The sequence below is a fragment of the Lithobates pipiens genome, unplaced genomic scaffold, assembly GCF_037356315.1.
Source record: "Lithobates pipiens isolate NorthernLeopardFrog02 unplaced genomic scaffold, aLitPip1_a1.2 Scaffold_18, whole genome shotgun sequence".
Taxonomy (NCBI): domain Eukaryota; kingdom Metazoa; phylum Chordata; class Amphibia; order Anura; family Ranidae; genus Lithobates; species Lithobates pipiens.
The window spans coordinates 296,998,779-297,560,434 of NW_027507758.1; the positions used below are offsets into that span (position 1 = coordinate 296,998,779).

General features: G+C 43.3%; 2 protein-coding genes across 2 annotated transcripts; both read left to right on the forward strand.

Moving 5' to 3' along the window:
* The first annotated feature begins 94,259 nt into the window (after positions 1-94,259).
* Positions 94,260-452,634, forward strand: PDSS2 (decaprenyl diphosphate synthase subunit 2). Its single transcript, XM_077487165.1, has 9 exons — positions 94,260-94,341; positions 113,396-113,677; positions 232,272-232,406; positions 330,765-330,963; positions 399,654-399,728; positions 423,661-423,834; positions 436,966-437,094; positions 438,996-439,031; positions 445,776-452,634. Exons 2-9 carry the CDS (start codon positions 113,412-113,414, stop codon positions 445,932-445,934), a joined length of 1,173 nt encoding a protein of 390 aa, XP_077343291.1. The 5' UTR covers positions 94,260-94,341; positions 113,396-113,411; the 3' UTR covers positions 445,935-452,634.
* Positions 452,635-511,805: 59,171 nt separating this feature from the next.
* On the forward strand, positions 511,806-541,973 carry BEND3 (BEN domain containing 3). Its single transcript, XM_077487166.1, has 4 exons — positions 511,806-512,074; positions 533,726-533,777; positions 533,893-534,092; positions 539,340-541,973. Exons 2-4 carry the CDS (start codon positions 533,738-533,740, stop codon positions 541,575-541,577), a joined length of 2,478 nt encoding a protein of 825 aa, XP_077343292.1. The 5' UTR covers positions 511,806-512,074; positions 533,726-533,737; the 3' UTR covers positions 541,578-541,973.
* The last annotated feature ends 19,683 nt before the right edge of the window (positions 541,974-561,656 follow it).

The window sequence follows — 561,656 nt, forward strand, 5'->3', positions numbered from 1 at the left end:
TCTGCATGGCTGTTGTCCCAGAAGAAAGCCTTTCTAAAGATGATGCACAAGAAAGCCTGCAAACAGTTTGCTGAAGACAAGCAGACTAAGGACATGGACTACTGGAACCATGCCCTGTGGTCTGATGAGACCAAGATAAACTTATTTGGTTCAGACGGTGTCAAGTGTGTGTGGCGGCAACCAGGTGAGGAGTACAAAGACAAGTGTGTCTTGCCTACAGTCAAGCATGGTGGTGAAAGTGTCATGGTCTGGGGCTGAAATGAGTGCTGCCTGCACTGGGGAGCTACAGTTTATTGAGGGAACAATGAATGCCAACATGTACTGTGAAATACTGAAGCAGAGCATGATCCTCTTCCTTCCCGAGACTGGGCCACAGGGCAGTATTCCATCATAACGACCCCAAGCACACCTCCAAGATGACCACTGCCTTGCTAAAGAAGTTGAGGGTAAAGGTGATGGACTGGACCAGCATGTCTCCAGTCCTAAACCCTACTGAGTATCTGCGGGGCATCCTCAAAAGGAAGGCGGAGGAGCGCAAGGTCTCTAACATCCCCCAGATCTGTGATGTCGTCATGGGGGAGTGGAAGAGGACTCGAGTGGAAACCTGTGAAGCTCTGGTGAACTCCATGCCCAAGAAGGTTAAGGCAGTGCTGGAAAATAACGATGGCCACACAAAATATTTACACTTTGGGCCCAATTTGGACATTGTCACTTAGGGGTGTGGTTTAGACATTAACCTCCCTAGCGGTGATCCCGAGTCTGGCTCGGGCTGGGATTTCAGTACCATAAGCGGTAACCCCGAGCCAGACTCGGGATCGCATCGCTGGATACAGAGAGGAGTTACTTACCTTGTCCCCTGGATCCAGCGATGTCCTCCGTGCTGTGTGATCAAGCTGTCCTCTGCTCGATTCACACAGTGCCCGAGTGCCGCCGAGCTCCGTTCCCTGCGACGTTACGACGCACGGGAGCAGAGATCGGCACCAAATTCTAAAAAGTAAAAACACACAAAACACACACAGTACTGTAATCTTACAGATTACAGTACTGTATAAAAAAATTACACACCCCCTTTGTCCCTAATGGTCTGTCCAGTGCCCTGCATGCACCTTTATATTATAAATACTGTTTTTTCTGCCTGGAATTTGGAGATTGTCCATAGCAACCAAAAACTGTCCCTTTATGTCAAAAGTGATTTTAGTCCAACTAGAAAACAGCGATAATAAATTAGAATCACTTGCAGAATTGAGCGATAGCGATTTGTGGGGAAATTTGTCATCAAACACTAAATCTAATGACAGCAACAATTCTGTAAATGAGCAAATTTCAGTGTTTTTGGATTTGATTACATTATTGAATAATTTTTATTATATTATAAATTTTATCATACCCGGGATGTCTACTAGACTCTGGTTTGAACAGATTTAAGAGAGTTATTTCTAAGAATTGTAGGCCTACAATATAAAACGCCAAATTTCCATGCAAAATAATTGTACCGCTTTCAGCACCTAAAATCAGAACTAATCATACCGCCAGGGAGGTTAATGGCTGTGTATTGAGTTATTTTGAGGGGACAGCAAATTTACACTGTTATACAAGCTGTACACTCACTACTTTACATTGTAGCAAGGTGTCATTTCTTCAGTGTTGTCACATAACAAGATATAATAAAATATTTACAAATATGTGAGGGGTGTACTCACTTTTGTGAGATTATATATATATATATATATATATATATATATATATATATATATTAGAGATGTACAGATTCATAGATAGTAGAGATGTACACCCTCATAGATAGGAGAGATTTGCACCTTCATAGGCAGAAAAGTTGTACAACTTTATAGACATGAAAGTGGTATACCATCACACACAGGAAATGTAACCTTCATAGAACATAGATAGGAGATGTACACCTTCTTAGACAGGAGATGTGCACCTTTATTGATAGGACATGTACAACTTTATGGATTGGAGAGATATACATTTTCATCAGAGGAGCTGTACATCTTCATAGACAAGAGAATTGCACACCTTTATGGACAAAAGATATGTACTCTTTCATGGTTGTAAAATAAATAACAACCGCACTAACTATGCCCCCAAAAATCAATATATATATATATATATATATATATATATATACATGCAATAATTAAAGTAAAAAGTGCAGTTGCTGACTTTAATCAAGTGTTAAACTTGTTTGTGAGCAAAAGGAACCATAAAAGAAGACATATAATAGTGCGCTTGTGCTCTTCCCACACACACGGTCCATTAGTAAAATAATGAGTAGTGAAATTCCATATGAATCCACAATGTGTAAAACAGGTAAGTTACCCCATGCGTTTAAAAAACTCTCCACCACACACCGCACTCACCAGATAGTATGTGACTGCTTGCCTACACAATAAAGTCAAAAAGCTCTTTTTTGTATCAAATGTACCATAGAGAACACTGACCCTCCTCCAATGTGTCCAGGTCTTCCTTACAGAAGCTCTGCCTTTTTAAGGTAACTCTACTCATCCAGCATGCCAGAGGGAATTATTGTACCAAACAGATCACAACAAGAGAAAACTGTTGGAATGTACTGTATGCCTTATACCTTTCTATCCAGCAGGTGGCACTGCAGTATGATAGTGTGTTATTCTATGGTAAAGTAATAACAGGATGTTCTGTCTATGTTAAGTGCATGTACTTTTATTGTCCTGTTTCCTGTAAGACATGATAAAGACACCCTCCATGAAAGTAAAGTATAATCTGTATACAACAAGCTTCCAAGAGCATGATTCAATAACCTGCTAATAGGTTATGGGCCCAGGCACCCAGGCATTGGCTAGGATGACCCAGCAAACCCAGAAGCACCAGGGGCCACTGGAAAGAATACTCAGTGAGTAAAGCAAGTCTGTGAATACTGTATACAGACTGCTGAAAAATGGCAAGTGGTTCAGATGTGAAGTTTGCTATTTCAAAGCTGAACAATGGCAATTACCAGTTATGGAAGTTTAAACTACAAATGTTTCTTAGCATGGATGACTGTGCTGAACACAGACAGACCCACAAACGGAGAGATGGGGGACTGGGATAGGAAGGATAGACAAGCAAAAGCAATTATAAGCTTACTGGTGGAAAATGACCAGCTTAGCCACATAAGAACAGAGAAAACAGTCAAAGGTATGTGGACTTCATTACAAAAACTGCATGAGCATTCAAGTCTAAACAGCAAACTGTTTTTTCTAAGTAAGTTGTACAAGATGAGACTACAAGAAGGCCAGCAAATATGTGATCACGTGAATGCTATGCTAGAGATCATAGAGCAGCTACGAGCCATTGCAGAGGACATCAAAGATAACCATACTGTTGCCCTGCTCCTCTGCAGTCCTCCAGAGACATATACTGCTTTCAATAACGCTTTAGAAAACCAGACCCAAGCAGGAACTGACACTGGAATACGTCAAAAGGAAATTAATAGACGAATGTCATATTCATCTATTAATTTCCTTTTGACGTATTCCAGTGTCAGAAGGCAAGAATATATGCACTATGATGACAACGCACTTAAGATGTACAAAGGCATAAAGCACACCAAAGAAAACAGAGCCTGTTTTCACTGTAAAAAGACCAGTCACTTAAAAAAGGACTGTTCTATCTGGGAAGCCAAGCAGCAAAAGCTAGAGCTCTGCACAAAAGAAAGAGTGAAAGCTACCACAAAGGAAACTGCAGACAAATCATAGAGTGGCACCTTTAAAGTGACACAAATCGGCAAGCCACGCGGCTACTGCATAGACTCAGGTGCAACAAGCCACATGACTAGCGATGTGACCTTTTTCACAAACATTGATTACAGTGCAAAAGAAAAAGTTTTCCTAGCAAACGGGAAAAGCATCACATCAGAAGGTAAAGGCCAGGGTTTCCTGAACTACATTACACCACAAGAAGGTGAACACAAGACATGTGCTGTTCATTTTGTTCCAAATTAATATTCGGGCCAATTTTTCATTATTCAAAGATTCGGATATATCCGAATACTCGAATTACAATATAAACTAATTTTACCAATTGCTCTGAGTAATGTAACGAAATTCAGACTGAAATTAGAATGAAATTTTACATTGAACTCCAGTCAAATTTTAACTGTACACATATTGCTGAAATCAAAGACTGTGTGTGTTATTAGAGTGCCATTTCGAAATAATGCTGTTTTTGTTTTATTTGATGAAACACAAGAATGAAGCATCAGAGAAACTTCTAGAGTACCTTGCCATGTCTAGCAACAAATTCCAATGCAAACCAGGAATAATACACACTGACAATGTGGGAGAATACATTAACAAAGACATGGCCTAATATCTGAAGAGACAAGGAATAGTACACCAGACAAGCACACCATACACTCCTGAACAAAACAGTGTAGCAGAAAGGAATAACCACACTCTTATAGAAATGGCTAGATGCATGTTGTCTGATGCCAACCTACCTCACAAGTACTGGGGAGAAGCAGTTATGACTGAAACCTACCTACCAAATAGACTACCCTCAAGTGCCATTAAAAGTACTCCATTCAGAATGTGGCATGGATCAAAGCCTAGCACAGGGCACATCAGAGTGTTTGGATGTAAAGCATATGCCTATATTCCAAGTGAGAAGCGATCCAAGCTGGAGAACAGAGCCATAGAGGGCATTCTAGTAGGCTGCAGTGAGCAAACTAAGGGTTACAGAATCCTACACCCAAAGACTAACAAAGTGAAAATAAGCAATAGTGTTTATTTTGATGAGAGCTCATCGCCAGAAACACTGATCCCTGAAAGCTGTGAAGTGAATATGTCAAGAAAACCAGAAGAAAGGGTTGATCAAAGCAAACATTTGCAGGAGTCAGAACAAGAGGTGGAACTCTCATTGCCTAAATCAAGTTCCCCACCAGATCCTGCTGCACAGCCTGAAGTCAGAAGATCCACTCGGACTACAAAGAGGATACCACCCCGCAAGCTGTCATACACTGTCAAAACACACAGCATACTTGAACCAACATACTGGGAAGACATAGAAAAACTGACAAAACATGAAGCCAATAAATGGAGAAAGGCAGCAGAAGAAGAATTTAAGTCACTTCAAGAAAACAAAACCTTGACACTTACAGAGCTCCCTCCTAACCGCAGGATCATAGGAAGTAAGTGGACTTTCAATGTAAAGTCAGACGCAGAAGGGAATATCCACAAATACAAAGCCAGACTAGTTGCCAAGGCTTACTCCCAGAAATTCGGTGAAGATTACGATGAAACATTTGCTAGCGCCGTAAAACACTCCACCATCAGAGCGCTTCTTAGCATTGCAGCTGGGAAGGGCATGCAAGTCAAACATCTAGACGTTAAAACTGCTTTCCTATATGTAGACATTAAGGAAGACCTCTACATGGAACAACCACCAGGGTTTGAGCAAGGAGACAACCTTGTCTGTAAACTTCAGAAGAGCATCTATGGTCTTAAGCAATCTGCAAGGATGTGGATTGAGAAAGTGAACTAAGTACTTACTAAAGAAGTATTTTTAAGAAGTAAAGCAGACCCTTGCCTTTACTCCAAGAATCAAGAAGACAGATAGATATACATCCTTATCTATGTTGATGACATAATAACTTGTTTTGAACAAGAAGGCAATTACAATCAGATAGTTCACAAACTGAAAGAAAATTTGTAAATCAAAGAACTTGGGAACATTAGCTACTATCTGGGAATCCAAATAGAGAGAGAAGAACATTGAAGTTATCTGCTCAATTAATCTCAGGAAATCTCGTAAATCTTGGAACAATTCCATATGCAAGATGCAAAGGAAGTGAAAACTCCTATGGAACCAGGCTATCAAAAGAGCAATGAAGCAGAAAACTTGCTACCCAACAATGACACATAACGTAGAGCAATTGGTAAGCTGCTATATGTTGCCACTGTGACAAGACCAGACATAGCCGCAGCAGTGGGCATACTATGCAGGAAAGTCTCAGCTCCCTGTCAGCATGACTGGAACGCAGTAAAAGAGTGACGCAATACCTTAAAGGAACAATTCAGATAAGTTACGGTTACCAGCAACATCCAATTCAATACTGGTTGGATATGTGAATGTTGATAGGGCTGGAGACTTACAGACTTACAGACTCCAAATCCACAAGTGGATTTAACTTCCAGTATGGGGAAGGAACCATAAAGTGGTCTAGTGGAAAGCAAGCAACTGTCGCTCGATGTACTCTGCTTCAACTGAAGCAGAGTACATCTCAGCAGCACACGCATGTCAAGAAGCAATATGGATTCAGCAATATTTTGTGGACATTGGGATAGACATGTCAAAACCAATTCAAAGACAACCAGGGATGTATAAAGCTTATGCAATCAAAAAGGGTCAAGCCTAGAACCAAACACATTAACTTCAAGTATCACCTACTGAGGGATAATCAAGAGCAAGATGTATTTGACATTCAATACAGCCCATCAGAGGAGATGACTGCTGAATCACTTACCAAGGAACATCATAGTTATTTCAAGAAGAAGCTGAATATAATTTGAAAAGCACATGCTGTTGAGAAGGGGTGTTGGAAGAACAACAACATGTAATGTAAAGTTGCTTATATAAACTGACAATATGAATTATACCTTTCTATCCACCAGGTGGCACTGCAATATGATAGTGTAGTATTCTATGGTAAAGTAATAACAGGATGGTCTGTCTATGTTAAGTGCATGTACTTGTATTGTCCTGTATTGTCATGTTTCCTGTAAGACATGATAAAGAAATCCTCCATGAAAGTATTCTCTGCATACAACAAACTTCCAAAAGCATGATTCAATAGCATTTACCATTTATTTAAACATGTCCAGCAATATGCACTCACAATATAGAAGATAAAGCAGTCATATAGTTTCATCATCATGCCTCATTCATGGCTCATTCATTGGCTCATTCATGCTCATCCATGCCTCATTCATTCTCATTCATGCCACATCAGTGCTCACCCATGCCCATCCATGCCACATCAGTGCTCCTCCATGCCACATCTGTTCTCATCCATGACACATCAGTGCTCTTACATGCCACATCAGTGATCATCCGTGCCACATCAGTGCTCATCCATGCCCCATCAGTGCCCATCAGTGCCACATCCATACACCATCAGTGCTCATCCGTGCCACATCAGTGCTCATCCATGCCACATCAGTTCTCATCCATGCCTCATAAGTGCTCATACATGCCACACCAGTACTCATCCATGACACATGAGTGCTCATCCATGCGACATCAGTTCTCATATATGCCATATCCATGCACATCAGTGCTCATCCATGCCACTACAGTGCCAATCAGTGCCTCACAAAAGTGTAATAGGAAATAAAATTAGATTTGAAATTTATATTACAATGCTGTGTGTGAGAAATAACTTGGTAATATGACAATTTTGTGAAACAAAATCTTCATTTTGCAAAGAATTGTGGGAAAAAAAGGACAACTTAAAAAAAAACTCACATGCCTCCTATTAAATACCTTGGGATGTCTACTTTCCAAAAAGGGGTAATTTGGGGGGTATTTGTACTTTCCTGGCTTGTTAATGTCTCAAGAAATGAGATAGGCCATCCGTACATCAGGTGTGATCAGGTGTGATCAATTTTCAGTGATTGGCACCATAGCTTGTAGACTCTATAACTTTCACAAAGACCAATTAATGTAGCAGTACCTCCATAAGGGCTGCTGATAGTTGTGGCCCATCTGTCACCCTGTCCAGCCTGGCATTCACTTCCCAGTCACTTTTGAGACAATGAACAGTCCATGTGGTTGTTTTGTATTTTTATTAAGGGATTTGAACTTGGATAGGGATAGGAATAGGAATATATGGGATGTCCAGTAGAACAAGCAATTGGTTGATTGTATATCAATCAGTTAGGACAACTATATACACTTGGCTTACTCGAGTCTCCTCCAGCACATCACTTGCTTGCAGACTGTTACTCTCTCTCTCTCTCTCTCCAGCACATCACAACTCCAGGCACAGCTAGCACGGGGTTAGGCCCAACTCTAACTCAGTCAGGCCTCAGCAACTGCCCTTTGCCGGCAGGGACTGCGGGTCGCTTTGATGTAGCAAAAATGGAAATAGGAAATCTTTTCGTTCTAGCTGTCCTATGGTGGACTACTGCTCCCAGTATGTCCTCTTCGGGCCCTGTCAGCCTTCATGGCCACAGCTGCCTGACTTCACTGCCCTTGACATTGCAATCCTCACTGGCTCCACACCCAACTCTGACTGTTTTATCTCATTCCTCCCTGACATGTCTCTCCAGTCCTCCCGACTGCCCATGTCACTTAGCAGCCCTCCTGGTTGCAAACTGGTTGTTCCCTCCTAAAGACTGTACTAGCTCCTGCTTTCCTCTCTGACTCCTCTCTGTGTCTCCTGTTCAGATCCTCCATGCGTTCTTAAAAGGAGTCCGAATTATTCACCCGAATCTGAGGCCCAAGGTCACCTCCCAGACTGTGAAGATCCCTCAAAGGCCCCGACAGCCTAGTACTCCATCCCAGGGGCGTACCTAGAGCATTTGGCACCCAGGGCCCATCCTATATCTGGCACCCCCCCCCCCAACTGTAAAAACACCCACAAAAAAACACCCTCCCCTGCCAAGATCAGCGTTTTTTAATTCTGCTTTCTTTTTTAAATGGCGCTGTTGGCTACCGAGTAAACCGGAAGTGACACTGTGCCGTCGCTTCCAGTTTTCTACATCGGAGACCTGATCAAAGGCAAATTCGGCTTTGTTCGGGTTTCTGGCCAGCTGGCTGGTGGCTCAGGTCTGTGGTAGGGATGGGAGACTTGGGCGAAGCTGTGTGGGGATGGGGACGTCCCCTCCCGCTCCTTGTAATAACAGCCGATGCTGTTCATCCATGGTAGCCAGTGACAATAGACGGGAAAGGACAGAGGTGTCACTCACTCAGGTGTGAGATGCCACATTTTTGGACAGATTGTGCCAAGGTCAGGAAAGTGGAGAGCTGGACTAGAGCTGCTATGAGGGAGACATCAGAGTGAGACAGCTGACAATACAAAGTGTGGCCCATACTTTGCATTATCTACTGTCCTCAGGGACAGATCTGATCCAGAGATCCCACTGTATAGCGATCTCTGGATCGGATCTGTCCCTGAGGACAGCATTGGCATTGATGATTTGATTCAGATTTGGGAACTGACCTGCTGACAAGGCGTGTTGCTTGCTGGACCGTGGATGGGATCTGATGGCCGCAGGGAAGATGGCAAGATGCTGCAGTGACCTGCTGCTTGCTGGATGGATCTGATGGCTGCAAGATGTGGGTGTAAGTCCCCCCTTTATCAGATCAGCTCATCTACTCTATACCTGGTCTGTGAATACAGCAACACCACCACCCCCCCCCTAACCAGGTAAGCTCACAGCTCAGCTACTATAGGTGAGTGGTAGTCACACAGCAATATACAGCAAATACATGCATTCTGCAACCTGTATGCAGCACACGCCTGCATTCTGCAACCTGTATACAGCACACACCTGCATTCTGCAACCTGCACACAGCACACGCCTGCATTCTGCAACCTGCACACAGCACACGCCTGCATTCTGCAACCTGCACACAGCACACGCCTGCATTCTGCAACCTGCACACAGCACACGCCTGCATTCTGTAACCTGCACACAGCACACGCCTGCATTCTGCAACCTGCACACAGCACACGCCTGCATTCTGCAACCTGCACACAGCACACGCCTGCATTCTGCAACCTGCACACAGCACACGCCTGCATTCTGCAACCTGCACACAGCACACGCCTACATTCTGCAACCTGCACACAGCACACGCCTGGATTCTGCAACCTACACATAGCACACGCCTGCATTCTGCAACCTGTACATAGCACACGCCTGCATTCTGCAACCTGTACATAGCACACGCCTGCATTCTGCAACCTGTACATAGCACAAATCTGGAGTCTACAACTTGTACATAGCACACGCCTGTATTCTGCAACCTGTACATAGCACAAATCTGGAGTCTACAACCTGTACATAGCACACGCCTGTATTCTGCACCCGACCCCATCAGGTCAGCTACACAATACCTACTACACAGCAACCCCCCCCTTCCCCTTCTATGACAGAGCAGCACAGTAAGGATGGCAGGACAGACACACTCCAATGTCTTCTCACAGCTCACACATCCCCTATCACCAGCTCACCTCGGCTCTCAGCTTCAGCTAGGGAGGTTTAGACTCCAGAAGATGTTGTGGACACAGTTTGTAACAGCAACCACCCCCGCGCTGAATGATGACACACTCAGCTCGGCTGCTCAGCAGTGGTGGGTGGAGCTAGCAGGGGAAAACAGAAACTAGACCATACTATTTTGGCCACAGTGCTGGGTGTGTTCAAGCTCACAAAAAAACTCACAAAAAACAGAGCAGCGGAGCCAGGGATTCCCTTCAGGATACTATCAGACAGTGTCTGAGTGCAGAGTGAACCCCATAGCAATGCCACCCAGCCACTTACACCCCCCTCAATGTGTGGCACCTGGGGCGGAACGCCCCCCCCGCCCCCTGCTTGGTATGCCCCTGCTCCATCCTCAGTTCCTCCACCCGACAACTCCTCCCAAGCTGGGCTGACTCTAGGTATTTAAGGAGACCTGCCCCCTGCCAATCCAAGTTGGGGATTGGTCAGGGCTCCTTAGAACACCCCAGGCAGCTCCACCTCTCTTCCCCTCCTCTCTTCTAGAATCCTCTAGAAGCCAGAGGGAGGTAACCGAGAAGTGATACTACCTGTGAGTCACTAGCCTATTCTAGGCCACTCCCAGCCCACACAGATCAAAACTTATGTAGCAGTATAAATTTTGACCAAAATTTATGAAGATAAATTACTAATTTGCTAAATTTTATAACAGAAACAAAGAAAAATACTTTTTTTGTTTTTTACAAAATGTTGATCTTTTTTTATTTATAGCGCAAAAAATAAAAAAAAAACAGTGGTGATTAAATACCACCAAAAGAAAGCTTTATTTGTGTGAAAAAAAGGAGAAAACATTTCATATAGGTACAGTGTTGCATGTAATTGTCATTCAAAATGTAAGAGCACCTGAAAGCTTAAAATCGGTCTGATTAGGAAGGGGTACACTTTTATAGATAGTAAAGATGTACAACTTCATGGACAGGAGAGATGAATACATTTATGGACAGTTTAAGTTTTGTAGGATGGTTGAACAGTTTTAAAGACAGGAGAGATGTACACTTTCAGAGACACAAAGGCTGGATACGTTCCTAAACTGGAGAACTAACATCAGCATAAATAGGAGAGGTGTCCTTCTTCATAGACAAGGGAGATGTATACCTTCTTGGAGAGGAGAGATGTACACCTTCATAGACATGAGATGCACATAACACAACATAAACAGAATGGATGTAAAACGTCATAGATAGGATAGGTGTACACCAGCATAGACAGGAGGGAGTTGTAAATTCATAGAATGGATGGCTGTACAGCTTAATAAAAATTAGAGCTGTAAGTTTTTATAGAAATTAGAAATGCATACCTTCATAGAGAGAAGAGATGAACACATCCAAAAACTGGAGACATGTACACCCTAATAGAAAGGAGAGCTGTACACTTTTATAAATAAGGGATCTATATCTGTACACATACAGGAGAACTGTAGACTTTAACAGAGAGGAGAGTTGTACACTTTTATAGACAGAAAAGCTGTAGACTTTAATTGAGTGGAGAGTTGTATACTTTTATAGACAGAAAAGCTGTCGACTTTAATAGAAGGGAGAGTTGTACACTTTATAGAAAGAAGAGCTGTAGACTTTAATAAAGGGGAGAGTTGTCCACTTTTATAGACATAAAAGCTGTAGACTTTAATAGAGAGGAGAGCTGTACACTTTTATAGACAGAAAAGCTGTAGACTTTAATTAAGGGGAGAGTTGTACACTTTTACAGACAGAAAAGCTGTAGACTTTAATTAAGGGGAGAGTTGTACACTTTTACAGACAGAAATGCTGTAGACTTTAATAGAGAGGAGAATTGCAGGCTTTAATAGAGAGGAGAGTTGTACAATTTTATAGACAGAAAATCTGTAGGTAGACTTTAATAGAGGGGAGATTTGTACATGTTCATAGATACAGGAGCTCTACAGTTTATTATAGGGGATAGTTGTTAATTTTCTCTGATTGAGGAGCTGCCTATACACCTTTATAAACTGGAAAGTTGTACCTGCACACTTTCATTCGCACAAGATTTGTACACTTTCATAAACAGGAGAGCTGGAAACTTTCATTGACAGTAGTCAAGAGTTTTACACCTTCATAGACAGGAGAGTTGTACACTTTCAATGATGGAACAGTTTTACACCTCCATAGACAGGAAAGTTGTACACTTTCAATGATGGAACAGTTTTACACCTCCATAGACAGGAAAGTTGTACACTTTCAATGATGGAACCGTTTTACACCTTCATAGACAGGAAAGCAGTGCACTTTCATATTTTAGCCTGTGGGCTGGTGTCTTTTGAGTAGGGGCAGTGCTTTGCAATGTTAACGGCTGGACTGCCAGATTATGCGACCACTGTGTTTGGCTGTCACACTTGTGGCCCTTTCCTCCCCCAGCCCCCCTTTTCCCCCCCTTTACTCTCCCCCTCCACCCTCCCTTTATTCCCCCCCCCTTTTTATTCCCCTTTCCCTCTTTCTCATCTTTCCCACTGTCCTTCCCAGCCCTTCTATTCTTCTCCTTCCCCTCTCTTCCATCCTTTCCCCCCTTTTCTCTTCCCTTCTCTTTCTGTTTATACCTTTCTTCTTCTCCTTCCCTGGTTCTAATTCTTGGTTCTGCTTATAAGTTTGGTCTCTATCATGTTGCTATATATTTAGTTCCTTTTTTACCTATTCCAGCTGGTTCCACGCTCATTGCCTCCCGTGTCCGCCAGGGGTGGGATACCCACCTCGGGTGTCTCAATATGCCCCCATTGAGTCTTTAGTGGTGAGTCACACTGTTGTCTATCATTCTACATTAATTCAGCTGTATCTGATGTACAATCAAGATGTTTAACTTGTTTATTTTCTATGTAACTATGAGATTGTATCTGTTTACTTTAGATTCTCTGGGTAACACCTCCTGAGTTTCACAGCAATCATTGTGAAACATGTTGAGGAACCATCTCTACCTGCATCACTTTGTTTCTACTCACTAGTTGGATTTTAGAGCATATATTTGTTAATTTATCTCTTACAACAACCCTGCTATATGTTTTGCTGTGACCGTGCTTTCTATCTATTTTTTCTAATAAATGTATATTTTTAATATCACTTAATGTATTTCTAATCATTGGGTACCGAGATAGTCCTTCCATCACCTCTGGCATTACTAGGCAACAATCTGTGGACTAGCTCTAGTTAACCCGTTCTTCTTCTCAAATCTCAGTAGAATGATGGTACCCACCACTATTTGATATTTATATACCAAGTGAGGCATTACTAAATTCAAACACTAGTCGCACAATTGGGAGATCGTCCTGCTGGCTTCTGATCATTACTGGAGACTGGGAACTGTCTATGACAGCTCGGTTTCTGTGCTCATATCACATAGTAAGCACACTCTCATCCCAGAAACCTCAGCTGTCCATGGACGCATATGCACGGGTGTGGGTGCTAATTCCCACACACTCTGCCACACATATGTGTTATGTGGATATCAAGTGATTAAACTTAAAGCACTGTTTACTGGTTTTGTAAACTATATTGAAATGTCACAAATTATATATTATTCACTTCTCTGCACTGCAGCAGAGCTACAGTGCAGTGAGATGTGCTGAGGTGAAGTGCAAAAAATTGCAGCATGTCTGCATTTTTACGCACCGCAATGCAACCGACTAAATGCAGAATTATTGTTTGAACAAGACAAATTAAAAACAATAGCTTTCTAGGCGCTGTTGTGTTGAGCCTGCATAAATCTATGCAAATCAATGCAGCTCAGCAGATATAGTGTGAATGAGCCCTTATAGTTCCATTCATATTATTCAAGGATGAAGGTCAGAACACTTCTTCTGTTACATACAGCAATGTTATGTCAGTACACATTGTATAAAAACAATTGTATAATGCAAAAAGTAGATGTTCAAAAAAACAAAAACACATGCACTATTTCTGAAGCATGGATCTGCTTTCTGCTCTTCCTATACAATGGCAGTAGTCACCTATTCGAGGGATGGCAGAACCAGGGATGCTGTGACAGCTGGATAGAGAGGAGGGAATGATGAGCAGACGTGCTGTGCATACCAAACTGCTACTGATGATGAGGAGGATGATAAGGCAACGTCCAGGGTGATGCTCCTTTCAGCCAGCTAGCACTAATGGAGAGGGGCGGGCAGAGATGGGGACATTTCCCTGTCACTATGGTAGCAGCTTTTGCAATGAAACATTTAACAATCAGAGCCACAGAAACGTCAAAACTGATACATTTAATAGTTTGCATTTAGCACCACTATAAATATAGTAACTGCAATAGTGACAATAACAGCTGGCCAGTAATACAATGCTATTATTCATTTAGTTACCGTACTTTATGTTACAGCTTCTTGTGATCATGATAACAGATCATCCATAAGGTGCCATAATAGAGCTCCTTAATGATCATTATAATCACACATTTTTGCACCAGCACTGCTAACCTGTCATCTCTTTTTTTTAATTTTTTTAGGGAGATCTCATTTGTGGCTGGTACTTGGACTTGTGTATGTTGTTGTCACTGTAGAGACACTATTTTGAAAAGAGGTGCTGAAGAAGATGTTTTAAAAGTAAATATGAACCCAATCACCAAAATTTCATATAAGCATTAGGCCCCTTTCATACGAGCTGTTCGATCAGGTGCACCTGTCTCTCAGGCGGACCTGATCAGACCATCCATTCACCCCTATGGAGTGGCGGATGTCAGCAGTGATATGTCTGCTGACACCCGCCACCATCCGATCTGATCCTCTCTGGCAATTCCAGATGGATGGTGGTCCTATTTTCCATCCGCCTGGTGGATCGGATGGGATCAGATGAAAACGGACAGGCGGCCAGTCTCCACTCTGCATGACCTGTCATCTGCCTGCTAAGCGGGGATCTTATTTTGGTCATTTCAAAAGTAATTTTTTAGTGTTGTTAAAGCCCAACTCCAAACAATCTTGATTGCAAACACCTTTGTTTAATAGCGCCCCTGCTGAACTGGCCAAAATTTTGATACATCTATGTGAAGGCTGGTTGTACAGAAGTTGATCTGTCGATTAACTTCTGTAAAACCAGGCTGTTGTAAAATGTTTGCGTTATCAGTGCCGCTAGCTGTATCCGGCAGTGCTGATGAGCATATTCTGAGGGTGCTGTCAGGATACAATAGCTCTGCAGGGGAGTTCCTCCATCCACCATTAATGTGTTGAAAATGGATTCATTTTCTTACATTCAATCCGCTGGTTGAACAAAAGAAAATTAAGCCATCCTGCAGTGTAATGGATCACAGTCAAAAGTGGGGAAGGTTGGGAAACTGTATTTCTGTTTTAGAGTGTAACTAAACAAACATCATAAAAACCTATCAATAAATGGTGTATTACATGCTGTTCATAGTCACTATGAGATTCATTTTCTTTATTCTGCAAAAAAAAAGTTGATCCTGCTACTCTCGACCTCCCCCTTCTGTTCATGTCCCCAATGCAACTAGGGATTTTGTAGATCAGTTTTGGTGGCTCTGCACATGCTCAGTTTTCAGTGAGTTTCTATTCTAAGCATTTCCTCCCTATCACATCTGAGCAGCCCCAATGACTATTCAGTCACACATGTGGGCGTATACAGAGTGGTAAATTACAGCCCACTCCCTCCCTCTTTCTCCATGTCCACTAACCAGCTAAATACAATATGGCAGAATATAATGTGTATATTGATGGGGCTTTACCACCCTCTCATTCTAAGAAAAAGGCTAGAGGGGCGTGACAGTGACTGCCAGTTATTGCCAAAAATAATACAGATTTGGTTTCAAATATATATTTGTATGACAATTTAAAACAGTTTATTTTTATTTTTTAAACATTTGAGCAGCAGCAGAAGATTAGAAGCTCCTTCTGCTTATGTTTCCCTGCAGACAGGATTGGAAAGATCTGGGTGTGACAGCTGTATATCGATTAGGAAAAAAAGTGCTTAGAATTTTTTTTTAATTAAAACATTTACAGTGCCATCATCCACATACAGAAATAGAAGGGACAATGTAAATTAAACAGTGTGTGATTAGTATCACTTTAAGTTTTCAAATAAGGATATTAAAGTGGAGGGCCACCCTGAAAAACAAAAATACATTAAAATTTTGAAAAAAATCAGAAAAAAAAAATGAAATTTTTTTTTTTTTAACTTACCAGAAATGCCTGTTGCTAGGCACAACATCCTAATCTGCCTCTTCCTCCTCCGCGGTGATCTTCGGTCTTCTCTCCTCCGTGCGGTGTCTTCTGGGTAATGAGGCGCTGTGTGTTCTGGGAACTGTGTGTCCCAAAACACAGCGCGCCCCATTCACAAAGCGATGCGCGACTTGCGCATGCGCAGTAGGAAACGGGCAGTGAAGCCGCAAGGCTCCACTGCCTGTTTCCCTTAGTTAAAATGGCGGCACCGGGACCCGAGAGCCGAGGGACGGGTCAGCCTCGGGCGGCCGACATCGCTGGCGCCCTGGACAGGTAAGTCTGCTTATTAAAAGTCAACAGCTACAGTGTTTGCAGCTGCTGACTTTAAAAAAAAAAAAATTAAAACTGGCCCTCCTCTTTAATTAAGTTTAAATGTTGCTCAATACCAAATACATGGAAAATTGTTCATTTGTATCCATATACCATAAGTACCTGCCTTCCTGGATATAACTTTTTGATTTTCCTAATGCCTAACTTATTTATATGCTCAACAAATGATTCTTCATCTGTCACAATGCCTATAGCAAAAGCATACACCCTACACATGCTGCACCAGCTAATTAGTATACGCAACAGATCATGAAAGGTTCTAGACGACAGATTCCGCTGAAAAACCTCAAGGATGTTGTGACCACAGGTATTATAAGACATAAGCTATATGTCAGAGGGTCAAATCATACAAGCTATTTACAAGAGCTTCTGTTAGAATGGAGGAAATTGAAACTAAATGAGTATCCTCAAAAGGTTTGATAAAGACCTACCATAATTCTAAGAATAACATACTCAATTTCTACATGTGTCATAAGCTATCCATATATGTATTGCTAGCAAATCTGTGTAGAATAAAAATCTTGTGTGATAGTGAAAAAAATAGCTTTACAGATAGTACCGGTATGTTTAGGTCTCATTCACACTGAATTCTTGATAAATGCATGCACTTTAGTGAATCGTTACACATACACAGTGAGACCCTTATAGACTTGAATAGGAAAATAGTAGATCAGCAATGTAGTCCACAGGCCTTTTTTCTGTGATGCATTTCAAGGCAGCCCATTTGCGCAACTGGGCACTTCTATTGAATCAACAATCAAAAAATATATACATGAAATTAGATGACCCTGTTTTAAGAAATTATTAAAGTTGTTCTAAACTCAAAATGTTTTATTTTTTACCTTAATGCATTCTCGCCATTAGGGTAATAGAAAAACCCACTACCAATTCTACCAACATCCATCTCTAAACACTCACCTGACTGAATCACCGACCCAGCACTGTCCCAGCTACAGCACAGCTCTTCTCTCTTTGGATACTCCTGTTGTCAGTTAAACTCTAGTGAATAGGGAGCGGAGCTGTGGATTACTGGCGCTGTGTGTTTATGGACGCACACAGCCCAGCTTGAGAGCATGCCCGCTTGGGTGCCCCCTTAGCACATTATTTGTTAAGGAGGCAGATGGAGGATTGTACCAGCAGGACACTGAGCTGGGTAGTGTGTGACATCAAATCTTTGCCAGAAGCTCAGAAAAGCTGTGTAAATGTAACTACTTTAAACCTTACTTCTTTAGCTCTAGTCACCACTTACATTGCATATTTAAAGTATACTTATGCGCTGCTATATACCTTTAAATTACACTAATTGTTATAGTGAAAAAATAAATATATATGTGAAGAAAAATGCAACTAATCAAATAGAAAATGTAAATAAAGAACAGCTGCTACCATTCAATAGTGATCTCAAACACTAATCAAAGTAAATAAAAATGTATAATAGTACGCTTAATCTAAATGATAAATTCAATAATTACATAAAATATTAGGGTAATGGCAAATGTAGCAGTGTATGGTGATAAATGCTAACAATAAATACTAAACCATTAATGAAAAATCATTAATAAGGCACAATAAAAAGACACATGAAAAAAGAAACACAATCAGTCCAAATATCGTGATTACATAATTAGTGATATTAAATGTCCAAAAACATGATATTATATGTCCAAAAAAACATGCAAAAAAAGGGGGGAGGTAAAGATAGTAATAATATCTGCTTACATTTCAATTTGATGACATCCGTTCCTATCCCTCAGGAAGTCACGTAACCAGTGACGCAACACGTCCGACGAAGCCTGTGACATCATTTCTCGTGTTTGCAGTATGTAAGTGCGGTAAGGAGGTGACCTGTTCTGAAGTTTTCTTCCTAAAACGTTTGTCATCAAATTGAAACGTAAGCAGATATTGTTAAAGATTTTTATATTTTTAGAAATATTGCACTATGGTATGTTTTTATGCTCTCTGAGTGGTTGCAGATCATTATCCCTGAGCAATTAAGCATCTGAACAGTCTGTGGAGACAACAAGTGTGGAGCCTAGCAGATACCCTGTGGATCTTTTAAAGCTGTGTTTGACCTTATGGTCAATCCTTGAGGTAAGTGGCCATTTCACTTGTTGGTGGTAGGGGATGCAAGTTTATCTCATTGAACAGTTTATCCTCCTCTTTTTTTGCACGTTTTTTTTGGACATCTAATATCAACTTTTTGGACATTTAATATCACTAATTATGTAATCACTTACATTGCATGTTGCTTGTCTAACTATTAAACATTTTCTTTATTCTTTTTAGTCTCTCCCTGCACCCACCATACCGTTTGTGGTTGGCTCCGTTCATTTCCAGAGTCCAATGCAGGGCTGGATTGGGAACAAAAACCAGCCATGGCAAAAATGTCATACCAGGCCCATAGCATTATTATACCAGCCCAACATCAAAACCATCATATCATCATTATTTCCTTGCTCGTGAAAGGGAAAACCATGCATTTTAAAGCACATTTGAAGAGTGTATTTTATATATATATATATATATATATATATATATATATATATATATATATAAAGAGAGAGAGAGAGAAGGCAGATATAGAAGCAAATAGGGCTTTGTCAAATTGGTCCATCGTCAGAGACTACCTTCCACAGAGACAATGGGGGGGTTACTGATATAAGAGGGAAATCTTTATATCAGTGCCCCCTTATATTATTGTATTCACTCCTGCCTCTGACTTGCCTGGCGGCGCTGTCACTGACCTCCTCTCAATGACACAGTGCAGGGCTCAGTTAGATGGCTCCAGGTTGGTGACTCTGGTTTTATCCTATAGTCTCCTCTCCACAGTCCACATGTTTTACTTCTCCCATGACCCCCATCCTGGCGGCCCTCCCACTCGTGACTCCTCTCCAGACTCCCCCTCATTTGTGTGTAGCACCCTCTAGTGTGCTGCTAGTGTTAGTGTAGACAAATTTAAGTTTATGGCTCATGGTACGTTATGTGAGTCTGAAATTGGGTTGGGTTTCAGCAGGTCAGGCTAGATGGCTTCACTGATGCAGGTCTCTGGTACCTCCTCCTGGATCTATAAGCTTGTAAAAGCTTCTGGAAGTTAGTGGGCAGAGGTCATGAGGCTCTGATCTGCATACTTGGGGGAACTTGACCAATCCCCAGGCAGAATGTCCTGGCAGGGTGGATGGATCAGCCCTTAAATATGGCAGAGCCCGGCAAGCAGGGGAGTCGTATGGAAGATGGAGTGCTGAAGAGGCTGTCGATGGCCTAGGAGGGGTCCCCTAGGTCTAGGGGGACTTTGCCTCAAGGAATCTTACCTAGAAGCAGCAGGGAGCAAGGGTGACAGAGTGAGTATATCAGCACATCCAGAGATTGGGGAGAGACTTCCACAAGTAGCATGCTTTCAAAAGGACAGCACTGTGCTTAACCAGTTTAGACCTTGTCTTGGCAGATCTTTGGAGCAGCCAGGTGGGTTGGTAGACAAGCAGCCAGGAGGGCTGTTAGTACCTGCAGGTGATAGAGCTGGGAGCAGTTTTAAAGAGAAGGGGAGATACACCTGCATGCAGTTTTGCAAGATTTTGTGCTATTTTCCAAAAGGGACTTAGAGCTTCTAGTCCCCAAGGGACTTTTGCTACTGATCCTTAAAAGACTGATTATGTCCAGGAAGGAGAACAGTCCCGGATCTTTTCTTTGTAGATAGGAAGGAAGTTGTCCCCATCTGTTGTTTACATCAACTTGAGCATCCCATAACCCCTCTACCCCATTCAAGTTGAAGTTGTTATCGCTAATAAAAATAATGAAATAATCGCAAAAAGAATTGACTGCCTTAAAGCGGGAGTCCGCCGGGAATCCGCGTTTTTTTTTTTTTTTAAAAGCCAGCAGCTACAAATACTGCAGCTGCTGACTTTTAAAATAGTGACACTTACCTGTCCAGCGCGCCCGCGATGTCGGCACCCGAAGCCGATCTCTAGATCGTCACTCGGATGCTGCCGCCGCCATCTTGGGTATGGGAATCAGGAAATGGAGCCTTTCGGCTTCATTTCCCGGTTCCCTACTGCGCATGCGCGAGTCGCGCTGCGCAATAAGGACGGTCCCCGCTGCCTCTGGGATCTGTGTGTTTCCCAGCAGGCAGCGGGGCACTTGCGGAAGGGGGCGGGCACTTGCGGAAAGGGGCGTAATATACGCCCCTTTCCGCAGAGAGCTATCCCGGAAGTGGGTGCAGTTACCTGGATTATCCAGGTAACTGCACCCCCTCCCCCCTGAAAGGTGCCAATTGTGGCGCCGGAGGGGGGGAGGATTCCGATGAGCGGAAGGTCCATTTTAGGGTGGACCTCCGCTTTAATATTAGAAGTACACCTCTACCGCAGGGCAACACATGATTTAATAAAGAAGTTGAGGATGTGCACACAATAAGTTGTGTAAAAAATTAATTTATCCAATCACAAAAAATATCCACATTTACTTGTTTCATCTGCAAATAAATTCATTATGGAAGTGCATAGATGTTTTTATTGAGTGAACATTCTCAACCCCTTTATTACATCAACATCAATGCATTAATGTAAGCTTGTTAACAAACTGTATGGAGGTTTATTTACTGAAGGCAAATAGACTGTTCTAGACTTCTCAGGAAAAGTTGGAATTTCCCCTAAGCTGTGTGAATGTGGTGAAGTGTTATTTCCATCATCCAATTCTGTGCAACAAAAATGCTGTTTTTTATTTTTGTAGCAAGGTTCCGGGGCCCTAGAGGCCTAATGGTGACCTCAAAGGTTAGGGAGAGCTGACATAATACCTTGTATAGTGGGTTATCAGGCATGGTGGGTGTGATGCAAGAACAAATGAGGGACGGCAGTCACTATTCTGAAAGCGAACAAGAGATTTATTGTCTCTTAACAGAACTGTGGGAGAGAGGGTTAGGGCCAGGACACCCTTTAGTAGATGCAATGATAATTGGCAGACTCTGAGACTTCTATAGGTAGATAGCTATATAGTGGAAGGCCTTCAGCCGGATAACACTTCTGTATAGGTAGGATCGCTGTCTTTTATGGCAACTAATCTTGCAACAGTCGCTAAATGTAACTCTTGGTAGCACAGAACAGTCTTTGACTTTACTCACAGTATCCCACTTCCAGATCCCAGTTGTCACTGGATCCCCTGAACTCTTCCACAGCTATCCTGCTGTATACTCCTCAAGCCTCATCCCCGCTATTCTGCTGGGTCCTTGGCTTGGCACTTGCTGATGCTTTCACACTTCTTCACCGTTCCCGGCTGGTGAGAAGACTGCTCAGGTACTTGCTTCAGCTTAATCACAGTAGTCTCCTGGAACAAGGTGGATGGTCCCTAAAGCTCCATACACACTATCAGATTGTCTGTTGATTTTTTCCTTCAGATTTACCAAAACCATGTAGTAGAAGGGCCTGCCTGATTGCATACACATTGAAACCCCTAAGGTTTGACCTCATATTATATGGTTTTGGTAAATCTGATGGAAAAAATCTGCAGAAAATCTGATAGTGTGTATGGGGCTTTAGTGGCAACAGCTTCCCCTCTACCTCCGACCACAACTGGTTCCCTGTCCGGCTGAACCTTCGCAACTCGGTTAGACTCCAATCCTGCAGTCCCAACCCTACACTGCTTCTCCTGCTCCTGGATAGGCCTCAAGCAGCCTAGCAGCCAGGTGTCCCAGGGATAGGCCTCAGGATTCTGGGCTAGAAACCTGGGGCAACATAACACATGTTCACCAAGACAGCCATGCAGGTGGAACAGAAAACCGATCATCTGACTCCACCCAAATAAATAGGCTCTCCCAGCAAGCCAAGGGACTAAAGAAACTGCCACCAATTGGCTGAGACACCCCATTCATTCATGGTCTGACCTTGCTAAGCCCATGTCATTCTAATGTCCCCAGCGCCACCTAGTGACAGAAGAGAAAAGGTTCAGAATTTAGGGAGGAATCAGTGGATCTTCCATCAATCAGCCAGGACAATTACTACCTGGCAAACTAAGTTTGTTAGCAACCCTGTCTAAACACCAGGGTGCTACATCTTGATTAGGTATTCTTTGCAATTTGAAATTTCACTGCATTTACTAAGCTAATATTCCAATGCAAGACGAAAGCCTATTTGCTTTTAGTATATCAACCCCATAGTGTGAATGGAGTAAAAGCAAATTCCTGCAGGCATTATTTACAATAACCTGCCATTTTGACATTTTAATACTCAGAAGCAGATCCCTGAATAGTAGTGATTTATCTTTAAGAAAGTCCCAGAAGCTTAGCATACGCATATGTAAATATCACTTTTCCTGGCGGAAGAACATTAGAAAGCCAGGCAGAACATCTTCCAAAATAGCTTACATGGGGAAGAGCTTGTAACCAGGTAGAAATCTACATAGTTTATGGTTGTGTTGGCTTAGCTAACCCTTCTAGATGCAAAAGATAGCTAGTCAAAAAAAACTTTGTACTAGATACCCAATTCTTCATGGATCATATTGTGCCATAACATTCAACTAATAATAAAGAGAACATTTCTTAATTTTAATATCAAGGAGGCAAAGGCATTATTACCCTGCAGTGGTATGCCAGTCATAGGCTTACTATACTTACCAACATGGCTGAATCTATGGCATCAGTTTCCACCTCATTCTGAAAAATCCTGCTGTGAAGATCCTGGTCACTGTGGGCTCATCAGACAGTAGACAAGCCAGCCTCCAAAATACATACGTTAATAGCCCCAAATAATGATTTTGGATTAGGCTCAGAGTTCAGTAGCTGAAACAGTAGACAAGTGTTGGACGGCATAGCTATTATTGATTCCTATAACTTTGGGTACAGAGCATTTTGGCCCACTCTTTCTTCCTGAGTAGGGATGAGCCGAACACCCCCCTGTTCGGTTCGCACCAGAACCTGCGAACAGACCTAAACTTCGTGTGAACTTTAGAACCCTATTAAAGTCTATGGGACTCGAACGTTCACAATCTAAAGTGCTCATTTTAAAGGGTAATATGCAGGTTACTGTCCTAAAAAGTGTTTGGGGACCCGGGTCCTGCCCCAGGGGACATAGATCAATGCAAAAAGAAGTTTTAAAAACGGCCGTTTTTTCAGGAGCAGTGATTTTAATAATGATTAAAGTGAAACAATAAAAGTGTAATATTCCTTTAAATTTCGTAGCTGGGGGGTATCTATAGTATGCCTGTAAAGGGGCGCATGTTTCTGGGGCTTAGAACTGTCCCTGCACAAAGTGTCATTTGTGCAGGAAAAAAAGTCTTTTAAAATCACTTGCGGCTATATTGTCGGCTCCCCGTAATACAGAGAACACTCAATGAGTGTTCTCTGTATTAGCCGACAATTCATTCATTCATTGATTAAAAAAAAAAAAAAGCGTGGAGGTTCCCCTAAATTCAATTACCAGGCCCTTCAGGTCTGACATGGATATTAAGGGGAACCCCGTGTCAAATTTTAAAAAAAAATGACGTGGGGGTCCCCCTAAATATCCATACCAGACCCTTCAGGTCTGATATGGATATTAAGGGGAACCCCGCATCAAATTTTAAAAAAAATTGACGTGGGGGTCCCCCTAAAAATCCATATCAGACCCTTTATCCGAGCATGCAACCTGGCAGGCCGCAGGAAAAGAGGGGGGACAAGAGAGCGGCCCCCCCTCCCTCCTGAACCGTACCAGGCCACATACCCTCAACATTGGGAGGATGCTTTGGGGGTCTGTGACCCCTCAAAGCACCTTGTCCCCATGTTGATGAGGACAAGGACCTCATCCTCACAACCCTGGCCGTTGGTTGTGAGGGTCTGCGGGCAGGGGGCTTATCAGAATCTGGAAGCCCCCTTTAACAAGGGGACCCCCAGATCCCGCCCCCCCCCCTGTTTGAAATGGTAAGGGGGTACAAAAGTACCCCTACCATTTCACAAAGAAAGTGTCAAAATGGTTAAATAAGACAAACACACTTTTGAAAAATTCCTTTATTAAAAATGAAAAAAATAAAAAAAAGATTCCAGCGGTGCTAATCCACTCTTGCTATCCAGCGACGGATCTCCGGGGTCCGGCGATGGATGATCATATCCAGCGACGGGGGATCTCTCAGTCCAGCGCTGTCCATACATCCTTCTTCTGTCTCCACTCCGGAGACACTGCAGAGAGCCCAGCGCTGACGTTTCTTATATTAGGAGGGCGGGCCACCCGTCACCTGACCCCACCCCTCTGACGCTGGAGAGGGAAGCCAGGGGTTCCCCAGTGACGTGTGGGTGACCCCGCCCCCTCTGATGTAACGCAGGTTTCCGTTACATCAGAGGGGGCGGGGTCACCCACGCGTCACTGGGGAACTGGGTATGTCAGTGCATCGGAAGCAGCAAGCCTGTTTTCTCCAGCCCCAGTCTGCAAAGGTGAGCATTGTTACTATGGATAATTAGATGCAGTGTGTGCATGTTGGAATACATGTATTTAAAAAAAAAAAAAGAGAAAGTTTTAATTTGGTAATCTTGTTTAAAAAAAAAAATATATATATAATATATATTTAATGATTTCTTTCTAAATATTATTAAGTGAGATATATTTATGTGCTTTCCCTTGGGACCTCATCTTTTCTTTGTAGACTATCTTGTATCGTGACGCTCTTCGTCCAAAAATTATGGACAAATCACCGCCTTTAAGTGGCCGGCCCTTACCCACTAGGTATGTGCTGATAAGGAGAGGGGTGGAATTAACAGTCGCATTTGTTTGCGTTTTCTTTTTGATACCATTTTTCCCCCTTTCCTGTCTTGTGTTAGCCCTTTCAGGTTGGATCCTCAGGATAAAGACCTTGCCAGGCCGCATTGCCATTCGTCTAGATCCAGAAGGGAATCACCGCATGGATCTCATCATCAGAGGAGAAGTTCACAATCCTCCTCCAGACACCGCTCTCACCGCCATGATAGGCGCTCTGATCGCAGAGCCTGCTGGGGATGTGGGACTCGAGTCCCGGAGGGCAAATCGCTGTGTAATCAATGCTATGCCCAGGCGGTTGGAGAAAAAGAATCAGAAAGCCAGCGTATGGAATCCCTGGTGAAACGTGTGGTGCAGCAGTCTCTGAGAGACATGGACACCTCTCACACGCTGAGTCAATCTACTTCCTTGTCTGGCCCCAGGCTGATGAGGCCCGTGATGATCCAGGCACTTCCCAGCCCTATGCAGCATCTAATGCGACTTCGGAAGATGAGCTCCTAGGTGAGGAAGATATCGGGGGTTTGGACTTTGCTATGGTCTCCCCTCTGATTAAGGCAGTTAAGGAAGCCCTTAAGTGGGAAGACTCATCTACTCCTCCAGCCAAGCAGAAGAAATTCTTCAAACAGCTGGGGAAGGAACGTCCAAACTTTCCTTTTCTTACTGAACTCAAAGATATTTTTGAGGAAGAGTGGAGTAAAGTGGACAGGAAGTCCTCTATGACTAATAAAACTTCCAGGTTGTATTCCTTCAAAATAGAAGATGTTAAGCATCTGGAAAATGCCCCCCTGGTGGATGCGGCTTTGATGCATTTGGCCAAACACGTTACCCTCCCATTGGAGGATTCAGTGTCCTTTAAGGACGGCCTGGAGAGGAAAATTGACCAGGACCTTAAGAAGATTTATGGTCTGGCTGGGATGGCCTGCAAACCTGCCCTGGCACTAGCAGCTATGTCTAAGGCCATGGAAGCTTGGTCTGAAAATGTGGAATCCTTCCTTAAGGGCGTTTCCGAGGATCTGGCTAAGAATTCAGCAGCAGCAGAACTGAAGCTGGCGGCAGTCTTTCTGGGGGAGGCGTCCATTGATCTAATCTGTCTGTTGGCACGCGTGATGCTGTCGTCAGTTACGGCTAAGCGGGCCTTGTGGTTACGTCCCTGGCTAGCTGACCCGATTTCTAAGCAGGCGTGTTGTAAGATCCCCTTTGAGGGCTCTACGTTATTTGGTAACAAGTTGGATGACGCCATTACACGTGCTACAGGTGGCAAGTCTGGCTTCCTTCCCCAGGACAGAAGACTTTTGGGTCGGAAGAGACCACAGTATAAAAAACGCAGCCCAGAGCGGTACAAGGGACACACGTTCCTACAAACCGGGTCGGGACTTCAGAAGGAATTGGTACAGAGGTCAGACTTCCTTTTGTAAGCCCAGCAAGAACCAGTCATCCAGTGATCGCGAGCAGGCTAAGTCTTTCTGAGGTTGCGCCCGCCCAGACAGGTCGGGTGGGGGGCTCGGCTATCCCTCTTTCGGCACGTTTGGGTGGCCTCGATCTCAGATTACTGAGTAGTCAGAACGGTCTCGGTGGGCCACAGATGGACCTTCTCCAGCTCCCCTCCTCCCAGATTCGTGCCCACCCTGCTCCCTCGCTCGGAGGAACAAAGTCAAGTACTGTCTTCTTATGTGGATTTGCTGAAGGCTCAAGGAGCGGTAATTCAGGTGCCAAAGGAAGAGTGGTTTCAGGGAGTCTATTCTCCTCTTTTCCTGGTTCGAAAGAAAAGCAGTTCCTGGCGCCCAGTGATAGATCTCACCTATCTAAACAAATACATAGAGTATGGGAAATTCAAGATGGAAACTCTTTCGACCATTCAACAAGCCATACAGACGGGAGACTGGTTGATTTCGATCGATTTAAAGGACGCCTATTTCCATGTCCCGGTAGAAAAGGATTTTCAAAAATTCCTAAGATTTCACGTAGGTCAAGACCATCTCCAATTTATTTGCCTCCCCTTCGGGTTGACGACCTCTCCCCGAGTTTTTTCAAAGGTCCTCCTGGCTGTAGTAGCCTTTATCAGGTTAAAAGGTATTCGACTGTACCATTACCTGGACGACCTGCTGGTTCTGTTCCAAAGCAGAGAACAACTGCTGAAGCACCGGGAACAAGTAATCTCTTCTCTGTCCAGCTTCGGGTGGCTTCTAAATCTGGCAAAAAGTAATCTAGAGCCGGTCCAACGGCTAATATATCTAGGAGCCCAATTCGACACTCTGCAGAGTACTATCTCTCTCTCAGACGAAAAAATACCGACAATACGAGAAAGAGTCTCTCGGGCTCTATACACTCCACACCTAAAAGCTTCTCAGTGTCTCAAGATCATTGGTACGATGGTCTCGACAGCCCCGATGGTGAAATGGGCTTTGTGGAGGCTTCGCCCCTTCCAAGCAGGTTTTCTCAAGCAGTGGAAGTCAGGGGACAAAAATCAGAGTATTCATATAACCTCAACCATGAGAGAGAGCCTCTTTTGGTGGCTACAGCGCAAGAACCTGCTGAACTGTCATTCCATCATCCCCATCTCCTGGGTCACGGTCACGACCGACGCCATTGGGACAGGTTGGGGGGCTCTCTATGGATCAAATCTTGCACAAGGCCCTTACCAGGGTCGAATGTCCTTGAACTTCGGGCAGCCTGGTGTGCTCTCGAGCAATTCTCTCACCTTCTGAAAGGGAAGTCAGTGTTATTACGGATGGACAACACCACCGCAGTGTCCTACGTGAAAAGGCAGGGGGGCACTCGGAGCTCTACTCTTCTACGGGAGGTCGAACCCATCCTATCATGGGCACAGAAAAACCTGATGAACATCTCAGCGGTCTTTGTGCCAGGAGTTCAGAACTCTCAGGCGGATTTTCTATCCTGGTCTCAACTGGACAACAACGAATGGTCTCTTCATGTTCAAACCTTCAAGTGGATCCTGTCATTAGGGGTCAGTCCAGAAGTGGATCTTTTCGCCTCTCCCTGCAATTTCAAAATAAAGAAATTTTACACGCAAAGTCGTTGCAGTCAGGCCTGCGGGACAGATGCTCTGACGGACCAGTGGAGGTTCAGGAGGGCATATGCTTTCCCTTCACTTCCCATGATCCTCAGATTCCTTCAGAGGCTCCGAGTGGAAGCAGTAGAAGTTGTGATGATAGCTCCCTATTGGCCCAACAGGCCTTGGTTTCCCCTCCTGGTCCAACTCAGTGTTTGAGATCCCATACCTCTCCCTCTCAGGCTGGACCTTCTTTCTTAGGGTACAGTTCTGCACCCTTGCCCAGCAGTTCTGAGACTGATGGTCTGGTTCTTGAGAGGAAGAGACTGGAATCCATTGGTTGTGCATCAAGTGTGATTTCCACTCTGATGAGTGCAAGGAGATCAAGTACAAACCAAGTATATGGCAGAATCTGGGACAAATTTGTTAAGTTCTGCTCTTCTTCGAATAGACCTTTTGAACATCCAGGAGTACAGGACATTCTTAGCTTCTTGCAGTCTGGCCTCGATCTTCCTTTATCGGTAAGCTCCCTCAGGGTGCAGGTGTCGGCTCTATCGGCTTTCTCAGGTACATCTTGGGCAGTGCATCCACTGATTCATCAGTTCTTCCGGGGAGCTTCAAGACTCAAACCCCAAAGAAAGCCTAGATTCCCCAAGTGGGATCTTCCTCTGGTCCTGGACTCAATCTCCGGTCTAAGTATGACGGGGCCATCCACACTCTCTATTAAGGATTTCTCAGCAAAAGTTGTTTTCTTAGTTGCAGTCACCTCAGCCAAAAGGGTTTCGGAAATTGGATCCTTGGGCTTCAAAGAGCCTTTTTTTACGTTCTTTCCGGACCGAGTAGTCCTTATTCCCATGTTGGGATCTAATCCAAAGGTTACTTCGGTGTTTCACCAGAACCAGGAAATTGTCTTGCCTACTTTTAGGACTTCAGATTCTAATGACATTCACCCTTTGGATGTTGGAGAAGCCTTGAAAGAATATCTTCTTATCCCTTCCCCCCTCAGACGCTCGGAGCATCTCTTTATCCTACCTTCAGGTAGCAACAAGGGCAAGAAAGCTTCAACTAGGATGCTGGCCAGCTGGATTGTAAGAACTATACAACAGGCATATAGGGCAAAGGGCTTGGCTCCTCCAGAGGCGGTGGCGGCTCACTCTACCAGGGGAATGGCAGCCTCATGGGCAGCGGCTCGGCATGTGGCTCCTGACACAATCTGCAAGGCGGCCTCTTGGTCTTCTATTAATACGTTCATGTCACATTACTGTGTTGAGCCTACTTCTCTATCCTCTGTAAATTTTGGTTTAAAGATTTTATCGGTTGATAAAGCAAATTAAATGTTTTCTGTTTAAAGCATACCCACCCGTGTGGTCGGCTAGTTATTTCCCACACGTAGGCTGCCATGGAGTCTGTCAGGGAAAAAGGAAAATTTATTGTCAAATACTTACCGTAATTTTCCTTTCCTGATGGACTCCATGGCAGACGGAGTTCCCACCCATAAGTCTTATGAGGAGGCTAGTTACGGAACACCGTGTGGAGTGGTGAGTGTTCTTTTATTTGAATGGGGTCCTATAGCATTGGAGTGGAGGCGGGGTCAACCCACACGTAGGCTGCCATGGAGTCCATCAGGAAAGGAAAATTACGGTAAGTATTTGACAATAAATTTTCCTTTTTTTATACATCAGGGTCATAAAGTTGTATGATTCCATCTAAAATGCATAAATAACATCATCAACATTTTGAAGTTTATGTCCATAAAAATTCATAGCTTTTATCATAATACTTATTTTTACTATGTCTGTCCATTTATTTTAATTCTGTTGGATTTATCAGCTTGTATCTTCTTTTTCCAGTACAAAGTAATTTTTTTTTGTAGTTTTAAGACTTTCATCTTTTTTAAAAAGCCACAGGCAAGTTTACTATACTACCTGACTGCACAAGTAAAAAAAAAAGCAGCAATTTTAGAAGCATTTTTCTTTTTTTTTTCTGACTGAATGCAGCGTCGTTATTTTGAAGAGGGATATCTCGGTAACAGCAGCAGCTGCTGCCACAAACAAGATATAACTCTTTACAGAAGGTGGTCCTGTGTATGATAACGGTGGTCTCTGTGGCGGGTTCGCCGCGAGATCACCATTATCGGTGGCGGGAGAGGTGCCACCCCCCCTCCCGCCACTCTCCTGCGCCCTCTGCCGCTTACCGGAGCCGTCGGTAGCGGCGGAAGCGATCGGGTCCTTTCTTCTGCTGGGGATGGAGACGAGTGAGGCTAAGATGGCCCCCACTCGTCTCTATACCATAGGAGGGCAGAAGCGACGTCAAAACATCACTTCTGCACATATCTCTTAAAGGTAAATTTTTTTCAATGTAATTTTTTTCAAATGACTTTTTTTTTTTTTTGCATTTAAGACCAAATATGAGATCTGAGGACTTTTTGACCCCAGATCTTATATCTAAGAGGACCTGTCATGCTTTTTTCTGTTACAAGGGATGTTTACATTCCTTGTAATAGGAATAAAAGTGATCCATTTTTTTTTTTTTTTAAAGTGTAAAAATAAATAAAATCAAGTAAAATAAATAAGAAAAAAAAATAAAATTTAAAACCCTCCTGTCCCGACAAGCTCGCGCACAGAAGCGAACGCATACATGAGTAGCACCCGCAAATGAAAACAGCGGTCAAACCACACATGTGAGGTATAATTTTTTAAATGTCGCTTATGGAGATTTTTGAGGGTAAAAGTTTGACGCTATTCCACGAGCGGGCGCAATTTTGAAGCGCGACATGTTGGGTATCAATTTACTCAGCGTACCATTATCTTTCACAATATAAAAAAAAATTGGGCTAATTTTACTGTTGTCTTATTTTTTGATTCAAAAAAGTGAATTTTTTCCAAAAAAAGTGCGCTTGTAAGACCGCTGCGCAAATACGGTGAAAAAAAAAAGTATGACTGCCATTTTATTCTCTAGGGTGTTATAAAAAAAACAAAATATAATATTGGGGGTTCTAAGTAATTTTCTAGCAAAAACAACTGTTTTAAACATGTAAACGCAAAATCTGAAAAAGAGGCTTGGTTCTTAAGTGGTTAATGTTAGCCAACGTGTGCATTAACATTGTGGCATTTAGATGTGTATTTTTTAATTATGCATTAAAAATGCATAATTTATGCATATATGCGCATAAATGCTTGCGTATGCGCATAACTTCAGTCAAATGAATTTTCTAGCCGTTAGTATGAATTGCATGCATACACCTTAAGCACATTCACATGCGTAAATATGTGTCAGACTGAGCATTTTTTTCTGGTGGATTTTTCTGCTAGCTCCTCTGATTATAATGGGATTATAATATTATGCCTGCATGCATATAGCCTAAATGTAATTTTGATCCCTGTTCCCTTCTCTAGTATAGCATAGCCTGTTTTTTTAATTGTCACTGAGCATGTGCACACTTAGCAGATACACATATATTGAGTGAAAATGTCCAATCTGATGCTCAACTGAACAAAGCAGAGGTAGCATTGCCTGCAACAATAGTATATAAACAATGAAAAGCATTTGACTAGGATCCCACAATAAGTAGTTATTGGAGGTCTAATAGAAGAAGTAATGATATGTTGGTCAAGGTGAAGCCTTCCTGGCAAACAAAATATTGAAAATGAATCCTCCTAATATACTGATTTACCTAATGTTTTGCAAAGGGAGGTGAATAGGAGAACAAATGATGAATTCCTTTGCCCCTGACACCTTTGCGAGTTATACAATGGTACCGGCTACATCAAGTGGCAAGTTGCGGCTGAGCAGGAAAATGCACCAACTGTATCATTTGAAATACTGTATGCTTTATTCCTGGTTCAGATCTGCTTTGCTAAAAAAAACAGAAATGTGCTGCACATACAATTTTACTCCACTGCTCTCAAGTTCCGTTCATGGAAAAGGTTTGAATTTTTCTAACATTAAACAAGTTATATTATATGGTTATTTAATATAACAGTGAGTGGTGCCCACTGGAGTTTTTCTGTAATAATTATGGGGATTTTCTCTCATAATGAATTCCAGTATGCAAAAAAAAAACTTCCCTGTGTAGATGAGGGTAAATGAAACAACTCAATTTATGCAAATTATACACACCTGTAAATATATTTATGTAAATATGTGTGCGTATATAATGTTAATTAGTATTGTTCTTTTTTGGGGTATGTATTAGGGTGTAAATACAAGTAAAAATTCAACAGCTTTCAATAACGTTTATCATATTTTACGACCTTAAAGCAGTATTAAATCCAAACCCAAAAATGCAATATATTGCAGCTTACCAATCATTAGATGTAGTGGCTGCATAAGTTGTCTTTTTCGGGTTTTTCCCTCTGTTTTCACCTGGTGATCTAGCCAATAACACACCTTTCATATTATACAGACACCAATCTGGATGAATGAGCACAGGGGGCAGATTTGGACAGCAGCATTGTCAGCCTGGGGGGAAGGGAGTGTTATGCCACGTACACACGACCGGACTTTTTGAGGGACTAGGTCCGACGGTCTTTCCGACTGACTTTCGGCTTAGTTCCGACTGACTTTCCGAATGAACGGACTTGGCCACACACAATCACACCAAAGTCTGACGGATTCGAACGTGATGACATACGACCGGACTAGAATAAGGAAGTTCATAGCCAGTAGCCAATAGCTGCCCTAGCGTCGGTTTTTGTCCGTCGGACTAGCATACACACGAACGGATTTCTCGGTCCGGCGGAGTTCCGGTGGAAAAATTTAAAACATGTTCTATTTCTAAAGTCCGCCGGATTTTTGGCAAGCAAAGGTCCGATGGAGCCTACACAAGTCGAATTGTCCGACGAACTCCTTCCATCGGACCTTTGCCGTCAAAAAGTCCGGTCGTGTGTACGCGGCATTAGATGTACTAGCAGATTAAAATACGGTAACAATTTGAAGCTGAACTCCAGCTATTATTTTATAATCAGTTACAGCAAAGAGTTTTTTAACCTTATGATGTAAAGGTTTTACATAAATAAATAAAATCTGATTGTTGTAAGTATGTTAAATGGTCTGTCTCATCCCTGTAACTGTAATGCAGCTTACACACGACCAGACTTTTCGACAGACTAGGTCCGACGGTCTTCCCGATGGACTTTCTGAACTAAACGGACTTGGCCACACATAACCGGACTAAGTCAGTTCGAAAGTCCCTTCATTTTGAACGTGATGACGTAAACAGGACTAAACAAGGAAGTTCAGCCAGTAGCCAATAGCTGCCCTTGCGTCGTATTTGGTCCATCGGACTAGCACACAGATTTTTACTCTGTTTGGACTTGAGTCCTTCGGATAGATTTGAAACATGTTTTATTTCTAGGTCTGCTGGAGCCCGCACACGATCGAATTGTCCAACGGAATTCGGTCCGCCGGACCATGTCTGCCGGAAAGTCTGATCGTCTGTACAAGTTTTTCTGCTGAAATACCACAGCCTTACTGGCTGGATCACCAGATGAAAATAGAAGAAATAAAACCTAACTGATACAGCCATCACATCTAAGCCCTTGTACACACGGTCGGAGATTCCGACGGAATGTGTCCTATCGGACCGTTTTGTCGGATAATCCGACTGTGTGTGGTATGCATCGGACTGTTTCCGTCGGACCCAATTTTCCAACTTGTTGGAAATATTTTCCGAAACAAACTGGTCCGATCGGCATACTCCGTTCATGTGTAGAGAATTTTGATCGGACAAAGTGCCACGCATGCTCAGATCAAATTCCTACACCAAAGCTATTGGCTACTAGCGTGAACGTAGTTCCGTCGTAACGAAATAACGTCATCACGTTCTGAACGATCGGATTTTCCGACAACTGGGTCCTACCATGTGTATGCAACAGTTTCGGACACAATCCGTCGGACACAATCTGTCGGACAAAATCCGACGGATTTGGTTGGCAGAATGTCCGACCGTGTTTACAGGGGCTTAGTCTGTTGATGTGTGACCAAGTCCGTTACTTCGGAAAGTCCGTCTGAACTCCACCAAAAGTCCATCGGGAAGACCGTCGGACCTAGTCTGACAGAAAGTCTGGTCGTGTGTACGTGGCATAACAGTGAGACTGGGTCTGGATCAAGTGGGTTTATGGTGTTACTCTAACCACTTAAGCCCCGGACCCTTTGGCTGGCCAAAGACCAGACCACTTTTTGCGGTTCAGCACTGCATCGCTTTAACTGACAATTTCGTGGTCGTGCGACGTGGCTCCCAAACAAAATTGATGTCCTTTTTTCCCCACAAATAGAGCTTTATTTTGTTGGTATTTGATCACCCCTGCGTTTTTTTTTTGTGCTATAAATGAAAAAAGAGCGACAATTTTGAAAAAAACACATTATTTTTTACATTTTGCTATAATAAATAACCCCCAAAAATTTATAAAAAAAACATTTTTTTCTTCAGTTTAGGCCGATGCATATTTTTCTACATATTTTTGGTAAAAAAATCTCAATAAGCGTTTATTGATTGGTTTGTGCAAAAGTTATAGTGTTTACAAAATAGGGGATAGTTTTATGGCATTTTTATTAATATTTTTTTTTTACTAGCAATGGCAGTGATCAGCGGTTTTTTTTATCATGACTGTGACATTATGGCTGACACATCGGCCATTTTTGACACATTTTTGGGACCATTGTCATTTATACAACAATCAGTGCTATACAAATGCACTGATTCCTGTGTAAATAACACTGGCAGTGAAGGGGTTAACCACTAGGGGACAGGGTAAGGGTTACATGTATCCTGGCGTATGTTTCTAACTGTGGGGGGGGGGGGTGGCTATGTGTGACACATCACTGATCTCTGCTCCCAATGACAGGGAGCAGAGATCAGTGACACTGTCACTAGGCAGAACGGGGAGATGCTTGTTTACATTAGCCTCTCCCCGTTCTACCTCCTTGTGAGGTGATCGTGGGTATCCCCGAGGCGATCGAGTCTGCGGGATCCGCGACCCATTCTGCCGATGTACATCGGCATGCGCCGGTCAGAAAGTGGCTAATATGGAAGTATGGTACTTTTTATCAGAGCTTTGATATGCCAAGGAATGGAAGTTATAACCCTATATTCTCAGTGTTTTGCAGTATACAAATATGATTCCGGATTATGAAGTCACAAATAAAGGAACCAAGCCCTGCAACAGAAAATGCTGCAAACTATGTAGCCAAATCAATCAATCCAAACGTGTCACTCACACAAAAGGGACCTTCAATATCACGGGATCATACAGCTGTACCTCCAGCAACATTGTGTACTTCATTCAATGCAAAATAATGCAGCTAAATTGGTGAAACAGGACAGAAATTGCAAACTAGGATGAATTTACATAAACGCACCATCAAGGAACATAAGGAGGATGATTCTGTGCAACATTTCTCACAATCAGACCACACTATGGAAGTTATGAATGTTTTAGTTCTTAAAGGGAACTTTAAAACTACTACTACAAATGATAATTCTATTTAACACAAAAGATAATGGACTAAATTTGGACCTTGTTTTTCTAAATCATTATCCAACAGTTTTATCACCATCCTCACCTCTGTTAATTTCCCATCTCTCTGCATTATCTTACTAACTATCCAAGTTAAATTACCATTGCAGTGTACGTTTTCTTTTTTCCTTTTTATTTTTCAGACATTGTCTTACTTAACCCCTTGCCGACCAGCCGCCGTCATTTTACTGCGGCAGGTTGGCACGATCCCGTGAGCATCGTAGCTATACGTCGGCTCATGGGATTGGGATAGCAGGTGCGCACGTGCACACGCTGCACAGCGGGGGTGCCGATGCTTATGGCCGACGGTTAAAATGACCGCCGGCCACGAGCAATCGCAGGCACGAAAGACAGAACAGGGAAGTGCGTGTGCAAACACACAAATCCCTGTTCTGCTGTGTGAGGCGTGACAGATGGTGAGTTCCTATTGGCTAGGAACCACTATCCATCACTTCCACTAGGTCAGTCCCCTCCCCCTACAGAAACACACATAGGGAACACAGTTAACCCCTTGATCGCCCCCTAGTGTTAACGCCTTCCCTGCCAGTAACATTTTTACAGTAATCAGTGCATTTTTATAGCACTGATTGCTGTATAAATGCCAGTGGTCCCAAAAATGTGTCAGAAGGGTCCAATGTGTCCGCAGTCCCGATAAAAATTGCAGATTGACGCCATAACTAGTAAAAAAAAAAAAAATGCTATAAATCTATCCCCTATTTTGTATATGCTATAACTTTTGCGCAAACCAATCAATATATGCTTATTGCGATTTGTTTTAACAAAAAATGTAGAAGAATACATATCGGCCTAAATTGAGAAAAAAAATAGCTTTTGAAAAAAAGAATGCGGATATTTATTATAGCAAAAAGTACAAAATATTGTGTTTTTTTCAAAATTGATGCTCTTTTTGTTTATAGCGCAAAAAATTAAAACCGTAGAGGCGATCAAATACCCCCAAAAGAAAGCTCTATTTGTGGTAAAAAACAAGGATGTCATATTTGTTTGGGTGCAATGTCACACGACCACGCAATTGTCAGGGAGAATGGCTCTCATTTCCAGGAGGACATATTCATTTACAATCTCCCCTTCCTTCTCTTTGCATGTTTCCAACCTTTTCTTCCACTCTTCATCACTGAGGAAAAGTACCACAGCTTTGCCTTGAAATCCTTTGAAACAATGCATTTTCCTGTGCTGTGCAGAGCTGTACAGAGTACACTGATCAATGACATATCATTTCTCTTCCTGCAGCCAGTGACTATCTTTGCAGCCCCGAATCTGGAGCCCATAGCCCCTAGTCCCAGAGGTCCCCAACCACAGGGCCTCTCCTCAGCCATGAGGCGGGCAGCATGAGAGAGCCAGAGAGCGGGCAGGCAATACTCGAGAGCCGGGCAGGCGAGAGAGCAGAGAGGTGACATCATCTCTCACCGCCCACTCTGCATCACCGCTGCTCACTGTGCAGCTGCAGGGAGCATCTCTAACTGCCCACCCTCTCTCTCTGGTGACCCTGATGTAAGGAATGGCTCCCTGGGGACTCTGAGGTAAGGAGGGGCTCTCTGGGGACCCTGATGTAAGTGGAGGCTCTCTGTGGACCCTAATGTAAGTGGGGGGCTCTCTGTGGACCCTAATGTAAGTGGGGGGCTCTCTGGGGACCTGGTGCAAGGGGGATGCTCTCTGAGGACTCTGATGTAAGGAGGGGCTCTCTGGGGACCCTGAAGTAAGGGAGAGGCTCTCTGGAGACCCTGATGATAATTAAAAATATTAAACAAGTTTCTGATGACATTGTGAAATTTTTATCCTAAACTGGTCTAGTTTAAAACTGTATTGTATATGTATATATATTAATAAATATATATATATATATATATATATATATATATATATATATATATATATATATATATATATATATATATATATATATATATATACAATACAGTTTTAAACTAGACCAGTTAAGGATGAAAATTTCATAATGTTATCAGAATCTTGTTTAATATTTTTAATTATCATCAGGGTCCCCAGAGAGCCTCCCTCTTACATCAGGGTCCCAAGAGAGCCTCCCCCTTGCATGAGAGTCCCCAGAGAGCCCTCAACTTACGTCAGGGTCCCCAGAGAGCCTTCTTACATCAGGGTCCCCAGAGAGCCTTCTTACATCAGGGTCCCCAGAGAGCCCCTCCTTACATCAGGGTCCCCAGAGAGCCTCCCCCTTACATCAGGGTCCCCAGAAAGCCTCCCTCTTACCTCAGAGTCTCTAGAGAGCCCCCCTTATATCAGGGTCCCCAGAGAGCTTCCCCTTATATCAGGGTCCCCAGAAAGCCTCCCCCTTACATCAGGGTACCCAGAGAGTCTCCCTTACATCAGGGCCCCCAGAGAGCTGCCCCCACTTACATCAGGGTCCCCAAAGAACCTCCCCTTACATCATGGTCCCCAGAGCCCCCTTATTTCATCAGGGTCTCCAGAGTCCCCCTTAGGATTTAAACTTAAAGTTGTAACCACTGACCAAAAAAAAAACAAACCCCAATCCTAAATAAAACCATAAACGTTTATGCAGTAGCTTGCATTAATATTTATCCCCCTCACTTTTCACTTTCCCACATTTTGTAGTGTTAAAAACGTATAATTAAGATTCATGTAATGGGACTCTTATGCTGCGTACATACGATCGGATTTTCCGATGAGAAATGTTGGATGTGAGCTTGTTGGCTGAAAATCCGTATGCATGTTCTCAAAGTTTCCGCCAAAAAATGTTTGTTATCGGACTATCTGATCGTGTGTACACAAGTCCGTCGGACAAAAGTCAAAAGTACAAACACGCATTCTTGGAAGCAAGGTCGAGCTGGAAGCGCTCAGTCTTGTAAAATTAGCGTTCTTAATGGACATATCACGTAAGTCTTGTATGTCATTTGTAATTGTTGATCAACATTTGTATGACAGTGTGTATGCAAGACAAGTTGGAGCCAACACCCTTCAAACAAAAGTTCACGGTTTTGTTGTTGGAAAGTGTGATCGTGTGTACCAGGCTTTAACTTACTGATCAGTTCATAATATCGAATTGAAAAGAAAATCAACATTGTTTTGCAATTTATGTTTAAGGCTGGGTTCACACTGATGCGAATTGGATGCAGATTTTTCCACATCCAATTTGCATGACAGGAGACTATAACCGGCTCTGAATGGAGTCGGTTCACACATCTCCGGGGTGGCAACAGAGTGGATTGCAAAGGGGTCTTTTGCATCTTTGGCTCCATTTTAGGTCTGAATTCAGGCAAAAATTCCGGCCTGATTTGTCCCTGAAATGGAGAACAGGGATGCACCAGACCCCTGCTGTGTGCCACATCTGAAGACAATGTGAACTCAGCCTAAATAAGAAGCTGCAAACTCATTGATGCCTTTGCAGTGAAACCTCTTAAAAATGCTTGGTGCAACCATAAGTGATTGTCTAAGCGTAAAAAAAAAAACTAAGAGGGGAATTAAAAGGGGCTTTTAATAATAGGACGGTTACCTGTCCTGGAGTTCAGCGATGTTGGCACCGCAGCTGATGTTTCCATCAGCTGTGAGGTGCATGCCACTGCCATTGCGGGTAAGGGAACCCGGCAGTGTAGCCTTCTGGCCCGGTGGCAGGGGAGGAGGAGGGAGCCGAGTGGTGATGTCATGGAAGTGGGAACAGGATACCTGTTAAAGACAGGTATCCGCTCCCCCCAACAGGTGCCAAATGTGATACCGGAGAGGGGGGGAGTGAATGAATGAAATACTTGTATAGCGCACAATGCGAACTGAATCACCTCTAGGCGCTGTGGCGAGCTTTGATCATCTGCTAAAAGAGGAAGGTCTTGAGTTTTTTCCTAAAAGCCAGGTGATTTTAGGAGGAGACAAATCAGCGGAAGTTCCACTTTTGAGTGGTAAAAAGGTAGAGAAAAACTTTGTCTCAACTGAAGTGCAGCCAATTGGTTTTTAAATTTCACATTTTCAAGCTGTGTGGAAAAACTGAAAGATTGAAGCTGATTGCTTGCTATAGGCAATAGTACCCATTGGGAAAAAAATTGTCTCAAAAACTTTTTAATTACCCTCCTATGTGTGGTGAAAAGTCAACACTGCACATCAACACCTTTCATCATTATGGAGTAGGTAGCTGGTTAGTAGGGATGGTTTGCCCATTTGCCGAATTCTGAACATTATGGGGCTTTTGTGGCAAATTCACTCACCGCGGAACCCCCATAATCCACTACAAGATCGCATTGCATTCATGTCTAATGATTGGCCAAAGCATGCACCTGACCTACATGCTTTGGCCAATCACAGCACGCTCTGCTGTGAGAGCCATGATTGGCCAAAGGCAGGATGCCTTTAGCCAATCATGGCTCAGGGGGCTAAGTCCACTCCCCACACTATATAAGGCTGCATACATGGCGGCTGTATATAGTGTAATGATTGAGAGAACGTTAGCTAGAGGCAGTTAATGGTGTGCATGAAGTTTAGTGTGTGTGTGTGTGTGTGTATGTGTGTATATATATATATATATATATATATATATATATATATATATATATATATAATATAAAAAATCTGCATTCAGTGTAGACTATATATACATATATATAGGTTTACATACCCTGGCTGAATTTATGATTTCTTGACCATTTTTCAGAGAATATAAATGATAACCCAAAAACTTTTCTTCCACTCATGGTTAATGTTTGGCTGAAGCCATTTGGTATCAATCAACTGTGTTTACGCTTTTTAAATCATAAACACAACAGAAAAACTACCCAAATTACCCTGATCAAAAGTTTATATATCCCAGTTCTTAATACCGTGAATTGCCCCTTTAACATCAATTACAGCTTGAAGTCTTTTTTTGGTATTTGTGGATGAGGCTCTTTATCGTCTCAGATGGTAAAGCTGCCCATTCCTCTTGGCAAAATTCCTCCTGTTCTTGTAAATTCTTGGGCTGTCTTGCATGAACTGCATGTTTGAGATCTCCCCAGAGTGACTCAATGATATTGAGGTCAGGAGACTGAGATGGCCACTCCAGAACCTTCACTTTATTCTGCTGTAACCAATAACAGGTCAACTTGACCTTGTGTTTTGGATCATTGTCACGTTGGAATGTCCAAGTACGTCCCATGTGCAGCTTCCTGGCCAATGAATGAAAATGTTCCTCTAGTAGTTTTTGATAACATACTGCATTCATCTTGCCATCAATTTTAACCAAATTTCCTGTGACTTTGTAGCTCACACATCCTCAAAACATCAGAGATCCACCTTCGTGTTTCACAGTAGGAATGGTGTACCTCTCATCACAGTCCTTGTTGACTCCTCTCCAAATATAGTGTTTATGGTTGTGGCCAAAAAGCTCAATTTTGGTCTCATCATTCCAAATTACTTTGTGCCAGAAGGTTTGAGGCTTGTCTCTGTGCTGTTTGGCGTATTGTAAGCGGGATACTTTGTGGCATTTGCATAGTAATGGCTTTCTTCTGGCAACCTGACCATGCAGCCCCTTATTGTGCCCCTTATTGTGCATCTTGAAACAGCCACACCACATGATTGCAGAGTCCTGTATTTCACCTGAAGTTATTTGTGGGGTTTTTTTGCATCCCAAACAATTTTCTTGGCATTTGTAGCTGAAAATTTAGTTGGTCTACCTGACTGTGGTTTGGTTTCAACAGAACCCCTAATTTTCCAATTTTCCACTTCTTTTTTTTATAATCATTTTTTTCCGTTATTAAGACAAATTTCAACATACAACATAAAGGTACACATTGCACAAAGTGTCTATATAGATCCTTTCATTAACACAGACCACAATAATCCCCCCCCCCCCCACTAATTTATCTACTCATAACCAAAACTCAATTCATGCAACACATTATTCAAAATATGATTAAGAAGGAGGCTTTGCAGTGCCCTATTACATGCGTCTAACAACCAAAAAATAAATAAAAAAATTATAAATATAATTTCAAATTACTATTGTCGTGTTCTATTATATTTAGTGCTTTTATTCAATATAACCATGCCCTACTGCTTCATATAAATTTTATACCTCTCCTCCTTTCATTCCAATATTTCAATCCACCCTTCTTTACGTGCTTTCATTATGTGTTACCTATCCCGTGCCTAATTTAGTATTATAAATTATTATTTTCCTTTAATGACATCAATCATCTCTCTACTGCATTTTCCCATGGGGGGAAAAAAAAAGAGAAAAAGAAAAACCCACCCCTTCCCATTTTCTCCTCACCAGACACATCCAAAAAAAATATTTTATTTTCACAGATTATCCGATCTATAACACAGCACTATCCCCCATAGGGTTTAACTCACCCCTATTTCTGAGGCGTAATACAGCCAACCTGCCCATGTGTCTTTAAATGTATTCTGTTGGTCCTTAACCATATATATCCATCTCTCTGTTTCCATTATTTTTTCCACCTCCCTCTTCCAATCCATTATAGTGGGACACCTGGACTGTTTCCAGAATCTGGGTATCAATATTTTAGCTGCCTTTAGCAAATGTGAATGATGGCATCTCATGAAAGAGAAAATGTAATGGGGAGGGCTCTATAGGTCTAAGTGTCATTTTCCTAATCCAAGGGGCCTATCGCCTGTCTTAAGGCTCCATGCACACTGAAACTCATAAACAGACGTTTTTGGGAGCTTGGGCGTTTCTTTTAAAAGCCCATAAATGCCACTCTATGTTATCCTATGTGTCCATGGATGTTTATCAGCAGTGGAGTTTATGGGCTGTTTTCTGAACGCCATAAAATCGCGTTCAAGAGCAGTATTGGAAACGCTAGACACCGGTAAAAGGTGTTAAACGAGAGTTAACTCTGTAAAAAGAGCATTAAGCCTCGTTCGGTGTTTCTCTGCCTCTATTCAAAATCAATGGTTCCCTATGGGAGCCCATTTATTTGAATAGAAGTCGCACCAGAAGTCGAATCATCATGATCCGACTTGCGGTGCCACTTCTGTGCTGAGGATGAAGGGGAACCACTGCCAAAATGAAAAAAAAAAAAAGGCGGAGGGTTCCCCCCCTCGGATGATACCAGACCCTTCAGTATGGTATGGATTTTAAGGGGAACCCTCTTTGCCAAAAATACAGCGTGGGGGTCCCCCCAAAAATCCATACCAGACCCTTATCCGAGCACGCAGCCCGGCTGGTCAGGAAAGGGGGTGGGGACGATCAAGCGCCACCCCCCCTCCAGAACCGTACTAGGCCACATTCCCTCAACATGGGGTGTAGGTGTTTTGGGGGGCAGGGGGGGCTCTGCGCCACCACTGGGGCATGATGGGGTGGTCACGTCATAAGGGGTGGGGTCACCAGATGACATCACCCAGTGACCATGCCCCATGCCACTATAAGTCATTGAGCACCGCGTACCCGGCATTACAGCGGGAGAGAGCGTTGTGTCAACATCAGAAGAAGAGAAGAGGGAAGAAGGCGATGTAGAAGACCAGGCCACCGCTAGCAAGAGTGGAAAAGAGCAGAAGATAGCGGAGGAGCCTGGCAGAAGATACCGGAGAGCGTGGAGAAGAGGCCAGAGAGCGTGGAGAAGGAAGAGACCCCTGAAGTCGCAAGAGACCCTCTGGAGCTGCTCAATAAATTACCTTAAAAATCTGTGTAGTGTGTTTTATTTTTGACACATTTCAAGGTGAATGGGTAGGGGTACAATGTCCCCTATACCCATTCACATCGGGTGGGGGGTCAGGATCTGGAGGCTCCCTTATTAAAGGGGCTCCCAGATTCCGATGAGCCCCCCCCAGACCCCGACAACCAACGGCCAGGGTTGTCGGGAAGAGGCTCTTGTCCTCATTGACATCGGGACAAGGTGCTTTGGGGTGGGGGGGCGCAGAGCCCCCCCGCCCCGAAGCACCTACCCCCATGTTGAGGGCATGCGGCCTGGTATGTTTCAGGAGGGGGGCGCTCGCTTGTCCCCCCCTTTCCTGACCGGCCGTGCTGCATGCTCGTATAAGGGTCTGGTATGGATTTTTGGGGTGGACCCACACAGTCTTTGCGGCAAAGAGGATTCCCCTTTAAATCCATACCAGACCAAAGGGTCTGGTATCGTCCGAGGGGAGGAACCCTACGTCAATTTTTTTTTCATTTTGGAAGGGTTCCCCTTCATCCTCAGCACACAAGTCGCATCGCAAGTTGGATCATGATGATCCGACTTCTGGTGCGACTTCTATTCAAATTGAATAGAGACAGAGAAACGTTGCTAAAAGCTAGCGCTGCTGAACGTGCATTAACGGCAATGCAAAACACTGATAAAATCACGTTTTTCAACCAGCGTTTTCTGCCAGCAATCTGGCGTCCAAAAACAGCTTTTTTGAGCTCCAGTGTGCATGGAGCCTAATAATGTGAACATGGCATAAATCCTGTTGTTTCTTTAATTGTCTGGCCAATAATCTCCCTCCCTTATTCCCCTCATCGTAAAAACGGTGGGCAAAATACCTGTGTTAATTTTGAACTTTCCGAACGAGGAGTTGTTTTAAGTCTACCCACAATTTCTCCGGTCTCTGCACATCCCCAGGTTTTAAATGGGCCTTATGTTTAATTTCAAGTTTATGTATTTCTTCTAGAATCTCAATCATTTCTTTATGTCTCTCCTTTCTAATAAGAAAACCCATTGAAATCAACTCCCCACTAATGACCGCCTTATGGGCTTCCCATACCACTTGGTCAAACACATATAACATATAATGCTAATGTGTGGGACAGGGATTCCACATTCTGTTTATCATCTAGGATAGATTTGTTCAATCGCCATGTTCTTTCCAGGCTCACGATTGATGCCAGACATATCATTAAGCTTATTGGTTGATGAATTTACATAATTCAGATAGTATTGATCGACCAACAACATATCAATCATATTTTGAATATACATTATGTGTTTTGGAATAATAGCTGAAATCCCTGTCCCACGCATGCAGCACCCTCCAACTGTCTACCAAATGCAGAGAGCGCTGTTTAACATGCCTTAAAGCCTTATGAGACACAAAGGTTTTCCCTGAAGAAGTGTCTAGACTGGGGTCCAAGATAATATTAAAATCCCCTCCCATAACCAATAAACCTTTTCGAAACTTCCCAAGAATATCCAAAGTTTTAGATTTAAATTTAACGGTATGGTTGTTGGGGGCATATATAGTAGCGAAAGTATAACACTGACCTTGGATCTTGCCGTTAACAAAAAGAAAACGGCCTTCAGGGTCTACTTGTATTTCTATAGGTACTAAGGGGCATTGTTTGTGGATAGCTATTGTCACTCGTCTGGTCCTAGGGATGTGTGAAGGTGCATGGAACTATTGATTATATGGAAAAAGAGGCATATGAGGGATTGACCCTGCCATGAAATGCATCTCCTGCAGAAAGACTATCTCTGCTCTCATGTGACGCAGTTCATGCCAGAGACGGCCCCTCTTACCAGTCGAGCAAAGCCCTCTCACATTATATAATACAAGTTTCATTCTACCTATCATTCTCTAATTACTTCCATGAATCTTTTACTGTACTGCTGCGCCTGATTAGTGTCTGTTCCCAACCTCTGATGAGAAGAGGGAAGGAGAAAAAAAGACACACAAAACTATCTAAAACCCGTAACATACTATGCCACTGACTGTGGCAAGTCCCCCTAAAGGGAAGATGAGTCCGGGTAGAGGTGCAATACCTGTGCCCGGAGTCCCCCCTTCCGCCTCTTGGCAGAAAACAAAGTCCCTTGTCTCGGGACTGACCTATTGGGGGAAAAATGGTTAAAAACATAAACAGGATACCTTGTGAACCCCGGGCTTCCATTTATATTCCTATATCATTCTTATTTAGCAGTACTTCAATGCATTGCCTTCAGTATCCCCAACGGGGGGGGGGGGGGGGGACAAGAAAAAGGAAAAAGTATTTTGAGAGAGAGAAGGGAAGAAAAGAAAGGAAGGGTGAAAGGACAGAAGGAAAAATAGCAAACCAGAATTCTCCCCCCACCCAAACACCCCCCCATCCTACTCTAGGCATTATTCAGTCTCCAATCTGGAAAATCCACCATGGGGAGCTCAAGCATCTCTGTGAAGTGTTACAAATCATCTTTAGTTTTAAATATTGCTATTTTCCCATTCCGTGTTGCTATAACCCTGAAGGGATATTCCCAGCGATATTTAGCATCAACTGCTTGTAGTATTTCCAACAAGGGTTTACTCATTCTTCATTGCATAAGAGTTCTATATGATAAATTTGGAAATAGAGCTATTTGTGCACCTTCAAAGTCAACCGTGGATTTATTGACTTCAAAGTCAACCGTGGACCGCTTTAATTATAGCTTCTTTCGCTGAATATCTGTGTATTTTACAAATAACGTCTCTTGGTCTTTCTGCATTTTGGGGGGTAGAGGTAAGGACACGATGGACTCTATATATTTCAATCTTATCCGGTGCGGATAGCCCCAGAATTAGCTGAAACAAACTGATTACCTTTGGAAGCAATTCAAAATGTTGTTTTATTTCAAGCAGGCCCCTATATGTATATTTTGCCTCTCTATTTTCTTGATTATACATCTGATCCAACAGAGAGTTCAGCACTTCTTCATGGTATTTTGTCATATCTTGGCTATCATCCACTCCTTGTCTAATATCATTTTGGCCCATCTCCATTCCCTCCACTCTATGTCCTAGTGCCCCTATATCCTTCCTTAGCCCCTCCGCAGCCTGCTTGCAGGACGATTCAATAGCCGTTATAAGTAATTGAATGTCATTCTTTGTAGGAAGCAGGGGCGGACTGACAACTCATGGGGCCCCTGGGCAACAGGAGATTATGGGGCCCCCGGGCAATAGGAGAAGCTTATGGGGCCCCCGGGCAATAGGAGATTATGGGGCCCCCAGGCAATAGGAGATTATGGGGCCCTCAGGCAATAGATTATGGGGCCACACAGTATACACACACACACACATACAGTATACACACACAGACACACAATATACACACACAGTATGCACACACAGAATACACATACACACTGAAAAGGTACTGGAGAGGCGAGGCAGCTATAATTTTGGGATTTTTAAAATAACACAGATTTTTACATACTGTCCCTGGTTTTATTGAGGCTGGCAACCCTGATGGGGCCACTTAGTGGCATGGGGCTCTTGGGCAGTGCCAGAGTGTCCGAATGGTCAGTTCCGGCCCTGGTAGGAAGTGCTCTCAAATGTTCTCTCAAGTTCAAATCCGCTATTAACTCTGATTGAGATGCACTTGGTTCATTATAAAGGTCACAATACATAGGGTTAACATACTGAACCTGCCCTGTAGAGGCTGTCTCTGTATTTATCCCAAGTCCTTTGCTGATTTTTGTAGATTCACTACTGGGCTTTGTAGTACCAAGATTTTCATTTTCTAAGGATTCAGCCATCCCTCTTGGGATTTCTTCCATGTCCTGAAGATTTGGGTCACCTCCAGTACATTCACCCTCCGGGCCCACAATTTCGTCAGCATGAGCCATGGGGTCCCTCCCTTCTCCTGGGAGGTCCTATTCAATATTTATGCAGCTCTACCTTGAGGATGCATGGCCGCCACCGGGTACTGTAATTCCCCTTCCTAAGCCCATCGCTCCTAGACTCTGTGCAGGGGGACTGTGTCCAGCCCTCCCGTTCCTCCCTTCAGATCAGGATAGCCGAATTTCCTTGATTGTGATTATGATTTAAAAAGAGTAAACACAGTTGATTGATAATAAATGGCTTCAGCCAAATACAAACCATGAGTGACAGAAAAGCTTTTGTGTTATTCATATTCTCTGAAAAATGGCCAAGAAATCATAAATTCTGCCAGGGTATGTAAACTTATGAGCACAAATATGTTACAAAAAAAGAGAGCGTCACTCATGGGTCTTGAAAAGTGAACGCACGATGGTGGTTTAAATCAATGTTTCGACGAGTTACAAGCTTGTCTTTCTCAGGATGAGGAAGATGAGCTTGTGCCTCGTCTAAATGTCTAATTAAACCGCCATTGTACATTAACCTTCCAAGACCCCTTACTGTTGTTCTCTTTTTTGGTCTATATTCACTACAGTCTTGCACCCGGGCCCATTTTTTATCCCTGATTTGTGACTTGTGTGCTGTGACAATCATTGGATATTTTTATATATATATATATATATATATATATATATATATATATATATATATATATATATAGTATCTCACAAAAGTAAGTACATACTTCACATTTTTGTAAAAATTTTATTATATCTTTTTGTGTGACCTCACTGAAGAAATTACACTTTGCTATAATGTAAAGTAGTGAATGCACAGCTTGTATAACAGCGTAAATTTGCTGTCCCCTCAAAATAACTCAACACACAGCCATTAATGTCTAAACCACTGGCAACAAAATTGAGTAAACCCCTAAGTGAAAATGTCCAAATTGGGCCCAAATGTCAATATTTTATGTGGTCACCATTATTTTCTAGCACTGCCTTAACCCTCTTGGGCATGGAGTTCACCAGAGCTTCACAGGTTGCCACTGGAGTCCTCTTACACTCCTCCATGACGACATCATGGAGCTGGTGGAAGTCAGATACCTTGCGCTCCTCCACCTTCCATTTGAGGATGCCTCACAGATGTCAGTAGGGTTTAGGTCTGGAGACATGCTTGGCCAGTCCATCACCTTTACCCTCAGCTTCTTTAGCAAGGCAGCGGTCATCTTGGAGTTGTGTTTGGGGTCGTTATCATGTTGGAATACTCCTCTGGGGCCCAGTCTCTGAAGGGAGGGGATCATGCTCTGCTTCAGTATGTCACAGTACATGTTGCCATTCATGGCTCCCTCAATGAACTTTAACTCCCCAGTGCCGACAGTACCCATGCAGCCTCAGACCATGACACTCCCGCCACCATGCTTGACTGTAGGCAAGACACACTTGTCTTTTTACTCCTCGCCTGGTTGCCACCACACACGCTTGACACCATCTGAACCAAATATGTTTATCTTGGTCTCATCAGACCAGGGGCGAACTGACCATTTGGGCACTGCCCGAGGGCCCCATGCCACTAAGAGGCCCCATCAGGGTTACCAGCCTCAATAAAGCCAGGGACAATATGTAAAAATCTGTGTTTTTTTTTAAATCCCAAGATTATAGCTGGAAGAATGAAGGTAATAGGTTGCGCTAAGGAACTTATATAGAAAATACAAAATATAAAACATATAAATTATGGAGGAAGAAAAAATAGGTAAGAGCTGCCTCTATTAATATCCACCTGGTGGGGTGGAGAATGTTAGATAAGGGAGTACTATGAATAGATCTGGCGCTATACCTATATATCAAAAACTAAAATTACAAGTGTTACATCAATCCGGTGTATGAGTGCCAATGTGCAATATATTAGTGTTGAAATAAAATATAAACTATAAGCAAAAAATATGTGTATATAAAATGTTTGTCACATAGTAAATAATTGCCAGCTGGCAATTATTTACTATGTGACAAACATTTTATATACACATATTTTTTGCTTATAGTTTATATTTTATTTCAACACTAATATATTGCACATTGGCACTCATACACCGGATTGATGTAACACTTGTAATTTTAGTTTTTGATATATAGGTATAGCGCCAGATCTATTCATAGTACTCCCTTATCCAAGATTATAGCTGCCCCGCCTCTCCAGTACCTTTTCAGTGTGTATATGTGTATATTGTGTGTCTGTGTGTGTATACTGTATGTGTGTGTGTGTGTGTGTGTGTGTATACTGTGTGGCCCCATAATCTCCTATTGCCCGGGGCCCCATGAGTTGTCAGTCCGCCCCTGCATCAGACCACAGGACAGGGTTCCAGTAATCCATGTCCTTAGTCTGCTTGTCTTCAGCAAACTGTTTGCAGGCTTTCTTGTACATCATCTTTAGAATAGGCTTCCTTCTGGGATGACAGCCATGCAAATTTGATGCAGTGTGCAGCGTATGGTCTGAGCACTGACAGGCTGACCCTCCACCCCTTCAACCTCTGCAGCAATCCTGGCAGCACTTATATGTCTATTTCCCAAAGACAACCTCTGGATATGATGCTGAGCATGTGCACTCAACTTCTTTGGTCGACCATGGCAAGGCCTGTTCTGAGTTGAACCTGTCCGGTTAAACCGCCGTATGGTCTTGTCAACCATGCTGCAGCTCAGTTTCAGGGTCTTGGCAATCTTCTTATAGCCTAGGCCATCTTTATGTAGATTAATGATTCTTTTTTTTCAGATCCTCAGAGAGTTCTTTGCCATGTGGTGCCATGTTGAACCAGTGACCAGTATGAGAGAGTGAGAGCAGTTATTTTGATGGTACAAAAAATGTACACTGTTATACAAGCTGTACACTCACTACTTTACATTGTAGTAAAATGTTATTTCTTTAGTGTTGTCACATGAAAAGATATAATACAATATTTACATAAATGTGAGATACTGTGTGTATATATATATATATATATATATATATATATATTGTAAGGGATCTTCCCGGGGTAGGGTGTGTTTGGACACAGTTCACAGCAGACTTGGAATTTATAAAGCAGATCTTGGCGTTTATTCGTGGTACAAACAGTCCAGCAAACAAAATATACAGCAACACCGTGCTTTCTAAGTACAACAAAAATAAAAGTCCTAGCCCGGCTGGGCGCTTACTAACAGGTTCTGCTCACCTATCTGACACTTACAAACACAGCGTCTTTCGCCTGGATATCGCAGGGTGAGTTTTAGCTCCAGCAGTGGCTGTGCTTGCAGCTTCCTTCAACACACAGATTGTTCATTCCCTGGCTGAGAGCAATCACCTGCAGACCCTGCAGGTCCTTTAGCTTCCCAGGCTAATTAGGATCAAAGCTCACCTGATCCCAAACCCAGAACTGGATCGGGGGATGTGGAATGACAGGTCCCTCTACCAAACCTACCTGCCATTCCATATAAACCCAGGCCCGGCAAAATTAAATAACAACTCAGCAGCATATCGCTGCTGAGAAACTGATCCATCCTGGATTTACCATCTCACACTGTGTAGCAACCTAGGTGAGATGTACACCCCCTCGATCACTTCTCCAGTGACATGTCTACATATCCCCCCCCTCTTTTTCAGACCGGAGGGCTGAGCCTTTTGTCCCCACAGACAACTTACCCTCGACAATGCGTCAGCATTTGCCTGTAATTTCCCTGGCCTGTGTTCCACAGTGAAATTAAAGTTTTGTAAGGACAGAAACCATCTAGTCACTCTTGCATTTCTCTCCTTGTTTAACTTCATCCATGTTAGGGGGGCACGGTCTGTCACCAACTTAAATTTCCTGCCTAGCAAGTAATACTTTAAAGATTCTAGGGCCCACTTTACTGCCAAACATTCTCGCTCCACAATGGCATAATTTTTCTCGGCCGGGGTTAGTTTTCTACTCAAGTACGTCACTGGATGCTCCTCACCATTCACTACTTGTGAGAGTACTGCACCTAAGCCTGTGTTAGAGGCATCTGTCTGGACCAGAAATTCTCGCCTGAAATCGGGGGTAACTAACACAGGTGGTTGGCACAAGGCAGACTTAAGGCTTTGGAAAGCCTTCTCGGCCTCTGGGGTCCACGTGACCATTGCTGTCTTTCCGCCCTTTGTCAAGTCAGTTAGTGGAGCAGGAACTGAGGCAAAGTTCGGCACAAATCTACGGTAATACCCCGTAATACCCAGGAAAGCTCTAACCTGTTTCCTTGTCAGGGGTCTAGGCCAATTCTGTATTGCCTCAATTTTATTTAGCTGTGGCTTAATCAACCCTCTCCCAATAATGTAGCCCAGATATTTGGCCTCTTCTAGGGCTAGAGCACACTTCTCGGCATTTATGGTCAACCCCGCATCACTTATGGCATCCAACACGGCCTGTACCTTACAGAGGTGACTTTCCCAATCAGGGCTAAAAATGACCACATCATCGAGGTAGGCAGCTGAGTAATCACGATGTGGTCGCAGAATCAAGTCCATCAACCTCTGGAAAGTTGCAGGCGCTCCATGTAACCCGAATGGCATCACTACATACTGGAATAGCCCATCAGGGGTGGAGAATGCAGTTTTCTCTTTAGCCTCACCAGAAAGTGGAATCTGCCAGTAGCCCTTTGTGAGATCGAGAGTGGTTATGTACCTGGCGTTACCCAACTTCTCAATCAACTCATCTACCCTGGGCATAGGATACGCATCGAACTTGGAGATCTCATTCAACTTTCTGAAATCGTTACAGAACCTCCAAGTTCCATTGGGCTTTGGGATTAGCACAATTGGGCTGGACCATTCACTCTGTGACACCTAAATTACCCCCAGAGCAAGCATACGTTTTACCTCGGCAGATACGGCTTCCCTACGTGCCTCCGGTATCCTATAGGGCTTAAGGTTTACTCTGCTTCTAGGCTCAGTTTCAATGTGATGATGGATGAGGTGTGTACGCCCTGGGAGGTCAGAGAACTTGTTTTTGTTTTTCTGTAAAAATTCCTGAGCCTCCTGTTTCTGTGACACTGATAGAGTATCACCTACCTTGACTGGAGGGATTGGTTGTGACAAATCATTAACAGTATTTGTCGCCACCAAGGATTCCCTGTCTTTCCAGGGCTTGATCAAGTTTATGTGATAAACTTGGAAAGGCTTCCTTCTACCTGGTTGGTGCACCTTGTAGTTCACCTCACTGATCTTTTCAACAATTTCATAAGGACCTTGCCACTTCGCCAAGAATTTACTCTCAACAGTGGGGACTAGTATAAGGACCCTATCGCCTGGGTTGAATGTCCTGATTCTTGCGGACCGGTTGTAAATTCTACTTTGGGCCTCTTGAGCCCTCTGGAGGTGATCCCTTACCAGGGGCATTACAGTGGCTATACGGTCCTGCATTTGTGCTACATGCTCAATAACATTCTTGTATGGGGTGGACTCACTCTCCCATGTCTCTTTTGCAATGTCCAGTAGACCCCTAGGGTGATGACCATAGACCAACTCGAATGGTGAGAACCCTGTGGACGCTTGGGGCACCTCCCTAATAGCAAACATGAGGTAGGGTAATAAATGATCCCAGTCACGACCATCTTTTGCCACCACTTTCTTCAACATATGTTTCAAAGTTTTATTAAATCTCTCCACCAATCCGTCCGTCTGGGGGTGGTACACAGAGGTACGGATGTGTGAGATTTTAAATAGTTTGCATAATTCCTTCATTACTTTCGACATAAATGGCGTACCTTGGTCAGTTAGGATTTCTTTGGGGATCCCAGTCCTAGAGAACATATAAAACAACTCACGTGCAATTGTTTTAGATGCAGTGTTTCTTAAGGGTACAGCCTCAGGATAGCGGGTCGCATAATCCAGGACTACCAAAATATACTGGTGTCCTCTAGCTGACTTTACAATGGGACCCACTAAATCCATGGCAATACGCTCAAAAGGCACCTCTATAATAGGGAGCGAAACCAAAGGACTGCGAAAATGTGACACTGGGGCACTAACCTGACATGTGGGGCACGACTCACAGTATTTTTTAATGTCATCATATATGGCCGGCCAAAAAAACCTCTGGAGAACCCTCTCTCGCGTTTTGTCAGTCCCCAAGTGTCCCCCAAGAACATGGTTATGTGCCATGTCAAGCACCTGACGCCGGTACGGCTTAGGTACCAGAAGCTGTTCCACAATCTCATCTTTAACCTTATTGACTCTATAGAAAAGATCATTAGTCACCGAAAAATGTGGAAATCTTTTTTCAGCATCTGGTTCCTGAGGTACCCCGTTCATAACAGCAACCTGCTCTCTCGCATTTTTGAGAGTGGGGTCCTGTAATTGTGCAGTCCCAAAATTATCGCTAGACACCTCTAAGTCTAGTATATTTTGCTCAGTGGGAGGAGCCTCCTCCTCCCCAGCCAGGACCTGCAAAGGAAAACAATCATTTTCATCCTGCACATTTTTATCATTCACAGTGGACAAGGCAACCCCCTTAGAGGTATCCTCACTCCTTTTGGGGATTTTTCTTTTTTCCCAAAGAGCCCAGAATAATGGAAAATCGCGCCCCAATATTACATTATGCATGAGGTTTTTAACCACACCCACTTCATATTGTACTGTGCCTTGTTCAATCCCGACTTTAGCCAGCACTATAGGGTACACTTTTGTATCACCATGTATGCACACAACACTCATATGCTTTTTAGACTCTAAGTCCCCAGTCACCAGGCTAGCATGCACCAAGGTTACAAGGCTTCCTGAGTCCATTAACGCTTTAACAGGAAAGTCATTGATTGTGATGTTGCAGATTTGCGGTTCAGTCTCTAGTCCAGGAACTGCAGCACAAGATGGTTCCGCAAATAGCGACTGACGCCGGCTAGCGTCACACTCCATGGGTTCAGTGGTAAGAGGGCAATGGGCAGACACGTGTCCCGCCTCATGGCATCTCCAACACTGGATAGGGCCTGGTCTCTTTGGCAAGGAGTCCTTTTCAGAGCCCCTTAGCCATCCGGGACCATCACCAGTCTTTTGTCCCTGAGACACCACTTGAGCCCTTTTCCCCCCATCAGCACCCCTCCACACTCCCCCAATAGATGGAAGTCTCTTACCAGCTGACGGCACAGATCTGGCGCTCCGGGGAGGTGAAGATGCTGCAGGAACATCACGGAGATAGTCCTCAGTCGCCTGGAACCTCTCCACAAGGTTGACAAGTTCGTTTGCGTTCCTAGGATCACCTTGTCCCACCCAGCGTTGCAGGTCAGTAGGAAGCGCTCGGAGGTAGCGATCCATCACGACCTTCTCTAGGATTTGTGCAGGAGTAGAAGTGTCTGGCTCCAACCACTTTCTTGCCAAATGGATTAGGTCATACATCTGGGACCTCGCTGATTTGTCCAGACTGTAGCTCCAGTTGCGTACCCTCCGGGCACGGACTGCAGTAGTAACTCCTAGTCGGGCAAGTATCTCCTCTTTTAGCCGAGTATAGTCCTTAACCTCTTGCTCACTGAGGTCATAGTAGGCCTTTTGAGGTTCACCTGTTAAATAGGGCGCAATTACCTCTGCCCACTCAGCGGCTGGTAACTTCTCTCGCTCAGCCACGCGCTCAAATACTGTTAGATAGGCCTCAACATCGTCCTCAGCAGTCATCTTTTGCAGCGCTTTCTGCACAGTCCTTCTCCCAAAAAAAATCTCTGGAGCGGCTCCCTCCATTGTGGGTGGATTAGCAACCACAGGCGCCTCTCGATTTACTATCAGGTGCTCGATAAGTTGTTGTTGGCTTTGGCGCAAAGCTTGCAACTCTTCCTTATGCATCTGATGTTGTGCCGCCATGTACTGTTCATGTCGTCTATTGGCCTCTGTCTGCGCCTGCTGTTGTTCAGCCATGGACTGTTCATGTCGTCTATTGGCCTCTGTCTGAGCCTGCTGTTGTTGCAAACTCACTTGCATAAACTGCTTCAGCATCTCCTCCATGTTGCTGGACTGTTCTTGGAGTGTAGTTGCAGCTTTCACCCAGGACATCAGCAGCTGTAGCCAAGTCTGTCCACACCGTTGCCCCTAGCAACCGTGTTGCCCGCTACCTCCACCAATTGTAAGGGATCTTCCCGGGGTAGGGTGTGTTTGGACACAGTTCACAGCAGACTTGGAATTTATAAAGCAGATCTTGGCGTTTATTCGTGGTACAAACAGTCCAGCAAACAAAATATACAGCAACACCGTGCTTTCTAAGTACAACAAAAATAAAAGTCCTAGCCCGGCTGGGCGCTTACTAACAGGTTCTGCTCACCTATCTGACACTTACAAACACAGCGTCTTTCGCCTGGATATCGCAGGGTGAGTTTTAGCTCCAGCAGTGGCTGTGCTTGCAGCTTCCTTCAACACACAGATTGTTCATTCCCTGGCTGAGAGCAATCACCTGCAGACCCTGCAGGTCCTTTAGCTTCCCAGGCTAATTAGGATCAAAGCTCACCTGATCCCAAACCCAGAACTGGATCGGGGGATGTGGAATGACAGGTCCCTCTACCAAACCTACCTGCCATTCCATATAAACCCAGGCCCGGCAAAATTAAATAACAACTCAGCAGCATATCGCTGCTGAGAAACTGATCCATCCTGGATTTACCATCTCACACTGTGTAGCAACCTAGGTGAGATGTACACCCCCTCGATCACTTCTCCAGTGACATGTCTACAATATATATATATATATATATATATATAATCATTGTTATTATCAAAACAAGTACTTATATAGTGCCGTCAATTTACATCGCGCTTTACATGTATTTATTATTCATTTACATCAGTCCCTGCTCTCAAGGAGCTTACAATCTAAGGTTTTATTAAAAAGACTTCTCTTGTGGATAAACCCTGTGAAGTGTATCTAACAATGACAAGCATCTAGAATCACAATTCGATCAAATGTGCAATAGGGATTTCAAAAAAGTTTGCAACTGGAATTCAAATATCACCATAAATAGGTAACTTTTATTATTTCTTCATAGATAAACATTCCTTATAGCTATGTTAATGTAAACGCTGTGTTTTTTTTTTTTTTATCGAATTCGTTCCACACCAAAGATTAACAATAATAACATTTTGTTAATAAAGTTTCTTTTTGGTCAGGTAAATATGAAATAATGTACAGTATATATTCTTTTCATATTTGAACAGAAGGGATTCCCATCCTGGGAAGTTAACTAGTAATCAAAGTTATTTAGTGCAGAGGAACAACTGTAGCCAGCATATTAACCATAAGTATACAGATGCACACTAGCATGGAAAAAACACAAGCTTTATATATTAAAAGATTAGTATTAGTACATACAGTACATCCAATGTACAAACAGGTAATATCAGCAAAGGGCTTTACATATACCCTGATATATATAATGTAGTTAATAAAGAGGAAGTAAACAGCTCCAAATTTTCTTTTTTTTTTTTTAAAACCTGCAAAGTAAAGTCATAATGTGCTAGTATGCATTGCATACTAGCACATTATGAAATACTTACCTTAGAACAAAGCCCTACACCGCCGCGGTGTCAGCTTTGACAGAAGCTTCCATTTTTACCTGGTCTTCCTTCCGGGTTCACAACCTCCAGCTATCTGATTGGTCGTGCTGTGATGACGTCACACCCGCGAATGCGCTCGGTAGTCACAGACCGCGACACAGAGCTCTGAAGGGATGGAATGGGTATACCGTCCCTTCAGAACACATGCATCAGTGACATCACCAGCTGCATGAATTGTGAATATCTCCTAAACTGTGAGGCCTTCCCTGAAAAGATGTTGTCCGAATGGGAGCATATGCTGCTCTAAAACCTGGATATATCTTTCAGCATTTATGGTGCCTTTCCAGATGTCCAAGCTACCCATTCCATGTGCACCAATGCACCCCCATAACATATGAGATGCAGGCTTTTTAACTGAGCTCTGATAACAAGTCAGAAGGTCCTTTCCCTCTTTAGTCCAGAGGATGTGGCACTCATGGTTGCCAAAAAGAATGTCAAATTTGGATTTGTCTGACCACAGAACAATTTTCCACTTTGCAACAGACCATTTTAAATGAGCTTTGGCCCAGGAAAGATGGCGGCATTTGTGGATCATATTCAGATATGGCTTCTTCTTTGCATGATAGAGCTTTACCATGCATTTTTGGATGGCGTGGTTAACTGTGTTCACAGACAGTGATTTTTTTTTTAAGTATTCCTGAGCCCATGCAGTGATGTCCATCACAGAATCATGACTGCTTTGAATGCAGTGCTGTCTGAGGGCCCAAGAATCACAGGCATCCAATTTTGCATTTTCGGCTTTGTCCCTCTGAATATTTTGATATTTTCTCCTGTAGATGACAATATAACATTTTTGCAATTTTACATTGAGGAAAATTATTCTAAAATTGTTCAACTTTTTTAGATGCAGCTTTTCACAGATTGGTGAACCTCTACCCAACTTTACTTCTGAAACACACTGAGTCTCTAAGATGCTCTTTTTATACCTAGTCTTGTTACTGACCTGTTGCTAATTAGCATAATTAGCCTCAAAATGTTCTTCCAGCTGTTCCTTGTTAGTACTACTTATTTTGCCAGCTTTTTGTTGCCCTGTCCCAACTTTTTTTAAGACATGTCGCTGCCATGACTTTCAGAATTACTTTATTTTTTGGGGAAAATGGTAACATTTTTTTTATTGTGACTGAAAAGTGGGTTTATGAGATTTGCAAATTATGGAATTCTATACATACTGTGCTGGACATTCAGAGCTCCGTGCTGGAGTCAAGGGCTCCCGCATGCATGCGCAGGGATTATGCCATCACGGCCCTGGCCACTCATACAACCAGGAACTCAGAAGGAAGACCGGGCTAAGATGGAAGCCCTGTCAGGGGTGACAGCGCACCGCTGGAGGGCTTCATTCTAAGGTATTTCATAATGCACTAGTATGCAATGCACATTAGCACACTTTTGCCATTGCCTTGCAGGGGATTTTTTTTAAATGCCGTAGTTTACTACTGCTTTAACTAAGAAATAAAGAAGCACTTGCCTAATATTTCCTGCTTCTGCTCTGGATTAATAGCAATTTTTCCATGGGGACATGTGGTCTCAGCTCCTTTCTCTCTATTTACTTCCTCCTTCTGGGGTTTTCAATCCAGCCACCAAGGACAGGAAGTGATGTACATAAATAACTCAATGACTTCCGGTAGCACAGCCACTTACAAATACAGACAGTAGAGGGCAGCAGATCCCTACAGCAGTATTGAGATGTGCAAAGTATGCAGAATGCCTTCAAGGTTGCCAGGAATAAAGGGAAGATATATTTAAATTTTTTGGCAGTGTTCAACTACAAAATGATTTGTGTAATATGATATACTTTATATTATATACATTAACGTTCCCAACTAGATTCAGTCAATGGACCCGCTGTACTGGAAATCATTAAGTCAGGTGTTAATTGCTATTTGCAGATTTCTTAATCTGCTGGTGATATTTCAACCTTTTGCAAATTGTTTCACATGCAGATGCAAATGGAAATTGGCTATATGACCTGCTAATTTAGCATTAATTTAGCATGGTAAGCAGCAATTTTTCATGTGCTGCCCAATGTGCCAATCCTGTGTTTCTACAGTACTAGCAAATTACATTTTTCAAATATTGTTGTTATACTAATTTTAGTTTGCTGTATACTACTTTTTGAAAGTTACCAGCTTATAACTCCATGGTCTTCCTGGAGAAGGTACAACAGTACAATCACTTGCTGTACATGAACCATGCATGGTTCTTAATGTATTAACGCTAATCTGATAATCATCAGGTTAAAACATACATTACCAGAATTGACGATATAACATTTTCTTCAGTACTGAAATACAACATATCATCAACAGTCCTTCTGAGCCTTTAAATATGTAGGTGTGGGCAAATTCATATATTCCTGTGGGCAACCTTTCCACAGAAAAAAGCGCACTTCTATATATTGAATTTCCGCTTGAGCTATGCAGTCTATAAACAATTTTTTTTCACATGGCTATAAATAGACTGAATTAAAGATGAGAAAAGAGCTTAGGCTCCACCTGCTGGCTTGAAAAAAGACTACATAATATTTATCACAATATTTCAAAAGAAAGTAAAGATCGAAAACATGTTTTTAAATATGCCTGTTGTGAGAGAGATATAAAGGATTGCTATTGCTTAGCACAATATATAGTTGCTGGCTGATACTTTGACCCTATGTCGTCACTTATGGACCCAGGCCAAGCAACAAATATTTTCAGGAAAAAAGGAAAAAGGTGATTAATATGCAAAAGCAGCCTTAGTTTATCTTTCATGGCTGGTCAGTCCCCTTACTGCATATTAACTTTTCTATAGAAAATAATGTATTTTTTAAGAGTGACTTACCAGTCAGGGTACAAAAATCACTAAACACGGCAAGCTATCTGGACATATTTAAAGATTTCACAAGCTACTCAGTTACAGTGCCTATAAAAACTATTTACCTTCTATGTTTTATTGCCGTGGAACATTAAATTCCATTGGATTAAATTTAGCTTTTTTATACTAAATTATAAAAACAAAGTCTAAATAGTTTCAATCATTTGCATAAAAAAAAAAAAAAACTGAGGTTTTTGTTGCATATATTTGCAAATATATGTAAAGCCATACTGCTGCACCAAGGAAAGGTAACGAATAAACTGAGAACAGCTACAGTATGCATTAGGCAGCCCATACCGTACATTAACCATTTTTTTTTAATTCAACCTGCGAGTTGAACGAAAAAAAAGATCAAATTCCTCCATCCATACATTTGAGGTGGATGGGGGAATTTTTCCTGCTGTGGTGTTGTATTCTGACAGTGAGGAGCCTTCCCCACCATTGGACTACAATGATCAGTGTTGGCAGCTATAGCTGGTGGCAATGATTGTTTGGAAAAAAACAACAGGCAGATTATACACAAGTCAATTGATAGAAACAGCCTGCCAATACATGGATCACTGAGAGGCTGAGCGAGGTGCTGGTTCAGGAATTTGGGTGGATCCCAACAATATGGTCGGGATCTTTCCTGACGCTGGACTGGATGAGTAATGTAAGTTGACAGTGGACTTTAACCCGCTGTCTGCTGAAAACGGGTCATTGGAGTGCAGAACAAACTGAACTCCTGTGATTTACAGGAGAAGTACAGCCAAAATAGCTTTGCCCATACTTCTCCTTTAAGGTCCATGTATCGCTGACTTTAGAGACCCCTCCTTCTTAAAGGTGAAGGGAAAAACAGGTACACACCTATAGCCCAGACTCATTCGAAGACCTCCAGTGTGTAGCTGCATCAAATCAAACAGATGAAGTCAAAAGAGCAACAGCTCTTATAAGTTTAAAGGCAAAGTTCACCCTTCGGAACATGTTATATGTTCCTCCCATATTTACAGTGGAACATGTAACATGTTCCAGCTCCAGCAGCCACCCTCCCGATCCCTCCTTTCAATGTGACAGCAGGCGGGGGATATTCTCCCCGCACCCACTGTCACAATTCAAAACAGTGCAGCCTGTGAATGGATAGACTACAACTACAGTCAGCCATCGCAGCTGACGGTCTGTAGATCTGAATGGACTGCGAGGGCGCTGATGCACACAGGGCTTGTCTGCAGAAGCCAAACACTGTGCCCCTGATCCACTGATCATGGGTGCAATGCTTTCCAGCCTCCTGCGGGAAAGAATAATAAATCCACATTTTTTTTCTGCAAAAATATGTGCATTTATTATTTTTTCTTAAAAGGTGGCAGGAAAAAATTATGAATGCACAAAAATATGCATATATCTTTTTTTTTCTTAAAAGGTGAAGCCTTTAAAACACAGGTGAGATCCTCCTAGCTGTATCTTCTGGACCTAGACCATCATTAGAGAAGGGAAGTATAGAGAAGCAGCAGTGAAGATTGGCAGAAGGGAAAGGTTCCATTTCTGCCAGAAAAAAAAAAGAAAGAATGATGCCATCTAGTGGCCAAGACTACCATGCTATTGGTTGTAACTTGGCTTAGCAAAAAGTTCCCACCAAACAAGCATCCAGAAATAGTGACACAGCAAACTGGCTTAGCGACCGACGTCAGGGATACACCTCATTAAGGAGCAGGCTACATGTTCCAATCAACTAATTTGATTATTAGTATTAGTAGTTATATGTACAGCTACAGTACTTTTAAGTGTAAAGACCATAGACAATAAGAGAAAGTAAAGATGATTTAATGTTTTTTTAAAATATAAATTGTATTCTGAGTCCTCAAAATTCTCTGTACCTCCTTCCACTTTTAGTTCTCTTGCTGAATAAAGCCACAAATGTCCAGCACAGGGAGGCAAAATAAGCAAACATGTACCAAATTGTAAATTGTGAGGCTTTGTGCTGCCTTCTCTAACCTTGCTGCTTTAGGAATGGGCCTATGAGTGCCATTATAGTGTAGCGCCAGCTCCTGAAGAGCACACGCTATGTGTTTTTCTCTATTTAACGTTCCTAGAACTGCAGTTTGGTTTTGGGTTTAATTATTCCAAATTATGGTTTCAGTACCAGTCTAGCTGGATTACACTGTGTTCTGCTTGGCCATAGGTGGCGATGTCATCACTGGCAGGTGTGAGAATGCAGTTCGGCTGGGCGCATTAAGTGTCATTACTTCTCGGAACCAACCCAGTGGGCGTATCATCCTGCTGTGCATTCTGGGAGAGGGTACTTAAGGTACTGACATCACGTGCTTCTGGGTTCCGGTCCAGAAGAGCTTTCTGTCTGTTTGGTCCTGGTCCTCCTGACCAGCCCCCATGACCCTCATGGCCTGGGGTGCGGATCCATGCAATTCTGAGTCTCGGGGCTGGCTAGCCCGAGGCAAAGTAACTGGAGGGAGGATTCCGAGGTGGTCCGGTGCCGTCTCATCTGTGGAGAGGCCCAGCAACTGAAGAAGCAACCAGGGGAGGACTCTTCGGGGGAAGGCCACGCTGAAGGCTGGCTTCTCAGAAAGAGCCTGGAGGCTTAGTTGAAAGACCCCAAGTGAATCTACACTTGTACGGTATCGCCGGATCGGCTGCAAGATACTGGTACCATATGAGGGCTCTCTAAATTTACCTGCATCCTTCAGTTTACTACAAGTGTTCTACAACAAGTCTGTGGCAGAGACTTTACTACAAGTGTTCTACAACAAGTCTGTGGCAGAGACTTTGTTCAAACGTTCACATGCAAGTCTGTGGCAGAGGCTTTGCTTTGTCTGAACACTCTATCGGCTGCTAGGCCTAGTGAGAGGAGGTCTATCCGATAGCGGTGAGGATCCAGTTGTGAATGGATATTCTCTGGATTATCATAGTGAGAGACTACCTGCTTTGAATAAGTTCCAAGAGTACCTGAACTTTCTACCTGAAACCCTCTAATCCTTATGCAAATAAATCCCAAAAGCGGATCCAGTGTCAGTTTCTACAATTCTTTGGGCCATCAACCTCGGGAAACCCCTAGACGTACACGAGGTCAAGAAGGTAACGGTAAGCCCAATAAAATCAGCAGCTCCTTCGGGGGTAAGTGCTACAATAGTAAATACAAACCTGCAGATGGCAATGCAATGCTAACAAAGTTTTTTTTTTAATTTCTCAGATTCTGCAAAAAAAAAAGATATATACATATATACATATATATATATACATACACATATATATATTATATATATATATATATATATATATATATATATATATATATATATATATATTAGGGATGAGCCGAACACCCCCCGGTTCGAACTTTCGAACGGACCCCAAATTCGAACGAACTTTAGAACCCCATTGAAGTCTATGGGACTCGAACGTTCGAAATGAAAAGTGCTAATTTTAACGGCTAATATGCAAGATACTGTCCTAAAAAGGGTTTGGGGACCTGGCTCCTGCCCCAGGGGACATGGGTCAATGCCTAAAATGTTTTTCAAAATGGCCGTTTTGGCGGGAGCACTGATTTTAATGACTATTAAAGTGAAAAAAAAGTGAAATATTCCTTTAAATATGGTGCCTGGGGGGTGTCTGTAGTATGCCTGTGAAGTGCCACGTGTTTCCCGTGTTTAGAACAGTCCCTGCACAAAATGACATTAAACGGAAATAACACCATTTAAAACTGCTTGCGGTTTTAATGTTATATCTGGTTCCTGCAATATGGTTGAAAATCATTGAGAAAAATGGCATGGGTAGCCCTCCCTGCCCATTACCAGCCCCTTTAGGTCTTGTACGCATATTAAGGGGAACCCCGTACCCATATTAAAAAAAGGAAATGCGTGTGGCCCCCAGGCCCTATATACTCAGAACAGCAGTATACAGGCGGTGCAAACAAGACAGGGACTGTGTAGGTTTGTTATGTTAAGTTGAATCTGTTTGTAATTTTCAACTGGTACATTTTTAAAGTGTAGCTCCAGTCAAAAAAACTATTTTTAAGCTTTTTGGAAAGCATAGGGAAGGGTTATCACCCCTGTATAATTTGTTTTGTCGTCCATCTTTTTTCATCTCACTTGCTGTTGTCTCCTTCCGTTTGCAAGTAGGAGATGTTTGTAAATTGGATGTTTGAAAGTAGGGGCCTGCCCTATATGCTCTGCAGAAATGGCGGAACAAGGTGTTGGTTTTTCCACAACATTGTAAGCCCTCAAAGTGACTCTTGGTGGGCACTGGAGCGCCCTGCTGTGAACGATTATATCAAGAATTGTAATTACATGCCATTGTTGAACAGTGGTAGAAAAATTGACCTTTGGTGGTTGTGGTGCTGGTGCCACAACACTATAAGTCCTCACTGTTACTCTGGGTGGGCACAGGAAGGGGCCCTCCTGTGAAATATTATATCAAGAATTGTAATTACATGTCCCTGTTAAACAGGGGCAGAAAAATTTGGCCTTAGGCACTGCTGCTGGTGCCACCACACTGCAACCTCTCCCATATACTCTAGTTTTATTGCAGGAATTAGCCCTGCTGCAAAGCATTGCATCAAAAATTGTACTTAAACGCCCCTGTTAAACAGGGGCAGAAAAATTGGGCCTTAGGCACTGGTACTGGTGCCACCACACTGCAACCTCTGCCATATACTCTAGTTTTATTGCAGGAATTAGCCCTGCTACAAAGCATTGCATCAAAAATTGTAATTAAACGCCCCTGTTAAACAGGGGCAGAAAAATTGGGCCTTAGGCACTGGTGCTGGTGCCACCACACTGCAACCTCTGCCATATACTCTTGTTTGATTGCAGGAATTAGCCCTGCTGCAAAGCATTGCATCAAAAATTGTACTTAAACGCCCCTGTTAAACAGGGGCAGAAAAATTGGGCCTTAGGCACTGGTGCTGGTGCCACCACACTGCAACCTCTCTGATATACTCTTGTTTGATTGCAGGAATTAGCCCTGCTGCAAAGCATTGCATCAAAAATTGTACTTAAATGCCCCTGTTAAACAGGGGCAGAAAAATTGGGCTGATGGCATCAACCAGAACCAGAAATGTTCTTCCAACATATCAGCGGAGGAGGAAGAGGATAGATAATCAACATAACAGGACAGTCACTCAGCATCAGCATAGGCAGTCTTGAAGGGATGTGATATTTCAAAAAAAATTATTCTGTTACATCAGCTTCAGGTGCTTGGTAGCTGTGGGTGATCCAAGACTGATTCATCTTGATGAAGGTCAGTCGATCAACTGATTCGGTGGACAGGCGCACCCTGTGATCGGTAACAAAGCCACCAGCAGCACTGAAGGTGCGTTCCGAAAGAACGCTGGATGCAGGACAGGCCAGTAGCTCAATTGCATACTGTGCAAGCTCTGGCCAGTGATCCATCCTCAAGACCCAGTAAGCCAGAGGATTTTCGGTGGGAAAGGTGTCCAAGTCTGACCTTGCCCCTAGGTATTCCTGCACCATGTAAATCAGACGCTGGCGATGGGTGCTGGAACCGATCATACCTTGGGGCTGCGGACTAAAAAATTGTCTGAAGGCATCAGTCAGACGGCCACCTTCTCCACCGCTCCTTCTGACCGATGCCTCAGCAACACGTTGTCCAGGACCAGGAGTTTGTAACCTCCCAGTCTCTGGGAACACGTTGCACAGACCTTTCTGCAAGGCCTCCCGGAGATGTCTCATCCTCTGCTCCCTCTGCGATGGCAAGATAAGGTCGGCAACCTTACCCTTGTACCGTGGATCAAGGAGAGTGGCCAGCCAGTAATGGTCCCTCTCCTTGATCCGAAGAATACGAGGATCCTTCCGCAGGCTTTGCAGGATCAGGGAGGCCATGCAGCGTAGGTTAGCTGAGGCATTCGGTCCAGAGTCCTCTGGGTCACTAAGGACAACATGATCCGCAGCTACCTCCTCCCAGCCACGTACAAGTTCACGTGTTTCTTGGGACTGTAAATCATCCCTACAAGACTGCTGCTGCTGCTGATGCTGAGTGCCAGCCTCCACCTCCATGCTGACACAATCATCCTCCTCCTCCTCTTCCTCCTCCTCATCCTCTTCCTGTGTGATGGGTGGCACAGCAGGAACATTGTCTGGATAAAGGGGGCCTTGAGAGGCAAGGAAGTCCTCCTCTTCCTACCTCTGTTCTGCCTCAAGTGCCCTGTCCATTATTCCACGCAGCGTATGCTCCAAGAGGTGGACAAGAGGTACAGTGTCACTGATGCATGCACTGTCACTGCTCACCATCCTTGTGGCCTCCTCAAACGGTGACAGGACAGTGCATGCATCCCTGATCATGCCCCACTGGCGTGGTGAGAAAAAACCAAGCTCCCCTGACCCTGTTCTGGTGCCGTAGTCGCACAGGTACTCATTGATGGCCCTCTGCTGCGTGTGCAGCCGCTGCAGCATGGCCAATGTTGAGTTCCATCTGGTGGGCATGTCACATATAAGGCGGTTCTTGGGCAGGTTCAACTCCTTTTGGAGCTCAGCCAGCTGAGCACAGGCATTAAATGATCGGCGGAAATGCACACAGACTTTCCTGGCCTGCTTCAGGACATCCTGTAAGCCGGGGTACCTGCCCAAGAACCGCTGCACCACCAGGTTAAGGACGTGAGCTACACAGGGCACATGGGTCAGTTGTCCCTGTCGGAGGGCGGAGAGGAGGTTGGTGCCATTGTCACAAACCACCATTCCTGGCTTGAGCTGGTGTGGCGTCAACCACCTCTCGGCCTGCCCCTGCAGAGCTGACAAAACATCCGCCCCAGTGTGGCTCCTGTCCCCCAAACAAACCACGCAAGCACGGCATGGTATAGTTTTGCCTGCGTACTTGCGTAGCCCCTGGAACGCCTACGAAGCACCGCTGGTTCTGAGGACAGAGCACTGGAAGAGGCCATGGAGGAAGAAGAAGAGGAGGGGGTGGAGGAGAGAGGTGTGTCACAACCAATAGTAGCATTTTGGAGGCGTGGTGGCGGAACAACCTCCAACACTACTGCACCTTGTCCTGCATCCTTCCCAGCTGCCAGAAGAGTGACCCAATGGGCCGTGAAAGACAGGTAACGTCCCTGTCCATGCCTGCTGGACCATGAGTCAGCAGTAATATGCACCTTACCGCTGACCGCCCTGTCCAGCGAGGCAAGGACATTGCCTTCCACATGCCGGTAGAGAGCCGGAATCGCCTTCCGTGAGAAAAAGTGGCGTTTGGGGACCTGCCACTGAGGAACCGCACATTGTACAAACTCATGGAAGGGGGCCGAGTCTACCAACTAAAAAGGCAGTTGAAGTGCTAGCAATTTAGCCAAGCTAGCATTCAACCGCTGGGCATGTGGATGGCTGGGAGTGAACTTCTTTCGCCGGTCCAGCAGCTGGGGCAGGGACATTTGCCTGCTATAATCGGACGTGGGTGTACCGCTAGCAGAGTTCCCGGAAGCACTTGGCTGTGACACTAATTCTACACCTTCATTCCTCTCAGAGCAGGTTTCAGAGAGGACTGAAGGTCTAGTGGGGTTGGAGATGCCAGCTGATGAGGAGCAAGGAGAGGTCCGCTTTGTTCTTTGGTGTGGGTCTTTGAGGTACGCTTGCCAACGAGCTGCATGGCAGGTCAACATATGTCTGGTCAAGCATGTGGTGCCCAAGCGGCTGATGTTTTGGCCACGTGAGATACACTTGAGACATATGTTGCAAATAGCAGCGGTGCGATCTGATGCACTCGTCTCAAAAAAGGCCCACACCAAAGAACTTTTAGAATAACGCGCAGAGGCAGTGCTCTGCACAGGCGGAGCTCTGCGGTGTGATTCAGTCGGTGTGCTGCCCATAAGCTGGCCCCCGGAGGGCATCCTGCCTCGTTGGACATGTGCCTCCTCCTCCTCCTCCCTCCTTCCAGGCACCCACGTGGAGTCAGTGCCCTCATCATCCCCTCCCTCTTCATCGCTGTAGCAAACCTGGCAGTATGCTGCAGCTTGTGGAACATGACTGCCAGATTGCTGTCCTTCTTGAGCATCCCCTCTCTCTGCGCTCACGCTACTGCCTTCCTCTAGCTGAGTGTCATCATCAGAGCCCACAAAACACTGGGCATCCTCCTGGAGCATGTACCCAACACTGTGCTCAAAGAGTTCAGGAGACTCCTCAGGAGGACGTGGTGGGTCTAGGGAAGGAGTCACTGATGATGACATTGAGAGGAGGGAAGACGATGCGTTGGCAGCTGCTTTGCTAGTACCCTGAGACTGGGTGAGAGAGGATGAGGAGGATGAAGAGGGCTTGGTCATCCACTCTACCAAGTCATTGGCATGTTGCGGTTCAACATATCCAGCTGCCGAAAAGAAGGGCAAGCGTGTCCCATGGCCACGTGCTGATGACAATGCACCGCGTCCACGACCAGCACTGTTGTCTCTAGACACAGAGCCTGCTTGCCCTCTTTTATCGGCTCGCGCCTGTCTGCCTCTCCTTGCTGGCCTTCCAGACATGGTAATGGCCTGAAGGGAGTTGGGTAAAAAAGCAGTTGGGTAGTGTATATTGTGCTAGAGGCACACAACACCCACTAACTCCTGCAGATGCCTTTATTATAGAACACCAGAGATAAAGGGGTATATACAGATGTATACTGTGCTGTGCTGGAGGCACACACAACTTTCAATAACTCCTGCAGATGGCAAGTGGGCTCAAATAGAGAACAGCTATGTAGGTGGATATAGCGGTATGTACTGGGTACAGAGCACGCAGACAGCATGCACTATCTCCTAACACTACTGACTGCAAGCTCTATTATAAAAGATAGATCACTAGCTATATAGCTGAGGTGAATATAGCGGTGTATACTGCGGTCAGGGCACGCAGACAAAAACCACTACACAACAGCAAGATCGAAAATCGTCCGAAAACGATCGGTGTGTACTGTGTTGAAGGTACACAGAACACCCACTAACTCCTGCACATGCCTTTATTATAGAACACCAGAGATAAAGGGGTATATACAGATGTATACTGTGCTGTGCTGGAGGCACACACAACTTCCAATAACTCCTGCAGATGGCAAGTGGGCTCAAATAGAGAACAGCTATGTAGGTGGATATAGCGGTATGTACTGGGTACAGAGCACGCAGACAGCACGCACTATCTCCTAACACTACTGACTGCAAGCTCTATTATAAAAGATAGATCACTAGCTATATAGGTGAGGTGAATATAGCGGTGTATACTGCGGTCAGGGCACGCAGACAAAAACCACTACACAACAGCAAGATCGAAAATCGTCCGAAAACGATCGGTGTGTACTGTGTTGAAGGTACACAGAACACCCACTAACTCCTGCACATGCCTTTATTATAGAACACCAGAGATAAAGGGGTATATACAGATGTATACTGTGCTGTGCTGGAGGCACACACAACTTCCAATAACTCCTGCAGATGGCAAGTGGGCTCAAATAGAGAACAGCTATGTAGGTGGATATAGCGGTATGTACTGGGTACAGAGCACGCAGACAGCACGCACTAGCTCCTAACACTACTGACTGCAAGCTCTATTATAAAAGATAGATCACTAGCTATATAGGTGAGGTGAATATAGCGGTGTATACTGCGGTCAGGGCACGCAGACAAAAACCACTACACAACAGCAAGATCGAAAATCGTCCGAAAACGATCGGTGTGTACTGTGTTGAAGGTACACAGAACACCCACTAACTCCTGCACATGCCTTTATTATAGAACACCAGAGATAAAGGGGTATATACAGATGTATACTGTGCTGTGCTGGAGGCACACACAACTTCCAATAACTCCTGCAGATGGCAAGTGGGCTCAAATAGAGAACAGCTATGTAGGTGGATATAGCGGTATGTACTGGGTACAGAGCACGCAGACAGCACGCACTATCTCCTAACACTACTGACTGCAAGCTCTATTATAAAAGATAGATCACTAGCTATATAGGTGAGGTGAATATAGCGGTGTATACTGCGGTCAGGGCACGCAGACAATAACCACTACACAACAGCAAGATCGAAAATCGGCCGAAAACGATCGGTGTGTACTGTGTTGAAGGTACAAAGAACACCCACTGCTTCAGACGCCAACACACTACACAAGGCCGCCGCGCTGGCGGCCTTATATAGTGTGGGGCGTGCACTACACAGCCTGAGCTATGATTGGCCACAGGCATCCTGCCTGTGGCCAATCATGGCTCTCCTCGCTGCTGGCACTGCGATTGGCCAAGCATGCGGGGTCACAGTGCATGCTTGGCCAATCATGAGCCAGCAATGCACTGCGCCATCGCAGTGCATTGTGGGCCGTGAGCGCCACACGAATTTGGCGCGAACGGACCAAAATGTTCGGACTTCGCCGAACGGACGAACAGCCAATGTTCGAGTCGAACGTATGTTCGACTCGAACACGAAGCTCATCCCTAATATATATTTGTACTCAGAGTCACTCTGTGGATGGTGAGGAAAGGAACAAAGAGCAACAAGGAAACAAAGACCTGAAGTGTGCCAAAGGTCACGTGGTCAGTTTGCCTAAAAGGGGGCATACCCAAGTATGAAATGTAAAGAATGAAATTAAAAGAAAAAGGGAATGGGTGGGTGGGACACGAGAGCCGACGTCCAACGAGAAGGAGGCAGAGGAGGGCAGGCTTTATGCAGCCTGACTCCTCCTACAAATACAGGCTTACCCTGCGGTCAGCCTTTACACTTGTACTCAGATTCACTCTGTGGATGGTGAGGAAAGAAACAAAGAGCAACAAGGAAACAAAGACCTGAAGTGTGCCAAAGGTCACGTGGTCAGTATGCCTAAAAGGGGGCAAAAAATAACACAGTAGGAAGAAAGCTCAACAACCAGATGAGCCAGTGAATAACGTCTAACCTGGAGTGGCGGCAAATGAGTTATGCCTTTGCCGCAGAGAAGGAAACGCTAAGAAAGGCAGTAGCCCCTCCCCTGGCTTCAGGAACCACAAGGCCAGCTATAGCACCCCCTTGAGCCCAAGCCAGCGACCAACGCAAGATAAACCTGAGAGTACGTGAACGTCATAAAATGAAACCCACAATGGAAAGTCAGCTAAGCACAGCAGGGAGTCCCCACCGCTGGAGACCTGGATGGCTTCAAACGGAAAAGCAGAAAATAAAACAATCTGACAGATCATTCATCATGAAATACTGGGACTTAACTGGATACGCCCAGAAAGTGCTGAAGGCTGATTCCAGCTGGAGGAGGCAAAAAAAAAGGAAACTAAAACAAAACAGAGAAGCAAAAAGGAACTAGATGTTTCACCATCAGGACTGGAAACCTAACCTGGAAACATGCCAAGCAGTGTCATGGGCCTGGAATTTAAAACAAAACCCAATGATCAAGGCTGCAGTGCCAACCAAATGGAAACCAATCTACCACAACTGGAACTGAAAAGAAAGTGCGTAACTGGAACCTGCTTCTGAGACCCGAGCCTACAGATACTGGCCCGGGCCCCGTGATCCACGAAAGTCCCTGAGCCAGTAGAAACTGTGGATCAGTGAAAACTGACTAACCAAACTTTCCATACCCCAGGGCAACTCCTGGCAGGACGCAGCTAGGAAATTAAAATAAATAGTGAGGAATGGCACCCAACTGATCAGGAATACAACTAGCGAGAGAATCGTGATCCGACAAAAAATACCTGCGACAAGAACGAAACCTGCGATAAGGAAACGTGACTGAACGAAAACATGAGTAGCGTGAACTGATCACCGTGAGCGGCTTAAGAACAGCGGTTGCTAGAAAAACACGACCTGCCTAGGAAATTCAGGTTGCACAAGAAACGCAAATCGATGAAAAACACAAGAGAAAAGAAAAGCATAAGACACGAAACGTGCGGCATATAGGAATATGTAAGAAACACGAGAAAAGGCAAGAAAACACGAGAAACAAAAGAAACATGGGAAACGCGAGAAGATGCATGAGACACGTAAATAGCATCAGACACGTACAATACATCCGACACTAACAAGCATGAGGAACGTAAAAAAGCCTGAGAATCATGAAATTACACAAGGGTAATGACATGAAAGGCATAAGACATGAAACGTGCGGCACATGGGAAATACGGAAAGAAAACACAGGACAACACGTAAGGAAACATGTGAATACGTCAAAAACCATGGAAATACGTCAGAAAATGCTAGAAAAACATGGGGAAACGTCAGAAACAAGGGAAACACAAGAAGTTGCATCACGTAAATAACAGCCACGAACATTACATCCGATACGTGAATTGCATGAGAAACGTAAAAACCTGATGACCATAAATTCATGAGAACCATAAAAGCGTAAGAACTGTAAGTCGTTCAAAAACCGTCAACTGCCAGCAAAACACACGAGAACGCAATTGTATGAGAAACCGTAAAATTGCATGGAAAACCATCAAATGTATGAGAAACACCAACTTCATATGTAAATCACATGAGAGACCTAAATCGCATGAAAAACAAAATTGCGTAAGAACCGTAACTTCATGAAACACCAATGTAACCGAAACGAGAACATGAGTGTATGAGAACGTTAAAACGAAACGAGAACATGAGTGCATGAGAACGTAAAACGAAACGAGGACATGAGTGCATGAGAACGTAAAACGAAACGAGGACATGAGTGCATGAGAACGTAAAACGAAACGAGGACATGAGTGCATGAGAACGTAAAATGAAACGAGGACATGAGTGCATGAGAACGTAAAATGAAACGAGGACATGAGTGCATGAGAACGTAAAACGAAACGAGGACATGAGTGCATGAGAACGTAAACGAAACGAGGACATGAGTGCATGAGAACGTAAAATGAAACGAGGACATCAGTGCATGAGAACGTAAAATGAAACGAGGACATAACTGCATGAGAATGCAAAACATGAAATGCAAACCCATGAAACGCAAAACGCATAACGCTGGAAACGCGATAGAGAAACCTGGAAAGCGATAGAGAAACCTGGAAAGCGAGAGAAAACCTGGAAAGCGAGAGAAAAACCTGGAAAGCGAGAGAAACCATAAAAAAGCATGAGAAACCGTAGTTGCATGAACCGTCAACTGTACCATGGGAATACGTCAGAAAACGCTATAAAACATGGGGAAACGTCAGAAACATGGGAAACGCAAGAAGTTGCGTGAGACACGTAAATTACATCTGATACGTAAATTACATGAGAAATTTAACATGCCTGAGAACCATAAATTCATGAGAACCATAAATGCGTAAGAACTGTACATCGTTTAAAAACCGCCAACTGCCTGCGAAACGCACGAGAAACGCAATTGCATGAGAAACCGTAAAATTGCATGGAAAACCATCAATTGTATGAGAAACAACAACTTCATAAGAAAAGTAAATCACATGAGAGACCCAAATCGCATGAAAAACAAAATTGCGTAAGAACCGTAAGCAACGTGCTTGAAACCAACAAGCATGAGAACGTCAAATCGAATGAGAACGGAAAACGAAACGAGAACATAACTGCATGAGAATGTAAACGAACGAGAACATAACTGCATGAAAACGTAAAACGAAACAAAAACATAACTGCATGAAAACGCAAATGCAAGAAACGCAAATGCAAGAAACGCAAATGCCTGAGAAACGCAACTGCAAGAAGATGCAACTGCCTGAGAAACGCAACTGCTTGAGAAACGCAACTGCTTGAGAAACGCAACTGCAAGAAGCTGCAACTGCATGAAAACGCAACTGCTCGAGAAACGCAACTGCTCGAGAAACGCAACTGCTCGAGAAAACGCAACTGCAAGAAGATGCAAATGCATGAAAACGCAAATGCATGAAAAACGCAACTGCAAGAAGATGCAAATGCATGAAAACGCAAATGCATGACAACGTAACTGCTTTGAGAACGTGACCGCTATGAAAACATGAATGGCCTGAGACCGGAAACGCATGGGACCGAATCGCATGGGAAAACCATAAAATGCACCAGAACGTAAACCTGCATGAGAAAACCGTGAATAGCACGAGAACATGAATGGCACGAGAATATGAATGCACCAGAACGCCACGTGGAGCTCAAGCGGGGGGGGGGCACGCCACATGGAGCTCAGGCGGGGGGGGCACGCCACGTGGAGCTCAGGCGGGGGGGCACGCCATGTGGAGCTCAGGTGGGGGGGGGCACGCCACGTGGAGTTCAGGCGGGGGGGCACGCCACGTGGAGCTCAGGCGGGGGGGCACGCCACGTGGAGCTCAGGCGGGGGGGCACGCCACGTGGAGCTCAGGCGGGGGGGCACGCCACGTGGAGCTCAGGAGGGGGGGCACGCCACGTGGAGCTCAGGCGGGGGGGCACGCCACGTGGAGCTCAGGCGGGGGGGTGGGCACGCCACGTGGAGCTCAGGCGGGGGGGTGGGCACGCCAACGTGGAGCTCAGGCGGGGGGTGGGCATGCCACGTGGAGCTCAGGCGGGGGGGTGCACGCCACGTGGAGCTCAGGCGGGGGGGTGCACGCCACGTGGAGCTCAGGCGGGGGGGCACGCCACGTGGAGCTCAGGCGGGGGGGCACGCCACGTGGAGCTCAGGCAGGGAGGGACTGCCACGCGGAGCCCAGGCGGGGGGGGCGTCCACAGGGAGAAGGAGGCGGGCGGGAGAAACGGTTCCCCCACAGCCACCCGGCAGGCTAACGTGTCCTCCCCCCGGCGGAATACCGGGAGAAGGGGGCGGGCGGCAGAAGTATCACCCCCGCAGCCACCTGCGGACAAAAACCCCCCTCTGCAGGTGAAGCATTCCCCCCTCCCACCGGGAGAAGCGGGCGGACGGGAGAAGCGGCTCCCCCGCAACCACCCGTGGAGCTTAGGCGGGGGAGGGGAGGCCCGCCAAGTGGAGCCCAGGCGGGGCGCAGCAGACACCCCCCTCCCCCACGGCCTGGGGCAGCCAGAGGGAGGCGGGCGGGAGAAGGCCTGTTTTATACAATCTGCACCAATTTATTACCTGTCATATTGGCTAATATTCATGATAGGAGCATAAGAGCTGTCACCCTCCCCCCCAGGCCCGGCAGCCAGAGGGAGGGCAACCCCGCAGACAAACCCCCCCCCCCCCTCCAGGCTAAGCATGCTCCCCCCGGCGGAACAAGCACAAACTTGCTTCCAACCCCCGCCAGGCTGGAACACATGTGAGGGGAGAGGGGGAGCCGGCGGCGGCGGCCGAACACCTCCCCCTCACCAGGAGAAACCGGCCGGTACTCTGCACATGTGAGGGGGGAAGGGGAGCCGGCGACGACCGCTCACCTCCCCCTTTCCAGGAGAACCGGCGGGCACTCTGCACGTGAGTGGGGGGGAGGGGGAGCCGGCGGCGGCCGATCACCTCCCCCTCCCCCCCAGGAGAATCGGCGGGCGCTCTGCACATGAGGGGGGGAGGGGGAGCCAGCGTGGCCGAAAACCTCCCCCTCCCCCCGCCAGGAGAATCGGCGGGTGTAAGCCCCCCCAGTGGACAAACGCTCATGGCAGAATCACAGCGGGAAGCCTGGGAGAGAAAACCTCCCTCCCGCCGAGGCGGGCGGGAGAAAGCCTCCCCCGTGCAGACAGCCGCCGGCGGGTGAAGCCCCCCCCCCCCCCCCCCCAGCACCACACGGGGGAAGCCTGTGGCTGGTACAGCGGGAGAAGGAGGCGGGTGGGCGACAAGGGGGAGCCTGAGACAGAAAACCCCCACCCCCCTCCCCTCCAGCAGAGGCAGCCGGAGAAGGAGGCGGGCGGGAGGAAGGCTCCCCGTGCAGACAGACGCTGTCCCCCCCCCCCACCCACAGATGCCCACAAACGGAGCCGGCGGGGCCAAAAGCACCCCGTCCATGAGCGCCAGAGCAGCAGAATGACATCCTCCTCCGACCCGCCGGAAGTGACGTCAGCCACACGAGAGCCGACATTCAACGAGAAGGAGGCAGAGGAGGGCAGGCTTTATGCAGCCTGACTCCTCCTACAAATACAGGCTTACCCTGCGGTCAGCCTTTACACATATATATATAGCCACACCTGCTTTTTTGTCACAGTGTACAAAGAGTTCCGTTACTTTGTCACCCTCTTAACCTCATCCCTAGCTTAACATTTCTGCTCTAGTAAAGTAAGATGGATACACTGATAACAAAAACTGATAAGAGCAACAGTGACAGCTGGCAACCCTCAACCACTCTATCCTAAAAACATATTTTTGGGTGCAATCTATATTTTAAAGGAGGAAATTCTCCCTAGAATTACCCAATGAACATTAAAGCTGAACTCCAGGTTTGATCTGTATTGCATACTTACATTGGTCCAGCTTGGCACAATGTAAGTATGTATGTGTCATATCTGAGAAGCCTCTAGGGAAGCTGATAATCACTGTAGCAGTCACACGCAACAGATGTGATATGTGCTATCTTTTGGGTCCTGTGTCCATTGCTACCATTTAAAGAATGTCTTGTATTTTGTTCAGTGAATACAAGGTGTTCTCTGATTTAATGGGGGGTAGTGTTGATGTCATGATCTCCACCTCATCCAATTGGAGAATGCCTTGTAATAATTTAAAAGAAATATCTGAATCGTGGCAGTGCCTAACAAGATACTCACTGTGGTCAATGTCCAGTGGGTAAGATGCTTGGCACAAGGCCTAGATGATCTGGACTATCACTGAAGTAGTGCCCACATCCACAGCAGTCTATCAGGGATGAGATATTCATACTTACATTGTGCCAAGCAGGTAAGTATGTAATAAAGATCATACACAAAGTTATGGTGATACTAAACACCACACACTGTTTAATTTACATTGCCCCTTCTATTTCTGTATATGGGTGATGGCACTGTAAAAAAAAAATCCATGTACCTTTTCCAATCAATGTACAGCTGTCACATGACCCAGCTATTCCCAGCAGGGGCGTAACTATAGGGGGTGCAGCAGTCGCGACCGCAACCGGGCCCTGTGATGCAGGGGGCCCATGCAGCCCCCTCTACATATGGCCAGCAGCAGCATAGGCAGCTAGGGGTACCAGTGCACCATGCACACGGGTGGCTGGAGGTGGAGAGTGACTAGCAGAGCTCCATGCTCGACTATCGCACTGGCTGCTCTTTAGTTGTGCATTCCCCGCATGACCTGTGTCCTCAGCCGGCTCCTCAGAGTACCCCTATCCTGCTCCATGCATTGCCGCTCAGTCCGATGTCTGTTCTCCCCAGCCAGAGTCCCGCCCCCCCCCCCCCGAGTCCGGCCCACACTGCACTGCATACTTCTCCCGGGTAAACAAACTTTAAGCACACAGATGCAGTGCAGCCCTATGAGAGCCGGCTCCCCGGAGGACACTGCAGGATTGTCTGCCAGGCCCCCTCCTCCCCCGTCATACACAGATGATGAAAGGTCTTTCTGGGAGATATGCTGATCGCCCATCCAGCACACTGGATGGAGCCCAGGCCAACATGGATGAGTGCGCGGCCTACAGCTTGGTCATGGTGAGTGAGAGGACCCCATCACCCACACACCATTACATACCCCCTCCCTCTCCCCCTGGGGACAGGGACCCCTTCTTACATGGGGACAGGGACCCCCACCTCCCCTGGGGACCGGGACCCCTTCTCACCTGGGGGCAGTAACTTCATCTGCCCTGGAGAAAAGGACCTCATCTCTTCTGGGGACAGGGACCCCATCCTGCCTAGGGACAGTCCCCCAATGGGGCACCTAAAAATTTAAAAAAAATTATAAAAAAAAAACTAATGATACCAGTGGTGGAACTACAGGGCTCACAAAGGTCATACCTGTGACAACGCCCTGGAGTTCCACCGCCAGACTCGAAGGGAAGGGCCCTGGCTGGGGTTCAGGGGGGCCCTTCATGGTTTCTTGCATCGGGGCCCTGAAGGTTCTAGTTACGCCACTGATTCCCAGCCTGTCTGCAGGGAAACATAAACAAGAGGAGCTTCTAGCCCTCTGCTGCTGGTCATCTAAATAAATATTATCAATAAACGGTTTGAAATTGGCATACAAATATATATTTGAAATAAAATCATTATTATTTTGTGAAAATAACATGGTGTGGGCAGATTTCTGCTGTGTCACACCCCTCCAGCCTGTGTCTTAGAATAAGAAGGAGGTGAAGCTTTCATCAATCAAGATGTAATATCCCACCCCCATTGTGTTTAGCTGGTTAGTGGGCATGGAGGAGGAGAGAGGGAGTGGGCTGTCATTTACCACTGTGTACACGCCCACATGTGTGACTCTATAGTCACATGAGCTGCTCAGATGTGATAGGAAGGAAATGCTCAGCATAGAAACTCACCAAAAGCTGAGCATGTGCATAATTGCCACCACAGGTGCAATATCCCTAGCTGATTTGGGGACATGAACAAAAGGTATTGATAGAGAGCAATAGGGTTAACCGGGTGTTTTTTTTTTGCAGAATACAGAAAACAAATCTCATAGTGGCTGAGTATTAACAGCATGTAATACACCATTTATTGAAAGTTTTTTTTTATGATGTGGGTTTGGTGACACTTTACGCTTTAAACAGCTATATACCAACTTCACCCTGATAAATGAATAAATGCATAGCAGCATGTTTGACATCTGTCCACACTGCGGTTGTTCAGTAGTGATGGACGAACTTCCGACGGGACGTTTCGCGAAAGCGAAATGCGAACGGACCCAAACGTTCGCGAAACCGAACGTTCGCCGCGGGCCCCATTGACTTCAATGGGAGGCGAACTTTGCAAACCTTCATGTCGAATTTGCGGCCACGTGGTAATTATTAGGGGGTAAAACGTAGTCCCACCATCTGGACAATGACATAATACATGTATGAGGTGAATTTGGGATCGATAACTACAAGCATTTTTATTTTATTTGGGAAATTGTTCTAACAATTCAGGACTATGGAGCTAATGAAGGCAATGGAGGAGAGGGAAGGTCAGGGACCAGGGTAGGCAAAGAAGAGGGTGCAGGAGATGATCACCAGCAGCGTGACATACCGGAATGACACATGCACCGTGATAGAGGCATCTGACAGCAGCACCGTAATACAGAGCACTGACAGCAGCACCGTGACATACAGCGCTGACAGCAGCACCGTGACATACAGCGCTGACAGCAGCACCGTGACATACAGCGCTGACAGCAGCACCGTGACATACAGCGCTGACAGCAGCACCGTGACATACAGCGCTGACAGCAGCACCGTGACATACAGCGCTGACAGCAGCACCGTGACATACAGCGCTGACAGCAGCACCGTGACATACAGCGCTGACAGCAGCACCGTGACATACAGCGCTGACAGCAGCACCGTGACATACAGCGCTGACAGCAGCACCGTGACATACAGCACTGACAGCAGCACCGTAAGCAGCCCCAGGAGGAAGTCAGCACAGCACAGGGATGGTGTGATCCCCTCATAATAAGAACCCCCAGGAGGAAGTCAGCACAGCACAGGGATAGTGTGATCCCTTCATAATAAGAACCCCCAGGAGGAAGTCAGCACAGCACAGGGATATCATAAGCAGCCCCAGTAGAAATATGACACCGCTCAACCTCTTCAAAGAGGAGGGTAGGGGCATATAGTACGGTGTGCTTTTTTGGGTCAAGGAAGTGAGCCAAATGAATTAAGAAGGTCTGTGTGCTTGATTAAAAAAATAGTTTATAGACATATACATGGTCTACTGGTCACATGTGTTGAATTCCTCCGAGATCCATGCCTCATTCATTTTTAGAAATGTGAGGTAGTTAACACTGTGGTGAGCTAGGCGAGTACGCTTATCGGTCACAATCCCCCCTGCTGCGCTGAACGTCCTTTCGGACAGGACACTGGATGAGGGGCAAGCCAACAGTTCGATTGCAAATTGGGCAAGCTCTGGCCAGAGGTCAAGCCTGCCCACCCAGTAGTCTAGGGGTTCATCACTCCTCAGAGCGTCCACATCGGCCGTTAACCCAATGTAGTCGGACACCTGACGGTCTAGGCGTTCCCTGATGCTGGATCCGGATGACACCTGTCGATGGGTCGGCTGAAAGAATGACCTCATATCCGAAGTCACCAACACATCTTCAAACCGGCCTCTTCTTGCAGGCGCTGTTGGATTGGTACCCGCAAATCCTTCTCTGGGAGTGGGAATTGCTCCTCTGCCAGCGCACGCAAAAGCAGAATGCAGCATTTCTCGAAGCAAGGCCTGGAAGTGCTGCATTCTGACAGCCCTCTGCGACGGCGGTAACATTTCCGCCATTTTGTGTTTGTACCGGGGGTCTAAGTACGTTGCCACCCAGTACTGGTCCTTGACCCTCATGCTTTTTATACGGGGGTCCCTATTAAAACACTGGAGCATGAAGGCCCCCATTTGCACTAAAGTGGAAGCGGTGTGGTGGCCTGGCTCCTGCTCATCATCCAGGATAATGTCGTCCTCTTCATTCTCCTCTCCCCATCCTCGCACAACAGGGATCCCAGAAAGGTTTAAAGCATGCTCTTCTTGCTCCTGCTCATCCGCCCCGGCACCATCCTCCTCTGACTCCTCATCAGACTCCTGTTGTTGACTTGTCTCAGATAGAGTAGCCCCCCCTGGGAATTCATCCAGCATTGCGACTTCCTCATCTTCCCGCTCCTGCTCCTCCACAGCCTGATCAATGACACGACGCAATGCACGCTCCAGAAAGAAGGCATAAGGTACCATGTCACTGATGGCGCCATGGCTGCGACTGACCAGTTTGGTGATCTCCTCAAATGGCCGCAGAAGTCTGCATGTGTCGCGCATGAGCAGCCACTGGCGCGGTGAAAAAAAACCCAGCTCCCCAGAACCGTTTCTTTCGCAGAGTTCATACAGGTAGACGTTAACTGCACGTTTCTGCTGGAGCAGCCTATCAAGCATATAGAAGGTTGAGTTCCATCGCGTCGGGCAATCGCAAATAAGACGTCTGACCGGCAGATGGTGTCGCCGCTGAATGTCAGCAAGGCGAGCCATGGCCGTGTAAGATCTTCTGAAATGGGCCGAGATTTTCCTTGCCTGCCGCAAGATGTCCTGGACCCCAGGGTATTTGACAAGGAATCGCTGCACGACCAAGTTTAAGACGTGTGCCATGCACGGCACGTGCGTGATTTTGCCCTGTTTCAATGCGCTAAGCAGATTGGCACCGTTGTCACACACCACTTTACCAACTGTCAAATTGAGCGGTGTTAGCCACTCATCTGCCTGTGAACGCAAAGCTGAAAGGAGTGCCGGGCCAGTGTGGCTCTTTGCTTCCAGGCACAACAGACGCAGCACGGCATGGCAACGTCTCACCTGGCATGTGGAATAGGTTCTGGGGAGCTTGGGCGGTGCAGTGGAAGAGACGCTAGCAGCGGAAAAGGAGGAGGCAGCTGAGGAGGAGAGGGAGGAGGATGGAGTAGGAGGAGGAGAAGAAGAGTCAGGCCTGCATGCAATCCGTGGCGGTAAAACCAAATCTACACGGGTGCCACGGGTTACATGCTTGACGGCCGTCAGAAGGTTCACCCAGTGGGCAGTAAAACTGATATACCTTCCCTGCCCGTGTTTGCTAGACCACGTGTCTGTGGTCAGATGTATCTTGGCACCGACACTGTGTGCCAGAGATACATTCACTTGCCGCTGAACATGGCCATATAGCTCTGGGATGCCCTTCTCTGAGAAATACTTCCTTCCTGGGACCTTCCATTGTGGTGTTCCAATGGCCACAAATTTGCGAAAGGCCTCCGAGTCCACCAGTTTATATGGCAGTAGTTGGCGGGCTATGAGTTCTGACAAGCCAGCCGCCAACCGTTGGGCAAGAGGGTTATCCGGCATCATCATTTTTTTACGCTCAAACATTAGGCCCACGGAAGCCTGCCTTTTTGCAGAAAAATGTGAGCTTGGCGTGATGGAAGGTGGAGTGGAGGACAATTGTGAGGAGAGAGGAGAAGGAGAAGTAGAAGACGAGGCTGGACGGTGAGAGCCTGCAGTGTGGCTTTGTGTGTTCCGTTGCTCCCACTGGGCTCGGTGATGGCTGCTCATGTGCCTTCTTAAGGCGGTCGTCCCTAGGTGAGTATTGGGCTTACCGCGACTAACGCGTTGACTGCAAAGATTGCAGATGGCAACGCTATTGTCAGCAGCGGACACGTTAAAAAAAGCCCACACTGCGGAGCCATGTGCCGGTGTCCTGGGAGCGCCAGATGTGACCGTACATGGTCGATGACTCGCTCCTGATACATTTGCAGTCTGCTTTGTCCCTGCTGTGCAATGTAAGTCATTGCTGCTTCTCCTCCCTATCTGCTGGTCCATATCTCCCTCTGAACTCCCCTCCTCTTCCTCTCTTGTGGGCACCCACGTGACATCACTAGACACGTCATCATCAACGTCACCTTCCCCACCGCTATAAGTAGAGATCTCGGAGTAGGCAGCAACACCGGGGACCAACCTCCTCCTTGGGCTGATCTGGGTACTGGCGTCAGACTGCTGAGTAGCGCTTGTTGCTACCTCCTCTTCCTGATCCAATACCAAGAGTGGCTGCGCATCAGAAATGTCCTCTTGATATGGATCGGAAAATAATTCCAGTGACTCAAGCGGAAGGTATGTGGTGGTGGTGGTGGTGGTCGTGTTGTTGGTGGTAGTGTCTTTGGGGGTGCACATAGCAGAGAGTGAAGAAGAGGGTGCAGATCGAGAGGATGAGGAGGGTGCAGAAGAGTAAGGCTGAGCGAGCCACTCAACCAAGTCTGGTGCATCCTTTAAAGTAATTGAACGCACCTTCTGCAACTTCCCACTTTGGCTCAAGCCTGTTGCTCCTGCCCTACCCCTACCACCCCTGCGGAAGGGCCTGCCTCTTCCTCTGCCTGTCATTTTTTAAATGACCCTGTGACAAAACTCTTAGTCCCTATACCGCTGAAGGACTGCTGCAGTATAGGTGAGCGGTCAGCAGTGGTGCACGTCAACCCTATCTATTGTGGACCTATAGCGGTCCTTACAGAACAGCAGACTGTACCGCACTCAAGCCTATGTACCGTAGCACCCTATACCAAGTTACCAGTCCTTATAAGAACTTTTGTGGACCAAGCAGGTTGTGTATTAGTGTTTAGCAGACTGTACGTCAGTCCCTATACCGCTGAAGGACTGCTGCAGTATAGGGCAGCGGTCAGCAGTGGTGCACGTCAACCCTATCTATTGTGGACCGATAGCGGTCCTTACAGAACAGCAGACTGTACCGCACTCAAGCCTATGTACCGTAGCACCCTATACCAAGTTACCAGTCCTTATAAGAACTTTTGTGGACCAAGCAGGTTGTGTATTAGTGTTTAGCAGACTGTACGTCAGTCCCTATACCGCTGAAGGACTGCTGCAGTATAGGGCAGCGGTCAGCAGTGGTGCACGTCAACCCTATCTATTGTGGACCGATAGCGGTCCTTACAGAACAGCAGACTGTACCGCACTCAAGCCTATGTACCGTAGCACCCTATACCAAGTTACCAGTCCTTATAAGAACTTTTGTGGACCAAGCAGGTTGTGTATTAGTGTTTAGCAGACTGTACGTCAGTCCCTATACCGCTGAAGGACTGCTGCAGTATAGGGCAGCGGTCAGCAGTGGTGCACGTCAACCCTATCTATTGTGGACCGATAGCGGTCCTTACAGAACAGCAGACTGTACCGCACTCAAGCCTATGTACCGTAGCACCCTATACCAAGTTACCAGTCCTTATAAGAACTTTTGTGGAACAAGCAGGTTGTGTGTTAGTGATTAGCAGACTGTACGTCAGTCCCTATACCGCTGAAGGACTGCTGCAGTATAGGTGAGCGGTCAGCAGTGGTGCACGTCAACCCTATCTATTGTGGACCTATAGCGGTCCTTACAGAACAGCAGACTGTACCGCACTCAAGCCTATGTACCGTAGCACCCTATACCAAGTTACCAGTCCTTATAAGAACTTTTGTGGACCAAGCAGGTTGTGTATTAGTGTTTAGCAGACTGTACGTCAGTCCCTATACCGCTGAAGGACTGCTGCAGTATAGGGCAGCGGTCAGCAGTGGTGCACGTCAACCCTATCTATTGTGGACCGATAGCGGTCCTTACAGAACAGCAGACTGTACCGCACTCAAGCCTATGTACCGTAGCACCCTATACCAAGTTACCAGTCCTTATAAGAACTTTTGTGGAACAAGCAGGTTGTGTGTTAGTGATTAGCAGACTGTACGTCAGTCCCTATACCGCTGAAGGACTGCTGCAGTATAGGTGAGCGGTCAGCAGTGGTGCACGTCAACCCTATCTATTGTGGACCGATAGCGGTCCTTACAGAACAGCAGACTGTACCGCACTCAAGCCTATGTACCGTAGCACCCTATACCAAGTTACCAGTCCTTATAAGAACTTTTGTGGACCAAGCAGGTTGTGTATTAGTGTTTAGCAGACTGTACGTCAGTCCCTATACCGCTGAAGGACTGCTGCAGTATAGGGCAGCGGTCAGCAGTGGTGCACGTCAACCCTATCTATTGTGGACCGATAGCGGTCCTTACAGAACAGCAGACTGTACCGCACTCAAGCCTATGTACCGTAGCACCCTATACCAAGTTACCAGTCCTTATAAGAACTTTTGTGGAACAAGCAGGTTGTGTGTTAGTGATTAGCAGACTGTACGTCAGTCCCTATACCGCTGAAGGACTGCTGCAGTATAGGTGAGCGGTCAGCAGTGGTGCACGTCAACCCTATCTATTGTGGACCTATAGCGGTCCTTACAGAACAGCAGACTGTACCGCACTCAAGCCTATGTACCGTAGCACCCTATACCAAGTTACCAGTCCTTATAAGAACTTTTGTGGACCAAGCAGGTTGTGTATTAGTGTTTAGCAGACTGTACGTCAGTCCCTATACCGCTGAAGGACTGCTGCAGTATAGGGCAGCGGTCAGCAGTGGTGCACGTCAACCCTATCTATTGTGGACCGATAGCGGTCCTTACAGAACAGCAGACTGTACCGCACTCAAGCCTATGTACCGTAGCACCCTATACCAAGTTACCAGTCCTTATAAGAACTTTTGTGGAACAAGCAGGTTGTGTGTTAGTGATTAGCAGACTGTACGTCAGTCCCTATACCGCTGAAGGACTGCTGCAGTATAGGGCAGCGGTCAGCAGTGGTGCACGTCAACCCTATCTATTGTGGACCGATAGCGGTCCTTACAGAACAGCAGACTGTACCGCACTCAAGCCTATGTACCGTAGCACCCTATACCAAGTTACCAGTCCTTATAAGAACTTTTGTGGAACAAGCAGGTTGTGTGTTAGTGATTAGCAGACTGTACGTCAGTCCCTATACCGCTGAAGGACTGCTGCAGTATAGGTGAGCGGTCAGCAGTGGTGCACGTCAACCCTATCTATTGTGGACCGATAGCGGTCCTTACAGAACAGCAGACTGTACCGCACTCAAGCCTATGTACCGTAGCACCCTATACCAAGTTACCAGTCCTTATAAGAACTTTTGTGGACCAAGCAGGTTGTGTATTAGTGTTTAGCAGACTGTACGTCAGTCCCTATACCGCTGAAGGACTGCTGCAGTATAGGGCAGCGGTCAGCAGTGGTGCACGTCAACCCTATCTATTGTGGACCGATAGCGGTCCTTACAGAACAGCAGACTGTACCGCACTCAAGCCTATGTACCGTAGCACCCTATACCAAGTTACCAGTCCTTATAAGAACTTTTGTGGAACAAGCAGGTTGTGTGTTAGTGATTAGCAGACTGTACGTCAGTCCCTATACCGCTGAAGGACTGCTGCAGTATAGGTGAGCGGTCAGCAGTGGTGCACGTCAACCCTATCTATTGTGGACCTATAGCGGTCCTTACAGAACAGCAGACTGTACCGCACTCAAGCCTATGTACCGTAGCACCCTATACCAAGTTACCAGTCCTTATAAGAACTTTTGTGGACCAAGCAGGTTGTGTATTAGTGTTTAGCAGACTGTACGTCAGTCCCTATACCGCTGAAGGACTGCTGCAGTATAGGGCAGCGGTCAGCAGTGGTGCACGTCAACCCTATCTATTGTGGACCGATAGCGGTCCTTACAGAACAGCAGACTGTACCGCACTCAAGCCTATGTACCGTAGCACCCTATACCAAGTTACCAGTCCTTATAAGAACTTTTGTGGAACAAGCAGGTTGTGTGTTAGTGATTAGCAGACTGTACGTCAGTCCCTATACCGCTGAAGGACTGCTGCAGTATAGGGCAGCGGTCAGCAGTGGTGCACGTCAACCCTATCTATTGTGGACCGATAGCGGTCCTTACAGAACAGCAGACTGTACCGCACTCAAGCCTATGTACCGTAGCACCCTATACCAAGTTACCAGTCCTTATAAGAACTTTTGTGGAACAAGTGAGTTGTGAATGTTTAGCAGACTGCAGCAGAAGGGCAGCAGTCAAGTATAATATCCTTTCTATATTTGGAAGAAAGAATATTATACATGTACAAGCCTATTACTGTACCACTGATACCAGTCCTGAAAAGAACCTTTGTGGAACTAATAATAACAGCAAGTCTTTAAAATTACCCTCACTGCCTGACAACACTGCTTCCTTCCTGTCCCTATACAAATTGGCAAAAAAAGAGAACGATTAGTGGTTACTGGAACAGCTCTTTTGTGGACCTTGATAGTAACAGCTAATGATGATGATGATGATGATGATGATGAAAGACTAATCTGGCTGTCCCTGTAGCATACACCGTCCTTTCCCTTTCTCTAAACTAACAAAAGACACTCAGGCTGCTGCAAGAATCAGCAGCACAGCAAACCTATCAACACCTAACACCTATACCAGTCCTGAAAAGAACTTTTGTGTACCAAATAGCTAGTGGTTTATCTCTCCCTACTCCACACAGGAACCTGTCCCTATCGTAACAGAAGAAAGAATGTAAAATGGCCACCGGATCGGGTGTATTTATAGGTTAGGGGGAATGTCCAAGTGTCCATGTGCTGTCATGTCTCAATTGGCTGTCCTGTATCACATGATAAACGTGTCACCAAAGGTTAAAGTTCTTGTATACATTAAACACGTAAGTCCGCCGCGGCGAACGACGGAAAAAGGCGTTCGAACGTGCGGACCGCGAATGTCGGAAATTCGCCGCGAAACGACCGCCGGGCGAAACGTTCGTCCATCACTATTGTTCAGCAATCAGCACAGGAAACTGCCAGCAATTTTTGAGCAACACCATGTAACCTATACTGTAGTATCACACAGCCCACCTCATGCTACCTACATCTTGTGATTGCAATGCCTGCTTAAACATGCCCTGATTTTGTCAAAGATGTAGATAGGGATCATTCACACATAATGACCTGTGTTTTTCTGCACTGGAAAAAGGACAGTCACCCCTAGGGCACATAGAAAACAATTGTTTTCTCTCTTCGCGCAGCAATGCATCAGGAGTGCAGTAAAATGCAGAAATGAAGTATTTTACATCAGTGCACCGAAGGCACCGCATGTCACCAATTGAAAGTGCAGCACACCACTCTTCTGTGCAAAGACATGAATGAAGTGCCATCATGCTATGCTGTGTGAACAGAACCTTCTATGGTGTAATTTATAAATGGACAGCATGTCCCAATGCGAATTGCTTTACAATCAAGGTGCAAACAAATGTCATACACTGTGCTATGCTTTTATCAAAGTGTCATGTGTTCTATAGCTGTTTTATGCTCATAGAGTAATTCGAGGATGAATTTCCACTTTAAAGAATAATTCCTAAAGCCCCTGAATGCTGGAAACCACTGACACAGACACCACTACTCCAGTGATCTCCACTTGCTTCTGGTCCTGTGCTAAGCGGATGGCCTGCTGCTTTCTGAACACAGCAGAGGTCAGCCGCCCAAAACGGGCACTCTCCAGAAAATGCTTTGCATATTCTAAATGACTGTAAAGCTTCCTCCGATTGGACGAGGTGGAGAGCGTGACATCACTACCCCACCTTGGCCAATCAAAGAGTGCTTTGCATTCATTTAGCACCGCCAACCTCCTGTGTTCAAAATGCAGCAGAGCAGCTACTCAGCACGGGACTCAAAATTAAGTGGAGATCGCTGGGATAGTGGTGTCTACTTTAGTGATTTCAAGCTTTCAGGGGCATCAGCCAGGTATGGTATATACTGTACATAGTTACATTGGTCAAAGCTGGATCAATAGAACTATGTATAAAATCTTTACCTGCTTCAGGTCTGCCCTATAGCAGTTTTACTGCTACAGGGTTGCACCCATGTGCCAGATCCAGGGCTGGCCCTACCATGGGTCCCAGTGGGTCCATTGGACACTTTTCTAGGGGGTTTCCACCTAGTCTACAAAGGGGGACTGCTTGTATTTTATTTTTACTTTCACGTACTTATTTTTATTTCCTCTCCTCTTTGGCTCTCCAGTTTAACCCTATTGTGCACCATATGTGCCTTAAATACGTAATTAAAACTGTTGCAGGGGTCCCTATGGTTGGGGCTCTGTGCCCAACCGTGTCTTGCCACTCTGCCCTGGTGGCAGTAGCACTCCACTGCGGAATACTTATCCTCTCCTAGACCCTTTCATATTCTTAACCTAACCCCCTCTTCTTTCCCTTTCCCCACTTACCACCCCCCCTTTTTTTTCTCTTTCTCTTTTTCTCCCCCCCCCAACACCCCCATCCCACCCCCCCCTTCGGGAGCAGACAGTGATCAACACTATATCACTGGCACAATGACCATAAAAGTCTTATCATGGAATGTCAAAGGATTGAATTCTCCCTGAGAAGCGCACCACAGCTCAGCACTCCAATGAGCGAGGAGGAGCAAAGTGGAGAGGTGATGATTAACAGTCAGCTGCTCTCTGCTCGGGGAGTTGTGAGAACTGAGCCATCGGTGGTGTTCGATTGCTCAGTTCTCAGTGTAGAGGCAGCAGGGGACTGATGCTTCATCCACCTAGGTAAGTATAAATATGGAAAGAACCCAAAACCTTTACTTCTCTTTTAATCAGCACAAGGGACATTACTTCTATTCAGTGAGAAGTGTCCCTTGTGCTGGTGTCTGCTGTCTTTATGGAAATCTACCATCCTCTGCTCTCCAGCCACTGGACCCACCATAATCTCTCCTCAGGACTGCCCACCCTTTCTGCCCCCCCCCCCCCCCCTTTCCTCCTTTTCCATTCATAAAAGTGCTACCATAGCTTCCATCAATGAAAATGCTCTATGAATGGAGGAGGTAGATCTTTCATTCCTTCATCCTTTCCTTCCATTCATAAAGTGCTTTTCATCCATGAAAGCTATAGTACAGCTTTTGTTGCCAGTGGTTTAGACATTAATGGCTGTGTGTTCAGTTATTTTGAGCGGACAGCAAATTTACACTGTTATACAAGCTGTACACTCACTACTTTAAATTGTAGCAAAGTGTCATTTCTTCAGTGTTGTCACATGAAAAGATAGAATAAAATATTTACAAAAATGTGAGGGGTCTACTCACTTTTGTGAGATACTGTATATATTGGCGTGTGCAGAGGTCTGCAGCGATGAAGGATTTTTGTATTTGAAACTTTAATGTAAATCTAGACAGTTGAGGGGGTGAGTGGTGTCCTGCCATTCAATATACCCATTCAGTGTTTACCAGTGACACCACGGTGAGGACCAGAGAAAAAGGATGGGAACCAAAGAAAGGTGAGCAACAGAGAAAGACAGGGAACAGAGAAAAAGGGCAGGGACCAGAGAAGAAGGGCAGGGACCAGAGAAGAAGGGCGAGAACCAGAGAAGAAGGGCAGGGACCAGAGAAGAAGGTCAAGGACCAGAGAAGAAGGGCACGGATCCGAGAAGGAGCATGGATCAAAAGAGAAGGGCACGGACCACACGACCACTCTTCAGGAGGTCTCTGAATGCCAGAGAGATGGTGAACTGCACAGACATGATGGAACCTGCAATAGAATGAAAGGAAAATGTTACATTAATCTATGAAGACTTTCTTCATTTCAACAGAGGAGTTCACCTTTACCTCCCTACACCCCAATGTACACTCCCCTTTCCTTCACTTGCCCCTCCCCCTCACCCCCTCCAGTGTGTAGCTGAAGGAAATACCTTCTCATTCAAAGGATGGAGGAGTGTGTGACCTGGTCAGGTGACAGCACTGGGCCAATCAGCTCCCTCCTAATAGGATACCAGAGATGAGATTGTCGTGTCTCCCAGCACTGAGAAGAGTGGAGAAACCAACACTAGAGATAATGCCCCCCTTGAGGGGTCAGAGGCCAGGTGTACCGTACAGGGATTGTCAGCATAGGAGCGGGTATAATAGAAAGCCCCCTCCCCCATAGTGTGACATTATAGATATGACCCCCAGACAGGAACAAGTCTGACCTTCTCCTATCGATGGGGTGATGGGGCAGCATGTGAGAACATGACACCGTTCAACTCAGCAAACCGCGGGGCCCCCTCATCCCAGCCACACGTGATGCCCAATCCACAGCACCCCAAGGGCCCATTCCCCTCATCCCGAACACCCAGAGGGCCCACCACCTCTCCTCAAACACAACGAGGGCCCACTCCCTCACCTCTAACACCCCAAGGGCACACCCCCTCACCCCCGTCTCCCTCACCCCAAACACCTTGAGGATCCCATCCCCTCTCACTGCCTGTGAAAGCAATCGTACAGCTAAACAGATGCCATGACGGCTTTTACATTGCAGGGAATCACCAGCTGAAAAGATACAGTATGTGGATGATGCCTGCAGCTGCACCCATAACACTGCTATCTTCACTGAAAGTCCATGGAGTCATATGACAGCGACCCAGGGGAAGTGATTAATAATAATATTATTTATTTTCTTTTTTTAATTATTATTTTTTTCTATTTATTTGCAGGAGCCAATCAGAGGCATTGTATGCCAACATGATGACAGGGAACATGTTAATAGAAGGAGAGAGCAGAGTGATGCTGGCTATGAAAGCACACAATAGGTCAGTAGAGATCCCCATCAGTGTCACGATGGTGGGGTGTCGGTGCAATATTCCTGCTGGGGGGAGTATCGGTGCAATATTCCTGCTGGGGGAGTATAGGTGTAATATTCCTGTTGGAGGGACGTCTGTGCAGGAAGTTCTTTTCATATGATGGACACAGTGAGGCTCTGTTCACACCTAGGTGTTCTGGACTCCCAAATCGTTGCAAAACGCGGGACGTGCTTGCGATCCCTTTACTTTCAACATCACCCTAATCGAGGTGTGATTTTGCCATGATTGATGCCTGACAAATCGTAGCACTGCTTTTGGGAAAACGGGCATCCCACTATTTTGTTTGCGTGATTTGTCAGGTCACAATATTGTCCCGTGATTAGGGTGCCATTGAAAGTAACGGGATCACAAGCGTGTCGCGTGTTTACTGGCAATTCAGGAATTGCAGAAATTCCGCTCGCGATCCCAAAAGGCCTAGCTGTGAGCACAGCCTAAGCATCTTCTATCAGTTGCTGGGTTCACCTTCTATAGATTCTGGGGGAACATTTTCTTCCTCAAACATACCACACATTCGCTTCATTCTTTATTCCACCGCTAACATATACTCAGCATTGACCTTTTATAGCGCTTTTCTCTCTGAGGACTCCAAGTATTGGAGATGGCGTTGGCCGGGAATCAAACCCAGGTCAGTTGCTGGGAAAGGTAGCATGTCTTTGTAGTGTAGGAGGAAACCGGAGTACCCGGAAGAAACCTACGCAAACACAGGGCGAACATGCAAACTTCATGCAGATACTGTCCTGGTCAGAATCTGAAACAAGAACCCCAGTGCTGCAAGGCTAACCCCTAAACCTCTGTGCTGCCCATATGCGGCTTGTGTTCTCTAAGGCCCACCCATGCTGAGCGGAGTAAATGAGTTTCGTCCACTTAAAGCGCCTGCAGAAGACTCCAAAGTTATCCTAAACTACAATATATATATAAAAATATGGTCAGTAATCTCTCAGCTTCTGCTGCCTGCCTTCCCTGCGCCTATTTTTATTGGCTCAGGCGATGACATCATAATATCATAGGCAGAATCATATGACTTTTTTTTTTTTAATCTCATGATGACTCAGCAAAAAAAAATGGATGATTTTTCTTAAAGGAGCCACATCCTTATTTGTGAACTTTGTAAATTCAGCCTATAGGATCAGTATATGGATCCTGGAAAAAACATGTTATTGTGAATTAGATCTACCCTTTCACTACCAAACTATATTGTTTATTTATTTCAACCCTTTAACTTCCAAACCAAGTAAACCCCCCCCTTACACACATATTAACCCTTTCACCGCCAAATATTTTTTTTCCTATTTCTCTCCCATATGTTAAATTATACTGCCAAATCATATTCCCCCCCCCCCCCCCCCCCCCAATTTTTATCACTGCAGCCCTCACTATACACCCTGCCCCCAACCCATAGTACCCTGCACGCCTCTACAGAACCATGCACCCTTCACTATACACCCTCTCTATTGGCTGGCAAGTGTTAATGCATCTGGTGGCAGGCTGTGGATGGCAAGTGGCACACAGCATCTGGTGGAAGGGTATGGGTAGCAAGTGGCACACTGCATCTGGTGGCAGACTATAGGTGGCAAGTGGTACACTGCATCTGGTGGCAGGCTACGGGTGGCAATCGACAAACTGCATTGGATAGCAAGTGACACACTGCATCTGGCAGCAGATGACGGTGGCAAGTGACAAGCTGAATTTGGGGGCAGGCGATGGTGTCATGCTGTAACTGGTGGCAAGTGACAAGCTTAGGGTTCCCAGTAGAGTTGCCACCTCACTCCTTTAAACCCGAACACATATTAATTACACGGGTTCTGTGGCTAACTGAATACAGGTAAAGCACTGAGTTTAATTACCACCTTTAATCAGCCACAGAACCTGTGTAATTATTATGTGTTCAGGTTTAAAGGGGTGAGGTGACAACCCTAGTTCCCACTGATTCTGAATTATGGTGAGTTGAACTATTTCATTATATATTACAATGTAGTAATAGAAACAATGTGATTTGATCATCCTGACACCGTATCAGGATGATTTAAGTGCTAACATCAGCCATTCCCTGTCAACCCAAAGACTACATGCCCCCCCCCCTTCCATGAAACCGGTCCCCCATGCAAAAAAGGGTTGGGGACCACATTCTATGGTAGAGATAGCCAGTTAGCCACGCAGGAGGGAAATTAGTGACAGATTCCATTGTCGGTGAGGGTTTTGAAATAATATTTTTTTGGGAAGGGGGGGGGGGAGGGTGTCCCTCAATGTCAGTTTGGAAATATGGTCACCCTAGTGAATATATTGTTGCATGACTGCGCAATTGTCATTCAAAGTGTGACAGGCAGGAAGGAGGTGAAAGAGCCCAGTATTGAGATGGTTAACCACTTCCTGCCCGGCCTATAGCAAAATGATGGCCGGGCAGTGGTTATCCTGACTGGGCGTCATATGATGTCCTTCAGGATAACAGCCGGCGCGCGCCCAAGTGCATCGCAGCAATCGGTGCTGACACAAAGCTACAGCGATCTCGGTAAAGAGCCTCTGACCACGTGATCAGCCATGTCCAATCACGGCTGATCACGATGTAAACAGGAAGAGCCGGTGATCGGCTTTTCCTCACTCGCATCTGACAGACGCGAGTAGAGGAGAGCCGATCGGCGGCTCTCCTGACAGGGGGTCTGCGCTGATTGTTTATCAGCACAGCCCCCCCCCCCCCTTGGATGACCACACTGGACCACCAGGGAAGCCGCCAGGACCACCAGTGAGGCACATAACATGTGGATGGCCAGGTACATCCCCCATGGCCATCCACATGTGCAAAAAAATGCCAAATCTGTGCCAATCAGTGCCCGCATATGGCCACTGACTGGCTTATTGTGTAGCATAATAATTAAGTTATACCCAGCAATGCCACCTATCAGTGCCCATCAGTGCTGCCTATGAGTGTCCATTAGTGCTGCCTATCAGCGCCACTTCATCGGTGCCCATCAGTGCTGCCTTATCAGTGCCCGTCAGTGCAGCCATATTAGTGCCCATCATTGAAGATGAAAACATACTTATTAACAAAAAAATGTAACAGGAAGTTTTTTTTCAAAATTTTTGGTCTTTTTTTATTCGCAAAAAAAATAAAAATTGCAGATGATCAAATACCACCAAAAGAAAGCTCTATTTGTGGGAACAAAATGATAAAAAATTTGTTTGAGTACAGTGTAGTATGACCGCGCAATTTTCATTCAAATTGTGACAGCACTGAAAGATGAAAATTGGCTTGGGCAGGCAGGTGTCTTAACTGCCTGGTATTGAAGTGGTTAAACATTACCAAGCACATTATTTTTGACAAGTTTACTCTCTTCCTATCTCTTTTCTCTCCTTATTTATTCTTATATTCTTTTGTCTTAAACGACTTTGTTTCAGCTCTTTGCCATTTTATTGCTGTCATTCCCTTGTCGCAATTCCTACAGAACACTCTCTCTCCTGCGTTCGCTCTGACCAGAACCACATGACGCATGCGCCTTGTGCTACACGGAAGTGCGGCAAGATCCCGAGTGTGTCGGCAGAAGATCTTCATCTCGCGTCACTTCGTGTGACGGGGGGCGCATGCGCGGTGAGCACGGTGAGTTGTAGAGTGATGCTAGTATTTAGTGTAGTTGGTGGTCGTTCTCAATGTGTGTGTCCTCTCCTCTATATGGTTGGCTGTCAGAGGTGAAGTGAAAGTGAATGAAGTCCGCGCTTTCCCTAAGTGTGTGCACCAGGGAGCAATGAGAGGTCATTGTGTCACGTGTGTACAACCAATCATGTGTTTGCAGTACTACTGATGTCCTTGTATATAGTGATCTGTGACATCACAATACATCCCCATTGCTGTGTATGTCAGTGTTACACAGCTTGTGTCCTGGGTGTTACCAGTGTACAGAAAGCCTAAGGAACCATTAACACCAGAAACTGAATTTTTGCATGCACTGTAACATGCATTTGACACACGTTTGCATTCATTTGCGATGCATTGAACCGATGGTGCATCTGTCCCCTGGCACCTCTGCACTGATTGCCGAGCGATCGAACATCGTAGATGGATTGCTTCTCTCACCTCCCAGAGCAGAGAGCTGCTGCCTGCCAATCAACAGCTCTCTGCGCCCCCCCGCTTACTTACTGGAGCGCTGAGCTGTGGAGGGGCGGGGAGAGTCCCTTTCTCAGCGGCTCGCTGACAGGCTGAGACAGGCATCAGTCCAGATAGCTGGTGGATCCAGACTTTATTGTCAGAATAACATCCCTGGACTGATTCCAGTGACAGCAGAGAGCATATGTCAGCCCACTCTGCTGAAAATGGGTCACAAGTGCACAACTAATTGCACTCCTGTGAAACAGGAGTAGCCCAGCTAAATGAGCCCAGGCTGGACTTCTCCTTTAGATCACTTCCGTCTTCTTCAGGCTTTTGTGTGCAGAAAAATGCAGCTTGCTGTACTTTTCTTGCACTGCAATAGTGCGAACTATGCCCATAGGATATCCTGGATTTTGGACTGTCTATGCAATTGGGGTGTAGTCAAAAATGCATCCCGCTGCATCTGGTATGAATGGGCCCTAAGGACCCTTTCACACTGGCGCATTAAAAAAATGCAGTTTATGCTTATATCACATTTTTTATGTGTTTTTGGTGCATCTCTGGATTCCTGATTCCCAGGATGCACCTGTGAAACTAGGACACGTGACTCCAAAAACGCACCACAGATGTGTTTTTGATACATTTTTTTTTCTTCTAAATGTGTTTTTTGATGTATTCCCATTGAGTTACAGTGGAAGGTGTGCTTTTCAAAAGCACACCAATGATGCTGCTGGCAGGACTTTTCAAAACATGGAAAAACATTTGAAGCGGAATAATGTTCAAGCACTTTCATCACACTGGAAAGGTGTGTTTCAGTAAGGCAAAGGAGCTCCAGTGTGAAAAGACCCTCGGGAATGTGCAGGTAACTTTGTGGTTAGTCTCTGCAAGGCCCCATTCACACCATTTTGTCGCTTGAAGCACCAAAACACTGAAGGAGGAAAAAAAAGCAATTATTCTCTATGAAGATGGTTCACATCTGCACTACAAATCGCGTGAAGCCAAACACTTAAAGCTTAAAAAAAGTTCTGTAGCTTGAATTCGGCAGATTGGTGCATTTTTTAAGCATTTTTTTTGTTCCATAGAAATGCATGAAAGCACTTGATTCAAGCGTTCCCACTGAGCAGGTGGATGACAGGCCTGTCTCCGCTCACTGTACTGAGATGGACCTGTCAGAGTCCTGCTCTCCTCTATGGGGAGATAGGTGGTCCGTTTTCATCCAATCTGTTTTCTTCCGATCCGCCAGACAGATGGAAAATCGGGTCACTGTCCGTCTGGATTTCACGGACAGGATCGGATAGCAACGGGTGTCAGTGGACATGTCACCACTGACATCCGTCAGCTCCATAGGAGTGAATGGAGGCGCCTATCAGGTCCGCCTGAAAAACTGACAGGCAGACCTGAAAGGGCCTTAAAAACGCAGTACACAAATGCTCAAAATGCACATAGAAACACTCAAAAATGTGACACTTGTGTGAGTGCATGCAGAAAAACTTGGCTCTTCACAAGCATGAACCAGCCCTTACACTATCTGAAACAGTGGCGTAACTAGAACCTTCAGGGCCCCGATGCAAGAAACCATGAAGGGCCCCCCTGAACCCCAGCCAGGGCCCTTCCCTTCGAGTCTGGCGGTGGAACTCCAGGGCGTGGTCACAGGTATGACCTTTGTGAGCCCTGTAGTTCCACCACTGGCATCATTAGTTTTTTTTTTTTATAATTTTTTTTTAATTTTTAGGTGCCCCATTGGGGGACTGTCCCTAGGCAGGATGGGGTCCCTGTCCCCAGAAGAGATGAGGTCCTTTTCTCCAGGGCAGATGAAGTTACTGCCCCCAGGTGAGAAGGGGTCCCGGTCCCCAGGGGAGGTGGGGGTCCCTGTCCCCACGTAAGAAGGGGTCCCTGTCCCCAGGGGGAGAGGGAGGGGGTATGTAATGGTGTGTGGGGGATGGGGTCCTCTCACTCACCATGACCAAGCTGTAGGCTGTGCACTCATCCATGTTGGCCTGGGCTCCATCCAGTGTGCTGGATGGGCGATCAGCATATCTCCCAGAAAGACCTTTCATCATCTGTGTATGACGGGGGAGGAGGGGGCCTGGCAGACAGTCCTGCAGTGTCCTCCGGGGAGCCGGCTCTCATAGGGCTGCACTGCATCTGTGTGCTTAAAGTTTGTTTACCCGGGAGAAGTATGCAGTGCAGTGTGGGCCGGACCTGGGGGGGGGGGACTCTGGCTGGGGAGAACAGACATCGGACTGAGCGGCAATGCATGGAACAGGATAGGGGTACTCTGAGGAGCCGGCTGAGGACACAGGTCATGCGGGGAATGCACAACTAAAGAGCGGCCAGTGCGATAGTCGAGCATGGAGCTCTGCTAGTCACTCTCCACCTCCAGCCACCCGTGTGCATGGTGCACTGGTACCCCTAGCTGCCTATGCTGCTGCTGGCCATATGTAGAGGGGGCTGCATGGGCCCCCTGCATCACAGGGCCCGGTTGCGGTCGCGACTGCTGCACCCCCTATAGTTACGCCCCTGATCTGAAATGGGAAAGAAAAATGTTTTTCCTTTAGTTCCACTTTAAGGGCTTGTTTAAACCAGCAGCTGCGTTAGAACACAACCACTAGTGTGCAGCATGAAGGCAGTGGTGATGATGTGCATAACACTAATATATATATATATATATATATATATATATATATATATATAATTATTATTATACACGATGTATATAGCGCCAACAGTTTACGCAGCGATTTACAATGTATAGGGCAGACAACACAGTTACAGTACAGTTCAATACAAAAGGTACAGTAGGGGCCCTGCTCGTAGAGCTTACATACTAAAAGGGAGGGGGTGGTACAAAAGGTAATAGCTGCAGATATCTTTTTTTTTTTTGTGCGTACTTTATTAAAATGTCAAAAGTTGGTATTTTCTAATGTTCTATTTCCTTTATACATCTTCATGTGTTGGTGTAAATGGGACTAAACTAAATGCAGGTAATGGCATAGTGTGAATTCTACCAATTAAAACCATTCCATGCATTTATAGGTGTTTAGAAATGTACTATAAGCACATGTATGTCACTGCCAGTGTGAATGAAGCTTTAGGGCTTGTCCAGTATACTGAGATGCATGTAGTCCATTCACACAGGGGCAACACGACTTCCAGCGAGACTTTGGGAGGTAACTTGGACACGACTTGAGTATGAATCACAGCACGACTTGAGGCAACTTACAAGGTAACTTGAAGTTGCCTCCAGGACAGGGGACTTTGCCAGTGGCCATAATAATCAGCTCTGTGGGAGGGAGGGGTTTGCCTAGAAAACAAATTTTACTTCCTGGAAAGTTGCTTCAGTTAAGACAGGGGATCCGACTTGGAGGCAACTTCCATTGAAATCAATGGGTTGCCTAGAAGTCGGATTGAAGTAGTACAGGAACCTTTTCTGAAGTCGGAGCGACTTATTGTAGTGTACATTAAGACGGCTCTCATTCACTTACATTGATTTTATCATGTTGCCGACTTGAGGCAACTTTGGAGGACTTCAAGTTGGATCCAAAGTTGCCCCTGTGTGAATGGACTCTTAAGGGAATGGTGCCAATACATCATAAGACACGTTGCACTGTTTAACTGTTTCTTTTTCAACTTTATTAAAATGTCACAAAGTGACATTTCATTAATCTTTATTCACTGCTGCGGGTTGCGTTGCTGTGTATGTCACAAAATAAAAATAAAATAGCAGCATGTCCTCCTTTTTTGCCCAGACCAAACCACTACAGTACAGTGGTGTGAATTGGAATTCAAGGCAGATTGATTTATCTATGCATTGGGACTGTGTTTGGCAAGCCTGTGCAGTGCGCTCAATGCTTACGGTGTGAATGAGCCCTTATCATTGTAAACACTAGACATTCGGTAACGCAAGAGGTTTTGGGACTTGAGCTCTACTTGGCATATTTGTATTTTGTATAATTCCTTATCGTTGTTTTTCGCTTGTTGATAATATGAATAGCTTCCAGGGTGATGATTGGAACCATCTAATGTCCAGCTATGAGACTGAATTTGAAAACGGTGATCGAGTGGAAACTGAGATCTCCACTCTTTTTGTTAAATTCACCTAAGTGCTAGAGAAGAAGTCGGCATTGTTTTGGCATATAAAATCCTTCGAGAGATACATTGATAATAATATTAACCCCTTAGGACTTCGGGTCCAAATCTTTCCAAATATGGAACATATCGGTAATGAATGTAGGATTGAATGGGAAGAGAATCTAAAAACATGCTCCCAACAAATGATGACCATCTTAATAAGGGAATATAATAGACAAATGGTAACCCTTGATGGGGAGATCAATAATTTGGAAATTGCTCTAAAACCCTTTTCGCATAGTGCACGGTTCTTGGATCTGCGCACCAAATTGAATGAAGGCCTACAGACCTTCAATCGTGATATTTTACGTAAAAAGGAAACCAAATTCTGGAGGGATAAGTCGATCTTCTCTGAAGGTCGGGCCTATAAATGGAATATGAACTTATCCACCCCAAGAGGGAGTTCAATTAAACATACCCACAATAAGGCAATGGGTGCATCACAATCTAACAATGCACCCAGTGGCCATCTGAAATCCACTGCACCAAATAAGGGACGAAGGAAAGCCAAAAGAAACTATAATAAGGATTCACCTGACAAAGAGAAAAAGAAACGTAACACCGGGGGGGAGACCCAGTTAGAATCTAACACCAAACAGGTCCCGATACCGATTTCCACTGGAACCAGACTTGCCAATGAATCCCCTGTTGGGCACGATAATAGACCAGTCACCTGTGATGTGACTAACATATTATGCCCGAAGGGAGATTTGAATGCTATTGAACCTACATCTGAGACAAAATCTAATACTTTAAATGCCATACGGGGGTCTCCCCTTCCCCCGAACAACAGGGGACTGGGCAATCTGGACATGTTTGTCACCAGAATCCCACAAAATTTATGAGTGTAATTAATTTGTCCTCGTATAGCATGACCCCAATAGAGACAAGTGTACTGTCGCGAGGACTTACTTTCTGTCCAGAGGAGGAATATGACATTTTTGAAGTGACAACTGATATCCAACTCTTCGCACGCAGGCTCCTTCTTCAGAGCTTGCATGCGAAGGTGGATGTAGATGTTGAGGACCATGAGATGCCTAAATTAGGCATGAGAGAACTTAGAGCTCTACGAGATCTGACATTGCTCTATGAGGAAAATAACACTCTGGATCTAATTGATCGAGTTGACTTGGAGTCTCTCCTAGGGAGTAATACTGATCAGGTGAAATGTCATTCATCCCTGAAAAAACCATCAGGCTCCTTTCCCCCGTTAAACCTAAATCCATGCATTGAAATCTTTGTCAAACAGGTGCTAAATGATATTTCTAAACTTCGTCGTAAGCACACCTATCCCGCCAATTTAAGCAGTGATGAATACAGAGCTATTCAATCATTGGGGAACAATGTAAATATCACCATCAAACCTTCGGATAAGGGGGGAAACGTGGTGTTGATGGATAACTCCGATTATCTCAACATGTGCCAGGCCATACTGGACAATACGGATTGGTATAAGGTGATCCCAACCAGGGCAATACTTACTTACCATCAACAATTTTATCAATTGATTGATGGTGCATTACAGACGGGTAGTATCACCAGAGACCAATACTCTTTCATCAACACCAAGTTTCCCATAGAAGCAACCTTTTACTGCCTTCCTAAAATCCACAAGAATCCATCTCGTCCACCCGGGAGACCCATAATTTCCGGTAGGGGGGGGTTAACCGAGAACCTTAGCAAGTTAATCGATTCTTTCCTGCAACCCCTTGTGATGGAGATGCCGTCATTCGTAAAGGATACCATACATCTTTTGCAGATCATTGAGAATATGATATTACCGACCAATGCTTGGTTAGTAGCAATTGATGTAGAAGCCCTCTATAGCTCAATACCCCACATCAAAGGGATTGAAGCTATCTACAACATCTTACAACATAGGGAATTATATGACCAGACCCTGAGTGATTTCATCATACAGGGTTTGGAGTATATCCTGCATCATAATTATTTTGTATTTAACAACTCCCACTACCTCCAGGTGCAGGGCGTGGCCATGGGCACTTGTTGTGCACCGGCCTACGCCAACCTGTACCTGGGGGAGTGGGAGAAATCCCTCCTGTCTGGCGAGAGGTTCGCCGATTTTACGCGCCATATTTGTCTATGGCGGCGATACATCGACGATATTCTCGTCATATGGAAGGGCACGGAGGATCAGCTACTCGAATTCATGACCCTAATCAACGAAAATGAATATAATTTAAAATTCACAATTTCTTATAGTCCTCATTCGATCACCTTTCTGGACATAAAAATTGGGCGTTCTCCTACTAATTCAATTTTCACTACCCTGTATCGTAAGGATACCGCCGGGAACACTATACTTCACGCAGACAGCTTCCATCCAATAAATCTTAAGAAGTCCATACCTTATGGCCAGTACCTGCGGTTGCGCAGGAACTGTTCGGATGATGCCCTTTTTAGGGCCGAAGCTGCCCAACTACAGACAAGACTTTTAGCCCGCGGCTATAGTCGGGTATGTCTGCGCAAAGCGTATAATCGAGCACTGGCCCAATCCCGTAACAATCTTTTACACCCTGGGGCAGCGAAGAACGACCCTGTTAGGCATTTTGCCAGGATCGTTCTTCGTTATTCCAAGCAACATGCCTTGATTCGTCATATTATCCAAAAACATTGGTCTATTCTGAAAGATGACCATAAAATTGGCAAACTAGTGTCGAAACAGCCTCTAATTACCCACAAACGCGCTACTTCGTTTCGCGACAAACTAGTGCAAAGTGAATATAGAGATGAAGCAAGACGAGCAGCGCATTGCTCAGTTTTGGGATCCTTTCCCTGTGGGCACTGCTCTACCTGCAAGTACATTAAACGGGATAAAATCTTCCAACTCCCAAATGGTCGAACATTTCGTCCATCCCACTTCGCCAATTGTCAAACACGTGGGGTTGTGTACCTCATGGAGTGCGAATGTGGGTCGTACTATGTAGGCAAAACCAAGTTGGAACTACATAAAAGGATGGCCAAGCACATTTACCACATGGAGATTGGTAACTTTTATGTACCCCTTGGACGACATGTAGTAACTACACATGACTATAAGATGCCCGCTATTTCCTTTGTAGCTTTAGATCGTATACACATCCCTGTTCGAGGGGGAGATTGGAATAAGACCCTTCTCCAACTCGAACAGGGATGGATCTTTAAGCTCAATGCTACCGTTTCCCCAGGCCTGAATGAAGCCATATCGTTTGCTCCATTTCTAAAGGGTTTCACCTCTGGCAAAACACAATGACACACTGCGGATTAGCCATGTGTTTTCCATGTCGTCCCTGCAATATACTGTTGTGTCTTTGGTTTTGACTTCCTTGCAGACCTATTCACCTCTTGTTTTTCGTATGTGGGTCCTGTGGGGCACATATGTTTGGCCGGTTGCACTGCATGTATGCATGGCATGCTATACATGCCGCATGCTCATGCACCCCATCTCTCTTTGGAATGGGTGCATTCCACCTGCTCCCGCTCACCTTTTTGGTGTTGATGGGCTGTATGTGCATGTGTATGATGCATTGGTGCAGTATACAACTCCGTGCCCCATGATCACTAGTCTGTCATATTTTTATACACTAACCAGTAGATCTCTCCTTCTGTGTGCCCAGTTTACCTGTAGATTACATGCTTATTATGAAATGTTTTTCATTTATGTTTATTTATTGTTATTCTTTACTTGTGACATGTTGCTATCAAAAAATATACTGTTTTTGGATTTACTATCCCTTATGCTGTACTACGGAGGGTCCGGTTATGTTTTCCCATTTTTCTCCACTAGATGGTGCCATGTGAGGTCATCTCCCATCCTTATCTATGTCGATTGGATGGACCAATGGGGTAGGGCTTCACGACCAGAAGAGGGGAGTGGCAGTGGCGCGCGCTTGCCTCTCCCCATTAAGTCCCGGGGTACGAACGGGTGAGCGCTGCCCGTCCACCCGGGACAATAATTTCTGGTCGGCGGCATTCCGAACGGTATCGGACTGGTGGCCTCACTGCGCACGCGCGTTCCGCGCGTACGACGCGACGCACCCACGTCACGCCGGTGCGACGCTACCGTGTACTCTCCCGCCTTATCAGGAGAGTCATTTCCGGAACGCCGAGGGGACCACATCCGGTCGTTTTCTAGGCGACCAAAAGTGGTTATGGGTTAACAGGTGGAGACTTCTGATTGATCCATCAACCCAACCTGGGCTACTTATATTCCACCCCCTCACACTGCACATCACTTCCTCATCCACAGGAGCACACGCACACTGCTTTCACGCAACTGGGTAAGTCCTTGGGTTCTTTTATTCTATGCTGTTCCACTCATTTTATTGCACTATATATAGTTCTGTCGGCAGGAGTATAAGACTATCTCTTGTCTATTTGCAGACTTAAGACCACTCTGGCCCTATGGAAACATATTAATGTGAAGGGCTGTACTATAAAGGTCACCACTTCCAAGTCACTTTACCACTCATTATTTGAGTGTTTTCTTTTTGGCTCTATTGTCCAATGTGGACCCATTGGAAATTGGCTATAGGTATATATACATTATTTTACTTTTTGCACTACTGTGGTCACGTTGTGATATTCTGAAGCTGCTACACCACTTCACTTTCTTTCCCCATTCACTTTTTTCTTCAGTTACGTTCACTGTTGGTTCATTCTTGTAGTTTTGTTTGGCACGTGTTCGCAGCCACTTCACCTCCCTTTCCGTCTCTGCTTCTTTTCCCTTTTCAATTTTCCACTCTTCCCCCCCTTTCCCACTTTCGCTGTACATGGTGTCTTGGTTTGGCGTTGGTCTTCTCTTTGGGGTTTTCCTTGGGCATTTGCTTACACCCTAACCGAGTGAAATATTCCACTCTGAAATGGCAGGATTCACTTGACATATGCGTATCCTAGACATGTGTATACTATTGACACTGCATGCGGGCATGTCCTATCTCTCTATACAGAGGTGATAGCTTTCTAAATAGGGCCCCTCTTCATATATACATGTGTATATATATATATATATATATATATACCCATGTCTTATATTCTTTCTTTTCCTGTAGGTTGCCCTCTCTCCTAATCCCGCTTACCCATACCCATACCTTCCTCCATTATTATGTTTTGGAGGTGGTAACAGTGATGTGATCCCTTGTAAGCTTTTTTACCCCTTTGGATCCATTTTCCTTGCTCTTTCCCCCTTTGTCCGGGCAGAGCCAGCCACTTTTTCCATCTGCATAAGGTCGGCACATCTATGAAGACCATGGGAGAATGTACGGAACCCTGTCCGGTCCTTTGAAAGAGGATTTCTTTTGTGATCAATATAGGTATTTATTGTTACAATATGTATCGCTTGATTGTTAACTGTGTAATCTTACAATGTTTTGATATATACTCTGTCTACAACAGATTATTTTTAGTACAACACAGTGCATCATGTATTGTGATATATATTTATGCTTGTCTTTTCTCTATTCTTTCATAAATAGATAGTAACCTTCTGAAGAAGACCCCTGGGAGGGTTGAAACGCGTAAAGGGTTTTTACTATCTACACGCATATATCTCTTACTGTACTGATACTATGTTTCAAGCATCACAATTCTATGTATATGTGTATTTCTGTTCATACATGTAATACTATACATTTTTACCTAATTTGTGGAGCTCAGTCCTTGACTACTGCGTGACCCATTTTATCCTCTTTTTATTATTAATAAATATTTACAATATTAGTTTACTTTTCTACATGTCAATGTTATTTATATTACACAGGTTAAACTTTGCTGGCAAAAAGCCCCGTTCCGGGGACACCATTTTCTTTTCTTTTTTTGTTTATATCATTGTAAACACATCTCCAATGTTCATGTACACTTTCAGTTATACATGTTTTACAGCAGTTTGTAGAACAAGCTTCCTTCTGTTTTGCAAATTATGCTCCAATTCACATGTACCATGTAATGTCCTGCCAGGAAGGAGCCAGTACACAATTTGCAGTCCACTGACTTTTTTTTTTTTGCAGGAAAGTGTATATACGCTTTTTCCTGGAGTGGTGGCAACTATGCAAAAGTAATGTAAGCATAGTGAGCTTTCCGCTTGCCACAACAGCTCATTAAATATTGTGCTTATATTTTTGGAATAGACACCCACTGTATTTGCTATATTGTTTGTTTGAAATGCAAAAAGGATTAAGCTGGCATTATGGAAGTTGTATGCGCCATAGAAGTTGCAGTAGCTGTGACCATAAAAAATGGGTCTGTGACAGTTCATTGGTGTTGTGGGAGGCAGGGCGTTGCTAAGACAGGAATTGTGTCTCCTGCAATGCCCTTCAATAAAAATTCAGAGGCACACATTGGGGAGGGAAAAAATGAAAGTCTTCCACCAAAAACCGAAGGAGGGCCAGATGGGACCAAAAAAGGTGAGGCCTGAGTTTTTCTTTAAAGCCAAGTGGAGCTAAAAGAAAAATCAGCTCAAGGGACATAAGTCAGTAGGATCTATTCCTTGTGCTGATTCCTCTTCTGCTAGTAGAAATCCTCCCCTGTCAATGTCGTCCCCCCCCCCAAGCTTGCTCTTGAAGGAATTTCTCTCTGCTCCAGTGTGACAGCGCTTGGTGCATGAAAGACCAGGCTCCATCGCTGTCGTACCTGGAAGTTCTGAGAGCTTTTCTTTGCTCCTGTCATCTAAATGCAGCTATGGGGAAGGGAAGGTGGATATGTGGTTGTGTGAAAAAGGAAAGTAAAACAAGTGCATGTAATGTGTCCTTAGGTGTAGAAATCTGAGATAATCAAACCTGCACATAACCACCAACTTTTACACCCATCAATGTCTTAGGATTTATATTTGTGATGAACAGATTCTTGACAAAAGTGGTCCATACATTGTAAATTCAAATTGCCGCGCTTATAGTGACAACCAAAAATTGATATAGGTGAGCCTATATCCAAATGTACCAGAAATTTAAAAAAAGTGAAAAATCTTGTGTAATCCAATTCTTGCAACACCCAAGTGCACTGTCACCTCCAATTAAGGGGGGCTTTTAAATTTAAACATAACAGAAATCATGCTGGCAGATCCAGTGATAGCAGCTGGCAAAAAACAACTAGATTAATTGTATACCGGTATAAATTTATATTGCTGCGCTTATGACAACCAAAATTAATATAAGTCAGCCATTATATCCAAATAAACAAGAAATAAAGTGTAAATGACAGTCCCAATTAAATTCAAGTCTGAATCCACCGCTGTGGTAATAATAGTGAAAATATCTTGCCATCACCTCCAATTAAGGGGACTCTTAATGGAATCTTTGGACCCTTTGTATATAAAGAGTCAAATACACATGTAAATTAAATCTCTTTGGCAGGGGATCCAATTCGAGCACAGTCTCCAGAGGGGTGGGGGTCTAATATCACCTCCAAGTCTCCAGACAAGATCTGCTTATTATCCCATCCAGTGGCCCGGAGTAGGTCACCATGCCTCAGTCTTCCCTCCTCCGTCTATGAGCACACCTTGTGTACGGTGACGTCCCACCCCTCTGATCACAGGACCCTCTGATAGGTGCACAAAATGGCAGCTGTGGTCACCACACTGTATGGTGAACTAGTCCGTGGCACTGAAAGGGATAAGCAGCGGATCCGGTCTAAAAAATTAAAGGTAATATTAGAACCTTGGAGACGGTGTTCAAATTGAATCCCTTGCCAATGAGATTTAACCACTTACCCACCAGCCTTTTTCTGGCACATTTTGTTTACGAGTTTAAATCAGTATTTTTTGCTCAAATCATGACATCGCTCTGGTCCTCCAAAGCTATATAGAGGCGCTCAAGCTCTATCTATCTACTGTTTGATCGCTTATGGGAGCAGCCGGCCACACCATCGGGCGGTTTTTGGGCGAACCGGCGGAAACAATAAGCCCAAGAAACACCGGCGAGCAGAAGGAGGGTGGGACGTACCCTCCCGCTGTTTCGGGAAACCATTCTTGTGGCTTTTAAGCCGATTGAAATGGTTTCATGAGAAAGCCGGCCGCCAACTGCAAAATAGTGATACCGGGGTTATGTCTGATCTCTTTAGCCATAATCCTGGTAAACCACTTGCAAATATGCGTGTATATATACATATAGCGGTCAACAAGTGGTTCATTTACATGCATATTTGACTCTATATACAAAGGGTCCAAAGATTCCGTTAAAGAGTCCCCTTAATTGGAGGTGATGATAACTTGGGTGTTGCAAGCATTGGATTACACAAGATATTTTCACTATTATTATCACAGCGGTGGATTCAGACTTGGATTTATTTGGGACTGTCATTTACACTTTATTTCTTGCCTATTTGGATATAATGGCTCACTTATATAAATATTGGTTGTCATTATAAGCGCGGCAATGTAAATTTATACCGGTATACAATTCATCTAGTTGTTTTTTACAAGATGCTATCACTGGATCTGCCAGCGCAATTTGTTATGTTTAAATTTAAAAGGTCCATACATTGACAAACCATAATTGCATACAACAGAACTTTCAGCCAAGAAGAAGGGAAAACCCTAGGAGGGTTGGTTTTAAAAATCCATAAATAATCTGCTACAGCTGATAGGATACTGCACTGTTACACACTCAGTGTTCTTGTACTGATGCATTCCTTTCAGTATATCTGTTTTTGGAGTCAAATAGGCCAAAGTAAGTCATAGTAAGCCTATTTCCAGTATCATCCACACTAGGATGGATTTGAATGAAATCAAGTCAATTTAACCACTTGCCGACCAGCCGCCGTCAATTTACTGCGTCAGGTTGGCTCTATTCAGCGAATTGCTGTAGCTCAGTTTGTGCAATAGATAGAGTGGGCGTAGCACCGGAGCCGATGCGTGTGACTAGTGGCCACATTATCTGCCGGCCACCCGTGATCGCTCCACAGAGAGCCAGAATGGAGATTTGTCGATGTAAACAAACAGATCCCTATTCTGACAGGGGAGGGGAGAGTCATCATCTGTTCCTTGTGATCAGGAACAGCGATCTCTCTTTCTCCAGGCAGTACATTCCCCCACAGTTAAAAACACCCCCCAGGGAACACATTTAACCCCTTGATCACCACTAGTGTTAACCCCTTCCCTGCCAGTGTAATTTATACAGTAATCAGTGCATTTTTATAGCACTAATTGCTGTATAAATGTCACTGGTCCCAAGAAAGTGTGAGGCCGCGTACACACGGGCGGACTGTTCGCCCAACCTTGTCCGCTGAACAGTGTTTGGGCGGACAGTCCGCTCGTGTGTGGGCTTTCAGCGGACAGTTTCAGCGGACAGTTGGACGGACAAAGTCTTTCGGAAATTCCGAAAAACTGTCCGCTGAAACTGTGTTTGAGCGAACAGTCCGCCCGTGTGTGGGCCTGTCCGCTGTACTTTCGAAATGAGCGGACTGTTCCCGCTCGGAAAGTCCGCCCATTTCGAGCGCGTGTACAGGTAGGCGGGGCCCGCGAAGGAGACGTCGCGGGCTCCGCCGCCTGGAATGGGCTTAAAGGGGAACCCCAACGCCGAAAAAAATCGGCGTGGGGGTTCCCCCCAAGTCCACACCAGACCCTTGTCCGAGCACGCTACCCGGCCGGCCAGGAAAGGGGGGCGAGCGAGCGCGCCCCCCCTCCTGAGCCGTACCAGGCCGCGTGCCCTCAACATGGGGGGTGCCTTGGGGAAGGGGGGGGCCGCGCGGCCCCCCCACCCCAAAGCACCTTGTCCCCATGTTGATGAGGACAAGGGCCTCTTCCCGACAACCCTGGCCGTTGGTTGTCGGGGTCTGCGGGCGGGGGGCTTATCGGAATCCGGGAGCCCCCTTTAAGAAGGGGGCCCCCGGATACCGGCCCCCCACCCTATGTGAATGAGTATGGGGTACAATGTACCCCTACCCATTCACCTGTGAAATAAAGTACAAAAAAAAACACAACACATGGAAAAAGTATTTTATTGCACAGCTCCGGGGGTCTTCCGTCTTCGGGGGTCTTCTCGCCGGACTCCTCCGCTATGTGTGTGTAGCTCTTTTACTAGCGGAGGAGTCCGACTTTCTTCCTCCCCGCCGCCGGCCTCTTCTCCCGACTTCGGGGGTCTTGTCCCCCTCTTCGGTTCTTCTGCCGGGCCACCGCGCCTGGTCCGGTGGCCCGGTCTTCTGTCGCCGTCTTCCGTTCTTCTGTCGCCGCCTTCGGTTCTTCTGCCGGGCCACCGCGCCTTCTTGTAGCTCTTTTACAGGCGGTGGCCCGGTCTTCTGTCGCCGCTGTCGTCGTCACCGCCGCCGCCGCCGCCTTCCGTTCTTGTTCTTCTTCTTGTTCTTCTTCTTCTCCTGGAGATGTTGACTCGACGAGCTCTCCGGCCGGAATGCCAGAGCCGCGCTGTGCGGTCACTTATATAGTGACAATGGGGCGGTGTCACATGGTATATGTCACATGGGTTGGTCACATGGGTTGATGTCACATGGGGACTATGACATCGTAAGGGGGCGGGGTCACCATGTGACCAACCCATGTGACATATACCATGTGACACCGCCCCATTGTCACTATATAAGTGACCGCACAGCGCGGCTCTGGCATTCCGGCCGGAGAGCTCGTCGAGTCAACATCTCCAGGAGAAGAAGAAGAACAAGAAGAAGAACAAGAACGGAAGGCGGCGGCGGCGGCGGCGACGACGACAGCGGCGACAGAAGACCGGGCCACCGCCTGTAAAAGAGCTACAAGAAGGCGCGGTGGCCCGGCAGAAGAACCGAAGGCGGCGACAGAAGAACGGAAGACGGCGACAGAAGACCGGGCCACCGGACCAGGCGCGGTGGCCCGGCAGAAGAACCGAAGAGGGGGACAAGACCCCCGAAGTCGGGAGAAGAGGCCGGCGGCGGGGAGGAAGAAAGCCGGACTCCTCCGCTAGTAAAAGAGCTACACACACATAGCGGAGGAGTCCGGCGAGAAGACCCCCGAAGACGGAAGACCCCCGGAGCTGTGCAATAAAATACTTTTTCCATGTGTTGTGTTTTTTTTTGTACTTTATTTCACAGGTGAATGGGTAGGGGTACATTGTACCCCATACTCATTCACATAGGGTGGGGGGCCGGTATCCGGGGGCCCCCTTCTTAAAGGGGGCTCCCGGATTCCGATAAGCCCCCCGCCCGCAGACCCCGACAACCAACGGCCAGGGTTGTCGGGAAGAGGCCCTTGTCCTCATCAACATGGGGACAAGGTGCTTTGGGGTGGGGGGGCCGCGCGGCCCCCCCCTTCCCCAAGGCACCCCCCATGTTGAGGGCACGCGGCCTGGTACGGCTCAGGAGGGGGGGCGCGCTCGCTCGCCCCCCTTTCCTGGCCGGCCGGGTAGCGTGCTCGGACAAGGGTCTGGTGTGGACTTGGGGGGAACCCCCACGCCGATTTTTTTCGGCGTTGGGGTTCCCCTTTAAGCCCATTCCAGGCGGCGGAGCCCGCGACGTCTCCTTCGCAGGCCCCGCCTACCTGTACACGCGCTCGAAATGGGCGGATTTGCCTCCTCCTTACGTGGGCGAGTCCGTTCATTTCAAAAGTTGAGCGAACTGTTTGCCCAACCTTGTTCGTCAAACAGTCCGCTCGTGTGTGGGCAAGTCCGCTCATGCAAATTTTGAGCGGACTGTTTGCCGAAACTGTTTGACGAACAAGGTTGGGCAAACAGTCCGCGCGTGTGTACGCGGCCTAAGAAGTGTAAGAAGTGTCCGATCTGTCCACCGCAATGTTGCAGTCCCACAAAAAATGCTGATCCCCGCCATTACTTGTAAAAAAAAATAATAATAATGCCATAAATCTATTACCTATTTTATAGACGCTTATAGTGTTTTTTTCCCCCCCAAAAAATATGAGAATACATAATGGCCTAAACTGAGGAAGAAATTATTTTTTTAAATATTTTTGGGGGGATATTTATTATAGCAAAAATTAAAAAGTATTTATTTTTCAAAATTGTCGCTCTTCTTTTTTTTTTTTTTTTTTTTGTTTATAGCGCAAATACCACTAAAAGAAAGCTCTATTTGTGGAAAAAAAGAGGACATCAATTTTGTTTGGGTACAGCATCACACGACCTCGCAATTGCCAGTAGAGGGATTTAATCCTTCTGGTCCTTAAGTGGTTAAATCATGATTAAAATCGCTAGTAAAAAGGCTTGATTTAAATCATAATTTTTAAAGAGCAACTGTCATCTCTGACCCTCTGTTAACTCACTGACAGTCCCATTCACTTTAATGGAATGGCTGGTGATGCGGCAGTGATACAACAAAGGTGAGGGAGACGTGGCGGCAGCAGGTGAGTGGATGCCCGCTAACAGGTGCTGCCATGATGGGTCTGAAATGACATGTGCTCTTTAAGTGTAAGGACTTATTGTTGCTTGTAGTTAGAATCTTTAATATTTGCAAACAAAACTAAGGTTTCCTATTTAGAATAATAAGCTGCCAGGTTAGTAAAACAGCGATATCAGAACAGATTTTAGGTTAATAGGTTAATCACACATAGTTGGAGAACTAATCAAATTATTTTACTTAATTAAAACAACATTGCCTGTGCATGTTATCTCAGCTTACAGAGCTTGGATTCAGTGAACAAGTTTACCAAAAATTTTAATATTGCAGAATATACAGCCTCATGCTACATAACTAAGCTCCATTTCATGCTGAATAAATACAATTATTAATGTATCTTAAATAGAAAACTATCTCTAGATTTATTTTTTTAGATTTTTATTCCAAAATCATTTTATTAAAATAAGTGTGATAAAAATCTGATTTAAATATAAAAAAATTAGATTTAAATAAAAAAAAAATCGGATTTTTGTAAATTCTTTAACCACTTGCTTACTGGGCACTTAAACCCCCCTCAGTCCCAGACCAATTTTCAGCTTTCAGCGCTGATGCACTTTGAATGACAATTGCGCGGGCATACAACACTGTACCCAAATGAAATTTTTATCATTTTTTTCCCACAAATAGAGCTTTCTTTTGGTGGTATTTAGTTACAGCTCGGAGTTTTATTTTTTGCTAAACAAACAAAAAAAGATGCAAAAAAAAAAAAAAAAAAAATCATGTTTTAATAGTTTGTTATAAAATTTTGCAAACGGGTCATTTTTCTCCTTCATTGAAGTGCGCTGATTAGGCGGCACTGATAGGCTGCATTGGTGGGCACTGATGGGCTGCATTGGTGGGCACTGATGGGCTGCATTGGTGGGCACTGATGGGCTGCATTGGTGGGCACTGATGGGCTGCATTGGTGGGCACTGATAGGCTGCACTGGTGGGCACTGATAGGCATAGTTAAGGCGGCACTAATAGGCACAGATAAGGCGGCACCGATGGGCACAGATAAGGCGGCACTGATGGGCAAAGATGGGCACAGATAAGATGGCACGGATGGGTGGCACGGATAAGTGGCACGGATGGGTGGCACGGATGGGCACTGATAGGTACCACAGATAGATGGGACTGATGGGCACTGATAGGTGGCACTGATAGGTGGCTCTGATAGGTGGCACTGCTGGGCACTGATGGGCGGCACTGCTGGGCACTGATGGGCGGCACTGCTGGGCACTGATGGGCGGCACTGGGGTGCAGCACCTTTGAGGCAGATTTTGGGTGGCCCTGTGGGTGGCACTGCTGGGTGGCACTGTGGGTGGCACTGTGGGCACTGCTGGGTGGCACTGTGGGCACTGCTGGGTGGCACTGTGGGCACTATGGGCACTGCTGGGTGGCACTGACAGGGGGGCACTTACTTTATTTCAAGATGGCACTGCGGGTGGCAGGTGGGCACTGGCAGGGGGCAGGTGTCCGTTTAAATTGCTGGCCGTGATCGGGACTGATGTCCCGAACACGGCCGCCGGCGATCGGCTTTTTTTTTTCTCCTCGCGCTGACAGCGCGAGGAGGAATACTAGCCGATTACCGGCTCCGTTTTATCACATGATCAGCTGTCATTGGCTGACAGCTGATCACGTGATAAGGGGTCGGGATCGACCCCTTACACGGATCGGTGATCAGGCGAGTCTCACGGACTCGCCGATCACAGAGCGCGCCGCGCGCGCCCCTCAGGGGGCGCGCAGGCCGCTCGTAACCGGGACTACGTCAATAGACGTAGTCCCGGAAATGTGGGTCCGCGCTATTGCCGTCATTTTGCAATAGCGCGGTACCCAAGTGGTTAAAAACAAAATAATCATCAATTTTTATCCACCCTGATCCACACTCCTCCCAAATTTAGGTGATGATTCAACGCTTCGTTATACAATCTGGCAATCTAGGTCTGCTGTAAAATATGCAGACATATATCCAGTGCCTTGGCTTATTGGTTTTACGTAAGGCTAAAGGAGGAGCAACGGTGGTGCTCTAAAGAGGCATAGGATTTATATCTAACAGGTGAACTCCGGTGCTATAAAGAATGTAATTATAATTTTATTGATTTATATTTCTTATTTTTATTTCTGTTTCCTGATAGGATATTTATTTTTACCATGTCATCGATCAAGTGTGTAATGCAGTCTGCGGGGACTTTAAGACACTGTGCCTACAGCTTTTGCACCAGAAGGACAATCAGCCTGTTTTCTGGTTCACCTACTACTACTCATTGGAGCAAAGTCGTTTCAGATGCTGAGAAAATTGTGGGTTATCCAACTTCTTTCATGAGTCTCCGGTGTCTTTTGAGTGATGAATTGAGCAATATAGCCATGCAAGTCAGAAAGCTGGTTGGAACAAAACATCCTTTGCTGAATACCGCAAGGTACTGTATAGCATGTATAAATTCAGAGTATACATCATGCTTTATAGCACTCTAAAAAGTTGTATGGTAGCTGCATAAATATAATGCTTATTCATGGTCGCTTGTATTGTCAGTCTCAAATGTTAAGATATACTTTGTTTCTCCACAGCAGCATTTCTACCCAGTAGGTTAAAAAGTATTGACATAAATGTAGCATGTCATGTTGACTACTAAAGCAAAAGAAACTTATGGTAACACAGGTCATACAGCAGGGGTAGTGAATTAGAGTTACATTTTTTTTGTAGCCGAGGTCCGAATCACAAGTCTGTGCCATGAAAGATTGTACACGTCTTATTTTCTTGGCGCAAGCCACACTCTGTGGTGCTTTTCTTACTATTCCCACCACACACTCTGGTACTACTCTGTTAATGTCCCCATTAGCAGTAGTGTAACTAGAACCATCAGGGCCCGATGCAAGAAACCATGGAGGGCCCCCCGACCTCCGGACCAAAGCTCTTTTCTCCGAGCCAGATGGCGGAACACCATTACCCAGTCCCAAGTGGGTGGCTGCATATAAAGGAAGCAATTTCTCCATTCCCCCCCGCTTCTCTTCCTCTCCCACCCTCAGGCATTCAGCGGTTACATAAGGAAAATGGAGAGATGGGTTCCTCTATGTCGGTGTTTCACAATCTTTTTCCAGTCAGGGCACCCTTGAAGTATACGCCTAGGTGAATGGGGCTGCACTCCAACCCCCCTGCAACTGTGATATTCATTTAAGGGGTTAAAACAGGTAGTCAGTAGGTAACATTTTGCCTCTCTACCGGCTGTCAAATGCCTCTGAAAAGCGATCTGAGCATGGATCACTTTTTGAAGGAACAACATTTTACATAAAATGTGCATACATACATGTAAACACACATATATATATATATATATATATATATAACACATACACACACACACATATATATAAAACACACACATATAATATGTATGCACATATGCACGCACATATAAACCAGTGGCAGCTGGTGCTCAAAATTTTTAGGGGGGCGCAAGCAAACTGAAAAATTCAGAAAAAAAAACCTCAATTGCAACCAGTGTGCCCATCAAACGCTGCCAGTGTGCCCATCGAACGCTTCCACTGTGCCCATCAAATGCCGACACTGTGCACATCAAATGCTGCCGGTGTGCCCATTAAATGCTGGCACTGTGACTCCCCACCGCCCGCTCGCCATCTGCCCAGCACTTACCCTGTCTTGGTGGGGCAGCGGGTGACGGCCACGAACAGGGTCCTCCATCTCCTGCCATCCTCTTTTCCCGTCCTGTTGTCCTGATTGGCTGAAACGATAGGCGCAGCTATTGGAAGCCTATCAGGTGACGGGTAATAGACCCACACACCTGATTGGTGGAGAGGCGGTTCATTGTTAGGAAAGTGAATATTAATTCACTTTTCTAACACACCTGGGTGGACTGTGAGCGTCAAGCATGGCGCTCGCAGTTCACCTATTTTGAAGCCTATTAGAGCCTATGGCTCTGATCGGGTGCTTCAGAAACAACCCCCCGTCGCTGTAATTTAGGCGCCCCAAAAGGTACCGGATACCTAAATATGGAGGTGGCCATGGTTAGATTCATGCTATGCTATGGATGGATCTATGCATTGGTCATAGAGGGGGGTGGCTGGAGAGAGGGGGTTGCACCGCCACTGATAAACACATGCACATACATACATATGCATACATGCACACTCACATACATGCGCACACACACATGCATACATACACATACATATATGAACACACACACACGCACACATGCGTATATGAACACACACACATACATGCATGCTCACACACGCACACACATGCATGCACACACATACATACACGCATGCACACTCACACACACACATGCATGCACACCCACACACAAAAAGGGGTCATTTGGGAGGTATTTATACTTCCCTGGCTTGTTAGGGTCTCAAGAAATTAGACCGTCAGTACATCAGGTGTGATCAATTTTCAGAGATTGGCACCATAGTTTGTGGACATTGCAATGCCGTGTACACACGAGCGGAATTTCCGTAGAAAATTCTGACAGACCTAGAAAGAGAAAATGTTCTAAATTTTTCAGACGGAACCTATTCCTATTGGGAAAACCACTCGTCTGTATGCTGTTCCGACATACCCAAAACTACGCATGCTCTGAAGCAAGTACGAGACAGAAGCTATTGGCTACTGGCTATTGAACTTCCTTTTTCTAGTCCCGTCATACGTGTTGTACATCCCTGCGTTCTTGTCGGTCTGAATTTGGTGTATGCAAGACAGCTTGAGCGGAATTCCGTCAGAAAACCTTCAGTGTTTTATTCCGACGGAAAAAAAGCTTGCGTGTACATGGCATAACTTTCACAAAGACCAAATAATATACACAGATTTTTACCAAAGATATGTAACAGTATAAATTTTTGCCAAAATTTATGAAGAAAAATCACTAATTCATTTTTTTACTGAATTTTTGGTCTTTTTATATCGCAAAAAAATAAAAAAACGAAGCGGTGATTAACTACCACCAAAAGAAAGCTCTATTTGTGTGAAAAAAAGGACAAAAAAATTCATGTAGGTACAGTGTTGCATTACTAAGTAATTGTCATTCAAAATGTGAGAGCACCGAAAACTGAAAATTGGTCTGGTTAGGAAGGGGGTTTAAGTGCCCAGTGGGTAAATGGTTAAAGGTGGAAAAAGTTCTGAAATGATTTATCTTTGTCTCATTTTTTTTACTCCACAGAAACCTGACATTTTAACAGGGGTGTGTAGACTTTTTATATCCACTGTATATACATAAAGATTAATAGTATGCTATTAGTTTAAAAATGAGTGTGGGTTTACATTCACTTTAACTCTTACAATTTTGTCCACATAAATCTATTTTTCCCCTTACTTTGTTCATGCTTTCTTTTTTTGCCTTGTGCACATCCTGAAGACATTTTGAATACATTTTCTTTGGACATATGTGCTCCAGTAGTGGTTTTACATCACATTTTTACTATGGTAACTATAGTGGGATACACCATTGCTTTGTTCATTAGCATGGCTTGTACTGCAACCCATGAGCAGGCAGGAAAGGATCACAATGCTGCTACTGAATTAAGAAAGCATTTTCCCCCAAAGAATAGAAGTGCCAGTGGATACACCTTGATGATAAGATTACCAGGTGTGGATTAGCTGAAAGCAGGAATATTGAGAAAACAAAGTCATCAAGGAACACTGGGTTCACAGGGGAATGCTGCAGGAAACTGCGCCATGTCCTTATGTGACACTATTCTTTGCCGCATCCATGACTTGCCCTGCACCATGTGACCAGACGAAGAAGAAAGAAAATTAGGTACATGTATGCAAGATCATTCAAACTTGAGGTAGCAGGGGGTGCTTTAATGGTGGGAGGGACCTGGACTTTTTAAGTGTTTTGAATTTAAGTTAATTTTTAGACCAACCAGTATAATTAAACTATACAGAAGCTTGTGAGTAATCGCTATGACAATGTTGGTTGTATCTGGACTCTACAGCTGGCAGATCTATAGCAATAGGGTTATTAGTAAATTTGCATTTGTTTGTCTGAAACTTCCTTAAAACAAAAAAAAAAATTGAGCATAACAAAATTATAAGTTGCTTAAAACATGGTGGTGATCTGTTTGATTTGACCTATTATTTACATCCATTCCAACAATTGCGCTGTTTAACTATATTCACAAACTACAATAAATATAGCCCTGTGACCCATTGCTTTAGCCTTTTTGTTTGGTTAATGAATCAAATCGACATCAGATGACAGGTCCGTGTTGCCATGGTGATGGAAATGTAGAATGGATTTTCTTTTCCTTTAAATTACAATGAATTTGTATCCTTTGCTACTTACACAGTGTGCTTGTTCGTGGCTTTCCAGACAATTAATCCCTTCAGAGCTTATACATTCAACTATGCTGTTCACAGTTCTCAACACCAGGAGCTCTAAGATTATGTGCAAACACCATAGTCCAAGTGGATGAACGTGAATTCCTGATGAAGCTGAATATAGGTGAACTTGATTCACTGTACATTAGTAAAATGTAGTTTGTTTATACTCCTAATTGCTTATTATGGAGATGATGCAATGGTTTGTTTCTAGGACATAACTCATTTTTAGTAAATAAATACACCCAAGGCAAAGCTTAACAAGGATTGCCCACGTTTAATTTATAAGACAATCTGCATGTTGTGTCTTAAATGAAGCCTAATGTTGAACTCCAGGATACCTATAACAAAGCTCCTGATCCACTCTTTCCCCATGCTCAGTCCACATAATATAAATATTTTTTTTCTATGATAAATGGACTTGTATTAAAAAATCTATTCTAGAAGAACCTTTCACATAAGCAGCTCTTTTACTTTTTCCTATGTCCAGACGAAGTGGGAGGGCTATACAGTATTTTCCATCAATCTTTGGAATTCTATGTACATATTTGGGTGGTGCTTAGGGGGTAGGGGGTAGGGGGTAGGGGGAGCTGGCGAGTATCACAAAGAGAAGGGCGGTGCTGTTAAGTGGCACAAAGAGCAGGGAGGGGGCAGGTGGAGCTGTCAATCAGTACAAAAAGCTGTGTCCAGGTGCATTTTTGTTACAAGGAATGAAAGTAAAGAAAAGTGCACGTATTTAGTGCAACAAAAGGAAGTATTTAACCACTTGACCACTGGGCACTTAACCACTTTCAGACCGGACCAATTTGCTGGTCAAAGACCAGACCACTTTTTGCGATTCGGCACTGCGTCGCTTTAACTGACAATTGCGCGGTCGTGCGACGTGGCTCCCAAACAAAATTGACGTCCTTTTTCTCCCACAAATAGAGCTTTCTTTTGGTGGTATTTGATCACCTCTGCGGTTTTTATTTTTTGCGCTATAAACAAAAATAGAGCGACAATTTTGAAAAAAACGCATTATTTTTTACTTTTTGTTATAATAAATATCCCCCAAAAATATATAAAAAAACATTTTTTTCCCTCAATTTAGGCCGATACGTATTCTTCTACATATTTTTGGTAAAAAAAATCGCAATAAGCGATTATTGATTGGTTTGCGCAAAAGTTATAGCGTTTACAAAATAGGGATAGTTTTATAGCATTTTTATTAATAATTTTTTTTAATTTTTTTTTTTTACTAGTAATGGCGGCGATCTGCGATTTTTATTGTGACTGCGACATTGTCGGGGACCCATCGGACATTTTTGACACATTTTTGGGACCATTGTCATTTATACAGTAATCACTGCTATATAAATGCAGTGATTCCTGTGTAAATGACACTGGCAGTGAAAGGGTTAACCAGTGGGTGGCAGTGTAGGGGTTAAGTGTTCCTAGGGGTGTGTTACTAACTGTGGGGGGGTTGGGCTTTCATTTAGTGTACACTGATCTCTGCTCCAATCACATGGAGCAGAGATCAGCGTCACTAGTTGCTAGGCAGAATGGGAAAATGTTGTTTATACAGCATTTCCTCCATTCGGCCGCTCCGTGAGACGATCGCGGGGATGCCTGCGGCGATCGAGTCCGCGGGTCCCGCGACCGGACTCACGGGGGTTCCGACCAGCGCGGGAGCGTGCCGCCGGCGGCACGCTCCCGATGGCACGGCGGCAACGAATATTGGACGTACATGTACGCCAATATGCCTGCCCGTGCCATGCTGTCGACGTACATCGTCGTGCGCTGGTCGGGAAGTGGTTAAACACCCTTAATAACCAGACCAATTTTCAGCTTTCGGTGTTCTCACATTTTGAATGACAATTACTCAGTCACGCAACACTGTACCCATATGAAATGTTTGTCCTTTTTTCACACCAATAGAGCTTTCTTTTGGTGGTATTTAATCACCGCTGGGTTTTTTATTTTTTGTGCTATAAAAGAAAAAAGACCGAAAATTCTGTAAAAAAAAAAAAAAATAAAAAAGAATTTTTCTTCGTTTCTGTTATAAAATTTAGCAAATTAGTAATTTTTCTTTATACATTTTGGCCAAAATTTATACCACTACATATCTTTGGTAAAAATAAGTACAAATTTGTGTATATTATTTGGTCTTTGTGAAAGTTATAGAGTCCACAAGCTATGGTGCCAACATCTGAAAATTGATCACACCTGAAGTACTGGCGGCCTATTTCAATTCTTGAGACCCTAACATGCCAGAAAAGTACAAATACCCCCCAAATGACCCCCTTTTGGAAAGAAGACATTCCAAGGTATTTGGTAAGAGGCATGGTGAGTTTTTTGAAGTTGTAATTTTTTCCCACAATTCTTTGCAAAATCAAGATTTTTTTTTCTTTTTTTTTTCACAAAATTGTCATATTATCAGGTTATTTCTCACACACAGCATATGCATACCACAAATTACACCCCAAAACACATTATGCTTTTACTTCCAAGTATAGCGATACCACATGTGTGAGACTTTTACATAGCGTGGCCACATACAGAGGCCCAACATGCATCAGGCATTCTGGAGCACCCAGGCCAATTCTTACATTTCTCTCCTACATGTAAAAATCATAATTTATTTGCTAGAAAATTACATAGAACCCCAAAACATTATATATATATATATATATATATATATATATATATATATATATATATATTTATTGTATATTATTAACATTATATATTTTTTTAGCAAAGATCCTAGAGAATACAATGGTGGTCATTGCAACTTTTTATCTCGAATGGTATTTGCGCAGCAATTTTTCGAACGCGGATTTTTTGGAAAAAAAAACTGTTTTGTGCTTAAAAAAACAAAACAAAAAAAAACAGTAAAGTTAGCTCAATGTTTTTGCATAATGTGAAAGATGAAATTACGTCGAGTAAATAGATACCTAACATGTCACCCTTCAAAATTGATACCTAACATGTCACCCCACGGGGCACGCGAGAGTGGAATTCTGGGAGGATGTCATATGACGGCCTCCCAGAGTTAAGCAACCGCCCTGTAGCCGTCATTTGGCTATGGGCCGGTTGTTAAGTGGTTAATGGTAAATAAGGGCATTAAACACGGACACAAGATCAGACCGTGCATAGAAAAGCTTGGAGGTGCAGCAGGGACAGGAGCTTCTAGCAAAGCAATGGCGGCTTTGCCACTAAATTGCTGGCTGCCTGCTTGCTAACATCCAATGTAGCTGGTTCGTTAAAGTAGATGTTTGCAGGCAGCCAGCATATCAGTTTCTCAACCCCACCATTGGCCATGGTTTTCTGGTGGAATAGGAGCTGCTGTACCGGCTCCACATTTTTTTTATGCACTTTTTTTCATTCGTAGTTGCAGTGTGGAATTACCCTTACCATCAAGAGCTTCAGGGCCATGTGTCTCCTTCTACTGGGCCTAGCTAAGCATATAGAGGACTTTCAAAACTAGATTTCTCCTCTCAGTTCAGCCTTTTTTCTGTTTTATTTTTTTATATTCTTCTAGCTGTGTTTTTAGATATATTATATAACCCAGTGTGAGGGTATTTTTTTCATTCTGTGCAAAGTCTTATTCCTTGGCATTGCATATACATTGAGGTGCAATGCAGACTATGTCACAGTGTTTCTGTGGCTAATAGTTTGTCTTCAGTCCAAATGATCAAATCTCTTTAAGCACTAGTATACAGCAGCCATAAGTGACATGTCCATTGCACAGGAAAGCCTCTAAAGGATTACTTTTAATGGTGGATTAGATATGCTGCTGTTAAAAGATACATGGATCTAACATTATTAATGTGGTAGTAAAGTAATTAGAAAAATGTCAGATGCCCCCTGTAAGGTAATGTGCTAGTACGCACAGCATACTAGCCCTTATGAAAAACTTACCTTAACCACTTGCCTACTTTTACAACCTTCCTGCCCAGGTTATTTTTTAGTGTTCAGCACTGTTGCACTTTAAATAACAATTGCATGGTCATGCAACACTGTACCCAAATTACATTTTTATCATTTCGTTCACACAAATAGAACTTTCTTTTGGTGGTATTTAATCACCACTGGGTTTTTTTATTTTAACTAAATGAAAAAGGCAGAACATTTAGAAAAAAAAATTATTTTTTCAAAGTTTTGTTATAAAATTTTGCAAACAAGTAATTTTTCTCCTTCACTGATGTGCGCTGATGAGGTGGCGCTGATGGGCTGCGCTGATGAGGTGGCGCTGATGGGCTGCGCTGATGAGGTGGCGCTGATGAGGTGGCACCGATGAGCACTGATAGGCTGTACTAATGTGCACTGATGAGGCTACACTGCTGAGCACTGATAGGTGGCACTGATAGGTGGCACTGATGAGCAGCACCGATAGGCGGTACTGATGAGCATTGATATGCAGCACTGATGGGCGGCACTGATAGGTGACACTGATGAGAAGGCACTGATGGACACTGATTGGCAGCATTGGTGGGCACTGCTGGGTAGCACTAGTGAGTAGTGATGGGACTGCACTGATAATCAGGACACTGATAGTCACTGCCCTGATTATCAATGTACATGTCCCTCAGAAAAGCCAATAACCGGCTTGTGTTTACATCGTAATCAGCTGTAATTGGAGACAGCAGATCACTTACTAAAGAGCCGTTGATTGTCTCTTTACCTCAATTTTTGTTCAGCAGTGTCCTAAGGACACTGCGGCCACAGAGCGTGCCGCCCTCCCAGAACTGTCTGACAGCGCTTTAGCCATCATTTGGCTATAGTGTGGTCCGCAAGTGGTTAAAATGGATCACCACTGATAAAACTCGATCTTCCAGGTTCATGGGCTCTGGCCATATGAATGGGAGGCATGCCCACAGCACAGAGCTGTAAAGGAACTGCATGCTTATGCCCATTATTTAAAGCGCATGCACCAGTGGCATCACCAGCTGCCAAGCACGCAAATATCTTCTAAATGATGCACCTTTAGGAGATATTCATTTTATTTATTATAAGCTTACCTGTAGGTAAAAGTCACAAAGCGCCGTTTATTACTCCCTTAAAAGATATATTTCTGCCTTTTAAGGCTACTGATTATAGATTTTTCATGGAGTGCAGTTTTAACCCACTTTAGAGTTTGTTTTTACTGCCTTCATTTACTTTTTCCTTTCCTTGGTAGCTACATAGTGTACTGTATATGCACCATTTGGACATGTGAATCTATTTCCTTAAATTCAGCCTGCATTATTATAACACTCAATCTCAGATGTGTTACAAGGTAAAAAAAAAATAGTGAATATGTGAATTGTAATATTGTTTTCTTAACCCTTAGTGTGCATAGTAATTGTACATTTGTGGACATTTATTTAAAAAAACCTGTTGACCAGAGTCTTCAGTGCAAATGTTTAAAAATAATTGTAGGCTTTATTTCCATATTCCAAAAATACATACAATTTCTTCAAAAGAAGGGGTGGAATAAAAAAGGTTGGGAATGACAGTTTCAGCAGCATCAGAGTCCTTTGATGGACAGCCAAGATTGGCTTCAGTGCATTGACAGCTGTGATAAGTGATTCTCATGTGATCGGTGTAAAGCAGTAGTCTCCAGCAGACTGCTTGACAGAGCACAAGCTGTGGGTGTTTGAGCAAGGTTTCACTCTCATCTGCTTCCATTACGCTCCGGTACTTGAGTAGCTGTACCATTTGGAATAGTTCTTTGCAATCGCTGTGAAACACATTTTGTAATTTATGACTGATTTATTTTGCAGTTATATTTCCAAAAGCGTTTAACTATAAAAAGTACATCAAGCAATATTCATGTAGACAGTGGAGAAGCTAAGATTAACTATAATCTGTCACAGCCATTCCTTTGTTATAGAAATAATGCAGGACTATTCAAGTTCTTTCTGACCAAACACTTGTATTTCACGACTGAGCATTTCAGATTTCTGACAGTCTGCAGTTCACTTTCTACTTTTTTTTTTGCCAGAAAGAATAAACCTAAATTAAGTATGCGCTGCTTGATTTAGTAAAGATTGTACTTACAGTGGATATAAAAAGTCTACACACCCCTGTTAAAATGTCAGGTTTCTGTGATGTAAAAACATGAGACAAGGATAAATCCTTTCAGAACTTTTTCCACCTTTTAATGTGACCTATAAACTGTACAAGTCAGTTGAACAACAAACTGAAATCTTTAAGGTGAAGGGAAGTAAAAATGAAGAAAAGCAGATTAAAGACATGGATTACTGCAACCATGTCCTGTGGTCTAATGATACCCAGATAAACTTATTTGGTTCAGATGGTGTTAAACGTGTATGGCGGCAACCAGGTGAGGAGTAAAAACACAAGTGTGTCTTGCCTACAGCCAAGCATGGTGGTGGGCGTGTCCTGGTCTGGGGCTGCATGAGTGCTGCCGACACTGGGGAGCGACAGTTCGTTGAGGGAACCATGAATGCCAACATGTACTGTGATATACTGAAGCAGAGCATGATCCCCTCCCTTCGGAGACTGGGTCACAGGACAGTATTCCAACATGATAACAACCCCAAACACACCTCCAAGATGACCACTGCCATGCTAAAGAAGCTGAGTATAAAGGTGATGGACAGGCCAAGCATGTCTCCAGACCTAAACCCTATTGTACATCTGTGGGGCATCCTCAAATGGAGGGTGGAGGAGCACAAGGTCTTTAACATCCACCAGCTCCGTGACGTCGTCATGGAGGAGTGGAAGAGGACTCCAGTGGCAACCTGTGAAGCTCTGGTGAACTCCATGCTCAAGAGCGTTAAGGCAGTTGTGGAAAATAATGGTGGCCACACAAAATATTGACTCTTTGGGCCCAATTTGGACATTTTCACTTAGGGGTGTACTCACTTTTGTTGCCAGTGGTTTAGACATGGATGTATGTTGAGATATTTTGAGGGGACAGCAAATTTACATTGTTATACAAGCTGTACACTCACTACTTTACATTGTAACAAAGTGTCATTTCTTCAGTGTTGTCACATGAAAAGATATAATAAAATATTTACAAAAATGTGAGGGGTGTACTCACTTTTGTGAGATACTGTAGGTCACATTAAAGGTGGAAAAAGTTCTGAAATGATTTATCATTCTCTCTCTTTATATCACAGAAGCCCGGCATTTTAACAGGGGGTGTGTAGACTTTTTATATCCACTGTACCTCACCTGAAAACCTTCTGTCATAAAGCGAATGTGAGGAGTAATTTGTGTTTCAGTTTATATTGTGTTGGCTTATAACATGGGAAGTTCATACTGCCGGATATTTCTCTGACCTCATGGGTTAAAGTATAACTAAAGGCACATTTTTTTCTTTAGTTTTGAATATCGTGGAGAGGGATTAGAAAGCCAGTCAGTTTTTGTTGTTGGCTGTGCTCCCGTTGGAGAGATTCACCTCTATTTGTCCTGTTTACCATTATCGTTAAAAGTGAAAGTAAAGCCGCGTACACACGTGGCGGACTGTCTGGCCAACTTAGTCCGTCAGACAATCCGACGGACAGTCCGTCATACTTTCGAATGAACGGACTTGCCCACACACGGCACTTTTTGAGCGGACTAATACGGCGGACTAAGTCCGCCATACTATCCGCCCTACTTTTGAAATGAACGGACTCGCCCACACACGCGGAGGAAAGTCCGCTCATTTCAAGCGCGTCTCCAGGTAGGCGGGGCCCGCGAAGGAGACGTCGCTGACCCCGCCGCCTGGTATGGACTTAAAGGGGAACCCCAACGCCGAAAAAAATCGGCGTGGGGGTCCCCCCCAAGTCCACAACAGACCCTTGTCCGAGCACGCTACCCGGCCGGCCAGGAAAGGGGGGCGAGCGAGCGCCCCCCCTCCTGAGCCGTACCAGGCCGTGTGCCCTCAACATGGGGGGGTGCCTTGGGGAAGGGGGGGGCCGCGCGGCCCCCCCACCCCAAAGCACCTTGTCCCCATGTTGATGAGGACAAGGGCCTCTTCCCGACAACCCTGGCCGTTGGTTGTCGGGGTCTGCGGGCGGGGGGCTTATCGGAATCCGGGAGCCCCCTTTAATAAGGGGGCCCCCGGATACCGGCCCCCCGCCCTATGTGAATGAGTATGGGGTACAATGTACCCCTACCCATTCACCTGTAAAATAAAAGTACCAAAAAAAACACAACACACGAGATAAAATACTTTATTGTACAGCCCCGGGGGTCTTCCGTCTTCGGGGGTCTTCTCGCCGGACTCCTCCGCTATCTTCTTGTAGCTCTTTTGCTAGCGAAGGAGTCCGGCTTTCTTCCTCGCTGTCGGCCTCTTCTCCCGACTTCGGGGGTCTTGTCCCCCTCTTCGGTTCTTCTGCCGGGCCACCGCGCCTTCTTATAGCTCTTTTACAGGCGGTGGCCCGGTCTTCTGTCGCCGCCATCGCCGCCGCCTTCCGTTCTTCTTCTTCTTCTTCTTCTTCTTCTTCTCCAGGAGATGTTGCCTCGACGATCTCTCCGGCCGGAATGCCAGGGACGCACTGCGCGGCCACTTATATAGGGACAATGGGGCGGTGTCACATGGCTTTATGTCACATGGGTTGGTCACATGGGTTGATGTCACATGGGGACTATGACATCGTAAGGGGGCGGGGTCACCATGTGACCAACCCATGTGACATAAAGCCATGTGACACCGCCCTATTGTCCCTATATAAGTGGCCGCGCAGTGCGTCCCTGGCATTCCAGCCGGAGAGATCTTCGAGGCAACATCTCCTGGAGAAGAAGAAGAAGAAGAACGGAAGGCGGCGGCGACAGAAGACCGGGCCACCGCCTGTAAAAGAGCTATAAGAAGGCGCGGTGGCCCGGCAGAAGAACCGAAGAGGGGGACAAGACCCCCGAAGTCTGGAGAAGAGGCCGGCGGTGAGGAAGAAAGCCGGACTCCTCCGCTAGCAAAAGAGCTACAAGAAGATAGCGGAGGAGTCCGGCGAGAAGACCCCCGAAGACGGAAGACCCCCGGAGCTGTGCAATAAAATATTTTAACCCTGTGTTGTGTTTTTTTTTTGTACTTTTTTTCACAGGTGAATGGGTAGGGGTACATTGTACCCCATACTCATTCACATAGGGTGGGGGGCCGGTATCCGGGGGCCCCCTTATTAAAGGGGGCTCCCGGATTCCGATAAGCCCCCCGCCCGCAGACCCCGACAACCAACGACCAGGGTTGTCGGGAAGAGGCCCTTGTCCTCATCAACATGGGGGGACAAGGTGCTTTGGGGTGGGGGGGCCGCGCGGCCCCCCCTTCCCCAAGGCACCCCCCCATGTTGAGGGCACACGGCCTGGTACGGCTCAGGAGGGGGGGCGCTCGCTCGCCCCCCTTTCCTGGCCGGCCGGGTAGCGTGCTCGGACAAGGGTCTGTTGTGGACTTGGGGGGGACCCCCACGCCGATTTTTTTCGGCGTTGGGGTTCCCCTTTAAGTCCATACCAGGCGGCGGGGCCAGCGACGTCTCCGTCGCGGGCCCCGCCTACCTGGATACCCGCTCGAAATGAGCGGACTTTTCTCCGGGCGGGAAAAGTACGCTCATTTCAAAAGTACGGCGGACTGGCACACACACGGGCGGATTGTCCGCCCAAATGCGAGTCCGACGGACTGTATTACGGAAATTCCGAAATACTTAGTCCGCCAGACTGCACGCTGAAAAAGTCCGCTGAAGCCCACACACGAGCGGACTGTCCGCTGAAATGTGTTTCGGCGGACTAAGTAGGCCAGACAGTCCGCCCGTGTGTACGCGGCTTTAGAAGAAAATCCCAAATTTTGTATCATCCCCAAGAAAAGTAACAGAGGGGAACTCTTCCAATTGGGACACTAGTTCTGGTGACCTGGGAATCCCCAAGGAATTCCTTTAATTTGCAGAAATTTCCACTCACTTTGTGTTTGGCTGTGGGACAGGAAGCAAAGGGAAATCTTTGCAATAGGACACAGCTGGCAAAATAAAATCTGACAGAGGTTATAACCCTCCTTTGGTCTATCCAAAATGGGGAAAAAAGGGGTTTGCTTATACTTCCACTTTAACAGGAGCTGTTCATGCACCATTTTATTCTGTGCGCCGTTGCCGGTTTGAAGTCTGGTGGGGACCGGGGCAATGAGCATCACGTTGTACTGTTTTTAATTAACATTACTTAGCGTCACATTGAAAAACTTCATTCATGTCTCCCCAAAGAAGCGAGGTGCGTTATGCTACAGTATGATGACTTACAGTGCCATCCAGTGCGATGCAGGAAAATGCAGCATGTTTGCATTTATCCGCACTGCTCCGTGGCACACACCAGCATTGTGGTGTGAAAGGGCTACATAGAAAATACTTGTCTTCCTTGTGCCCTTGCGGAGACTGATATTTAGTGCTGAAAAACGACAATCCTTGTGCATAGTGTGAACCAGCCCTAACTGCACTGAAATGCAGAACATTTTAAGCATCTCCAACATATCCCTGCTGAACTGTCTGAATTTTGATCCATCTATGGTAAGCTTTACCCTCCTTTTAATTTTTGCTGATGTTTTATGTTTATTAAAAGTCTGCAGCTACAAAAAGTGTAGTTGCTAACTTTTAATAAGCAGACACTTACCCGTTCCGCGGTCCAGCGATGTGGCCGAACGGAGCATCGCTCCTCTCCTCCTCTCAGCCGGCACCTCCATTACCACTCTGGGCACCCGGCCGTGACAGCTTTCGGCTTCACGGCCAGGCACATACAGGGCATGCACAAGTTGCACTGCGCTCTCGGAGTGGACAGATGATCTCCTGGGACCTGTCAAGTGTCCCAGGAGATTGCCTAGAGGGAGGGGCCACCTAAGGCGAAAGGAGAAGTCACCTTGGCGGTCCCTTGACGGAAGGAGGAAGTCTCCCTCCTAATGAAGCTCCCCCCCCCCCAAAAAAAAGGACATGCCAAATGTGGCATGTAAGGGGTGGAGGAGTGCTTAAAGCAGAAGTTCCATTTTTGGGTGGAACTCCGCTGTAAGCTGAAGATGTATCTTCACCATTCTGTATAGTGGCTGGGCTCTGGTGTGAGGTGTTTCCACATTCTGTCTTCTGATTGTGGTGCTTTTACTGTGACTTTCACTACCACCTCTAAAAAGGGGAATATTTAGTAGAAAACGTGAAGAAAAAAGGTTGCGCTGTCTGCTGACAGAAAAGGAATTCACGTTTTTTTTTTATTTAATTGTTTTTTATTGAAAAAAAGAATTTCACTTATACATGCATAAATAAAACATGGTTTTGCATACATAGAGGGGGTATACATGTCAGCCAAAAATACCGGGTTTTTCTTCCAAAGAAACTGCTTAACACCAATGACGTAGTCATATCTATCCCTCTAATTATCGCTAGCGCCCCTGTAGGGCTAACCCCTCCTCCCCCCATACCCCTGTTCTTCGAACACACGCTGCTAAATCCAAACAAGCTTATCTGGACAGCCGATGACGAAGTGGCAAATCCATTCAGGGACAGAAATAAGGAGCTTCCAGTAGACTCCCAGGCCGCCCCGGGCCTGAGACCGATAGGTGCACTCTAGGTCCCATCCTCCACTATCTCATCTAGGGGGAAGCCGATGTCCCTCAACCATGGATTCCATAGCAGCTTGAATTTTTTAAGGTTATTTTGTCTAATATACATTGCCCGTTCGCACCAAATTATGGAATTGATGGCATTTATCCATGCTTGCAGTGCTGGAGGATTCTTTGCCTGCCAATTCATCGCGATTAAGCGTCTGGCCTGGTACAGGCATCTTAATATAGATGTTTTTGTTGCAGCAGAGATTCCACCCCTTTCCATAATCCCTAGTAGACAAGTCCTAGCTTCAGGTTCTAAGGTGGTATTAAAAATTCTATTTATTCTGTGCACAATTTCTATCCAGTACCGATACAGTTTTGGGCACTTCCATACCATATGGAGCAGGTCTCCTGATGCTCTACATCTAGGGCACTCTCCGTTGGACCTATTGCTTATCCTCCGCATTTTTTTGGGGGTATAGTATGCCCTATATAAAAAAAGCTTATGGGACATACGCTGCGATGGGGAGATAGACACCAAATTCCCCTGTGCTAGGATCTCGTCCCATTGTTCCTGCTCAATTGGTCCCAGATCTTCCTCCCATCCCCTCCTGCTCTTGTCCGGTCCTTCTCCATTCAAGACTTTATCCCTAAGTTTTGTATACAGGCTAGAGATCTGGCCCTTTGTTTGTCCTTGCTCAAGAAATCTCTGTAACAAGGGGTTCTTTGTCCTCTCGATAGTAAGTGTGCCAAACTGTGAATGTATCCCATGTCTCACTTGCAAATATATATAAAATGTTTTATTGGAGATGTCGTATTCCTGGCGGAGGTCTTCGAAAGATTTCATAGTGTTCCCCTGGTAGAGATGCACCAATCTTCTAATCCCCCTCCTCTCCCACTCCTGGGACCGGGCTATGCAGTTTAGTTCAGCCAGTTCTCCGTTGTTCCATAGGGGGGTATACTCAGTTACCCCCCTATAGGCCAAGAGGTGCTTAGCTATCTGCCATACTTTCCTCGCCAAGGTATTGGTGGGGCATTTACAAGCGAATGAATTAGCCTCCAGAACTTCAACTAGAGTTCTATGATATGCCTTATTAATCATCAATTTATGATTTGGACAGCCACCCTCTTCCAGTCTAGCCCCAGTCAAATGCTGGAGCTGGGCTGATAGAAAGTATGTTCTTAAATGTGGCAGCGCTACTCCTCCCTTTTCCACCGGGAGCTGCAGCGTCCGCAGCCGAATCCGAGGCTGTCGCTTTTTCCATATTAATTCTCGAATTAATCCCTCCAGTCTGTTAAACCATTTCTGGTTGATCCAGACCGGGGAATTGTGGAGGATATATAGGATCTGTGGCTGCCAAATCATTTTTACTAAATTACAACGCCCCGCCACCGACAGGGGGAGGCGACACCAGCTATTAACCTTCTGTTTCAGCTTTGCCAATAATGGTACCAGATTCTCCTCAACATACTGGTCTATCTCTCTGGAAATCCAGACACCCAAGTATTTCAGCTTGTACCACTTCTAGTCCCTCAACTATAGACGATGTTTGGTCTTCAAGCTCCGATAGTGGCATAAGGGCTGATTTACTCCAATTGATAACCAAACCTGATTGCTGCCCAAATTCGTCCATCAGCCGTACTACCCTATTCAAAGTGGGGCGCACATCGTCAAGAAAAAAACAAGACGTCGTCTGCAAACAAAGCCAGCTTCTCCTCCTCTAGTCCGCGCCGGAATCCCCAGATGTCTGAGCGTGTTCTCGCCATCACAGCCAGGGGTTCCATAGCTAGCACGAATAGGAGGGGAGACAGCGGGCATCCCTGTCTCGTACCTCTTTCTAGATAGAACACTTCAGAAAATAGGGTCCCCATTTTAATCTTGGCCCTGGGTCCCCTGTATAGTAGTTTTACCCACCGGATGAATTGGGGGCCAAAGCCGAAACGTTCTAATACACCCCAAAGATAGTCCCACTCCAGACTATCGAAAGCCTTGGCGGCGTCCAACGCTAGTATGGCACCTGGGTTATCACTATCTCTAGGTATTTGTAGGTTTAGAAAAGCCCTTCTAATATTAGTATTAGTTGTTCTGCCTGGGACAAACCCAGACTGGTCTGGATGTATTAATTTATGTATACAACTATTTAAACGAATTGCTAGGGCCTTGGCTAGGATTTTTATATCTGAGCATAGCAGAGATATCGGCCGGTATGACGAGACCTCATGTTGGTCCTTCCCCTCTTTAAGGATTAAAGTGATATTAGCCTCGCTCATTGAAGCGGGGAGTTCCCCCGCCTCTAGTGCATAGTTTAACGTTTCCAGTAGTGCCGGGATCAGCTGTTCGCTGTATCGCTTATAAATTTCCACTGGAAGGCCATCGGGACCAGGAGATTTACAATTGGGCATACTATTCATTGCGCCTTTTAATTCTTCTAAAGTAAGTGGTAGATCTAAATTCAATTTATCCTGGTCTGAAAGCACGGGAATACCTGTTTGCTGCAAGAAGTTAGTGTCCAGAGCCTCCCATCCCTGTGTGTTTGATTTATATAAGGTTCTGTAATACTCGCCCAGCACCTTCATAACCTCGGAGGGCCTAGAGACAAGGTCACCCTTCTGTGTTTTAATTGCCTGTATTCCTGTGGGGGAGCTATTAGTGCGAGTCAATAAAGAAAGAGCTCGACCCACCTTCTCCCCTTCGCCAAAATAATATTGGCGTTGGAAAATGCGTTGATTTTCTACCCTTTTTAGAAGTGCCATTTTATATATCTGTTGGCTATCCTCCCAAATCTGTTGTTTCCCCGGCGATGGATCCTCCACGAACTCTCTCTCAGCCTGAAAAAGGTCATTTCGGATTTTCCCCTCTTGGTCTCGGGATTCCCGTTTTGTCCTTGCAATATTCTGTATAAGTATTCCTCTAAGAAAGGCTTTTAGGGAATCCCAAACCACTCCAGATGCCGCTGTCCCCCTGTTAGTCTGGAGAAATTCCCCTATTTGATCCCCTAAAAGATTGGATCTATCAATTAGTTCCAGCCAGGCGGGGTTTATTCTCCATTCTCTCAGTGGGGCGCACTCTCCCGTGTTCAAAGTTATAACCAAAGGGGAATGGTCTGAGATCCCCCGTACCCCGTATTCTATGTCTACCACCACTCCCACTGCCTCATTGTTCCCCAAACCCATGTCTATTCTTGACAGCGTCTGATGGGTACTGGAGAAACAGGAGTACTGCCTATCCTGGGGGTGTCGCATACGCCAGATGTCTCTTAGACCAACTTCCGTAAGAAGTTCGTGTAATCGACCTGTTCTATTCCCAGTTGGGCAAGGAAATCTATCTAGGCGTTTATCTATAGTTTCATTAAAATCCCCAGCAATTATCCATGGGATACCCATTTTACCCAGGCTGAACATGAGAAATTTATCCATAACCTCTAATTTGAAAAGAGGGGGTATATAGATATTTGCTAGAATACATTCTTGCCCAGCCACCTGACAGTGCAAGAAAACAAATCTCCCCTCCCCATCTATCTGGGACTCTTTACATAAAAAATCCGTGCCCTTCCATACCAACACGCTCACGCCGCGGGAGTACGATGAATGAAAGGAGTGGCAGTATGCCTGGAATTTCCGATCATGGAGCAGAGGGGCCGTAGTTGGAGTCAGATGGGTTTCATGCAAAAAGAGTAAACCAGGTCCTCTTCCCTCCAACTCCAACATCACAGACCTCCGTTTCTTAGGGTCTCCCAAGCCCCTCACGTTCCACGAGGTTATATTCCACCTACCCATCGACTCCAATGATATTCCTCCCACTCATCGACTCCAGTGGTTAATATGCCCATGAAGGGGAGGGGGTAGGGGGAGAGGGAACCGCTTCCTCCCCCCATCGCCACTCCTCTTCTCAACCTGCCCCTCATCGCTGCCCCGTTACTCACAGCGTGTGCTCGAAGACTCCCCTCCCTCCCACCCCCCACCCAACCCTGCCCATCTGAGCCACCCTTAGGGGTCTCAATTGTAGCCGGTATAATCATACCCCATTCAAAAAGTGTCCGAGCTCACCATCCCCCCACGTGATCTTATCACTCCCCATCAAAAATTCTTATAAGGTGGGATCGTAATCCCTCCGTAACACCCATCATGCCCTACCGAAAAAAAAAAAAAAAATTCACGTTTAAATGGGCCTAGTGATAAATTCAAAGAGGATAATATAAAAAAAAAACATGTGAATGTATCTAATTCTCTTAAACAAAAACAACTTGTATCAACAAATGTCCATTAATTAGTGTCCAAACGAAAAGATTCACTCGAGATAAAACAAAGTGCACATATGTTCTTTCAAACGGAAATAAACAAAGGTGCACTACTCCCAATATGTAGTGATAAATTCATAAAGTGATCAAAAAAAATCAGCTTCTCACTGGATCATCATGATCTCTTAATTATAGGAGATAATAAATAGCATGAGATCGAAGGTTTCCTATTTTTACCTGAATCTAATTAACACAGCAGAAATCAGAAATCGATCATGGATCAACGAGGGACGTTCCAACCTCCACATATATATGTTGGACCTCACTGTAAACCTTGGGTAAACTTCCCCTTAGTCTTGAACTGTAGTATATGTGTAAGATATGGGGGAGACTCATTGTGCAATACATCAAATAAAACATTTATTTAAAAAAAAGGTCAATTGCACTTACAAAAAATATGACAAAAACAAGCCGTAGAGAGAGGGATCTGACCGTGGGTTACTCCGGGTGGTATGGAGCGTAGTGACATCACAGCTCCTGTCTCCTCCCATCACTATGTTCTGTACCAGCTCTCCTATGTTTTATTGGCTGTATTGCACGATGAGTGGAACATGGATGCACTTTATGAATTTATCGCTACATATTAGGAGTAGTGCACCTTTTTGCTTATTTTTGTTTGAAAGAATATAGGGACACTTTGGGGGTTATTTACAAAAAGCAAATCCACTTTGCACTACAAGTGCAAAGTGCACTTAAAATTGCACTGAACGTGCATTTGGAAGTGCAATCACTGTAAATCTGAGGGGTAGATCTGAAATGAGTTGAAGCTCTGCTGGTTTTATTATCCAATCATTTGCAAGCTAAAATGCTATTTTTTATTTTCCTTGCATGGCCCCCTCGGATCTACAGCGACTGCACTTCCAAGTGCACTTTCAGTGCAATTTCAGGTGTACTTTGCACTTGTAGTGCAAAGTGGATTTGCCTTTTGTAAAGAACCCCTTTTTGTTTTATCTTGAGTGAATCTTGTTTTGGACACTTGTTGATACAAGTTTTTTTTAGTTTATGAGAATCACATACATTCACATGGTTTATTTCTATTATCCTTTTTGAATCGATTTATCACAAGGCACAGTTGGATGGGAATTAATTTTCTGTCAACAGACAGCGCAACGTTTTTTTTATTTTTATTTTCCCGGTATTCAGGAATTTTAAAAGTGCAGCAGTCTGTTTTATAATATACTTTTTTTTTTTTATTATTAAGCGCGAGGCCTACTCTATATACATTTATATACAGTAGTCTAACCTAAAAAGAATGAGCCTATTCTTTTAAAATGTTTTTTTTTCTATGGCTTCTAGTTGGTCCCCAGACCACTTTCCCAGCTTCCCTGGTTGGGGGTGTCTCCTTTAGCTTGGCTGGGTGTTAGGGAGACATCCATGCATGTGTGCCCCAGGCCAGGACCTTAGCTTAGGTGTATGCATTAATAGACGAAAACAGCGCCAGCAAGCCACACCCATGCTCCTTCCTCTCTGCAGGATGATTGACGGCTACATTATCCTATCACACACATGACCCTCAGCAATCCAGAAGTTCGAGGGAAATATTGCAGTGGGAGCTGGCGGCAGAGAGGAAAAAGTACGTGTTTAAAGAGGAAGTAAACTCTGATGGGTTTACTTTTTGTCTCCCTGCAAAGGTAAAGCATAATGGGCTACTATGCATCCCATGTCACTTACCTGACACAGGAGCCAGCGATGTCACTGCTGTCCTCTGTAGTCCGGAGCGGCCACTCGCAGCGCCGTAGCAGCAATGACATCACTCCCACTCATACGCAACGGAGCCGCCACTAACGGCATATCGCCGTTAGCAGCGGCATGGTGCTAACGGCGATAGTGCGCATGCACCATAGACAGCTGTGACTCTTTTAGTAAATATCTCCTAAACCGTGTAGGGGGCCGAATAATTTTGCACGAATTGTGGCTAATCTGAGGTGTGAAGGTGCATGAATTGGGGCTGATCAGAGGTGTGAAGGTACAGGAATTGGGGCTGATCTGAGGTGTGAAGGTACATGAATTGGGGCTGATCTGAGGTGTGAAGGTACATGAATTGGGGCTGACCTGAGGTGTGAAGGTACATGAATTGGGGCTGATCAGAGGTGTGAAGGTACATGAATTGGGGCTGATCAGAGGTGTGAAGGTACAGGAATTGGGGCTGATCTGAGGTGTGAAGGTACATGAATTGGGGCTGATCTGAGGTGGGAAGGTACATGAATTGGGGCTGATCTGAGGTGTTAAGGTGCATGAATTGGGGCTGATCAGAGGTGTGAAGGTACATGAATTGGGGCTGATCTGAGGTGTGAAGGTACATGAATTGGGGCTGATCTGAGGTGTGAAGGTGCATGAATTGGGGCTGATCAGAGGTGTGAAGGTACATGAATTGGGGCTGATCAGAGGTGTGAAGGTACATGAATTGGGGCTGATCAGAGGTGTGAAGGTACAGGAATTGGGGCTGATCAGAGGTGTGAAGGTACAGGAATTGGGGCTGATCAGAGGTGTGAAGGTACATGAATTGGGGCTGATCTGAGGTGTGAAGGTACATGAATTGGGGCTGATCTGAGGTGTGAAGGTACATGAATTGGGGCTGATCAGAGGTGTGAAGGTACATGAATTGGGGCTGATCTGAGGTGTGAAGGTACATGAATTGGGGCTGATCTGAGGTGTGAAGGTACAGGAATTGGGGCTGATCTGAGGTGTGAAGGTACATGAATTGGGGCTGATCTGAGGTGTGAAGGTGCATGAATTGGGGCTGATCAGAGGTGTGAAGGTACATGAATTGGGGCTGATCTGAGGTGTGAAGGTACATGAATTGGGGCTGATCTGAGGTGTGAAGGTACATGAATTGGGGCTGATCTGAGGTGTGAAGGTACATGAATTGGGGCTGATCAGAGGTGTGAAGGTACATGAATTGGGGCTGATCTGAGGTGTGAAGGTACATGAATTGGGGCTGATCTGAGGTGTGAAGGTACAGGAATTGGGGCTGATCTGAGGTGTGAAGGTACATGAATTGGGGCTGATCTGAGGTGTGAAGGTGCATGAATTGGGGCTGATCAGAGGTGTGAAGGTACATGAATTGGGGCTGATCTGAGGTGTGAAGGTACATGAATTGGGGCTGATCTGAGGTGTGAAGGTGCATGAATTGGGGCTGATCAGAGGTGTGAAGGTACATGAATTGGGGCTGATCAGAGGTGTGAAGGTACATGAATTGGGGCTGATCAGAGGTGTGAAGGTACATGAATTGGGGCTGATCAGAGGTGTGAAGGTACAGGAATTGGGGCTGATCAGAGGTGTGAAGGTACAGGAATTGGGGCTGATCAGAGGTGTGAAGGTACATGAATTGGGGCTGATCTGAGGTGTGAAGGTACATGAATTGGGGCTGATCAGAGGTGTGAAGGTACATGAATTGGGGCTGATCTGAGGTGTGAAGGTACATGAATTGGGGCTGATCAGAGGTGTGAAGGTACATGAATTGGGGCTGATCTGAGGTGTGAAGGTACATGAATTGGGGCTGATCTGAGGTGTGAAGGTACAGGAATTGGGGCTGATCTGAGGTGTGAAGGTACATGAATTGGGGCTGATCTGAGGTGTGAAGGTGCATGAATTGGGGCTGATCAGAGGTGTGAAGGTACAGGAATTGGGGCTGATCTGAGGTGTGAAGGTACATGAATTGGGGCTGATCTGAGGTGTGAAGGTACATGAATTGGGGCTGATCTGAGGTGTGAAGGTACATGAATTGGGGCTGATCTGAGGTGTGAAGGTACATGAATTGGGGCTGATCTGAGGTGTGAAGGTACAGGAATTGGGGCTGATCTGAGGTGTGAAGGTACATGAATTGGGGCTGATCTGAGGTGTGAAGGTGCATGAATTGGGGCTGATCAGAGGTGTGAAGGTACAGGAATTGGGGCTGATCTGAGGTGTGAAGGTACATGAATTGGGGCTGATCTGAGGTGTGAAGGTGCATGAATTGGGGCTGATCAGAGGTGTGAAGGTACAGGAATTGGGGCTGATCTGAAGTGTGGAGTTGCAGGAATTGTGGCTGTTCCGAGTCATGAGTGCAGGGTGTTAATTTCTCACTACTACTAAGTAGTTTACACCATTTACTTTACTTACATTTTTTTTGGTTATAAAATCATCACGCTCAATTTCTCAGAATTTTTTTTTTCGCACACTGCTCAAAAGGTTGCCTACCCCTGATTTAGACAGAGAGCATTAGGTCTGTTTGCTTTTATTTGAGAACCGAGGAGGAGAGGAGAAGGATTTCTATTAACCACTTGAGGACCGCCGTATTGCCAATGTACGTCAGCACAAAGGCACAGGCAGGCACAATCACGTACATCTACGTGATTGCCTTCCAGCGGGTGGGGGGTCCGATCGGACCCCCTCCCGCTGGTTACGGCGGTCCGATTCGGTCCAGGAGCGCTCCGTGATGAGGGGATGGCCGTTGGTTTTCGGCCACCCCCTCTGGATCGCTCCTGGCCAATGAGAAGCTTCCTCCCCTGTGTATTGTTTACACAGGAAGGAGGAAGTGATGTCATTCTCCTCGGGGCGGTCTTTTTGACCGGACTACGAGGAGAAAAGTAAAAGTAAGTGTGCACCAACACTACACTGACATGTAGGTACACACAGGCACACAAACCCCCCCCCGATCCCCCCCCCGATCGCCCCCCGATCCCCCCCCGCCCCCCCTCCCCCCCCAGTCACAGTGTCACTGATTGCATTGATCATTTCTTTACTGATCAATGCATTCAGTGTCAGTTGTGACAGTAAAAACTGTCAGGACAGTTAGTGTTAGGTCCAGGGTAGCCCCCTATCACCCCCCAATAAAGATTTAACCCCCTGATTGCCCCTAGAGTTAACCCTTTCACCCCCTTTTGCCAGTGTCACTAAGCGATCATTTTTCTGATCGCTGCATGTGTCGCTAGGTAGCTAGTTATTTTTTTAGGTTCACCGCCAGGTTTTTATATCGCTAGGTACCCCGATATACTACCCAATAATGGTTTTAACCCCTTGATTGCCGCTAGTTAACCCTTTCACCCCCTTTTGCCAGTGTCACTAAGCGATCGTTTTTCTGATCGCTGCATCAGTGTCGCTACAGTCGCTAGGTAGCTAGTTATTTTTTTAGGTTCACCGCCAGGTTTTTATAGCGCTAGGTACCCCGATATACTACCCAATAATGGTTTTAACCCCCTGATTTCTGCTAGTTAACCCTTTCACCCCCTTTCACCAGCGATCACAGTATAAGTGTCACTGGTGACGCTGGTTAGCCAGTTAGTTATTTAGGTTCCCCGTCAGGTTTTTATATAGCGCCAGGGACCCCCATATACTACCTAATAAAAATTTGAACCCCCTGATTGCTCCTAGTTAACCCTTTCACCACTGATCACCGTATAAGTGTTACGGGTGACTCAGGTTAGTTTGTTTTTTATAGCATCAGGGCACCCACCATTTATTACCCAATAAAGGTTTAACCCCCTGATCACCCGGCGGGTGATATCAATTAGGTTTTAGGGTCAGGGTCTGCGTCGCCCCAGGCAGCGCTAGGTTAGTGCCAGTACCGCTAACACCCACACACAAAGCATACACCTCCCGTAGTGGTATAGAATCTGAACAGATCAATATCTGATCTGATCAGATCTATACTAGCGTCCCCAGCAGTTTAGGGTTCCAAAAAAACGCATTGTTAGCGGGATCAGCCCAAATACCTGCTGGCACCTGCGTTTTGCCCCTCTGCCCAGCCCACCCAAGTGCAGTATCGATCGATCACTGTCACTTACAAAACACTAAACACATAACTGCAGCGATCGCAGAGTCAGGCCTGATCCCTGCCATCGCTAACAGGTTTTTTGGTAGCATTTTATATTCAAATCCGGAAGGCAGTGCTTGGTTTTCGGGGTCCCGTACGTGGCTAGGCTCCCAAAAAGTCCCCCACATGTGGTATCCCCGTACTCGGGAGAAGCAGCAGAATTTATTTTGGGGTGTAATTTGACTTCTGCCCATAGCATGTGTGAGCAATATATCATTTAGTGACAACTTTGTGCAAAAAAAAAAAAAGTTTGTAATATTCCCGCAACTTTTGGCAAAATATAAAATATTCCATGGACTCAACATGCCTCTCAGTAAATAGCTTGGGGTGTCTACTTTCCAAAATGGGGTCATTTGGGGGGGTTTTGTGCTATTTTGGCATTTTATGGACTTCGAAACTGTGATAGGTAGTGAGGAGTTAAATCAAAAATTTGCACCCTTAGAAATCCTGAAGGTGGTGATTGGATTTCGGGGTGCCGTGCGCGACTAGACTCCCAAAAAGTCCCACATATGTGGTATCCCCGTACTCAGGAGAAGCAGCAGAATGTATTTTGGGGTGTCATTTCACATATGCCCATAGCATGTGTGAGCAATATATCATTTAGTGACAACTTGGTGCAAAAAAAAAAAAGTTTGTAATATTCCCGCAACTTGTGGCAAAATATAAAATATTCCATGGACTCAACATGCCTCTCAGTAAATAGCTTGGGGTGTCTACTTTCCAAAATGGGGTCATTTTGGGGGGTTTTGTGCTATTTTGGCATTTTATGGCCTTCGAAACTGTGATAGGTAGTGAGGAGTTAAATCAAAAATTTGCACCCTTAGAAATCCTGAAGGTGGTGATTGGATTTCGGGGTGCCGTGCGCGACTAGACTCCCAAAAAGTCCCACATATGTGGTATCCCCGTACTCAGGAGAAGCAGCAGAATGTATTTTGGGGTGTCATTTCACATATGCCCATAGCATGTGTGAGCAATATATCATTTAGTGACAACTTGGTGCAAAAAAAAAAAAGTTTGTAATATTCCCGCAACTTGTGGCAAAATATAAAATATTCCATGGACTCAACATGCCTCTCAGTAAATAGCTTGGGGTGTCTACTTTCCAAAATGGGGTCATTTTGGGGGGTTTTGTGCTATTTTGGCATTTTATGGCCTTCGAAACTGTGATAGGTAGTGAGGAGTTAAATCAAAAATTTGCACCCTTAGAAATCCTGAAGGTGGTGATTGGTTTTCGGGGTGCCGTGCGCGACTAGACTCCCAAAAAGTCCCACACATGTGGTATCCCCATACTCGGGAGAAGTAGCGGAATATATTTTGGGGTGCAATTCCACATATAACCATGGCATGTGTGAGCAATATATCATTTAGTGACAACTTTTTTTTTTTTTTTTGTCATTATTCAATCCCTTAGGACAAAAAAAATAAATATTCAATGGGCTCAACATACCCATCAGCAATTTCCTTGGGGTGTCTACTTTCCAAAATGGGGTCATTTGGGGGGGATTTGTACTGCCCTGCCATTTTAGCACCTCAAGAAATGAGATCGGCAGTCATAAATTAAAAGCTGTGTAAATTCCAGAAAATGTACTCTAGTTTGTAGACGCTATAACTTTTGCACAAACCAAAAAATATACGCTTATTGACATTTTTTTTACTAAAGACATGTGGCTGAATAAATTTTGCCCTCAATGTATGACTAAAATTTAGTTTATTCGATTTTTCTTATAACAAAAAGAAGAAAATATCTTTTTTTTAAAAAATTTTCGCTCTTTTTCCATTTATATCGCAAAAAAAAAAAATCGCAGAGGCAATCAAATACCATCAAAAGAAAGCTCTATTTGTGGGAAGAAAAGGACGCAAATTTCGTTTGGGTGCAATATTGCATGACCGCGCAATTACCAGTTAAAGCAGCGCAGTGCGAAATTGCAAAAAGACCTCTGGTCCTTAAGGTATTTATTGGTCCGGAGCTGAAGTGGTTAATGGATATCTTGTCTATCTATGGAGGGAGTCCCCTGAAAGAATAAGGAGCCATTAACCCTCAGGCATTTGCCAACCTCCCAGTATATAGAGGTCGTAGAAGCGGTAATAATTTTAATATTTAGTGGAGTCACATGATGTGGTCCATACGTGAGGTGATAGCTTGAAGTTTCAGGGGCAGATTTGGAAATCACTGTTCACTTCATACCTTTGCACTTGAACTTTTATATGGATTTGTGAACTTTATATCACTTACAATTCAGTATTCTCACTTCTGATGCCGCACTGAATATGTGTATATATTTTTTCCTGAATATTTGCCTTTATATTAGTTGCACGTAGAGAAGAGATAGCATTGTGCACTAGCTAGTCACTCCAAGGTGCAGTCAATATGTGGCATGGACCATGCCCCCGGAAACCTTTCCTAATTTGCAAGTATGCTCTCTGCATCCAGACAGAGCATAGAGCGCACACTTGCTGCCAGCAGCTTCTAAACTCTGGCTTAGTACTGCAAAAGACAAACAAGCAAACTTAGCAGCAAATATTTCTTGCCTGTACCCAAACTCCAGCTTACCTCGTATGTCCATACCACTTCTGTTTTGCGAAGATAAAGGCATCCGAATGGCTGCACATTGAATTTAATAACCACCTTTTTTTGTAAAACTCTGTATACAGCAGCATAAAACCAGCCAAAAGGAAAAAAGTTAGCGTGTTTTGTGGTTTGCTCAGGTCAGTTTTGCTTAAGCGCTGAGCACAGCGCAAAACACATTAACCTTTCTCAAATTTTTCAAATCAAGTTATTGGACTTTGAGTGCAACTGTCCAGACGTCATTATTTTCATATAATTATTTTCATATAATTATTTTCATATATATATATATACACATTAACCTTTCTCTCCCTGCTGTACCTTTTGGCAGGATTTGTATACAGAATTTTTCAAATCAAGTTATTGGACTTTGAGTGCAACTGTCCAGTAATAATAATAATATATATAATATTATACAGCTCTGCTAGCTGGGCTACCACCTTATGCAGGCGTGTGAGGGGGTTATCGTTAGTGGACTGACCTGGAGCAGCGTTGTTTTGCTTTGTATTTATCTGACTGCACTTCTGTTTTGTGTTGTCTTCTTCCGCCCTGTGAAGATCCAGTTTTTTTTCCAGCCTCTGTTTTCAGTCAAATGTGATGGGCTCGAGAAGGGGGCAGATTACCGTACCAATTGAATGAGTAGGCGCCAAGAGGCAAAGCAGGTGTAGCTTTAGTTGCCTCCTGAATCCCTTCTCTACTCATGCTGGGTGGTGCTACACTAGGCTGATTCCTTCTTGTTATGCACAGCTGCATCTACTGGGGTCCGTATATTTGCGGACATCTATTCCAATCATGAGCATTCACCGTTTTCTTTTTTTTGTTTATGAATTGATTGACTGTGCTTTGTTATATCTGGTTGATAAGTGCAAAAAAACTACCAGTTGATTCTGCTAGAAATCCAGTAAGTTAATGTACAATATGCCTGCGCTGCACTAAAATCTCAAACAATGGGGTTTATTTACTGAAGCTGGAGAGTGCAAAATCAGGCTCACTTCTGCATAAAAAAAAACAATCAGCTTCTAACCTCAGCTTGTTCAAGCTTTGGAAATTAATCCTGGAACCTGGTTGGTTTCTATGCAATGAGTCTGATTTCACATTCTTTAGCTTTAGTAAATAAACCCCAATGTATTTGCCTTGCCCAGTTGATTTATGTGGACTGCAGAACTCATTCACCCTGATATGGAAATGGACATATGTTATGCAGTCCAAATTAGGAGAGAGGAGCCTAGGGTGATAGCTCTACCTCTTCATAGGAATTATCACCCTGTTTTACTTCACCAGGTGAAAATAAAGGTAAAAAATTAAAAAATTAATGCAGCCACCCTGCCCCAGGACTGGTAAGCTGCAACATATTTTTTTCTTGGTGTTAGGATATACTTTAATGTTGCTGGGTTTTTCTTAGACTGCAAAGATGTTCTCATGTTGTTTTAATATTATTTCAACAGCTTAGATGCTTTTTTGTTGCAAGTGTAAATGTGGCAGAGAAAAATACAGAGTTTCTAATCTGTGCTGTGACAGACTTTTATATTCTTTTGACCTAGGAAAGCCCTTACTGTATGACATGTAATTTCCTCCCTTGATTTCCAGCTCTAGTGCCTTGTTTCCAAGGTGCTGCTCTGTTATGTCAATTACAGTTGTCTTTATGAGTTCAGGTTCTCATTTGCTACTATAACAGCCTTGTTACTCTTAGTAACTTACACACTTAATTTTGTTTCCAGCAGTTGTACAACTCTGTAAAGGATTTCATAGAAATTCAATGTCAAATACAATGTACAGCTACAAAACATATTGAAAAATCAATCAACATTTTAACAATACTAAAATATCCTTCTGTTAGAGGAAAAACCACTAGGGGAATATTTATAAAGGCTTTAGTATTGTAGTCTCTGTACAATCACTGAAAATTCATTGGGCATCATTTACTGTACTTGTAAAATAAAAAAAAAATATTCTCTGGCATTTACCAGCATCTATAGCAGTAGTCTCCAAACTGTGGCCTGGAGGCCAAATGCGGCCCTCTGCTTGCTTGCTTTTAACCAGCCTTTGGGGTTATATTTTGTCCTCTGACTCCAACATTAAGGCATAACTCCCCCGCTGACACCCAATGAAGGGGCACAATTACTCCCAAAGACACCAACTATGGGGCACAGTTCCTCCCAATGATGCTAACGATCAGGCACAGTTACTACCATTGACACCAACAATGGGGCATGATTCTTCCCACCAAATGACACCAACAATAGGGCACAATTCCTCTTACTGACACCACAGATGGGGCAGTAAATTCTGAAGAACAGTACCACGGCCCTTTGTTTAGAAAGTTTGGAGACCCCTGACCTATAGTATGCAAACAATCAAATAAAACAAAGTTTGGCGCCAGGAAACTGGGACATGTATAACATGGGAACCATTTAAAAGGCCTACTTGTGCCCCATAAGTAGCTGTGTGGATGAGCACACCAGGAGAGGTGTGGATTCAAATGCAAACAGTCAAGGGCAACCACAACAAAAAGCACTAGTTAGGACAGTCATGTATGGACAAATGTTCAGAAAAGATCAATAGGATTAAACATGTGATAATTTATTGATACCATGTTGTGAATTTGAAAGAATTAAAATCTTCTTGCACAGATGAATTGCTGTAAACTTGCTTCCCTCTGTGATAGTACCTTTAGGGAGGCGGTCAGAGGTAGGGAGACTTGGTGAAGAAGTGCTGCGATGGGGAAAACCTCATGCGTCCCTGGGCGATCCACTGAAGCAGGGGGAGGGGGAACCCAGCACGTGTGGGACCAGATGGAAGATATTGAGCCTCAGCCAAATCCCCAGTGGTGGATGGCAGGACGGCACGTTGCCCGTGGGGCAGAAAGGGGGCTGAAATACAGCTAGAACAACCTCAAAAGGAAGCCAACAGATGAAAACACCCGAGTGTGATGTCAAACCCTCGGGGAACCCAACTCCAAAATGAGGCTTGGAACACAGAGTGGAGGCGAGCAAACCGAGGAGAGCGAGAAGAAAGTCAACACACAATAAGATTTACATTAAAAAAAGTGTGCGTGTATGTATGTGTGTGTGTGTGTGTGTGTGTGTGTGTGTGTATGTATGTATGTATGTATATATATATATATATGTGTGTGTGTGTGTGTATATATATATATATATATATATCACATATGGAATGTGTAGATAACTATTTAAAATATCCTCCCAAAGAACATGTATATTTATATGTATGAAATAAAAGATTGGTAGTAAGGGGTTGCTACATACTTGCATATGGACGTTAAACCTATACCTACCCAACTCCATAACCCCCATGATATATAATATTCCCAATTCTAATAAGGATGATGAAACCATTACGTGTAATATGTATGATGGGGAAAAAAAGGGGGTTGGAGCGAGGGATGGGAACACAAAGAATCAACACCTAGAGGGTATCAGTGGTACAAGGGTGCCTACCACAAATGAACACATTATACCCAGTACCTAAAAACCTTGTGTTATATAGACATAGAAAACTTTTATATGCAACTTAATGGGTCCACACTGACACTATATAAGCTGATAGGAAATGTTGCATATGACCAAACATAAAATGGAAAAAAATAATGCAGAAAAAAAGGGGGTGACCAATGGAGACTGTTCTAGATAATACAATAATACTATGGATCTCAAGACCATCATTCAACTCATTGGGGGACAAGGCAGCCAGTTTATGAATCCAGAATGATTCACATTTACATAATAGGGAGAACCTCTCATTGTCGGTTAAGGAACCACTTGGGATATATTCAATGGCTACAACCTTTAGACAATGAATGTTTTTGACGCGGTGAGTTTTTCTTATACTGAAATATATCAGTTCTGTTGTCAAAGTATGACGTAATATTCATGACTCTCTCCTTTCGAGGATTTTTTAGTTTGCTGGGGGCAACAATGTTTTTAAGAGTATGGGTTCTTTTAAATGTAACCTGTGGAGCTGAAGGTAGAATAGGTCCCAATTTCGGATCAACATGCAGAATATGCCATTGTTTTTTGACAAAACTCTGGATGGATCTGTATTTACTGTTGTACTCAGTTACGAACCTGATGGTATCGGCATCTGGTTTTTCACAGATCTTCGTTGGTGGTAACGTTTCCAGAAATTTATTGTGAGCAGTTTGTACTAATTCTGCTGGGTATCCCTTTTGTAGAAAGTTATTTTTGAGGAACATACTCTGTAATTCATACTCCTCACGATGGTGGAGTTCCTCCTTAGCCGTAGAAATTGTCCACTCTGGATGTTTTTTTATCTAAGATGGATGGTGGCAACTGGTATAGTGTAAGTATGAGTTGCCACTGGTGGGTTTACAGTAATTTTTAGTGCAAATGGACTCGTCTTTGTGGTATAGAACTAGGTCCAGAAACACTAAAGCCTACACACTATCAGTTTTTCTGCTGAGTTTTTCCTTTAGGTTTACCAAAACCATGTAGTGCAAGGGCCTGCCTGATTGCATACAAATTGAAACTCCTAAGGTTTGACCTCATATTATATGGTTTTGGTAAATCTGAAGGAAAAACTCATCGGAAAAACTGATAGTGTATATGGGGCTTTTGTGTGGGATCTAACACGTGTGAAACTGAGTCCCAAATTGTGGTCATTACAATGAGTAACAAATTACTCAAATAGCTTGACACTCCCTGTCACGTACCTAGTGGTGAGCCCGGAATGCAGAAGGAGACCTCTCTTGCGTCCCCGACTCACGGCCCCTGATGATGGTGACAGGAGGCACGGGAGTCAAAGGTAGCACGAGTGCCTGGCAGGATCAACAGCCAGTGGATGGATCAGGCTGACTTCAGGAACTGTAGCTGGACAAGCAGGCCCCAGTGGCAGCGGACAGGAACCAGTAGACAGCAGGAGACCAATAGGAACAGGTGGGTCACTCAGGGGCAGGCACGCAGAAGAGTCAGGCAAGCCGGGTCAAACCAAACAGTCAGTACAGGAACAGATGCAGCAGGCAGAGGCAGGAACGTGGAACAGGCCGGGTCGGTAACGGATGAGCATGGATGGACCAGAGGATGAGACAGGTGCAGAGTCGTAAACAAGCTGGAGGTCAGAGGCAGGCAGAAGGCAGGGGAGGTGACAGGTCAGGCCGGGTCAAATACACAACAGATCAGATTCAGGTAGTAATCTTAGGAACGCTGTAGATCAAGCAGCAAGATCTGAAGGGAGAACTGTGTTTAAATAGCCCGCCTGGCGCCGGTAACCGTGCGCGCACCCGCGCGCAACCGCGAACACGCACACCAGGCACCCGCAGGCGCGCACAGACAGGTGACGGACCACTGTCCCCAGCCAGCCTTTCCTGACACTCCCGTTCCAGATTTACAAAATATCACTATAACGCCCGAGGAACACTATATATCTAGCATAGTGATTATGTGTTCATACATATCTCTCCTCCCAATAGCCCATGACAACGTTGGCATATGAAGGGGCAAAGTTGACTCCAATAGCTGTACCATGTTTCTGAATATACAACTTGTCCTGAAACACAAAGTAGTTGTGCTCCAAGCAAAATTCTGTGGCGTCAATCAAAAATTGGGCTTGCTTGAAATTCATATTGGGATCTTTAGAGAGAAAATGTTGGAGTGCTACTCTGTGTGGAATCAATGTGTAAAGAGACACCACATCCAGTAAGGCCCACAAATATTCTGTCTTCCATTTGTAATTCTGAAGTGTCTCAAAAACATGACCAGAACCCTTAATATATGACGATAATCCTGAAACTATAGGTTGTAAAAAGAAGTCAATGTAATAGGGTAATCCAGAGGTGAAGCTATCGGTACTAGCTACAATGGGTCTGCCTCGAGGACATATGGTGGATTTATGAATCTTCTGCAAAAGGTAAAATATGATTTCCTCCCTCATCCCACAATTTAAAAGGCCCCTCCCTCTCCTTTGACCCTCAGTTTTGTGTTTCCAGACCCTCCAGGAGCACACTGTAATGTTTTTTTTTTTTCATAGGTGTGGTGACTGTGTGGTTGGTGGACACCCCTTCTGTGGTGATATCCAGGACTGGTTGTGACCATGTCTGGGGTGTTTTTCTACAGTGCCTTGCGAAAGTATTCGACCCCCTTGAACTTTTCAACCTTTTGCCACATTTCAGGCTTCAAACATAAAGATATAACATTTTTATTTTTTGTGAAGAATCACCAACAAGTGGGACGCAATTGTGAAGTGGAACGAAATCTATTGGATTTTTGAAACTTTTTTAACTAATAAAAAAATGAAAAGTGGGGCGTGCAAAATTATTCGGCCCCCTTGCGTTAATACTTTTAGAGCCACCTTTTGCTGCGATTACAGCTGCAAGTCGCTTGGGGTATGTCTCTATCAGTTTTGCACATCGAGAGACTGAAATTCTTGCCCATTCTTCCTTGCAAAACAGCTTGAGCTCAGTGAGGTTGGATGGAGAGCGTTTGTGAACAGCAGTTTTCAGCTCTTTCCACAGATTCTCGATTGGATTCAGGTCTGGACTTTGACTTGGCCATTCTAACACCTGGATAAGTTTATTTGTGAACCATTCCTTTGTAGATTTTGCTGTATGTTTGGGATCATTGTCTTGTTGGAAGATAAATCTCCGTCCCAGTTTCAGGTCTTTTGCAGACTCCAACAGGTTTTCATCCAGAATGGTCCTGTATTTGGCTGCATCCATCTTCCCCCTCAATTTTAACCATCTTCCCTGTCCCTGCTGAAGAAAAGCAGGCCCAAACCATGATGCTGGCACCACCATGTTTGACAGTGGGGATGGTGTGTTGAGGGTGATGAGCTGTGTTGCTTTTACGCCAAACATATCGTTTTGCATTGTGGGCAAAAAGTTCAATTTTGGTTTCATCTGACCAGAGCACCTTCTTCGACATGTTTGGTGTGTCTCCCAGGTGGCTTGTGGCAAACTTTGGACGAGACTTTTTATGGCTATCTTTGAGAAATGGCTTTCTTTTTGCCACTCTTCCATAAAGGCCAGATTTGTGCAGTGTACAACTGATTGTTGTCCTATGGACAGACTCTCCCACCTCAGCTGTAGTTCTCTGCAGTTCATCCAGAGTGATCATGGGCCTTTTGGCTGCATCTCTGATCAGTCTTCTCCTTGTCTGAGCTAAAAGTTTAGAGGGACGGCCAGGTCTTGGTAGATTTGCAGTGGTCTGATACTCCTTCCATTTCAAAATGATCGCTTGCACAGTGCTCCTTGGGATGTTTAAAGCTTGGGAAATCTTTTTGTATCCAAATTCGGCTTTAAACTTCTCCACAACAGTATTACGGACCTGCCTGGTGTGTTCCTTGGTCTTTATGATGCTCTCTGCGCTTTCAACAGAACCCTGAGACTATCACAGAGCAGGTGCATTTATACAGAGACTTGATTACACACAGGTGGATTCGATTTATCACCATCAGTCATTTAGGACAACATTGGATCATTCAGAGATCCTCGCTGAACTTCTGGAGTGAGTTTGCTGCACTGAAAGTAAAGGGGCCGAATAATTTTGCACGTACCACTTTTCAGTTTTTTATTTGCTAAAAAAGTTTAAATTATCCAATAGATTTCGTTCCACTTCACAATTGTGTCCCACTTGTTGGTGATTCTTCACAAAAAAATAAAATTTTATATCTTTATGTTTGAAGCCTGAAATGTGGCAAAAGGTTGAAAAGTTCAAGGGGGCCAAATACTTTCGCAAGGCACTCTATATTTTTATAGACCTAGAAGGGCCCCCTGTATGTTTTGGGTTACTTGCCTCCCTGGTGGTTTAGCAGCGACAACTCCTTTCCATTTCCAGCGTCTAGCTGTGTGGAGCAGCATCTTCTTTGTGTCTTCACCGAGTTGGGTGTACCAAAATGGCATCAGAGGACTTCCAGTGATGCGGCAAGATGGAGCCGGAACCAGAAGTCACATGATGCACTTATGGGATGCTGTTTCTTAAAGGATCTCAGCGTGCTACTATGCAGGGGGCTCGCTGCTTTGGAAAGCAGTCTTCCAGACGCAGGGCAGGGTTGTTTAACGGTGCAGTGGCAGTCAGAGGAGTCTCCCAAGTCGGTCTTCATTCCCCTCTATGGAACTTGAGGACAGGACTGAAGATGGAGCACCCGCTCTAGTTGAGCCAGTGGTAGCATCTGGGTCCAATACTGCCCCCAAGATAAGCCCTTGTCTGTGGATAAAGAGCTTCTGCAGCAGGGGGGAGGGGTCTGTACAAGCCTTTTTTATGGTTTTGTTTTCAGTTTTTTTTTCTAGGTTGACAAACCTGTAAAGAAAAAATGTGGGAACTGTAGAGCCAGGTTTTTTGATAGTTGTAAAAAACTATTTTGTGAAGATTGTATTCCGTCAAAGGCAGGTTCCGGGTCTACTGCTTCTTTTAAGGAGTTGATGACTTCTATGAAGAAGGTAGTGGCCTCTTTTTGTTCCTTTAACGACAGAGTAGCCAGGCTAGGGCCTTCCAGTTCTAAACTTGTGACTCAGGAGCCTGCAGCATCAGCTTAGTCTCTACCTCTTTTAGTATCAAAGACCATTAGTTCACTTAATGTTTCTGACCTGGAAGAAGGTGAGAATCCGGTATCTTCATCTGATGAGGAGTCTGCATCAGAGGATGAGGATACTGGTAGCTCAACTAGGTATCTCTTTCCAGTTGAAGATATTGACAAACTACTAAAGTCAATATATACTTCTGAACAAATCGAGATGCCTCAGCAAGCCCAATCTGTTCAGGATAAAATATACAGGGATCTACAAGGATGGAAATCTAGGTCTTTTCCTATAAATCATTCACTCAAGACGTAATTCTTTCTGAGTGGAAAGAACCTTAAAAAAGCTTGTTACAGCCTAGAGGTCATAAAAGGTGGTTTGCCTTTCAGTCCGATTTTGAGGAAGCTTTTTTTAAATGTCCTAGATTAGATGCTCCTATGTCACAAGTGTCCAAAAAGTAAAATCGTTAATTTGAGGACTCTGGAGTTCTTAAGGATCAGATGGATAGGAACTCATTATTACGTAAGGCTTGGGATGCTGCTGGTTTTTCTTTAGGGCCAGCTGTAGCGTCCACCTGTGTGGCTAGGAATTTAGATGTGTGGGTCCAGCGCCTGGATGACCTTCTTTCCTCCGACACCCCCATAGAGGAGATCATTTATTCTCTTCCCCTTATTGCCAAGTCAGTTGCTTTTTTGGCTGATGCGGCAGCAGATTCTGTAAAATCTGTAGCCAGAACTTCAGCACTCATTCAGATAGACGGGCCATCTGGATGAAATCTTGTAAGGTTATCTTAGCTCCATGAATAAACTCTGTGCCATACCCTTTGAAGGAAAGCTCTTCTTCGGTTCTTCCTTAGACGAAGTCCTAGCTTGTTCCTCCAAGAAGAGTAGGAAGTTTCTTCTCAAAGGAATAAGCCCCAGAATAAGAGGCCTTTTCATGGCTTCTAGAACAAAGTTAATTTTAAGGCCAATAGGCAACAGGCAAAGAAGTGGTCTTTTAACAAACACAAACAAAAAGGGGGGCCACTCTGCTCCTTCAGCCCCTACAAAAAATTTGCAGTGACGCCAGAGCAGGGGTAGGAGGGAGATTGTCCCATTTTATCAAAGAATGGGTAGAGATTTCCAACAATCCCTTTCATCCTCTAAATGATAGAAAGAGGTTACAGGTTGGAATTCAAAAGCTCTCCACCTCAGAAGTTTTTTTTTACCCATCTGCCGAGGGACCAAGAGAGAGGGCAGGCCATAGTGAATCTGATTTTCAATGTGGGAAACGGAGGGTGTTATTTCTCCCATTGCGGAAGAGCAAAAATTCCGGGGATCTTATTTGCGTGTCTTTCTGGTAAATAAGGCTTCCGGTGGGTTTCGGATAGTCAATTTAAGCATCCTGAACAGATTCATAGTCTACAGACGTTTCTGGATAGAAAAAAATGTATTCTGTAAGGAATCTATAATTATCAGGGGTGCTCATGGTAATCCTGGATTTTCAGGACGCTTATCTTCATGTACCAATCTGCCGGAGTCATCAAAAGTTCCTCAGATTTTCAGTTCTCATGAAGAATGGTCCAAGTCATTGGCAGTTCAAAGCCCTCCCTTTTGGGGTCTAGGCAGCACCAAGGATTTTCACAAAAAACATGGCCAAAGTCATGGCCTATTTTAGAATACAGAGAGTATCACTCGTTCCATATTTTGACGATTTTTTGGTCTTTGCCCCGAGAGACAGAGACCCTTGTAGGATCTTGTTAGGATCTACAATTGATCTTATGGACCTTTTAGAAATTGGAGTGGAAAGTCAACCAGCAAAAGTCTTGCCTGGTTCCCTCCCAGAACATGACATTTTTGGGTCACCTAATAGACACTGTTGCCCAAAAGATTTTTCTTCCGGGAGAAAAGATCTTAGATTCTTCTCTCCATGCAGAACTTCAAGATGCTCCCGCAGGCCTCCCTTTGTCAGACCATGCAGTTATTGGGCTTAAAGGGGTTGTAAACCCTCATGTTTTTTCACCTTAATGCATCCTAGGTGATAAAAAAGACAGTCACCGCCCCTTCATCTCCTCGGAGGGGACACACTGTCCTTCTCTCCATGGAGTCATCGGCTCTTGATTGGATAGATTGATAGCAGTGCAGCCATTGGCAATCAAATGTAATGACCCGGGGGCGGGGCCGAGTCCGGCATTCGTGTCTGCGAACGCAAATGCTGGACTCGGGAGCGTGCCCGCAAGGTAACCCTCTCGGGAGAGTGCTTCTCCTAGGATTATCTGATCTGGGGAGGGGCCACGAGAGCTCTCATATCTGTTCCCAATAAGTGTCTCTTTTGAAGAGGATTCTCATACTCCGCAATAGATGCCAATCCAAGTTGTCATACAAAACTAAAATCCTATTTCTCTGCCCATGCCCTTTTCTCTTCCACAGCAGAAAGCACCCACAATGTCTGCTGAGTGGGTTTTCTTGTATATTTTATTGAACTTTATTTGGAGAGACTTTATAACACTTGTTTTATTATTTGCAATTTGCACTGTTTGCACATTTTGGATTTTGATACTTATGTTGACACTGTTCTTTGCAACGATTTTTGTGATGTTTATGTGAAGTTTAATTTTATTGACTACTTTGACATTTATGCTTTATTTGTCTGTCACTGCAAAATAGTTTGTGGGAGAGTGTGCTTACTTTACCAATTGATATTTTCCCAGCACATCTGCCAGAGATATTTTAAATAAATTGTTTGTAAGTTCATCATTTATAGAATTACTTTTTTAAATTCAAAAGTCCTCCAGCAGGTCTTCTCTGGTGCAGAATCCTAAAAGAGGGGAAAAAAGCTCCCACCTTCCTTTCTTCTCAACCAGAAATTCAGGCAATTGCAAAGATTTTATGATTGCTAGGAAATCTAGGAAGGTTCTTCCCCACAATTCACTGTAACATCACTAAGGTCGTTGGTACCTGGAAGGTTAAAAAACAAATATTGCAATTGTATGTGTGCATTTTTTTTCTACCTGGTTGAAAGGTTACTTGGTTAGGGGACTCCTTGATCCCTACAAATAAAAAAAAAAGGTGAGGGTATGGTGGCAAATTAGTTGTAGATTCCCCTTAGTGTTTTTTAGTGAATTAATGAACAGGTGTTTATAAATCACTTCTTAGTAAACATACTTAGATTTATAATTTGTAGGATGTAAGGCTGTAGAACAAGTCTGTTTTGGACTGATTTTATTCTGAGAAAAAAAAAGTTTAGTAGCTGTTATATCTTGAGTTCAAATCCCTATATAACAGATTAAAAAAATAACTTCTATAGGACATGGCTAAGATATTTTCTGCCAGTTAACTCCAACATTGGTGTAATTATACTGGTATAATTTTGCAATTATAAATTAGGTGTCACACAAACATTTTTCAGTCTTAGGCCCCTTTCACACACACATGTCCATTTTGATGGACTCTGCTTGCTCAGCAGGGACCACTCCATTGATTCCCGCTGACCTGGCGGATGACAGATCTGTCTCTGCTCACTGTGCAGGGATGGACCTGTCAGAGTTCTGCTTTCCTCTATGGGGGATCGGATGACAACTGACTTTCTGTTCGATTTCATCCGTTCCTGCCAGACGGATGGAAAATAGGGTTTACATCTGTCTGGATTCAGCGGATCGGATGTCGGCGGACATGTCACCGCTGACATCCATCGATCCATAGACCTGCATAAAGCGTCTATTCAGGTCTGCCTAAAAACTGACAGGCGGACTTGAAGGGTTCGCATATGTGAAAGGGGCATTAAACTTTAATAAGAAATTTCTAAAATAACCCTAAAACATTCCTCCAAAGATTACTCTTAATTCAACCCCTAAACCTAAACAAATCTTGTCTCTTATGCCCCGTACACACGAGAGGAATTAAGTCTGACAGACCTCCAAAGGAGTTCCGCCGGAGTTCCGCTGGAGTTCCGACGGAGTTCTGGCGGACTTTTCGACCGAACGGACTTGACCACACACCATCACACCAAACTCCGACGGAGTCGAACGTGATGACGTACGACTGGATTCGACGTAGGAAGTTCATAGACAGTAGCCAATAGCTGCCCTAGCGTCGGTTTTAGTCCGTCGGAGTAGCACACACACGAGCGGATTTTTCAAAGGGGACCGGGTCCGGCGGAGTTCCGTCGGGAAAATTTAAAGCATGCTTCATTTCTAAAGTCCGTCAGACTTTAGCTTCGCTAAAGTCCGTTGCAGCCCACACACGATCGGATAGTCCGCCGGACTCAGTCCGTCGGAGTTTGGATGTCGAAAAGTCCGCTCGTGTGTACGGGGCATAACCCGGGTTTAAACCTATCCCTATGATAGCTGTACATTTAAACCTTTACGATAACTTTACACAAATCCACCAAAGGGCTTCATACTTGACTACTCTATCAGAAATGACTGCTTCAATTTTAGAATGAATCATGGCTTGTGCGAACTTATTTTTAACTTCAAGACAAAAAGTGTAGGGGTATTCCATGATTTGGAAATAATTTGGCGGCTGCTGTGATCTGCAGTTTAACCACTTGCCGACCGCCGCACAATGATGTACGTCGACAGAATGGCACGGGCAGGCATATGGGCGTACCTATCGGGCCCCCCCCCCCGGTGCTAGCGGCGGTCGGATTCTGTGCAGGAGCGATCCGGGATGAGGGGGTGGCCATTCATTCATGGCCACCCCCTCGCGATCGCTCCTGACGAATGAAATGGCAGCATTACATCACTTCCTCTCCTGTAATGTAAACACAGGCAGAGGAAGTGATGTAATCTCTCCTCGTGTCGGTCTTTTTCGTTCCGGCACCGAGGAGAGAGGATCTGTGAGTTGCACCAACACACTACACTAACAGTAGAACACGCCAGGCACACTTTCACCCCCTGATCACCCCCCCAATCACCCCTGCACCCCCAGTCACAGTGACACCAATTGCATTTTTTTATTTTATTATTGCATTGGTGTCATTTGTGACTGCAATAACTGTTAGGGCAGTTAGGGTTAGCCCCCTTTAGCTCTAGGGTACCCCCCTAACCCCCCCAATAAAGGTTTAACCCCGTGATCACCCCCGTCGCCAGTGTCACTAATAAGGGATCGTTTTTCTGATCGCTGTATTAGTGTCACAGGTGACGCTAGTTAGGCAGGTAGGTATTTAGGTTCGCCGCAGCTTTTTATAGCATCAGGGACCCCCATATACTACCGCATAAAGCCCCCTGATTGCCCCCTAGTTAACCCTTTCACCAGTGATCACCATATAACTGTTACAGGTGACGCTGGTTGGTTCGTTATTTTTTTATAGTTTCAGGGCACCCGCCATTTATTACCTAATAAAGGTTTAACCCCCTGATCACCCGGCGGGTGATATAAGTTTGAGGGTCAGATAAGGTCTGCGTCACCCCAGGCAGCGTCAGGTTAGTGCCAGTACCGCTAACACCCACGCACAAAGCATACACCTCCCTTAGTATCCCTTAGTATCTGATCAGATCTATATTAGCGTCGCCAGCAGTTTAGGTTTCCCAAAACGCATTGTTAGCGGGATCAGCCCAGATACCTGCTAGCACCTGCGTTTAGCCCCTCCGCCAAGCCCAGCCCAGCCCACCCAAGTGCAGTATCGATCGATCACTGTCACTTACAAAACACAACACACATAACTGCAGCGTTCGCAGAGTCAGGCCTGATCCCTGCGATCGCTAACAGTTTTTTTTGTAGCGTTTTAATACAGTCGCTGACAGCCTAGGTGCTTTTTTACCTGTGAGTCTTACTAGTGTACCCCTAAATTTAGGGGTGTCTACTTTCCAAAATGGGGTCATTTGGGGGGGGGGGGTTTGTGCCATCTTGGCATTTATGGCCTTCAAAACTGCGATAGGTAGTGAGGAGTGAAATCAAAAATTTACACCCTTAGAAATCCTGAAGGCGGTGCTTGGTTTTCGGGGCCCCGTACGCGGCTAGGCTCCCAAAAAGTCCCACACATGTGGTATCCCCGTACTCAGGAGAAGCAGCAGAATTTATTTTGGGGTGTCATTTCACATATGCCCATGGCATGTGTGAGCAATATATCATTTAGTGACAACTTTGTGGAAAAAAAAAAGTTTGTAATATTCCCGCAACTTGTGGCAAAATATAAAATATTCCATGGACTCAACATGCCTCTCAGCAAATAGCTTGGGGTGTCTACTTTCTAAAATGGGGTCATTTGTGGGGGTTTGTGCCATCTTTGCATTTTATGGCCTTCAAAACTGCGATAGGTAGTGAGGAGTGAAATTACAAATGTATGCCCTTAGAAATCCTGAAGGCGGTGCTTGGCTTTCGGGGCCCTGTACGCGGCTAGGCTTCCAAAAAGTCGACCACATGTGGTATCCCCGTACTCAGGAGAAGCAGAAGAATGTATTTTGGGGTACAATTCCACATATAACCATGGCATGTGTGAGCAATATATCATTTAGTGACAACTTTGTGTAAAAAAAATAAAAAAATAAAAAAAAAATATTCAATGGGCTCAACATGCCTCTTATCAATTTCCTTAGGGTGTCTACTTTCCAAAATGGGGTCATTTGGGGGGGTTTTGTACTGCCCTGCCATTTTAGCACCTCAAGAAATGAGATAGGCAGTCATAAACTAAAAGCTGCGTAAATTCCAGAAAATGTACCTTAGTTTGTAGATGTGACAACTTTTGCGCAAACCAATAAATATACAGTTATTGACTTTTTTTTTTACCAAAGACATGTGGCTGAATACATTTTGGCCTAAATGTATGACTAAATTTGAGTTTATTGGATTTTTCTAATAACAAAAGGTAGAAAATATCATTTTTTTTCAAAATTTACGGTCTTTTTACGTTTATATCACAAAAAATAAAAATCGCAGAGTCAGTCAAATACCTTTAAAAGAAAGCTCTATTTGTGGGAAAAAAAGGACGCAAATTTTGTTTGGGTACAACATTGCATGACCGCGCAATTACCAGTTAAATCAGCGCAGTGCCAAATTGTAAAAAGACCTCTGGTCATTGACCAGCAAAATGGTCCGGTCTGAAAGTGGTTAAATGGCATTAAATCTGGTGGCTTTAGGTTTAATAGCTCTATAGATGGATCTGGCCTTAAGGGCATATTAAAGAGGTAGAGAGCATGTTAAACAGACTGGGCTACAAAGATTGCACTACTGGACATGTCCCCCAGATATGTAGGAAGGTTCTTCGAGCTGAGCAGCCCCTAAAGCAATTAGAGTGGTAGTGGGGGGGGGGCATATTTAAAGTTCCTGGCTAGCTAAGACTTTGTAGTTAGTTTCAAGTGCAACAACATTCTGGGAGGAGGATTTTGTAGCTTGCCAGATGTGGTTCCAGTCTATGGTATCTAGTGTAATTTCCAAGTTACTTTCCCATTTAGAGGCATACAGTAGGAAGGGGTAGAAGGGAAGCCAGTGTTGCGAAGATGGGTGTAGATGGCTGAGATTAAGCCTCGCCTAAGCAGGTCGCTCTTGCATGTTTGCTTGAAGATGGACATAGAGGGAGCAAAGGAATCTTTAGGAAATTAAGGGTGTAAGGAAATGTTTAATCTGAAGGCATCTAAAAATTTCCATAGAGGGAATATCATACGAGTCCCTATGGCCTAATTCTAGAAGGAGTCATGAGTTTATAAGTTCGAAAAAGATTCGTAGAAGATCATACACGAAAAGAGGAGGGTGAGGTCCAAGCTGGGTAAAACACAGGATTGCAAAGGAAGGAGTGCATGGGGTTGGGGAATTGGAGTGGATGTTTGGACCTGAAGCAATCCCAGAGGGAGAGGGAGTGATTGGTCTCTGGGTTGAGTATGGTATGGCGATCAGAGGGACGAAGCCAGAGGAGGTTACTGAAGGAGAGAGGGTCGCAGTCAACCAACTCAAGAGCCACCCAAAGTGGTACTTCAGTCGTAGCATGATACAGTGGTGTGAAAAAGTGTTTGCCCCCTTCCTCATTTCCTGTTCCTTTGCATGTTTGTCACACTTAAGTGTTTCGGAACATCAAACCAATTTAAACAATAGTCAAGGACAACACAAGTAAACACAAAATGCAATTTGTAAATGAAGGTGTTTATTATTAAAGGTGAAAAAAAATCCAAACCATCATGGCCCTGTGTGAAAAAGTGATTGCCCCCCTTGTTAAAACATACTATAACTGTGGTTGTCCACACCTGAGTTCAATTTCTCTAGCCACACCCAGGCCTGATTATTGCCACACCTGTTCACAATCAAGGCATCACTTAAATAGGAGCTGCTTGACACAGTAAGGTCCACCAGAAGATCCTTAAAAGCTACACATCATGCCGAGACCCAAAGAAATTCAGGAACAATTGAGAAAGAAAGTAATTGAGATCTATCAGTCTGGAAAGGGTTATAAAGCCATTTCCAAAGCTTTGGGAATCCAGCGAACCACAGTGAGAGCCATTATCCACAAATGGCGAAGACATGGAACAGTGGTGAACCTTCCCAGGAGTGGCCGACCGCCCAAAATTACCCCAAGAGCGCAGCGACGACTCATCCAAGAGGTCACAAAAGACCCCACAACAACGTCCAAGGAACTGCAGGCCTCACTTGCCTCAGTTAAGGTCAGCGTTCATGCCTCCACCATCAGGAAAAGACTGGGCAAAAATGGCCTGCATGGCAGAGTTCCAAGGAGAAAACCACTGCTGAGCAAAAAGAACATCAAAGCTCGTCTCAATTTCTCCACAACACATCTTGATGATCCCCAAGACTTTTGGGACAACATTCTGTGGACCGATGAGACAAAAGTGGAACTCTTTGGAAGGTGTGTGTCCAAGTATATCTGGCATAGAAGGAACACTGCATTTCATAAAAAGAACATTATACCAACAGTAAAATATGGTGGTGGTAGTGTGATGGTCTGGGGCTGTTTTGCTGCTTCAGGACCTGGAAGACTTGCCGTGATAAAAGGAACTATGAATTCTGCTGTCTACCAAGAGATCCTGAAGGAGAATGTCCGACCATCTGTTCGTGTACTCAAGCTGAAACTAACTTGGGTTCTGCAGCAGGACAATGATCCTAAACACACCAGCAAGTCCACCACCGAATGGCTGAAGAAAAACAAAATTAAGACTTTGGAGTGGCCTAGCCAAAGTCCTGACCTGAATCCTATTGAGATGTTGTGGTATGACCTTAAAAAGGCCGTTCATGCTCGAAAACCCTCTAATGTAACTGAATTAGGACAATTCTGCAAAGATGAGTGGGTCAAAATTCCTCCAGGATGCTGTAAAAGCCTCATTGCACGTTATCGCAAATGCTTGGTTGCAGTTGTTGCTGCTAAGGGTGGCCCAACCAGTTATTAGGTTTAGGGGGCAATCACTTTTTCACACAGGGCCATGATGGTTTGGATTTTCTTTCACCTTTAATAATAAACACCTTAATTTACAAATTGCATTTTGTGTTTACTTGTGTTGTCCTTGACTATTGTTTAAATTGGTTTGATGTTCCGAAACACTTAAGTGTGACAAACATGCAAAGGAACAGGAAATGAGGAAGGGGGCAAACACTTTTTCACACCACTGTAATTGGGCAGCGTGGAAATATCTTGTGAAGTTAGGAAGCCCTAAACCAGCTCCCAGTAGGCAAATATAGGGTATGACATGGTATGCAGGGTTTGATAGTGTTCCAAATGTTGGAAGATGCACGTTGCTGCAACAGGCGGAGGAAATAGCTTGGAACTGGGATGGGCAGCATCCAGAAAGGGTATAATATCTTGGGTAGAATGGTAATTTTGGTCACTGTTCTCCTGCCCATCCAGGTCATCAGGTTAGTGAGATGTGTACGCATAGGAGGGTAGTTGTCTGAGGATAGGTCGGATATGTTGGCTGTCAATTTAATTCCAAGGTATGGGAGGACCAAGGAAATGGTAAGGCGTTCTGCAGTTGGACCAATTCAGCAGGAGGAATGGAAATATTCAGCGCTATAGATTTAAGTGCATTAACTTTTTTGGACGAAATATAACCAAAATAATCTTGTATTTTGAGGAGGTTGGGAGCGGGGGGTTAATGGTGACGTCAGAAAAAGAAGGGCTTCATCAGCAAATAAACATAGTTTGTGATAATGACCACCGATTTCCAACCCCCGGATGTCGGGATTTTGGCAGATCAGGTGAGCTAGGAGCTCAATAGCCAGAGCAAACAGGAGTGGTGAGGGAAGACTGCCCTGGCGCACTCCTCTTTTGATTGGGAAAGGCTTTGATCTACAGCCCATGTAGTGTACAAAGGCAGTGGGGTTAGCATAAAGAATTGATATCCAGGAAAAAAAATGTGTACCAATCCCCCATCACATAAGTATGAAATGGAAATAAGGCCAAGAGACAGTATCAAAGGTCTTTTCTGATATCCAAGGATAAAACGCATAATGGGATTTTGCGGGCACAAGCTATATGAGCCAAGAGGGCAGTCGGGTGGGAATGAAGCTCAATTGGTCCCTGTTTATGAGGGAGCCAATAATAGGATTAAGTTGGTTAGGTAGAATGTTGCCTAGCAATTTGATGTCAAGGTTATGGAGGGATATGGGCCAATAATTCGACCAGGAGGAGTCATCAGTCTAAGGTTTTGGAAGCGTAGAGTTGGTAGCTGTCAGTGTTTCAGAGCTGAATGCATGGCCCTTGAGAATAGCGTTATAGGCTTTAGCTAACATGGGGGCTAATAGAGCCATACATTTTTTATAGTATGTGGCTGAAAACCCATCAGGCGCGGGACGTTTATGGGATTTTAGAGATTTAATCGCTAACAGTTCCTCCTCTAGTTCAATGGGTTTCTCAAGATTATCACTTTGTAGAGAGGAGAGAGATGTCAGAGCAGTGCAAGAAAAGGGTATCCGTTTGGGCTTGGTCAAGGGTATCTGTTTCCGAGTAAAGAGTAGCAAAGTGCTTACAGAACACTTGGAGAATCTTGGTTAGGGTGCTAGTATGAATATCTTGGGATATCTTCAATTAGATCGGTTTAGGAGTGTGGTCTAGGCATCTAAGAGAGAGAGAGACAGAAAAGTGTTGGGTTTGTTCGCCTTAGTATAATATCTATGCCTTGAACGCCGTAGAGATTTTTTCGGCCATCTCCATTAGAGAGAGGTCAATCTCTATCTTGGCTTTTTCTAAGGCCTGTCATTCAGTAGAGAGGGATCAGCCAGAAACACCATGTGAGTAGTTTCAAATGCAGTCTCTAAACGCTGTAAAGTAAGCCAAGAGAAGATACATGACTAATGCAGGCTCCTCTTATTATCGGTTTGTGAGCTTCCCAAAATAATAGAGAAGAGATGTCTGGTGAGGAGTAAATGGATAGGTATTCTTTGAGTGCCGCTTCTATCTCGAGCAGTGGGATGGATGGGGTAGGAGACTATCGATGGTCCAGGAGGGATCCTTAGTGGTGGAGACTAAGGGGGGCCAGATTGGTAATGACGGCACTATGGTCAAACCAAGAGATCAGAAGAATAGCTAAAGATAGAAGCTGGGGTATGGTGCCTGTTGTAAGGAAAATGTGATCGTTGCACAAGAAAGTATTGTGAGGATGTGAATAAAATGTTTGTCATCGGGCAGGCCATGAGTCAGAGAGTGAGACTGTAGGAGTTGCTGAAAGCAAAGCTTTGCGCAGCTGGAAAGGGACATTTCTGGGAATTTGTCTAAAAAGGGGTAGAGAGATTTATTGGAATCTCCGCAGGGGAGAAGTGTACTTCGCTTATGTGATTCAGCTACTGCCAATAGTTGGGAAAGAAACGGAGCGATGTGGAATTGGTTTTGTAATAGGTTACTTTGGTCACTTCGGTATCCAGTAGGAGACCGGAAAGGATTAGATTATGACCCTCTGGGTCTTTGATCTCCACCAGGGGTGTAAAGGGAGTGGTGTGGTGGAAGGCTATAAGAACTCCCCTACGTTTGGTGCTGGCTGATGCTGTGTACATTTGCTTATATGCCGGATTGAAATATTTAAGGATGGAGCGATGGGTAAAGTGGGTCTCCTGGGTACAAAGGCTTTATGTGGTGAATTGAGCCCCATGACATTAAGAGTTTAGTGCATTTAGTGGTCCAATCAGAGGGATAGGTATGTTCTAGCATGAGGACAACTTCCAAGAATACACTGCATAGCTGGGACTGGAAGCCATATCTGAGTTGGCTTACATAACAACACCAGGGAAGATAAAGAAACAATGGTCAATTATGAGTCCTCTGAGCCAATGTGAAGGACTAAGTGTATGGGAAATAGAATGCATAGGAGTATAAGGAATTCAAGGTTCTCTGTGCTCCGAGAGATCATAGAGACCTCGCAATAAAGAAACAGTGACCCAGGGGATCACAGATAATAGGTTATGGAGTGTAGGTGGACCCAGAGTCCACGAGACCAGTTTGTGGATAAGAGATGTAGAAGACTGAAAATACAGAAGTTGTAGAACTGTTTAGTATACTGTGGGGAGGTCAGGGCAAATGGGTCAGGCCTCTGACCAAAACATCTCAGAGGCTGCAACAGGCAGAATAAGAAGAACTTGCAGTCATTAAAGGTAGGATTCAGTTTATTAAATCTAGGTGTTGCGGAGCAGGAGACTTGAAGCGTCCACATTTTATTTGAATCAGCTCGACCATGGGTTTTCATAGAATTCTGGTACTTCTAAGGTGAGCAAGAGGAGGATCGGCGACGAGGACCTTCAGGTGGTGGGTTGGGAGGCAGGTGTTGAAGTTGTTGCAGGGTTGCTTGAAGGTTGTTGGACGATCTGCAGATGTAGTCACGGCTCTGGTAAGAAAAGTGACCAGAGAATGGAAAGCCCCACCTATAAGTGATGTGGTGTTGGTGTAAGATTTGGAGATTAGATTTCAGGGCTCTTTTAGCAATTGTAAGTGGGAACAGATCTTAGAAAAGCTGGTAGCCTTGGTGTCCTTAAAAAAAACAAGAGAATCCTTTTTGCGAACAGTAGACAGGAGCTATTCCGAAAGTAGTGACATTTTGCAGTAGTCCATCTGCCTGGTGGGGGGATCAGGGTGCGGTGGACCCTATCCATCTTCAGACACTCGATCGGTATTGCAGGGCTAGTTCCTGGAAGAGGGCTGTTACTTTGGATTGGACATTGATTATAGATTCTGGGAGCTCATGGATGCGGATGTTCGACCCTATTTTTAAAATCCTTGTAGTGATTGGAGGGTCAGGTTCTCCTCCCTGAAGGCCTCAAGTTCCTCAGATTGAGAATTTCCAGGTTGTAAACCCTCTGTTCTAACTCTTCTGTTCTGAGTTCCAGTTCCCTAATTTCCCGGGATAGCTTATCTGTGGTCGGAGGTTTGCTTAAGTGTCTTAGTGAGCATCAGCTCAAATTGCCTGAGGAGGTCTGATGGCGCTGGGACAATGGGAGGTGACCCCTAGGTCTGTATTAGACTCACCGTTTGCTGTGGCTTGGTACTGCTTAGCCGGGCTCAAAGAGTGGGGCTGTGATGTTGAAGCCGCTTCCTTCTTGGTGGAGGCCTGCGCCAGCACATCATGGATTGATTTTGTTTTGATGTTGGAGCGGGTGGCTCTGTAGACCATCCTGCAGGCACTGGGTTTAACTCTGGGTGCAGACAATGCGGTGTGCGAGCAACAGCGGGCTCAGTGCCAGTTTTTACCGGCTGTTTCTCTCAAGCAGTGCGACCTGACAGCTTCGCGCATGTGCCTCTGTTCAAGGAAACCTAACTACCCCCTCTTAACACCCATTCTGAATACACATTTAAAAAAAGTATAGCTCTGTATTTTTAACCCCGGAAGAATTTTTTTGCACTATAAACAAAAAAAAAGCAACAATTAAAAAAAAAAAAAGCATTATATTTTACATTTTGCTATAATAAATATCCCCCAAAAATATCTAAAAAAAACATTTTTTTTCCTCTCAGTTTAGACTAATATGTATGCTTCTACATATGTATGGTAAAAAAACTTGCAATAAGCGTTTCATTGGTTTGTGCAAACGCTATAGTGTTTACAAAATAGGGGATAGTTTTATGGCATTTTTATTAAATTTTTTTTTTTTTTACTAGTAATGGTGGCGGTCAGCAATTTTTATTGTGACTGCAACATTATGGTGGACACATCGGACATTTTTGACACATTTTTGGGACCATTGTCATTTATACAGCAATCAGTGGTATACAAATGCACTGATTCCTGTGTAAATGACACTGGCAGTGAAAGGGTTAACCACTAGGGGGCAGTTAAGGGGTTATGTGTGTCCTGGGGAGTGTTTCTAATTGTAGGGGGCGTGGCTACGTGTGACACATCACTGATCTCTGCTCCCGATCACAGTAAGCAGAGATTAGTGACACCGTCACTAGGCAGAACGGGGAGATGCTTGTTTACGTTAGCATCTCCTCGTTTTTCCTCTCCGTGAGACGATCGCGGGTATCCCCGTGGTCGATCGAGTCCGCGAGACCCGTGACCTGTGACCCAACTCACAGAGCTTGCCGCGGGTGCGTGCTTGCCCCCAGGCTGCCTCCTAAAGGGCAACATATGGGTACATTATTTTGCCTGTACGAACCTTTCTGCCGACGTATATCGGCGTGAGGCGGTTGGCAAGCGGTTAATGCCAGTGACCAAAGGGCCAAGTGAAACAAATAATCAGCAAAATGACTAATAATTCTATAATGAAACTCAAGTCTTTTTTTTTTTTTCTTTAAAAATAACAAACATGTTATACTTACCTGCTCTGTACAGTGGTTTTGCACAGGGCAACCCAGATCCTCTTCTCCGGTCCCTCTTTGGCTCTCCTGGCCCCTCCCTCCTTTCGTGTGCCCCCACAGCAAGCAGCTTGTTATGGGAGCACCCAAACTCAGTCACAGATCCCTGTGTCCATTCAGACACAGAGCCCCGGTTCGGCCCCACCCTTCTCTCTCTCCTGATTGACTAACTAACTTTGATTGACAGCAGCGGGAGCTAATGACATATTAGAGGGGGGAGTGGGCTGCTGCACACAGGTTTTTTTTATCTTAATGTATAGAATGCATTAAGATAAAAACTTTCTGACTTTATAACCACTTTAAGTGATTCCCAACAAATCTAAAATAAAAGCCTATAAAAGTCCAAATGAGATCTTCTGCATGCATTTTTAATCATCTATGGCTCCCTCTTGTTCTTCAGTAATGTCACACCAAATTGCTTACCAGATGGTTGGATCTCCGATATAAGGAGGTCTAACAGTGCTTGGTATACACCAAGGACACAGATACAAACAGGAACTTTTCCATCACTGTTTCTACAATCGGAAATTACTTCAGAGCACATCTGACATACAGAGCAAGGAAAACAACTCCTAGTACAATATTGTATGAACCCCATATATTTAACTAAAGCAATATCCTAGACAAAAATGGCATGAAACAGAGCTCTGCTTAGCTAAGCTGGCATGATGATTTCAGCACTAGCTCTGTCGGACATGTTTAATCAAACACACCTTTTTATTTTAATTATAAAAAATGCCTTTAATATCACTTTAGGTTATTATGTCAATATGTAGTAACTGGCTTTATGGCAGTTAATGTGGCTTTCACCAAATATTCAATCACTGCCATTTAAAACACAAGCACCTGGAAGATTCACCTGCTCGGTGGCTGCCAAATTCCCTGCTTAATAAATCTACCTTTGTGTACGTGCAAAATTTTAGCTAAGATGCCCATTTAAACTTTTTTTTTTTTGAATTGTCAACACTCCCTGCGGACACCACCAATTGTGGAAGGGAGTTTCACATCCTTAACAGAGTAGGAATTAACTGCCGCGCTACCTAAAAACATCCAAAATAATACATAATGTAGCAGCTGCTAACACCTCTTGGGCTCCCACAATGACTACTAAAACTGCAGCACAATTTATTGTTTGCAGTTCCACATCCTTAACGCTCTAACAGTAAACCAGTTTAAGTTTAAACTGCTTCTCATCCAACTTCATTGAGTGGCTGCGTGTGTTAATAAGAGACCTGAAAAAAGATTAAAAAGTTTATACCCAATGCTATAATCACTATTTAGATATTTGTATGTTGAGATCATATCTCCTCTTAAAACCTTCTGTCTTTACAACCACTTTAAGTGTCTCTTCTAGAGGTAGAATACGTTTAATGAGTCTTTTCTCATAACTGAGCTCCTCCAGTCAAATTATTAGCTTTGTTGCCCTTCTCTGGATTTTCATTATTTCCAACACATCCTTTCCGAGGACTAGCGACTCAGAACTGGACGGCATACCTAAAATGTGGTCGAGGCAGAGTTTTGTAAATTGGTAGTATTATAGTCTTATCTCTTGAGTAAATACCCTTTTTAATGCATGCTAATAGTCTGCTATTCTTGCTTGCTTCAGCTTGGCATTGATTGCTGTTTCCGAGCCTATGATCTACTAGGACCCCCAGAGCCCTTTCCATCTTAGATTCCCTCAGAGGTTCTCCCTCTAGCAAGTAACTTGGATTCATATTTTTAGCTTCCAAATGCATTACTTTACATTTTTCAATATTAAAGTATAACTAAAGACAAAATTTTTTTTTTTTGTTTTGGATAGAGGGGAGAGGAATTAGAATACTATCCGTTTTTAGTGTGGTCTGTTACCCTGTTAAGGAGATTCACCCTCTCTATTTGTCCTGCTTACCATTATCATTGAAAGTGAAAGTAAAAGATAATCCCAAATTTTGGGCTGTCCCCAGAAAAGTAACAGAGGGGAAATCTTCCCATGGGGACACCGGTTCTGGAGACATGGGGATCCCCAAGGAATTCCCTTAATTTGTAGGGATTTCCTCTCACTTTCTGTTTGGCTATGGGACAGGAAGTGAAGGGAAATCTCTGCAATGGGACACAGATGGCGAAAGAAAATCCAACAGGGGTTATAACCTTCACTTGCTCTATCCAAAATAAAAAATAAATAAAAACATTTTAGTTCTATTTTAAACCTAATTTTCCATGTAGTTGCCACCACTTATTTTATCAAGGTCTTCTTGTAAAGTTGCCATATCCTACTGTGAAGTTCTTACCCTGCTTAGTTTTTGTATCGTCAACAAACACAGAGATTGATCTATTTTTATACCAGCCTCAATGTTATTTATGAATAAGTTAAACAGAATTGTTCCCAGGACAGAGCCTTTGGGTACCCCACTTACAACTCCAGTCCATTCAGAAGATATGCTGTTTATCACCACCCTCTGGGTACACTCCTGTATCCAGTTTTCTTTCCAGGTACATACACTATACCAAACAGACCTAAATTTGTAAATTAAAGCATTTATGGTGTACTATTTCAAATGTGTTGGTAAATTCCAGATGCATCACTCCAATAGGCCTTCCTCTATCCAAATTACAACTTGCCAAATCAAAGAATGTTAATAGGGTGGTCTGGCAAGAACGATCTTTCCTAAATCCATGCTGGTTACTACTTTTATGATTACATTTTATTGAATATTTTGCAAAAGTTCCATTCACAGCACATAGTCAGGCAAAACATACTCCCATATATCCTTATCTTATTGGTAGAACAGGACTTATATCAGTCCTATAAAACAATTCATGCAAGCTAAAAATTAGATCAATATAGGTGGGTATTTTTTACCTTTTCTTCAATAATGACTACTTTGTGCTATCAAGTGTTCCTTGTGGGCAAAAAATTACCCCAAGAAAATAAAAGAGAAGAAAAAGAAAGACGAGAAAAAGAGAGAGAGAGAGGAAAATAAATAAATATAATATTATTATTATTATTATTATAATATAAATTTTTGTTTCTGATTTTTTTTTTTTTCTCCTCTTTCTTTTTCTTCACTTAAATTTTCTTGGGGCCATTCTCTTTAATTGGTTCAGTTCAGCTACCCACTCTTTAATAGTGGGAGCAGCTCAGGTACTCCAATGTCTGGGCATGAGTACTCACGCTGCAGAAATTAGGTGGGGGAGAAGTCCTTTTTTAACCTCTCCCACAGAACACAGATATATGGATAGTAAAGGTATTTCTGGAGATTTTTGGTAAGGTATGCCAGTGACAGAGGCACAAATTTGAAATATAGACTCCCAAAATGCTTTGATCCAGGGGCAAGTCCACCATATATGGATCATTGTACCTATATATCTCCCACAGCGCCAGCACTCCTCAGGATAAATCTGACAAATTCTATGTAACCTCACCGGGCATCTGTACCATCTAGTTAGTATTTTATAGTTATTTTCTTGCATGTAATTTAAGGAACTAGATTTGAACATTAGCAAGAAAGCTTTCTTCCATTCTTCTGCAGGATCGTATGGCCCAATTCTCTCTCCCAGTCTCTAATATAATATGTATGGGCTTTAATGGAATGCATGGGATAACAGTATACCATATAACATTGAAATAGTGCTAGAGCAAACTGTATGCCCACTACAGAGAGACTCAAATGGAGTTAAGTCCCTATGGAGTGAGGCCACTTTGGATAGGTGTCTATAATGTTGAAGAAGAAGGTAGTGAAACCACTGACCCTCTTGATTCTGTTCAGTAGTCATTATCATATTAAGTGCCTAAAGACCTTTTGGCGCAAGGGCTTGTAATATTGGGGAAGGAAACGAATATAACAAATTTAAGAACCTATCTGACAATCTAGGCAAAAATTCTGGGTTACCCATAATTGGGGTTAATGGGCCTGGTACTGAGGAAACACCCCACAGTCGAACAGTCCGGTCCCAGACTTTTAATAAAGACTGGGTCAGGAGAGGAAGTGTTTGACTAGATGGATGAAATTTAGGTACAATCCACGGAAGAGAGGTCAGCGGAAACACTATTATTTGCTGTTCAATGGCTACCCATTGTTTTGCTCTCACACGATGAAACCAGTCCAATATTCTGGTCGATACTGAGGCTATGTAATAAAATTCCATATGCAGTAAACCTGCTCCCCCCTCTACCTTCCGCCTTACTAAGATATCATAGCAAAGTCTAGTCAAAGAATTAGGCCAAAGATACTGAAGTGGGCCCGTGGAAAGGCTGTATACAGTGTTTGATATAGGTACAAAAATTTGATAAAATATCCATCTTATATTTTGCCATTCTCCCTAGCCAAGAGTGTTTCCCTGTGGTCCTAGAATGCAATCTACTAATTGTGAAATTAGGCAAGGGAAGATAATTCAGTTCATGTATTTTTTCTTCTAAGGGGGCAATATTCACCCCTAAATATTTAAGAGATTGCGATTCCCATTGAAATGGGAAGTTATTTTCTAGCATTTATTTTTCCATTATTGGTAAAGTGATATTAAGACATTGAGATTTTGTGACATTTACTTTGAAGTTGCTATAGAAATCAAATTGTTCCAAATCATGGACAAATGGCGCAACCGCCAGGTGTTCCATGGGCAAAATATACAAATATGGTGATAACGGACAACCCTGACGTGTCCCGTTACAGATTTCAACAAGCAAAGATAATGTCCCATTAACCTTTATCTTGCAGATGTAGTGGTGTATAAGGCCATTATTTTCTGTATAAATTCTCCTGGGAGACCTGTTTGTTCCAACACTGCTACCATAAACTTCCAATCTAGGCGATCAAAGGCCTTTTCTGCATCTAAAGATATAAGACAGAGCGGGCTCTTTGATTTTTTAGCATTAGTGTATGAAAAGGCTTGTTTTTAAGATGTTATCACAAGCTTCCCTGTTTGGTACAAATCCCACCTGGTCTAACCCTACGGTTTGTAGACCCATGGCCAATAATTTAGCAAAGATTTTTAGGTCCACATTTATCAAAGAAATGGGCCTATAGCTGGAAAAATTAGTAGGATCCTTTTCTGGTTTTGCTATGAGAGTAATATAGGCCTCTTGTGACTGTTTATTAAATGGGCAAACTGACTTAATTTCATTATAAAGATTACACAGGACAGGATTAAGAATATCTCCAAATTGCTTATAAAAAATACTTGGAAATCCATCAGACCCAAGACTTTTACCTTCTCCGACACACTGGGTAAGCCGGTGCTATGTCTATAATCAGAAAGTTGGGGGTAACTAGATCTATCTGGCTCTGATATGGCTGAGTCTTTTAAATTTATATAATGAAGGGTAGTAATCATGAAAAGTAGAGCCTATTTGTTCAGTAGCACATACAAGGCCACGCTGAGCACACTTAGCACCTTAGTAATGTAACATCTAGACTGTTTCTTAGAAATTGAGCGAGCGAGAGCTTTACTACACTTAATTCCATATTCATAGAGAACATGTTGCGCGCATTCCTTATGTTTCAAAAAGGCCTCATCAAGTAGAGAATACAATTCTGAACTCTTTTGTTGGAGAGATTGAAAGGTAAAGGCCTCTAAGTTTTGTTTGTGTATCAGTTCTAGATCGTGGATCTCCTCCAACAAGGAGGCCATAGTAGAATCCCTTTCTCTCTTCAATGTCGTGCCATGCGAGATTAGTATTAAACATGCTAAAACGTTGCAAACATCAAACTGGCAAGAATGAAACAGCCGCTTCAACCTATTTAAATGAACATAAAATATATGTGGTTTACCCATTGAAGTATCCACAGCAGGGTCCAAAGTTAAATTTAGGTCGCCTCCCAAAACTAAGACTCCTTCCTGGAAGTCTCTGAATTTCCCCAAGACCGAGGTCAACAAGGTAGCTTGTCTTTGATTTGGCACATAAATATCATCTAGTGTAAATAGCTGATCAAAATTTTTTAGATTTGACAAACCAGTATCTACCCTCAGGGTCAATCAGCTCTTGCACATCAGAGACTGGGATAGAGGAGTGCACACCAATTTCCACACCTTTTGATTTACCCCTTGGTTTGTGGCTCAAAAACCATGAGGGGCAGTACCTAATGGGTATTAAAGGAGCTGATAAAGATTTGAAGTGAGTTTCTTGAAAGAAAAGAATGATTACCTTTTTGTTTATGCATATCGTATATTATTTGCGATCTTTTTTTGTGGCATATTCAGGCCACTGACATTCAAGGATTCAAATCAGAGAGTCTTCATGGTGGGTGGAGATAAGTCTTAAACCTGGCATATGGTATCCGGTCACAGAGGCGGCTCCCCAGAGAGACACAACAAGAGACAACTTTAAAAAAATAAAGTGCAGACCCATGTGTCACGGTGTATCCGGGAGGATTTGAAGCTCCGCAATACAGTGTTTTTTTTTTTCCATTTGGGGAAAAAACAATCAAACAAGGAATTAAGCAAATTATTCCACACGCACAAACTGCTTAGTTGGGGGTGTTCCCAATGGAGGAAAACAAAAAGGAGAAAAAAAAGAGTCCAGCAGCCTGTCTGGGCTCCCATTGTCCCCAGTCCTATTCATCCTCTTATAAATCGATTTTACCAAAGGCCGCATATTCTACAATCATTAATACATGTAAGGCTGGGATCACATGACTTGCTCAGTGCCTTGCAGCGTGGGGCCCAGTGCGTTCCCGTCCACCCACTAAGGATGGCCCAGTCTACCTGAACTCTGACCCAGAGTGGAACCAAAGACACACCGTGCCCCCCTGGCACGCACTGTGCAACCACTCTGGAGATGTGCCAGATAGGAAAGTGTGACTGGCACATAGTGGAGCTATCATGCAAACCCGGGGCAGGATAACCCACCTTCAATTTGCACAAGTGCGGAACCAGCCACAAAAAAAAGGGTGGGGGTTTGCACCCAACGTTCATCTTATTCAGTACTCTCCTTCTTCCCTTCTCTACCCCTCCCTCCTGCCAACATAAAAGTCTATAACACATAGAAAGAATACATATGCCTGGTAAAGCTATTATTCAACAAAAAATCTCTCATCATTAGTTACATATCACCAAAAATGAATCTAGGAGCAATGAGCCACCCCCCTCCCAAAAAAAAAGACACTAATGGATAACGATGGATAGGGCCATATCTTCACCCTCATGATTGTTAGGCTAATTCATTTATTTTGACAATGTTTTGGAGATTTTGCTGAAATCCACGTCTCCCACAATGGTAGATCTGAGAAATGTAGCATAGAGGGATCAGGCCAAGGATCTAATTCCACTTGTGGTATGCCCACATTTTTGGAAAATACTGAAAGATCCATTGGTGATTGGAATATGTAGGCACGGCCATTTTTACGAGCCAAAAGATGGAACGGGTGCCTCCAACTGTAGGTTATACCAGCCTCAACAAGAGCTCTAATTAGTGGACGTAAAGATTTCTGTTTAGCGAGAGTTCGATGAGAAAGATCCGACTAAAGCGTGATTTGGGCACTGTTTGAGTCTATGGGACCGTGTCTTCATGTTTTATTTAAGAGTTCTTCCTTGCATTTATAGAAGTGTACCCTACATAGCACATCTCTAGGTCGAGCAATAGCAGGATTTACTGAGCCCAGTGTGCGATGAACCTGGTCGATTTTGATATGTTCCATAGCTGGTTTAACTAAGAGAGAGTTAAAGATGAAGTAAACCCTGATGGTTTTACTTCCTCTTTGATTCCCTGCAAAGGTAAACCATAATGGACTACTATGCACTTACCTGACACAGGAGCCAGCGAAGTCACCGCTGTCCCCTATAGTCCGGAGCCTCCATCTTCTTGGTGGGTCTCGCTGTTCCGGCGCTGTCATTCATCAGAGCCGCGATGACGTCACTCCCGTGCATGCGCACGGGAGCCACCACTCACGGCATATCGCCGTTAACTGTGGCACGCTCAGTGTGCCTGCGCGCCGCTGTCTACGGCACATGCGCCATAGACAGCGGTGCCTGTCTTTCGGCAAATATCTCCTAAACCGTGTAGGTTTAGGAGATGTTTCTTGGACCTATAGGTAAGCCTTAATCTAGGCTTACCTGTAGGTCAAAGTGGTTTGTAAGGGTTACAACCACTTTAAAGACCTCTTTGACAAGAAGTAAAAGCGCTTCTTGGCCTATTGCCTCTGGGACACCCCTAAGGTGAATATTATTTTGTCTTTGACAGTCCTCCATGTCACCCATATGAGACCATAGGGTTTGCAATTCCAGTGATCACAGAGGGGATAATTTGTTCCACTGCATCCACTCTTTCATGGAAACTCTCTTAGTAGGCAATAGACTTAGATATTTCTTTAAGCGGACATCAATGACTGAATGTTCATCTTCACTTCGTGATTCTGTACTGTCTCTGTCTTGCGCCTGGATAGCATTGCTAGGGGTATGGAAAGATGGGAAGAACATTGTGATTGCAATGCAACATGGCCACTCCAACTGCTTCTGCCTGACACCATATTGGGGTTATGAGGCCGGTACTATGAAAATAAGTCCCTATATCTGACCTTTTGTCTGGTAAGTCAGGCACTACAGCTTTACGGGGTTTCCTCTTAGTGCTTTTCCTCATCTTATAACAGCATATATCAGCATATAATGAGGGCTTCCAGAACACAGCTCTCAGCAGCTTTATATAGCTAATTGCTTTATATGAGCAATACTAAGTGAATATAGCTATGGGGTGGACAGACCACAACGACAGCAAGAGCTCCCACAAATGCAGGGACCGATGCAGCAAGAAAGTAGGAAGCCCACTCTAGTATTCCAGACTCCAGAGGAGTATAATTCCAGCACCATATAGCCTAGTGTATTAGTTATTTAAAATCCTATAGTGGCTGCTGCGAGTGCTGCAATGAAAGCAAACGGCTCTAAAGAACCCAAAGGATTCAACAGCAGCAGCAAGTGTACCTGATGGTGGCTGCTCTTGATATTCCCGTCTCTGATGCAGCTCCAAGAGGTATGGTAGATAAGTCCAGTAATGTCAGACGGCTCCGGATAGCGTTTCCAAAGAGTCTAGAGAAACCCTCCTCCAGCAGCAGCGAATGCTCTGGGAAATGCCGAATGGCTCAGAGAGTCTGATGGCTAGGTATGACAAGTATGCCAGATCCAACAGCCACACCAGCTGCTCCAGGTAATGCCAAAAGGCTCCAGAAAGCTCAGTGGTTTCCTGGTCTCCTTGGAGTCTAATCGAGTCTAGTCGTGCTCCACATCAGTTGCATCAGTCACTCTGGATGTTTACCAGGCAGCTCAGAGGAGATTGTGGATCCGATAACAGCAGGAGATACCAGGTGATGTCGAAAAGCTCCAAAGGGTCCAGTGGCTCTTGTAGCGGAAGATGGAGTGTAGATGCAAGATAGTGTTGCCCTTAGTATAAGGCAGTGTCCGAGGGTCCAGGCAGGGATGGAGATTAGAGCAAGGAGAGGTTGATTACTGGAATCAGCAGCAAAGCAAGCTAACTCAACTACGTTAGCAGCGTTAACAGCGGTCTCAGCTTAGAGGACTGAAGATGGCATGGGAGCCCAGTGAAGAGACGCTCTCACAAGTCCATGTGTCTCTCACATATCACGTTACTTCTAATGATACTGTTTTCATCAGCAAATTCTTGGATATGGTCATTCTGTCCAATAGTTTACATACTAATTATGTTAGGCTGACTGGTCTGTAGTTTCCATGTACTGTATATATCTCAGGCCTTTTTCTGAATATTGGTATAATGTTGCCTATTCACCAATCATCTGGTACCATTTATTTATTACAGGTACTTAAAAAGCACCATCAATTTATGCAGCGCTTTACACATAGATAGTACATTGACATCAGTCCTAGCCAGCAAGCTGTCCATAAAGATTAGGAATAATGGTCTGACTATAACATATTTAAGTTTTTTTGAGAACTTCACATTGTTTTTTTTGTTTTGTTTTTTAACACTAGCTGAGTTAGCCACAAGGATACATTCTATGTTGTGCTACTAACAATACAGTATTGTTTATTATGTCCCTTTTCCTTTGAAAAAACTGAGGAGAAGAATGTATTTAACACTGCTACCTTCTTCTTACTTGTAACCAACTTCCCATGATTATCCTTTATGGGGCCAATATGTTGTGACCTTGCCTTCCTACTATTAATATTAAAAAACAAAACAAAAAAAAACCTCTTAGTAGAGTGGCCATAACAGCCACATCTGTAAAGAGATGTTATGTTGGGGTGTTTTGCTGACAAACACATTTTGCTAACCACAGTAAATCATTCACTTTCTGCCTACAATTCAGTGCTATTTATTATTCATGGCTTCAAAGTGATCAGTTAACATATAACAATAACCACTATTCCCAATAATAACATTAGGAAAATATTTTGTGTTTATCTCATCTCTTTGGGATTATATTTTTTCTCTGTGGGCAATACATCTTTGTTTATACCATTCCCAGGCGATTCTTCTGAAAATGCACCTGTCTGTTTTTTGTTTTTTTTTTGTATGAATGAAGTGCCCATTTACCCTATTCTTCTAAAACTGTAGGAAACGAGTTTGAAAAATAAAGACTTTTATTTTATTCTTACTGCAGCAATATTTATACTGCACAGGGATTTAACCACTTACCGCCCGTTAACAGAACATTTACTGCTGCCTCCCCCAGAATAGTACAGTACACCTGTGATGATAGCATACTACTCTGATGACCGTATGTTTAAAAAAAAAAAATAGTAAAAGAAATGTAAAAAAAAAAAAATTCTACATTTTGAATAAAAATGATTTAATTTTTTTTATTTATTTTTTATTTTTTACATACTGTCACCAGTCAGTATTCCCGATCACCATCACATGTAGAAAAAAAATTGTGAAAAAAAAACCCCCCATTTTATTTAATTTCTTAATTTTCCAAAAAATTACAACCTCAAAAAATTCACCATGCCTCTTACTAAATACAGGGGACTGCCTTCTTTCCGAAAGAGTTTTTTGGGGGGTATTTGTACTGTTCTGGCATTTTAGGGCCTTAAGAAATGAGATGGACCATCAGTACATCAAGCTCAATTTTCAAATATATACAGTGGTGTGAAAAAGTGTTTGCCCCCTTCCTCATTTCCTGTTCCTTTGCATGTTTGTCACACTTAAGTGTTTCGGAACATCAAACCAATTTAAACAATAGTCAAGGACAACACAAGTAAACACAAAATGCAATTTGTAAATGAAGGTGTTTATTATTAAAGGTGAAAAAAAATCCAAACCATCATGGCCCTGTGTGAAAAAGTGATTGCCCCCTAAACCTAATAACTGGTTGGGCCACCCTTAGCAGCAACAACTGCAACCAAGCGTTTGCGATAACGTGCAATGAGGCTTTTACAGCGTCCTGGAGGAATTTTGGCCCACTCATCTTTGCAGAATTGTCCTAATTCAGTTACATTAGAGGGTTTTCGAGCATGAACTGCCTTTTTAAGGTCATACCACAACATCTCAATAGGATTCAGGTCAGGACTTTGGCTAGGCCACTCCAAAGTCTTCATTTTGTTTTTCTTCAGCCATTCGGTGGTGGACTTGCTGGTGTGTTTAGGATCATTGTCCTGCTGCAGAACCCAAGTTCGTTTCAGCTTGAGTACACGAACAGATGGTCGGACATTCTCCTTCAGGATCTCTTGGTAGACAGCAGAATTCATAGTTCCTTTTATCACGGCAAGTCTTCCAGGTCCTGAAGCAGCAAAACAGCCCCAGACCATCACACTACCACCACCATATTTTACTGTTGGTATAATGTTCTTTTTATGAAATGCAGTGTTCCTTCTACGCCAGATATACTTGGACACACACCTTCCAAAGAGTTCCACTTTTGTCTCATCGGTCCACAGAATGTTGTCCCAAAAGTCTTGGGGATCATCAAGATGTGTTGTGGAGAAATTGAGACGAGCTTTGATGTTCTTTTTGCTCAGCAGTGGTTTTCTCCTTGGAACTCTGCCATGCAGGCCATTTTTGCCCAGTCTTTTCCTGATGGTGGAGGCATGAATGCTGACCTTAACTGAGGCAAGTGAGGCCTGCAGTTCCTTGGACGTTGTTGTGGGGTCTTTTGTGACCTCTTGGATGAGTCGTCGCTGCGCTCTTGGGGTAATTTTGGGCGGCCGGCCACTCCTGGGAAGGTTCACCAGTGTTCCATGTCTTCGCCATTTGTGGATAATGGCTCTCACTGTGGTTCGCTGGATTCCCAAAGATCTCAATTACTTTCTTTCTCAATTGTTCCTGAATTTCTTTGGGTCTCGGCATGATGTGTAGCTTTTAAGGATCTTCTGGTGGACCTTACTGTGTCAAGCAGCTCCTATTTAAGTGATGCCTTGATTGTGAACAGGTGTGGCAATAATCAGGCCTGGGTGTGGCTAGAGAAATTGAACTCAGGTGTGGACAACCACAGTTATAGTATGTTTTAACAAGGGGGGCAATCACTTTTTCACACAGGGCCATGATGGTTTGGATTTTTTTTCACCTTTAACCACTTCAGCTCCGGACCAATAAACACCTTAAGGACCAGAGGTCTTTTTCCAATTTCGCACTGCGCTGCTTTAACTGGTAATTGTGCGGTCATGCAATATTGCACCCAAACGAAATTTGCGTCCTTTTCTTCCCACAAATAGAGCTTTCTTTTGATGGTATTTGATTGCCTCTGCGATTTTTTTTTGCGATATAAATGGAAAAAGAGCGAAAATTTTGAAAAAAAAAGATATTTTCTTCTTTTTGTTATAAGAAAAATCGAATAAACTAAATTTTAGTCATACATTGAGGGCAAAATTTATTCAGCCACATGTCTTTAGTAAAAAAAATGTCAATAAGCGTATATTTTTTGGTTTGCGCAAAAGTTATAGCGTCTACAAACTAGAGTACATTTTCTGGAATTTACACAGCTTTTAATTTATGACTGCCTATCTCATTTCTTGAGGTGCTAAAATGGCAGGGCAGTACAAACCCCCCCAAATGACCCCATTTTGGAAAGTAGACACCCCAAGGAAATTGCTGATGGGTATGTTGAGCCCATTGAATATTTATTTTTTTTGTCCTAAGGGATTGAATAATGACAAAAAAAAATAAAATTTTTTACAAAAAGTTGTCACTAAATGATATATTGCTCACACATGCCATGGTTATATGTGGAATTGCACCCCAAAAACCATATACCACATGTGTGGGACTTTTTGGGAGTCTAGTCGCGCACGGCACCCTGAAAACCAATCACCACCTTCAGGATTTCTAAATTTTTGATTTAACTCCTAACTACCTATCACAGTTTCGAAGGCCATAAAATGCCAAAATAGCACAAAACCCCCCAAAATGACCCCATTTTGGAAAGAAGACACCCCAAGCTATTTACTGAGAGGCATGTTGAGTCCATGGAATATTTTATATTTTGCCACAAGTTGCGGGAATATTACAAACTTTTTTTTTTTTGCACAAAGTTGTCACTAAATGATATATTGCTCACACATGCTATGGGCATATGTGAAATGACACCCCAAAATACATTCTGCTGCTTCTCCTGAGTACGGGGATACCACATGTGTGGGACTTTTTGGGAGCCTAGCCGCGTACGGGACCCCGAAATCCAAGCACCGCCTTCAGGATTTCTATGGGCATACATTTTTTATTTTACTCCTCACTACCTATCACTACCTATCACAGTTTTGAAGGCCATAAAATGCCAAGATGGCACAAAACCCCCCCAAATGACCCCATTTTGGAAAGTAGACACTCCAAGGTATTTGCTGAGGGCCATGTTGAGACCATTGAATATTTTTTTTTTTTTTGTCCCAAGGGATTGAATAATGACAAAAAATAAAAATTTTTTTTTTTTTTTTTACTAAAAGTTGTCACTAAATGATATATTGCTCACACATGCCATGGTTATATGTGGAATTGCACCCCAAAATATATTCCGCTACTTCTCCCGAGTATGGGGATACCACATGTGTGGGACTTTTTGGGAGTCTAGTCGCGCACGGCACCCCGAAAACCAATCACCACCTTCAGGATTTCTAAGGGTGCAAATTTTTGATTTAACTCCTCACTACCTATCACAGTTTCGAAGGCCATAAAATGCCAAAATAGCACAAAACCCCCCAAAATGACCCCATTTTGGAAAGTAGACACTCCAAGCTATTTACTGAGAGGCATGTTGAGTCCATGGAATATTTTATATTTTGCCAAAAGTTGCGGGAATATTACAAACTTTTTTTTTTTTTGCACAAAGTTGTCACTAAATGATATATTGCTCACACATGCTATGGGCAGAAGTCAAATTACACCCCAAAATAAATTCTGCTGCTTCTCCCGAGTACGGGGATACCACATGTGGGGGACTTTTTGGGAGCCTAGCCACGTACGGGACCCCGAAAACCAAGCACTGCCTTCCGGATTTAAATATAAAATGCTACCAAAAAAACTGTTAGCGATCGCAGGGATCAGGCCTGACTCTGCGATCGCTGCAGTTATGTGTTTAGTGTTTTGTAAGTGACAGTGATCGATCGATACTGCACTTGGGTGGGCTGGGCAGAGGGGCAAAACGCAGGTGCTAGCAGGTATCTGGGCTGATCCCGCTAACAATGCGTTTTTTTGGAACCCTGAGCTGCTGGGGACGCTAGTATAGATCTGATCAGATATTGATCTGTTCAGTTTCTATACCACTACGGGAGGTGTATGCTTTGTGCGTGGGTGTTAGCGGTACTGGCACTAACCTAGCGCTGCCTGGGGCGACGCAGACCCTGACCCTAAAACCTAATTGATATCACCCGCCGGGTGATCAGGGGGTTAAACCTTTATTGGGTAATAAATGGTGGGTGCCCTGATGCTATAAAAAGCAAACTAACCAGAGTCACCCGTAACAATTATACGGTGATCAGTGGTGAAAGGGTTAACTAGGGGCAATCAGGGGGTTCAAATTTTTATTAGGTAGTATATGGGGGTCCCTGGCGCTATATAAAAACCTGACGGGGAACCTAAATAACTAACTGGCTAACCAGCATCACCAGTGACACTTATACTGTGATCGCTGGTGAAAGGGTTAACTAGGGGCAATCAGGGGGTTAAAACCATTATTGGGTAGTATATCGGGGTACCTAGCGCTATAAAAACCTGGCGGTGAACCTAAAAAAATAACTAGCTACCTAGCGACAGTAGCGACACTGATGCAGCGATCAGAAAAATGATCGCTTAGTGACACTGGCAAAAGGGGGTGAAAGGGTTAACTAGGGGCAATCAGGATGTTAAAACCATTATTGGGTAGTATATCGGGGTACCTAGCGCTATAAAAACCTGGCGGAGAACCTAAAAAAATAACTAGCTACCTAGCGACAGTAGCGACACTGATGCAGCGATCAGAAAAATGATCGCTTAGTGACAGTGGCAAAAGGGGGTGAAAGGGTTAACTAGGGGCAATCAGGATGTTAAAACCATTATTGGGTAGTATATCGGGGTACCTAGCGATATAAAAACCTGGCGGTGAACCTAAAAAAATAACTAGCTACCTAGCGACACTGATGCAGCGATCAGAAAAATTATCGCTTAGTGACACTGGCAAAAGGGGGTGAAAGGGTTAACTCTAGGGGCAATCAGGGGGTTAAATCTTTATTGGGGGGTGATAGGGGGCTACCCTGGACCTAACACTAACTGCCCTGACAGTTTTTACTTTTACAACTGACACTGAATGCATTGATCAGTAAAGAAATGATCAATGCAATCAGTGACACTGTGACTGGGGGGGGGGGGGGGAGGGGTGATCGGGGGGGGGGTTTGTGTACCTGTGTGTACCTACATGTCAGTGTAGTGTTGGTGCACACTTACTATTAGTCTTCTCCTCGTAGTCCGGTCAAAAAGACCGCCCCGAGGAGAATGACATCACTTCCTCCTTCCTGTGTAAACAATACACAGTGGGAGGAAGTTCGTCATTGGCCAGGAGCGATCCAGAGGGGGTGGCCAGAAACCAACGGCCATCCCCTCATCACGGATCGCCGCTGGAGGGAAACGGACCGTCGTATCCAGCTGGAGGGGGTCCGATCGGCCCCCCACCCGCTGGAAGGCAGGCACGTACATCTACGTGCTTGTGCCTGCCTGTGCCATTGTGATGACGTATAATGGCAATACGGCGGTCCTTAAGTGGTTAATAATAAACACCTTCATTTACAAATTGCATTTTGTGTTTACTTGTGTTGTCCTTGACTATTGTTTAAATTGGTTTGATGTTCCGAAACACTTAAGTGTGACAAACATGCAAAGGAACAGGAAATGAGGAAGGGGGCAAACACTTTTTCACACCACTGTATACCATAGTTTGTAGACTTTCCCACAGACTAAATAATATAAGCTGATTTTGATTATTTTTACCAAAGAAATGTAGCAGACTAAATTTTGGCCTAAATTTCTAAAATTAAATTAATATTATATGTACTGCAGGGTAGTGGCTCCTACTTGCAAAATCATATACAGGTGATGGGCCCCTGCCAGAACACTCTTGTCAGCGGCGGAGGCGATCGTGCCCTCTGAGTGAGGGGAAGATGGCCTCCATCACTTGCGCCCAAAGCTCTTAAAGGGACATTTTTTTTTTTCAAACAACTTTTTTTTAATTGTATTTTAGCAGTGTAAATACAGTGGGGAGAGCAAGTATTTTAATACACTGCCAATTTTGCAGGTTTTCCTACTTAACAAAGCATGTAGAGGTCTGTAATTTTTGTCATAGGTACTCTTCAACTGTGAGCATTGCATTTTATTGCATGATATAAGTATTTGATACATCAGAAAAGCAGAACTTAATATTTGGTACAGAAACCTTTGTTTGCAATTACAGAGATCATACGTTTGCTGTAGTTCTTGACCAGATTTGCACACACTGTAGCAGGAATTTTGGCCCACTCCTCCATACAGACCTTCTCCAGATCCTTTAGGTTTCAGGGCTGTCGCTGGGCAATATGAACTTTCAGCTCCCTCCGAAGATTTTCTATTTGGTTCAGGTCTAGAGACTGGCTAGGCCACTCCAGGACCTTGAAATGCTTCTTATGGAGCCACTCCTTAGTTAGTTGCCCTGGCTGTGTGTTCTGAGTCGTTCTCAAGCTGGAAGACCCAGCCATGACCCATCTTCAATGCTCTTACTGAGGGAATGAGGTTGTCGGCCAAGATCTCATGATCCATGGCCCCATCCATCCTCCCCTCAATACAGTGAAGTCGCCCTGTCCCCTTTGCAGAACAGCAGCCCCAAAGAATGTTTCCACCTCCATGCTTCCTGGTTGGGATGGTGTTCTTGGGGTTGTACTCTCCAAACACGGCGAGTGGAGTTTCAACCAAAAAGCTCTATTTTTGTCTCATCAGACCACATGACCTTCTACCATTCCTCCTCATCCAGATGGTCATTGGCAAACTTCAGATGGGCCTGGACATGCGCTGGCTTGAGCAGGGAGACCTTGCATGATCTGCAGGATTTTTATCCATGATGGCGTAGTGTGTTACTAATGGTTTTATTTGAGACTGTGGTCCCAGCTCTCTTCAGGTCATTGACCAGGTCCTGCCATGTAGTTCTGGGCAGATCCCTCACCTTCCTCATGATTATTGATGCCCCACGAGGTGAGATCTTGCATGGAGCCCCAGACCAAGATGACGGTCAATCTCCCTCGAACTTCCATTTTCTAATAATTGCGCCAACAGTTGTCGCCTTCTGACCAAGCTGCTTGCCTATTGTCCTGTAGTCCATCCCAGCCTTGTGCAGCTCTACAATTTTGTCCCTGATGTCCTTACACAGCTCTCTGGTCTTGGCCATTGTGGAGAGGTCGGAGTCTGTTTGAGTGTGTGGACAGGTGTCATTTATACAGGTAACAAGATAAAACAGGTGCTGTTAATACAGGTAATGGAGTGGAGAACAGGAGGGCTTCTTAAAGAAAAAATTAACAGTTCTGTGAGAGCCGTAATTCTTACTGGTTGGTAGGTGATCAAATACTTATGTCATGCAATAAAAAGCTAATTCACTTTTTTTAAAATCATACAATGTGATTTTCTGGATTTTTGTTTTATATTCCATCTCTCACAGTTGAAGCGTACCTATGATAAAAATTATAAACTGTAAATGGATAAATACCACGCTAGAGAGAAAGTTCTAAAAGAACTACAGCTGCAACAAAAAACATCAAATATCTCTATGGTTAATAACAATAATAAAAAACACAAGTTGCACTTGTAGTATAAACATTCAAAAGAAAAATTACATTGAAAAAAAGTGATAACAAATAGTACATATGAATAAATGACAAGTGAAAAGAAAAGTGAATTGAGTCTATGCACAGGATCAAACAGAACACTGATGAAGGGGCCCCTTTGAAGACAAGTGATGAAACAAGTAGGGCGTTGGCTACGCACTGACGCTATTACGCCCTATGTGATTCTGGTACATGAGTGTTTGCTTTGTTTTTAAGTTTGTCGGCTACTTTTAAATGTGTTTTTTTTTTTTTTTTTTATGTTTTGTTCCCGCCTGCTTGATTTCTGAGCTAAAAAGGCTTTTTCTTAACTCTACTACATTATTGGAGTTTTTCCGATACTTTTAAAATGAAATCCCGCTCCTGCCTGTCTTGGAAAATCACGTAGGTTTGAGGCCACAGGGTCACAGGAGATCCAACTGCCCCTGCAGAGAGCTGTATCTGCTTGCGATTAAGACCTTGCTCTTTAGGGAGTCCACCGTCTCTGGTAAATGCATTAACATACTAATTGGGACTCGCCTCCTACTGGGGATCTCCTCTTCACCCTCTTTCCCTTCTCGGTGAAGGTGGATACATTTTGGACGTTTTGCTTTCCTCATTGGGCTTGTCTCCTTCCACCAGTTTTTTGTTTTTTTGATCTGTATATGGACTCAATTTTTACATCACATCGGTATTCTGTTTGATCCTGTATATGGACTCAATTCACTTTTCATTTGTCAAATATTCATATGTACTATTTTTTATCGCTTTTTTCAATATCATTTTTCTTTTGAGTGTTTATACTACAAGTCCAACTTATGTTTTTTATTATTTTTACTATGATAAAATTTATAGACCTCTACATGCTTTGTAAGTAGGAAAACCTGCAAAATCGTCAGCGTATCAAATACTTGTTCTCCCCACTGTAGGAGATGTGACATCTTTTTGGCCCCAAATCTCATATGTAAGAGGTCCTGTCATGCTTTTTTTCTATTACAAGGGATGTTTACATAAAAGTGATATCATTTTTTTTTTTTTTTTTTTTAAAGAACAGTGTGAAAATAAAAAGTAAAATAAATAAGACATTTTTTTTTAAGCGGTTGTATACCTTTATTTATTTTTTATTTTTACCTACAGGTAAGCCTATAATGAGACTTACCTGTAGGTAAAACTAATATCTCCTAAACCTGTACGGTGTAGATGATATTCACTTTGCATGCAGCCGCTGAAGTCAGTGGTGCATGCGCTGTGAAGGACCGGCTGAAGCTGGAAAGAATACTTCCATGCGCATGCGTCATCGCAGCTCTGGCCACTCACAGCGCTTGAGCCGCGAACGCAGAAGAAACACTGAGGGCAAAATGTCAGCTCCCTCGGTGTGGACCGGGATGCGATACGGGGACCTCGTTCTAAGGTGAGTATTTCATAATGAGCAAGTATGCGGTGCATACTTGCTCATTATGCCTTTGCTTAACAGGTTTTTTTTTTTGTGTGTGTGTTTTTTTTTTTCCATGTGCAGGTATTCAACCACTTTAACGCACCCCGTCCTGCCGAGCTAGCGCACAGAAGCAAACGCATAGGTGAGTAGCGCCCACATATGGAAAACCACATATGTGAGGTATCGCTGTGATCGTTAGAGTGAGAGCAATAATTCTAGCTCTAGACCTCCTCTGTAATGCAAAACATACAGCCTGTAGAATTTTGCGTATGCAGATATTTAAGGGTAAAAGTTTGTCCCCGGTCCACAAGCGGGAGCAATTTTGAAGCGTTGGGTATCAGTTTACTCGACATAACATCATCTTTCACAATATAAAAATAAGTTGGGCTAACTTTACTGTTAACTTGTTTTTTAATTAAAAATTTTATTTTTTAAAGAAAAGGGGCACTTGTAAGACCGCTGCACAAATACGGTGTGACAGAAAGTATTCTAACGGGTGTTAGAAAAAAAATATATATTGTTTGGGGGTTCTAAGTAATTTTCTAGATAAAAAAATGATTTTTACTTGTAAACAACAAGTCTAAAAAATATGCCCGGTCTTAAATAGGTAAGTGCTCGTTTGTGAACTCACTAGATGCCAATTAAATTGCATTGGCAAAACTAGTTTAATGAAAATAAATAGTCCTAGTTTGAATTCTAAAAGTCATGACATTCTCTGTGACTGGGAAAGTGTTTTGCACTTATTCAGCCTGTTGCCGGATATTATGAGCGTGCTTTATTAATTCTTTGAGTAATACTTTTAAGGAGATGAGTAGGCAGTATGTTGTTTTAGTGATGAAAGTTGTAATACATTTCAGATAAACTGTGACATCTAAAGTGTAGCTCCATATTTGTTGGGATAAAACCTTGTTTTTCCTTTACATCAGTTACTGTATATACATTGTAATGATTTTAGCAAACTTTATTACAGATTATTACCTAAGCTCTCCAGATAGGCTGTTTCCCAGTATTTATCAAACTGATAAAAAAGTGGGAATGCTAAGTTAGCCTAGTATCACATGATCAATGTTTTGTAATAGAAGAACATTTTCGGGGCTGCTGTGGTAAGCAGTGTGCAAAATACATGGCAAGAAATTAGATTTCTGAAGGCGTTCTATAAACAGTGGTTGCAATTATTGAAATGGAAAGGAAAAAAATGTAGCCACAGAGAGAAATCTTCAGCAGCGATGAGCTCAGGTATGTTTAGATCCTAGTTCAACCCACTTGAGTCATCTCTTCAGGAAAGGTGTCACTGCACATTTCCAATCAAAAGTGGCTGCAGCTTTTACACCTCATGTATGCATGCCCAATGTATAAAGCCCCATACACACTATCAGTTTTTCTGCTGAGTTTTTCCTTCGGATTTACCAAAACCATATAATATGAGGGCAAACCTTAGGAGTTTCAATGTGTATGTAATCAGGCAGGCCCTTCCACTACATGGTTTTGGTAAATCTGAAGGAAAAACTCAGCAGAAAAACTGATAGTGTGTATGGGGCTTAAGTGCTGCTGCAGGGTGGGAAATCATTGGTCACTTATTATTGGTAGTATGCAGTGGCAGCTTCTTGTCAGAATTGCTCAGGTGGGTTTAAACTGGGATCCATACATGCTTGATGTCATCCCTAATCTTCAGGGAAAAATTCATATGAGTCTTTACACTTTGCTATCTTCGTCTTACCCCACAAATCTGTTAAATACACCAATCAGCCATAACATTATGACCAATGACAGGTGAATAATAATGATCATTTAGTTACAGTGGCATCTGAACATGGGTGGGATACATTAGACAGCAAATGAACATGTTTTCCCCTAAGTTGATATGTTGAAAGTAGAAAGACTGAGTAAACCTAAAGAATTTCAGCGACTTTGACCAGGACCAAATTGTAATGTCTTGATGACTGGGTCAGAACAACTCCAAAACTGCAGCTCCTGTGAGAAGTTCCCAGTCTGTAGTGGTCAGGACCTATCAAAAGTGGTCCATGGAGAGAAAACTGGTGAAACGGCAATAGGCAGGGGCGTAACTATAGGGGGTGCAGCAGTCGCGACCGCAACTGGGCCCTGTGCTGCAGGGGGCCCATGCAGCCCCCTCTACATATGGCTGGCAGCAGCATAGGCAGCTAGGATTACCAGTGCACCATGCACACGGGTGACTGGAGGTGGAGGGTGACTAGCTGAGCTCCATGCTCGACTATCGCACTGGCTGCTCTTTAGTTGTGCATTCCCCGCATTACCCGTGTCCTCGGCCGGTTCCTCAGTGTACCCCTCTCCTGCTCCATGCATTGCCGCTCAGTCCAATGGCTGTTCTCCTCAGCCAGAGTCTCAGGGACCCCTTCTCACCTGGGGGCAGTAACTTCATCTGCCCTGGAGAAATCGATCTCATCTCTTCTGGGGACGGGGACACCATCCTGCCTAGGGACAGTCCCCCAATGGGGCACCTAAAAAATAAAAATAAATACTGATGCCAGTGGTGGAACTACAGCGCTCACAAAGGTCATACCTGTGACCATGCCCTGGAGTTCCACCGCCGGACTCGGAGGGAAGGGCCCTGGCTAGGGTTCAGGGGGGCCCTTCATGGTTTCTTGCATCGGGGCCCTGAAGGTTCTAGTTACGCCACTGGCAATAGGGTCATACTCATTAATGCGAAGGGTGGCCTGTGTAGTCTGATTCAAGAGAAGAGCTACTGTAGCTAACATTGCTAAAAAAAATGAATGCTGGTTCTATTAGAAAGGTGTCGGAACACACAGTGCATCACAGTTTATATCATATTGGTCTGGGTGCCCATGCTGACCCATTTCTAGCCAAAAGCACCTACAATTGGCACATGAGCATCTGAACTGGATTAAGGCACAATGGAAGAAGGTGGCCTGGTCTGATGAATCACTTTTTTTTGTACATCATGTGGATGGCCAGGTGCATGTATGTCGCTTACCTGAGGGAAAAGAAGGCATCAGGATGCATTCTAGGAAGAAGGCACACCAGCAGAAGCAATGATCTGCTACTGACAGCTTGGTGCCAGATACCACAGTATACCTTCAGAGGTCTAGTTTTGTCCATGTCTCAACAGGGCTGTTTTGGCTGCAAAAGGGGGACCTACTCAATATTAGGTGGGTGGTCATAATGTTATAACTGATTGGAGTATATGTTTAAATCATTTCACATAATGTTCTATGGTACTCAAAAGCTTTTAGGACATGTCCAGATGGTATTGGGCCACCTTAAATAGCCTGACAGTGTGGTTAGGATTAGCTAATTACACTAGAAAGTGTTTTATCATACTTTGCTTTTATACCATAAATTGCTCTTGTAATGTCTTTCATAATTTAAAGTACTTGACAGAAAAGTGAGCGTTTCCTGATCTAGCTATTTTTGGCTGGATTACACGACAGCCTATTATCTAGAAAAATGTGTATCCAGGTGCACTTCAGACAGCTTGTAGACCATGAACAAAGAGTGCTTAGTGTAGAACAGGGGATGGTGCTGCTCTCTGTAATTGTCAGTATGCATATAATTACAAGAACACTAAAATGCCCAAAAAGAGCACCTTTATTAATCACTTGAAGAAAAGATGTTTCAGAGCCTCTCGAGTCCCCTTCATCAGGCATCACTGGCAATACAGACTGTAAGAAACATTCCTTTGAGAAGAGTTCTGACAGGCAGGCCTCTTTTTAATATGACAGAATAGACCAGGAGTAGGCAACCTTAAAGAGGTGGAGATCTACCTAGACAACATGGGAGAAGTCAAAGATCAGAGGGCACAGTTTAGCTCAGTGTTGCTTCATCACACCTGATTTAAAACTCTTAATTGCCATGCTACCGTGTCACAATTGCATGCATTGCAAGGAAATCATGAGTTTAAATCAGGTGGGGAGGAGGCAGCATATTGTATCCTCACCAACTGTCAAACAGGATGGTTAATCTAAGGCTAAGCCTTATCTATGGCTAAGCTTAGCAAACCCGAGGAAAGCTGCAGGTGTACTGCACTGGTGACACTATGTAAAAACAAAAAACACTGTACTATTCTGGGGAAGTGATTTGTATTTTTTTCATTTTTTTTATTTTTTATACACTATGCACTATGAGTGTTTATGGCAGTAAATTTCACTGCTATAAGAAAGCATTTTTAGTAAATGAAAGTGTGTAGTGTGTATTGTTATTACCTGTGATTGACCACCGCTAATCGCATGGTACAGATGGGCTTTGATTGGATTGTCTCTACCATGTGATCACTCTGACCAATCACATCTAGCAACACAATTGTACACAATGAATGGCATGAAAAGAAGTCGTTAATTATTTACAAATGTCATGTGATCTCCTTTGATTGGTCACAGAGATCACACGGTACTGGCAACGGGCCAATACACTGATCAGCACTGATCAGTACACAGCGGGTAACAGATCGTGCTGGAGTGCAGCCTGGCAAGGTCGTCCTGTGACATCCTCACAGAACAAGAGGGTTCCCACCTGGCCGTCATTTTACAATGGCCCACGTGGGAACAGTTAAACAAATCGGGGACACTGCAATATGCAGCTCTGCTGCTCTGGCCTTTGCTTACCCTTTTTGTTGGCTATTTGGAAGAACATCTCCTCTATCCAACTGAATTTTGGATGTGTTACATCGATAATGTTCTAGCTGTGTGGGATGGTACTTGTGGTGAGCTGCTTTTTTATTTATTTTTTTATTTATTTTTTTAAATGCATTCAATTCTTTGTTTCTCAGTATTTATTTTTTTCAGTGCAGAATTTTTTGAACATAACATGCACTTTTTGAATGTAGAGATTATGGTACAGACTAAGAGACTTCCACTAAAACACTTCATTTCAAACCATTACATTTAGTCAACCATTGACAGCCTTCCCATATCACATTTCCTTCTGGTGCTGATGGTCTGCTCAAATAACACAGATTGTGAAAAGAAATTTCTAAAATGTTTGAGAAGTTTTTGAATGAGCTATCCTTCTAGGGTTCTAATGTGTGGCATTCAACATGTCTGTTTTTAAAGGGGTTGTAAACCATTGTGTTTTTTCACCTTAATGCATCAAGGTGAAAAACCTTCTGGCAGTGACCGACCCCCAGCCCCCCATTTTACCTACCTAAACCCCATAATTCCCTCGGCGGAGACGGGCTTTCTCTCTCTGCACGGGGTCCTGGCTCTGGATTGGATAGATTGATAGCAGCTCTGCCATTGGCTCCCGGTACTGTCAATCGAATCCAATGATGCGGGAGGGTGGGGCCGAGTTCCGTTCCATTTGTGTCTATGGATGCAAATGCTGGACTCGGGAGCGCGCTCTTATTTTGGCAGCCAGCAATTTCAGGTACCGTATAAACAATGTTTTATAAGACATTTCTCCTATTAAAATCTAGAAGTGGTTAAAAATGTGTACCATCTTTATGGCTGCATGATACATTCTCATTTAATGGATACCTGAACACAAATTTGTAAGCTGCAATTGCTGGCCTCTCTCTGAAAATACCAGTTGACTGATTTAATGGCTTCAATACTTTCTAAGTCACTAACCAGTATGCAGTATGCAGATCAGTTTGACTTTACACTGACTTCACTTGCGCTATTTGTTTGTGGTGAGCAACCCAAATAATGGAAACTAGAGGCAGTCATGCAGACCGATTTTTCATAAGAATGTCAGACATCTCAGACACATTTCTTAGGGTACATTTTTTTTATTTATTAATTATGAATAGTAGATTAATATACACTTAAAGAGAAGAGTTTTTAAATGTTGCGCCATATATCTATAAACTTTAGTATGCACGAAGCTACTCATATGTAAAGCTAAATTCCAAGGAGGTATAAAAAAACACCAATTAGGCTGGATTCACATGCAGATTGTATGGCTGAATTTGCATCGTATTCGAACCGAACTCATGCAGCACCCTTTTTTGGTCCACACCAGAATAGGATCCGACTCCTGTCTGAATTTACAGTTTTGCACTGCGATATGCAATCTGGTGGTGTCATTAACTTTGTATTGACACTCCCAGTGGTTTGCATAAGGCAGTGTGAACTGCCTGCGAGGCAGGTGCGATGCGGGAACCCTCAGTGGATTTGCAGGGTTCCCGCATTGCACTATTGTTAACCTAGCCTTAAAGGTGTTGTATAGGTTTGATTTAAAAAAAAAAAAAAAAAAATTAAATAACAAACATGTTATGTTATATTTACCTTCACTGTGCTGTTCGTTTTACACAGAGTGGCCCCGATCCTGCTGTTCTGGGGTGCCACGGTGGCTGCTTGGCTCCTCCCCGCTAAAGCTAACACCTTCTGGGAAGCTCTTTCCCAAGGGGGTTAGCTTGCGGGCATGCTCCCATGTCATGCACTTGGCGTCCTTCGACGCCAAGTGTGTGACTCAGTCCCCCGCCCCCGACGGCCGCATCATTGGATGTGATTGACAGCAGCGTGCTGCTATCAATCTATACAATCAACGACCAGACTCAGTGGAGAAGAGGATGCTGGGGGATGTGCACAGCAAGTGAACGGGCTCAGGTAAGTAAAATGGGGGGGGGGGCTTGATGACAGAGAGGTGTTTTTTCACCTTAATGCATAGGATGCATTAAAGCGGAATTCCCATTATTGAAAAAAAATTAAAAGTCAGCAGCTACAAATACTGTAGCTGCTGACTTTTATTTATTGGAAACTTACCTGTCCGCGGTCCAGCGATGCGGGGGATCGAAGCCCCACTTGTCTCCGCCAGCGCCAGCATTTTAACTTCACAGCCAAGCACCCACTGTGCATGCACGAGCGTGTCCCAGATGATTGCCTAGCGGGAGGGGGGGCAGAGGTGATCTCCCTTCCTGCGCTGAGGGAAGTGATGTCAGGAGCCCAGACGCAGGCAATGAGGGACCCCCTAGCAATAGGCATTTAGAGGTGCGTAAAAAGAAAAATTTTTCTCCAAGTGTGTTTTTTTTTTTTTTTTTTTTAAGCACATTAAATAATGTTTTTTTTTTTTTTTTTGAGGCGGAACTCCACTTTAAGCTGAAAAAACACAAACCTTTTCAACCTCTTTAATGCAGTTCTATATTTTCTAAAACATACTGGGGTTGATTTACTAAAACGAGAGAGTGCAAAACCTGCTGCAGCTGTACATGGTAGACAATCCGCTTCTAATTTCAGCTTGTTCAATTAAGCTTTGACAAAAAAAAAAAAAAAAACTGGAAACTGATTGGTTTCTATACAGAGCTGCACCAGATTTTGCACTCTCCCAGTTTTAGTAAATGAAACCCATTAAATGCATTATACATAAATGCTAGTGTAAGTACCTGTTTTTGACTTGATATCATACTTCGGGAAGGAGAGGCATCATAGGGATGCAGTCATTAGTGCAGCAGAGCAGAGTGATGTCTATATGACTTTATTGCTGCTGTGCTCTCTTTGACCAATCACAGGCTGCTGGCAACACGGGGACTAGTCTGTATTGCTTTAAGGGTAAGTTCACCTTTACAGAAAAATCTGTAAGGTGAACTTACACAGGACCATCTCCTCATCTCCCAACCCCCCCCCCCCCCCCCGGTCCCGCTGACCTGGAGCATGGCGATCATCCGCACTGACACACCTGATTGCTGCTTCACCGGTCTGAGGTTTGAAATCCCCTGCGACTCAATCTCCAAAACGTACCTTGTCAGGATGTACGTTTAGGAGGATTCTAATTGGTCGGCGCTGTCACATGGGTGGTGCCGACTAATCAGATCCCGCGTAGCCCATCCTGTCAGGAGAGAAAGCCTTGGGGATTTCAAATCCCCGGACTGGTAAAGCAGCGATACGATCTATCAGAACAGGAGATCGCCGGCTTTAAAGTACAACTAAATGCAACACTTTTTTCATTTTGGATAGAGTAAGGGAGGATTATAACCCGTGTCAGTTTTTTTTTTTGCCATCTGTGTTCCATAGAGGAGATTTCTCTTCACCTCCTGCCCCATAGCTAAAACAGGAAATGAGGGGCAATCCCTCAAAAGTGAGAGAATTCTGGGGTGTCCCCAGAACTAATGTCCCTATTGGAAGATTTCCCCTCTATTAGTATTCCTGTGTCAACTTAAATTTAGGGATTTTCTTTTACTTTAACTTCTGATAATAATGTCAAACAGGACAAAAAGAGAGGGTTAATCTCCCTAACAGGAGCACAATTAAGAACTGATGTTCAAAAAAAAATAGATATTTGAATTTGATTCCTGATTTGTAAAGATGCAGCTGCAAAGGTAACAGTATTTGAATGATAACACAGGGTTTAAGCAGAAAGGAATTATTACTGGTAGTAAAAAAAAGTGTCACTATATATACTTTTGTGCCAGTCTATGTGTTAAAAAGCTGCTTTGATTGCTGCTCCACAGCTGCTGCATGTATTCCACAGTTCAGATGTATGAAAGGCCAGCTTCCCTACCACACGCTTTGGTACCTCCTGCCCGCTCGTTTGTCACTTAAGTGGCTGGGGAGCAACATTTTGGTAACTTTGGCAACACATGGCCGCTGAATGGGTATGAGTAAGGCCTCTTCCACACATGCTGACTGTTTCATCAGTTCAGTCACATTTTTTCAAAGAAAAAATGGATGAAGTTTACATCAGTTTGTCATCCCTTTTTCATCCATATTTACATACTCCAGCTAAAGTCTTTAACCACTTGCTTACTGGGCACCTAAACCCCCCTCCTGCCCAGACCAATTTTCAGCTTTTAGCGCTGTCACTCTATGAACGTCAATTGCGTGGTCATACAACACTGTACCCAAATTAAATTTTTATCATTTTCTCAGAAATAGAGCTTTCTTTTGGTGGTTTTTGATCACCTCTGGGTTTTTCACTTTTTGTTAAAAATGTTTTAAAAAGACATTTTAAAAAAATAAAATGCAAAACCGTATTTATTTTAGTTTATACATTTTGCAAACAGGTAATTTTTCTCCTTCATTGATGTATGCTGATAGGCTGCACTGGTGGGCACTAATAGGTGGCACTGGTGGGCACTGAATGGCATTGGTAGCTGGCACTGATGGGGGGCATTGATGGGCACTGATCTGCGCTGGTAGGTGACACTGATAGGCAGCTATGCTAGGTGGCACTGATTGGCACCACTGGTGGGCATTGATAGGTGGCACTGTATTGGGCACTGATTTGTGGCACTCTGGGCACTGATTGCTGGCATTGGCAGGCATTTGTGGTACTGGTGGGCACAGAGGCTCATCCTCTTTGGGACCGATGTCCCTTCAAACAGCAGCCGGCAATCGTCTTTTTTTTCTTCTCACGCTGTCAGCATAAGAAAAAAAGATTACCAATCCTCTGTTTACGTCACATGATCAGCTGTCATTGGCTGACAGCTGATCACGTGGTAAGGGGACAGCCTCCCACCAAAGCAGATCTGCGCTGTAGCTGTCATTCGGCTATAGCATGGATCTGAACAGGTTAACTACTTGAGTCCCGGAGCCATGTTTTCATGCAAAAACGGAATGTTTGTCCCTTTTTACATCTGTTTTTTTGTCCGATTTTTTTTTTTTTTTTTTAACTGAAGAAAAATAGGGCACATCCGTTTTTCCATAGAGATGCATCGATGTCCATTTTTTCATCTGTCAACGATCCGCATATGTGAAAGGGGCCTTTTTAACAGTGTAGTGACAGGGTGACTTTAAAGCAGAATTTTAGGGAAACATCTGATAACTTACATATATATGTTTTATATGCTTTAGGCCCCTATAACACAGGGTTCCATTTTCTTCATCTGTTCAGTCACTTTTTTTTGTTATAAAATCAGATGGAAAAACAGATTCAAACTTCAGTTTTTACACCCGTTGTGTACATCCATTTTTTATATCTGTTTTCTAACAAAATTACACATTTTTGGAACAATTAGAATTCAAATGGAAAAGGAGCCTTGGCTTCCAAAAGATGTGTTATTTCATACAACATTCTATACATTCACACACCTGAGTCATGCTGCTGGGAAATCACTTTAGGGTGCGTTGATAGATATTTATTCTCTAATAAATAGGTTGAAGGCAAAGATCGGTACCGGAAGCTAAATTGTTGAACTAGGAAATAACTGTGCCACTTGTGTAGCTGTGTAGTTTGGCAGATGACAAAACTGGGTTTACAAAATATTTAGCAGGTAAATCGGTAAAGCTTATATATTTAGATTGTGTATTGAGTGGTTTGCCTGAGGTTCTGCATTCTGGGATCTGAAAATCTAGACAATTGGGAGGCATGTTCCTTACTCACTGAATCCTCTGTATTGCAAGGCCTCGTAGTTTGTCAGACACTCTTGGCATATACTGTAGAAAAAAGTGTGGGATAGGACAAGCATATTTTCAAAAGTATTTTATTTTTATATTTTTCCACTGTCAGACTTTTTTCCCTTTTTGCTACAAAACAGGGAAACGCAGTGATAAAAACATCGCTTTAATGAACAAGGCAATGAAGCAATGCAGAATGGCAAAAATGTTTGGGTCTTGTTCCAGGTACTACTCAAGTAACTGTCCTAAGGTTTTTATAATCACTATATTAAGTTTCCAGCCTCGGTGAAATAAAAGAATACTGCTTTCCCACTGAAATGTCTCCAGGTTCTTCCACAGTAAAACTTGAATCCTTTATTCATTTTTTTAACAGTGGCCAGTGACTGGTTTTAAATACGTTACATGGGAAATCATTGTAAATACAGGTCTTCGTTTGGCGCTCAGGAGAGCAGTTGTCTTAAACGATTCCGTTTTTATTTCCTCCTTTTCATCTGCCCCCTTGTGCAGCAAACAGTTCATTATGGTTTTGTCATCTTACCAGGCAGATTCATATTTGAGATGACGTGCCCTGCATAACAAGTACTATGAAAACATTTGTAGGGACACTAGCCAAGTTACACTGGTTGGCAGTAGGCTACAGAGACTTTACTGTGCACATTTTCAGTTTAGTGTTTTTTTTTTTTTTAAGGGATGGGTTATTGTATTTGTCTGGATTAGGAATATGTCTTGTTGCTAGCATACGGTACTTAAGTTATTTAATAAACACACAAGACGACTGCAGTTTTATTGATATGCTGGCAGGCAAACTAACATGACCACTCTTTACCATCTGTTTATAATGCTATATAAAGAATGTCACACTCGTAACCATAGGAACTAACATTTCCAAAACCACAAGTGTTTGCACAAATTCTCCAACCTTTTCGTGACTGATATTACTTTTTTTAAATTTCTGGTTTAGGCTTCATGAACATGGGACATTTTTACAACCTCTCCTGAACAATTTAAATTGACAGATAGTAACTCACGTTTAAAACGTCCATTTTGCCGCATTTACATGCCTTGTTTGGCGGCGTTTTGCAGTTTAGAAGCGCAAAAAAAAAAAATATAAATACAAGTGTGTGTGTGTGTATATATATATATATATATATATATATATATATATATATATATATATATATATAATTATTTTATTTATTTTTTCAAAATAGGCAAAAATTAAAAACGCCTGTAAACTAAATGCGAGTTACCACGTTTAGAAGCATTTGGCGCTTGAAATGCCTCTAAACTCAGCTTCTGAATCCATTTTTTTGCATTCCAAAAAAGCCTCTAAACTCAGCTGCCTAGAAGCGACTGTAAACGACCCTGTGTACATGGAAAGGTAAGATAACATAGAGGAGCGTTCAGGTGCAGTTAAAAAGAACACCTAACACCCAAAAACACCTGTTTACCAGTAGCAGTGTACATGAGGCCTTAGAGAATAGAAAACTATTAGATCTGCCAACTTTTTCATCTTTAAAGCGGACCTCCACCCTGAAGTGGAAGTTCCGCTCATCTGATCCCTTCCCCCCCTCCAGTGCCACAATTGGCACCTTTCAGGGGGGAGGGGGGTGCAGATACCTGCATAATCCAGGTATCTGCACCCACTTCTGGGACAAGCTAGCCACAGATGCCCCACCCCCCCATTGTGTTCTGGGAAACGCACAGTCCCAAAAATGTGTCAAAAATGTCCAATGTGTCCGCCACAATGTCACAGTCACAATGAAAAATCACTGATCACCGCCATTACTAGTAAAAAAATAAATAATAAAAAATTATTAATAAAAATGCCATAAAACTATCCCTATTTTGTAAACGCTATAACTTTTGCGCAAACCAATCAATAATCGCTTATTGCGATTTTTTTTTTTTTTTTTAACCAAATATATGTAGAAGAATATGTATTGGCCTAAACTGAGGGAAAAAAAATTTATATATATTTTTGGGGGATATTTATTATAACAAAAAGTAAAAAATAATGCGTTTTTTTCAAAATTGTCGCTCTATTTTTGTTTATAGCGCAAAAAATAAAAACCGCAGAGGTGATCAAATACCACCAAAAGAAAGCTCTATTTGTGGGAAAAAAAGGACGTCAATTTTGTTTGGGACCGCGCAATTGTCAGTTAAAGCGACGCAGCGCCGAATTGCAAAAAGGGGTCTGGTCTTTGACCAGCAAAATGGTCCGGTCTGTAAGGGGTTAAAGGAGAACATTTTTTTTTTATTGCATTTTAGTGTAAATATGAGATCTGAGATCTTTTTGATCCACCAATACTAGTAAAAAAAAATGTCATAAAAATGCCTAAAATCCTTCCCATAATTTGTAGATGCTATAACTTTTGCGCAAACCAATCGATATATACTTATAGCGATTCTTTTATTTTTTTTTTACCAAAAATATGTAGAAGATTATATAAATCAGCCTAAACCGATGAAGAATTTTTATTTTTATTTTAAATTGGGGCATATTATAGCAAAAAGTAAAAAATATTGTTTTTTTTTTTTCAAAAATTTCGCTTTTTTTTTGTTTATAGTGCAAAAAATAAAAACCACAGAGGTGATCAAATAGCACCAAAAGAATTCTCTATTTGTGGGAAAATGATGCAAATTTAGTTTGTATACAGCGTTGCATGACCATACAATTGTCAGTTAAATCGACGCAGTGCCAAATTGTAAAAAATGCTTTGGTCAGGAAGGGGGTAAAATCAAAAAAAAAAAAAAAAAAAAGACAAGTGCAATTCCAATAGTGTAGTAAACAAAGTGAACAATATTTATTAATGATTAAAAACACATTTCCAAAAGAGGAGCTTGTGCAAAGCAGAAAAAGTCAAAGCTGCTGTCTCTGGAGCCCGGAGCCGCTGTGAGCAGTGGGAAAAAAAAGCAGAGCCTGAAAGGGGAGAGGATGCTTGAACATTGCTGGGAGATGGGAACACTTTTCAAAGCATGTTGCTTCTTCCTCATCCTCAGTCACTCATGGCTGCTTCAAGATGCACCTTCTAGCTAGTAATCCTTAGCAATGTTTATCAATTGGAGTACCCGCCTCATTGTTCTGTCTTTTAGTTTTTCATTTGCAACTTCTGCAATCATCTTTTATGGTTTGCTACATTATTCATACCAATAAGGTCAGCACCACCACACTTTGCAAATTTTTTACAGACTTTGCCCTAATGAAGAGCATGCTGCAATGGAGCACATTTTAGAGTGCAGTTGAGATGTTATGTAGCCTGTTTTTATTTTATTTTATACAATACATTTTATACAGGTTCCGTGGTGGCCTTTATAACAATCGTTCTGGGGTTATGCGCTGTTGAGCAGTTTTCCTTGCCGCTTGCTTTTTGTGTTAAAAAAAAATAAAAAATACTGACTTAGCTGTTGTGACGGCAATTATAAAATCATAGTGATCATAACAATCGGTGGACTTCCCGACAAATGTGTGTTATGTGAAAATACTGGTAGACGAAGCAATGATACACAAAGTTAGAAATGCTAGTATATCTATCTGTTCTTTTTCTTCATTAGATTCACTCTTTCTCAGTTGATGAAACTTCAATGTTTGATTCCTATGGTATGTGTACCTACGGGCCTTTTAGTTACCTTAGCTTCACTGTTTATAGATGCTACAGTATATGCAAAATAATGCATAAACTGTCAACAAACATTTTCATAAGTCCTGTTTTTTTTCGGTTCTTGGTATCTGCCGATTAAGTTTTTCCTTATTTGTGAAAATTACTTGACTTGTTGTATCTGAGATGCTTTGCCATAATAAAAGAATAAAAAAAAAAAAAAAACACTGGACTGCTGTGTGGACTGCATATTAACAGTTGACGCAACTTGTACGTGTTGTAGACCCAACAGCTCTGATTAGAAAATCTAAAAAGTTTCAGTCTAGACCAAGGATCTTCTATAAATGATGGTCCACTTTCATGTGACAAGGTCTTGGAATAAATAAAAAGATTCATGAAATTCAGTATAATAAATTATTAATGTATATATAAAAAAAATTCTCAACAGGCATACTGGCTGCACACACTATGTAGTTCTTTTTATCCAGACATACTGTAGCCGTAATGCTTTTGCCCACCTCACTCCATTTTTGCTGGTAATGTGGTTATCTCTGAATGCACGTTTGTGATTGTGAAACACTCTCCTTGCATCCTTTAACACATAAAACGTAATCTAGTAATTAGTGCAAAATTATATTATACTGCACAGTTTTTAGAAATTCCTACTGCTGTACTACTGACCTTGTGTGGTGCCATGTATGTGCTTTAGCTGTAATGGATTACAGATAAAATCACTCAGTTTATCTTAGCTATGTTTATTTTTTAGCAAATGCCACTAAGATACATCAGCAACTAAACTCTTCAATTACTAAAAACTATTGGTATAGTCTTTTTTTTTTTTTTTTGCCATTTCGGTTACTAGGTCCACTCATCTGTTCCATCTATTTTGGAAGGAAGGTGTCACTGTTTTTGCTGTGTTTTCATTTTGTCCCTTCAGACATGAGATGACTCAACTTGGCTTAACTGAGCTTGTTGCTTTGTAAGCAAGTGATCGCTGTGACCACATGGTACAGACAGGGCCAATCACAATCCATCTGTACCATGTCATTTAGCTTTGTCCATTCACAGCTAATCACAACAAAAGACACTGAGGCTGGATTCACACCTATGCATTTTTTGTGCTTTTTGCATTTTGCAGATTTTCACTACAGATCATGTTCCATAGGGAACCATGTTAAATTGACTGTAGTGCAAATCTGCAAAATGAAAAAGCACTAAAACTGCATAGGTGTGAATCCAGCCTGAATGAACCCTTTTCATTCAGTAAAAATGGTTGCTTATACCAATGAAACTCACTGGTATAAGCAATAATAATGTGTAAAAAAAAAAAACAAATCCTGATCTCTTCCCCAGAGTAGTGCAGTGTCACTATGGTAACACTGTATTGCTCTGGTCACAGTGTGTTAGAAAAAAAAATGGTATATATAGAATTTTTTTTAATAAAATGAAAAAAAAAAAAAGAATAAAAATGATATATATATATATATATATAACAAATTCACCAGTGTCCCTGATAGGGATGAGCTCCGGCGTGTTCGCACACCCCACGTGCAGAGCCCACCAGGAAGTCGGCGCTGTGCTGCGCTAATCACAGGCATTGAGACATTTCCCAATCTCTGCAGTCGCGCATCGGGACAATGCCGCACTACCTGTGATTAGCACAGCGAAGTGCTGACTTCCTGGCAGGCTCTGCACATGGGGTGTGCGAACACTCCTGAGCACATCCCTCCCTGATCACTGCAATGTCAGTTATACTGCACTGGTGACATATATATATATATATATATATATATATATATACATATATAAATTGTAAAAAAATAAAATATTTCTATAACTTTCGTGCATACTAAATAATTAACACTGATTTGGGTTATTTTCACCAAAATATTGTTGCAGAATACATTTTGACCTAAAGAAAGAAAGATGATTTGCAGAATTTTATAACCGAAACAAAACAAAAAAACACGTTTTAAAAAAATAAAAACTTTTCAATTTTTTTGGTTTAACAAAAAAATAAAAACCCAGTGGTGAATAAATATCACCAAAAGAAAGTTCTATTTGTGTGAAAAAAATTATAACTGGGTACAGTGTTGCATGACAGCGAAATTGGTATTCAGAGTGTGACAGCGCTAAAAATTATTCTGGGCAGGAAGAGGGTATAAGTGCCCTGTATTGAAGTGGTTAAATATTTCACCTTTCCATTTACTTATAAAGTGTTAGCTTGAAACAAGGGCTGTCCATTGTGACATTCATTTATGCTGAGTAGACCCCAAATATGTCACATGAGCATTTTTTTTAAATCAAAATTTTCCAAAAGATACTTTGCAGCTAAAATGAAAAGGACTCGCCTAAAAGGTGTCATATAGGGTAAGAACTTTCTGCAGTGACAGCTGTTAAAAACCTGCAAGCAGCCTTGAGGGCCACATGAACATAGGCTCAGTCATAAAGTGGTTCATAGAAGTCTGTTACTTCTGAACCTGTCAAGGAGGTAATTAAACAGTAGCTGAAACTGCTTATGTGTTCTGGATAGTTAAAATGTGTTCTTTCTTTTTTTTTTCTACCAGTAGGAGACATTAAAAAATATGGAATAGCAGTTATTATTAGCTGTTTTTGTAATATATTCTGAACTGTCATGTGACACCACTTTTAGGTGAAGAAGCCAATGTCTCATGTAGCATTACCTGCGAGTAAGCTACTTTGCAGTTACTGAAGACTGGAACAGATGCACGTCGGCCAATAGTTCTGCACATGAAGTCAAGCAATCTTCATATATGAAGATTTGTTGGAGAAAAGTTTAGCAGGTTATTTTTGCAAAATATTTGCAAAGCTGGAGGAACAAAACTAAAAGTGTTGGCACTGACAGCCTGGTACCCTCTTTTTTTTAACCCTTTGGAGAAAAATCTGACGGCTATAGCTAGATAAGTAAAAGATCACTTCTTTATCCTACAGTACAGGACACAGTTTCATTACGGGAGGGTTGCTGTATATGCTGCCACATTCAGTGGCAAAACCACTCAAAACTGTGGACATGCCCACACATAACCTCTCTCAGGAGGCAGTCCTTAACATTGCAAGGCAACTACTTGGTTTTCTGTGCACACTTTTGTTAAAGCTGAACTCCAGCTTTTCTTAACCTTACACAGTTAGTTTGGGTCAGCTTGGCTCACTAACATATGAGGCCACTGGATGTGCAGTATAAACTCTATGTAGCTGAGGCTACATACCGCACTGTGTTCCATGTTCAAGCTGAGCGCTGATCAGATAGACTTTATTGTGTTCCAGGTATAAGACAGGAAGTCTTGGCTCGAACCTGGAACACAGTGCGTTATGTAGCCTCAGCTACATAGACTTTTTTACCGCACATCCAGCTGCCTCACATGTTATTGAGGGGCTCTGCCCACACTACATGAGTTAACTGTTGAATTTTGTCTAGGGGAGGGAAGAGCAGAGAAATAGTTACCCTATCCTCTGATACTCCCAGGACAAGACCAGTCCGGCACCCCCAAGCTCCAGCATCTTGAATAATGGATTGTTCCGAACGTCATCACCCTCAGAGCAGGCTGAATAGATCAGGAAAAGTCCACCGCTGGACATGGGGGAGTGCCATTTTCCATAGGATAGAAGGATTGGGTGAGTATAAGCTTTGTGCTCATCCTAGACAAATGAATAGCTAGCCCATGCAGTGCAGGCACAACCTAGAGATGGTCTTTAAGTTTTACATTGTTGATTTTCAGGCTTCTGACAAAGCCACTTTCGTATCAAACGTTTGACAGTTTGTTTAACTTCGGAGGCCCTTTTTGGCCAGGAGATCTTTTTAAGGGTATTTTGGAAGAATATTAGTTACCTTTTGACTGCTGTGACTGCTTTGGGACGTCCCTTTGTGTATGAAGAACCTGTGTCCTGTACTGTACGATATAGAAAACTGTACAAGAAAGTGTTAAAAACAGCAACACTTGCACAATACTGCCCAGGGGGCGGTTCTACTGGCTATAACTCCTCACACTGCATCCAGCAGCTCAGTTTTTTTTCCTAGTATAGAAGGACCTGGCTCCCGGTGGGACCATTGGTCCTGGGAATTTTTTTTCTGCATTTTTGATTCATGTGATCTACAATCAACAGCTGGGCTGGGTGACAGGCTGGATAATATAGATCCTTGTAGTCTCCCCAGCCTGGCCATCGAGCATGTGCAGGCTCTAGCTACGCGCTGGGACGCTCACGACATGCCCCGTCTAATCCAGGGGTGGCTGGTGAGCTATATGCTCCGGGGCACACATATGACTGGGCTACTGCTGTCTGTGTCATAGTGTGCCATTTCCGGCAGCCACCCCGTACTGCTTGGGTGATGGGTCTGTCTGTGGAATGCATCCAGCAGTCCCTGCAGGAAGGGTAAGTATGGTTCCACCTGTCTCGGCAGGATGGAGCAGCTGGGCATTCCCTGGGAGGTTGAATAGGGGGTCTCTCACTCTCCCTTTCTTCTTTCCCTGTCCCTTCCCTCCTCCCCATGCTATGGGCCGCTGTTTGACTGTGCACATGGAGGTACGGTGCACGTACCTGGCTGAGTGTCCTCTGGGGGGGCTCTGGGTCCTGGCAGGGGGCTGGGTGTTGGGGGTCTGCTCGTCCTCTTCCCTGTTTCTGGGCCACGATGAGGTGTTTGTGCTGTGGGAGACATGTGAGGAGGCCGCCCGCCCTCTCCGCTGCCATTTTCCTGGATCACCGCCATTTTTTTTGTAGCCACAGCCAGGTTTTTGCCTTTCAGCCATTTTCTAGTAGTTCGGCGGCCATTTTCTTGTCGCCCTCAGACGTTTTTGCTGAAGCGGCCGTCGGCCATTTTCTAGTAGCCTCAGGTAGTTATGCCTCTAGCGCTGGGTGCTTGTTTCCTTCTAGAACAGAGCACTTTCCACACAGACACAGGGGAGAGTGGACAGCAGCAGCACAGCACGGTACCTGGGTCAAGGTGGTGAGTCCTGCGGGGGGCCCCTCAGTCTGTGGCAGCTAGGAGGGTGGACTTTTTTTGCGACTTGCCTTAGGTCCCTAAGTGGTGACAGGTGAGTGTGGGTCAGCATGGCGTCAGAAGCTGGCGCTTCTTCCCCAGACATGGTGCAGGGCCTTAAGTATGTCTCTGATGTGGCCTTAGATACGGCCCTCTTGCTCTCTAGAGCCTCAGTATCGGCAGTAGTGCTATGTCACTTGATTTGGCTGAAATGCTAGTCTGTGGACCAGGCATCTAAGAAAGCACTGGTGGACTTGCCCTTCCAGGGAGAGAGGCTATTTGGAGCCTTGCTGGATGACATTAAGAATGTTACTGGGGGTAAGAGTACATTACTCCCACAGTCCAGAAAAGGGTAGGAGCCAGGCCATAGCTAAGGGCCCTCCTTTTCTGCTCAGAAGTGGATTTTTCATCCGCCCGGGTTGGCAGGTAAGCGTTCCCAGTCCGACAAGGTGCCTGCTGAGGGACAAAAGCGTCCCTGGTTTCGCAAGCCAAACAAGCCTGCAAGCATATCTGTTACCACATGAAGGTTTGCCCCTGCCCGACTCTTGGGTGGGGCGTCGTCTTCGGGAGTTTGCAGCCTGGTGGACCTCGCTACTTTCCGACCAGTTCGTCTGCGAACTGGTTTCATCAAGATACAAGATAGTTTCTTGTCCACCAAACAGATTTTTTCCCTCCAACCTTCATCTTCTTCCAGCTCGTTGGGAGGCCCTGTTTGGGGCAGTACAGAACCTGCTGCTGCATGGGGTGATAGTACCTGTACTGATGCCAGAAAGGTTTCAAGGGTTCTACTCCAATCTGTTTGTAGTCCCAAAGAAGGAAGGGGTCTGTCCGATCCTGGACCTCAAGGCCCTCAACAGCTTTGTGAAAGTACAGAGGTTCAGGATGGAGTCGCTGCACTCCATCAGGGGAATTTTCTGGCATCCCTGGACATCAAGGACGCATACTTGCATGTCCCCATATGGATCAAGCAGCAGAAGTTTCGAAGTTCACGAACACTACCAATTTGTAGCTCTCCCTTTTGGCCTGGCGTCGGCACCGAGGGTCTTCACCAAAGTGCTAGCCCCAATTTTGGCTTTGCTATAGCAGCGAGGGATCGCAATCATGGGTCACCTTGACAACCTTCTGAGGCCAGGTTCCGCCTCAGAATTAAGGGAGGATGCGGCAATCACAATGCAAACTCTTCGGGAGTTTGGTTGGGTACTGAACCTACAGAAGTCGGTGTTGGTTCCTTTGGACAAGCTGCAGACTCTTTAAGCTGCAGTGAAGTTGTTGGTGTCCCACAGGTGGTTGTCGCTGCATTTTTGCATGTGAGTCCTGTGTCTCATGGTAGCTTGTTTCAAGGCAGGACCTTATGCTCAATTCCACACTCAAGTCTTGCAAAAGGAAATCCTGTCAAGATGGGACAAATCTCCGTTGTCCCTGGATTGTCAAATTAGAGTGAGCCAGCTAGTCAGGGACTCCCTGCTCTGGGGTCGCCAGCTCTTCGGTCCGGGAAGTCGTTCCTTCCTCTTCATTGGACGGTGATCACAACGGATGCCAGCCTGATCGGTTGGGGAGAAGAATCCCGCCTGCCAATCAACGTTCTAGAACTTCGGGCAATCGGGCAGTGCCTCTCCACATGGTCACAGAGGCGTCCGGTCAGCATCCAGTTGGACAACGCCACGGCGGTGGCATATGTCAACCATCAAGGAGGAACAAGGAGCTTGGCTGCAGCACTGGAGGTCGCTCACATCCTGCAGTGGGCAGAGCGGCGCGTGTCGGCCATGTACATTCTGGGCGTGGAAAACTGGCAAGCGGACTACTTAAGACATCAGGTGCTGGACCGAGGGGAATGGTCACTACATGTATTTCGGCTACTTTGCCTAAGGTGGGGCACATCAGATGTGGATCTCCTGGCTTCTCGACTCAATTGGAAGGTACAGAGGTTTGTGGCCAGGTCAAAGGATCCCTGGGCGTACATGGCAGATGCTTGGTGGCTCTATGGGGGCATTATCGACTGATTTATGCATGCTTTCCCCCCACTCAAACTTCTACCACGTCTGCTTCGCAGAGTGGAGGCCGAGGGGATTCCAGTAATTCTGATTGCCCCAGATTGGCCTAGGGGTCCGTGGTACTCCGACATAGTACGAATGGTGGTGGATGTTCCTTGGTGACTGCCGATGCGAGAGGACCTACTGTCGCAAGGTCCAATACTTCATCCTGCTTTACTGTCACTGGCTTTAACAGCATGGCTGTTGAAAGCCAGGTGCTAAGGCTCCGAGGTCTGTCGGATTCGGTAATATCCACTATGTTGAGGGCACGGAAGTCATCTCGGAAGATTTATCATCATACGTGAAAGGCCTACATCTCCATGTGCGAGGAGATGGGATGGCGCCCACGTACATATTCAGTTTCCAGGATCCTGCTGTCTTTGAAGCTAGGAGTGGATCAGAAACTTGCATTAAGTGGCAGATATCAGCTTTTGCCTGTCTTTTTTCAGCGTCCCTTGGGGACTCATTCATTGGTGAGTACGTTTGTTCAGGGGGTTCGACATGTGGCCCCTCTGGTTCGACCACCGCTACCTCCGTGGCATTTGAGTCTGGTGCTCTCTGTGCTTCAGAAACCGCCTTTTGAAAATATTAGGGAGATTCCCTTATTGACACTCTCTCAGAAAGTAGTCTTTCTAGTGGCCATTACATCTGCCAGGAGGGTTTTTGAGTTGGCGGCATTGTCTTGCAAGTCTCCGTACTTGATCTTCCACAAGGATAAGGCGGTGCTGCGTCCGCAGCCTTCGTTTCTTCCAAAGGTTGTTTCAGCCTTTCATCTAAATGAGGACATTGTGCTTCCATCCTTATGTGCTCGGCCGTCACACCCCAAAGAGGTGGTTTTTGCATTCCTTGGACGTGGTCCAGGCTCTGCGGGTGTATCTGTCTGCTACGGCTCCTTTTCGGAAGTTGGACTCGCTGTTTGTATCGGTGGCTGGTCCGAAGAAGGGACTGGCGGTCTCATCGGCCACCATCTCTCAGTGGCTCAGACAGATTTTAGTTCAGGCTTATGCCATAAGGGGACAGGCGCCTCCCTTTCCTGTCACAGCGCATTCTACCAGGGCATTTGGTGTCTCTTGGGCTTTCTGACATCAAGCATCCGTTTTCCCAGGTGTGTAAGGCGGCGACCTGGTCGTCCGTTCACCCTTTCACAAAATTTTACAAGGTTGATGTGAGCACATCTTCGGATGCTTGCTTCAGGCTGCAAGGTTTTGCAGGCGGCTGTTTAAGGTTGCAACACCTCTGTTGAGGAGTGGTTATGGGTGGAGTTATTGTTGTTTGCTGTTCCCACCCCTCGTTTCTTTGACACTGCTTGGGGGCGTCCCTAAGGTCAAGAAGAGCTGCTGTGTCCGCCAATGAACGATAGAGAAAATAGGATTTTTGTACTCACTGTAAAAACCTTTTCTCTGAAGTTCATTGACGGACACAGCACCCACCCCTCCTATTTCTGTTTGTACTGCTTTTGACGAACCGAGCTGCTGGATGCAGTGTGAGAGGTTATAGCCAGTAGGACTGCCCCCTGGGCGGTACTGTGCAAGTGTTGCTGTTTTTAACACTTTCTGCCTAGTCCTCTCCTAAAGGGGCGATATAACCCTAAGGTCAAGAATAGCTGCTGTGTCCGTCAATGAACTTCAGAGAAAAGGCTTTTAAGGTGAGTAAAAAAATCCTATTTTTTACATATCCATAAAATCTTTTTCTTGGACTACAGTAGAGCAGGGGGTCTCCAACGCCCAGGCCATGGACTGGCACCTGTTGATGACTGGGCCACGCAGCAGGATTTGAGTGGTGACCATGGTCCGCACAGGGCTATCACAGACTGTGGTCGCCTCTCACCTCCTGCTGTGCAGCCATGCCTGTTTATGGTCTCCAGACTCCTACGCCCACCCAGCTAACGCTGTAATTCAATCAGCAGGGTGAGGGATGGGAGGAGCTGCAGATTGGAGTGGCGAGCTCCTCTCGCCCCCTACCCTGCTGATAGAATGACATTGTGAGGTGGGCGGGGGGGGAGGGGGGCTAGGAGAGGACGCACAGACTGATCACAGTCTCTGCTTTCCCAAAGGTACAAGTCCTGTGCAGGGGAGGCAGACATTAGACTGGGGAAGCGTCATATTACAGAGAAAAGAGGGAGGAAGACTGCAGTGGCACTGTGATGGAGGAGGCTGTGATTGCTAGGGGCACTGTAATATAAAGGGGGCTGCACTGTAAAGGGCCACTGTAATGATTACAGTGCCCCTTCACAGTGAAGTCCCCCTTTACTTCACAGCCCCCGTTTACATTACAGTGCCACCTTACAGAGCAGACCCCTTTACATCACAGTGCCCCTTTTTACATCACAGCCCCCCTTTACATTACAATGCCCCCTTTACAGAGCAGTTCCCGTTACATTAATGTAAAAGGGCACTGTAATGTAAAGGGGACTGCACTGTAAAGGGACACTGTAATGTAAAGGGGGGAACTGAGGCCACTTAGTCCTTCATTACTTGCTACAAAACTGAGGATCACATGCTGAGAGGGATTATTTGAGAAAGTGTCCACAGCTCTAAGTGGCTTTGCCAGTGTTCTATCACCTAAATGTGGCAGCATATAACACTTCCGTTATGACGACAACCCATGTCCTCTACGGCAATGGTTCTCAACCCTGTCCTCAAGTACCTCGGGCCATGTTTTCAGGTTTTCCTTTATTTTGCACAGGTGCTTTAAATCAGAGTCAATGACTTGATATTTTGGACAGCTTTTTTATCTAAAGCCCCACACACTATCAGATTTTCTGCTGAGTTTTTCCTTCAGATTTACCAAAACCATATAATATGAGGACAAACCTTAGGAGTTTCAATTTGTATGCAATCAGGCAGGCCCTTCTACTACATGGTTTTGGTAAATCTGAAGGAAAAACCCAGCAGATAATCTGATAGTGTGTATGGGGCTTTAGGGAAATGCCCAAAACATGGCCTGTTGGGGGTACTTGAGGACAAGGTTGACAACCACTGCTCTATGGTACTCCAAAAAAAAAGATTTTTTACAGGTATGCAAAAAAAATCGTATTTTTGAAGTATTTGCTATGAGTTATGGCCCATACACACAATCCAATGACAGATCGTCCATTTTTTTATGCATGCTAGTCGCATATCGAAAATGGAGGGGTTACTAAAGTTACAAAAATTCTCGTGCGAGAGAATAAAAAATCAGAAGGGATGTCGTATTGTAGTGTATTTGTATTGTATTTTCGGACGGCAAATGTACTGATTAAACGAATATCGTACGATCTGGTATCATACAAGAACATTTTTTGCGTTTTATACGCTAATTGGATCGTTAGTGCACAGCTTTCATGAGCTGATCACAACAGTTTATCCTTTCGCTTTGAAAGTGGTATTTTTTTGGTCCGATTTTCAGATCGTGTGAATGGGCCATTACAAATCACATAAGTGTAAATTATATTAAACCTTTTTTTGTGCATTACCCTTTGTAAATAAAACATTTTTGAACACTGCCTAATAACATTGCAAATATTCTAATTTGCTTTCTTGTTGCAGCATGTGCCCAAGTAAGAACAACTCTCAGCCTCTCTGTACATATGTTCCAATACTGTTCAATGGTTCGAATGTTCCTGTTACATTAATGCTCACAAAATTGTACAGTGCTGATAGGTTTACAGATATCTTCCTTCATGAGAAAATCTGATTGTATGTTTCATGCAATATTGATAAATATTATAATATGATGTACTATTCAGCATCAGATGTAAATCAGTAAAATGACAATTCAAGTGTTAAGCAGCCAGCCAATTCCGACATTTTATGCAGTTTTTGGCTTCAGTATTTCATGTTTTATACACTCATCTGTCATTTTCCGCTCTTGTTCTCTTCTGTGGCCGTTATTTTGCCAAATGATCCCTGGCACAGCATTCAGTCACCTGCTGTCCAGGGTTCTCATTCCTGCCACGGTTAAACGCCTAAATATTCTCATCTGGTTGCATAAAAAGCTCCTGAAAATAATCCAGTTTGATGTGTTTGGCTTTTTTTTTTTTGTTCCATTTTTGCTTATGTTGCTGTCTTTTTCCTTCTCTCCAGGCGTCTGTCTGCTGCCACATGCACATCAAATATAATTGCTGCATCTGGACATTTTTTTTTTTTTTATTAATAGTTGATGTAGGTCCCTTGGAGGGCTCATTCAGGTACATATATTCTTCCTACCCCTAAAGCAATGTCATGTGGCTGATGAAGTCCTTAGTTTCTTTGGGACTGGACTTGTAAATGTCACTGTGACACATCTGTAATTTTTCTGTTAAGTGCTTTCAGTCAGCGACCCATTTAACAATGCTGCTTAGGTTGCTGCAGTGTTGTAATTTCCTAAATATACATTAAGCTTTAACTATTAATCTGTAAAGTGCTGATTACATGTAAGGAGCTGCTGTTAACATCTATAAGTGTTTAGCAATAACTTGTGCCACAAATCATGTCAGCTAATGCCCTTAGGAAAGTGCTAGAGCACTTCTAGTGAAGCCAAAGGTGTTTGTCTCATGGGAGGCTGTCAGACAGGTAATGATGGTCCAGTTTAAAGCAAATTGCCCCCGTTATAAGTAGTATATAACAGTGTTTTAACTTGTGCTTAGGATAATTTCTTTTTTTCTCAAGGTTAAAATGGTTGTCTGTCACTTTATTTATAGATAGTGGCCATACAATGTAGAACTTGTTAGAATTTTGTATTGTTCTTCCTTCGTCCCTCAAGCACAGTGGTGTTACACCAACTGCCACATAGTCCATCTGTAGTTCTCACTGAAGTGAGCAGACAAGAACGCATGATGAATCCATTGTATCCCCAGGCTTTTAGAGTATTTACAGTTGAAGCCCTCAGGATTCTGGAACTACCACTTAACAGAATAGAAACCGTACAGCAACATGTAGCCAATTAAAAATCCAGTGACTACCTAGTGCTGATTCAGTGTGTTAAATAATATTTTTGATCACAGCAATATAAAAAAATATTGACAGGACATTTGATGATGATAAGAAATAATGTGATAGCGTTGTGTATTTTACTTTTTTTTTTTTTTGTCTATGAAAATGGTAAACACCAAAAAATCAATAGCCTTGTTTAAAAGCAGAAATACAACTTTAACAACTTTCCAAAAGTCCTGTGTACCACTATTATACTCAAACTACTGTAAATTCTTTTACCTTCAATAAACTCATTATTCTATTAAATAGTACAAGTGTTGCTTTTTACTGTAGATTTCCTCCTAAACCTAGAACTAAAGTTCTCTATAAATTGTTCTTGCCTAATAGATCACTAACTAATACTACAATTGTCACACTAATAGATCACTAACTAATACTACAATTGTCACACTAATAGATCGCTAACTAATACTACAATTGTCACACTAATAGATCGCTAACTAATACTTCAATTGTCACACTAATAGATCGCTAACTAATACTACAATTGTCACACTAATAGATCACTAACTAATACTACAATTGTCACACTAATAGATCGCTAACTAATACTACAATTGTCACACTAATAGATCGCTAACTAATACTACAATTGTCACACTAATAGATCGCTAACTAATACTACAATTGTCACACTAATAGATCGCTAACTAATACTACAATTGTCACACTAATAGATCGCTAACTAATACTACAATTGTCACACTAATAGATCGCTAGCTAATACTACAATTGTCACACTAATAGATCACTAGCTAATACTACAATTGTCACACTAATAGATCACTAGCTAATACTACAATTGTCACACTAATAGATCACTAGCTATTACTACAATTGTCACACTAATAGATTACTAATACTACAATTGTCACACTAATAGATTACTAATACTACAATTGTCACACTAATAGATTACTAACTAATACTACAATTGTCACACTAATAGATTACTAATACTACAATTGTCACACTAGTAGATTACTAAAGCTGCATACACACGTAGCCGTCTGTCCGACGTACTTAGTCTGGCGGACTTCCCGCCAGACTGTCCGTCAGACTTTCCGAACGGGCTACTTGCCCACACACGGCACTTTTTCAGCGGACTAATACGGCGTACTAAGTCCGCCGTACTATCCGCCCTACTTTTGAAATGAACGGACTCGCCCACACATGCGGAGGAAAGTCCGCTCATTTCAAGCGCGTCTCCAGGTAGGCGGGGCCCGCGAAGGATACGTCGCTGGACCCGCCGCCTGGTATGGACTTAAAGGGGAACCCCAACGCCGAAAAAAAACGGCGTGGGGGTCCCCCAGGTCCACATCAGACCCTTGTCCGAGCACACTACCCGGCCGGCCAGGAAAGGGGGGGCGAGCGAGCGCCCCCCCCCCTTCTGAGCCGTACCAGGCCGCGTGCCCTCAACATGTGGGGTGCCTTGGGTAAAGTGGCCCCCCCACCCCAAAGCACCTTGTCCCCATGTTGATGAGGACAAGGGCCTCTTCCCGACAACCCTGGCCGTTGGTTGTCGCGGTCTGCAGGCGGGGGGCTTATCGGAATCCGGGAGCCCCCTTTAATAAGGGGGGCCCCCGGATACCGGCCCCCCACCCTATGTGAATGAGTATGGGGTACAATGTACCCCTACCCATTCATCTGTAAAATAAAGTACAAAAAAAACACAACACACAAGGGTTAAAATAGTTTATTGCACAGCTCCGGGGGTCTTCCGTTTTCGGGGGTCTTCTCGCCGGACTCCTCCGCTATCTTCTTGTAGCTCTTTTACTAGCGGAGGAGCCCGGCTTTCTTCCTCGCCGCCGCCCTTCTTCCGACTTCGGGGGTCTTGTCCCCCTCTTCGGTTCTTCTGCCGGGCCACCGCGCCTTCTTCTAGCTCTTTTACAGGCGGTGGCCTGGTCTTCTGCCGCCGCCGCCGCCTTCCGTTCTTCTGTCCTTCTCTTCTTCTTCTTCTTCAGATGTTGCCTCGCCGAGTCCTCCGCTCACAATGACGGGGACCGGGCACGCGGCGACTTATATAGGGACAAGGGGCGGGGTCTTCGGTTGATGTCACATGGGTTGATGTCACACGGGTTGATGTCATATGGCGACAGTCCCAGCATCCTCCGGGACTGTGACATCGTAAGGGGGCGGGGTCACCATGTGACATCAACCCATGTGACATCAACCGAAGACCCCGCCCCTTGTCCCTATATAAGTCGCCGCGTGCCCGGTCCCCGTCATTGTGAGCAGAGGACTCGGCGAGGCAACATCTGAAGAAGAAGAAGAAAAAGAGAAGGACAGAAGAACGGAAGGCGGCGGCGGTGGCAGAAGACCGGGCCACCGCCTGTAAAAGAGCTAGAAGAAGGCGCGGTGGCCCGGCAGAAGAACCGAAGAGGGGGACAAGACCCCCGAAGTCGGAAGAAGAGGCCGGCGGCGAGGAAGAAAGCCGGGCTCCTCCGCTAGTAAAAGAGCTACAAGAAGATAGCAGAGGAGTCCGGTGAGAAGACCCCCGAAGACGGAAGACCCCCGGAGCTGTGCAATAAACTATTTTAACCCTTGTGTGTTGTGTTTTTTTTGTACTTTATATTACAGGTGAATGGGTAGGGGTACATTGCACCCCATACTCATTCACATAGGGTGGGGGGCCGGTATCCGGGGGCCCCCTTATTAAAAGGGGCTCCCGGATTCCGATAAGCCCCCCGCCCGCAGACCCCGACAACCAACGGCCAGGGTTGTCGGGAAGAGGCCCTTGTCCTCATCAACATGGGGACAAGGTGCTTTGGGGTGGAGGGGCCGCGCGGCCAGCGACGTATCCTTCGCGGGCCCCGCCTACCTGGAGACCCGTCCGAAATGAGCGGACTTTTCTCCGGGCGGGAAAAGTCTGTTCATTTCAAAAGTACGGCGGACTGGCATACACACGGCCGGATTGTCGGCCGAAATGCGAGTCCGGCGGGAAGATTGGAGTGTAAAACTACTTTCTAAGTCCGCCGTACTTTCGGGTCAAAAAAGTATGCCGGAGGCTACACACGGGGGGATTGTCCGGCGGATTTGAGTTTGCCGGACTTTTCCACCCGCTTGTTTGATCGTGTGTATGCGGCATTACTAATACTACAATTGTCATACTAATTGATTACTAACTAATACTACAATTGTCACACTAATAGATTACTAATACTACAATTGTCATACTAATTGATTACTAATACTATTGTAAAACTAATAGACTACCAATAGATCACTAACTAATACAATTACTACAAACTAATAGATTGTATATTTATTTTTTTTGTTATTTTTTATTTTTGGTGATTGATAGATTGCTCTTAAATTGATTGTAAAGTCTTGTTTTTTTTTTTTCAATAAAAATAACTAACATGTTATACTTACCTGCCCTGTGTTGTGGATTTGCACAGAGCAGCCCGGATCCTCTTCTTCTTCTCATGTCCCTCTTCGGTGCTCCTGGCCCCTCCCTCCTGTTGAGTTCCCCCACAGCAAGCAGCCCCGTCCCCTCTATCTCTTAATTGGATGACTTTGACAGCAGCAGGAGCCATTGACGCTACTGCTGTGTTTCATACAATCAGGAGGGAGAATCTCGGACGACTGAGACACTCGTGGACATTGCTGGACAAAGAGGGGGCGCAGGTAAGTAATAGGAGAGCTGAGGGGGGCTGAGGAGGGCTACTGCACATATAAGGTTTCTTATAATGCATAGAATGCATTAAAGAGAGATTCCACTGAAAAAAAAATATATTAAAAGCCAGCAGCTATAAATACTACATCTGCTGACTTTTAATAAATGGACACTCACCTGTCCCAGGGTCTAGCGATGTCGACAGCCGAGGCCGATCAATTGCTCAGCTCTCGGATGCTGCAGCCATCATTCTCGGTGAGGGAATCAAGAAGTGAAGCGCTTCGGCTTCACTTCTCGGTTACCTGCTGCGCATGCGCGAGTCACGCAGTGCAATGGGAATGGTCCACACTGTCTCTGGGACCCGTGTGTTTCCCAGCAGGCAGCACGCTGGGACAGGAAACAGCATAGACTCCCGTGGGAGTCTATGCCTGGAAGTGGGTGCAAATACCTGTCTTAGACAGGTATCTGCACCTCCTCCCCCCTGAAAGGTGCCAACTGTGACACCGGAGGGGGGTAGGGTTCCGGTGAGCGGAAGTTCCACTTTAGGGTGGAACCCCGCTTTAAGATAAAAAAACCTTCTGACTTTACAACTCCCTTAAGAGAACCCTTGTCACTCATTTGACGTTAAGACCAATATCGTACATTTCAAAATGAATTAAGAAAGTGTTCAAATTAAACACTATAAAAAAATATGTTATGAGAAAAATACAAAGGGTGCATTTGCTTTCCTCCTTCTGAAATGCTAGATGCCTGGCTTGTCTGAATTAAAGTATACCTAAACCTCAAAACAAAAATGTAACATTAAAGCTTACCAGTCCTTGAATGTTGTGGCTGTATTACTTTTCGGTTTTCAGGCTTTTTCCATACATTTGTACTTTGGTGATACTGCCAGAAGCACACTTCCTATCCTGCGGTGGCAGCGTTCACTCTGTACTGTGTCCATGGAGTATTGTCTATAGAGGAGCAATATTTTCTCCCTAAAACAGAACTTTGGAACACCTCCACCTCTCCTCTTCTCCATAACACAGGGAGGAGATGTTCAGTATTCCACAGAGAAAGCTATGAACAATTCTAACTGAAAACAGGTAGCACAAGAAGGTATCGGCTCACAAAATTTCTGGCAAGATATGTTTTTGCATTATCATATAGATATTGCAAACACTTTGGTATGTCATTAACAGACATAAAGAGAAGTTCATTGTTGGGGTTTATATACATTCTAAATACTTTTGAGTCACAGACCCTCAACAAGCATGCTGTAAATGAGTACTGTCAGAAAAGTGTCTGATTCCACATCTTTATAATTGTCCAATGTTGAAACCTCATGCTGTTTTGAAGTAAAACCATCGGTATTACATCCAAGAGTTAGAATTTCAAATGGAGAGGTCACTAATGGCAGCCTCTAATATCTAATGACAGTTTCCTTATAGCACTTAAATAAAAACCTTGTTTTTTTAATTAAATTTTTTCTTAATTTAAAGTGATTGTGAAGTTACATAAAAAAATAAATAAAAATTAAACATGTCATACCTGTTCTGTGCAACAGTTTTGAACGGAGCATCTCGACTCCTCCTCTTCTTGGTGTGGAAATCTTTTCCTATGGTGGGCATGTGCAGGCTTGATCCCGAGCCGGGCATATAGCGTCCATTGACACACACAGTGTGGCTCAGCCCCGCTCCTTCCTCACTGGATTTGATTGACAGCAGCAGTAGCTAATGGCTTCTGCTGCCACCTCTTTATCCAGTGAGAGAGCAGTGCTGGATCGAGATCGGGGTACTGGGTGAATCCACATCCACTTTAATTACAGTAAATACGGTTTTTAGAAGTGTGCTTGGGCATCATTCAGTCCAGAAGAGGAGTGTCTCGGCATCATTTGATCAGTGGTTCTGGGGGGGGGGAAGCAATGGTGATCAGGTGAGATCAAGGCCAGAGTTGCTTTTTTTTTGTAAGAGCTTTTTGGTTGAATAAAATAAATATGTGGCACCACTAAAATTCATAAATATAGTGCAGCAAAAAACAAACAAAAAAAAAACCAAACGTGCAAATGTTCATCAACGGTTAAAACAAACGTGTAAATAAAAAAAAATAAAAAAAGGAAGAAGTCCCAATCAAAAGATGAAATCTTGTGCAAAGATCATATAGAGAAGATTTATATGCATGTAAATAATTCTCCTCAAAGTGTGTTCAGAGGCCACCTCCCTGTGAAGCCAACACTCACCAGAGCAGATGGCTGCCATTACAACAGCATGTGAGTTTAAGTCAAACATCCACAGTGTGTTTGAAAGCTTCACCCAGTATTTGCATTGGAAGGCACCGCTCCATGGAGTAAAGCCTCATACACACGCTTAGATTTTCGGATGACCGAGCTTCTGTTTTTGTGGCATGCTAGTCTCGTGCTGAAAGTGAAAAGCTTACTCGCAAAATTTTCGTATAACAGAATACAACGTCAGAAGTGATGTAATGTGTTGAATAGTTTTGTATGTATTCTTTTGTTTCTGAGCATGCGTAGTCATGCTCTTATGATTTTTTTTTATATAAAAACTGTACTAATGAAAAGACGATCAAACGTTGAGTTTACATCCGGCAAAAATGTTATAGTCTGCACATCCAGCTTTTGTCTGACGAAAAAGCGAAATCGGCTGTTGAAAGCATCGTACTAACGATCTGAAAATCGTCAGACAGCTCGTCATACAAATTTTTACATCCGACTTTCGTTTTGTGTGTATGGGCCTTAAGAGTTTAAAATGCTGTGGTGTGTCCCAGGATCTGAAAAGAAAGGTGAAGATGTGGAATGAATGATATGACGTATCTGAAGTACTAAAACCCAACTGAGGTTCTGACCGTTTCGGCAGTCAGACCCATATGCCTGCCTAGGAACAGATTAGGCAAACAAGGCTTATGTCAAGTACTTAAAACGTAACTCCACTTCTGTTGAGAAAAAAACATTCCCCTCTGGGTGATCTATGTACTGTACATTGCAAGGATTTTAACAACCTTTGTTGCAGATTCCTACCTTTTGTTATTCTGTAGAAATTACTGTTTGATTGTCTGTGCCTCGGTGCCAAGTGGGTCGAATGGGAGTGGTTTCATAATCATCAGTCAGCTGTGCACCTGCAGAGCACCAATGAGGAAAGCTGCTGGGTCTGCATCCCTTTAGACGTGTTCCTATTGAGATTATCTCACCAAAAATGACATTTTTATTGCAGGGGATGCCTGAAATCTGACTTGTATCTTAGGCAGCCTTCTGGGAAAATTGGCGAGCCAATCACACAAGCGGGAAATTATGTTTCTGGGGGGCATTCTGTATACATTTTGTGTACTGAACAACTCCAGACAGCCATATTGCATTTTCGGAAAATTGCAGTGGCTGCAGATTGAAAAGGAAAGGTACATTTTAATAACATTCAATTACAGTATGACTTGTGTAGTAATTGTACATTCTATATTATTTTTTTCTTTATTTGCAATTTTGTTTTGTTACCCTTTAAGCTGTAATCCACCACTTCTCCTGCTCTCCCTTCACAAATTTCTCAGATGGATAGATAAAAAGAGCATATGAGAATTCTAATGGTTTGATAACTTCTGGATAATTTTAATAAAGACACTAAAACTACTCACATTGACTGCAAATAAACAGGATTGGTTGAATGCCAACGCTGGATTTGGGCTTTAAAATATAGACTCTGGGCAAGTTTTAATTTGGCACAGTGTAATTTCAGGACATTGGAGAAGAGGAAATTGAGCTGCAGTCTTATGGTAAATCTGTCTTAGGCCTGACTCAGACCTGTGCGGGAATATGCTGTAAAATGCACGCTTTTCTAAACATTATAACAATACACAGTAAAGCCGCGTACACACGTAGCGGTATGTCCGACGTACTTAGTCTGGCGGACTTCCCGCCAGACTGTCCATCGGACTTTCCGAACGGGCTACTTGCCCACACATGGCACTTTTTGAGCGGACTAATACGGCGTACTAAGTCCGCCGTACTATCCGCCCTACTTTTGAAATGAACGGACTCGCCCACACACGCGGAGGAAAGTCCGCTCATTTCGAGCGCGTCTCCAGGTAGGCGGGGCCCGCGAGGGAGACGTCGCTGGCCCCGCCGCCTGGTATGGACTTAAAGGGGAACCCCAACGCGAAAAAAATCGGCGTGGGGGTCCCCCCCAAGTCCACAACAGACCCTTGTCCGAGCACGCTACCCGGCCGGCCAGGAAAGGGGGGGCGAGCAAGCGCCCCCTCCCTCCTGAGCCGTACCAGGCCGCGTGCCCTCACCATGGGGGGTGCCTTGGGGAAGGGGGGCCGCGCGCCCCCCCCCACCCCAAAGCACTTTGTCCCCATGTTGATGAGGACAAGGGCCTCTTCCCGACAACCCTGGCCGTTGGTTGTTGGGGTCTGCGGGCGGGGGGCTTATCGGAATCCGGGAGCCCCCTTTAATAAGGGGGCCCCCGGATACCGGCCCCCCACCCTATGTTAATGAGTATGGGGTACAATGTACCCCTACCCATTCACCTGTAAAATAAAAGTACAAAAAAAAACACAACACACGAGATAAAATACTTTATTGCACAGCTCCGGGGGTCTTCCGTCTTCGGGGGTCTTCTCGCTGGACTCCTCCGCTATCTTCTTGTAGCTCTTTTGCTAGCGGAGGAGTCCGGCTTTCTTCCTCGCCGCCGGCCTCTTCTTCCGACTTCGGGGGTCTTGTTCCCCTCTTCGGTTGTTCTGCCGGGCCACCGCGCCTTCTTATAGCTCTTTTACAGGCCCGGTCTTCTGTCGCCGCCGCCACCGCCACCTTCCGTTCTTCTTCTTCTTCTTCTCTAGGAGATGTTGACTCGACGATCTCTCCGGCCACAATGCCAGGCACGCGCTGCGCTGCCACTTATATAGGGACAAGGGGCGGTGTCACATGGCGTTATGTCACATGTGTTGGTCACATGGGTTGATGTCACATGGGGACTGTGACATCGTAAGGGGGCGGGGTCACCATGTGACACCAACCCATGTGACATAAAGCCATGTGACACCGCCCCTTGTCCCTATATAAGTGGCAGCGCAGCGCGTCCTTGGCATTGCGGCCAGAGAGATCGTCAAGTCAACTTCTCCTGGAGAAGAAGAAGAAGAACGGAAGGTGGCGGCGGCGACAGAAGACCGGACCACCGCCTGTAAAAGAGCTATAAGAAGGCGCGGTGGCCCAGCAGAAGAACCGAAGAGGGGGACAAGACCCCCGAAGTCGGAAGAAGAGGCCGGCGGCGAGGAAGAAAGCCGGACTCCGCTAGCAAAAGAGCTACAAGAAGATAGCGGAGGAGTCCGGCGAGAAGACCCCCAAAGACGGAAGACCCCCGGAGCTGTGCAATAAAGTATTTTATCTCGTGTGATGTGTCTTTTTTGTACTTTTATTTTACAGGTGAATGGGTAGGGGTACATTGTACCCCATACTCATTCACATAGGGTGGGGGCCGGTATCCGGGGGCCCCCTTCTTAAAGGGGGCTCCCGGATTCCGATAAGCCCCCCGCCCGCAGACCCCGACAACCAACGGCCAGGGTTGTCGGGAAGAGGCCCTTGTCCTCATCAACATGGGGACAAGGTGCTTTGGGGTGCGGTACGGCTCCTGGCCGGCCGGGTAGCGTGCTCGGACAAGGGTCTGTTGTGGACTTGGGGGGACCCCCACGCCGATTTTTTTCGGCGTTGGGGTTCCCCTTTAAGTCCATACCAGGCGGCGGGGCCAGTGACGTCTCCCTCGCGGGCCCCGCCTACCTGGAGACCCGCTCGAAATGAGCGGACTTTTCTCCGGGTGGGAAAAGTCCGCTCATTTCAAAAGTACGGCGGACTGGCATACACACGGCAGGATTGTCCGCCGAAATGCGAGTCCGGCGGGAAGATTGGAGTGCAACACTGCATTCTAAGTCCGCCGTACTTTCGGGTCAAAAAAGTATGCCGGAGGCTACACACGGGGGGATTGTTTGGCGAACTTGAGTTTGCCGTACTTTTCCACCGGATTGTTTGATCGTGTGTACGCGGCATTACACACAAAATGGGAAATGTTGAGGTGTACATCACAACGTATATGCATTCCAGTACACTATAACACACAAACCTGAACCATCTATGGATACATGTTGAAATGAATTGGCAGCCCCTTCAAAATAAAGGTTGGCCATACATGGTCGAATTTTGAAAGGTTTTTCTCTTGAAAATCGGAATTGATCCAATGGAGGCACCATTAATTTCAAAATTCGACCAACCAAGCCTTCAATTTCACCTCATGTTGCTAAAGAAAATAATTTTCGTAGCTGGGAATCTTTTCTTTCCGTGAATTTTCTTTTCTTGCACACGTGCATTAGTTTTTCGATTACATTTCTCACACGATTCTCCCATCATTGATTAGAAAATTGTTAGTTTTAAAAAAAATTTCCAACATGCCCGATTACTCAAATTCGATGGCTGCATGAATATTGGCTGTTGCTGCAGCCCACTAATGGTGCAAAATTAGAATGGAAATTCTTAGATAAAATTTTCGAAAAGAAAATTCTTTTGAAATTCGACCCATGTATGGTCCTGCCTTAGAGAGATCAACATGCACAGGTGTGAATTGGACCTAATAATCTGTCTACTTACTGCTGTTTTGCACTGCCATGCAAAAACATTAAGCCTTCTCTATTGAGGACTATAATTCTGAGCTGTTATAAAAAAAGATATTGTGATTACAAAGTTCCTTTTCAGTTTAAATTTTACCCTGGAGATTGTGATAAACGGCAAAGGTTTGACTGCCAGTTAGCCTGTTTGTTCTATTTTGCTGCTGTGCAGAAGAGGACAATAATGGGAACCATTACTGGAAGTAGTGACGTTAGCCCTTTCTAATCCTCCGAGAACTTGGTAAAGACAGAATGGAAGTACATTGTTGAAGTGCTTGTAGACTTTAGTTTTGCCAACTATTCCCGACTCCACAATCACCACATGCTAAGTATGTAATGATGATGGTTCTACTGGATGTTGAAGGCCGGTGTGTCAGCTATGTGCAACTGCTGGATCAAATGGCAACCACAAAATGACTTCTAACAACTAGTTGGAAACAACTTAGATTTACCTCCTTCCTTTTTGCAATTGTCTACTCTACTGAACATAAACTTAAAGTTTATTTTTCCCTTGGTGTAATTGCCAAAAATATCATATATTTGTGTCAGAAGGGCAAAGTTTCTGTGAAGCATGGAAATGAGGAAAAATGAAAAATGTGTATGGGTGTGCTGTCACAGTTAGAATGATAAGGCAGTTCATTATCAGCTGCCCGGGGTTATAGAACAGCATCCCAAAAAATCCTGCACATGCTTATGCAACTGTCAAAACAAATGTCACTCTTGGGTAATTTAGGGCAGGATTGTTAATTGAGGAAGCAAAGTTGCAGGCACGTTATTATTTTGGCTGTTATTTGCTATTTAGCAAATATCGTTCTAAGGAGAAAGGATAATAAGAGATGCTCCCCAGCCCTTTTAACTTGCTTTCATTATTCGTTTGTAGTGATGGACGAACGTTTCGCCCGGCGGTCGTTTCGCGGCGAATTTCCGACATTCGCGGTCCGCACGTTCGAACGCCTTTTTCCGTCGTTCGCCGCGGCGGACTTACGTGTTTAATGTATACAAGAACTTTAACCTTTGGTGACACGTTTATCATGTGATACAGGACAGCCAATTGAGACATGACAGCACATGGACACTTGGACATTCCCCCTAACCTATAAATACACCCGATCCGGTGGCCATTTTACATTCTTTCTTCTGTTACGATAGGGACAGGTTCCTGTGTGGAGTAGGGAGAGATAAACCACTAGCTATTTGGTACACAAAAGTTCTTTTCAGGACTGGTATAGGTGTTAGGTGTTGATAGGTTTGCTGTGCTGCTGATTCTTGCAGCAGCCTGAGTGTCTTTTGTTAGTTTAGAGAAAGGGAAAGGACGGTGTATGCTACAGGGACAGCCAGATTAGTCTTTCATCATCATCATCATCATCATCATCATTAGCTGTTACTATCAAGGTCCACAAAAGAGCTGTTCCAGTAACCACTAATCGTTCTCTTTTTTTGCCAATTTGTATAGGGACAGGAAGGAAGCAGTGTTGTCAGGCAGTGAGGGTAATTTTAAAGACTTGCTGTTATTATTAGTTCCACAAAGGTTCTTTTCAGGACTGGTATCAGTGGTACAGTAATAGGCTTGTACATGTATAATATTCTTTCTTCCAAATATAGAAAGGATATTATACTTGACTGCTGCCCTTCTGCTGCAGTCTGCTAAACATTCACAACTCACTTGTTCCACAAAAGTTCTTATAAGGACTGGTAACTTGGTATAGGGTGCTACGGTACATAGGCTTGAGTGCGGTACAGTCTGCTGTTCTGTAAGGACCGCTATAGGTCCACAATAGATAGGGTTGACGTGCACCACTGCTGACCGCTCACCTATACTGCAGCAGTCCTTCAGCGGTATAGGGACTGACGTACAGTCTGCTAATCACTAACACACAACCTGCTTGTTCCACAAAAGTTCTTATAAGGACTGGTAACTTGGTATAGGGTGCTACGGTACATAGGCTTGAGTGCGGTACAGTCTGCTGTTCTGTAAGGACCGCTATCGGTCCACAATAGATAGGGTTGACGTGCACCACTGCTGACCGCTGCCCTATACTGCAGCAGTCCTTCAGCGGTATAGGGACTGACGTACAGTCTGCTAAACACTAATACACAACCTGCTTGGTCCACAAAAGTTCTTATAAGGACTGGTAACTTGGTATAGGGTGCTACGGTACATAGGCTTGAGTGCGGTACAGTCTGCTGTTCTGTAAGGACCGCTATCGGTCCACAATAGATAGGGTTGACGTGCACCACTGCTGACCGCTCACCTATACTGCAGCAGTCCTTCAGCGGTATAGGGACTGACGTACAGTCTGCTAATCACTAACACACAACCTGCTTGTTCCACAAAAGTTCTTATAAGGACTGGTAACTTGGTATAGGGTGCTACGGTACATAGGCTTGAGTGCGGTACAGTCTGCTGTTCTGTAAGGACCGCTATCGGTCCACAATAGATAGGGTTGACGTGCACCACTGCTGACCGCTGCCCTATACTGCAGCAGTCCTTCAGCGGTATAGGGACTGACGTACAGTCTGCTAAACACTAATACACAACCTGCTTGGTCCACAAAAGTTCTTATAAGGACTGGTAACTTGGTATAGGGTGCTACGGTACATAGGCTTGAGTGCGGTACAGTCTGCTGTTCTGTAAGGACCGCTATAGGTCCACAATAGATAGGGTTGACGTGCACCACTGCTGACCGCTCACCTATACTGCAGCAGTCCTTCAGCGGTATAGGGACTGACGTACAGTCTGCTAATCACTAACACACAACCTGCTTGTTCCACAAAAGTTCTTATAAGGACTGGTAACTTGGTATAGGGTGCTACGGTACATAGGCTTGAGTGCGGTACAGTCTGCTGTTCTGTAAGGACCGCTATCGGTCCACAATAGATAGGGTTGACGTGCACCACTGCTGACCGCTGCCCTATACTGCAGCAGTCCTTCAGCGGTATAGGGACTGACGTACAGTCTGCTAAACACTAATACACAACCTGCTTGGTCCACAAAAGTTCTTATAAGGACTGGTAACTTGGTATAGGGTGCTACGGTACATAGGCTTGAGTGCGGTACAGTCTGCTGTTCTGTAAGGACCGCTATAGGTCCACAATAGATAGGGTTGACGTGCACCACTGCTGACCGCTCACCTATACTGCAGCAGTCCTTCAGCGGTATAGGGACTGACGTACAGTCTGCTAATCACTAACACACAACCTGCTTGTTCCACAAAAGTTCTTATAAGGACTGGTAACTTGGTATAGGGTGCTACGGTACATAGGCTTGAGTGCGGTACAGTCTGCTGTTCTGTAAGGACCGCTATCGGTCCACAATAGATAGGGTTGACGTGCACCACTGCTGACCGCTGCCCTATACTGCAGCAGTCCTTCAGCGGTATAGGGACTGACGTACAGTCTGCTAAACACTAATACACAACCTGCTTGGTCCACAAAAGTTCTTATAAGGACTGGTAACTTGGTATAGGGTGCTACGGTACATAGGCTTGAGTGCGGTACAGTCTGCTGTTCTGTAAGGACCGCTATCGGTCCACAATAGATAGGGTTGACGTGCACCACTGCTGACCGCTGCCCTATACTGCAGCAGTCCTTCAGCGGTATAGGGACTGACGTACAGTCTGCTAAACACTAATACACAACCTGCTTGGTCCACAAAAGTTCTTATAAGGACTGGTAACTTGGTATAGGGTGCTACGGTACATAGGCTTGAGTGCGGTACAGTCTGCTGTTCTGTAAGGACCGCTATCGGTCCACAATAGATAGGGTTGACGTGCACCACTGCTGACCGCTGCCCTATACTGCAGCAGTCCTTCAGCGGTATAGGGACTGACGTACAGTCTGCTAAACACTAATACACAACCTGCTTGGTCCACAAAAGTTCTTATAAGGACTGGTAACTTGGTATAGGGTGCTACGGTACATAGGCTTGAGTGCGGTACAGTCTGCTGTTCTGTAAGGACCGCTATAGGTCCACAATAGATAGGGTTGACGTGCACCACTGCTGACCGCTCACCTATACTGCAGCAGTCCTTCAGCGGTATAGGGACTGACGTACAGTCTGCTAATCACTAACACACAACCTGCTTGTTCCACAAAAGTTCTTATAAGGACTGGTAACTTGGTATAGGGTGCTACGGTACATAGGCTTGAGTGCGGTACAGTCTGCTGTTCTGTAAGGACCGCTATCGGTCCACAATAGATAGGGTTGACGTGCACCACTGCTGACCGCTGCCCTATACTGCAGCAGTCATTCAGCGGTATAGGGACTGACGTACAGTCTGCTAAACACTAATACACAACCTGCTTGGTCCACAAAAGTTCTTATAAGGACTGGTAACTTGGTATAGGGTGCTACGGTACATAGGCTTGAGTGCGGTACAGTCTGCTGTTCTGTAAGGACCGCTATCGGTCCACAATAGATAGGGTTGACGTGCACCACTGCTGACCGCTGCCCTATACTGCAGCAGTCCTTCATCGGTATAGGGACTAAGAGTTTTGTCACAGGGTCATTTAAAAAATGACAGGCAGAGGAAGAGGCAGGCCCTTCCGCAGGGGTGGTAGGGGTAGGGCAGGAGCAACAGGCTTGAGCCAAAGTGGGAAGTTGCAGAAGGTGCGTTCAATTACTTTAAAGGATGCACCAGACTTGGTTGAGTGGCTCGCTCAGCCTTACTCTTCTGCACCCTCCTCATCCTCTCGATCTGCACCCTCTTCTTCACTCTCTGCTATGTGCACCCCCAAAGACACTACCACCAACAACACGACCACCACCACCACCACCACATACCTTCCGCTTGAGTCACTGGAATTATTTTCCGATCCATATCAAGAGGACATTTCTGATGCGCAGCCACTCTTGGTATTGGATCAGGAAGAGGAGGTAGCAACAAGCGCTACTCAGCAGTCTGACGCCAGTACCCAGATCAGCCCAAGGAGGAGGTTGGTCCCCGGTGTTGCTGCCTACTCCGAGATCTCTACTTATAGCGGTGGGGAAGGTGACGTTGATGATGACGTGTCTAGTGATGTCACGTGGGTGCCCACAAGAGAGGAAGAGGAGGGGAGTTCAGAGGGAGATATGGACCAGCAGATAGGGAGGAGAAGCAGCAATGACTTACATTGCACAGCAGGGACAAAGCAGACTGCAAATGTATCAGGAGCGAGTCATCGACCATGTACGGTCACATCTGGCGCTCCCAGGACACCGGCACATGGCTCCGCAGTGTGGGCTTTTTTTAACGTGTCCGCTGCTGACAATAGCGTTGCCATCTGCAATCTTTGCAGTCAACGCGTTAGTCGCGGTAAGCCCAATACTCACCTAGGGACGACCGCCTTAAGAAGGCACATGAGCAGCCATCACCGAGCCCAGTGGGAGCAACGGAACACACAAAGCCACACTGCAGGCTCTCACCGTCCAGCCTCGTCTTCTACTTCTCCTTCTCCTCTCTCCTCACAATTGTCCTCCACTCCACCTTCCATCACGCCAAGCTCACATTTTTCTGCAAAAAGGCAGGCTTCCGTGGGCCTAATGTTTGAGCGTAAAAAAATGATGACGCCGGATAACCCTCTTGCCCAACGGTTGGCGGCTGGCTTGTCAGAACTCATAGCCCGCCAACTACTGCCATATAAACTGGTGGACTCGGAGGCCTTTCGCAAATTTGTGGCCATTGGAACACCACAATGGAAGGTCCCAGGAAGGAAGTATTTCTCAGAGAAGGGCATCCCAGAGCTATATGGCCATGTTCAGCGGCAAGTGAATGTATCTCTGGCACACAGTGTCGGTGCCAAGATACATCTGACCACAGACACGTGGTCTAGCAAACACGGGCAGGGAAGGTATATCAGTTTTACTGCCCACTGGGTGAACCTTCTGACGGCCGTCAAGCATGTAACCCGTGGCACCCGTGTAGATTTGGTTTTACCGCCACGGATTGCATGCAGGCCTGACTCTTCTTCTCCTCCTCCTACTCCATCCTCCTCCCTCTCCTCCTCAGCTGCCTCCTCCTTTTCCGCTGCTAGCGTCTCTTCCACTGCACCGCCCAAGCTCCCCAGAACCTATTCCACATGCCAGGTGAGACGTTGCCATGCCGTGCTGCGTCTGTTGTGCCTGGAAGCAAAGAGCCACACTGGCCCGGCACTCCTTTCAGCTTTGCGTTCACAGGCAGATGAGTGGCTAACACCGCTCAATTTGACAGTTGGTAAAGTGGTGTGTGACAACGGTGCCAATCTGCTTAGCGCATTGAAACAGGGCAAAATCACGCACGTGCCGTGCATGGCACACGTCTTAAACTTGGTCGTGCAGCGATTCCTTGTCAAATACCCTGGGGTCCAGGACATCTTGCGGCAGGCAAGGAAAATCTCGGCCCATTTCAGAAGATCTTACACGGCCATGGCTCGCCTTGCTGACATTCAGCGGCGACACCATCTGCCGGTCAGACGTCTTATTTGCGATTGCCCGACGCGATGGAACTCAACCTTCTATATGCTTGATAGGCTGCTCCAGCAGAAACGTGCAGTTAACGTCTACCTGTATGAACTCTGCGAAAGAAACGGTTCTGGGGAGCTGGGTTTTTTTTCACCGCGCCAGTGGCTGCTCATGCGCGACACATGCAGACTTCTGCGGCCATTTGAGGAGATCACCAAACTGGTCAGTCGCAGCCATGGCGCCATCAGTGACATGGTACCTTATGCCTTCTTTCTGGAGCGTGCATTGCGTCGTGTCATTGATCAGGCTGTGGAGGAGCAGGAGCGGGAAGATGAGGAAGTCGCAATGCTGGATGAATTCCCAGGGGGGGCTACTCTATCTGAGACAAGTCAACAACAGGAGTCTGATGAGGAGTCAGAGGAGGATGGTGCCGGGGCGGATGAGCAGGAGCAAGAAGAGCATGCTTTAAACCTTTCTGGGATCCCTGTTGTGCGAGGATGGGGAGAGGAGAATGAAGAGGACGACATTATCCTGGATGATGAGCAGGAGCCAGGCCACCACACCGCTTCCACTTTAGTGCAAATGGGGGCCTTCATGCTCCAGTGTTTTAATAGGGACCCCCGTATAAAAAGCATGAGGGTCAAGGACCAGTACTGGGTGGCAACGTACTTAGACCCCCGGTACAAACACAAAATGGCGGAAATGTTACCGCCGTCGCAGAGGGCTGTCAGAATGCAGCACTTCCAGGCCTTGCTTCGAGAAATGCTGCATTCTGCTTTTGCGTGCGCTGGCAGAGGAGCAATTCCCACTCCCAGAGAAGGATTTGCGGGTACCAATCCAACAGCGCCTGCAAGAAGAGGCCGGTTTGAAGATGTGTTGGTGACTTCGGATATGAGGTCATTCTTTCAGCCGACCCATCGACAGGTGTCATCCGGATCCAGCATCAGGGAACGCCTAGACCGTCAGGTGTCCGACTACATTGGGTTAACGGCCGATGTGGACGCTCTGAGGAGTGATGAACCCCTAGACTACTGGGTGGGCAGGCTTGACCTCTGGCCAGAGCTTGCCCAATTTGCAATCGAACTGTTGGCTTGCCCCTCATCCAGTGTCCTGTCCGAAAGGACGTTCAGCGCAGCAGGGGGGATTGTGACCGATAAGCGTACTCGCCTAGCTCACCACAGTGTTAACTACCTCACATTTCTAAAAATGAATGAGGCATGGATCTCGGAGGAATTCAACACATGTGACCAGTAGACCATGTATATGTCTATAAACTATTTTTTTAATCAAGCACACAGACCTTCTTAATTCATTTGGCTCACTTCCTTGACCCAAAAAAGCACACCGTACTATATGCCCCTACCCTCCTCTTTGAAGAGGTTGAGCGGTGTCATATTTCTACTGGGGCTGCTTATGATATCCCTGTGCTGTGCTGACTTCCTCCTGGGGGTTCTTATTATGAAGGGATCACACTATCCCTGTGCTGTGCTGACTTCCTCCTGGGGGTTCTTATTATGAGGGGATCACACCATCCCTGTGCTGTGCTGACTTCCTCCTGGGGCTGCTTACGGTGCTGCTGTCAGTGCTGTATGTCACGGTGCTGCTGTCAGCGCTGTATGTCACGGTGCTGCTGTCAGCGCTGTATGTCACGGTGCTGCTGTCAGCGCTGTATGTCACGGTGCTGCTGTCAGCGCTGTATGTCACGGTGCTGCTGTCAGCGCTGTATGTCACGGTGCTGCTGTCAGCGCTGTATGTCACGGTGCTGCTGTCAGCGCTGTATGTCACGGTGCTGCTGTCAGCGCTGTATGTCACGGTGCTGCTGTCAGCGCTGTATGTCACGGTGCTGCTGTCAGTGCTCTGTATTACGGTGCTGCTGTCAGATGCCTCTATCACGGTGCATGTGTCATTCCGGTATGTCACGCTGCTGGTGATCATCTCCTGCACCCTCTTCTTTGCCTACCCTGGTCCCTGACCTTCCCTCTCCTCCATTGCCTTCATTAGCTCCATAGTCCTGAATTGTTAGAACAATTTCCCAAATAAAATAAAAATGCTTGTAGTTATCGATCCCAAATTCACCTCATACATGTATTATGTCATTGTCCAGATGGTGGGACTACGTTTTACCCCCTAATAATTACCACGTGGCCGCAAATTCGACATGAAGGTTTGCAAAGTTCGCCTCCCATTGAAGTCAATGGGGCCCGCGGCGAACGTTCGGTTTCGCGAACGTTTGGGTCCGTTCGCATTTCGCTTTCGCGAAACGTCCCGTCGGAAGTTCGTCCATCACTATTCGTTTGCTATTATGCAACATAAATAACAAAATGGCTTTATGCAGCTGCTGTTCTTTAAGTGCACCTGTGGCAAAAAGCCATTAAAACCGCTCACCAGTGAACCTAGTTTATTTTCTTTACCTCACTTTTCACAGTAAGACCCCTTTCACACTGAGGCAGATTTCATGCGTTTTAGTGTTAGAAATAGCGCTTGTAAAGCGCCTGAAAAGTGCCTCCCATTCATTGCAATGAGTGCTTTTACACCCGGGTGGTGCGCTTGCAGGATGTTACAAAAAGTAGGCATCTTTGGGGCAGTTTGCCACAACGCCCCTGCCCATGGGCAGCGCTTCCAAAGCGCCTGAAAAGCGATTCAGAAGTGCCGCAACACAAGAGTTTTTAACCTCTTCTTTGGGGTTAAAAGCACCCTGCTAGCAGCCGAAAAGCATCGGTAAAGCGATGCTAAAACAAGCGGCATTTTACTGCAAACAGCCAGTACTTTCAGTGTGAAAGCAACTTTAGCATTTGTTCAAGATGATTAAAAATGTGGTAGATTTCCTCTGCAGTTGCTCCTAGAAATACTAACATCACCCTACTTTTCAGTCCTGCCTGGCTTTCTGCACACTCTGCATCTTCTCAAAATCACCAGGAGAGAAGGACTGTCAAATGTTGCATTCATTAATTACATTAATTGTATAATTACATTAATGGGAGTAATTTTCAATATTTTTTTTTATATCTGCAGCTTTCGTTAAAATAATATTTAGTGATCTTCTATGGAGGTCCTAGTGCAGGCACTTCCTGTTATAGGGTGAAAATGCTTTGTTCTTGTTTCCTTAGGGGACTCCTTTTGTTACTTTCTCATGCAGCTCCAAATGGAGACTATAATTGGTTGGTTTTACACATATTACTGAGGCATAGTCCACGGAACCCTTCTGCATTAGAAATGCCATGCAGTTATCGTAGAAGCACATGCATATAGACAGGAAATGATTGCAAGATGCTGCAGGATGTTAGCTGCCTGAAGGATGATAAAAATGGCAAATATGATACGCAGTACTTTATCAAATTAATATCATTCGGATAGGGATTACATCTACTTTAAAGAGGTTGAGGAAAAAAAAAACCCTGCAACATAAAGGCATGATGTGCTACTATGCATCGCATACTAGAACATTATGAAATACTCACCTTAGAAAGAAACACCCTCAGTGGCGCCCGGTCACCGATAAGGGGGCTGACATCTTCTCCCATCCTTTCTTCCAGGATTGTGGGCTTCGTCGCTGTGAGGGGCTAAAGCCATGATGACGTCACCCTGCGCATGCATGCCGGAGCCCTTGGTTTCCGGCAAGAAGCTCTGAAGTTCCAGCACAGTATGCAGGACCTTTGGAGCGCATGCGCCACTGGCTTACCTGTAGGTAGAAAAACGACAAAGCTGGGTTTACAACCGCTTTAAAAGACAAATGTACATTAATCCCAAACTCTTCTAATCCTACCCTATAGCACCTGAATTTACCTCCTGCACTAACCCCCTCCTTGACCAAATTATTCATATCTGCGTACTGTGCCTGCACAATTTGTGTATTCTGATGTGGGTAAAGTCACCACGCTATCAGAATACAAGTGAAATCATGTTCCCCCTCCATAGATACAGCCATGGGTATATGGTGCTTGTTTACTTTTATAACCAAAAATATTCCTTTAAAAATTAAGTTTTATTAGTAAGAAAGATAGATTTTCTATATTGGCGATCATTAACTTGTGATCTGCCTGACTTTTTCTGCTCATCAGCTATCCTTGTTAGTGTATTTTATGTGTGGCCTAAGACAATTCCTCTGCTTCCAATGTGGAAGAAGGAAGGTCAATAGTTTGGATACCCCTGATCTAAACCAATATCAATCTAACATAGTTTGCCTATTATACATTGACCCTTGGAGCAAATAATGTGTCAAAAAGTGTCAGATATAAGCAGTGCATTTTCTGTAGATGAATGAAGTAGTTAAGGTGATCTTGCCCCTTGGAGTGTGTGTAGTATAAATTAAAGCAGTGTCCCCCCCCCCCTCCAAAAATTATAAGTCCACAGCTACCTATACTGTAGCTGCTCACTTTTAATATTAGTACACTTACCTATCCTGGATTCCAGCTATGTCAGCAGCCCAGCCAATGCTTCCATCGGCTGTCGGGTGCTGCAGCTTGCAGCTTCACATGCATGAAGCGTGCTGCGCTTTCTTACTGGCTCGGCAGCAGGGGAGGGAGGAGGAGGGGGCCGGACTTCTGACATATCTTGCAGTGGCAAGGTCTGACAGAAGTGGGGATAGGGTACCTGTCAAAAACAGGTACCTGTTTGCCCCTCTCCCCAAAAGGTGCCAAATGTGGCTCCGGAGGGGGGAGGAATCAGATAAACGGAAGTTCCACTTTTGGGTGGAGCCCTGCTTTAAAGGCAAATGGCATAATTACTACATCAGGTATGCGAACCTTAGAGCAAAGCTTGTACTGTTCGATTATTCTGAATTCAAACCTCTATAAAAACCAAGAGAACTTTTAAGTAAAATTGCACTGTCATCATCTAGATGCAGGTTAGCTGTTGTCCAGATACATTGGTTTTTCAGACAGCTGCAGGTTCATAAAGTTATGTCCCCAGTTCACAGAAGCTGTCTTTTTTTTTACTGCATTGTGAGAGTCTTTCTTCCAGAAAGAGAGTCCTGTCAACTGCACCATAGAAATAGTTGTAATAGGATAACTTAAACATGTCAGCTTGTGTTATTTAAGTGACAGTAGCTGGAAGCAATTAAAGACGGTAGCCGGCTTGTGGAAATCCTTTACTGTAGTATTAAAAACAAAAAAAGTGCCATAATGATAAGAAAAGACTGAAAGTAAAGACATTGGGACGCAGTTTCTCATCTCCTTCTTTGCTTCTTAGTTGACCTTCACACATATTGTGGACCTTTATCCTAATTTTTAATTTTTTTTTATTGGCAGGGCCTTTGTGTACGATAGTCGCAACAACCTTCAGATGCGAGGCTTAGTAGTGTTGCTTATATCTAAAGCAGCTGGACCAAGTAAACTGGCAGATGAGTCCCTACAACATGACATGGTTAGCGGCATTTATGCAAGGTGAGAAATTGATCTTTTGTCTCTACAATGTTTGTAATGTTTGCATTTTTAAGATTGAAGTGGCTGTTAAAAAAAAAAAAACTTAATCTTACAATTAGTAGCAACAGATACTAACTCTTGCATATTTTATCTTTCTTCCATTCTTCTACAGTTTTGTTGTAGAACTCTGGGCATAGTACTTTGTTTTCATTAGCATGAGCAATGGATGTTTTTTTTATTCAAAGAAAGGAAACAATGCGCTTAGGTGAGCACTGATATGAATGTGATACATCAGCAAAGTTAAATAGCAGCTATCACAAGTCTTGATGCTGACCAAAAAAAAGTATTGTATAAATAAGTGCAGCGCTTTAAAAATGTATAATAATAAATGCATACACATCACAAATGTGCATATAAAACCCAAAAGAAATGTCATCCAGATAAGAAAATATATAACGGTCCACCACAAGTGTATGTAGTTATAATAGCCCTGTGATATGGTGTATCCTGTTATAGGTAGTCCCCCAATCTGGTAAGGTGAACTCATATACACTAATGCTGGCCATACATTATACAATTTTCTTCTATAGATTTCCTTTAGATTTACCAAAACCATATAATATGAGGTCAAATCTAAACACTTTCAATTTGTGTGCAATCAGACAGGACCTTGTACCACACAGTTGAAGGTAAATCTAAAGGAAATCGAATAAAATTGTATGGTGTAGGGCCAGCTTTTGTGTGTTCAGGTGAAGTGTACTCTGTCTCTCATAAGAGGATACACCATATTACGGGACTATTATACGGTAACTACATACAGTTGTGGTGGACTGTGTTATATATTTTCCTATTTGGGTGAAAATTTATTTTGAGGTTTATATTTACATTTGTGATGTGTAAGCATTTTTTATTGTATTTTTTTAGTACTGCACTTATTTATACAATATGTTTTTTTTTTTGTTTTGTTTTTTACTGCTGTCTTTGCTGCAGAGATTTCCCCTCGCTTTCTGTCCCAGAGGCATAGCAGAAAGTGAGAGAAAATGTTCACAAAACAAGGGAAAATCCTGTGTACAGAGATTCCCCACTTACAAACAAGATTCTGTAGGTTTGTTCTTAAAGGGGTTGTAAAGTCTCAGTGTTTTTCACCTTAATGAATTCTATGCATTAAGGTAACAAACCCTCTGTGCTGCAGCAGCCCCCCAGATCCCCCCCTTTTACTAGCCTGAACCTGATCTTTCCAGTGACGAGAACAAGCACAGCAGCTCCAGCTGCTATCTCGGGTCCTCGTTGGATAGATAGCATCAGGAGCCATTGGCTCCCTCTGTTGTCAATTAAATTCATTGACACGGGAGACGGGGGGACGAGGCAGAGTCCTGCTGTCTGTGTCAATGGCTGCAGCAACAGGACTCGGGAGCGTGCCCGCACGAGTGCTCCCATGGAATTCAACCTTTTTGTGGGGGCACTCCAAAAGAGGAGGAGCCAGGAGCGCTGCTGAGGGACCTCAGAAGAGGAGGATTGGGGACCAGTGCTGGGACAAGGTAATTTAGCACCCATGGTGATAACGCCAAACTGCGCGCCACTCACATGCAAGATGTTTGAGCATCGTGTGTTAGCAAAAATCTCCCCCCTCCAAAAAATAAAATAAAAAATTGAGTACTAATCGGCATAATTAGCCCTAAGCATAAATGCCCTCTGCAAGCCAAAATTCTACCGAAATTCTCTGCTGCTACCGTGACGCTCCAGTAGTCTGCACCGGTAGCAGTGCAGATGATCGTGAGTCTTTTCCCCTCACAGACCTGGAGCCAAGTGAGGGCTCCATAACATTGCATGATGGAAACAATGTCAAACGTCACTTTAACCAAATGGTCTTAAAGGGGAAATTATTTTTTTATTGTATTTTTTTGCCGCATTTTTACTGCAATTTTGTACAGGTCACCAATATAAAAAGCAGAAAAACACCTCTAATTTGCCCCAAAGCATTTTTCAGGCGTTTTGCTTCAGGTAACAAAACGCTCAGATGTGAACAGGTGCCATTGACATGAATGGAATTTTGCTTGTTTGGCGTTTTTCAGGCCTTTGTTTTCGCCTTTTTATGAGCTGAAAACGCTCAGGTGGGAATCCAGCCTTAGTGTAAATGTGAGGTCTTTTTGACCCCAGATCTCACGTTTAAGAGGTCCTGTCATGCTTTTTTTCTATTACAATGGATATTTTCATTCCATGTAATAGAGATAAAAGTGACCCAATTTTTTCTTTTAAAAGGACTGTGTAAAAATAAAAAATAAAATAAATTGGAAAAAAAATGTTTTTTTTAAAGCACCCCGTCCCGCCGAGCTTGAGTGCAGACGCGAATGAATACGTAAGTCACGCTCGCATAGGAAAACTGTGTTCAAACCACACATGCGAGGTATCGCCGCGATCATTAGAGCGAGAGCAATAATTATAGACCTACTCTGAGATTTTTAAATGTCGCCTATGCAGTTTTTAAGGGTCAAAGTTTGGCACCATTCCATGACAATTTTGAAGCATGACATGTTGGGTATCAATTTAAAGTTTGGGGGTTCTAAGTAATTTTCTAGCAAAAAAAAAAAAAAAGATTTTAACTTGTCAACACCAAGTTTGAAAAATAAGCCTAGACCTTAAAGTGTATGTTATCCCAACATTTGATATTTCTGGATGTGTCTGTCTTACCATGTACTCATTTTAAAAAATTATGCTGTCCTCTTTGTATTGCTTTCTTTGCATGAAATACCTGTTGATCCTGCAGTTCCCCTGCTTTCCTGTTTCAAACTGACCATGCTAGACATGGAAGCACATCCATCCTGACATGGTTAGCTCTATTCTTTCCATTGTACTTAGGAGCGCACAACAATTACTACTTAAAGTTTATGAAGAGCTAAAACTTTTAGGCTATCCAGTCAGGAAGTGAGGAGAACTTTTCAACAGAAACAGATAAAAATATTTAGTACTGTACAGTAGGGGAAATAGTTTGATGTCTGTGCCCCTATTGCAGATTTCCATCCACTTCCTATCTAATGCATTTGTTTTCAGCAGGATGGGAAGTGAGGGTAAATCTACTTGAAGTGGAAATAAAGGCAAAGTTTTCCTAAAATGTTGCCTCTGTCTTCTGCCTATTTATGTTTATAAAAGCGAGCACTGAAAATACCTTTTTCTTTAACCCCTTGGAGCCAGCGCCTCCTGGCCCTTTAAGGGGTTTAGGAAGCTGGAGTTTTTTAGCTAGATTACAATGGGCTCTTACTTCACAATTTTAATGAACACCATTAGGGTGCGATAAACAGTGCAATGTGACCGAGGCCTAACAATCTAGTAGGCTGTAATAGGAAAATTGTGCAATGATGTGAATGTACAATATAGACGTAAATAAAAAAATCTAATTTTTAGCATCTACATTACAGGATCAGTAGGAATCCGCCATGATGATTTCTAAAATCCTTGCTTTGCATGTAACTGGCTTGGAGAGGATTGCTTTTCTCCCAACAAGTTAAAATGTCAAATTAATAATAATATGATCACTTTCTGATGATACAAAATCATGTTAAGTGATGAACTTCACCTATTTCCTCACTGTGTTACCTTTTGTGGAAAAAGGTGCACCATTGTTTCACAAATAATGACAAAAATGTATGAACTATAATTTAGCAGATATTAGTTGTAGACAAGTTACTTCATACTGTGTACGCACAGATTTATAATATAATAAGTGTTACAGTGTTAAGTGATTTTCATCCGTTGAGCACCTGCAGTGCCGTGGTAATTAAAGTCTGCTATTAGAAGGTTCACTCTGCAGGTTATTGATGAGCAGGAAATCTAAAATTTCCACATTTGTGTCTAAATAACAGAGAAATTATCGTGTGAATTATCCATAGGGAGTATTCCACTCAGAAATGCCTTATAGGCAATATTGTTAGAAATTGTTCATTGTGTTAAGGGGAAAGTACCCCTTGTTAAAAAGACTTGAAAAGTGTAATGGGAAAGGATTTGATTTGGAAGGTATGATAGTGAACAACATGTTCAGGAGTAGAGGAGTGCAGGGGGGGGGGGGGGTATGATAGGTAGTGTGTGCAGTATAGGTCTCCGGAGTCATGGCAGGCTGTATGTGCAGGAGTGGGGTATGGAGGGTATAACAATAGGCAGTATGTGCGGGAATAGAGCATGGAGGGTATTAGGAAGAGGTATATATGTAAAGACAGGAATGTTAAGAGTATGACAGCGATCAGTATATGTAGGAGAGGAATGAAAAGTACATAAGTATGTGTAGTAGGGGAGTCCAGAGGAAGGATGGGGGGCAGTATGTGTAGGAGATTAGCATGGAAGGTATGACAGCGGGCATAACGGTTAATATTTTGACTCACAGATGGTTACCGATCTTTCTGTAATAAGCAACCAAATATATTTATTTAATACAGGTACCTGTATAGCGCCGTCAATTTACACTGCGCTTTACATATATGTTGTACATTCACATCTCAGTCCCTGCCCTCCAGGAGCTTACAATCTAAGGTCCCTAACTCACATTCATACATACACATACTAGGGCCAAATTAGACAGGAGCCAATTAACCTACCAGCATGTCTTTGGAGTGTGGGAGGAAATTGTAGGAAATCCACACAGGCATAGAGAGAACATGCACACCCTGGGCAGGTAGTGCCAGGGTTGAGATTTGAACCAATGACCCTAGTGCTGTCAGACTGAGTGTTAGGCACTGTAACGTTCAAATCACAAAAAATATGGTTATAGCCTTACAGGTGAATGACGGAGGCAGAAATGTGCCCTAACATGCATTTGGCACTCGTTTACAATGAATAATAAAGCAGCAGCATGGGAGACAACTCTTCATGCAGATAGTTTTATGGAGAATGAGTAGATGTTAAAATCAAATTGAAGCATATTATTGTGCAACAGTAAAGGTAGTGGGGATTGTGTAGGTAGTCTCGTGGACTGTGAAGGTGGTCAGGATATGAAAATGAAATACAAAGTGTGTCAGCAGAACTCGGAACAGTGGACTTGCTGCTGAAGGTTAACACACATCACATGCTGGCGATTGGCCACAAGGCCACGTGCACATGTGTTCGGTACTGGCAGCTGAAGGTTTAATGTAATACAAGCAGAAGTATAGGTGCTAAGAAGTTAAAGCACATACATTGGATACTGAATGCTGGTTAACTTACATGAGTTCAGTACTGGGTACTGAAGACCTTGGGACTGGGGTGCTCTGAAGAAGCAGCACACATCCCTGGCGAGTTAGCACTGTAGAGATAATGCACATGGATTGCAGACTAGGTGACAATGTAAGACTGGAATGCAGACTTGGTTAATGTATCTGAGCTGGGACTAAACGCTGTATGCTGGGGACAGGTCAAGGAGGTGTTGAGTGACATGCTATTTAAGCCACTCAAATGCACTGCAGAAGGGTTACTGAGGAGTTAAAAATTCTAAGCTGAGGGTAGGTGATTTAGGGGCTAAAGGAGAAGTATGGCCAGTATGGTGACTACAAGTATGGTGACTACACGGACAGTGTTCAACATGGGAGAACTGGAGCTGCTGATGTACCAGGAGGATTTAGATTTTGTGGGAATCTCAGAGACTTGGTTTAACAGCTCTCATGATTGGTTGACATCCATCCAGGGGCATTCCCCATATCACAGAGAAAAGGAGGGTAAAAAAAGGGGAGGGGTATGCCTGTACATCAAGAATGATGTGCAAGTGAAAGTGAGGGACGATATGACTAATGGAGCAAAGAAGGAGGTAGAGTCCTTATGAGTGTAGCTTCAAAGGGAGGAATCTAAGGGGAAAGTAATACTGGGCGTATGCTATGGACCCCCCTAACCAGAGGCAGGAGGGGGAGTGGGACAGTTTGGAGTGGCGGTAAGGATGGGAAGTGTCATTATAATGGGGGATTTTAATTATCCAGATGTAGACTGAGCGGAAGGAACCACGCATTCGTCTAAGGCTCGTCATTTCCTAAATATCTTGCAGGACAATTTCATGGGTCAGATGGAGAATTCACCAACAAGAAACCATGCGTTACTAGACCTACTGATTACTAACAATACAGATCTGATCGCGGATTTGGAATTACAGGGATACCTAGGAAACAGCGACCATAGGTCAACCAGTTTCAGAATAAATCACAGAAATAGGAAGCACAAGGGTAATACAAAGACACTGAATTTCAAAAGAGCCAACTTCCCTAAACTGCACTCTTTGCTAGAGCATATTAAATGAGATAAAATCCTAGGAATAAAGAACACGGAGGAAAAATTGGAGTGCTTTAAGAGCATACTAAATAAAAGGTATTGGCCAGTACATTCCAATGGGAAATAAATTTAAAACAGTTAACAAAAATCCTGTGTGGTTCAACTCCAACGTAAAATGCATATAAAAGCAAAAGAAAGGGCCTTCAAAAAACACAAAGCTGATAGGTCATTGTCAGCATTCCAAAGGTTGAACTTGGTGGATATTTTTTAATTTTTTTTTTCAACTTCACCTACTGTGTAACTATTAAACATGCAATTTGTGCAGTGGGAGTGTTTGACTGCAAATTGAGGAGTGTTCTTAAAAGGAAGCTGGAGATTGTGTGTACCAGAGGAAGGATATAAGAGAAAGATCAACCAATATGTACTGGAGAAGGGATCTCACTGGCAAAAGACCAATCTGTGTGCTGGAAGTGTAATGTCACTGGGGAAAGACCAAGAAGAGGCCGATTTGCACAGGGATAAAAGTAGAACTTAAAGTGTAGTTAAAAGAGAAGTATGTGTTTTTTCTCCAATCGTCTTTCAGGACAGCCACCTTAGAGAGACACCGGCTCCTCCCCTCTGAGGAAACACCGCCTTCATTTTCATGATTTAAGCCTCCTCCTCCCTTCGTTCCTCAGTTATGGTGTTTCCTCCGGCGGGGAGACATCGCCAAGGAACCTGAAGGCTGAATTCGGTTGGTGAATCTGAAAGCTATCCGAGCGGAGCCCCGGCCTCGTTCGGCTATCCGACCATTTATCGGTCGGTCCGGGACAGTCCTATCAGCGGGGAGCTGAAGTGTTCGTACTGTCCATATACCCTAAACTTCGCTTGGGGAAGCAGGAAGTTTATGGGGTCGTCTGTTCGTTCACCCGTGGGTGTTTCAACGGAACAAACAGTCCAGTCGGCTGGGGAAGCTGAATACTCGACTGACCTTTACACGCACTCCAATCTTCGCTTGGGGAAAGCAGGAAGTCTTTGGAGAGGTTCATCCCTGCGTTTCGCCCAGTGGGGTACTGAACGAAGGCGGCCAGGGCCCCCCTGTGTATGCAGCCGGCTGGGAGCTGGAAGCCGGACCGGTAGACGGGCGACGTCAGTTCCGGTGGGGGCGGACCCCTTCGTTCAATCCGCGTCTTCCGGTTCCGGACGCGGCACGTGAAGGGGAACCTAGCGTTCGGCTGGTGCAGCCTCTCTTTCTACAGTCTGCACAGGTAGCTGTTGGAGGCACGTTCGTACCACGCTTCCTCAACGGGAGAATGTCCGAAGCAGAGGCTTCAAGAACTCCTGGAGATAACAGCACCAGCCACTCAAAGGTAATAGCCCTGGAGAGGGGTTCCCTTACCTTATAACCAGTAGCTCCACTGGTGTGTTTTCCCCCTAGGTGGTCGGGGGGAAGGGCAGTGCATCTGGGATCCAGGTGGAGATTGATCCTAGGAGGGGGCACTCCCGGTGGTTCTCTTAAGTAGTGCTGGTGTTTCTTTTCTTTTCTTTTTAAAGTTTATGCTGCTCTCTCTCTTTTGCTTCAGGTATCTCAGAAAGACTTAAGCAGGTCCCCCCCTTGGCTCTTGGAGGAAGTGTCCTTCATGTAGAGCCTCTTTGGGGAATTCCTGGTTCAAGGCACTTTGTAAGGAGTGTTTTAAAGGCCTGGATAGCTCAGTCCGTAGCTCTGTTTGGGTGCCATTAGAGAGCAGGCAGCAGAACAGGGTGCAGATCTGGCGGCTTCTGTAAAGGTTTCAATGCCCTCAGCTCCAGAGCACTCTTTTCACCAGCACAGCAGAGTGTTCCACCTAACCCAATGGTTGTTCCTCCCACAGGTTAGGGAGAATCCAGAGGGTTCCAGAGGGAAGTTGAGGAAGAAGTGGACAGTGCCGTCTCAGACTCCCAAAGGGAGACTGAGGGTGAGGACTTGGATGGGGAACCCAAAAGAACCTCACGGTATAAACTTCCCCTGGATGAGATGGAAAGGCTCTTGAGAGCTGTCCAAATCATTTAGGAGGCACTGTCACCCCACGATCAGATGTACTAGGGCCTAGGGGGAGCGGGTGTTCCCGGGTCATGACGTCTTGATTAATGCCATCAAGGATGGCAGGATCCCGAAGGAAAACTTTTCTTTTCTGGTGCATTAAAGCAAAGGTTTCCTTGGGCGGAAGAGGAGGCTCTCATCTGGAATAAAATCCCCCGGGTTAGATGCGGCCTTTTCTCAGATGTCCAGGCATACTGACCTGTCCTTGGGGACATGGGGGCACTTTTAGACCCTATGGTTTGAAGATGCCTGGGTTTTACCATAAGGAAATCTCTAAGCCTACCATAGCAGCCACAGTGGTGGCTCGTAGTACAAAGTATTGGCTTATCCAGATGAAGCAATGACGGCAGAGGAGTCTTTTCTATCCTCCTTTTCCCGTGCTGCTTTAGGCATTGGCATACTCTGCGGATGCTTCGGCTTAATTCATTCGATGGTATGCAAGGTCCTCGGCTCTGACCAACTCAGCCTGGAGGGCCTTAAGGCTGTAGACATGGCAGAGGGACAGGGCGTCCAAATCAAAGCTCGGTGGAATCCCTCTTTAGAGGAGACCTGCTGTTTGGGCCAGGTCTTGAAGCAGTGCTATCGCATGGCTTATAAGAAAGAGGCCTTTCCCCTTAAGAAAAAAATAGGGGGAGCAGTTAAAAAGGGTCCTTCTTCCCCCAGTGGGAGATGATCACCTCCAATCAGTTTGTGTTGGGGATCATCAAAAGAGGTTACCGTGTGGAATTTTCAGAGCTTCCCCCTTTGAGACTCCTTGTCACTGAGCTGACAAAAGGTGCCTTTCTTTCCTCTGCAGGAGTTAGAGGAATAGGAAGTGGTAATAAAGGTCCCAGCAGATTAAATAGGCAAGGCTTCTATTCTCTCATTTGGGGTTCGCAAGCCTGTGGACAAGTTCAGGCTCATCCTGAGCCTGAATCGTCTGGGTGTCTTGGTCACCTACAGAAGTTTTTGGTTGGTTTTAATCACGGGGTGAGGGCACCTCTTCCACCAAAACTGTTTCAGGGCATCGATAGTAAAGGATGCATACCTGCATATTTCCAACGCAGAAAGCCACCAGCGTTTCCTCATGCTGGCAGGGATAACCTCGGTAGGGGTGCTACACCTTCAGTTTAAAGCACTCCCCTTTGGGCTATCCCCTTCTCCCTAGTATCTTCACCAAAGGGGGGTCACCTTCCTGCGATGGTAGAGGTCCTGTCCTTCCTGCGTCTCAGGGTAGTCTCTGTGATCGTGTATCTTAACGATCTTCTCCTGTTTGTCCCTTCTCTGGCGCAGTTGAACGGGGATCCACAGCTTATAAGGGACCTATTAGGGAGCCTGGGTTGGCCTCTGAACCTACGGAAACTCATCTTAAACTTCTTCCCAAGGGGGTCACCTTCCTGATTAAAGAGGGTCAGGTTGAGCTTACTGACATCCACGCTCCTAGCTGTTCAGTGGACGGGGTTACGTTACTGTCGTCTGCAAGCTATTCATCTTGAAGGTTTGGGGCCACAGTAGAGGGCCTTAGGACTCTTTGTTTTCGGTTCTAACTCAGGTAAAGAAGCCAGGAGCGGTGGCGTGTGACAATGCGCGCCGTCTCCCAAAGGCGCAGTCTGCGGTTGGATTGCGTATGTCTGAGTTCTAGTCCACCCTGTGTCAAATCACGAGGGTCTCTGTTGCTAGCTTTAGCACGGTAGCTCATGACTGATCACCGAATGGCAAAGGTCACAGCTGACAGTCCCGTGCTGGCAAGGTAGCAGTGAGTAACCGACTTAGAGCATTGAGATAATACTACATAGCCTGTATTTTAAAGTCCCTTTGGTGGGATAGGGGAGCATGTTTGTCACAAGGCCTAGAGTGGATTTGGCCAATATCCAAGAAGGAGGGAGTCAAAGAGACCCTCAAAATTGGAGGGAGTTGAGAGCAGTAGATCTGGTTCTCAGGACCCCGTAGAGAGTGCTCTGGGGACATTAGGTAGCAGTCATGGAGACAATCCCTTGGCAGTGGCTTACGTCAATAAAACGGGGGCTTCTGGAGCAGAGCCTTAAGGGCCTCAGCGAAAAGCCACCCTCAGATGGGCCAAATGTTAAATTCCTGTCCTTCCAGTGATCCGGTGGAAAGGAGAGCAAATTCAGGTATTAGATGCCTCAGCAGGAGAACGCGGGGAGAGAGCAACCAGGTTCTCAAACAGGACGTTTTCGAAATGATCACCCGGGGGAGGGGGATGCCCTCGATAGACTTCTTTTGCCCCAAGGGAAAACGCGAAAGAAGCCATCTCCTGTTCTATGAGCAGGGGAGATGGGATGTTGGAAGCAGACGCACTAAGCACAGACTTAGGATTTCTCTAGGTGCTATGCTTTCCCCCTTCCCGTCCTGATTCCCGTCTTGATTCCTGCAGAGTTGAGGAAGTTCTGGTGACTCTTTCTAATCGCACCTCATTGGCCCAGGAGGCCGTGGGTCTCCATTCTTAAGGGCCTGTCGGTGGAACTCCCCTGGGGTTTTTTCCCAGTGTCCAATCTGCTGCCCCCAGGTGGAACCTTGCAGCTTGGCTACTGAGGAAGTTCCGAATGGCAAAGGGGTCTCAGACTGTTAGTAGCCACTCTTTTGAATGGCAGGTAAATGGAAGCTCAGACCATTTTTTTGAGGGTATAGAGGCGGTTCAATAGCTGGTGCTCAGAGAACTCCTTCAAGGAGCACAGCTCGGGGGCCGTTCTAGAGGTCCGGCAGTCAGGGGCAGATAAAAGGTTAGCCCCGAAACATTGGAGAGTCAGGTATCCGTTTCAAGCGTGTTTCTGAATAGACTTCTAATGTCAGACCTTGGGATAGTAAGGTTCTTCAGAGCCTTAAGTAGGTGAAGACCAAGCCTTTGGTCGCCCCCTTCCCAGTCGGGATCTTGCTTTAGTTTTACAGGTTCTCACAAGGGAACCTTTTGAGCCGTTAGAACCTTGCTCGTTAAGATTGATCACTCCCAAAACTGTATTTTTGGTGGCAATCACTACAGCAGGGAGAGTAAGTGACTCGAAGCCCTTTCTATTAGGGCACCTTTTTTACCTAAGGTAGCCTCTAGTTTCCATAAGAATACAGGAGATTGTGCTACCTACTTTCTGTTCGAATCCAGTAGGAGAACAGGAACACATGTTTCAGATTAAGATGCTAAAAAGATGTGTTCTTCATTATTTGGATTGCACAAGGTCAGTTCAAGAAATCGGATTCATTTTTTGTGTTGTTTTCTGGGGCTAGGAAGGGTTCCAAAGCCTCTAAACGTACGATAGCTAGACGGTTAAGTTAGCCATTGGACAGGCGTACGTGACAGGGAGGTTAGGTCCTCCAGTTGGGGTTAGAGCACACTCAGCCGGGGCAGTGGCAACTTCTCAGGCAGAGTGGGCTGGGGCATCTCCTGCACAGATCTGTAGTGCTGCAACGTAGTCCAGTGTTTCTACGGTTGTGAAACATTATAGACTGGATCTTCTGTCAGCCAAAGAACAAGCCTTTGGCCGTATAGTACTGCAGGCAGTGGTCCCACCCTAAGGTAATGTACTCGCTTATCCTCTCTAAGGTGGCTGTCCTGAAAGACGATTGGGGAAAAATGGAATTACGTACCGGTAATGTCCTTTTCCAGGAGTCTTTCAGGACAGCACCGGTTCCCACCCAAATTGTTTGCAGATCATCGGGAACTCATTACATGAGGCCGTCAGGTAAGACTTAAAAAGTTTATTTGTTTGACGTGTTCTTGTGTCTCCCCAGTTTGGCCGGAGGTACTCTGGAAGAACTGAGGAACGAAGGGAGGAGGAGGCTTAAATCATGAAAATGAAGGCGGTGTTTCCTCAGAGGGGAGGAGCCGGTGTCTCTCTAAGGTGGCTGTCCTGAAAGACTCCTGGAAAAGGACATTACCGGTACGTAATTCCATTTTTTTTTTGTTTTTTGTTTTTGAGAATCATACTTACCTAGGTGGATGCAGCATTGGTCCAATGCTGAATCTGTCCCCCAGAAACTCTAATGATCTGTACACACGACCGGTTTTCCCATTGGAATAAACTCTGAAAGTTTTTTTCCAGCAGAATTCTGCTGAAACTGTCTTGCATATACATGATCACACCAAAGTCCAGTCGTCTAAAAACGTTGTGACGTACAGCGCGTACGACAGGACTAGAAAAAGGAAGTTACATAGCCAGTAGCCAATAGTTTCCGTCTCGTGCTTGCTTCAGAGCATGCGTAGTTTTTGGTCCGTCGGAACAGCATACAGACGAGCAGTTTTCCCAATAGGAATTGGTTCCGTCGTAAATATTTAGAACATGTTCCATTTCTAGGTCCACCAGAATTTTCGACGTAAAAAGTCTGATGGGGCATACACATGATCGTAATATATGATGAAAAGCTCCGTCAGACTTTTTCTGTCGGACATTCTGCTCGTGTGTACGCGGCCTAACACTGAGAACTGAGCAATCGAACACTGCCGATCACTCAGTTCTCACAGCTCCTTTAGTAGAGAGCTGGTAACTGTCGATCACAGCTCTCTGCTCTTCCCCCTTCTCGCTCATGGCAGCACTTGGCTGTAGAGGGGGCGACTTTCTGTGCTGTAGCTCCCCTCAGACCCCCCCCCCTTTTGTTGATCTGATGCAGCGATGTGCATGAGAACAATGGCTCCAACTGCTATCTCTCTCCTCATTGGACAGATTGATAGCAGCAGGAGCCACTGCTGTTAAATCCTGTGACATGGGGCGAGGCCAAATCCCGCTGTCTGTGTCAATGAATGCAGCAGCGGGAGTCGGGAGCAAGCCTTGGGCATGGATGCGCTGCACTGATGGGCACAGATAAGGCAACACTGATAGGCACTAATAGGTGGCAATGATGGGCACGGATAGGCAGCAATGATGGGCACTGATAAGTGGCACCGATGGGCCTCTATATTACATACTGTGCTTTTTACCACTCAAAGTACTTCATACTGCCTTATTCTACACAGTGCTTGATACACATATAATTAAATTCAAATCAAAACTGGAACAGCCAGAATCTAAAGTACATGGGAACCAAATAGCTTCTATTTCTTATTTTTAAAGTTTAACTGAACAAGCTGTTTGGTTGCCATGCACAAATGCTTCACATTATGTCTTCTCTGGTTCTTATAAGTGTCCTCCATAGTGCCTTATGCCTTTATATTACACAGACTACCTCATACCTTTGTATGACACACAGTGCTTTGTACCTTTTTGTATTACACATAGCAGTTGATTTACTAAAACTGGAAAGTGCAATATCTTTTTTTTTTTTTTTGTGAAAGGTGAATTGAACAAATTAGAAGGTAATTGGCTACCCTGCGCAGCTGCACCAAATTTTCCACTTTTCCATTTTAGTAAATCAACCCCATAGTGTTTTATCTCTTTATAATACACACAATGCCTCATACCTCTGCAGTAAAAATATACTACTTCATTCCTTTCTATTGTATATACTTACTATATTTGCCTCTCTATTCCTTGATGTGCAACAAGCGTCTTAATTACATGCAGCGCCTTATATATTTCCATTACATGCAGTGTATCATACGTCTGGTAGGGAGAGTGTCTTTGATGTCTATAAAATAGTGCTACTCCCTTTTTCATCATTATGCATTGCTGCCTTTAGTGTGGATGAGAAGGAGCATTTGTAGACCAAGGGCAACCCAAGCATCCTAAACTTTGTGCATCCAGAGGATACCCATTACACACACAAAATACTTGACATAGTTTTTTAAGACTACAGTTTCCTGTGAAACCATCATGATGTGTGGTGATATACCTCAAGGACCAACCTAATCAGTGACTATTGGAGATCTTTGTAGTCCATGTTTGTCTTATGGGATGTTATATGTAGCTCTGTCTAGAGTGGGTAACCCACAATGTTTGCTTTAGGTATCTGCATAAAATTTGTTTCTACAGAAATGTATAGATTACACAATGGAAATGCATGTACAAATTTCATATTTAGGAGAACCAGAGCAATCTGAGGTTTAGTGTGGGTTCACATAGGTGCACTGTGCAACATCGCATGTGATTCGCACCTCACTGCTGTGCAAATCACATGTGATGTCTGTGCAATGCGAATTTAGCCATACAGATTGTATGGCTGAATTTGCATTTCCTTCTGACTAAAGTTGTGCAGGACCCTTTTTTTGGTCTGCACCAGAATCGGGTTGCATGGGTGTTCACACCCATATGCTCCAATTCCTGTCCGAATTGACAGTTTGCACTGCGATATGCAAACTGATCTGGGGGTGTCATTAATTTTGTATTGACGCTCCCAGCAGTTCGCATTGGATTCGCAGGGTTTCCCATCCCAATGTGAACCGAGCCTAAATGACCGCTCAATGAGCATATGATCAATATCCTCCTCCCATGCCTACTTGCACGCATACATCCCCCCACATGTACACACAGCACCCCTCCTGTACAAACATCGATCCCCCACCTGTACACACACACACCCCCCTCTCCCCGAACACCCTTATAGCACATTTACACTTGCTTCGGCTTCAACACACATTAAAGTGGTGTTGCCACTAAAAAATAAAAAAGTGACTAGAAATCTTAAGAAAAACAAAAAAATAATAATTGGAAAAAATAAAATTTTTTACTCACCTCTAAATACCTGTTGCTAGGGGGTCCCTCGTAGTCTGCCTTCTTCCTTGCCCGGGCTGGTGACATCACTTCCTCTCGCGCCGCACAGTCATCTGGGACCTGTCACATGTCCTAGATGACTGTGCGGCGTATCACGGTGCCGCTCGAGCATGCGCAGTGGATGCCCGGCTGTGCCCACAGTACAAATGACGGCGCCGCGAGCGGAGCGGATAACGAGGGGGGCTTCGTTCCCCCGCATCACTGGAACCTGGGACAGGTAAGTGTCCGATTATTAAAAGTCAGCAGCTGCAGTATTTGTAGCTGCTGACTTTTAATTTTTTTTTTTTTTTAGGGGCACCCCACTTTAATGGATAGTTTACGCTTACTTCAAAACAAGGCTTTGGACAGGCTTTGTTAAAAGCCAACCCCGACAACCAACGGCCAGGGTTGTCAGGAAGGGGCCCTTGTCCTCATCAACATTGGGACAAGGTGCTTTGGGTTGAGGGGCGCAGGGCCCCTCCTGCCCCAAAGCACCCACCCCCCATGTTGAGGGCATGCGGTTCTGGTACGGTTCAGGATGGGGGGCGCTCACTCGTCCCCACCCCCTTTCCTGACCTGCTGGGCTGTGTGCTTGGATAAGGGTCTGGTATGGATTTTGGGGAGACCCCAACGCAGTTTTTTCGGCGTGGAGGTTCCCCTGAAAATCCATACCAGACTGAAGGGCCTGGTATGCTCTTGGAGGGGGAACTAACGCCATTTTTTTTTTTTTACATTGTGCGTGGAGTTCCCCCTAAAGATTTATACCAGACACAGTGCCTGGTGTTGTCGGGGATCAAAGTCGGATTCCTGTTCATTGAAGTCAGACGCATGTTGGACTTCAAGTCGCAGGGTAAAGTCAGATCCAAAGTGGTATGACTGTCGTGTCATACCAATGTGAACCCGGCCTCACACTGGGATTGTTTTGATTGGTCAAAGAATAAGTCAGCCTATCGCAAAGTCAGAGCAAAATCTTATCTTGTTTATTCAAGTCGGATGCAAGTAGGACCGATGTTGCAGGGCAAAGTAGGATGACAGTAGTACAACAGTCGTGTCGTACCAGTGTGAACCCAGCCTGAAAAAGGTTCCTGCACTACTTTGGTCCTTCTTCAGCCCATTGAATATCGTTGAAGTTGGATCTTTGTCCTAACCATCTGACTTGAGGCATCTGACATGGTGATTACAGCAGCAATAAAAAGAATTTATGTCACATTGGGATTGTTTTAATTGGTCAAAGGACAAGTCAGACAATCTCAAAGTCGGAGTAAAATCTTATCTTGTTCATTCAAGTCTGATGGAAGTAGGACCGATGTCACAGGGCAAAGTAGGATGACAGTCGTGTTGTACCAGTGTGAACCCAGCCTTAGATACTATGTACCGTACATAAACCCAGAACCTTGCAGTTTACCACCTGAATAAGGATTCCAAGACATGGTACCACCAGATTTTTTTACATTATACCTGTCAACTAAGGAAGCCTTTTGAGATGTTGATTTATTTGCCTACTTTTTCAATCCCTAAAATATGTCGATGGTGACATTGTAAGGACAATTCGTTATGGTGAAGCCATTGTTTCCTGTCCTAGCATTCAAAATGCACTGTAAACATGATTGGCATAACAGCACTGGGTGTCCGGAAGCTGTTTGCATTAAGTTACTTTTCCCAGTTACATTTAGAGAGCTACCTCTTTTACTTTCATATGTATTTTTCTACAGAGAAGTTAGCTGCCAGTTGTTAATTTAATACTCCGGTCAGTAATATAAGCTTAAGTATCCTGGCAGGAAATGGAAAACTCCTTGGATTATGTAGCAGTGACAAATTTTCCTTTGTGGATTGGCTAGAACCTCATGTTACATTGAAAAGTTGTGTAGCCCATTGGAGAGGAATCCAGTAAAATCTGGCCTGTATATAGAAGAACTATGTGGTGCTTGGCTTAGCCATTCACAGTATTATGGTCCCATGGCAACTAAGGGGAGGACAATTCATCATTCAAAACAGCACTGAAAGGCTATGTTCAACAAAAAGTAATTTTTATAACACAGTATAATGAAGTGCATTCACATACCTTCCCTTGTGTTAATGTATCTTAATTTAGTACACAAAATGACACATAACAACCATGTTGTGGCTAAATGTAGTTTTAGCTTCAGGAGCTAAATCATACTACTTTAACAGTTGGCTCATACAGATAACGTAAAGTAAGTGCGTGGGCGCTGAACAAAGAGTTGGCACTTATAGGCTTATTCCTCAGGGCAAAACAAAGAGTGGTGATCAGGTGCAAAACGGAGTAGCAACCTATCCGATATCTGTTTACAAAGTCATATTATTCTGATTGGTTGCTCTGAGTTTAGTGTACATAGCATGTTTCTCTCTGTTGAATTAAAGTGTTTGTATTGTAAACCCCTACATATACCCACCAAAGTGACTAGCATCATTTGATGCACAGTGATGAAACAAATGGCTATCTCTTCTCTACAGCTGTTGAAAGTCCAGAATTTATACAGCGTATCTGAGCTTTCAGAAAGCAGGGGGCATGGAGAAGAAATTACGCTCTGTAGTGCGCAGTGCGGAGAGCAGATTGGAGGGAAGGGACCCCCTCCCAATCACGCATTCCACAGGAACTGAGCTGAGGCTGGCAATCAAAGGCTGTGTGCTGGAGCTCCCTCCCCTATCACCATTTTATCTCTTGGCATCAGGAAAACTTGTCAGAAGTGACTCATGCAGATAGCAGAGGTAGGAGGCAGCAGACGGATAGGACACTTAGTGCTCTGGATTGAGACACACTGTAGAGGGATAAGCTTTGTTCATATTTCATGTATTTGGTTTACAACCACTTTAACCTGCATGTATCTAGAGCCTTGTAAATATGGGCTGCAGTGTGTATAAAAGGAATGTGTACAGCATACCTGTAAATTGTTTGTTTAAAATTTTCAGCCAGCTTTAAGCGGCTAGTAGACATCATTAAGCTTTGGTACTACGTCAAAGCCCAGCTCCAGACACAGCCATGTTCATTTTGTGAAATCCTTAATTTTCACATACGCTTTCATTTTTATTTTCAATACTTCAGGAGCTCTCTAAGTATGTTAAAACCTCACGATATGTACAGTGGGGACCTCCCCACTGCATTGGAACAGTGTCTATGAACTGCACCAATTGTAGTGCTGTGCTGCCACCCCCTTCACTTTGCTGTTTTTTAAAGTACAAGAAGCTTGACCTGCAATTTATAAATGGTACTCCGGAGAGGGGTGGACCACAACACAGGAGCTTGTTCAATGTTTCACTGTTATGATACAATGGGGAGCCATAAGTGTAACACCCAACTTTCAATCTATTTAAAGCGGAAGTAAACCCATCCATAAAACAGTTTCATTTCCGGAGCATGCCGGAAATGTAACACTCGCATTGGTTGTGCTCTCAATCAAACTGTTAAACCATCCAATGGCTGGTGTCATGACTGATCACATGTGCAGCATCATGGTAGTTTTATATTAAACAGAGGCAAAGATTGCAGCTTCCTTGGCTGAAAACGATAGGGGGGGGTTTACTTACACTTTATATATACAGTGAAAAAGTATTTGATCCCATGCTGATTGGCACTGACAAATAAATGATCATTCTGTAATTTTTATTTTTTTATAATCAGGAGTGCTTTATTGAACTTCAACAGATTACAGAATCTATACAACAAGGTATACAGTTAACATTGTAAAAAGATCATTGCGATATCCATAGTTAAACGTACCTTTGAGCGAGCCAAAGGATGTCATTTGCAGCGATACAGCCCACTAGGGAGGAAAAGGGGGAAAAAGGAAAGAATGGAAGAAAAAAAAAAGGGGGGGAACGAGAGCAGGGAAGAGGAAAAGGGAGGGGGAGGAGGAGGGAGCAAAAGAGGGGGGGCAAGGAGAGAAGGAGAGGGGGGAGGGAAAATAAATGGGGGGGGGGGGAGGAGAAGCAGAGCAGCAGATCCCTCCTAATCCACTACCCAAGGGCAGACCCAGTCCAGGGGGACCACACCTTGTCAAACTTCCAGGGGCATCCCCTGCTTATATATGTTAACTTGTATAGAGGTAATGTAGCATTCACTCTATTCTCCCAGGCAGACACCCTAGGTGGAACCGGGGATGTCCATCTTAGCAGGATCTCCCGCCTGGCATAGAAAAGGAGTATATAAATTAGTAGCCTACTATGGTGCGGCCTCTGAGCATCTTCCTGTATTCCCAATAGAGCAAGTTCCGGTGACCTGGGGACCGACAAGTCCATGCGAACATTCAGATGTTCAAAGATCCCTTCCCAGTAGGTCAACAGTGTTGGGCATTCCCAGAACATGTGGAAGAACGTGCCTAGGTCTGTTCTACAATGGGGGCAGTGCGGATCCCTGTCAATGTACATTCTTGATAGTCTAACCGGAGTAAAGTATACTCTATGGAGAAACTTGACCTGAATCAGTCTGTCACCCGCTGCTATCATTACCCTAGGACCATGATCTAAACAGTCTTCCCAATCCTCCCTAGTGAGCATTGGAATGTCACTTTGCCACTCCTCCCACAACCTAACCATTCTGGGGAGATCCTTAGGCAATAGGGTATTGTACAGAGCCGAAAGGGGCTTCCGCAAGTCATTATCGGACAGAAGGTCCTCCACTGGGTCCAACTGGAGCAGGGGGGGGGACTGGAAACTGGGCCACAGCTGCGTGGTGCAATTGTATGTAACGAAAGTACATCCACCCTGGGAGGCCGTACCTCCCAGCTAGTTGTGTAAAGGTCAGCAATGTACCTGTAGGCATTATATCTTTAAGTGTTGTTATCCCGTACCTACCCCACACCCGGTGGTCCGGAACCGTACGAAAATGATGCAGGGTGGGATTTCCACAAAGTGGCTGAGCGGGAGACCACCGTTCGTTGCACGAGAACCTACGCCTAGCCACAGCCCACACCTTCAGTGTAGCCTTCGTTGGAATTGGGAGATCCGAGTAGGCCCTCATCCACCTGTACACCAGATCCTGAAGTTCCCGCCTTGAACCCACCCGTGCCGCCTCCACACACACAGCATTAGAACGACTCCCTTCAAGCCACCAATAGGTCGTAACTAACATTGCTGCCCAGTAGTAAACCCGCACATCAGGGAGGGCAAGCCCCCCCCCAGATGCGCAGGGAGGTGCAGCGTGGCCTTAGCCAAATCGGGGAGTCGCACCATTCCACAAAAAGGAGGTAAAGCAGCTATCTATTTCGCTTAAAAAGGAGCCACACTGGACTATTCCTGAAGACGTAGTTGAGTTTGGGCAGCACCATCATCTTAAAGATGCTGACACAACCCAAAATGTTCAACGGCAGCCCAGACCAGGATCGGAACCAGTCCTTAACAAAGCAGAGTAGAGGAAATACATTAAGTCGATAGTACTGGGCGGGGTCTCTGGACACCAGCACCCCCAAGTATTTTAAGGAGGACACCCACTCCAAGGGGCCAGAGTCTGGTCCATCAGAGGCCCCTCCATCCAAGGAGAGTAAAATAGATTTAGACCAATTGATACGGATACCTGAGTGTGATCCGAATTGATCAAATATCCGCAGAGCAGCTGCTAGTGAGGGTCCAGCATCACTCAGATATATGCTGACGATGCTCTGCTCTAACGAGATCTTCTCTTCCAATCCGCCCACTACCAACCCCTGAACTCCCAGGGACTCCCTAACCAAGATTGCCAAGGGCTCTATGGACAAGGCAAACAACCCAGGGGACAAGGGACATGCCTGGCATGTGCCTCTGTGGAGTGGGAACGAGTCCGAGAGTCTATCGTTGGTGCGCACCCTGGCCCTGGGTGCCCGATATAGCAATTGCAACCAGCGCAGGAACCCCCGGGCCAAAACCAAAACACCGGAGCACTTCCCAAAGGTATCCCCACTGCACAGAGTCAAACGCCTTTTCGGCGTCGAGGGACGCCACCACCCGAGAGCCACTATTATCATGTGTAATAGACAAATTGAGAAAAAGACGACTGGTCTGAAGCCGGTCTGATCGGCATGGATCAACTTCGAGATGACCGACGTAAGCCGAGTGGCTAGAATTTTTGCCAGTATTTTGGCATCTACATTTAGTAGAGAAATGGGTCTGTATGAGGAGCACTCCTGCGTGTCCTTACCCGGTTTGGGGATAAGGACAATGACCGCCTCCTCCATAGACTCAGGGAGGGCCTCCGCTGCCACAAGTCCCGAGAATAGGGTAGTGAGTTTAGGGGCAAGGAGCTCCACATTTTGCACATAGAATTCTGAGGCTAGCCCATCTATTCCAGGGGTTTTGCCCGACTGAAGGGCCCCAATCGCAGTCTGCACCTCCTCTAGTGTGATTTCCCCATCCAGCATATCCCTGTCCGCATGAGACAGCATAGGGAAGGGGATCTGCTGCAGATAGTTCCACAATTCCCCTGGATTAAACCTAGCACGAGAGGCATAGACCCCCCTGAAAAAGTCAAGAAACCATAAGTTGATGTCCTCAGGGGAGGACAGGAGTTCCCCACTAGCGTTTCGAATCTGAGCTATATGCGTGGACCCAGCCTGCCCCTTTGCCAACCAAGCAAGCAACCGCCCATTTCTATCACCAAATTCAAATAGCCGTTGCCTAGAGTGCAGCATAGATTTTTTAGTCTGCTCCACACTAAACAACGAAAGCTCCCTCAACGCTCTCTGCCAGGTCAAGTAGTTGGAGTTGCTGGGGTCCAAAATGTAGGCCGCCTTGCGCCCCCCAGCCTCCTCCTCCCGCTCTCGCAGTGAACACTCAGCCTCCCTCTGTGTATTAGAAATATGCAAAATGTAGGCCCCCCTCGTCCAGGCCCAAGCACGCGGCACAGGGACCAACTCCCCATTGTTTGTCCAATATTGACAAAGTGCCTCAGTCATTGGTCCCTTCAGTCTGGCATCCGTCGCCCAGAAGCCCGACAAGCGCCACAGTCTCAGTCCGGGGAGTCTGTCTAGGGATACTACTAAGCACAGCAGGGTGTGGTCAGAGATTCCCCTGGGCAAGTGCCGGACCTCCTTTGTCCACGCAAGCGCCCCTGAAGACGCATAAACCAAGTAAATTCGGGAGAGGGCTCTGTGGGAAGCCGAGTGGCAGGTGTACTTACGATCGTGAGGATGGTAACGCCGCCAGACATCAGTCAATGCAAACGTATTAGCCCAATGCTGCAGGTCCGAAGAAGATCTAGATCCCGGGTACAGCCTATCAAGTTCATCCCTAGGGGTCAGATTAAAGTCACCAAATAGAAAGACCTCTTGTGTAGGATACCCCATCACTATCTGCATGATATCATAGAGAACTGTCGAGTCAGCCGGGGGGGGGGGGGAAGATACAGGCCCACCAGAACCAAGTGCCTTCCGCAAATAGTCATATGTAGGATCACATATCGTCCCCCCGGGTCAGTACGGATATCCAGAACCTGGGACGGGAGTGCTCTCCGGATCAGTATGCTGACCCCCCTAGCGTAACTCGAGTATGCTTTCAAACAAGGCTTAAAGCGGAGTTCCACCCATTTAAAAGTCAGCAGCTACAAAAAGTTTAGCTGCTGACTTTTAATAATCAGACAATCACCTGTCCCACGGTCCAGCGATGTGGGCTCATGAAGCCTCGCCCCTCTCCCCCTCCTCTCCGAGGCACCGACATTCTATCTGTGAGTGCCCGGCTGTGGTTTCACAGCTGTGCGCTGTGAATTGTCGAGCAATCTTCTGGGACCTGTGACGTGTCCCATAAGATTGCAGGGAGGTAAGGGGGAGAGGTAAACTTCCTTGCGGAGCCCGGGGTGGAAGTAGGAGCTGGATGCCCATAAAAACTGGGTATCCACCCCCCGCCCCCCAAAAAAAATAATTACATGCCAATTGTGGCATGTCAAAGGGTAACCATCACTTAAAGCAGAAGTTTCATTTTTGGGTGGAACGCCGCTTTAACATTACAGTCTCCTGGCTAAACCATAAGAAAGAAAACTCTTCAGAATGTTGTGGAATCTAAATACAGCAGTTTCCCTAGATAAGCCTATACACTATGGCAGCACAGAGTAGGGCATTTTACTGATGTGCATTTTGCAACACATGGCTTTAGGCTCCATGCACACTAGTGTTTTATATAAGCTCCAAATAAATGATGCAAAATGCTGATAATAGTGTTTTTTTGTGCTGGCTTGTAGTAACATTTCAGAAGCTTTTAGGAGCGTCTGTGTTTTTACAGTGCATAAAAAAAAGTAACGCTTGAAAAAATAAGTTTAAATTGTGTTTAGGGTATTTAGCATTTTTTTCTAACGGGAAAATGCTCCCAAAAATGCTACATTAAACCATTTTTTTGCTGCTCCATGGACACATAGGATAACACTTAGCTTCTAGTAGCAGAAAAAAATGCTTATAATAGCTTCTAGGAGCTTAAAAAAAATGCCAGTGTGCATGGAGTCTTGGTGTGCGTTTAATTTGCATTTATCAAACTATAAACATGCAAAAGCCTGTGATATTGATAATACTTACAGTGCCTTGAAAAAGTATTTATACCCTTTGAAAATGTCCATGTTTTGTCATATTACAACCAAAAACGTAAATGTTGGGACTGTAAGTGTTCGACCAACACATAAGTTGAAGTGGAAATGATTAATGGTTTTCAAATATTTTCACAAATAAATATCTGAAAAGTGTGGTGTGCATTTGTTTTCAGCCCCCCATTCTCTCATACTCTGATACCCCTAACTCAAATCCAGTGGACCCAATTGCCTTTAGAAGTCAACTAATTAGTAAATACCGTGCACCTGTGTTTAATTTCATCTCTGTATAAATACAGCTGTTCTGTGAAGCCCTCAGATGTTTGTTAGAGAATCTTAATGAACAAACAGCATCATGAAGTCCAAGGAACATACCAGACAGGTCAGCGATGACGTTGTGTAGAAGTTTAAAGCAGGCTATAAAAAAAATATCCCAAGCTTTGAACATCTCACAGAGCACCGTTCCATCTATCGTCTGAAAATGGAAAGAGTATGGCAAAACTGCAAACCTACCAAGACATGGCCGTCCACCTAAACTGACAGGCCAGGCAAGTAGAGCATTAATCAGAGAAGCAGCCATGGTAACTCTGGAGGAGCTGCAGAGATACACAGCTCGGTGGGAGAATCTGTCCATAGGACAACTATTAGTCCTGCACTCCAAAAATCTGGTCTTGATGGAAGAGTGGCAAGATGAAAGCCATTGATGAAAAAAAGGCATAAGAAGTCCCATTTGCAGTTGGCAAGAAGCCATGTGGGGGACACAGCAAACATGTGGAAGAAGGTGCTCTGGTCAGATGAAACCAAAATTTAACTTTTTAGCCTAAAAGCAAAACGCTATGTGTGGTACAAAACTAACACTGCACATCAATCACCCTGAACACACCATCCCCACTGTGAAACATGGTGGTGGCAGCATTGTGTTGTGGGGATGCTTTTCTTCAGCAGGGACAGGGAAGCTGTTCAGAGTTGATGGGAAGATGGATGGAGCCAAAAACAGGGAAATCTTAGAAGAAAACATGTTAGAGTCTGCAATAGACTTTAGCCTGGGGGGGAGGTTCACTTTCCAGCAGGACAATGACCCTAAACATACAACCAGAGCTACAATGGAATGGTTTAGATCAAAGCATATCCATGTGTTAGAATGGCCTAGTTAAAGTCCAGACCTAAATCCAATTGAGAATCTGTGGCAAAACTTGAAAAATACTGTTCACAGACGCTCTCCATCCAATCTGACAGAGCTTGAGCTAGCTTGCAAAAGAATGGGCAAAAATTTCACTCTCTAGATGTGCAAAGCTAGTAGAGATGTACCCAAAAAGACTTGCAGCTGTAATTGCTGTGAAAGATGGTTCTACAAAGTATTGACTCAGGGGAGCTGAATACAAATGCACGCCACACTTTACACTTATTTATTTATAAAAAAAAAAATGTTGAAAACCATTTATCATTTTCCTTCCACTTCACAATTATGTGCCACTTTGTGTTGGTCTATCACATCAAATCCCAATAAAATACATTTACGTTTCTGATTGTAACATGACAAAATGCGGAAAATTTCATGGGGTATGAATACTTTTTCAAGACACTGTAACTTTACCTCCCCTACGCACCCAAGATCCACTTATCTAAAACTTAAAAGAGAAGTATAGGAATTATTTTTTATTTTTTTTTATAATCACACTCACCTAGGTGGATGCATCATCTGTCCAATACTGCATCTGTCCCCCGCCGACACTAAGATTGACCGAGCGATCAAACACTGATCACTCGGTTCTCAGTGCTCCCTGAGCAGAGAACTGGTGACTGTCAGTCCACGGCTCTCTACTCTGCCCCCCCCCGATCATGACCATATGGTTGCGATCTTTCCAGAGCCTGGACCGGCTCTGTGACTTCTGCCAACAGTGGGCTTCAGCCTGCTGAAAACGTGTCACAGGAATACAGAACAAACGCACTCCTGTGATCCATAGGAGAAGTACAGACAAATCAGCTTTGGCTGTACTTCTCCTTTAACCACTTCCCGCCCGACCTATAGTAGATTGATGGCCAGGCGGTGGTTCTGTTATCCTGACTGGGCATCATATGATGTCCAGCAGAATAGCGCGCTGGCACACACCCAGCGTGGCGATCGCTGGAGAGGCATGTCAGTCTGACATACCACATCTCCGATCGTGTTGAGGAGCTTCTGACAGAGGCTTCTTACCATGTTTGACCAATCACAGCTGATCATCGCGTGAACCAGGAAGTGCCGGTAAACGGCATTCCTCGGTTCGCGCTTGACAGGGAGAGCCGATCGGCAGCTCTCTCTGTCAGAGCGGGGGTCTGTGCTGATAATAAGCACATTGATTATCAGTACAGCCCCCATCGGATATGCCCATCAGCTGCCAATCAGTGCCCAACAGCTGCCAGTCAGTGCCCCATGAATAACGTCTGTCAGTACCAATCAAAGTGCCAATTAGTGCCCACTGCAGTGCCAAACAGAACCCACCACAGTGTCAATCAGTGCCCAGCAATAGCACTTGTCAGTACCTCATCAACGGTGCTGCCCATCAGTGACATCTTATAATGGCCTTCAGTGCTGCCTATCTGTGCCCATCAATTTTACATATCAGTGCCAACTCATCAGTGCTCGTCAGTGTAGAAAACTAAATTTTATGACAGAAACTAAGAAAAAAATGTGGTCTTTTTTTAAGCACAAAATAAAAACCCCAGGAGTGATCAAATGCCACCAATAGAAAACTCTATTTATGGGAAGAAATTTATAAAAATTTAGTTTGGGAACAGTATTGCATGACTGCGCAATTGTCATTCTAAGTGCAACAGCACTGAAAGCTGAAAATTGTCCTGGGCAGGAAGGAGCGAAAGTGCCTGGTATTGAAGTGGCTAACCTTTATTATAAATCATAAAAGGTACAGTCTGAGTGGTGTTTGATTGCTCGGTTCCCAGTCTTCGAGCCAGCGGGAGACAGATGCAGCATGGGACAGATGTTGCATCCACCTAGGTGAGGGTGATTCTAAAAAAAAAAAAAAAAAAAAAAAAAAATGTGCAGTCAATCCAGAAAGCATACACATTGTTTCATTTTTTTCCACTTTTTTTTTTTTACATTAATGCCATATTCCAAAATGGATTAAATTCATTATTTTCCTCAAAATTCTACAAACAATACTCCATAATGGCAATGTGAAAGAGGCTTGTTTGAAATCTTTGCAAATTTTTGGAAGAAACAAAAAAAGAACAAACTTGTGTACATAAGCATTCACAGCCTTAGCCATGACACTCAAATTTGAGCTCAGGTGCATCTTTTTTCCACTGATCATCCTTGAGATGTTTCTACAACTTGATTGGAGTCCACCTGTGGTAAATTCAGTTGCTTGGACAAGATTTGAAAAGGCACACACCTGTCTATATAAGGTCCCACAGTTAACATTGCATGTCAGAGCACAAACCAAGATATGAAGTCCATGGAATTGTCTGTAGACCTCCAAGACAGGATTGTATCGAGGCACAGATGTGGGGAAGGGTACAAAAAAATGTCTGCAGCATTCAAGGTCCCAATGAGCACAGTGACCGCCATCATCCATAAATGAAAGAAGTTTTGAACCACCGGGACTCGTCCTAGAGAGGGCCATCTGGCCAAACTGAGCAATCAGGGGAGAAGGACCTTAGTCAGGGAGGTGACCAAGAACCCGATGGTCACTCTGACAGAGCTTCAGTGTTTTCTGTGAAGAGAGGAGAACATTCCAGAAGAACAACCATCTCTGCAGGACTCCACCAATCAGGCCTGTATGGTAGAGTGGCCAGATGGAAGCCACTCCTCAGTAAAAGGCACATGACAGCCCGCCCGGAGTTTGCCAAAATGCACCTGAAGGACTTTCAGACCATGAGAAACAAAATACTCTGGTCCGATGAAACAAAGATTTAACTCTTTAGTCTGAATGGCAAGCATCGTGTCTGAAGGAAACCAGGCACCGCTCATCACCTGACCAATACCATCCCTACAGTGAAGCATGGTGGTGACAGCATCATGCTGTGGGGATGTTTTTCAGTGGCAGGAACTGGGAGACTAGTCAGGATCAAGGGAAAGATGAATGCAGCAGTGTACAGAGACAATCTGGATGAAAACCAGCTCCAGAGCGCTCTTGACTTTAGATTGGGTTGAAGGTTAATTTTCCAACAGGATAATGACCCTAACTACACAGCCAACATAACAAAGGAAGGCTATGGTACAACTCTGTGAATGTCCTTCAGTGGCCCATCCAGAGCCCAGACTTGAACCCAATTGAATATCTCTGGGGAGATCTGAAAATGTCTGTGCACTGACGCTCCCCATCCAACCTGATGGAGCTTGAGACGTCCTGCAAAGAATGAATGTGAGAAACTGCCCAAAATTAGGTGTGCCAAGCTTGTAGCATCATACTCAAAAAGATTTGAGGCTGTAATTAGTTCCAAAGGTGCATCAACAAAGTATTGAGCAAAGGCTGTCAATACGTATGTACATGTGATTTGTTTTCATTTTTTATTTTTAATAAATTTGCAAATGTTTCAAACAAACTTCTTTCACGTTGTCTTTATGAGGTATTGTTTGTAGAATTTTGAGGAAAATAATGAATTGAATCCATTTTGGAATAAGCCTGTAACAAGAAAATGTGGAAAAAGTGAAGGGATGTGAATACTCTCTGTATGCACTGTAAGTGACCATAACCGGTATCCCTATTGGGTGAGGTAAATGCCACTATATATAAACCAAAGTTCTTTGTCTATGTGGTAATATTTACAACTACCAAAGTTTATTGGTGAAACTTCTCTCTATATTCATATATAGACAATAAGAGGGTTATTATATCCTCTTTCATTCAATATAATGGCTCCAGGCTATTTATGGATATGTAAACTCAAGGTCTGCTCACCAACACCAACCGGTACAAAGAGATGGGGGGGGGGGGTACATCTGTCTCTCCTCTCATCTATTAGCCACGTATAAAAATGAGATGAACAAGAAAAAGAGAAAGTATACTAGCAAATACTGTCTTACTGAAGATATGGGCTATCTGTCTTCTATCCTATGAAAATATCTATCTCTCACATATGTAACTCATCCATGTGGACACAAACCACCACTAATGGACGTGCCCCATATATGACCATTTCCACAAAAAAGCTTCTCTAATAGACTGCATTGACACAATGCATATCTATGGATGAGTGTACCCGTATTACATATATGAGAGATATGGGGGGAGAGAAGTTTTCTTAACAGAAACATAGACTAATAAAACCAGTAAGAGATTTTATCCCTACCCTATGTTATCAAAAGCTGGAGAATATAAAAGTTTGGGCTGCATTTTGTTAAAACTATTGCTAGGTGGATTAGACAAGTCATGTTTTCAGCCTATAGTCTAAAGGTTTGTTTGGGTTCCTCTCTTTCCTATTAAAGCGCCGTCTATGAGATCCATATTTTATTGGCTTTTCAGCATCAGACATCTGTTTGTCAGATTTGCAAGGCTGCCACCTGGTCTTCAAGCATTAACCTTTACTAGATTGATGTCCAAGCCTCCTCTGATGCCAGTTTTCACCATGAGGTGCTACAGGCTGTTTTCTGATTCAAGCCCTTCTTGACTTGTTTGTTATGTGGGCCTGTTGGCATGTATTTGCTGCATTGCCCATCTCTCAGTTCTAATGTTTTTGGCTGTGGTAAAGACTAAAGATCCTGTGTCCAGTGCTGTATGACTAAGATAATAGGACTTTTGACTTACCAGGAAAGTCTGTTCCTTGAAGTACAGTACACCAGTCCCTCCTCTCTGTTCTTTATGATCTTCCTATTTGATTGGTACAAAGCAAATACTTCCACATAAAAGTGTTAAAGAGGTATTAAACTCAAAAATAAAAATGTATTAAAATGCAGGTCACCAGTTCTTAGATGTGATGTCTGCATATTTTTTCCTTTATTTTTACCTGGTGATCCTGCCAGCAAGTCTGTTACTTTTTAACTTTCCTTAAGGCTGGGTTCACTCTAAAGATCTCAGCGGCTCACAGCAGAAGTCCGGTGCAACTCCATTTACCGTTTCAGGTCCGATTTCAGCCTGCATTTTGGGCTGAATTCGGACCTAAAACAGACCGAAAGACACACAGGGCTCCTGTGCAATTAACACTGGAGCAGCTGCGGAGATGTGTGAACCAGCTCCATAGAGAGCCAATCACAATCTCCTACTATGTGAGTTGGATGCGGGGAAACCCACATCCAATTCGCATAGGTGTAAACCCAGCCTCAAGGCTAAGTTCACCTTTAGGAAAAAAAATAATAAATGCACATGGTAAAAAATTTGCATTTAATATTTTTGCACTGGAGTCTGCAAAGCATTCCACCCACGATCAGTCGCTCATGGGTGCAATATCAGGCTCCTGCAGAAACTCAGTACAGCTCTCTGCCCCTAGCTCTTTGCAAGCAGACAGTTACTGAGCTGCAGGAAATGTTGGTGAACTACAAGGGCACTCATCAGTGTGCTCATAGTTCATTGAGAACTACAAGCCATTTGCTGCAGTAGCAGACAGGGCTTGTAGTTCATTCATTCACAGGTGCCCGTATATGAATGGCTAGGCTGTGTGGGTGGCTGCAGGGAGAAGATCCCCCACCCTCTGTCACAGGGTGGGGGGCAAGGTGGCTGGTACTTAACATGTTACACCCTAAACAGGGCTGTAGCATGTTCAGAAGGCGAACTTAGACCATGTTATCCAAAGTAGCAGTTGGAGGGTTGAGACAATCTTTACACTAACATGGGTGCTTAAAATGGTCAGCTTTTTTCATTTATGTATAACCTCTATCCCAAATAAAACAAAAACTGTTGCTGTAACTGCTTATAAAGGGTTAACTGGAGTTCAGCTTCAATCATTTTCAATCTGCTAGCATCTAGTTACCTGAAGATAGCTTCATACAACCCCTGGTTAAAGACTAAATATCCTGTGTTCCATACTGTCATCTATATTTTACTGGTACTGTAAGTCAAAATTTTTGTGTGTGTGTAGATAGTGTATTATTAAGTGTTTTGCTGATACATTTTCCCATTATATACATAAGTTGTTTAGCATATCAGTTGAGCATATTTTAAGTATTGTGTGCCAGCCTAGATTCATTTTGTACTTACCTTGTTATGGAGCCCTTAAGTGTTAAAACAGCAGTATACACACATCTAAAGTTACATACACACTCATTATAGATAATGTGTTTCGGGGAAACACTTGGCTGACGCTGACTGGGTATCCATACACAGATTTGCTGGTGTGTGGAGGTAACTAACACCACTTGGTAATTGAAATATGTTGCTCCTTTGCAATTTGTTTCAAAATAGTCTTTGCAAATCACATTTCGGCTTGATCTGTATGCTTAGCTGTGAAGCTGAGCAAGCACAATACAGTATAAAACTTTATATACCTACCATTTTAATCACTTGATTGGGCATTGCAGAGTGGTGTAGCAGCCTAAACATTTTTAGATTTATGGATTAGGGGAGGGAATGGCCACTCACCTGACAATCTACCCCACACCTGCTCGGGCACCCTTTCACTGCTGAACCAGTCATTAGCTTTATTTTCTTTCAATTATAGAGAGATAGTCTGTTACAATAATTAAACCTGATAAATATCAATATGATGGAGACAAACCCTGGGTGGCCTGATCCTTTAGGCTGTAGGCATATTTTGTTGCACTGTAGACTTGCAAGCAATACAAATAAAAAAAAAAAGGGCTTCACTGCTATTAAGTGGAGGAACAGCCACACCTTTTTATGGTAAAAAAAAACAAAACACAAATGTATTACAAAAATATGAAAAGCATTAAACAGCACTTTAAATCACTCCCAAAGTCAGGGTCTTGTGACAGCCTCTCTCATAACAGCCACAGGCCGCCAAAGCCTTCTGTTTGGGTGTCCGCTGTCCACGGGCACACTTGGGCTACATACCAGCGAAGGGCTCTGTAGTTCTCGTCCAACCGCATCTCCACCTATATATATACACAACATTCCAGTGTGGTGTACAGTGAGGCTGATTGGTACAGATCTGACTGGATTTCTCAGTCACCCTGTGCCCCTATTAAAGACACAGAGTGACTTAGACATAGGAGGTGCATGGGGAGATGAAACAAGGTTTTCCCAACCACCCCAAAGGATTCTGAGTTCCACAGCCCCCCCCCCCCCCCCACCCAAAGTGACGCCGTCACAACCATGTATTCATATTTTCATAGGACAACATTTGTCAGATATTGAAAAACCAACATGTCCTTGCTAAATGTTCCAAGAGGTCAATGCGTTTCTCATAACTGCTTCCTCAGGACCTCTGTCTTGGCAGCAAAGAAATGTGGTCTATCCAAGTGAAAAAATGCAGTATTCCATACATTTGCATATATTAGAGATTTTGCAGTGCCTCATATATCAACGCACATGTTTTGGTTTTAACCTCCTCCCACCCGGCCACTGCATATAAACAGCTGGGTGGGCTTGTGTCCCCCGGACACGCCGCATCTCGGATCAGCAGGAGGGCTCTGTGCAGGGCTGGACTGAGACAAAAATTTGGCCCTGGACTTCATCCAGACCGGCCCACTTTAATTTTGCAAACATGCAAAAAACAGTATATAAACTGTATGCAATTGCGCAAAAAAGCCCCTAGAGAACCCCCCTTACATCAGGGTCCCCAGAGAGCCCCCCACTTACATCGAGGTCCCCAGAGAGCCTCCCCTTACATCAGGGTCCCCATATAGCCTTCCCCTTACATCAGGGTCCCCTGAGAGCCCCTCTTACATCAGAGTCCCCAGAGATCATCCGCCTTACATCAGGGTCCCTAGAGAGCCAACCACTTACATCCGGGTCCCCACAGAGCCCCCCCTTACATCCGGGGTCCACAGAGAGCCTCTCTCTTATATCAGGTTCCCCAGAGAGCCCCTGGCTTACATCAGGGTCCCCAGAGAGCCCCTCCTTACATCAGGGTCACCAGAAAGAGGGCAGGTAGTGGGCCGGGACCCTGTGGTTGGGGACTCCTGGACTGACTTGGGGCTATGGGCCCCAGATTCGGGGGCTATAGCCCCAAAAGTCCCCCCCAACGATGCCACTGGCTGTCACTGAAACCGGCCCACTGAGCCATCGGCCCACCGGGAAACTTCCTATAGTCCCTATGGCCAGTACATGCCTGGCTCTGTGATTGAAAACATGATGGCTGTGTCCAATCACATAAAATAAACAAAGAGCTGTTGCCAGGCAATTGGCTCTCCTTCTCCTCACACAGAGCCTGTCAGTGAGGAGAAGAGCGGGGATCACTGTGTATGAGCTGTTTTACAGCTTTTTACACACTGATCACCCAGCTAGTGTCCCTACACAGTAAAAAAAACACTTCACACATCTGTCGCAGTGATCATCTGGCGCATATCTGTCTGTGATCATCTGCCGCATCTGTCCCAGTAAACATCTGCGCACATCGGTCCGTGATCATCTGCCACATCTGTCCCAGTACACAGCTGCACACATCTGTCTGTGATCATCTGCACACATCTGTCCCAGTGCACATCTGCACACATCTGTCTGTGATCATCTGCCACATCTGTCCCAGTGCACATCTGCACACATCTGTCTGTGATCATCTGCCACATCTGTCCCAGTGCACAGCCGCACTCATGTCCATGATCATCTGCCACATCTGTCCCAGTGATCAACATCTCTCCCGCATCTGACACATCTATCCAGTAATCTGTTAACATGGCTAAAAATTAATCAACATGGCTAAAAAAAAATGTTTTCATTTTCTTTCCACATTTTCCAAAAACTTGTGGACAAAAATTAAAGGTTCAAAGGACCATTATGCCTCATAGAATATACATTGGGGTGTTTGCTTTCCAAAATGGGTTAATTTTGTGGGTAATGGTGCCTGATGCTATATCATCTCTGAGTTTTCATTGTTGCCCCAGATCAGTCATTGGAGAGTACAGGGCACCCTTAGTCAAAGCTGTAACATGATTGTTAATTTCTTAACACATATGAGGCTCTCCAAAGACTCAAGAGGGTTCTTTCAGGTTAGAGTTGGGTAGATGTGTGGTGCCTCCTGAATCCCGATTCTTGGAACTACACAATCTACTCTTCCCCTCACAATTTCTACCCCCACTTGGATTATTTCTTCCTACATCAATCACAGTTACTCTTAATCACCGTAGGGAATATCGGCCTCCAGTATGGAAGGCACGTAAGTGTGTAATTAGAGGTTCTGTTATCAAGTTAGGGGCCAGAGCCAATAGATACCGACAATGAGAAATTACCTCACTTCTGGACTGAATTCATGCACTGGAACAGACCCACAAACGTTCCTTGGCAATCAAATATGCCGTCGATCTTAAAATTTTAAGAGATGCCTTGAACGCTGTTCTGCTCTAAAGCAAAGACAAAACATGTAATCCCAGAGAATTTTCTTTGAATTCGGGGCAAACCAGGGAGACTACTGGCCCAGGCTCTACAGGCCGAGCTAATGATGTGTTGTCGCCTGCTTTTTCATTAAGCAACAGAACCAGACGGGTGTCCCCTGTCACCCCTTATTTTAGTACTGGCCTTGGAGCCCCTGTTTTGCCAAATCAGGTCCTATTCTAATACTAGAGGTCTTCGGAGCTTGAACACTCATCATAAGGTTTCTGCATATACATGACATAACCATTATGGTTGACATATAAACTGTTGACACACTGGTATTGGACCCTGGTGCTTCTTCAAAAGACCTACCCCTCTGTATCTCTGCTATGTTGGCATTGCCAACAAGAACCCGACACGTGGTTTCACATCTTCTTGTCATGCTCCCACGTACAAACATCATATTTACCTCCACTGTGCAGTTTGTTTTGCACAGAGTGACCCTGATCATCGACTTCTGGGGTCCCCCGGTGGTGCTGATAGCTCCTCCCCGCATTGTATAACCCCCTAGGCGAAGCGCACTCCTGGATGCGCTCCAGAGTCCAGCATTTGCTTCCATTGAATGCCGGACTAGGCCCTACCCCCCCCCCCCCCCCGCACCCTTATCGTTTGGATTTGATTGACAGCAGCGGGAGCCAATGGCTGCGCTGCTATCAATCTATCCAATCAAGAGCCGAGACAAAGGGCAGAGGGGAAGAACGTGTCTTCGGCGTGGGAATTACTGGGCTCAGGTGTGTAAAACAGGGGGACTGGGGGGCCGGTCACTGACAGAAGGTTTTTAACCTTAATGCATAGGATGCATTAAGGTGAAAAAACACAAGGGTTTACAACCCCGTTAACGCTGCCAAGGTTTGCATTCCACAAAAGTGAAAAAGTACAGACCCACCGTACATTGGTCAATGGATAGCAATGGTAAATGAGAATAATGACACAGAACTTCTTGCAGCAGCTATGAAATGCAAAGAAGAGCAATTCCGTAAAACTTGTCATTATTGGCACTGTGCTTCTTACATATCCACCCTGGTTGCACAGGCTCTGCCTCAGTAAAGATCAAATACTATATGGCTTCAGATTTTTAGGGGGACACCAGTCTCTGTCCTTCTTTTGTCCCCCTTTAGCTTCCCCCTTTTTTTTCTCCCCTCAACTTATGTTGCCCATTTATAAATCTTGAAAATATGCTCTTTTCGCTTAGGCATTACTTTACCAGACACCTGCCTACCTACCAACTGTGAGTGTTCAGGAAAGTTGTTTTATAGGGGTGTAGTCCACACAGCAGCCCTGCATGTGATTAGAAAGTTGACACCCTAAGACACCAATAAGATAACGCTGTTCTCGATGTGGACTTGCTGTCTTCTGGTTCTCATTGTAATGATATATGTGAATTATAGTTCCTGAATGTAGATATCCTGTCCAGAATGTAGATAGTAGATGATACAGCGGCGGTGATGTTAGCGTGTAGGCCTCTCCCTACATGGGAAGGGACAACACACTGTTGTCACCGCCGCCATATCATCGTAGTAGGAACGGCGGCTTTCTTTTAAAAGTCCTTTTTGCTCATATTTGTTTTTATGCTGCAGCACTGTTTTGTAACCTATTATTTTAATAAATGCTACACTATAAGAGCATCATTTGCACTCCCTGTTCTGAGCTTTTTTACACAGAGTCTGTCCCCATTGGAGATAACCAAGCTGTAAATTCTGGACAGGAAATCACCAGACTACATCATAATGGTTCAACGCTGGTTTCTTCTTGTATAGATTGGTGGAGGGATTTCACATTGAAAAGAGCACCTTGCAGCACCTGTGGTCTAAGTGTATATATCTGAAAACTGGAAATGAATTATCCTCTTGTGAGTGATTTGGGCACACTACATTAACACAGCATTTATCAGAGAAGATCTCTGTGGTTACATCGCATTTTCATTTATGGAACTTTGTGTTTAATATACAGACCTTTATTTTCTCATTGGAAAGCGTTGCACTATACTTGATTTTGCATGTTTGTTTGGAGGTTGTATAATCACCTTTTAATGCTACATAAGCTGCTACATAATTCATACAGCGCTCACTTTTATTATTTTTTTGTTGGGCAAAAAATATAGCTTTCAAGGTGATCATACAATAATCTGAACATTAGTACACACGCTTTCATCCGAAATTTTCCAAAGGGACAAATACAATTATTTTTCTCATGCGATACCAGATTGTACGATTTTTGTTTAATCAGTACAGTTTTTGTCCAAAAATACAAAACTAATACATTACATCACTTTCGAATTTTCCTTCTGTTGTACAAGAATTTTCGTATTTTAGTAACCTATTCGTTTTCGATATGGAGACTAGCAAAAAAAAATTGATCATTCGTCTGATCTCATCGTGTGTACTAGGCTTTAAACTTGTAATGTATTTGGAAGTTTGGTTTTATTTATATTTTAATATGAAGATTTCAATGTTTCAGTAGAGATAAGGGTGCATTTGTTAAGAAAACACTGGACTTTATTATGCTGTCTGAGGAAAGAACTGCCTCCGACAACTCACAGTCCTGCTGAATGACAATTGTAAAGTAAAAGTTTGAATCTGAACAGTCATTATAAATTGTCTGATACATGTCTTCTTAAGTTGATGAGTTTTTACACTGCCTGTGTTTTCCCTAAATGTGAATATCAGAGTTCCATCTGGTGGTAACATACAGTAATAAAGATTAAACGAATTACTTACTGACATTGCTCCTTGAGATGAGATGTATTTATAGCTATTACTTCAAGGAGAACTTGTCTACTTCTTATGTTTCAGATTGTATGTTATGAAGATATAAAAATCCTCTTAAACGACTTAATTTCTTATATATATATATATATATATATATATATATATATATATATATATATATATATATATATATATATATATAAGCTGTGTATATATGTAACAGAGATTTCTTTTCTACTAGTAGGAACAACTGACATGTCTCCTCTCCCCTGACAGAACAGGGATTTGTGTGCTTTCGTGCACGCGATCGCAACTGCTGGCCACGTGCATGAGGTCCCCAGTTGTGCAGCAGGCGTGCACACCCTCTGTGGGTTCTTAAAGGGAACCCCATACCGGGTTTTCATGCAGGGGTGCCATTCAGAACCGGTTAATTTGCAATTGCCGTGGTTTTGCACATGTGATCAGATAAGACAGCCATTCGAAAGTTGACAGTTCAGTTGAGAGCTAACATAAGCACACTAGGCATATTTAAAGTAAGCAAAGCTTAAAGTACATTTAAAAAATTTGGAGTGTTTTGAAAATGTAGGGGTAAAGTATTAGGTTCACATAAAGTTGAACTAAAGCTACCTAATAAACTGCGATCAGGCAGCTCCTTATTGCAGAAGACACATGCACACTCTTGCTGTGCTGGAATGATGGAGTCCCATGCACATGCACAGAATGATATTATTTCATCACCGGCCATTCAAGCCGAAAATACAGCCCCCAAAATCAGCCAGAGAGAAGATGACAGCAGCCGGTGAGAGAGTTACTCGCCACATTACTGGAATGAGGAGCTGAGTATTTCTTTCAGTTTAGTTCCACTTTAACCACTGCCCTTTCCAGCTTTTTTCAGCCTCTCCTCCACTTCCCTTCTTCGCTTTCTGTTTGACCACTGAGAGAAACAGGAAATATCAAATGCTTCCTGCTGGTGGGGAACATGTGACTCATCCCCCCCATGTGACATTACTAGAGTCCTTGGCCCTTCCTACACACCAAGCTGTGGCATGGAATTTGCACAGAGAATCCTCTCTTCAATAGTATGTGGATAATATTGGAATGACCTGTAACCCTTTCATGCCTAAGCCTATTTCTGACATTTGTTGCTTACAAGTTAAAATCTGTATTTTTTGCTAGAAAATTACTTAGAACCCCCAAACATATATATATATATATATATATATATATATATATATATATATATATATATATATATATATATATATATATATACATATATATATATATATATATATATATTTTGGAGCTGCACGATTCTGGCTAAAATGAGAATCCCGATTTTTTTTGCTTAGAAGATAGATCACGATTCTCTCACGATTCTCGCGGCGTAACATCATCTTTCACATTAAAACAAAACATTTTTTGCTAACTTTACTGTTTTTTTTTTGTTTTTTGTTTTTTTTATTATTGAAGTATATTTTTTCCCAAACAATTGCATTTGAAAGACTGCTGGGCAAACACAGTGTGACATAAAATATTGCAGCAATTGCCATTTTATTCCCTAGGGTCTCTGCTAAAATTTTATATATATATATATATATATATATATATATATATATAATTTTTTTAGATATTTTAATGTTTGGGGGTTCCAATGTTTGGGGGTTTGGGGGTAATTTTCTAGCAAAAAATATTGATTTTAACTTAAGAAAGAAGTGTCAGAAAAAGATTTAGACTTTAAGTGGTTAAACTTCCTGCATTTACACGTGGTTGAAAGCTTGGCAGACTGCCCAGATTATTTGTTTACACAAGAAGTTCTAAGAAGTTAGTTACAATGTTTCATGCAAGTTCTAAACTTGGCAGATTGCCCAGGATGCTTTATTTTGACAGCTGAGTGAGCAGATAATCTCTCCACTTGTTTATATGAAAGAATCGCCTATTCTCAGTGGGAGAGATCGTCAGAGGAGAGAATCAAGATTGCGATTTTATAACGATTAATCGTGCAGCACTAATATATATATAATTCTTTTTTTTTTTTAAATGGTGATCTTTGCACTATTTTATGTCGCACAGTATTGGCGCAGCGGTCTTTCAAACGCACTCTTTTGGGGGAAGAAAGACACTTTCATGATTTAAAAAAAAAAAACTAAACAGTAAAGTTAGCCCAATTTTTTTGTGTTATGTCAAAGATGTTGTTACTCTGAGTAAATAGGTACCTAACATGTCATGCTTTGAAATTACGCACACTTGTAGAATGGTGACAAAATACGGTACCTAAAAATCTCCATAGGCAATGTTTTAAAAAGAATTTAACAGTTACCAGGTTAGAGTTACACAGGAGGTCTTTTGCTACAATTATTGCTCTCGCTCTTACAATCACGGCGATACATCACATGTGTGATTTTAACACTGTTTACATATGCGGGTGCGACTTATGCATGCGTTTTCTTTTCTGCGCGAGCTCGCAGGGATGGGGGCTCTTTTAAAAAAAAAATCATTTTTTTTCTTGTCACTTTAAAAAAAAAAATTCTGATCACTTTTATTGCTGTCACAAGGAATGTAAACATCCCTTGTGACAGTAATAGGTAGTAACAGGTACTTTTTATGGCAGAATCGGGGGTCTAAAAGAACCCAAATCCCTCCTTTGCACTTCAAAGTATTCAGATCGCCAAAAAAACATAGATTCTGATTACTGTAATTTTTTTTAAATCTGCGCCATCGACAGCTGAGTAAACCATAAATGATGTTGTGACATCACTTCCGTGTTTTTACATAGGAGACTGTAACAAAGCAGTTTTTGGCTTTGTTTCAATCGCACTCTAGCTAGCGGAAGTGCCGGATCCTGGATCGCATCTACTGGTAGGGCTGGAGGCCCGGGAAGAGCCCTTATCACTACCGAAACATCAAAATCTTCAGATTAAAATATAAATAAAACCAAAGTTCCAAATACATTACAAGTTTAAAGCCTAGTACACATGATGAGATTGTCAGACAAATGAACGTTCTTTTTATTTTTTTTGTTTTTTGCATGCTAGTCTCCATTTTAAGAATGAGCATGTTACTAAAGTGTGAAAATTATCTGGTCCTTGCGCAGTCATGTTGGAATAGAAAGGGGCCACCCCCAAACTGTTCCCACAAAGTTGGGAGCATGAAATTGTCCAAAATGTTTTGGTATGCTGACACCTTAAGATTTCCCTTCACTGGAACTAAGGGGCCAAGCCCAACCCCTGAAAAACAACCCCACATCATAAAGCCCCCTCCACCAAATGATTTGGACCAGTGCACAAAGCAAGGTCCATAAAGACATGGATGAGCAAGTTTGGGGTGGAGGAACTTTACTGGCCTGCACTAAGTAAACCCGATAGAACAGCTTTGGGATGGATTAGAGCAGAGACTGCGAGCCAAGCCTTCTTGTCCACATCAGTGCTTGACCTTACAAATGCGCTTCTAGAAGAATGGTCAAACGCTCCCATAGATACACTCCTAAACCTTGTGGACAGCCTTTCTCAGAAGAGTTGAAGCTATTCTAGCTGCAAATGGTGGGCCAACACAATATTGTACCCTACGGAATGCCATTAAAGTTCATGTGCTGTAAAGGCAGGCATCCCAATAAGTTTGGTAATATAGTGTACAGTCTATTGGCCAATGTCGATTCTTCCTGACCGCTGTATTCTGTGTGTTACACACCCCTGAACCCTTTGCTTGTGCATTAAACAAAGTAATAAATGCAAAATAAATATTCCAAAAATAATGCAGTACATACGTATTATTTCTCATCCGTTCCTCTGGACGTAACACGTATGAAAGCTACCATGGATTTGTAAATTGATACTTAATGAATTGTTAACAATGTATCTGCATCAAGTTATTTGTCTGCACAACATAATATATTGTGCTCGTCTGCAGTATTAGTAAAGACAGCGTAGATAATGATGTGAATGGCTGTCCTTTTCCTCTGCATGCCAATATTTTCCAGTGTTCTGCTATTTTGTTCTAATAAGGCTTGTAATAAAGGCCATTTTGCTATAACCTTGTGTACCAGCCTGACATAGCTTGTGAAGTCACAGTCTTAAATGAAACACGAAAGAAGGAGACATTGCTAATACTGCCCGTGTATTACTAATGAGTACTGTGTAATAAACCTTAACCTCTAGCATTTCTGAGGAAAATGGCGTGATTATTTTGGATGGCTAGGCCTTTGTGTATGGCTCATTACCATCTGGCATAATGTGTATTGATATAACTAGTAATTGTCAACTCCTATTTGACATGCTGCCTCTAATAAATGCGACGTGCTTGACTGGAGCCTCCTAATGGTTATAAGGCAAACTATAATTAAAGACGATATTTTTGAGTTATAAAGCATAAACACATATATGCACATTAGTAGAGATATTACTGTGCCATCAATATGATTTCAGTTGTCAAATCTGCCATCTCTGGGCACAGTGAAATGAAACATGCTCACTATATTACCCATTGCTTTCTATACTGCATTTCTTCACAGCTTGCTAGAATGGTTATCATAGTTATTTTTGTAATAGCTGAGAAAATATGCAATCCTTGGCACGCTAGAAAAAGATGAAACATTTTCTCCTAGTGCTTAACCACCTGCTTTGATTCTGATTTTAATCCTCGAGGGACAAAGGAGGAAACACGGTGCCAGGCAGGCAGAGATTCAGCAAAGCTTATATTTGCTTCCATATACTCCGAGATTGGAATGTGTTATGTTTATGGCTGATGTTCTTGTATTGGATAATATTTTATCCCTGCAGTGGACTGTATAGGAATCATATTTATTTAATTATTTTTTTGTGAAAAGTTAGATATTTGAACAGGAAAACAATAGGATTTACATTTCATGCAGGCATTATGCTTAGCAACATTTCTATTCTTCGAGAGTAGAAGTACAGGGCTTTGTGTGCCAGCTGGCAGTGACAATGGAGTAGGAGCAGGTGTCTCAATGGCATGGTCACTAAAAGGCCCATGTTTCTAGAGAAACCCGTGGACATGCTTTGCTGCTTAAAAATGATGACTATTCTTCGAAAGTACTAGGTGAAGGATTACCTTCTTTCAGTATCTATAGGTTTTCGAGAAACATGGACTTTTGGTTCAACAACGGGCAGAGTCCTGTTTAAAATGTGAACTGGCTGTCTCAGTGACAGATTTATGAATTTTTAAATAGTCTGGGGAAACCAGTCATAGGTGCACTGATTAATACCAAAGATCAACTGTTTATTTTTGTACAACCTAACCCATTCATCAAATGGTGAGTTTTAACCACTCCGTATTGTCTGTTGCCTGCTCTAAGAAGTACCTTTTGTAGGTCTTGATAGTATATGTTCGTAAAATGTTTGTTACCCATAGAGAGCCATCTATTAGCCTGGGAAGTTGTAGTTTATATTACACTGTTTAGTGCAGATGCAGAACATACTAGGACAGTAATTGCCTATTTTAGACCATTGCTGTCATATGCAGTTGAACCCGTGACAGAATCACTTTATTCACTCCTTAAACAAGATACTCTTTAGTAAAATGGTGTTTACTATTATACAGATTTTCAAAAAGCTTTTTTATTTTTTTTGGGTTGTTGCTGGATTAAATGTCCTGATGTAGAAAACACAGAAATGACCATACAAAAATAATTACAACAAATATCTACTGTGTACTCTCCAGTACATATAATTTTTATTTTTGGAATATTTGAAGCTACATATATGGAGTTGATTGCTTTTATTGGGCATAATGATACCTTTTTGTTTTTTAACTCATATGATTTTAAGATTCTGGGAGGTTCCATTTTCAGCAAAAAAAAGTATAAAACTTCAACATTTATAAACTTCTATCCAGTATCAGTAGTTCATCTGATCTTCATCACTAGTCAGCTGTTTTTATTTTTGAATCAAAAAGGTTTCTATTGGATTCACAGGTATACAGCAACTTCCAGTGCACAATTACAATTAAATGGTTTTCATTTGTCAATATACATACAGGCATTACATCAGCACATGATTCCCTCCCTCTGTTCCCAGTTCGCTCAGGGTTCCCCAGTATGCTTATCCTGTCTGGCCTAAGCATTCAATTTTTTTATAGACCTTGTAGTAGTCTTGACATTATAAGCTCATTTGGGCTCAGGCCAGGTGTATCCAGCCATTATGACCACAGGCGCTCAAGCCTTCCTGGGCACCCCCTGTGTTGATAAATTTATTTTTCCATTATGAGGGTTCTGCCCATATGTGTTATCCAGGTCGCCGATACAGGGGGCTCCGCCGATTTCCAGCCCAGCAAAATACGTTTTCTAGCCTGGAATAGTGCCCTGGAGACTGCCACCCTGATCAGTTCCAAGGAAACCACATCCTCCAGGACCCCTAGAATACAACATATGGGATCCAAAGGTATCTGCGTTTGAAACACCATATTGATTGTGTCCACTACCTCCTTCCAATACCTGTGGAGCTTCGGGGCAGCGCCACAAGAGGTGGACGAGATCCCCCTCATGTTGCCTGCACCTACCGCACAAGGGGTCATCTAGCCGCCCATCCTGCAGAGCCTGACAGGTGTGTAATGTGCTCTCAGTATAATATAGAGCTGGGATACTTTTTGCGCCACATTCAAGGAACAGGATGTGATAGCTTGTATGGCCTCCTCCCATTGCTCTCCCGTGAGTTGACCTACGTCCCTTTCCCAAAGTGGCAGTGCTTTGCACGGGTGATCATGCAGGTGCCGCGCCAGCAGCATCTGGTAGCATTGTGAACTAGTCAGCTATTTAATAGCTCTCTGTTTTGGCCTTTGAATGGTCAGAATTATATCCCGATAAAAATGACAAACTGCTCAGTTGTATGATAAACCAAAAAAAAAAAACACACTAGGGGACACAGGCCTAATTGTAGCATTAAAATAACATTTATTAACAATAAAGAAAAGCAAAATGCAATTCACACTTTCTAAATGTTAAAGTGATATTAAAGGGGTTGTAAACCCTCATGGTTTTTCACTTTAATGCATTCTATCCATTAAATATGCATAGAATACATTGCATCTCCCCATTTTACTTCTCTGACCCCGATCTTTCTCCAACTAGGAACGAGCACACCAGCTCTACCTGGTGTCTCGTGTCATGATTGGATAGATTGATAGCAGCGCAGCCATTGGCTCTTGCTGCTGTCAATCAAAGCCAGTGACGTGGAGGTGAGACCAAGTCCTGCATTCTGTGTGAATGGACACAGATGCAGGACTCGGGAGCGCGCCCATGTGGGTGTCCACCAAAGAGAGCATTTCTCCAACGTGGACACTTGATGCGGGGAGGAGCCACCAGCGCCACTGAGGGACCCCAGAAGAGGAGGTCCGGGGCTACTCTGTGCAAAACAAACTGCACAGTGGAGGTAAGTATGACATGTTTGTTTAAAAAATAAATATAAAAAAAGAGGGTTTACAAGCCCTTAAAGTCTTGTTTTTTTGTTTTGTTTTTTTGTTTAAAAAACAAACATGTTATACTTTTTTGGAAAGAGCAGCCCAGATCCTCCTCTTCCCAGGTCCCCCTGCCGGCGCACCTGCCCCCAGAGCAAGCAGTTTGCTATGGGGGCACCCAAGCCGAGCCCCTGCTCTACTTGTCCATTCGGACATGAGGTGATGCCACTGTCATCTCCGGGATATATAATAATAATCCAGGCCATGGAATGCATACACCACCACAGAACGGGTCTGTAGAACACACCGGAAGTGCAATAGACTCCATGGAATACCGGAAGCAGCCAGGGATGATGTCACACATTGGTGAGCATTAAGGGGGCATGGCTGTGCATTTCTCCTAGTTCCTTTCTCAACCCTCAAGAGGCCATGCCCCCTTCACGTTTCCTTGTCCACTGCACTTCCTGGTTGCTCCACAGACCCAGTCTGCAGCAGTGTATGCGCTCCATGGCCTGGATTATTATTATATACCCTGGAGATGACAGCAGCATTAGCCTTGACGGCCTATATATGCGCCTAACATCCTAGAAAATGTGAGTTGCCATTTGTCTTTCTTTACTTTTAATACATTCTATTTTAATGCTACACATAGGTCTGCACCCCTCTGTGTTTTTTTTTTGTATAGCAAGATTCTCTTCAATCTCTGGGGGAGCTGCATCAAGTGTTTGAGATGGAACAGAGTTAACCTTTGATGTTTACATATGGACTTTAATGAACTCTTTATGTTTACATCTCTATATCTTAGAATGCTTTCACACTGAGCCGTCAGCGGTAAAGTGGTGCTATTTTTAGCCCGCTTTACCGTTGTTTTAGCAGCATTATTTGGCCACTAACGGGGCAGTTTTAACCCCCCGCTAGTGGCCGAAAAGGGGTTAATCCACCCGCAAAACGCAGCCGGAGCAGTATCGCAGCGCTGCCCCATTAATTTCAATGGGGAGCAGCGGTGGAGGAGCGATGAGTTCACCGCTCCAAAGAAGCTGCTGGCAGGACTTTTTCTGATGCCCTGCCAGCGCACCGCTCCAGTGTGAAAGCAGCAGCTGTTTTAGGGAGTTTGGCAGGAGCTATTTTTAACTCTATAGTGCCTGAAAAACGCTCCAATGTGAAAAGGGTCTTAAAGTGGTTGTAAACTTCAATCTTTGACTTGTACCTATAGATACGGTAGTAAAACAAGAACAGAAACCCTCTGGTGGGACTTTGAAGAGCAAAAACTCTAATTTAAACATAAACAAGATAAATATATAAAAAGTTGAGATTTTAATCGTACAAAATTTTAAATGGGACACAGAGTTAACTGTATCAGACAGAATACATTATGACAATACATAGATGATGTGAAACATAGTAGGAATGAAATCATAACCACTGTTTTAAACCACTCTTATTGTAATGGACAAGGTGGCACCCTATGTGTTTCAAGGTCATGCGTTTGTCCTCTTCATCAGGGGCAAGTGGTGGAATTATCTATGATATCATATATAAGCAGGTATCTTGTGTCACATCAAGAGATTAAAAACAAGGCAATGCTGGCTCTAAACTGCCCAAAAAGGGCTTGGAGACACGGACACCACCACATTGATGAACAAAAGGGGGGGTGGGCAGGGCAGGAGAGACCAACCCTTAGGGGAACCTGCACCAAGAGATGGAATGATAAAATCTCCTTATCTGACCACCAGAGATTATGTAGGCTAGTTTCGAAGTGATGGCAAACCAGAAAATGGACCTGGGTAATGAAGCAATTTATTTGGATGGGGTGAATGCTATTAACCCCAGATCACCGACCAGTGGGATTAAAATTCGCATTCACATGCATTGATATTGGAGTATGCCTTTACTTAAGTGTCCACAGGTTTAACCGCTGCCTGACTGCCTCACGCAGATGTACTGCGGCAGAAGACAGAATCACGTACCAGTACGTTGCCCTTTAAGAGGCTGGCTGCGGGCGCGCCCACCTGGAGCTTTGTGAGCATGATCGCGGGTCCCACTGACTCTATGTCCCCGGGAATACCTGCGATCGTCTCACGGAGAGGAAGAACGGGGAAATGCTAATGTAATCAAGCATTTCCCTGTTCTGCCTAGTGGCTGATCACTGATCACCGCTCCCTGTAATCGGGAGCGGTGATCAGTGTTGTGTCACACAGAGCCCCTCCCCCCCACAGTCAGAATCACTCTCTAGGACACACGTTAACCTCTACAGAGCAACCTAGTGGTTAACCCCTTCACTGCCAGTCACATTTACACAGTAATCAATGCATTTTTAATTGCACTGATCACTGTATAAATGTGGTCCCAAAATCGTATCAAAAGTGTCCGATCTGTCTGCCATAATGTCGCAGTAACAATAAAAATCAGCCACCATTAATAATAAAAAATAATAATAAAAATGCCATAAAACGATCCCCTATTTTATAAACGCTATAATTTTTGCGCAAACCAATCAATAAACGCTTATTGCGAAGTGCACGAGGGTCACAGCCAGGCACCTCCAGGAGCACCCACAGAGGAACATCCGCGGTTGCATGAAGCATAGCCAACGGAGAGATCTGGGCTGCTGTGTAGTATTTAGAGATATTGGGGACCCCCAAGCCTCCCCGGAGCCTATGGATATAAAAGGTCGCTCTAGGTACCCTGGGGCGTTTGCGCGCCCATATAAATTGGAGGATCCTATTCTGCAGGAGTCGAAGGAAAAAAGTGGGTACCCGGACAGGCAAAGTACGAAAATAATAAAGGACTTTAGGAAGGATCGTCATCTTCGCCGCCGAGATCCTGCCTACCCACGAGAGTGTGGGGAATTGCCAGGCTTGCATAAGGGTGGACACCGTTCGCAACAGGGGATAATAATTGGCCGAAAAAAGGGAAGAATAAGACGGCGTTAATTTGACACCTAAATAATCAATCAAGTGGGATGCCCAGCGGTAAGGAAAATGGTCCTGGAGGCGCTGCACCAGTTCCAGAGGGAAGTTAACATTCAGCGCTGTGGTCTTGGAGGGGTTAATTTGAACACCCGAGAAGGCTGAAAATCGGTCTAATACTAGTTGCAGGTAGGGCAGGGAGATAAGCGGGTTGGTAGGGTCAAAAGGGCGTCGTCCGCAAAGAGGTTCACTTTGTAGTCCCAGGAGAGCGAATCAAACGCTTTATAAATATCTAGGGAGAGCAAAAGTCCTGGTATTTTACGCTGACGAAGTATATGAAGGAGATGGACCACCTTGCGGACATTGTCTCCCGCCTGGTGACCGGGCACAAAGCCCACCTGATCCCTGTGAATGAGAGCCTGAAGATATCTGTTGACTCGCTTGCTCAGAACCTTTCCCAGAACCTTCAGGTCAACATTCAACAGGGAGATGGGACGAAAGGACTGCGGGTCTGTGGCTTCCTCGGGTGACTTAAGGATCATAGAGATATGGGCTTTCAGCGAGTCTGGCGAGCTATTTTTTTGTTTTTAACGCAAAAAATAAAAACCACAAAGGTGATCAAATACCACCAAAAGAAAGCTCTATTTGTGGGGAAAAAAGGACGTCAATTTTGTTTGGGTGCCACGTCGCACGACCGCTCAATTGTCAGTTAAAGCGACGCAGTGCTGAATTGCAAAAAAAGCTCTGGTCTTTGGCCAGCCAAATGGTCTGGGGGTTGAGTGGTTAAAGGGACTTGCTTTGGGCAACCAGCAGGAGTGTTTCAATGCCTATACTGCCATTTAAATGAGGAGGTGGGTGGGGAGGCCCGTCCATATGGAAGCATCTCATTGGTCCTCAGAGCGTTCTTTCCCATGAGGTGTTATATTGAACTTCCAGTGACCAGTATGATAGATTGAGAGTGATAACACCAAATTTACCACACCTGTTCCCCATTCACACATGAGACCTTGTAACACTAACATGTCACGTGATACCGGGGAGGGATAATGGCTAATTGGCCCAATTTGGACATTTTCACTTAGGGGTGTACTCACTTTTGTTACCAGCGGTTTAGACATTAATGGCCGTGTGTTGAGTTATTTTGAGGGGTTATTTTGATTTACACTGATAAACGAGGTGTACACTCACTACTTTGTAGCAAAGTGTCATTTCTTCAGTGTTGTCACATGAAAAGGTATAATAAAATATTTACAAAAATGTGAGGGATGTACTCACTTTTGTGAGATACTGTATATTTGAGTAAGGCCTAGTAATTGGACAGTGAAGAAACATCACATTGCCAACACCTGTCCCTCGTTCCTCCAATTCTCGTACACGTGATCAGTGAAATCAATAATTGTGAACTGCAAGAGTCCTACCTGGATTACACAGTTGCCAGTCTGGGTGCAGGTGAGCTGAGAAAGATGAGAAATTAATGTAATGACAGAGTACCATTATTAGTAGCAATTAAAAGTAATGACAAATGAGTGACAGGCAAGTTAGATCTTGCCTAAAATGTTAATTAAAGTGGTTGTAAACCAAATTTAAAAACAAAACAAAAAAACTAACGCCTGCAAGACAAATGCATAATGAGCTAGTATGCATAGCATACTAGCTCATTATGTAATACTCACCTGAGTTCGAAGCCCTCACTGCGGTGCCCGTACACCGCTCCGGCGGCCAACATTACTCCCGGGGGTTACTTCTGGTTATCGCGGCTCCGGCGGTTTGATTGACCAGAGCCACGATGACGTCACTCCCACGCATACGTGCGGTAATGGCACACTCACGTATGTGCCGTTGCTTCACTTTGTGTCAGTGTGCATGTCCCGATGACGTCGGCACATGCAAATACAGGGGATATCTCCTAAACCGTGCAGGTTTAGGAGATATCCTGGGTAGCTACAGGTAAGCCTTATTATAGGCTTACCTGTAGCACAAAGTGGTCTGTAAGGGTTTACAACCACTTTAAGAGACTCTCACAATTTGCAGAAGGGGTTTATAAATTCAAATTTTATTGTAGAATTCTGTAAATTACTTTTTTATGCCTTATGTTCTATGACTCAGTGATGGAATTGTCTGTCCTTTCATTTAAAGTTATTAAGTAAAGTAATGATATAGTCGCTGTTCTGCCTGAATAGCTGGGTCATGGAGGTGGAGCTGATCTCCTCTGGATATTGATGTTTCCTTCAACTGAGGAAATGAGCCGTTGCCTAAATTAGCTGCTACTTTTAAGCTTCAGCAACAGGGATTCCCGTTTGTTCTTGTATCTGCTCTACAAAAGAGGGAATAAACAAAAGCTGAATATAGAGCTTGTGCATGCAGTCACTTCATTGGTATTTAGGACATGTAGTATGACTTGCCCAAAGCAAGACTTTCTAATGTCTATCAGCTGTCTATGTTTTGTACCAACCTCCCATGGACATCCTTTCAAAGGTCTAGCTTGCCAGTAACAGCACCTAACAGAATTATTTATTTATTTTTTGTTTTTTTATCAGTTAGTAGATTGAGTAAAATTGCAGATTGTTAGTGGGTAAATAGCACAAGACAAACAATTGTTTATTTACAAGATCTTCAGTAATTTACTCTTTAACTGCATGTTACCATAATTAAATACATCAATACGCTTAATCTCTGCCAGCCAAGATAATTGTTCTTAGATTCTGCAACCTTGCAGAAGTTTTCTGTTCCTGATAGGGAACAAGGAGCAACTTGTAGTCATTGCAATGGTACCTGCTCATTAGATCAACATTATCAGTATGATATTAGTGACCTGATCATGAAGATACAGGGAAAAAAGGTGAAAATAAAGATATACCATACTACTTTTTAGAAAAATGAAATAATAACAGTGGCTTTAGTGTTAATTAGCATTTTTAATTTGTAAAACTCAATCTAAGAAAACATTTTCTTTAGTCATGCAGATCATAACATACATGATTTAGTGCTGGTTCACACAGGAGCGGCTTCAAAGTCGTCTGACTCTGAAGCCGCCCTGTACAGCCCAGCCCGCAAAACGACTTCTGTATAGAAATCAATGAAGACTGCTCTGAAGTTGCCCCATAGTACAGGAACTTTTTCTAAGTCGGAGCGACTTGAGTCGCTCCTATTAGAATAGTTCCATTGTAATGCATGGAGCGCGACTTGTCAGGTGGCTAAGTCGTCTGACAGGTCACCCCTGTGTAAACCGGTACTTATTGTATATACAGAGATACATTATGCTAAATATTTTCTTTGATCGCCTCAATATATATTTTGCATGCTCATCAAATTATGATCAAATTAACCTCTTTGACGATATGTCAGATTTTTGATGCTCAAAGCAGTACAATGTTTTGCATGGAAATTTGGCGTTTTATATTGTAGGCCTGTAATTCTTAGAAATAACACACTTAAATCTGTCCAGACAAAAGACGAAATCATAAATTATAATATAATAAATAACTATAATTATAACACATTATAATAATAATAAAAATTATTCAATAATGTAAGCAGATCAAAAACACCGAAATTTGCTCAGTTGCAGAATTGTCACTGTCATTACTTTCAGTATTTGATTATGAATTTCCCCACAAATTACTATCTCTCAATTCTGCAAGTGATTCTAATTTATTATCACTGTTTTTTAGCTGGTCTAAAATCGCTTTTGATGTAAAGGGACACTTTTTAGTTGCTATGGACAATCTCCAGTTTCCAGGCAGAAAGAACAGTATTTATAATATAAAACTGCATGCAGGGCGCTGGACAAACCACTAGGGACAAAAGGGAGGTGAAACAATGTGATACAATAATGTAATCTGTAAAATGACAGCGTACTGTATGTATAATGTGTTTTTAACTTTTTGAATTTGGTGCTGTGCACTGTGATAGATCTGGCGGAGGACATAGCTCACACACACTGCGGAGAGACATTGCAGGATCCTGGGGACAAGGTAAGTAACTTTTCCTGGATCCTGCAATGCGATCCCGAGTGTGACTCAGGGGTTACCACTTTTGGTACTGATAATTCACCCCAAGCCCCACTCGCGAATACCACTAAGGAGGTTAAAGAACATGGTTATAGCGAGATGTGAGTTGATTTTTTAAAACAAGTGACCTGCTAGCCTATGTATACCTTGCATACCTGAGGTATAGGGGGAAACTCAGTTTATTACTTTCGCTTAGGTATTAAAAAAAAACATTCCTAGTAAATTATATAGTAAATCAGAACCTTGGGCAATGTGTGCATGTTACCTTGTGCATGGATATGCATTTTCATTTGTGTTTATGTGGGTTGGTTACACCTCATTCATCTTTAATGGGCCCCACACTTGGCCCTTCAATGTGCCAAAATTGAATAGATGTGAATACATATTTCTTTTGGTGTTCTGTGTTGGCCAAAAAAAAGATTCAGGTTTTTTTGTTGTGTTGAACCTTATGTGCCCATAGTAAATAAGTGAGCCAACAATGCTATGTGCATTAATTGACATTCAACTCACATACATGTAAATGGGCCCTTCGTGTCCAGAGAATTCTTGAAAATGTTAACCTTTATATTGTATATCACTATCATCATGGTTACCCTTTAATCCGCTTGGTCTACTCCTTGGATATAGTACACAAAATACACTGCGCCTTTAGATGTAAGTACAATGCAAATCTAGGGATGACCCAAACTACTGTGTGTGTGAATGTGTGTGTGTATGTATGTGTATATATATTGTAGACATGTCACTGGAGAAGTGATCGAGGGGGTGTACATCTCACCTAGGTTGCTACACAGTGTGAGATGGTAAATCCAGGATGGATCAGTTTCTCAGCAGCAATATGCTGCTGAGTTGTTATTTAATTTTGCCGGGCCTGGGTTTATATGGAATGGCAGGTAGGTTTGGTAGAGGGACCTGTCATTCCACATCCCCCGATCCAGTTCTGGGTTTGGGATCAGGTGAGCTTTGATCCTAATTAGCCTGGGAAGCTAAAGGCTCTGCAGGGTCTGCAGGTGATTGCTCTCAGCCAGGGAAACAAACAGTCTGTGTGTTTGAGGAAGCTGCAAGCACAGCCACTGCTGGAGCTAAAATCCACCCTGCGATATCCAGGCGAAAGACGCTGTGTTTGTAAGTGTCAGATAGGTGAGAAGAACCTGTTAGTAAGCGCCCAGCCGGGCTAGGTCTTTTATTTTTGTTGTACTTAGAAAGCACGGTGTTGCTGTATATTTTTGTTTGCTGGACTGTTTGTACCACGAATAAACGCCAAGATCTGCTTTATAAATTCCAAGTCTGCTGTGAACTGTGTCCAAACACGCCCTACCCCGGGAAGATCCCTTACAATTGGTGGAGAATGCGGGCAAGTCGGTTGCTAGGGGCAACGGTGTGGACAGACTTGGCTACAGCTGCTGATGTCCTGGGTGAAAGCTGCAACTACACTCCAAGAACAGTCCAGCAACATGGAGGAGATGCTGAAGCAGTTTATGCAACTGAGTTTGCAACAACAGCAACGACATGAACAGTCCATGGCTGCACAACAACAACTTATCGAGCACCTGATAGCAATTCGAGAGGCGCCTATGGTTGCTAATCCACCCACAGTGATGGGAGCCGCTCCAGAGATTTTTTTTGGGAGAAGGACTGTGCAGAAAGCGCTGCAAAAGATGACTGCTGAGGACGATGTTGAAGCCTATCTAACAGTATTTGAGCGCGTGGCTGAGCGAGAGAAGTTACCAGCCGCTGAGTGGGCAGAGGTAATTGCGCCCTATTTAACAGGTGAACCTCAAAAGGCCTACTATGACCTCAGTGAGCAAGAGGTTAAGGACTATACTCGGCTAAAAGAGGAGATACTTGCCCGACTAGGAGTTACTACTGCAGTCCGTGCCCGGAGGGTACGCAACTGGAGCTACAGTCTGGACAAATCAGCGAGGTCCCAGATGTATGACCTAATCCATTTGGCAAGAAAGTGGTTGGAGCCAGACACTTCTACTCCTGCACAAATCCTAGAGAAGGTCGTGATGGATCGCTACCTCCGAGCGCTTCCTACTGACCTGCAACGCTGGGTGGGACAAGGTGATCCTAAGAATGCAAACGAACTTGTCAACCTTGTGGAGAGGTTCCAGGCGACTGAGGACTACCTCCGTGATGTTCCTGCAGCATCTTCACCTCTCCGGAGCGCCAGATCGGTACCGTCAGCTGGTAAGAGACTTCCATCTATTGGGGGAGTGTGGAGGGCTGCTGATGGGGGGAAAAGGGCTCAAGTGGTGTCTCAGGGACAAAAGACTGCTGATGGTCCCGGGTGGCTAAGGGGCTCTAAAAAGGACTCCTTGCCAAGGGGACCAGGCCCTATCCAGTGTTGGAGATGCCATGAGGCGGGACACGTGTCTGCCCATTGCCCTCTTACCTCTGAACCCATGGAATGTGACGCTAGCCGGCGTCAGTCGCTATTTGCGGAACCATCTTGTGCTGCAGTTCCTGGACTAGAGACTGAACCGCAAATCTGCAACATCACAATCAATGACTTTCCTGTTAAAGCGTTAATGGACTCAGGAAGCCTTGTAACCTTGGTGCATGCTAGCCTGGTGACTGGGGACTTAGAGTCTAAAAAGCATATGAGTGTTGTATGCATACATGGTGATACAAAAGTGTACCCTATAGTGCTGGCTAAAGTCGGGACTGAACAAGGCACCGTACAATATGAAGTGGGTGTGGTTAAAAACCTCATGCATAATGTAATATTGGGGCGCGATTTTCCATTATTCTGGGCTCTCTGGGAAAAAAGAAAAAATCCCAAAAGGAGTGAGGATACCTCTAAGGGGGTTGCCTTGTCCACTGTGAATGATAAAAGTGTGCAGGATGAAAATGATTGTTTTCCTTTGCAGGTCCTGGCTGGGGAGGAGGAGGCTCCTCCCACTGAGCAAAATATACTAGACTTAGAGGTGTCTAGCGATAATTTTGGGACTGCACAATTACAGGACCCCACTCTCAAAAATGCGAGAGAGCAGGTTGCTGTTATGAACGGGGTACCTCAGGAACCAGACGCTGAAAAAAGATTTCCACATTTTTCGGTGACTAATGATCTTTTCTATAGAGTCAATAAGGTTAAGGATGAGATTGTGGAACAGCTTCTGGTACCTAAGCCGTACCGGCGTCAGGTGCTTGACATGGCACATAACCATGTTCTTGGGGGACACTTGGGGACTGACAAAACGCGAGAGAGGGTTCTCCAGAGGTTTTTTTGGCCGGCCATATATGATGACATTAAAAAATACTGTGAGTCGTGCCCCACATGTCAGGTTAGTGCCCCAGTGTCACATTTTCGCAGTCCTTTGGTTTCGCTCCCTATTATAGAGGTGCCTTTTGAGCGTATTGCCATGGATTTAGTGGGTCCCATTGTAAAGTCAGCTAGAGGACACCAGTATATTTTGGTAGTCCTGGATTATGCGACCCGCTATCCTGAGGCTGTACCCTTAAGAAACACTGCATCTAAAACAATTGCACGTGAGTTGTTTTATATGTTCTCTAGGACTGGGATCCCCAAAGAAATCCTAACTGACCAAGGTACGCCATTTATGTCGAAAGTAATGAAGGAATTATGCAGACTATTTAAAATCTCACACATCCGTACCTCTGTATACCACCCCCAGACGGACGGATTGGTGGAGAGATTTAATAAAACTTTGAAACATATGTTGAAGAAAGTGGTGGCAAAAGATGGTCGTGACTGGGATCATTTATTACCCTACCTCATGTTTGCTATTAGGGAGGTGCCCCAAGCGTCCACAGGGTTCTCACCATTCGAGTTGGTCTATGGTCATCACCCTAGGGGTCTACTGGACATTGCAAAAGAGACATGGGAGAATGAGTCCACCCCATACAAGAGTGTTATTGAGCATGTAGCACAAATGCAGGACCGTATAGCCACTGTAATGCCCCTGGTAAGGGAACACCTCCAGAGGGCTCAAGAGGCCCAAAGTAGAATTTACAACCGGTCCGCAAGAATCAGGACATTCAACCCAGGCGATAGGGTCCTTATACTAGTCCCCACTGTTGAGAGTAAATTCTTGGCGAAGTGGCAAGGTCCTTATGAAATTGTTGAAAAGATCAGTGAGGTGAACTACAAGGTGCACCAACCAGGTAGAAGGAAGCCTTTCCAAGTTTATCACATAAACTTGATCAAGCCCTGGAAAGACAGGGAATCCTTGGTGGCGACAAATACTGTTAATAATTTGTCACAACCAATCCCTCCAGTCAAGGTAGGTGATACTCTATCAGTGTCACAGAAACAGGAGGCTCAGGAATTTCTACAGAAAAACAAAAACAAGTTCTCTGACCTCCCAGGGCGTACACACCTCATCCATCATCACATTGAAACTGAGCCTAGAAGCAGAGTAAACCTTAAGCCCTATAGGATACCGGAGGCACGTAGGGAAGCCGTATCTGCCGAGGTAAAACGTATGCTTGCTCTGGGGGTAATTGAGGTGTCACAGAGTGAATGGTCCAGCCCAATTGTGCTAATCCCAAAGCCCAATGGAACTTGGAGGTTCTGTAACGATTTCAGAAAGTTGAATGAGATCTCCAAGTTCGATGCGTATCCTATGCCCAGGGTAGATGAGTTGATTGAGAAGTTGGGTAACGCCAGGTACATAACCACCCTCGATCTCACAAAGGGCTACTGGCAGATTCCACTTTCTGGTGAGGCTAAAGAGAAAACTGCATTCTCCACCCCTGATGGGCTATTCCAGTATGTAGTGATGCCATTCGGGTTACATGGAGCGCCTGCAACTTTCCAGAGGTTGATGGACTTGATTCTGCGACCACATCGTGATTACTCAGCTGCCTACCTCGATGATGTGGTCATTTTTAGCCCTGATTGGGAAAGTCACCTCTGTAAGGTACAGGCCGTGTTGGATGCCATAAGTGATGCGGGGTTGACCATAAATGCCGAGAAGTGTGCTCTAGCCCTAGAAGAGGCCAAATATCTGGGCTACATTATTGGGAGAGGGTTGATTAAGCCACAGCTAAATAAAATTGAGGCAATACAGAATTGGCCTAGACCCCTGACAAGGAAACAGGTTAGAGCTTTCCTGGGTATTACGGGGTATTACCGTAGATTTGTGCCGAACTTTGCCTCAGTTGCTGCTCCACTAACTGACTTGACAAAGGGCGGAAAGACAGCAATGGTCACGTGGACCCCAGAGGCCGAGAAGGCTTTCCAAAGCCTTAAGTCTGCCTTGTGCCAACCACCTGTCTTAGTTACCCCCGATTCCATGCCCCCCTAACATGGATGAAGTTAAACAAGGAGAGAAATGCAAGAGTGACTAGATGGTTTCTCTCCCTACAAAACTTTAATTTCACTGTGGAACACAGGCCAGGGAAATTACAGGCAAATGCTGACGCATTGTCAAGGGTAAGTTGTCTGTGGGGACAAAAGGCTCAGCCCTCCGGTCTGAAAAAGAGGGGGGGGATATGTAGACATGTCACTGGAGAAGTGATCGAGGGGGTGTACATCTCACCTAGGTTGCTACACAGTGTGAGATGGTAAATCCAGGATGGATCAGTTTCTCAGCAGCAATATGCTGCTGAGTTGTTATTTAATTTTGCCGGGCCTGGGTTTATATGGAATGGCAGGTAGGTTTGGTAGAGGGACCTGTCATTCCACATCCCCCGATCCAGTTCTGGGTTTGGGATCAGGTGAGCTTTGATCCTAATTAGCCTGGGAAGCTAAAGGCTCTGCAGGGTCTGCAGGTGATTGCTCTCAGCCAGGGAAACAAACAGTCTGTGTGTTTGAGGAAGCTGCAAGCACAGCCACTGCTGGAGCTAAAATCCACCCTGCGATATCCAGGCGAAAGACGCTGTGTTTGTAAGTGTCAGATAGGTGAGAAGAACCTGTTAGTAAGCGCCCAGCCGGGCTAGGTCTTTTATTTTTGTTGTACTTAGAAAGCACGGTGTTGCTGTATATTTTTGTTTGCTGGACTGTTTGTACCACGAATAAACGCCAAGATCTGCTTTATAAATTCCAAGTCTGCTGTGAACTGTGTCCAAACACGCCCTACCCCGGGAAGATACCTTACAATATATATATATATATATATATATGTATACACAGTATCTCACAAAAGTGAGTACGCCCCTCACGTTTTTGTAAATATTTTATTATTTCTTTTCATGTGACAACACTGAAGAAATTACACTTTCCTAAGTTGTAAAAGCTTGTATAACAGTGTAAATTTGCTGTCTCCTCAAAATAACTCAACACACAGCCATTAATGTCTAAACAGCTGGCAACAAAAGGAGTACAAAGACAAGTGTGTCTTGCTTACAGTCAAGCATGTTGGTGGGAGTGTCATGGTCTGGGGCTGCATGAGTGCTGTCAGCACTGGGGAGCTACTGTTCATTGAGGGAACCATGAATGCCCTTCGGAGACTGGGCTGCAGGGCAATTTTCCAACATAACTCCAAACACACCTCCAAGAAGGACACTGCCTTGCTAAAGAAGCTGAGGGTAAAGTAGATGGAAAAACAAAGAAAAGGCGCCTCTAAGTGTAGAATTAAAAGCTGTTTAATTTCCCCAAAAAGGGTTAAAAACACTTACAAGATATGTAGACTGGCAGAGCATATCATTAATATCCATGTAGGTGGTCCGGCATGAATGCAGTGGTCACTGGCATATACCAGTTCTTTAGGCTGTGTGTGTCCAGTAGCAGGGAGGTCCAGGGGATGCCAACGGGAAAAACAGCAAAGAGCTCCAAAAGAACTGACAGGCCAGCCCGCAATCACAGTCTCAAAACACGAGGATCCTGGAAGTGACATCAGCGGCAGGAGATAATAACCAGCAACCAGCGTGGACCACAAACAGGAAGCAAAACAGGAAGCAGTCATTAAAGAGGGACGCGTTTTGGAACATCTCATTGGTTCCTTTATCAACCTGATGACTGTGTGTGTATGGGACTAATTTATACTACATGGGCGGACCTTAGGGGCGGGAATATGTAAATGGAGCGTTATCACAATATAAAGGTATAGGGCAGGAGGAGAAACAGAAACAAAATCCCTATCCAAACAAAAAAATATATATGATTTCATACAGAACAACAACCAATAAGCGACATTTAAAAATAAAAATAAACATAAAATGAAAATGAGAATCAATATTTTTACACAATCTTCAATAATGCTTAAGACTAGGCTTAAGACTGAAGGGGAGGGAGTAGGGGAAAAAAAAGGGAGGGGCAAAAGAAGAAAGGGAATAAAGGGACAAAGAGAAAATATTTTGAAAAATATCTAGGGCAAAAAATATGTATAAATATATTAGCTAAATATATTTAAAAAAATAAAAATAAAAAATATATTAATATATATATTTCCCGAAATGGTTAAAATTATTTAAAAATATTTACCATATTTAAAATAATATACTTAATAGAAAATTATATACTAATAAAAAATCTTGCACAAATATATTAGGAAAGGAGGAATCTAGAGAATGGCACTAGTTTCAAAGTCCTCGTTCAACCCTCCAGGGGCAAGAACATTTAAAGTAAAAATCCAAAACATTTCTCTATGACAGAGTTTTCTGAAACGTTCGGCTGAGGGGAGGTTCTTTGGCATTGTCTCAATGACCCAGACCCTTAAACCATCTGTAGATTTTTGATGGTACTTGAGAAAATGCCTAGGAACACTGTGATTATCTAATCCACCGGAGATGAAATGGCGATGCTCGCCGAAACGCTTGTGGAGTGGCCTAATGGTTCTCCCTACATGAAACAGGCCGCAAGGACATGTTAGAATGCCACATGGTCAGTGGAGCATGTGTGAAAACCCTTGATAGGGTATGTTTTTCCTTTTACAACAAAATCCTTCTGGCCATGTCTCACAAACTGGCAGGTTTTGCATAATGGTTTGCGGCATTGGTACATACCCGAGATAGCTAGAAAAGTGGGAATAGAGCTACCAGGGGGAGGAGGTTTCTCTTTAAGTTTACTTGGTGCCACTTTGCTCTTAATATTAGGTGCTTTTCTGTATGCAAACTTTGGCCTATTGGGAACAACAGGAAGGAGATGATCATTCTGAAGCAGCAAGGGCCAATGTCTCCATACAATACTCTCCATTTGTTTGTGATGAGAATGAAATTGAGTGATGAAGCGTAAATCATTAAGATTTTTACTACCACGGATAGAGGTATATGAAGAGGGAGTTGTATTTTTGTATTGAGAACATGCTGAATTTTGACAATATGTCGACCAGTTTCTTCAGTCACTTGCCCAATCCCTCCAGTCCTACATTAGAGATGGCACCCATTTGCTGGAATTGCTTTCTCCCTACTCTTGGGAGCCCAGTTATCTCTGGGTCTCCCTAGATGTCCAATCGTTGTATACTTCCATACCGCACGATGTGGGATTGAGCGCCATACAATCCTTTTTGTGTCAGGACCCTATGCTGAACCCCAGGCAAGCCTTCTTTATTGTTGAGGCTACCTCTTTCTGTCTCACTCACAATTATTTTTAATTTGATAACAATTTTTTTCTTCAAGTGAATGGGACTGCTATGGGGGCAAATTTTGCACCTTCATATGCCAATCTTACTATGGGGCATTGGGAATCCTTGCACATATGGCAAAACAATCCTTTTCTCTCCCACATTGTGTTCTATGGTTGTTACATAGATGATGTGATTATTATTTGGGATGGCAGTGCATCTTCAGTCTTAGATTTTGTTACACACTGTAACCATAATAATATGGGCTTACAGTTTACCTCTGTTCTGGATAAAGATAAGTTAGCTTTCCTTGATTTGGAATTATTTTCTATTGGCAAAGATATTCATGCCAAGAATTTTACCAAACCTACTGCAGGGAACTCATTTCTCCACTATAAAAGTTGTCATCTCCCCCAATGGCTCAACAATATACCAATTTTGCAGACTGAAAAAGAATTGTACTAGAATTGATGATTACGATAATCAGAGTAAGACTGTAAAAGCAAAATTCCTTGATAAAGGGTTCCCAGTAAATCTTGTGGAAACAGCATGTTCTCAATATAAAAATACAACTCCCTCTTCATATACCTCTATCTGTGGTAGTAAAAATCTTAATGATTTACGCTTCATCACTCAATTTCATTCTCATCACAAACAAATGGAGAGTATTGTACGGAGACATTGGCCCTTGCTGCTTCAGGATGAGCATCTTCTTCCTGTCGTTCCCAATAGTCCAAAGTTTGCATACAGAAAAGCACCTAATATTAAGAGCAAAGTGGCACCAAGTAAACTTAAAGAGAAACCTCCTCCCCCTGGTAGCTCTATTCCCTCTTTTCTAGCTATCTCGGGTATGTACCAATGCCGCAAACCATTATGCAAAACCTTCCAATTTGTGAGACATGGCCAGAAGGATTTTGTTGTAAAAGGAAAAACATACCCTATCAAGGGTTTTCACACATGCTCCACTGACCATGTGGTATACTGTCTAACATGTCCTTTCGGCCTGTTTTATGTAGGGAGAACCATTAGGCTACTCCGCAAGCGTTTCGGCGAGCATCGCCGTTTCATCTCCGGTGGATTAGATAATCACAGTGTTCCTAGGCATTTTCTCAAGTACCATCAAAAATCTACAGATGGTTTAAGGGTCTGAGTCATTGAGACAATGCCAAAGAACCTCCCCTCAGCCGAACGTTTCAGAAAACTCTGTCATAGAGAAATGTTTTGGATTTTTACTTTAAATGTTCTTGCCCCTGGAGGGTTGAACGAGGACTTTGAAACTAGTGCCATTCTCTAGATTCCTCCTTTCCTAATATATTTGTGCAAGATTTTTTATTGGTATATAATTTTCTATTAAATATATTATTTTAAATATGGTAAATATTTTTAAATAATTTTAACCATTTCCAGAAATATATATTTATTATTTTAAATTTTTTTATTTTTATTTTTTTAAATTTATTTAGCTAATATATTTATACATATTTTTTGCCCTAGATATTTTTCAAAATATTTTCTTTGTCCCTTTATTCCCTTTCTTCTTTTGCCCCTCCTTTTTTTTCCCCTACTCCCCCCCCCTTTAGTCTTATATATATGCCTAGTCTTAAGCATTATTGAAGATTGTGTAAAAATATTGATTCTCATTTTCATTTTATGTTTATTTTTATTTTTAAATGTCGCTTATTGGTTGTTCTGTATGAAATCATATATTTTTTTTGTTTGGATAGGGATTTTGTTTCGGTTTCTCCTCCTGTCCTATACCTTTATATTGTGATGACGCCCCATTTACATATTCCCGCCCCTAAGGTCCACCCAGGTAGTATAAATTAGTCCCATACACACACAGTCATCAGGTTGATAAAGGAACCAATGAGATGTTCCGAAATGCGTCCCTCTTTGATGACTGCTTCCTGTTTTGCTTCCTGTTTGTGGTCCACGCTGGTTGCTGGTTATTGTCTCCTGCCGCTGACGTCACTTCCAGGATCCTCGTGTTTTGAGACTGTGATTGCGGGCTGGCCTGTCAGTTCTCTTGGAGCTCTTTGCTGTTTTTCCCGTTGGCATCCCCTGGACCTCCCTGCTACTGGACACACACAGCCTAAAGAACTGGTATATGCCAGTGACCACTGCATTCATGCCGGACCACCTACATGGATATTAATGATATGCTCTGCCAGTCTACATATCTTGTAAGTGTTTTTAACCCTTTTTGGGTGAAATTAAACAGCTTTTAATTCTACACTTAGAGGTGCCTTTTCTTTGTTTTTCTGTTTTCTATTCAGAGATTGCTTCTCTCCATAAGTTCAGCTCTAAGTGTGGAAGATACCCTATTATAGACTTTCTGGTTCATAAAGACATCTGTTTTTGCTTGGTCTTAAAGTTCAGCGTGCTCTTACAAACTGTATCTGGGTAAAGGAGATGGACTGGCCAAGCATGTCTCCAGACCTAAACCCTATTGATCATCTGGGGGGCATCCTCAGATGGAAGGTGGAAGAGCGCAACGTCTCTAATATCCACCAGCTCTGTGATGTTGTCATGGAGGAATGGAAGAGGACCCCAGTAGCAACCTGGGAAACTCTGGTTAACTCCATGCCCAAGAGAGTTAAAGCGGAGGTCCACCCTAAAGTGGACCTTCCGCTCATTGGAATCCTCCCCCCCTCCGGCGCCACAATCGGCACCTTTCAGGGGGGAGGGGGGTGCAGGTACCTGTACAGTACAGGTATCTGCACCCACTTCCGGGATAGCTCTCTGCGGAAAGGGACGTAGATTACGCCCCTTTCCGAAAGTCCCCCGCTGCCTGCTGGGAAACACACAGATCCCAGAGGCAGCGGGTCCATCCTTATTGCGCAGCGCGACTCGCGCATGCGCAGTAGGGAACCGGGAAATGAAGCCGAAAGGCTCCACTTCCTGATTCCCATACCCAAGATGGCGGCGGCAGCACCCGAGAGACGATCGAGAGATCGGCTTCGGGTGCCGACATCGCGGGCTCGCTGGGCGGGTAAGTGTCCTTATTTTAAAAGTCAGCAGCTGCAGTATTTGTAGCTGCTGGCTTTTAAAAAAAAAAACGGCGGAACTCCCGGCGGACTCCCGCTTTAAGGCAGTGCTGGAAAATAATGGTAGCCACACAAAATATTGATACTTTGGGCCCAATTTGGACATTTTCACATAGGGGTGTACTCACTTTTGTTGCCAGTGGTTTAGACATTAATTGCTGTGTGTTGAGTTATTTTGAGGGGACAGCAAATTTACACTGTTATACAAGCTGTACACTCAATACTTTACATTGTAGCAAAGTGTAATTTCTTCAGTGTTGTCACATGAAAAGAAATGTGAAGGGTGTACTCACTTTTGTGAGATACTGTATATATAAAGTTGTGCTCAAAAGTTTACATACCCTGGCAGAATTTGATTTCTTCATTTTTTAGAGAATATGAATAACACAAAAACTTCTCTTTCACTCATGGTTAGTGTTTGACTGAATCTATTATCAATCGGCTGTGTTTACTCTTTTTAACCACTTGCCGACCGCCGCACAACGATGTACGTCGACAGAATGGCACCGGCAGGCATAAGGGCTTACATGTACGTCCTTGCCTGCCCGCCGGTCGGGGGCCCGATCGGGCCCCCGCCCGGTGCCTGCGGCGGTCGGTATTCGTTCGGGAGCGATCCCGGACGAGGGGACGGCCATTCATTCATGGCCACCCCCTCGCGATCGCTCCCGACGAATGAAAATGTCCCGTGACATCACTTCCTCTCCTGTAATGTAAACACAGGAGAGGAAGTGATGTATTCTCTCCTCCGTGTCGGTATTTTTCGTTCCGGCACCGAGGAGAGAGCATCGGTGAGTTGCACAAGCACTACACTACACAGTAGAACATGCCAGGCACACTCACACCCCCCCTTTACCCCCCGATCACCCCCCAATTACCCCTGCCCCCCCAGTCACAGTGACACCAATTGCTTTTTTTTTTTTTTTTTTTTTTTTTTTTGCATTGGTGTCATTTGTGACTGTAATAACTGTTAGGGCAGTTAGGGTTAGCCCCCTTTAGTTCTAATGTGCCCCCCTAACCCCCCCAATAAAGGTTTAACCCCGTGATCACCCCCCGTCGCCAGTGTCACTAAGGCTGGGTTCACATTGCAGCGGTTTATGAGAACGAATGTGATTCGCACCGCACTGCAGTGCAAATCACATCCGATCTCTGTGCGATTCGAGTTCAGCCATACAGATAGTATGGCTGAATTCGTGTCGCACCCGCCGCAAATTCGCACGGGACCCTTTTTTTGGCCCGCAGCAGAATCGGATCGCATGGGTGTTCACACCATGCGATCCGAGTTTGCAGATCGCACTGCGATATGCGAACTGATCTGGGGGTGTCATTAACATTTCACTGACACTCCCAGCAGTTCGCATAGGGCAGTGTGAACTGCCGCCGGGAGGCATGCGATGCGGGAACCCGCCGCGGATTCATGGCGTTCCCGCATCGCTCCAGTGTGAACCCAGCCTAATAAGCGATAGTTTTTCTGATCGCTGTATTAGTGTCACAGGTGACGCTAGTTAGGCAGGTAGGTATTTAGGTTCGCCGCAGCTTTTTATAGCGCCAGGGACCCCCATATACTACCGCATAAAGCCCCCTGATTGCCCCCTAGTTAACCCTTTCACCAGTGATCACCATATAACTGTTACAGGTGACGCTGGTTGGTTAGTTATTTTTTTATAGTTTCAGGGCACCCGCCATTTATTACCTAATAAAGGTTTAACCCCCTGATCACCCGGCGGGTGTCATTTGTGACTGTAATAACTGTTAGGGCAGTTAGGGTTAGCCCCCTTTAGTTCTAAGGTACCCCCCTAACCCCCCCAATAAAGGTTTAACCCCGTGATCACCCCCCGTCGCCAGTGTCACTAAGGCTGGGTTCACATTGCAGCGGTTTATGAGAACGGATGTGATTCGCACCGCACTGCAGTGCAAATCACATCCGATCTCTGTGCGATTCGAGTTCAGCCATACAGATAGTATGGCTGAATTCGTGTCGCACCCGCCGCACCCGCCGCAAACTCGCACGGGACCCTTTTTTTGGTCCGCAGCAGAATCGGATCGCATGGGTGTTCACACCATGCGATCCGAGTTTGCAGATCGCACTGCGATATGCGAACTGATCTGGGGGTGTCATTAACATTTCACTGACACTCCCAGCAGTTCGCATAGGGCAGTGTGAACTGCCGCCGGGAGGCATGCGATGCCAGAACCCGCCGCGGATTCGTGGCGTTCCCGCATCGCTCCAGTGTGAACCCAGCCTAATAAGCGATCGTTTTTCTGATCACTGTATTAGTGTCACAGGTGACGCTAGTTAGGCAGGTAGGTATTTAGGTTCGCCGCAGCTTTTTATAGCGCCAGGGACCCCCATATACTACCGCATAAAGCCCCCTGATTGCCCCCTAGTTAACCCTTTCACCAGTGATCACCATATAACTGTTACAGGTGACGCTGGTTGGTTAGTTATTTTTTTTATAGTTTCAGGGCACCCGCCATTTATTACCTAGTCTCACTAGTGTACCCCTGAATTTAGGGGTGTCTACTTTCCAAAATGGGGTAATTTGGGGGGGGTTTGTGGCATCTTGGCATTTTATGGCCTTCAAAACTGTAACGCCCTTAGAAAGCCTGAAGGCGGTGCTTGGTTTTCGGGGCCCCGTACGTGGCTAGGCTCCCAAAAAGTCCCACATATGTGGTATCCCCGTACTCAGGAGAAGCAGCAGAATTTATTTTGGGGTGTCATTTCACATATGCCCATGGCATGTGTGAGCAATATATCATTTAGTGACAACTTTGTGAAAAAAAAATAAAAAAAAATTTAAGTTTGTAATTTTCCCGCAACTTGTGGCAAAATATAAAATATTCCATGGACTCAAAATGCCTCTCAGCAAATAGCTTGGGGTGTCTACTTTCTAAAATGGGGTCATTTGTGGGGGTTTTGTGCCATCTTGGCATCTTATGGCCTTCAAAACTGTAATAGGTAGTGAGAAGTGAAATCAAAAATTTACGCCCTTAGAAAGCCTGAAGGCGGTGCTTGGTTTTCGGGGCCCCGTACGCGGCTAGGCTCCCAAAAAGTCCCACATATGTGGTATCCCCGTACTCAGGAGAAGCAGCAGAATTTATTTTGGGGTGTCATTTCACATATGCTTATAGCATGTGTGAGCAATATATCATTTAGTGACAACTTTGTGTAAAAAAATAAAATAAATTATTTTTTGTCATTATTCAATCGCTTGAGGCAAAAAAATAAAATATTCAATGGGCTCAACATGCCACTTATCAATTTCCTTAGGGTGTCTACTTTCCAAAATGGGGTCATTTGGGGGGGTTTTGTACTGCCCTGCCATTTTAGCACCTCAAGAAATGAGATAGGCAGTCGTAAACTAAAAGCTGCGTAAATTCCAGAAAACGTACCTTAGTTTGTAGATGTGACAACTTTTGCGCAAACCAATAAATATACAATTATTGACTTTTTTTTTACCAAAGACATGTGGCTGAATACATTTTGGCCTAAATGTATGACTAAAATTGAGTTTATTGGATTTTTCTAATAACAAAAAGTAGAAAATATCATTTTTTTTTTCAAAATTTGCGGTCTTTTTACGTTTATATCGCAAAAAAAAAAAATCGCAGAGGCAATCAAATACCATCAAAAGAAAGCTCTATTTGTGGGAAGAAAAGGACGCAAATTTTGTTTGGGTACAACATTGCATGACCGCGCAATTACCAGTTAAAGCAGCGCAGTGCCAAATTGTAAAAAGACCTCTGGTCATTTACCAGCAAAATGGTCCGGTCTGAAGGTGGTTAAATCATAATGGCAACAGAAACTACCCAAATGACCCTCATCAAAAGTTTACAATCCCTGGTTATTTTGGCCTGATAACAGGCACACAAGCTGACACAAAGGGGTTGGAATGGCTATTAAAGATTACCATCCTCACCTGTGATCTGTTTGCTTGTAATTGGTGTGTGTGTATAAAAGGTCAATATGTTTCTGGACTCCTGACAGACCCTTGCATCTTTCATCCAGTGCTGCACTGATGTTTCTGGATTCTGAGTGATGGGGAAAGCAAAAGAATTGTCAAAGTATCTGGGAAAAGGTAGTTGAACCTGTATAAAACGGGAAAGGCATATAAAAAGATATCAAAGGAATTGAGAATGCCAATCAGCAGTGTTCAAACTCTAATCAAGAAGTGGAAAATGAGGGGTTCTGTTGAAACCAAACCACGGTCAGGTAGACCAACTAATATTTCAGCCACAACTGCCAGGAAAATTGTTCGGGATGCAAAGAAAAGCCCACAAATAACTTCAGGTCTAATACAGGACTCTCTAAAAACATGTGGTGTGGCTGTTTCAAGATGCACAATAAGGAGGCACCTAAGAAATATGGGCTGCATGGTCGAGTCGCCAGAAGAAAGCCATTACTATGCAAATGCCACAAAGTAACAACTTACAATATGGCAAACAGCACAGAGACAAGCCTCAAACCTTCTGGCACAAAGTCAATTGGAGTGATGAGACTAAAAATTTGCTTTTTGGCCACAACCATAAACACTACATTTGGAGTGGAACTAACGAGTCCTATGATTTAACCAGTTTAAATTTCTAATACGTTTTGCAACAGGAATAATGCCTAGTTCTGCCCTCCCTCCTGTAAACTGACCACGGTTAATCATGGCTGCTGAGCCCTTACACCATGGTCAGTTTATATGCCTCCATCATCCGTAGCTCTCCTGTCTGCCCTCCCCCATCCTCTCCCCCCTCCCTGGCTTTCAGCTCTCTGTGTGAGCCGCCCCTCCCCTTCAAGCACCGTTCTGAGCAGTGCATACATCGGAGGAAGAGAGTGACGGACAGTCACGTGACTGCTGTTCGGTGAGAAGAAATAAGGTATTTAGATGATGAATTTTGAAATACAGCATACACTATATACTACAGGTTATCCTAGCAGAGGGGCTGGCAGTGATTGTGAGCATTGCCTTAACAACCCTTTCAATGTCCACTTGTAATTAAAGCCATTATCCAATATTCTGTAGTATTTATTGTTCCAAGGCTATGTCCATCTTCTTTATAACCATTTTCACAGCTGTAACACACAATGAAATCATATTCAGTACTTGAGCATTTGATACAATGCCTCACATTCCTGTATTATGCTATCAATTTATAAACACTTTAGATGGAGACTTGAATCGAATTTGTGTATCACTTGATGAATAGCACATAGCCTCAGGAACAGAAAGGAGTTGTTTATTCTCTGTGGAGAAAGCATTCATCCATACCATGCTCTTTGAGTTTAGGTTCCATCAGGCTTTAAATGTGGAATGAGGGTGCTCAGGTTGGCTGTTTCTTCCTACATATCAATCACCCCTTAGTTTCTTTTCAGTTCCCATCTTCCTCTTTGCCTTTCTCTCATACTACTTATATCAGTACAAAGTTGTAACGCCACTCAGGTATATACTAACATGCAGCAATGACCCTTAAAGATATTACTGTCTTACAAAGGATCAAGAACATATATTCAAGCAATACTTTCAGAATTCGTAGAACTTTGATGCTCATTATAATGTTATTATTATACAGGATTTATATAGCGCCAACAGTTTGCGCAGCACTCTACAATGTAGAGGGGGGACATTACAATACAGTTGAATTCATAAGGGACAGGAGGGCCTTTTTTAAAGTAAACTCAATTTATTGTTCTAAAAAAATTTAATTATAAAGAAACCTTTAAACTTTTTTTCCACTAAGTTTGAATCATGATTTTTAAATTTAGTTTTAAGTTTTAAGTTTAAATAATTGTATGTAAATGTATTGCAAAGTTTCATACCTGTAGCCTCTGCCCATAAAAGTATTTCCTTTTGCAGACTAACAGTGTTAATCTGCTGTCTCATAATTAGCAGCATCATTGCCAACATAACATGCCTACTTCAGTTGACCACTGACTGGTCTACAACGTCTGAGCATGCCTCCTGCAGACCTGATAGGCAGCCCAACTTAAGGAGCATTCAAGTGCACAGACAACTCTACTAATAACTGTGAGGCAGCAGTTTAGCATTGTCAGGCTGCAATAGGAAATTGTTACCTACAGGAATATGTGCAAGAATCTTTGCAACAATTTCATAAAAAAAAAAAAAAAAATCAAAAAAATCATTGCTTAAAGCCCAACTCAAGGCAAAAAAAATAAAGTTTACCCATGCAGTGGGGCTGTGCCCACACTGCACTGCTCCACTGCTCTTTTTGTCTAGGGGTGAGGAGAAAAGTTATACTCGGCTAATCCTTCATTCCTCTGGAAAACGACACTCCCCCATTTTTCAGAGGTGGACTGTTTCTGGTCTATGGAGCCTGCTCTGGGCTTCACAACATCGGGAACAGCCTACAACTCAAAACCGCTGGAGTGTGGGGATGCTGGTCCAGTCTTGTGCTGGGAGGACTAGGTAAGTAAATCTCATTTCTCCTCTCCCCTAGACAAAAACGAGCAGTTAAACTGTGCAGTGCGGGCCCAGAAATGGGCTTTAAGAAAACTGTATACAATAAGGCATGATGCCAAACATACTGATAATATTGATTTAGGGTTTACACTTGCTGTCAAAACGCCAGCTCCACATTGCCCAAGGTGAGCAGCAGAGAAAGAGCTGCCAGGCAGACAATAAATGTTGTTATGGCTTTAGATATATTATTTGCAATAATATACTATTATTTGATTTGAGTGTTTCAAATACTTTAACATGTTAAAGCTTATATGAGCTTTTAGTCATTGGGTTTTGATCCACGTTGATCTGCCCGGAATTCTAAATGTGTACAGAGCACAACTTTACTTGCCAAAATAATTATAGAAATACTTGGAATGTAAAAAAGTATATTTTTTCTATTCTGATGTTAACTTCAGTGAAAGTGGGTAATAGGAGCTGTCCTAAGAGCTTTATTTGCTAATGTCCACACTGAGGATGGTGGAACCATAACCCATTGTCAAGATTTAAAGGAGCCTAAAGAAAAGGATTACACAGGCAAGTCAAAAATTATATTTTCTTGGCCATTCCTAATTTAACAAATTAGAGCCCCAGCACTTGGGTGTTTATGGGTATAATGTTTTATTTAACCTGCCCTGGTGTAACACTCTGTAAACATCTGGGAACTGAGGCAACCAGGCATTTGCAGTCTGCTGGTCTAGCTAGTTAGATCAATTCGTGCTGAAAACATTTTGGGACAAGGGGGTGAGGTGTACCTGATTTCCACTGCTGTTTGGGACATATGCTATTCGGCATTTGCAGTGTATTAGAACTTGGTACAGGCAGGGTTTGTTGGGCAGAGTACTGTATAACTGTATTGTAAACAACTCTTACTGCTCACTTTGGGGCTTATTCTATTAAATTTACAACATAATATACCAGACATTGAGCAGCACTACTGCTTATCTGAATAGTATAGTAAACTACCTTAAGTATAATATATGGGTAAAGATTCACTTCAATTATAATAATAGTGTTGATACACCCTAGTTATTCAGTATCTCACAAAAGTGAGTACACCCCTCACTTTTTTGTAAATATTTTATTATATCTTTTCATGTGACAACACTGAAGAAATTGCATTTTTCTAAAAAGTAAAGTAGTGAGTGTACAGCTTGTATAACAGTGTACATTTGCTGTCCCCTCAAAATAACTCAACACACAGCCATTAATGTCTAAACAGCTGGCAACAAAAGTGAGTACACCCCTAAGTGAAAATGTCTAAATTGTCTAAATTGGGCCCAAAGTGTCAATATTTTGTGTGGCCACCATTATTTTCCACCACTGCCTTAACCCTCTTGGGCATAGAGTTCACCGGAGCTTCACAGATTTGCCACTGGAGTCCTCTTCCACTCCTCCATGACAACATCACGGAGCTGGTGGATGTTAGCGACCTTGCGCTCCTTCACTATCTGTTATAGGATGCTTAATAGGGTTTAGGTCGGGAGACATGCTTGGGCAGCCCATCACCTTTACTCTCAGCTTCTTTATGCAAGGCATTGATCGTCTTGGAGGTGTGTTTGGAGTCGTTATCATGTTGGAATACTGTATTTATCAGAAGGTGGAAAGAAGGCAAATCTAACACTTGAAATGCAAACAAAAACACCTAGTGGCGCTAAACAAAATCCACACTGTTGAATATCAGTGTGCTATAATATGTGTTTGAATTAATCAATCTTTGAACTATTGCCACCATTGGGATTGCTGCTTTTCATTGATTTTTCTTGATTGAAGATTTATTGAACTCACTTTGGAACCACATTTTTTTAGAGCACTATTTGTCTTTGTGTTCATTTTTTATTTTGTCACTTTTTCACAGCAATACTATTTGTGCGATTTGTATGAGTTTTCTGACTGCATATTTCTATTTGATTGTCATTTTTTGCTGCTATTTCATCATTATTTATTGTATTGTTGATCATTTTTGTATGCACATTTTTTCACGTTGGGTATTATAGCACACTGATATTCAACAGTGTGGATTTTGTTTAGCGCCACTAGGTGTTTTTGTTTGCATTTCAAGTGTTAGATTTGCCTTCTTTCCACCTTCTGATAAATACATTTAATTTTTTAAGTGGCAGCTGGAGGGAGGGGATATGTGAGCGCTGTGATGATACACCAATTGGGAGGTCATTGAGGGTGTGTCTCAAGTTGTTTTGTATGTTGGAATACTGCCCTGCTGCCCAGTCTCTGAAGGGAAGGGGAATCATGCTCTGCTTCTGTATGTCACAGATCATGCTGGCATTCATGGTTCCCTCAATGAATTGTAGCTCCCCAGTTTCGGCAGCACTCATGCAGCCCTGGACCATGACACTCCCACCATGCTTGACTGTAGGCAAGACACACTCGTCTTTGTACTCCTCACCTGATTGCCACCGCACACGCGTGACACCATCTGAACCAAATAAGTCCACAGGACATGGTTCCAGTAATCCAGGTCCTTAGTCTGCTTGTCTTCAGCAAACTTCCTTTCCATCCAGCTACAATTAATTTGTATCTTAATATTTTACTGACTGACTTTATTATAGATAATGCCTTGACTCTATTGGCCTGTGTGGAAAAAAGCTAGCTACCTTTGGCGTAGGGGTGCAGGAACATGCTGATCCACTAACTGATGCCTCTTGCTCAGCAGTAATGTTACCCCTAAATCAGTCATGGAGTGGCCTCCATCACTCCCCCAATATCTCCACCAAAATTTTCAAGAATATCATGTGAAAACACATGCTATTATGTGTTTTCACATGATCATCATGATCATGAAATATCATGTGCTTTGTGATGAACATCATATTCATCACAAAGCATTTCAGTTATTATGGCATTGTCCACGTTTTGTGTACTATTAGTACTAATTAAGGGTAGAGTAAAATGTTAGATGCCTGCAATATGGTAGAGCTGCACGATTTTGGCTAAAATTAGAATCACCATTTTTTTGAATAAAGATCCTGATTCTCTCACGATTCTCACGGCGCAAAATCATCTTTCACATCATATGAAAAAATTTGGCTAGGGCGCATGTGCGAGACTCGACATGACAGACGTTCTCTGTTAGAGCTCCGCATTCCCCACTGCGATTCCAGGCTCTAAATAGCTCACCATAGCATCTTACCTGCTCCATCTCAACGGGACGCATCTTGTGATACACCCGCGCTCCTCCCAGTATGGAATTAACGGGACACCGGGATAAAAATAAGCCGAAACCCATTAAAGAGGCCCTAGCGCACACTTCCTCCAAGATGGCGGTGAAGGCCCAAGCTGCATCCTAAAGCCACAGCAGCCCCGCAGCTCCAGGGGTGCAGCAGAGAAGAAGATGAGGCTGACCCGGACCCCCACAATATCGCTGACCGTACCGTCATCAGGTATGACTTTCTCATATGGAGGCGATACTTAAAAAAGCTGTCAGGGAAATAGCCGCAATCTCACGAGGTACGTTCGTGTTAGCGCGCGTCGGCGCCTACGTAAGCGCAAAGTAGTTTCTAGACGAACGACCGACGCTACGTCTAACCGGGCGGGCATACGCGGTGATGCTACGAATACACAACGTACTCGACGTAGCCGTACGATCGATCCGACACGCTCACGACGTGACCCGGTCACCTCGCCTACTTAAACGTTCACCTGTCAGTCCCGCATTGCTGGATTATCGTCAGCTCTCCTGTGAACCTGTACCCGTGTTTCCTGTTATTCTCCTGGCTCTGACTCCTGGCTTGCACCCGACGTTTCTGATCTGCTTCCTGCACCTGATCCCGGCCTGTCTTGACCATTCTCTGGACTTCCGCTGCCTACTCTCGGACTTCCTAGCACAGTTGCCCATCTAGGCTTGTTTACCCGGTACTTGACCTCTGCTGCTGCTACCTGGCAACCTGTGCTACTGTGGGCACTGCATCCCTGTGTCAACTTCAGGGTTGTGCTGCGCTCGGCCGCAAGGGGAGCCCTCTCAGCATTTCGGCCTCACTCCCGACCGTGACAGTATAATCCAGCCATGTCAGAGGTCGACAGAGGTGACTCCCCATTGGAGGCCGTTTTACAAGAACTTACGGCCCTTACTCCAGCTATTCAGGAGCTCCGAGAGAGATATCACTGGCTGAAGGAACGCCTGCAACACCCGCTTGAACCACCCACCTTCTCTGGTCAAGTTCCTGCTTCTATAATCTCAGCTGCCCCGGAACCGCGAGTCCCAGCCCCGGAACGCTTCTTTGGGGACCGAAGGAAATTCAGATCCTTCAAGAACTCGTGTTTTCTCTATTTCTCCCTGCAACCTCAGACCTTTTCTTCAGAAGCAACCAAGGTGGCGTTTACCATTTCATTACTGAGGGACGATCCCCAGATGTGGGCCCATGGCCTGCTGGAGCAATGCAGCCCTTACGTGGATACTTTGGACCTGTTCTTTGAAGCCATGGCCCGCTTGTATGATGATCCTTTCCGGACAGCTACAGCCGAAGCAACCTTGTACGCCCTTCGCCAGGGTGGGCGACCTGCAGAGGACTATTCAGTAGAATTCCGTACCTGGAGCTCTGACTCCGGCTGGAACGAAGCAGCACTAAAATATCAGTACCGTATGGGGTTGTCCGAAGCCCTTAAAGACGAGTTGGCCAGATTGGAGATTCCCACTACCCTTGAGGACCTCATCTTACTCGCCATCCAGCTCGACAGGCGTCTACGGGAACGTCAGTCTGAACGCACTCGGACTACTTGCTCCATCCAGGCCCCACCTTCAGCTCGCCCAGCAGTAGCTCCCGTTCTGAGGGGCATTCCCCGTCCCGCTTTAACCTCCGAAGAGAGACTTCTTCGCCGTCAGGCACATCTTTGTTTTTACTGTGGAAAATCAGGACATTTCATTAACTATTGCCCCACAAGGCCGAGTAAACCAGTCCCAAGCACCCCATCTCATCTTCAAGTAGCTAAGTCAGCTTCTGCCCACATCTCTCTTCCAGTCACATTGATGGTGGCAGGTAGCAGAATCCCTCTACAAGCAATTATTGACTCTGGAGCCTGTAGTTGCTTCCTGGACTTAACCTTGGCTAGGAGTCTGGCTCTCCCACTGAACCTCAAGGAACAGAGACTGGCCGTCCGTTTGGCCGATGGCTCCTTACCTAGTTCAGGTCATGTCACCAAGGAAACTAGTCCCATCCTGACGATCACCAATTCGGGTCACCGGGAATTCCTTAAATTTGATGTTCTGAGCTCCCCGATGTTCCCTGTTATCCTAGGGATCCCTTGGCTACAGGCTCACAATCCCCAGATCGATTGGCCCACAAGGGTGGTTTCCTTCACATCTGCCTACTGCCAGCAGCACTGCCTAGATTCCGTCCCCCACAACCTGCCCAGTTGTCTGACTGTACAACCTGTATCCAGTCCGGCTTCTCACATACCAACAGTCTACCAGGAATTCAGAGACGTGTTTGACAAGAGGAAAGCCGATATCCTACCTCCACACCGCCCCTATGACTGCCCCATTGAATTGTTACCCGGGGCCTCCATTCCTTTTGGTCGGATATTTCCCCTTTCAGAGACTGAACTGGAGGCTCTGAGACAATACATTGACGAAAACCTGGCCAAAGGATTCATTCGTCCCTCCTCATCCCCTGCCGGAGCAGGCATCTTCTTTGTGGAGAAAAAAGATAAGACCCTAAGACCATGTGTGGACTATCGGGAATTAAATAATATTACCCTCAAAAACCGTTATCCTCTTCCGCTTATCCCTGAACTCCTCCAGAGGTTCCATACCTCACGTGTCTTTACGAAACTCGATTTACGTGGGGCTTATAATCTTGTCCGTATCCGGGAAGGGGACGAGTGGAAGACCGCCTTCAGAACAAGATTTGGTCACTTTGAGTATTTAGTCATGCCCTTCGGACTATGTAATGCCCCGGCAACCTTTCAGCCTTTCATTAATGATATCTTTCGGGAGCATCTTGACCACTTTGTTGTCGCCTACCTTGACGACATTCTGATTTTTTCAACCTCACTAGAGCTTCACAGGGTACATGTTAAGAAAGTACTATGTATTCTTAGAACTCACGGGTTATATGCCAAGGCCGAGAAGTGTGATTTTGAGAAGGAATCTATCCATTTCTTGGGACTCATTATTACCACAGGTGGAATTGCCATGGACCCGCAGAAAGTGAAATCTATCCTGGATTGGCCCGCTCCTTCTGACAAAAGGGGTGTACAGAGGTTTATCGGGTTTGCAAACTTCTACCGAAGGTTCATACGGGGTTTCTCCACCATTGTAGCCTCCATCACTCTGACCACTCGCCAGCACACCAAGTTCCACTGGTCCCCAGCAGCTCAGTCCGCCTTTGACCAGCTCAAGATCCTTTTTACCTCTGCGCCCATCCTGCAGCACCCAGATCCCGCCTTGCCCTTCGTACTAGAAGTAGATGCCTCGGAGGTAGCCACCGGGGCAATCTTATCCCAACGTCAGGGTCCCAAAGCTTTACTACATCCCGTAGCCTTTTTCTCTCGGAAGATGAGTTCCCCAAAAAAGAACTATGATGTAGGGGACCGGGAACTTCTAGCGATCAAAACCGCTCTTGAAGAATGGAGGTACCTCCTGGAAGGTGCCGCTCACACCATTCTAATTTTTGCGGACCATAAGAACTTAGAGTATCTCCGTACGGCCAAACGTCTGAGACCTCGACAGGCCCGATGGGCTTTGTTCTTTTCAAGATTCAATTTTCACATTACCTACCGCCCAGGATCTAAGAACAGCAAAGCGGATGCTTTATCTAGGATGTTTCCTGATACCCCAGAAGGAGCCCCACCCAGTACAATTTTTGTCGCCCCAAAATTTCCTGTTGATACAACCAGACCTAAGGTCTTCTATCGATCTGGCTACTAGGCAGTGTACGGAGACCGAAGTTTCTTCCCTGAGAAGCCAAGGAGGGCTTCTATGGCACCAGGACAAGATTTTTGTTCCCCAACAAGCCAGGTTACTGGTATTGAAGACCTTCCATGACCACCAACTTGCAGGCCACTTTGGAGTAGGGAAGACGACGGACCTTGTACAGCGGTCCCTATGGTGGCCTACTTTAAGGGCGGACTGTAAAGCATACGTGGATTCCTGCACCATCTGCCAGCGCAACAAGGGATCTAACACCAGACCCTGGGGTCTGTTACGGCCACTGCCAGTCCCGGAGAAACCATGGAAAGAAATTTCCATGGATTTTATTGTGGAACTACCTCCCTCTGAAGGGTTTACGGCCATCTTGGTGGTCGTAGACCGCCTGTCCAAGATGGCGCATTTCTTGCCGCTAAAGGGGACCCCCTCTGCCCTAGATACGGCAAGAACTTTTATAAAAGAAATTGTTCGGTTACACGGGGTACCTGATAGCATTGTATCGGACAGAGGGGTACAATTCACCTCCAAATTTTGGAAAGAACTGTGTAAATTGCTCTCAATTAAAATATGTTTGTCTTCTGCCTATCACCCACAGAGCAACGGACAAACCGAAAGGACCAACCAAACATTGGAGCAATACCTGCGATGCTTCTGCTCCTTCTCCCAGGATGATTGGGTTTCCTTGTTACCTTGTGCGGAATTCGCTTATAATAACTCAGTGCACGCCTCCACCAACCAGTCACCCTTCTGGGCAAACTACGGATTCCACCCTTCATTCCTGCCTAACACCATTCCTGAATCATCTGTCCCGGCAGTCCAAGACAGAGTAAATCTCATTCACTCAAACTATCAAGTACTTCAAGATACCATGAGAAGGGCCCAGGAGGAATACAAAAAGCAGTACGATAAGAGGAAGAGAGTCAACCCTACCTTCAAGACAGGGGATAAGGTGTGGCTTTCAGCAGCAAATCTTAAACTGCCTTGTCCTTCCCGGAAACTGGGACCTAAATTTCTGGGTCCTTTTGAGATCAAACGAGAGATTAATCCCGTAGCCTTTGAACTTGCCTTGCCTGAATCGTTTAAAATCCATCCTATATTTCATGTCTCCCTCCTTAAACCTGTTACCTTTAGTCCATTTTCAGGAAGAGAAGAAGTGCCCCCGCCTCCAGTTCAGGTTGGTGAAGAAACCGAATACGAAGTTGAGTCCATCCTCGACTGTCGTCGGAGAGGTAGGACCATCCAGTTTTTAATTAAATGGAAGGGGTATTCTGCTGAGGAGAACTCGTGGGAGCCTGCCAATCACGAACATGCTCCTAAACTTTTACACAGGTTCCGCAGCCGGTATCCTGAAAAATGGGCTCGGTTGGGCATCCGGAGGCTGTCCCTTGGGGGGAGGCACTGTCAGGGAAATAGCCGCAATCTCACGAGGTACGTTCGTGTTAGCGCGCGTCGGCGCCTACGTAAGCGCAAAGTAGTTTCTAGACGAACGACCGACGCTACGTCTAACCGGGCGGGCATACGCGGTGATGCTACGAATACACAACGTACTCGACGTAGCCGTACGATCGCTCCGACACGCTCACGACGTGACCCGGTCACCTCGCCTACTTAAACGTTCACCTGTCAGTCCCGCATTGCTGGATTATCATCAGCTCTCCTGTGAACCTGTACCCGTGTTTCCTGTTATCCGACCTCCAGTGTACCGACCCGGCTTGCTTGACCCGCTCCTGTTATTCTCCTGGCTCTGACTCCTGGCTTGCACCCGACGTTTCTGATCTGCTTCCTGCACCTGATCCCGGCCTGTCTTGACCATTCTCTGGACTTCCGCTGCCTACTCTCGGACTTCCTAGCACAGTTGCCCATCTAGGCTTGTTTACCCGGTACTTGACCTCTGCTGCTGCTACCTGGCAACCTGTGCTACTGTGGGCACTGCATCCCTGTGTCAACTTCAGGGTTGTGCTGCGCTCGGCCGCAAGGGGAGCCCTCTCAGCATTTCGGCCTCACTCCCGACCGTGACAAAAGCCCTTAAGACCACGTCAGACCAGATCACAAACAAACTAACACAGGAGATATGCGATCTGGGCCAGCGTACTGCTGATCTGGAAACCAGAGCTTATGACACAGAACTCACCCTACGAGAGATAGCTCAGGAGCAAGCGGCCCTCTGGGAAGAGAACGCTGCTTTACTCTCCAGCTTGGAGGAAGCGGAGAACTGCTCCGTAGGTCAAACCTGTGCCTCCGTGGCATCTCTGAAACTGTAGATGATCTCCAATCCTTCAGTACGGCACTCTTTCAGGAACTATCCCCCTCGATTCCTATAGAAAGGCTGGAATTTGATCGGATACACAGGGCGCCGACAAGCAGACGGCACACCACAAGATATAATCGTGAAGCTGCACTTCTTCTGCACAAAGGAACAGCTTCTAGCCGCAGCCTGCAATAAGGATACCCTTCAATTCCAGGGACACACGTATCAATTATTTACAGATTTGGCACTCCTAACTATCACAAAACGACATCCCATGAAGCCACAACTACAAATTCTAATGCACCATCAGATCAAGTATGCCTGGTGATTTCCTTTTGCTATTCATTTTTCGTACCAAGGGCAGCAACATACCTGTACCTCGCCCGAAGCACTGCAGGGTCTCCTGGAAAATCTCCACCTCACCCCACCATCTCAGCCATTACAAGCAGAAACTACACTGCCCCAAAGCACCCTTCTTTCCTTCCCCTTTCTCCCCCCTCCCCCCTACCGCCCCCCCTCCTCCTCCTTCTCATCTTCCCTCTCTCCTTCCCTCTACCCTTCACCCCCCCCCCTCCCCCTCTATCACCCCCAGCCAACCCCGTACTTTGCCCTTCCTCTCCCTCTCCCTCTCCCTGCTCCTCCAACGTCACATCTCCTCCTTCCCTTCCCCCCTTCTCTCCCTTCCTGCCCTTTCTACCCTCACCCCCCCTCCCTTTCCACATGCCCTTATTGATTGTATCTGGTATAGAGCACCAGTGCTGCATGGGTAATGTTATAGTTAACTAATACATTTTAACTGAGGAAATAAGTTTTACTAAGTTTGGTATTTTGCTACAGCAAATGTTGGTTTACTCTCCTGGTTCGCGGCGGGGAACTGACACTGCTCCCCCCACTGATGGTGCGCTCGCTCTCTTGCTGGCGGATGGGCTAGCGCACTCATGGATTGGGCGTTTCGGTTCTACCCGTATCGCACAATTGTCTTCTACTACCCCTTATGCTATTCTCTATTCCTACTTCCTTCTCCTGTTCTACTCTTCTACCCTCCCTTCACCCTTCACCTTTAACCTTCCTTATAACCATGGTCGGTTGGCTTGCGCAGCCCCCGGGTCGCTAAATCTAATTTTCCCCCTCCAATTAACATGGCCCCCCTTGAACATATTATCACTAAACGTTAAGGGTCTTAACTCCCCACACAAACGAGTTAAGGTGTTTCGCACCTTTGTCTCGTTAAAAGCTGGCATTGTAGCGCTGCAAGAAACCCACTTCACCGCCCACTCATCTCCAAAAGTCTTTAGTGCTAAATACCCCCAAGTATTTACAGCCTCTTCATCATCAAAACAGAGAGGAGTTCTTTTGGCCTTTCATCGCTCCCTGCTGTTCACCCCAACATCCGAAGTTAGGGACCCAGAGGGCCGTTATTTAATTCTCACCGGCTTACTACAAGATGTTGAGGCTACCTTTGTCTCTTACGCCTCCAACACCAATCCCAACCCATTCTTCTCTCACCTTCTACAGGTTGTTAGGTCACACTGTAAAGGCACCTTGTTTATGTGCAGGGACTCTAATTTAGTGCTTCACCCACACCTGGACAGGACCCCCTATTCCCCAGAGCATTTCTCCCCCTCTGCACAATTTCGCACCCAACTTCAACAGGCCTCACTCATTGACACATGGAGGGAATGTAACCCCCTCAAGAAAAATTATACATTCTACTCTAATCCACATAAGTCCCTCTCCAGAATCAACCACATTTTTATCCCCATAGCTTCCTCACCGATACTCTTGCACTGCCATATTCACCCTATTACATGGTCGGATCACTGTGCAGTGATCACCACCATATCCTCAGTAATTCCACAATCCACACACAAGACATGGTGTATGAATGAAACTCACCTAATCAACCATTCTGCCTTGACATTCAATCTGCTCTCAAAAACTACTTCACAATAAGACACAAGTAATCTCCCCAACCCTCCTCTGGGAAGCCCATAAGCCAGTAATTAGAGGCAAATGTATATCTGTCGCCACCCATCTTAAAAAAGATAAAAAACACAGCAACAACTGGAGGCAGACTTTCAGCACTACTTTCTCCCGTTTCAATCCACCCCCACGGAGGCGAATAGATTAGCCCTAGAAAAGACCAAATTGGAATTAGACTTAATGTTGGCTGAATTTACAGAGAAAGTAATCCATAGGTCAACCCACAACATTTACACCAAAGCCAACAAACCCGACACCTTTTTAGCTCTATGCCTCCGACATCCCGAGAGGACCCATAGCCCATTAGGCTCCGATTGATGAAAGACGTGCTCACAAGTAACCTTATAAAGATCCTGTCTGAGTTTTGGTCAAATCTGTCTAAATTGTATGAAGCTAAAACCCCTTTTTCCTGCAGCCTAGCAGCTATTATATCAATGATTCCCAAGCCTAATACTGACAACACACTGTGGTCCAATTTTAGGCCAATTTTGCTACTAAACGTAGACATCAAGATATTGGCCAAAATTTTAGCGCTCCGTTTGAACCCGCTTATCGGGGGACTAATCCACAAAGATCAAGTGGGCTTTATTCCCAAACGACAGGCTAGTGACAATATCAGGAGAGTTGTCCTCTTGCAACATATTGCTAGGTCTCGCAGGATCCCCATGCATCTTCTCTCCCTTGATATACGTAAGGCTTTTGACACGGTTTCTTGGCCCTATCTGCAATATATCCTACAACTTTGGGGCTTCGGCCCACACTTTTTCAAATGGATAGAAGCCTTGTACATCCAACCACAAACCTACATGAAGTATGCTGGTTTTCGATCAGAAAACTTCCCCATTTAATGAGGGACAAGGCAGGGCTGTCCTCTCTCCCCCCTAATATTTGCACTTGCTATTGAGCCCCTGGCGGCCCTAATCAGAGCAGATCCAAATATTCAGAGTCTGGAGCTAGCCTCAACAACTCATAAATTGTGCCTGTTTGCAGGCGACGCTTTGCTGTTTGTCACTGCTCCTCACACCACCCTGCCCATCTTGTGCCAATTGTTGGACAAGTTTGCTCGGATGACGGGCCTAGAGGTCAACCAGGCCAAATCCAAGGCTTTTGATGTGTCTCTGCCATTGGACGAACTTAATCGGTTGCACTCTAACTTCCCATTCATATGGTCCACAACGTCTATGCCCTACCTGGGAATAAACCTGACCAGCAACCCAACGCAGCTATACCAGGCTAACTAGCTACCTCTCCTGCGGGAGCTAAAAAATGTCAATGCTACCTAAGCTACTTTATTTATACAGAGTTCTCCCGGTTGCGGTCCCCCCCATTTCTACCGCATCATACAGAGTAGGACTTATAAATACATCTGAGGCTCCATAAAACCCAGAGTCCCCAGATCCACCCTGTTCCGCCACAGGACACACGGTGGCCTTGGTAGGCCAAATTTCCGTCATTACTACCATGCGGCTCAACTAGCTCAAATTGCGTTATATCACACGAGATCAGAGATACCATTATGGGTCAGCTTGGAGGCTATAGATGTCCATCCCATCGCAATCTCTAACCTTTTGTGGCTGCGTCCCTCGTTGAGGGGGCCGATCACAAACCCAATTACACAACACTCCCTCAAAGTATGGGAATGCGATATGTAGCCCCTTTAAGCTTAAATCCCCACATACCACTTTGCTCTCCTTTCTAGGTCACCCACATTTTTATCCAGATTTCATCGGACCAATCTCATTTGCTGCCTGGTCTCAGACGGGCCTGGGTCGTGTGTGCGATCTGACAAATGGTAACTCAATTAAAACTTTCCCCAACTTACAAGCCCAAACTCAACTTCCCCATAAAGAATGTTTTCGTTATCTCCAAATCGCCCACTTCATTCAATCAATAATAAAGTCCAATGCTGATTGCGATCGAATGTCCGTGTTCGAGGGCATATGTGACTCGGACCCTCATGCCCCAGGTATCATCTCTCGACTATACGCTCACTTAACTTCCCCTCCAGCTTCCCTCCCATCTTATGCAGTACGGTGGTCCAATGATCTGGGTATAGACCTAAATGAAGAAACCTGGACAGAGATCTGGACCAACACTAAAAATGCTACACAGAATGTTGTTGCCTCAGAAGCAAACTTTAAAGTCCTCATGTGGTGGTACCCGGTACCGGCTAGGATTGCTAAATTTGTCCCAGGTTAACCCGTGGCCTGTTTCCAAGGGTGCACTGATGCAGGTACCCACATTCACATCTGGTGGGCGTGCCCAGTAGTAAATCGCTTCTGGGCGTCAATATTCTAGATGGCCTCGGTACTGATGCACGAAAACCTGAAGCCCAACCCCACAGTAGCCCTGCTCAATCTAGCACCCCAAGAATGCACCCAAACCCAACTGCACCTTCTCCTCCATCTAACCACGGCAGCAAAGCAAACCATAGCAAGAGCTTGGAAAACAACGACCCTTAACGTTACAGAAGTGAAAAACAGAGTTACCCAGGCCATAATCCACAGTAAGATAGAAGCAACGATCCAGGACCGTCTGCCTCGGCATAGTAGGATATGGCAACCTTGGGTCAAACACTTTTTGTTTCCCAATTTAGACTCCAGACTTTTGGAGCCCTTTTGCACCTTTCCAGTAACACATTGACGACAGCCTTCCCAGGCCTGCCGGAGCGCTCCGACCACCTCTCCCCTTTACCCTGTACTCTCTTTTCCTGCCCCCCACTTCCCCCTCTTTCAGCTCTAGTCTTTTGCTCCTTTCCTACAATTAAAATTGTTGCTCAATCAGTACTAGTACTCCCACATAATCTAGTGACCTCTGTCTCGGGAGTAACCCAAGCAGCTAGCCCCCCGAAGCTCCGGGGCACTCAATCTCAATAGTTCCTGCTCGGGCTTACCCCAGCTCAACTAGGACTCTACAGACAATGGATTAGTTCTCGGGGCTATTCCCCAATAGCACTGTTGATATTCCATTTATACCGTTGTTCAAATAATCTTGTGATAGCTTTATCTGTTGCAATTTTGCATTGTACTGTGTAACTATGCTGTTAAATGACAATAAAACATTTGAAAAAGAAAAAATTTGGCTAACTTTACTGTTTCGTTTTGTTTTTTAATTCATTAAAGTGCATTTTTTCCCAAAAATATTGTGTTTGAAAGATCGCTGCGCAAATACAGAGTGACATTTTTTTATATATAATGTTTGGGAGTTCTAAGTAATTTTCTAGCAAACAATACAGATTTTAACTTGTAAGCAACAAGTGTCAGAAAAAGGTTTAGTCTAATTGGTTAAACTGCCCTCATCTACAGACAGAAGTTCATTCCTCTGATCTAAAAGAACAAAATGTTACAATGTTTCTCTTTATCTCGCCTGAGCAATGTTGTGATAAACTTGGCAGGCTGCCTGTTTGTTTGTTTGTTTGTTTTTTTGATGATTAGTCTGTTTGAGTGGCAGAACAATCATCATGGTTTATTTGAATCCTACACTAAGTGGTCCATAAGGTCAACAGTACAGAGCTTTGTGCAAGGGAAAAAGCCACGCTGTGGGTCACACCACTGAATTGCTGTTGCCTATTAAATGAGGGCTTGGGAGTTTAGGTTCCACTTTTTCACTTCACCTTGGACAGCCTTGAACTAATAGTCCAGAAATTGTGAAATAACAGAGACATTAAAAAAATGGGGGATAAAAGGTGTAGCACTAAGAAATGGTGGTAAATAAATAAAAAGTTCATATAGAATAAATTAAATGGTATAGAAATGATCTGTTCATCAAAATATAGTCCATCTGGAGAATTCGATAAGATAAAGAGAGAGAGAACCGTTACCCACACCCGATATAACTGACTCTTACCGTCAGTGTATGGAATATACACAATGAACAAATCACTGAATGATCAGATCCACGGTCCCGCCTATTCAACAATCCACTAATAATGCAAGAGATACTTCTTCCACCGACCCACCAGATATAAACAATTTAATCTCGGCAAAACCTTGGCTAAAAAATATGCTCCAATGGTATACCGCAGTGATTACATGTATAGGGAATGAAAGCAAAACTCATATTGTGCAGACATCCAACAGAAGGGCAAATTTATTAAAAAGGTAATTATAAAACTCACACAAAATATGTGCAATACAAGCATAAGTGAAAGCGTCCAGCGCTTCATACCAACAAGATGGCGGCCACTCCTCTGTCCACAGCGCTATGTCACTCATCCCTTGCTCAACCCAATGTTTTGTCACAAACGTGCATTTTCAGGGGCATGGGCGTGACATGTGACGCTACTATTTATATAAGGGATGAAGATGAGCGAAAAGCCGAAAATTCAGTGCGATCCATAGGGCAGAAGTCATCTTCCTCCGGCCAATGAACCACACCTCACGGAAGTTGCGTGCGTGAAGTGACGATCTCCCGACCACTGGGCCATACCTTCCAGAAATAAAATGGAAAATACCGTATATACTCGAGTATAGGCCGACCCGAGTATAAGCCGAGGCCCCCAATTTACCCCCAAAAAACTGGGAAACCTATTGACTCGTGTATAAGCCGAGGGTGAGATATGCCTGTCCATCCCTGTGTGTGTGTCCATCCATCCATCCATCCCTGTGTGTGTGTCCATCCATCCATCCATCCCTGTGTGTGTGTGTGTCCATCCATCCATCCATCCCTGTGTGTGTGTGTGTGTGTCCATCCATCCATCCATCCCTGTGTGTGTGTCCGTCCATCCATCCATCCATCCCTGTGTGTGTGTCCGTCCATCCATCCATCCATCCATCCATCCCTGTGTGTGTGTCCGTCCATCCATCCATCCATCCATCCCTGTGTGTGTGTCCATCCCTGTGTGTGTGTCCATCCGTGTGTGTGTGTGTGTGTGTGTGTGTGTGTGTGTGTGAGGCCTTGTGTGTCCAGCCTACCTGTGTCCCCAGCCTCCGTCCGGTCCCGAGCCTCCGTCCGGTCCCGTCCTGTCCCGAGCCGAGCCTCCGTCCGGTCCGGTCCCGTCCCGTCCCGAGACTCCGTCCGGTCCCGTCCCGTCCCGAGCCGAGCCGAGCCGAGCCTCCGTCCGGTCCCGTCCCAGGATCACCGCTCTTCGTCGGCGCCCATTTTCCTGTTCAAATGCCGCGCCTCCCTGTCTGTGATAGGCGGAACACAATTTCCCAGCAGTCTGTGTTCCGCCTATCACGGCCATCCTTTCATCCTCGTCCGTAGTACGAGGATGAGCGGATGTCCGTGATAGGCGGAACACAGGCTGCTGGGAAATTCAGTGTTCCGCCTATCACAGGCGAAGGCGGAGCCGGAGGCGCGGCTTTTGAATTAGAATAGAATGGCCGCTGTCTGTCTGCTCGACACGCTGATCGAGCGGGCAGACAGCGATGACTCGAGTATAAGCCGAGGGGGGCACTTTCAGCCTCAAAAAAGAGGCTGAAAATCTCGGCTTATACTCGAGTATATACGGTAATCCAAAATGTGCTCCACAGGCTGGAAACGAATGCCATCCATGACCTGGGAGCACACTATGTAGGGAAAAGGAAAGGGAATATTAAAATATAACCTTAAAAGGTTAACATTCAGATCGATTCATAGATAATAATTACATTTCAATGGAAAAGTACATCTAATGGGAGGAAGGATTATGAGCATGTGTGGGTATGTGGAGCAGCGACCTCTTGTGGTAATAGAACAATATACAACTATAATACATATATCCTAATATGAAGCATAAAACGACAAATACACAAAAAAAACTGATAAAATGGACTAACAATCCAAGATCGAAAAAATTAATAGGATAATGACCTTATTACCCCCAACACAAACGTTTAAAAAAAAAAAAAATGGATAGAAAGAGGACAAGTTCAATAAAGATGGTATATCTTTATGTAGTGAACAATGAACACACACAAATGAAGGGATTCCACCATTGTATAGTAATCCCAGGATAACCCATAAATTTAGGTATCGTATCCATTGTTAATAAATGCATTAACATCCCATTCATTGTTCGTACTGAATGGGGTATACGTCTGGGCCTGGTAGATCCACTTTGTTTCCAAACGTGAAACTTCCCTGACCATATTGCTACCCCTCCAATGTCCGCAAAATTTATACCCAGGAATGTAGTGCCCTCTGGGTTGCAATCATGCTTCAGGGCATAATGTTTAGAGAGGCTATGTTTTAAAAAGCCACATCTGATGTTGGCCACATGCTCGCTGAGCCTTACACGAAGCATGCTTTTGGTTCGCCCTATATACTGCTTCCCACATGGACACTTAATCATGTAAACACATATTTAGTAGAACACGTGATAAAAGGTTTGATCAAGAAGATTTCTTGAGTAGAGGTTGACTGAAAGGAAACTATCCTCCTACTACTACTTGCATTTAATTTGCAAATAGGACACCTCCTAGATCAGTAGAAGCCTCCCATGTTCTGAAAAAAAGATGATTGCTTCGGTGGATTGACTATATTAGGGGCATCCTGTAACTTTAATGTAGGAACTCCTCAAAAGACAACCCGTGGCTGTTCAGGTAAACTCAAGCCCAAAACTCGATCACCTCTTAAGACTTTCCAATGTTTTTGCATTTTTTTTTTATTTGATATTGCTGATTAGAATAGCCATTGATGAAAGAAAATGTAAAGGATTCATCCTGCACTTTTGGTTTGACACCCAATTTGTCATCCCTATTCCTCATTTTGGCCAAACTGAGTGCACCATCCAGTTCGCTTACACCATAACCTTTTCAAGGAATCGTCCTCTGAGGATTGAGGCTTCTCTGTCAAAATCATCCCGATTAGTACAATTCCGCCTCAACCACAGAAACTGACTTTTAGGAATCTATTCCAACCAAGCCTTATGATGGCAACTCTTGGTGTCAATGGAACCGTTATGGTCAGTTTCCTTGAAATAAGTTGATGTAACAATCTGTCCTTCAATCACTCTAAATCTGAGATAAAGGAAATTTATTTCCACACTACTTGCCTCGTGAGTTAGGAAGATACATACCCCTATCATTTTTATTCAGACCAATAAAGTTATTAAGGGATTCAAGACTACCATCCCACAGGAGGAGGATGTCATCTATTTACCTCGTTCAGAGTACCAGCTCAGACCTGGACTCTTCATAGACAAAAAGAAATTCATTAGCACACAGGAGGAACACATGTTTTATGCGCTTGATATGTGCTAATGTATCCCGCGGGTCAGATATCAACGGTGAATGCGGGATAATAGTAGAGACTAAATGCTCTGTTCCTAAGGAAGGTCAGGCTTGCGTGGTCTCCTCTTCAAGTGAATGGGAGACTTGCTTATAGTTGCCTGCACAACAGTTCAAAAAGAGTTGTGGTATGGTTGAGCAATGGAGTGGGACCACATCCCAAATACTAGAGACAATGGAGAAAACGCCCCCTTAACAGGGCTTTAGTGGCCCAATTTTTTCTTTTTTTATATATATAACATAAAGAAACCAAAAGAAAAAAGTATATAAAATGTATACAAATTTTATATATTTAACAATTGGTTTAAAAAGAACAGGAATGGTGGCTGGTAAGCATATATGTTAACACAAAAAAAGAGAACGGCAGATAATATACAGTCCTAGAGAAGTCCCTGGACTACTGTGATGAGATCACCATGGCAAGTGCCCAAGGACAATACCCGACGCATTTCAGAAATTCCATCTTTCCTCAGGGGTTAGTGTATTACTAGAATGGATTACTTCTTTAATAAAATGAACAAAGAATGATTAAATCACAAAATACATCCACTCTTTGTTTCTATGGCATTTAAGCAAATTTGAACTTACATGTTAACAAAATCTGTGCAAACACATGCGGCAGCCACAGAATAGTTAAAAGCAATGTCCATCCAAGGGTCCAAAAAGAACTGATGCTCACAATGATGGTAATGCCCCAGCAACGACCAGCGAGACCAGGCAATATAAACGCACCCAGAAGGCAGAGGGGTATATACAGTGACAAAACCACAATCTATACAAAAAAGGGGGAGGGAGAAGTGTAAAAGCAAAAAAATGGTGGAAGAAGTAAATAGAGCAAAAAGTATCCAAGTATGGCAATAATGGGATTAATCTAATGTCTATATGCCAATTAACCTATTTTGTCTTATTTGCATGGCTATCAAAAGCTCCCCAAAGTTGTATCAAAGCAATACAAGGCATTGAAAAATGGCACTGGAATACCATGTTCAAAAAAATGCCTATGAAATAAAGAAATCCGAAGAGGACGAAATTAAACCATGCATTTGTGCCCAAGGAAGAGGGGGAGGGAAGAACAGATAAAAAAGATTAATTTGATGGTAAATATCAGAGTTATTTTATCTAAGTTCAAAAAGATGGAGAGGTGCAGTTTACTCCAAAGGAGGATGCCATGCATCCTATCGCCTAGATCCAGCAGATGGATGGGGACACAGGAGCACTGACACTCTTTTTATACTATCAGCCTGCGGGATACAAGCCGTGGCTGCAGTGTATTTCCGCCATACCGGGCTGGCGTGTGTTCCACCCTGGTCCCCGGGTGAGTGGCGTGCGGCACAGCCCCGCGTCATACACCCGTCAACACGCATATGGGCAGGCTGACGGCATACAAACCAAGCACCTGGGTTGCCAAGCAAAACCCGGAAAGAAAGAAATGCAGCCAGGCCGAGTGAGCCCAGGATGGAAAAGATTGCCACTTAGTGCTAAAAGCAGGTGGATGATCACTGGGGCAGCGAGAGCAAACAAGATGTAACATAACAATAATGACCACACTGAATGGACAACTGAATGGACAATCTGCAAATACAGTTAAATAAACATACATTATAAGCATAAATATATACGGTGATACAGCAGTATAATGCAAAACAGATATATCATTGAAGTTATTGCATATGAACACAGGCCGTTGTTTTACCAATAAATAATGCTCACATCTTACAAAAAACAATTGAATTCTTTGTCCAATATGACACAACAATCATGGCAACAACCAACCAAACATTGTTGGTGCACAAGGAATTACAACCCCACAGCATATAAACAAGCATATAAACAAATTAATTTCTCCCAGCCATCTGAAGCGAAACCCTCCAAGAAAGGCTTGAAGTTGGTAGCATCATTCATGCCGGGGGGGGGGGGGGGGGGGGATGTAGTCTGCTATTGATAAATCCAACTTGGTTTACATTGGAGCATTTTCTTGTTCCAATATCTCCCCTGAAGGGGGGGTGAATATGGGGGGAACCTACATTGTGTACAAGTGTAACATGGTGGCCCCACGACAGATCAGGATTACAAGACTTAATGCTTAAAATGTGAAAATACGCTTGCTTCCAGAATTCCTGAATAATTTTCCTCACATAAAAGCAGCCGCATTCACGGGCCAGAAGGTAGACCACACTAGTGTATATAAGATTGTCCATTGCTTCCTGCTTCAAAGCAGAAGGTTGATCTAATGGGGTAGTTTTAGGACCATATATGGTTTTCAAAAGTAGCCTACGCCCAAATCATTTTTAATGACTTCAAATTTATCAATGTTATGTGTTGGACAAAAATTAAGACATTGTTGCAAGACATGAAATTCCTCCAAGGAAAGATCATGTTTGGACAAATGAATGATATTGGGATCTTGATTAGTGGCAATCTCAGCAAAAGAATCAGTGAAAGAAAACTTTTGATGTGTGTCAACCCGGGAGGTATATGTAGTAAGGTTGCCTGCACCCTACAGTGCTATCAGGCAGCCTGACAAATGAACCCAGGATAACTGCTCAGCTTAGACAAGCAATACATAAATACTCAGAAAAGACATGTTAACAGAGACATTTAACACAGATGCCCCCACTGTGTGCCAAAGTTGTTTGTTGTATCTAGAACTTGTTTACAGTCATTAATATGCCTTACATTCTCTCTCCTTGTCCCTGGCACTGAGGATGTCACAGTTTGACATGAGATGCCTGTACACCTTCTCCCACGCTACTGCCTTCTGAACACACCTCAAATATTTTGTATGTGCATGCAGTGTGTTAGAATTCCAATTGCTGCTTTACAGCAGCTATTAGTTGTGCTTGGGACCTGTGCTTGGCCATTTTTTGTGTTCGCAGCTGCACATACAGCACAGCAGCATCAGGATTAGAACACATCAGAATGGCAGGCCATAAACTGGACCACCAGGGTGCTGGGGACAAGATATTGTTTTCTGTATTATTTTTTTCAAATATATATTACTAGAATAAATGTATGCATGCTTGTGCCTGTGTTTTACATGAATTTACATGCATACACACCTAACTTACTCCAAAATACTCATCAATTAGACATAGAATGTTGGATTTAACTGCTACGCCACTGAATGCAGCTACAGATTACAGACCTCAGCGCTGCTGTGTGTATTGGCCACTGCATTCAAATCTGTGCAAAAAAAATGTGTACCTTATGAATCTGAATGCAGCGGGCAACTTTTTCAACTGTGTGCATGAGTCCTTGGGTAATAGAGCCTAATGCCTGTATGGCAGTATCCTTCTATTGAAGCTTATTATTGCTCAACAAGTCTAACCATATAAACTATATAACCTCTGTGGGACAAGTCATCTTACTTAGGGTTATTTTTTTCTGGAACAGTTTTTCTCCTTTTAAATGGTGTGCAATGCCCAAAAATTATTGTCTTCATTATGATTCTAAGCACCAGGTTAAAGTAAATAAGACAACATTAGGTCTGACCTCTCTTGAGGGTTAGTGCCAGACTGCCTGCGGAATGGTCCGACTAATCAACCCCTTGGGATTTGATTAGGTAGAAAGGGCAAAAATATGATTAGCTCTGTTGGGAGTTGACTGGCACCAAGATCCAGGTCATGTATTCATGATTTATAGTAACTTCATAAAGTTAACCCAAGTTTATATTTAAAGATCGCAGAAAGAGGCATTGAAAATAGAAGAAAAAAAAGTACATAGAAAAAGTTCACCCTGAAAATGTTATCAATGATTGCTTCTTTCACATTTATCTTTTTACTTTTGTTTTAATCATACTGTATGTGACCATATACAAGCTAGTTTTAATAGTTTAAGAACAGAGTAGTTACACTAGTTTCAGAATAGATGGGCACAATAGATAATCACATTTCAGTGATGTTTAATGTTTGTCTGTTTTTGTGGCACTGATAAATAGGATTTTGCAAATGATCATACTACACCAGACAATGTTACAGCCTAAAATTACTACAAAAAAAGTTTACAGTTAAACATGTACAGTTCCGCTTGTATGGTCATCCAGATCCATCCAAATACATGGGATTGCTTGGTAATAGCACTTCACACCATTGTAGGAGGTCAGGCCGCCAAATCCAACACTGTATAGAAGAGAAGCACTCTCCGCATGGAGCCAAGGGCTATGTAGTATTAATAGATAAGAAGTCTGATGTGTATAGAAAATGTGTCTCTAGGACTAGACCTTCAGTGCCGCTGTTCAGCCTCTGCACTGAGAGCTTTCCCAGTACTGGGTAGACAAGGATGGAATAAAAAGGACCTAGAAGGACATATACATCTGATGTTATGGCTTCACGCAATATGCTTACCATTGTTTATATGCTAACTTATGATGTGTGCAAAAGCCTCGGCATTGTTGCACTTGATTCTCCTCTGCCTTGCTATGCTCCTTTGGTAACAGAGAGATCTGCTGAATCTAAAAAAGATATTCCCTGTTAATGAAAAATAAAAGGGACAATATACTGTATGATGCTTGGGTAAATGCAGAAAAGATTTTCACCCCCTCTGGGATTTATTGCGGAGTTCTCTCCAGTAGAAAATTGGTTCACTAAAAAGTGGTCTGTTCCAGTAGTAGACAGTCTTAAACAAAGATCTTACTGTACTGTAATCTACTGACAGAACGTTAGCCCCTGTACACACGGTCGGAAATTTCGACAACCAAATCCGTTGGATTTTGTCCATCGAATCTTGTCCGAAACTGTTGCATACACACGGTCGGACAAAGTTGTCGAAAAATCCGATCTTTCAGAACGTGATGACGTAATTTCGTTACGATGGGACTACATTCAGGCTAGTAGCCAATAGCTTTGATGTAGGAATTTGATCTGAGCATGCGTGGCACTTGGTCCGATCAAAATTCTCTACACATGATTGGAGTATGTCCGATCGGCCCAGTTGGTCTGGAAATATTTCCAACAAGTTGGAAAATTGGGTCCGACGGATATTCCGACGGAATCAGTCCGATGCATACCACACACAGTTGGATTATCCGACAACACGGTTCGATAGGACACATTCCGACGGATTCTCCGACCGTGTGTACAAGGGCTTAGACTTACTTTAGTCTTGCAGGTGTAGCGCTGCAACCAGCTATTGGTGCTATTTCCCTTTGCCAGATCATAGCTTATTGGACTAAGGCAATTAACACCCAATGTAATCCTGTGTTCCAGGACTGAACCTCAACTGAGCAATTACACTCTGGCTTACTATTTTGTGTTGATGCTCTACACAATTGACAACTCAGATCTTCAAAATGGTTCTGATTTCTAATCATATGCTCAGAATATTGCCTATAACAGGTGCATTGGGTGTTTTCCCTTTGAAGGAGGATGTCTCTGGTGAGGCACTTGCCAAATTTGTTAAAGATGTTACAAGAGGAAAGGTTCTTCTTCCACAACAAAAGGTTTAAAAGCCCTCTCCTCAGGGGCTTCTACTTGTACAAAACGCAAAGCACCTGAACACTCAACCAGGCTTCAAATTCCAAGGCAAAATTCAGCTCTTCCTTTGGTGACTTGGACTTGGAACACAAAATCCACAAGTCTTCCCCTTACCCAGTCCCTTCACAGTTTACCTATCTCACTCCCTAGCTTGATGGATTTCGAACCTAGCCCTGACAACATATCACTGGGAGGTGATAACAGATGCCAGTCTCTCTGGAGGAATGTTCTAGGCCTTCACACTCCAAGGAACATGACCACCAGAGGAAGCCAGGCTTCCCATCATTATCTTGAAGCTCAAAGTGATCAAGAAATTCTCTGCACCATTGGACCCCTCTTTTTCAGGGACAACCAATCAATGTCATATCTGCAGCCTACATCAATCACCAAGGGGGCGCCAGCAGTGATGTAGCCTTCAAGGTTACGTTGGAAAAAATCTCCAGCAATTTCTGCTGTCCGTGTCCCAGGAGTGGACAGTTGGAAGGCAGATTACCTCAGCTGTCACCACCTGAGCCAAAGGATGTGGGGGCTCCAGACCTAGATGTCCTGGCCTCCGCATTCAACCACAAAATCAAGGATCCTCTAGCACTGACATTGGATGCTCTGATAATTCTGTGGACTCAGTTCAGGCTAATCTATACTTTTCTTCTAGTACAAAATTATGCTTTGACTGCCCTGCAAAATAGAGCAAGAGAAGAAGCCAGTGGTTCTCATTGTTCCAAAGAACCTGGTACACAGTCATACTCCAAATGTTAGCAGGCGATCCCTGGCCTCTACCAAATACATGTTAGCATGTGTGTTCATGTTGACAAGCATTTAGGGGAGTTTAGAGTTGGAAGGAAAACCCCACAGCCAGTGCGTTCAGGAGCAGTAGAGTTTTGGTAGAAAGAACACTTAAGGCCACTAAACGGCCTAAGTGCTAGACATGTTTAGAGCTTGAGTGTGGAATTGTTTCAAAGGCCAGAATAAATTATTATTCTCACCATTTAAATTAACGCCCAAGCACTTGACATGCCTAATTGCATTAAACGAGTTTACAAATGTCAAGCGTTGTTTTCTGCCACAATGCTGCTGCTAAGAGGAAAGGAGTCTAGGAGAGTTGGCACAATGTCCTGTGTGTATGAGGCCTTAAAATTACATTTATACAAAGTTTATACAAGGTATTTTTATTTGTGTTTAGGTATTGTTTAGTCTTAAACCTTAAATGTAGCTCTTAATCGTAACCTAAACCAAGCCCTAAAGAACCAACTGAATTTTACACTTTTTTATATAGTCTCAAAGCAGCTCTAAAAATAGTAAAAAGCTGTTTTGTGCTGTAATGCTTTCCTCTCCAGAGCTGTCCCCTGCAGACTTACCTTGCCCATAGATCATGATCTCCATAGTGTGTAACAGGTTTGATAAAGAAGCGGAAGCTTTGAAACGTGTAATCACACCCCTTTCTCCTACTCCTTGGTGAAGTCACTTCTGGTTTCGTTCCACGCTACCCCTGCTACTTCCAGTCGCAATTCCCCATGATCTTTGAGCGCGGGGAGGAGCAGAAACATCAGTATAGTCAGAGAAGCTGACTTGTGCATACCATTGTCTGATTTATTTGCAGTCTAATGGTATGCAAAAGGAAAGTACAGACTCTTTCCATTTATATGTGAGTTGTCGATTGGCTTTTTAATAAACTTGTGTTTTGATACTGCACTTAGTTGGTGCTCCCTTGTGTTCCCTTTCCAGATTGACAAGGTTTCATTCATTTTATGGGGTAACTGCCACTCTCTGCTGTGAAAGCAATGGACTATTATGGATTTTAACCGCTTCAGCCCCGGAAGATTTTACCCCCTTCCTGACCAGAGCACTTTTTGCGATTCGGCACTGCATCGCTTTAACTGACAATTGCACGGCCGTACGACGTTACATCCAAACCAAATTGATGTCCTTTTTTTCCCCACAAATAGAGCTTTCTTTTGGTGGTATTTTATCACACCTGCGGTTTTTATTTTTTGCACCATAAACCAAAAAAAACCAACACTTTTTTTTAAAAAAAAGCAATATTTTTAACTTTTTGCTATAATAAATATCCCCCAAAAATATATAAAAAAAAGTTTTCGTGAGTTTAGGCCGATATATATTCTTCCACATATTTTTGGTAAAAAAAATCGCTAAAAGGGTATATTGATTGGTTTGCGCAAAAGTTATAGCGTCTACAAAATGGAATAGTTTTATGGCATTTTTATTATTATTTTTTTTTATTATTTGTAATGGCGTTAATCTGCAATTTTTATTGTGCCTGCGACATTATGGCGGACACATCAGACACTTGAACTTATTTTGGGACCATTGCCATTTATACAGCGATCAGTGCTATAAAAATGCACTGATTACTGTATAAATGACACTGGCAGGAAAGGGGTTAAACACTAGGGGGCGATCAAGGGGTTAAGTGTGTCCTCTGGAGTGATTCTAACTGGGAGGGATGGGCTACCACTGACATGACATTTATCCCTGCTCCTGATCACAGGGAGCTGTGATCTCTGTCATGTCACAAGGCAGAATGGGGAAATCCCTGTTCTGCAGCTCTGTGACACGATCGGTGGCACATGATGCACGTGGCAGGCACGCGCCCCCCAGTCCCGTCAATTGAAGGGGACTACAGGTACACCCATTTGCACACCGCTGCCATTGTACCAACGTATATCAGTGTGCTGTGGTCGGCAGGTGGTTAAAGGAAAAGTATAACCAAAGCTATTTTGGCCCTACCTCTCCTATGGATTACAGTTGTGCAGTTCGGTTGAAGGCTGACGTCACCCAGCCATTTCAGGCTTGGGAAAGATCCGGACAGTCGAGATCCATCAAGATGTCTTGAGTGGCAGCTGTCTCAGGTTCTTAGCATGTTGCTGTGAGCCTGAGCCAGCCCCTTCTAGGGGTAGAGCCGGTGGGGGACAGCTGCAGCCAGCTAGGTGCAGTGCCATTTATATCTATTGCAAACTGAATTAATAAGCAAATCATCTAATTGATCATTTTCCACTTTGGTCGATCGACTCATTTTGAGCAAATCTGATTCTAAATCGATCAGAAGGGAAGTTCTGGATATTTGATTGTTTGCCTATTTGATAGTTTTGATCGGATAATAAACTCGAAGTGTGGATGGCCACCATTGGGTTCACTGGTGTCCCTCCCCCCCTTCAAAATTAACCACTTGACACCCAAGGTACGTACATGGACATCCTTGGGTTTCAGTGGTTATACCCACACCTACAGGCATCATCCCGGTGTCATTCTTTTCAGCCGGCGATTTAACCAGCAATTCCGTTTTATGTAGACGGGATCAGAGTGGCTAATTAGCCACTCAATGACTTCTGCGGATGGCAGAAGGGGGTCCCAACCCTTCCCGCCACCGCCTCCTCTCCTAGGCTCTCCGGTCCCATCGCGATGGCTGCCCTGTACAAAGAGAGAGGAACTGATGTGGTTCCCCTCTCTCTGTGACCCCGGAAACCAGGAGAGACAAGTAGTTTGTCACTTCCCGGTTCCGCCCCTTTGTTTACCTGGCCATCAGAGTACCCAAGTACCTGTCACCAGTCCATCAGAGTACCCGAGTACCTGTCACCAGCCCATCAGAGTACACGAGTACCTGTCACCAGCCCATCAGAGTACCCCACTACTTGTCACCAGCCCATCAGAGTACCCGAGTACCTATCTGCAGCCCATGCCTAATAGAATATACGTTGAGGTGTTTTCTTTCCAAAATGGGGTCATTTTGTGGGTAATTCCACTGGGCTGGTGCTCAAGGACCTTCAAAAGTGTGATGGGTAGCAATGAAATGAGATGTGTAATTTATGCTCCTAGAACGCCTGAAGGTACTACTTAAGTGTTGGTCCTCTGTATGTAGCCAGGCTGTGTAAAAGTCTCACATGTGGTATCGCCATACTCAAGAAGAGTAGCAGAATGTGTTTTGGGGTGTCATTTTTGCTATATACATGCTATGTGTTGGAAATATCTTATAAATTGACAACTTTGTATAAAACAAAAAGGCGTTTTCATTTTTCTTCCACATTTTCCAAAAACTTCTGGAAAAAAAAATGAACCATTCAAAATACTAATTCTGCCTCATAGATTATACATTGGGGTGTTTGCTTTCCAAAATGGGGTAATTTTGTGGGCAATTCCATTGCCCTGGTGCTCCAGGGCCTTCAAAATTGTAATGGGTTGTTGAGAAATGAGAGGTGTAATTTATGCTCCTAGAATGCCTGATAGTGCTCCCTGCATATTGGGTCTCTGTATGTGGCCAGGCTGTGAAAAAGTCCCACACATGTGGTGTCACCATACTCAGAAGAAGTAGCAGAATGTATTTAGGGGTGTAATTTGTTGTACGCATATGCTGTGTTTAAGACATAACCTGATAATATGACAATTTTGTAAAAAAGAAAAAAAAATCTTAATTTTGCAAAGGATTGTGGGAAAAAATGACAACTTAAAAAAACTCACCATGCTACTTACTTAGTACCTTGGAATGTCTACTTTCTAAAAAGGAGTAATTTGGGGGGTATTTGTACTTTCCTGACTTGTTAGTGTCTCAAGAAATGAGATACATTGGATGTACTGAAGGCCTGATCAGATGTGATCAATTTTCAGTGATTGGCACCATAGTTTGTAGACTCTCTAACTTTTTAAAAAGACAAATAATATACACTAATTTGGGTTATTTTTACCAACGATATGTAGCAGTATAAATTTCGACCAAAATGTATGAAGAAAAAATTACTAATTAGCAAAATTTTATGACAGAAACAAAGAAAAAAAGCATTTTTTTCACAAAATTGAAGGTCTTTTTTGATTTATAGCACAAAAAAAAAACACTAGTGATTAAATACCACCAAAAAAATCTCTATTTGTATGAAAAAAAGGACGCAAGTTTCATATGGGTACAGTGTTGCATGACTGAGTAATTGTCATTCAAATTATAAGAGCGCTGAAAATTGGTCTGGGCAGGAAGGGGGTGTAAGTGCACTGTATTGAGGTGGTTAAGCACTGTAGTTTGCCTCCATTCCACAGGCAGACGCAATTTTTAAGTGTGACATGTTGGGTATCTATTTACTCAGCGTAACATCATCTTTCACATTATACAAAAAAATGGTGCTAACTTTAGTAATTTTTTTTTTTTTTAATTCATGAAAGTGTTTTTGTTTCCAAAAAAGATTGAGTTTTGAAAAACTGCTGCGCAAATACCATGTGACATAATAAACTGGAGCACCCAGCATTTTATTCTATAGGGTCTCTGCTAAAAAATATATATAATGTTTGGGGATTCACACACAAAAGATACATTTGATGCCATTGCTTCCATCTGGTCTCCATCTCCATCTAATCTCCTGGTTGACTTTGGCTTCAGTAACTACAAGTCCGAACTATTGACTTGCATGCTTGTTCTGGCTCAGTGACTGAAATCAGAGGGTTAGTATGACATCCAGGCAACTAGAATTTTCTGAAAGATTCCAGAGTCAAAGTCATGTTTCTATCATTGCAAGTTGCTTTGAGAAATAAATATTTGTCACATACATTGCATTGCAGCATATATTCTATCCTACTACAAATGTCTGGTCTTTCAGTTTGAGCATACGCTTATTTCTTTGGAAAACAAAATATAAGAGGAGATTTGTATTTTTTTGCCACAATATAACAAATTGATTGTATTGGATGGTGTTTTGTAATTTGATGTACACTATTACTAAAGTAAAGGGTTATATTTAAAATGTATTATCATTTATGTTCTTTTATTTTTTTTATTTTTCTTTAAAGCCAACGGAATCTGGCTGAAATTACAGAACTGATACACACAGCTTTCCTAGTCCACCGTGGGATTGTTAATATTGAGGAGCTAAAGAGCTGTGATGGTCCCCTTAAGGACATGCAGTTTGGGAATAAAATGGCTATTCTAAGTGGAGATTTCCTACTAGCAAATGCTTGCACCGGATTAGCACAGCTACAGAACACAAAGGTATAGTGAACTCAAATTAATATATGTTGGTGCACATGTTCCTGTAATGTCAAAAAGTTGAATCCATTTATATTCATACAGTACAGGGCACAAGGTGTATATTCATAGACCGTGGGTTATAGGCTGGTCACTTCAGGTGATTGGACATTGGCAAGGCTTTGCTGGACACACCCACTGGGACATACCCCTGTGGCACTACCGTACTACATGAGACCTCATGTGGACATCCTGGGCTTCAGTTAGAACAACACGTTCCCCCTGTTTGTAGCCAGGACCAAATATCCTCTAACACTGCCATTGGTTACTCTGATAATTTCCTAAACCCTGTTTCAGTTCATATATGCCATTCCTCCAATGCAAATTGTGCCTCGACTACTCAAGTACACAGGTATACTCAGACTTCTAGGAGACAATCCCTGGCTTTTTCCATCAGGCCAGACCCTCTGTTTCAAGGCCCCTGTCACTGATTCTGTCATTCCATTTGAACCCATCAGGGAACTCTGTTTGGATGATCTTTCCTGCCAAGTGGCTTTCTTGGTGGCCATCATGTTAGTCAGACATATCTCTGAAATAGCACTTGTCTCTTATTAGGAGCCATTCTTAATCCTTCACAAAGACCATGTCTTGCACCCGAAACCTACCTTTCTACCTAAGGTGGTATCCAGTTTACACCTTAATAAAGACAAAGTCCTTCTCTCCTTGTCCAGTAAGTACCCCAAAGAGATTGCTCCTCATTGTCTCTCCATTGTCAGAGTTATCAGGGTTTATCTAAAAGCCCAGCTTTTATAAGAAAGACAGACTTTCTCTTTATCTTGTTATCATGGCCTTGCATAGGACATCTTGCTTCAAAATCACTATTGGCAGATGGATGACATCTCATCTCAAGAGGTTGCTAAAAAAAATCTCAAGGGCTCCAAAGCCCAGCCTCTGTTGCCCAGCCTTGCGAGGCCGCTGTAGTTCTAACAGACTCTGTCCTAAGATGTCATAGGTGACATCACTGCTTAGTACAGTTGTCATGCTAGGACATGAAGAATGTTAATGGCAGGATCCCCAGGTTAAAATAAAGGGAAAACACGTGTGAAAAGAGACCACTAATGGGGTCACCACAACTAAGGACAGGTAAACTGCAATAATATAAATTTTTGTTCTTGGGGTTAGATATGCTTTAACCACTTTAGTCCCAGAAGATTTATCTGCTCAATGACCAGGCCATTTATTGCGATACAGCACTGCGTCGCTTTAACTGACAATTGCGCGGTCGTGCGACTCTGTACCCAAACAAAATTTACCTTTTTTTTACCACAAATAGAGCTTTCTTTTGGTATGATTTGATCACCTCTGCGTTTTTTATTTTTTATAAATATTTTTTCTATAAATAAAAAAAAGAGTGATAATTTTGAAAAAAACACAATATTTTGTACTTTTTGCTATAATAAATATCCCAATTTTTTTTTTTTAAAAAAAAGCTAATTTTAGTTTAGGCCGATATGTATTCGTCTACATCAGTGCAGCGGGCTTCCGCCTGCTATCCCGCTTAAAGGAGCCGATGTACAGCTATGACTGTTAGCGGGATTGTGCCAACCTGCTGCATTATAATGATGGTGGCTGGTCGGCAAGTGGTTAAAGCCCAGTAGAAATCTTGTTATAAAGTAGTGTACAGCAGCCAGGCTCATATTTTAAGCTGCAGTATAATAAATATGTACTTTTGAGTTTAATACTGCTTTAACCCTTGCAGGAGCACATAGTTTACAATAGAAAATGAGTAAAAAGAGCCCCATATTTATTATTGTATATGCAATCTGGTTACATTACACTATTTAAAAAGGGTTTAATTGGGTTTTCAATTAAATCATACAAGAAAGGTGTATGTTGTACACATACACTTTTTTCCTACATGGATGATAGTGCTTATTTAGTTCTGGTAAGGCGCCACCAGCACACAATTCTTTCATAACTTGGACTGCAAACAGATTTGCCAGCACACATTGCCTTGGCACATTGTGGTATGATGCCATTGTTTCCAGGCCAATTAAACATGGACAGGTTTTCTCAAGGTAAATGCAGTTTTTAGAGTCTCACTGCTGCCATCTAGGGATTGCTAGAGAACAGTCACTGGAGAGAGGGAGCAACAAGCCACTTATAACCGTATTTATGCACAGATACTGTTAAGCTCACTATACACTTTACAAAACCTCTGCACGATCTGTGTACAATCGCCGTTCAATTTACCAGGACTGTGTAATATGGGGACATAACTAAACTAACTGTTCAGTTTGTATCTAGTCAGATTGGCCCTTGCATAACATTGTGTGTGTTGTAGTTGGTACATCTATAAGTGTTTGTACAGTCAGATACCAACGTGTAGAGCTCAAGATAGTCAAGCAAGAGGAATGGCATGGGCCTGGGTCATTTGATTAGCAAAACCCTAGAGCTGTAACCTATGCTGGAAGAGTTTAATAGTATAATTGGGGTCTCTTTGCTGTCTCTGGGCCTGAATGTTTTACAGTCACTAAGGAACAACAACATTTAAAGGTATGTAAGGAAATTCAATACTAGAATATTATGCAACCTGTGTGTGATTTGTAACAATATTACATATTATAATGTCTTTTTTTGCTCCTGCATCTAATTACATGCCATAATACAGGGCTTGACAAATTTGCTTGGAATCTAGGAGCCAGCTTAAAAAGTTAGGAGCCAGGTCGGTAACGGCGATCCGGACCTGTCCCTGGCCTGACATGGAGACGAGTGAGGGGAAGATAGCGCCGCAGCCCCCCCCCCCCCACCCCTTTTTTTTCCTTAATTAAAATATATATATTTTTTTTACTTTTTACAAAAAAAAAAAAAAAATTATATATATATATATATATATATATATATATATATATATATATATATATATATATATATATATATATATAAAATTAAATAAATTAATTAATTAATAATAATAATATATATATAATATAATGAGAAGCCATTTACCAGCCACCACACTCACCGTTGGGCAAAAGGAGCCAGATGACGCCCGCAATCACTTCCTTCTCTTCACTTTGGGAAGGAAATGGGCGGGCAGTGAAAAACAGGCAGGGAGCTTCACTCCATTAGGAATTAGCATTATTGGAATAGGGTGTAATTTCTACATCCACCACAAGATGGCGCCAGACTACCGAAAGATTTTAGTAGGCCGCAAAGCCGCGGCCTCAATTACTGGCCGGCGCGGCCCGATGGAATTGCGCGGCGGAGTTCGGGGTCCAAATGGAGACAGGATACCCCAGCAGCGTTGCCCCAGTCACCAGGACACGAAATCTAGGCGCAAATGCGACCTGGCGACCGGGGTTTGTCGAGCCCTGCCATAATAAAAAGGTTTTTTCTTTATCTTTCATTAAGGGACACAGAATCTGTGTTGTTTTATTTTCTGATTTTCTTAGGTTATATTGCTGCCTTTAGGGTTCTTTTTTTTTTTTTTTTTTTTTTTAGGTATTCTGTTTGCATATCCTATGATCAGTAAGTACATGTTAAGAGCCATTTCTTACATTCAAAACTGGGTATGTAAAATTACCACCACTAGTAGCTGAAATATTTGTAATTTTTGTAATTTTATTAGGAAACCTGTTTCTCTATGTAATATGCCATTTTTATGAAGAATGATAGGTGACATATCTACAGTGCTTTGCGAAAGTATTCGGCCCCCTTGAACTTTTCAACCTTTTGCCACATTTCAGGCTTCAAACATAAAGATATAACATTTTTATTTTTTTGTGAAGAATCACCAACAAGTGGGACACAATTGTGAAGTGGAACGAAATCTATTGGATTTTTGAAACTTATTTAACTAATAAAAAAATGAAAAGTGGGGCATGCAAAATTATTCGGCCCCCTTGCATTAATACTTTGTAGAGCCACCTTTTGCTGCGATTACAGCTGCAAGTCGCTTGGGGTATGTCTCTATCAGTTTTGCACATCGAGAGACTGAAATTCTTGCCCATTCTTCCTGGCAAAACAGCTCGAGCTCAGTGAGGTTGGATGGAGAGCGTTTGTGAACAGCAGTTTTCACCTGTTTCCACAGATTCTCGATTGGATTCAGGTCTGGACTTTGACTTGGCCATTCTAACACCTGAATACGTTTATTTGTGAACCATTCCTTTGTAGATTTTGCTGTATGTTTGGGATCATTGTCTTGTTGGAAGATAAATCTCCGTCCCAGTTTCAGGTCTTTTGCAGACTCCAACAGGTTTTCATCCAGAATGGTCCTGTATTTGGCTGCATCCATCTTCCCCTCAATTTTAACCATCTTCCCTGTCTCTGCTGAAGAAAAGCAGGCCCAAACCATGATGCTGCCACCACCATGTTTGACAGTGGGGATGGTGTGTTGAGGGTGATGAGCTGTGTTGCTTTTACGCCAAACATATAGTTTTGCATTGTAGGCAAAAAGTTCGATTTTGGTTTCATCTGACCAGAGCACCTTCTTCCACATGTTTGGTGTGTCTCCCAGATGGCTTGTGGCAAACTTTAGACTAGACTTTTTATGGATATCTTTGAGAAATGGTACGACTGATTGTTGTCCTATGAACAGACTTTCCCACCTCAGCTGTAGTTCTCTGCAGTTCATCCAGAGTGATCATGGGCCTCTTGGCTGCATCTCTGATCAGTCTTCTCCTTGTCTGAGCGGAAAGTTTAGAGGGACGGCCAGGTCTTGGTAGATTTGCAGTGGTCTGATACTCCTTCCATTTCAAAATGATCGCTTGCACAGTGCTCCTTGGGATGTTTAAAGCTTGGGAAATCTTTTTGTATCCAAATCCATCTTTAAACTTCTCCACAACAGTATTACAGACCTGCCTGGTGTGTTCCTTGGTCTTCATGATGCTTGCTGCGCTTTCAACAGAACCCTGAGACTATCATAGAGCAGGTGCATTTATACAGAGACTTGATTACACACAGGTGGATTCTATTTATCACCATCAGTCATTTAGGACAACATTGGATCATTCAGAGATCCTCGCTGAACTTCTGGCGTGAGTTTGCTGCACTGAAAGTAAAGGGGCCGAATAATTTTGCACGCATCACTTTTAAGTTTTTTATTTGCTAAAAAAGTTTAAAATATCCAATAGATTTCGTTCCACTTCACAATTGTGTCCCACTTGTTGGTGATTCTTCACAAAAAATAAAAATTGTATATCTTTACGTTTGAAGCCTGAAATGTGGCAAAAGGTTGAAAAGTTCAAGGGGGCCGAATACTTTCGAAAGGCACTGTACATTATTTGTCAAAAAGGCATTAAAGGCATTTTTTTTGTAAAATAAATACTGATATCCCTTATATATTTCCATAAATAGCTATGTGTTCATGGTATGTTACTCCTTTAGCATAACCCAATTTGTAATCTTTATATGAGAATAATTAAGATATCCTAAGCTAAAAGTTTTACTTATAGCTAGAGGTCAACCAATATGGCTTTTTCTCTGGCCAATCCCGATATTTAGAAATCACGGCGACCGATGGCCGATATATGATGCTGATTTTTTTTTTGGTCCGATTTTCTTTTTTTTTTCTCCTCCCCCCCCCTTCATCTCATAAAATCTAACAGACACCTTTCACACTGGGGCGTTTTCAGGCGCTTTTGGGCTAAAACTAGCACCTGTAAAGTGCCTGCAAAACGGCTCCCCTGCAGTCTGTGCGAAAGACCAAGTGCTTTCACATTGAGGCGATGCGCTGGCAGGATGTTAAAAAAAAATCCTGCAAGCAGCACCTTTGGGGTGGTGTATACCGCTCCTCCACCACTTCTGCCCATTGATATGAATGGGCACCACTGCCAATGCGCATGCAATGCGATTTGGCAGCGGCACTTCACGGGTGCATTTAACCTCTTCCTCAGCCGCTAGCTGGGTTATAAGTGCCCCGCTACTAGCCAAATAGCACCCCTAAAATGAGGGTAAAGCTCCGCTAAAACTAGCAGCGTTTTACCCGCTCCAGTGTAAAAGCAGCCTTAATAAGTGATACAGAAAATGTCTTACATTTAAACATTTATTAAACAAAACAAACCTCCAATCAGTTTACTTTTATGTATAATTTACATTAAAAAAAACTATATATTAAATATTAAATAAAAACAGGTAATCAAAACTTTTGGATGGAAAAAAAAATGGGCTAACTTTACTGTTTTAATTATTATTATTTTTTTTTTAATCATTAGTGTATTTTTTTCCAAAAAAATTGCATTTGAAAGACCTCTGCACAAATGCAGTGTGACATAAAATATTGCAACACCTGCTATTTTATTCTCTAGGATCACTGCTAAAAATATATATATATATATATATATATATATATATATATATATATGTATATATATATATATATATATATATATATATATAAATATACAGTGTAAACATTGTATCTCTGCTCTTTTCTTGGCAGACTGCCCAGAGAGGAAACAAGTCCACTGAAGACTCAGGCAATTTGCATTGACTTCTATTACAGAAGTCATTTGCAAGTCAGCTGTAGTTATAATCAGGCTTTTTATGAGCACCATTGGCCGATGGTGATTAATTAAAAAACTGCAAATATCGGCCGATATATCGACCGGCCAATAAATCGGTCTACCTCTACTTATAGCTGTGGCCAGGGTATTGACATTTATGTATTTGTATTGTTGCCATGCAATCTATTTTGCTGCACAATGCCTTCTGCTGCAAATAGGTTAATAAACATCCTTTTTTTTGAAAGCTAGCAGCCAACTCTTTGCACGACTGCTAACTTCTTTAGAAGGACTGCATACAAAAGAAATACTGCGCTTGTGCAAAAAAATATATCATACAAATAAAATTAAACCATTACAGTGTAAATATTCAGCAGCACCACTAAAGTGAGATATAATCACATTACATAGTATATACAAAAGCAGTGTTGCGCTAACTTCTAAAGCCAGCTGTCACCGGCAGCTAAAGTCCCCATGAATGCTCCACAACCATCAGATTGGTTCCCGATCAGGTGATCAATATGTCATTAAAGTGGAACTAATCTGTATCTAAACACCACAAACTGAAAACACTATCTAATTTATTTTTAATATTCAACACAAACTCACCCACCCATCCATGTCTGCATGCTTTATGTTGTTGAGAAATCACTTTGAAAAACACTCCACTAAAATGTCTAGCTACAGCCATCTTGAGTAAGGGCAGATGTTTCATGTAGCATTTACTTCCTGAAATCCATCTACCCTCGGCACAGGCACGCAGAGAGGAGGACGAAAAGACAAACACTCCCAGCACTCAGTGGTCCTCATCAGGGGGGTGGCCAAACCAGTGTTACATCACATACACGGTCCAAAGCCTGGTGGATGCAGCCCTCCTCGGATAGGGGTATCCTGTGTGGAACTACAAAAACAAAAAAGGGGAAATACGGATATCAAAGGGATAGAGGTTAAAGGTAAAGAATATAAGACGGCTGCATATGCAGATGATCTTTTATTATATATAACTAACCCTATAATTACAATACCAAATGTAATAAAAGAACTGGAAAGATTTGGGCAATTGAGCAACTTTAACCACTTCCCGACCGCCGCACGACGATGTACGTCGACAGAATGGCACGGGCAGGCATAAGGGCTTACATGTACGTCCTTGCCTGCCTGCGGGTCGGGGGCCCGATCGGGCCCCCGCCCGGTGCCTGCGGCGGTCGGTATTCGTTCGGGAGCGATCCCGGATGAGGGGACGGCCATTCATTCATGGCCACCCCCTCGCGATCGCTCCCGACGAATGAAAATGCTCCGTGACATCACTTCCTCTCCTGTAATGTAAACACAGGAGAGGAAGTGATGTAATCTCTCCTCCGTGTCGGTATTTTTCGTTCCGACACCGAGGAGAGAGGATCGGTGAGTTGCACCAACACGACACTACACAGTAGAACATGCCAGGCACACTCACACGCCCCCTTCACCCCCCGATCACCCCCCCAATTACCCCTGACCCCCAGACACAGTGACACCAATGTCATTTTTTTTTTTTTTTTGCATTGGTGTCATTTGTGACTGTAATAACTGTTAGGGCAGTTAGGGTTAGCCCCCTTTAGTTCTAATGTACCCCCCTAACCCCCCAATAAAGGTTTAACCCCGTGATCACCCCCGTCGCCAGTGTCACTAAGGCTGGGTTCACATTGCAGCGGTTTATGAGAACGAATGTGATTCGCACCGCACTGCAGTGCAAATCACATCCGATCTCTGTGCGATTCGAGTTCAGCCATACAGATAGTATGGCTGAATTCGCATCGCACCCGCCGCAAATTCGCACGGGACCCTTTTTTTGGCCCGCAGCAGAATTCGGATCGCATGGGTGTTCACACCATGCGATCTGAGTTTGCAGATCGCACTGCGATATGCGAACTGATCTGGGGGTGTCATTAACATTTCACTGACACTCCCAGCAGTTCGCATAGGGCATATACTACCGCATAAAGCCCCCTAGTTAACCCTTTCACCAGTGATCACCATATAACTGTTACAGGTGACGCTGGTTGGTTAGTTATTTTTTTATAGTTTCAGGGCACCCGCCATTTATTACCTAATAAAGGTTTAACCCCCTGATCACCCGGCGGGTGTCATTTGTGACTGTAATAACTGTTAGGGCAGTTAGGGTTAGCCCCCTTTAGTTCTAAGGTACCCCCCTAACCCCCCCAATAAAGGTTTAACCCCGTGATCACCCCCCGTCGCCAGTGTCACTAAGGCTGGGTTCACATTGCAGCGGTTTATGAGAACGGATGTGATTCGCACCGCACTGCAGTGCAAATCACATCCGATCTCTGTGCGATTCGAGTTCAGCCATACAGATAGTATGGCTGAATTCGTGTCGCACCCGCCGCACCCGCCGCAAACTCGCACGGGACCCTTTTTTTGGTCCGCAGCAGAATCGGATCGCATGGGTGTTCACACCATGCGATCCGAGTTTGCAGATCGCACTGCGATATGCGAACTGATCTGGGGGTGTCATTAACATTTCACTGACACTCCCAGCAGTTCGCATAGGGCAGTGTGAACTGCCGCCGGGAGGCATGTGATGTGGGAACCCGCCGCGGATTAGTGGCGTTCCCGCATCGCTCCAGTGTGAACCCAGCCTAATAAGCGATCGTTTTTCTGATCGCTGTATTAGTGTCACAGGTGACGCTAGTTAGGCAGGTAGGTATTTAGGTTCGCCGCAGCTTTTTATAGCGCCAGGGACCCCCATATACTACCGCATAAAGCCCCCTGATTGCCCCCTAGTTAACCCTTTCACCAGTGATCACCATATAACTGTTACAGGTGACGCTGGTTGGTTAGTTATTTTTTTATAGTTTCAGGGCACCCGCCATTTATTACCTAGTCTCACTAGTGTACCCCTAAATTTAGGGGTGTCTACTTTCCAAAATGGGGTCATTTGGGGGGGGGGGGGTTGTGCCATCTTGGCATTTTTTTTTGGCCTTCAAAACTGTAACGCCCTTAGAAAGCCTGAAGGCGGTGCTTGGTTTTCGGGGCCCCGTACGCGGCTAGGCTCCCAAAAAGTCCCACATATGTGGTATCCCCGTACTCAGGAGAAGCAGCAGAATTTATTTTGGGGTGTCATTTCACATATGCCCATGGCATGCGTGAGCAATATATCATTTAGTGACAACTTTGTGAAAAAAATAAAAAAATAAAAAAAGTTTGTAATTTTCCCGCAACTTGTGGCAAAATATAAAATATTCCATGGACTCAACATGCCTCTCAGCAAATAGCTTGGGGTGTCTACTTTCTAAAATGGGGTCATTTGTGGGGGTTTTGTGCCATCTTGGCATTTTATGGCCTTCAAAACTGTAATAGGTAGTGAGGAGTGAAGTCAAATATTTACGCCCTTAGAAAACCTGAAGGCGGTTCTTGGTTTTCGGGGCCCCGTACGCGGCTAGGCTCCCAAAAAGTCCCACATATGTGGTATCCCCGTACTCAGGAGAAGCAGCAGAATTTATTTTGGGGTGTCATTTCACATATGCCCATAGCATGTGTGAGCAATATATCATTTAGTGACAACTTTGTGAAAAAAAAATAAAAAAAAATTTAAGTTTGTAATTTTCCCGCAACTTGTGGCAAAATATAAAATATTCCATGGACTCAAAATGCCTCTCAGCAAATAGCTTGGGGTGTCTACTTTCTAAAATGGGGTCATTTGTGGGGGTTTTGTGCCATCTTGGCATTTTATGGCCTTCAAAACTGTAATAGGCAGTGAGAAGTGAAATCAAAAATTTACGCCCTTAGAAAGCCTGAAGGCGGTGCTTGGTTTTCGGGGCCCCGTACGCGGCTAGGCTCCCAAAAAGTCCCACATATGTGGTATCCCCGTACTCAGGAGAAGCAGCAGATATTATTTTGGGGTGTCATTTCACATATGCCCATAGCATGTGTGAGCAATATATCATTTAGTGACAACTTTGTGTAAAAAAAAATATTCAATGGGCTCAACATGCCACTTATCAATTTCCTTAGGGTGTCTACTTTCCAAAATTGGGTCATTTGGGGGGGTTTTGTACTGCCCTGCCATTTTAGCACCTCAAGAAATGAGATAGGCAGTCGTAAACTAAAAGCTGCGTAAATTCCAGAAAACGTACCTTAGTTTGTAGATGTGACAACTTTTGCGCAAACCAATAAATATACAATTATTTACTTTTTTTTTACCAAAGACATGTGGCTGAATACATTTTGGCCTAAATGTATGACTAAAATTGAGTTTATTGGATTTTTCTAATAACAAAAAGTAGAAAATATTATTTTTTTTCAAAATTTTAGGTCTTTTTACGTTTATATCGCAAAAAAATAAAAATCGCAGAGGCAATCAAATACCATCAAAAGAAAGCTCTATTTGTGGGAAGAAAAGGACGCAAATGTTGTTTGGGTACAACATTGCATGACCGCGCAATTACCAGTTAAAGCAGCGCAGTGCCAAATTGTAAAAAGACCTCTGGTCATTTACCAGCAAAATGGTCCGGTCTGAAAGTGGTTAAAGTTAATTATGATAAATCTGAAGTAATGAACATCTCATTGGAAGAAGGAATGCAAAAGATAATACTAAATGATTTCCCATTTAAATGGAAACAAGACGCGATTAACAGGACATGAACTATAATAAAGCAATTTATAAGGTAAAAAAACTTTTAGGAAAATATGATAAAATAACTTATTCCTGGTTAGGGAAAATAAATATTCTAAAGATGGTGATACTACCAATTATGCTATATATTTTTCAAACGGTCCCTATTATACCATCAGGAAAGATTATGAAGGATTTAAGAGAAGCTGCAGAAAGTTTTATATGGTCGCATAAGGTTCCTAGAATAGGAAGAGAAGTATTAATAAGAACAAAAAAAAATGGAGGACTGGCAATGCCTGACTTCTCCAAATACCTCCAAGCAGCGTCAATAATGAGAATTATAGATTGGCAGCATAATGCAAAAACTAAACAATGGGTAAAGCTAGAAGAAGATATAATAGGGGCTAGAATAAACCATGGATAAAATCTAATTTAAGACCAGAAGAAAAGGAGTTACCCATTTTTGTAAAAACATTAAAAATTTGGGATGATATAATAAAAAACGGAAATCTCTCCTCAATGAGTGGCCCTATGACCCCGTTATTTGCCAACCCCGAATTTAGACCAGCACTAAAAAGCAAAACATTTCTTAAATGGAATATGGAGGAGCATGAGCGAATAATACAAATCCTGATAGATGGGAGAATGCCAACGTTTCAGGAAATGGGACATGAATATAATAATAAATGGCTGCAATACTCTCAGTTGAAAGCACATATAGATCCATTAATTATAAGTATTAATAGACAATTAACTGTATTCGAGCAAATAGTATTAAATAAGGATAAAGCGAATAAAAAACTTTCTAAGATATACAATCTATTACTCCCCTATGGGGATATTAAAAAAATAGCAGCAGTGAAAAAATGGGAGGAGGAAATAGGGAATGTGTTGACAGAGAAGGAATGGGAAGGGATATATGGAAGAATACATAAACTATCGGTAGCAATCAAGGACCAAGAAAAAAACTATAAAGTTGCAATAAGATGGTATAGAAGCCCAGTAGTAATGAATAGAATAAATAAAAGGAACCCTGAAACCTGTTGGAGATGCAAAATAGAAAAGGGTACTTTAGAACACATATGGTATAGCTGTTACAAGTTAAGAGATTTTTGGGGTAAGATAACAGAAATATATCAGCGAGTGACAGGTACTAGGATAAACATAGATATAATGATAGTACTATTCTCTCTCACACCTAAATCATTAACACAGAAAGAGATAGAGTTTTTGCACTGTATGACTACAGCTGCAAAAGTTGTATTAGCGCAAAAATGGAAAAAGGAAAATGCTCCATTAATAATAGAGTGGAAATGTGAAATGAGTGAATCACACTATATGGAGAAGCAAATAAGAGAAGAAGGATATGTGGAGAATCCGATTTCAAAGAATTGGAAAAAGTGGGAGGAGTTTTGCACCTCAGGGATCCTTAAGGAATATTTGTAAGTGAGGAAGTGAGGAGCGATGGGGTAGGGGGGAGGGATAAGGGCTGATTTTTATATATATATATATATATATATATATATATATATTTTTATTTTTTTTTTTATTTTTTTTTGAGAAATATGTAGTAGTTGATGGATGTTTTGTATGTTTTATAATTATAAAGAAATAATAAAGAAAGATTTGAAACAAAAACAAAAAAGGGAAGCGCAAACCCCTTGTGCATTACCCAAGTAAAAAAGGTGTTTTATTGACCAATGCATGTGCTGTTTTACATCCAAAGGCTAAGGATTTTCATCATAATCTTTAGTGACCAAAAATTATATATATTCTCTTGTTGGGGTTGGCAGATTTAAACATATATTTTTATTTTTTCCCCACAAGGTCTAGTATACATTCAATATTAAATTGACGTGTTGTTTGGAAAAGAGCAACATCATAATTAAAAAAAAATGTACGGTTTAAAGCTCACCCTTGGGTAAATGCTAAAGTTTTTTTTTTCTGCCTTGTGAGCAAGTCTACCACCAGGTCCCCGGTTCCTCGCCAGTACCAATTGTAAGTGCGGTGCGGGGGCCAGTACTCCAGTGCTACAAATGTGGCTGTGCCAGCTGGTCCTCGTCATTCCCCTTGTGCTGTTGTCTGACAGAAGAGTGAAGACTCAGAACTGAAGTGTTATGTGACCAAAGTTTTAGGTGAATAAAAAGGGCATTTACTTAGGATTAGGGTGAACCCATAGAACTGCTTTAATACAAGAATTTTCTTTTTTGGATAGCCCAAGGTAATGTAAAAGTATTTCTCTTATCACTTCCTCCTCCCTGAAAAGCATAGTTCAAAGTTACATTTCTAGTACTAATAAGCTACTATGTCCTTTTATCGTGCTCTCCCTGATTCATTTCTTGCAGTTTCCCTCTTGGGGCTAGCAATTAGTTGTGAATATCCAAAGCCATAATGAAAAGCAAAGCTATTTCATAATTGTCAGTGGTAAAATTAGCAAAGTCAATTATTTTCCCCGAGGCATTTTTAGTGTAGATATTAAGAGGATAAAAAATAATTGCCTTAGGTAGCACTTTGATTTTTAAATAACACAAATAACATGTTCATAATTCTTCTAATTGCTCTGCTCTTGTTGCACTTTAGCTTGCTAAATATTTAGTCCAAAGTTAATTAAAATTGCTGTCTTTTTATGTTAATAACTTATGAATAATGTACAAAATAAAATAGAAGTAGTAGATTTAATAGATGCCGTTTACCAACTGGAGCTTTATACAGGCCTGATTTTATGGTTAAAGGAAACCTATTAACAGTGAATTTACCATAATTCTTGTTTTACAGTGTTGATCAGTGCAAGAGTATAAAATTCATGTATACATTTTTGATACGTCTCTTTTAAGTCAAAGTTAATTACAATGATTACATTTGTGATCTTTCTTGGTGGTGGGTGACCTATTAGATTTTGTGGGCTGCACATCATATGAATTGCTTAGAGCAATGAAAATAAGTGAACAGAAATAACAATGTGTATGCAAAGGATTAACCTCCCTCAGATGTAATAAGACACTTTTGCATGGTAAAGATATGGGTACATGGATACATTTTCATTGCTGCTATTTTTTCCTTCTGTTATATAAGGAATATACTAAATCATTCATCTCTTCAATTGCAAAAGTGTGCCCATTCCAGAATGGGTAAGGTTAAAGATATTAAAAATAATACCAAAGAAGTGTTTTACCAAACAACGCTATATGTGCAAAAGAGGAATTTAAACAATTTGACAGTTGGCATTTTTTGCAGGAGGAATGTATGAATTGTATAACAGCCATCAATATGTACAGGACAGGGGTATGGAGGGTATGACTGCAACCCGTATGAATAGGAGGGTAGTGCAGGGTGTAAGGCTGTATGCAGCATATGTATGAGATAAGTGAGGGGGGGAGGTATGATGAAGGATAGGATGGGCAAGAGTGTAATGTAGACAGTATGACGGCAGGCAGTATTTGCAGAAGTGTAGAGGGTATGACAGGAAGAGGAAGGGGAGGGGTAGCATAGAGGATCTCTTCTTCCATGTGCAAGGGAAGGGGGGAGGCAGCAACAGAATTGGAGTGTGCAGGTGGTGTCTGGAAACACTGTCCTTGTGTTTCTGATTTAAATCAGCTTAGCTTTTAATATTACACATTTTGTTTTGTGTAATTGTGTAGGATTTTTTATTATCCATTTTTTTTTTTTAGTTTTTGTTTTTTGGGAGTTATAAAACCATCAAAACATAAAGAAAACAGAATTGGCTCATCCAGTGCTTGTGGACAAAAAGTCTATAATTGAATTTAGCTGCTGCTATAATAAACAGATATTCAAAACACAAAGCTCTAGAACTTCAAAAATATAATTTGTAGGCTAAAGAAGCATTTCAGATGATAGACATCAACATCCAATAGTGGGGATATGTCCTCTGAAGATCAAGTCCAAAACAACTATGGTGTTCCTAAAAGGTATTCATATAGTGTCTTGTCAGATAGATGATCACCTTCACTGCACCACGGTGAGACCGCTCCACTCACAATGAACACTCACCGGAACTGTATATTATAACAGCCTTGATATTGAAATGGATCTTTGACATGTGGCAAGACTGCGTCCTTAGAATCCTTGGTCAGCAATCATAAGGGGTTAACACATCCCACATGATAGGTCTGGTTACTCAAAGCAGGATATCCACTTGTTGGCTAGTTTGCTCAAACCATAGGAAAAAAAGGAATCCTCATAGCGTAAACCAGTTTTAAACCTTCCGTTTGATGATGCCCCACAGATCCTCAATAGGGTTTAGGTCTGGAGACATGTTGGCCAGTCCATCACCTTTATCCTCAGCTTTTTTAGCAAGGCAGTGGACGTCTTGGAGGTGTGTTTGGGTTCATTATCATGTTGGGGTACTGCTCTGCGGCCCAATCTCCGAAGGAAATTTGTGCCCTTTTTTTCCCACAAATAGAGCTTTCTTTTGGTGGTACTTGATCACCTCTACAGTTTCTTTGCGCTATAAACAAAAAAAGAGCGACAATTTTGAAAAAAATATATATATTTTTTACTTTTTGTTGTAATAAATATCCCAAAAGTTTTTTTAAAAAACAAATTTCTTCATCAGTTTAGGCCAATATATATTCTTCTTCATATTTTTGGTTAAAAAATTGCATCAAGCGTATATTGATTGGTTTGCGCAAAAGTTATAGCGTCTGCAAACTATGGGAAAGATTAATGCCATTTTTATTATTATTATTTTTTTCATAGTAATGGCGGTGATCTGCAATTTTTTGCGGTATTGCGACGGACAGATCGGTGACTTTTGACACTTTTTTGGGACCATTGACATTGATACAGCAGTCAGTGCTATAAAAATGCACTGATTACTGTGTAGGGGGCGTTCAAGGGGTTAAATGTGTGTTTTCTCAGCATATTCTAGCTGTTTGGGGATGTGAATGACTAGGAGAGGAGATATTTCGTTTTTCCTACTTCGTAGGAAGAAACTATATGAATCCTCTCCTCGACAGCACAGGGATTTGTGTGTTTACACACACAAATCCCTGTGCTGGCGCTCGTGCATGCCGAAGATGGGTAGGACGTACCTGTATGGTGTTTTGCCCAGGAGAGCTATTGTCCCGCAGTATATCTGTGTGACACAGTCGGCAAATGGTTAAATCAACATGTATAGTTTCACTTTAACCACTTCAGCCTCGGACCAATAAATACCTTAAGGACCAGAGGTCTTTTTGCAATTTCGCACTGCGCTGCTTTAACTGGTAATTGCGCGGTCATGCAATATTGCACCTAAACGAAATTTGCGTCCTTTTCTTCCCACAAATAGAGCTTTCTTTTGATGGTATTTGATTGCCTCTGCGATGTTTTTTTTTGCGATATAAATGGAAAAAGAGCGAAAATTTTGAAAAAAAAAGATATTTTCTTCTTTTTGTTATAAGAAAAATCAAATAAACTAAATTTTAGTCATACATTGAGGGCAAAATTTATTCAGCCACATGTCTTTAGTAAAAAAAATGTCAATAAGCGAATATTTTTTGGTTTGCGCAAAAGTTATAGCGTCTACAAACTAGAGTACATTTTCTGGAATTTACACAGCTTTTAATTTATGACTGCCGATCTCATTTCTTGAGGTGCTAAAATGGCAGGGCAGTACAAATCCCCCCCAAATGACCCCATTTTGGAAAGTAGACACCCCAAGGAAATTGCTGATGGGTATGTTGAGCCCATTGAATATTTATTTTTTTTGTCCTAAGGGATTGAATAATGACAAAAAAAAAAAAAAAAAATTTTTTTTACAAAAAGTTGTCACTAAATGATATATTGCTCACACATGCCATGGTTATATGTGGAATTGCACCCCAAAATACATTCTGCTGCTTCTCCCGAGTATGGGGATACCACATGTGTGGGACTTTTTGGGAGTCTAGTCGCGCACGGCACCCCGAAAACCAATCACCACCTTCAGGATTTCTAAGGGTGCAAATTTTTGATTTAACTCCTCACTACCTATCACAGTTTCGAAGGCCATAAAATGCCAAAATAGCACAAAACCCCCCCAAATGACCCCATTTTGGAAAGTAGACACCCCAAGCTATTTACTGAGAGGCATGTTGAGTCCATGGAATATTTTATATTTTGCCAAAAGTTGCGGGAATATTACAAACTTTTTTTTTTTTGCACAAAGTTGTCACTAAATGATATATTGCTCACACATGCTATGGGCAGAAGTCAAATTACACCCCAAAATAAATTCTGCTGCTTCTCCCGAGTACGGGGATACCACATGTGGGGGACTTTTTGGGAGCCTAGCCACGTACGGGACCCCGAAAACCAAGCACTGCCTTCCGGATTTGAATATAAAATGCTATAAAAAACAAACTAACCAGAGTCACCCGTAACACTTATACGGTGATCAGTGGTGAAAGGGTTAACTAGGGGCAATCAGGTGGTTCAAATTTTTATTAGGTAGTATATGGGGGTCCCTGGCGCTATATAAAAACCTGACGGGGAACCTAAATAACTAACTGGCTAACCAGCGTCACCAGTGACACTTATACTGTGATCGCTGGTGAAAGGGGGTGAAAGGGTTAACTAGCAGCAATCAGGGGGTTAAAACCATTATTGGGTAGTATATCGGGGTACCTAGCGCTATAAAAACCTGGCGGTGAACCTAAAAAAATAACTAGCTACCTAGCGACACTAGCGACACTGATGCAGCGTTCAGAAAAATGATCGCTTAGTGACACTGGCAAAAGGGGGTGAAAGGGTTAACTAGCGGAAATCAGGGGGTTAAAACCATTATTGGGTAGTATATCGGGGTACCTAGCGCTATAAAAACCTGGCGGTGAACCTAAAAAAATAACTAGCTACCTAGCGACTGTAGCGACACTAATGCAGCGATCAGAAAAACGATCGCTTAGTGACACTGGCAAAAGGGGGTGAAAGGGTTAACTAGCGGCAATCAGGGGATTAAAAACATTATTGGGTAGTATATCGGGGTACCTAGCGATATAAAAACCTGGCGGTGAACCTAAAAAAATAACTAGCTACCTAGCGACACATGCAGCGATCAGAAAAATGATCGCTTAGTGACACTGGCAAAAGGGGGTGAAAGGGTTAACTAGCGGCAATCAGGGGGTTAAAAACATTATTGGGTAGTATATCGGGGTACCTAGCGCTATAAAAACCTGGCGGTGAACCTAAAAAAATAACTAGCTACCTAGCGACTGTAGCGACACTAATGCAGCGATCAGAAAAACGATCGCTTAGTGACACTGGCAAAAGGGGGTGAAAGGGTTAACTAGCGGCAATCAGGGGGTTAAAAACATTATTGGGTAGTATATCGGGGTACCTAGCGATATAAAAACCTGGCGGTGAACCTAAAAAAATAACTAGCTACCTAGCGACACTAGCGACACATGCAGCGATCAGAAAAATGATCGCTTAGTGACACTGGCAAAAGGGGGTGAAAGGGTTAACTCTAGGGGCAATCAGGGGGTTAAATCTTTATTGGGGGGTGATAGGGGGCTACCCTGGACCTAACACTAACTGTCCTGACAGTTTTTACTGTCACAACTGACACTGAATGCATTGATCAGTAAAGAAATGATCAATGCAATCAGTGACACTGTGACTGGGGGGGGAGGGGGGGCGGGGGGGGATCGGGGGGCGATCGGGGGGGGTTTGTGTGCCTGTGTGTACCTACATGTCAGTGTAGTGTTGGTGCACACTTACTTTTACTGTTCTCCTCGTAGTCCGGTCAAAAAGACCGCCCCGAGGAGAATGACATCACTTCCTCCTTCCTGTGTAAACAATACACAGGGGAGGAAGCTTCTCATTGGCCAGGAGCGATCCAGAGGGGGTGGCCGAAAACCAACGGCCATCCCCTCATCACGGAGCGCTCCTGGACCGAATCGGACCGCCGTAACCAGCGGGAGGGGGTCCGATCGGACCCCCCACCCGCTGGAAGGCAATCACGTAGATGTACGTGATTATGCCTGCCTGTGCCATTGTGCTGACGTACAATGGCAATACGGCGGTCCTGAAGTGGTTAATTAGTCCACTGCCTTCCCTTACATTTCATGTGATAACTGTGTCTAAATGCCATCTGCTCTGACCATCAACTAAGTTTTGGTTCTGTCTGAACACCTCCTGTCCTTAGCACAACTTGTGCTATTTAATAAATAATTTTTATTTGGTGCTTTGGTAATCTGTGTTTATGTCAAATGTCACCAGAGGCTCAAACCTGAAGGCCATGACCTGAATCACACAGCAAGGCCCTTACCTCCTTGCGGGAGTTTCTGGTGTAACTGGAGGCTTTTGAGGCTCCACTTGCAGGAGCCCCTTGGATCTTTTACTGGTAACATCAGCTGTATTCCCTAAATTCTCTTGACAGCCTTTTAGAACATGTGAATTTATAGCAGCAGTCTGTTCATTTGAAGAATTGTTGATAATATTAAACGCTTAATTTTCTTGTTTGTCATTTCTTTCTCTGACACTTTCTATTAGTACGAAGCAAGCATCCGAAAATAGAACCAGCAGAACATGTTCCACTTAATTAAGTATCCTGGAAGAGTTTCTCACAGTGCAAGACACTGGTTACAAGGTTCAGTTGCACAGCATAACAGGACTTGTCTCATAATTAGTCTACAATAAAGATGTTTACTGGTTAAAACAGAGTTGGAATTAAATTTTATCACCAATAGAAAAAACGAGACAAGAGAAGGAGGTAGGGCATGAATGATTAAACTCTGTACCAAAAATCTAAACTTCACCTGCTGATTAATGACCGCCTGCCATGAAACCTGTGCCAAACAATAGCAGGCAATACAGCACACTTAGGGATATATATATATATATATATATATACACACAATGGCTTGCGAAAGTATTTGGCCCCCTTGAACTTTTCAACCTTTTGCCACATTTCAGGCTTCAAACATAAAGATATAACATTTTAATTTTTTGTGAAGAATTACCAACAAGTGGGACACAATTGTGAAGTGGAACGAAATCTATTGGATATTTTAAACTTGTTTAGCAAATAAAAAACTGAAAAGTGGTGGGTGCAAAATTATTCAGCCCCTTTACTTTCAGTGCAGCAAACTCACTCCAGAAGTTCAGCGAGGATCTCTGAATGATCCAATGTTGTCCAAATGCCGGCCATACACGGTTCGAATTTAGAAAGAATTTTCTTTCGAAAATCGTATCTAAGAATTTTCGTATGAATTTCGCACCATTAGTGGGCTGCAGCAACAGCCAATTTTCGTGCGGAAATAAAATTTGAGGAATCGGACATGTTGGAAATTTTTTGAAAAACAAACGATTTTCTAATCAATGATGGGAGAATCGTGCGAGAAACGTAAGAAAATGTACGGAGATAAAAGAAAATTTACGGAGAGAAAAGAAGATTCCCAGCCAAGAAAATTCTTTTCTGTAGCAATATGAGGTGAAATTGAAGGCTTGGTCGGCCGAATTTCGAAAATCAATGGTGGCATCATCGGATCACAAAAAAAACAAATTTTTTGATTTTGAAAAGAAAATTCGTTCGAAATTCGACTGTGTTTGGCCTGCATAAATGACTATTCGATCGTGTGTGGGCTGCAGCGGACTTTTGATTTGCAAAAGTCTGACAGACTTTAGAAATGGAACATGTTTCAAATTTTTCCGCCAGAACGGACGGACAAAAACCGATGCGAGGGCAGCTATTGGCTACTGGCTATGAACTTCCTTATTCTAGTCTGGTCGTACGTCATCACATTCGAATCCGTCGGATTTTGGTGTGATTGTGTGTGGCCAAGTCCGTTCATTCGCAAAGTCTGTCAGAACTCTGTCAGAACTCTGTCAGAACTCTGTCAGAACTCTGTCAGAACTCTGTCAGAACTCTGTCAGAACTCTGTCAGAACTCTGTCAGAACTCTGTCAGAACTCCGTCAGAACTCTGTCGGACCTAAGTCTGGTCGTGTGTACGCGGCATTAGGTGTTCCCCGATTGGGTTCAGATGAGGAGACATACTTGGCCACTGAATCACTGTCACCCTATTCTTCTTCAGAAATACAACAGTGGCCTTAGATGTCTATTTTGGATCATTGTCATGTTGGCAAAGTACACAACTACCAAGGGCACTGAGTGATGGTAGCATCTTCTCTTTCAATATAGAGCAGTACATCTGTGAATTCATGATACCATCAATGAAATGCAGCTCTTCGAGGCCAGCAGCACTAATGCAGCCCCAGAGAAGGATACTGCCACCGTCATGTTTCACTGTAGACAACATGCATTTTACTTTGTACTTCTCACATTTGCAACACCATACAGATTTGAAGCCATCAGTTCCAAAAACCTTTATCTTGGTCTCATCATTCCAGAGCAGTTTCTCAACTGCAGTCCTCATGGAGCCCCAACGGGTCATGTTTTCAGGATTTTCCTCATATGAAACGGCTGTGGTAATTACTAAGGCAGTGAAACAGATCAAATCACCTATGCAAAATAATGGAAATCCTGAAAACATGACCTGTTGGGGCATCTTGATGATTGGAGTTGAGAAACACTGCTCCAGAGTACAGAGTCCCAGTAGTCGTCTTCTTTTTCAGCATGAGCCCTAGAAAATTCTGGGCAGGCTTTTTTGTGCATAGGCTTTAGTAGAGGCTTTCTTCATGGACAACACCCATGCATGCCATTCCTCTGCAGTGTACACCATATTGTGTCATGGGAAACAATCACCCCAGTTTGGATTTCTACTTCTTTTGCTCACTGCAGTGAACTTGCATAGTGATTTTCTTCAACCTTTCTCATCAGAAGACACTCCTGTCGAGGTGTTAACTTCCATAGATAGCCTGGACGTCTTTGTAAAATGGTTGCAGTTCTTTGTAAAATTTTTGTATAACTTTTGCTACAGTGTTTTAACTGATAAGTAAAGCTTTGCTGATCTTCATGAAGCCTTCACCTTTTGTAAAGAAATTATTTTCTTTCCCGGGCCTTGTGACATTTCTCTATTTGGTGCCATTGCTGAAAGCATGAAATGGAAAGGGGTTGTCTTTAAGTACCATCCTTTTATAACCAACTGTCTGCTGGACACTTGTTTAATAATCACACTCACCTGTAGTTGAATGTTTGTTAACCACTTTCAGACCGGACCATTTTGCTGGTCAATGACCAGAGGTCTTTTTACAATTTGGCACTGCGCTGCTTTAACTGGTAATTGCGCGGTCATGCAATGTTGTACCCAAACAAAATTTGCGTCCTTTTTTTCCCACAAATAGAGCTTTCTTCTAAAGGTATTTGACTGACTCTGCGATTTTTATTTTTTGCGATATAAACGTAAAAAAAAACGCAAATTTTGAAAAAAAAAATGATATTTTCTACTTTTTGTTATTAGAAAAATCCAATAAAGTCAATTTTAGTCATACATTTAGGCCAAAATGTATTCAGCCACATGTTTTTGGTAAAAAAAAAAAGTCAATAACTGTATATTTATTGGTTTGCGCAAAAGTTGTCACATCTACAAACTAAGGTACGTTTTCTGGAATTTACGCAGCTTTTAGTTTATGACTGCCTATCTCATTTCTTGAGGTGCTAAATTGGCAGGGCAGTACAAAACCCCCCCAATGACCCCATTTTGGAAAGTAGACACCCTAAGGAAATTGATAAGAGGCATGTTGAGCCCTTTGAATATTTTATTTTTTTGCCTCAAGCGATTGAATAATGACACAAAGTTGTCACTAAATGATATATTGCGTACGGGGATACCACATGTGGTCGACTTTTTGGAAGCCTAGCCACGTACGGGGCCCCAAAAACCAAGCACCGCCTTCAGGATTTCTAAGGGCGTACATTTGTATTTTCACTCCTCACTACCTATCACAGTTTTGAAGGCCATAAAATGCCAAGATGGCACAAAACACCCACAAATGACCCCATTTTAGAAAGTAGACACCCCAAGCTATTTGCTGAGAGGCATGTTGAGTCCATGGAATATTTTATATTTTGCCACAAGTTGCGGGAATATTACAAACTTTTTTTTTTTTTTCACAAAGTTGTCACTAAATGATATATTTCTCACACATGCCATGGGTATATGTGAAATGACACCCCAAAATAAATTCTGCTGCTTCTCCTGAGTACGGGGATACCACATGTATGGGATTTTTTGGGAGCCTAGCCGCGTACGGGGCCCCGAAAACCAAGCACTGCCTTCAGGATTTCTAAGGGTGTAAATTTTTGAGTTCACTCCTCACTACCTGTTACAGTTTTGAAGGCCATAAAATGCCAAGATGGCACAACCCCCCCCCCCCAAATGACCCCATTTTGGAAAGTAGACACCCCTAAATTTAGGGGTACACTAGTGAGACTTACAGGTAAAAAAGCACCTAGGCTGTCAGCGACTGTATCAAAACGCTACAAAAAAAACTGTTAGCGATCACAGGGATCAAGCCTGACTCTGCGAACGCTGCAGTTATGTGTGTTGTGTTTTGTAAGTGACAGTGATCGATCGATACTGCACTTGGGTGGGCTGGTCTGGGCTTGGCGGAGGGGCTAAACGCAGGTGCTAGCAGGTATCTGGGCTGATCCAGCTAACAATGCGTTTTGGGAAACCTAAACTGCCGGCGACGCTAATATAGATCTGATCAGATACTATATTACTAAGGGAGGTGTATGCTTTGCGCGTGGGTGTTAGCGGTACTGGCACTAACCTGACGCTGCCTGGGGCGACGCAGACCTTATCTGACCCTCAAACTTATATCACCCGCCGGGTGATCAGGGGGTTAAACCTTTATTAGGTAATAATGGCGGGTGCCCTGAAACTATAAAAAAATAACTAACCAACCAGCGTCACCTGTAACAGTTATATGATGATCACTGGTGAAAGGGTTAACTAGGGGGCAATCAGGGGGCTTTATGCGGTAGTATATGGGGGTCCCTGGCGCTATAAAAAGCTGCGGCGAACCTAAATACCTACCTGTCTAACTAGCGTCACCTGTGACACTAATACAGCGATCAGAAAAACGATCGCTTATTAGGCTGGGTTCACACTGGAGCGATGCGGGAACGCCACGAATCCGCGGCGGGTTCCCGCATCACACTGCCCTATGCGAACTGCTGGGAGTGTCAGTGAAATGTTAATGACACCCCCAGATCAGTTCGCATATCGCAGTGCGATCTGCAAACTCGGACAGGACCAAAAAAAGGGTCCCGTGCGAGTTTGCGGCGGGTGCGACGCGAATTCAGCCATACTATCTGTATGGCTGAACTCGAATCGCACAGAGATCGGATGTGATTTGCACTGCAGTGCGGTGCGAATCACATCCGTTCTCATAAACCGCTGCAATGTGAACCCAGCCTTAGTGACACTGGCGACAGGGGGTGATCACGGGGTTAAACCTTTATTGGGGGGGTTAGGGGGGTACCTTAGAACTAAAGGGGGCTAACCCTAACTGCCCTAACAGTTATTACAGTCACAAATGACACCAATGCAAAAAAAAAAAAATAATTCAATTGGTGTCACTGTGACTGGGGGTGCAGGGGTGATTGGGGGGGTGATCGGGGGGTGAAGGGGGGGTGAGAGTATGCCTGGCATGTTCTACTGTACGTGTGGTGTGTTGGTGCAACTCACCGATCCTCTCTCCTCGGTGCCAGAACGAAAAATACCGACACGGAGGAGAGATTACATCACTTCCTCTGCCTGTGTTTACATTACAGGAGAGGAAGTGATGTCACGCTTCACTTCCATTCGTCAGGAGCGATCGCGAGGGGGTGGCCATGAACGAATGGCCGCCCCCTCATCCCGGATCGCTGCTGAACGGATACCGACCGCCCTGGCACCGGGGGGGGCCCGATCGGGCCCCCCACCCGCGAGAAGGCAGGGACGTACATGTACGCCCATATGCCTGCCCGTGCCATTCTGTCGACGTACATCGTCGTGCGGCGGTCGGCAAGTGGTTAATTATGATTTTGTCGTCTAAATTTTGCATTGCTCTTAAGACTATCATTGGAGTGAATTCATTTTTGCAACATGGTCTTAAATGAATTTGTTAGGAAAAATACTTTTTTTGTGTGTGCACATTAACAAACCTTGGTTGCAATTAATGGCCCTCATTTGTGTAAGTATTTTGTAGTATTTTGTCCCCTAGAAAATGTTGATTCTGAAAGGAAAGGAAATGTTTTCTGACAAATCTGTGGGGTGTACTCATTTATGCTAGACACTGTATATTAGTGTTGTTTCAACCTCTTTCAGTCAAGGAACCCTTTAGGATTGCACACAATTCTGGGGCACACCAGTCTGAGGGCTCGTTCACACAAAGAGGTGTGTCCAAGTGAGGAGTACTTTTTAGCGTGTTTTCCGCGTGTTGCATTGAGAATGCTCTGTGCTTGTGAAACAGACAAAAAAAGGTGCTGGCATGTTTTTTAAATCACCCCCCACCAAAATGCATGGTACTGCAGTAGTAGAAAGACAGATCAGTGTGTTGTCCCCCACACCACACACACACTCTGAGGTAACACAGTTAACCCCTTGGTCTCCCCTGATGTTAACTCCTTCCCTGCCAGTGCCATTAGTGCAATGTCCGTACATATTTTTAGCACTGATCACTGTAATAATGTCACTGTTTAACAAAAAAAGTGTAAAAAAACGTCAGGTCTGTCCACCGCAGTGTCGCAGTCCAGTTAAAAATTGCTGATTAGCGTCATTACTATAAAAAAAATGCCATATATCTATCCCCTATTTTGTAGATGCTATAACTTTTGCGCAAACCAATCAAATGCTTGTTGGGATTTTGTTTTACCAAAAATCTGTAGCAGAATACAAATTGGCCTAAATTGATGAAGAAATTAGATTTTTTTCAAATTTTTATTAGGTGTGTTTTCTAGCAAAATATAAAAAAATATGTATTTTTTTATTCAAACTTGTCTGTGATCGATCAAATACCACCAAAAGAAAGCTCTATTTGTGGGGGAAAAAAGGACATCAATTTTATTTGTGGAAAAGTGTTGCATGACCATGCAATTGTCAGCTAAAGTAACGCAGTGCCGTATCAAAAAAAAATTACCTGGTCATTAAGGGGGCAAATCCGTTCGGGGCTTAAGTGGTTAAATTCATGATATTAATTAAAAAGTCAAATATAATACAATTTTATATAAAAAAAATTATATTGTTTTTACATTTTTTTATATAAAATTGTATTATATTTGACTTTTTAATTAATATTAATATTATTTTCAGTTCGGTTTTGGCCAAGTACATTGTGAAATTTTTGGTTTCGGCACCAAAATTTCCATTTGATACACCTCTATTTTGGATATCTGCAGAAAAGTCCCAAGATATAAAAATTTGAGAGCCTTCATGTTGCAAGTCCCCCACTTTTTTGCAGCTCGCATTATAGATATTTTAGAACTATATAGATATATTATAGAACTCCCTGTTTAGGAGTTCTGCACTCAGAGGCCTAGGGTTCAATACAGAAACTGGAAGATTTGGCAGTTTGTTGAGTCTATTGAAAGTGAAGTTAGGAGAAACTTCAAAGTCTCTAGAGTTGGCTTACTCCAGGAATCCACAAATTGTCCGGAATTGGATCATTGCATGCCCTCAGGGAAGCTGATAAACCCTGTAAATGTCTGAGGTCAGTCAGAAGTAGACAGATTTTTTGTAACGTCTTGCTGTAGCAGGGACATATTGATTTGAATCATGTCAACATGTAGTATCAAGATTAATTTACAGTCCTTAATTGCATCTATAATTTAGGCGAGATTTGGTTTTGCACACCTTATCAACTCCTCTGCATTGGTGGGGGGAGTTGGGGTGGCAGGAAAGACATAGAAAGAGGAAATGTTAGTGAAATACCCTCTTCTGCTGGTTCAGAGTGATTATCTGCAGGAGAGAGTTTGGCTGACACTAGAGCACTCAGGAAGGAAGAGGAAGCCAGGCCACAATCCTGAGACCTCTGGAAATGGGCAGGTTATTCAGATGCCAGTTGTTGCATATGTTGCCCCATTTTTACCATCTTGGGAGGAAGGATGTAATGCAGGTGTCGTCACGCAGTTAGGGTGCCTGGCAAGATTAGATGAGTGTACCAGAGGTGCTGTTTCTAGTGTCTCAACATTTCTGTGGCCAGACCATGTTCCCAAGTTTTTAAGGATCTTTAGAAGCATGCATATCCCTATTGCGAAGAGACTTCTTCACTTCACCATGCAGCCCTTCTGACTAAAATTTGTCCAGCCCTCCACTAAACTAGTCCTTAGATGGAACACTAAATTACTTAGCAAATTTCCTTGCTATACTCTATGCCAGTGATGGCGAACCTTGGCACCCCAGATGTTTTGGAACTACATTTCCCATGATGCTCAACTACACTGCAGAGTGCATGAGCATCATGGGAAATGTAGTTCCAAAACATCTGGGGTGCCAAGGTTCGCCATCACTGCTCTATGCATACATCTTCAGTTATTATTTTCATCTTCAATTAAATATTCTAGAGTGATGTGGAGAACAAGTTATGTATAATTTTTGACAGAAAAAATCATTTCGTTTTGTATTTTTGAATGTTTTGCTAAATAATTTTTTAAGCTTAACACCCTATGCTATTTTAACCCTTCTCAAACTTGTGAATAAGAGGGAACATATTTTTGTTAGCTAAAAATGTTCAGCCAATGTGCAGATAAATATGCCCTCTTCTTGGATTTTTCTGCATGGAAATGTCTTGATTCTGCTTTATATCTTTTAAAACAGATGTCAGGAGTACTGTGCTGGTGACATATGTATTGCAGTACAATTGCTTGTTTAACAACCAACAATAATTATCAGGTTTATTTAGTTTGTTAAGTAGTTGCACTTTTTAAGATCATTTGATTACATTTCTGTACTCCGACTAATGCAAATACAGCATGGGTTTGTATCCTTTCTGCACAAATGGTATTTGTTGCCGCTGCCAGAGAAACACTTCCATTCCATTTTGTCAGTGTTATCTGACAGTTGTTAAATGGCTTTTACAATGATACAACTAAATGGTCTGTAAGGAATAGTCGGCTGCAATGATTGCATCCATGTCAATTTACACTGTCCAACTTTGATTGATTTCATTCTCAGATCAATTTGTGTCTGTTTAATGCACTTGCAGATCTGATTTAAGAACCTTGCATGATTGAAAGTACTTATATTAGTGTACAGGTACTAAAACATTTTAGGATTAGCCAACGCATTGTGATTTGTAGTTACTCGTGATCGCCTTACGTAATTCAAAGGACAAATAATTAAATTATGAATTGTATAATATTTATCTTTTATATATTTTGTTTTTAAATGGAATCCACAGATTCTTTTTAATGTTTGTACTTTTCCTAATCTGAGTTCTCTGTAATTCAGTGGGGCAAGGATTTGAGATATCTCACAGGATCACCGAGATTGTACTTAAAGCGATGCACCTGTTATAAATGTCTACTATATCACTATGGGTATAGCATTGCTCTCCCAATGAACTTTATATTTTTTTAAAGCGGAGGTCCACCCTAAAATGGACCTCCACTCATCGGAATCCCCCCCCCCCTCCGGCGCCACAATCGGCACCTTTCGGGGGGAGGGGGGTGCAGTTACCTGGATAATCCAGGTAACTGCACCCACTTCCGGGCTAGCTCTCTGCGGAAAGGGGCGTACGTTACGCCCCTTTCCGCAAGCGCCCGCCCCCTTCAGCAAGTGCCCCGCTGCCTGCTGGGAAACACACAGCTCCCAGAGGCAGCGGGGACCGTCCGGATTGCGCCGCGCGGCTCGCGCATGCGCAGTAGGGAACCGGGAAATGAAGCCGAAAGGCTCCATTTCCTGATTCCCATACCCAAGATGGCGGCGGCAGGACCCGCCAGACGAGCGAGCGATCGGCTTCGGGTGCCGACATCGCGGGCGCGCTGGACAGGTAAGTGTCACTATTTAAAAGTCAGCAGCTGCAGTATTTGTAGCTACTGGCTTTTAAAAAAAAAAAAAAAAACGCGGAGTCCCGGTGGACTCCCGCTTTAAGTGATTGTAAACCCTCACCTTGAAAAACAACCTATTCGGTTTATAAAACATTTGTGTATAGATATGAAAACATTAGAAATACCTTCCCCCCCCCCCCCCCTTTTTTTTTTTTTTTATAAGTGATTGTATACCCTCTATTCTCAGCTGCATAAGAGTTAGGGGAGGATAAACAGCAGCTCACCGATCTTCCCAGTGAAAGGCTGTGCGGAAGGGGGGGTGTCAGCAGAAGTTTGATCATTGGAGGAGAACACACTGAGTTCTCAGCATAACTAAAGAACTGAGTATAGTGTGCTCTCCTTCCTAGTGTAGTATTTTTTTTTTTATTAGGCTGAAGGAAGGCAGGAACACCAGGGAAATCCAGCCAATATTCAAAAATAAGGAATAAAAGTCTGCTTTTTAAATTTGTGATGAAAATAATGATGACCTTTCTGTTTTAGAAAGGCATACTGTACTTTATGTTCCTTTAGTAGATGGGCCTTTTGATTCCTTTTGGCCTACATCTCCATAAATTGAATACCTGTAGCAGGGTTTGTAAAAAAAATACTCACCGTCAGGACTATATGCTGCTCCAATACTGCTTACCATTGTAAAAAATAATCAGACCTAGCACTGAAAATAAAGGCAATTTTTTGCACATTAATAATCCCATGAAGGTTGACTTAGTTCTACCTTACTGCAGTTAAAATGGAATAAGGGCATTAGCACATGACACAGGCCACAAAGGCAGACCTGATGCTTTATCATGGCTGGCACATGTATAAAGTGATTGTCACTAGCTTTATACCAGCAATCAAAGTAATTACAGTGCTATATTAGTAAGTGGCCATGAGTTTTTGTGCGGGTCATCTTAAAGTGGTTGTAAACCCTTACAAACCACTTTGACCTACAGGTAAGCCTAGATTAAGGCTTACCTGTAGGTCCAAGCAATATCTCCTAAACATATATGGTTTAGGAGATATTTGCCTGAAAACGGGCACCGCTGTCTACGGCGCATGCGCCGTAGACAGCGGCGCGCAGGCGCACTGAACGCGGCAGTTCCAAGAATGGAGCTGCCGCATTTGTCGACTCCCGTGCGCATGCGCGGGAGTGACGTCATCACGGCTTCGCCAAATGACAGCGGCGGAGCTGCGAGACGCCACCAGCAAGATGGATGCGGCGGACTACAGGGGACAGCGGCGACTTCGCTGACTCCTGTGTCAGGTAAGTGACACATAATGGGCTACTATGCGATGCATAGTAGTCCATTATGCTTTACCTTTGCAGGGAAAAAAAGAGGAAGTAAACTCATCAGGGTTTACTTCCTCTTTAAGGGTGATATTATAAATGGGGCTATCGGGTACGGTAAGCAATATAGGGCACTGGTCATCAGTGTTAATAAAGACAATTTTTAGGTTTGAAAAATTTGCCACAGACTTTAAAAGAGATTGTTATGTGTACACAATATAGCCCACTATCTACCAGTGATGAATGGGACTATAAAGTAAAAAAAAAAAAAAAGCATTTAATTGGGGTTAAGGGGAAAAAAAACTAATAATTTCCCTTTTGGTCACCTCTAAATGTATCTTAAAGTATATGTCACCGTAATATTTAATATTCCTGATATATGTTTGCTGTACCATGTGTTTGTGCTAAAAGTATCCTGTTCTCTGTTCTGACTGATCATGCCAAAAAAACTGTCTTTTATTTATGGATAGTGATCATATGAAGCCATTTATTATCACATAGTTGTTTGGCTCCTTTTTAAGTCTTAATGGTAACAGAAATCATCCAAAAGGCCGTGATGAACATTTACGTACCCTGGAGTGTTTGGCCTTGGTACAGACACACAAGGTGACACACACAGGTTAAAATGGCAATTAAAGGTTAACTTCCCACATCTGTGCCTTTTTAGGCTGGCCATAGAGAAAAGATTTTCTTTTCTTGCAAAAAGTGTGGGGAAATCCCTCCCGCAGAGCCATTGTGTTTTCCTGGCAGGGAAGCCGTCCCTATCGAGAGAACACAGTAATTACTGCTAGATGCTAGCAATAATTGCATGTAAAATCCGACAGACTGATTGTACCCAAGTTGATCAATCAATCAACTTGGGTACATTAAGCCTGCCCATACATGGTTTGAATCTGGGCCTGTGTCTGTTGTTATGACTGGCTTTAAATTGCAATTAGTGTCTGTTTATAGATAGTCAATTAGTGTGTTAGCTCTCATGTGGCTGCACTGAGCAGATTAGATACTGAGCAGAAAAGAACTGTCAAAAGACCTGCTTAACAAGGTAATGGAACTTTATAAAGATGGAAAGGGAAAATAAAAAAGATATCCAAAGCCTTGAATGCTATGCCAGTCAGTATTGTTCAATCACTTATTAAGAAGTGGAAAATTCAGGGATCTGTTGATACCAGGCCAAGGTCAGGTAGACCAAGAAAGATTGCAGCCACACCTCTGGAAGAATTGTTTGGAATGCAAAAAAAACTCACAGGTAATCTCAGGAAAAATACAGGTTTCTCTGGAAAAAGACTGTGTGGTTGTTTGAAGGAGCACACTATGACTATACGTGAACAAAATGAGCTGTATGGTCGAGTTGACAAGAAGAAGCCTTTACTGTGCCAATGCCACAAAAAAGCCTGGTTACAATATGTCTGACAAAACACCTTGACACGTCTCACAGCTTTTGGCATACTGTAATCTGGAGTGGCGAGACCAAAATACAGCTTTATGGTCACCTTTATAATGTTTAGATTGGGGTCAACAAGGCCTATAGCAACAAGAATACCATCCCCACTGTGAGGCATGGGGATGGCGCACTGGTGTTTTGGGGGTATGTGAGCTATAAGGGCATAGGGAATCTTGTGAAAATTGGCAAAATAAATGCAGCATGTTATCAGAAAATACGGGCAGACAATTTGCATTCTTTTGCACAAAAGCTGCGCATTGGGATGCTCTTGGACTTTCCAGCACAACAGTGACCCTAAGTACAAGGTCAGGTTGACCCTCCAGCGGTTACAGAAGAAAAAGATGGAGGTTCTAGAGTGGTCATCAGTCTTCTAACCTAATATTATCGTTCCACTCTGGAGAGATCTCAAATGTGCGGTTTGCGCAAGATGACCAGACTTTGCATGACCGGGAGGCATTATGCTAAGAAGAATGGGCAGCTATATCATCTGCAAGAATTCTGGACCTCATAGACCACTATTTATTGATGCTAAAGGGGGAAATACACAGAATTAAGAACTAAGGATATGCAGCCTATATAACAGGGGTCATTTCATTTGTTTACTTGTTGCGTTGTGTTTTGCCTGCTCACTCATATTTCCTTTAAAAATGGTACAAACTGTACCATTTCTCCACAAGTATGCAAACTTTTGAGCATAACTGTAAATTTAATGGGTTGTTGTACACGGTGGTGAGAGTTCACAAATACTTCTGCTTATGTAGGCTCATCAACTCTATTACACACCCCTGCTTCTCCTGCACTGACAGTTTTACTTCCACACACTCTGCATTATGTAACCAGTTTGGTGCTATATTCTTCCTCTTCCCTGCAGCTAACTACAGAGATATTTATTGCATTGCTGTGATATTTCCGCTTGCATACTGGGCCCATAGAGCAGATGTGCATTCCACTAAACATTACACTGTTATCAACTAATCAAATGGGCTCATTGTCTTTTTACCTTTGCTACAAATATAGATTGCTATTTGAAAGTGTGAGAATTGCACATAATTTATAAGTTGTCATGATAAACTCTTTTTTATTCTGTATTATTTATGGGATTTCAGTATAGATATATTTTTGATTTCATTTTGATAGTGCTCAGTGTAACCTTGCAGTGGTTAGTTTGTATAATGTAGAAACAGAATCTGTGCAGTGTCTCGTGTTTCAGCAGAGGGAGGAAGAAGGCTGGATCTCCACAGCTAGATGCATTGTTAAAAGTTCATTCTATCACTTTGACATTTAGAGCAGGACTCTGTGTCTTTGTACATTCCTCTTCATATTACCAGTACTAGCCTCAGAACTTAGACCACTTCACAAACCATAAGATTTACTAGTGAGTGATTGATCTATATGATGGCTCTCAGCTGTCAGAATAATCTGGGGATGCTTCTTGCATAAACTGTAATACAATCTGAGGCTGGGTATTTGATTCCAGATTCCTGTAGACCTATTGGTGATATTCAATACTTTAGGATGTAGGAGCCAGGTCTTATCTGACTCTTCTTGCAGGGGGGAAAGTGAGGGGCTAAAGTACGTTATTTCTCTCTGTTGCCCAGTTGGGTAACTTAGAGCACATCTGGTCGCACTGTAGTTACATTGTCTTTTTATTTATTCAGAGCTCCATTTACAGCAATATTTCCAATATATCTTATTACAAGACTTTGGGGAAGGCTGGTGTACGGTAGGGCACATGACAGATCAGCATTAATAAAAAGAAAGACTACTTTGTTACTTTGCTTTTTCTTCTAAAGGTATCTTAAACATTAGGAATATTCCTAAAATGTTCACACTTCTAAAAACGGACAGTAAAAGATGAAATTGTCTCTTTGACATGGAAGCTGGGTTTTATGCTATGCTTTTTATAGGCTTCCTCAGCAGTGAATGTGTTAACTGAGGGGCCAGGGAAGAATAACTGAAACACAATAGGTCTTTAGGAAGTTTTATTATCAAATAAAGGGAGCCTGCGATACTGAGAGGTATAGGGTTATTTAGGGCTACATCCTTCAGCTTGATGTCTTCAATTACAAGAATGATAAAGACTGAAACCAAATCCCTTAATTCAATCAGAACTAGGCAGAGTTATAGGAAGGATCAGATGTCCTCAGAAGTGCAAGCATAGGAAATTAAACATTCAAGAAGCGAAAAAGTTTGAGAGCAGCTGAAGGGGTAGCCTCAAGCTATACTTGTTTGAAATTGGTGCATTAAGTTTACTGTCAGCTACAGTCCATTTATTATTTTATTTTTTGTTTTTATTTTATTTCAGAATACAGAATGTTGTGAGTTCTACTAGTCTTTATTGATAATTTTTTTTACTTTAATGTAACTGATGCCTTATATGGGAATGTATAGTGTTTTTTATATATAGTTATTTATCCATTTCAGGACTGAAAAATATTTAGGCTATATGGCATATATTTTTTTTATATTTGCAACAGAGGCGTACAGCTCTGAGCTCTTTTTCACATGTTTACCAGTCTAATCTTAACTGCTTTGCCAGTTGTTTAAAAGGAAACGGTCATACGAGATTAGTTTATTCCTTTGGGAATGCTTGTTCCTTGGCTGCCATTCTAAAGCTTTGAGAAGTAATTTTGTCACATTGACAACATTTTTGACACATTTATAACATGTTTGTTTCAGAATTGTAACTGAAACATGCTGAAGTCAACATCTACTGTAGCATATGTATACCTATGTCACAACAGAATCACTTTAAATAACTCGTTACATCAAGTTCAAATTACTCACACACAACTAAATGGTCAAAGGAATTCCTCATTTCCCTTCCCCTTTCTTTCTGCTTTGTACATCTTCTTACAGAATTCAGTCAGAAAGAGGCTGTCTAATAACAAAATTCTTTTGCTTTGTTCTGTTTTTAAAAATTCCATAAAGCCATCAGGGGCGCACCCCCCCCCCCCAAAAAAAATTACCACTGGCTGCAATGTCGTGTGTGTGTGTGTGTGTGTGTGTATATATATATATATATATCTCAGGGCACCATTGCAATTCATTATAGTAAGAGACACAGGAAAGAGTTCACCAGCTGACCTCATTAACAGCCACTGGCATATTTGTCTGCCATCTGTGTCTCCGATTCCCCTTCATTTCCTGCCTCGTTTGACGTAACAGGAAGTTGGAATTCTTCCACTGTGGGGAAAATCTACACATAGATTGTTGTCATGGCAATAATTATCCCTATTGAAAGATTTCCACTCTTACTGTTCTTGTAGCAATTCACATTTTGGATTTCCCTTCACTTTCATGCCCAGTGCTCCTGGCAATCAAGACCATTAGAAAGGGTAGATATCCCCAAGGTGGGCACAAAGAGCAGTAAACTTCTCATCACTCTTTTCAAAGCTGAATAATAAAGTTTTACCTTTATTTAGAACTTGTATGAATCTCAGGGCACCATTGCAATTCATTATAGTAAGAGACACAGGAAAGAGTTCACCAGCTGACCTCATTAATACGCACCCTGCATATATATATATATATATATATATATATATATATATATATATATATATATATATTTATATTAATCCTTTTGCTAAACTGATTTTTCACCCAAATACTAAAATGCACAGTTTTGACTTAAAAATCTACCTGGGGCTCCCAAAACTATATATTTTCTGAAAGAAAATTATTTGGAGAATAAAAAAATGGAAGTCTTAATTTGGTTTGCAAATATTTATAACCTCTATATTTTCAGTTAAAATACACTAAATGTTTTTAGTGCTCACAAACTCAATATAGTATTCAAATTTGCCATTAAAGTGTCAATAAAGCACTTCCAAAGAAAAAAAATTGGGCTCTGGGCAGTTTAAGTCATCGCATGCTAGCACATTTTGACACTTATCTGAAAATAAAGCCCACCAACGGAATGTTGTCACTACCGAAGGCACTTCCACCCGGTCTTCTTTCTGGGTTCACGGGCATCGGCTATTTGATTGGCCAAGCCGGCGATGACGTCACTCCCGGGAGTCGTCTTTTATGGCACAGGTCTGAAGAAACAGCATGGGTATGCAATTCCTTCAGAGTGCATGTGCCTGTGACATCACTGGCTGCATCTAAAGTAAATATCTCCTAAACGGTGCACTTTTAGGAGATATTTACAGTACCTGTAAGTAAGCCTTATTATAGGCTTGCCTATAGATAAAAATTCTACATGGGAGTTTACTGCCACTTTAATATAAAACAGAAGACTGTGTTGCATGACTAAATACCAAACATATCTAGCCCCAAAATGATTCGAAGCTTGTGAAACCATAAGAATCTCTCCGATTCCCCTTCACTTCCTGCCTTGTTAGATGTAACAGGATGTTGGAATTCTTCCATTGTGGGGAAAATCTACTCATAGTTGTCATGGCAACAATTATCCCTATTGAAAGATTTCCACTCTTATGCCCTGTATACACGGTCGGATTTTCCGACGGAAAAGGTCCGATCGGATTATGTTGTCGGAAAATCGTGTGTAGGCTCTATCGGATTTTTTCCGTCAGAATTCCCGACAGAAAAAGTTTGAGAGCTGGATCTAAAATGTTCTGACAACAAAATCCGATTGGACTTTTTCCGATTGTTTGTAGAGAATTCCGATGGACAAACTGCCATGCATGCTTAGATTAAATTACGAGACCAAAGCTATTGGCTACTAGCCTCTACATAGTCCCGTCATACGCAACGAACATCGCCACATTACGAACAATCTGATTTTCCAACAACTTTGTCCGACCGTGTGTATGCAAGACAAGTTTGGCACAAAATCTGTCTGAAAAAATCTGATGGATTTTGTTGTCGGAATGTCCAACCGTGTGTGCAGGGCATTACTGTTCTTGTGGCAATTCAAATTTTGGATTTCCCTTCACTTTCATGCCCAGTGATACTGGCAATCGGGACCATTAGAAAGGGTGAATATCCCCACTGGGGGCACAAAGAGCAGTAAACTTCTCACCACTCTGTTCAAAGCTAAAGAATAAAGTTTTACCTTCATTTAGAACTTGTATGAATCTCAGGGCACCATTGCAATTCATTATAGTAAGAGACACAGGAAAGCGTTCACCAGCTGACCTCATTAACATGCACCCCTACTCCAGGAGATAGCTCTTACCAACGTGCACCTTTTCCAGTGTAATCAGTGATCACTGTTCCCACTAAATACACAGCCAGTGATCATGCAATCTCTGTACAATTTCCTTTTATATTGTTGGAAACCATGAAATCAGATGGAGACAAAAGTACAGTTAAATCATACTTGTTTAGTAATAAAAGTAAAAAGAACAAACGTAGTCAAAACATAGCCAAAGTTCAGTAACTGGAAGTCAGCCTTGCCAGAAGTCAGGGATCAATGTAGTGGAACAGCAAGCAGGATCTAGAGCCAGAAGGGATGTCAGCAAAGCAAGTCTTTAAACAGGAACGCACGCAGGAGAATGTTTCTGTGATGTTGACCAAGGCTAAGGCAGAGATCCTCTGGACTGGATGGCTTAACCACTTTCAGACCGGACCATTTTGCTGGTAAATGACCAGAGGTCTTTTTACAATTTGGCACTGCGCTGCTTTAACTGGTAATTGCGCGGTCATGCAATGTTGTACCCAAACGAAATTTGCGTCCTTTTCTTCCCACAAATAGAGCTTTCTTTTAAAGGTATTTGACTGACTCTGCGATTTTTATTTTTTGCGATATAAACGTAAAAAGACCGCAAATTTTGAAAAAAAATGATATTTTCTACTTTTTGTTATTAGAAAAATCCAATAAACTCAATTTTAGTCATACATTTAAGCCAAAATGTATTCAGCCACATGTCTTTGGTAAAAAAAAAGTCAATAACTGTATATTTATTGGTTTGCGCAAAAGTTGTCACATCTACAAACTAAGGTACGTTTTCTGGAATTTACGCAGCTTTTAGTTTACGACTGCCTATCTCATTTCTTGAGGTGCTAAAATGGCAGGGCAGTACAAAACCCCCCCAAATGACCCCATTTTGGAAAGTAGACACCCTAAGGAAATTGATAAGAGGCATTTTGAGCCCATTGAATATTTTATTTTTTTGCCGCAAGCGATTGAATAATGACAAAAAAAAATGTATTTTTTTTTTTACACAAAGTTGTCACTATGCTCACGCATGCCATGGGCATATGTGAAATGACACCCCAAAATACATTCTACTGCTTCTCCTGAGTACGGGGATACCACATATGTGTGACTTTTTGGGAGCCTAGCCGCGTACGGGGCCCCGAAAACCAAGCACCGCCTTCAGGCTTTCTAAGGGCGTAAATTTTTGATTTCACTTCTCACTACCTATTACAGTTTTGAAGGCCATAAAATGCCAAGATGGCACAAAACCCCCACAAATGACCCCATTTTAGAAAGTAGACACCCCAAGCTATTTGCTGAGAGGCATGTTGAGTCCATGGAATATTTTATATTTTGCCACAAGTTGCAGGAAAATTACAAACTTTTTTTTTTTTTTTTTTTCCACAAAGTTGTCACTAAATGATATATTGCTCACGCATGCCATGGGCATATGTGAAATGACACCCCAAAATAAATTCTGCTGCTTCTCCTGAGTACGGGGATACCACATATGTGGGACTTTTTGGGAGCCTAGCCGCGTACGGGGCCCCGAAAACCAAGCACCGCCTTCAGGCTTTCTAAGGGCGTTACAGTTTTGAAGGCCATAAAATGCCAAGATGGCACAAACCCCCCCAAATGACCCCATTTTGGAAAGTAGACACCCCTAAATTTAGGGGTACACTAGTGAGACTAGGTAATAAATGGCGGGTGCCCTGAAACTATAAAAAAAATAACTAACCAACCAGCGTCACCTGTAACAGTTATATGGTGATCACTGGTGAAAGGGTTAACTAGGGGGCAATCAGGGGGCTTTATGCGGTAGTATATGGGGGTCCCTGGCGCTATAAAAAGCTGCGGCGAACCTAAATACCTACCTGCCTAACTAGCGTCACCTGTGACACTAATACAGCGATCAGAAAAACGATCGCTTATTAGGCTGGGTTCACACTGGAGCGATGCGGGAACGCCACGAATCCGCGGCGGGTTCCCGCATCGCATGCCTCCCGGCGGCAGTTCACACTGCCCTATGCAAACTGCTGGGAGTGTCAGTGAAATGTTAATGACACCCCCAGATCAGTTCGCATATCGCAGTGCGATCTGCAAACTCGGATCGCATGGTGTGAACACCCATGCGATCCGATTCTGCTGCGGACCAAAAAAAGGGTCCTGTGCGAGTTTGCGGCGGGTGCGGCGCGAATTCAGCCATACTATCTGTATGGCTGAACTCGAATCGCACAGAGATCGGATGCGATTTGCACTGCAGTGCGGTGCGAATCACATCCGTTCTCATAAACCGCTGCAATGTGAACCCAGCCTTAGTGACACTGGCGACGGGGGGTGATCACGGGGTTAAACCTTTATTGGGGGGGTTAGGGGGGTACCTTAGAACTAAAGGGGGCTAACCCTAATTGCCCTAACAGTTATTACAGTCACAAATGACACCCGCCGGGTGATCAGGGGGGTTAAACCTTTATTAGGTAATAAATGGCGGGTGCCCTGAAACTATAAAAAAATAACTAACCAACCAGCGTCACCTGTAACAGTTATATGGTGATCACTGGTGAAAGGGTTAACTAGGGGGCAATCAGGGGGCTTTATGCGGTAGTATATGGGGGTCCCTGTCGCTATAAAAAGCTGCGGCGAACCTAAATACCTACCTGCCTAACTAGCGTCACCTGTGACACTAATACAGCGATCAGAAAAATGATCGCTTACTAGGCTGGGTTCACACTGGAGCGATGCAGGAACGCCACGAATCAGCGGCGGGTTCCCGCATCGCATGCCTCCGGGCGGCAGTTCACACTGCCCTATGCGAACTGCTGGGAGTGTCAGTGAAATGTTAATGACACCCCCAGATCAGTTCGCATATCGCAGTGCAATCTGCAAACTCTGATCGCACAGAGATCGGATGTGTGAACACCCATGCGATCCGATTCTGCTGCGGACCAAAAAAAGGGTCCCGTGCGAATTTGCGGCGGGTGCGGCGCGAATTCAGCCATACTATCTGTATGGCTGAACTCGAATCGCACAGAGATCGGATGTGATTTGCACTGCAGTGCGGTGCGAATCACATTCGTTCTCATAAACCGCTGCAATGTGAACCCAGCCTTAGTGACACTGGCGACGGGGGGTGATCACGGGGTTAAACCTTTATTGGGGGGGTTAGGGGGGTACATTAGAACTAAAGGGGGCTAACCCTAACTGCCCTAACAGTTATTACAGTCACAAATGACACCAATGCAAAAAAAAAATGACATTGGTGTCACTGTGACTGGGGGGCAGGGGTAATTGGGGGGGTGATCGGGGGGGTGTGAGTGTGCCTGGCATGTTCTACTGTGTAGTGTCGTGTTGGTGCAACTCACCGATCCTCTCTCCTCGGTGTCGGAACGAAAAATACCGACACGGAGGAGAGATTACATCACTTCCTCTCCTGTCTTTACATTACAGGAGAGGAAGTGATGTCACGGAGCATTTTCATTCGTCGGGAGCGATCGCGAGGAGGTGGCCATGAATGAATGGCCGCCCCCTCATCCCGGATCGCTCCCGAACGAATACCGACTGCCGCAGGCACCCCACCCGCGGGAAGGCAGGGACGTACAGGTACGCCCATATGCCTGCCCGTGCCATTCTGTCGACGTACATCGTCGTGCGGCGGTCGGCAAGTGGTTAAGTAGGCAGGACTGATGAGCAGGAAGTCATTAACAGCTGAGTAACTGTGGAGAGATAAGAGCTGGCAATTAGACGACAGCTGAGCGGCCAGCTCTGAGAAGGAAGGGCTGAGCCCAGCCCTGACATAGATTTACAAGACCGATGGAATGGATACGGACCCACCTATCTATCCATTCAATCTGTATCCAATCAGGCAGGCCCTTACGCTACATAGTAGATCTAAAGGAGATTATACATTCAGATTGCATAGTGTATGGCCAAGCTCCGTTCACATTTCTGCATAACGAGAACTCACGTTCCCACATTCGTTTACTTTGGGCGTTATAGCTCATCAAACATAGGGCACCCCAGTCATTTGAATAGGCTGCCCTAAGCTCAGCAATCGCCCCAAGAAAGCTCCAGAACTTATTTAGAGCGGAGCATTGTGTGCTTCTTACCATGCTTTTTGGTGCATATGCAGCACGTGTTTGAACAGACCTAAATGGACCCTCATTGTTCTTGTGTAAACACACCAATTTCACTTTCAAGCCCCATTCTAATCTGGCGTAGTGGGATTGCACTTTTATTTTTTTTCTCGTAGCTCATGGAACATTTTGGTGTGTTGAGGGTTGCACATTTTTTACTGTGCATTTTGCTGCATTTTTTGCTTGTTTTTTTTTTATGTGGGAAAATGTGTGTTTGCTTCTGTGTTTGGTGTGCCGTTAATGGCACCAGAAGCGCAACTAGTTAAGTTTCGGTGTATAAAGGTTGCCATGCACTTTACAATCTGATTGTACAATCTCTGTATGATCTCCTTTAGATTTACCAAAACTGCATAATAGGAAGACACACCATCTATCCAATCATTCTGTATCCAATTAGGCATGCCCTTGCACTACATAATTGATGTTAGACCTAATGGTACAATCAAATTAGTGAGATTTACAGAACCCAGGACATACTTTTGGGGTTTTTAATACTACCACTCTGATCTACATAGGCTGTTATCTGATTGCTCAGCTCCTGCACACACTGCCAAATGAAACAATCTATACAACTTGAAGGTCCGATAGAGAAAAACAATTTGATCACTGGCTATGTATTTAGTGAGAACAGTGATTACTGATTACGTTGTAAAAATGTGCACATGCAGAGGTGGGTGGGAATGATCTCCTGAAGTAGGAGGGCAGATGCAGGGTGTGTTAATGAGATCAGCTGGTGAACTCCTTCCTGCGTCTTAACAGTTTTCACGTCCTAAGGTTCGTCCAGGAAGTAATGAAGGCGTTTCTTTTTTTATTTATACAACAAGCACTGACACTGAAGTAAAGGCTGTGTTGGATAAATAGAAAGCTTTTTTATTTCAGAAAAAATAAGTACATTAACCACTTCAATACCGGGCACTTAAACACCTTCCTGCCCAGACCAATTTTAAGCTTTCAGCTCTGTCGCACTTTGAATGACAATTGCGCGGTCATGCTATACTGTACCCAAATGACATTTTTATCATTTTTTTCCCACAAATAGAGCTTTCTTTTGGTGGTATTTGATCACCTCTGCGGTTTTTATTTTTTGCTAAACAAATAAAAAAATACAGAAAATTTTGAAAAAAAATGTTTTTTTTGTTTCAGTTTCAAAACGTTGTAAATAAGTAAATTTTCTCCTTCACTGATGGGCACTGATGGGGATACACTGATGGGCAATGATAAGGCGGCACTGATGGGCACCGATGAGGTGGCACCAATGAAGTGGCACTGATGAGGTGGCATTGATGGACACTGATATGTGGCACTGATAGGCGGCACTGATGGGCACTGATAGGCGGCACTGATGGGTGGCACTGATGGGCGACACGGATGGGCACTGATAGGTGGCACAAAATGGCACTGATAGCTGGCATGGATGGGCGGCAGGGATGGGCATGGATAGGCGACACAGGTGGGCATGGGTAGTCGACACAGGTGGGCATGGGTAGGCAGCACAGGTGGGCATGGATGGGCACTGATAGGTGGCATGGATGGGCACTGATAGGCGGCACGGATGGGAACTGATAGGCGGCATTGTATTATAATATACTATACTAATGGATGCCAATCAGTGCCAAACAATAATGCATGCCAATCAGTGATGCCCATTGTGGGCACTGATTGGCATCCATTATGGGCACTGATTGGCATCCATTGTGGCACTGACTGGAATCCCTGGTGGTCTAGGGTGGCATACCTTATCCTGGGCATCCCTGGTGGTCTGGTGGCGTCCCTGGTGGTCCAGTGTGGGCATCCTCGGGGGGGCTGTGCTGATAATCGATCAGCACAGGCCCCCCCTGTCAGAGGAGCAGCCGATCGGCTCTCCTCTACTCGCGTCTGACAGACGCGAGTGAGGAAAAGCCGATCGATCACCGGCTCTTCCTATTTACACTGTGATCAGCCATGATTGGACATGGCTGATCACGTGGTAAAGAGTCTCCGTCAGAGACTCTTTACCGAGATCGTAGTTGCAGGGTGTCAGACTGACATCCCGCAACAACGATCGCCGCGATGCGCGCCCCCGGGGGCGCGCAGCGGCTCATAATCCTGAGGACGTCATATGACGGCGGATCAGGATTATGAAACCACTTTGCCGCCGTCAATTTGTAATAGGGCGGGCGGCAAGTGGTTAATACTATATTAGTTCATAGAGGAGCTGGAATTTAGAAAAAAGTGAACTTGGCATGTAAAGCCAAACTCCAAGAAAACAGAAAAATACTTATTAGATTAGATAAATACATAAAATGGTCCATGCACACTGGGCTTAAAAAAATTCCAGTTCTCTTGGCAGACAAGAACACCCATATAAAGCATTTTTGTACATGAGTTTAGAAGCTTTTAGGAGAGCATTCAGCGTTTTTTTTTTTCTTTTGCCAGAACACTGCTCTCAAAAATACAAAACATAGGGTTTTTTTTATGCCTATAAACACTGAGCTTAACCCCTTCACGCCGACAGTACGCAAATATGCGGCCTCTCGGTGAGTGGCCCTTAACACCAAGCAGCTGCATGTTTGCGTACCAGATTGTAAATTCAGCTGTGCCAAGAGTGTGCGCCCCCCTGTGCTCTGCCGATGCAGTTACCGGCGGCTAATGGAAAAGCTCCACAACGTCTATGCCTTCCAGGTTACTTTTTCTCCGCATTTAGCTGGACCCATTTTAATCACGTATACAAGCATTCTAAACATGCGTTTAGCTGCATTTAGAGTGCCTAATCGGGTTTTGGATGCACAGAATTATATTTTCTCTAAACAAAGAGAAACTGACTGCATCTAAATGCAGGGAAACACACCAAGTGATAGGCATTAAAAAATCTTTACGTGCATTTATTTGCATTTAGACATTTCCTCTAAGCTCACATAATTGCAGTTTTGACAGCCAATATGAATGAGGCCTTGAGCCCCTTGCATACAGGGCCATCCTTCCCAGTTCTTTAGTGGACCTGGGAGGGACAGGTACAACAAGCAGGGTAGGCTGCAGCAGGATTGGGTGGAATGCTGTACCCCATCCAGCCACGGCTTACCATAGACCTTCACAGGCTGTCTGTAGTGGGGCCTTAGGCATAAGTAATACAGTTCTTTCACTTCAGCCTGCTGACTGGACAGAGAAACTCTTCCTGTGCTCACTCTGCCTCATCCTCCTTTTAGCACATTCCTTGCCAGTACAATTAAATGCATAAATCCTGATTGACTTTCCGCAATGAATGCAAAGCATTCTCCGGACGAGGTGGAGAGTGGGGCTGTGACATCACAAACGCCTCCCATTTAGAATAAATGAAAGGTGTTCTGTGAATGGTGCCTGTGTTGAATGAGCGACCCCCTGTGGTTACTAAGCAGCAGGGCAGCCACTCGGCATGGGATTAAGAAGATAGCATCGATCACTGTAGTATTGGTAACCACTAAAGTGATTCTCCATTTCCACATGGGGTTCCACAGGTATAGCATATGCATTCTTACATTAGTCCAAGCTAGACCAATGCTGGACCAATGTAACTAGGAAATAAAATCCATACATAGTGACAATGTAACTATGCAGTCAAATCCATCCATAACTACACTGAGGAAAATAATTATTTGATCCCCTGGAGATTTTGTAAGTTTGCCCACTATCATTTTTATCATAGGTGTTTTTTAAATGAGAGGGACAGAATATAAACCAAAAATCCAGAAAACACACACGATACAAATGTTATAAATTGAGAATTGTATTTGATCCCCAAGCAAAACATGACTTAGGACTTGGTGGAGAAACTCTTGTTGGCAAGCACAGAGGTAAGATGTTTTTTGTAGTTAGTGACCAGGTTTGCACACACCTCTGGAGTGATTTTGGTTCACTCTTTTTTACAGATCTTCTCTAAATCCGTAGGGTTTCTTGGCTGACTCTTGGCAACTCAAAGTTTTAGCTCCCTCCATCAATTTTCTATAGGATTAGGGCCGGAGACTGGCTAGGCCACTATGCCACTCAATGCCCTTAATGTTTTTCTTCTTGAGCCACCCCTTTGTTGCCTTGACAGTATATTTTGGGTCATTTTCATACTGAAAGACCCATCCATGACTCGTCTGCAGTGTTCTGGTAGATGTTCCTTGGCATGACTGTACATGTGCCTTCTTGAAGAGGGGGACTCGCCCTGTTTGGAGGAAGAAAATACTGACTATGACCCCAAGAACTCCATCCTTACAGTCAAGCACAGAGGTGGAACCATAATGCTTTGGGGCTGTTTCTCTGCTAAAGGTACAGGCTGACTGCCACATTGAGGGACCAATGGACAGGGCCATGTATTGTAAAATCTTGGCTGAGATCCTTCTTCCCTCAACCAGAACACTGATGGGTTGTGGATGGGTATTCCAGCATGACAATGATCTAAAACATACCGCAAAGGCAACAAAGGAGTGGCTCAAGAAGAAGCACATTAAGGTCATGGAGTGGCCTAGCCAGTCTCCAGACCTTATTCCTGTAGAATATTTATGGAGGGAGCTGAAACTTTGAGTTGCCAAAAGACAGCCAAGAAACCTTAAAGATTCAGAGAAGATCTGTAAATAAGAGTGGACCGAAATCCCTCCTGAGATGTGTGCAAACCTGGTCACCAACTACGAGAAACATCTTACCTCTGTGCCCCACTGTATAGTTAGTCAGGTTATACATGGAGTGCAGCTTTACATCTGAAAAAAAAACACTATATGCACATTACACAATATTTATGATCAATGCTTCTATCCAGATGTAAAAAGTATTACAATTCAAGAGATGCCATTCCTGTTACTTGGCATTGAGGCTTGCTTGTAGTACTCAATATATTGTACAACCCCAATTCCATAAAAGTTGGGACACACTCACTGATGTGCATGGTAGGGCACTGATAAGAACTCGCTGATGGAATTAATGTTCACTGTAGTGGCACCGTAGGGCACTGATGAGCAGGGTAGTGGCACCGTAGGGCACTGATGAGCACTGTGGTACGCCCGATCCGTGATGCGCTGGGTCCCAGGGACCCAGCCATCATGAACACTTCCAGATGTGCGCCCCAGGGGGCGCACAAGAAGTGCGAGCATGGGAGGCCGTCCTTTGACAGCCTCCCAGAACTAGCCGGCCAGGCTGTAGCAGTCATTCAGCTATAGCGCGGTCAGCACATGATTAAACTAAGATAATGTACCATTTTAAGAACCAGAAAAGGTCTTCTTGAAATTGTTGGCAGCAGCATCTCAAAGTTGTGGCAGGGTCAGGTTTAAAATCCTCTCTTCTTTTAACAACACTCTGTACACGTTTGGGAACTGAGGAGAGCAGTTGCTTGAGTTCTTCTTTCCTCTTTCTTCATTCTTGCCTGATATGGGATTCTAACTGCTCAGTAGTCTTGGGTCGTCCTTGTCATTTTTTGAATTATTGTCATTTTTGGGTCATGGGTTATTGTCAGTTTTGACCAAGAAGTCTGCACCATACAAGTAATCTTTCAGTTTGTCCACCAAGGCAGAGCTCTTATTTGTGTGTGGGATAGTTCTTCTAAGCAGGAGTAAGTCTTCTGCTCAAAAACGCAATTGGTCCCAGTTTGGTTAGTTGGATGTCGCTGACCAGTGAGGGTGCAGGCTGAGGAAAAGTCTGTCCAAAAAAGTAATGCAAAACAGAAAATGGTTGCCTGACTGCCGCACACCTCACCCGGCCTGTGTGGTAAGCAAGTAAAAGCAGCCTCAGCTCAAACCCACTTTTCTGGTTCAACACCCCACCTAATCCTTCTTGACTGTCATCGACATATAGTTTGTAAGGTATGATTAGGTCAGCATAGGCTAGGACAGGGGCATTCGCTAGGTTCTTCAACTGACACAAGGCCTCCTCACACTGATCAGTCCACTGGTCTTGTATTGATTCTTGAGGCTTCCTGGGTCCTTTTCATTTGTTTGGTTTCATAGAGTCTAGGTCATCTCCCTCATCCTCACTCTTCAGCATCTCATTGAGGAGTCAGGCTGTCTTAGCAAAACCCTTGGTGAATCTTTAGTTGTATGAGCAGAATTCCTGAAACAAACACATCTCAGTCACCTTGTTTGGTTTTGCCAGGAAGTGATAGCTTCTAGCTTCTTGGGATCCATGGCCAATCCCTCAGCAGAAACATTGTGCCTGCGGTAAGTGACAGAAGGCTGGTAGAACTGGCACTTCTCTAGAGACAACCTCAACCCTCTCACCGTGAAGTTTTTGCAACACTTTCTCTAGACGCTCCTTGTGTTCTTTTAGGGTTCCTTTAAAAACGAGGATGCCGTTTAGGTATACCAACACTTCAATTGAATTCTTGTCTCCAACTGTACGTTCCATCAAACATTGGAAAGTTGCTGGGGCTTCTGATAGACCTTTGGGCATCCTGTTGAACTTATAAAATCCCAGTGGCCAGATAAAAGCCACTGTCTTTTCTCTGAATTTGATAGTTGATCAGGTTTAGCACACTGAACCACTTCGCCCCAGACAGGAACTGAAGAGCATCTTCTATCTTTGGGGTAGTATACTGATCAGGAAAAGTTCTCTAGTTAAGTGTTCAGTAGTCAATACACATCCTCTGGGAGCCATTCTTCTTCCTCCCTACCACTATGAAAGAGGCATTAGGACTTTGCAGCCTTCAAATGATAGGTACAATATGAAATCAATGACATGGTTACACTTTAAGGAAAACTTTAATTGTGGAACCACATGATGCCCATGTTGTGGCCACATCATGGACGGTAACAGATTTCGTTCATCAGCGAGACAAAAATAATACGACATTTGTTCCTTTCATAATTGCGATACCAGCTATGTGGTGGACATATGTCACATCCAATATGGAGGCAGAACTACTAGACGCCTCCGCGATCATTTTAATGAACACGTGTATAGTGTGGCTAAAAATCAACTAATGTAGCTAAACGTTTTAATTTGTGCCACAATGGTAATATATCTGCCTTGCATGTAAAGGAGATTGATAAGGTTAGGGCTTCAAAAAGAAATGGTGATGTGTTTCGATTGCTTTGCCAGAGAGAGTTCTGGATTTTTCACCCCCAGACTTGCATCCCACACAAGGTGGAACTTTGAGTGGGATGTGAGTCACTTTTATGATTAGATTATTAGACACACTCTCTCCGGCGATGATCAATAAATACATTTTGCGTGTATATACATGCAGAGGACGATAGCTGATGCAATATATATATATATATATATAATGCATGCACATGATTTTGTGTATTGTGTGTTTTATACTGTATCTTTATCATTTATCTTTTGTTATGTGTACTTTATTCTCTGCATGTATACACGTAGTTCCCTCCTGCTTCCTAGATAGAATAGGTTACCTCTAAGAAGCTATGCATTGTGTAGATGTATGGATATGTGGATATTTTTGGAATACCTTGGAGTGTAGTGGGGCGGCTTGGAATCAGCAATTTTATGGCAGTATGCCCCAGTTGATGCACTATGATGTGAAACATGCCGGGTACATAGCCTGTCGGCCAGATATACCACGCTTTTTATCAATTATTCTGCCTATGCATAATTTCTCTTGATGGCTTGTACCTTCATGAATTATGTTTTTTTATAATTTAACATTTTTAAATATTTTTTTTTGTACTGGAGTGATCTACTCTATGTGGAAGCATTTTTTTCTATTTTTTCTCTTTATACCTACCTTCATGATTGCACTTTCGGGGAGTTCGAGACACAGGCAACCTGCATTGTATATCTCGATCGAGAGCCGGGAGTTCGATTGTTCCTTTTGGAGGACCATTTGCGGTGGATTCACTTTGATACACGGTTGACCCACCATTACGGTGTGTGGGTCCACACCTTAGGGTAAGAGTACCCATTATTGTTCTATGATAAGAGCACCTGCTATCTTCTTAGAAGTTTGCTATTGGTGGAATTTGGATGTCAAGTATCACATTTCCATACTACGGCATATATTTGAAGTCCCCCGTATAAGAATTGGATGGGGTTACATGAAGGACTGATTCATTGATGCTGTAGTGTCTTGACCTCTCATGAGGATTTTTTTATGTGCATAGCATTTTCCCATTCTCTGCGATTTTCTATGAACTGCACAGATTATTTTTTATAATTTAATGTTCTGCATTTTGGATTTGATATTCATTTGCTTTTTATTAATATTTATTCGTTTCACTACTATTGTTGTGGCTCCCTGTTTTCAGTGAGTTTACTGTCACAGATTTTTTATCACAATTTTTTTTTTTTGATATTTGTCTGGTGTGTATTGTCACTAGTATCTCACATTATTTAGCGCTGCAATTTTTGTTTTTAAAATTTTATGGCGGTGTTGAGACGTGGGGAGGCACTTTTGCTTTGCCCTATGTTTTCCGTCTACTATCGCTTAGTTTCTATTATGTGCCAGTACATTGTTGGCTTTTGCTGATTGTACTTGTACTATTTATATCCACATTTGTGCCCTACATTTTAATTGTGTCGTTTGTCTCTCGTTCCCTGCGTTGTTTTGTCTCCTTTCCTTTTGTTCTGTAAAGTTGTCACATTTTTATGGATTTCCCCACTTATTATCCACATGGTGTAGTGATTTTATTGTGGGGAAATTCAGTTTGTGTGTATATATATATATATATATATATATATATATATATATATATATATATATATATATATATATGCTAGAATTTAGGGACACAGGTTCGTATGAGGCTATTGGTATTCTATTAAAATGTTATTAAAATGGTTGTGGTCTATGGCTTAATACTTTGACCTGCGTGTATACATTTTATTGTTTTATATATTTGTTACATGTATCTGCATTTTTGTGGAGTTTTTTCATACGTTGAGCATAGACAACAGGAAGTATGTGATTATTACCCCCTGACATCTGTCATAGGTATAGTTGCTGCTTTTTAAGGATTATCATGCCGACTTACTTGTGTCTTGATTAAGTGCACTTGAAGTGTGTGAAACGCGTCTACCAGCATTCTGTTCCTGTAGTGTCTTTGAGATGTCCCAATAAAAGGATTTTGGATCTATTGTGGTGTGCAGACAATTCTTCTTTATTCTGCTTTCAAATGATTTCCGTTTGTTTCAACTCTGCCAATTGTTTATGAAGGTCTTCCGGATCACACAATGGAATCCATCAAGCTCTTTCTCTGAAGGGCTTGTCTTCCATAAAGTGGATATAAATCCCATTCATGAAATCTGACTTAGGCACATATATCTGTAGTGTTTACTTATCTCTCTCCAAAGCCCTAAGTCTCATGTCCTTCTGCTGCTCCGTTCCTCTGTTAGCATGATAACTTCTGACAAGCTCTCTGACACAGGAGATAAAAGCTGCTGGAAATTTGTGTCAGGGAGGGTGCTCAGAGACAGATAAGCAGAGAGCTGGTCTATTCACAGCACAGCTTTGCAAGTTTCATTATTCCTCTGCCTATGCGACGGAGGGGGAGTGCCTTCTGTCCAATCAGCTCATACAACGTGTATGCCCAGACCCTCCTCTCACCGCTGACACAGGAAAGATTTGTAGCATGATGCACACTTTCTAAAGAAAGCGGAAGACAGCAGATATAAAACTTATGTAGGGAGATTTGTTTCATCTCTGAGTAACATCTGAGGCTATTCACTTCACTGGGTATATGTGAGGGTGTACATCCACTTTAACCCTTTTGCTGCCAGGCCTTGTGCTCCATTTCTAAGCTTAGCTGGTCAGGCCATTTTTGCAATTTTTCTATTGCTTTTTTATTTTTCCTTTACAGCTTTGAGTTTGATAAAGATCCCTCAAACCATATATTTAATGAAAGCACATGACCAGTAGAATACAAATAAGGTGCTGCTGATTTCTAGGCCACAAAAATATTTGCCACATGTTTATCAAAACAATATTTTCGCACAAAATATACTAAAATCATTATTAGTGGATAAAAACACAGCACATTTTACAAAATTCCTACTAAATATAAAAGCTAACCTGTATTGCGTTAATAAATAACCACTATTTGTAAATTTTAAATTGCGCCTTTTTGCAAAATGTTGAAAATCAAACATACGCAAAAATGTAAATATCCAAATTTCTCAAAAAATCTACAGGTTTTCATTTTTTCCTTACAGCTTTCAGATTTTGTTAAAGACCCCCCAACCATATATTTTCTGAAATCACATGACCTGTAGAATAAAAATAAGGTGATACTGATTTTAATGCCCTGCGATGTTTGCCCAAATGTTTATCAAAACAATATATTCACAAAAAATGCTCTAAAATTATTTTTAGCAGATATAAACACAGCACATTTTACTAAATTCCTCCTAAATTCCTACTAAATATAAAAGCTTAGCCAGCATTGAATTAATAAATAACAAATATTTGTAATTTTTTAACCGCTTAAGCCCCGGACCATTTGGCTGGCCAAAGACCAGACAACTTTTTGCGATTCGGCACTGCGTCACTTTAACTGACAATTGCACAGTCGTGCGACGTGGCTCCCAAACAAAATTGACTTACTTTTTTTTCCACAAATAGAGCTTTCTGTTGGTGGTATTTGATCACCTCTGCGGTTTTTATTTTTTTGCGCTATAAACAAAAAAAAGTGAACATTTTTTAAAAAACGCATTATTTTTTACTTTTTGCTATAATAAATATCCCCAAAAAATATAAAAAAAAAATTTTTTCCCTCAGTTTAGGCCGATACGTATTCTTCTACATATTTTTGGTTAAAAAAAAAAAAATCGCAATAAGCATATATTGATTGGTTTGCGCAAAAGTTATAACGTCTACAAAATAGGGAATAGTTTTATGGCATTTTTATTAATATTTTTTTTTACTAGTAATGGCGGCGATCAGCAGTTTTTATCATGACTGCGACATTATGGCGGACACGGACAATTTTGAATTTAGAATTGGGTAAAAAAATCTTCTCACAAGGACCACCAGTCGACAAGAAAGGGGGCTCCAAAGTATATAAAACGTCTCATGGATTCAAAAGTATAATGCCAAAAAGGAATAAAAAATGCACATAGTGTGAATCCGCATAACACACAATGTATTTAAAAAATCAAAGATTTACACTCACATTTAGAAGAGGTAAAACAAGCGCTTGTTAATCGATAAAATGACACAATGGGAAAAGCAGGCTTGACCCTGCTGTTTTTTTATTCCTTTTTGGCCTTTTATGTATGAATCCATGAGACGTTTTATATATCTTGGAGCCTCCATTCTTGTCGACTGGTGGTCCTTGTGAGAAGATTTTTTTTTACCTAATTCTACCAACGCCTATATCCATTTGGGCCTAATTATCTTTGGTGAAGGATCACCGACAAGTCTGTTTGATTCATAGGGCATATGTCCTACTGAATCCACTTTTTCCGGTAAGCCTCAGTGTTACTTCTACTCCCCCCCCCCTTTTTTTCATGCACGTTTAGCAGTGGTTTGATAATTACCATTTGGGGCATCAAGATACATATGTTTTGGACATTTCCATTTTCATCAAACACTTTTTTCTCACTCAGTGGACTCTTTCTTTGTTCGTTCATTTTTTCTATTACTTTTGGGTCATAACAAGTTGTTCACTGTATTTTATGTGTATGGTATATATTTGTTTATTCATCTGACATCACTGCATTTATATGTATGATATACATTGGTTTAATCACCTGATATCACTGCATTTTATATGCATGTTATGCATCGGTTTAATCACCTGTTATCATTATTTCAATATCGCACATGTATACTGTTTGATATCTTCACAATTATTCTAATTTAGATATATTTTACATGTGTATTAGGTCATCTATGCACTTTAGACTACCCATTTAATTTTTAAATTGTCACTAGCGCTGCACCATCACTTTCCCATTTAACTTTTTGCAATTGTCCTTTGCGGTGCTGGCAGCTTCCCCTCCCTTCTTTGGACAGCACGGTATTTAGCACATTTTTTTCACTGTTTAGGAAAAGCAAGGCTGCAGAGGGTTCTGGTAGTCAGAACCTGTATTGAGTTAATAAATAACAAGTACACCATTGAGTGTCCCTATCTCTGGGTGATTCTAACTATATTTTGGCTTGGGGGACACTTTTATCAACTGGGTGCGGGTTCTCTATTCTGCTCCTCCAGCCAGGATCCAAATAAATAACTCCCTTTCTTCACCTTTCACGTTATACCGGGGCACTCATCAGGGATGCCCATTATACCCCCTTTTATTTGCATTGGCAGTAGAGCCACTTGCCATGTTAATTCGGAACACCCAGGAAATCGTGGGCTTCCGTAGGGGCCAGCTGGAAGACAAATTATCCCTCTATGCTGACGACACTCTAATAAATATGGGAGATACCCTTGATCCACTCGAATCACCCCTTCCTGCAGAGGTGTCCCAAATTGCCATTGTTAGCACCTTTAAATACCTGGGAGTAGCGCTATCGCCGGACCCAACTGAATACCTGAAACTTAATCGAACTCCTTTGTTGGAAAAGCAATGTACTAAATGTTAGGGATGGTGTAGGTTCCTGCTGTTGGTGGTGGGGTGGGTGAACCTGACAAAGATGATCTGGGCACCGCAGCGCCTATATATTTTCCGTAATTCTCCTATGTGGATCTTCAACAAATGGTTCAGACGGATTGACTCTCAGTTCCGTGATCTTATCTGGAAAAAGGGCCGAGCCCGTATCAGGTTGACTACCCTACAATATAGCAAGGAGGGGGGGCGGCCTGGGGGTTCCACACTCCAAGTTGTACTTTTTAGCATCACAGCTGCAACAACTTACAGGATGGTATTTTCATGACTCTGACAATCCTATAGTTCAATTGGTGTCCTGCACTAACCCCTGCATTAACAGCTGGGTCTGGAAGGCAGTTATAAGGGCACTAGCTATTGTTGGCCTGTTGGAGTCAACACTAGTATCTTCAATTCAGAACCCTGTTCTTCTCAAATATAGAACTTATTGGTCCACTGATGTGGGAGGTATAGATGGAGACCAGTGGAATATGGCCTTAGAATCAATTCCGGTGGTGTCAGTGTCGGCATCTCATAAAAGATTGCAAGTATTCGTACTACATAGGTCCTACCACACACCTGTTCAATTGTACAATTGGGGAAGAAGAGACTCTCCCCTATGCCCAAAGCATATCATCCATAGGGCAGACTTCATACATATGATCTGGCCCTGTCCAAAGCTTACCAGATATTGTACAGAGGTCATGCAGACTATCTCCACTTTGTCCCAAACGCCGATACCATCTACCCCATTGGTGTGTCTTCTAGGGGCAATCAATGCTGAAATGTTTCCAAAAGGTATTTATATTATGGTAACCAGACTACTATACCTTGCGAGGAAACTTATAGCACGCTTTTGGCTGGCATATGTTGTGCCTACTAGGGCCCAATGGATTACCTATGTTAACTCTCTTCTCCTCGGGGGAACAGTTGGCATATCGACATCGCAATGTGGTTAAACATTCAACCTTGTATGGCAGAACTGGTTGTATAGCCCTAACCTTGCTCCTCCGCAGTTAGTGATGGATAGATTCTTATGGTTCTAGACCCCTTTATTGTTTCTTGGGTTTCCTCCCACAATATATATGACGTGTAGATGAAACATCATTCGTTGATTTGCCTACAAACAAGCTCGGAGGAAGATGTTTGATTTATTTATTTATTTATTTTTCAGTTAATTTTAAGTTTTACCAGAAATAAGAATATATGAGCTTGGTACCAGGTAACTTCATACTCTGCATTTGGGTATATTCATTATGTATATGCTTCTGCTGCTGTTCTCTATGTATACCTTTTTACTGTATTGTACAGTTACCCATTATCCTGGTCAATAAAAAAAAAAGTTTTGATTAAAAAAATAACAAATATTTGTAAATTTTAAATTGCCCCTTTTTGAGAAATAGTGAAAATCGGAACGTAGTAAGCAAAATTTTCTCTAAAAATCTGGAGGTTTTTCTTTTTTACTTACAGCTTTCAGAGTTTGTAAAAGACCCCCCCAAACCATATATTTTCTGAACACACATGACCTGTAGAATAAAAAAAAGTGCTTCAGATTTTTTGAGCCTCGCAATAATTGTGCAAATGTTCATCATAACGCTATTTTCACTAAAAATACACTAAAATCATTAATAGTGCACATAAACACAACATAACTTACAAAATTCTTGTTAAATTACTACTAAATCATCGTTCACATGGGGCATGCTAAAGTGTACGTCCATTTCACACAAGCAAACCGATCGGGTTTGCCTGTTCGTTTTTCAGGCAGTCCCAATCGGACCACCCATTGTTCTCCATGGAGAGGCTGATGTAAATGGACATGTGTCTGTTTACACCCGCCTGCATCCGATCTGATCTGCTAAAAACAGACAAATGGGGATCCAATTCCCCATCCATCTAGCACAGGGGTAGGCAACCTCGACACTCCAGCTGTGGGGAAACTACAAATCCTATCATGCCTCTGTCTCTAGAAGTCATGCATGTGATTGTCAGGGCCTTGCAATGTCTCATGGGTCTTGTAGTTTCACATAGCTGAAGGGCCGAGGTTGCCTACCCTTGATCTAGCAGATCGGCTGGAAATACAGGCGGTCCATTTCCATCTGACCGCCCCATAGAGAACAGCGGGCTGTGTCCATGTCCACTCACGGAAGCCTGTCATCCACCTGCTCAGCAGGGATCTGCAAACAGATCCCCTACTAAGCAGGTGGATCTGCTTGACAGAGTCTGCTCCATGTGAAAGGGGTCTTACCAGGAACGGCCTGTCCATTAGGGGACCAGTGGTGCTGCCCCCCCTGCAGGGCACCGGACTCATACATTTGTATGAGTTTTTCTTTTCTCAAGTCACATGATTAGAGTTCGAGGCTCTAATTGGCTTGAAAAGGGTTGGGTTTGGGCTCCCCAAACCCCACCCACTTGTGCCCCTCCCCCCCGCATGCTCTCCAGCCTGTCAGCTTGCCAAAGCTCAGTGTGGGCAGCAACTGCAGGCAGTGGAAGGGGAAGGACGGATGCCGATCGGAGCAAGCATAGATTGGAGGTGAGGGGGCCAGTACGTGGGTGATCTGACTTGCAGGGGGGACACATCTGAATCCCCTCTAAGCCCCTGCAGCACCTGAAGACCTGAAGCCAGTTGGAGTGGAAGAGGAGGAATGCTGGCTTAGGGTAGCGAGGGGAGTCAGATCGGGTGTGGGGGTGGTGAAGAGAATAGGAAAGGAGAGTGATGGAGCAGTTTTAGGTGAAAGGGAGTTGCAGAAGGTGGCGAGGATGGGGACAGGGAAGCAGCGGCATGGGGGGGGTCATATTGTTGGTGAGACTGGAGTAGCTGGATTCACATGTCTGATTACCAATCAGGCTTGTAACTTCACTGGGGAGTCATTAGTGCTGTAAACATCCATGGGAATTTTCTCATGGCTTTGCAGCTCCCTGGTTGACATGATTTACAGAATCAGCTCCACCTCAGTGTCCTGTCCCTAAGAATCGGCTTTGAAGACAACATAGGGCCTTGGCTGGTCCCAGGTAAACTTAACTATAGCTTGTAAACACGCTATTTACCCCTGGTTGCAGTACCTTCTTATTTTTGTCCAGTCACCAAAACTTTCCCATTTCTTCCTCTGGGGCCTACTCCTTTACAATGCACTGGTATACATCATAGTTTGGGGTGGATGTCTTCAGCTGTCAAACCATTTCTTGCTGCGAGGGGTGTGAGCAATTTCCTCACAAGTTCAGTGTTCGTCCCCACTAGTAGGGTGTTATTTTTAGCCCCGGGAGATGAGGACACACCACAGCTAGAATGCCAGATGTCTCTGACTGGCCATCTACCGAAGAGTCAAATGTCAATGATCAGCGAGTACCCATCATAGGGGAACTTATGGCTCCCCATACCCCAGATCTCAAGGTTTTCTAGCTTCTGTAAGGGTAAATATTACAGGTATTAATCATAGAAGTCTCTATACAGCAGGGTTACTTGTGCTTCTGTGTCCAATATGGCCCGGGTGTAAATACCTTCAACTTGAACTTGTATTATGGGTGAATGCCCTAATAACGTGCTGGAAGTCTTGCTCAGAGTAGGTTCAGCAGCCTGTATATGTACTTTCTTTTTGATCTGTTTCTGTTGTTGTAGCTGTTTTGATTAAGTTCTTGGAGATTGGTGTTCATTGTCTTCACGAGGCTGTACACCTGAAGTCAATGTGAGTGAGTTGGACTGTCGCTCAAAAACAGTAGAGGGGCAAGTTTGTAGGGTTTCGGACCCCCACTGTTCTTTACTTCTTTGGATCAGGAGTCAGCTGTTGTAGGTTAGTGTCTGGTCAATCCCTTCACTGGGGCGCTCTGAAGTTTCCTGCAGGCTTTCCAGGTAGCAGTTTCTGTAGCACCTTCAGGACATCTGAATAACCGCTTGTGTAGCTCCTTCAAGACTTCTTCTGTAGTGTCGGGCAGAGTTCTTCTTCACGGGCATCGTGCTTCGAAGTACCTGGCTTTACCCAGATGACAAAAACAGTCTGGCTCCATAAAAATGGGAAATATGCTGCAGGGGAAATCTTGTGAATGTCCAGTAAAAGCCCAAAAAGCAGCTGTGTGTGTGAGCACACCAGGAGGGGTGTGAATACAAGTAAAAACTTTCAGGGGCAACCACAATTGGAAGTGCTGATCGGGACAGTCTTGAAAGGACAAACAATCAAAAAGCTCAATAAGATAAAATCATGCGCCGATTTAATAATGAGATATACTTAGATGAACAGTTATCTAAAAATCTCCTTGCATAGATTGAGCGACTACAAAATGTGCTCCTCACTGTGACAGTACCTTGAGCAACAGTCAGGGGTGGACTGGCTTGGTGAAGCAATGTTGTGATGACGGACCTTTTATGTATTCCTGGAGGTCACTAAGAGGAGGGAAGTTAGCGTGTGCAGAGCCAGATGGACAATATGAGGCCTCGATCGAATCCCCAATGATATGTGGCAGGATGGTGGAACAGCCACAGAACAAGGAAGGGACTGAGAGGCCACAAGAACAACCACCGACCAGAGCTAGTGGATGGAAACCCCAGAGCGTGACGTCTTACGATCGGGGAACACAAGTCCAAAACGAGGCTTGAAGCACAAAGGGTGAAGAGCAAGCCGAGGAAAATGGAGAGAGAGGATAGCTGTCATCTTGACAATGCATATCGGCGTGGCCCTTCTTCAGGTCCTGTGACATAGACAGCCAATGGGGTTTAAAAAGGGGTGGACCGCGGAGATCGATCACAGATTTAGTGTTGAAAATATTTTTATTAAAACATGTCAAGTAAAAACAATAAACAGTAACCATCATGAGGCATATACAGACAGGAACAGTAACAGAGGTGCAATTACAGGAGATCGGCTAGCGACAATCGGCCACAACCGGTCCCTGACAGGAAGTTTGGAGGGTAGAAAAGACGGCCTGTGCTCCGGTCCCTAAGGTCACAGTAGGGAGAAGCACCCATGGGTTACTACATGACGCAGTTTTTAGACAAGAACATAAAAAAGAAAAGATAGAAAGGAAGAGAAAGGAGCAAAGTAAAGAAGAGCAAGGCAGTATAGGGGGAAGCTAAATAGCAAGAGGAGAGGAAGGAAAAGGGGGAGGAAGGGGGGGAAGGGGAAGGAATTGGGTAGGGGGGTAGGGTAAGGGAGAGCCCACAGCGTCTTTATGCGTTTAAGATTTGGTTCATTAAAGTGTCAGAAGAAGAGAAGCGGAGCCAGATCGACCACTGAGAAACAAATTTGGCGTAAGTGTCATTGTCCAGTGCCAACATCTCCTCCATTCTCATGGTGTCATTCATAATCGATACCCACCGTGACAATGGGGGGGGTGGTCGTCGTCTTCCAATAGGCAGGTATCAGTTGCCTAGCGGAGGACATAAAAAAACGGAGCAACCTTTGTTTCTGCGATTTAATAGACCCTGGTAGAATAGAGAGTAATGCAATTTTTGGAGAGATAGGAACCGGGGTATCAGCCAAGAGATTATAACATTCAAAAACCTGTGTCCAGAAGGGGCGGATCCTCTCACAGTCCCACCAGACATGCATGTAAGTTCCGACTGAAGCTTCACAGCGCCAGCAGGTGGCCGGGGTAGATGGGAAAATCCTGTGTAAAGTAGCAGGGTCCCTGTACCACCTGGATAATAGCTTGTAGTTCTTTTCTTGGGAGTAGCAGGAGATTGTTGACTTATGTGTGAAATGAAAAGAGGTATGCCATTCTGGCACAGAGATGTCCTCACCCAAATCCGCAGACCACAGCCTGGTGTAATGTGGGAGTTGATCATGTGCTAAAGTCTGTAGCAGGTTATATAAGGAGGACAGTAAGTGTTTGGGAGTTTCTGGAAGCGAACACAGTTCCTCGAAATTGGTAAGCTTGCGATGTATCTGAGAGGAGGAGTGTAGTCGTTTGGCAAATGCGGACACATGTAGGGCCGTGAGCCAATCTCCAGAGTCTGTCACGGAGACCGGGGTCCCCTGAGAGGGGTGCACAAAGGTACGGGCCTGCGGCCAATCTGTGCACTTAAAAGGTCCTAGGGAGGTTGCCCCTGCACTTTGTGGCAAAGCAGGATGGTCAAAGAGGGTCGTCAAAGGGCCCGGGTCCGAGGAGAGAGTGGAGTTTAGTCCCGTCCTGTACCACATCGTCAGGGAAGCCAAAGTCAGAGGGGACAAGGAGGTCATACGAGAGTAGGCCAGGTTATAACCCCATGGAAGGGCTCGGAGATCTACAGGAGAAAGGTCCTGTTCAACAGACACCGAGGCCTTGCAGGAAGGGCGAGAGAACCACTCAATGATGCGAGTCAAATGAGCGGCCTTATGGTAAGTCTCAAAGTCAGGGAGGCCTGTGCCTCCCAGAGTCTTCGGGATCGTTAGTAGTTTAAATTTAACCCTGGGGAGGCCCCGGTTCCACAAGAATCTGATTGCCAGCGAGCGTAGGGAGATAAAAAATGATTTGGGGACGTGGATGGGTATTGTTTGAGATAAATATAGGAACTTGGGTAGAGTGTCCATCTTCAGGATATTAATCCGTCCGAACCAGGGCAAGGGAGATCCCCCCCACTCCTCGAGGTCCTTCCGTATACGGTTAAGCAAAGGGATATAATTCAGAGAAAACAAATCAGCTAGGTTGGAGGGTATAACAATCCCTAGGTACGAGATCCCCTTAGCCTGCCATTTAAAAGAAAAGTTGGATTGCGGAAGGGACAGCGTGGAGGGGGCAAGGGATATGTTAAGGGCTTCCGTCTTAGAGATGTTGAGCTTAAAGTTACTATAGATACCAAAGCGTTGAAATTCACTAAGTAGGGATGGTATGGAGATGTGTGGATTCTGAATATACACTAGGAGGTCATCAGCATACAAGGAAAGTTTGTGATGGGCAGACGGAGTTTGAATACCAAGAATGGAGGGGTTTTGTCATATGGCACAAGCCAAATGCTCAATGATGATGACAAAGAGGAGGGGGGATAGGGGGCAGCCCTGCCGAGTACCGTTGGCAATATCAAAGGGAGCCGACGTTGTACCGTTGACCAGGACCGCAGCTGAAGGTCGGGAGTATAGGGACATTACTTTTGATATGAAGGAAGCTCCGAGGCCAAGTTGTTCCAGAGAGAGCTGTAGAAACCTCCAGCTGACCCTATCGAAGGCCTTTTCGGCGTCGAAGGATAAGAGGCAAGCTCTCAGACCTTTACGTTGGATCAGGGATATAAGATGTATCGTCTTGGTGGTGTTGTCCCTTGCCTCCCTGCCAGGGACAAACCCCACCTGATCATTATGAATAATCTTAGGCAATAGGGGGGACAGACGGGTGGCTAGGACTTTCGCGAAAGCTTGATATCTATGTTGAGCAGGGAGATGGGCCGATAGCTGCTGCATTGGGACGGATCTTTGCCCGGTTTAGGGATAATAGAAATGTTAGCAGACAAAGATTCCTTTGACGGGAGGTTAGAACTGTCCACCGAGTTAAAGGCTTTCATCAGAAGGGGAGCAAGCTGGGGGGCAAAAGTTTTGTAGAACCGGGGTGTAAAGCCGTCAGGGCCTGGGCATTTCCCCACTTTAAGGACTTTAATAGCCTGTAAAAAGTCAAAGGTAGTCAGGGGCTCGTCTAAGGTCGCTGCGTCCACAGCGTCAACCGTGGGTAAGGCGGTCTCTAGAATATAAGCCTGCGTGGGGTCAGAGGATGGAGGGGACCCAACTGGGGGGGTTGCATGCGGGAGGTTATAGAGCTGGGAGTAGTATTGCCTGAAGGATGCAGATATCGCAGAGGTGTTAAATGTTTTCGTTTGGTCTGGTCGAACAAGAAAGGGGATAGAATGTCGCGGGGGTCTAGGATGAATGACCCTAGCCAGGTGCTTACCACATTTGTTTGCCAAAGAGTAGAAGTGGCTCCGCGCTTTATCCCTGGCAATCAGGGAGTGCGCGTCTAGGAGTAGGAGTAGGTCTCTGCGGGCATTGGAAAGCTGAACAAAAACCGCAGGGTCCAAGTCCTGTTTGTGGAGGGGTTCGAGGTCCGCAATGATAGTAAGGAGTCTGCGTATGTCATGGGCTCTGGCTTTTTTAAGGCGAGAACCATGTTGTATAAGGGTACCTCGGAGCACACATTTGAGAGTGTCCCACTGGTTCATAGGGGAGGTAGTGTCAGCGGAATGGTCACCAACAAAGTCCCGAATGGCCTGAGAGACATCCGCCACACACACGGTGTCCCGCAGCAGATTGTCGTTAAGTCTCCAGCTCGCTCCCCAACGGATAGCAGGGGGGCGAACCAGAGTCAGGTAGACGGGGGCATAGTCAGACCATAGAATATTACCGATCGAAGTGTGGAGAGGCGTGTCAAGCAGGGATTGTGATATGAGGAAGTGGTCCAGTCTACTATATGAGTCGTGTGCAACGGAAAAGTAGCTGTAATCCCTTTCCGTTGGAAGCTGGATTCGCCAGGCATCCACCAGATGGGAAGAATGTAGAAGTGATTTAATGCGTGCTAAGGTGGAACGGGGAATAGAAGACTTACCCGAGGATGTGTCTGCGGACGGGGAGAGGGCAACGTTTAGATCACCTCCAATAATGAAAGTTGACCCTCCAAAGGAGGACAGTCTGGTGAGGACCGAGGAGAGGAACCGAGCCTGGCCCACGTTCGGCACATAGATGTTAGCCACTGTGAAAAGAAAATCATTTAGCTTCAATTTCAGGAAAATATAGCGACCAGAGTTATCTATTAGAGAGTCTAGGACCTCCGGGTTGAAAATATTTATGAAAGGCGACAGACACCCCCTTAGACTTGGACTGAGAATTAACACTATGAAACCATTGTGAGTAAAATCTATTGCGCAGGGCTGGAATAGCTCCCGCGCGAAAATGCGTTTCTTGAAGCAGCAGGATTTGCGCACGCTTCTTGTGAAAATGGTAGAGTGTCTGGCTCCGCTTCTCAGGCGTGTTGAAACCCCTACAGTTAAAGGAAGCAAAGGTTATGGAACCGTCACTAGCCATGGGGGGGCCGTAGGGAGGAGCTGAGAATCAATATGAAAGGTGGTACTATGGGCAAACCTTGGGGGATGTGGGAGCGGGAGAAAAGGTCAGGCCAGGGGGGCAGGGGGAGGAGCAGAGGGTGGGAGGGCAGAAGCAGAGGAAAGACAGAGAGAGGAAAGACGATCACAGATTTAAAGGAACCATGATTGGTTTCTCTACTGCAGCATACCTCCATTGTTGAAGCAAACTGATGACCGGTCCCGTCCGTTGGTTGTTCCGACAGCCTCTCAGTCCCTTCCTTGTTCAGTGGCTGTTCCACCATCCTGCCACATATCATTGGGGATTTGATTGCGGCCTCATATTGTCCATCTGTCTCTGCACACGCTGGCTTCCCTCCTCCTAGGGACATCCATGAATACTTGAAGGTTTTGCCATTGCAGCATTGCTTCACCAAGCCAGTCCACCACTGACTGTTGCTCAATGTACTGTCACAGTGAGGAGCACGTTTTGCAGTCGCTCCATCTATGCAAGGAGATTTTTACATAACTGTTCATCTAAGTATATGTTATTAAATCGGCACATGATTTTATCTTATTGAGCTTTTGGATTGTCCTTTCAAGACTGTCCCGATCAGCGCTTCCAATTGTGGTTGCCCCTGAATGGCTTTACACCCTTTCCGAAACCAAAGGGATCTCGGCCTGATGCACATCATTAAGGAATTCCTGCAGCCCTGCTTGACTTTTACCGCTTGCTCATCATCTTATGAACCTCAGCGAAGGCTTGCTATAAAGTAGACTGTGCCTGAGCCATCTGCACTATGACCTGCATCAAGGCCTCGGGAACAGAGGACACCCACTCTCCTCTCCCGCTGGTGCATCCAGGACAGTCTGAACTGAGTATACAGATGCTCCACTGTTGCCTTACCCATTCCCCTCTGAAGTGTAAGGTTTCTGGGTTTTGTCTGCAATCAGAGCCTCTTCCTTCCAGATTGTTTTCACCATTTTGGAATGCGTTAATAGGTCACTGGTTTCTTGCCCAGTGTTTAAGTATTATGAGATCTAGAGGTTGTACCCCTTTAAGAGCCTGAGCCAGCAGAGTTTGAATTGCGGTGTTAGTCTCCACTCCACCCTTTGTATAACCTGGTGGATTTTATCAAGGCGCGTGATGAAGGCTGACTCTTCTCACTGGACAGATTGATAGCAGGGGAAACCATTGGCTGCTGTCAATAAAATTCTGTGATGAGGGAGCAGGGGCGGGGCCGAACTGCACTGCCTCTGTCAGTGGACACAGACAAGACAGCTCAAGAATGGTCCCACTCGTGTGCACCCATAGGAAGAAACTTCCAAAGGGGAGCCAGATTCACCAGTGGGAGACTCCAGAAGAAGAGGATTGGGGCTGTTTGTGCAAAACCATTGCAGAGAGGAGCTAAGTATAACGTGTGTTATTTAATACAAAAAAAGCTTTAATTTTACTTTAAGGTTACTTTAAGGAGAAAATGCATCAAAAATGCAGATGTGGGAAAAATGCAGTCAGTGCAAATGCAAAGTACAATGGATACAATGGGAATCATACTAAAGCAGTACAATCAATATACACAACCAAACAATAAACATAAATAAAGATTATATAAATATATATATATATATATAAAATAAATTCATATTTGAGATCCATGTGACCTTATCTGTGAACAATCAATTAAAAATTACAAACATCAATGAAAATCAAGTTCATACAGTTGGGAAAATAATTATTTGATCCCCTGCAGATTTTATAAGTTTGCCCACTTACAAAGAAATGAAGGTTCTATTATTTTTATCATAGATGTATTTTAAATGATAGAGACAGAATATCAACCAAAGCTCCAGAAAAAAACATAAAACAAATGCTATAAATGAAGTTGCAGTTCAGTGAGTAAAATAAGTATTTGATTCCTAAGCAAAAAATTACTTGGTGGAGAAACCCTTGTTGGCAAGTACAGAGGTAAGATGTTTCTTGTAGTTGGTGACCGGGTTTGTACAGATCTTCTCTAAATCAGTAAGGTTTCTTGGCTGTCTCTTTGCAACTCAAGTTTCAGCTCCCTCCATAAATTTTCTATAGGATTAAGGTCTGGAGACTGACTAGGCCACTCTATGACCTTATTGTGCTTCTGCTTGAGCCACTCCTTTGTTCCTGTGGCAGTATGTTTTAGGTCATTGTCATGCTGGAAGACCTATCCATGGCCCATTTTCAGTGTTCTGTCTGCGGGAAGAAGGTTCACATCCAAGATTTTACAATACATGGTCCCGTCCATTGGCACCACAATGTGGCAAAGTAAGCCTGTAGCTTGAGCTGATCCTTTTACGGTGGCAGGCTAATTTACATCCCTCACCGAGCAGTGAAGAGGCCGAAGACCGGCACTCAGAAGATGTCGACGCAGGACCGGTGGACAGATACGCATTGTGAATTTAGTTCTGCTTTAAGGAGGAACTTCTCAACCCCTCCCCCATTTATTTATTTTATTTTGTTTTCACCCCACATGTTTCATTTGGGTTGTCCTCAATTGAGATAGTTACCCACCCAGAGAATCTGCTTCTTCATTGCCACTTTTGAGGTTCTGCACCACCATCTTCCTATGTGATGTCATTGGGAAGATGCCATTTCTTTAGACAGCTGCCTCATGATGACACGCTGCCATGCCCCCTACTCCTTTCATGAATGGGAGCCAATGCCTCCTGGGATATGGGGCATTTGTCATCTGACCTGGGCCAGAATGTTACTTATAAAAAAAAAAGGATAACAGCAGAAAAAAAAGAAAGGACGTTTTCATGTAGCTGAGGCAGTAAGGGTTAGAGAGGAAGAAAGTTCAGTTTTAAAGTCAAGTAACAGCCCAAATAATATTTGTCATACAGTTTATTTGCCATAAATATGTTTGTTTTGCACACTTGCAAAAGCTCTCTCCTTTAGTAGTTTCTCCATACACTACAGCCAAAAAAAAATGCATTTAATTCTCACCTCCTGATTATAAAAATGATCTCTATTTTATATGCCAGGAAAAATTGTGTCTTAATAGCACTGAGGAGATAATGCAAGGTGCTTGAGATCTTTCCTAACACTTGAGGAAATAATAGCAGCTTTATTTGTTTTTCAAAAACAGGTACCCTTTCCCCCCTCCCCCCTGAAAGGTGTCATAGTCGTAGACTTCTTTTCTCAGCTTGTTGGCATTTCACTGATAAAACAATGCACCACAGAATTTGTGTACAATCATTAATAAACCGGTTGTTTTTTGTCTGGATAGTACGTTTTTAGATTGTTTTCAGCTTTGAGTGTCCATGGATTTAGTTGACGTGTACACAACTTTGCTTGTAAAGCCAGTTCTCATGTTTCTACAGTTCTGAGATTAGTAAATATTCATGTGGTACCTGTGGTATTGGTTTTATCTGAAATCCAGGCATTTTTCATTAAGAAATTATATTATTTATCATTTAGGCCCCTTTCACATCAGTGGACCGATAGGGTCTTCCTGTCTGTTTTTCAGGTGGAACCAATCAGAACAACCATTGTTTTCAATGGAGCAGCGGATGTCAACAGACATGTGTCCGCTGATACCCGTTGGCATCCGATCCTGTCTGCTAAAACCAGATGGATGGGGATACATTCGCCATCCGCCTGGTGGATTGGATCGAATGACAGTCGGATGGAAATAAACAGGTGGTCCATTTCAATCTGACCGTCCCATAGAGAACAGAGGGCTATGCAGAGCAGACACGGACCTGTCATGCACCTGCTCAGCGGGCATCAGCAGAGGGAGATCCCCTGCTGGGCGGGCGGATCGACTTGATGGAGTCCGTCCCATTTAAAAGGGGCCTTAATATCAGTAAAACAAACCCTGGCAGTACGTTTTTACATACATACAGTAGTTAAATTGGTCCAGCTTGGACCAATGTAAATATGTACTGTAAATAGTATACCTGGTAAATGCCCGGGAAGCTGGAAATCACTGAAGGAGACACCGCTACTCCAGTAATCTCCACCTGCTTCTGGGTCCCATGCTGAGCAGCTGGTCTGATGCATTGTGCATACAGGAGGTCGGCTGCTCAGCATGGATGCCATACAGAGAAAGCTTTGTATTTTCTGAATGAATGCAAAGAATTATTTGATTGGATGAGGTGGAGAATGTGAAGTCTCAACGCCGCCTCTTCATGAGTGCTCTGGGTGCTCCAAGACCCCAGGTTTTCTGTTATGCAGATTCCAGCTTCTGCAGGTAAAGTCATGCGCTGACCCTACCACCTTCCACAGCTCACTAGTGGCCACTAAAGTTGCCTATTACTGTGATGGACCTGTAGTAGTAGTGTGGGAGTCTGAATGAGGCAAAAGAGTGTTTGATTTTACCACAAACATTTGCACAATAGGATGTCTCAAATTTCAAGGCTCTGGAGAACTGTTGAAGATTTTTAAAGAAACATGCAGAGACCTCTAAAAGCCAACATTTTGTTCATGCTAATACTAAAATACTTAATACTTAAATCGCTTTCATGAGACAACAGATTTATGTTAAATAACGAATGACTCCAATTTATTCCTCAGAATTCCAGCATCTTAGTCTTTTAACATCCAGCAACATGACATGTTTTTTTGTAATACACATTGATTTGCAAGTATTTTTATGACACGTTTGACCGTTGTAATGCTTGAAAGCAGTTTATGCTAATATGTATGGACTAGAAATGGATCCACTATGACAGATCAGTACCATAGAGCCGATAAACAGTGTACTATGATTCCATTGAAGAAGACAGCATAAGGCAGCAAATGATCTTCAGATGGCAGACTTCACCCTGCGGCAAGCACTGCCCCTTTTCTTCATATTACAACAGATGGAGTTGCCTGAAGGAATTTTTATTATTGCATTCAGCACTTATTTATAATGCCCTCTCTGTTCCCTCATGAGAAGAAGTCATCTTTTATCAAGCTCTCCTGCTCCTTGGTCAAAAATATGACAGAAATGAATGCTGAAATCACCACTGACAGTCCAGATCATGCAGCTCTTTGTATTCCTCTTCCCTTCTGAACTTATTAGGGAAAAGGGATGAATTAAAAGCACAATCATTTGCAGATCAGATAGTAAAGGGTACCAGGACACGCTTAACCTGTTTGAAATTTTCTTGCGTAACTAATCTATAAATATGAAAAGATGGTAACCTTTGTACTATATTATGGTGAAAACAATGAAGTATAGATTTTGCAGTCAGAACAGTTCTCCATTTCAATTATACATCAATATCAAGCTTCATCAGGCATTAAGAAGATATGTAACTGTTCAGGTTTTGCTAGCAATGATTCCACTCCAGCCCTTGAGACCCATTGCATTCAGAGCTGTGCTGTACTGGCAAAGGTCCGACATCTGTGGGTCCTCTGGCTTGCTTAGAGCAGCTCTAAAGCTACTAAGATACAAACTGATCAGTGATCCTCTAAACAGGAATGAAGGGGATTCCTACTTTTCTTCATAAAAGTGAAAGGCTACTCTTAGAATGTGTTTGTAAATACTGTTTTTCTGGCATAGGGGAGATTTCACTTGAATGAGAAGACAATCAAACAAAAAAAACAAAAAGCCCTACCTCATGATTTGAGTGTGGGAGCCTAGGCAGACTTAAAAATAAATAAAGAATGAGATCCGGCAATATATTGCATCCACGCGACCATAAACCAAATGTTGCCAGGTGACCCGTAGGGAGGGGTGAAAGAGTGATATAATGTCAGATGTTTACAGGTAACCTGCCAATAAACATAAATATATAATAAATGCAATAAATCTATGTCTTGACATAGATTATTAAATTTATTATATATTTACGTCTCTTGCTTCTCATTCAAGTGCAGCCATAAGTATATCATAAGACATAATATGTTTATTTATATTTGTTTTACTTATTATTGTTTCAATACGTTGCACCCATAAAGTCCCACATCTTCCACACATTTTGTCTTATCAGTACCTGATACTGATCTCTGACCACATACTTTACCATGTGTTTACCATTGTGTCCAGAACCTTCTAGGTGATTCTTTTTGAGCATATATGAGAAAAAACCTAAAAAAACAAGCTGGTCTGTCACAGATATATTGGGGAGTTAATCTCTCTGTTGGGGTCAAGTAAAAACTCAGTAGTGGATTTCTTTGCCCTATTTCACCCAAAATGGAAAGCTTGTTTTGGATAGAGTCCTGCTGTAACTTAATTTTTCCCTCTCTGGTTAAGGCATAATTGGAAATATTCAGCATAACTGAACAAAGAAAAGTTTGGTCTTCAGCGTTTTAACGTATTATTTCTGTTTCAGGTTGTTGAGCTTGTTTCCAGTGCCATAGGAGATTTGGTGCAGGGAATATATTATGAAAACTCATATTTGCCAGAGGTATGCAGTTTTAAATACTTAATCTTAAACCTTAATTTGCAATGTTAATTATACAATGAAATGTGCTAACATTTGTGCTTTTAAAATGTAATGCTTGCTTTAGTGTTTTATTTGATCACTAGGGCCACAAATAATCTAAACAGACCTCAAATAGCTCCAATAAAAACGTTTAAATGCTCCTAGAGCCCAAAGCAGAAAACTACTACTACAGACCACTTTTACTAAATGCCTTCCGTACAGGGCTGGCACGAATATTCAAATATATGAAAAAAAAATAAAAAAAGGAGAAAATAAATTAAAAACATACAGTATAATGGACTCTTATGCAGCCAACTTCTTATCAAATGTAAAATGGTTTCAATCACTTGGCGACCACTTGTCCGCCGTGTACTCCCGTCAAGCGGCTGCTGTTGACAAAGCAACATTGCCGTACATTGCTGCCTACCCGGGCCAGAACCTGCTGTGATTGTACACAGCGGGGGCCTGTCAGCAAGTCCCCAGCTAATGATTCATGGCCAGGACCTGCTGATCGGCTGTTTACAATCACAGCTCAGAGCCATGTGTTGGAAAACCACACAGAGCTCTATACAGAGGGAGCGATCTGTCAGTTTCTCCTCCCTAGAAACTGAGAGATCTAGTAGTAAAAGATGCACACTTTACATACATTACACCTAGTTAGGCACACATTTAACTTCCTGATCACCCTAGAGGTTAACCCCTTCCCAGCAAGTGTCATTAGTACAGTGACAGTGTATATTATTATCACTGACAAGAAAAAGACAACTTCTCCTGCGCTCTGGTGTCTCGGTCTTCAAAGTGTGATACCGACAGTTTAAGATGGTAGTGTCAAAAAGGTCTTGCAGCCCTCCTTAGAATATTGGATATTCAAATACTGGAGAAAAACAAAACAAAAAGGAAGGCGCACTGACCTATTGCATTACCATAAACAGAACTTTATTGAAAACAGAACACATAGCAAAATGGCTACTCACAAACGAGTATTGATAAAAGGCATAATCAATACAATTGGATCCATCGCACCGAAGCTCTGGCTCTGAGGGAAGGGGTTCTCCCCAGAAACGCGTCAGCCGTTTATGTTGGGGTATTCATCAATCAATTTATCTGACATCAGATCTGGATGTGTCGTTGTTCAGTGCGATGGGTCCAATTGTATTGATTATGCCTTTTATCAATACTTGTTTGTGAGTAGCCATTTTTCTATGTGTTCTGTTTTCAATAAAGCTCTGTTTATGGTAATGCACTAGGTCAGTGTGCCTTCCTTTTTGTTTTGTTTTTATTATTATCACTGATCATTGTATTAATGCCACCGGTGATGTCAGTGGCTGTTAGTCAGTTCCCCCCAGCATCAGTTAGTGTTAGATTGTACTCTGTATTATTGCAGTCCCATTCTAAGTTGCTGATCGCCGCCATAAGTAGTATAAAAAAATAAAAATTCCAGTATATATACTATAATTTGTAGGCACTATAACTTTCACGCAAACCAATCATTATATACTTATTGGGATTTTTTTATCACTTTTTTTTTTTTTTTTTATCAAACATGTAGAAGAATAAGTTTTGGCCAAAATTTATGAAGAAGTTAGATTTTCACATTTTTTTTATTGGATATGTTTTATAGCCGAAGGTTAAAAGTATTGTTTTTTTTGTTTGTAAAAAATAAAAAACCCAGAAGTAATCAAATAAAGTGCCTTGAAAAAGTATTCACCCCCTTGTCTTTTTACCTATTTTGTTTAATTAAAGCCTTTAGTTTAATGTTTTGTTTTTTATCTGAATTATATGTGATGGATCAGAACAACAATAGTCTAAGTTGGTGAAGTAAAATTAGAAAAACATCTACATAAAACTATTTTTCAGGAAAAAAAACTGACGATTGGCATGTGCGTATGTATTCACCCCCTTTGTTATGAAGCCCAAAAAAAAGCTCTGGTGCAACCAATTACCTTCAGAAGTCACATAACTAGTGAAATGATGTCCACCTGTGTGCAATCTAAGTGTCACATGATCTGACATTACATATACACACCTTTTTAAAAGGCCGCAGAGGCGCCACTAACCAAACACTGCCATGAAGACCAAGGAACTCTCCAAACAAGTGAGGGACAATTTTGTTGAGAAGTACAAGTCAGGGTTAGGTTATAAAAAATATCTAAATCTTTGATCACTAGGAGCACCATCAAATCTATCATAACCAAATGGAAGTACATGGCAAACCTGCCAAGAGACGGCTGCACACCAAAACTCACCGGGCAAGGAGGTCATTAATCAGAGAGGCAGCACAGAGACCTAATGTAACCCTGGAGGAGCTGCACAGTTCCACAGGAGAGACTGGAGTATATATACATAGGACGACAATAAGCCATACGCTCCATAGTTGGGCTTTATGGCCGAGTGGCCAGAAGAAAGCCATTACTTTCATCAAAAAACAAAATGGCATGTTTTTAGTTTGCGAAAAGGCAGGTGGGAGACTCCCAAAATGTATGGGGGCAGGTGCGCTGGTCTGATGAGACTAAAATTTAACCTTTTGGCCATCAAAGAAAACGCCATGTCTGGCGCAAACCCAACACATCACATCACCCAAAGAACACCATCCCCACAGTGAAACATGGTACTGGCAGCATCATGCTGTGGGGATGTTTTTCAGCTGTCGTGACTGGCAAACTCGTCAGAGTTGAGGGAAATATGGATGGTGCTAAATACAGGGACATTGTTGAGCAAAACCTGTACCACTCTGTGTGGGATTTGAGGCTAGGACAGAGGTTCATCTTCCAGCAGGACAATGACCCCAAACACACTGCTAAAGCAACACTTGAGTGGCTTAAGGGAAAACATGTAAATGTGTTGGAATGGCCTAGTCAAAGCCCAGACCTCAATGCAATAGAAAATCTGTGGTCAGACTTAGATTGCTGTTCACCAGCGCAAACCATCCAACTTGAAGGAGCTGGAGCAGTTTTCAAGGAGGAATGGGCAAAAATCCCAGGGTTAAGATGTGGTAAGATCAAAAGGTGGCTCTACAAAGTATTGACTTTAGGGGGGTGAATAGAAATGCACATTGACTTTTTCTGTTATTTTGTCCTATTTGTTGTTTGCTTCACAATAAAAAAAAACTTCAAGTTGTGGGCATGTTCTGTAAATGAAATGATGCAAATCCTCAAACAATCCATGTTAATTCCAGGTTGTGAGGCAACAAAACATGAAAAAATGCCAAGGGGGTGAAACTTTTGCAAAGCACTGTACAACCGAAAGAAAGCTCAATTTATGTGAAACAATGATGTAAATTTTGTTGGGTACAGCGTTGCATGACTGCGTAAATACCAGTTAAAGTGGATATAAACCTGAGTCATGAAATTTGAGCTGGGCACCGATATCTGCAGTGTTTTGTTATCTCTCTTCAAAGATGTGTCCTGCTCCATAATTCTGTTATCAGCCTGATAACTCTTGACAAGTTCTGCCACACAAGAGACAAAAGCAGCCTGAGTTTTGTGTTGGGGAGGATGCTATACATAGATTAGCAGAGCCCTAAACTATTCAACGAAGAGATCTCTACCTATGAGGAGAGGGGGTATGTGCCTTTCCTCCAATCTGCTGTCTTGGCTGTATTCCCAGGCTTCACTGCAGTGTTGAAGAGGAAGAGAAAATTAGCACAATGTCAACTTTTTATACATTATCTGAGGTGCTTCACTTCACTGGGTATATGTGAGGTTTTACATCCACTTTAATGTATCGCAGTGCCAAATAGCGAAAAATTGCCTGGTCATGAAGGGGGTAAAGTCTACCAGAGCTCAAGTGGTTAATGGAAAATTATTAAGACACAAAAAAAACAAATATTAAAATTCCGGTATACCTATTAAAAACAAAATAGCCCCCATGTTGATCCGTTAGGGCCCATTTACACCAGATGCAGTTGGATGCATTTTTGACTGCACTCCAACTACATAGTCACAAAAACTGTTTATCCTGTGGGCATGGTTCACACCAGTGCAGTGCAGTGAAAAACAAAGTACAGCAAGCTACATTTTTTAGCACTGCAAAAGCACAGACATGCACACAAATGTTTATTAATGCAAGAAAATGCAGTGCAGTGCACAAAAAAGTCCAAAGAAGAAAGAACATGGATGTGACCTCAAAGGAAATACAAGCTTCGGTAAAAATGTACTTCAAATGCAATCAAATGCATGTAAGATTGATGCACGTGCACTAAATGTGAAGATTCTGGTTTGAATGGGCCATATAATGGAGAAATGTATGACTATATCCTTAAGTGTAAATGTGTCTTCAGTACTCCTATTCACATTACATAAATTTCTCAATTTAAAGAATCAGCTTGGGAATGTTTTCTTTATAGTAGGTACAGTGAGGGGGAAAAGTATTTGATCCGCTGCTGATTTTGTACTTTTGCCTACTGACAAAGAAATGATCAGTCTATAATTTTAATGGTAGGTTTATTTTTAACAGTGAGAGACAGAGTTATGCCATGTACACACGACCGGACTTTCCAGCAGAAAAGGTCAGACAGAATCATTTCATCGGATATTCCGATCGTGTGTGGGCTACAAAACATGTTTTAAATCTTTCCGACGGAATCAATTTCTATCGGGAAAACTGTTTGTCTGTATGCTATTCCGACAGACCAAAAACAACACAAGGGCAGCTACTGGCTATTGACCTTCCTTTTTCTAGTCCCGTCCTATGTGTTGTAGGTCACCACGTTCTAAACGAATGTACTTTGGTGTGATCATGTGTAGGCAAGTCCGTTTCAGTGGAACTCTGTCGGAAATACCTTCAGAGTTTATTCTGACGGAAAAAACGGTTCCGGCCTAATAGCGAAAATATCCAGAAAAATACATTTAAAAAAGTTCTAAATTGATTTGCATTTTAATGACTGAAATAACGTCATATTTGATACTCTATCAATCAGCAAGATTTCTGACTCCTATGTGTCTTCTATACAGGTAACGAGCTGAGATTAAGATCCCTTTAAGAGAATGCTCCTAATCTAAGGTTGTTACCTGTATAAAAGACACCTTGCCACAGAAGCAATCAATCAGATTCCAATCTCTCCACCATGGCCAAGACCAAAGAGCTGTCCAAGGATGTCATAGACGAGATTGTAGACCTAGACAAGTCTGGAATAGGCTACAAAACCATTGCCAAGCAGCTTGGTGAGAGGGTGACAACAGTTGGTGTGATTATTTTGTGGAAGATGCACAAAAAAGCTGTCAATCTCCCTCGGTCTGGGGCTCCATGCAAGATCTCAACTTGTGGAGTTTTAATGATCATGAGAACCGTGAGGAACCAGCCCAGAACTACACAGGAAAGACTTGTCAATGATTTCAGGGCAGCTGGGACCATAGTTGCCAAGAAAACATTTGGTAACACACTACGCCACAAAGGACTAATATCCTGCAGCGCCCGCAAGGTCTCCCTGTTTAAGAAAGCACATGTACAGGCCCATCTGAAGTTTGCTAATGAACATCCGAATGATTCAGAGAACTGAGTGAAAGTGTTGTGGTCAGATGAGACCAAAATCAAGCTCTTTGGCATCAACTCAATGTGTTTGGAGGAGGAGGAATACTGCCTATGACCCCAAAAACACCATCTCCACCATCAAGCATGGAGGTGGAAACATTATGCTTTGCGGATGTTTTTCTGCGTTGGGGACAGGATCAATTCACTGCATCAAAGGGACGATGTACTCAAATCTTTTGGTGAGAACCTCCTTCCCTCAGCCAGGACATTGAAAATGGGTTGTGGATGAGTATTCCAGCATGTCAATGACCCAAAACACATGGCCAAGGCAACAAAGGAGTGTCTCAAGAAGAAGTAGACTAAGGTCCTGGAGTGACCTAGCCAGTCTCCATACCTCAGTCCCATAGAAAATATGTAGAGGGAGCTGAAAGTTCGAGTTACCAAACGTCAGTCTCGAAACCTTAAGAACTTCGAAAGGATCCGCAAAGAGGAGTGGGACAAAATCCCTCCTGAGATGTGTGCAGACCTGGTGGCCAACTACAAGAAACGTCTGACCTGTGATTGCCTGATTGCCAACAAGGGTTTTACCACTAAGTCATGTTTTGCAAAGGGGTCAAATAGTTATTTCACTGAAAATGCAAATCAATTTATAACTTTTTTGAAATGCGTTTTTTTCGGGATTTTTTTGTTCTGTCTCTCGCGGTTTAGGTTTATTTTAACAGCGAGAGACAGAACAAAAAAAATCCAGAAAAACGCATTTCAAAAAAGTTATAAATTGATTTGCATTTTGAGTGAAATAACTATTTGACCCCTTTGCAAACCTACCATTACAATTATAGACTGATCATTTCTTTGTCAGGGGGCAAACATACAAAATCAGCAGGGGCTCAAATACTTTTTTTCCCTCACTGTATAGTTTGATTTTCATCTGTGTTGTTTTGTCTTTATAATTTTGTAATAAAAACATTTGCGTTAAGAAGTTGCTGCATACGAGTCATATATTTTTTTTTCTCTGTTTTACTTTCCTATTTAAACTTTCATTCCAGCCCTATAAGGTAGATATTTATTAGAAGTGGTCTGTAGTAGTAAATTTATGCTTTGGGAGTGTTTTTTATGTTCTAGTAGAGGTATGTTCATATTTTTTGTTGCTGTCCTAATATTTGTCACCCTAGTGAGTCATATTTATGTTTGTTCTTTGGTTTCTGTTTTCTTCATATGTCTGAACTTTCATGCCAGCCCGATAAGTGAGACATTTAATAGACGTGGTAGGCTGAAAATATTAGTAACAAAACATTTATTTGTATACAAACACATGCATACCAGGGGTGGACATATTTCAAATGCAGCCTGTGTGTCTGCACTGAATTCCAGACAGATAAGGGGAATAGATACAGACAGTCATACTGGAAGGGGATGGGCATGTTGTCAGTCTATGGAAAGGGGTGGGTTGGGGTTCTCCCTTCAAATTTTGATTATTGCCATCCTTTGGCTTATGGAAATTCTGAATTATTAAGAGGCTGTGGCCTGGGATTACGTCCTTTCATGCTTGTTCGAAAATAAATATAATATCTGTACATTACTGGCAGCCACAGCTTTAAGGGCTTGTTTATACTTCCTTCAAAATGCAGCATTTGACATGCTTTTTTAAAGCGCTCTGAATGCCAATGAAAGAACCTGCCACCAAATAAAATGGTAAGCTTACAGTCATGTTCACACTATGCAATTGCTTTGCTTCAAAAATAATATTGATTTCTGATTAAAAAATGATGACAGTGCTCCCTAACAGCACCTGCTGCTTTTGAGAAGCTTTTATCCAGTTAGCTCCCCAATGATTTGGCTGTATTGCAGGTATGAGATATCCCAGTATGCCCTGGGAAACCAACAAGTGACGTGGAAAGACAGCATCAGCAGTCACTTCTGGTTCATGTGTATATATCTGATGTGCAGTGAGAAGCAGCAGAAAAGTGAGCAGGGTCCAGACTAGAGTGGACAGTGGTGTGCAACATGGCAATGCTATAGTAGAAGGTGAACAGGAGTGGAGAGTGATGGCTGGGGGATCAGTAGAGCTGGGGGTCTGGAGCAGGAGAAACTAGCAGATGTCACACGTTGTGCACAGCATGGAAGCAATATAGCAGGAGTTGAATGGGGACCGGAGAGAGGATCAGAAAACCAGAGGATCAGCAGAGCTGGGGGTTACAACTCAGTGAAGGATCAGCAGATCCGGGTGTTACTACCAAGTGGGGCATTAGCAGGACTAGGAATTACTACTGAACGGGGGATCAGCAGAGCTGGGAGTTACTACTGAGCGGGGGACCAGCGGAGCTGGGGTTTACTACTGAGCGGGGGACTAGCAGAGTTGGAGGATACTCCTGAGTAGGGGATCAGAAAAGCTGGGGTTATTACTAAGTAGAAAGTAAAAAATAGTGTAGCGCTTCTAAAGTGATAAATGTAATCAACATGTGTTAAAAGAATGATCATATAACAAAGATCATATAAATATTGAAAATGAACAAAATAAAGTCCATAGAGTGGGTATAAGCTTCCGTGGAAGAGCTGGCACAAAGGTGGTCAGACCGTATCAAAATAAGAGACAAATCCTATTAAACGAATATGTCCATGTACATCAGCTTGTCTGGAAACATTAGGAGAAATAGATGGATACTTCTTACCAAATCTGTTGGACTCACACAGTCGTATGACTTATTACTAAGTAGGGCATCAGCGGAGCTGGGGTGCACTACTGAACAGGGGATCTGCTGAACGAGGGTACTAATATGCTGGAGATCTGCTGGACAGGCATACTAAGCTGAGGTTCTGCTGGACCCTTTTAAAACAAATAGAAAATCAACACACACAACGCATTTGCCAAGCTTCATTAAAGCTTCAAAAAAGCATCACAAAAGCATTAAAAACACAAAAAAAAAAAAAATGTTGTAGCGGTAGGCTCTTTAATGTGTTTTAAAGTCGATGTAAACTTAAACAAGCCCTAAATTAGATCTAAGTTTGTAACATTTAGTTTGCTTTTTCACTGTGTATCATATTATAATTGCCATATTTATGGTAACTAACTATGTATATTTTTGTTTTCATTAAAGTGTATGTGAAGGCAGAACTTTTTGTTGGTTTTGAATAGATTAGAAAAGGGTTAGACCCCTACCAAGATTTTAGTGTGGTCTGTGTGCCTGAATGGCAGATTTAAATTCACCAAATTGTGTTTTTCTACAGGGGCCATTTTCTATTGACTGTATATGTCTAATGTGACAAAAGTTGTATGTATAGATGTACATTTCATGTATTATTTACAATAATGATAATTTTTAAGGAATATACAATTCCCAGACCTTCTGCATACTAGGTGTAAAATAAATCTTGGCTTCTATGTCTGATCAGTGTAAGGTACTCTGAAATATAATTGATATAGCTGCTTGTCTTGCAAACCTCTATCCGTGTTATTATTTTCAAGAAGTTTTGAAATAGATCCATGCTGCTCATTAATGCAAATTACAGGAGATATGTGAGGATTACCGACTGCTTGCATTGTTCCTGGATATGGGGTGTTTAATAATAAACAGATTCTATGCGAATAGTCTTATTACACTGTGCCAAAAAAAAAAAAAAGTAATGTTGAACTGTTGCCCATTGTAGAAAATGCAACATATAATACGCTTAGAAAAGAATGAAATTTAAGCCCATCTCATTCGTATGGGGTATCATCTTTCTAGAAATCAGAACCAGAGACTAAATCAAATTCCTGCAGCAGACTCTAATCTTACTAATTTGAGCTTGTGCCAAAGGGTGCAACATTACCAGGAAAGGAGGGATCACAAAATTTGAGACTGATTTGAAAAGAAACAATATCTTTTGTAGCAAGCGAGCATGATATCAAACTTCACCATGCACAGACGGGCTATTAATTCAGGAAAAGTAATGGGGTAAAATAATTACAGGTTCAGAGTTTCAGGGAGGACAGGATGAATTAACTAAACACCAACCCAAAGCTAACTTCAAGTGGCTCTTTTATAGAGACAGTGCAAAAGTAACAGTGAAGTGAAGAGTGCTGTACCCTATGGAGGATCCCTCCATTCAGAACAATAATGAAATAATATTACTCATTGTTTACTACTGGTTATGGCAAATGTGCATCTTTCTTCTTGACATGTTTGCCAAGTATAGGCACATTTGCCATAACCAGTAGTAAACAATGAGTAATATTATTTCATTATTGTTCTGAATGGAGGGATCCTCCATAGGGTACAGCACTCTTCACCTCTATGTTACTTTTGCACTGTCTCTATAAAAGAGCCACTTGAAGTTAGCTTTGGGTTGGTGTTTAGTTAATTCATCCTGTCCTCCCTGAAACTCTGAACCTGTAATTATAGGCAACTGCTGGCAATCGAGTTATTAGATTTACTTGTTTATTAAAGTGTTACTAACCCCAGGAGCCTGCATTCACTATATCTTGTCACCCACAGTACATTTTGAGAATGACACAAATATAAATTTTCACGTCTTCTGGCTCAGTTTTAATGATGGAATTTTGCATACACCTCAGAATGTTATGAAGTGTGATTAGATGAATTGCAATTATTTGCAAAGTTCCTATTTGCCATGAAAATGAACCTAATCCCATAAAAAAAATTTCCACTGGATTTGTGAAGAAGGCTTTAGGGCACCCAAGAAAGTCCAGCAAGTGCAAGGGCCATCTCCTACAGTTGATTTAGCTGCGGGGTCAGGGCACCACCAGTGTAGAGCTTGTTCAGGAATGGCAGCAGGCTAGTGTAAGTGCATCTGTGTGCATAAGATGGAGAGGACTTTTGGAGCATGGCCTGGTGTCAAGAAGGGCAGCAAAGAAGCCACTTCTCTCCAGGAAAAACATTAGGGACAGACTGATATTCTGCAAAAGGTACAGGGATTTGACTGCTGAGGACTGGGGTAAACTAATTTTCTCAGATGAATCCCCTTTCCAATTGTTTGGGGCATCTGGAAAATATTAATGTCTGGAGAAGAAAAGGTGAGTGCTACCATCAGTCCTGTGTCTCGCCAACAGTAAAGCATCCTGGGCTAATTAATGTTTGGGGTTGCTTCACAGCCAAGGGAGTGGGCTCACTTACAATTTTGCCCAAGTACACAGCCATGAATAAAGAATGGTACAAAAACATCCTCAGAGAGCAACTTCTCCCAACCATCCAAGAACAGTTTGGTGACGAACAATGCCTTTTCCAGCATGATGAAGCACCTTGCCATAAGGCAAAAGTGATAAAGAAGAGACTTGGGGAACAAAACATCGAACATTTTGGGTCCAAGGCCAGGAAACTCCCCAGACCCTAATCTCATTGAGAACTCATGGTCAATCCTCAAGAGGCGGGTGAACAAAAATAACCCCACAAATTCTAACAAACGCCAAGCATTGATTATGCAAGAACCGGCTGCCATCAGTAAGGATGTGGCCCAGAAGTTGATTTACAGCATGCCAGAGCAAACTGCAGAGGTCTTGAAAAAGAAGGGTCAACACTCCAAATATTGACTCTTTGCATAAACTTAAAGTGGATGTAAACCCCATTAATGAAATTTGAGCTGGGCACATACTATATATCTGCAGTGTTTTCTTATCTCTCTTCAAAGCTCTAGGTCCCATGGATTTCTCCTGCAACATTCTTCTGTTATCAACCTGATAACTTCTGATAAGTTCTCTGTCAACTGTGATAAAACCAGGCTGAGTTTTTTGTCGGGGTGGGTGCTATATATAGATTAGAAGAGAGCTTGTCTATTCAGAGCACAGCTCTGCATTGTTTCTTCCTTTTTCTGCCTATGTGTGTGCCTTTCCTCCAGTCAGCTGTTTCACAGTGTATGGCAAGAATCCATACCCATAGGTGAATCAGGAAGAGAAAATTCTAACAGGCCGTGCACTTTCTAAACCATATATAAAGCTGAAGACAGCACATATACATGTAAAACTTTTATGTAGGAGGATGTGTTTCATCTCTGTGTATCATCTGAGGCTGTTCACTTCACTGGGTATATGTGAGGGTTTACATCCACTTTATTGTAATTGTCAATAAAAGGCTTTGACACGTATGAAATGCTTGTAATTATACTTCAATATACCATGATAACATCTGACAAAAATATCTAAAAACACTGAAGCAGCAGATTTTGTGAAAATGTAATTAATATTTGTGTCATTCTCAAAACTTTTGGCCATGGCCGAATTCAAAACATGGAAGTGCAATTATTTGAATAAATATAAACTGCTAAATACCTTTTCTCATCAGCAGTATATAGTAGTAGTCCTTGTGACTTCTATCAGTGCCCGACTGAGCACTGGTTAAAGCTTGAAGCAGGTTTAATTTTCCTCATTTTATGAGGCTGCATGACTTTCTGTCTGGACAGTGCTGATTTGCATTGTGCCGTCACATGCACCCTGCCAAAAAATAAAAATAAAAAATACTCTAGCAATAAACACCAACCTGAGCATGTGCAGATAGATTGGGGACTGTGGAAGAAGGGGAGGATCAGAGAAGACAGGATCAAACAGCCTTTTTACACAATGCAGAGGATTAACTCCTTAGGTTCCACAGTGAGTTTTAACAAGTATGCTTTACTGCATATACAGCCAGATTGTACTGTTGTGGATTTAGTAGCACTTTATTTTTTTAACCTTCACACTCCTTTCTTTCATTGAGTCAACTATATTATTATTATTATACAGGTTTTATATAGCGCCAACAGATGGCGCAGCAATTAATAAAATAAAGGCAGACATTACAGTTGCATTACAATTTGGTACAAGAGAAATCAGAGGGCCCTCATTAGAGCTTACAATCTAAAAAGGAAGAGTCAATTGATACAAAAGGTAATAGCTGTGGGGGACAAGCTCATGGAGGAAGTAAAACAGTGTGAGTTAGAAGCAGGATATGCTTCTTTTGCTTCTTTAACCACTTACAGACCGGACCATTTTGCTGGTCAAAGACTTTTTGCGATTCGGCACTGCATCGCTTTAACTGACAATTGGCTCCCAAACAAAATTGACGTCCTTTTTCACCCACAAATAGCTTTCTTTTGGTGGTATTTAATTACCCCTGCGGTTTTTATTTTTTTGCGCTATAAACAAAAATAGAGCGACAATTTTGAAAAAAACCGCATTATTTTTTACTTTTTGTTATAGCTATCCCCCAAAAATATATAAAAAAAAACATTTTTTTCCCTCAGTTTAGGCCGATACATATTCTTCTACATATTTGTGGTAAAAAAAATAGCAATAAGCGATTATTGATTGGTTTGCGCAAAAGTTATAGCGTTTACAAAATAAGGATAGTTTTATGGCATTTTTATTAATAATTTTTTATTTTTTATTTTTTTACTAGTAATGGCGGCGATCAGCGATTTTTATTGTGACTGCAACATTATGGCGGACACATCAGACATTTTTGACACATTTTTGGGACCATTGTCAGTTATACAGCAATCACTGCTATATAAATGCAGTGATTCCTGTGTAAATGACACTGGCAGTAAAGGGGTTAACCAGTGGGTGGCAGTGTAGGGGTTAAGTGTCCCTAGGGGTGTGTTACTAACTGGGGGGGGTTGGGCTTTCATGTAGTGAACACCGATCTCTTCTCCAATCACATGGAGCAGAGATCAGCGTCACTAGTTGCTAGGCAGAATGGGGAAATGCTGTTTACAATGGCATTTCTCCATTCAGCCCTCTTGTGAGATGATCGCGGGTATGCCCGTGGCGATCGAGTCCACGGGACCCGCTACCGGACTCACGGGGGTCCTGACCGGCACGCGAGCGCGCCGCTGGCAGGGCGGCATTGAAGATTGGACGTACCTGTACGCCAATATGCCTGCCCGTGCCATTCTGCCAACGTACATTGGTGTGCGCTGGTCAGGAACCGGTTAAAAAGAAGAGTTTTCAGGGATCAGCTACAAATTGATAGATTAGGGGACAGTCGGACAGATTGGGGTAGGGAATTCCAAAGGATGGGAGAAGCTCTGGTGAAATCCTGGAGGCGAGCATTGGAGGAGGTGACAAGGGAGCTAGAGAGCAGGAGGTCTTGGGAGGACTGAAGAGAGCGGCTTGGTTGGTATTTTGGGACTAGGTTAGTGATGTAGCTGGGGGCAGAGTTATGGATGGCTTTGTAAATTATTGTTAATGCTTTGAATTTTATTTGTTGGGTGAGTGGAAGCCAGTGGATGGATTGACAGAGAGGGGTGGAGGACACTGAATGGTTGGTAAGGTGGATGAGTCTGGCAGCGGCATTCAATATGGACTGAAGGGGGCATAGTCTATGTAAAGGTAATACAATGAGGAGGGAGTTGCAGTAGTCGAGGCGGGAGATAACCAGGGAGTTAATTTAGAAGCTTGGTGGTATCGTTAGTTAAAAAGGGGTGTATTCTGGAAATGTTGCCTAAGGCACCATGATTTGGACAGGGATTGTATGTGGGCCTGAAAGGACAGTTCAGAGTCTAAGGTTACCCTAGCACCCTGGCATGTGGCAATGGACTGATAGATGTGCCATTGATCTTTTCAGTTAAGTCAGGGTAAGGGGCACGGGGGGCAGGAAATATTAAGAGCTCAGTTTTAGATAGATTAAGTTTCAGGAAGTGGTTTGACATCCAGGCTATGTCTGTTAGTAAATCAGTGATGGAGATTGATGGGGTGAGCTGAGGAGCAGAGAGATAGATTTGGGTGTCATCAGCATATAAATGGAAGTGGAACCCATGGGAGGCTATCATCTGACCCAGGGAGGACATGGATCGAGAATAGTAGGGGTCTAAGGACAGAATCTTGGGGGACCCCAACAGTAAGAGGAGTTGGGGGGAGGAAGTGGAGTTGTAAGTGACACTGAGTATTGATTGTGCAGGAGGACAAAGAGTGTAAAGTGTGAGAGATATCTGTAGAGCGGAGATCTCGAGACAAATTGTCTCAATCTTATTTTTGAAGTGATTAGCAATCCCCTGGGCAGTAAGTTAGCGGGTGGAGGTAATGGAGGTCAAAGTAGAGTGGTAAAGGTGGAAAAGAGTTGACGGGGACTGTGTGAGAGGGTGTTAATGAGAGTGATAAAGTAGGTCTGTTTGGCAGTGTGGAGGCAGGAATATTATTTTTGGAGGGCAGATTTATATTGGCTGAAATCTTGCTGTGACTTAGCCTTACACCACAGACGCTCAAGAGTACGACTATGTTTTTTGAGGCTTCTGGTATTGTCTGTTTGCCAGGGTTGTAGCAGTCGAGGCCTGATTCTGTGCGTAATGAGGGGGGCGAAGGTATCCAGGGTGGATGACCGTGAACTGTTGCAGACAGAAGTGGCCAAGTTGGGGCAAGACAAGGATGAGATTTCGTCGTAGAGACAATCTTTAGCAGAAAAAAGAAGAGAAGGGTTAAGATGGCAAAGGTTTCTACAGGTAATAGTTTAGTAGTTGGAAGGCAAGGAGGAGGCAGAGAGAGTGACACTAATAAGGTGGTGATCAGAGAGAGGAAAAGGAACATTGGAGAGGTTGTGCGGAGTGCATAGGTAGGAGAATATGAGGTCAAGGCAGTTGCCAACAGAGTGGCATTGTTTTAGGTCAAAAGAGGAGGTTAGGCTCAGCAGCTTAGAAGTACCGAATTTCAGAAGATAGAAAGTAGGGTAGCCAGGCAGAGAACTATACAAAACATAATGTATTAAATAGATAATAAAATATTCTCTATACTTTATTGGATATCTATAATACATGAATATTATCTGTGATGAGGAGTTGCACCAAATTAACCTTTAAGCCCTTGTACACACGGTCGGACATTCCGACAACAAAATCCGTCGGATTTTGCCCGAAACTTGTGTTGCATACAGTTGTCGGAAAATCCGATCATACGTAACGTTACTACGTTATTTTGTTACGACGGGACTACGTTCAGGCTAGTAGCCAATAGCTTTGGTCTAGGAATTTGATCTGAGCATGCGTGGCACTTTGTCCGATCGGAATTCTCTACACACAATCGGACAAATTCTGATCGGATCATGTTGTCGGAAAGTTTTATAGCCCAGCTCTAAAACTTTGTCCGTCGGATATTCCGACGTAAACAGTCCGGTGGAGTCCACACACAGTCGGATTATCCGACAACATGGTCCGATCGGACATTTTCCGTCAGAATGTCCGACTGTGTGTACAAGGGCTTAGACTTTGAGCCATGGTTAATAATGTAAAAAAATAAAGAAAAAAATAAAGTTATGCACGCATTTATTCAGAAATGGTTCAGAAGGCTTAAAGCCATTACATTACAGCTGATGACACAAGGATAGTAAATCAAGGCAAGATGGCACAGACCTATGTCCAGTTGAGATTAAAAAAAAAGTTTTGTGGCGTTATGTATTTATGGCTCCAAGAAATGTCATCTGATTTTCATTAAAAGTCAAAATTGTTAAGTCACTGGTGGAACCCAGTTGTCATGGTTATGCAATAGAGTTTGTCTGCTTACCTGTTTCCATGTGTTCATCTCTAGAGACTGCTTTTGTAATCCATCCTCTGGCATGACTCCACCCTAGCTCCTATCAGAGAACTCTATATTAACCTGTGCACTGCAGGCCAACCCTGCTGATCAACCATTGTGTATTGCTTTGTGTGTTTAGCTTCCTGTTACCTGCCGTGTGCGCTTCTGTTGTTCTGTTACCGACTTTGGCGTGTCTTTGACTATCCCTGTTTGCCTGTGATCCTGACCTATTGGCGTGTCCCTGGCTATTCCTGTCTGCTTGTGGCCCCGTCCTTGGCTTTATCCCACACTATCCCTATCCTCCTGTTGCCTACTGTAGGTGCGAGCTGGGGGACCCTGGGGGTCGCGACCTGGAGCCAGTTGCAGCCAAGTCCATCCTCACCACTAGAGGCTCTGGTGAACACCTGCTGGCTCTTAGACTCCGCGCCCCAGGGAATCTTACGCTCTAACCTTGGTGGGATCTGTCTCCCGTCCGCAGCATTCAGCTGTAGGGTCCACAACCTTGCAGTGCACTCCTAATCCCTACGGTGTGCATCTGTCAACTCGCCTCAAGGTGACCTGACAGTTTTATCAGCCATGGACCCAGCTGATGTGCCGCTATCCGCAGATGACCCATTGCAGGGCTTAGTTCACAGACTTGAGACCCAAGAATCACATCAGACCCAGGTGATGCGATTCCTTCAGGATTTGGCATCCAGTGTTGAACAGGTTCAGGCCTCATTAGGACCCTCGGTTCGACAACCTCAACCGCTATCTGCCGCTGCACCTATCGCATCAGTCGCAGCCACACATTCATTACAACTACCAGCTCCGGCCCGTTTCTCTGGGGAATCCAAGGCTTGCAGGGGGTTCCTTAGCCAGTGCACAATTCATTTTGAACTTCAGCCCCAAAATTTCCTGTCCGATCTGGCGAAAGTAGCATATATTATATCCCTCCTGTCCGGCGAGGCGCTAGCTTGGGCTTCCCCTCTGTGGGAACTGAATGATCCAGTGGTTTCTAGCCTGTCTGATTTCTTGAAACTTTTTCGGAATATCTTCGAGGAACCGGGTCGTGTCTCCTCAGCGGCTAGCGCTCTTTTACGTCTCCGTCAAGAGTCCACTTCTGTGGGACAGTATGCTCTTCAGTTCCGTATCCTTACAGCTGAATTGAGCTGGAATAATGAGGCCCTAGTTGCAACCTTTTTACATGGCCTCTCTGATAGAGTGAAAGATGAATTAGCAGGAAGATCCCTTCCTGCTGATCTGGACAGTGTCATCACCTTGTGTAACCAGATCGATATTCCCTTTCAGGAGAGGGCCCTGGAAAAAAGATGCCAGCACTCCCCGTTCTTTAGACAGCCTGAGCTCCCAATACCTTCTCTTCAATCCGAGGAGCACCCCCTGCCTGCTGAGGAACCTATGCAGTTGGGCCGGACAAAGTTATCTCCCGAAGAACACGCTAGGCGCAGAACTCTGAGCCTATGCCTCTATTGTGGGGCCAAAGGTCATTTCCGTGACACTTGTTCTCTTCGTCCGGAAAAACGCTCAGGGCTAATACATCTGGAAGGTGGAGTATTAGACCCTGAAATATCATCTTCACCTTCTCCTCTTCTCCTTTCTGTGTTGCTTCATGTCGGTGCTTCCTCTCGTTCGGTCTCAGCACATCTGGATTCCGGAGCCGCTGCCAATTTCATGGATTGGGAAACTGCATCCTCTATGAGACTTACCCTTTTGCCCCTTACAACGCCATTGGTGGTTTGGCGATTGATGGCACTGTTCTCCCAGGGGGCCCTATCCGCTTCCAGACTCTTCCTGTTAAGATGTCAGTAGGGACACTCCACCAGGAGTGGATATCCTTCCTTGTCTTACCTAAGGCTTCATCTCCTATCATATTAGGTCTTCCTTGGTTACGGCTCCATTCTCCACACGTTGACTGGTCTGATGGACAGATCCTGGCTTGGGGTTCCTCCTTTTCCTCTTCCTGCCTACTCAAGGGTACCCCAAAAGAGAAACTTCCTGTTACCACCATCCCAGTATCTTCTGCTCTTCCCGCTGTATATAGCGATCTCTGGGATGTATCCTGCAATAGTCGGACTTGTGCACTCTCTAGGTCATGTGGTACTCTGGATGAGGGGCCCACAAATGAACCTGAGTCGATCATTCACTCCAGTTTGCATAACCATTTACCTTTGCCTGTCCCTAATCTCCCTTGGACGCACAGCCAGGCTAACTTGTCTGCAAGTTCCACAGTCGCTATGCCCTGTGATGCGATTGAGATGTTCGCTACACCTGACAATACTATTCAGTCGGCCTCTGCACCAGTTATGCCAGTCCAGCCCATGCCCAATGAGCTTCCTGCTTCTTGTTCAGGACCTTCTGTGACCTGGCCTCACCCTACTTCTACTATTTCCGTTCAAACCCGTTTAAGAGGCTCAATCCATCCTTTGGATAGACTGCCTCATTCGGCCAGGTGGGGTTTTCAATCTTTTTCTCAGGGCTCTCTGCATTCTGTTTGTGTTTCAGCTATCCAGCTTGACTCTTGTGACATGTCACCTTCTAACCAACCTGACCTCAGGGATCCACTGACCTCTGCCCAGTCTGGTGGTCCTGTTCTGGATGCCCAGCTCATCTTTAAGGGTCTGGGGGACCCTGCTCAGGCTCCTGATCTTCTCATGCCCTTACCCATTCCTAAAAAGCCTTTAGTCCTCAAGTCCTCTCTTCCTCTCCCTACCTCGGTTCCAGTCTCTGAGGATAATCTAAAATACGAGGTTAGTCAAGTTTTGGATTCCCGGCTCCGTAAAGGCATTCTTCAGTACCTCGTACATTGGAAAGGGTTTGGCCCTGAGGAGAGGTCTTTGATTACTGCATCTGAGGTCTTTGCTCCTAGTCTGTTGAGAAGGTTCCATCTGGAGTTTCCCTTTAAGCCTGGACCCAGGCGGGGGAGGGGGAGGCCTCGTAAGAGGGAGGGTACTGTCATGGTTATGCAATAGTGTTTGTCTGCTTACCTGTTTCCATGTGTTCATCTCTAGAGACCAGCCGACCCTCACCTGGCTGGTTTTGTAATCCATCCTCTGGCATGACTCCACCCTAGCTCCTATCAGAGAACTCTATATTAACCTGTGCACTGCAGGCCAACCCTGCTAATCAACCATTGTTTATTGCTTTGTGTGTTTAGCTTCCTGTTACCTGCCGTGTGCGCTTCTGTTGTTCCGTTACCGACTTTGGAGTGTCCTTGACTATCCCTGTTTGCCTGTGATCCTGACCTATTGGCGTGTCCCTGACTATTCCTGTCTGCTTGTGGCCCCGACCTTGGCTTTATCCCTCACTATCCCTATCCTCCTGTTGCCTACTGTGGGTGCGAGCTGGGGGACCCTGGGGGTCGCGACCTGGAGCCAGTTGCAGCCAAGTCCATCCTCACCACTAGAGGCTCTGGTAAACACCTGCTGGCTCATAGACTCCGCGCCCCAGGGAATCTTACGCTCTAACCTTGGTGGGATCTGTCTCCCGTCCGCAGCAGTCAGCTGTAAGGTCCACAACCTTGCGGTGCACTCCTGATCCCTACGGTGTGCTTCTGTCACCTCACCTCAAGGTGACCTGACACCTGTTTATTGGCAATAAACCCTACTAAGCATTTTCTTTAGCTGTGGATTGGATCTGTGCACAGATATTTTGGTCAATACTTGTAAACATTTTTTTTGGGATGTCCTAATTTAGCATCCTGATTCACCAGGAAATGTATATTGATTAGAACTTTAATTATTTTCAAGTAGTGTTGCTTCTGTTTGAGACGTTTTGTCATTTTTTTTTTTCTTTTTTTACTTTAGTGTTTTGAATAATTGTAATGATCCACCTTTTCTGAGATTAGATCACTGAGATTTTGATATTGTCCTTTTTTTTTTTTTTTCCATGTCACGGTTCTTCATATTCCTAGAATGACAAGTATTTTGTATCTCTTCCCAATCCTATGTGCTTCATCGACTTCTTTTTTTCAGTCTGCCAAAATCTGCCTCTATAGAGCTATGGTGCACTTCTACAGAATTCGAAAGCAGCAAAACTAAGCAAAAAGGCCCCTGCCAACTACTATCACCAGAAAGGCACGCAGGGTTCCAATTTTCATTTACTTTACAGTGCATCCGGAAAGTATTCACAGTGCTTCACATTTTCCACATTTTATGTTACAGCCTTATTCCAAAATGAATTCATTATTTTCCTCAAAATTCTACAAGCAATACCCCACAATGACAACATGAAAGGAGTTTGAAATCTGTGAAATTTATTAAAAATAAAAAACGAGAAAATCACATGTACAGTGGATATAAAAAGTCTATACACCCTTATTAAAATGTCAGGTTTCTGTGATGTAAAAAAATGATACAAAGATAAATCATTTCAGAACTTTTTCCACCTTTAATGTGGTTACATAAGTGTGCACACCCTTAAATTAATACTTTGACGAAGCATCTTTTGATTTGATTACAGCACTCATTTTGGGTACGAGTCTGTCAGTATCTCACATCTTGACTTAGCACATCTGCCCACTCTTCTTTGCAAAAACACTGCAAATCTGTGCCCAGTCCTCTTCAGATCACCCCACAGATTCAGGTCTAGGCTCTGGCTGGGCCATTCCAAAACTTTAATCTTCTTCTGGTGAAGCCATTCCTTTGTTGATTTGGATGTATGCTTTGGGTTGATGTCATGCTGAAAGATGAAGTTACTCTTCATGTTCAGCTTTCTAGCAGAAGGTTTTGTGCCAATATTGACTGGTATTTGGAACTGTTCAGAATTCCCTCTACCTTGACTAAGGCCTCTGTTCCAGCTGAAGAAAAACAGCACCAAAGCATGATGCTGCCCACCACCATGCTTCACTGTGGGTATGGTGTTCTTTTGGGTAATGTGTAGCGTTGTTTTTGCGCCAAGCATCTTTTGGAATTGTGGCCAAAAAGTTCAACCTTGGTTTCCTCAGACCATAACACATTTCCCCACATGCTTTTGGGAGACTTCAGATGTGTTTTTGCAAAGTTTAGCCAGGCTTGAATATTTTTCTTTGTAAGAAAAGGCTTCTGTGTTGCCACTCTACCCCATAGCCTAGATATATGAAGAATATGGGAGATTGTTGTCACATGTACCACACAGCCAGTGCTTGCCAGATATTCCTGCAGCTTCTTTGATGTTGCTGTAGGCCTCCTTGCAGCCTCCCTGACCAATTTTTGTCTTGTCTTTTGATCAATTTTTGAGGGACGTCCAATTCCTGGTAATGTCACTGTTGTGCCATATTTTTTCCACTTAATGATGACTGTCTTCACTGTTTTCCATGGTATATCTAATGCCTTGGAAGTTTGTCTGTACCTTTCTCCTGACTAATACCTTTTTAATAATGAGATCCCTCTGATGCTTTGGAAGCTCTCTGTGGACCATAGCTTTTGCTGTAGGATGCGACTAAGAAAATGTCACGAAAGACTTACTAGAATAGCTGAACTTTATTTGGGGTCAAGTGGAGGCACTTTAAATGATGGCAGGTGCATGCTTAATTCTGAACACACCTACATCTCCAGTTATAAGAGGGTGTACACACCTATGCAACCACATTAGTTTAGTTTTACCCCCCCAAAAAAATATATTTTGGTTTGTTTTCAATTGAATTGTACAGTTTATAGGTCACATTAAAGGTGGAAAAAGTTCTGAAATGATTTATCTTTGTCTCTTTTTTTTACATCACAGAAACCTGACATTTTAACAGGGATGTGTAGATTTTTAATATATGTACATAAGTATTCGCAGCCTTTGTCATGACACTCAAAATTGAGCTCAGGTGCATCCTGTTTCCACTGATAATCCTTGAGATATTTCTGCAACTTGTTTGGAGTCCACCTGTGGTAAACTCAGTTCGTTGGACATGATTTGGAAAGGCACACACCTGTTTATATAAGGTCCCACAGTTAACCGTGCATGTCAGAGCACAAACCAAGCCATGAAGTCCAAGGAATTGTGTGTAGACCTCCGAGACTGGATTGTATTGAGGCACAGATCTGGGGAAGGGTACAGAAACATTTATGCAGCATTGAAGGTCCCAATAAGCACAGTGGCCTCCATCATTAAAAAATGGAAGAAGTTTTGAACCATCAGGACTCTTATTAGAGCAGGCCGCCCAGCCAAACTGAGCGATCCATGGAGAACGGCCTTAGTCAGGGAGGTGATCAAGAACCTGATGGTCACTGACAGAGCTCCAGTATTTCTCTGTGGAGAGAAGAGAACCTCCCAGATGAACAACCATCTCTGCGGCACTCCACCAATCAGGCCTGTATGGTAGAGTGGCCAGATGAAAGCCACTTCTTAGTAAAAGGCACATGGCAGCCTGCCTGTAGTTTGCCATAAGGCACTTGAAGGATTCTCAGACCATGAGTAACAAAATTCTCTGGTCTGATGAAGCAAAGATGGAACTTTTTGGCCTAAATTGCAAGCATCATGTCTGGAGGAAACCAGGAACCACTCATTACCTGGCCAATACATCCCTACAGTGAAGCATGGTGGTGGCAGCCTCATGCTGTTGGGATGTTTTTCAGTGGCAGAAACTAGGAGACTGATCAGGATCGAGGGAAAGATGACTGCAGCAATGTACAGAGACAGCCTTGATGAAAACCAGCTTCAGAGCGCTCTGGACCTCAGACTGGGGTGAAGGTTCATCTTCCAACAGGAGCCAAGACTTGAACCCAAGTGAACATCTCTGGAGAGATCTGAAAATGGCTGTACACCGATGCTCCCCATCCCATGATGGTGCTTGAGAGGTTCTGCAAAAAAGGATCAGAGAAACTGGCCAAAAATAGGTGTGCCAAGCTTGTAGCATCATACCCAAAAAGACTTGAGGCTGTAATTGGTGCCAAAGGTGCTTCAACAAAGTATTGCGCAAAGGCTGTGAATACTTATGTACATGTGATTTATTTCATTAAAATTTTTTTATAAATTTGCAAGGATTTCAAACAAACTTCTTTCACATTGCCATTGTGGGGTATTGCTTGTAGAATTTTGAGGAAAATAATGAATTTAATCAGTTATGGAATAAGGCTGTAACTTAACAAAATGTGGAAAAAGTGAAGCATTGTGAATACTTTCCACATGCACTGTATATTAAAATGAGACGATACCTATTTGATAATAGTAATAAACATGCCTAAACAAACCTATGTTCCATTTTGGGTACTGTTGTGTTGATAGCATACATCTTCCAGCTAGATGGTTGCAAAATATTGGAGAACTCAGTGTGACATCATCTTTAGTCTACATTACTCCATTTTACTATTTCAGGGGAATGACGAGGGTAAGTAAGGTTGCACTGCCTTGTTGGACCCTAAGCAGTATAGTAGTATCTAAAATAGTAAACCAAAGAGCAGATTGGAACATTACTCTGTGCAGTCCCAATTCACCTGGATTTACTGAAGGTGTTGGTAGTGAATGGTGGAGGTGCACTGCAGGAATCTTGGCTCTTCTGTTTATAGGCCCATTAGAGTCCTGAGTGGGGATCTGGTGAGATAAGAGAACTTGCAAAAGGACCTGTACATTCTTTTTTATATTTCAACCACAGAAGGCCCTTCACCAAGTAAATTCCAGGTTCTGGAGTGTTAAAATAATAATTCACAGCAAGTGAAAGAGTGTCTTGATGCAGTTTGTGGGTCTTCCCATCATTGTAATACGTGGAATTTTTAGCTTGTGCAGCAATTCATGGTCCAGATTCTAGACCATATGGAGGATGGTGGCTGAATTCCCAGGTAGCAGGGCTCGTTTTATTTTTTTTTGTAAGAATATGTAACACGTTATGGTAATCCTAGTTATATAAACAGTAATCATTTCGATTTGCTTGTTTGGTGTCTGTAATTAAATTTTATTGTTTTTGTATTTGATCTGCAACATTGCTAAACAAATAAAGATTATTTTTGATGGTCATTTGATTTTTAAAATAAATGGACAAGAAATATTTACCTCCTTATTTTATTTGCATTTCAGAAGAGCAGTTTTACCGATGACAGTGGAATGGCTAATTGGATGGAGCACATTTTTCTCTCCCATGGTGCATTGCTGGCTAAGAGCTGTCAAGCTGCAGTTGAGCTAGCAAGGCATGAGCCAGAGATCCAGTCTATGGCTTTCCAGTATGGAAAACATATGTCCTTAAGTTATAAGGTATGTATTTGCTGTCATATTTTCTTCAGCATGTGTCTGAAGGATTTCAGACGATACTTCACTGTTGGCTGAGCAGCAATGACCTTTTTTTACATTAATGTCACAAGTGATACATTTTTTTATTTTACTATATTCTTGCTCTAAGCGGTGTATTATGTTGCTTAAAATTGATTTGCATAGATGCCCATCTTCTCAGATCTGACATGCTATATGTCAATGATCTGTGTGCTCTTTCCCAGCTATGGCCTGGATTCTTTATTTACTTTGTGAGAAGAGGGTACGTCTACTATAAATTAGGCTGCTTTTCATACCCATAGGTAATTTCATTTGTTGGCAGGTGGAAGAAATTATTGTAAGTTCATATAAGGTAAATTACAAGTGGAGGAACGGAATTATTGGTTTGCTTTGGCTCTGCACATAGTCTTGTTTTTGGCCAAAATATGTATCTAAATCCCTTCTGTTCAATGAAGATGTTTGAAGGATTTTTTTTTTATCTATACTGGAAGCACTCTTGTTTCTGATACATTAATACTACTTTTACTTTCCACCTTGTAAGCTAAATAAACAAAAATTTATTTTAATTTATGAAAAGTGGAACAGTTGTCCATGGTAACCTGTCTGAATCATTGCTTAACACTTCCAGTGTAGTTTTGTGGAATAAGTAGGAAAACTATATGGTTGCTGTGCGCAGCTGGCCCATTATTTGATTGATCCGGTTTTCATGAATCATATTCCATGGCAGATGTAAGCCCATGTTTATATATTCTTTAGACCTGGTGAGTGCATAAGCCAATATTCAGTTCTGGAAGACTAAGACTTCATACACCTGTAAGGGTGTGTAATTCATTTTTGAAAATATTTGTGATGTAGCATAGACTCCTGGAATAGTACGTTTGGCAGGTATGGCATATTATCACTGATAACTGCTGCATATTTAAAAATGAATGACATGGCTAATAATTGCAGACATCCAAAAACTGGTGTTTAATGATCAAGTTATCTAAAACGCTAAAAAAAAAAATTTATGGAAAAGGCAAAAGTCCTGGAAGTCGCACATCACTACAATACCCCATAAGAAGGTGTATGGCAGCCTCAGCTCTTGCTCCAACCAGGCCACGTCCCAACATATTTCACTCCATCCACAGAGCTTAGTCATGGTCATTCCCTTTTCCATTGGATGTCTATAGCTGGGACAAGCTCTGTTCTTGTCTGCACCCCAAGCAGTTGCTAGATAAGAGGACGTGGTGGAGCCTTGAGCGACACCTGTAAATTTAGCTTGGGTCACTCTAAAATTTGTGTTCACTTGCCTGTTTTAAAAGACCATTTTTTCTACCTATGATCAGACTGAAAGGGTTACTCACTATAGATTAATATTACACTCTAGTTCTTTCAAGAGTTTCTACAAAGACAAATGGCTAATACCAATGAGTGCCTAGCAAAGTGTTTACAAGACTTGTTCACACTGTGAGCAATGACCTGCATTTTTCTGCACTAGTAAGCAGGTCTCTCTGTTTACTATGCTGTAAATTTGCAGCATAAACAACATTCATATTCTTAACAGGCAGCAAAATAGATTTAATACAAGTCATCTCTGACCACTGCATGTACATGTAATGTGAAGTAATAAACGCTAAAATATCATACAGACTCACAACAAAGACTAGTCAATTTCCAATTTTCTAGTCAAGAAATCAACTACCTGCCTGCAAATACAAAAAAGCGGAGTAGACTCCATTTTTGTTGCTGTAGAGAACCAGGTAAAATGGATAACAGGGCAGTTTTGCGGAAGGAGAAGATGACTCACCATAAACATTGTTATAGGTGTCAAAAATCATCTTCCAAAATGGCCTAATCTTACAACAATCCTACCAGATGTGAAGGTAGGTACCTCTAGTACGATTACACCACCAGCACGTCTCAGAGACCTGTGGGAAAATGCGATGGAGAGAGGCTAGGTCTCTATACCACCTGGTAAGAATCTTAAAAAATTTCCCCTGAGAATAACACACAATACTAGATTTATGAGCAAAGTGAAAAGCCTTAGCCCATGCTGCACGGTCCAGCTGCTGGCCCAGGTCCCTTTTTTATGCGGCCAAGGAGGGAGGAAAAGGAGTGGCAACTGAAGATTGGAGCTAGCATGTGTGTAGGGGGCTCCGAGAGAGAGCACAGCTGTTCAAAGTCAGTAAGAGGGCGCCTAACGAGTCGAAGAACAGAGGAATTTACAAAAAGCCGAGAACTGGTATGTCTTTAACCAATCCATCCCTGTCCGTGGAGCATCCATAGTTTAATACTGACATGTAATCACACACACAGGTTGAACTTGTGTCTTTTTTCAACCTCACCTACTATGTAACCTACTATATGTAACTGTGTAGTAGTCAAAGAAAGGAGGTGAGGTACTTGGGGCTATGCAGAGCTATTAAAGTCCCTCAAGGCCTGCAAATGACAACCCCTTTAAAAAGGCAGGGTTGTGAAACACGGGGGGCAAAGAGCTAGTGTCTGTGAATAAAGCATAGAAAGACCTACATTTACTGCTTGTTCAGAATATGTAAATACTTTAGTGTGCATAGTCTGGGACCAGATTCACATTAAAAATAAGTGCGATATATAACTGTGAGGCTAGGTTGATAAATCCTGTTGCTACTCACTGTATACTGTAGCTGTAGCTGCTGACTTTTAAAAATGAGGTACTTACCAGTCCCTGGAGTCCAGTGTTGTCTTCCCACAGCAGTTCTTCTGACTGAAGCGAGTCCCTGACACTGCCATCTTGGATTCAAGGACCGGTTATGATTCCTGAAGAAGTTCCCACTGCGCGTGTATGAGAATGCATGGTGCAGTGGACGTTGTTCTCGCGAAAGTTAAAATTGAGGAAGTGGGAGGTGGTACCTACTTCCCATGAAGGAAAAAAAAACCTCAAACATGTTAGGGGTGAGGAGGAGGAGAAGTGACACTAACTTTTGGATGAAGGTCCGTTTTAAGAATCACTGCTGCTGTTTCTATGTTTGTGTATGCAACTTCTTGATCAGAGAGTTTTTCTGTTTGTAGTTTTTTACTTGTGTTTGTGATACTTACACTATAAAGCAGAAGTAGAGATTATTGCATAAAAAAAATAAACCGCAGTAGGCAGAGTTTTATCTGAAGAAGACTCCAGGGTGCTTCAAAAGCTTGCACTTCGATTTCTTTAGTTTGCTGGTAAATAGTATCATGCTAATCCAAACTTCTTCATTATAAAATAATATCTGAGCAATATGACAACGCGAAGCAGAGCAGGCATGCTGCAGTTATTTATTGTTTTCTGTTTTATAAAACTGATGAATAGTCACACCTTAGTGGTGCGTTACCCCATGCACATCAGTGCACCCCATTCATTTTAAATGTGCTACCAATGCACTACAATGAACCTTTTAATACACATACGCTTTTTTCCCCAGTGTGGCACAAAACATATATGGGTCACTTCTGTGCATTGCGGTGTGCTAAAACAAAGGTCCATTGTGGTATGTGGTGTTGGAGATTTGCTCTGGGTTTTTACCTGCTTATAAGATATATTTAGGGTACAGCTGGGATATTTGTGCATTCTTAGGAAACCAGGCAACTATAACTGTAAATATAACATGCTTGTTTAATTAGCTGTCCCTATATCTACTCTTGCAATCTCCCATTCTACAAAAATTTCTGTTGGCGAAAAGTGTTCTTTGAGACACTGAAACAGATAAATATCTGTTAAGTATGCGCTTAGAAAGTATATTGGTGCTGATTACAAGTTCTCTTTAGCCTAGGTTCACGTTGGAGTCGCATGACAAGTCACAGCCTATTGGAGGCAATGGCACTGTTCCAATTGTTGCGAAACCGTTCTTGCGGCGCCACACCGATTTGGAAAAGTAGTTCCTGCACTACTTTTACCGATTTCAGGTGTGACTTCAATAGACTTCTGTGCATGAAGCCACACAGATGTTTATCAAGTAGCAGCTGAAATCACTCTGACCTTGCTACTTTGAAATCTCGCTACTTCAAGTGAAGTGGTACGATTTCAAAGTAGCATCAATGTGAACCAGGGCTCTAGGATAATTTTCTTCTGCTTTCTGTCACTCTTTATGAAGAAATCCCTTATTTTTTCTATGTACATGTTGTTTAAAGTAATGGAAAAGAACAGATTTTTGCATACATAATTTAATAGTATTTTTCAAGTACATAGCACTCTAGTGATGTATTCCCTGAAGTTTTCAGGTTTTGCCCAGGAGCATCCTGGACTAAGGGTGACAGCTAAGAGTTTTTACTGTTTTATACTGCAAACTACTGCGCCCTCATGGGGATATACACAGAGTTGACAAATTTAAAATGAGGCCTGATGTCACTATATAGCAAAATAACGAACCTGCTAAAATTGTAACACTGTCTCCTTCTTCCTTGTTGCATGTTTTATTTAATAGTAGCTTGCTTTGTTGTATATTCTTACAAAGGCTAGGTGTCTTTGTTATGCAAAATATAAAGAGTGCTTGGAAAGCCTAATTAATTTTCATTATTCTAAGACCATTCATTAAACTACAAATGTTTCATGTTGATAAAAGGGTTCTTTCATGTATTACCTTTTATATGGTATGAGGTTAAAAAATAGCAGTAATATATTTTTACTCATCTAAAAATATTAGTTTGATTACTGGTTATAGTCCTGTGACTATCAGTGTGTTGACAATTGTGACTTCAGATAGTATTATGTTTTTGGACAGACATTGGGAAAATCAGAGATGATGCCCAATTTTAAATGGGTTGTTTCCAATTACAATGAGTAATATATTTGTCCCATCCTCTTTTTTTTTTTTCCCCTCTTCCCCCTCCCCCTTTCCTTCCGTTTCACCCCTCCCTTTTACCTTTCCTCTTTCTCTCCCCTTCTTCTCCCTCTCCCTTTTTATCTTTATTTTTTACCTTTTCTTCTTTTCCTATACCCTTCTTCTCCTTCCCCTCCTCTTCTCTCCTTCCTTGCCCATTGCCTTATTTTCCATTCCCATGCCCTTCTTCCTTTTTCCTTCTCACCCTTTTCCCCTTCACACCTCCATCCCACTCCCATTTTTTACTAGTATGTTTTCTTTTCCATGTTTTAAAAATGTTCTCTCTTTTTCCTTTTTTAACCACTTGCTGTCTGGAATGTAAAGGAATGGCTGGACAGCTATCTACTGAGGACAGGAACGTGTAATAAAACATCCTCTCACTCTTGCCGCTCATGCACACCTTCTAGCACTGCTTATGCATGCCCTTAGTACACAGCAGGTCACAGAGGCCATTTTATTGTCATTTCATTACCATGTGATCACTGTGACCAATCGCATATGTGTACAAAAGCTGCATATTGCAGCCAGAACTTTTTTCCTCTTACAGTGGTCGACTGTGAAAGGAAAAACAGAGTGCACCCTTTAGCTCCTGCTACAGTTATTAAAGGATATGTAAAGTCTTGTTTAAAAAAAAAATAAATAAATACATGTCTTACTTACCTCCTCTGTGCAGTTGGTTGATCCTCCCCTTCTAGGGTCCTTCAGTGGAGCTCCTGGTTCCTCCTCTTCTCGAGTGCTCTGTTGGAGAGCCGCTGTCCCTCAGGGCACTCATGCGGGCGCGTTCCTGTGTCCTGCTGCTGTGACCATTAACACAGACAGCAGGACTCGGCCCCACCCCCTGGCTCCAGCATCATTGGATTTGATTGACAGCAGCAGGAGCCAATAGCTGCTCTGCTATCTATCTATCAGGACCCGAGACCTAGGCTGGTGTGCTCGCCCCTGTCGCTGGAAAGACCAGGTTCAGGTAAGTAAAAGCGGGGCACTGGGGGGCTGCTGCATCACAGGAGGTTTTTCACCTTAATGCATTAAATGCATTAAGGTAAAAACCTTGAGGGTTTACAACCCCTTTAACACTGTAGAAAACACCCTTTGATTATTATTGGTTTTTTTTGGTTTTGTTTTTATCACTAGAGCCGATGTCACTGATCACTAGCCAGGCCAGTACAGTGTCACTGTACCAGTGCAGCCAGCCACAGTGTCCTTGATCACCTTCACACCAGTCACACTATCACCAGATCAATGTAGTCAGCAATACTGTTGCTGATCACCACCACACTAGACTAGTGCAGCCAGAAACCGTGTTCCCAATTGCCTCCACATCAAGGACACCAGACCAGTGTAAGCTGGCAACAGTGTTCCTGACCGCCGCTACACCAGTCCCAGTGTCAAAAGACCAGTGTAAACCAGCAACAGTGTTCCTAACCCTACATCAGGGCCAGTGTCACCAGAACACTGTGAGGCATCAACAGTGTTCCTGATCACTGCTTCACTGGTCACAGTGTCAGGAGACCAGTGTAAATCAGCAACAGTGTTCCTGATTAAAGCCACACCAGCCCCAGTGTCACCAGACCAGTGCAAGGCAACAACAGTGTTCATGATCACCACCACACCAGTTTCAATGTTGCTAGATTAGTGTAAGTCAGCAACAGTGTCACTGATTACCACCAGACCAGAGCAGCCAGCATCTGTGTTCCTGAATGCCCCTACGCCAGGGCCAGTGTCACCAGACCAGTGTAAACCAGCAACAGTGCCCCTGATCTCAGTCATACCAGTGCAGTGTCACCAGACCAGTGTAAGCCAGCAACACTGTTCCTGATTGCCTCACACCAATCCTAATGTCACCATACCAGTGTGAGCAGGTAACATTGTCTAGATCATCTCAACACCATTCTTAGTATCACTAGATGAGTGTAAGCCAACAACAGTGTTTCTGATCACCAGCAGCCAGCAACCATGTTCCTGATAGCCGCAACACCAGTGTCAGTGACCCAAGCTAGCGCAGTCAGTAACAGTGTTCCTGATCGCCACCACACCAATTCCCATGTCATTAGACCAATGTAGCCAGCAACAGTGTTTCTGATCACTACCAGACCAGTTTAAGTCAACCAAAGCATTCCTGACTGCCTCCACACCAGTACAAGCCAACAACAGTGTTTCTGACTGCTGCCAGACCAGTGCAAGTGTCACCACAACCAGTGCCAGCAATAGTGTTCCTGAAAGCTAGCCACACCAGTCTCTGTGTCATCAAACTAGTGTAATCCAACAACAGTGTTGCCGATTGCCACCGCACCAGTGTCAGTGTCACCAGTCCAGTGTAAGCCAGCAACAATATTCCTGATTGCTGTTGCACCAGAGACAGTGTCACTAGATCAGTGTAAACCAGCAACAGTGTCCCTGATCTCAGTCATACCAGTGCAGTGTCATCAGACCAGTGAAATCCAGCAACAGTGTTCCTGATTGCTGTTGCACCAGTGACAGTGTCTCCGCAGCAGTGTTCATGATTGCTGCACTAATGACAGTGTAACCAGACTAGTGCAGCCAGCAATACATTTCCTGATCATCGCCACACCAGTGCAGTGTTGGCTTTGGCTTCAGCCTGTATTGATCCTGGCCTGTTTATTGACCAAGTTTCTGCCTGAGGCCTAGATCATTTGCCTATTTCCTGACCACATCTCTACCTGCCGCCTGAAATGATCTATCTGCATGTCCTACTGACTACATTCCTGTGAGACATCAGTCCTAACAATATCCTGCAGACAGCTGCACTCCTAGGACCAGAGGAACTCTTTTGCTCAATCTTTGATTAGCCTCCTGTTCTTCCTGGCCATGAAAATTTAATTACAGGAGGCAGCCACCTACCAGGCTAGGCTTGCTTTGTGCATAGAAACAGGCACTGCTATATTTTTGTGATACACAGCATATAATGTATGGTAGGTATGGTAACACTGCTCTGGTGACAATATGTAAAAAAAAAATTATATATATATTTTTTAAAATACTTTCACCCAAGCACGTGCAGTGTCACCATACCAGTGCTGTCAGTCAGTGTCCCTAATCACCACCACCCACTCACAGGCTTGACCATCCCCACTCACAGTGTCCCTAATCACGGCTGCACCAGTCATATAGTCCTTGGTCATTGCCACACCAGTTACTGTGTCCTTGATCACTGCCACACCAGTTACTGTGTCCCTGATCACTACCACACCAGTTACTGTGTCCCTGAACACTGCTACACCAGTTACTGTGTCCCTGATCACTACCACACCAGTTACTGTGTCCCTGATCACTGCTACACCAGTTACTGTGTCCCTGATCATCACCACACCAGTTACTTTACCCCTGATCACTGTCACACCATTTACCATGTCTCTTATCACTGCCACACCAGTTACTGTGTCCCTGATCACTGCTACACCAGTTACTGTGTCCCTGATCATCACCACACCAGTTACTTTACCCCTGATCACTGCCACACCATTTACCATGTCTCTTATCACTGCCACACCAGTTACTGTGTCCCTGATCACTGCCACACCAGTTACTGTGTCCCTGATCACTGCCACACCAGTTACTGTGTCCCTGATCATCGCCACACCAGTTACTTTGCCCCTGATCACTGCCACACCATTTACTGTCTCTCTGATCACCACCACCCTAGTTATTGTGTCCCTGATCACCACTACACCTGTTAAGGTCCATCCTGATCACAGCCACACCTGTTAGGGTCCGTTTACACCATATGCAGTGCAATGCTTTTTTTTCTGCATCAAAAAACCTTGGAATGTAGGGTATATGGGTTCCAATGGCATAGTTCTCCCAAGCGCAGTGCATTCCAGTGCTTTTCAGTCCCAGAAAAAAGTACTACATGCTGCTTTTTTCCTGCACACAACTGTACTAGAATGCAGTAAGAAGCTTCAAAAACCAATACAAAGGTGCATGCAGAAATGCATCCGGAATAGATCTGGAGAATGTTTTTGTCCTGTGAACTGGCATTTACTGTGTCCCTGATCACTGACACACCTGTTATTGTGTCCCTCATCACTGCTACACCAGTCACATTGTCCCTAATCACCGCCACAGCAGTCATATTGCCCCTGATTACCACCACACCAGTTACAGTGTCACTGATCACTGCCACACCAGTCCCAGTGTCCATGATCATCGCCACGCCAGTCATATTGTCCCTGATCACCTCCGCACTAATCAAATTGTCCCTGATCCCCACCAAATCAGTTCACTGTGGCCTCTGCCTGTGCTTACCCTGGCCTGTTTATGCTGCCTGGACCGATCCTTTGCCTGTTTGCTGACCATGTCTCTGCCTGCACTGACCCATCTGCACATCCTACTGACTACATTCCTGCAAGACACCAGGCCAGGGGACATGGCATTCCTAGGGCAGCCACGTACCAGTAGGCTAGGTTTGCTTGGCTTATAGGAACTGGGACTGCTATAGGTCATGCTGCACTAAGCTTTATTCCCTCATCACTCGTTTAGAGGTGACCATTACAGTATATTGGTTTTGACAGAATTGGTTGATTGTATCATACACAAGCTACAATGTCCAGTACATAATCAGTCCAGGCAGTGAAAAAGTGCCACGCATGCAGTATCGTCATACTCGGGAGGAGTAGCAGAATTTATTCTGAGGTGTGATTCTAAGTATGCCCATGCTCTGTGCGAGAAATATATTATTAAATTGACAACTTAGTGTATATTTTTTTTTTTCATTTCTGAACTTTCCAAAAACTCATGGCAATAAAACTACGTTTTTAACCACTCCAGCCCAGGAAGGATTCACCTCCTTCCTGACCAGAGCACTTTTTGAGATACGGCACTGCTTTGCTTTAACTGACAATTGCGCGGTCGTGCGACGTTGCACCGAAACAAAGTTGAGGTCCTTTTTTCCCCACAAATAGAGCTTTCTGGTATTTGATCACATCTGTGGTTTTTATTTTTTGCGCTACAAACAAAAAAAAAGAAAATTTTGAAAAAAAAACTATTTTTTTAACTTTTTGCTATAATATATATATATATATATATATATATATATATATATAAATGTCTTTCTCAGTTTAGGCCGATATGTATTCTACATATTTTTGGTAAAAAAATTGCGTATATTGATTGGTTTGCGCAAAAGTTATAGCGTCTGCAAAATAGGGGATAGATTTATGGCATTTTTATTATTTTCTTTTTATTAGTAACGTCAGTGTTTTGTTATTTTTAACTGTGACATTATGGCAGACACATCGGACACTTTTGACACTATTTTGGGATCATTGTCATTTCTACGGCGATCAGTGCTATAAAAATGCACTGATTGCTTTGTAAATGACACTGGCAGGGAAGGGGTTAAACACTAGGGGGCGATCAAGGGGTTAACTGTGTCCTAGGGAGTGATTCTAACTGTGGAGGGGTGGGTTCACTAGATCATGACAGATCACTGCTCCCAATGACAGGGAGCAGTAGATCACTGTCATGTTGCTAGGTAGAACAGGGAAATGCCTTGTTTACATAGGCATCTCCCTGTTCTGCCGCTCAGTGCACGCGCGCCCCCACAAGGCTATGATTTAAAGAGGATATAACTGTACGCTCATTTGCCCAGCCGTGCCATTGTGCCGACGTATATTTTCGTGTGTTGGTCGGCAAGGGGTTAAAAGACTCACCATGCCTCTTAACCTCCCTGGCGGTATTCCCAAGTGTGGCTCATTACCAAAAGTGGTAACCCCCCGAACCACACTCGGGATTGCATCGCAGTATCATGGGAAAGTTACTTACTGTGTCCCCAGGATCCTGCGATGTCCTCCCGCTGTCTGCAGGCTGTGTCCTCCACCCGACTTACTGTGTGCCAGGTTCCATTCCCTGCAAGCGATGCGACACATGGGGTTGGAGTCTTGCGCCAAATTCAAAAAGTGCAAAAAACAAAACACAGTACACTATAATCTTGCCGTTAACATTACTGTATCAAATTACTTCACATCCCTTTTGTCCCTAATGCTTTGTCCAGTGCCCTGCATGCAGTTTTAAATGATATACACTGTTCTTTCTGCCTGGAAACTTGAGATTGTTCATAGCAACCAAAAAGCATCCCTTTACGTCAGAAGTGGTTTTAGACGGCTAGAAAACAGGGATAGTAAATTAGAATCACTAGCAGAATTGAGCGATAGTGGTTTGTAGGGAAATTCGTCATCAAACACTGAAAGTAACGACAGCAACAATTCTGCAACTGAGCACATTCTTTGTGCTAGAAACAAAAAATGAGTAACAATTTTGAAAAAAAACTAATATTTTTTGCTTTTTGCTTTAAAAAAAATGTTCTTCGCAGGAACACAAGATCATAGTGTACTTCCCTGTCAGAAATGCAATCTGCCTTGTTTGCCTCTCTGGGGAATGATCGGCAGGCATCGCGGACATTGGCCCCTCTGGCCAATCAGGTCACACACTCGCTATCTATTGCATGAAATTACATACAGGTACATAGTTTTGTGCAACAGAGCCGCCCTGTTGCAGTATATCTACAGTGGGCGGCCGTTAAGATACCTTGGGGTGTCTACCCATCAAAATGTGGTCATTTTGCGGGTGTTTATACTGTCCTGATGCTCTAGGACCTGCAATGTGATCGGTAGTTAGGATATTAGATTCATAATTTATGTCCCTAGAACACCTGCAGGTGTTCCTTGGATTTTCGGCCTCTATATGGTTTGCTTTCCAAAATGGAATGCATAATCAATATACGCTTATTGGGATTTTTTTTACGAAAAATATGTAGCAGTATACATATGGCCTAAATTGATGAAGACATTCGAGTTTTTTTTTTTTTTTTTTTTTACAGTTTTTTATTGAATATCTTTTATAGCAGAAAGTAAAACATTTATTTATTTTCAAAATTGTCAGTCTTTTTTTTTTGGTTATAGCACAACATTTAAAAATACAGAGGTGATCAAATACCATGAAAAGAAATCTCTGTTTGTGGGGAAAAAAATATGGTTATGAAGTGGGGTAAATATTTCAGAGCTGAAGTGGTTAAACTTTATTTTTCATAACATAGTAGACAAAAAGTCCCATATGTGATGCTTTTTATTTCTCACCTGCCCCCCAATTAAAGTAATGGGGTGTAGATCAGGCTTCATTAGCTTCTTCACTGGCTGGGGAAAGTAACACCAGGACCTGGAAAGGATGTTTTATACAGCGATTTTGAGTCACTAGTAGGGAGGAGAAATCAGTGAATGGATTTTTACTGATCTCCCTCACTTCTAACTAGCAGCACCTGCCAAGCCGTTCCTGGGCGCAGGGGGGTGGGGGGACCAGCAGTTACAGGGTGTGTGGAAGCCATTAGGCGGCTGCACAGCCACCAAATAACTTCCATCTGGTGGCCAGCCTGTGTGATTTATATAAACTCTCTGTGGCAGCAACCACTGGGAGTGTGTTTAAAACAGCCACTGCCGCTGAAATATGGCAGCAGTGGTGGTAAAAGAGCTGAAATTATTTATCTTTGTGTCATTTTTTTACATTACAGAAACCTGATATTTTAACAGGGGTGTGTAAACTTTGTATATCCACTGTATGTAGGCAACAAGCTGAGATTAGGAGCACTCCTAATCTCAGCTCGTTACCTGTGTAGAAGACACCTGGGAGCTAGAAATCTTGCTGATTGATAGGGGATCATATACTCATTCACTCATTAAAATGCAAATCAATTTATAACTTTTTTGAAATGCCTTTCTCTGGATATTTTTGGTCTGTCTCATACTGTTAAAATAAACCTACCATTAAAATTATAGAATGATCATTTCTTTTTCAGTGGGAAAACGTACAAAATCAGCAGGGGCTCAAATACTTTTTCCCCTCACTGTACGTTCCTTGTCAATGCAATAAAAGTGATTAAAAAAAAGCAAGTGTAAAAAGAAAATTTAACAAAATTGTGTTATTAAAAAAAAAAATTATAAGTGCCCCCGTCCTCCCATACTTGCACGCAAAGGCAAACGCACTTGTTGGTCCCACACGCACGCAAACAGCGATCGTCCCACACATGTTAGATACCACCGCAAATGTCCGATCATGGGCAGTAATTCTAGCTCCAGACATCCTCTGTAAATCTAAAGTGGTAATCTGCAAAAGCTTCGCCTATGAATAGTAAAATATACGTAGTTTGTCTCCTTTGCACGGGCATGTGCAATTTTAAAGCAGCTGGGGAGGGATGAATTTAGATGGGGGGGGGGGCGCCCATTTTTAGTCTTGCCTAGGGCAGCAAAAAAAAAAACTAAATACACCACTGAACACATTTTTGGCCATTGTTTTCCAGATTAACTCGGACATCCAGCCTTTCATGAATGGGAAGCAATCAGGAGGCTCTTTCAGTCTGAATTCTGCCCCTGTTGTTCTTCACCAAGAATCTATAGGTAGAGAACTCTGGATGGAACAGGTTAAAGAGGTAAGCAGTCAAGTTCATTGCTCTTTGTTTCTGCTTCTATCATTGTGTCTGCTAGTGTGTGTCTGAGCAAAAGAAAAATACATCATATGCATTATCTCTGCAATAGACAGAAAAATACCCGTTGCTTCTGCTGAAATCCAGTGAGCTCCTAACTTCCTGTTTAACCAGACAACACAGTGCCTCTACTGCACTGATATTTCAGTGATCGACAAATGTCCCCTGGGGTGTTCCTAATTTCCTGTTAAAGCTATCAATACTGTTGCAGGGAAAAGCTCTGCAAACAGGAGCAGTGAGACACATCTTGAATTAGATTTAGTACAAGGTTGCAGCCTGCATCATAAATTCATCCTTTGGCTGTTGTAAAGTAGCACTTGCTGCTAAAAGAAACCTGACCCTGACTAATTCTTAAATATTGTATGCATCAGTTTGAGCACTTCTGCCCCGGAAGGATTTACCCCCTTAATGAACAGGCCATTTTTTGCGATACAGCACAGCGTCGCTTTAACTGACAATTGCATGGTCGTGCAACACTGTACACAAATAAAATTGATGTTCTTTTTCTCCCACAAAGAGAGCTTTCTTTTGGTGGTATTTGATCACCTCTGCAGTTTTAATTTTTTTAAGCTATAAACAAAAAGCGACAATTTTGAAAAAAAAACCCACAAAATTCTTTACTTTCTGCTATAAAACTTTTCCGAAAAAAAATGTAAAAAAAAATTGTATTCATCAATTTAGGCCAATTTGTATTCTGCTACATGTTTTTGGCAAAAAAATCCCATAAAGCGTATATTGATTTGTTTGTGCAAAAGTAACCGCGTCTACAAAATAGGGGATTGAGATATGGCATTTTTATTATTTATTTGTTTTTTACTAATAATGGCGGCAATCAATGATTTTTTGGCGGGACTGCGACATTGCAGCGGACAGATCGGAGAACTAACGGACATTTTTGCCACTTTTCTGGGAATCAGTGACATTACTAAGGTAATTAGTGCTAAAAATATGCACTGTTATTGTACTATTGACACTGGCAGGGAAGGGGTTACCAGGGGCGATCAAAGGGTTAACTGTGTTCCCTCCACTGTGTGTTCTAACTCCATGGGGAAAGGGCTTACTGGGACAACACACAGATCCTTTTACCTGCATAGCAGGAAGACAGGATCTGTGTGATCTCCCCTGTCAGAACGGAGATTTGCCTTGTTTACACAGGCAGATCCCGGTTCTGTCACTGTGGGGAACAATCACGGCCACAAATCTCCATGTATGAGCCCAACGTACAACCACAGCGATTTGTGCAGCCGAGCCAACCTGGCTGGTCGGCAAGTGGTTAATATGGAAATTGGTCTTCAGTATAAATCTGTGTTTGAAGAAGACCTGATTTACATCTAATTGTGTTGTACGCCTGTTTGATAACTGTGTTCCTGGCAAATCAACAGGTATTTGTCAGTACTTGTAAGATTTTTAAAGTGGCAAACATGGAAAAATAGGCAGGTATTGCAGAGATCTGCTGAGCCTGTACTGGGAATATTCATATGAAAATTCTGTGTACATTTCAAATGTCTTTCGAAAGTACTCCAAAATTTCCTTTGCTCTTAACATTCAATTTGTAATGACTGTTCTTTCCCTACTAAAAACCTTTTTTCAATGTTAGAAATGTGTTAATTAAAAAAGAAATTCAGCCTGTCTCTTTGATATTTCTTGGCACTGGTCAACTTGACACCACTAGCCATAGAAAATGTGAGCAAATATTATTAAAACAAATTTTGTATTGCATTTTTTTAATCAAAATTTGACTAGTATGGACAGCTGAACAATTTAGGGGCACAATCGTTTTAATTGCATTATAATACAATAGGTTCAATCTAAGTATTTTACACTGTATCTTCTTTCATTCACACTAGGCTCAACTGAAAAGCAATTTGATTGACCTTGCTAAGGTAAGGATAGCAGAAGAGGATGTATAAAGCTATATACCTGCATGCTATGTATTCTAAGCAAAATTATTTATGAAGACCTCGGGGAGAATGAACTGACAAGTGTTTTTTTTTTTTTGCTAGGCTAATACTGATATTTCATTGGTTTGAAAATGATATGACATAGATCATTTAAAATATATATATTTTATTATAAACATTTGGCCTCTACCAGCCAAATCAGTCTATTTCAGTGGATGGAAATTGAAATTCTTTATGGATTGTTTTCTGAAATTACCCAGAACCTGTTCAACTGCAACATCCACTTTTTCACTTTATACAGTATACACATCTCAACTGTAATGATTACCTAGTAGGTTTTGCATTGTATTGCAGCAAATACAGATTTAAAGCAAAACTCCAGGCACAGACCTTTTTATAAATTCTTAGGAGAAAAAAGTTATCTTTGATAAAGGGTGTTGAATGTACAATTCATGGAAATTACAGCTAGGGTCGTACTTCTGTCATTTGGGGTTATGAGAGCTGCAGCTCTTATGCACAGAAGAGTTAAGCCGGGATGCATTATTCGTTAGTTTTTTTTTTTGCGTTCAGCATGCGGGGTTGTCAGCTCCGGTCGGAGATACTGTACTAACTTTGCAAGGTTAGTACAACGATCTCCCCCGCTGAGCTGTTGTGTTCTGATAGGTAGATGCCCCCACTCCCGCCAGAACACTGACCAGCGCTCTCTGCCATTGGCTGAGAGTGCTGATCTGGATGTTGGTTTTCCAGCAGGCACGTCCGACAGAAGCTGGCCGAACAGACCGACATACACATGGGCAGAATGTCAGACGTTTTTTGAACCGGTAAATGTCTCCTGACATCCTGGGTTTTAGTGTCATTAATCCCTTTCCCTTAGCGGCCATTCACAGAATGCCTTATATTCTGTGCGCCATTCTGTGAATGCATAAGGGGAGAGGTGGGTAAAAAGCACTTTTTTTTCTTAAGAATTCATAAAGTCCTGCTTCAAGTAGCTCATCTCTGATTTGACTGAAATGTATTAATAACTTCTTGAAAATTGTTTTATAGTGATTAAATTGCTTGTAAAGGCAGAACTTGCATGCAGCCTCCCTAAATACATATCTGAGCCCAATCTCGATCTAGTGATGTACACTAGAGCTGAACCTCTCTTGGCTCTATTGCACATCATTGGCTCAGATAAAGCAGCAGGAGCCATTGATTCTTATACACAGAGCAGGGCTCGAGAACAAGCATGGGAGCCAGGAGCATTGGCAGGGGAGCCAAGCAGGGGAGGAGTAGGAGTAAAAAAAAAATAATAATTCTTCAAGCTCCAATATCACAATCAAGACGGGAAAAAGGCTCTTCATGCAAATTAAGAGCCAATACACATTGTTATGTGCAAACAGTTTTGTGGTGATCAAGAAATATATTGCTTTTTACCACAAGCTTTTGCAGTACAGTATACACACATCTTAATATCATTTAGAGTAAAGCTGACCATAGATGATTCTTTTTTTTTTTTTTTCAGCCACCAGATTCCTCCATTCACACAGATGAGGTAGATGGAGGAATCCACTTCCCTGTCGGGAACTTATGTTCTGACAGTGGGACCCTCTGCTGTCAGAATACACTAATCAGTGTCTGCAGCTACTGATTGACAAACATTTTCCAGCATTTCTCCTTTAACACAAGTCGATCAAGAAATCAACTTCTGTCAAGTAGAGCGAAACATACACTGATGGAGATTGGCCCACTCCTTCCTGAAGTGGCCAAATTTTCGATCAGTGTATGACCAGCTTAGGAGACTGTAAGAATAAAAGCTACAGCCATAATGTGGACATCCCCATCACTCTGATTGAGTTGCCTATCATTTTATATTCAATTGGTTACAGCAGATTAAATGTGAATCCCTTGCTTTGCTTCATATTGGCTGCAGCAAGAAACAGACCCAAAAAGCTTAGTGGGATGATGTTACCACTGAAACCCATTGAATACAGTAAGTGATACCTTTATTAGAACGGACATTGTCAGGAGAAGCTTTAAAGAGTTATACTTTCTTCATCAGGTCAAAAACCGTATGTACTGAAATCCCAGATACATAAAAAAAAATCCAGGCGATTCAAGTCATTAGCTTTAACCTAAAAATTGAAAAAAATAATCAGTTTAGGATTCATTAATCCCCTAAGTATATCTAACATTTTAGATAAAGTAGGGGATAGCTCAAACCCCATCACATTTTTTTTATATTCCTTAGTGGGGGGGGGGGGTTCACTTCCTGGCCTCCAGACACAACAAGATTTGAGAGGAAGTCTCTCCATAGAGAAAAACCCTCTCACTGAAACAGGTGCCTCCATTGGAAGAGATTCCTTCACCTCCAGTTCTGGTGACAAATCTCTCCAGCAGAGCAGAATACAAAAGATGTTATCTAACTATTCACTTAGTTGCTGGGTCTGTGGCAAGGAATTTAGCATAATGTTGCATCTGTGGTGGTCCATGGCTGAGACCGTACTGGAAGGCTGTAAGTCAACTAACAACGCATATTACAGGAAATAGACTACCTGTGCTACCAGAACTGGCCTTATTCTGTATCTTTCCAGGATCACCACAGATGGCTAAGAAGGGCCTAACCTACTTTGTCTTTGCCGCAGCCAGAGCTATCATACCCAGACATTGAAATTCTAGTGTCATTCCCAGTATTGAAGAATAGGTGTCCGAACTAAATTATATTATGCGTATGGAGGAATTGACAGCGATCCTACAGGAGAAATACCCCAAATTCATAGCTAAATGGGGAGCTTGGAAAGACTTCAGCATCTCCAATATCTTGATCTTGCACCTTTGATCTAGTTTCTCACCAAATATGGATATAAGGAACCCCTTAGGGAAGAAGTCGTCTCACCCCACCCCCCCCCCCTTTTTTTTTCTCTATTTATTTTAATAGTTAAAGGTATGGTGATGCAAAGCTCTATGCATGAATATAAAATTGATTGGAAAACTGGCTTCAATTGATTTTTTGTGCTTTGCCTATGAAGCCAAATGCAATTTTGTGATGTTAGATTTTCATATGTGACTAAATGTATCATTAAAAAAAGGGTTCAATAAAGTATGGGGGAAAAAATCTCTTCAGCAGAGGCACCAACATAAAAAAATCGACACAGGTTCTAATGCTTAGTCTGTGCTTTTTTCAAGTTTAGCTCTGCAATAGCAGTCATGAGTTTTAAATCTCTTGGGTATAATGTGGATGTGATCAGGCCCGAAGTGGGCCTACAAGCCAATTTGTGATAGCAAGTCCGTTAAGTAAAATTTGTCAATGTAAAATTTGTAAGTGTTTGTAAAGGCAGAAGGTTATTACCGTACTGCATTCTATGCACTAAGGTAGGAAACAGTCTGCATGTGGCTTCCTCGCAGCTCCCCCTAAATACATACTTGAGCTTGATCCAGCAATGTGCACAAGAGCTGAGGCTCTCTCCCTCATTGATGCTATATATCACAGCAGGTGACAAGGGAGCAGGGGCGGATACACAGAGCAGGGACCTGGAAAAAGTATGCATGAGTGCCCCTATAGCAGGCAACTTGCTGTGGTGGCACTTGGAAAGTTGGAGGAGCCAGGAGCGCCGGCAGGAGACCCGAGAAGAGGAGGATCTGGGCTGCTTTGTGCAAAATCATTGCACGGAGCAGGTAAATATAACGTTTGTTATTTTATTCGGGAAAAAAAAGAACCTTTAATATCACTAAGTGTTGTAATTTGTTGTCATTTCGCAGGCACAAACAATTTTGAGGACCTGACATATTTGGTATCTATTTACTCGACACAGTCTCATATTCAATTTTTTTTTTTAAAGTGGGCCTTATATTGTGTTTTCATGCACTAAAATGAATTTTTATGTAAAATATAAGATAAACAGCTGCACAATTATTGTGTAACATAAAATATTACAAATACTATCTTTTTATTCTAATGGTTATCTGATTTCAGAAAATATTTAACCCCTTCCCGCCGAGCGTACGCAGATGTGCTTACTCGGCTTCCGGGGGGTATACCGGGATGATGCCCACACCTGCAGGCATCATCCTGGGACCGTTTTTTACAGCAGGCGATTGGCTATCAAGCCATAACAACCGAAGCGGCTAAAAGCAGCTCGGCTGTTATGCGGGAGGGGACGTCCCCGCCTCCCGCCGCTGTTCCCGGTGCTCCCACTCGATCGGGAGCACCGATTCAAGTTCCGATGCCTCCGGCTGCTGGAAAGGAAGTGGAACAAAGCAGTAATCGGCTTCGTTCCAGTATCCTCATAGTAAACACGGAAGCGACGTCATGACGTCACTTCCCGTTTACTCAGCTGCCAATGGTGCCGGTTTTAAAAAAATATACAGTATTCAGAATCGCCGTTTTCGGCGATCTGAATACATTGAAGTATAAAGGACCCCCGATCCCTCCATAAAGAGTACCTGTCACCACCTATTACTGTCACAAGGGATGTTTACATTCCTTGTGACAGCAATAAAAGTGATCAAAATGTTTTATTTTATTTTTTTTAAAACAATTTATTCATTTTAAAATAAATAAAGTAAATAAATAAAAAAAATTTAAAGCGGCCGCCGTCCCCGCGAGCTCGCAAAGCAAAGAAAACGCATACGGAAGTCGCGCCTGCATATGTAAACGGTGTTCAAATCACACATGTGAGATATCGCCGTGATCGTCAGAGCGAGAGCAATAATTCTAGCACTAGACCTCCTCTGTAACGCTAACCTGGTAACCGTAAAAAAATTTTTTAATGTCGCCTATTGAGATTTTTAGGTACTGTACTTTGTCGTCAACCCACGAGTGCATGCAATTATAAAGTGTGACATGTTTGGTAGCTATTTACTCGGCGTAGCATTATCTTTCACATTATGCAAAAAAATTGGGCTAATTTTACTGTTTCGTTTTTTTTTAATTCATGAAAGTGTCCCTTTTCCCAAAAAGTTGCGTTTAAAACACCGCTGCGCAAATACCGTGTGACATAAAATATTGCAACAATCGCCGTTTTATTCTCGAGGGTCTCTGCTAACAAAATATATATAATGTTTGGGGGTTCCAAGTAATTTTCTAGCAAAAAATATGTATTTTAACTTGTAAACACCAAATGCCAAAAATAGGCTTAGTCATGATAGGGTTAATGGTTTGGGTTTATAGGTAATTTTCAGGACAAAAAATGAGATTTTTGTACTCACCGTAAAAAAAAAAAACCTTTTCTCTTTGGTTCATTGACGGACACAGCTCCTTTAATTCTTGACCTTAGGGTTATCACGCCACCTTCAAGAGAGGACTAGAGTCTTCTCCTGAAGGTGGCGTGATAATCCTAAGGTCAAGAATTAAAGGAGCTGTGTCTGTCAATGAACCAAAGAGAAATGTGCATTTTAGAATATATGTAAAAAGAAAAAAAAGTTCCAGCAGCAAAATGATTAAAGAAAAGTTATACATTTGCAGTTTCATTTAGGCTGAAAAAAAAAGAAAACATTTCTACTCAAACCGTAAAGCCTCGTACACACGATCGGATTATTGGACATATTTTCATCCGTTTTTTGTTGCATGCTAGTCTCATATTGAAAATGCAGACATTACTTATACAACAGAATTCAACTTCAGAAGTGAGGTAATGTGTTGAATTGTTTTGTATGCATCCTCTCGTTTCTGAGCATGCGTAGTCTTGCTCTTACGATTTTATTTCGGACAAAAACTGTACTTACTTATTAAACGAAAATTGGATGTTGTGTTCATGTAGGATAAAAATTTCATAGCCTGCACATTCAGCTTTTGTTGTCCAAAAATTTGTAAACAACTGTTGAAAACACCCGACTAACCATCTGAAAATTGGCCGATTTTCTTATCGTTGTACTGGCCTTAAGTGGGGAAATTGATGTCATTAATGAAATAGTTAAACCACGGATGTGTTCATTTTTTTTAGCCAGGGTATTAGCAGTGAAAAGGTTAAAATACAAGATGTGATTGTTATCAGGATGTTAGCTGTGGAAGGGTTAAAGCATGCATTTGTTGTGGATTTATCACCAGCCTGTAAGAAGCTCAGTTGGGTTCTAAGAACACAATAGCTTTTCCTACGGATCTAATTTACAACACTTGTAATCACAGCTCTTTGCAGGGTATTTTCACTGGGTAACAGAAATGGCATTAGGAGATTACAATTGAAAAGTCATGTTGAGCACTAATAATCGTTGTTGTGAATTCTGTTGTGAAAGAAGAAACATAATATTGCGTGAGCATTTAGCATTTGCTAAATCCTGTGTTAAATTTGGTAGTATCTAACATTTTCTACCTACTGCATTGTGATAAAGGAAATCATGAATGATCTAGTATGAAGCCTGTACAAGTAAAATTCTACATAATGGCATTAACAATCACTTACTGACCAGTTTTCGCACTTCTGAATTTAGGGTGTTTCATCACAAAAGCTGCAGCTTTTTTTGTAGATATTAGACTCTTTGCAAAGAGCTGTCATTGCAAATAGTAAGCAGCCAGGAAAGATAACGATTTTAGCCTTGACATCTTTCTCACTTAACCAAACAAAAAACTGTCTGATGTTCATTCAACCTAAGGTGATCTCTTCAAGCAGTCTTGTGTTTTAGTCGAGATGCACGTTTTGTTTTTTTGCTAGGAACAATAGGGATGAGATTCTTCTCTTGTCATAATAACAAATATTGTATGCCATGTGACAACACAACCAGCTTTTCAGATGTAACTGTGCTTTCTTACAGTTGCAGGAGGCAATCAAGGCTGGCAAAGGTGTGACTTCAGCTATTGACCTGTGCCGTTACCATGGAAACAAGGCTCTGGAGACCCTGCACTGCTTCCCTCCCTCAAAGGCCAGATCCGCCTTAGAGAACATTGTATATGCTGTGACCAGATTTTCATGACACTCTACGTGGCTCAATGTTGCAGCTCATTTTTATTATTTTTTTTATTTTTTATTTTATTTAGCCTAAATATCGTGGACTGTAAATTATATTGCCATCAGGAGGTCCTAACTGCAGTCTTCTTTTGGTTTGCCACATTATGCAATGAGTGTTGAAACTATTTTTTTCTTGTTTGAATAACTAAAGATAAAAATAGAAGAGAAAAAAAAAAGGTCAAATCGTTTTCTCTTGTCATGCCAGAAGCACACTTGAGGCTAAACAAGTAGAAATAATTAATGAGGTTTGCTGCTGTGACCTCAGCAAATGGCCAGGAAATAAGTCCTTATTGATTGGACATAGCCAGGGATGGCGCCAGTGTGGTGGCCTGTGGTTTTCCTGCTCCTTGGAGGACAGAAGGGGTGGGATTCTGCAGGTGTCAATAGGAAATCTCTTCTGTAAACTAAGTTCAGCATATCTATGCAGTGTGAGCCCACATCAAGGACACTCCTCATTACCATGAAATGAGAGACTGCTTCATTTAGGTGTTCGCTTAGACCTTTGTAGAATACTCTTCATTAAAGCACTGTTGTTTTATTTGTATTCTGTTGAAGATAAGAGTCCCACATTTGCACCTTTCAACAGTTTACATTTCATATCTGCAGGAATAATCACTGCGCGTTTTTATAAACATTAGTATTCTCTGACTGAAAGGTGCATTGACCTAGCAATGCATGTAACATGAATTTTTAACCTGTTCAATGTCCAAATTAAAATATAATCAGTCAATGATAAAATATGAGTAATTGTATTTAGGATCATTAAAACCTTACCTAGATATACTTTTAAAGAGATAGTTATCAAAATGATAAAATTATGAGTAGATGTATGTGTGAACATATTTTCAGCCAGTCTGAAGACATTTGCTGAAGTGCGCTGAGAAATGATATGATTGGAATAAAAAAAAAACAAGGAATCGTTAGCATGCATTGACAAAATAATCATGTTTCCTTTATATTAATTTATTTTTTTCAAAGGATTTCAATGTTTTTACAATTATTTGAATTCTTTTCCTGGTAAATGAGCCTAGAAATATCTGTTTTTATTTTAATTTCTTAAATACTATTTATTATACATTTATACATTGATACACCAATCATATCAGAATTGATAGATTTTATACTGTTGTCAAAATGAATGTATCACTGATTCTTGTTTTGTTTTGTTAGTTTTTTTTTTTTATATATATTTTAGGTCTCTAATTCTCCAAGGTGGTCTAAAGTAAAAGAATAAAATCTAAATTGGATGGGATCCCAAACAGTAAATGTATTGCACAGCCATTACATTGTAGAAAACAGTAAATATTTCCAAAGTAAAAATATATATTTGATAGTGTGTCAAGCTGGACTTGGGTTCTTATGTATTGGATGTAGATGAACGAGTGGATTTCCTCGGTATGCAAAATGTTTTCTTTTCTAACCTTAGTTTGTCAGATTAAACACCTCTGAAAACGCCATTGACAGAATATAAGGTAATCACATCGTGGAACCTGAGCCTGTCTCTGTTTTGTTCATCGGAGATGATTTTTGTGGTTTGCATGCATGCAACGTGAGAACATCGTTGACAAGAAGGCTGAGTTTACACAAATGATCTAGATTGAGACTCAGCTACCTTTCTTCCTTCTGTGGTGTAATTACAGCCCAATCCGGAGACAGCTAGCACAGCAAACAGATTTCATTACATCGCTCACTCAGACACTTGAAGTAAAGTTATTTCAGTTAAGTTCTCCTTTCCTCTCACCTAGCAGAAAGACATGTCACAAAGTTATCAGTGATTTAGCTTGTTGCTTTCAACTGGATAGGAAATAGCTTCTTTTTCCTTTTGTTGTATGTAAGTACTGCTGAAAGTAGATATATAAAAGACAGTGGAGGTTATTTACTAAAACTTGAGTGCAAAATCTGGTGCAGCTCTGCTTCCAGGTTTTATTGTCAAAGCATAATTGAACAAGCTGAAGTTATAAGCAGATTGGCTACCATGCACATCACCAGATTCTGACTTCTCCAGTTTTAGTAAATCAACCCCTGTGTTTCATATGTGTTTTTCTTTTTCCATTTCATGCCATTATACACTAATTGTGGTGTTACAGCCCTAACACCTACATGTTACAACACATGTTGTAGAAGTACAGGGGTTGGACATAATTATGCAAACAAGTATGGTAAAAGAACAAAATTGTTACCTAATATGGTGTTGGGCCACCTTTGGCACCCAAGACAGCCTGAATTCACCTGAGAATTGAGTAATAGAAGTCTTCGATGGTAGATAATGGAATCTGATACCACTCTTCATGCAAAAATCTGGGTCACACTCCTGCGCATGTCCTTTTGTCTCTTTCGGCCAGTTGACCATTTTGACCAGGCTTATTCTTAGTAGACAACATTTTCCTGGAAACTATATGCCATTATAACCTGTGATACTGTACCTCGCTACACCGCAAATAAATTGGCAAATTCAGTCACAGAGGCACCAGCTAGGCGGGCACCAACAATTTGCCCTCTTTGAAACTCTGTAAGCTCGGACATGACTGTATTACTATCAGTGCATTACGTACTCCTGACCCTTGCACTCTCTGCATTGTGTACTCCTGAACCCTACATTCTCTGTTTACATACTCCTAAGCCCTCGCTACAATACCCAATCCTGACCCCTGTACACTATGCAAGTCCTGAGCCCTTCACCCTGTGCATTACGAACTCCTGTGCCCTGAACTCTCTGTGTGTCTATTCTACCATACAGTGTGAGATGTTCATACAGACTGCTGTCAAAGAGGACTGGTGGTGCCAGTGCTTTGAGGAGTTTTGGACAAGCTGCAGAAGTTGAAGAGGCTCTGCCAACGTAGACCATGGTCAGTTAAATATCTACAGTGTTTAACTCTGAAACTTTCACTTGCTGATTTTCAAGAGCTGCCATGAATGTCACCTGTAAAGGGGTTCACAAGCAGCAGCACTATCCTGAAATTAAGAATTTACTCCAGTGTTCTTAATACAGTACTTCGCCCTGTCATATCTAAGTGTTCAATGCAGTTACTTTCTTGTGTTCCCTTCTGTAGCCACTAAGTACCAGGGCACATGTAACAGACCCCCTCATTGCTCTTGGTACTGTAGTCCATTTGAAGGATTGGCCTTCACTGCTATCTCTTGCACACAAATGAGGGGGGGGGGGGGTAATTCTGTATATGCCATCACTGGCAGAACTTGTGTGTAGGGGGTTTATTACAAAGTTTTTTGTGTGTCTGTTGGGGACCACCTGACACGGTTCACTAACTTCCCTTTTTCACCTCCCCTGCTAATTCCAACACAGACATGCTGAATTCTCTGGTTCAGTCAATTTTTTCTGTATATCCATTATCAGGTGTGGATTTTATACTCTTTCTGAAGAAAAGAAGTCTGCAACTATTATACCCAAATAGTAGAAGTTGTTTTCTCCCTATTGCAGGGGTCCTTCCTACTCTTCATTTAGTGGAATACACTGCTCTTGCTCCAAGTTACTCTAAGTTCTATCACTGGCTTTAATTGTTCTACACCAAGTCATGTCACAAAGTCTTTGCTTTATTCTGTGACTTTATTACAAAATTTGCAAACACAACATTCTCATTGTATCTATACCTTGTCATACAATGCTTAGCTGGTCAAATTTCTCTTGCAAAGGTCTCATGTCACTACACGTGTGAACAGCTTGGTTAAGTTTCTGGGCAGCAGAATTCTTGTATAAGAAACATTTATTCTGCTTAGTTTTTGAGGAATGTCTCTTTGGATCAATTTCACTGCTTACTTCCTCATTTTGTGCTTTCTTTTTGTGTATGCGCAAACTTTAGCTGATCTCATTTAAGTCCTTTCTGGTCTTGTGTAGGTGTCATTCCCCCCCGTTCCTGTGGCAGCATGGTTTCTAGGATTTTTTTTTTTAACCTATATGCTGTTTCCAAACCCACAGTGGGAATCCATTCCATCTTGCACCTCAATTGTATTAATTCTAGTCCAGAAATTATGGATAAAACCCACCAGATCGGCCTATGCCTCCCTGCATCAAGGGGACTTTCTAGCTTATGTGGATATCAATGTCACATACCAACATATTCATTTTTCCAGTGCATCAAGGTTTCCTTCACTTTAATGTATGCTCTTCTATACTACCAGTTTGTGGGCCTACCGTTCTGCATCTCATTTGCACCTAAGGGGTTCACTAGGGTGTTGACCCCAGTTTTAGCCCTAGTGCAATCTTGAAGCATCCCCTTACTTTAATATTTAGATGACCTCCTGTTTAGGGAACAGTTGGCACAGGCTCTCTCAAACATCTGGATTTGACTATCCAGATGTTGCAGCAGTTTAGATGGGTGAATTTTTAGGAATCATCACTGGGGCCTACACTTCATTTGGAGTATCCTGGTGTAATGCTGAAAAGAACTCAGGTCAGATTGTTTTTGTAAAGGTTTTGGGACTGATGGTAGCCTTTTTTGAGTCAATCCTATTTGCCTAGTTTAACGCCAGACCTCTTTAGCACCACTTTATGTTGTTGGACAGGTTAATCAATTCCCTGGACAGAACAATGTGATTAACATGGGGGACCAGGTTGCCTTGGGCCTGGTGGCTTAAGTACCTGGCTCTGGAATCAAGAAAGTCCTCCTTCCCATTTTCTGGAAGATCTTTATGATGAACGCCAGCCTGTTGGGCGTAGGAGAAGTCCTAGACACCATATCAATGCAGGGGGCTTGATCAACAGAAGAATCTTGTTTCCTGTTCAACATCCTGGGCCTTCGGGGCACTTTGGCTGTCTCTGGAACATTGGACCTTCCTGGAAGGTCATCTGATCTAGGTTTATGAGGACAATTATATGGTGCTGGGGTACATCAACCAAAAGGGAGAAACCTGATATTTCACTGTGGCAAGACAGATAGTTTGGATTCAGACCTGGACAAGAGCAGCGATTCATGTTATCGCCTTTCTGCCATGTACATTCCAAGTATAGACAATTGGCAGGAAGATTTCCATAGCTGACAGGGCCTTGCCCACACCCAGAGGTGTTCCAGGATTTGTGTCGCAGGTGGGGGATGTCAAATGTGGACCTCCTGGCCTCCAGATTTAAGAGTTTTGTCTCTAGGTATAGGAATCCTTTAGTTGAAGCAGTGGATGCTCTGGTTGTTGTGTTGAATGAGTACATCCAGATCTTTACCTTTGCTCCGCCAAAATCTCTTCCCTCTGTTTCTCAGGAACAAGATAGGACATTCTGGTGATCCTTATTGCTCTGGGCTGGCCCAGGAGGATGTGGTTCGCCAACTTGGTAGGACTTCTGGCAGAGGCTTAAGCACTTCCAGATTGTCAGGATCTTCTGCCCCAAGGGCCAATTTGCCATCCTGCTTCACAGCTGCCTAGTTTAACAGTATGGCTGTGGAAGCTCAGGTTTTTTGAGTTAAAGCATATCTAAATCTCTGATTCCCATGTTGTTAAAAGCTAGGAAGTCTATTTCTGGCAAGATTTGTCATTAGACATGGAAGGCATAGGAATTTCTCCATGGGACAAATCCTGTCCTTCCTGCTGCTGGATTTAGGCCAGTGTTTGGCTATCACCGCTTTTAAGGACCAGGTTTCTGCTCTTGTTGGTATTTCATTTCTTTATTTAGACCTTTGTACAGGGAGTCTCCCATGTAGCTCCCCCTTTTCCTTCCCCTGTGATTCTGAGACCTGAATCTGGTTCTCGGCATTTTAAAGACTGCTGTTTGAACCCATTTGTGACATGTCACATCTCTATGAAATTCTCAAGGTGGTATATGTTGTAGCCATCATTTCTGCAAGGCAAATGTCTAAACTGGCGGCCTCATACTTTAAGAACGCTAATCCCAGATTGGCCCCATAAGGGTACACCAGCTTCTAATTTCACCAAGATGTATAAAAACATTTTGACTACTTCATAAGACAAAGGTAAAATGATACAAATGCTGTATATACTACATTTTTAATATACAGTGGATTTGATTTTGCTGATTATGATATCATCACACAGCTTCTTTAAATTTGAAATTTCTACAGATGATGTAAAAATGTGGCTTCCAAAAAGTGGCTTTGAAAATTTAAATCTGTAAATAACAGATTAAAACCCTAAATCTATGTATCGGTTGTGCTGCTTTTGCCTATCATAGATGGTAGCCTCTCTAATCAAGGTAAAAAAGATGTATGTGTATGCCTAGGTTTTTTTGCCTGGACATAGTAAGGGTCTCCAGGGTTTATGACTGATATGGACAAACTTGTTTTCTTAGAACCATAAAAGGTCCTGTTCTGTGGCCTAGAGGCTTTTAATATAGCATTTGGGAACAAGCCTTCATTGCTGGGTCCACATTTTAGCCAGACCTAAATATTAGTCTCAGTATTAGATTCAGCGGTCCGCGGGCCATTATATATGTGAGCTGACTGATGATCAGGGCTCCGCTTGTTCTCTCTGCTGTGGGAGCCTTCTGCTGGGTGAAAAGGCTTACTGCTTACAAAACACAAGAAGATAGAAGTGCTGTTGTTTGTTTTGGGAACCTTGTTGGTCAGGAATTGACCTGAGTTTAAATAATTGCTTGGACAAACAGATGTTTTGTATTACGCTATAGATTTTCTGTACAAAGCTCTCCTGCATTAAAAATGTTTATTTGCTGCTAAATAAAAGTGCAGGGCAAACCTGCCTAGACTATACTTTATTGTCTTGTGAATTATTTACCACAGCCATATACGCACACTAGCCAGCAAAAAGAAACAACTAAACTGTCATGTTGGATCCAAACTGCCATGCTAGGGCACGTCTGTAAAGTGTTGTCCCTTACTTAAAACTATCCTCAGCTATAGGGCATATGTAGAAATGTACAAACTAAAGCTGGCCATGCTGCCAGATTCCTTTATACACAAATAAGGTGGATGTAGGAATCCCCCCCCCCCCCTTGCATTCTAAAAGCTGCATCCAACATCCAAACATGTCTTTTCGATGTGGACTGCTTATCAAAATTATTTTCTGTATAGCCAGCTTAAGAGGATGCTCATTTTGAGCAAGCTAGAAGTACAGACATTCCCAGCAAAATGTTTTAACATCTTGAATATTTATTACGGTGTTTATTTAGCGCCAACAATTTAACCAGCACTTTACATATATGCAGTGATGGCTGGTGCTCAATATTTGGGCGGGGGGGGGCAGCAAACACTAGCCCCCCCCAGGTGCTTGAACTGGAAGGTGGCAATCCATGGCCTTACCTCATGCTATGGTAGAGGTGCAGGGAGGAGGTTTGCGGAAGGACGAGCCGGGCCGTTGCTCCTCCTCCCAGCCAAACAGGGGGCGGGTCCTGAGACCTGATTGGCCGGGAGTCCTGATTGGCCAGGAGGAGCAACAGGAAGACATTAGTGAATATTAATTTTCTAATGTCACACAAATGGGTGGGCTTGGGACGCAGTGCTCAGGGCCCCAAGCCCACCCTCTGTGAAGCCAATTAGAGCCTCAAGCTCTATTACGTGCTTTAAAAAAAAAAAACACACACTGAAATCCATGAGTCCGACACCCTGCATGTAGATTAGTGGCCAGGCACATGGATTAGGGGGGTGGCGCCCCTAATGGGCAGGTCGCCACTGCATATATGTAGTGTACATTTACATCAGTCTCTGTCCTCAAGCTTACAATCTAAGGTCCCTAACTCACATTCATACATATTAGGGTCAACTTAGGAGCCAATTAACCTACCAGCGTGTCTTTGGAGCGTGGGAAGAAAACCCAGTACCAAAAGGAAACTCACACAGGCACAGGGAGAGCGTGCAAACTACAGGCAGGTAGTGCTGTGATATTGCCCAGGAGACAGAGACTGCTAATACTTCTACTTTGTACTATTGCAGTTGTGGAACAGAATTTTCAGACTTACCTGGACAATAAATTTATAAATGGAAAGATCAGGGGAGGGATTTTTACGGTGCGTGTATACAGATTGATGCAAAGGAGGAATAGATACAATAATAGAAAAACATTTAATTTATTACAATGCACTTAAAATGACACATAATGGTGTATTGTACAACCATCTACATATACTGGTTACACAAAATAAGGGGTCCCGGAGGCAAGAAGATTGAGGTGTTTATAATCATTTATCCCGACATGTTTCGCAATAGCTTCTTCAGGGGATATACAAGCCCCCGTCGAATCTAACATCCAATGCACAAAACACCAGCCTCGATGTAATGGGGAGTGTGCATGACCCTGCATCCAATACTGGACGCTCAGCAGAAGAGGGCACAGACGGAGGTAAGTTGGTGAAAAGCATTGTATTGGGCTAAACTGTGACCAAAAGAATATTGGAGAAGTAAACAGCAGTTAAAGGGTATATTCCAGCTGGTCTGAGATATGTAGCTCAAAGGGTCAGAATTTGCACCAGTAAACCACTGACACATTAACCATTTATTTTAATCCGCTGTAACGTCAGGTATGGACAAAGTTCCTCCGTGGCAGGTGCTTTCGACAACATGCTGTCTGACCTTTCTTTAGGAATCATTGATTCTGGTAAATGGTAAGTCATTTTGCAAATCAGAAACCTACATGAACATTTTGACATAACCCACAATTCTCTAGGGCATATATATATTAGCTATCTGTATATAGACTTCAGCTATTCCAAAAAAATCAAAGTCTGCTTGCATACATTTTAAAACAGAATGCAATGTAAACAGCTCAACACACATGCAACAAAATGCACATACTAAATTTTGCTTAATGAAGGCTTTTTTTTTACAGGTACAATAGAACATGTGTATGTGTGTGATTATTTTCTTGAAGTTCCTACAGTGGGGAAAATAATTATTTGATCCCCTGCAGATTTTGTAAGTTTGCCCACTTACAAAGAAATGAAGGGTCTATGATTTTTATCATAGGTGTATTTTAACTGAGACAGAATATCAACCAAAAATCCACAAAAAAAACACATAAAACTAATTCTATAAATTAAGTTGCAGTTCAGTGAGTAAAATAAGTATTTGATCCCCAAGCAAAACATAACTTAGTACTTGGTGGAGAAACCCTTGTTGGCAAGCACAGCAGTAAGACGTTTTGTTGTAGTTGGTTACCAGGTTTGCACACATCTCAGAAGGTATTTTGATCCACTATTTACAGATCTTCTCTAAATCCTTAAGGTTTCTTGACTGTCTCTTGGCAACTTGAAGTTTAAGCTCCCTCCATAAATTTTCTATAGGATTATGGTCTGGAGAATTGCTAGGCTACTCCATGACCTTAAAGCGGTTCTTCACCCTAAAGGGGAAGCTCCGCTAATCTGATCCCTCCCCCCCTCCGGTGCCACAATCGGCACCTTTCAGGGGGGAGGGGGGTGCAGTTACCTGGATAATCCAGGTATCTGCACCCACTTCCGGGCAGACCGCCGCAGACGCCCCCGTTGTGTTCTGGGAAACACACAGTTCCCAGAGACACAGCGGGGGACCATAAGAGACGCGCAGCGCGACTCGCGCATGCGCAGTAGGGAACCGGGCAGTGAAGCTGTAATGCTTCACTTCTCGATTCCCTGACAGAGGATGGCGGCGGGGGCAGCAGCGAGACGAGCGATCGCTCGTCATCTGCCGCCGACATCGCTGGACCCTGGGACAGGTAAGTGTGATTTTATTAAAAGTCAGCAGCTGCAATATTAGTAGCTGCTGGCTTTTAATATTTTTTTTTTAGGTGCAGAACCGCTTTAATGTGCTTCTTCTTAAGCCACTTCTTTGTTTTGGGTCATTGCCATGCTGGAAGACCCTTCCACAACCCATCTTTAGTGTTCTGGCTGAGGGAAGAACATTCTCATCCAAGATTTTACAATACATGGCCCTGTCCATTGGCCCCCTCAATGTGGCAAAATTGGCCTGTACCTTTGGCAGAGAAACAGCCCTAAAATATCATGTTTCCAACTCCCTGCTTGACTTTAGGGATGGTATTCTTAAGGTCAAAGTGAGCATTTTTCTTCTTCCAAACTCGGCGAGCTAATGCCAAAGAGCTCAATTTTGATTTCATCTGACCACAGCACTTTCTCCCAATCCTTCTCTGAATCATTTAGATGTTCATTGGCATGACTGTACATGTACCTTCTTGGAAGGGAACTCGCCATGTTTGGTGGAAAAACAAATGCTGACTATGACCCTAAGAACACCACCCCTACAGTCAAGCACAGAGGTGGAAATAAGCTGTTTCTCTGCTAAAGGTACAGACTTTGCTGCATTGAATGGACATTCGATGGGGTCATGTATTGTAAAATATTGGATGAGGACCTTCTTCCCTAAGCCAAAATACTGAAGATGGGTCATGGATCGGTTTTCCAGCATGAAAATTACCCATGCCCATGACTTTACTCCTATAGAAAATTTATGGAGGGTGCTGAAACTTAGAGTTGCCAAGAAACCTTAAGGATTTAGAGAAGATTTGTAAAAAAGAGTGGACCGAAATCCCTCTTGAGAGATGCAAACCTGGTCACTAACAACAAATGTCTTACCTCTGTGCTTGCCAACAAGGGTTTCTCCACTAAGTACTAAGTTATGTTTTGCTTGGGGATCAAATACTTATTTTACTCACTGAACTGCAACTAAATTTACAACATTTGTTTTATGTGGGGGTTTTTTCTGGATTGTTGGTTGATAGTCTGTCTCTACCATTGAAAATATACCTATGATAAAAGTTATAGACCTTTCACTTCTTTGCAAGTGGGCAAACTTACAAAATCGGCATCATGCAGGGATAAAATAATTATTTTCCCCACTGTGTTTAACCCTTTTGCTGCCATTTACTCTAATAGTGTATGGGTTCTGTATATGTAGTAGAAGTGAATCAGAAATTTGAGCCACAGATTTAAATTTACACACAAACTACTGTCCTGCCACCATTACTACCCCAACTGCATGTCCTGGGACTCATGGAAAACATCTCAAGTAGAACTGCACTTCACTGATTTCCTTTGCAGAAAATAAACCAGGATACGCTGCAAGATTTAGCGGGCCAACATTTTTGACAGAGTGTGAACTATAAAATTGAAATAATTTTAATAAATTAATTCTGAACTAAATAATTAGGACATATGCCTCTTTTTACTCAAATATAATCTGTGAGCTGCCAAGGGGCCAAGGTTTTTTGGAAACCTACAGCCTGGTCTCAAACAGATAGTAGGCAGCCTTTAACACCAAGGATGAGTATTGTGTGTGACTTGTGCTATGCCCTTCAAATTGTTAAGACCCGCCACTCACCCAGAGGGCATAAAAAAAATGGAAAAAAAAGCCCATTTCAGACTACCTCTATAAAAATTTATGATGGTGATGTTGATTTTCTTTATTATTGCAGCAGAGTACTGTTTCCATGTCAGGATAGTCCTGAAAACACGTAATTAAAATCACCTCATTGTAAAGCTAAAGAAATGTAACTGAAATGACACTTCTGACTTTCTTTTCAGCTGTGGCTTTTTCCTGAACAATGACCAGGGAGACTGTAGCTGGCCATACACTATACAATCTCTGTACAGTGTTCTTTTTATCTACCGAAATAGGAGATAAACTCATAGGAGGATACTGCTAAACAGTTCATTCAGCTTGTATCAAGTCTGGCATGTACTTGTACTGCATAGGTAATGGTATATCAAAAGGAGATTGTACAATCAGATTGTATTGTGTATGGTTGTATTTAGAATGGGTGCAGCTCGGTGTCCTTGGCGGAACTCCACTGGCTGCCCAGAGTGCCTACTCTAGAGTTACTTAAACATCCTACTATTGGCACGACCTGGAAGATGTGAGTAACCCCTTACCTTTGTCTCTACTCCCTATTCTTGACCAACCTGACTTCCCCCCGCTACACAGGACAAACTGTTTCTTTGGCTTAAACAGGCCAAAAAATGGTGCAGATGACACTTTTTGTGCCACACTGCCTGGTTGTTATCCACTAAACTGGCAAATTCACAGGAGCTTTCTTTTCTAGGTGCTCTGCAGATACTACAGATTACCCATTTTCTACGTTCCTTACCTGACCCGACAAAATTCTCCTGCAAATGAATGCCTTTTGAACAGGAAAGTCAGGGGGAGTGCCTGATAGACACTTTTTTCCCATGACCTACAAATGGCTTCTAACAGGAGCCTCTACATCACCTATAAACTACATAGACCACTGGGAACAAGAGCTGGGAACCACTTTGTCATAGGCAGCCCCTACGTAAATACTACATCCTTCAGAGCCTTCATATGTAACAGGCACCAAGAATCAGGGTATGAGGTTGTAACTTGCTGGTACTGCTCTTTTGCATTCTATATACCCCACAGAGTTAGAGACATGCTGGAGGCACAAACAAGGCAGAAGCGACTTTTTATATATGTTCTGGTCCTGTTACTCTTTGGATACTTTTTGGACCCAGGTCCATAAAATATTCCTAAAATTTTCTGACCGAGAACACCCTGAAACGCCAGAATTTTTCCTCCCACATCACAATCCAATTCCAACATCGGCCTATAAAAAGTTGCTGTTGCACCACCTGGTTAAAATGGCACAGTCCTGCATACTGGCACTGTGGAAGTCAGACCCACAATACAACAATGGTTCAGAAGGGTTGAGGATATCAGGGAGATAGAGAGTCTCACAAGTTCTTTCAAGAATACACACACTAAATTCAGAAACGCATGGCTTTATTTGATTGAGTTTGCATGCACTGCTGACTTTAAATGATTATTGGCTGTCTAAACAGGCTGCTGTCTGGGATATGTTGATAGTGAGTCAGCAAGATTGGGAGCCTCTCCTCGATACCATTAAATTGAGCACAGGAGGGTCCCTCTTTCTCTGACCCCATCCGTATGCACTCTGGCTGGCAGTACCTCTCTTCCCCCTTCCCTTTTTTATTTTTTATTTTTTTATAATGAATTCTTTGCCCTCTAATCTTCTAAACTCTATTTCCCTGGACATCGAATATTATCGTATGGTAGATGTATATTGTCTCCCCCTATTGTTATGAGCACTAGAACCCTGAATGTCAATACTTCCTGTTTTTTACTATATTGGGAAAGTCCTGGCAGGATTTTGCATGTGGCCCTATCTTCTAATGTCATGTACACACGATCGGACTATCTGGCTGACTTAGTACGGTGAACCTAGTCCGGCGGAACACCCGCTGAGGTCCTCCGGACTTTCCAAACGAGCGGACCTGCCCACACATGACCGGACTTTTGAAATGAACGGACTTGCCCACACACGGAGGAAAGTCCGTTCATTTTGAACGCGGCTCCAGGTAGAGAGAACTAGTGAAGGAGGTCAATGTCGCCGCCTCCATGGGCGAGATTGACACCTCGCTGGCCCCGTCACCTGGTATGGACTTAAAGGGGAAGCCTTATACTACAGCGTGGGGTCCCCCCCAAAGTCCATATAAGACCCTTATCCGAGCACGCAGACCGGCCGATCAGGAAAGGGGATGGGCATGAGCGAGGGCCCCCCCTCCTGAGCTGTACCAGGCCGCGTGCCCTCAACATGGGAGGTGCTTTGAGGAAGGGGGGGCCCTGCAGCCCCGCCACCTCAAAGCACCTTGTCCCCATGTTGATGAGGACAAGGGCCTCTTCCTGACAACCCTGGCCGTTGCTTGTCAGTGTTCTGCGGGCGGGGGGCTTATCGGAATCTTTAATAAGGGGGGCCCCCAGATACCGGTCCCCCACCCTATGTGAATGAGTATTGGGGGTACCATGTACCCCTACCCATTCACCTGGTGAAAAAAATCCTAAAGAAAAAAACACAACACGTTTTTAAAATAATTTATTGCACAGCTCCGGTGGTCTTCCGTCTTGGGGGGTCTTCTCTCCATACTCCTCCTCTATCTTCTGCTAGCTCTTTTACTAGTGGAGGAGCCCAGCCTTCTTCTTCGTCGCCGCCATCCGGGGGTCTTCTTCCGACTTCGGGGGTCTTGTCCCCCTCTTCGGTTCTTCTTGACGGGCCTCTGCTATCTTCCTATAGCTCTTTTACTAGCGGTGGCCCGGTCTTCTGTCTCCGCTGCCTCTTCTTCCGACTTCGGGGGTCTTGTCCCCCTCTTCAGTTCTTCTTGCTGGGCCTCCGCTATTTTCCTATAGCTCTTTTACTAGCGGTAGCCCGGTCTTCTGTCGCTGTCGCCTTCTCTTCTCTTCTTCCTTGAGATGTTGACTCAACGCTCTCTCCGGCCGGGGGCCAGGGACGTGTTGTGCGGTGACTTATATAGAGACAAAGGGGCGGGGTCACGGGTGATGTCACATGGTGACCCACCCCCTTATGGTGTCACAGTCCCAGCATCCTCTGGAACTGTGACATCATAAGGGGCGGGGACATCACCTTGTGACCCCGCCCCTTGTCCCTATATAAGTTACCGGGCAGTAAAAGAGCTAGCAGAAGATAGCGGAGGAGTCCGGCTGGAAGACCATCGGAGCTGTGCAATAAATTATTTTAAAAACGTGTTGTTTTTTTCTTTAGGCTTTTTTTCACCAGGTGAATGGGTAGGGGTGCATGGTACCCCAATACTCATTCACATAGCTGGGGGCCCTCTTATTAAAAGGGGCTCCCGGATTCCGATAAGCCCCCCGCCCGCAGACCCGGACAACCAAGGGCCAGGGTTGTTGGGAAGAGACCCTTGTCCTCATCAACATGGGGGGTCTTTGGGGTGGCGGGGCCGCAGCACCCCCCTTCCCAAAGCACCCCCCATGTTGAGGGCACACGGTCTGGTACAGCTCAGGAGGGGGGGCGCTCGCTCGTCCCCACCCCCTTTCCTGATCGGCCGGGCTGCGTGCTTGGATAAGGGTCTTATATGGACTTTGGGGGGGACCCCACACCATTTTTTCAGCGTAGGGCTTCCCCTTTAAGTCCATACCAGGTAACGGGGCCAGCGAGGTGTCAATCTCGCCCATGGAGGCAGCGTCATTGACTTCCTGCGCTAGTCCCGTCTTCCTGGAGCCGCGTTCAAAATGAGCGGACTCTTCTCCGTGTGAGCAAGTCCGTTCATTTTAAAAGTCCGGCGGACTAGCACACAGACGACCGGATTGTCCGCCGGACTGGCGAGACTTTTGGGGAAAAAAAGATCAGTCCGCCGGACAATCCGCCCGTGTGTGGGCTCCCGCGGACTGATCGTGTGTACGTGGCATAACAGGGCTATGTGTAAATCCAGTATCGTATGATAGCTTTCAAACGACTCTTTGTGTACACAATTGGGCCCATTTTACTTGTTTTATCTGTTCTCTTGTGCTTCTTTTCTATATTGAATTGTGAATTGAGCTAATGCAGCTTTGTGACCTAAAGGGTCCACAGAGATTCTTAGGATTTTCCAACATTTGCAAAAGATGTCTAACGTATTTTCCTATCATAAAATACTCCCATAAAGTGTTACTACGCCCAGGACCCTGCATTCACTATATCTGGTCTCCCACAGTACACAGAACATGGAAATGCAATTGTTTTAGCCAATATAAACTGCTAAATACATTTTATCATCAGCAGTATATAGCAGTCTTATGACTTCTATGAGTGTGGTTAAAGCTTGTAGGAGGAGTTTTCAAGTTTTTAATATGCATTAAACTGAGCATATGCAGAGTGCCTCCAAGGCTCTGTACTATAAGCAGATGAATTGGGGACAGTAAAAGTAGGGGAGAATCAGAAAAGACAGGATCAAACAGCCTTTTTACACAATGCACAGGATTAATCCCTTAGGTTCCACAGTGAGTTTAACAAGCATGCTTACTGCAAATACAGACTGATTTTACTGTTGTGAGTTTAGTAACTCTTTAAACATTATTATCCTGAAGGTCAAACTTTGGGCTTCAAATTTTTTCAGTCTACCTCTACATTCCCTGAAGATTCCTCAGCATGCGTTTTCTGTTGTTTGTTTTTTTTTTAATACCTTTTCCAAAGTTTTCAAGCCAGTCACTTGGTTCTGCAGGGTCCTCCTCTTCCTCACCACTTCTCCTAATTGGGCAGTCCTCACGGAGGCAAACTGACTCTTATGTTCTGCACCTGGGAATTTTTTTTTAATCAGGTGCTTTTTTTAAGGTTTTAAAATTATTACAGAAAAAGTAACAAAAGGAGAACTGTCCAGCAGGTACAATTGAACAATACTCTACTATGCCTCCACACCACTTCTCAACCCCCAGAAAACTCCACTGATGTATCATATTGTTAGAAGTATAAATTTGCTTGTATCCCCTCATATATCACATAAAGTAGATTACATCTTATCAATTCAACAAATATTTAGAATTCAACAAATATTTTATCATATAAGTTTACCAAAGTGATTTGTCTATTTACAGCTGAAGTGCTAATGCAAGAACATCAACGTGCCTGTGTTGAAATTACCATAAAAAAGTTGTACGTTTCTGAGTAGGAATAATTAATACTACTGGGACTACTACTGATGCTTCCGACCAGTCTTCGTCTGTGAGACAGCCAACTTTTCCTGCATGGCAAAGTATTACTGTGTACATTTTGGGTATGAGCATTTTCTAAGCATTGGAAATTAGATCCTGCTTGGTTCTACAGTAGCAACGTGAGTTAGTAGGGGGGTTTCAATGTATTTCCACATTTTTAAACTGCAACTGAAGAGCATGCCATAATTGTAAGTATTGGAAGAATTTCTGTTTTGATAATTTATGTACCTCCTGTAGGGATTGAAATGTTTTAAAATTCCATCTTAATTAAAAATATGGAATTCCTCCACGTTATAGTTTCTTAACATTTACTGTATATACCGGTAATTGTGATCATCCCAAATTACTCAGTACTTTATAAACTGCATGGTGTGTGTCACTACTATCCAGAGTTTTCCCTGCATTTTTAGAGTGGGTAGGTTGGATGGATCGAACTGTCCCACCCCAAGCATTTCCAACTAACATTCTTGTGAAAATGGGAGTCTTTGTATTGGGTCCATGAGATTTATTGTTCCCCATCATGCCATGTGTTGCATCTGGGAGGCCAACACCTGGGGACATTTATAAAATAAAAATAACACATAGGGGGTTAATGCAAATCCAATTTGAACTGCAAGTGCACTTAGAAGTAAAGTCGCTGTAGATCTGAGGGGGGCATGCAAGGAAAATAAAAAACAGCATTTTAGCTTGCACATGATTGGATGGTAAAATAAGCAGAGCTTCCACTCATTTTAGATCTACCCCTTAGATTGAGAGCAAGTGCACTTGCAGTGCAAAGTGGATTGGCATTTTGTAAATAACCTCCATAATCTTTAGGAGTACCAGCCCTATTATCTGGCCCTTACGGACTCTAAAGTGCACATTCAGCTCTGTTGTATTTCAGGTACATGCTCGTGTACGATGCATGCTCATTAGTTAATTAATGCATTAGAGGCAGGCATTGGTGCCATCCTATTCCTGTATTTAGAAATTCCAGTGCAGCCTCCATTTTTCTACCTTCTGTTACTGCAGGTTGTTGCCTACTGAGTTAAAATGCAATATTAGTAACCAAGAGTTATTGACTGTTTTTTAGGAGTGTGCTGCTCGCCCTAAAATGGTATTTTGTTGCATGTATTTTATCACCAGGATCCAATAAAATTTAAGTTTCTCTCTTTCTCTCATAAAGCTTTTGGGAGTCTGAATACCCATAAACAAATAAGGACCAATATTTGCTTGCCAGTCATATTGTTTCTGTGATCTTCCAAATCTATTCTTGCAGCTTAGTCCAAAGCTCCCTTTATAAACCATTTATACACTTTGTACCTGTTATACCCTACTCCAGCTGTTTGAACAACGTTATTAAAGCAAAGGTGTGGATCACACTGGAATTGTGGCCTTCCCTAGAAGATTAACGCAAAGCTTTATCATTCAATAACCATTTTTAAGTTCCATGGCATCCCAAAGAATAACTGAGGTGTCAATTTTATTTTCCTTAATACAGAGAAGAAAGACTAGATAGAAAGTAGTAATCAGTTCCAAGAGCAATTCTTAACCACTACAGCCCCGGACCAATAAACACCTTAAGGACCAGAGGTCTTTTTCCAATTTCGCACTGCGCTGCTTTAACTGGTAATTTCGCGGTCATGCAATATTGCACCCAAGCGAAATTTGCGTCCTTTTCTTCCCACAAATAGAGCTTTCTTTTGATGGTATTTGATTGCCTCTGCGATTTTTATTTTTTGCGATATAAATGGAAAAAGAGCGAAAATTTTGAAAAAAAAAAGATATTTTCTTCTTTTTGTTATAAGAAAAATCGAATAAACTAAATTTTAGTCATACATTGAGGGCAAAATGTATTCAGCCACATGTCTTTAGTAAAAAAAATGTCAATAAGCGTATATTTTTTGGTTTGCGCAAAAGTTATAGCGTCTACAAACGAGAGTACATTTTCTGGAATTTACACAGTTTTTAATTTATGACTGCCTATCTCATTTCTTGAGGTGCTAAAATGGCAGGGCAGTACAAACCCCCCCCCCCCAAATGACCCCATTTTGGAAAGTAGACACCCCAAGGAAATTTCTGAGAGGCATGCTGTGCCCATTGAATATTTTTTTTTTGTCCTAAGGGATTGAATAATGACAAAAAAAAAAAATTTACAAAAAGTTGTCACTAAATGATATATTGCTCACACATGCCATGGTTATATGTGGAATTGCACCCCAAAATATATTCCGCTACTTCTCCCGAGTATGGAGATACCACATGTGTGGGACTTTTTGGGAGTCTAGACATGCACGGCACCCCGAAAACCAATCACCACCTTCAGGATTTCTAAGGGTGCAAATTTTTGATTTTACTCCTCACTACCTATCACAGTTTCGAAGGCCATAAAATGCCAAAATAGCACAAAACCCCCCAAAATGACCCCATTTTGGAAAGTAGACACCCCAAGCTATTTACTGAGAGGCATGTTGAGTCCATGGAATATTTTATATTTTGCCACAAGTTGCGGGAATATTACAAACTTTTTTTTTTTGCACAAAGTTGTCACTAAATGATATATTGCTCACCCATGCTATGGGCATATGTGAACTGACACCCCAAAATACATTCTGCTGCTTCTCCTGAGTACAGGGATACCACATGTGGGGGACTTTTTGGGAGCCTAGCCGCGTACGGAACCCCGAAATCCAAGCACCGCCTTCAGGATTTCTAAGGGCATACATTTTTTATTTTACTCCTCACTACCTATCACTACCTATCACAGTTTTGAAGGCCATAAAATGCCAAGATGGCACAAACCCCCCCCAAATGACCCCATTTTGGAAAGTAGACACCCCAAGCTATTTGCTGAGGGCCATGTTGAGACCATTGAATATTTTTTTTTGTCCCAAGGGATTGAATAATGACAAAAAATTAAAAAAAATGTTACAAAAAGTTGTCACTAAATGATATATTGCTCACACATGCCATGGTTATATGTGGAATTGCACCCCAAAATATATTCCGCTACTTCTCCCGAGTATGGGGATACCACATGTGTGGGACTTTTTGGGAGTCTAGTCGCGCACGGCACCCCGAAAACCAATCACCACCTTCAGGATTTCTAAGGGTGCAAATTTTTGATTTCACTCCTCACTACCTATCACAGTTTCGAAGGCCATAAAATGCCAAAATAGCACAAAACCCCCCAAAATGACCCCATTTTGGAAAGTAGACACCCCAAGCTATTTACTGAGAGGCATGTTGAGTCCATGGAATATTTTATATTTTGCCACAAGTTGCGGGAATATTACAAACTTTTTTTTTTTGCACAAAGTTGTCACTAAATGATATATTGCTCACACATGCTATGGGCATAAGTCAAATTACAACCCAAAATAAATTCTGCTGCTTCTCCCGAGTACGGGGATACCACATGTGGGGGACTTTTTGGGAGCCTAGCCACGTACGGGACCCCGAAAACCAAGCACTGCCTTCCGGATTTAAATATAAAATGCTACCAAAAAAACTGTTAGCGATCGCAGGGATCAGGCCTGACTCTGCGATCGCTGCAGTTATGTGTTTAGTGTTTTGTAAGTGACAGTGATCGATCGATACTGCACTTGGGTGGGCTGGGCAGAGGGGCAAAACGCAGGTGCTAGCAGGTATCTGGGCTGATTCCGCTAACAATGCGTTTTTTTGGAACCCTGAACTGCTGGGGACGCTAGTATAGATCTGATCAGATCAGATATTGATCTGTTCAGATTCTATACCACTACAGGAGGTTTATGCTTTGCGTGTGGGTGTTAGCGGTACTGGCACTAACCTAGCGCTGCCTGGGGCGACGCAGACCCTGACCCTAAAACCTAATTGATATCACCCGCCGGGTGATCAGGGGGTTAAACCTTTATTGGGTAATAAATGGTGGGTGCCCTGATGCTATAAAAAGCAAACTAACCAGAGTCACCCGTAACACTTATACGGTGATCAGTGGTGAAAGGGTTAACTAGGGGCAATCAGGGGGTTCAAATTTTTATTAAGTAGTATATGGGGGTCCCTGGCGCTATATAAAAACCTGACGGGGAACCTAAATAACTAACTGGCTAACCAGCGTCACCAGTGACACTTATACTGTGATCGCTGGTAAAAGGGTTAACTAGGGGCAATCAGGGGGTTAAAACCATTATTGGGTAGTATATGGGGGTACCTACCTACCGCAAACCAACCACGGGAACTGTTTAAACTGGTTAATCAATCAATGAATCCGGTGTGCCTAGAACCCCCAGAAAGCGAATCCCAGGATTACTGTGACAAACTGTCGGATTTTTTCATTGATAAAGTCAAAACCATCAGGGAAACAATTTTTCAGAAGAAAACATCCAACCTCAGCCAGCAAATACATAAAGAGGATGTCTGCACCAACATACCGCAACCGCCAAAATTTTCACTATCCCCAATTACCGTAGACACCGCAAAAAACATCATTAATAAACTGCGTGACAGTACCTCACCTATTGACATCATCCCCACAAAACTACTGAAAGAATGCTCCGACATCGTGGCTCCAACCATAACCCACCTCATAAACCGATCATTCCACGAAGGGATTGTTCCCAGCATCCTCAAACAAGGCATCGTCAAACCTCTACTCAAGAAACCAAACCTGGACCCTCAGGATCCAAACAACCGTAGGCCGATTACAAGCCTCAACACCATTTCTAAGATCATAGAGAAAGCTGTAGTACATCAGCTACAACTTCACCTGGATACTCACAAACTCCTGGACCCGCTGCAATCAGGCTTCCGCCCGGGTCATGGAACAGAAACAGCTCTCCTCAAGATTTGGGATGACGCCCTCGAAGCAGCAGATGACGGAGAGCCGTGTCTCCTCGTACTGCTAGACCTAAGTGCAGCGTTTGATACAGTAGATCACAATACTCTACTCGTCCGCCTCACAGAAGTAGCCGGAGTCCAAGACATAGATCTCCAATGGTTCGCGTCCTTCCTAGGAAATCGGTCACAGACAGTGAAACTAGGAAAATTCCTCTCCGAAACTCGGGCAGTCACCTGCGGAGTCCCTCAAGGCTCTCCGTTGTCACCCGTTCTCTTCAACATTTACATTCGCCCACTCCTTCAAATCATCAGATGCTCAGATCTCTGCTTCCACTCTTACGCTGACGACACGCAACTTTATTTCCGGATCAATGGAAAAAAAGATCACCAACAACAACTTGAAAACTGCCTCAAATCAATAGAGGACTGGATGACCACCAACTCCCTCCAGCTGAACCAATCAAAGACAGAGCTTCTTATCTTACACCCAAATCATAAGCCCGCAACCAAAACCTCCTGGTCTCCACCAACCATCTTTGGGCAGACTATCTCCCCAAAGACCAAAGCGAAGAGTCTCGGGGGTTATTTTAGACGCACAAATGTCAATGGATGCGCAAATAGGATCTGTAGTCAGTCGATCTCACCATCTGCTGCGCATGCTTCGCAGACTCATCCCTTTTATCCCAAAGAATGACAAAGCAGTGGTAGTTGGAACAATCATTAATTCACGACTGGACTACGCAAACTCGCTTTACATAGGATTACCACAATATCAACTTGCGCGATTACAACTGATCCAAAACACGGCAGCAAGGCTGATAACAGGAAGAAAACCCTGGGAATCCATTTCTCCTTCACTGAGGAGCTTACATTGGCTAACCGTAAAAAATCGGATCACGTTCAAGACCCTTTGCCTCACCCACAAATGCGTGCATAGAGAAGCTCCGCAATACCTAATGGAGAAAATAAATCATTACACACCAAACCGCAGTCTTCCATCAGCCAACAAAAACCTCCTCCTCGTGCCCAAAGCCCGGTCCCGATCGGACCCCCCACCCGCTGGAAGGCAGGCACGTACATGTACGTGCTTGTGCCTGCCTGTGCCATTGTGATGATGTACAATGGCAATACGGCGGTCCTTAAGTGGTTAAAGAGGGAGTCCACCTACAAAAAAATTATTAAAAGCCAGCAGCTACAAATACTGCAACTGCTGACTTTTAATAAATTAACACTTACCTTTCCCAGGGTCCAGCGATGTTGGCAGCCAAAGCCGAGCAATCGCTCGGTTTTCGGCTGCTGCCGCTGCCATTCTTATTGAGAGAATCAGGAAGTGAAGCGTGCAGCTTCACTTCCCGGTTCCCTACTGCACATTTGCGAGTCGCGATGCGTGTCGTAAGTGGTCCCCGATATCTCCTGGGACCTGTGTGTTTCCCAGGAGACAGTGGGGGGGAGTGCGGGAAGGGGCGTGACTATCTGCACCCCCTCCCCCCTGAAAGGTGCCAATTGTGGCACTGAAGGGGGGGGGATCCGATGAGCGGAAGTTCCACTTTTGGGTGGAACTCCGCTTTAATGCACACTCGTGCCCTGATTTACAGATACAGTCTATATCTTATGTATATTTACTGATTGCCAGTGCCTTGGCCCATACCCCATTGTTGAGGAAATAATTTTGAACCTTATGAAATTGCCTTGCCCACTTTATGAAAATTCTCAAAACCTACCTATCTCCCGTGTGAAGCTGCAGTTAGCAACTGCACTACTGATCTGCTCCACTATTCCTAACAATGGGTTGGTTTACTAAAACTGGAGAGTGCAAAATCTGGTGCAGGTCTGCATAGAAACCAATCAGCTTCTAGATTTTTTTTTTTTGTCAAAGCTTAATTGAATTCAAAAATCACTACCAACATGACCAACGCAAAACGGAAACCTGTAACAACGCACTGGACCAGATCGCATAAAAAACTGTACTCCGAAGCCTTCAAAACCACTCTGTCCAAAAAAATATCTACAATAACCTTAAACCACTCTACGGAGGAAACACTCAACTCCCTGAACAAGGCATTACTGCAATCAGCAGACTCGGTAGCACCAAAACGCAGGGCTCTCATCAGGAAGAAAAATGCTGGATGGTTTAATAGCTCCCTCTCCGTACTAAAGCAAGAACGCAGAAGAGCGGAAAGAACATGGAGAAGAAATCCCACCGAGGAAAACCTATTTAACTACAAAGGTCTGACAGAGAATTATCGGAAAGCAATCTTCAAAGCCAAAAAGGACCACTTCTCATATACAATCTCAACGGCCGCAAACCAACCACAGGAACTGTTTAAACTGGTTAATCAATCAATGAATCCGGTGTGCCTAGAACCCCCAGAAAGCGAATCCCAGGATTACTGTGACAAACTGTCGGATTTTTTCATCGATAAAGTCAAAACCATCAGGGAAACAATTTGTCAGAAGAAAACATCCAACCTCAGCCAGCAAATACATAAAGAGGATGTCCGCACCAACATACCGCAACCGCCAAAATTTTCACTATCCCCAATTACCGTAGACACCGCAAAAAACATCATTAATAAACTGCGTGACAGTACCTCACCTATTGACATCATCCCCACAAAACTACTGAAAGAATGCTCTGACATCGTGGCTCCAACCATAACCCACCTCATAAACCGATCATTCCACGAAGGGATTGTTCCCAGCATCCTCAAACAAGGCATCGTCAAACCTCTACTCAAGAAACCAAACCTGGACCCTCAGGATCCAAACAACCGTAGGCCGATTACAAGCCTCAACACCATTTCTAAGATCATGGAGAAAGCTGTAGTACATCAGCTACAACTTCACCTGGATACTCACAAACTCCTGGACCCGCTGCAATCAGGCTTCCGCCCGGGTCATGGAACAGAAACGGCTCTCCTCAAGATTTGGGATGACGCCCTCGAAGCAGCAGATGACGGAGAGCCGTGTCTCCTCGTACTGCTAGACCTAAGTGCAGCGTTTGATACAGTAGATCACAATACTCTACTCGTCCGCCTCACAGAAGTAGCCGGAGTCCAAGACATAGATCTCCAATGGTTCGCGTCCTTCCTAGGAAATCGGTCACAGACAGTGAAACTAGGAAAATTCCTCTCCAAAACTCGGGCAGTCACCTGCGGAGTCCCTCAAGGCTCTCCGTTGTCACCCGTTCTCTTCAACATTTACATTCGCCCACTCCTTCAAATCATCAGATGCTCAGATCTCTGCTTCCACTCTTACGCTGACGACACGCAACTTTATTTCCGGATCAATGGAAAAAAAGATCACCAACAACAACTTGAAAACTGCCTCAAATCAATAGAGGACTGGATGACCACCAACTCCCTCCAGCTGAACCAATCAAAGACAGAGCTTCTTATCTTACACCCAAATCATAAGCCCGCAACCAAAACCTCCTGGTCTCCACCAACCGTCTTTGGGCAGACTATCTCCCCAAAGACCAAAGCGAAGAGTCTCGGGGTTATTTTAGACGCACAAATGTCAATGGATGCGCAAATAGGATCTGTAGTCAGTCGATCTCACCATCTGCTGCGAATGCTTCGCAGACTCATCCCTTTTATCCCAAAGAATGACAAAGCAGTGGTAGTTGGAACAATCATTAATTCACGACTGGACTACGCAAACTCGCTTTACATAGGATTACCACAATATCAACTTGCGCGATTACAACTGATCCAAAACACGGCGGCAAGGCTGATAACAGGAAAAAAACCCTGGGAATCAATTTCTCCTTCACTGAAGAGCTTACATTGGCTAACCGTAAAAAATCGGATCACGTTCAAGACCCTTTGCCTCACCCACAAATGCGTGCATAGAGAAGCTCCGCAATACCTAATGGAGAAAATAAATCATTACACACCAAACCGCAGTCTTCGATCAGCCAACAAAAACCTCCTCCTCGTGCCCAAAGCCCGGTATAAATCCAAGGGTGATCGGAGATTCGCTGTCCAAGGGCCTCGGCTATGGAATGCTCTACCAATCAACATCCGCCTGGAAGAAAATCACCTGGCTTTTAGGAAAAAACTCAAGACCTTCCTCTTTTAGCAGATGATCAAAGCTCGCCACAGCGCCGAGAGGCGATTCAGTTCGCATTGTGCGCTATATAAGTATTTCATTCATTCATTCATTCAACAAGCTGGAGTTAGAAGCTGATTGGCTACCATGCACAGCTGCACCAGATTTTGCACTCTCCAGTTTTAGTGAATCAACACCAGTATGCGGTAACACAAAATCAGTCAAATTTTGGACTAATTTTCCAAAACTTCACAGCAGTACATAACTGACTGGAAAGGGTATAGACCAAAGCAGTGGTACTTTGCCCACATGAGTAGTGATGGGCAAATCTGCCCAGGTTTGATTTTCCAAGGGTTTGAGAAGAATTTTAAAAGTGCCCCGCTAGCGGCCGAAAAGGGGTTAAAAGCCGTGCTTTGCTGGCGCTCCCCATTCAGTTCAATGGGCAAGCGCAATTTCTAAAGTACCCCAAAGAAGCTGCTAGCAGGACTTTTTTTTACGTCCTGCCATCACACCGCTCCAGTGTGGAAGCCCTCAGGCTTTCAAATTGGAGTGACAGGAGAGGCGCTATTTTTAGTGCTACAGCGCCAGTAAAGCACCTCAGTGTGAAAGGGGTCTTAGAGGCAAATCCCATTAACCCCTTCACGTGGACCTAACTGGCCTGTGCTTTTTCATGGGGTTGCATATTTGCGTATCTCCCTTTGTGCTAGGAGAGCACCACATGGTGTGCTCCCAGCTCAGAGGCCAGGGTCTCATGGAGAGCCCCGGGCACCATACTAATGATTAGGATCCATAACTCCTGATTCCAGGTCTCCTGTTTGCTGTAATAGCCTCTGATTGGCTATCACATTGATCAGTCACTGTGAAGAATGCCCCCATGTTTTTTCTCTGTGAATGGAGGAGAGGAATGCATTGTATCTCTCCCTCTCTCCTTGCAGAGTACAAAAAAAAAGTGTAAAAAATAAATGATAAAAAAATAAAATACAAAAAATACCCGGGTCAAGGTTTGATCCAGGCCAGTGCCATGGTTAGTGTTTGGGTGAAGGTCAGGGTCAGTATTTTTTTTTTTTTATTAGTATCCGTGTCAGTGTGTTTTAGGTAGGATATAAAAAAAAACGCTATTGTTTTTGTGCTGTACAAACAACAACGAACGTACAGTGTGTGGTATCATCGCAATTGTCAGGAGCAGGAAAATTTATTTTGGGTTGATCTTTGATGGTAGGTTATAATAGTAGCAAGAAATATGTAGCTAAATAAAAAAAAAAAGATGTATTTTTACTAATTTGGGTCAGTTTTCTTTTGATAATAAAAAAAAAAATCAGGAGATATCCGTTACCATTTACCACCAAATGAAAGTCCAAATTTGTCTTGAAAACAACGCAGTATAATCCACCTAAATGCACACAGTAGTTTTGATGATATGTACAGTTTTACTAACATGTCAAAGTTGCAAAATTAGTATTTGTTTTACCATTGGGCACGAAGGGGTTACAGTGTTGGGGGGGGGGGGGTTTCTTCTTCTATGTTGTGTACCAATGAAAAAAATTTGCTGCAGTGGGCAAAGGGTCTTTTTTTTTATGCTTCTTCGAGGGCCTTTAAATATCATGCTACGCGTTGTTATGCAATAGTAAGATTTTCATAGACCGATACTCTGACAGTGCATATTTGACTGTGGGTTTGATTTTTTTTCTTTTACAGTTTGGCTTACAACAGTAGCATCACAATCTGGGTAAATTTAGTTTTGAAAAAAATACCTTTTTTTTTTTTCTACCCATAGTTAGCTTTAGCGTAGACATACCTTTTTTCATCAAACGGCAATAGACCCACTACTCACTTGCGTGTGGATTCCTGTGGCTGTCCCTGTTCTTGTTGATATAAAACTGTTCTGCTGCAGTTCTATCAAGCTCTCATCAAGAATTAAAAGACCACAGATGATACAGCAGTGTAAATGTGGCCAGCAGAAAGACATTTTAAATAAGGGAGAACTGTCTGGAATTAACTAGAGAAAAGAAGAGACAGGTGTTTTACAACATGAATAAGGAGACCACAGATGTCACAGTAGTGTACAATTGGACAGCAGCAGGATAAAATAAAATGAACAGCAGGACTAGGCCCCAATTTACCAGAGACAAAGAGCACAGGCTAAGGCTATACTACAAGAATTAAGATTCTGCAAAGGCTATACTAGTGTAAAAGGAGTAGTCAAAGATCACCTGGCTATGGCTAAGCATAGCAAAGCTGCAGGTACACTGCACAGCACCCGTGGTGTGGGTAAGCAGCAGCACATCAGTCTGAAAGCAGCTCTATACTATTATACTATGCATTGCTTCACACTGACCTGAACATCTCTTCTCTCCTGCTGCTGGCACCACTTTGGAGACCGCTAGCTGGGATAAGAGGTGGAATGCAGTTGGTATTATTCCACATGGGACAGGAGCCAGCACTACAGAGCAGGCATCGGCTATGCGGCTCTTCCTCCCTGCTAAAGCTCCAACTTTACAAGTACTGTAGTCCCTCTGCATTGCACTCTGTTTGATGCTTTGGTATAGAGGGCCAGCAAGCCCAGACAGCGATCTACAAGTCACCTGGCCACGATCTACCTACAGGTTGCTGATCCTCCAACCCCCCCCGATGTGGGATAAGAAAAATGTACTGGAGGCAAAGAGTACAGGTAGGTATTTTAATACAAGAATTATAAGACTGCAGGTGATAAAGCAGTGTAAAATTGGACAGCAGCAGAACTGTTTTAATAAGAAACAATAGGCCCAACTGGTACAGTATATGCCTAAAAAAAACGAAAACTTATTGTGTTGGAGGAAAGGTCACACATTAATTTATAAAAAATATAATTGTTTATTACAAAAACAACAAAAAAATATTGTAAAACCATAAAGAAGTACTCATATTGGGCAATTTTGGCCATACAGTGAAACTACAAATAAACTCTTTGCTATATGTTTCATGAGGTCATAGGTATATGCCCAACTTTGAGTTGGGTTGAATGTGAGTGATATTAGGTGGTTTAGATACACGCTGTTATTGCATTTTGTTTTTTTCTTTCCAGTGATGCAGAGGTGTGCTGTGTACAAAAGGCAGCTACAAAAAACAGATGGACAGTAACAATGCTATGCTTTGAGCACCCCAAACATAAAAAAAGGCCCTCTTAACATATGAACCCACAAACGAAAATAAAACCCAAAATATAGTTTCCTAACTTACTCTAATTTTTTCCTATGTAATTTATCAACTTTCCCTACAACAGCTTCCATGAAGCTGCACATAAATTGTGAATCTCAAACCCACAGAATTTTCTGCAGATCCATAGTGTTGATGGACCCGAACCTGTGAGAAGAATTTGTTAACATTAGGGGAGTTCATGTGGGACATTCACCTGCTAGCTGGTCATCTAGCAGTCGACTATCTGCTCCTCGTTTTTCTGTTGGTCCCTTACTTTCTCCATATAGGCTAAATTCACCTTTTGGGAAAAATAATATCTGCACATATTTTTGCAGAAACAAAATGTGCAGTTATTATTTTTTCTTGCATGGAAAACAGTGCACCCACAATTGGTGAATACTGCATACATGTCCTCTGGCTTTCAGTCAGTACCTCTTCAGGCTTTTGGTTTGAAAGCTGGAGAACATGTCAATGGACTATGAGAGCACCCATTGAAAGTACAAGTTTGTCTGCCGTGGTTGATCCAGTACTTGTAGTTTTCTAATTCACAGGAATCTGTGAATGAGTGATTCAGTTGTGTGGGTGAAGCCCCACACAGCCAAGCTATTTTTAAAAAGTGACAGCAGGTGTGGGGAGAAGAACCCCCTGTCTGCTGTCATAGGGATAGGGGAAAGGAGCTGTTCCATGTTCCACCCTAAATATGAGTGGAACATGGAACATGTTTCAAAGGTGAAATTATCCTTTAGGCACCCACGCAGTATCTGTGTACAATGCCCTCTTACATGCACAAATATGCCTATTTTTAGTAAAAAAATTATACTCAGCAGAGGATACAACTTACCACCCCAGAAGATTGTCTACAGTCTTTAAACAGGTTATAGTGGGAAGAGTAGTTTGATCCATTTAGGAATAATGGTAGGGATATCCTGCCACCTTTTCAAGTCCTGATTAGAGAAAAACAATATGTGATTCAGCTTGCAAATAGCTATGCAAATCTGAAGTAACATTTATAGGTCAATTTGTCTTTTAAATTAAATATGGCAAGAAACATTGATGGTATGAAAAAAAATGTATGTTCACATTATGATTTGCACATCTTTGTTTTGTGCTACTGTGTGACAAGTATTAGAATAAGCGATTTTATATTGGGACAATAGCGACCTCTAGTGGTAATAAAACTAACTTTAAAAACAGTACAGTTTAATAGCAAGCTGCAGCAACAACAGGTTTGAATGATCACTTGTTTAAACTTATTTTAAACATGAAAATATAAAGCCTAACATGCATATATTGAACAAACCATAATCAAGAAATATCCACCCAAAAAATGTGAATTGCTCTTAAAGGGGTAAGATCAAACATATTGTATTATGCTTTTTGATTTTCATTGCTGGCAGTAGAACCCTGGTTTAAGTTAAGGTCATTAAATTGCTTTTAATGACCAACATTTTTATACATTTGGATTTATTTATAAGGGTAAAGGAGCATAGGTCCAGTTTATTGGAGGCTGGAATCAAAATGTCACTGCTTTTCCTTAATTTTTGTTACATTATTCTTGGTTTTTCATTAAATTAATAGTATCTCTGTGTGATTTTGGTATTTTTAGGGGAGGGGGACCCTTTTTTAACAAATGCTGTCAATTTATAAATGAATGAAATTATTTAATCACCTGTTTTCACCTTGAAATACTTACATTTTTACCATTCTTAACCAGGCAAAGTCCATTACTTTAGTTAAAGTCCAAGAAGATGCTTTACTAAAGCATATCTATGGTCAGAATAGTCAAAATGAATAGCTTCACATCACACTAGTGTCGTGTTTCCACAGCAGGATGGTGTGAACAGGGCCTAATAAGGGGGAAAAGTTCCCCCTTCCTCTGTTGTCAGTCTGTAACAATGGGTTTAATGATGCAGGAACCCGGTGGTGATCGCGATTGCTGGCACACAGAGAACCGGGATCTGTGTGTGTAAACACAAAGTTTCCGGTTCTCTGAGGGGAGAACAGACAGATCGTCTGTTCATACAGAGTATGAACAGAGATCTGTCATCTCCCCTGCACAGTCCTCTCCTCCCTTCAGTTAGAACACACACTAGGGAACACATTAACCCCTTGATCGCCCCCTAGTGTTAACCCCTCCACTGCCAGTGACATTTTTACAATAATCAATGCATTGATCGCTGTATTAATGCCAATGGTCTCAATAATGTTTCAAAATTGTCTGATGTGTCCGCCATAATGTCGCAGTCCTAATAAAAATCGCAAATAGCTGCCATTACTAGTATTATAATAAAAATGCCATAAAACTATACCCTATTTTGTAGATGCTATAACTTTTGCACAAACCAATCAATATACGCTTCTTGCGATTTTTTTTTTTTTTTTTACCAAAAATATGCAGAATAATACATATTGGCCTAAACTGAGGAAAAAAATCATTTTTTAGTATATTTTTGGGGGAAATTTATTATAGTATATTTATTATAGCAAAATGCAAAAAATAATGCGTTTTTTTCAAAATTGTTTTTCTTTTTTAGTTTAGAGTGCAAAAAATAAAAACCGCAAGTGGTGATCAAATACCACCAAAAGAAAACTCTATTTGTGTGGAAAAAAGGATGTAAATTTTGTTTGGGTACTACCTTCCCTCCATACAGATCTATCAATGGTGACCCTGATCTTTGATAGATCATCCACAATATCTGTGAATTTAGACACTGTTCAGAGGTGTATCTAGGTCTCCAGTGCCCTTGTCGAGAATCTGTATCGGCACCCCACTCATTTAGTGCAGAGGTGGCTTCACTCTGTTTGGCTGTATGAGACAGCCGAGACTTTTTCAGAGCCGTGGTGTGGCCACGAGAGAAGGGGATTGTTGCGGCCGGGTCCTGGGTGTGCCGATGGGTGTGATGTCACTCGGGTGCGGCTCGCAACCCCCCCTTGCAAAGCCAGGCTCTCCATGTCTGCATTAGCTGCTGCTGCCTGTCAATGCTCCCGCGCTCTGTGACACTGCTAAAACCCGCCCGCTGTCTCCGCTTGACACCGCCTGACACCCCCCCTAGTGGTTGGCACTTGGGCGGCCCGCCCCCCACTTAGTACTCCACTGGGCCAGCCCACTAGCCCAGCACCAAGCAGCAGTGCTCAGCACCGCTAGCCCACCACTGCTGTGCCCGTGCTGAAGTGAAGAACACTTGGCCTGCGCCCCTGGTTGGCGCTGGTCTCATTCCTGATGACTGGGAAAATCTGTCCCCTTGTTTATTGAAGCCTTTAGGTGTACCACTAAATGAGAAAAATGAATCTTTTTAAAGGCAAATAACACTGATAGAAAAATAGATCAATTATACATTTTTTTTGTGCCCCAAAACCAATTAAAGGTATGCCATTTAACAAAAAGTTTAACTCCTTTCCTTGCTGAAAGTTTGTTGCTCGCATGTTTTTCCACACAGCCTGAAGTTCTTAATTAGAGAAAAAAAAGTTCTCTTTCAAGAATGAGGAACCTTTCTGGTACAATTTATTTATCTGAGCCACCAACTCCACAGAGCTGCATACTTGGGAATTGCGTGGATGCTTGACATTACCACTCCACTTGTTTTGTATGCTGGTTCAGATTGCTAGCATTTGTTCTTATTCTGCTCTTATGGAAGCTGCACAATTTAAATTCTCATATTCTGTTTATATAATGTCATTTACAGTATCGGGTATTATTCTTGGTGTATGGGACACTGTAATTTTGTTGTCAAAATCTGAATCAGGGGGGTGTGGCACCTTCAGCTCTCTCTGCTGCAAATCTGCTCTTCTATCCTGAAAACGTACCCTGAAGATCCTCAAACAAACCCAGCCAGCTGTCGGAAGGTCCCCCGCACACTACCTTGCTAACACCGCCACAATTACAGCCTGATGTCCACCACAAGATGACATAACACGGCCCGGACCGCGGATGCCATGACAAAATGGCGCCCAGACACAGCGCACCGCCAAGGTGCTACACTAGCAGGCAGCGGAGAAGCTATTCTCCAGATCCCTCTCCACAGATCCTGCAATCTCATCCGAAACACTAGAGGATTCGTCCGGAGGTGTATCTGAGGCAGATAACACAGTGCCCCTGGATGATGCCGGTGGATTAATGTTTGCCTGGGACGCAGTAAGTACGCCAGAGGGCTGCTCCACTAGGCCTCAAGTTCCCACCAGCCCCACCGCTGATAATGAACGCTCACTTAGCGATATTTACACGGCAGTAAACACATGTAATGCCTCCCTGTCATCCCTTACAGTGGAAATAAAAGGGGTAAAAGCCAAAATCACCTTCTTGAGGCAAGACACCCAAAAGTTAAGGGAAAGAACCTCCGCACTAGAGGGGAGTGTCAGATCCATAGAAGATGACATGGTGCCCATGAAGAGAGAGCTCGCATAGAGGAGCTGGAGAACAGAATGAGAAGGAACAATATCAGAGCCATAGGGTTACCTGAAAGAATAAAAGGAAAGAACCCAGTAGAGTTCATTGAAAAATGGCTGATAGCTGCTTTTGGCAAAGATGCATTTATCCCCATGTTTTCAGTGGAGCCTGCACACAGAGTTCCATCTTGGCCTCTGCAACCGGAGCCCCTCCAAGACCCCTTCTATTTAAGCTCCTTCATTATAAGGGCAGGGATGCTATTTTGCACAATGCCAGGATCAAACCAGAGGCTCTAAAATTTGACAATACTAAAATATCCTTTTTTCCAGACTTCTCTGCTGTACTACAGCGACAATGCACAAAATTTATGGATGTAAAACGACATCTCAGGTCTCTTGACTTGAAATATGCAATTCTATACCCCGCCCGCCTGCGGGTAGAAGCGCTGGGCTCAGGTCCTTCAGGTTCTTGGAGAAAGAATGTATTTTTGTTATGCTCAACCCCTACACTCCTCAGCTACAGTGAACTGCTAATCAATGATATCCTTGTTATTAGCAATATTTTACTACAATGTCCAGGATAACTAGAATGTTATCATGGAATATCCGGGGTCTGAATAATCCTGTTAAACGTCTGGCTGTGCTCCACATCCGCGTTAATACGCTTGATTGTGCGATCTGTTTGCAGGAGACTCAGTTTCCCCCGACCTCCACTCCTCTATTTGCTGTGAGGCAGTTTTGCCATCAATATCATGCTACCCACTAAGTGTACTCGAGGGGAGTGAGTCTCCCAGTGAAACGTAATACGCAGTTTTCCGCTATGGAAGTAAAAATTAATCCAGATGGCTGTTACATTTTTCTGATGTGTTCCCTTTTATGGGATTAAATGTATATTAGCAGGGTTGTATATTCCTCCTCCATTCTCAACTGGCACCCTCAAAAACTTGGCAGACTTTGTCACGCTTTCCGGGCATGCCAGTCCTGGTTATAGGGGACTTTAATAACTACATTGACCACAACAGGGACAAGTTGCATGCCCGGACAGTAGATAATTCTCAGAGGTGACATGGTCCCACCTAGTTTGCTCACCTAATAGCAGAAATGGGGCTAGTTGATGTCTGGAGAATGCGTAATCAAGAAGCTAGGGTGTATTCATGCCAGTCGGCCTCGATAGGGGGCTTATCTAGAACTGATATGGGGTTTGAAACAGGATCTCTCCCTGCCTCCATGAATGAGGCCCTTTATAATAGTACTGCTAAAACCTGGCAAAGATGCTTTATTACCGGACTCGTATAGGCCCATATCACTACTAACCTTTGATGTCAAGTTGTTGGCCAGGGTTCTGGCGAATAGATTGGCCAAATGTATTCAACAAGTGATCCACATGGATCAATCCAGTTTCATACCGACAAGATCCACATCACAGAATCTGCGTAGATTATTTCTTAATTTACAGATCCCCACTGACAACCCTGGTAATAGGGCTGTCTTCTCTTTGGACGCTGCCAAAGTGTTTGATAGCGTCGAATGGCCCTATCTTTGGGAGGTGTTGGCTAGATTTGGAGTAGGTACAGCTTTTATAAGGTGGGTTCAGATGCTCTATAGCTCCCCATCAGCAAGAATGTGCATTAATGGTGATGTGTCTGATTCCTTTAGGCTCTACATGGGCACGCGACAAGGGTGCCCGTTGTCGCCCCTGTTGTTTGCCCTGGAACCCCTGGCTATACATATTAGGGGACAGAACATCACGGGATTTATACGGGGACCCAGACAAGATGTAATTTCCCTGTACGCGGACGAAACCCTGATCTACTTGGGAGACACGGACAGTTCTTTGAAGAATGTGATGAGCTTGATAGCTGACTTTGGAAAGCTGTAGGGTTTCAGCATAAACTGGAACAAGTCGGTACTTATGCCCCTTGACCCCTAATTGTGTCCCCTACCTGAATTTGATGAGGATATAGTGGTAATTGAGGAATTTCGCTACTTAGACGTACAAGTGACACCAGACCCTACTCAATACCTTGTGCTGAATTTGGTCCCACTACTTAAAAAATGTAAACTGAAATGCTCCGCATGGAAAAAACTACCTCTTACAGTTACCGGGAGGGTCAACCTAACTAAAATTATATGGGCCCCACAACTCCTGTATATATTACACAATTCCCCTATATGGATAACACATAAGCGGTTCACTAAAATAAGACGCACAGTTTAGAGACTTAATTAGGGGTAACAAATCTGCACGGATTCACCTAAACTCCTTACAACTAGCGAAAGATCAAGGAGGCATGGCAGTGTCGCACGCCAGGTACTATTTCGTAGCATCTCAGATACAACACCTAGGTAATTAGGGGAGTGTAGATATATCAGAGTTTAGATATATCAGATATATCAGACCCTTATTTTGAAGCAGGATTCACAAACTTACCAAATACTCTCCCTACAATTATATTACTGAATATGCTATGGAAGTACATCAGATCTCTCCTTAAAATAAGGGGAGTATGTTCCTTCACTCCCATATGGAGAAATATATACTTTAAAGAACTTTTCAAACTTGAGGATTTTTGCCCCTGGGAGGAGGCATTCATTACATTACACAACTGTTTACTGGGGACATACTAAAATCCTTCGCAGATATCAGAGAGGAATTTTCCCTTCACAGGCACCAATTTTACAAATACCTCCAATTGAGGCATGCAATCCAATGTGAGGGTAGGATTTCTCCACTCAACGGTGCATCCATTGATGAATGATGTACTGCTGACAGATGAGAGGAAGGGTATGATCTCCAGGATATATGCTAGATTGACCAATTCCACACATGAGTAAACTTCCTTGCAGAAAGGGTTGGGAACGAGACCTTGGGCCTATTGATGGAGACACCTGGGAAATATGTCTGACATCTGCACCTTTAGTGTCAGTTTCCTCATTGCAGAGGTTATCCCATCTATACTTACTACATAGGGTTTATAGAACCCCAGCTAGACTACACAAATGGGGATTTAGAGAAATGCCACTATACCCGAAATGCAATAGCCACAATGGTGATCTGTTACACATGATGTGGAGGTGTCCAAAGCTGTTCAGATACTGGCAGTATGTCCTCAACACGATTTCTCAAGTATACCAGTTCCCAGTCCTACAAGATCCGGTTGAGTGCCTGCTCGGTGCCCTGGAGACACCCTCGTTATCACCCAATGAGCACATTGCTGTGCTACGATTATTATATATAGCTTGCAAAGCAATTGCGAGATATTGGACTACCTCTTAGACCTTTAGTGCGTGAGAAACGTACTTACCAACATCGTAATGTCCTTAAAATTTTTTACTTAATGTGGCAACCATGGTTGGATACCCTAGGACTAGACCCAACCCAATTAGTGTTGGACAGATTATAAAAAATGTATTGTGAGACATAGGGGTTTGGGGATGCTATATTCCAAAATATGGCATATACCCGGGGGGGGGGGGGGGGGGCTGCGGGAGGTGCCGTGGTGGATGTATTAAGCATCTGATAAGTTAGGTGGTTTAGACAACCATATGCCTTCAGCAGGGGTGTAGGGTTATATCTCTATTAGTTCTTTTGTTATATCCAAATCCATGTTTGACAATCGATTATTAATGTACTCAGTATACACAGGTCAATAAATGCTTATATAATTAATCATGACCAGTAGCACAGTATAATATTTGATTTACATGCTGATAGTAGCCCATGTTATTATATAACTGTACAGCTATAATCTGACACATTACAAATGTTGTGGCTCTGATCTACCTTGCTGCACATGTCTTTTGTCTGTATGCATGCTTACTGTTTTTTTTTTCTCTTTATTTTTACAATAAACTTGTTTTTGATTTTTGTAAAAATCTGAATTGGGCTTGTGCATAAAATGTGAACTTTCTATTCAATCCTATGGAGGTCTTCTATTTGGCTTGAGCACATGGCACAAAATCTCCTTGATATTCCAACACAAACTCCATAACGCCCCATACACACGGAAAATGTTCGATTGGAGCCTTTTGTCGGAAATTCCAACCGTGTGTAGGCTCCATCGGAATTTCCGTTGCACAAAATGGGAGATCTGGTTCTCAAATTTTTTGACAACAAAATCCGTTTGCGTAAATTACCATTGTGTTTACACAATTCCGATGCACAAAGTGCCACGCATGCTCGGAGTCAAGCAGAAGAGCCTCACTAGCTATTGAACTTCAATTTTCTTGGCTCATCATACGTGTTGTACTTCACCGTGTTCTTGATGTTTGGAATTTCCGACAACATTGTGTGACTGTGTGTATGCATGACAAGTTTGAGCCAACATCCGTTGGAAAAAATCCTATGGATTTTGTTGTCAGAATGTGCGATAGTGTGTATGTAGCATAAGACCTCAAATGCATGTTTCCTAGCCACAGTGGAGAAGACTTATTTCTCATAGAACAAATAGGATGAATACAATTAGCCAGCAGATTAAACCGATTATAGAGGAAATCTCTAACCTTTCAGTCCATATTCCTTTATCATGGTTAGAGATACTGAAGAAAAATAAGAGATGAGGATAATCTTATTGGTATGAAATTGGGAAAGTTCAAACGTGATCTTGACGATTATAGTTCAAATAAGGTTTTCTCATGGAACAAAAAGACTATACCTACATCCTCTAATTTTCCCATTCACCATCAGCATATTCCTAAAACACATTTTCCTATTCATCCTAATCCTCCCTTTCCCCATCCCCTTCTCCCTCCTCCTCGGCCTTTGATGAGCCTTCTCCCGTCAGTCATTAACACATCCCTTTCCAGATCAACTACATGCGATCAAAAAGAGAGATCGCACTAGTAGCAGGAATAATGAACTAATTAGTGCCTTGAATCAATTTTATAATAGATCCCCTACTCTACATCTTGCATGTATAGAAAAACCCAGAAATTCGGTTGAAAGTTATTCTATCAATACCGGCCAAGCTGATTTATCTCTTCCTCCTACTGCTATGGCAAATGCATTGTCGGAACCCATGGATCATTTGGAAGAGGACATTTCATCCTCTCACACTATACCATCTGTTGCCCTTACCAATATTGCACAGTCTTCAGCTGGCTGTCTTACACCATCCACTTCCTCTTTTTTAGTGCCCAGTCCTCCCCCAACCTCAAATCCCAGAAAAAGAAAACTCACAGAAGAGGTTGTAGGGGAGGACGAAATAGAAAGCAGAAACAATCTGTTGAAACACCAAAAACAATAAAAATCTTTAATTTGTCTTCAGGCATTTTAACCAATGCGGATACTTCACTATTGAGCCATGGTCTCAATTTTGCTCCAATTAATATACCCAACCCCTTTGTCCTTTTTAAGGACTTAAATGGCTATATACGTAAACTTACTTTAAAGAGACATTATCATATTAAACAAGAAAAAGATAAAAATACTGTAAGTAATACAAATGTTGTATCTTCCACCGATTTGGTCACAGTGTTACCGGATTTTGAACTAGAGTATTCTGATTTCGACATAGACGATTTGGACATATCAAACAATGATGAGATGACTCTCCGAATGCTTACTCAACAACTAACCTCATCTCCCCCAATTGTCCACTCAACATTAAGACCTAAGTCTATTTTCTTTCCCACCCAATCTAAAGGCCCCTTTATAGAGAGCTTCTATAGAGTAGTCTATGCAGATCTACTAAAATTATGTAACTCTGCCGTAACATCGAAATCCAATAATTTGTCACCTTCAAAAATCAATGCACTTGATCAGTTAATACACGCAGAAGACTTGGTGATAAAGTCAGCAGATAAAGGAGGTGGTCTAGTACTTCAGAATAGGTCTGACTATCTTAAAGAGTCTTATAGACTCCTCTCAGATAAAGCAACTTATACTAAACTGACTAGGGATCCCACAATAGAATATGCCAAGGAAGCTGATCTCTAAAGCCCTTCAAGAAGGTATTATTACAAAAATAGAAAGTTCCTTCCTGAAAAAAACATTTTACCAAATTCAATTTTTTTATCATCTGCCCAAGATCCACAAAGGCCTGGAAAATCCCCCAGGAAGGCCAATTGTAGCAGCTATGGATAGTGTGACAACAGGGTTCAATCTGTACAATTTTTGCAACCAATTGTGTTACAATTACAATCATACAACCGCGACAGAACACACCTACTAGAACTCTTATTCGTCGTCATATAGATGGGAACCATCTTATGTGTGGCTCTTGTTTGATGTATGCTCTTTGTAGACCTCAATCCCCCATTGTTTTGGACTGATGGCATTGGAACAATTTCTATCCATGGACCCTATAATTAACATGCGTCAAGCAGGTTACATATTAGATGCTGTGAGATTTTGCTTGACCCACAATTATTTCACGTTTGGTGAGTTTTACCAACAAATACATGGCACAGCCATGGGAGCAAATTTTGCTCCCTCGTACGCCAACCTGGCCATGGGCTTTTGGGAACAAAATTACATTTATCAAAATAATCCTTTTTCTGCCAACTTAATTTACTTTGGAAGGTACATTGATGATATAATTATCATCTGGGATGGTACTCCGGACCATATCATCTCATTTGTTCAGCATTGTAATGATAACCCTTATGGATTATCATTTACTTCAGTTGACAATCCTGTGTCCATGGCCTTTTTAGATCTAGAATTAGGACACGATGCACATATTATCACGTCCCAGGACTACAATAAACCTACAGCGGGCAACTCCTACTTACACTACAAGAGCTGCCATTACCTTAAATGGATTACAAATATTCCTAAAGGGCAATTCTGTTACCACTTTCCACAATAAATATAAAAATATGGAAAAGATACTATGTAAACATTGGGGTATCCTATAACAGGATCCTCACCTAAAGACAATACTTCTGGCCCATCCCAAAGTTACTTATCGTAGGGCCCCCACTTTAAAAAGCAAAAATTGCTCAGAGTAAACTTAAGCCAACTGCAGTTTCCCCTCCTGTGCCGTTACTAATACCCCTGACAGGCATGTATCAATGCTGAAATGTTTTATGCAAAACTTGTGAGTTTGTCCATCATGGACAAAAATATTTTACAACCAAAGGTAAAAACATACATGCTGAAAGAATTTTTTAATTGCTCGTCTGATTTTTGTTGTCTATGGCCTGAGTTGTCCATTTGGCCTAATGTATTTAGGTCAGACGATTAGGGCCTTGAGACAGAGGTTTGGCGAGCATAGGAGACTTATTGAGGGGGGCACCAACCCCCACAGTATCCCCAGACATTTTTCCAAGGTTTATCGGGGTTCCACAGCTGGCCTAAAAGTTTTTGTTATCGAACAGATTCCTAGGTCCCTACCACCTGCTGAAAGATTCAAAAAGCTCTGCGCACGTGAAACCTTTTGGATCTATACCTTGGATTCACTTTCGCCAGGAGGGATTAACGAAAACATCAAGGTCGCTACCATTCTTTAACAGGTTAAAAATTATAATGATCCTGTTAAATGGGCCTATGGGTCCTTTCGGTTTCATATATTTTTTACTGGCCTTCAAATTTAAGTCTAAAGCTTATTTAATGTCTTTACATATATCTGCAGGTTGTTTTTCTCTTCCCCTCTTGATCTGCTCTGTTTATCATCTTTTCATTTTTGTAGTATAATTATAATAACATATAGTGTTTCCCCCCCCTTTTTTTTCTCCTCCCCCATCCCCCCCCTTTTTTCCTCCCTTCCTCCTCTCCCCTCCCCTATAATTGTAATGCACTTTCTGTGAAATGGCGGCATGTATATGTCTGTTTGCCCAATCACATTGTTTTCCGTTCCGGTCACTCCCCCTTTGTTAGAACTTTTATTGTAAGAATTCTCATCCAATTGCAGCTTGAGGAAGGAGCGCGGCTACCACGTCATTGTAGCCCGTACGCTCACAAAACACATCGCATTCCAATGTCATCTCTCCACGTTTGCTGCTCACCATGCTCCAAGTCTTGTTTTGAGTCTATCTCCACCACGGCCGGCAGTTCCATCGTGCAGTGTATACAACTGATTGCCTTTAGAGCGCAGCAGAGATGAAGAGCCTCTGATGAAAACTGAAGATCTCCACCTGATGGATGATTCCCAAACTTACATGCTTATGATGATTATACCAAATGTGAGTTGCCTATGCATTTATAACTTATAAAATAAAATTGTGTGTTAAGTCTACACCCAGAGGCACCCTCTCCTTGTTTTTTTAAGACTTAGGGGAGGACCCTTGCTGGAGAAAGCAAGGAGGAAGGCTCATTTGTCAGAAGGGCCTGGTGAATTGCTTGGAGGACGCATTGAGTTTAGGAAATGTGCTTACAGTGTCGTTGGGTGGCCTAAAGGTTCCGGCACTGTGAAGCGAGATCTGGACAGTCTGTAAGTGATATGCTTGGCATCTGGGACCCCTAACCCTCACCACCTTGACTGTTCTATAAATCATTAAAAAGACAAAAGTGACTGGAGCACAATGTTCTACACATTCCCTCATTTTAGCCATGGACCCAGTCCTGGGGTGAAATGCTGGCCCGCTGCCTGCCTCTGGAGGTGCCACTATGTCTCTGGGGAGTCGGGGTGCAGAAACATGCATTTCTGGGCATCAGGGGGTGCAGAAACACACATGGGGCAAATATAATGCACTTTTTTTTAACATTCCGAGAATGTCTCCAGTACAGGGCGTATTAAGAGAGATCCTGGATCTACCTCCCACCACGTCATTTGAAATTGATAGAGTGCACAGAGCCCTCAGATCCCCTTCATAGCAGGGTTTCCCTTTAATCTTCAAGCTGAGAGAAATGGAAAATCTGCAACCTTGCACACTAACGATGACCACTGATATTCCTCCTCAGTCTGCAGCTCAAACCTGGTTCCCTGCACGACCTCAACAGCACTCCAGGAGTCGTAAGCGCTCATCACAGGGTGCCCGCCCTGCCCAAGAGCTGAAAAAATCTGGGATACTTAGGCACTCTCTTGGACAACAGCCCAGTGACCCTCTGTGGCCCTTCCCATGTTGCTCTTTCTTGCAGATGATTTCTTCCAGCATAATGTGATTCCCTTCCTGGCATAGCATAATAGAAAACCAATCATAGTTCTTTCTGCCATGCCATGGACTCATTCCTCCACCAGACCTAGCAAGCACACACTCAGGGATGGAATAATAATTAACTAGGTTAATTACAGAAAGCACCTGTGTCCAATAAACACTTATTGCAGGGCAGGACCAGAATATATGATTAAAGTCACTTGGGAGATGACCATAGTGCCAACATTCCAAAGAATGAAAAGACCCCATCTTATGTAGTCAATAGGCACTATGTACAATCTTGAACTGAATAAGATGATCTTTAAGGGAAACAAAAACTGTGAACGGAAAGTCCCATATGTCCTCCCAGTCTAACTTGGAAACATCAATGGACCAGCGTTGATGAAGCACCAATAGCTCGGGAGAACCCTGAGGAGATGTGCATAAAGAGTGGAGGGGGGTTTCTCCAAACAGTCATACCACAAGATTCTTTCAAAGTCCGAGGACACCAGCTGAACCTCACCAGAGGAGAATTGACTCTTGAAAGCATGGGAGAGCTGCAGATACCAAAAAAAATATGAGGAGGGGACGTTATGATCGGAGACAACATAGTTAAAGGGATGCAGTGAAAGGTCGGACGTGACATCTTTTACTAAACTGATGTTAAATTTGGTCAAGGCTATGGAATCTGGAAGCTTAAAGTGAGGTATAGTGGGATTATTCCATAAAGGTGAGTTTGGGGAATTTGCAAAACGTAAATATCGTTCATAGGCAAGGCACACCCTCCAGGCCCAAAGAGTAGTAAGCATAGAGGGAGTACATAAGGGGCTCTAGGACCGTGGAAAGGTAAGCATTTAAGGGCCTCCACTGAGCACATCACTGCAGCTTTCAGTACCATGGACGGATTAGACAAATCCAGATTGAGCCACCAGGCAGCAGTAACTAACTGGGTACCTATAAAGTATTTATAGCAGTCAGGCAACGCCAGGCCACCCTGCGAGGTGGGCCGCATCAAGGTAGACAGCTTAAAATGAGGAGGATGTGGACCCCAAAGAAAAGTGGAGAACATTCCATGTATGTGTGTAAAAAAAGACTCGGGGATCCATTTCAGGGAATTGTGAAACAAGTAATTAAGTTTAGGAAGAAATTTAATTTTTTGACCTAGAAGGGACAGAGAAAGGTTCTCCCATGCTTTCAGTTTAGTCTTGACAGTCTGAACAACAGGGGTTAGATTCAAAAGAGTATAGCTGGTGATCTTATGAGGGACTTTTACCCCCAAATACCCTGTTTTCTCGAAAATAAGACCTAGCGTGATTGTCGGTGATGGCTGCAGTATAAGCCCTACCCCCCAAATAAGCCCTAGTTAAAGTCCTTGTAGGTCTTATTTTCAGGGTAGGGCTTATTTTCGGGAAAACAGGGTAGGGCTTATTTGGGAGGTAGGGCTTATATTGCAGCCATTACTGACACTCACGCTAGGTATTATTTTTGGAGAAACAGGATAAGTAAATTCATCCGTCCATTGCAGATATGGTGGCGTGCCACTACTAGCAGCTGGGTCAATAGCAAATAACAAGGATTTGGACCAAGTCACCTCTGAAAACAAATTCAGGTTCTGTAGTGCACCCAACAGGGAGGAACCAGCAGTACATCGTTAATTGTAGAACTAAATGGGATTGTAAAATCTGATTTTATAGTGTATGGTCGCCTTAAGACGCTGCAGTCACCAATCAAACATTGATGTAATCACATATAATGCAGGACCAATAGCCCTCCATTGTGCATGAGAATGGTGATCGCTCACAACCCAAAGTGCCCAGAAGAAGAGGAGGGCACTGAAGCCTGCTGGAGCAAGGTATAAGGGCTCATTAAGAATGGTGATCAGAGGCTGCTGCTGGCAAAGATCTGTGATTCCCACCGATGGGTATGTAAGCAGTATGCGTAAATAGCCACAGCCAGCAACAAATCAATGGCAGGTGTCACCACTGTTCACATGCAACTACTTAGTGATCAGAGACTCTGTCCCTTGACACAGATAGTTTGTGTCCAGGGACGGTGTTTTTGGTTTTAGGTAGTTGACCAGTTTGTATGTGCCCATAGCACACACTGTTGCTTTATACAGATGCAGTGAACACAGCAACCTATTTTACCAGATCGTCCATTTGAATACCTCTGGTATGTATAGCATGTAATTACTGTACCTCCTGGACTTAATGAGCATTTAGCATTTACACTGTAGGTAATTACCAGAACTCAGCTTTAAAACATTTCTTGTAATGCTACTTGAGCCCGCATTTATGCTAGTGTAAATGCGGCAAAGTGTGCAAAATCCAGTGGTTTTGTCTGTGTTAAGGAAACGCTTGACAAACACAAGATGTTTTTGAGGTGCCATTCATTGCTAATGACACCCAAAATACCTGAACACGTTTTGCAATTTTGTGTTAGTAAAATTTTACATATCATTACAACTACATAGTGTATCCAGATGACTTATACAGTTGTGCTCATATGTTTACATACCCTGGCAGAATATATGATTTATTGGCCATTTTTCAGAGAATATGAATGATAATACAAAAACTTTTCATAGCAAAAAAAGAAAATACCCCTTCATTGGGACTTTGTAGACAACAACCGCACATAAATATATTTCTTGTATATACATAAAATCATTCGATCACAAGGTGATCGTAAGTTTAAAAAGACATAGCAAAAAATATACATAAATGGTGGAACATTTTCCATGTAAGACAAAATTATGACTGCATATACTCTAATCAAATACCACTGACGAAGTTGCTTGAACCAGAAATGAACCAGAAATGCGTTGGGTATCGGAGACCACTCTGTACCGGAGAAAAAAATGAATCTTTTGTCATGCAAATCATGTAACCTGTCGTGTTTTTTGTCTTTTCTTTTTTAATTTTTTGTATATTTTTTGCTATGTCTTTTTAAACTTACGATCGCCTTATGATCAAACGTTTTTATGTATACACAATAAATATATTTCCTAATCTATTTATATGTGGTTGTTGCCTACAAAGTCCCAACGAAGGGGGATTTTCTTTTTTTTTTTTTTTGCTATATAATAGGGATGTGACAACAACACACTGGTCTGATATAGTGAAATCCCCTCTTTGGAAAAGCATTTCTTTCACTCATGGTTAGTGTTTGACTGAAGCCATTTATTATCAATCAAATGTGTTTACTCTTTTCAAATCATAATGACAACAGAAACTACCCAAATGACCCTGATCAAAAGTTTACATACCCTGGTGATTATGGCCTGATAACATGCACACAAGTTGGCACAAAGGGATTTGAATGGCTATTAAAGGTAACCATTGTCATCTGTGATCTGTTTGCTTATAACTGGTGTGTGTGTATAAAAGGTCAATGAGTTTCTGGACTCTTGACAGACCCTTGCATCTCTCATCCAGTGCTGCACTGACCTTCCTGGATTTGGAGTCATGGGGAAAGCAAAATAACTGTCAAAGGATCTGTGGTAAAGGGCAGTTGAACTGTATAAAACAGGAAAGGGATATAAAAAGATATCCAAGGATCTGACAATGCCAATCAGCAGTGTTCAAACTCTAATCAAGAAGTGGAAAATGAGGGGTTCTGTTGAAACCAAACCACGGTGAGGTAGACCAACTAAAATTTTAGCCACAACAGCCAGAAAAATAGTTTGGGATGAAAAAAACCCACAAATAACTTCAGGTGAAATACAGGACTCTCCGAAAACATGTGGTGTGGGTGTTTCAAGATGCACAATAAGGAGGCACTTGAAGAAAGATGGGCTGCATGGTTGAGTCCCAGAAGAAATCCATTACTATGCAAATGCTACAAACTATCCCGCTTATAATACACCAAACAGCACAGAGACAAGCCTCAAACCTTCTGGCACAAAGTCATTTGGCGTGATAAGACCAAAAATTTGCTTTTTGGCCACAACCATAAATACTACATTTAGAGAGGAGTCAACAAGGCCTATGATGAAAGGTACACCATTCCTACTATGAAACACAAGGGTGGATCACTAATGTTTTGGGGATGTGTGAGCTACAAAGGCACAGAAAAATTGGTCAAAATTGATGAAAAGATGAATGCAGCATGTTATCAAAAAATACTGGAGAAACATTTGCACTCATTAGCCAGGAAGCTGTGCATGGGACGTACCTGGACATTCCAACATGACAATGATCCAAAACACGAGGCCAAGTCGACTTGTCATTGGCTCCAGCAGAATGAAGTGAGGATTCTGGAGTGGTCATCTCAACTCAGTAGCACCTGAACCGGACTGAATAGGGCTCTTTTTAAAAAGGGACCACAGCCAACCTGCAGATTTGTGAACCCGGCTCCATAAAGAAGGCTGCTGGTTCATATGTAATGCGAATTGGATGCAGTTCAAAAGATATTTAGTTTTGCCTATACCAGTGATGCGAACCTTGGCACCCCAGATGTTTTGGAACTATATTTCCCATGATGCTCATGCACTCTGCAGTGTAGTTGAGCATCATGGGAAATGTAATTCCAAAACATCTGGGGTGCCAAGGTTCGCCATCACCGGCCTGTACTGTGTGTGAACGGAGCCTAATGGTAATGAACATTTCCTGTTTTTTTTTTAATCAAAGGAAAACTGGCAAGGAGTGAAGAGAAGTTAAGTAATCAAACTCCAAAAATATGGCAACAATAGGGAAGAGTTTCAGTCCTCTGAAAATCGAATACAATAGTTATGAAAGTGAACATACCGCCACCCCTGGAGTGTTTTTTTTTTTTTGTTATTGTTGTGTGATATTGTTTTAATGTGTAGTGATGAACAGAAGTGAGACAATGCAATGAACTCTATGTAAATGACAGAAGAACAATGGATTGATTTTTTTTTGGTTAAGAACACAGGGTATCATCTGACTTTACATAGTAATATATATAAATGTATATGTATTTGTATACATTTATAATGAGAAGAAAAGAAAGTTTGGGACTTTAAATTAGGCAGGAACCAAAGGGGTAACTGCCTCCAGCTCTATCATTGATTAAAATTCAGAGCAAGTGGTGGGACTTTATTTGAAGCACTCAAGGAAGTCAAGTGACTGGGAAATACTGTTTAGTCATGTTGTATAATCTAACATACAACTAAATGGGTATATAACCTCCAAAAGCATTTCATCACTTACAACATAAGTTACATAGTAGTCCGCAATCATTGAAACAGTTATAGAACAAACAATGGATACACTTTTATAAACATCGGTAAATTAAAAACAAAACTAAATATAACAAAAAAAATGAAAAGGGGAGAAAAAGAAAAGAAAAAGAAATAAGCATGATTCGTGTACTGAATGATTATAGACATGAATAAAACCGTAGAGAATATGAATTGGTCCATGATAGTAAGCATAAACCATTGAAAATACTCTCGTGTGCCCGCCAATGGGAGGCGCTTAGACGGGTGTGGCGTGCCACGTAAACGCATCGCGATGTCAACATGTGGAGATGGTGCGTCCACCCATCCCACCTCTAAAGGGGGGGTGAGGGGGAGGGGAAGGATGTGCTGCACATCACAGTGTTCGAGAAACCGAGACAAACAAATCGGCAACGCCAATAATGCACACACAGATGCGCCAATGCAGACATAGGACATGCCAGCCTGGATAAAACAATTCAAAAAGGATATAAGGGAATACGTGATTCTCTATAATGTTGGGGAAAAAAGAAACCGAAAAATTATTTTTAAACATTAAACAAAAAATACATGACAGGGCCATGGAAATCCATGGCCGTTAGCAAGTTTAACCACTTAAGGACCGCCGCATGGCAATGTACGTCGGCACAATGGCACCGTCAGGCACAAGCACGTACATGTACGTGCTTGCCTTCCAGCGGGTGGGGGGTGCGATCGGACCAAAAACAGCAAATTCTCCTGCGCTCTGGTTTCTTGGTCTTTTAAATGTGATATATACAGTTTGGAATGGTGTAGTCACTAAGTCTTGCAGCCCTCCTTTAGAACATTGGGTGTTCAAATACTAAAAAGAGAAAATACAAAGAAGGGGAAGGCGCACTGACCTAGTGCATTACCATAAAACAGCTTTATTTCAAATTGAATCAAATAGCAAAATGGCTACTCACAAACGAGTATTGATCACAGGCAAAATCAATACAAATAAATCCATCGCACCAAACGTTTGGCGACTCCAGACCAGATGTCCGAGGAATTTGGTGAATACCTCTACGGAAATTGCTAACGCGTTTCAGGAGTGACCCCCTTTCTTCAAAACCAAAAAGGGCAATGGAATGGGTGCGATCGGACCCCCTCCCGCTGGCTGTGGCGGTCCGTTTCGCTTCAGTAGCGATCCGGGATGAGGGGATGGCCATTGGTTTCTGGCCATCCCCTCTCGATCGCTCCTGGTGAATGAGAAGCTTTACCCGCCTGTGTAGTGTAAACACAGGCGGGGAGGAAGTGATGTCATTCTCCTCGGGGCGGTCTTTTTGACCGGACTGCAAGGGGAACACATAGTAAGTGCACCAAACACTACACTGACATGTAGGTACACATAGGCACACAAATCACCCCCCGATATTTAACCCTTTCACCAGTGATCACCGTATAAGTGTTACGGGTGACTCTGGTTAGTTAGTTTGCTTTTTATAGCATCAGGGCACCCACCATTTATTACCCAATAAAGGTTTAAACCCCTGATCACCCGGCGGGTGATATCAATTAGGTTTTTTTTTTGCAAATATAATTTTTATTAATCTCACACATATGGGGTAAAGCCCCAAAACATAAAGTAACAACTGAAACAATGAAGGTCGCAGCCTCCCAAACATGTCTTACAATTACAGATGTTGCAGCGAATAACTTTTCAGTTTAACTTAAATGGTAGTTCGACCTCGTAAACATTGCTTTCACTGTCAAATCTGGCAGAGAGGCCTGTGCCACTCCGTGATCATCTACTACTCCGAGGTCTAGTCTAGCAACCTAGGCTAAGGCCATTGTGAGCAGGTTTGGGGCCACAGACAAGACAAAAAGTAAGAGTGCAGATAAGAAAAGAACAGAAGAGAGGGGGGGTGATAGGGGAAGGGAAGGGGAACAGGGGAGGAAGAGAGGGAGGGAGAAGAGGGGGGGGAGGAAGGGGTGGGGAAGGGAAGGAGGGATGGGGACGGGAGAAGGGAGTGGGGAATGGGGGTGGGGTCGGCGTTCCCTGCACGAACTTCTGCAAACTGGCATGCTATCAACTAGTGTCTGAAAAGGGCCTTGCCCTCATCTGAGTACACAAGCTCATTCCAAAGAGACCAGGTCTTTCGATAGATTTCCTGCCGATCTTGGGCTGTCAGTATCAAATCCTCCATTTTATTGATATCTTCCACCTTCCGTAGCCACATTGCCATGGTCGGAGGAGTTTGTTGCTTCCAGAGTAGAGGGATACAAGGCTTGGCTGCATTTGTGAGGTGGCGCAGTATCGATCGTGTGTATTTCCTAGTGGGCAGGGTCGATACGTGTAGTAGGAAGAACGCCGGGTCATTCGGGATTTGCCACTCCGTGAATTTTTGAGATATGTTTCGGACCGCTGTCCAGAACTCCGTTAGCTTGGGGCAGGACCAAAAGATATGTAGGATTGTACCTCTATCTTCACTACAGCGCCAACAATGTTCAGGCGTGTCAGGGAAGATAAGGTGGAGGCGACTAGGTGTCAGGTACCACCTCATAAGGATTTTATAATTCGTCTCTTGTATTTTTGTGCATAGTGAGGACTTCAGGGCGAACCGCAAAATATTATTAATTTGGGTTTGCGTAAAGGTGCGACCTAAGTCTACTTCCCATTTCGCGAGACTTGCGATGCAGGGTGGTTGTGTTGGCGTGTTTAGTAGTAAGTACATTTTAGAAAGGATTCGGGGGATTGGTTCCGTGTCAGAAAAGTATTCTTCAAATGCAGTTATCGGTCTAGCATAGTCTGATGGGTTAGGGATGGACTGAAGAAAGTGGTGCAAATGTGCAGCGTTCCAGAAATCCAGGCGATAGAGACCGATAGGGTCCATAAGGTCTGGTATAGAAACCCAGCCACCACATGTTACAAACTGAGAGGCCACAGTGAGGTTGGAGTCTCGTAATGGCCGGTACTGTGTGGTCGGCAGACCCGGTGGAAACCTAGGGTTACCTAGGACCGGTGTCAATGGCGACGTCTTAGTTGTCAGGGAGTGTTGTAGTGCTGTCTTCTCGCCCTGGCAGAGGGTGTTTCCTATAAGAGGGTGGGTTTTCGTTTCCCGCGGTAACGCATCTCTGCACCAGATTGCAGTCTTTAGTGGGACAGAGCACTGGTGTTGCTCAATTTGGGCCCATAATTTAGTGTCCAGATTGCGACTCCAATCAATCATCCTACTCAAATTTGAAGCGCGATAGTACTGTTTGATGTCTGGTAGCGCCAAACCTCCGTAATGTTTTGGCAGAGAGAGTTGAGACCGTGGTATCCGAGGCTGCTTTTGTGCCCAAACAAAATGGGTAAACAGTGCCTGTACCTGCTTAAAGTATGCAGGGGGGATTTTAATCGGTAGGGTTTGAAATAGATATAAAAATGTGGGTAGAATGCACATTTTCAGTAGATTACACCTACCGAACTAGGAATGAATCCCTTTGTGCCATGAGTCCAAAAGAAACCTCACCTTCGTTAACAGAGGGGGAAAATTGTGTGCATACAGGCCCGATAGGTCAGGTGGGATGTTAGTCCCTAGGTAGGTCAGGGTGGTCATCGTCCACTTGAAATGGAAGCTAGATTGTAGAGTGGGAAGTAAGCACGGCGGTATCAATATCCCCATAGCTTCTGATTTGGTAAAGTTTATCTTCAGGTTAGATAACTTCCCATAGTTCTCAAACTCTTTAAGCAGATTTGGTAGTGAGACTCCTGGGTTGGTCAATGTGAAAAGCATATCGTCAGCATAGGCCGAGAGCTTGTGTTGTGATCGCCCGACAACCACCCCTTGTATATCAGGGTTCAGTCTGACCGTGGCCAGAAAGGGTTCTAGAGATAGTGCAAACAGGAGAGGGGACAGTGGGCATCCCTGTCGCGTCCCGTTGGTTATCGGGAAGGAATTCGATAGGGTCCCATTAATTTTAACTTGGGCCGTCGGATTGGAGTACACTCCAGCTATCCGAGCAATCATCCGTTCTCCCAATCCCACATGTCGGAGCACTGTAAACATAAATGACCAGTTCACACGGTCAAAGGCCTTCTGGGCATCGGTGTTTAACAGGACACACGGGGTTCCTGCTTTTCTCACCACATGGATCAGGTTGAGCACTTTCGTGGTACTATCACGGGCCTCTCTAGATGGAATGAATCCTACTTGATCTAGATGTATTAGCTGTTGGAGGTGGTCTGCTAATCTGGTAGCTAAGATCTTAGTGTAAATTTTGAGGTCTATATTTAGGAGAGATATCGGTCTGTAGCTACTGCAAGATGCTGGGTCCTTCCCCTCTTTATGTATTACTGAGATATGGGCACTCAGGGAGTCTTTAGGGAACTCTCCGCCGGTCCCTATGGCATTAAACAATTTAAGCATGGGTTGTCCTAATAGGTCAGATAATTTTTTATAGTATTGCAGGGTATAGCCGTCAGGTCCCGGAGCTTTCCCTGGCTTCATCGACCCTACGGCTCTGTGAATCTCCGCCAAGGTTATGGGGGATTCTGAGCCCACGTACACACGGTCGGAGATTTTGCCAACCAAATCCGTCGGATTTTGCCCGTCGGATTTAGTCCGATGGATTGTGTCCGAAACTGTTGCATACACATGGTCGGGCCAAGTTGGCGAAAAATCCGATCTTTCAGAACGTGATGACGTAATTTCGTTACGATGGGACTACATTTAGGCTAGGAGCCAATAGCTTTGATGTAGGAATTTGATCTGAGCATGCGTGGCACTTGGTCTGATGAAAATGCTCTACACATGATCGGATTAGGTCCGTCCGGCCCAGTTGGTCGGGAAATATTTCCAACATGTTGGAAAATTGGGTCGGACGGAGATTTGGACGGAATCAGTCTGATGCATACCACACACAGTCGGATTATCTGACGACACGGTCCGATAAGACTCATTCCGACAGATTCTCCGACCGTGTGTACAAGGGCTTACTCCTCTCTGGCGTCTGGGGAGATGGAAGGCAATTGGGACGACTCAATGTAAGTAGTCAAGGCCGTCTGGGGTGGGGGGGTGCGTCCGGAGGTTGTATAGGTCTGAATAGAAATTACTGAATTCTCATGTAATGGGCATGGGCATGTCAACTTTTCGACCTCCCGGTGCAATAATGTGGGGGATATATGTCAAAAGTCTACGCTCTCTGACCGGTCTTACCAGCAGTTTCCCGCATTTATCACCCGCTTCATAAGTCATCTTACGACAGGATTGTATGGCTGCCTTAGCTCTATAGTGAAGGATGTCTGTAATTTGTTTCCTCGTAGTTTGTAAGTCGGTTTCAGAGGACTGTGTGGGGGCGTGTTTGTGTCTGGCCTCTATTACGTGCAGTTTCTCTAATAGCTGGTCCAGCTGTTTAGTGCGTTCTCGTTTAATCCGCGCCCCGTGCTTAATAAGGACACCTCTCACTACTGTCTTGTGGGCTTCCCACAGAACTCCCGGTGCACAGCCCGGGAGATCATTTTCTTGGAAATAGTAACGCAATGTCGCGGTTACATCGTTAAGTACTTCAGGAGTTTGTAATAGACTTTCATTGAGGCGCCAGAATCTATGCGTCGAGGAGGGTACGTCAGATAGTTTATAAGTGAGGAATATCGGCGCGTGGTCTGACCAGGTCCTGTCCCCAATGGAGGAACGCTCTACCGCATGTAGTTGGGAGTGGGGGATCATAAAGTAGTCAATTCGGGTATAGACCTTGTGCATGGGGGAGTAAAACGTGTAGTCCCGTTCTCCGGAGTGTTGGAGCCTCCAGACATCAATAAGTTTTGTGAGCTGTGTAGTGTCTTCGCAATGCGCTTAAGCTGGCTGACCGGCATGGAGGTCTTACCAGTCGAAGTGTCCACAGATGGAATCAATGGGGTATTAAAGTCTCCCCCGAGCAGTAGTTGCCCAACTTTAAATTCCTGTAGCTTTTCCATAGTTCTCTCCAGAAAAGTGGCTTGAAGTTCGTTAGGGGCGTATATAGTCGCTAGAATTACTTGGACAGTGCCAAGAAGTCCTTTTAGAAAAACATAACGGCCAGAGGGATCAATCAAGGAACCCTGACATTGCCACGGGAGTTTGCTAGAGAGAAGTATGGAGACCCCTTTTGATTTAGTTAGTGGGTTGACCGAATGGTACGTCCACGGATAATGTCTATTGCGTAGATATGGTATTGCATTGGGTTTGAAATGTGTCTCCTGTATAAAAGCGACATCTGTGTGAAATCTTTTTAGGTCAGCTAGTAGGATACGTCGTTTTTCCGGTGTATTAAGGCCTTTCGCATTAAGCGACAGGATGTTGATATGTGATAGTGCCATAATCAAGCAGGGAAAAAGGAGGGGGGGTGGGGGCACAGAAGGGGATGAAGAGGGTCGGTGAGGAGGGAGGGGGGGTTGGGAGGAAGGAAGGTAAGGGGAAGGTAGGGGGGGGAAGACTTGGAAGGGGGGTGTAGAGTGAAGAGTGTAAGAAAAGAGAGAAAGAGAGAGAGGAAATAAAAAAGAGGGAAAAGAAAGGAAAAGAAAAAGGGAAAGGGGGAAAAAAGAAACGAGAAACAGTTGTACGGGACTGGGCCTACTGCCCTTTGTCTCCTAGTAAAGTAATTACGAGCATAAAGTGCCTTGGGGGCTAAACCATACCCCCTAGCGAGATATGCTAACCTATTGTGGGGGGTGAATCGGACAGGGATCTGGGGATATCAATTAGGTTTTAAGGTCAGGGTCTGCATCGCCCGGGCAGCGCTAGGTTAGTGCCAGTACCGCTAACACCCACGCGCAAAGCATACTCCTCCCGTAGTGGTATAGTATCTGAACAGATCAATATCTGATCTGATCAGATCTATACTAGTGTCCCCAGCAGTTTAGGGTTCCAAAAAAACGCATTGTTAGTGAGATCAGCCCAGATACCTGCTAGCACCTGCATTTTGCCCCTCCGCCCAGCCCACCCAAGTGCAGTATCGATCGATCACTGTCACTTACAAAACACTAAACACATAACTGCAGCGTTCGCAGTTTCAGGCCTGATCCCTGCGATCGCTAACAGTTTTTTTTGGTAGCGTTTATATTTAAATCCTGAATGCGCTGCTTGGTTTTCGGGGGGCCCGTACGCGGCTAAGCTCCCAAAAAGTCCCCCATATGTGGTATCCCCGTACTCGGGAGAAGCAGCAGAATTTATTTTGGGGTGTAATTTCACTTATGCCCATAGCATGTGTGAGCAATATATAATTTAGTGACAACTTTGTGCAAAAAAAAATAAAATTTTTTAATATTCCTGCAACTTGTGGCAAAATATAAAATATTTCATGGACTCAACATGCCTCTCAGTAAATAGCTTGGGGTGTCTACTTTCCAAAATGGGGTCATTTGCGGGGGTTTTGTGCTATTTTGGCATTTTATGGCCTTCGAAACTATGATAGGTAGTGAGGAGTGAAATCAAAAATGTGCACCCTTAGAAATCCTGAAGGCAGTGATTGGTTTTTGGGGTGCCGTACGTGGCTAGGCTCCCAAAAAGTCCCACACATGTGGTATCCCTGTACTCAAAAGAAGCAGCAGAATATATTTTGGGGTGCAATTCCACATATAACGATGGCATGTGTGAGCAATATATCATTTAGTGACAACTTTTTGTAAACTTTTTTTTTTTTGTGTCATTATACAATCACTTAGGACAAAAAAAAATATTCAATGGGCTCAACATGCCCCTCAGCAATTTCCTTGGGGTATCTACTTTCCAAAATGGGGTCATTGGGGGGGGGGGTTGTACTGCCTTGCCATTTTAGCACCTCAAGAAATGAGATAGGCAGTCATAAATTAAAAGCTGTGTAAATTCCAGAAAATGTACTCTAGTTTGTAGACGCTATAACTTTTGCACAAACCAATAAATATACGCTTAATGACATTTTTTTTTACTAAAGACATGTGGCTAAATACATTTTTGCCTAAATGTATGACTAAAATTTAGTTTATTCGATTTTTCTTATAACAAAAAGTAGAAAATATCTTTTTTTTTTTAATCTTCTGTCTTTTTCCTTTTATATCGTAAAAAATAAATATTGCAGAGGCAATCAAATACCATCAAAAGAAAGCTCTATTTATGGGAAGAAAAGGACGCAAATTTTGTTTGGGTACAGCATTGCATGACCGCACAATTACCAGTTAAAGCAGTGCAGTGCGAAATTGTAAAAAGACCTCTGGTCCTTAGGCTGACAATTGGTCCGGGGCTTAAGTGGTTAAGACGGCTTTATAATAGACTGCTGCCTTGTGCTTCCATCCCTAATTGGTTCATATTCTAATAACTTAAAATTTAATTCTATATTATATATATTTTTTTTTCTTCCATTCCTCTTTTTCCTTTACACCCTTTATCACTCACCGTTCACCTCACTCATTATTTTCACCTTTATAATCATTTTATATTCTACATTATTCACCTTTCTTTCTCATGCATTTACCTTGTATCTTAGGTTTTTCTTCAGGTTCACTCCTTTTCCTATCACAGGGTTGTCCATTTACACACACATGGCCCACGAATTGTCTATGCTGGTTGCTATCACCCTTTTGGAGACCGCGGTGCCTGGAGATGAGACCTTGCGATTTTTTGGCGACTTTCGATGCTGCACTGCCACTGCACAGATGCAGATGTAGGTTCAATATGCAACCTGGTAACAAACCTTTATATACAATTTTTTTCTTTTATTTGCCTAACCAAAATCAATTACTCTTTTGACCATTTAGAATTAATATTTTTTTGTTTTTAGATATTTTCTATGGTTTATGCTTCTAATGAGCAGCTATAAGGCAACACGTCAAGCCTTACATTTTACTACCATTCTACCATGGACCAATATATATTCTCTACGGTTTTATTAATGTCTATAATCATTCAGTATATGAATTATGCTTATTTATTTTTATTTTATTTATTTTTCTGTTATATTTAGTTTTGTTTTTAATTTACCTATGTTTATAAAAGTGTATCCATTGTTTGTTCTATAACTGTTTCAATGATTGCGGACTACTATGTAACTTATGTTGTAAATGATCAAATGCTTTTGGAGGTTATATACCCATTTAGTTGTATGTTAGATTATACAACATGACTAAACAGTATTTCCCAATCACTTGACTTCCTTTTGTGCTGCTGTGTGCTTCATATAAAGTCCCATCACTTGCTTTCAATTTTAAATATCTGTATAAATTGTTCATAAAATTAATAAAAAGAGATTGAAAACAAAGGAAAACTGGCACAAAATAGTAAAAAAAAAGAAAAAAAAAGTTTTAAAATTCACTGTATATTTGTAATCCTGCCAAAAATACACTAGCCCTTGACTCTGACCATGGCCTTTGACCCTAACTCTGACCTACATCAAACCCTGACCTGCATTACAAAGCAGCAGCTGGTGTGCAATGCGGTGGGGCCGAGTTCAACGGATTCAAGTTTCTTTTTTTTTACCAAACTTTACAGAAGACTCATAAAGTTCAGTTGCCAGCCGTGCAGTGTGAGGCAGTGGATTACCTTGCACTCGGTTGAGCTGATAAAAGTAGTGCATGCAGTGCTGTTTTTCAGTGCACCATTCTCGTACACTACCGCAACACATTGGTGTGAATCGGGTACATAGGTGATAAAGCATACTGCTTTGTCCATGCTGTGGGACTGTGGTAGAACAGCCATCTAATGCAGTCCCAACACATCTGGTGTGAACCAGCCCTTTATTTTTATTTTACTAGACACAGTTCTTTGTTTAAAATGATCTCCCCTAGCAAGGAGAAAAAGATACAAATGTATTATATAATGTATCTGGTAGGTAATACAATGTATCTTATTCTCCATTTCCAAGAGGTGAAAACAACACAGAGGTGAGCTGTACAGTGACTAAGACCCCTTTCACACCGAAGCATTGTTAAAACAGTCGTTTATCGGCCGCAACGGTGCTTATCGGGTGCTAGCGGGTCGCTTTTTTTAAGGTCGCGTAATAACATGATCTTAAAAAAAAGACCCGTTTTGGGGCAATTTCTAATCGCTTTGGAAGTGCTGCCCATTCATTTCAATGGGCAGGGGTGTTTTTGGAGTGCTTTTTACAGTGCTTTAATGACACCCCAAAGATGCTTTTTCTAACACCCCACAAGCACTGCGCCCCAGAGTAAAAGAACCCATTCAAATGGGAGGCAGTTTTCAGGTGCTATTTTTAGTGCTAAAACGCCTGAAAACTGCCTCAGTGTGAAAGGGGTCTTACTGTAATAGCCTTCGCTAGGTTCACACATATGCAGCTCTGCTAGCGACATTTTGCACAGGAGTGGGCTGCCATGCCTCCTGAAATGCAGGAAAAAGGTCCCTGCAGCATTCTATATATGGTAGCCCACACAGGAACCTGCAAGTGCAGTGCAGTTCCCAGTGCGGAAGTGTATTCCAATGTGTGCAGCATGCCATTAGGATTAATGGCACGCGTATCTAGTGAGTTTTTCTGTGTAAGTGGTCGCGGCGGGACCCACTCACACACATATGAACCTAGTTTTCAGGCATGTTTTGTGTTTTTTTTCATGTGCTTTTTTTAAGTGATTTTAATGCATTTTGCTTTTTTGTTTTGGCCAATGGCAAGCTATATGTTGATGTGTTTTTTATGTGAGTCAGTTGAAGTCTATGAAGCCAAAATTACACCATGCTGTGTATAAAAAAAAGTCCCTGCACCTTTCCAAAAAACACATAGCAGGAAACTGCATAGATGTAAACAGGGACTTAGAGGCTATCAGAGTGATCAGGAACAGAGCCTCTTGATTGTTGGTAGCAGACCTGGGTCTCTGTCCCTTTGCTGGGAATGTGCTGTGCAGCGTTCTCTCACAGCATTGCATATATGCAGACCCATGGACAAGAACCCACTTCTACGTTTATATGTACACTCCACAGGAAGGGATTCATTATCAATGTGCAATTTGATCAAAACTATAGAATTAGCAAACAATCGAAAAGCTATAACTTCCCTTCCAATTGATTCAGATTGAGTTTGATCAGCCAGGATGGAGAATTATTGATCAATGATCATCAGCAGCACAGGAATGCTTTGATCAATTGAAATAAAATGGTATTGGACAGATTATGAGATTACATTATGGGGCAAAAAAAAGAGATGCAATTGATAATTTAGTCATAAACTGTAATCAGAGCTTAAAGTGACTGTAAAGTCTCCTTTAACCACCTTCAGACCGGACCATTTTGCTGGTAAATGACCAGAGGTCTTTTTACAATTTGGCACTGCGCTGCTTTAACTGGTAATTGCGCGGTCATGCAATGTTGTACCCAAACAAAATTTGCGTCCTTTTCTTCCCACAAATAGAGCTTTCTTTTGATGGCATTTGATTGCCTCTGCGATTTTTATTTTTTGCGATATAAACGTAAAAAGACTGCACATTTTGAAAAAAAATGATATTTTCTACTTTTTGTTATTAGAAAAATCCAATAAACTCAATTTTAGTCATACATTTAGGCCAAAATGTATTCAGCCACATGTCTTTGGTAAAAAAAAAGTCAATAACTGTATATTTATTGGTTTGCGCAAAAGTTGTCACATCTACAAACTAAGGTACGTTTTCTGGAATTTACGCAGCTTTTAGTTTACGACTGCCTATCTCATTTCTTGAGGTGCTAAAATGGCAGGGCAGTACAAAACCCCCCCAAATGACCCCATTTTGGAAAGTAGACACCCTGAGGAAATTGATAAGTGGCATGTTGAGCCCATTGAATATTTTATTTTTTTGCCTCAAGCGATTGAATAATGACAAAAAAAAATTTATTTATTTTTTTTACACAAAGTTGTCACTAAATGATATATTGCTCACACATGCTATGGGCATATGTGAAATGACACCCCAAAATAAATTCTGCTGCTTCTCCTGAGTATGGGGATACCACATATGTGGGACTTTTTGGGAGCCTAGCCGCGTACGGGGCCCCGAAAACCAAGCACCGCCTTCAGGCTTTCTAAGGGCGTAAATTTTTGATTTCACGCCTCACTACCTATTACAGTTTTGAAGGCCATAAAATGCCAAGATGGCACAAAACCCCCACAAATGACCCCATTTTAGAAAGTAGACACCCCAAGCTATTTGCTGAGAGGCATTTTGAGTCCATGGAATATTTTATATTTTGCCACAAGTTGCGGGAAAATTACAAACTTTAATTTTTTTTTTTTCACAAAGTTGTCACTAAATGATATATTGCTCACACATGCTATGGGCATATGTGAAATGACACCCCAAAATAAATTCTGCTGCTTCTCCTGAGTACGGGGATACCACATATGTGGGACTTTTTGGGAGCCTAGCCGCGTACGGGGCCCCGAAAGCCAAGAACCGCCTTCAGGTTTTCTAAGGGCGTAAATATTTGACTTCACTCCTCACTACCTATTACAGTTTTGAAGGCCATAAAATGCCAAGATGGCACAAAACCTCCACAAATTACCCCATTTTAGAAAGTAGACACCCCAAGCTATTTGCTGAGAGGCATGTTGAGTCCATGGAATATTTTATATTTTGCCACAAGTTGCGGGAAAATTACAAACTTTTTTTATTTTTATTTTTTTTCACAAAGTTGTCACTAAATGATATATTGCTCACGCATGCCATGGGCATATGTGAAATGACACCCCAAAATAAATTCTGCTGCTTCTCCTGAGTACGGGGATACCACATATGTGGGACTTTTTGGGAGCCTAGCCGCGTACGGGGCCCCGAAAACCAAGCACCGCCTTCAGGCTTTCTAAGGGCGTTACAGTTTTGAAGGCCATAAAATGCCAAGATGGCACAAACCCCCCCAAATGACCCCATTTTGGAAAGTAGACACCCCTAAATTTAGGGGTACACTAGTGAGACTAGGTAATAAATGGCGGGTGCCCTGAAACTATAAAAAAAATAACTAACCAACCAGCGTCACCTGTAACAGTTATATGGTGATCACTGGTGAAAGGGTTAACTAGGGGGCAATCAGGGGGCTTTATGCGGTAGTATATGGGGGTCCCTGGCGCTATAAAAAGCTGCGGCGAACCTAAATACCTACCTGCCTAACTAGCGTCACCTGTGACACTAATACAGCGATCAGAAAAACGATCGCTTATTAGGCTGGGTTCACACTGGAGCGATGCGGGAACGCCACGAATCCGCGGCGGGTTCCCGCATCGCATGCCTCCCGGCGGCAGTTCACACTGCCCTATGCAAACTGCTGGGAGTGTCAGTGAAATGTTAATGACACCCCCAGATCAGTTCGCATATCGCAGTGCGATCTGCAAACTCGGATCGCATGGTGTGAACACCCATGCGATCCGATTCTGCTGTGGACCAAAAAAAGGGTCCCGTGCGAGTTTGCGGCGGGTGCGGCGGGTGCGACACGAATTCAGCCATACTATCTGTATGGCTGAACTCGAATCGCACAGAGATCGGATGTGATTTGCACTGCAGTGCGGTGCGAATCACATCCGTTCTCATAAACCGCTGCAATGTGAACCCAGCCTTAGTGACACTGGCGACGGGGGGTGATCACGGGGTTAAACCTTTATTGGGGGGGTTAGGGGGGTACCTTAGAACTAAAGGGGGCTAACCCTAACTGCCCTAACAGTTATTACAGTCACAAATGACACCCGCCGGGTGATCAGGGGGTTAAACCTTTATTAGGTAATAAATGGCGGGTGCCCTGAAACTATAAAAAAATAACTAACCAACCAGCGTCACCTGTAACAGTTATATGGTGATCACTGGTGAAAGGGTTAACTAGGGGGCAATCAGGGGGCTTTATGCGGTAGTATATGGGGGTCCCTGGCGCTATAAAAAGCTGCGGCGAACCTAAATACCTACCTGCCTAACTAGCGTCACCTGTGACACTAATACTGCGATCAGAAAAATGATCGCTTATTAGGCTGGGTTCACACTGGAGCGATGCGGAAATGCCACGAATCCGCGGCGGGTTCCCGCATCGCATGCCTCCCGGCGGCAGTTCACACTGCCCTATGCGAACTGCTGGGAGTGTCAGTGAAATGTTACTGACACCCCCAGATCAGTTCGCATATCGCAGTGCGATCTGCAAACTCGGATCGCATGGTGTGAACACCCATGCGATCCGATTCTGCTGCGGGCCAAAAAAAGGGTCCCGTGCGAATTTGCGGCGGGTGTGGCGGGTGCGGCGAATGGCTGAACTCGAATCGCACAGAGATCGGATGTGATTTGCACTGCAGTGCGGTGCGAATCACATTCGTTCTCATAAACCGCTGCAATGTGAACCCTGCCTTAGTGACACTGGCGACGGGGGGTGATCACGGGGTTAAACCTTTATTGGGGGGGTTAGGGGGGCACATTAGAACTAAAGGGGGCTAACCCTAACTGCCCTAACAGTTATTACAGTCACAAATGACACCAATGCAAAAAAAAAAAAAAAAAAGCAATTGGTGTCACTGTGACTGGGGGGGCAGGGGTAATTGGGGGGTGATCGGGGGGTAAAGGGGGGGTGTGAGTGTGCCTGGCATGTTCTACTGTGTAGTGTAGTGCTTGTGCAACTCACCGATGCTCTCTCCTCGGTGCCGGAACGAAAACTACCGACACGGAGGAGAGAATACATCACTTCCTCTCCTGTGTTTACATTACAGGAGAGGAAGTGATGTCACCGGACATTTTCATTCGCCGGGAGCGATCGCGAGGGGGTGGCCATGAATGAATGGCCGTCCCCTCGTCCGGGATCGCTTCCGAACGAATACCGACCGCCGCAGGCACCGGGCGGGGGCCCGATCGGGCCCCCGACCCGCGGGAGGCAAGGGACGTACATGTAAGCCCTTATGCCTGCCCGTGCCATTCTGCCGACGTACATCGGCGTGCGGCGGTCGGCAAGTGGCTGCTACACACAGAAAGTTTTTTATCTTATTGCATAGAATGCATTAAGATAAAAAACCTTCTGCCTTTACAACGTCTTTAACCACTTGCTTACTGGGCACTTAAACCCCCCTCAGTCCCAGACCAATTTTCAGCTTTCAGCGCTGATGCACTTTGAATGATAATTGCGCGGGCATACAACACTGTACCCAAATGAAATTTTTATCATTTTTTTTCCCACAAATAGAGCTTTCCTTTGGTGGTATTTAACCACTTAAGGACCAGGCCTCTTTTTCGGACTTGGTGTTTCCATGTTTAAAACAGTTTTTTTTTGCTAGAAAATTACTTAGAACCCCCAAACATTTTATATTGTTTTTTTTCTAACACCCTAGAGAATAAAATGGCGGTCTTCGAAATACTTTTTTTCACACCGTATTTGCGCAGCGGTCTTAGAAGCGCACTTTTTTTGGAAAAAATTCACTTTTTTGAATAAAAAAATAAGACAACAGTAAAATTAGCCCAATTTTTTTTTATACTGTGAAAGATAATGGTATGCCGAGTAAATTGATACCCAACATGTCACGCTTCAAAATTGCGCCCGCTCGTGGAATGGCGTCAAACTTTTAGCCTCAAAAATCTCCATAAGCGACATTTAAAAAATTCTACAGGTTGCATTTTTTGCGTTACAGAGGAGGTCTAGGGCTAGAATTATTTCTCTCGCTCTACCAATCGCGGCGATACCTCACATATGTGGTTTGACCACCGTTTTCATATGCGGGCGCTACTCACGTATGCGCTCGCTTCTGTGCGCAAGCTCGTCGTAACGGGGTGTTTTTAAAAAAAAAAATTTTTTTTTATTTATTTTCATTTATTTTATTTATTTTTACACTTTTAAAAAAAATAAAATAAAATGGATCACTTTTATTCCTATTACAAGGAATGTAAACATCCCTTGTAATAGAAAAAAGCATGACAGGTCCTCTTAAATATGAGATCTGGGGTCAAAAAGACCTCAGATCTCATATTTGGGCTAAAATGCAACAAAAAAAAAAAAAAAAAAGAAAATCTGACATTTAAAAAAAAAATATACCTTTAAGAGGTATGGGCGGAAGTGACGTTTTGACGTCGCTTCCACCCTCCTATGGTATAGAGACGAGTGGGGGCCATCTTAGCCTCACTTGTCTCTATGCCCAGCAGACGGAAGGACCCGATCGCCTCGGCCGCTACCGACGGCTCCGGTAAGCGGCGGAAGGTGCGGGAGGGCGGCGGGAGAGGGGGTGGCACCTCTCCCGCCGCCGATAGCGGTGATCTCGCGGCGAATCCGCCACGGAGACCACCGTTATCGTACAGCCGACCGCCGCCTGAAGAGATGGATATCTCGGTTGTGGCAGCAGCTGCTGCCGTTACCGAGATATCCCTCTTCAAAAAATGGACGTACATCGTCGTGCGGCGGTCGGCAAGTGGTTAATTACAGCTGGGAGTTTTATTTTTTGCTAAACAAACAAAAAAAGATGCAAAAAAAAAAAAAATCATGTTTAATAGTTTGTTATAAAATGTCCAAGATCCCTGGACTGACACCTGGCTCAGCCCCTCAGCGAGACACTGAAAACCTGAGCCGGCCACCTCTGTCCCCTCCACAGTCCAGCGTTCCAGTGAGAGAGGAGAGGGCAGAGCATAGAGCTGTGACTGACAGTCACCAGCTCTCTGCTTGTGGAGCTGTGAAAATTGAGCAATTGGTGTTGTTCGATCGCTCGGTTCTCAGTGTAGAGGCGCTGGGGGACAGATGCAGCTTCGGACCGATGCTGCATCCACCTAGGTAACTTTAAAGTGGTTGTATGCTCAATTTTTTAACTTTTACCTACAGGAAAGCCTATAATAAGGCTTACCTGTAGGTAAAAAAATATCTCCTAAACCTGTACGGTTTAGGAGATATTCCCCTCGGTATGCGCCGCTGACTGCAGCGGCGCATGCGCACAAGGGGGTTCTCGCCGGACTGAAATCTCCCGCGCGCATGCGCGGGAGTGACGATATCGCGGCTCCGGCCACTCACAGCGCCGGAGCCGCGATACCCGGAAGAAACGCAGAGGGAGCATGTCAGCTCCCTTGGCGTGGATCAGGCCAGATGTCGGGGCCTCGTTCTAAGGTAAGTATTTATAAAAAAAAACATACTTCTCTTTTTAAAAAATGCCAGTTCCCTTGGCAGAAAAAAAAAACGCTCATGAAGAGCAGTTTTTGTACATTTGTGTGTCCTGTTATTTTCTGCCAGAAAGTTCCAATCAGAAACGCCTCTAAATGTGCATGGACACATAGGATAACATTGATCAGCTTCTACAGGGAAAACATAAAAATCCTGTAGAAGCAGCGATTTTTAAGCCAGGGTGTATGGAGCTTAAGGACATTATTCCACTGCATAGTTTGGTGTCATCTGCAAAGACCTAAATGTTACTTTTGATCCGAGACCCTATATCAGGGGTCTCAAATGGGTGGCCCTCCAGCTGTTGCGAAACTACAAGTTCCATCATGCCTCTGCCTATGGGAGTCATGCTTGCAACTGTCAGCCTTGCAATGCATTATGGGACTTGTAGTTTTACAACAGCTGGAGGGCCACCAGCTTGAGACCCCTGCCCTATATCATTTATAAACATATAATAAACTAAGGGTCCCAACCATAGGTATGCACAGCCTATTGCATTAGGGTGTACACCTCAAAGCTCAAACACATGCATGTGTATATATATTTTGACGGTGTCAGTAGAGCAGTGGGCGGTGTCAGTAGCTTTTATTTTTTAATTATTTTTTTTAGGAGCACTGTTAGGGGGCTTTGCTGAAATAGCAGGGGTTTAAACAGGAGGAATCTGCCCCACACAGGGTGATTAGGGTGTACCCAGACCTATGGTCCCAACACTGAACCTTAGACCATTCAGAGCAAGGCCCAGTACACATGATCGGAAATTTGGCCAGCAAAAGACCGATGAGAGCTTTTGGTCGGAAAATGCGACCCTGTGTATGCTCCATCTGACTTTTGCTCTCCCGCCAGGAAAAGATTGCTAGCAGGTTCTCAATTTTTCGGTCGGAAAAAGTTCTGATCAGAAATTCCGATCTTCTGTACCAATTTCAACACGTAAAATTCCTACGCACGCTCGGAAACAATTCAATGCATGCTCGGAAGCATTGAACTTAGTTTTATTGGCTCATCGTAGTGTTGTACGTCACTGCGTTCTTGATGGTCGAAAGTTCAGCAAACTTTTGTGTGACCGTGTATGCAAGCCAAGCTTGAGCGGAAACCATCCAAGTTTTTTTCCAACGGAAATTCCACTCGTGTTTACGGGGCATAAGAATCATTAACCACTACTCCCTGAATTCTGTCTTTTCCTATCCATTTACAAACTGATTTTTTCCAAGCCAATCACTGATTCAGATCCACATCCCTGGGTGTGTCATATTAACTGAATGTGTTGCCGATAAGGATGAGCTCAGGCGTGTTCGCATGGTACACGTGCAGAGCCCGCCAGGATGATGCGCAGCGCTAATCACAAGCAGTGAGACATTGCCCCAATGCGCGGCTGCAGAGATTGGGCAATGTCTCACTGCCGGTGATTAGCGCTGCGCCGACTTCCTGGCGGGCTCTGCACGTGGACCATGCAAACATGCCGGAGCTCCTCCCTAGTTGTCGACTATAGATTGATTATTCTCTTTGGAAAAGTTTGATCAGACAAGAAATTGATCCTTTATTGAAGTGTGTATGGCCATCATTAGGGAGATATACCCCTCTACTTTTCATGTTTACTAATATCCCCAGGAGTGAGCAAAAAGCCCAAATTGTGGGCTGTCAGCAGAAGAGGAATAGAAAAGGAATATGTCATTTGGGACACCAGTTCTAGTGACTTTCCTCTCACTTCCATCAGAAGTGAAGGGCAATCTCCCCAATGAGATACAGATGGCACAAAGAAGGTTCTAGCCCTCCCTCACTCTGTGCCTTCAGTCACACTTTGTGGTGAGTCCTGTGAATAGAGTCATGTGAGGGCCCCGTGTGTGCCTCCCCCCGCCGTGGCACTGTGTAACGTCTAGTGGCGAGAGGGCAGGGGGCTGTTCCCACCGCAGCCTCCTCTGTCTCCTGTGTCCTTCTGCGGAAATGACACATGCGGAGTCCCGTCACGTCACGCGAGAACGCACGGACACGCAGCACACAAAGGCACCGAGACACGCCGGGAGAGGAGCCGTGTACAGAGCGTGCCCTGGGCGGGAGGGAGCGTGTGGGGGGCCACTCAGGAACATTGCTGGATTCCTAGCACACGGCTCTATGCGAGGTAAGCGTATGCCAACGACTGCTCCACACTGTGCGGGCACCGGGCACTCCCTCACCACCCACACTGTGTCATTGTCACAACTTCACTGCTTACTGGGGACTACTGAGGAGAGCACTGCGCGCCCATTGTCACGGCCGACGTCTGCTGTCATCGTGACGTCACGGCCCGCCGAACCGAGGGGAGTGATCATGTGACTAGCAGAGCCTTCACTCTAGCATACATCCATTTATCAATCTCAGTGTACAATCGCTGCACTTAGACTCGGTGTACAATTGCTGCACTTAGTCTCGTTGTGTGCGATCGCTGAAATTAGTCTCGTTGTGTACGATCGCTGCACTTAGTCTCGTTGTGTACAATCGCTGCACTTAGTCTCGTTGTGTACAATCGCTGCACTTAGTCTCGTTGTGTGCGATCGCTGCACTTAGTCTCGTTGTGTGCGATCGCTGAAATTAGTCTCGTTGTGTGCGATCGCTGAAATTAGTCTCGTTGTGTACGATTGCTGCACTTAGTCTCGTTGTGTACAATCGCTGCACTTAGTCTCGTTGTGTGCGATCACTGCACTTAGTCTCGTTGTGTACGATCGCTGCACTTAGTCTCGTTGTGTACAATCGCTGCACTTAGTCTCGTGCGATCGCTGCACTTAGACTCGGTGTGCGATCGCTGCACTTAGACTCGGTGTGCGATCGCTGCACTTAGACTCGGTGTGCGATCGCTGCACTTAGACTCGGTGTGCGATCGCTGCACTTAGACTCGGTGTGCGATCGCTGCACTTAGTCTCGTTGTGTACGATCGCTGCACTTAGTCTCGTGTACGATCGCTGCCCTTAGTCTTGGTGTATGATCGCTGCCCTTAGTCTTGGTGTATGATCGCTGCACTTAGTCTTGGTGTATGATTGCTTCTTTCAGCAATCTCTGTGTATGATCGCTATAGTTAACAATCTCAATGTTAAATCGCTATAGGGTGAAAGTTTATTAAAGAATTAAAATGCACACTTACGTGTTAATAAAACAAAACCGGCTTTACGAACATTCGTGGCTTCGAAATGGCATTCCTACAAGCTTGTAAAGTAACAGTCCTGACCATCCAATTTGGAAAGCGTGTCTGATGACGTCACCATCATGGGCCTCACCCTACACGTTTCATCAGAGATAGCAAATCACCAACCTTTACTTTTTTCTTCTATCGTCTTATGTTTTTTCCTTTAAGTTTGGTTTAAGTTTTTTTTGTTTTTGTTTTTTACATTTTTGAAAGTTTATTATGTAAATTATGCAGGAAATATTTTTAGTTCTAGTTTTCTTGCACAGTCTTTGTGCCACGCAGATGCCCAGTGCGACGAGCAGCAATAAGACAGACTTTGCGACCAGCTGGAGCTAGCTCCAGATAGTTGAAGGTTTGCCAATGTGCTGATGGTTACCACCAACGAAGGGATGTTCTACAGGCTTCCTAGCCACACCACGGACACGTGGCCAGCAGTTTGCCTTAGCCTTATATTTGTGGTAGGCACGACCTGCCTTCAGGATGGACATATCAATACGTCCACCACCAGCAACGACTCCAACAATTGTTGAGCAGTGTTTGTCTGGGTGTTATTTTATTTACCTTTTTCTTCATATTGTTCTACATAGTTATATGGAAATCAAAGGCAGCCTTAAAGCTTGGGGCACGCTGGATTAACATGTATTTTTCTGTACTTGCAGCGTTTTTTTATTTTTATTTTTTTTAAGAGGCAAAACTGAGGGAAATTGAAACACACTCACTGGCCACTTTATTAGGTACACCTTGCTAGTACCGGGTTGGACCCCCTTTTGCCTTCAGAACTGCCTTAATTCTTTGTGGCATAGATTCAATAAGGTGTTGGAAACATTTCTCAGTTTTTGGTCCATATTGACATGATGGCATCACACAGTTACTGCAGATTTGTCAGTTGCACATCTTTGATGCAAAATCTCCCGTTCCACCACATCCCAAAGGTTCTCTATTGGATTGAGATCTGGTGACTGCGGAGGCCAATGAAGTACAGGGAACTCGTTGTCATGTTCAAGAACCCAGTTTGAGATGATTTGGGCTTTGTGACATGGTGCATTATCCTGCTGGAAGGAGCCATCAGAAGATGTGTACACTGTAGCCATAAAGGGATGGACATGGTCAGCAACAATACTCTGGTAGGCCTCCAGAAGATTTACCCCTCTTCATGACTAGGCCCTTTTCTGCAATACTGCACTGTGTTATTTTAACTCAGAATTGTGCAGTCGTGCCATGTTGTACCCAAATACAATTGATGTCCCCCCCCCCCCCAATAGAGCTTTCTTTTGGTAGTATTTGTTCACCTCTGCAAGTTTTTATTTTTTGCGCTTTAAACAAAAAAATACTACCAATTTTGAAAAGGAAAATTTATTTTTGTTTACAATATCCAATAAAAGAAAAATAGAAAAATCTAATGTATTTCTCAGTTTAGGCCAATATGTATTCTGCTACATATTTTTGGAAAAAAAAATCCCAATAAGCGTATATTGATTGGTTTGCGCAAAAGATATAGCATCTGCAAATTATAATATATTTTTTATATATAAAAAAAAAAAAATTAACTAGTAATGGCGGCGATTAGCGACTTGTAGCAGGACTGCTATTATGCGGTGGACAGTCAGACACTAAGACCCCTTTCACACTGGGGCGTTTTTCAGGCGTTTTTCAAGCACTTTAGCATTAAAAAAAGCGAATGTGAAGCGCTTGAAAGAAGCCTCATCTGCAATCCCAATGTGAAAGCCAGAGTGCTTTAAGAGCCCTTTCACAATGTCCGCTCCTGAAAAACGCTCGTAAAGCTCCGCTTAAACTAGCAGCGCTTTACCAGCGTTTTTCGAGCGCTATTGGGGTGCTTTTAACCCCTGCTAGTGGCCAGATAAAGGGTTGAAAGCGCCCACAAAACGCTGCCAAAAGTGTTTTTCAGGCGCTTCCCATTGATTTCAATGGGAAGGGGTGCTTTAGGAGCGGTTTATTCACCGCTCCAAAAGCGCTGCAAAGAAGCTGCTTGTAGGACTTTTTATGCCCTGCCAACGCAGTGCCTCAGTATGAAAGCACTCGGCTTTTTCATTGGGATTGCAGTTGCGGCTTCTTTCAGGCGCTTTTTTTAAAGCTAAAGCGTCTAAAAAATGCCCCAGTGTGAAAGCACTCAGGCTTTTACATTGGGATTGAAGTTGCAGCTTCTTTCAAGTGCTTTACATGCACTTTTTTAACGCTAAAGCGCCTGAAAAACACCCCAGTGACACTATTACAGTGATCATTGCTAAATGTATGCACTGTCAATGTACTAATGACACTGGCTGGGAAAAGGTTAAACATCAGGGGCGATCAAAGGATTAACTGTGTGCCTAACCAGTGTTTTAGTATACTCTGGGAGGTGCTTTTACTAGGGGAAGGCATGGATCCATGTCCCTGCTTTGCAGGAACACAGGATCCATGCCTTCCCTACTGACAGAGTGGCGATCTGCCTCTGTTTTGGATAATCGGCAGTGCTGGCGACATGCACACCCCAAACTGGGAAGTCTCAGATCACATACTAGGTACGTGATCTGGCACAGCACTGCCACCGCCAATCAGTGCCACCTGCCACCACCTACCAGTGCCACCACCAATCAGTGCCACCGCCAATCAGTGCCATCTGCCAGTGACAACTAGTGCCACCGCCAACCAGGGCCACCTGCCACTTCCAAACCAGTGCCACCTGCCAATCAGTGCCACATGCCAGTGTCACCTGCCAGTTCCAAACCAGTGTCACCTGCCAGTTCCAAACCAGTGTCACCTGCCAATGCCAACCAGTGTCACCTGCCAATGCCACCTGCCAGTGCCTGCCACCGCCAACCAGTGCCACCGCCAATCAGTGCCAACCAGTGCCACTGCCAATCAGTGCCACCTGCCACTACCAATCAGTGCAACGTGCCACCTGCCAGTGCCACCACCAATCAGTGGCACCTGCCAGTGCCACTGCCAATCAGTGCCAACTAGTGCCAGTGCCACCTGCCAACACCAACCAGTGCCACTGCCAATCAGTGCCATCTGCCAGTGACAACTAGTGCCACCGCCAACCAGGGCCACCTGCCATCACCAACCAGGGCCACCTGCCACTTCCAAACCAGTGCCACCTGCCGATCAGTGCCACCGCCAGTGTCACCTGCCAGTTCCAACCAGTGCCACCTGCCAGTTCCAACCAGTGCCACCTGCCAGTGCCAGCCAGTTCCATCTGTTGCCAGCCTTACTCTTTCTGGTCAGCCCATAACCCTGATGTAACAGCGTTTCATTGGAGTTATTGACTGGGTGCTCCATTGTGAGTTAGGGATAGGGGGTGAAAATGAGTGGCCTTACCCCGGGAGCTGACAATCCATACCACTCTAAAAAAAACAAAAAAAAACTGGCTCCTAAATTCAAAGCAAATTTGTCAACTATATATATATATATATTATTCCACCACATGAATGTTGATTGGCATCAAATGGCAATGGAACAACATTTCTAAAAAAATCTTCAAGATAAACATATCCAGAAGGAATGGAGGAGAATCTTGTGAGGAAACAGCCACCAATTGTATGAAGGCTTACAAAAGATAGTAGACTTAACAGGCATATACCACTTAAGTCAACCAGGCTTGTAGTGATAAATGCGATCAACGATCCAGATAACCACGATCACATTAGGACCTATGAATGGCACTGGTCAGCAGGTTGTTACCATAAACAGGCAAGTAGGTTCAGATGAAAAGAGGGACGGCCAGAGAAATTTCATATATCCACATGTTGAAACCAAGAAATGAAACAAAGTTCCACATACCGTGATCTTGTTTAGGGAAAAAAAAAATATATATATATATATATATATATATATATATATATATATATATATATATAATATATAATTTTTTTATTTTTTTTTAAGGATAACATTGAACACTCACATGTCGTGAAGCAATCAAAGGCTTATCGAACATAAGATGGCACAGTAGTGATGGCAGTACTCGAGCTGACGCGTTTCGTCTGTATAGACATAATCTCCGGAAGGTTTACCCCCCCCCCTTCACGACCAGCCCATTATCTGCAATACAGCACTGTTACTTTAACTGACAATTGCGCAGTCGTGCTACAGTGTACCCAAATAAAATTGATGTCTCCCCCACAAATGGAGCTTTATTTTGATGGTATTTGATCACCTCTGCGTTTATTTTTTGCGCTATTAAATAAAAAAAAAACTATTTTGAAAAAAAAGAAGCAATATTTTTTTACTTTCTGCTATAAAACACATCCATTGAAAAAACGAATTTCTTCATGAATTTAGGCCAATTCTGCTATATCTATTTGGTAAACAAAAACCCAATAAGCTTATATTGATTGGGCTGTGCAAAAGTTATAGCGTCTACAATCTATGGGGTATTTTTATTGAATTTTTTTTTTTTTTTTTTACTAGTAATGGCGGTGATCAGCGACTTATAGCAGGACTGCGGCAGACAAATCAGAAGCTTAGCTTAGGTTCACACTGATGCGGGTTTAAAATTGCGCGAAGTTCAGCTGAACTTGCATGACTTCAAACCCAGGTGTTTTTCCGATTTGGGAGCGATTTCAGAGACATCTGTGTGGGTTCCTGCCCCCGAAGTTGCCAAAAGTAGCGCAGGAACTACTTTTGGGAATCAGTGTGGCACCACAATGTTGGCGTTAAGCCGATTTGGACGGTGCCATAGCCGGCGATTTGACATGTCAAAATGGCCCAATGTGAAGTGACGCTTTTAAACGTTTTTTTTTTTTTTTGGGGGGGACCAGTGACACCAATACAGTGATTAATGCAAAAAAAAAAAAAAAAAAATATGCACTCTCACTGTACTAATGGCTGTACTGTAGTGGCAGGGAATGGCTTAACATCAGGGGCCGATCAAAGGGTTAAATGTGTTCCTAGGGAGTGTGCTATGTAACTGTGTGTAGGGTGCTTTAACTGTGGGAAGACAGAGATCCATGTTCCTGCTTAGCAGAAATATACGATCTCTGTCTTCCCTACTAACAGAACAGCAATCTGCCTTGTTTACATAGGCAGACTCCATTCTGCCTCTGTCGGGAACAATCAGTGAGTCCTGGCAGAAATTGGGTCCACCGGATCCGCTGATTGGCTTCCGCTGTGTCCAATCACAGCGGGTCGTGGGAAGCGCATGTGCTCGCACCAGACCCAGAACTGTAAAATCACGTACGTGATTTTGTGCAGAGGAGACGCAGCCCTGCAGTAAATGTATGTGGGGCGATCGGCAAGAGGTACTAAGGAGCCTAAAGTGCGCCAAATATACCACAAATATATACCACACCATTTCACCACCACCACCAGCCTGAACTGTTGATACAAGATAGATCCATGCTTTCATGTTGTTTACGCCAAATTCTGACCCTCCCATCTGATTGTTGCAGCTGAAATCGAGTCTCATTATACCAGGCTACATTTTTCCAATCTTCTTTGTCGAATTTTGGTGAGCCTGTGCGAATTTCCTATTCTTAGCTGACAGGAGTGGCACCCGGTGTGGTCATCTGCTGCCATAAACCGTCTGCTTTAAAGTTTGATGTGTTGGGTGTTCATTATTATTATGTATACCTTGGTTGTAACAAGTGGTTATTTGAGTTACTGTTGCCTTTCTATTATCTCAAACCAGCCTGCCCATTCTCCCCTGACCTTTGACATCAACAAAGCATTTTCATCAGACAACTGCCACTCACTGGATATTTTCTCTTTTTCGGACCATTCTCTGTAAACCCTAGAGATGGTTGACTGTGTGAAAATCCCAGTAGATCTGCAGTTTTTGAAATACTCAGACCAGCCCATGTGGCAAAAGCGGGGTTCCACCCTAAAGTGGAACTTCCGCTCATCGGAACACTCCCCCCCCCCCCCCCCCCCCCCTCGGTGTCACAGTTGGCACCTTTCAGGGGGGAGGGGGGTGCAGATACCTGTCTGCCTGCACTTCCGGGCATAGACTCCCGTGGGAGTCTATGCCTCTTCCTGTCCCTGCACGCTGTCTGCTGCGACACACGGGTCCCAGAGACAGTGCGGACCATTCGTATTACGCTGCACTTCCTGATTCTCTCACCTAGAACGGCGGCGGCAGCAGCCGAGAGCCGAGCGATCGATCGGCCTCGGCTGCTGACATCGCTGGATCCTGGGACAGGTGAGTGTCCATTTATTAAAAGTCAGCAGCTGCAGTATTTATAGCTGCTGGCTTTTAATAGTTTTTTTTCCAGTGAAATCCCTCTTTAAATCTCCTTTCTTCCCCATTCTGACGCTCAGTTTGAAATTCAGCAAGTCGTCTTCACCACGTCTAGATGCCTAAATGCATTGAGTTGCTGCCATGTGATTGGCTGATAGCAATTTTTGCTACCAATCAATTGAACAGATGTACCTAATAAAGTGGCCAGTGAGTGTATATCACAGGGATGTACTGAATTTTTATTGTTTTTTTTTTTTCTATTCTGACTGGGGGGGGGGGAGGGGTACACTTTAAGGGGCCCATTTCACACTTATTTGTTGCAGTGAAGCACAAAACCTACATTTCTGCATCACAGTGCCATTAATTTTGAATGGCATTCTAACGTACTAAGGCAATGTACCTTAACCACTTAAGGACCGGAAGGATTTACCCCATTAATGACCAGGCAATTTTTTGCGATACAGCACTGTGTCGGTTTAACTGATTGCGCGGTTGTGAGACACTGTACTGTACCCAAACAAATAGAGCTTTCTTTTGGTGGTATTTGATCACCTCCTGCGGTTTTTATTTTTTGTGCTATAAACAAAAAAAGACAGAATTTAAAAAAAAAAATTTTTTTTTTACTTTTTTCTATAATAAATATCCGAAAAACAAATAATAAAAAAAACAAAACAAATTTCTTCATCAGTTTAGGCCAATCTGTACTCTTCTACATATTTTTGGTAAAAAAAATGTCAATGAGCATATATTGATTGGTTTGGGCAAAAGTTATAGCGTCTACAAAATAGGGGATAGATTTCTGGCATTTTTATTTTTTTTACTAGTAATGGTGGTGATCAGCAATTTTTACACTCTTTTGAGACAAGTGACATTTATTACAGTGATCAGAGCTAAAAATATCCAATGATCACTGTATAAATAACACTAGGGGGCGATCAAGGGGTTAATTGTGTCCTAGGGAGGTGTTTCTAACTGTGAGGGGAGTGAACTGACTGGGAATAGAGAGAGATCGCTGTTCCTAATCACACTGTACTCCCCTGACTAAAGGGGGAGTACTGCTTTGTTTACACTGGCAGATCCCCATTCTGCCTCTCAGGAGCAACTGCTGGTGGCTGGCGAACATCGGCGCGTGGTACGTCATTTCACCCAATAGGGCCACCCTGCCTCAGTATATATGCGGTGGGCGGTCCTTAAGATTAATGCAGCGCATGGTAAAGCTTGACATAATGGGTTTCATTGAGGCTGCATTCACACCTGAGCGTTTTCAGCTCATAAAATGCTCAGAAAACGCCCAACAAGCAAAATCCCATTCATTTCAATGGCACCTTTTCACATCTGAGCTCAAAAACAAACATGAGCTTCTTTTAGGCGGATTACAGGCGTGTGTTTTTTTTTTTTTTACACTGGTGACCTGTACAAAATTGCAGCAAAAACGTGCGACTTTGAAACGCTCAGACGTGAATGCAGCCTGACTAAAACTGAAGAGTGTAAAATCTGGTACAGCTGTGCATGGTAGACAATCCGCTTCTAAGCCCTGGTTCACATTGAATTAATTTGAAGTAGCGAGATTTCAAAGTAGCGAGGTCAGCGCGATTTCAGGTGCTACTTGATAGACATCTATGTGGCTTCATACACACGTCTACTGAAGTAGCATCTGAAAGCTGCAAAAGTAATGCAGGAACTACTTTTGCAGATCGGTGCTTCTTAGTAAAATCGGTGTCGCACCGATTGGAACAGTGCCATTGCCGCCAATAGGCTGCAACTTGTCATGCGATTCGATCTCTCAAAATGCATGACAAATTGCTCCAATGTGAACCAAGGCTCACTTCAGCTTGTTCAGTTAAATTTGATAAACAAACCTGGTAGCAGATTGGTTTCTATACACAGCTGCACCAGATTTTGGAACTCCAAAGGAAAAGGGACGGTTATTTTAACCAGTTTAGAACCTAGGATGTACTTCATTACCCCTTTCAAGTCCTTTGCTCCTCAGTTCCCACAAATGCTACCCAATACCTGCTGTCAGTTTGACGCCTGGGGTCCTGCTTTGTGAGTCATGGCTGCTCTCGGCTTATTCAACTTTGATCTGCAAAAATAGCTATTTCCTAGCTGTGTCTGCTAAAATGTTTTTAAGCACGTGCCCACTGGGCACTTATACCCCCTTCCTAACTACACCAATTTTTAGCTTTTGGTGCTCTCACATTTTGAACGACAATCAATCGTGCAACACTGTACCCATATGAAATTTTTGTTCTTTTTTTCACACAAATAGCGCTTTATTTTGGTGATAGTGAAGAGGGGATGTGTTCCTTTCCTCCAATCAGCTCTCACACACTAACTGCAGCCTCTCTGCCCCCTCCTCTGTGATACAGATGGAGAAGGATTTTAACACAATTGTGGCTTTTTGAAGGGGTGTAGCAAAGAGAGGCCTGAAGATAAACAAGTGAAACCCATGTAGGAAGATTTGTTTAATCTCTTTATTAAAGTGGTTCTAAAGGCAGATTTTTTTTTTTTTAATAGTAACCACTTGCCGACTGCACTATAGCCAAAAGATGACTGCAGCACGGTTTTCCATTTCTAGGAGAGCGTCCACAGACATCCTCCCAGAACCCCGCCCCCTGCGCACTCCCTGGATCAGCAATGGTTCCACGTGCACATACTAAGGGACAAAGACCCGCTGATGGGATGGATGGTCAGCAGCTTGGAAACGCGTAGCAAGCTGCCCCCCTCCATCCAGTGACGTGTACCTTCTCCCTGTCAGCAGCTTGTGCGGGTGCCTTTGTACATGCCTTCCACTCTGTGCCACTGTAACTGGAGCACAGTTTTTGTCAGATGTCTACACGATATAGTGTTGTTTTTAATACTTGCTAATCCTTGCACCCTGTACTGTTCTCTTCCAAGCTGAAGGATACAAACTGACTATGCTAAACACAGGTCAGCTTCTGTGCTTTGTGTGGTCAGCTTGCAACAAGAAAGAAGGGTGACTGGCAGGATCAACTAGGTACTTCAGATGGAAGAAGTACATGAAAATGACAGAAACTATGATTTATGAAATACACATATGTGAACACACACACATAGAAAATATTTAGGGTAACATACACTTAAAAGAAAAGTGTGGAGTTTTTTTTTTTTATCATACTTACCTAGGTGGAGGCAGCATCGTTCCGATGCTGCATCTGTCCCCTACCGCCTCTAACACTGAGAACCGAGCAATCAAATACCATGATCACTCGGTTCTCAGGGCTCTCCGAGCAGAGAGCTGGTACCTGTCATTCAGCAGCCCTCTGCTCTGCCCCCCCCCCCCCCCCCCGCTGCACTCACTGGAGCGCTGTGAAGAGGGCAAGAGTGGCCAGCTCAGGCTCCCAGCAGCTCGCTAATAGGCTGAGTCAAGTGCTAGTCCAAGCATGTGGGTGGATCCTGACCATATGGTCGTGATCCTTCCAGAGCCTGGACCAGCTCCCTGACATCAGCCTACAGCAGGGTCCAGCCCACTTTCGGCTGAAAGGGGGTCACAGGCGTGCAGAACAAACTTCACTCGCGTGAACTACAGGAGAAGGACAGCCAAATAAGCTTTGGCTGTCCTTCTCCTTTAAGGCTCCATGCACACTAGCGTTTTTTTTTAAGCTCTTAGAAGCTATTATGAGCATTTTTTTTCCTGCTCCTAGAACCTCATAGTGTTTATCCTATTTGTCCATGCACAGTATTTTATGCTAAAAGCATTTTCAAGCTTCAGCCTTTAGGAGCAGAGAAAAAATGTTTTTGGGAGTGTTTTCCCGGCAGAAAAAACCCTAAATGCTGATAACGACCCGAGCGTCCCACACGATTAGCCCCCCCCCCCCCCCCCCACCTGCTTTAGCCCAAGCTATTGAAGATTAACTAGCAGAATGTGACCTCCCAGCACTTTCCCCCATGGCCTTAGCCAGTCTCAACTCCCCTATTGCAGAGGAGGAGGTAGAGGACACAATCAGCCCTCCTGAACAACAAGGCCCCAGGACCAGACGGCCTCTACCTCTACTACAAAACCTTTATGCAGATCTTACTCCCCCGAATTACATCCCTATTTAACTCCTTCATGCACAATACACCCATCCCGAGGGATATGCAAAGATCTTTTTTAACAATGATCCCCAAACCTGGGAAGGACCATACACTGTGCTCTAATTACAGGCCGATCGCTCTCCTGAATTCAGATCTAAAAATTTTTACTAAGCTACTGGCTAACAGATTAAATCATTTCATGCCTTCATTAATACACAAGGACCAAGTGGAGTTCATCCCCAGTCGACAGGCAGGGGATAACACCAGGAGAGTGGTAGAACTTGTGGAGGTGGCGAACAGGAACAAGGCGGAAGCTCTCCTCCTCAGCTTAGACGCAGAAAAAGCCTTTGATAGGCTGGGCTGGCCCTACCTGTTTGCCACCCTCCGGAGGGCGGGAGTGGAAGGTTCTTTTCTCCAAGCCGTTTCCCACTTATACTCATCCCCTTTGACCCTAGTATGGACTCAGTTTGCCTTCTCTCCCACATTACCCATAACTAATGGGACTCTGCAGGGTTGTCCCCCTATCCCCTCTTCTCTATGCACTGTGCATTGAACCCCTTGCTGCCCATATAAGACAGAATCCAAACATCCATGGTATCCTGAGCTGTACGAGGGACTTAAAGCAGGGCTTGACAAATTTGCTTGGAATCTAGGAGCCAGCTAAAAAAGTTAGGAGCCAGGTCGGTAACGGCGATCCGGACCTGTCCCTGGCCTGACATGGAGACGAGTGAGTAGAAGATAGCGCAGCCCCCCCCCCCCCCCCACCTGTCTCCAAGTCATTGCCCATAGCTCTTAGAGGGACATTTTATTTATTTATTTATTTATTTTCAAATGACAATTTTTTTTAAATTGCATTTTAGTGTAAATATGAGATCTGAGGTCTCTCTGACTCCAGATCTCATATTTAAGAGGACCTGTCATGCTTTTTTTCTATTACAAGGGATGATTACAGTCCTTGTAATAAGAATAAAAGTGACACAATTATTTTATTTTTTTTAAAAAGAACAGTGAAAAAAATAAAAATAAAAGTCAAAGTAAGAAAATAAAAATTAATTTTAAATGCGCCCTGTCCCGCCCGCATATGAAAGCGGTGTTCAAACCACACATGTGAGGTATCGCCGTGATCGGTAGAGCGAGAGCAATAATTCTAGCCCTAGACCTCCTCTGTAACTCAAAATGTGCAACCTGTAGAATTTTTTAAACGTCACCTATGGAGATTTTGAAGGGTAAAAGTTTGTCGCCATTCCATGAGCGGGCGCAATTTTGAGCCATGACATGTTGGGTATCAATTTACTCGGCGTAACATTATCTTTCACAATATAAAAAAAAATTGGGCTAGCTTTACTGTTGTCTTATTTTTTATTAAATAAATTATTTTTCCCCAAAAAAGTGCGCCTGTAAGTCCACTGCGCAAATACGGTGTGACAGACAGTATTGCAACGACCACCATTTTATTCTCTAGAGTGTTAGAATAAAAAATATATATAATGTTTAGGGGTTCTAAATAAAGGGAAGGAGATAGGCAGACAATAAAAAACAGGCAGGGGAAGCTCCATTAGCATTGCTGGTTGTCAGACCAACGGCTACCACAAGAGGGCGCCAGATTCCAGAAGGAATCATAGGACCGCAGAAGGCCTCAAAGCCGCGGCCTCAATTACCGGCCGCCGGCGGAACGGAACGACACGATCACGCCGGGGGGGGGGGGTGGGGTCCACAGAGACAGGATACCCCCAGCTGTGCTGCCCCAGGCGCCAGGTCACTAATTCTAGTCGCAAATGCGACCTGGCGCCCGGGTTTTGTCGAGCCCTGCTTTAAAGTATCCCTGTTTGCGGATGATGTCCTATTAACCCTGACCCAGCCGCAAATCTCTACCAAATCTTCATGAGGAATTGGATAAATATAGTACCCTCTCGGGCTACAAAATCAATAGCTCTAAGACTGAAGCCCTCCCTCTTAATATGGTCCCGCAGACACTGTCAGCCCTCTCCCACTCATTTAACTATTCATGGAAGTCATCCTTTCTGAAATACCTAGGGGTACACCTTACGCGAACCTATGAGACCTTATACAAGGCTAACTTCCCTCAGCTATTCACAGATATTAGGGCCTCCCTCACCAAATGGAAAACCTTAAAGCTGTGCCTTTTTGGCGGTTTAGCGACCATTGAGATGGCGATCCTTCCCAGACTTCTTTACATTTTTGAGACACTTCCCATCCCTATCCCAACAGCGCAGCTTAGGACACTCCAGGGTGATCTCATAAAGTTCTTTTGGAATTATAAGAGGCACCGGATCGCCAAATCCATATTATACGCCCCCTGAAATCAAGGGGGACTTGCCTTCCCCAATATAGCCAAATACTATCTGGCAGCAGAATTACGCCCAATCGCATTCTGGAGTACACTACACGCCTATAATCGCTGTACTCAAATCGAAAAGCTGTGGCTAGCCCCAACGCATCCTAACTCCATGTTATGGAGTACGGATATTAGGTCCCAATTGCTAGGACCAATAGCACTTGTCCGCACATTGTGGCGATGTGCCAAAAAGGTATACCCGCTAACTTCCTTAGCCTCCCTGGCCACCTCCTTTTTGTTTACCCCCAATGTCCCAGATAGCTTGACATCACAAATGTCCCAACACTGGTTTAATAGGGCCCTGTTCCGATATGGCCAGTTGGTAGACATTAGGATTAGGACGCTAAGATCATTCCAAGAATTGAAGGATTCCTTCGATCTGCCTAGGCAAGCTTTCTTTAGCTACCTGCAAATCCGTAATTTTGCACAGTCTTTTACGCCAAACCTGCAATTCTCCCCCTTAACGAAGTTCGAGAAAATGTGCCTGGAGGGCTCATCCCCTAAGGGCATGCACCTACCAAATCCTGATAGTAGACTTCTCACTGATGGGACCGCGGCATGCCTATATGGATAAATGGGAGCGGGATTTGGGGGAGACCATACCTTTGAAGACATGGCAGCAGGTGTGGTCACGGGCATCTAAAAGCTCCATGTGCACTTTTTTTATATAAGGAAAACCAATACAAGGTTATGCTTCATTGGTATGAAACCCCGGAACTACTCCATTCTATTTACCCTTCCGCCGACTCCCGCTGCTGGCGTTGCCGCAGAGCAGTAGGAACGCTGTTCCATATTTACTGGACTTGTCCACAGGTCATGCCCCTATTGGGAAACAGTCCAAGCCTTATTACAAACCGTTTTTGAGGTGCAAATACCATTGGACCCCAAAATGTTCCTATTGGGCCTCCCTCCTACCTCATTCTCAAGATCCTCCTAAAAAGTTCTAGCCCAGGTGCTGACAGCCGGGCGACGCTTAATAAAATGGGGAGGGAAAAAAGGGAAACCCCTTCATTGGTTGGTTGAGTTGCATACCAGAATCAGAGACGTCAAACGGATGGAATATATGACAGCCTCCCTAAACCATACTCTCGACAAACATAACAAGATATGGGAACTTTGGGATAGGTTGGAGGCCCCCAAATCCAGCTGATCCAGAGTGGACTCCCATTTTTTTGGGGGTCATGGGGGCTCGAGGTCGGACGGGTGTCCTTTATTCTCCTACTCTCTCCCTCTCTACCTATTCCGTAATCTTCCTCTTGTCTTGTGTCTGTACATACTAATCTTCGTGTCTTTACCTACTTCCTCCACCTCTCCTCCTCCCCTTTCATATTAACATAAGTCACATAACTGATTAATAATTGGGTCAGTGGTATAACGCAGGTCTTGAATCCCGCTTTAAATATGCCTAGGTAGTGGTGTAATGTTTAAGTTAATGTATTGTCGTTTATCACGTTTCTGTTACATAACCCACGGATCTCTAGAGTCGGGACTGTATGTCTATGCCATTGAATGGAAGTATAGGTGGTCTGTTCGGTATATACCACACACCATGTTAAGTAACGTAGCTTGTGACTACCTTTCATTACTTATTGTAATGTATTATAGAATTACATATTTCAGATAACATTAATAAGAGATGATATACAAATAGTACTCAGACCATTAACACAGTTCACAATACATATAATAGTAATCGAGATAATATGCAAAAAGCAAGATAAAAAATGGTACATTCTTATGATGAGAAAAAAGTCCTTATGTTCACCTCAAACGGCATAGGGGTATAGCAAGGGTATAAAAAATAACTGCAAGACCGATGGCCTCTGGGCCTGTTGGGTATATATATCACAATGAGACTTAAGAAAATCTTGGTACAGTAAGTGGAGACACGGCATCCAACAGCTAAATGAATAAAGTTATTCGAGAAATAAGAAAAAATAAAACTAGTTATAGAAAGACAAAGTTAGGGGTTAAGTACAGAACCTCCATAACCAAGGCTTTACTTACTATGGTTTGATGTATAGTGGTGTAAAAGTGGGGCCCTACAGGTGATCCAGGCAATTGACTCCAACCGGGAGCTGAGGTAGGTGACCCCGCGGATTTGGAAGGGGCGAGACCCGGGGCAGGTACCGAAAACCAGGACATCCTAGGAGTGGAGTGAGGGAACATTTTGTGAATGGGAATTGGGGGGAATGGAGGGGGATTGAAAAGGGAGGAAAAGGCGTAGAGCTGTTGGATCCCGTGTCTCCACTTACTGTACCAAGATTTTCTTAAGTCTCATTGTGCATATTATCTCAATTACTATTGTATGTATTGTGAACTGTGTTAATGGTCTGAGTACTATTTGTAGAGGTCGACCAATATGGGTTTTTCTCTGGCCGATGCCGATATTTAGAAATCATGGCGGCCGATGGCCGATATATGATGCAGATTTTTTTGGGCCGATATGTTAGGCCGATTTTTTTTTTTTTATCCCCCTTCATCTCATAAAGCCTAACAGACACCTTTCCCACTGGGGCGTATTTTTTTTAGGCGCTTTTGGGCTAAAAATAGCGCCTGTAAAATGCCTGCAAAATCGGCTCCCCTGCAGTCTGTGTGAAAGACAGAGTGCTTTCACACTGAGGCGATGCAAGCAGCACGTTTGGCGTGGTGTATACCGCTTCTCCACCACTTCTGCCCATTGATATTAATGGGCACCACTGCCCAAGCCAGGGCTCGACAACCCGGTCGCCAGGTCGCATTGGCGACTAGAAATAGCGACCTCGCGCCTGGGGCAGCACAGCTGGGGGTATCCTGTGTCTGTGGACCCCCCCAGCGTGATCGCGTCGGGCCGTTCCGCCGGCGGCCGAAAATTTAGGCCGCGGCTTTGAGGCCTTCTGCGGTCCTATGATTCCTTATGGAATCTGGCGCCCTCTTGTGGTCGCCGTTGGTATGACAAACCAGCAATGTTAATGAAGATTCCTCTGCCTGTATTATATTACCTGCCTCTTCTTCCCTTTATTTAGAACCCCCTAAACATTATATATATTTTTTATTCTAACACCGTAGAGAATAAAATGGTGGTTGTTGCAATACTGTCTGTCACACCGTATTTGTGCAGCGGACTTACAAGCGCACTTTTGTTGGGAAAAATAATTTAGTTAATAAAAAAATAAGACAACAGTAAAGTTAGCCCAATTATTTTTTATATTGTGAAAGATAATGTTACGCCGAGTAAATTGATACCCAACATGTCACGCTTCAAAATTGAACCCGCTCATGGAATGGCGACAAACCTTTACCCTTTAAAATCTGCATAGGCGACGTTTAAAAAAATTCTACAGGTTGCACGTTTTGAGTTACAGAGGAGGTCTGGGGTAGAATTATTGCTCTCGCTCTACCGATCACAGGGCTACCTACTATGTGTGGTTCGAACACCGATTTTATATGCGGGCAGGACAGGGCGCGTTTAAAAATTATTATTTTTTCTGCTTTATTTTAACTTTTTTTTTTTCCACTGTTCTTTTAAAAAAAATGTTGTGTCACTTTTATTCTTATTACAAGGAATGTAAAAATCCCTTGTAATAGAAAAAGCATGACAGGTCCTCTTAAATATGAGATCTGGGGTCAGAGAGACCTCGGATCTCATATTTACACTAAAATGCAATTGAAAAAAAAATTGTCATTTGAAAAAAAATAAATAAAATGTCCCTCTAAGAGCTATGGGCAATGACTTTGAGACGGGGGGGGGGGGGGGGGGGGCGGCGACGGCGCTGCTATCTTCCCCTCACTCGTCTTCATGTCAGGCCAGGGACAGGTCCGGATCGTCGTCACGGACCTGGCTCCTAACTTTTTAAGCTGGCTCCTAGATTCCAAGCAAATTTGTCAACCCCTGGCCCAAGCGCATGCAATGCGATTTGGCAGCGGTGCTTCACGGCCGCATTTAACCTCTTCTTCGGCCGCTAGCTAGGATTATATGCGCCCCACTAGCAGCCGAATAGCACCGCTAAAATTATGGTAAAGCACTGCTAAAACTAGCAACATTTTACCATCAATGTCTGCCCGCTCCAGTGTGCAAGCAGCCTATAAAATAAAAACAAGTACTCAAAACTTTTGGACGGAAAAAAAAAAAATGGACTAACTTTACTGTTTTCGTTTTTTTTTTTTTTTTTTTTTTTAAATCGTTTAGTGTATTTTTTTTCCCCCAAAAAAATGCATTTTAAAGACCTCTGCGCAAATGCCGTGTGACATAAAATGTTGCAACAACCGCTATTTTATTCCCTAGGATCTCTGCTAAAAAAATATATATACTTTTTGGGGGGTCTGAGTGATTTTCTGGCAGAAAATACAGGACTTTTACTTGTAAGCAACAAGTGTCAGAAAAGATTTAGTCTTTAAATGGTTAAACTGAGAACTCTACACACTGAGATGAATTCATTCATTCAAGTGTAAACATTGTATCTTTCTGTTCTTTTCTTGGCAGACTGCCCAGAGAGGAGGAAAGACTTTCTATGAAGACTCAGGTAACTTACACTGACTTCTATTACAGAAGTCATTTCCAAGTCCCGCTGTTCTAAATCGGCCTTTTTATCAGCTCAATCGGCCGATGCCGATTAATTAAAAAACTGCAAATATCGGCCGATATATCGGTCGACCTCTAACTATTTGTATATCATCTCTTATTAATGTTATCTGAAATATGTGATTCTATAATACATTGCTTTAACCCCTTCCCACCGAGCGTACGCAGATCTGCGTACTTGGCTTCCGGGGGTTATACCGGGATGATGCCCGCACCTGCAGGCATCATCCCGGTACCGTTTTTTTCAGCGGACGATTGGCTATCCAGCCATAACAACCGAAGCAGCTAAAAGCCGCTCGGCTGTTATGCTGGAGGAGCGGGAGGGGACGTCCCCCCTCCCGCCGCTGTTACCGGTGCTCCCGCTCGATCGGGAGCACTGATTCAAGATCCGGCGCCTCAGGCTGCTGGGGAGGAACTGGAACGAAGCTGTAATCGGCTTTGTTCCAGTATCCTAATCATAAACGTGCTAGCGAAGCAAAGAAAGCGCATACGGAAGTTGCACCCGCATATGTAAACGGTGTTCAAATCACACATGTGAGGTATCACCGCGATCGTCAGAGTGAGAGCAATAATTCTAGCACTAGACCTCCTCTGGCACTCTAACATGGTAACCGTAAAAAAAATTTTTAAAGCGTTGCCTATTGAGATTTTTAGGTACCGTACTTTGTCGTCAATCCACGAGTGTGTGCAATTATGAAGTGTGACATGTTTGGTATCTATTTATTCGGCGTAACATTATCTTTCACATTATGCAAAAAAATTGGGCTAATTTTACTGTTTCATTTTTTTTAATTCATGAAAGTGTCCCTTTTCCCAAAAAGTTGCGTTTTAAAACACCGCTGCGCAAATACCGTGTGACATAAAATATTGCAACAATCGCCGTTTTATTCTCAAGAGTCTCTGCTAAAAAAAAAATATATATATATATATATATATATATATATATATATAGATATATATCTATATATATAGATATATATAGATATAGATATATCTATATCTATATATATATATATCTATATAATGTTTGGGGGGGTTCCAAGTAATTTTCTAGCAAAAAATATGGATTTTAACTTGTAAACACCAAATGCCAAAAATAGGCTTAGTCATGAAAGGGTTAATAAAATAATAATAATAAAAAATTCTTTATGTTCATCCATTACTTCTCTGCTGCCATATGCTTCATATAAAGTCCCACTCGCTCTTCTGTATAAATATGCTGTGTTCTGTATATTTATATATTTTTTTTCCTAAATGCTACTAAAACACTCCTAACAGCTTTTTTCAAGGGTTTTCTTTTTCTTTTCTTCATGCACTGCATTTGGTGCAGTTTTTTGATATGCATTCACTTGTATATTGATTGCCAATGTGCTCCATTTTTGTATTCAACTGTGAGTCCGAGGAATTCCAATATGAGTATTCACAAATAGGATAAGAATTCAAATTATGAACTGGTTTTGTTCCCAAACTGACAATAGTAAATCAGTCTTCGCTCATTATTTATTTTTATTTTTTTAACCTATTTTGTCATTTTGATGTACCTCAAGAAAAGTCCCATGGGCAATTCTGATAGTATTCTTCCACTGCAGTTCATACAGCATTCCAAGCCACTGAATGTGTTTTTGAAGGAAATAGTTTGTTTGGACCAGCTTGGTCCAAACAGACTATTTAATGTTCACAAAAACCTGGAGTGATGCCGTGTACACATGATCAGAATTTCGGCCAGCAAAAGACCGATGAGAGCTTTTCATCAGAAAATGTGTATGCTCCATCGGAATTTAGCTGCCCGAATTCCCGCCAGCAAAAATTTGAGAGCACGTTCTCAATTTTTCTGACAGAAAATTCCGATTGTGTGCTCAGATTCAACTACGAGATGGAAGCCATTGGCTACTGGCTATTTTTCTAGTCCCATCGTACGTCAATGCGTTCTTGGCGGTTGGAATTTGGTGTGACTGTATGTATGCAAGACGGCTTGAGCAAAATCCTGTAGGCATTCCGTTGAGAAAACCATCAGAGCTTTTTTCGACCAAAATTCTGATCGTGTGTATGCGGCATTAGTCTTTCAGTGGACCTCCAGTCAATATTTATAGGTTTGTGTGTGTGAAAGATTGTCTGTTTTTGTTGGGGATTTTTTGCACTTCCCATCCTGAGAAAACACAGTGAATTGGTGTGAACCATACTTCCTGTTTTCCCGCCTTGATTTCATTCTTTATATATTCCTTTGAAGAATTGACTAGGAGCTGGTCACTAGCTTCCTTTTGGATTAATACAAAAGAAAAGAAAAACACCACGCTAATTCAATAATGAATACAAAAAATAGTGAAACTGCAATATTCCTGTGAAAAACACAGCCAAGCTGCTGACACACAAACAAACCAAGTTCAAATTACCATATATACATAAGTGCAGCGCTTAAAGGTACCCATATCCATAAGTGAAAATATGCATTTAAAAAAACAAACAAATGATATTGGTGAAAAAGTCCACTAAATTCAAAAAATAAGTATAGACAGTCCCAAAATTAATCTTTATGGATCTCAAAGTGGTACTTCTGGGACTTTTTGAAGTTTTCAGATGGTATTCTTGGCAGAATAGTTTGCAACCTTCTCAGACCTCAGAACCTCTTGGAAGTAGATTTTAAACAGATTAAAGAAAGTTAGGTACTCTTACCAGATGGGTTGGACACATCCACCTAATAGTAGTGTGTCGTACGAGCTTATGGGGGGGCTCCAGCCACATGCCCCAATACACTAACCGAATGATGTTTTCCCCTCAGGATTCCTTGCGATCTCCAGATGGAAAAGGTGGATGAAGTTTCTGAACTGTGGATCACTGTAGGACTTGGTACCAGAATTCTCATAAGGATTCACCATAGGGGGGACAAAGCATAGAAAACGCCTCGCATGGTGAACTACAACCAATGATGGTTTATTGAAAAAATTCAAATTAAAACCGGACTAATAGTCTATAAAAATCACGTGATACATAAAAACAAAGTAATTGCAATGTGGGGAGCAACAAAATGCTGGCCCTACGTGTTTTGACCTCTAAGTCATCAACAGGGGCAAGATGAACAAACCATTATCCGCGTAAAATGTATAAGCCTGCCATCCAACATTTTGTCCGCGGAAAATCCGACAACAATTGTCTGATGAAGCATAAAAACGGTCAGATTTTAGGCCAACAGTCTGTCACCACACAATTCCCGTCGGAAAATCTGATCGTGTGTACAAAGCTTTAGGGTGTTATTCATCTTGTCTGATTTTTTTTTAAATTTATTTATTTATTTATTTTTTTACCAATTCAGATGCTATTAATTTTTTTTTGTTATACTTTAAGGTCATAACTATGGCTTCCTACCACAAAACATTGTCTTGAATGTAAAAGTGATTGATACAATTTGGTGGTTCAGTGTGCAAAACTTTGCAATCATTTCTGTTACAGCAAAACATGGATTTTTTTTTTTTTATTCTTTAACAGGTGAGGAAAACAATGAACGCAGCTGAATTTCGAGATGAAAATGATGATAAAGGTACCATATGTGTCTAAATTACCTAGACCTTTTTTTAATTTTGCACGAGCTGTTATTGTGTTTTTGATGGTAAAAATGCATCACTGATCTATGGTCGTTTTTGTCATCCTTAAAGTAAAAGTTGTGACAGTGGATTCATCAAGTGAAGAAGTTCGCCTGCGACGTTTGCGTGTACCATATGCAGGCAAAGTGGATCCAGAATGTACTGTTAACTGTCACTCCAATAAACGGAAACAAGCTTCTCTTATGTCTAATGGGTCCAGTGGGGAAGCAGAAAATCTTACAACTTTTAAAAAAAGGCGACTCGCTCAAGAGGTAAATTTTAACAGAATGTCTTTTACCTTTTGTACTCCTAACAAGTGTATGGAAACACTTTTGGTATGTAACCTAGAGAATGTGAAAAATAGTTATTTAAAGCAATATTAAATTCTTTTTTTTTATTTTTAATTGGGCTCCCAGAGGGTTTATACCATATTGTGGCAGTATGTACCATATATTGGAAATATAGGTGGGAGGCAATAATGTTACTGTTTTGTGTGCCACATCCAAAATCGTAAACCAAAAAATTGGGGGACCCCTAGTGGTGGACTTTTTAGGCACATGCAATAAATATCTTATTTATAGAATACAAAAAGATTTTTTTATTAAAGAGATCTATTAAGAATACATATAAAATAAGGAATGTACAAACACATTGGTAATCAATATACACACTAGTTGCTCAAGATACCCTATGCGTTTCGGAGAGACTGAATCTCCTTCTTCAGGGGTGTATACAGATATGTGAAACAGGTATATTCAAAACAGTGTGTTTGATAGACATTCCATAGGGCTAATAATTAAAAACATAACAGGAAACTGGGATAGATGTTACCGATGGCTGTTTTCTCTTTCGGATACTTCTCGTGTGGGTGCCCCGGCAAAAACGGCCAAAGAAATTGCAAGATGGAACAAAGAGACCAACCTCCTAATACAGGTGGAAAAATGGGGGAGAAAAAGAACCCCCCCCCCCCCGCCCAGGGAGAACACTGGGGCAAGTCAGTCGGTCCTGAGACCCAGCAGATATTGCAACTATATAATTAGCCGGCAAGGCAGTTCCTTTGCACTGTGTATGTCCACCCATCCATCCCGGCATCCAGCATCCAAATACACGGGCTTTCACACTGGAGACAGTGGAGCAGCTGTTTGAGGGCAGATTGCAGGCGCTATTTTTAACGCTATAACGCCTGCAAAATGCCCTCGGTGTGAAAGGGGTCTTGGGGTCTCTTCTGTTTTAAAAGCCCCACCTGTCAGCTATTTTTAGAAAATTTAATTTAATTACTTCTATACAGAGCACTTTTCTGCCGAGGCCATATTTCAGCTTTCAGCACTGTCGCACTTTGATTGCGCGGTCATGAAACACTGTACCCAATTTTTTTTTTTTTTTTTTTTTTTTTAACGTTTCCTTCACACAAATAGAGCTTTCTTTTGGTGGTCTGTAATCACTGCTGGGTTTTTTTTTTTTTTGTTTTTTTTTAGGAAAAAAAGACCAAAAATTTTGAAAGAAACATTTTTTTTTTTCCTTTTGTAAAGTAAATTCTTTGTAAATAAGTAATTTTCTCCTTCAATGATGGGCACTGATGAGGAGGCACTAATATGCTGCACTGACTGGCATCACTAATGGACACTGATAGACACTGATTGGTGTCACTGATGGACTCTGATGGGTTTCAATGATGGGCACTGCTGGGACTTTACTGTAATCAGGGCACTGATGATCAGTGCCCTGATTACCTGTCGTGGTCTCCCCTGCAAGATGCCGCTGATCGGCTCTCCTCACCACACAATCTGCATTTACATGTGACCAGCTGTGATTGGACACAGCCGATCACATGGTTAAAGACCTGCATCATCGGCTCTTTACAGAGATCGAGGTCGTGCCTTGTCCTAGGAACACGGCAAAATCACTCAACCGCACTCCGCGCAAGTGCGCAAGAGCGGCCGTTCTGGGGTGCCCTCATATGACATCATCCCAGGACAAAAGCTGCAACCCCTCCTCCATCATTTGAGGGTGGGTGGGTTGCAAGTGGTTAATGCCAGTTTGAGGGATGTTGAATGAATAAATGGAACCTAAAAGATATTTGTCTATATAAAATGTACAAACTCTAAGGCCGCGTACACACGCGGGGACTGTTCGCCCAACTTTGTCCGCTGAACAGTGTTTCGGCGGACAGTCCGCCCGTGTGCAACAGTCTGCTGAACAAAGTTTTTCGGAAATTCCGAAAAACTGTCCGCTGAAACTTGGTTTCAGCGAACAGTCCCCTCGTGTGTAGGCTTGTTCGTCAAACTAAGTTCCGCGCATGCTCAGAAAGGATTTACACGCCGAAAGTTGTAATGCAGTGTATGGGACGTCGTATTTTCCGTCCCGTCGTACGTGCCGCTCACGTCATTGCGCACGGTTTCAGCAAACTGTTCGTTCGTCGTGTGTGGGCAAGTCCGTCCATGCTAATTTTGAGCGGACTGTTCGCTGAAACTGTTTGACGGACAAAGTTGAGCGAACAGTCCCCGCGTGTGTACGCGGCCTAACAAGTGTTTGTACGTCTCTTAGCCACTTTACCTCTCTTACCTTGTCACCCCCTATGGAGAAGATCAATTTTACATTTCTGCTATGTACCTGTTTATTCAGAGTGTTTCAGCCGTCCGAGACTCTCACTCCTGATTAGCTGAGACAGCAACGGCACCATTGGCTCCCACATCTGTCAATCAAAGTCAGTCAGCCAATCGTAAGAGGGGGTGGAGCCAGGCCTCAGCTCCGTGTCTGAGTGGACACAGGGAGCTCTGACTTGGCTCGGGTGCCCCCATAGCAAGCTTCTTTCTGTGGGGGCACTCAACAGGAGGGAGGGACCCGAGAAGAGGAGGATCCGGGCTGCTCTGTGCAAATCCACTGCAATAGAAGAGATAAGTATAACATGTTTGTTATTTTTATTTAAAAAAATGAGACTTTACAATCACTTTAAGGTAAAAAAAAAAGTCCCTGTATTTGTAGCACTCCCTCACCCCCTGTATACTTACCTGAGCCTGAAGTCAATCCAGCGCTGTGCCCATCTGCAACAGCTCTCTCCTCTTTCTCTGTTCATAGCCATTGGCTTCTGCTGCTGTCAATCAAATTCTGTATGCAGAGAACAGGGGGCAGAGCTGAGATACACTGTGTGTGTCAATAGACACACACGTCCTGGTTCGGGAACGAGCCCACAGATGTGCCCTCATGGGAAGTGCCTTCCTTTTCATGGCAGACAAGAGACCAGGAGGAGCTAAGAATGCTGGTAAGGGACCCAAGAAGATGGGGTTCAGGGCTGCTCTGTGCAATACCACTGCACAGAGCAGGTAAGTATGTTTATTATTTCATTTAAAAAAAATAACGCTTTAAGCAAATTTTCAAGCCTAATAAGGTACATTTTATCACGTGTGTAAATACAGAATTTGAGTTAAACCACTGAAAAGTATTTTCCGATTCAGACCATTCCTAAAGTATATCTAAAGGCACATTGTTTTAGCAATGAATAAATTGGGGGAGTGTTGAAATTCCCTGTTAAGATTTGTATTGCTGTCTGTGCCCCTGCTGGGGAGATTTGTTCTTTCTGTTTGCCCTGGTGATCTTCAGAAAGGGAGGGAGTATACATCATTTTACAGTTATCACCAGCAGGACAATGGCCCTCACTTTGGAGAGACTTCCCTTTATTTCTGTTATGTCTCATGGACAGGTAGCACAAGAATATTTCCCCAACAATACAGACCGCAAAAAAAAAACTCAGTGATTTTAACCATTCACTGCCCTGTGCAAACCTAGATAAGGGACTTCAACCAGAGTGTGTATACATTTATCCTAAAAGAACATCAATAGCTGTCACTTTTGGTAGCTAAATGTCCAGCTATGTGTAGAAACTTTTCACCACAAAACTGTTACTGATAATCGTTTTCTATAAAACAAGTATTGAACGGTTCTAATTTACAATATAGTTTGATGGTTCAAGGGAATAGGTTTGATCTTTATGAAATGATGTAGTCCTTGCAAATCACCATGGTACCATTCTAGAAGTATATATGGTTTATGCTAAGATGTTAAAAAGGCCAGTCTTTTTAACAACTAGAACACTTCTATAAACAAGTTTCTTAGTGCAAGTGCATTCTATAATCTGTATAATACAACCCAAAATAATTCTGGACAGTAAAATAATACTTGGAGTGTAAAGTCCCATACACACTATCAGATTTTCTGCTGATTTTTGTCTTCAGATTTACCAAAACCATGTAGTCCAAGGGCCTGCCTGATTGCATACAAACTGAAACTTCAAAGGTTTGACCTCATATTATATGGTTTTGGTAAATCTGGAGGAAAAACTCTGATAGCGTGTATGGGGCTTTACAGTAGCAATCTTTTTTGTTTATTGGTGCTTCAGTACTAATTCAAATATGCAGGTTTTGATATCCAACCAATTAATTAGCAGAACAAGGAACTGTTCAATATCAGGACCATTAACATGAGCCTCCGGGGTTTTAATTTAAATAAAAAATCAATTGGAGACTACAGAATTACAAAAACATTTTATTATATATAACATTTAAAAAAGAAAATCAAGTACTATAATCGAAAAAACAACAACCATCTTCCATCACCATTAAAAAGACAACGTTGTCCCATTACATACTATACGTGTACACATCATACATACATTCATACACCCCACAATAAGGAATTAATGCTGACTAGTGTAATCGTAAATCTGGGGGGGGCTGTAAAAAGGCTCTCCCAAATGGCACCAAACAGGATCACGGTGCTACATTGCAGGGGCCATTTATCAATATTCAATATTTCGAAATTCCTGCCTGCTTTTTAATTATTATTCTGGAATAGACCAGCATTTATAATTAGGCGGGAGACATCTCCTATTCCTGACTATCATATAGTGTTACTGTATGGTTGTCACAGTGCTGTTATTTGCTATTTTGGGCTTTATGCAGCTGTAGAGATGGGTTTCCATCCATGATGGTAATGAGAATGACCCCTGCAATATATTACAATGACCCCATCCATGTGATGCCGTTTCGGAGACCGTCCTTACAGCCCCCCAGAATTCTGATTATGCTAGTCGGCATTTATTTCGTATTGTGAGGTGTATGAATGTGCATATGACGTCTAGATGTATTTTTATTGCCGATGGACGGTGGTTGGTTTTTTTTCTGTTTATAGTACCTGATTTTTTTTTTTTTATGTATAATAAACACTTTTGAAATTTTTACAATTCTGTAGTCTCTAATTGATTTTTAGTTTTATTAAAGCTCCGGAGGCTCATATTATTGGTCCTTATATTGAGAAGTTCTTTGTTCTGCCAATTAGTTGGTTGGTTTCGGTTTTTTTGACCATTAAGCCCAACTATCTGGATTTTAGTGAATGGGCAGGTAACATGGGTTGTGTTCATCCTATTTACATGGGTTCCCTTATTTTTTGTATATTAGGTTTTGATGTCCTCAGCTACTACAGGTGCATACTCTATTTTATTTATACTTTATACTTTTGTGTTTTAGGGCCTGCCTTCAGGTTTGAAAAACAGGGATTCTGCATGCTCTGCCCTGGCAAATATTGAGTTAAGTACCAGTTCTGAACACAGTACTGAATCCCCAGGTGAAGAAGACACAGTGAGCGAATTTGCCACATCTTACAAAAAACCTCTGTATGGAATTTCACACAAGATTACAGAAAAAAAACATTCTGTTACATCTGACCTGTTGGCATCTTTTGAAATTCATGAGAAGGTAAATCAGTGTAGCTCTTCAGGAGTTCGGATGTTCAACGATCTTCGTAAACGTGAAACAGGCTCCAGTTCCGTAACTTCACCAGTCAGTGAGGAGTCAAACCTTTACACTTTAATACAAAAAATGTTTTTCACACTCAACACTCTCAATTCTAATATGTCTCAGCTTCATAGTAAAGTTGACCTTTTGTCCCTTGAGGTAAGCAGAATAAAGAAAAAAGTCAGCCCTAATGAAATGGTGGCAGAATTTCATCCACCTCCTGAGTATCAGCTTACTACCACTGAACTTAAACAAGCAATGGACCAGAGCACCTCAGCTGGTGACTTGGCATGTCGGTTGCTGGTTCAACTGTTCCCTGAGCTTTTCGGAAGCAGTGCTTTGTCCAGGAGCTGTAGTACATGTGGCTACGTCAACAAGATTAAATTAGAATCCCTTCATCTCCAGCTCATAAGAAACTATGTGGAGGCATGCTATCCCTCTGTTCAGAACAATGCAGTTTGGCAGGTTGAAGTCTTGCCTCAAGTAAATGATTTCTTCAATCGTTTTTGGGCTGAGAGAGAGATGGAAAGCAGCCATCATGCTATGCAGGCCTCCCCCTTCTTTGAAAATCAACCATGTCAGAATTCTCATTTTGTTGAAAGTAAAGAACAAGAGGAAAACGCCACTTTAGAAAGAGCCAACCCTATGGTTTCAGAATATGCTATTAATGTGAAGGACCTCAATGAATGTTTAGAGGAGGCTTCTAATCCAGGAGAATTTGCAGTATTTTTGCTTCATAGATTATTTCCAGAAATATTTAACCAAAGAAAACTTGGTGAAAGGAATTTTGGAGACCCTGAGAATTTTACTGTCGATCCTCACCGACTGCATCTGATCCGTCAGTACACAGAGATATACTTTCCAGAAATACAGGAAGATGATATTTGGCTGCAACAGTGCGTGCAAAGAATAAATGATGAGTTGGAGAGTCTGTTCATGGATGGTAGTGAGTGTGACGAGATGAGAGATGACTGTTACGAATCCGGTCTACCTGATGACCTGTCTATTGTAAAGGTAGAAGATGACACTGATAATGACATGGAAAAACCAGGAAGAAAGTCCAAAAAGATTTGGCTTGTTCCTTTTGATTTTGATAAAATTGACATTCCAGCCCCTGACTTTGAGGTTCCTTTTCCACAATTCTTGCTCAGCAAAGAGCAACTTAAAAATATATACGAGACTAGCTTGTCTATTGGTAATTTTTCCTCTCGCCTTCTAGTGCATTTGTTCCCTGAACTTTTCACACATGAGAATTTGAGAAAACAATACAACTGCAGTGGTTCACTGGGTAAGAAACAGCTAGATCCAGTTCGTGTAAAACTTATCAGGCATTATGTTCAAGTACTTTACCCGAGGGCAAAAAATGATAGAGTTTGGACTTTGGAGTTTGTGGGGAAACTGGATGAGAGATGTCGACGGAGGGATACAGAACAAAGAAGATCTTACCAGCAGCAAAGAAAGGTGTATGTACCCTTGCCTGAGAGAAGAGACTTTGTGTCTTTCGAGTTGAGCTCTGAAACATACAGAGATCTTATAGAAGGACCACCTCTGCCTCCTGAACGTAGCACAAAAGACTTCTGTAAAATACCTTTGGATAAGATTGTCATTCCATCTCCTGATTTCCCTGTGCCTTCAATTTACTTACTTAGTGACAAAGAAATAAGAGACATTGTTCAACAGAGCCTTTCTGTTGGGAATTTTGCTGCCAGGCTATTAGTAAGACTCTTTCCAGAACTGTTTACTCCAGAAAATCTAAGGCTGCAGTACAACCACTCAGGTGCATGCAACAAGAAGCAGCTGGATCCCATAAGACTAAGATTGATCCGCCACTATGTGGAAGCCGTATACCCTGTAGATAAAATGGAGGAAGTATGGCATTATGAATGTATTCCAAGCATTGATGAAAGGTGCAGGCGCCCAAATAGAAAAAAATGTGACATACTTAAAAAAGCTACAAAAAAGTCAAGTTAATAACTGCTGAAAATTTAGTAAATGATAGTAAATTATTTTATTTGTCTTTATAGAGATTTATAGTGCTGCTTTTACCTATTTTTCTTTTCTGAATATTACTTGTAAAAGAGTATAGAAAAATAGTTTGTTAGAATGTGAGACTGCGTATTTGCACTCCCTTAAAACATTTCCGTGTGTTTAATATTAACTGCATTTCTCAAGAGAAGTTTGTTAAATTTTGTACATTTCATTTTTTTTTTTTATAGTTCATTTCAGTATGCTTGTTACATTTCATTTTTCTAGGTATACTATTTTTGCTGCTTGTAAAGTGGTGTGGAACCCAACATTAGTAATGGGTTACCAATATTTTTGTAAAAAATTGATGTAGAACTTCCTACATAAAAACAAACAACACTAGTTGGTATAGTCTATTCTTAACTTAAACCACAATGAGAGTTATTTGTGTATTAATCAGTATAGTCTATTAAAGCGGTATTAAACTCAAAAACGAAATTAATATATTTCAGCTTATCAATCCTCATATGTGGTGACAGTATTCATTTTTTTTGTTTTGCCCTTTTTTCCTTTATTTTCAACTGGTGAGTGCTTTCAAAGCTGACAGTCAAACAGTCATTCCACACGCTGCATACCCCATGAGCAATTGTTAGCTTTGACAATTTCTCTGTGGGATAGTTCATGTGGGTTTGGGATCATGTCCAAACAAGCATGAGCTAGTTACTGCTGGTGATCTAGGCAGTAACACGCTTCCTGCCTTAGGTTGTCTTCCACTCTGGATGGAGGCACAACCGATACACCTTTGGCCAACAGCATTGATAATCTGGGTCGAGGGTAGTTTTTGGAGCTTGACTAACAAACAAAAGTCTGACTCCTGCTGACACTTTTTAAAGGCTAAGTTCACCTTTAAATAAATAAACACACATGATTTTTGCATGTGAAAATTTTGCATTTATTATTATTCGTTTACAGGAGCATTGGGGTGCTAAATACAGATGTAAATAAATAAAACTAAATACATTTTACCAAAGGTGATCCTTTTAAGCAGTTACAGAAAGCACTAGTCAGCAATAGCTGATCATTGTAACCACCTCTGTCACTTTTTTCTACACAGCTTGGTCTGATGAAAAATAGACATACTTGCATGATCAAAAGATGGGGAAAAAAGGGGCAAAAATCCTTAAAAAAAAAGGAAAAACAAACAAATGCAGGAACCACATCTAAGAATTGGCAAATTGCAATATAATAAATGTGGGGGTTAATACAGCTTTATTGTTTTCTCTGTTCCTTTTAACAAATTGTTATACTGTAAAACACATTCCTTAGACGTCACTTTTATTGTACGTTGGTAAATACTGCATGTCAGCTCAAGGCCTTGGGGTTGATTTACTAATTTAACAGAAACTGTTCACCTAGCTTGATAAATTGGATAAAGCTAGCTACACTACTTCAATCAAGCAATAATGTCACACCAGAAATCTTGTGTGTATTTTTCTCCACGCAATTGGTATTCAATGTGAATACAAGGTTGTGCTTATTCACATTTTACAACGTTGACACACTTTTAAAAGTGAATATTCACTCTGCTATGTGAACAGCATGTCATTATTTAGTAATTCAGTCCAGTTGTTTTCTGTGTAGTATATTCAAAACTTTTCATGAAGTTTGCCATATGGCTGTGCGGGTAACTGGGAACTAGTTTTCCAACAGTAAGAATGGCTCCTCCACCAAAATGACACCTGTATGTTGGTTATGCAGGGCAACATAACAGGATGTCTTTACATTTTCCTTTTGATGCCCTCGAGGTTGTCATGCTTACAGCAGGGGGTTGCTGATGATGTAGTTAGCGACTTGCCATATTTTTATTTTTGCTTACAAAAGTAAAAAAAGTTGTTTTCTTTATATTTATTTGATACGCAGAAGTTGATTGTTTAATTTGTTGGAGTTAACAGGATAACGGGTCATAATTTTCCTAAAAGGTTACTCCACCCAAATGCAGATTTATACTATATCTTGATTTGTGGAATATGAGGAGTGGACACCGTGCCTATCTTGAGGTGCTCTCACACTTGTGTGCTAATAATTTGACTTCCTTCTTGAAGGAGACTTTTCTCCTCTACATCAACAAACTGGAATTCCTAAATACAGCACTGACTAGGACCAAAAGCAATTAAGCCGCCCATTCACAAAATGAGGGTATTTGTTGACTTTCATTTTCATCATGAAAACAGTCACGAGGATGATTTGAACCAGCATCTACCGCTTTGAAAATGTAGTATGGTTCTTATGCAAAGACATTTTTTCATCCTCTTTTTACTTTAAACCGTAACTCCACTTTTGTTGAGAAAAAAAGCATTCCCCTCCTGGGTGATATATGTACATTTCAAGGATTATAACAACCTTTGTTGCAGATTCCTACCTTTTTGTTACTCTGAAGAATTTACTGGTTGTTCCTCTGTGCTGAGTGGGTCTAATGGGAGTGGTTTTGTATTTATCAGCTGTGGCAGCTGCAGAGCACTAATGAGGAAAGCTGCTGGGCCTGCAGCCCTTTTAGCCATGATTTCCTTTTGGAATTATCTCGCCAAAAATGACGTTTGTTGCAGGGGGATGCCTGAAATCTGACTTGAATCTAAGGCAGACTTCTGGGAAAATTGGTGAGCCAATCGCACAAGCTGTAAACAATGTTTCTGGGGAGTGGTCAGTACACATTCTGTGTACAGAACACCTCCAGGTAGCCATATTGCATTGCATTTTCAGAAAATTGCAGCGGCTGCAGATTGAAAAGGAAATGTCCTTTTTTTAAAACGTTGAATTACAATATGACTTGTGTCGCAATTGTATACGCCATATTGTTTTTTTCTTTGTTTGCTACTTATTTTCCCCACGAAAGTGGAGTTACCTTTTAAACATTTTTGTTTAGAATTGACATTAAAGCTTACTTAAAGTAAGTGGGCCCAGTCTATGCACAGAAAAGTATTGACATACTTGAATAATGAGTTAAAGTATTTTAAAACAAGCCCTTGTTTACCTCTAGTTATAGGCATATACATTTAGAACAGAGGCATTTTATATGAAAGCAAAATCTTGGCAGCTTGCCAGTCCTCTGACAGTGTATCTAAGGACTCGGATGGATGCTGAGACCTGTCCTCCATGCTGAGCTTCTTTTTGCTGCGTCTGCATCCACTTCAGAGCTGCATGCAGTCATGCCACGGAAGAGGGTGCAGACACAGTGGGTGCGATGTCAAGCTCCTGCAGACATATCCTCCAGCTTTCTTGCCCATACCGCTGTACAGGCCTTCTGTTAGAAAGCTGAAAGACATGTCTGCGGTCTACAAGAGCGGTCATCCGCACCCTCACAGTCCATTGAGAGTTAAAAGTTGTCTGCCGTGGTGGCAGATGGAACGTGTCGTTTTCTCATCCACAGTGTGAGTAAGTGATGCAGCTGTGCTGGGCTAAAATGTGTCAGCAGGTGTAAGGAGAGGATCGCCTGCTGTCAAAGGGATGGAGGGGTCTGGGGGTGTGGGGAGAGGTGCTGTAGCATGTTACACCTTAAATATGTGCATAAGGTATAAAATGCTCAGAAAGGTGAACCTATCCTTTAAAGCTCACTTGCCGCTCGTTAAGAATAATGTAAGTAGTTTTAATGTCCATAGTCTTGGCATGGGTGCACTTTAAAATATATGCAAAACAAGCATCAATACTTTAAGGTATGAATGTCACGTTCAAGCATGTGTACCCTTCTATAAATCCCTTGCCAAGAATATTGTCTCTTCTACACTGCATACCTGACATCTTTCTAAGGCCTGCTAGTCAATAGATTTTAATGTGCTAATAGCCCAAAATATTTGGCTGATATTCTGCCTGGATATCTTTTTAGGTAACTCATCACTTGGTTCCTGGCACAGGTAGGTGATTTCCATCTGATATTGCTCTGGTACCTTATTTTTAGATACTCTAATGGTATCGGCAATAACTGATGTGGTCTGTGTCCACCTTACAACATTTGCATGTCCATACTCCACGCAAGTGTTTTCTACTATTTCGAGCAAATATAAACGAAAACACATAACTGGTATTGCCTTCTGCAGTGGACATGTATTTTCTGTTAATGCATGTGTTTACGAAATTATGCTGACAGCTACATAAAGGTCCATCAACTCTACTAGTTCAACCTTGTATGAAAGATTTTGAAATGACGGTATGTACTGTAGCTAGCTTTTAAAATAAAGTAGCAGCTAGTAAGTGCTATCAAAGTGTATGTTTTTAAGGTTTAAGATGTACATTTCAAACACTCGGGTGTTTTCTCATCTGTTGAAAGCAGATTGTGTTTTTAACCCTTTTCTACTTAGGTTCTTCTAAGTTTTCGTTTTTTTACTTGCAGACAATTCAGTTCGGCTAACATCGTTCGCAGGTAGCACTAGTTAAAAAGAACATTATGTAGGCTGCCATTGCAGATTTAGCCTTTTGAAAACGCTAAATGCTGTTCTGTTGTGGAGATCCATTGTCCTCAGGATAGGAGTTCCAACTTCACTTTTATCCAGTTTTGCCGCAAGCAACTCAAATTATGTAAACCGGAGAGAGCCTAGCAACCAGCATTTTCAGAAAGAGGTCGGCAATTGTACTAGCAAGCAGATATAAATAAACAGTGACCACTAGGTGTTTTTTTTTTTAAGGGCATTTTAATAAAAAATTTATTTACGATCTAACTGATAAATTAGCTGATGTCTATTGACATCTTTTAAGTTTCTATTTCACAGTACAAGCGACTGTCAACAAGAAAAACATTTGATTGCAAGCCACTATGCAAAAGAAAAGGTATTAAACCTTCCAAACCTGACTCATCTTTGCTCCCTTACAGAGTTACAACAGCCAAAAAATCTGAAGCATTGAAACCACAATGCACACCAGGGAGTGTCAGCAGACTCGGAAGTGTTTTTAAATGCTTAAGATTCTTTGGCAACCACAGTTGTTAGAAAAGAAGAGGTTCTATTTTTCAAATTTCAAGGTGGTTTTCTTAAAATCTTTAGAGATGCTTTAAGTCATCAGAGAGAGCAATGATAAGCAGCCAGTAGTATGTATCTGCTGTAGATCTACAGGTCCCAGCAAGATCTACCAACACTGTCTTGCCTTATATTTTGTTGAATGTTTGAACTCAATCATTTAGAACAGGTTCTATATGTTTTTGACCATATATGTGTGTTAGTCAGGTGTTCACAAATTTTTGGCCATATAGTCTATATCTTACAGGAGTCTCCAATTTTCTAAACAAAGGGTCAGTTTACTGTTCTTCAAACTTTAGAGGGAGCTGGACTGTGGCCAGTGGGAGAAGAAAATGACCTGGTGTCAAAAGGAGTAAACCGTTCCCCATCTTTGGTATTAGGGAGAATAGTGCCCCATCGTTGTCAGTGGGAGGAATAGTGACACATCATTGAGGTCAGTGGGAGAAAAGTGTATCATTGTTGGTGTCAGTGAGAGGATTAGTACCCCATTATTGGTGTCAGTAGGAGGAATAGACACCACTTGCTGTTGACAGTGGGGGGGAAATAATAAAAGCAAGCAAAAGGCCACAACCGGACCCTCGGTCTCAGTTTGGAGACCACTGTCTTGGTTGCATTTTATGGAAATGTTACACAACAAATATCCGCTATTCATGCTTTATGAAATAAATGAAAAATCAGACATGAGGGATTGCTATAGGATGCCACATTTATCTTCAATGCTCTTGTACTTTTATTTTTGAATAACTTCATAAGGCTAATGCACTGGCATTTCATTGGTTCAACAATACAATGTTAAATGTCTACTTTTGGTGCTTTATTTTTATATGCTATTGTAGCACAAATAGGGTGTTACATTTAAATTTACATAAAATGTTAATAAAGCAAAACTATTTGTTTCATTGTTCCTTAGGGACAAGCTGGGCTGTGCATAAGTGTTCTTTCCTTTATTATTTTGCATGTAAAAACTGAAATAATAATGTATTTAATTGAGATTTTCCCATTTTTATTTACACACCATTCTTAAAGTGGAAGTAAACCCATCGATTTAAACAGTTAAAAAAAAGCGGCATGCCAGGAATGCTAACTGCACATTGGCTGTGCTCTCAGCCAAACTATCAAACCATCCAATGGCTGGTATCATAACGAATCACATGTGCAGCACCATAGCAGTTGAAGATTAAACAGAGGCAAAGATGGCAGCTTCCTTGGCTGAAAACGATAGGGGGGTTTACTTCCACTTTAACACCTTAACAGTACAACATTTTTTTTTTTTTCTTGTGCAGACATTTTTGAGTTACATAAGTATTCACTCCTCAGTCAATACTTCTTAGAAACCACCTTCATTTGCAACTATTGTTGAGTGTCTCTGTGAGCTTTGTGCATCTGGATGTTTTTTCCAGCTCTAATTTTGGCTGGGGACAGTTCATCTTTAAGATTCTCAAATGGATTGTCCTGGGTAGTGATGGTTTCATTAGAAGACATTAACAGGGAATGTGCGTCTGTACTGTGCAGGGATTAAAGAGCCTTAGCTATCCCAGGGGAATGCCAAGTATTGTTATCTTAACCTTGGTGAGCACACCAGAAGTCATGTAGGATGAGAATTTTTATTTATTTTTTTCATTTTTTTTTCTCTAACAGGTCTATTTTTAAAAATGTTCTTGTGATCGTCTACACCATCTAGTGGCCATATGGTAGTTTCCTGAAATACCTCATCAGGAATTTGTTTTATCAATAAAAATGTTTTGCCTGGGAACCTTGCCAGCACAGCACAGCACTTCTATTCTTCCTAGCAGTTAGCAGCAGAATTGTCAACCTGCCACTTGCTCTCGCTTGAGTTGGCTGTTGGGCTGCCTATTAGGTCTATCAGTGGCTTGTTAATAATTGTCTTATGGTCTCTTCCGTCTCAGATGTGGATCCTCTGCAGTTCTTTTATACCTACCTTTGACCTCTTTGCTTCTCTGATGATGTGCCATATTCTAACAGTTTAATAGCAGACACGCTGGTGCTTCTGGGGGATGTTCAAAGATATATATATATATATATATATATATATATATACACACTGGAGATCAAAATTAGAGAACAATTTATGAACACTTGATTTTTTTAGAAATAATGTATGTGTGTATATGTAAATAATGTCTTTATCCCTCAAAATTTGATGTAATTGTTGTGGCTATGCCATGCTAATAGAGCAGGGTTTTTCAAAATAACCAAGGCACTTTAACAAAAAAAACTTTCATTTTGTAGAAAAAAAACAATGATCAAAATTAGAGAACAGCAATGACTGTAGCACAGAGAAAGATTACAACTAAAATTTCTGAAGGTTACAATAATTAGTAGGAAGTGTACAGGCCCTTGTTTTGAATGACTTCAGCACATCTGCAACCACAGGACATCACTACTGCTCTGGTGTGATTTTGTTCCGCTCTTCCACAGTTCGGTGACTGTAGTGGGTTTCTTGGCCATAACTTTGTTGCCAAGGATTTTCCAGAGGTTTTCTATTGGGTTTAGATCAGGACTCTGGACTGGCCATTTCATTATTTCAGCTTCAAGAATCTGCTTTACTTGTTTTACTGTGTAACAGGGGGCATTGTCGTGCATGAAAATTGCTGGCTGATTGGGTGATGAACGCAGGGAAGGAACCGCATGTTGTCGAAGAAGGTTCTGATAAACATTTGCATTCACTCTGCCATGTAGCTGTATAAGAGGCCCAACTCCTGCTGCAGAAAACATCCCCCAAACCATGACGCTTCCCCCTCCACCTTTCACTTACTTCATTTGGGTTCAGTCTTTCCCCAGTTTGATGACAAAATGAATGTTTCCCATCTGACCCAAATAAATTAAACTTGCTTTCATCACTAAAGTGAACTTTGGACCAGTTCTCCTCTGTCCACACAACATGCGCCTCAGCAAAGGTTAGTCTAGCCTTTTGATTATTTTTGTAGTGTGGGCTTTCAGTTCAAATTCTCTTAAGCAGAGGGACACTGTATGACAAGACAGATCCTTACACAGTTCATCTCTGAACTGGTGAGCAATCACAGCTGCAGTGTTGAACCTATTACCCATTGAGATTTTCTGCATTATCCTGGCCTCTCTTGCATTTGTCTTTTGTGGATGACCAGCCTTGTTGGGGGACTTGAATGAGTTTGTGACGATGTAAAGATGCAATATTCTAGAAATCATAGATTTGGAATGACAAACGTCTCTTGCTATGGCTGAAAGGGTCATCCTTTTGGACTTCATCTGGATAACATGCTGATAACAAAGTGAGGGTTTCAGTCACTTTAAAACGGCTCGCTATCTTGCAAAGTCAGTGAAAACTGGAAAGTTAGGCTGCCAGTTAAATAGGGTTTGTCAGATAATTAAAGGAATTAGCACAAGGTGCCAGATTAACACCAATAACTGAGAGGTATCTGAATAGGATTCTCTAATTTTGATCAATGTGATTTTTCAAATCTCATTGAAGTTTTTTTTATTATGTGCTTTCAAAATAGAAGTAACTCATAAAAATATGCTTAACAAAACTGCCCTTCTACTCCTGTTTAGATGATTTCAAATAGTACTAAGCAGTGAGCTTGAAGTTTAGGAAACTGTAGGTTGTTGGTTTGTATTCTAGTTTTGATCTCCACTGTGTCAGGGTTCTGTGATGTAAAAAAATTAGACAAAGATAAATCATTTCCAAACTTTTTCCACCTTTTAATGTGACCTATAAACTGTACAACTCAGTTGAAAAACAAACTGAAATCTTTTAGGGGAGAAAAATAAAATAATGTGGTTGCATAAGTGTGCACACCCTCTTAAAACTGGGGATGTAGCTGTGTTCAGAATTAATTCAAACTCATGTTAAATAGGAGTCAGTATACACCTGTCATCAATTACCCCTGATTTACCCCAAATAAAGTTCAACTGCTTCAGTAGGTCTTTCCTGACATTTTCTTAGTCGCATCCTACAGCAAAAGCCATGGTCTGCAGAGAGCTTTCAAAGCATCAGAGGGATCTCATTGTTAAAAGGTATCAGTCAGGAGAAGGGTACAAAAGAATTTCCAAGGAGATATACCCTGGAACAGAGTCATCAAGTGGAAAATATGACACAACAGTGACATTACCAAGAACTGGACAGTCCTCCAAAATTTATGAAAAAACCTAGAAGAAAACAGATCACGGAGGCTGCCAAGAGGCCTACAGCAACATTAAAGAAGCTGCAGGAATATCTGGCAAGTACTGACTGTGTGGTACATGGGACAACAATCTCCCATAGTCTTCATATATTGGGGCTATGGGGGTAAAGTGGCAAGATGGAAGCATTTTCTTACCAAGAAAAACATCCACCCTGGGCTAAATTTTGAAAAAACACATCTGAAGTCTCCCAAAAGCATGTGCGGGAAAAGTGTTATGGCCTGATGATACCAAAGTTGAACTTTTTGGCCATGTTTGGCGCAAAAACACTACACATCACCAAAAAAACACCATACCCACAGTGAAGCATGGCGGTGGCAGCATCATGCTTTGGGGCTGTTTTTATTCAGCTGGAACAAGAAGGAATTATGAACAGTTCCAAATACCAGTCAATATTGGCACAGAACCTTCAGGCTTCTGCTAGAAAGCTGAACACGAAGAACGACTTCATCTTTCAGCAGGACGACACAAAGCATACATCCAAATTAACAAAGGAATAGCTTTACCAGCAGAAGATAAAAGTTTTGGAATGGCCCAGCCAGACCTGATTCCATTGAAAATCTGTGAGGTGATCTGAAGAAGGCTGTGCATAGAACACGCCCTCGCAATCTGACTGATTTGGAATGTTTTTTTGCAAAGAAGAGTGGGCAAATATTCCCAAGTCGAGATGTGCCATACTGATGGACTCAAACCCAAAAAGACTGAGTGCTGTAATAAAATCAAATGGTGCTTCAACAAAGTATTATTTAAGGGTGTGCAAACATATTTTATTTTTACTTCCCTCCACCTAAAAGATTTCAGTTTCTTGTTCAACTGAGTTGTACAGTTTATAGGCCACAATAAAGGTGGAATAAAATCTTGAAAGACTTTAATTTTGACAAATTTTTTTACATCACAGAAACCTGACATTTTAACAGTGGTGTGTGTAGACTTTTTATATGCTGTGTGTGTGCGGGGAGAACAAGTACTTAATACACTGCCAATGGTGCAGGTTTTCCTACTTACAAAGCATGTAGAGGTCTGTAATTTTTATTATAGGTACTCTTCAACTGTGAGACAGAATCTAAAACAAAAATCCAGAAAACCACATTGTATGATTTTTAAATAACTAATTTGCATTTTATTGCATGACATAAATATTCACCTACCAACCAGTAAGAATTCCGGCTCTAACAGACCTGTATTTTTTTTCTTTAACCACTTCAGCCCCAGAAGGATTTACCCCCTTCCTGACCAGAGCACTTTATGCGATTCGGCACTGCGTCGCTTTAACTGACCATTGCATGGTCATGCGACGTGGCTCCCAAAAAAAATAGAGCTTTCTTTTGGTGGTATTTGATCACCTCTGCGGTTTTTATTTTTTTCGGTATGAACAAAAAAAAAGATAATTTTGAAAAAACTCAGTATTTTTTACTTTTTTGCTATAATAAATATCCCCCAAAAAGATATATAAAAAAAACTTTTTACCTCAGTTTGGGGCCGATACGTATTCTCCTACATATTTTTGGTAAAAAAAAAAGAAAAACGCAATAAGCGTTTATTGATTGGTTTGCGCAAAAGTTGTAGCGTCTACAAAAGAGGGGATGGTTTTATGGCATTTTTATTAATTTTTTTTTTACTAGCAATGGCGATCAGCGATTTTTATCGTGACTTCTACATTATTGCGGAAACATATCGGACAATTTTTATAAATTTTTGGGACCATTGGCATTAATACAGCAATCAATGCTATAAAATTGCATTGATTACTGTAAAAATGTCACTGGCAGTGAAGGGGTTAACCACTAGGGGGCGGGGAGGGGTTAAGTGCGTCCTGGGGGAGTGATTCTGTCTGAGGGATGGGCTAGCAGTGACAGACACTGCTCCCGATGACAGTGTGACAGGGAGCAGACGATCAGTGTCCTGTCACTAGGCAGAACGGGGAGATGCTGTTTACATCGGCATCTACCCGTTCTTTAACTCCGTGACACGACCGTGGGTATCCCAGCGGCGATCAAGTCCGCGGGCACAGTCACGGAACTCGTGCATGCATGGCGGGAAATTCAAAGTAACGTACGGGTACATTACTTTGCCCAGCCATGCCATTCTGCCGACCCATATTTGCGGACAGAGGTCGGAAAGTGCTTAAGGAGCCCTCCTGTTCTCCACTCTAACTGTACCTGTTTGAACTTGTTACCTGTATAAAAGACACCTGTCCACATACTCAGACTTCAACCTCTCAACAATGGCCAAGACCAGAGAGCTGTGTAAGGACATCAGGGATAAAATTGTAGACCTGCACAAGGCTAGGATGGGCTACAGGACAATAGGAAAGCAGCTTGGTGAGAAGGTAACAACTGTTTGTGCAATTATTAGAAAATGGAAGAAGTTCAAGATTACGGTCAGTCTCCCTTGGTCTGGGGCTCCATGCAAGGCCTCACCTCGTGGGGTATCAGTGATCATGAGGAAGGTGAGGGCTCAGCCCAGAACTACATGGCAGGACCTGGTCAATGACCTGAAGAGAGTAGGGACCATAGACTAAGAAAACCATTAGTAACACACTACACTACGCAGTTATGGATTAAAATTCTGAAGCGCACGCAAGGTCTGCTTACTCAAGCCAGCACATTTCCAGGCCTGTCTGAAGTTTGCCAATGACCATCTGGATGATCCACAGGAGGAATGGGAGAAGGTTGTGTGGTCTGATGAGACAAAAACAATAGAGGTTTTTGGTCTAAACTCCACTTGCCGTGTTTGGAGGAAGAAGGCTGAGTACAACCCCAAGAACATCCCAACCGTGAAGCACAGAAGATGAAACATCCTTCTTTGGGGTTGCTTTTCTGCAAAGGGGACAGGATGACTGCACTGTATTGAAGGGAGAATGGATGGGGCCATGTATCGTGAGATCTTGGCTAACAACCTCCTTCCCTCAGTAAGAGCATTAAAGATTGGTCGTGGCTGGGTCTTCCAGCATGACAACGACCCAAAACACACAGCCAGGGCAACTAAGGAGTGGCTCCGTAAGAAGCCTCTCAAGGTCCTGGATTGGCCTAGCCAGTCTCCAGACCTGAACCCAATAGAAAATCTTTGGAAGGAGCTGAAAGTCCGTATTGCCCAGCGACAGCCCTGAAACCTGAAGGATCTGTATGGAGGAGTGGGCCAAAATCCCTGCTGCAGTGTGTGCAACCTGGTCAAAACTACAGGAAATATATGATCTCTGTAATTGCAAACAAAGGTTTCTGTGCCAAATATTAAATTCTGCTTTTCTGATGTATCAAATACTTATGTCATGCAATAAAATGCAAATCAATTACTTTAAAATCACACAATGTGATTTTTTTGAATTTTTGTTTTAGATTCCATCTCTCACAATTGTAGGAAAACCTGTACAAACGGCAATGTATCACATACTTGTTCTCCCCACTGTATAGAATATATATGTATGTATATATAAAACCTTTTTTTTCCTTTTTTTGCCCATTGCCTTTACAGGTTATTATTGATGACTTGTTAACAGCTCTTTCATTTCTTTATATTCCTATATTAGGTATAGTCGTCTTAAATTCTGGGACTTTCTGAACCCAGGTGTATTTATTTTGAGATCATGTAAAACTAACACAGGTAAAATCCATTCAGTTTTATTAGATTGGTGTCATTAAATCCATTAGAATTCCAAATGGCTGCACTCCTTAATATAGGAAAGTCCAGAAGGAGTGAATAGATATGTAAAGCATTGCCCAGGCTAGACTGTTAGCAGTCCCCTAGCCATGCCATGGTGGCTAAGATTACTACTGATTTACCGTTTTGTGGGGTTTTTGTTTTGTTTTTTTAAATTTTAGCTACTGCTGTGGTTTTAAACCCCAAGGGGAGATTTAATGCATACATTTTATTAGTGGCAGCTTATTCATTAAATTGTCTGACATCAGCGACAGGTGTGGAATCTGTATAATGCTGTAAATCTCAGGTTAGTTATTTGATATTTAGATATATATGCCCCTAAATATTTTCTTTAGAAACTGTAAATTTTGTATTTACTAACACAAGTTTTCCTTTACGAATAATGCACCAGTTTTCATTGCCAAAAATTAGGGTAAAGTAAACACATTTTATCAATAAACCTGCTTTGTGTGTTTTTAATAGTTGCGTTGGTTGTATACATTTCTACAGCTAGATACATACAGAAAAAAACACATCGAAAATGTCAATCTTTGGAGATGATGGTTAAAAAACAAAACAAAAAAACTTTGCACTTAGATAATGCTAAATACAATCCTATCTGTGAATTGCTTAGTGATTGTAAAGGGAAAAATATATAAAAAAAAAAAAAAAAGCTGTGAACAACATGTTCTAATTACCCTCTCTGTGCAATGGTTTTGCACAGAGCACCCCCTATCCTCCTCTATTCTGATCTCCCCCTGGTGGTTCTGGCTACAGCCCCCACCCCTTGCTATGGGGCACTCATGCAGACTCGTTACCGAGTAAGGATGAGCTCCGTGGTGTTCGCAATCGCAGAGCCCACCAGGAATTTGGCACTTTCCCAATCTCTGCAGCCGCGCATCGGGACAATGTCTCGCTGCCTGTGATTAGCTCAGCTCAGTGCCGACCTTCTGGCGGGCTCTGCATGTGGGGTGTGTGAACACGCCGGAGCTCATTCTTATTAACGAGCTGTGTTCTGTGTGGCTCAACCCAGCCCCTACTCTCTGCTTACTAGCTGTGATTGACAGCAACAGGAGCCGTTGGCCTTCCCTGCTACCTCTGGGCCAGTGAGGAGAGAGTGAGGGTGCAGGGATGCTGCTCTCATGCACAGCACTGGATCGAGTTCAGGCAAGTATAAGGGCCTGTACACAGAAGGTTTCTTACCTTATTACATAGATTGCATTAGGGTAAAAAAAAACTCCTGCCTTTAGAACCACACAATCGGATTTTCCGAGACATGTGTGATGACAGGCTGTTGGCGGAAAATCCGACTGTGTGCATGCTCCATTGGACAATTGTCGGATTTTCCGCAAAAAAATGTTGGGTAGCCAGTTTTAAAATTTTCTGAGGACAAATTTTCCGAGCATGTGTAGACAAGTCTGTCGGACAAAAGTCCAAAAGTACAAAACACGCATAAGCAAGGAATGAGCCAAAAGCAGACGGTCTTGTAAACTAGCATTCATAAATGGAGAATTAACATTTGTGATGTGGCAAATTACGAAATCTCAAAAGGCAGAGCATATTCTCTTCTCCTTTAATGATATAATAATGAAGCTGCTTTGCTGGTGATACTGATGGAGTTATTGCAAATGAATTTAATTTTCAAAGGCTTTTTTTTCTAGTGATAATATTATTCTTGATTTCTTTTTTTGGGCAACACCATTATCCTGCAGTTTTTAAGATCAAAGATACAACTATGTTGGTGTCCCTTGCCAATTTGACATTGTATTTTTTTTTTTTATGTAACTGCCTACTTCCAAACTACCATTTGAAGTAAAACACATAGCCAAGTATTATTCTCCACATTTTTTTTATTGTGCATTAAAAAAAGAAAACAAATAAAATTAGACATGCTATCTGCCAATAGAACTTAACCAAAAAGTGCATTCTATGCATCCAAAAATATAGAAAATATACCAAATCAAATCATTATTCAACACAAAAAATAATGTCAAAGCAATAACTCCAAGGCCAATAATAAATAACGCGTTATCTCCTCCGATTCCGCAACATGGCTGGTTGACAAACAGCCGTTCAGAAACTAACTGAAAAGCACGAATCAACACTCGACAAACTTCTACTAATACAAAATTAGCAGAAGGAGCCCAAAGGGTGGCGCTAAAGCTCTGAAAAACCATGTAGTAGGGTACTACACTCGTGATTGTTGGCCAACAATTGTGCTGTGTGTATGCAAGACAAGTTTGGGCCAATGGCTTTCGGACAAAAGTCCACGGTTTTGTTGGCCAACAATCCGATCTTGTGTATGAGGCTTTACACTCCACAAACCAAACTGTATACAAGTTGGACAAGGAAATAATGCAAAGGAAACTGTTGCAAAGCATTCAGTAACCCTCAAGTAGCTTTGTTAAAGCATTTCGCTACCAGGCCAATATGCTCCACTTTTAAAGCGGTAGTAAAGTCTCTAAAAGATACACTATTTAAACAATATTAGAATGTAAATATTAATTTACAATAAAATGGGCACTAAGGGTATGCCCAAAATTCATTCTTACTGTAATTATTCCTTTACATCTCAAAACGCTCATCCTGGATATTAGACGGCACCATAGTACTTGTGGTCTTCCGCGTCTGTCTCCGAATTTACTTCCGCCTGCAGTAGCTATTCTTCTCCCTAATCCCGCACATCGCAGTAATAGGGGTATCCAAGCCTCTTCGTTTCCGGTTACTACGCTGACGTCGACACTAGAAAATGACGGAGCTCTGGCATAGACTCTACGTTTTTCCGGCAGGGTCCCTGCTTGCCAGAAAAATAGGACATATGGTGCATGCCCGGCTGACAGCATTAGCCAGAAAAATAGAGGCAAGGCAAACAGGTAAGGAGAAATTGATATAGGGCAACTATTTTAAAAACCTGCAATTGTCACTTTAAAGAAAAGTCATCAGAATGGGTATATAACTGCTTTAACATCAGCTGGTCAGATAATATTTGCAATACCCCCCCAAACCATACATTTTCTGAAAGCACATGACTGGTGGAATAAAACGATAAATTGTGCATTTATAATTTTTTTCTCAGGAAACTGCAGAGCAATGCACCTACGATCAGTGGATCAAGGGTGCATTTCAGGATCCTACAGACACTTACTACAGAATTCTGCCCATACCTCCATAAGAGCTGTTTGAAAGCTGTAGGAAGTGTCCGTGAACTTTGAGATAGCTCAACGGTGCCCTGGCAGTTCACTGAGAACTACAAGCCGTCTGCCACGGTGACTGGCGATATTTGTGGTTCATTAATTTATAGACACCTGTGAATGAATGACATGGCTGTGTGGGTGGAGAAAATCTGACAGAGATTGGGATCCCCACCCTCTGTCACTGGGTAGATGGAATCGGGGGCATGCAGAGACAGGTGCTGGAGCATTATACATTACACCCTAAATATGGGTGTAACATGCTCCAAAAGATGAACTTATTCTTTAGGCATGGTAATTTTTGGCAAACTAGCTCACATCACCAATGAAATGTACAAACAATTACACATAAATAACCAGCTTAACACCCAAAAAAACAGTGCCTTTTCTACATTACATAAAGTGTATTTAAATTTTTTCCGGTCAAATTTCAGAAAACCCCCACTATTTATCCTTATGTGTTCACATTCATGGAGCATATCTCTTACCCTTTAGATGTTTCTTAGAAGGTGTCATGGCAGAGTGCAAGCATTTCCGAACAAGTTCAGGTTGAGCCTGTCCCAACAGAAAGGCCTAGGACAAGCTGAGCTTCCTCTCATTAACATACCTAGAAGAAGGCGAGCTTCTAAATCTTTGTTTGTTAGGAGTGGTGATTTGTTAGATAGTGTTCGAATCTAGTTTAGAGCTGATAATGTTATCTGCCAGTACAACTCAGACGAGGTTACCTAACCTTTTGACAATGGCTGCACGCAAATATGCTGCCCCGATTGTAACAGCCAATCACGGTGGTCACGTGATCATAACTCCTGGCATCCTAAACCCCTTTAAGGACCAGGAGGCGCCGGCTTCAAAGGGTTAAGGCAAAGATAGCTCCTCAGCCCCCTCACAAAGGGAACCAAGTAGTATTTTTCAGTAATGGAATTATGAGAAAAGAGCACCAAAAAAGGGTAAGCACAAATCTTTATTTTTTTTAAATTATGCAATGTGAATGAACACATGCAAACAAATATAAAAGAAGGTGCTATCCTAATTTGACTGCAAAAGTGAGAATACACTTTAAAAGACAACTGCACCCTTTAGTACAGTTTTTCTTTAATTAAACCCATCACCCTGGGTTCCTGCAATAAGCACTGTGAAGCCCCACCCAGCGCCACACAGCATTTGCTTGAAAAAAAAATAGGATCTTTTGTACTCACCGTAAAATCCTTTTCTCTGTAATTCACCGACGGACACAGCTCCTCTCTTAGCCATTGTGTTGTTTGCCCTATTACTAGGAGATACTAGGCATTAGTTGTAACACAACACTCAGAACTCTTAGTTCCGTCCAGGGGGCGGTCCCTTGGGCAAAAACCCTCCAGTCTGCCAGACAGACCTCAGTACGTCAACAAGCAGTATAACGTAAAGATAAAAAGGAGGGGCGGGTGCTGTGTCCGTCTGTGAATTACAGAGAAAAGGATTTTACGATGAGTACAAAAAATCCTATTTTCTCTTATATTCACCGACCGACACAGCTCCTCTCTTAGCCATTGGGATGTCCCCAAGCAGTGCCAAACGAGGGGTGGGAAAACAGCATAGAAACTTCATCCACCATGGCAAGTGGGAACTAGTGAAACTTTACCCACAAAAAACAACAGTGCGTGGAAAAAAACACCACAAAAACCAGGGTACCCTCAACAGGAGTGACTACCCAAAACCGCACCAAAAACTGCGGAATGTAATGCAACGCATTAACTTAACGGTACTGTGTTTTTATCGAAAAATCAGGAAAAAAAAAAGGAAATACATATTGCATATTCAATTGCAACTATACAGCCGCCTGCAAAACTTTGCGGCCAAAACAGGCATCAGCCGATGCACTGACGTCTACCTTGTAGAACTTGGTAAACGTGTGGACAGATGACCAGGCCACCGGTTTACACACTTGAGCGACAGACACTTGGTGTCGGAAGGCCCAAGACGTTCAGATTGCTCTTGTGGAGTGGGCCGTGACCAGAAAGGGAGGCACCTGCCCCTTCAAGGCGTAGGCTTGTACTACAATCTGTCTGATCACCTGGAAATGGTGGCCGACGAGACCCCCCATGACCTTCTTGGGACCAGCCACCGAAACAGTGAGTCTGACTTCCGAAAGGGAGCAGAGGCCGACAAATATACCTTCAGAGCCCGAACCACGTCCAGAGCGTGAAGGTATATTTGGGTGCTTCGGCTTAGGACACAGAGATGGTAATACAATGTCCTCATTATATGAAAAGCCGAGACCACTTTCAGTAGAAAAGACGGTTGCGGACGCAACACCACTTATCCTTGTGGATAACCAGATAAGGCGACTTGCAGGCCAAGGCCACCAGTTTCAAAACCCTCCTGGCCGATGTGATGGCCACTAGAAAGACCACTTTCTGGGAAAGACTCAACAGGGGAATCTCCCTGATATTTTCAGATGGCGGTTTTTGAAGCGCCGACAACACCAGGTTCAAATCCCATGGGGGTAACGGTGGACGCCCCGGAGGGACTACATGTCGTACCCCCTGCACGAAGGTACTCACTAATGAGTGAGATGCCAGGGGTCGCTGAAAAAAAAGACAGCAAAGGCTGAAATTTGACCATTAATGGTGCTTAGCGACAATTTCTGGTCTACTCCTTGCTGAAGAAACAGCAGGATCCTGGATATCAAAAAGGAGCGCGGATACCATCCTTTCTCCTCACACATGGAGATGTAGGCCTTCCAGGTACGATGGTATATCTTCCGGGAAGAAAATTTCCGTACTCTCAACATAGTTGGGATCACCGAGTCCGAAAGACCCCGGTTCCTGAACACCTGGCTCTCAATAGCCATGCCATTAAAACCAGCGATGGAGGTAAGGGTAAAGCAGGATGGAGAATCAGACCCTGAGACAGAAGGTCCTATCGCAATGGCAGTCGCCAGGGAGCGGCTGCCACCAGACGCACCAGGTCTGCGTACCAAGGACGCTGAGGCCAATCTGGGGCAACCGTTATCACTGGGATCCCCTCAACTTCCACTCTGTGAAGCAGGCATGGTAACAGTTTCAGTGGAGAAAAGGCGTAGATCAGCTGGTACTGATCCCACGGAGCCACCAGCGCATCTGACACGTCTGCCCACAAATCTCTTGTCCTGGACACGAATCTTGGCACCTTCCAATTGAGATGGGAGGCCAGAAGATCCACGTCTGGTGTGCCCCACTTCAGGCACAGTAACCTGAATATCTCCGGATGCAATGCCCATTCTCCTGGGTCCAGCATCTGTCGACTCAGATAGTCCGCCTGACAGTTCTCCACTCCCGGGCTGTAAGTGGCCGACAGGGCCGGTACGTGTTGCTCTGCCCACCGAAGTATGTGAGCGACCTCCCGTGCAGCGGCTGAGCTTCTTGTTCCCCCTTGATGATTGACATATGCCACAGCAGTGGCATTGTCTGACTGGATCCTGATCGGATGCCCTTGCAGTCTCATCAACCATGTGGAGAGGCACAGCCTGATCGCTCTCAATTCGAGCAGATTGATCGGCAACTTAGATTCTTCTGTCGACCAGAGGCCCTGAGCCGACTGAACCCCCATCACTCCACCCCAGCCGGATAGATTGGCGTCCGTAGTGATCACTTTCCACTTCAGGAGGTAGGAACGATTTTCCGGACTGAATCACCGGGGACCTCAACCAACAGATCAGTGAGTCTCTCACTGACTGGTTCACCTGGATTTGCCAATTCCAGGGACAACTGAGATTTGTCCCATTTTGTCAAAATCTCCTTCTTCTGGACTCTGGTGTGGAACTGGGATTAAGGTACTGCCTCGAAGGAGGCTACCATGAGTCCCAGTACTCGCATGCAAAAGTGGAGCGACTACCACTTGCGGTTCATCAGTAGTTTGACCGCGGATCTGAGAGTCTGCAATTTGTCCGAAGGGAGAAAAACTCTTGCTTCCCTGTAGTCCAAACGGCAAGCCTAGGTACTCCAGATGCTGGGTTGGTACAATCACTGACTTCTTTAGGTTCAACAGCCACCCAAATTCTTGCAGGGTCTGCATGGTGATCACCACATCCTCCTCTAATTCTGAGGTGGAAGATGCCCTCA

Excerpts from the sequence above, each read along its gene's own strand:
- PDSS2 (XM_077487165.1), top strand. The coding sequence starts at position 113,412 with ATGTCATCGATCAAGTGTGTAATGCAGTCTGCGGGGACTTTAAGACAC. Across the intron at positions 423,835-436,965 it reads ATATGTCCTTAAGTTATAAG|ATTAACTCGGACATCCAGCC; the intron begins GTATGTATTTGC and ends ATTGTTTTCCAG. Across the intron at positions 439,032-445,775 it reads ATTTGATTGACCTTGCTAAG|TTGCAGGAGGCAATCAAGGC; the intron begins GTAAGGATAGCA and ends GCTTTCTTACAG.
- BEND3 (XM_077487166.1), top strand. The coding sequence starts at position 533,738 with ATGAACGCAGCTGAATTTCGAGATGAAAATGATGATAAAG. Across the intron at positions 533,778-533,892 it reads AGATGAAAATGATGATAAAG|TAAAAGTTGTGACAGTGGAT; the intron begins GTACCATATGTG and ends TCATCCTTAAAG. Across the intron at positions 534,093-539,339 it reads AAAGGCGACTCGCTCAAGAG|GGCCTGCCTTCAGGTTTGAA; the intron begins GTAAATTTTAAC and ends TTTGTGTTTTAG.